This window comes from Eptesicus fuscus, chromosome 8 (genome assembly GCF_027574615.1).
Source record: "Eptesicus fuscus isolate TK198812 chromosome 8, DD_ASM_mEF_20220401, whole genome shotgun sequence".
Lineage (NCBI taxonomy): Eukaryota > Metazoa > Chordata > Mammalia > Chiroptera > Vespertilionidae > Eptesicus > Eptesicus fuscus.
Genome location: NC_072480.1, coordinates 97,455,387 through 98,032,102, shown reverse-complemented (window position 1 = coordinate 98,032,102; position 576,716 = coordinate 97,455,387). Strand labels below are relative to the sequence as shown.

General features: G+C 48.8%; 1 protein-coding gene across 9 annotated transcripts; it reads left to right on the top strand.

The window, feature by feature from the left end:
* Positions 1 to 107,949: 107,949 nt before the first annotated feature.
* TENM3 (teneurin transmembrane protein 3) lies at positions 107,950 to 547,024 on the top strand. Of its 9 annotated transcripts, XM_054720164.1 has the most exons (29): positions 107,950 to 108,178; positions 130,775 to 131,053; positions 371,444 to 371,681; positions 396,708 to 396,946; positions 419,866 to 419,988; positions 436,198 to 436,412; positions 442,250 to 442,457; positions 443,304 to 443,405; positions 443,584 to 443,778; positions 444,897 to 445,097; positions 451,243 to 451,428; positions 472,775 to 472,801; positions 475,332 to 475,478; positions 484,988 to 485,204; positions 487,162 to 487,281; positions 488,120 to 488,381; positions 494,380 to 494,647; positions 496,210 to 496,353; positions 498,837 to 499,086; positions 499,756 to 499,776; positions 507,967 to 508,199; positions 509,306 to 509,460; positions 510,470 to 511,344; positions 526,305 to 526,480; positions 528,242 to 528,477; positions 535,144 to 535,440; positions 539,746 to 541,357; positions 543,849 to 543,979; positions 546,269 to 547,024. In XM_054720164.1, the coding sequence occupies exons 1-29, from the start codon at positions 107,950 to 107,952 to the stop codon at positions 547,022 to 547,024; spliced, it is 8,142 nt and encodes a 2,713-aa protein (XP_054576139.1). The 9 variants fall into 9 exon arrangements, with proteins under 9 accessions (XP_054576139.1, XP_054576137.1, XP_054576135.1 ...); XM_054720162.1 differs by lacking the exon at positions 472,775 to 472,801 and having other exon boundaries at positions 507,970 to 508,199; XM_054720160.1 differs by lacking the exon at positions 472,775 to 472,801.
* The last annotated feature ends 29,692 nt before the right edge of the window (positions 547,025 to 576,716 follow it).

Genomic DNA, 576,716 nt, shown 5'->3' with positions numbered 1-576,716 from the left:
TATTTTGAGGTCTGTATCACAGTTCCTTTTTTTCTACAGATATATCATTGTTTGCATATACGCTTGAGAAAAAATTGAGTTTAGTTGCTAGTTTAAAGAAAAAGAAACTTATTTCCTCATTTTGGTCCTTAAATTTTTTCCCCTCTACACATTCATTCTAGCTCTCCAAATGCTTCCTAAATTAATTTTCTCTGACAGTGCCGACATTCTTCGGTATTTTTAGTATGGCTCTGAGTATATATCAGTAACTCAGATAACACTGTCAAAAGCCAGCACACAAATATTTGAGCAAATATTCGCGGCCCTTTCTGTGCACCTGAGCCCTGGAGGCTCGCCCTGACACCGGACCGCAGGAGACCGCCTGGCCCCCACTTCGGCGTTATAATTGGAGGTCCTCTAAGCACCTCCCTTCGTATGGCTCCTAATGGGACAGGCTCACAGGGTAACCGGAGCCACGAATCCATTTAGAATAACTATTCTCTGATGACAATTACAGACCTGTGGATATTTGAGAACTGAATTCTCAGGGAGGTGTCAAGCTTAAATGTCAGGATTGTTGCTAAGCTCTAACTTGTTTTTTGTTCATGTGCCATGTCTTACTTAATGAAATTTTTCATTGAAAAAAATTAAGGGCAATCTATCCCCAGTGAAATAACACTGGTATAACTCCCAATTGGCCCACACAAGTGATAGGTTGAAAACTGGGGTGGCAGGCTCCCAAACTTTCATATTATATCGAAGGAAAATTATACTTTAGTTCATGCGCCTGGCATTGGCACCGGCACAAAAGCTAATAGAAAATCCTTGACCTGTTTCTGAGCACCTGCTCTGTGCTGGGCCCCCTTCTACACTGCACAGGTGTCCTGCTCCACCATGTAAACCCTAAACCCCGCCTTATAAAGTCATGTTGATTTTTTTAAAATATATTTTATTGATTTTTTTACAGAGAGGAAGGGAGAGGGATAGAGAGTTAGAAACATCGATGAGAGAGAAACATCGATCAGCTGCCTCCTGCACACCCCCTACTTGGGATGTGCCCACAACCAAGGTACATGCCCTTGACCGAAATCGAACCTGGGACCTTTCAGTCTGCAGGCCGATGCTCTATCCATTGAGCCAAACCGGTTTTGGCAGTCATGTTGATTTTTACTCAGAGCCGTGGCAGAATGATTTTAGAAAAAAAAAAAATGTCTCATTGTATGGAAGTTTTCATTTTGTGATCAGAGTACTCTTGAACTTGGGTTATAAAGAAGATTTCAGCTTTACTGAAATTTCATTTGTTTAAGATGAGCTTGAAATTCTTGGTACTCATTTGCATAAAAACCGAGTCCATATTTTTCATGGCCGCATCCAAAGCCCTCTGTACTAGGAATCCATCCTTTTTTTCTGTCTACTCCCCACTTTCCCTTAAAGTGCTCACTTCTCCTTGTACTTCCCACTCCTCTGCCTTTTCTCAGGCTATTTCCTCTTTACAACATCCCCTCCGCCATTTCCACTCAAGTCCACGCCGTGATGACGGGACAATCTCAGAGGTTGCCCCCTTAATATGTCATGACAGGTCATCTCATTGGACATCCTCCTTCCTCAGCACAGGTGTGTCCGCTGCTAAACTTCGTGCAGTTGGTTTTATCTGGAATTCTTGAGCAGGTATTTGTTTATCCTTTCAGGATGCTTAGCACCTACGTATGAGGAACAGGGCCTGCTAGTTTACATTCACACCATGTTGACCCACACATGCTTCGCAATTTCAATAGAAATCAGGATGGCTTTCCAGTCTCCTGTCCGAATTTTGCCCTGAATACTCTGACCACTGGCCAGGGACTCTGCCACCAGAGTCAAAGCCCTTTTTGTCTTGAGGTTTCATGTCAATGTCATCATTAGAATCATTGTGTTGTCTTCCAATCGATTGTACGTGAGTTTTAGGTTAGACACTATGTCTGATCCACGTTTTCCTCCCTGACTGATTATAGTTTGAATTTTGTGATTGTTCTTAGAAGGTTCAGCCAAGGATGGTCCACCGTCCTTTTCATATGGCCTGTGCACTAAAAACGTGTTTTACATTCTTACATAGATGGAAAGAAATGATGAGAAGCATAATATTTCATGACGTGGGGGCATCGTATGAAGTTGGAATGTTAGTGTCTATATGGAATATGGTCACCTGTGTCTGTTGGCATCACGACTTGGATACCTTTGTGTCGCGATGGGAATGTCAGGGATTGTGACAGAGCCGGTCTGGCCCACGGAACCTGGTTCCTCTGTGGCTCTTAACATGAAAAGCTTTTTTGACTATGTTCTGGGCACCTGGGTAATATTTTATTAGATGGTAAGCTCTTTGAAGACAAGGGCCATCTTTGTGCCTTCGGCACCCCTTCACATGCATGGCTCTTCGGCTCTGCTTTCAATGTCAGTTTGTTGACTGGCTGGTTGATGTTTGCTGGGAGCTGGTCAGAGCAGCCTGGAGCACAGACAGCGCGGTCGCTGCCGTGTGGCTGGGCCTTCCATGCCTCCCTGGCAGAGACCGTCAGCGGAGACGCCAGGCGTTTCTGGCCTGCTCCACGTCGATGACTATTCCTGTACTTTGGCTAGTTTTCTGACATGTCTTTCTTTCATGTTTTACAGAAAACACTAATTCTCACTTTGCAGTGTGGTTTCCATTCAGTCCCAAGGGTGTTTATGCATTAGTTTCTGATTAATGGAATGTTTTCTCCTTTCCCCCGATAAGCGAGGGGGGTGCCCCCTATCTAAATTGCATCTGGTGTGTGTATAAGGGCTGAACAGCTGCGTTGGGAGCTAAGCACAGTTAAGTCCACAGATTTAGGTTTAAAAAAAAGTAAATAAATAAAAAGGCACTGGATCTTTCTTCTGTCTGCCCGCCACCGCGATCTCCTCAACTTTCTCTGTCGTTAGAAAAAGAAAGGCCAGATGAGAATTCCTGTGAAATCTTGTTCTACTCAGGCATGTGCCCTGAGCCAGGAATTATACCCCTAATCCTCCTATCATTATCGTGTTTTGTTTGCTTGCTGAACGTTAGCAATAGGGTTTCCAGTACCTCTTTCATCATGACACGAAGGTACGCATTTTATGTTCCCATGAGTGTATCCTGCGGCCTTCGGCATACATACCATCATGGGTTTGGAATTTAAGGAACTAGGCGAAGAGTGTTTCATTAATAAGCAAGGCTCTGGAAAGTGAATGGGAGAATATGTCAGGAGTCTACGAAAGTGTGCAATGTTCATTAATGTGTTTGTTAAATAATGTATTCCGTCTGACCGTGCTTCCCAGCCTCTTCTTTGCCCATTATACGCTGGAGTAAATGAAAGCCCAGAAACCTTTGTGGGAGTTGTAATACTCAAACCGACATCTAATTCCCCCAGACAATAGGTCCCAGTCCGCTCGCCTCTCCCATTCTTCCCAGCCTTTACATTTATCGATTCTTTTGTGGACCTGCTTCATTCAGGCCGTGACAAACAACACTGGTTAAAAGTGGGACTTGTACCGCGTTTGACCGAGGCACGTTCAAAAACCATCACAACCGAGCAGACCGGCCTTCGGTCCCGGGGCGGAGCTCTTAATCCGAGTGACATTTCATCTATAATGACTCCATTAGATTTGAAGTGCTGGTCTGATGAGAAAGGCTGACATGTTTCTTTTTGGGCTGACGTATTTGGGTAGATGTGGATTGCATTCACCTGTGGTGTACATGTGTTCACCATGCGTGGTCAACATTTTATTAGTTGAGCAAGAATCCTGTTTGATTTCGAACTCACCATTTTACTAAAGACGTGAAAGCTCCCTATTACAGTGAGACAAGGAGTCGTGTGTGCCACGTACCTAGATATTACAAATAGATACGTATTACAGAGAGCTTTTTAGGGCTTGCTATGCTTGAGATTGCTATGAAACCTCTATGAACACTGCATCCAACGGCCTCTACCGCTGAACGGCCCATGTTAAGCTTTCACGGAATTAACATAATATACTTTTTATTGTGCGCCATTCCTCGGGATTGTGCCTTTGCTACACATCTGATGTTGTAAAACATACTGCGTAAATAATTGATAATAAACAAACAAATCTACTTTTGCCCTGGCGTACTTCACCAGTTCCAAGACTTTGAAGTCCCGTAAATAATTTATAGTCCTTATTAGTGCAGGCAAATCAGACGGTCTCCTTGATCCGAGCTGCTCTCTGTCCTCGATGTTTCTGAGCAGAATTGCTAAGTGATCTCGCTGATGGGTAACCAGGCCAAGCGCTGCGGAAAATCAGGGGGTTCTGCTGATGTACACCCTCTACCTAAGCCATTGCTTTGTAAGAACAGTTCCGATCCTTGAAGACTTTTTCCCTATTTTCTGTATCATTTCCTACACATGTCAAAGGAACAGCCAGGAAGTTTTTACGACGGTGATACCTTTAGTCTCACAAAAACCTGTAGGACAGTGGTCAGCAAACTCATTAGTCAACAGAGCCAAATATCAACAGTACAACGATTGAAATTTCTTTTGAGAGCCAAATTTTTTAAACTTAAACTTCTTCTAACGCCACTTCTTCAAAATAGACTCGCCCAGGCCTGTGGTATTTTGTGGAAGAGCCACACTCAAGGGGCCAAAGAGTCGCATGTGGCTCGCAAGCCGTGGTTTGCCGACCACTGCTGTAGGACATTCCCCTTTTCCAACCTAAGTTCATACTTGCCTTGAGACTTTGTGTTTTCATTTCTCTCCCCATGAGATGCAACCTACCAGTTCTGGCCATCTTTTTTTTTTTTTTGTTTTTTAATGTTTTTATTTATTTTAGCAAGGGAGGGAGACAGAAACATCAATGATGAGAGAGAATCATTGATCGGCTGCCTCCTGCATGCCCCCTACTGGGGATCGAGCCCACAATCTGTGCACGTGCCCTGACCCGGAATGGGACTGTGACCTTTGCGGCCTGGCCATTCTGGTCATCTTTACAGGGGCAAGGAACTCAACACCTGGCGCCCCAAGAAGTCCTTTGTGACCTCCTATCACCTTTTTCAGCTTAAACTCCTGATGTCTGCAGCTTTGTCATTCTATCTATGATTACTTTATTCCTTAATCTATTTCCTATACACATGGGAAACCCATTTTTATTGTTTTTGCTTCCTACAAGATGTTAAGAGTTACATGGAAGAAGCGGGCATTCAGTGTTTCACATTTGTTGGCTTGCTAAGCCAAGTGAATTTTTTTTTTTACTTTCTTTATTGATTATGGTATTACATATGTGTCCTTATTTCCCCCATTACCCCCAACCCCCATACATCTGAAGTCAAGGCCTGTGGTTAACTGTTTACCATGTAGCATTTTCCATAGCGGTGGCTTAAAGACGATGGCACCCCGGCCCTCCCCAGCCACAGGGAGTCTGGGTTCTGGGGCTGCACTCCCAGTCCAACAAGAGCAGCTCTGCTCTTAACACCATAAGGGGTCATTTCACCACAGAGGGCGTTATTCAGAGGACCAAGGAGAGGTTCCAAACCATGGCTTTGTTACTTAGTGAAGAATAAATCATTATCCCACCATGGTATGGCTTTGGGAGATAACACGTTGTAGCTCAGGAAGACAAAAACAAAGTGTGAAGGGCAGTATATGGGTAAATGGTTGGAACAGTGACAGTAGCTATTAGTGACCTAGGTTTAGTTATTTAATCTAATAGATTTTGAGCAGCTACCGACTGTAAATCATCTAGAGTAGCCTTACAGTGGGGGCTCCCAACTTTTCAGAAAGGGGTGTTCATTTGTTAAGCCAGTTCTCCTGTTTGGCAAAGAGATAAATAATCAGTGGGAGCCCAGCCGGAATGGCTCAGTGATGGAGCATCGACCTATGAACCAGGAGGTCATGGCTTGATTCCCAGTCAAGGCACATGCCCAAGTTGTGGGCTCAATCCCTAATAGGGGGCATGCAGAAGGCAGCTGATTGATGATTCTCATCATTGATGTTCCTATCTCTCTGTCTCTCTCTCTTCCTTTCTCTGAAATCAATATAAAAGAATCAATGGGAAGGCCTAGAATAAACTGCTGGCCCCCCAATGCTTACCCTAACTGCAATCAATACATCTATAGAGTAGAGATTCCTTTGCATGAATAAACCCCCCACAAGGAGTCTCTGTAGAGATGACTTAGTTTATCAGTCATGTACACCTTGTTGTTTATCACTTTAGTCAACTAATCAGATGACTTTTCCTGCGGGAGAGGCATATCGATGGAGGGTAAAGTGAGGCCATTTGTGAACTCAACGCAGTGAGCTGAGTGGCTTGTCCAAGCCAGAGTCCAACATGTAGGCACTGGGTTGGCTTGAAGACCCCATTAACCCTTTCGGGTGTTGGTGTGAATTGTGAAGGGATGTTGCTGACATCTGCCCCTTTGGTGAGAGGAGAAAGGACAAATAGCTTGTCATGGCTTATGGCCATGGATGAGGGACACTTGGCATGGAGCAGGTGAGCAAAGTCAATGGCAGTGGGAATGGGTGAAGCCACACAGGCAGGCAGGTGTCAGACAGCGGTGTCAGGAGGGGGATGTCTCTGCTGCTGGTCATACCCAGACTGCACAGAGAGTGACTGATGGCCCAGTGATGGACAGCCAGAGGAAGAGAAGGAGTAGAGACAGAAATTTCACGGACAGAGGTTAAATATCATGGACCGATGTGTTATGAAGACACAAATGGAAATGGGGCAGGAGCTACATGGAAGGGAACAGCGGAGTCTGAACCCCGCAGGAAGCCAAGGTCGAATCATAACCAGAAAAAGTTCTTGACATATAAAGGAAGATGATGGGCATTGCCAACTTCTGCTTCTATCTCACTTTGCAAACTGTAGGAAAGCGTCTACATTAGTGAGATCTGAACAAAAAATCAAGTGTGGGTTAGGTAGTATGCGGATGCAATGGAGAGAGCTAGCCAGGAGAAACATTGCCACAAGCCTGGGAAGCACCCACGTGGCTGAGGGGGTGGACCAGAGCGATACATGGAGAGGTGTTGCACATTTCACTATTCAGTGTCTTAGACGCAAACATCATTGCAGGTTAGTGAGGAAAATTAAACTTGCATAGACAAAATTTTAGATAAGTTGAAAATTGGTGGGAAAGTATGATGTATATTTGTTTTATTGGAAAAAATAATAGCTCAGCATCCAAGTTTACTACAGGTGTAAAAATTCAGGAATAAATCTCAAATCACTGGAAGTGTGGTACTAGTGTGTATGTATGTACATATGTGTGTACACACACACACACACACAAACACACATCGATGGCTTTTATAGAGTATCATTACATATTTTAAAGTATCCTTTTCTTATATTTTACCAGTATGTAATTAGTCATTTAGTTTATGGAAAAAATATTACATTAAATAGACAAAGGTTCCAAAGGAATATCTATAAAAGCTATAGAAATTATACATATTGAACAGAATAACATAGGAAAATATCAACATTTCTTGTATAATCATAGAAAAGGAAGCAATTCAAATGGCCAGTGTTTTTGTTTTTTTTGTTTGTTTGTTTTTTTGCTAGAAATAATGGTTCAGAAATAGAGACCTTAAGTATTAGAAGTAGTGTTATTGAGCCCAATTCATCTTTAAAACTTAATCCACTAACTCAAAATCAAACACTGAGAATAAAGTGTTTTAAGTGAAAGAAAATATATCCAATTCTCACTTCAGGAAAATGAAAATACTGCAGACCAAGAGAATATTCTTATTGAGCTTTATTTCAATGCTCTCATTTTAACCAGCTGGAATTATTTTTAAAGCACATCCAATTCAACCTTTTAAAATGACAGATTTGCTTTTTAATGGGAAATATGTATTTCATCATAAAGATGGAGCACAGTGTCCTTGGCTAAGTTTTTCTCCACAGACGGATGCTCTTTTTTCTGTACTTTATGCTCAAGTCCATAAGGAAGAACACAGATTATAGAACACGTGCTCCCGGCCGGGCAGATTCGGATGCAGGCAGACTGGCAGAGACCATTATAAAAGCACACACTTCCTTCCAGCATCCCGACTCCCCTCGCTGTGATGTAATGGGCATCCCACACCAACAGGATCAGCAAAAGAGAAGAACCTTGGAAACCAGAGTTGCTTTTAGTTTAAGAAGAGATAGGGCCGGCTGGCATGGCTCAGTGGTTCAGTGTCAACCTGGGAACCAGGAGGGCACAGTTGGATTCCCGGTCAGGGCACATGCCGGTGTTGCAAGCTCAGTCCCCAGTGTGGGGCATGCAGGAGGCATCCGATCGAAGATTTTATCATCATTGATGTTTCTATCTCTCTCTCCTTCTCCCTTTGAAATCAATAAAAAATATATATTTTTAAAAAAGCAGAGACCACGCGCACTTAAAATAACCAAACAGTACATAGGAAAGGTCTCACGGGCTCCCTTTTGGGGAGCTGGGTCTCACTCAAGGACCACTTTAAATCTATACTCATGACAACCTTTTTTTTTTTGGAATAAAAAGCATCTCTGATTTCTAAGGAAAAACAAACAGCGGTAACAATGGGGCTCAATTAAGCTATCTCCGTGTTTATGTCAGTAAAACTGACACGTTTTCAATTCAGATTGACATTCCCGAGACCCGGGCATGACTGATGCTGGTTGACAGCTCGGTCTGGGAAAGCAGGGTCAGTATCCGGGGACTGTGTGCAAGGAGGGGCTGAGGTCAACCGGGGAAGCTTCGCCAAAGGAGGACGAAGGGCAGGGCCCGGAGCACGTGGGTCGAGGCTGGAATGGGCCAGGTGGTGGCCACAAGGTGGACCCCAGAGGACCCGGGGGTGAGGGCAGTGGCCCATCTCCGGGAGCAGCAGAAGGCGGTCTCAGTGGGTCCACTTTTCCCCGGGAGGGGTTGGCGGTCCGAGGGAGCGCAGGGCCGGGGGGGAGCATCTCCTGTGTTAGAGGTCCCACCTGTCTCCTCACTGGGCTGTTCATCGCGTTCATTTCAGAGCCCACTGCCCCTGAATAACTTCCCAGGAGTTAGGTGTGTCAGCCCGGGCATGCTGTCTTACTGATGTAAGTGCTACATCTCTGTGGAAGCTCTCCAAGATCGGTTAGGAAGTAGGATAGTAACTATGCATTTAAAGACATTTTGGTAAGAATGGCAGCCCGGAATGCTCCATCCCCGTGCTCTCCAAAGCTCTTTACAATCAGAGCAAACAAATGGTGCCACTCCTTACAGCGGGCAAATAAAGCACTTGGTTTGTGGAAAGCCCGTTCATTCATTCATCAGCGGGAGCCATTGTCTGCACTTGTCCCTGTGCTAAGCGTGGGGGGTTACTGTGAAACCGGACCCGCAGCCTGTTGCAGCCACAGGGTCCAGATGGATTGGAAAACAGGAGACGTGTTAGCTCGATTTGACGGAAACTTGAGTACTTCAGAACTAAACTTGAGAAGTAAACATGTTAAAAAGTGGTTGGAAGTTCCTGGTGAAGTTGAATGCACATTTAAGGTGTGTGCACTGTGCTTCTTTAATCGAAGTGTACAATTCTGCCTGCTCACGGTGGCCCTGCCTCTGCGTGGAGGGGGGCACAGGGGCTGAGGGGGACTGAGAGCATGCTGACGGACTGAGCCAGCCCACAGCCAGGCTGGCGGACAGGAAGTGCAGGGGGCAGATCTAGAGAGACTGGCACGTAAGGCCCAGGCAATGAGGTGAAAACTCAAGAGGCTAGAAGAGGGGGCGGGGGGGGGGGGTGGGAGGCCTGCACAACTCCTCTAAGCCTTGGGAGACAGTGGCGTTATTATTAAAATGGGTTCACATATAATGTCTTGTCCTTTCTCCCCTCCCCCCCCCCCCCCACTTCACCATTATAACTCACACCTCAACTCAAGGGGGCAGGTAGTTTTGTGTAAGCATGGCCAATGCTAAGAGTGTGGGAGAGCCAGGCCAGTAGGGCTCAGTGGTTGAGTGTCAACCTATGAACCAGGAGATCACGATTCAATTCCAGGTCAGGGCACATGCCCGGATTGTGGGCTCAATCCCCAGTGTGGGATGTGCAGGAGGCAGCCAATCAATGATTCTCTCTCGTTTTTGATGTTTTTATCTCTCTCTCCTTTTCCCTTCCTCTCTGAAATCAATAAACATTTGTTTAAAAAAAAAATGTTGGAGAGAAATTGAGTGTTGGCTTTCTCCACTATCACCAACCCAACCTTGCAAAGTGGTAGAAGGGAAGGTAGTGGAAGGAAGGACATTTCCCGGAGAACTGAGAACAAAGACTGCCTCGTGGTTTCTGGAGCCCCAAGAGCTGCCTGGAGGTCTTCAATGAATGACACAGGCAGTTGGGAGACTTGCTCTCCTGGCTGGGGCCAGGAGTTTAAGCCAACACACTGGGCTCAGGGCAGACACTGCTCTTCAGAGCCCACATCCCCCAGCTCTGCCGGGCCTTTCCCCTCCCTTCCCTTCCTCCCTAGCCTAAGAGCAAGGGCTTCAGTGCTGCACTGCAGGATTTTGCTGCAGCTCTTGCTCCAGGATAGTGTTTTTGGCCGGTGGCCTCTCCTCATGGGCATGCCTCACATCCCCTCCGCAAGGACATCTGTCCAAGTGTAGGGCGTCGGGCCTCCCTCCTGTACATGGTGGGAGTCCAGAAGACCTCCTGGGCTCATTCAGAGTTTTAGAGCATGGGAATGACAGGAAAAAAAATGCGATGTTTCAAGAAAATTAATTTCATGCAAGATGCAAAATGCTTCAGAAGCTGTTGCTATCAAGGTTAAACACTAATGAAGCATCTTCGTGCTGTTGGTAGTAGATAGGGGCAAGATCATCTGACTGGGTGAGTAGCTGGCTGTGTGGACAGTAGAAAGAAAAGAGTCAAGGTGTCTGATGGACTTTGAGCTCATTACAGTTACAAAAACATGAGGACCACAGAGACAGCTGGATACAGTAGTAGTGACAGTGGTTCAGTCTGATACAAGAATTAAAATAGTTTCAGAAGGTTTAAGATAATTATTTTAAGTGTGTATGGTACAGCAAGATGAAAACATTCACTCCAAACTGACTCATAATTGGATTTGCTTTTTTTGTGGGTTTTTTTAAAGAGTGAATAATTTGAAGTGAGTTTATCTTGAAAACACACTTAAAATAAATGTGATCACATTGGCACTTCCTTGCGGGCATGATGCACACATCTGTGTCACCATCCACCAGTTCTTTTCCAACGAGGTTGTCACAGTCTCTGTGTCACACAGTCTGTTCTGGTCGGTAACTCAACAGTCAACACATTATCGTCTCTCCATCCACACATTTGTTCTCTGGCCATTGTGTTAATAAGAGGCACAGTAAAGGACTCTTGCAGACTCCTGAATACCATTTTCTGCAATGCTGAGACAGAATTCACTTTCTTGGAAAATAATAACTAAATGCAAGTTGAAAGGATTTAAAGCAAAAATGAAAAGAAGCAATTCTCTCTGTTCAAATAAAATTACAGCTTTATTTTTTCTTGATACAAAACTAGAGGCCCAGCGCACGAAATTGTGCAAGTAGGGTCCCTAGGCCCTAGCCTCCTGCGATCAGGGCCATCTTCTGTCCTTTCTCCAGTGCCCAGGCTGAACACCACCTCCGCTGCTGGGCTGTCAGGCCGCTGGGATCACCAGCTCATCCCTGGCTGCTCAGGGGCTCAGGCCTGCGGGAAAGCAGGTGCCGGCGACTTCACCTCCATGTGTGTCACCGAGCCGGCTGCTAATGGAACACACTGCCCGCTCGGGCTGTTCATGCCAGGGCGGGTAGGTCATGGGTGCACCCCACAGCTTCCGTCAGTGCCGCAAGCCCCAGCAGCAGTGGCGGTGGCGGTGGTGCCCACATGAGCAGCCCCAAGCAGGCAGCATGTTCCATCAGTGGCCGGCCTGGCGCACGCACGTAGAAGTGAAGTCACTGGCACCTGCTTTCCTGCAGGCCTGAACCCCGAGCAGATGGGGATGAGCTGGTGATCCCAATGGCCTGACAGCCAGTCCAGTCCTCCCCCCACCCACCCCGATTCCTCCGTTCACCATCGCTGATCCATCGGAGCCTGCGGGCCAGAGGCAGGGACCAAGAGGTCAGCCGTTCAGCCCGCTAGCCAGTCCCAGCCCTGCCCTGCTCGTGGGCTGGGGTGACCAGTTATTTGGTCATCACGATCATCATGGACACTGGCTTTTTATATATATAGATATGTTTGCACTAAGTGATCTGGTAAGAACTTTCTCTAAAAACATAAATTCACAGAAGATATTCATGAAAACCGTGTGTGCTGTTCCCCATGTCCCAGCAGGCTTTGCGACTTTTCCATTTCAGCAGCTGTGGGTCAGCTGATCCTGGGTCCTATCAGATCCACACTCTCATTCATTCTCTGTAGCTTCTCTGAATCTGAAACAACCCCATCTACAATAAAATGCAGTTTGCAAATAATTCTCTAATGCTTGTCGGAGCATGCAACTGATACTTGAGCTCCGAAAGCACATACTGGCTCTGGCATAAAAAATCAGATGTAGCCCAGCCAGCATGGCTCAGTGATTGAGCATCACCTATGAAACAGGAGGTCATGGTTCGATTCTTGGTCAGGGCACATGCCTGGGTTGCGGGCTCAATCCCCTGTGTGGGGCGTGCAGGAGGCAGCTGATCAACAATTCTCTTTCATCATTGATGTTTCTAGCTCTCTCTCCATCTCCTTTTTTTAAATTAAATGTAGCCCTAACCGGTTTGGCTCAGTGGATAGAGCGTCGGCCTGTGGACTCAAGGGTCCCAGGTTTGATTCCAGTCAAGGGCATGTACCTTGGTTGCGGGCACATACCCAGTAGGAAGTGTGCAGGAGGCAGCTGATGGATGTTTCTCTCTCATCGATGTTTCTAACTCTCTATCCCTCTTCCTTCCTCTCTGTAAAAAATCAATAAAATATATTTTAAAAAAATGAAATGTAAACTCTCCTACCCCTGCCTGCTCACATCCTCTTCCCCACCTTAGACTTTTCACACTGTCCCCCCCTTTGAGAATGCTGTGGACAGTAGAAAGAATGGCTGTGTGGACAGTAGAAAGAAAAGAGTCAAGGTCCACAGAAGCTGAGTGGTTCTTTACTGTCCCTCCCAGCAGTGGCATCTGCTGACCTCAGCTGTTTGCGTCATCGCCTACAGAACTCAGAGCCCAGGATGACCGGTGTCCTTCGGGCCCACCTCTCATGTGTGCATCTGACAGACTCCTGTCTCCCTGCGGCTGGTCCCAGTTTTCCTCAGGGCCCCCAGGTGCAGTGAGTGTTTCTGTGACTGATTCACACCCCACCTTTCCCCTCCTGGGTGCTCCCCGGGGCCTCCCCAAATCACCATGCCGCATCTGCAACTGAACTCGTTGTAAAGCTTCCCTTTTGTTCAGTGTGCCCCCGGCACATCGTTATCGTGTAGACCAGGCCGTGAGCAGTTGTATTTACTTGCATGTTTATTTATCTGCAAATTTCTCTTCTCACATCTGACTGTGATGGTCCCCCTGTGTGAGTTTTATCCTGGAAGCTCAGAAGAGTCTCCTCGGATGCTCCCTGCTCACCAGGTTTGGGGGTGCCTTTGTCCACTGGTGCAGAGTTGGCGTGTATTGGGCAGAACAGCAAATAGTTAAGCCAACGGACAACTGATCCCGAGAAGTCATACTTCCCATTTGCAATGTGGCCGGCGTCTCATCAACCACTGGGCATTTATCCCTCTCCGAGGTTAGCCAGGAGACAGAAGAGCCACTCATTTAGTTAGTCAATGCACAGAAAGAAGGAATACATAAAATGGAAAAAAAAATAATCGCTAAACTAACTTGGGATCTAATAGAAATGGTTGCTTGCATTTGTCACATTTTCCAATGTCTACATCCATGTTTTAAAACATGACTTAAGCCCAACCTGTGTAGCTCAGTAGTTGAGCATCAACCTATGAACCAGGAGGTCACGGTTCGATTCCAGTCAGGGCACATACCCAGGTTGTGGGCTCGATCCCCATTGTGGGGCGTGCAGGAGGCAGCCGATCAATGGTTCTCTCTCATCATTGAGGTTTCTATCTCTCCCTCTCCTGTCCTCTCTGAAATCAATAAAAATACATTTAAAAAAATGACCTAAGAACAGAGTACAGTTTGACTATAACCTCGTGTGGTGGGTACCTGTCCTCCCTCCTCAGACCAGACTTGCTTCCTGGGCTCCTAGTGCCTGTGGCTGTACAGAGTGGGGAGGGCCAGCCCTGCTCCCTTTACGTTTTGTTTTCCTCTTTCGGTGTTGATCGCTTTCCCTGCAGAGCCTAGGGGTTGCTCTCGCTCTAATATGGTAAGTGCCAATGCCGCCCAGATTCTCCCCACTCAGAAGCATCTCAGACTCCACTCTGGCCCCGTCGTGTTGGGAAAAGCCAGGGGCTGCTTCCTTATTGTGATTCAAGAAAGTGCCTCCCACTTCCTATGGTCAAGCCTTGAATTCCTGACACGCGGCAGGGATTCCTTTATGAATGCCTTCCCCTGTTCCTCACCCCTGTTATTCTTGTGAATTCTGCCAGCAGTTCTATGATGAGTCTGTTTCCCGCCTGTGTCATAGACCGGGATGCATTCATCCAAGGAGTATTTGTGGAGAACCTTCCATGGCCTGTGCTTGCTGAATGTCAGCTACTTGTCTCCAAAAATCTGGGCATTTCCTTCCCTCCAAGTCAATTCCAGATTCCTTGGTGCCTGCCTCCCTTCCCAGGAAGTCAATTTCAGGTTATTTGCTCAAGGAATAAATAAAAAAAAAAATTAGCAGGAGTTACTGGAATATTCATTTGGGAGTTTCTCTGTAGAGAGAGGACTTATGAACAAGGAGGTCACAGTTGGATTCCCGGTCAGGGCACACGCCTGGGTTGTGGCCTCCAGCCCCAGTGTGGGGCGTGCTGGAGGCAGCCGATCAATGATTCTCTCTCATCATTGTTGCTTCTGTCTCTCTCTCTCACTCTCCCTTCCTCTCTGAAATCAATAAAAATGTAAAAAAAAAAGAAAGAAAGAAAGAAAGAAAGAAAGAAAGAAAGAAAGAAAGAAAGAAAGAAAGAACTTGGCACGTCTTCCTAAGTTCTCCAGACTCAAACAGTCTCAGGCTCTCTCTTTTTGGAATTTGTAAAACTCTACTATTTTCTAACGTCCCTTCACGTTGTCTTCTGTTGCACTCCACCTAAGCGTGAGGCTCGGAGATGTGTTTGCTAAATCATCTGGCAAATGGTCTCGTTGATGTCTGCCGCGCTGCTCGGAGCCCACTGTTGTTAAGTACTTATTACGGGAACCCAGCCGGGCAAATTAAGACAGCGGCGCGTTTGCTCGTTATTTGGGGCTATTATGCTGTGCTTCTGAGGAGGCCGCACACGGACCTTCTGACCCCAAAGGACGGGCTGTGCTTCACTCAGGGGAGGCCCCGTGGAATCTGGATGTGTCACCTGGTGACCACGGAGCGATTACCTTGCAGGGAGAATGTCCTCGTGTCGCTGTGGGCCGTTCACCTGCTGGAAAATGGGCAGCCCTGACAGCAGCAGCTCGAGGTTCACTGGGTGAGTCATCTGTTAAACTGAGCTGGGAGCTTCTTGTCTTTGCAAATCAAGTTATTTACTTCCTTTTTAATGCGAGTGCTGTTTATAGTGGCGACTCTGACCTATACGCTCTCAGCTCAAGGTGAGCCCCCGCTTCTCTCCCTGTCCCCCCACGTCCGTCCAGAGAGATCTGGGAGTGGTAAGTAGGGCTGTCACCAAAGCTAGAGCTGCTGTTCCAGGTGTTTGGATGTGCGTGTTACAAACTGAAGCTGCCACAGAAGGAACCTACACATCGTGTAGGTAACAGACCCTCTACGGGGTTGAAAAATGACATGCCCTCCATGGTGTGTAAATTACTTGTATGGCAGCTTCAATTTGTAATATGTGCATCCAAAAAAACACCAGGAACATCAGCTATAATTTATAGCTTCCTCTAAATTTCCTTTAGCCTATCCGTGAGCCATTAAGAAAGCATATTTGGCCCAGCTGGCATGGCTCAGTGGTTGAGCATCGACTTATGAACCAGGAGGTCACAGTTGGATTCCCGGTCAGGGCACATGCCTGGGTTGTGGCCTCCAACCCCAGTGTGGGGCGTGCTGGAGGCAGCCGATCAATGATTCTCTCTCATCATTGTTGCTTCTGTCTCTCTCACTCTCCCTTCCTCTCTGAAATCAATAAAAATGTTAAAAAAAAAGAAGAAAAGAAAAGGAAGGAAGGAAGGAAGGAAAGGAAGGAAGGAAGGATATTTGGAGTATCAGAAAATTTTCCCAATATGCTAAAGATTGTGAAAATAGGACCCGAAGTAGTTTAAGTGTCGTGACTGGAGGGTCCCTAATGCTGGTTTTCTACAGAACAGGAACGTATTCTTGTCGTCATTTTAAAATGTCATCTTTGGCGTTGTGTTGTCTTCTACCCAAAGCTCGGCCGTAGGCATATAGGCATCTCCTTTCTCTGGAGGAGGCGTCACAGGTATACTGAGGACCCCTCCCCGAGTGTCGCGGCTGCTCTGAGCTGCTTCTAAATGTCCACCTGGGTAAGGGGGCTGCCGCCGCCATGATTTGGAAGAGAATCCCCGTGTGGGATATTAGTGTGTTTGCCCAAAGCATTTCAGGGGGTGTCTCGAGCTTCAAAAAATATAAATGATGCAAGAGAAAGGTGGCCTTCCCTGTCTACTGGCGGCATTTTCAATAATGCAGCTGCTCAAGCACAGAATAATGTCTAACATGCCTTTTCCTAGCAACAGACTTGTACTTTATAAATGCTTCATGATGTTAAATATTTGCGAGAAGTAAGGGAACTTGCCTTTTCAAAATACAAAGCAGTGGATAATCTTGCAGGATTCATATCAACCACATCTGTATGTGCCTGGCGTAGCGCAGTCTGTGAATCTGCCCGTAGCGCATTTTCCGTGAATCTGCCTCCGGTTCCCTGGTCTCAGAAGGTACAGGTTGCTTCTTACCAAGACTCGAAGGCAGGCAGGGATCAGCACACTTTGTGTAAAGGGTCAAATAATAAAGAGTTCAGGGTTTGCGGGCAAGAGGCCACATCAGGAGTCTGTCGGTACTCACCAAGAGAGAAAACACATTTCTCCGAAGACTTGTTTGACAAAATTCCAAATACAGTAAGAGTAATAGAGTATACTCTGTGGAGTACAGGTCTGCTAATGAAAAGAAGGGATGCCTTTTGGGAAAGTTAACATTTTGCTTAGTTGGGGTTCAAAGGCAGCAGCATTCCCTAGCATCAAAACCAGTATTGCAACGTTTGGCTCTGAAAACCATTTGAGCTCAAGGCCACAGAAGAGCAGGCAGCAGGCCGGACGTGGCCATCGGACAGTAGCATGCTGACCCCGGCTAGAAGGCGGCTTTCTCAGGGTGCCGCCTTGGGACTGTCTGATGATGTGCAACTGAGTTGGTTTGTTAGACATGCAGCCCTCGGTCCTCCCTGCAGGTTCTCAAGCTCAGGTTTGTGGCCTTTCCCTGCTGCTCCTCCAACCTCGCTTTAGTGGGCAAAGTACATCCCCGTCTTTAGGAAATCCTGCTTGGACTTTTCCCCGTTAGCCTGCAGATAGGCTCAGCTCCTCCCATCTAAAAAGAAACATTATTTTGACCCCCTGGGCTCCAGCTACCCTCTCCTTGCCCCATTCAAGCTGGACACTGCATATGCGCCCCATGCTCATTGCCTTTCCCATCATGAGCTCTTCACATCCACCCACGATCGAGGTCTTGTCCTCACCATTCTATCAAAACTGTACCCCCAAATTGCCAAGACCACTCTTCCAGTTCCTCAGGTATTTGTTATTCTAAATCTCTGCCTGTCACTTGACACTGGTGGAAACTACCCCGAATAGCTTTCTTTTGTGAATACTTTTCACGGTGTCCCGGGGTAAGGTCCTTGAAAGAAGTATTACCTGGTGCTGTAGATGATTTCCTCAGATTCTCTTAGTTATTCGAAGGCGTATTGACTGGGCTCAGGTGCAGGAGATAAAGAGGCCCTTGCACAGGGCGTGAGTCTAGGGCTCTGAGTGGTAGATATGAAGGGTTTGAACATATGAACATATCAGACCCTGGGCGAACTAATGTGCATTAAGTCTGCAAAAGCATGTGGATCCCAGACCAGATCTCTGTTTCTCAGGTGATGAGACCTGGGTGATTGAAGCCATTTGATGGAGCAGGAAGGTCAGAATTAACTAGTTCATGTCTCAATCTGTGACTCCATGTTCTAGCGACTCCGGAGACACATAGAATGTGAGGAGGTTCAGGAGCTCTAGTCCCCCCAACACCCTACCTGTACTCCTCCATCTTCTGTCAAAATCCCTGTTTCCTTCAGTTCTCTCCCCTCCCCAACCCCAAGCCATGGGGGTTACCAACACATCGTACCTGCCCTCCCACCCTTCTCTCTCCTAGCTTTCCCCACCTGTGCACACCCACCTGCTCTCATGCCTTCGTTCACCACCTTTTGGATTGGCTACTACATCTCCAAGCCCAGCTCTGACCTCTTGCCCTCAATACTCTCATTTTTAATGGGGGAGAAGCTAACAAATTCACTGTACTTGGATTCCAAGCAGTTATTGCTAATTCTGTTTATCAAAATGGAAGGAAAAGAAATCCCCGTGAAATTATGTTTCTCATCCCACCTAACCCATTTTATTCCGTTGTTTTCCTGCTATTCTCGTCTCAAAGCCCAGAAACCTGATAATTGTTCTTTCCTCTCACTTCATGTCTGGTATCCCAGTCCTTTAACTGTTTTAGTTGATTATTTTAATTATTTTATATTTTTATGGTACATATTCTGATTCTGTTTAGTTTATAATTGCATGTACCGGGGTTCATCTCATTTCTATGCTATCATGGCTTTGTACACAGTTTTTTTAGCCCTGCTGTCATTTTCTTTCTCCCAAGTTTATTGTATGTAATCATTGTCATACTAATCTTCTCAAAGCTCTTTGTCCATCACGCTCTGTCACCTTCTAAGGCTTCCCAGTGCCCTGATTGGTAACAGGGCCTGTGTTTCTAATCTCATTTCCCACTGATCCCCGCACTGCATTCTTCATTCTCCCAGGCAGGTCTTCTCACTCTCCCCGCCCTCCCGACTCCACACTCACACCCTTTCTCTTCCTGCTTCTGCTTTCATTCATGTTCTTTCCTCAATCCAGACACCTTCCCTCCAAGGAGTGTGGCTCCTGGCGAAAAGGTGACCTTCCAGGAGGAGAAGGCCTGAGATTCTGCCGAGGGTGTCTCACGGGACTGTGATCACTCCGCTGTTTCACTCTATATGGCCACTGGACCGACCGTCATTACTCATGGAATTCACTTCTTCCCCTGTGGTGGCGTCCCATAAGGGAGGTGATCCAGGGCGAACCAGACAGGACAGCCCAGAGTCAACACAGGCCCGGCCACAGTCACCACCTCCCATTATCTCTCCTGGATGTATAACCCCACCCTCAGAGGAGATGTCCTCAACACAGGGCACAAGGCACAGGCGCATTGCGTCTCTTCAAGCTAGTCTCTTTTCCCTGGAATAAGGACAAAGCCCAGAACTCTTCTTAAGAGTAAAGAGAACACTCAGAAAAATCTCTGAACTTGTGAGCCAAAGACAGGGCTCTTGTTTCCAAGAAGTGTAAATATTGTGCGTGCACTGTTTTTTAAGCTTTTGTCTTTTTTTTTTTTACTGGTGGAAATCAAAGATGGCGTTTTTAGGGAGAACACTAATAAATTAGATTCATGTGAGCTTCTTTGATTAATTATACCATAATTAAATATTAACCACTATAGTATGCCATATTTATGCAGTGGCTCCCTTTTCTATTTGAAAATTCTTAATTATATATAGAACTCTGTCTAAAATATAGGCTGTATCCTGAGACTGACCTGGAAAAGAAATTTGATGTGTCCATGAAAATAAGCCCCCAATATTAACACTTAAGACTTGGTAGATTATATCTACTGCCACCTATAAAAAACCATTATCAAATAATTCAGTTTATTAATTTTTTAAAGATCCCTAATCCTCACATGAAGACAGTATACTAAAATTATTTTTTTGCAATGCTGAAAACGTTGATTTTATCTGTGTCTGATGAGGCAGAAGCAATATGTACTTCTGATTTAACCCCTTCCCCCAAATTATTTTATTTTAAATATATTTATTGGTTGTGGTGATTTTTAATTATTTGAAAATCGATCCTTTACTTATGTCTCTTTGCACAAATTTCTTAATTCTTGCCAGGCCTCACTTTATTCAGTGGGAAATTGGAGATAGAATAATTACTGGAAGCTTTGTTGCTAGGATTAATTGGGTTATTATCTATAAAGCTGAAACATAGAGGCTAGCTAATGAGATACAGCAAATAGCAGTATTTACTAAATACGTATATATTCACTAAATGAAAATGTACAATGAACCAAGCCCATGCACTTCTCCCAGCTGCTATGAATATATGTTTTTGATCCTCATTCTCAGACTGTGTTGAAGACATGGTGAGGGAGACATGAACACACAGGGATGCCCTTATCTCTTCCATAACATGTACAACAGGTTTGTCCATTTCTCAAGTGAAACCAAGACCGGTACCCAGTTGTGCCTGGCCCCCCGGATGTGCGCCTCTACGTTCAAGTCCAGACTGGACCAGCATGTGGCTTCCCCACGGCCGTCGGCATCAGATCCCGGAGCTTCGGGCAGTGCCTGGGACAAGCAGCTTGGAGGAGCGCGCAGCCAACATTGCACCAGCAGCCGCGGATGCCCCGGATGCCCCGCAGGCGCCTGCTGGCACCTCTGCGGACACACTCCAGGCTCAGACTAAGAAGAAAAGGCCGGCCATCCGAGGCTCCCTTTATCTCAACTATTAAAAAAACCTTACATCAAGGGAGCACTCTGCATGTTGTTCACCCACTCAGCGGGGCCCCTCTGCGGCTGGAATAGATTGCTTACTTAGAGCCCTCTGCACGGCCCGCCACTTGCCCCCCTACAGCTGTGGCGTCCTAATCCTTTGATCCCGGACCCGGAGTCTGTGAGAGTGGCCGAAAGGCCGGGGTGGAGATTTCAGTGTGACAAGTGGAAGAAAATCAATGTTGACTCCCCAAAGGTAGAACCAGGGTGCGCAAAAGATCGCCAGCCGCAGACAGACGTTCTTGATCCTTGTCTTGGGCCTGGAAATGCCGAAGAGGCCCGACGCAGTGCAGACAATCCGAGGCGATTCCTCTCCTTTTCGGGAAGAACAAGAGAAGTGAAACCTGAGGTTCAGGCCACGTTGTGAACACCTCGCCCGGCCCGTTCTGCCGCTCCCTGTATTTTCGCTTGATGTGAGGGATTGAAACACGCCAGCCTCCCCTCCCGCCGGAGGATTTGCGCATTGATTAGCAGTTAAAAGCATTTGCCTCCAGTTCAGCGCGAGGACTGTTTCCTACGCCAGGCAAAACAGATCTCCCCTGTAACTGGCAGGCCTGTTCTAAGTGGATATTCTGTTTAAGCTTCTAAAGAACTTCTAAGAACTTATTAAGTAATTGAATAAAGTAGAGTGCTTCGGTCTTATAGCTGCACCCTATTTCAGAATATCGTATAACCTGTGCGCCGGTTCAAATGCTCTGTGTGAGCGGTAAAACACGGGCTAAAAAGAATACGGGGGGAATGACGTGAATGGCCATGCCACCCACTAACACATTCCACCGTGATTTAGTCAGCCTTTTTCCTAATTACTCTGTGAGAGGTTTGGTTAGCACACTTTCTACCCTCGGAATAAAGCTGTTCTGACCCAAAAGGTGTAGAGAAAGGAAGATAGGCTTTCCATAATTCATCACAAACGTGGTTGTTTGGAATGTGCTTAATTATTATCTCGATTCAATTCAAGACCATGATGATTTATTGCCTTTTGCGAGCTGCTTGGGAATGTCTCATTACGAAGAGTTACTGAGCGATGCAGCCCAGGCCACGCGGAGGCCCATTTCATGTGGTCTCAGTCGCAGAAATACCGCTGCTTAAGCTCTGTCTGCATGCCCGGGACTCTGAGCAACCAACAAACCCCGCTGCGATAACAGAATGTAAAAATTAGTCCATATTTTTTGGCTATTGTCTAGAGAGAAGAAATTCAGCTTTTCTTAAATGAAAGGAAGAAATGCGGGCAGTTAAGGTAACTAGGGTTTGAATCTGCATGAAAATTTGAATGTATTAGGGAGGCTCAATACATCACCGCTTGGAAATCAGAGATATAATTCTAATCTCTTGACCCCTGATGTTTCTTAAAAATGCACTTACTTAGTGATCTTCAAAAAAGTGAAATAGCCGAAACCGGTTTGGCTCAGTGGATAGAGCGTCAGCCTGCGGACTGAAGGGTCCCAGGTTTGATTCCGGTCAAGGGCACGTACCTTGGTTGCGGGCACATTCCCAATGGGGGGTGTGCAGGAGGCAGCGGATCGATGTTTCTCTCTCACCGATGTTTCTAACTCTCTATCCCTCTCCCTTCCTCTCTGTAAAAAATCAATAAAATATATATTTTTTAAATAAAAGTGAAATAAATTGACCTGTAAGCTAGCCAGTAGCTTTTGTTGACCTGATATCTGATCTGTAGTTTAGCTATGTCCTCTGAAAATCTGGAAAGTTGAATGTGCATTGTGGCTTAAGATATGAAAACGCATTTGCCTTTCCTTCTTGATCAAAAACACATACTTAGCACTGTTTACGAATGTCCAACATTAACCTTTATTTCAGGAACTTATATTCTACTTACTTTTTATTAAAAAAATAAAACTACCTCATGAAATCTAGGTAATTCTCTAAAGTTTTATAAGGTTTAGCAGAATGATGTAAACAAAGTCCTTGAATTTTGACAGTGCTCATATTTTGAACATAAGAATGTTAATGACTGCAGGGCAGTCTTACAATTAAATTCATCTGTCGAGTTATCGGAGACTAGCGTTAGCAACGTTATCAGTACATACAAATGCACTGTCGATTTTCTAGACTTATGCACATTCTTGCAATAGAAACAAATACATTAATTTTCTACGTTATCACCCTTTAACTACATCATGGCACACAAATGAAATTCCAGCTAGAGATAAGGAAGGTGCTTGCAAGACCGGCATCATTTATCTTGATTACAGGTGTGGAGCTGGAGTGAAAGAACACACCAGAAACTTCTGAAGAAATGGCTCTGAGCTGGAGTGCAAATGAAATGCCAAGAGCCGGCCGTGTCGCTGGCGCAGGCTTGTAAGTGGTATTTTGAGGGCTTTAGTCGTGGACAGGGACAAGCAGTCCGAGGCAACGTGTCGTGCAAGTGCCTGCATCTTTATTGATGAAGAGAAGAACACACGATGCCTGCAAAGCGAGGCCGTTACCGTGGAATTGTGGCGAGCTCCCTCTTCTCTGACTCAAGGACCACTTCACTCATCCCGTTTTTAAGAAAGACGCGGTTGAGGTCAGATAGAGCATTCTGTTGAGCCCAACAGAGGTTGTGGTTTTACTTGAAAAAGGATGCTGTTTTTCAACGACCTGATTTAAAAAACCACCACCAACAACAACAACAAAAACCAGGACGAGTTGCCCCGCTTTCTAGAGCCAATCAAAATGCACGGAAAAGGCCTCTCCGTGTTTCTTTATAACAATAGCGGTCGTGGAGGAAAACATTGGAATGAAGTTACCTGTGACCGGAGGGTCACGGAAAGCTATAGATTCTCTGGGCCGAAGGCACGGAAGTGGCCACGGGCTTTTCCTTGAGCGCCGGGGGAGATTGCTGCTCGCAAACAGGCCTTTTCATTCGTACCTCAAGCATGTCAACAACGTAATCTCGGGCTGCAAAGGACACGATTTCATTTCCTTTCTCTGGTGGCTGGCAATCAGGGCTCCGCTCCCATCGATCTCTAGATACCTTTTAAGATTAGGGCTCCACTGGCTCCAGGAATCCCCAACAGAACTCCTTTGGGAAGGACTGAAGCATTAATTAGGAAGGAGCACCTGACTGTGGGTGAGGGAGGAAAGCTGGAGAAGGAGGCAGGGGGCCTCTCCATCCACCCCCCGCCCCCCCCGGCTATCTCAGGGTCCACGTAGAATTTCTTACTCCCTGCCGGAGATCCCCTCTCCTTTAATTTTTTTTTCCTAGTTGATTTCTCCAAAGGCCAGTGAGCAATCTGCATGTAATATGACAGAGCAGTAGACACTCCGCTGTGCATCTGGCCTTGACTTACCAACCAGAGGCGAGGCCCGCGCACGGGCCCAGAATGGGTGGGTTTCCGTGGGTCAGACTCTGTCCACTAAGGAGATGGAAAGATTCCTGACGCCCGGCTTCCTGGCGGGTTCCTGTTGGGTTCCAATGGCTGGGCCTAAGTCAAGGGTGCCGCTAGGTCCCCAGGGGAATCTGGGTGCCCTCAAGGTGGCGTGGCCTCCTGCATGCCAGCTCAGTTCCCACGGGGCCTTGCACTTCCGCTGCATCAGGTCAACTGATCCGTGGTGTGAGGCGCTGGCCTTTGTCACCTGCGGCCAGTCCTGAGAAGCGTAAGCCATCGCAGCATCGTTTATGCCTGATGCTTACCCTTCCCCTGTCAGCGTGGCTGCCACACCTCCATCATCCATCCTCCCCGGACAGGAAAAGCTAAGATGAAGCAGATGCAGGTCTCGTGCCCTTTGGTACAGGGATGAACACGGACAGGCATGTGGAATTTTAGGCCGTATTTCCTAGACGCCTCCTGAGAGTAGAACCACGTCTCTCTCAGTTACCGCTGACTTCCTCGCTCCCAGCATCGTGTCCAGCGTGTAGGTGGGGTGCAGTGGATGCGGGACGGCGGGGCCTTCCTGTTAATTCCATTCAGCCCTGGTGTCTGGACAATGCTGACATGCTCACAGTCCTGGAGAGGAGGCAGGCCCTTCTGGAACAATGGCGGGCTTGCATCCCATTAAAGAGCCATCTCTGTAGCCAGAGTGTTCACAGAAGGAGAGTGGGTGTGGTTCAGACATTTCTTGTGTAAAATGCCCTCTCCAACGTGTAAGTCCATTTTGGAATGTTCCCGTAGTTTCTCTCCGTCACTTTCCTGCGGAGTGACTAAGAGAGTAGTGTGGCCACAGCAGAGAGAGCGGCTCTGTGAGCACCTGTCTGAGGAGGCTCTGGGAGCACCTGTCTGAGGAGGCTCTGGGAGCACCTGTCTGAGGAGGCTCTGGGAGTACCTGTCTGAGGAGGCTCTGGGAGCACCTGTCTGAGGAGGCTCTGGGAGCACCTGTCTGAGGATGTGTAAGGCACACTCTGTAGGAGGACTGGCCTGGCTAGTTCCCATGAGAGGAATAACTGATGTGCATTGAGCGCTCACGGTGTCAGGACTTGTTCTAAGCACTTCGCATTAACTCTTCACCCTCCTCACACTCCTATGAGATGAGTAGCAGTGTTATACCCATTTTACAGAGGAGGACCCTGAGGCCCAGAGATATTACATCTTCCCAAGGCTACAGAGCCAATACATTGCAGAACTGAGACGTGGAGCCAGACGGTCTGGCCTGATTTTTGTGTTTTTTTCACCTATGCACAGTAGGACTACTACTTTTTTGTGATACTATTTGGGACTCCCCTTTTAAATTTTGCTTTCTATCTTTGAGGCAGAAAAAAAGTGAATAATAACGTTACAGGTACTATTGAAGCTTCATAAATAGAACGGTATTATACCAAAGAAAAAAAATAAAGATTTTCATTAAATATGGAAAGCATGTCAGTGGAGATAAAATTGTTTCCTTAGAGTCCAGCCACAGATAAAGCACTTAGGGAAGACGGGCATCCTGGAAAAGATAACGAACACTGAGGTAGCAGGTAACATTTATTCGGTGCCTTCTGTCTGACAGGCACGGAATAAATGTGCCCTCTGTGTAATGAGTCCTATTTTATAGGTGATGCGATTGGTTGCCCGAAGTCCCATAGGTTCTAAGCAGCAGAGCAGGGTCCCCATGCAAATATACCTGACTCCGCGGTCTGCACTTTCTGCCCCACCTGCACTGCCTCCATGGCAGGGGGAGAGAAGACAGCTGGGCGTCTCACCCTGTTCCCCTCCCAGCCACAGTCTGGAGGAGAGAATGTGCTCGCTGTTGTTGTGAACCCCAAGATCTTTTAAAGCTATTTTAACTGTAATTAAGATGAGGATGTGTTCTATAGGCATCCAGTTTTTGCGATAATTCAGCATAGCTTACTGTATGTCAGTCATTGTGCAAAGTCATACATCATCTCATTTAAACTGCTGGATGACCCCGAGGAGTAGGTATCATTATCCCTGTTTTATGAAGGAGGGAATGGAGGCCTAGCAAGAATTAAAAAAAAAAAAATAGCTGAAATTTGTACAATAAGTGACTTCAAAACCCATGAGCTTTATCTCTTCATATATTAGGTTAAACCAGTGGTCGGCAAACTCATTAGTCAACAGAGCCAAATATCAACAGTACAACAATTAAAATTTCTTTTGAGAGCCAAATTTGTTAAACTTAAACTATATAGGTAGGTACATTGTTATTAACTTAATTAGGGTACTCCTAAGCTGGCCTTTGCTAAAAACTCAAGGGGCCAAAGAGCCACATGTGGCTCGCGAGCCGCGGTTTGCCGACCACTGGGTTAAACTATATGAGCTTGCTGTTTTGGTAGGTCAAAACATGGTTGAATATTGGCAATTTCATGTTACCTAATTAATGGGTGAGAGTTGATTTAACCCTTCCCTATTGTTAATGTTAAATACATTGAGGGTGTACCTAATGTATTTGCATAAGAAGAAAAAAAAGCATGAAAATTTGACAGAACCAGTGCCTTGATTAGCCTGGAAGTGAATTGATATTACTAAGTAGGTGACCAAAGAGAGTGTTAAAAGTCCATTTGCTCACACATATGTAATATCTGGCATTGTGGCTTTTCAAACTCTAATATGTTTTGTATAGGAACCAAGTCATTGAAAATGAAGAAAACTAAATCCTTTCTATTAGTTTGATCATTGTCAACAACATTTGTTCAAAACCACACGATAGGACTTAAAATCTGAAAGCTTTCAATAATGGCGGTTAAAATTCAACCTAAGAAAACACATGTGGTCATGTTTCTTTAAAATCCAATTTCAAACTACCCAAGTGATAGTGTAAAATAGTTGTTTCAGTTTACATTGCAAATTGACATTTTTCAAGTTTTGCTGACAGTCTAATTGTAAAGTCTGCTCACTCTGCTAAAAAAAGGGAGGATGGGGGCAAGGAAGAAAGAGAGGGAGGGAGAGGAAGGAGGGGAGGGAGGGAGGAAAGGAAGGAAGGAAGGAAGGAAGGAAGGAAGGAAGGAAGGAAGGAAGGAAGGAAGGAAGGAAAGAAGGAAGGAAGGAAGGAAGGAAGGCCAATCTGGAAAATGTCTTTTACATCATTTGTCGAGATTTTTGTACTTTACACGAAGTATTTAACATGCCTCTGTATGTGCTGGGTTTGTCTGTTTGCCCAGTTCACCTTTCAATTTGGCCATGTGAAAGGAAGACGAGGACTCCGGGTACAAGCCCTTGGCCCTTAGGAGAGTCTGCCATTCTGCCGGCTTGGGAAACATCTGCTGGGGAAAGAGGAGCCGGGACTGGCCTCAGCAACCCCGTGGTGGCCCCTCGGCTCTAACCACGGCATCTTCCCTCCCCGCTCCTCTTCCTCCGGGCTCTCCTGGGCCCCGGCAGCTGCCGCCTTTCCAAGGGGCCCCGGTGTCACCGCTGATTCATAGCAAACTGCACCGAGGTTTCTCACTGGCAGCGAGCCAGAGGTCACCTCGCAGGGAGAAACATGTAACTCGCAAGCCATAGGTGAGCAAAAACAGTAGCTTTAACGATTGTAATGTGGGATATATTCATAATCACCTGAGAGCTGGCAGGTAGTACAGTGTATATCCTATGTGTGTCCCGAGATCATAATTGTTCCCCTTTTGAGTTTCCCATTAGTAACTGGCAATGAGTAGTGTCTGGTATGAAACCGTAATGTACGGCTCTATGAAGGTCCGCACATAAAACATATTTTCTTGCCCGGCCAGCGTGGCTCAGTGGTTGAGCATCGACCTGTGAACCAGGAGGTCACAGTTCAATTCCCGATCAGGGCACATGCCTGGGTTGTGAGCTTGATCCCCAGTGTGGGGCGTGCATGTTTCTATCTCTCTCTCCTTCTCCCTTCCTCTCTGAAATCAATAAAATTATATTTTAAAAAATGAACCATAAAACATACGTTCCTCTTATTATTCTTGGGAAATGATTATTACATAAGGTTTGAGCTCTAGCCAAAGGGACTCCGAAGGACCTCTCTTTGTGGATTAGAAACACGCCCGTGGGTCTGACCCACCAGGACTGCCCGAACATGGCTGCCCAGGGCTGGCCACTCTGCCCGCACACCGGTCAGCAGGGTTTTGTCTTACCTTCACTTCATCAAAAGTAATGAAGCCTCATGTGCATCAAGTCGCTGAGAGTTCCTGATGAAAGGCGTGATTGTTCTGTCTGGGCTAAGAGTCTTAGCTCAAGCCACTTACACCGCTGCTCACGAATGTTAACATTTTAAAACAGGTCTTGATTTCATTTGCACCGATTTTTATCAAAATAAGGGGGCTGGGGGAACACTGTGTCTTTGTTACGTGTGGTAAACAAGCCGCTTTCTCGTGTAGAGCCCCCTGCTGAAATGTAGGCACGTTCAGCCCAGAGAGTCAGGTGAAGAACATTAGAACATGTGAGCTTTGTGGGGATTTGACATGACATTTATTTTCTAAAGACCAGAAACTTGATTGAAGTTGAACCTTGGAACAGTGGCCTCGGCATGGCGTTGCTGTCCCCAGATGAAGAGCTAGAAGGCGGCCACAACCCCTAGTCTGGTGCTGAGCCACGAGGGAGGGAGAACATTGTAGACAGAAATACCAGAGCTCAATCATGATGAGCCGCCAGCCTAACACGAAGCTATATTAGTCACTGTCTTTCAACTGTAACCTTCCAGAAGGAACTAATAGGCGCTCAGCCACCTTCCAGTACATACTGGTTCGTTTTCAGAGGCTTCGATGATGTCATCTATAAGGTCAAAATGCAGGTGTTTGCTAATAAGTGCATGCTAAATTAATTAGAGAATTACATCAAGAAATATTGTTTAAAATCTAAAATGGGAAATCTTTTTTTTTCCCTCCTGGCATTTGATGTCCTACAGACTCAATCTCCCAGTCACATTTTTCACGGAGCGTCAGCGCTCCGCACATATTGTATGCAAATGTCATCCTCACTTTGAAAATACCTTTTGCATTTCCAGCAAGATCCTGTTTTGACAGTTCTTTATGCTTTTTGGGGGAGCTTTCTTGTGGGGAGTTTTTTAAAAAAGCATCTTGAGTTTTTGCTTTGGCATATTCGTTGTCATGTGCTCGTTTCTGCTCCATCCCAGTTAACCCTCCATCAAATCACCTGGAAGTCCTGGTTCAAGTTCAAGGCATCCATCAACCCTCATCCAAGATTGTGGGCAGGAGGTTTACACATGTTAAACCGCCGGGACGGAGCTTGCTCCCCGGGACCGCCTGCAGAGATTTCTACCGCATTTTTGCCAATTGAATTATGATGCAAGATGGCATGAATATTGATCAGATTTCTAAACTGAATTTCCCAATTTCTAGACTGCGGTATAAACTAACCCACAGGTTGTCATAACCAATTCAGTCTGTTTTTAACAATAGTCAGTGAAGCATGGAGGTCTCTCAAACTTGTGGAATTGTACAAAATTATCTGCACATCTGCTGTCACCCGACCTCCCTTAACCCCTTCCTCCCCATGATTCAGACCAGCCAAAGAATTCATACCCAGGGAAGTGGTCAGTGTTTCTATGTGCGTGTGCGTGCACACGTGTGTGTTTCGCCTGTTGTTTCTTCTTTTCCCAGTCATATATGTTTGGAATTATCAGGGGAAATGTGTTCATACACCTGGTGACCACAGGAGTGTTCTCCGCAGGATGAGTAAAGGAAACCAGAATTGCACTTGGGGAGTATTTTATCCTGGCAAAGTGGTCTGTTTCCTCTAAAGAGAAAATAAATCACAGGTCATGACGAGTGTCATTTTCAGGGGCAGGTTAGGGAGTTGACTTTGATTAAGAACTTGTCTCTGTCTTTTTCTTTCCATTTTTCTGTCTGGCCATTACCTCTTTCCTCTCTTATTAGTACACTAGAGGCCCGGTGCACAAAATTCGTGCAAGGGGCTAGGCCCTCGCAGCCCTGGTTTTGTGTGAAAGGTCGTCCAGAAGGTCATTTCCTGTTCAGTCAATGGGTCTAATTAGCATACTGCACTTTATTATTATAGATTTTACTTTGCCATGGGATGGGAGGGGGTCTTGCAGGCTATGTCTGCTCTGGAGAAATTTCCTGAACTGAAAGCATATACGTGGGTGTCCAGGGAGTCGCCATTAAGAGCCTGCTCTTGCTGCAGGGACAGTGACGAGGTCAGCCTCCCCAGGAACATCTTGTGGACCAAGCATCCGCTGGAGAGGGTCAAACATTGTGTTTCTCCTGGCCCTCACCCACTGGTTGAGCCCAGACTGCTGAGTCTGCAGAAATGGGAGGGGATTTGACCACCCAAGCAGTGTTTCCAGGCACACAGCACCTTGCCAATCAGTAGGCAAGAGGGACCAAAGGAAAGGGAAGAAAGGGGGGAATGCTTATGAGAGAGGGCCATAGGGGAAAATGAGATGGTGAGAGTACAGTGCCTTCCCCGCTTGGTTAAAAACAAGTTAATCTCTTTCCCCTTCCTGCCGGGATATAATATTGTTCCACTCCGGTCTCATCTGCCACAGTGATTCACATCTTTTCCCCTCAAAACTGACTTGGGAAACAGAAATATAGCACAAGAAAGGAAATGTATGCATAAAGTTAGTCTGAGATTCAGAACACAACAAAAAGATGTTATAGATTTTTTTAAAATCTATTTTTGTTGACTTCAGAGAGGAAGGGAGAGGGAGAGAGAGAGAAGCATCAATGATGAGAGAGAATTATTGGTCAGCTGCCTCCTGCACACCCCCCTGTTCATAGGTCGCCACTCAAGCTCTGAGCCACGCCAGCTGGGCTAGATTTTTTAATTATAGTGTACTGGTGGTGAAACTTCCCTGCTTGGCACAGGGTGGCATACAAAACAGCAGTGAAATCAGTCTAATAGTAATATTAATATTATTAATTGTAGAAGTAGCAATAAGTGTATGTTTTAATATGCACGTTTTAATACACCCTACAATTTACAGTATGTTTTAACACATGTGACATGACCTCACTTGTTCCTAAAAAAAACCAAAAACCCTTTTGAAAGTGTTAACACAAGAAATGGCCAAACCTGTGGAGAATTTTTATGAGTTTATTTGAGCCAAACTGGCGACAATTGCCGGGAAGCAATGGATTGAGCTTTTGCTCCAGAGAATGGCAGCTTTGCAGCTCATTTTACCCATTAGAATCAGAGGTGTTACAGTCATGGGTGGTAGATGAGGAGGAAGGAGAAAGCAAAGTGGGGAAATCTCTGCCACTGCCTGGGTAAAGAGTGAAATGAAGAGACAAATATTTGTTTTTGCATTGGTAAAGACTGTGCCCTGAGGGGTCTGGAAAAAGGGCTTATTCTGACATTCCAAGGGTATCTTATCTTAGATGCAAAAAAGGCAGGAGACAGGCTCAGTTAAGGTAAAGATTGGCCTTCATCAAGGAAGATATCGGCCTGGGACGTGACTGGCTTTTAGTTCCGAAGTTTTCATTTCAGACCTTCCTGTGTGGTTACTTCAGTTCTCTGAGTTGGTGAGGCCGCCATGGAGGCTTCCCCTCAGCTTGCCAGGTTTAGTTTGTGGCACCGTTTCGTCCACAGAAGCCAGCAGTATTGTTTCTGTTCTATAAATGAGAAATGGGCTCAGAGAGCTTAAGGGAGAGGAGTAAATCGTCATGGTTGCCCTTTGCACAGGCGTTTCTGTACTACCCAGCGCCTGCTTTGGGGTATGTGGGTGTGAGTATAATCATAGAGCACTGGACAAATGGAGACAGACCTGTGTATACTCAGAGGCGGCAAAGACAGAAGTTGGGTAGGGCGTCCTACCCCATGGCTGGGCCAAGAGAAAGGAAATTGGAAAAGTAGAGAAGGTACCAGTCCATGAAAGGAAGAAAAAAATAGTAAGGTGGAATTCCTGGGAGACTTTGGTGAGGAGGAAAGGAAAGCGTGGAGAACCAGCCCTGGAGACCTGGGTCCCAGGGCCAGGGACTGACTGTACATTTGATTTCCTCAATCCGGGCATCGCATTGTACAGAAAAGGTGTCTGATGGAATGGAATGAGTTTCTGTTTCAACGATGCCCAAGAAGGCTTCTTTAATATTGTTCATCAAGAATAAAACTATCAATTGAGAAAAACGAAAACATCACTAAAAGGAACAGGAATTGAGCCGACTACGAGCAAGCTTCGTTAGTTATATGTGCGCAATGGCACTGCATAAATGCAGCTGAGCCCTGAACATCAGCAAGCCCTATTTGGTGGCTAAAGGATGGGGAGGCTGAGTCTTAGGCCTTCCTGGGGGGGCGGAGCCACCCTCCCCCTTGGCTCCACACTGGGCGCTGGGGCAGTGACTGGGACAGTCAGGCCAAGGCGCATCGCTGCAGGAGTCACCGGAATCTTCCTGCAGGCCCCTGGGGTGGTTTGAAACTTGCTGTCTTAACTCATCCTTTCTGCCCCGACTCCTGCTGCCGCTGCTATTCTCCCGCCTTCCGTCAAGCCCTCTCTCTTTGGATGTGTAAGCTCAGTCGTTGCATGAGAAGGCTCACATGGTAGACACTCCTTTCCATGGAGCAGGGCGGTCATGACTTTGCCTGTGCTTTTCCCCCTTTGCCTTTGCTGAAGTCACTTTCTCTCCTGCCACCTCAGGGAGCAGCAAGGCAGCGTTTCCTGTCTGGGTTCCCCGTTGTTTCTCCCAGCTGTCCTTTCCCAGTTTACCCACGAGGATCTGTCTTCTCACGGTGCCCTGGAGGCCCACGCAGAGTCACGTGACCACAGGCTCCCTGCGACCCCAGGGTCCCTAGGCCTTCAAGGTCTCAGGTCCTTCCCCGATGGCAGTGACAACCTTGGGCGTTGGCTAGTGGCCACTCCCAGTGGGATGGCATCATGGCCCTTGTTGGCCACATAGTGAGAGCCCCACGGCCTCTCCGGAATGCTGGGGCCGTGACCTCTCCGCTGTCCACTCTCGGCCCCGATCCTTGAGTGGGAAGCTGTGTTTCCGTGAAACTAGCTACTCCGAAGTCCTGCCCTGAGCCTCATGCTTTCTCTGTGCCTGTGCGCAGACTTGCTGTTTTGTTTCTTTCAATGTTGTTGTCCTTTCAGAATGTTCCTTTGCACAGGGCCTCAGGGTAGAGAAGAAAATGGTCTCTCATCTCAACCATGCCTGTCCCAATAGAAAACGCCTCTTCAGCACGTGTAAATCTTCCTTCCCCCACCACCCCCCCATCAGCCCGAGCCCGGGGGCTTGGCCATCTTTCCAGGACAGCGTCCTCAGGGGGAGGGCTCCGTGTTCCGGGGGAATGAGCGGAGCGGCCAAAAGGCACCTGCTCACTGCGAGCAAATCGCCTCCTTCTCAGCTCTGCGCCTGCGTTTTCTCAGGAATGAAAGGGCGGACTTGATGCTCTTTAGGATCCACTGCGGCTCTGTAATCTGTAACTCAGAGGCTGCACGTTGGAGAATGGACAGCTGAGGATATTTCCCTGCACATCTCGGCCTATTGATTTGTCTCCCGGTGCCTCTGCAGGCCCCACCAGTTCCGAGACGAGAGGGAGAAAGGAGTTGGCCTCATCACTGCTCAGTGGTGTCATATGTAGATAAATTATCTGGTTATTAGGTGGCTCTTCCCTCTGTGGCCACATGGCATCAAGAAACTTCATTAAGGACGTACAGAGAAAGGATTCTTATGCTCGCAGATTTTTTATTTCTTTAGAGTGACGTATCAAGCTCTTGAGGCACAGGAATTCACCTTTCCCACCTGGTGTCAGGGTCAGATTTCCGCCTTGGTCTTGTTCTGTAAGATGAAATGCCTTTGTAGACTTTATTATTTTTATTTAATGTATTGGGGTGACATTGGTTCATACAAATATATAGTTTTTGGGTGTACAGTTCTATAATACATCATCTGTATATTGTCTTGTGCATTCACCACCCAAAGTCAAGTCTCCTTCCATCACCATTTATCCCACTTCTAACCCCACCCCTCTTTCCCTCTGGTGACCATGTTTTCTGTGGCCATGAGATGTTCTTTCATTGTGGCGTTATTTACAACAGACAAGATCTGGAAACAGCCCGGGTGCCTGTCCGCGGGTAAGCGGATAAACATGCCGTGGTACATTTCCACCAGGGAATGCTACTCGGCTATAAAAAAAGAAGGAAATCTTACCTTTTGCAACAGCATGGATGGGCCCGGAAAACATTACGCTAAATGCAATAAGCCAGTGAGAGAAAGACAAGTGCTATATGATCTCCCTCATATGTGGGATCTAATGAACAACATAAGCTACCAAACAAAATAGAAACAGACTCACAGACACAGAGAACAGACTGACAGCTGTCAGAGGGGCAGGGGTTTGGGGGAACTAGGCAAAAAAAAGTGAAGGGAGTAAGCAACATAAAGAGGAAAAAGCCCTTGTGGACTTCAGCAGGAGGCACTGATATTATTTTCCTTTGTAGCTTAGAAGCTCAAGTTCTGCTACAGGGGCACTGGCAGTGGGCGGAGCTCAGAGGTCACTGCCAAGCTCCACTCGGGTGGGCTGGTGGAGCTCCTGACGCCCCGAGAGCCTGCTAGCTTGGAGATGTGGGGTTCATGGGTCAGGTTGTGTACATAAGTGTTCGGTAATGTGGATGACGACTTAAACAGCCAAGTATATTTGCTTTTTATCCTGTTTCCTTGCACGGCAGCAAGGACGCCGGTGGGGCTTCGTTGAGACTTGTCTTTGTGCCAGCAGCATTTTTATTTCAGCTTTTAACCTACTTACTCTTCTTTTCCCCCCCTTTTCAGTAAACAAATACAGAGCCTTAGGTAGAGGCGAGGATTTGGGAGGAGTTTTAGGAAAATCATTCTTTACATTTTAGAGGTTGTTTGTAATAACTTTGCTTGTGCTGTAAAAATGTTAATAGCTTTTAGAGGAGAAAAAAAAAAAGAAAGAAAAGAAACCCTGTAGTAATTGGCCATCTATAAGCAGAGTCTTATGGTTTTAGCTGCAATCTCTGGTCCCGAGTGGTGAAGGAGGAACATAATGCCTTCTGTGTATGCATGGTTTATGAACTGATTCGCACAGGGGGCTTTGTGCGTATGAAAATGCGTCTTGCTCTGTATGCATCTTACCCATTTAATATTGGATTTGCAGGGAGGGAAAAATTTTGTTTTTAAAAGGCAGCAATCTCACCTCAGACTGTATCGATACCACTAAGTGCGCCTTGAAAGGGTTAGGGAGGACAACTCTGTAGGAAGATCAGACGCGCGCTGTAGTTCCCCGGGCGTTCCCCTCGTTCGTGCTGCCTGATTTCCATCCCTCTTGCTGATACGTGTCATAATGAAAGTAACAAAGAGTTTCCCTTAATGAATTGCTTGCACGTAGTGCATATAACACAAGAGTGTTTCCAGTTCTCAAATTTGGAAGGATGGCGTTTAAAGGCGCTGTATAGTTAGTTATCTCAACAGGTGGTAGCTGGTAATTGATAATTATATTTAAAGTATGTGCATTCATTGTGGGTAGTAGTAATATAGCATTTTTACCCACAGATCTCAAAGCATGTGTGAATAAATATGCATTATTTCCCTATTTTAAATAGCCAGAGACTGGCTGAACGTTAATTAGACATAAGCAGACAGAGAAACTTCATGTCCCCTGCCTGCTTGGAGCTACTAAAAAAATTCTTCCCAGAAACCGGGAGAAAGAACACAGTGAACCTGGTCTCTGAGCAGCTACCGCCAGGGGTCCCGTTTCAGCACCAAGCGTAGCCCCTGGAAGGCAAAAGGCCCCGCCCACATCCCGCACTGAACCCCGTGCACCTAGGCTGGCAAAGCTTTCTAGCAAACAGAGACCTCCTAGTCCTGAATCCTGGCCTGCCACCTCCAGCTACGCAGCAAGGGAGCCGAGGACGGAGCGGAGATACCATTTCTTTCGCCCTTCACAGGACTTCCTTCTGAACTCTCCGTGACCTCTGGATTAGGGAAGCATGTATTGGAATGCCCACTCCGTGGCAAGCTCTTTTCTCAGGGGTGGGATTCAGCAGTGACCAGCAGACAGGGCCCGCTGTGGTGGAGCTGGTGTCCTGGAGGGAAAGGTGGCCTCGGTCACCCCTCCTGCTCCTCACAGCCTCCCCATCGCCATCCGCACCCTCCTCCACCGGGAAGGGCATCCGCCTTCTGTAACAATGGCGCTCCCATCCATTTGCTGCCTCTCTCTATCAGAGGGACAGATATCTGTTAGCTTTTATTTTTCTAGTTCGTATTATTTTAATTTTGAACTTTGTGGGAGAAAAGCGATCGCTGTATCAAACATGGTTTCTCAAATCATACATCTCCCTTCTCCCTCCTCTTCTCCCATAATCACAGCAAGTGAAGGAGCAGGAGGAGGGTGCTGCCTGCCTCATGGTTAACTGCCTGTGGAGCATCTTTCCTGGACCAGACCTGGGAGCCTCCCAGACCCCAGGCTCTTCTTCTATGGGGCAAGGAGAGAGGTGGCTGCCAGGGACTCCCTGTGTTGTTGGTTCAGTAGGACCCCTGAGTCCCCTTCTGTCTTCGCATTATCTGTCTTTCTTCCAGCAGATTCCAGAAATGTGTTTCCGATTTCAATTCCCCACGCTCCATCCCCTTCCTTTGTTCTCCTCAGTATTGTTCCCACTTGCTGAGCGTGCGATTCCCTGGCCTGCTGCCCACGGAGAGGGGCTGCCCTGTTCTATTCTAGTCCTCACGGAACCACCAGGTGTTGGCTGCGGAAGGCGGAGTTGGAGCAGATGAGCTTTGATTATCACCTGAGATGACCTTGGCGGGAGGGGGAATAGAAGGCAGGTTGGCTTTGGGTGCACAGCCTCTCCTGGCATTCATCACTGTGTCTATTATAACTGTGGGTCCGCTGGACTGGCCACGAGCTTCCACTGGAGTCCACTGAAGCCTGGACCTCTGCGTCCAGTTGCTCTGGTTTCTGTTTCATGGGCAGCGAGTCCCAACATTAAAAAGCGGGAGCGCTCTGGCGAGCAGGACCGAGAGGCTCTGGCCAGAGGGTGGTGCCCAGAGCAGGAATGTTCTGGGCTCTCGCCCAGGAGGACCGCTCAGCTGTTGGAGGAGTGGCTCTTCTCCTAGAATAGCCACGCCGGGCACGGAGGGCTGCCTACATCGTGCTCTCCCACGGGGGCTGGGCTCAGGAGCAGCTGGTGAGATGTGTGTATGTCACTGGCATTCCCAGCCCTGGCTGCACAGGCGGGGTGGGCGGGCTCTCAGGAAACTGCTGAGCGGTCCACACCTCTCCCTGCGATCCCTAAAGCTCTGGGCGAGACGAATCTGCAGGAGAAAAACATCGCTGGAGAGCACCTTAGCGATGAACATGGCCAGGGCCCTGCCTGGTTTGCATATCGTTAGCATGTCTGTGATGTGCATCTCAGTATATTTTTATTGATTTCAGAGAGGACGGGAGAGGGAGAAACATCAATGATGAGAGAGAAGCATGGATTGGCTGCTTCCTGCACGCCCCCTACTGGGGATGGAGCCCGCAACCTGGGCATGTGCCCTGACCGGGAATCAAACTGTGACCTCCTGGTTCATAGGTTGACGCCCACCCACTGAGCCACATCGGCCGGGCTGTGATGGACATTTAAAATCATTACCTACGCTTTCCACCAGTTTCTCAGGAGCATCCCAGGTTCTCATTCCCAGGATTGGAGGACTCTCTAGAGTTGTGTTGCTATTATTGATGTTTTGACGTCTTGGGGGAGTTAATTGCTGTCAGCTTATACACACATGCATTCAGGTGATTGGCTTTGGCTCCCCCTGCCGCCCTGGTCAAAAGAGCCTAGAATTCTGCTTCCCTCCAGACGCTGCTCTGGTCTCCCAGCTGGCCGCGGGGCTGGCCTGGGCGAGGCCCCCTCCTTCACGGCAGGCTGAGAAAGCCAAGGAGGAGAGGGAGGAGGTGTGTGAGCAGCTGCCACCCCAATTTCAGGTCCGATTTACGGAACCTCAGCAAAATGCGTGTGGAACTTCAGCAGTGTGCGCATGAGTAAACCGTTATTTTCAGCCAATGAGGACACTTGTAGACATGACAGTCTCAGAAGGATGCAGAAGAGGGCTCCCCAGAGAGGAGTTCCTCCATATGCCACCCAAACAGCTCCTCCAAATCGTCCCCGTAAGGGACCAGCACCCAGAAACGGCTACCATCCACCTGAGGCCTGAGGCAGCCTTCCCTCTCCTGCCTGGTAGGTAGCAGAGGGAACATTCTCGGATGCCTCCAACAGTTTCCATCAGGAGGAACTGAGCATCCGGGACCAAACCCACGCGTCCCCACGGTGGCATCAGGGTGGCCTTGTTCTGCAGCGGCCGGTTCCTGGCCTGCCGGTCACGCTCACGCCATGTGCATTACGGGGACCCACCGCCAGGGAGGCAGGGGAAAGGTGGGAGCTAACGCGCATACGGAACCATTCGGGGAGGAAACACTGAGCACCTACTATGTACAAGCCTTGCCCTAGTCAGCAAGGATGGAGCAGGGAACCAAACAGCCTACAACATTTTCTCTCCTCGTGAAGCTTCCTTTTAGGGGAACTTGACCTCATGGGCAAAGAGAAGATAGGCAAGTGACATGAGGAAATTCGTATTTGCCTTGGCTCATCGTCTGACTAAGTCTTAGGGAGGGACCATCTGTGAGTATAGAATGGAATCCCTTTTAACTCAATGCTCTCACCAACCCATAAACGTCAGTGTTATCTGCTGTTTCCCCCATGAACAGAAATTGTAGAGGTTTTGTAGCTGTTGTTTAAAGATACCAAACACGTGATGCTGTGCACTGACTAAGACGTCATATTTCTGAAGCGAACATTTGTGCAACAGCATGGTGCAGGCATGCCTCTGGACGGACAGTCGCCTACAGATCTCCCAGCAGTTCCTCATTGCTCTCGAATCAGTGCGGTTGATAAGAAGTGACAAACTATGATATGTTTGCTTACATAGACCATCTGCCTATTCATGACATGGACATTAATTCTCATAAACACTTACTTCAGCGATGAGAAATGCGCAGTCTCCTTTCACGATGTGTTTGCCCGCAGGCAATCACTGCTCTTTCAGGGGATTGTATAATGGGCCGTGCCAACTTGCTCTTCCCACTGCAGACTTTAAGAAATGTTACATGCAACTGGCATGCCAAGGGTTCGTGCCAGACCATTTGTATGGGAGACGGTGTTCACAAGGTAGTTTTGGTGTGAAGTGAGATACCTTGTTGACCAAGTCAGACGTGGCTTCCGGAAGAGCTTCGATGGTAACCGGCAGCCGCAGGCGTCCTGGCACGAAGCGGTGTCATTTTAAATCCTGAATAAAGCGGGGGCGGTGCCCACCGACCTTGCTCTGTCTCCTGGATATGCTGTCAAGCCCCACGGGTCCTTATAGAATCCTTTCGCCAAAACCCATTCAGAATCCAGGATTTCTGGATTTTAAAACAGTGATGTGGTGGAGGCGTTATCTAATATATAACACAGTTAATGAAAGCTAGGGCCACATTTGAGAATTAAATGTGTTGACATGTCACCTGGCTGGCGTGGCTCAGTGGTTGAGTGTCAACCTGTGAACCAGGAGGTCACGGTTCAATTCCCAGTCAGGGCACATGCCCCGGTTGCGGGCTTGATCACCAGTGGGGGATGTGCAGGAGGCAGCCGATCAATGATTCTCTTTCATCATTAATGTTTCTAGCTCCCTCTCCCTCTCCCTTCCTCTCTGGAATCAATAAAAATATTTTTTTTAAAATTTGAAAACAAAAAACATGTTGAAATGTCTTCTATAAAACTCATGAATACTCAGAATTGGTGAGGTAAAGAGTATAAAGCAGTCCAGGTGGTTGTGTCCTCAGTGAGTTTCCTTCATTCTATTTTCAGAGTTTTCCAGGTTTTCGGCTACAGATAAGAGATTGTGGCCCTGCAGTCAACTTGCAAAGGAAAATTCCCAAGTCTGGCCTGTGGCATTCAGCCTAAGGAATGTCAGAAATGTCTGGACATACTAGTTATTGCTATTGGGATACACAGGTTTCTTTTGTTTTCTGTGCAATTAAGACTAAAGGTGGTGGGGTGAATAGTGTTACCTTTAAATAAGTTGGGGAAATGAATAAGTGAATGAACGAATGAATGTGGCAATGAAGAAATGGTGCCAGAGTCCCAAATTAGATATCCTTTATAATAAAAGCCCAGCAACTGAAATGGCAGAATGACCAGAGACCAGAACGACCACGGCCCTTCACCCTGGTCGGCCGCCCCCCAGTGAGCAGTTAGGGGCCATCAGGGAGGCAGGCAGAGTGGTTAGGGGTGATCAGGCAGGCAGAGGCAGATAGGAGCAATCAGGCAGGCAGAAGCAGTTAGGGGCAATCAGGCAGGCAGAGGCGGTTAGGGGCAATCAGGCAGGCAGGTGCACAGTTAGGGGCCAGGGGTCCCGGATGGCAGTTTGACATCCCCTGAAGGGTCCCAGATTTCGAGAGGGTGCAGGCCGGGCTGAGGGACCTCCACCTCCCCCCAACCCCCGTGCATGAATTTCATTTCTTACTTGCTTTATCCTCAGAATGATAGTCTGGGATCAGGTGAGCCCCAGATTCCCCAGGCATACAGGATTCTATAGCAAAGTGACTTCCCAAAAATTTTCCAACAACTGAATGTCAGTTTAAAAACTGGGATAAGTTAAGTTGATGCCTTCCTCAAGATCTCAGCAACCAGCTGGTGTGGCTCAGTGGTTGAGCATTGACCCATGAACCAGAAGGTCAGGGTTCAATTCCCTGGTCAGGGCACATGCCCAGGTTGTGGGCTTGATCCACAGTAGGGAGCATGCAGGAGGCAGCTAATCGATGATTCTCTCTCATCATTGATGTTTCTCTCTCTCCCTCTCCCTTCCTCTCTCTGAAATCAATAAAAAAAAAAAAATTTTTTTTTAATGACCTTTGCAAGTACTCTTCCCTCTGACGGGAACATTCTCACCTGCTTCCCCATGGCTGACTTCTTACCATCTTTGCGCTCTCAGCTCCAATGCAGTCCTCAGTCCTGCCCCATGCTACCAGCACTGGCCCCTCACTTGCTTTGTTTTCCTCTCTCTCGGAATTCTTGTGTGTGTTCCCTCCCCATTCATCTGAATCCCTCACTGGCATGGGCACCCTATTAGGGCAGGAACTTTCTCTTCTTTCTGAATCCCTGGGGACCGAGGCCAGTGACCAGCAGACAGCAGCCCCCAATCACCACGTACTAAGTGAATAAATAACCAAATGAATGTTTCCATCATTGTTGGTGCACAATAGACACTTCTGTGTGAGGACGGAAGCATCTTTTCACTTGTAACTTTACCCTATTTTTATTTTAGACAATGGCGATGACAGTATTTAAAAACTATTAAAAGTTGTGGGGTTTTGGTTTGTGTGTTTTTTTTTTAGTGCAAACACAAGTAATTTTTCTCCTCCTCTTTTTTTCATTCACTTACCTGCTCCAGTGACTCATACTAAAAATGTCTGAGTCTTTTTATGGCAGAAACAAACAAGAGAAAAGGGAGACAGAGATAAAGGGCTGAGATCATACGTTCTGAACAGCTCTTTCTTCTAGATAAATGTTCTTTCGGTAAAAAAAACAAATTATCTGAGAACCTTCTAAGATGTGTGGAGTTTTTCAAAATCTTGATTATAGTCCTGTGTGGCATTACAGCTGCTGCTCCGTTCAGTGTTCAGTGTGTTGAGTTCTTTCCATTATGAGTAAGTTATATTTTGTTAGTGTCTAAAACTTGGCAGAAGTTCATTACAATCCTACAACCTGACGTTTAGCATGCTGCAAAAACTTTGATATTTGTGTCATGTGAGTAAGTGGCTTCCTTAAGAGTTAAGTTTGTCTTGCAGAAAAAAAAAAAAAAAAAGATTTACTTTGTGGAGTTTCCTCCCGGAATGAGATCTAGTTGCAAATCAGATTGAAAAGATTTAAAACCAAATCGAGTCAGAGACAGGGGAGGAAGCAGATAGCATCGCTGACATTTCAAGTGAAATAAGGAGGAAGCAAAACAATAACTAATGCTTGTTGCTGATAGGAATATCATATCCCCAATAATCATGAAAAGCCTTTAATGGGGGAAAAATCATTACATATCCTGATTAGAAAGAAAACCAAAACTGATGAATAGTTTGCTATTTCAAAGTGTAAAATGGGGCAATTAATTTCAGATTGCTTGGCTCATTCTGACTTTCTAAAATTAAACTCAGAGAAATGGATTCAGAAGAAATTTCACAAAACAACATGAATTAAAATGGTTGGAAAAACAATAGTCTAATTACAGCTGTAAAGGAGAAACGAAGTTGAGGAGTACCCCTTGCTATCTGGTAACTTTGGTGAAGGAACTTCTGGGGGGTGGGGAGAGGAATAAAGGATATTGGTCCTGGCCTGAAACTCTCTATTTAACAAGACCCTGGGCAGCCACAGCTACCAAGAAATTCCAGAGAGAGTCACTTCAGATACAGTCTGTCACCGACTCTGCGCCTGGCGCTATAAATAGGCCTGCTTGTGTCAGGCCTGTCATGTCACGGACATCAGCTGAGATCAACTGAGATGCCAGAAGTCACCGTGGAAGCAGAGAAAGCTGTGTTCACATGAGAAACACAGAAGCCCGCGTGCCACATTCTTGAAATATTTCCCCCGGACTCTCATCATAACCTCTGTCTTATCTGGATTAATCCTCTTCTGAGTCCCTTGGATCCTCCTCCCCTTGGGGCCCCTCAGAGGCTGGATACATTGCAAAAATTGTGGTGTCGGGATTAAAGATGAAAGGGGCGATGCAGACCATGTGTCATCAGCATACTGAGCTGGGAGTGCAGATGTCTCTGCTCTTCCTGGAGGTATTGTAGGGTACTTGGGACAGGTGGGTGGTTCCTTCAGACCCTGGCACCCCTCCCTGCGAGGCGGGGCCTGAGAGCAGGAGAGGCAGGACAGAGCAGGGCTTCTTCCCCTGTGACATCCTGGGAGTGGCGTCCTCAAGGGTTTCTCTCTGTTCTCATAGAGCCTTGAGTGCAGGCACAATGACTACCTCATAGAGAATGGAACTTGGGAACCTACTTGTTTGCCTGTTTGTTGTATGGATGCCATGTTCCATGGCTGGGGAAGCAGACCCGTGGATGGACCCTCACGCTTGGCCTCCCGGACCTGGGGACGATCATGCATTGTCACTGCCTCTTTGACACTATCATCGAAGCCCACTTTCTGTCATCATCCACCAGGATCATCCCCTTGTGTTCTTCGAGGCTTTGGGCATCTGGTTTGAAGATTTTCCTTCCACATAGTTAGTTCCCTTAATGGGGCCCCTCCTTGGCGCTTGAATCTGTGTGTTTGCTGGACTCTCACCCCCTGGACAGTCAGAATCCTCATGACAAGAGTGGTGGCTTCTCTCTGGTCTACTGCCAAGTGCTCAACTTATAGTAGACACTCAATAAATATTTATTGCCTGAAATAAATATCCAAATGCTTGGCTGTCTTATAAGAGCTTTCCTTTTCATTTCTGACAATGCTTCCTTCTAATTCACGAAGAAATGAGAAGCCGTTACATATAGACTCCATCTGTTTCTCTTCTCTTTAACGAAAAAGGTACCTCTTCACCCACTCTTCTTTTTGCAATGTATCCAGCATTTAGCTTCCCCCACTTCCTGTGCCCTGGATGGGATTCCTTCTGCTTCCACTAAATGCTTGCTCTGTTAATTCTTCTCCAACTCCCAGATCTTCAGCAGCTCCCTGATCTTCAGGTTATAAAATGCACAAGTCTCAACCATCCTTGTAAAAACACACTTTCAACACTGCCTCCCCCGGAAACAGCTGTCTCATTCCCTTCATGGCAACAGTCTAGAAAGAATAGTTTTTATTGGTCACTGCATTTGCCACTCCTCATCCCACTGCCATCTCACCTACATCTCTCCTGAAATGACTCTCCAAGGCCACCAGTGGCCTCCTAATTCCTACATCCTGTGTTCTCTTTTCAGTCCCAATCCAGTCTGTTTTGCATTGTTGGCTACATACCCTTTCCATCAGTTTGCCTTCTTAAAAACTTTCTTGGTTCTCCTACCTGACCATTTTCTCTGAATCCCACTTTGGATCCTCTCCCCCCCCCCCCCGCCCGCTGCCCCCCGAGTTGTGCAGGTAAGAGATGACGGTGGGTTGTGTTTAGGTAGTGGTTATCTGAGATGGAGAAAAGTGGCTGATTGAGGAAATATTTAAGGGATGAAATAGGTGAGAGTTGATGATGTCTTGGAAGTGATGAGCAAGAGAAGGAAGTAACCAAGATAACCCCAAGGGTTCTGACTTGCATAACTGGATGGTGGTGTCATTGCCTGAGTTAGAAAACGGTCCACATAGGCTACATGGTGGGAGGCTACCATAGGTTCAACTTTGCACAGATGAGTTTGAGATGTCTTAGAAATGTCCAAAATATATACTAAATAAGCCTTAAGATCAGTCTGGAGCTTGGAAGAGAACAAACTAAGGATGAACTAAGGGTGTATTGCTGAGTTATCTGTGAATAGGTGGAAACTGAGGTCATGAGGATGGAGTCTTGAAAAGTGTTAATGCTGGGGAGGATGAGACAAGTCTAATTCTTGAGACTGAGCAGTAATCAAGATGTAGGGGGGCAACTTGGGTAGTGCTGGAGCATGGAAGACAAGGAAAGGTGTCATTTAAGATATTTCAAGTGGAATGTACATCAAAAATACTGTTAACTAATTCAGCAAGGCATGGTTCCTTAGGTAAAATGTAAAGTTGATATTCACATTAGCAGAATAATTTAAATATAAATGCCTGTTGACTTCAAATATTGTTTTTCTTTTTATTACTGATGTTTCAGAACTTAGATAAGGAAACCAAAGAAAGGCAGGCCACTCGTGGCTGAGGGTCTTCTCCGTGTGCAAACTCAGAGACCCTTTCAAGAATGACAACATTTGTCTTTTCTGTTATAATAAGTAGCTAATGGTATTGTAGCACCATGGTGGTGGTCAAGACAATCAAAAAATAACCTGAACTGGTCTTCTTTGGGTTGACTTTACTTTTTTAAATGGTATCATGTTGACAAAAGGACTTGTATGAACCGGCTGTACAGGTCGGAACAATTCACAGCCACTCGCTGTAAGGGTTTGATTGGAGCGCGGGCACCATGCAGGCCCCTGTGCCTTACATTCAGAGGCATTAGCTTACATGGCCTCCAGATCAGCTGGCGCTGATTTGTTTTCCATTCTGTGATTGTAAGATGGACGCTTTGGCCATTGGCCCACCTAGACTGGTGGGCAGAAGGAGACTAGGAAGGGGAAGGCAGAGACTCTGGAGTCCTCCATTCACACGCTCCTTCCCCGGTGGCCAGGAGCGCATGCGCCTGTCCTGGATTCGTGTGTTTCCATGGTAGGTCACAGATGCAGGGGTGCCTCATTGTGCAGCCCAGCAGTATATGAACTGTCTAGGAAACCCTCACTACTTCAGTGTCCTGAGAGGCTGCAAAGATCACCTCACCTCTCACCTGAATGTACTTTCTTGCAAATGAAACCATCCCTATTGAACTTGATTAACTGCACCTGATGTTATCTACGTTCCAGTTAAATGAATGAGCATCTTGCATTTCTTCACCAAATTAAATTTCCAGAATCTCCTCTATTTTAACGTCTATAATCAATCAATGCCTTTAATGCCCTCACATGATATCACACTTCGAAGTGTTTGGGATGTGACGCAAAGACTTCAGAACAGTTTTTTTTTTTTTTTAAAAAAAAGCAAACACTATCGTTTGTTTAATGAGCAAAGGGCAGTTGCTATGGGGATATTGACAGCCTGTGACATGCTGAAGTCATACCTGGGTCATTGGATGAGTTTACTTAACCTGTGGCCTTTGTTCCTAAAATTGGTTCCAAGGTCCCTTGAGAGCGTGAGCTCCCACTGCTCCCCCGGCGAACGTGGCGAACTTCTCCCAGCTCATTCAGAGAAGCGCGAGGGCAAGGGCACAGCAGTTTGTCCGGTCTCCATCTCTGGTTGTTGTTTATTTGTGGCACATATTGCTTTTCAAGTGGTCCCACGTGTGCGTCACGCCTTTCTATTGAGGCTGTAAATTCTGTTTGGATTTCCCGTTGCTTCTCCAGCACGCAGTCCTTCCCTTTAAATGCTGTCACATCTTCTAAATGAAGGCAGAGCCGTGGCCCAGTTTATTTCTCTGTTTAGCAACCGTGGTCTTTCTGAACTGTGGCGATCCAGAGAGTGTGCAGGTTCCTGAGATGAAGGTGACAGCCGTGGTTCCCGCCACAGTCTCTTAGAAACAGGGACCCCAGGATGCCGGTGTGTGCCTGACCATAGGGCTGAGCCATTCCTTCCTTCTGGGCCAGCCACACAAGGCAGAGAGGGGTCGGGAGGCTGCTGTTGCTATGTCAACGCCGAATTTGCTTTAGGACTCTGAGCTGGCTTCTTAACTTTTCCATCACTAATCAATAAAACCAAGAGAACAATAACTGTCCTCATTGATTTGATAGATTAGTGCCAGTTAATAAATCCAATAATTTGGGGAAAGCAATCCCTACTTTCTCTTCAGTACCAATATAACATTTCCCTGTAGCGACCAGTAATTTCTTTCCGGGCGTGTACTCCCTGGTTCTACAGAGAGTGGCCACTTGGCTCTCGTGTTGAACAAACAGAGGCAGTGACAGGTGTACCAGAGGGTGGCACCTATAGATTAAATGTGCTTTTCTCATTTCACCTGTGGCCTGAAATGAGGTTCCTAGGAGTTGTCTCACTGACACAGTGCACACTAACCCGGGTGTCAGAGAATTCTTTCTCTCCAGGATCACCAGCAGGCTTACCACCACCACCAGCAGCCCCGAGGCATGGGGAGAGACAAAATTAGAATTAGAATAAGAGGAGGGAAAGAAGGAGGAGGGAACAAAAGAGAGAAAAACAAAAAAGTGCTTATGATCAGACTCATTAGACTCCTGTTATAGTAAACCTGACCCCCTAGCACAGTGGTTGGCAAACTGCGGCTCTCGAGCCACATGCGGCTCTTTGGCCCCTTGAGTTTTTAGCAAAGGCCAGCTTAGGAGCACCCTAATTAAGTTAATAACAATGTACCTACCTATATAGTTTAAGTTCAAAAAATTTGGCTCTCAAAAGAAATTTTGATCGTTGTACTGTTGATATTTGGCTCTGTTGACTATGAGTTTGCTGACCACTGCCCTAGCATATCATTTTATTTTATTTTTTTTAAATATATTTTATTGATTTTTTTACAGAGAGGAAGGGAGAGGGATAGAGAGCTAGAAACATCAATGAGAGAGAATCATCGACCAGCTGCCTCCTGCACACCCCCTACCAGAGATGTGCCCGCAGCCAAGGTACATGCCCTTGACTGGAATCGAACCTGGGACCTTTCAGTCCGCAGACCGACGCTCTATCCATTGAGCCAAACCGGTTTCGGCAACATATTTTAGATGTGGCTGATCCACGTCTGCATGAGTGGACACAGTACCTGCCTCGCTTGCGAAAGATACCAGAGGTGCCAGTGTGTTTGTTTTCCAGGACACAGATGGTGTGGTTGCCGGAGTTGTTGTGGACAGGAAGCAGGTAAAGGGAGCAATATTGGCGAGAGAATCCGAATAGCGCTAGAACAGTGGGCTGAATCCAACAACCCCTGGCCTCCCTCTAAAATTCAACATCACAGCCATGTCACATTTCATGTCAGAACGTGTCGCAACCATATGTGAAAGGGACACAGCTCCAGGGGCCTCAGACAGTTGGAATAACCAGTGTGGTCCGAGAGCCAGAGAAGCTTGTGCAACCTTGACTCTGTTGATAAAAAGTAATGACACGGGTCTGTGGGGTCCAGAGCAGGGCCGTTCCCTCCCCCCCCCATCCCACTTCCTTGCTTTGCCATGCGCTGTGCTGGGCTCTGGCAGAGCAGGGATGGACTCACTTCCAGTGAAACTGCCCATAAACAAGTAAACAAGTGAACAGGATACATTTGATCATGGTGACTGTTCATTGAAAATAAAACAGAGACATCGGAGAGTGACTGGGGCTAGAGGAGCAGTTCATTGAGTTGGGTTCATACGTGATGCGGCTGTGAGGGGTTAATTTGCTCATTGAAGACTGAAGGAGGTGGAGGAACCTGCCATGTGAGAAGCCGCAGAGATGGCTCATGGGAAGAGTCAGAGGCTGAAGAAAGGGAGTTCAGGAAGAACAGGAAGTCCTCCCTGGGATATGGTGAGCAGGGAGGTGTGGTTAGAGAGGATGTTGGAAAGGGAAGTGGGAAGGCAGTGAGCTTCATTCACTGTGTGTGGATGCGGCCCCAGGGCGCTTCAGCAAGACTTGATATATGAGGGCGCACACCAAATGGTGAGAAGCTGTTTTTCTTCAGTGATCTGGGCGATAGCAAGTGGCACTGGAGATAGGCACCTTCAGAGAGAAGACTCTGGGAAGAGAGACATGAAAAATGCCTGAGCATTGAGAAGCCCTCCACAGGAAGAGCTGGGGGAGGGGGCTCCCTAGAGGAGCCCTCGGCCATGGGAAGGCCCTCGCGAGGCAGAACTCCCGCTGCTTAGAAGGAAGAGCTTGGACCATTCGCCACGTGCAAAACTGAAACAGCAGCTTCGCAAGGTTGAGGCTGTCTAGTAAGAAGTGCTGGCCACAAGACTGGACGTAAGAGTTCCCAGGCCGGCGACTAAGTTTCATGACTGTGTGTTATTACTCTAGCACAGTATCTCGTGGGGATGCTTTGCTAATGTTTGCTAAAAGGATGAACAATAGAAAAAAAACAATGCAGCAACACTCAGTCCAAGGATTGATCTACGTGACCTCTAAGAACACACCTAACTGTAGGATTTTATAATTCTGCGGTATGCATAAACTCATCATTACTTTTAATGATTTAAAAAGTTATTTTGATAAATAACTGTTAACTACGGATAGCAAATGCACAATAAAAGCCACCCAGCAAACTCTCCCAAGTTTTCTAAACCACAGGTACAGAACACCACTGCTGTTTAGCAATAACAGAAAATATGATTTAAGTTACAGAGGATTTTCTGATAATTTGGCCATTAAATGTGGGTTTGAAAGTTGATCTGAAATGTATTATTTATAATTGCCTTTAGGCTTTTAACCAAACACATATTAAGCAAATTATGACATTATTTTATTCATTATATTTCAGTTAAAATGTGCTTTTATAATACACTGTCATTCCTTTTTATAAAAATGTATAATTTCAATAGTCTTAGCCTTAATGTCAAAGAAAAAAAAACATTGAAATTATTAGACAAGTTTTAAATTCAGCATAAAAAATGTTGACATGTACTCTATTGTACGTTGATCAAAGACAGTATTACAGTAGATTCTTTAATTTAAGGTGATTCTTCTAATGCATAGCACCAATTATTCAGATTTCTGCTGAGAAGGGATGACATGTGGTATTTTTACTTAACAAAGATCTAGTAAGTTGGATAATTTAAGTAGATGGTTAAATATCCCCAGTACCTGAAATAAGCTTGCATGCATGAAGCTTTGATTTGTGGAACTGGCTGAGACTCGTCTGCAAGCATAGAATTTAAAAATGGCACAGGCATCGAATGGATTCCAAAGGAGACCGTGATTTCCCTTCATTAATTCAACACATGTGTGCCAGCCTGCTCGGTGCCAGGTAGTGTTTGAGGGGCTGGGACACAGCGATGAACACAGCACATGGAGATTCCTGCCCCATAGGCTTCCTCAAAGTAGTAAAGCAGGGGTCCTCAAACTTTTTAAACAGGGGCCAGTTCACTGTCCCTCAGACCGTTGGAGGGCCGGACTATAGTTTACAAAAAACTATGAACAAATTCCTATGCACACTGCACATATCTTATTTTGAAGTAAAAAAAACAAAATGGCAAAAACACCCGCATGTGGCCTGCGGGCCGTAGTTTGAGGACGCCTGTACTAAAGGTTGCAAATGAGATGGTGAATGGTTCCTAGCAATCATATGTTCCTACATAGCACCTCATAGTTAACCAAGGACGTTCACAAACACTCTTCCCTTTAAGCCTCACATTTATCAAAAGGTATTATAGTACAATAATAATAATGACAGTGTGGTCATATAATAACACGTGCCTGAGTGTTTACCATGTACCCGATGCTCCTCTGAAAATGTTACATATAGTCACTCCTTTAACTTCCATAGCAACCCTGTGAGGTAGATATTACTACCCCCTTTTTGCAGGTAAAGAACTTGAGATATAACTTGCCATAGCTACATGGCTAGTGATTGGTAGACTACGTGCTCTGACCCACTGCGCCTGCCCGTAGAATGGAGAGGTGAGGCTCAGGGTGGCCCAGGGCACACAGCCAGGGGGAAGCTGAAGTTGGATGATGTGTGGTTTTTTTTTTACTTATTTTTATTATTGATTTCAGAGAGAAAGGGAGTGGGAGAGAGAGACAGAAACATCCATGATGAGAAAGAATTATTGATCGGCCGCTTTTTGCACGCCCCACACTGGAAATCAAACCCAAAACCTGGGCATGTGCTCTGACCGGGAATCGAACCGTGACCTCCTGGTTAATAGGTCCATGCTCAACCACTGAGCCATGCGGTGGGCTGAAGTTGGGCTTTCTGAGTTCAAGGCCAGTGGTTGACTCAGTGCACCAGATGCCTAGCACCCAGCAATGAAGCTGTGAGAATAAGCAGCAAAATCTTAGGACTTACAACAACAAGGTTTATTTTGTCACTTGTATTCTGTGAGTGGCAAGGTGGGCTGTGGCTGTGTTCATGCTGTCTTCGTACCGGGAGAAGCCGTGCTCGGATGACAGGGACCCAGAGGGATGGCGGACCTGGCCGTGGCTCCCGGGGCTTCTGCTTGGACACAGATGGCTCTCCTTCTGCTCACATCTTGGCCAAAGCAGGTGTCACAGTCAGGGGGGTGGGAAGTGTCCACCTATCCCAGCAAGGGCACAGGGAGGCGAGGGTGAGCTGGTAGAGAGGAGTTGCCATTATTTTGAGCATTTGTGAAGCATTCCTTATACACTTGTTTAGTTACCTTTTAAAAATAATTGATTTGCAATCTACTAGCACTGTGTTATTCCTTTTTCTACTGTTAAAGTCTTTTATTTTACCTGACCCTGTTGGCCTTATTATCCCCATTTGATAGGTGAGGAAACTGACTAGAAAAATAAACAGAAAGGTTATAGAACTTGCCTACCATGTCTTAATTCTTGAGGGACAAAGTCAGATTTTGAACCCAGGTTTTCCTTTCCGAAACCCCACTTTCCACTTCAATATATTGCCTGTTGGTAAGGAAATTGCTCATGAATTTGGTTCAGGTTTGAACAGATAAAAATTTCTTGTATGTGAATGACTGCCAGTTAGTAATTGTCTATAACCTATAAGGCAGTTAGTCATTCTGGCTGAGTTCTACAAATTATTGAAGATTTAATCTTTTAAAAAAAAGGACTTTATTATTTCTATTGACCGAAAAACATACAAGTGAGTAGAAATTCTCATGTAGGATAGCAAACATGGACCTATGAGTTGGCAATATTTCTTCTACCAGCCCCCACTTGATTCCAGCACAGCTTTAATGGGGCAGCATTTTCCCATGGCTGTAATAATCTGCTATGCAAACAAGGATTAGTTTACATTTGATTGTCTCAGATATCTCAAGGTCCAAAAGATTTGCTGAAGGTGATGAGGACTTTTCCATCAAATCAGCAGTTTTTTTCATAATGTCCATAGCCACAAAGATATTTTCTTCTGAAGGGATCTGTGGCCTTCCGTATTACATGGCTGTGTTTTGGGGGTTGGGATTTCCAGGTGATCCCTCAGGGATATCAGTTTGGGAACCAAAATGCCCTTCCACTGGGAAATTCATCCTAGAAGTCGTCTTTTATTGTTGAAATGAAGGGCGTGGGGAGGAAATGAACTCACTGCTGTGCTTACCCTGCTAAGTGGACCTTCGTCTCCAGTATAATTAGAGTCACCTTGTCACAACCCTGAAGTTAAGATGGAAAATGAGATGGCTGATTGTTTAGTAATCACTAGAATTCCAATTTTCCCCAAGGCATAGGTTTTCTCTTCCTTAATGGGAGAAATTTGTTTATGTTCTTGATATATGCTGACATAGTGTATATCTTGCAAGTAAATAAACTCCCTCAAACTCAGAGTTAAAGCTTGTATGGAACATAAAATTCTTGGTCACTCACTGTGAATGAGATCCATCAAAGATAGTGACTTATTTTATTCCTTTCAGGGCATTAATTTGAATATCTACATTTGAATTAAAATATGTGATTGCTGATAATGTCACCTGCCTAGACTTATCAGTCACGCTTAATGACTTAAGTATAGACACAACTTTCTCTTATTGTGCTCCTGATAAGTCAAACAAATATGAAGTGCAAAGCTTTTAAGACCTCTAAAATCCCTCCATCAGATGTATACTGCTGTGAAAGGAGAAATTGCTTTCATGGAGATTTGGAAGGGGAAAAAAATTTAAATAACGATGTGATTTAGTGCGCAGTTGGCAAATCAGCATACTTAAAATACATGAATATTAAAAATAAAGAATTCGAGAAACTTAATGACTTTCTCCTTATCGAGCAACTGACTTTTAAATAAGATATTTTTCCACTAATAATTTTCTTCATAGACCTTCAGAGTTCCTCCCACTGTTATTTCTCAAGATCAGTGTTAGGTAGAGATTTATTCTGCTCATAGAATCCACCTGCGTATTGAAACTGACATAATTACTGTAACAAGGCTCTGAGAGACCTTCAGGCTCAGTACTTTAGTTGAGGCATTGTATACATAAATGCCACCTCGCTAATCAAAGGAAGCCGATGGCATTTGCTCCGTGTCTGCTAAGTGCAGGAGCTTTGCCGGGTATCTTACAGAATCACATCGCCTTGCGCTTTGGAACTGTAGTTGGGGCGACCGATCTGGAAACCCAGGTTCTTGCAGGTGAGATGTCTGTCTGTCTAGAGTCACATACTTTTCAGAGCAAGAACATGGGCCCAGATCCTCTGCAGGGCAAGCCTGGCTCTTCCTCATCAGTCCTGCTTCCGGACACCACACCCCCTTAGCAAAGACCAAGGGAGCTCTTTAACTAAATAAGGCCCTTGATCTTTTCTGTGCCGCATGTGTTAGTTTAGGTCTGATCTGGCCTGAGGAAAGCCCAATGCATGGCCTTCTGGTGGCTCCCTTATTCCCAGGAGGAATTGTACAGGGAGTGATGGGACCAGGCAGCATTTCTCAGGCTTCAGGCCAAGGAGAGCCCTTCCGATTGAAGGCATAATTCCGTATCTTGGGCAAACACGTTCTTTGATAATAAAAAGCTCGAGTTCTCTTTATGATATTTATTTTCTTAAGTCGGCTGGCCTCCTCTTTTCCCCACAATCTCAGGCTCTCTGAAATGTGATGATATTATCTTCTTGAATTGAAGCAAACGCTTACGATGAATCACCATTATCTAATCTGTTTTGTTTAAACAAAGTTAATACTTAAAAGAGTGATTGAAGATGACCTGCCATTTGCCTCTAAACTGCGATAGTGGAAGCCGCAAACCCAGTAAGTGGCATTAAAAAAAATTCAGCTTTGAGCAAAGAGTCCTTTTTTTCCTGAAAGAAAACATTGTGATTGAGACGACACTTGGGTAACTTTAACACTGATGCACTCGAATACATTCTGAAAATCGGAAACCATCTCGAATTTGAATGCAGGACAAAGGAACTAGTTTTCCCCCTAACCTCCAGGACTTGTACATAACTTAAATTTTACAGCTCAATTTTGGAGTCATTTGGCAGGGGGGCAGCCCTCTGGGATCCTGTTGGCTTTTCCCTTCTGCGTGTTCGCCAGACCCAGGTCTCTGTTGTTGGGAAAATCGCCTTAGACAGTTTGGACGTACCGGAGCTCTATAAGCCCATCATCATAATGTGCCCTCAAGGCACACATGTTATCAGCATGTTCAAACCTTTAGTCCAAGAGGCCATGAAGCTAAGTGAAATAAGCCAATCAGAGAAAGGCAGGTGCCACATGATCTCACTCCTATGTGGAATCTAATGAACGACATGAACTGATGAACAAAATAGATCCAGAGACAGAGAAGCATGGAACAGACTGTGGAATCTCACAGGGAAGGCAGGGTTGGGTGGGAAGAGATCAACCGAAGAACCTGTATGCAGACATGCATAACCCATGGACACAGACAATAGGGCGGTGAAGGCCTGGGGCGGGGGGCAGAGGTGGGCTAGAAGAGGTCAATGGGGGGAAAGGGGGACTTATGTAATACTTTCAACAATAAAGATTTTAAAAAAATAATAAAAAAGAAACAAAACCACTTATTTTTGGCAAAAAAAAAATAAAAAATAAAAAAACACCCCACACAACCAAACCACAAACAAACACTGGGTGAGAAGAGCGTGTTTGTATAAGGTAACTAACCCAGGACCTGCCCGCACTAAGGGCTGCCCCATCTTCCTGTTGACTCAGGCAGCATTGCATTGGGAAAGAAACTAATCAAAACTTTCTGAGAATTTTACAGTTTTTTACTTTTCAATAGAGAGTTTGAGGCCAGAATTGCCTGTGTCTCATGCGAGCATCTTTAGCAACTGCTGGCCGGTCAGCCGGTCAGCCGGTCAGCGGGCCCGGGTCCGATTCCGGGATCAGTGTGGAGCTGCTGTGCGTCCAGCAGTTAGAAAGGTTGGTGCATGCATCTACTCCTTAAAAAGTGTGCTGTCCAAGCCACGAGGAATCTCAGCACCGGGTTTTAGGAGTTGCCAACGGAACCCCCCGTCATTTCACGTTTCTGCTGTTCTCTTGTAAAGTCTTCTGTGGTCGTTGGTTCCCTTGTCTAAAGAAAGACGACAGCGTTGCAATTATAGGTCCTATTCCAGGTGTTCATTTTAAAGCTCTTTGTGAATTTCGGTGTTCTTTCCACACAGAACGAGACTTTAGATGCGGTTGGAGCATTGCCAGTTGTAATATAGCCCAATGTAAAGCTAAGTTAAATCAAATTAAATGGAAATAGTTGTAGGCCAAATTCGGTTGGATTATTATTTTTAGCTTTTTCTTTTCTTCAAACACTGCTTCTAAAATGTGTGTGTGTGTGTGTGTGTGTGTGTGTGTGTGTGTGTGTGTGTGTTATATTACCCACCATACCCCTGAGTACCATTTTCTTTTCTCCGCTTCACACAGAACTCCCTTAGAGAAGAAACGGTGTCCAAAAGTGTCTGATAGACTCAGGGTGACTCGTGGTGCACAGCTCCTGTGGGCGTGACGGTTGTTCCCTCTGGTGGAGGTGCTCACACGTCAGCCTGTAGCACAGTCGCTTCTAGGACTGGCTCAGGCTGTTGTCCCAGCTCAGACTCTGACTTCAGGCTCCGGACTGGGGCTCAGGAATTTGCATTTCTAGCAAGTTCCCAGGCCATGCTGAGCCCTGGCGTCAGAGGCCGCTCTTTGAGAACTTCTGCTTTGTGGTGGGTGACGTCTGCATTCAGATGTAAGGTGTGTGCATGTGTCATATGCCTCTATATATTTTTGCACGTTACACAGCAGTGCAGCGTAAGGCAGACCTACGAAGCTGACTGTCATTGCCCTGCAAACCGTGGAGGGCACTGTGGGTAATGACTGTTTGGAAGGGGCCAGGCCAGTAATGTCTTCTTTTTTTAAAATCTTTATTGTTGAAAGGATTACATATATCCTCTTTTCCCCCATTGACCTCTTCCATCCTGCCCCCAGCCCCCACCCCAGGCCTTCACCACCCTATTTTCCGTGTCCGTGGGTGATGCATATACGCTTCTCAGTTCACTGGTTGATCTCTTCTCCCCCTCTTCCCCTGCTTTCCCTCTGAGCCCGATTTACAGTAGCTAAGCTTTGGAAACAGCCTAAGTGCCCATCAGCAGATGAGTGGATCAGAAAACGGTGGTACATCTACACAATGGAATACTGTGCAGCTGTAAAAAAGAAAGATCTCTTACCATTTGCAACAGCCTGGATGGACCCGGAGGCCAGTGATGTCTTTAAAACAATTAGCCCATTGGGAAAAGCCAACTAACCCCAGGGAATGTGGAGAATACGGTATTGGAGGTGACAGAAGTGTGACTGTCCAGAGGACACGGTGTACTACGCCTGAACACTGCCCACGGGTGCATTTCTATGGCTGCCACTAACCTGCAGACACGTGGGTGGAGCTGTAGTTGGTGACAGAAAGAAAGGGACTCCAACCTCAGCACCCACAGGGACAGCACTGCACTTCCTATGGGAACAGTCTTGTCCGATTGCAGCCTTGGGGCCGGGTATTTCTGCCATCGTTTTACTGATGAGAAATTTAAACTCAGAGAAAATGCATGATTGCGTAAGGCCACAAAACTGTTCTCTGATAGACTTGAGAGTCACTCTGTTCATCTGGTCCCCAAACTTTGCACAGCACTGCGTCTAGAAAGCAAGAAGGCCTTGCCACTTACATTTACCTCATTCCTCCACCCGCCAATAACTTTTATTGCCAGCTCTCACTGCGTCGACTACATGAGCTACATATTACTATAGCCTGACTGTAAACTACTTGTAGAATTCAGGAGTATATAGTATCCTATGTAATAAAGAGCTAATATGCTAATTAGACCGGACAGCAGAACAAACTTCCAGAATGACCAGTGGGTGGAGGGCGGAGCTGTGGGGCTGCTAGGCAGCCGGAGCTGCGAGGGCCAAGCCCCTTGCACGAATTTCGTGCATCGGGCCTCTAGTAAATGTATAAAGGATAAATATGCACATGGTGTAGTATGTACCTATACACCTATACTATATAAAATATATAGTCTATAAATCAAGGTACAAAGTAGAGAGACTAATGTACGAACTGTGGAGTATACGCTCCCAGTTCTCTCTGTGCATTAACAAACATGTATGTACATGAGTTGTTTCTTAGTCTAAATGAAATACTACCACATGTACTTTTTTTGACATTTGAGCTTATTGCTGAATTTCACGGTACATATATTTTTTGCTAACCCTCACCAACTACTTTACATGAAATATGTTAAGTGATTTCGAATGCCTTTATTAGACCATCAATAGCGTGTACCCGAGAGGAATGTTCATGGGGGAACAGATTCCATTTTCGTGTCTTACACACAGAGCCATGGCGGCAGAAGTGCTCGCTGCGTTTTCCATGTAGGTGCCCAACGGCCACACACTTCCAACTGCTTGGTGACTGCAGGGACGTCACTTTCCCTCAAAAAATACAGCAAAAAAAAAAAAAAAAATCATAAAGAAAGACAGAATACTGGCCAAGGGCTCATTTGCAATTCAAAGAAAAAAGGGCCGTTCTGTAGGAAGTCAGACAAGGCATTCCCATTGCTTTCTGCCTTTCAGCTTGTTACTTGTGACTGTGCATGTGTTAGAGACCTCAGACCCCGGGACTGCTTGGAGAGGGAGCGCTAACAAAGACCCGCCCCCTCCTCTTCTCCGCAGCCTTTGTCACAGAAACATCAACCCCCACGTTGCTTGGAAAGGGCTCCAGAAACTCCGCCTTGAAACCCTGACTCACCTCACGTGTCTGTTGAAAAGTCTGCGTTTGCTCCGCGTGCTTACTGTTCGGTTGGCCTTGAATTTGCTTGGGAGGATAACAAATCGCCTCTTAAGTGTTTTCGTAATTAGGTAAGGCAGACACTTTGCCTGTCAGGCTGGTTATACGTGTCACATGTCAGTGGCGCCCGAGCTAGAGATGGCACAGACGTGCATGAGGGGAGGAAGCTGAGCGGGAGCAGGAGCTGCCCATGGAGGGGCTGGGAGTTCCGATTCAGGGACCCCGGCTCTCGGGTAAGGGAATCGGGCCTGACTGTGATGTTTGCTTTCCACAGATAACTTAAGGAACACTTCAGGGAGCCATTTGCAAATTTAAAGAGTTATTTGATGAATATTTTAAGAAAGTTATTTTATGAGTTCCTTATTTCTGCTGTGTTGAGTGGTAATATGAAAAGAGCAGACATGTGGTGTTAAAACACGGCTGCACACAGCCAACTTGATAACGTGGTATAATAAATGTATTGCCTACCAAATAGTGTTGAGATATTACAGGAATGAGAGAGCTGGGGGAATGGCTGGGGTACCAGCTCTTGTTTGTGTTTGACAGTTCATCCTCACTTCTGAACTGGTTCTGCTATAGAAAACCATCCCTTTCAAGTCAAGGTTATTTCTTATCCTCACGTTACTCTTTACGTAAGTGTAGCTTTCACTGACAAATGGGTGAATTATTCTTACGTATTATCTACAGCATAGAAAGGCAAATCAAATTGCTGAACTCATAATGTAATATCAATAACTCTAAAAAAAATATAGGTTCCTGGACCGCAGTGGTTACCCTGATGCCAGGAGATAGTGAATAAAATGTGTTACCTGGAGCTTAACTCCTGTGCCCTGGAAACAGCTACTTGCTTATTCAGTGAATATGTATGGAGTACGCGCTAAAGTTCTAGGCGCCCATCTGGACACTCAGTAGCGTCAGCTAGTAAGTCGTAGCTGTAAAAAATCTGAGTGTTTTTAAAACAAAACCCTCCAGAACTCCAGCACTAAAAGCAGCATCGCCCTTCGGAGAATTCCCATCTTTGGGGGCTTACGGCTGAGCCAGCATTTTGATGCTGCCTACTCTGTCACAGCCATGCCAGGGGACATGCCGGAACCCCACCTGCTGACAGAATTCCCCAACGTGTGTGAGATTGTCCTTGGGTGTTTTTCAGTTACAGCATCTATTCATCGGACTTAACTCTAAACTTTTAGGTTTTCAAATAACAAATATACCTTTAAGAAATGATGTGGCTTTTTTTTTTTTATCAAAGAGAGTAGAAAAGTAGGAGGATATACACTGAGTGGCCAGATTATTATGATCTCTGAATGCATAATAATCTGTCCACTCAGTGTATATCCTATATAATAAAAGGCTAATCTGCAAATTGTCCCCTTGACCAGGAGTTTGACCAGCAGGTAGGCCAGCCAACCGCCCATGTCCCCTCCCCCTGGCCAAGCTGGCCGGACCCCACCCATGCACGAATTCATGCACCGGGCCTCTAAAATATATATATTTTAGAGTGGTCAGATTATTATGCATTCAGAGATCGTAATAATCTGGCCACTCAGTGTAATTTTAGTTTTGAAGACTTCTCGCAAAGATTTGTTTTCAAGAAGGCCAGGCCCGGAGCCGGACTGTCCAGGTGAGGGACAGTCCCCACTTGACTGCTTGGTGATGTCCCACACCCGGGGGTGAAGGGCCGTGTGCTGGGGGCGCCTCAGACCCTCGTCCTCCTGTGCAAGTGCATATTCCATGGGCGGGGCGGCACCTCCCGCAGTAGCTCTCTGTCTGTGCGCTTCCAGATCGCGTTGGATCTTTGAGGGAAGAGGCCCGTTTGAGAACCTCCACAGGTGGCTTTGAGGACCCCCAAGTTGCTCCCACCGCTTAGTCCTTTTCTGAACAAAAGTTGCCAAGACCACAAGAGAACCACCTGCCGTTTTCTGGAGCCAGTGCCTCCGTGGAAGAGAAGGCGGGGTTGGGGGGAGGGCACTGCTCCCGGGATGGATCTGCGTGGGGCTAAGAAAGGAGGGACTGTGGTCTCCACAGCGATCGGGTGCCAACCCGGTCAGGTCGCGGCCACGTGGCATCGGTGATGATGAGATGAAACACCGAAATGAACATGAAGGGTTTAATTGGGAAATTGTATTAAATGTCATACGCTATTTACTCAACTCTGTGGAGACGGGGGATGTATTCAGATTTTCCTGTCTCTGCACTGTATTCGTGCAGAGATCATGAGACGGAGAAAGTCCGGTGACGCTAACCGTCTACAGGTTTGAGAGACGGGGGTTACTCCGTGTGTGGAAATAACTGTGTGGCGGTGTCGGTGTTGCTCGGCAGCCGGCTTTCTGTGGCGATCAGAGCACCCAGGGGCATGTCCCAGCCCGAACCTGGAATCCCCAAGTGGGTGCAGACGTCTGCCGGGGATGGAACAGAGAACAGCACACAGGGCGGAGAAGGTAAAGGAAAGGGCTTTCTTCCCACCAGGTAGGACGTGGAGCCCCGGATGGTGGACAGGGAAACTGGAGGCGGTGCGTGGCAGCTGCTCTCCGCCTGCTGTCGAGGGCCGAAAGGAAGGAGCGAGCGAAGGAAGGAGGAAATCACAGGGTCTCACAGGCCAGTCCCTCCCCCTCAGATCCCTAAAGTCAGTCAGACCTCCACTCTTGTCTCCTGTTTGCTTTCTCTCCCTCCCCATCTAAGGCTTAATTTACCTTAATTTTGTTGTTAATTCTCATCCAATGATATTTTCCCATTGACTTTTAGAGAGAGTGGAAGGGAGAGGGAGAGACAGAGAGAAAATAACATTGATGTGAGAGAGACACATAGATTGGTTGATTCCCACACACATCCCAACCAGGGCCTGGGATGGAACCTGCAACCAAGGTACATGCCCTTGACCGGAATCAAACCCTGGACCCTTAAATTCCTGGGCCAATGCGCTATCCACTGAGCCAAATGAACCAGGGCCCCATTTCAGGCTTAAAAGGAGCAAGGACTAATCCTTGCAATGTGAACTTAAAGGGACTCTCAAAGATTATCGAATCCTTTCTCAAAAGAAGAGCACACAGTTATCTTACTTCAGTTTGAATGAGTGAGTGAGTGAATGAATGAATGAATGAATGACGGGGGACCCCAGGATAGTGGGATCTATACAGTAGCCCAAGCTTTGTGCTTACAATTCCACTTTTAGAAAATGCTCCTGTGGAGCCCTGTCCATTAAATCCAGTTCTGCTTACGCTCTGGACCCTCTACAGACAGGGATTGTTTAGCCAGAGTATGTTAAATTCTTCCAATTCTCCAAGGCCATTCAGAATGGCAATCTCCATGGCGCTACTAGGAAACCGCTCGGAAAACTGTACTGTTCCTACATTGGACCGGAGTAGTGGATCCTGGGTCGATTGCTATCTCTATAAAAATAAGCTTAACACAAACACAGATAATGCGTGGTATTTTTCATTCTGCCGCTGGATTTTGGTTGGGGAACAGAATCAAGTCCTTGCCTTCCGTAATCCCTACAGGACCTGTGTTCTCTTATCTCCGGACGCGTAGAGTCGATGGGTGGGAATATAGAACTTCCCCGTGCTCAGGCAGCCAGCTCCTGTGGCCTCGGAGTGTTTACTTTATCCGATCTCATTTCTCCAACGCAGGGCTCGGTCTCAACAGCCAGTTGGTTCTCACCTTACAGCGGGACGCTCTCTTCTTCCCTGAGAGCTCACGGCCTAACCACCCCCTTCCTGAGAGATGCCGAAAAGACCTTTCCCTGGAATTCAGTCTTGAGGGCACCCATTGATTCAGAAAGACCCTGGTTCAGGGTCAGAAGACTTGCATAGGGAATGGAATCTCTCTTTTCCTACCCCTTGCAGTTCTCAGACACACGGCCTCCCTGGCCTCCCGTCATCGGGGGGCCCAGGGGTGCTTTGCAATTCTTGTCACAGAAGAAGGGGACGTGTCCTTGAGAGTTGTTTTGCCTACTTTTCCCCTGAGTGAAGCAGGACGACCCGGGAGGGAGGGAACCAGTGGGATTCCGAGGTGTTTGGATTTCTTCGCTATGTGGGCTGCCTTTGTCTTTGGGCCTCAATCCTATAAGCAGTCGCAGTATTTTTCCAGGACGTCCCACCTTCAATCAATTGTATCACAGTAATTAATTCTCACAGCATCCAGTTGACTGAAGCGTTATTATCCCTGTATTATGGAGGAGAAAACTGATTTGCCAAGCCCCACAAAGAAAGTCCGTGTCGGAGGAAGGATTAGCGCTCAGGAGGGTCTAAAAGTCTAATCTCGGCTCGGAGATGCTTTTTATTGTGAATTTCTTCCTGCAGGAACAGAGGCAGCGGGGTTCGCCAGGTGACTTGGCGGAGGGTGTGAGCTGGAGGGCAGCCCTGCCCGCGCCGGGTCTTGGTGGCCATTAGATCCGTCTGGGCTGATTAGATGGCATTTGTTCACAGAGTCCTGTCACCAACGCTGTAAAAATGGAGAGTGAATGACTCTACAGTGACCCCACATTGTGGTCAACTCGTGTCCACATTGATGCAGACAAGGTGTAGGCTAGTTATTTATGGAAGAGCCTTATTTCTGCCAAGATTGGGTGGACTAAGATAGCTAGTTCACATTCTTTCCCATGATAATGACTCATGTGTCGGTAGGTCATTATCTCAAGACTCAACGCTGTAATTCAGCCAAAAGGGCCCTGGCCCGGTGGCTCGGTTGGAGCGTAGTCCTGAATACCAAAAGGTTGCAGGTTCGATTCCCATCAGGGCACATCCCTAGGTTGCGGGTTGGATGCCCGATCAGGGTGCATATGGGAGGCAGCCAGTAGATGTTTCTCTCATAACAATGTTTCTCTCTCTCTCTCTCCTTCTCTCCCCTCTCCCTCCCTCCCGTCCTCCCTTCCTCTCCTTTAAAAATCAATAATAGACATGACCTTGGGTGGGAAAAGGGAACTAGTGAGAGGCCCAGTAGTCTCAAGGATGCCCCCAGCCCTGTAACCCAGTAGTGCATTGCCAGCGTGTGTTGCTCAAGGAAAAACTCGGCAGGGAGGACTAGCCGCAGGCGCAGAGGTGGAGATTACAGACTTGAACCAGACCTGCAGGTAAAGAACCAAATACAACAAGGCTGGGGCCAGTGTGCGCGAGGCCAGCACACAGAAGCCACCGCCGAGCCTCTGAGACAAGGCAGCCGCAAGAATGGAACAAATACGGAAACCCAGAGCCCGTCTGTGTCGGACCAGGCCCTCCTCCGGGGCCGGCGCGCCCAGGCCTGTGTGTGGGCCTCAAGGCCCCACTGCAGCTCCGGGGGTGGTGACGCAAGGAAACCGTCTTCCTCTCTTTGTTGAATATCCGTGAGCTCCTGGGACTCCGGCAGTGAACGAGACAGACAGGGCCCTGCCCTCAGAGGGCCTGGGAGCGGAGAGAGGTCCGTGTGCAGGAGCATGCATGCGGGAAGGAGCCGCTGCGGTCAGTGCTGTGGTGAGATAACCCGCCCTGGAGAGAGAAGACGGAGCGGGATGAGCCCCTTCAGAGCAGGGGTTGAATGTGCCCAAGACTTGCAGAGGCTGAGAGCCAGGGCAGGGCCTCCTGACTGGGAGCAAAGCGTATGGAGGCTGGCTCCCGTCGGTCAGCCAGGGAGGGCGGCGGGGTCAGAGGTCACAGGGCAGCCAGTTCCCAGGGCCTGGAAGCGGTTTAACCAGGGGAGCAAGGAGGTCCAACTTAAATGTGTAAAAGATGAATCACTGTGAGGTGGGAGGATTGAGGGGAGCCCTGATCAGGTGGGAAATAAAGGTGGCTCTTGCTCAACTGGCGTGGTTCAGTGGTTGAGCATCGACCTATGACCCAGGAAGTCACAGTTCAATTCCTGGTCAGGGCACATGCCTGGGTTGGGGGGCTCGATCCCCAGTGTGGGGTGTGCAGGAGGCAGCCAATCATTGACTCTCTCTCATCATTGATGTTTCTATATCTCTCTCCCTCTCCCTCTCTGAAATCATTAAAAATATAATTTAAAAAATAAATTAGGTGGCTGTAACCAGGTTGGAGATGGGAAAGAATGTGTGGGTCACTGTCCTCTGAGGAAAACAGGACAACTGAGCACACGTGATCATGACAACATAACTCACACTCCTGAGCTCAGACCACGTGAGGCCCTGCCCCTCGCCGATGCCCGCAGCCCTGAGAGAGGCTCATCCAGCTGCTGTGCAGCCCTCACCAGAGGCTGAGGGAGGGCAGGCCCTGGCCTGGGGTCTCGCCGCTGCTAAAAGCCAGAGCGGGGGGTGTGAGCCCAGACGGCATTCAGGTCACTTCTGGAAACTAAGCGTTTCCCATTTCTGATCTCTACCTGCCCATCTTTGAGAGCTAGATAATGCAGGCAAGGAAGCGGCCCGCCGAGACTGGCCAGCGCATTCTCTCTATTCTTCGCTCTTGTGAGCAAATCGATAACATGATGTGGGTACAAGTCCCTGCTTTGTTTCTTCGAGACGAAATCTCTTTCCTCTCCCGCACCTTCAGGAAGGCGGTATTGATGGTACCGGGTTTCGGTAGTCCATGCTCACTGCAAGGGCGGGAACTGTGTGCTCTGCGAGGCGGCAGGTGCAAGGCCAGAAAGACCCGGAGAGAAACCCCGACAGCCCGCGTAGCCCATTCGGATGGGGGGAGGCCGTGGGCACGAGGCAGTTCCCCGCAGCGAATACCCCGCTTTCCGCTCCCAGGGGTGGGGGGCTGTGTAAGGGGAGGAGTGGGCAGGAACACCAGTGCGGAACTTGAGCCGCACACAAATATTTTGCTTTAAAGTTAATTAAGGAGCCTTTTATTCTGAAGATGAAAGCATGAAATTGCTGTCTTTCAAGGCGGGTGGTTGTGCCTGTCTGCACTTTCTTTCACCAGGAGCAGCGACGGCTCAGGTGTCCGCACAGGTGTCCCCTCCTCCCAGGTGGCCGCCGGGCCGGGGAGCCAGCCGCCGGAGGGTGCGGGGGACCGTCTCTTCAGGGGCCAGAACCAGTGAGGAGGGCACACTGAGGGTGAGGGGACTCCAGAAATAGGCTCCGAAGGAAGCAGAGAGGCTAATAAAATGATGCTACTAGCGTGCGAAGAAGCTTCTGGAGACATCTGGGCTAAGAAAATGTGTTGAGCCCTGGCTGGTTTGGCTCAGTGGATAGAGTGTCAGCCTGCGGACTGAAAGGCCCCGGGTTCAATGCTGGTCAAGGGCACATGCCCGGGTTGTGGGCTCGATCACCAGTGGGGTCATGCAGGAGGCAGCCGGTCAACGATTCTCTCTCATCGTTGATGTTTCTCTCTCTCTCTCCCTCTCCCTTCCTCTCTGAAATCAACAAAAATATATTAAAAAAAGAAAATGTTTTGAGTTGGTGGGTATGTCATTCACATATGCTAGACTTGCTTCTGAAATGGCAGTCTTCGACGTATTTTTATTTAATGGCATAAAGAACGCATCTGATGGGGGCAGGAAAAAGAGGCGTCATGTGCACCCAAAACCTCCTCTGAGAGGAGAAAAGCGCCCGTCCTGGGGAGACAGCGGGCCTGGCTTTTGCTGAGCCCCGAGCACTGAGGAGGACGCGAGGACGGTGCAGCCAGCGGAGGGGATGTGAGCTGAGAGAGGAAGAAGCTGCGTTGGGAGAGTGATGTTGACAGGGTCCCTTCTGCTCTCTTTCCTCCCTGTCACCGGAAGCAGTAAAGCAGGCCTGCGTCACGGCCACATCCTGGGCATGCAACCTTTTTTTCTTTTTCTTTTTTTTAAATGTAAATAAGTTTGGACACATAGAAATGCTATGAAATTAAAGGCAGCATTTTTTTGACATTGTATTTGTGTTCTAAAACTTGGCAAATAATTATTACTTTTATTATTTTTTAATATATATTTTTATTGATTTCAGAGAGGAAAGGAAAGGAGAGAGAGATAGAAACATCCATGATGAGAGAGAATCATGGATTGGCTGCCTCCTGCACACTTGGTTTTTGTTGCCATCTTGTGTCATGGTGAGGGGTTCCCTCCTGCGGGCCACCTGCCTGGGACCTGGTGTGAGGACTCGCCTGGGGCATCCTCCCAGGGGCAGGGAAGACCGGGAGGGGCGGGTGCAGGAGGCGATCCAGGCCTGTGCTGGGCATCTCCTGGACAGCCTAATGGCTGTCATTCATTCTGTTCCCAGCACCTGCAGTATTGTGATTGCATCACCGTCCACCGAGGTTTGTGAAAATGTTACTAGACTTTCTCAATGTGACACATGCATTCATTGACAGGTTTTGACTGCACATCTCTAGAGTAGAAAGCACCGCTCTAGGTCCTGTGAGCACAGTGGATGTGAGGTCCTTGTTCTCATGAAACTCTCATTTTTGTGGGGCAATAAACAAACAAGAGGACACGATGACTTTAGAGGTTAGTAAGAGCTCTTTTTCCAAAGGTGTAGTGCGTTACAGCAGCAAGGAAGCTACTTGAATTGGCTGATCCAGCCAGGCAGGCTTCTCTGAGGAGGTGCATGTCTCCTGAGACCAGAATGACAGGAAGCCTCCAGCTCTACAGGGCTTGAGGGAGGGGCTTCCAGGCGGAGGCACCAGGTAGCAGAGACCCTGAGAGAGTCCTTCCTGGAACGGGGAGACCAGTGTCCCTGCGTGGACACATCCTTTCCAGTTACCACAGGGCGTGAGGCTGTTTGGCTCTCTTTGCTCAGACGTCCCTCGCTGACCTTTTGCCAAGTGAAAAGAGTAGAATTCCAGTCAAGGTAAACAGTGACCAGGTAACCATATGCGACATCCTGTCTGAGCCTTTGAAAGGCTAGGACAGTCTTCAGGGCACGGGCCCTGCTCGCTCCGTGGGAGACAGACACCCGTGATAAGGATGCTGGAAGGGACAGGGCCTAGGGACGCCACAGTCCTCTGACTGCAGGGCTGCCTGCCTCCCTGACCAGGTCGAGCGCCTCACCTGTTTAGATTCTCAGAATCCGTACACACGATTACAAACAAACTTTCAAATAAAATTGTCAAAGCCATTTCCCCATTGAAAATGCACTCATCATTGCCGTACTTGCTAATACTGCTGTCCAATTCCTTAAAACAGTGTTCAGCGTTTAGCTGTTACTCGCCTACAGAAAATAACGTTTCAATGGAAGTAGTCGGCTACATCGCTCTAGGCTATCTGATTTTCCATCTTTTATTTTATGCTTATTGTCTTTCAAAGGGACATTTGGCGTATTTCATCTCTGTGTACATACACATATACTAGTACAGTGGTCGGCAAACTCATTAGTCAACAGAGCCAAATATCAACAGCACAACGATTGAAATTTCTTTTGAGAGCCAAATTTTTAAACAAACTTCTTCTAATGCCACTTCTTCAAAATAGACTCGCCCAGGCCGTGGTATTTTGTGGAAGAGCCACACTCAAGGGGCCAAAGAGCCGCATGTGGCTCGCGAGCCGCAGTTTGCCGACCACAGTACTAGTACATAGACCTTTCGACATGCGGACTTTGGTTCGCCGGGCCACGCATCAAGGCTCCTAATAAAGCGAGCTAGACTCCGGCTGTGCACAGCACCATCTTGATACATGTAAGATGTGTGTTCATTTCATGTCATGATTATGAAGAAGAGTGTGGAGAGAGCAGGAAACGTTTGTAAACGCCCTGCTTGGCACTGGGCCTGGCTGTCTTTTTTTAAGCAAAATGTCCTGACTTGAGAAGAAACGGGACGATCGGAAAGCATAGCTGCTCTGTGAGGTCAGGTCCTATTGCTTGGGAATGTTTAAAGAGAAAGCATAAGCCAGGCCATAAGAATAGACTTAGAAATTCCGCCATGTGGCCTGAATGCCAGGAGTTTGGTGGAATTAGTTGATGTTGAATATTCAGAGCAAGATTAGATAAGCATTGTTAACCAAATGCACAGGTTTTCCCGGGGTGGAAATACCTCATTTCGGAGAAACCTTATGTTAGGCAAGTATGTTCTGAGAGGTAGAGGGGTGTTTTTTGTTGTTGTTCTAAACATTTTTTTAATTGTTTTCTTCTCCATCTGTTGCAGGGGCGTGGGTATTTCCAAGCACTCCTTAATATGACAACTGTTAAAAAGCAAAATTGTAGATCACATTTGGGGCTGTGGGTTTTGAGAAAAGGGAGCGTTGCTATTATGGTTTGCTGGTATTTGTATGGCTGCTCGCCACTCGGAATAGGACAGACCCTTTTGGCTGAGTTGTCTGGTTACATCTCCTGAGGACACACGAGTTCTCCAGGCCGGACAGGGCTGTTCTGTGAGGGGATGACAGAGTAGGACAAGGTCCCGGTTCTGCGACGTGTCCAACAGCTGAAGGTGAAACCACTCTAGCGGCCGGTAAAATCGTTCTTCTTTTATTTTATTTTACCAAGTGGTCCAGCTTTGTGAATCGGTGCTACTCAGAGGGCAGTTTTAAATTCTAGGCGGCTGAGGACAACTTTAGAAGAAGCCATCCAGTTAAACAATAGTGTGACACTAAAATACTGTGTACAGCGTAGGGAGGGAGCACATGGGTGGCCCGGGGACCCCCTGCCTCCAGCCCTGTCGCTGTGGTTCTTCCCTGGCCTCATCTGGCTCACCCCCTTTTGGCCTCTGTACTTTCCCAGACGACCAGAACTGAGGCGGGACTCCCCGCCCGGAAGAAACTCACCCAGGCTAGTGATCTGTGCAAAGTCACCTCCGATGCCTGTTTCCTCGCTGGTAAAAGGGGAGCATGGGACGCACTGTCCTTTGGGGTTGACCTGGGCACCGGCTTCGATGAGCCCCACTACCTGTTAGCTTTTGTTGTGATAATGACGGAGGTGGTGGTTGTAAGGGAAATGCCACGTCCCTGGGAGCCCGCTGCCCTGGCCCTGACTCTGCCCTGGTGGGTGACTGCTGGACCCTCCCAGCCCCAGAAGCCCAGGGGGCACCCCTCTGTGACATGGCCGGGTCTGATCAGTTTAATGCAAGGAGCTCGCCCAGTGGAGCTGGCGTGTCGTCAGTAGAGACGGAAATTGGTGGAGCACCAGCCGTGTGCAGCGTGGAGCTAGGGGAGGTTTGGGAGAGAACAAGAGATTTAGGACAAAGCCCATGTCAAGCCCGGTGCTTTGCTTTGGGCCAGAACTGAACCGCATAGTCAGTGCCACGGAGGGGAGGCTGTGAACAAGCCGAGCTGCCACGTGCAGGGGCCGGGCTTGAGACGTGCAGACGGAGCACACGAGGGTGGGCCGGGGGCCGTGCGGGGACCTGGTGAGGGACCAAGAACCAGGACCACATGACGCATCGCGCAGACCGGCCGTGGAAAGATGCTGAGCTGGGCCGAGGAGCACCGCAGCTACTAAAGTGACCGCCTTGTCTCGAATGATCCACAGTTTTCTGACTTGTTCCAGCTCTCTCATCAGAGCCATCTATGGAATTTTTTGGGGGGGCGGTTTAAAAATAGTTCTGTGGAATACAGATTATATAGATATACATGTGTGTATTTACCTATGTAATTTATTTTTAATATATTTTTATGACTTCAGAGAGGAAAGGAGAGGGAGAGAGTGATAGAAACATCAATGATGAGAGAGAATCACTGATTGGCTGCCTCCTGCAGGCCCTCTGCTGGGGATGGAGCCCACAACCCAGGCATGTGCCCTGACTGGGAATTGCCCCGTGACCTCCTGGTTCATAGGTCGATGCTCAGCCACTGAGCCACACGGCGATTATATAGATAATTTAAGGAGAATGGAGAGAAAGACTCTGATAGTGCGATTACTTGGAATTGTGAGTAGTGTTATCCCTAGGGTACAATATGGGTGCGTTCTCTTGACGCCCTGGCAGTGCATGAAACACATCCCGTGTCTTCCGTGGTTCTGATGGCGCTGCCGTCTTCCCCTGCGCGGGCAGGGCGGGGCCGGGAGCTGGCTAAGGAGCGGCCACCGGAGCAGCCTGGCTGCAGAACGCCGGCCAGCGAGGACGGCCGGTCTCACGGTGACATAGACAGACATCTCTGAGAAGACGGGGCAGGAAATACGATGTGTGTCATGTTGGTGACCACGTATGGAGTCGCTGTTTCTTTTTCATTCTCTTTGGATGCCTTACTGTCCGGTAGCCCTCAGAGCGTGGCTCCTGCCCATCGTGCCTCCTCGGCGCTGGCCACATGCTTTGCGATTTGTTACCGTGAACCCGTCTTCACCAGCGTCCCCCGCGCTCAGCCGCTCCTGGGCCCTGCAGAAGGCGCTGCCTCTGCTCTGCGGGGCCCAGGCCCTTCCTTCGCACCTTCTACTGACATCTCAGACAGGGGACACGGTCCGAACACGACAGCCTGCGCCCCCCCCAACGGGGCCCAGGCCGGTTCTTCTCCTAGACGGCACTTTCATCTCACCTTTGTCTGGGCGTCTCTGTGCCAAACCACGGGCCATTGGCAGGAGTTTTCCTGGTGACCTTGTCAGAGATGGGACAGTCTTTCAGCCCCTAGGTTCAAGGGACGGGCACATGGACCTTCCCCGGCTCCCTTGGCCCAGGGCAGGGACGCGGCCCCATCAAAGCCGCCCGGGGCCCGGGCACCTGACCGCCCGCTCCACCTTTGGGCTCCGAGTTTCCAGTGTGTGGCCCCTGCAGGCTTTCCTGTTTTGTTTCTACGATGGACTTGATGTAAAATTAGGTTTTTTAACACTATATTTTTATTGATCTCAGAGAGGAAGGGAGAGGGAGAGAGAGAAACATCAATGATGAAAGAGAGTCATTGATCGGCTGTCTCCTGCACATCCCCCACTAGGGATCGAGCCTGAATCCTGGGCCTGGGCCCTGACCGGGAATAGAACTGTGACTTCCTGACTGTGACTTCCTGGCTCATAGGCCAACACTCACCCGCTGAGCCACGCCGGTGGGCTAAAATTAGATGTATTAATATGTATATATCAAACAGTAGATGGTAAACTTCATGTAACATTTGTGTTTTACTCAGCATCCCCATGTGTTTAAACTTTGGGCGGGATGCTGCGCCTAATCGGTCCTCCGTGTCCGTTACCGTTGTAGTCTAATCACTGGGGTCTGACAGTTTGAATAGAGGAGGGGAGAAGAACACGGGTAACTTTTCTCCTAAGTAGAATGGGTTTATTTTTAACAAAAATGTGAGGATAAATCATTTCTATTTTTACGGGAAATCTATTCTTACCAAGTACGAACGTGACTCACTGCATCAATATAAACGTTTTTTTCCTCACTCCCACGATGTGCCTCGGAAGCCGTATTTCAGATCAGGCTGCGGGTCGGCATGGTTTCCAAAACACGAGCCCTGTCCACACACCTCCCGGTGGGGGGGGCTCCCGCTGTGCCCGAGCCTGGCGGGCCAGGTGGGCTTGTCACCTGACCTCTCTAGTCATCGTGTAAAGGGGATCTTCCAACGGTGTTAGCCACAGAGCGCTGGGAGGCGTGCGGAAGCCCGCGAGGGAGGGTGTTCCCCCGTGGGAGTGAAGGCCCTGCCGCCTGGCCTCGCAGCCTCCCCCATGAAGCCCTCCAGGGAGCCCAGGGGGTGGCGTTTGTGAAGCCCTGGACCAGAGACCTCTTCCGTGTCTGGACGTACATGGTTCGGGAGAAGGCAGGAGTGGGCAGCGCTGTCCGGTGGCTGCCGGCCCCTCCTCTGCCTTGGATAATGTCTCCCACCTATTCTTCCTGATCCTTTTTAATGAAGCAAAAGGTTCACCGAGTAAGAGGTTGAGTTGTTCCTATCTTCAATGTATAAAAACTGTCATTTTTGTAAAGAAAGAGGGGCCATCCCAGGCCGAGAGGCACATATGGCCATCCTATCTGTAATATTAAGTGGGACAGATTTGGTAAGGTTTCCTGCAATTTGGAAACAGCAAAGACTATAATAGCATGCATTTTGTTACCATATGTCTGTGTAATTGTCACTTTAATAACAGCTATATTCGAAGAGCTTCCCCCAGATTGGACATGAACGGAAAAATAATACCTCACTTTTTCCCCCACAGCTCCTTTGTCCGTTACAAACTCTCCCAGTGTTAGACCGACTACCGCCCAGCACGGGAACACAGCGTGCCCCTAGGTTCTCCTTTCGCCGGTAATACTTCTTACACGGACGCGGAAACCCACACGATCAGCGACAACTCTCAGGGGCCAAATTCCAAGAGCTTATACTAGTACATGGCCACCTTAAAATTTAATTCTACCTGGCACTGAGTCCGGTTTTACCCAACAACCAAATCTTTATTGTTGCCAGTTTTTTGTTTGTTTTTTTTTTAAATCAACAAGATAGCCATTCTGACAGGTGTGAGGTGGTACCTCATTGTCATTTTGATTTGCATCTCTCGGATGATTAGCGACTTTGAGCATTTTTTCATATGTCTCTTGGCCGTCTGTATGTCTGCTTTGGAGAAGTGTCTTTTTAGGTCCTTTGCCTATTTTTAATTGCTTCTCTCCCTTTTGTTAAGTTGTATGAGTTCCCTATATATTTTGGAGATTAACCCCTTATCGGATGTATCTTTGGCAAAAATGTTCTCCCATGCAGTGGGGTCCCTTGTTATTTTATTGATGGTTTCTTTTGCTGTGCAGAAGCTTTTTATTTGGATGTAGTCCCATTTGTTTATTTTCTCCTTAGTGTCCTTTGCCCTAGGAGCTGTATCGGTAAACATATTGCTACGAGAGATGTCTGAGATTTTGGTGCCTATGGTTTCTTCTAGGATTTTTATTGTTTCACATCTTACATTTAAGTAAGTCCTTTACCCATTTTGAGTTTATTCTTGTGTATGGTGTAAGTTGGTGGTCTAGTTTCATTTCTTTTTGCAGGTACCTGTCTAATTTTCCCAACACCATTTATTGAAGAGACTGTCTCTGCGCCAATGAAATGTATGGCTTTAAAGCAACGTTTATAATATGCTTTAGAATGCAAATACCAAGAAGCCAAGAGGTCTTGCAATGCCTTCCTATGGGCACGTCTATTCCCACGCTGTTTAGCGGGAGCAGGCTCTTCAAGGTCATTGCAAACTTAGTTCAAGGAGAGCAGCCAGGATTTCTATTTTTATATCGAATTCTGACTTCTCTAGTCTACCAGCGTGCTCTTTGTCTTCATGTCTGTGTTAAAAAGCAGAGATAAAATTTTCATTATCCTTCTATCCTGAGGTGGCATTATTTTTTTTCAAGAGTAGTTTCAGTGTGTTAATAACATGTAAATATGACAATCGAAAGTGCTTATCTGCCATCAGGAAGGGAAGGTAGGTGTGAGTGCCAGTGTTCTTTTCTTTGTCTGGAACCTGGAATTTTTGTCATAAAACTATAAAAGAAGCTGAATAAAAATTCATTGTCAAATGCCTCCTGGTATAGGCTTACCTCCGTAATATATTTCATAAACTATTATTTTAAACAAAGAATGAAATAGAATTGCCTTCGCACTGACAATCTACTGACAGTTTATAACAATGAAAATACTGCCGCGTATCTGAATATACGAGGAAGCTCTGAGTTTTCTATTTTGATAGGTTTGGATGTTTCTCGCATTTTCAAGAATTAAATAGCGACGGCAAATATTCTTTTCCTCTTTTTCTTTTAAAAGTTTATTTTTAATTGTGTCATAATTTCACGATTCCACTCTTGTAAAAAAATGTAAATAATATAAACAAAGAGCATCTATTTGATCTGCACTTTGCCTCCTATTAAACGGAATGAATTTAAAGTGGGGCTTCCCCCCAAATCCTAGGCACCTGGCTTTGCTGCAATTATTTGTCACCACTCCGTGCCAGGAGTGACCCGTGTCAGCCATTCTGCATGGTCTCAGTCAGATGCATTGAAACAGTGAAGGCTGTGCTCTGTGACCGTATTTTTGGATTCACTTAGATGTGCTGGGCCTTCATCAGCTCATCCTTCATTCCCAGCAGACTTCCCAGGATCGATATTTGCCTTTAAGTATCTCAGAAAAAAAAAAAGAAAAACTGGGAAGATAATTTTTGAATGCAGGTGATGGGTGTATGGGGTTCATTGTAGTATTTTTTCTGTTGCTTTTTTTTTTTTCTCAAAAATATTTTTATTGATGTCAGAGAGGAAGGGAGAGGGAGAGAGAGACAGAAGCATCAATGATGATCAAGCCCACAATCGAACCCGGGACCCTTCAGTCCACAGGCCGATGCTCTATCCACTGAGCCAAACCGGCTAGGGCTATTTTTTTTAATGTGCTGGAAAACTTTCCTAATGAAAAAGAACACTGGTGACTTGCTTTTAAGAAGCAGAAGAAATGTTAACCCAGCGTCGGCGGAACTAGGCCTTGAAGTGTGCTGCGGGCATTACCTCAACCTCACTTCAGAGCGCAGATTTTCTGCCGAAAGTAAGTGTTTATTACACGGCTTTTGCCTTTTCAGAACTTTCAAATCGTTTCTTTTTACAAAGTCTGAATTTATAAGGCATGAGAGAGTTTAATTAAAGTAAAAATAATTGAACACTTAAGGTTAGAGTTTTATTTCAGGGTTACGAAAACCTGCCTCTCCCCTCTGCCCGGTGCGGCTTTCAGATGAAAATGAATGAAGGAAATCTGAGCATCGCCCGCTCTCCCCTTTCCCTTCTGCTCCCAGATTGCAGGGCGCCTGCCTCTACTTTTGCAGGCTGTCCCGGGTGACCCCAGAGGGCCACAGCCACAGGTGTTAATCTCTTGTAAACAGCGGATTGCGATTTTGAGTTCCAAGAAATGGGTGTTGTGTGTAAAGCAGCGTATCGTGCAGGCAGCCTGGTAGTTAGTGTCTGTAGGTTTGTGGGTTGCTATTGGTGGGCAATGCACTCAACGGTGAGGCTGCGGCGTTTGCAGGGTGTATTGAGGGACAGCGCCGGGGAGAAGGCTGGGCCTGTGTCTGTGACCGGGGGGAAATCGGACACTCCTCGCACCCTGGTTCTTCTTCGGACCCTGAGCCAAGCAGGCGGACAGCTGTTAGGAGCCGTCAGCGGGAGCGTGTCCAACACGGGATGGATCACGCAGGCGGCTGGTGTCGGGTGGGAGTCAGTCGTCGGGAAGAGGGAGAGTGACCTTGTGCTCCCAACATTGTCCTTCCGCGGAGGAGAGCAGCTGAGACTGTGAATTATTCAGGGCGCTGAACGCTCGGGATTGTTAGCAGGGGTGGCGCCTCGCGCAGAGGGAGACGGGGCTGTGTGAGTCCAAATGTCTGAGTCTGTTAACCATCAAAGGAGTCTCTTCTGAAAACCGTCTTTGGGGATTCGGGCGGGGGGACCCCTTGCAGGAGCCTTTGCTGGGTGTGATACCTTCTCGGAGAGCTGGGTCCAAGAGGCACCGTGAACATTTGCATAGGATTTTGGAAACGCGGAGCGAAGGAACAAAGACGCACAGGCGGGAGGGAGGATCTGCTGTCTCAGCAGGTCATTGTCTGGGGACTGGGCTCCCGGGTGACATCACAGACCCTCTGAACTCCGGGGGGCTGCACATTTTATGCAGATGATCTGATCCTCGGAATAACTGGCTGAAGGAGACTTGAGGCCTAACAGAAAGTACTTCCTACATAGTTATTAATTGCAATTTTAAAATGAAATTTCTAAAATAATAGTCATATGATAGTTTATATTTTTGGCAACCTCATATAAAAACTGCTATCCTTTTGCCCTGGCCAATGTGACTCAGTGGCAGAGCCTCGGCCCAGGCACCAAAGGGTCATAGGTCGCAGGTTCATTCCCAGCCAAGTGGGAGGCACCCAGTGAATGTTGTCTCTCACAGACTGATCTCTCTCTCTCTCTCTCTCTCTCTCTCTCTCTCTCTCCCTCTCTCCCCCCCCATCTCCCTCCTTGGAAAAAATACCCTTGGGTGAGGATTAACAAAAGACTGGTAGCTTTTGGCGCTGGCCAGATGGCTCAGTTGACTGGAGCGTCATCTTGATATTACAGGGTGCAGGGCCTATGAACAGTCGCTGCACGTGCAGGAATCAACCAATGAATGTGTGGGCGGGTGGAATCAATGTCTCTCTCTCTCTCTCTCATTCAAAGTCAATAACACAAAAAGGTGTCAAGACCTGAAAGAAAACATTTTCATACTATTTACTGCATATTATAATGTCATTATTTTCTGCTTTCATTAATGCATTTATAAAGACTGACTTGTAATGTAAAAAAAAATTACTTATGGAACAAATGGCTAAAATATTTATGCATTGTCTCAACGCCTGAAAAGCTATCATTTGCTTTGGTCCGAACCTTGTATCGCCACCAGTAATAATCAGAAAAAGCATTTCAATAAACCAGGTTCCAGATTCTCTTCTAAATTTAGAATTAGCACTATTTTTAGTGCAAAGACTATTTTAAACTATGTGTCCTTCTCTCTCTAGAATCCCGGAATGAGGATGAATGGAAGAGGTTCATAATGACAGTGTTTTACTGGATAACAAATCAAATGTTCTGGAATTGAATTTATTGGGGTGACATTGGTTATCAAATTGCCTTACAAAATGATCTGGACTACTGTTTTTGTCCATTTCATTGGTTGGATCCAGCATGCAGTTTCGTTGTCACATGTACTGGCTTCCAATTACTAAATTTTGTTTAAAAAAAATGGTTGCCATTTGTTTATGTAGAGAAAGTTGTATAACAACAACAACAAAAAGGCTTCTATGAATCCACTTAATTAAGTATTTAGACCAGCCCTAGCTGGTTTGGCTCAGTGGATAGAGCGTCGGCCTGTGGACTGAAGGGTCCTGGGTTCGATTCTGGTCAAAGACATATGCCTGGGTTTCAGCATATGCTTGATCCCCAGTAGGGGAGAGAGTAGGGGGCGTGCACGAGGCGGGTGATCAATAATTCTCTCTCATTATTGATGTTTTTATCTCTCTCCCTCTCTGAAATATATATTTATATATTGCTCTTCGCAGGATGATTTTCTCAGCAGTCTTACTAAAGCTTGGACGTCTCTGATAAGGACCCACAGAAAATATTCCCCCCAAACATTTTCTCTGCTTGTCTTTTCCTTTTGCAGCCCATGGAAAAGCTGGTTTTACCATATGAGGGCCTTTGTTGTTTATGGCATAAACTACCATGTAAAGGACAATCTGGGACTGTTATGTGTCTTTCAATGAGAAAGAGACAAGGCTACAAGGGTTTTTTTGGTCAGGATGTAGGCTATTGGAGGTGGGCATGTTGACACCTGCAATTGAGCTTAGAGAAAACCAGAAATACGGGGCTATTTCCGAGATGAGTGGTGGTTCAGAGCACTTGTAGGGTCTGCATCTTACACACATCCGGGAGTATTTTCCACGGGAAATTCACCTTTAAAAGTGAAAAATGCACATCTTGGCAATAGAATTTCATGTCCCACAGAGTTGGACTTTGGTCCCTTGGGTCCAGCCAAGTGGTGGAGATGTTTTCCTAAAATACTTTTTGTTGTATTTTTCCGGTAGAACAAAATGTTGTGTTCTGTGATGGTCATGGAATTGTGAGGAAAAGATTGTGTCTATGTCAGCCACCAATTCAGTCATGTTTTTGTTTCAGTCCCTTTGAGATCACAGATCAGTTTGTCCCTGTGGGCCAGTGCTTAGACTTTGACCTTTTCTCTCTCCCTCTCTGTCTGGAAATAGGTGTTGAGCACTTGCTCCGTGCTAGGTTTGGAGGACATAATGCCCAGGTGACTTGCGCCCCATCCTGAAAGACTCTGCACTGGGCTTGAGGATGCAGGTGAAGAAGCTCGTGTGTGAAACTGGGGGACCCATGCTCAGGGAGTGCAGTGGAGCCCAGCTGGGCCTGGGGTGCAGCTCCAAGGTTTCCCATAGAAGGGCCATTGCAGCTGGGGGCTAAGGGAGGAGGAGGAGCTGGCTAAGGGGAGAGGTGAGTTCCAAACCCAGGGCAGACTGTGTCGGAGACCTAGAGGTGGGAGAGGGCGCCGTGTAGTCAGGCCGCTGGTCCATTTTCTTTTCTTTTTGTTTTTGTTTTTAATGTATTTGTATTGACTTCAGAAAGGAAGGGAGAGGGAGAGATAGAAACATCAATGATGAGAGAGAATCATTGATCGATTGCCTCCTGCACTCCCCGTACTGGGGATTGAGCCCAAAACCCAGGCATGTGCCCTGACCAGGAATTGAACCATGACCTCCAGATTCATAGGTCAACACTTAACCACTGAGCCACACCAGGCAGCGTCAGTCATTCTCTTAGGCTTTCACAGCGATTCAAGTCCATGGTTGAACCTGGCCTGGTAACCATTATACATACCGCCCATGACCATGGGGGGATCCCTCATGGGGGACTCAGCAGCCCACCCAGCCTTGGTAGACAAGGGCAGCACCAAGGAGAGCAGTCTGTTATCAGAGGGCACAGGCTGTGGGCCTGGGCTGGGAATCCATCTTCTGTCCAAGGACGTCTGGAGACCACAGTCTGGGACCCACCCAGAGGAAAGAGGATGGAAGGACCCATCTCTCTTCCCTTTTCTCTTTCTCCTACTTTGTCTTCCTGTCCTGATACATAAAAGTCGGCCAGACCCAATGAGTCTGAACTGACAAGAAGAACTATGGACCAAGTGTGCCTTGCCCCCTGCACTCCCTTCTGGGCCCAACACCCCGTCAACCGCTGCCCTCACGCCGCCTCTTCGGTCTTCAGAGGCCCCCACCCTGAATCCCTTCCAAAGTTTTCCTCCCTTCGGCCCACCTCAATCAAAACTCTCTTTCCCTGAGCCCTCAATTAATTAGATCTGATTATCTAATTAAAGGAATTCACACTGAGGTATGAATGAGGCTTAACCCTCCCAGGAGCATGGGCATTTTAAAAGGGGAGCTGGTTAACCCAGATGCTTCCACGGTTAGTAGAATTGGTGGGGAGGTCTGGGGGGCTTGGGGCTCTCCTGTGGCCCCGGCCGCCTGGGCCATCACAGGCCGGGTTACCCTAAGGATGTCCTCACCAGGAGGTGGAAGGACTGGAGTCAGCATGGCAGACGCCAGCAGTCTACGTCCAGCCCCTCTGCCTCGGATGGTTAGCAGAGTTAAAAAAAGAAAAACGTCATCACTTAAGAGGGTTTCTGCTCGCACTGAGTCGTGGTCATGAAGAGCTTTCTTTTCTTAGCATCAGCCTTCCACTCCTGAAGCGAGAAGATCTAAGGATTCCTAGTGGCACAATTAGGAGATTTCCAGACCCACCCGCAACGGCCACAGTGGCTGCCTGGAAACATTCAACCGTCACTCTGGGTTTTCTCATCCTAATATTTTTATACTATCCTTTTCTTATATGTTTTGATTGATTTCAAACAGAGGAAGAGAGAAGGGGAGAGCAATAGAAACACCAATGATGAGAGAGAATCATTGAACGGCTGCCTCCTGCACACCCCCACAATGGGGATCGAGCCTGCAACCCAGGCATGTGCCCTGACTGGGAATTACACCGTGATCTTCCGGTTCATGGGTTGACACTCAACGACTGAGCCACACTGGCTGGGCCACTCTAATTTTTGATCCCTAAAGAGTTTCTGGTTTTTTTTATACGAGAAAGACAGAAGCATTTGTATTCCGGCCCTGAATGGACGAGGGGCAGAGTTGACCAGAGAGAGGAGGTCTGGGTTCCAGGCAGCTTTGACATCCACAGGGTCTGGCTGGGGCCGCTCTGTGAAAAGACATAAAGGCTGTTTGTTCCCAGGGCCTGAGAGCTAGGAATCAAGCAGAGCATTCCACCACGATCCAAGTGAAGGAATTGCTCTGGGAATGCAACCCCAAAGCCGCTTGGTTACTACCCCCTGCCCCAAATTTACCGAGACTGCCAAGCATGATCATCATTTCCCATCAAACACGGGATTTCCATGTAAGGACACAACCCCTAAATGTGTAGGCTGCTCGTTTGTTGTTGTTGTGTTTTTTTAAGATATGACTCGAAATTAAAATACGGACAAGCATAATTTATATGTCCATTGTTAAAGTCCTTTCTTAACACGATGACTAGTTTTTTGTTTTATTTTTTTAATATATCTTTATGGATTTCAGAGAGGAAGCAAGAGGGAGAGAGAGATAGAAATATCAATGATGAAAGGGAATCATTGATCATCTGCCTCCTGCATGCCCCCTATTGGGGGTTGAGCCTGCAACTCTAGCATGTGCCCTTGACGGGAATCAAACCTGGGACCCTTCAGTCTGCAGGCCAACCCTCTATCCACTGAGCCAAACCAGCTAGGGCTGCAATGACTAGTTTTGCTGTAGTTTTGTAGACTTATTCATACTTCTGTGTGTGTGTTTTTAAAATGCATTTAATGGTCCCATGTTCCTAACATGTTCAGGTGGGAGGGGCAGGAGCTACAGATACTATTGACAAAGCATTGGCATTTTCTAATTGCTTTTGAGTGAAGGATTAAGAGAATTATTTTATGTGAATGCTAACTGATTTTACATGCATTCCTATAATATTTAAATGTCCTGCAATAGAAAAAGTGATGCGTATTATTGATGCTATAAGACTTAGTGTTGCGTTCACGCAGGAATGCATATGGAAACAAGAGGGGTATGTACTTTTCTAGCCCTTATCTTTCAAGATCATAGCTCTTGTAGAAAAACAGCAAAATTAATACAGTAAGGCTTCAAAAAGCAGAGCTAACGTGCCAAAGCAAGACAAATAATACAACAGGAAGCAGTAAACATTGTGATTCAAGCTTTCATCTGATTGTTTTTCATTTCATGTGCTACTTGAGATTTTATCTTTATGTTTTGCTTCCCGGAAGAAATAAGTCTGACATCTGGACAAGGAATTCGCAGGGGGGACATAGCTGTTTACCATGGATATTTGAGCTGTCAGGGCCTGGAAATTAAAGTCGGAGAACTGACCAGCTGGGGGAAGCAAAATAGGATTATACTTCTTAAGTGATTTAGGTTCATGCATACATAAAATAAAAATTTTAATCATTGTGAGGCTGTTGGTAACCTATTTTACCTGCAAATATTTGTTACCGGTAAATATATGCAAGCTCTTTTAGAGTATCTGATCAAAGCTGATTTTTCTTGATAAAGTTGCAAATTAAATGTGGGAACTTTTTTTTCCCAATGGCACTTGAAACCAGTGGATTACTTTGGTTTATCATCAAGCTATACATCACACCAGGAATTTCTGAACCCGAGATGTTGATAATCAGAGCAATCCTTGATCAGCCAAAAGGGGTACTAGATGCTAATTATCTGTAAGGAGTGGAGCCTGTTAGATGAGGAGATACTAGGGTTTGGTTTGCGTGGACTGAGAGTTCAAGTATGCATCTTCTGTTTCAGCTCAGTTGGTGTCTGGCACTGCTGTGTGCACAAGAAGTCTACTTCTCTAAGCTGCTACCTTTGATTATGCTGTCTTGCTTACTCTTTACCAAAAACACTTTAGAAATTAAAACAAACGAGATCATTTTTTAAGGAACAAATAGATGGTGCTAATTTGCTCTTAATTTTCTGTGCTCTAATTCTTTGTTTAGTTTTGATTTTGATAGAATAGCCTCCTGGGAAATGAGAACTTCCCTTTATTTGGAAGGGAGAGAAGCTAAAGGAGCCAGAAGAAATTGGGGACATAGACAAGTGAGGAGGGATGGACCACTTATCAGTCTCATTCCACACGCTATTGTGTAGTGCCTCTCCTTGACTCTCCATTTCCTTAGCTGTAAAATGCCAGGAAATATGAACCACACTCTGAGGCATAAAGGAGATCATGTATGGAGAGCACCTAGCACCATGCATGGCATGTGATGCCACTCAACACACTACACTTCTTTCTCTTCTTTCTTGGGGTAAAGAACTCAGATTCAGAAGATTTGATTGGGTCAGAGTGATGTTTATCAGAGAACAGCTATTGGATCGTTCGCACAAGTATTCGTCTAACCATGTGACGTTGCCATTTCCATCGATCAATGCCACGAGAGTATTGGCGATTTCATATGTTTTGACCCTATCTGGGTATAAAAAGTTTACCCAATTATTCAGCTAATATACATGATATGGATAAACTGTTTTTCTGAATTGTCTTGATCTTTGAAGGTGCTGCTTCTAGATGAATGGATTGTTTTATTCCTATACATCCTTTCTGCAATACCCGATGAAAACAGACGTTTAGTTCACCATCCTGTGGCTTCTGATCACTCATTGCCTCCTAGATAAAACAACTGAAAATACGCCTCGATGCTCAGCGCCCCAGCCCACCAGGCAGCTTTGTTCAGGATACATCTATGTCCATGTCCAAGACCATTTATTAACCACAGGCTGACAACAGCTCCCGCCAGCATTGACACACCTTATTTCTGTCCAAGTGCCTTTTCAATGGCCAATTCAGTTAGGTTGGGTCGCTGCATTAATTGTGGTTTATTGTGTGATGCAGGGAGACTATAGCACTTGGGTCTCAGGGCAGCGAGGTTCTGAGAGCTCTGGAAGGTTATTGGTGAACAAGAGGCCCGATGCACGAAGATTCGGGCAAGAATGGACCTTCCTTCCCCTGGCTGCTGACACTGTGTTCACTCTGGCCAGAGCTGCCTTTTCACTCCAGCCTGGAGCCGCCTTTCCGCCTTCCCGCGCTGCCCAGAGGCCCTGAGCAGCTGGGGTGGTGCAGAACACCTGCATGGTCACCATGGTGACTACGCAAGCGTCCCACCCTGCCCCCAGCCACTCTGCGCCTGCATATGCAAATTAACCTGCCATCTTTGTTGGGTTAATTTGCATATTCACTCCTGGTGGGCATCACAAAGGTACGGTCAATTTGCATCTTACTCTTTTATTAGTGTAGACATCAAGATTCCAGCAGAACCTCAGCCGCTCTGTCCCAGGTGTGGGACTCAGTGGCAGTGGAATGATGCCGCTCCTCCCTCTGCAACTATTGACCCTCCCTTCCGCTCCAGAACAGGCCTTTCTCTGGCCTCCTCTGTGCACGGCAGGGTCCGTGCGGCACCCACCCGGCCCTGGCTTCTCCCCAGGCCCCATCACTCAGCACCTCCTTGTCCATCTCAGATTAAGCATCACTCCATCTTCCCCTCCACCACACTCACCTCGTTCCTCTCCATGTTGGGAACTGATATTTTCGTAGCACCTGTCACAATCTGTCAGTATTTATTTGCTTGTGTGTTGCCCGCACTGAACTAAAAGCTCCACAGGACAGGCTGTCTCTCATTCCTCACCATCCTACCCCAGAACCTCGCACAGTGCCTGGCGCACCACGAGGCCTGGGAAAAAGCTGTTGAGTGAATAACTGCATGAACGAGCAAGGAGCTCCTCTGAGGGCCTGTGATGACGTCATCGGAGACACCCCAAGACTTCTCAGGGAGAGGGGCTGCCGGTAGACTCTCTTCAAGCCGAATATTTGAACCGCTGTTGGTCTGGGCACTGCCCTAAAGTGGGACACATTTTGCCAAATCCTGTGATTTTCCGTTAGGCATTTCTCCCCATTAAGCGAGGAACACATTCTCACACGTTAGCTTTTCCTCTGTCATAAGGAAGTGGATAGCACACAGAAACGAAACTTTCAGTAAAACTCTCACCGTAGATGGACCTCAGATTGAGAGGTGGAAAGAGTGTTCGGGGAAGTGCATCTTGGAGTTGAATAGCCAGGTGGGAAGGCCTGCATTGGAATGAGAGAGCAAGAAACGTCATGAGGAAGAGGGGAGAACGAAGCGCATCAGAGGGATGACGGACTGGCCACAGCAGGTGGCCTATGGAGACAGAGACGGGGTGTGAGACAGGAGGGGTGGAACTGGCGGGCAGGACTCACTGGGGACTGAGAGAATAGTGGGGCATTCCAAAGTAGTCTGTGGCAAAATTGTACTTGAACCAGTTATGAACAACCGCTTGTTGAAAAGTGAGAAAGACCCAAGCAAGGGCATGCGTACGCCTCTTTATAAAACTGGATTTGAAACGCAGTCTCCTTGAGGGACCCCTTTGTGACATGCTAGCATACAGCTTTACCTCTTACAACGTGACTCAATCCAGCCTGGGTTCTCTAATTAAAGATTACAGGCTTGTGATTAATTTATTTTAGAGTATGAGATAAGGAAACAATTAAACACTTTTTAGGGGAAAACAGATGATGGCACATCATGCCGCTTATCTCTGCCCATGTTCCGCAGGAAGGATGACATTTTACCGTGCCCCAAGGTCATGGAAGTTAGGAAGGAACACTCTGTCCTTGAGAAATCTCTAAATGGTAGATGTTAGAAGTAGCAGGAACCTCAGGATTATTTCACCAACCCTTTCCTCTAGAAAGGCAAGGTGTTGTTATGCCCCATATTAGAGAAGGGATGAGTTACCTGCTGTGGTCACATGACTGAAAAGTGACTGATGACTAAGATTGCAAAGGGTAGTGGGGTGGCGGGGAGTTGGAAAGGGCCAGGTGCCAGTGTGTGATTAGGGTGTGTCTTCCATTACACTACAAGCAGGGGGGCTGTTTCCCATTTTGATACGGACCCAGTAGAAGACATGCTGTATTCAAGTGGGACGTTGTTTGCTAACATAGTTCCTTTCCTTCAAGAAAAAAGGGAAGAAGGAAGGAAAGGCGGGAGAGAAGAAACCTTGACTGAAAGGAACAAAGGACTCTGGGTCCATGTGGTCGAAAAGAGTAGAGCCATTACCTTGACTTGATCTTTTCTGTATTTTTATGGGATTTGGTGACCCACATTTCAACATCTAAAGCCATTAAGATGTTGGGTGCTTGTTACCAGGTCACAGATCTGCAACACCATTACACACCTTGAGAATGTAATGTTGACAGTGAGACGGACACAGTAGTGATGGCTCCTGCCTACCTTTGGTCTTAGAAATGGGAGGTGAAGGTGGCCTCTAATGAAGTTGAGGTGAATTTTCTCTTGACTCACATGTGCTAGTGTATACATGGGTAAGTCATGTTCACTTGATAGTTTTTAATTGAGTTGCCATGTGTGTGCATACCCAGAGGGAGTCTTCTCAGCTGCAGAAACTCTAGCTAATTCCGTGTATTTGCCTCGCACGGATTCTAGAGCGTCCATTCCACACGCGTGACAGCAGGACAGCCGCGCCGCTCTGCACCCGCAAGCTCCCCGCACACGCCTGCAAACAGTGACGTTTTCAGAAAGGATAGAAGCGGGATGACAGGCTCTCATTCCATAAACGAGTCAACCTAATGATGGATCCCGACGTAACTGACTCCGGTTTGTGCTGAAATGACCTTTGATCTCTCTCGGCCTGGTATTTCCAGCCTCGCTGTGTTTTCAGGAAAAGATGTATTCCTTGCATTTATTCGTCCTCTGTTGCTTTTGAGTGAGAAAGCTACCCCTTAGAAAGAAAAATAAAGCGTACAGTTGGAAGTGCAATGCAGAGGCCCGCACCGCGTGCCTGTTCAGCCCCAGGCATGAGGAAGATGACGAAGCCCCAGCGTGTTTCCCTTCGCTGTGTCCCACGTTGTCTTTGGCTTCAGAGAACCCCTTCCCTGTGGCAGGACCCTTTCTACTGGGTGAAGTCCATTATGTGCAACGGAGGCTTACACGGCTCCATCCCCTCTCTGTGGGTCCCCCAAATGTCTTCCTTCCTTTACTTAATACTGCAGCCAAACATTGAGAGCTTTGTTTATGTGAAATCATTTGCGTATTTTAAATAATATCTATAACAATAATATACTTGCCCTGCTGGCATGGCTCAGTGATTGAGCTTTGACCTATGAACTAGGAGGTCACGGTTCGATTCCTGGTCAGGGCACATGCCCGGGTTGCCCGCTCAATCCCAAGTGTGGACGTGCAGGCGGCAGCCGATCCATGATTCTCTCTCATCATTGATGTTTCTCTCTCTCTCTCCCTCTCCCTTGCTTTCTGAAATCAATAAAAATATATTTTAAAAAAAGAAAAAACTAATAATATAGTTCTCCCTGTATTACGAGCTTTCATATCCCCCATCCGTTTTTGGCAGAGCCCCCCCATTAAGTTTTGACAGTGAGCATGATGAGATGTAGAAGCGAGGCTAAAGTTACGGTTAGAACATATTACTGTCACTTTCAGCTTCTGTCCTTTCATTATTTTTAACTCATGAATACTCAACGAAAGAAACGTACACCTAAGAGCATCTTAAAAAGCCCCCTCCCGGGAGAATGAGGAGCGGAGCCCCTCGTGGCTTTACCTGGGACAGAGCACGCCCTGGCGCTGGCGGAGGACGTGGGCTGCTCTTTAAACGGTGCCTCTTCAGAAGCGACACGACGGATGCCCTGCGAAGAGGAAGCTGAGGATGTGCCGCCATAGAGAGTGTTTGCCTTTTCAGGGACAGCCTGGCCGCACTGCAGCACGGGGAGCGGGTGTGGCGTGCAGCTCTGAGGTCGGGGTGGTGTTGGGTCTCTACAAGAAAGACACACGGCCGGTGGGGAACGTGCAGGACCGGGACGCTCCAAGGCACTGCACTGCCTCATGCACATCAATGTGCTTTCCGGCCTTCAATGTACACAGAGAGAAGGCTGCTCTAAAACCCCACTCAGCCCGGCCAGTGGCTCAGTTGGTTGAGCATCATCCCATGCGCCGAAAGGATGCAGGTTCGAATCCCAGTCAGGGCACATATCTGGGCTGTGGGTTTGATTCCTGGTTGGGGCACATATGGAAGGCAACTGATCAGTGTTTCTCCTCTCTCTCTCTCTCTCTCTCTCTCTCTCTCTCTCTCTCTCTCTCTTCCCTCTCTCTCCTTCCTCTTTCTCTAAGCATGTCCTTGGGTGAGGATTAAAAACAACAACAACACCCACTCGAATAATACATTTTCTTTGAAAGGCCCAGAAGTCGTTTTATCAACCTTACTAGCCGAGTGCCATCGACTGGATTATTTCATTTCTTTTTCTGGAAAAATGATTATTTTGTCAAAAACTTAGCAAGAAGGTAATTCGTCCAAAGAAATAAAAAAAGGAATGGTCCTTAAAATTCTCCCACAGCCCTTTTCCTTGGCCTTTTCCATGCTAATGTCCCGCCTCACCGTTTTTCCCACGTGTGTGATTTGAATACTCCTTCCTTTGTAAAAGGAGTTAGCATTTTCATTTTACGTTGATGCCTCTGAAGGTGAAGGTCCTGTGAAAATGTGTCTGTGATCTGGGCATGAAATCAGCTGTTCCTTGGGTCATTCTTTGTGGGGTCATCTCTCTGTCACATATTTAGTCACCAGATAGTCACCTAGCGTTCCCACTAGTCAGAAGGCCGCTCTGCTTGCCTGTAACCATTGGAAGAGTAAGACATAACATGTGATATTTCATCATCTGTGACAGCTAGTCTTCTTTTAATTTCACAATATTTTCCCATTAATAAAACTGAATGCCTTTTTCTTAAAAAATTAAATGGAAACATCATTCATTCTGGTTGACCCAGAGTAATGGTAAAAGAAAAGATAAAACTTGAAGCCAAGAAACTGGTTCTGAAAACAGTAAATTGTTAAAATATATTTTTATTGAGTACAGAGAGAAAGGGAGATGGAGAGAGAGAGACATCAATGATGAGAGAGAATAAGTAATTGGCTGCCTCCTGCATGCCCCACACTAGGGATGGAGCCTGCAACCCGGGCATGTGCCCTGGCCAGGAATCGAACTGTGACCCCTGGTTCATAGATTCATGCTCAACCACTGAGCCACGCTGGCCAGGCTGAAATCAGTATTTAACCCTTTGCACTCGCTTCCTTTTTTCTCGATTCCTTTATTCTAATGCTAACCGTGTCGAGTCACACTCGACATCACATTAAAGAGCATGTGAGCCCTACCCAGTTTGGCTCAGTGGATAGGGCGTCGGCCTATGTACTGAAGGGTCCCGGGTTCGATTCTGGTCAAGGGCAGGTACCTTGATTGCAGGCTCCTCCTTGGCCTGGGCCCTGGTCGGAGCTTGTGCAGGAGGCAACCAATCGATGTATTTCTCTCACATCGATATTTTTCTCTGTCTTTCTCTCTCTCTTTCACTTTCTCTAAAATTAAAAAAAAAAAATGTATGTAAAAATATCCTTGGGTGAGGATTAAAAAAAGAAAGAAAGAAAAGAAAGAGCCTGTGAGAAATGAGGATTTCACCTGGTTCGGGAATGGAAGGAGGGCCACGGCTTCTCGGGCTGTTCGCCAAGAGGCATCTTTGCCTGAGAGTGCCCGCATTGGGCATCCCTTCTCGTTCCCACGGGGAAGACAGACTTCCGTCTTCAGGAGCCAGGCGCCCAGGTGTGAGGACCTGAGCTGCCCCCGGGCCAGGCGGCACTCTGGCTAATGGAGGGTGCCGGTCCATCTCCTCCCGGGCACCCCTTCCCGCGGCCTTTCCGCAGCTCGGCTGAGTTTTGATAGATCTCGCTCTATCCGTCATTGGGTGGAAATCCCATCACTCTCATATGCTTGATGAGCTTTCCCAGGGTTTGTTTGTAATGGCTGATTCGTGATGTGAATTGTGGGCTTCTGGGGCACGGGCCCCTCTCCTAATTTCATTCATGAAACCAGCTGCTCTCCAAACTCTGCCATCAGCCACGGCTAGATTTGTTTTCCATCCAAGCACACCTTGCTGAAATGAGTGTATGTATTTTCTGTCACTGCTGAGTATGGCAGCGAAGAGCTGACGTTATCTGCTCTAGCGCTGATGTTTGAGCTCTTTCCAGCTCTGTGGCCTCACCTGTGGATTCCTGTGCTGGGCTCTGTCAGATGTGAGGATGTGACCAAAACCCACGGAACAAGAATATTACGAGTAGCATTTGTATTACTTCTGCACGTGATCATCTTTGCCTTAAAAGCTTCCTTAGTAAAACAAGCGACTTGATATTTTCTACATTTTATGTTCCCTAAAGTGACTGCGCTCCCTGGCTGACACGCGGCATAGTGTCCTGGCCCAGGGCACAGATTTCCTGTCTTGGGATCTGGGTTTGACTGAGCTCTGGCTGTGCTACTTAGCAGTCGTGTGACCTTGAGTGGGTTGTTTAATTCCTCTGAGTGTAGGTTTCCTGACATGTAAAAGAGAGTTAATAAGAGACCCAGCCTCGTAGGTTGGTTGTAGACATTAAATGAGATGCTGTATGAAAAGTGAGCATTTAGTGAGTGCTCAATCAATCTTAGCTGCGCACGTGAAACTTCTTCAGTCTCTGCTCGGCAACGTTTTAGGCATCCCAGGGCCATACAATCCGCAGGCTAGCTATCTGTTGTAATGTTTAACCCTTTGCCCTCGGATGTCGAGTGTGACTCGACACGGTTAGCAGTAGAAAAAAGGAATCGAGAAAAGCAAGCTAATGGTTTCGTTTTTAATTTGCAGGTTTCTCCTCCCGTTTTTGTATTGCACGGTCATAATGAGACTGTTCTGCACAACCATTTTCTCCAGATATAAATTTTACCATAATAAGAGTCACGTGAACGTTATAGCATGCTTTGGTTTGGTAGCTTCTTTGCTAGATCATCACATCCCTATGATTCAAGAGGAAAATTCAAAATAGAGTATGAAGGCTCTCCAGGGGATAGTGAGGGAAGAACACACATGCAGAGACCAATGAACTAATCCAGGAGTGGGAAGATGAGAGATGCCCTGGGGACGATATTATATCTTCACTTTTAAGATCATTTATTTTTCTATTAAAACCAGCTCTATTGTCTCACTTTGGGTATGGGGGAACATCCACAGTCACGTACATCAGACAACATTGTTGACTACTGAAGACCTACTGTGGGCAAGACACAAAGGTCGGCAGCATCAGAGAGGATTTCCGGTGGGTGGTTGTGAGTTGTGACGAAGAGAAGCCCGGGCAGTGGCTGAGTAGAAAATGATGCACAGGAAACCCTCAGTCACCCTCGGGGTCGTCCAAAGCAGTGTTCGGTGTGGGACAGGAATGACCTGGTTGAAGACTGGCTTGTAGAGACAGAACCAGAGTGCGGCTTTGTTACCATCCGCAGGCTTAGCCACGGTGCCTCGGCTTCTTAGTGCTGCCCGTGAGGAAGGGCTGCTGCTAAACCGAGTTCAGTTTGTCAAGGTTTCCTTCTTGTTGCACCAGGAAGACATGCGGTGATCGGGTTTTTAGCATCGTTGGCTCTGAACAGCGTGCGCTTGGCCAGCACAGAGCGTCATGTTGTCAGGCAGCTCCAGGAATCACTATATGTATACATATATAAAATGTTTATTGTTGAAAGTATTACATATGTCCCCTTTTTCTCCCATTGACCTCTCCCAGCCCGCCCCTGCCCCGACCCCAGGCCTTTACCACCCTATCGTCTGTGTCATTGGGTTAGGCATATATGCACACAAGTTCATTGGTTGATCTCTCCCACCGCAATCACTATATTTTTGCTAAGTCCTGTGAGCGCGCCATCTTGACCATGTAGAAGCGGAAATGGCCAGGGCCCCAGGCAGCTCCGACCCCAAAGCAGCGGGTGGTCACAGACACCAAGTCCTGAAGGGCCCGCACCGAGGTGTGAGTAACCAGAACTGCTCTTCCTCCGTCATTGACAGGAAGGCAGTGATTTACTGTTGAAATAATCGAGTGATGCATGGACGACTTTTCAGTGTTGTTTGGAGTCTTTTCTTCCACCAAAATGTGTAGCATTTCTGTGTGCCAAGCACAGAGAGTTTGCTGAACTAGAAAATGGGGTGTGATCAGACCCACAGAACGTTCTCTCGATGAGCCATCCACCTGAAGGCAGAGAGTTTCATGACATCCAGGACCTGTGTCCCGATGGCATTCAGGTCACAGATGTTTCAGCTGCAGGTTGTCCTCCTTCACTGCAGTTGTCCAATTAAACCTTCCGGTTTGGGTCTTAGTTCTATCTGCTAGCAGCACCCTTTGCTTCTGCAATGCTGCTCTGTTCTGCCTCGGCCTTGGATGGAAGGATAACTCCCACCATTGTATTAAATTCCAAGCCAAGTATGGGGCCTGGTAGGAATACCCAGCACCAGTTTGATGCCTGGGGCTTACTTCTCAGGAGCCCGGTTCATGCCTTTTGTAGTCAGCCTTCCAGGCAGGTGGTTGCTACCGTAGCTCCTGCAGCTTAGGAACACGGGAGAGAAAGGCGAGCCCATAACACTGTTACCCCCTCCCCGGTGCTGCGGATCTGACCAGCCTGGGCCTGAGCCACACCCTGAGGGGGTGGCGGGACCCACTAAGGCAGAACCAATAGCAACCACTTTGGGGTCCTTAGTCTGCTCAGATGTTTCATAACGGGGTCCAGCCGTGTCAGGCAGCGGGGATCTGGCTCATCTGTCCCCTTCAGCACCCGAGTTCCCTAGACCTGGATGAGGGCCCAAGGAGAAGAAGGACGGACCCCGAGGGAGCTATCCTTACACTGGAAATACTTTTTCTGTTTGCAGTGGCTCATGCTAAGGAAGCCAGGTCTTCACAGCCAACTTGCTACCAGAACATACATGTAAACGTTTATAAATTAGAATACACTGGTCAATATGTTATGATCATAAGTTAATCTACATACTTACTTTCCAGAATCACCTGGATGCATTCCTCATGGAGAGTTTATCACAAAAGATTTTAATGGGAAATTAAGCGGTATCAATTTGGGCATTTTCTGTGCATTTCTAATTAGTATTCATTGGACCGATTCCCATGCTTTTCTGAACCCACCTCAGTGAAGTCGCCACCACCTGAGGTCTTCGGCCGTTGACACATGGTAACTTGCCTCCGGTAGGCGGGTCTTTATCCGCCTAGAGTCCCGGGGTTGTCCAGTTGCACCTACCGGAGAGGATCTGCAGGTGAAGTGTGAGAGCAAGACAGCGTTGTGTGCGTTAGTTGAAATCGGCATCATGTTGCCAAACTGTAATAAGCCTTTGGGGAGCTCAGTGTTGAAACTACTCGATTGAATGCTGCAATTTCCCATAACAGTTTACAAGGCCTGCAGGCTGCTGACGTCCTAGCTGGATCTCTCAGTTAACACTCCCTAACATGACCCCAAAGCCTCATTTACATCACCGCAATTAAAACAGATTCCGCACTCCACGCTTCCTGCTGTCTGCCGCAGGGATGATCCCAGGAAAGGCCGCTGCTTCCCACACAGAACATGGAGGTCTTTACGTCCACGCTGTCTTCTGGGCATAGTGGCATCACCATATGTGTGTGTGTGTACGCCAAGGACAGGGGCGACTGTGGAGGGGGCAGAGGGTGGGGCTGGGGAGAAGAAATGCAACATTTACTCATTGCAACTAGTAGTCATTACCGCTTGGCGACTCACATGAAATTAGGCTAGTCGTCTCAAGTTCATAGGTGACAGGTGTCCATTATGCAAAATAATTATTGTAATCAGTGCTAATTGACCCCCTACAGGCCTAGGACAGCCTGCTGTGCCCAGCCTGGAAGGCGATGGGAAAGTGGGAGGTGTTTTTGTACAGTACAGTCCTTGCCCTCGCGCTCCATCCAAATTAATTTGAAAACCCTCCTGGCATATGGGTTGTAACTCTAACTAAACTGATATCCAACTATTTTATAATGAGATGAATAGCAAGTTCAATTATTTTTTAAAGCAAAGCCGCACTTGCCAAAATGAGGTCATATTTTCTCAGCAGTGACCAATGCATTTTAGTAATGCCTTGCTTTCAAGAAACACGGGCCAAATTGGCTTATGCCAAATTATTGTTGCGGTTTAATGTGTATTGAGTCACCACCATTGACTGGCTTACCTGGGAAGGTAGCAGTGGTGAAAGGTGGCTCTTTAACAAATGTCTATGTCCTCAAGGTACAAACACAGTGGCAAAAGCCCAGCCTCTGGACTTGGCAGGCAGCCAGCCGGAAACCAGGGAACCTGAATTTCTCCTGTGCCTGCAGGACACTTGCCTGCACTGCCCTTTTGTGGCCAGGAGGGGCGCTGGAGGAGCCCCACTGCAGCAGACACCTGGGGAGGACACTTTCCTCTGATGTCTGCATGTTAGCCTGCGCCTGGGCTCATCACTCCCTCAGGAAAGCCACTGACTCCAGGGTCTGTGCTAATTATGGAAAGGGGCCTCCGTTAAGCAAACACAGCCCTCTCCTGGGGGTGCTGAGCTGGGTAGCAGCACTCACCCCCCCAACAAGGCAGGTGCCCCCGACAAGGCGGGCCTGGGTCGGGCCTTGTGTTCCTGACTTGTAAAACCCTGTATGAGCCTTATAAAGGATGCACATGTTTGCCTGATGATAGAAACGTTCAGGAGATCCAGAGCAGCCCGCGATTGGGGCGCACTTTTTCTGTTTTTCCGGGGCTCTCTGGCCCAGTGGATATTTGAGTGGATTATCCATATGCGCTTCCAGGTGCGGGCCTGCACTTGAGGCGTCCACGCATTCTATTCCTGGGTGAGGCTGAACCCACTCATGCGTGTTTATGCATCCTGATGGTGTTGCCTGAAGGTTCATTTACGCGCCAACAGTGAACACCACGGAGGGAAGAGGTGGAAGAGACTCGAATCCTCTGGAGCCGGTGCACAGACCACGCGCCAGACAGGCTGCGGACACCTTGGTCCTCTGCCCACCCCCGGGGGGGCCGCGTCCAGACCTGACCCAGCCCCGCGGGCTCCGCGGCTCTCCACCGCGTCTCCTTCGTTCTCAGGGCGACTCGAACGGCAGGACTGGACACAGGTGTTTGAAATCCTGAAGCAACTCGGGAATGGACCTCCCCTCCCGGAGCATCACCCTCCCGGGGGAGGCGGGGCTGTGGATCTCTGGGTCCCCGTCTCCCTCCTCACTGCACAGGGAGATGCCTGTGGAGCGAGACCCTCACCTCCAGCGCTGACGAACCGCAATTCCCTGCTTCCAGGGTCTGAGGAAAGGGACTGCTTGGCTGGTTTTTAGACTGAGATGAAAGCTAGCTGGTGGAGCCCCGCCGGCGTGGCTCAGTGGCTGAGCATCCACCTAGGAACCAGGAGGTCACGGTTGGATCCTCAGAGCAAGTGCCTGGGTTGTGGGCTCCATCCCCAGTAGGGGTGTGCAGGAGGCAGCTGATCAGTGATTCTCTCTCATCATCTCTCTCTCTCTCTCTCTTTCTCTCTCTCTCTCTCTTTCTCTCTTCCTCTCTCTGAGATAGATAAAAATATATTTAAAGAAAGAAAAGAAAACTATCTGGTGGGCAGGAGACGAAGGATATGTTTATGCTTTGCCTGTGGGTTACAGAGGCATGTGTAAATGCCGTTATCCCTTCTCCCAATACTGGTGGGTAGTTATCAGCTCTCCTCCTAGTTGCTACTAAAATAAGCCTCACATCATTCTTGAATCTGGAGACTCTCAATCAGTTTCACTGGCCTCCGGAAAGCCCTTCCTGTCTGCCCACTGCCTTCCGCTACCGAGACATGCACATTTGGGTAACGTTACAGACGGACTCATTTTTGATATTATCAGTGTGGGAACTACTTCTGTCTCACTGTATGACATAGCATTTCTGAATAAGCTCATAAAAATTCAAGACCCGAATTCCATTCAGACGTTTTAGCAAAATACCGGTTTCACTGCGGATGTGTAACCCCCTGTTCTCACCCGAAAGGACGGAGCTTTAGTTCATTGCCCATCCCAGCTTCCTCCGATAAGCCTAATGACACTGACATTATTCTTGGACACTGGACAATGTTGTTGAATTTAATTAGAATCAGGGGTTCTTATCAAGCCCATCGTATGCCATGTGCCAAAGGCTGTGCTTTTAAAACTGTATTTCATTTCATCTTCGCAGTATCTCCATAAAAAGGAAACTGCCATATGCATTTTAGGGAATGAAGTGCAGGAAACGAAACCTCGGGGAATTTAATAACCTGTCCAAGGTCATGAGTCACATTAATTGTGAATTGTGGAGCTCAAATGTTAGACAATAGACCTGTCTGGTCGAAAGCCTGCCCTGTGTCTCCTCCCGAGTTGTATTAGCATAGATTTGTTTTAGTTTAAAAGTCAGGGTAAGAGCTTGTTGGTTCAAAATCCTCTCTCTCTCTCTCTCTCTCTCTCTCTCTCTCTCTCTCTCTCTCTCTCTCTCTCCGATTTGTTTTCCTCGATGTTCAGTGGCAGCACGGCCTTTTTTAGTGACAAACATGGAAACAGGCCCCTGGCCTTCATTTTCCCACATTAGCAACTCCACATTCGCGGGTTTTGAGGCAACACATCCCCAGTAGCTCTGTCACCTGTTCTGGAGCTGACCTGACTGGTCTGAATTAGGTCACATGTCCATTCCTGAACCAACCACTGAGCTTCTGTGTGGTTCCTCCCAGGATTGGAGTCTGCTCCCCCTGAACCTCTTGGAAACCAATGTAACAGAAGAGCATTGATTCAGAGAAATATGGGCAGTGATGTAGGTGATGTAGGGATGTAGGTGATGTAGGGATGTAGGTGATGTAGGGATGTAGGGATGTAGGTGATATAGGGATGTAGGTGATGTAGGGATGTAGGGATGTGGGTGATGTAGGGATGTAGGTGATGTAGGGATGTAGGTGATGTAGGGATGTAGGGATGTAGGTGATGTAGGGATGTAGGGATGTGGGTGATGTATGGATGTAGGTGATGTAGGGATGTGGGTGATGTAGGGATGTGGGTGATGTAGGGATGTGGGTGATGTAGGGATGTAGGTGATGTAGGGATGTGGGTGATGTAGGGATGTGGGTGATGTAGGGATGTGGGTGATGTAGGGGATGTAGGGATGTAGGGATGTGGGTGATGTAGGGATGTGGGTGATGTAGGGATGTAGGGATGTAGGGATGTAGGTAATGTAGGGATGTAGGGATGTGGGTGATGTATGGATGTAGGTGATGTAGGGATGTGGGTGATGTAGGGATGTGGGTGATGTAGGGATGTGGGTGATGTAGGGATGTAGGTGATGTAGGGATGTGGGTGATGTAGGGATGTGGGTGATGTAGGGATGTGGGTGATGTAGGGGATGTAGGGATGTAGGTGATGTAGGGATGTGGGTGATGTAGGGATGTAGGTGATGTAGGTGATGTAGGGATGTGGGTGATATAGGGATGTAGGTGATGTAGGGATGTGGGTGATGTAGGGATGTAGGTGATGTAGGGATGTGGGTGATGTAGGGATGTAGGTGATGTAGGGATGTGGGTGATGTAGGGATGTAGGTGATGTAGGGATGTGGGTGATGTAGGGGATGTAGGGATGTAGGTGATGTAGGTGATGTAGGGATGTGGATGATGTAGGTAACCTGCACCCCCTTGGTAACTATGGCACATGGGATGGGAGACAAGCACAGAGAACTGTGACAGTGTCCTCCTCTGAGACACCTGTCACTATGAGGTATTGTCTATTCCTTTCTTAATTGTCTTTTCCCTAAAGAAGCTTACAAATGTTTCCAGTTTATTATCTTTTTAACTTGGCCTTGAACTTTCCTCCTCTCTTACTCCTCAGTTGAGTTTCACTTGCCCTTCTCTTTGGCCTCCCCAGTGCTGGGGTCTTTGCATATAGAATTATGGTGTTTTCATAGCACAACCTCGATTCAGTTTGTTAATATGGATCTGTTGACATCTTGACACAGTCTGTCCAACTTTTGCTGTTATTTCTTTCTCTCTCTCAACTTAAAAAAAAATTAAATATATTTTTATTGTTGATAGTATTACAGATATCTCCCATCCTCCCCCCCCCTTTATCCTCCTCCTCCCACCCTCTACCAACCCCCCAGGTCTTCACTACCCTATTGCCTGAGTCCATGGGCTATGCCTATCTATATATATAAAAGCCTAAGCAACTGTTACTACCAGATGACCAGATGACTGGCCAGTAGCTATGACACGCACTGACCACCCATGGGCAGACTCTCAATGCAGGAGCTGCCCACTGGTGGTCAGTGTGCTCCCACAGCCAACCTCCCATGGCCTGCCAACCTCCCGCAGTCCCTCCCCGCTGCCAGCCTGCCCCGATGGGCCCCAATGGACTCCAATCGCCGGCCAAGCTGAGGGACCCCACCCATGCATGAATTCGTGCACCGGGAAACTAGTCCTATATAATAAAAGCCTAATATGCAAACGGACCAAACAGTGGAATGACCAGTGGAGGACCAGTTTCTATGATGCACACTGATCACCAGGGGGCAGACACTCAATGCAGGAGATGCCCCCAGCCTACAGGCCCCATGCCAGCCAAGGTGGGTGCCAGTGGGGGCCACCCCCCCAATCGCCCTACCACTTGCTCTGCAAAGGGAGGTGACTGGTGGTTGGGGGTGGGGCCGGTGAGTGGGCAGCACCAGGTCGACCAAGGCAGGTACCAGTAGGGACCCTTCAATTGCCCCACAGATTGACCCCTCAAGGCAGGTACCAGCGGGGACCTCTCCAGTTGCCCCACAGATTGGCCCTGATCGCTGGCCAGGTCTAGGGACCCTAACCGTGCACAAATTTCATGCACCGGACCTCTAGTAAATATATAAGTTCTTTGATTTATCTCTTCTCATCCCCCCAACCCCACACCCAGGTATGTCAGTCTGTTCCATGCCTCCATGCTTTGGGCCTTATTTCGTTGGTCGATTCATTTTGTTCATTTGATTTCACACATAAGTGAGATCATGTTAAATTTTTTTAATTGATTAAATTCCCTTTTGGTTCTGAGGTTTGGAAGTAGAGTTGAGTGGTTAAAAGTACATCTTTGGAATTAAACTGGAATGTGTGCAAATTCCGCCTGGCTGCTTCCAGATGTGTCCTTGGGGCAGTCAGTGAATTTCATGGGAAAGTGGGGTCTATAATTCTTACCCGGCAAGGTTGCCGTGAGGACTCAGTGAGGTCACGTATGTGAAGCACCTGGCATATTTTAAGCACTCAATAAATAATCAAGATTGAAATTAATAATTCATCCAGGAGCTTTTATGTCCACTCTGAAGAGAGGAGTCTGCCTGGAACTTAAGGAAGTAATACCAGCTCTTCATTTAGGAAGCGCCTCCCTGGCATACAGCATTCCCCGCTGTCGCCAGGTCATCTCTGAGTCACTCCCATGGTAGAGCAAGCCGTAGTTGTTTTTACGTCATTGAGAAGGCTTGCTTCTTTTCCCCTCTCATTATGACTAAAGGGTTGAATGTGGAGGTGATGCTACACAGATCTTACAGTTTGACACCTTTTCAAAAAACTAAATGGAGGGGCACCATGTGGGAGTGTGGGTCCAGCCTCACCATGCTGGTTGTCTGACTTGAAAACTTTGGTTAGTGTCTCATATTTCCTCATGTTGAAGGTACAGGACAGTCCCTAATGTCAATCAGAGCAACACATGAAATGACATCAGAGTTGTCTACAGTTGTTTTTTTACCTCGTGTGTGTGTATATATATATATATATATATATATATATATATATATATTTAAAAGTAGGAGTTTTTTAAAATATGATTTTATTGATTTCAGAGAGGAAGGGAGAGGGAGAGATAGAAACAACAATGATGAGAAAGAATCATTGATTGGCTGCCTCCTGCACACCCACTACTGGGGATCCAGCCCATAACCCGAGACCAAGAATCAAACTGTGACTCCTGAGCCACACCAGCTGGGCTACCTAGTGTATATTGAAGGTCATTTGGAAAACCCAGTATCAGCTGCATGACACATACTGTTTGCTTGATTTTTCTTTTCAACTAGATGGTATTTTTGGCAATATTTTCGAAGGCCTGGCTCATGCTGAAGCACAGGAGAATCAACTGGATTCAGGGTTCTGGTTTAAATCATCATAAAAATGCTTAATTAAATATGATGGATATTGGTTGATCCAGGCAGGCAGACAAATTGAGAGCTGCTATTTACACTTCACTCTACAGATCTGCACGGTGAGGAAGCTGCTTTGGGCTCAGCTGTATTGGATTCTCAAGTACCCTTCCCTTCTATTCTAAGTCTGGAGAGTATGGTCTTTTCCCTAAGTTATTCATGCCATGGTAGCCATAAACTGGGTATTAGCACGTATTGCTGTGACATGTGTTATATTACTATTGTCCATACATTTTTATCAGGACAAGCAATCACTTTTAACTTCAACTATGCAAATGAATTGCTTTTTTATTTTAAACTAGAGGCCCGGTGCACAAAATTCATGCTCAGGGTGGTGGGGTCCCTCAGCCCAACCTGCACCCTCTCCAATCTGGGACATCCCCCTCACAATCCAGGACTGCTGGCTCCTAACCACTCACCTGCCTGCCTGCCTGATTGCCCCCTAACCACTCCCCTGCCAGCCTAACTGCTCCCCTGATGGCCTGATCGCCCCCATCTGCCTTCCCCTGCAGGCCTGATGGCACCCAACTGCCCTCCCCTGCCAGTCTGGTTGCCACCAACTGCCCTCCCCTGCCAGCCTGATCTCACCCTCAACTGCCCTTTCCTGCAGGCCTGGTAACCCCCAACTGCCCTCCCCTTTAGGCCTGCTCACCCCCAACTGCCCTCTCCTGCCCACCCGATTGCCCACAGCTGTCCTCCCCTGCTGGTCATCTTGTGGTGGACATCTTGTGGTGGCCATCTTTGTGACAACATGTGGGTGGCCATCTTGTGATGACGCATGGGCGGCCATCGTGTAATGACATGAGGGATTTGCACGAGGGTGCGAGGGCCACCTAGGCTTTTATTAGTATAGATAAGAATATATCCCCACCTTCCTTTACTGGGTAAATTAGCCTGATTATCCACATTTTTTTCTTTTTTGATCTTTTCCATTTTTCTTTTCCTTCTACATATAAATAATTTTGAGAGAATTTTTAATGATTTGATCAGATTTAAGCCACTTTTCTTATAGCCTAAGGCACTGTTCTATATATTTTCCAATTAAGATTTTCCAGCATTCACTTATTCAGTAGCTATTTTAGTATGTTCTCCTATTTGTTTCATTAGCTACGTTTGCCTATTTGCTATCCAGGATAACGAATGGAGAGGAATTTTGAGTTTTGAAACAATAAGCTGTCTATTTATTATTTATTAAAGACATACATATATTGGCTCACATGAAAACATTCACAATATGTTAAGTAAAAATGGGTTACAAGATCATCTATATTAAATATATATATGACACATACATTTACACACATATGCACAGAAAAAAGTCTGAAAAATGTCGAGTGCAATAATTTTAGGCATTTTAGGGCAATTATTTGTATTTTCTAGTTTTCACAAAGAATAAATATTACTGCTTAATACATGTTTCAAGTGAAAGGAAAGTAAGAATTGGGAGTGTGCATTACACGGTGTTTAGGGACAGCCTCCTGTTCTCGCTGTCTCAGTAGCTGGCCCCTCGCCTGTCTCACCAGGCCTCCAGCCAGCCACCTGGTAGTCCTCAACTCTCCTTTTTCTCTCTCCTTCCTGCCTGTCACAGCATTGCTGCCCCACCCCCACCCCCTCCCCATGTCTATCCACTTCTCTAAATCTCCTCGTCCAAGATATCCTTCTTTTGCCTGGACATCTGCAAAAATCTGCCTATAAGTGTTCCTGCTTCTGCTCCAGACCCCCCTCTTCCCTGCCCTCCCCCCTTCAGCCAGAGAGTGATTTATTTCCCAACTGTGAGCGCAGTTGATCATGCCAGGGCCCCACTTAAAACTATCCGTTGGTCGCCCGTTACTGGTAGAACATGAATGAAATGCTAGCCTGGCCTGTGAAGCTCTACCCCGGGACCCTAAGTCCCCGCTGGCCTCGCCTCCTCACTCCCTCTGCCCCAGCACTGAGGGCATTCGTCCATCAAGGTTGGGTTTTCCTTTAACGTGTTTGTGTCTTGGTATGTAAGCATGTTTCTTGGAAGCAGCATATAAGTTTGTTATTCAGTCTGAACATCTCTGCATTTAACCATTTACATTTAAGGTGACCATGAGCCTGGTTAGTTTTAAGTCTGTCATCATGCTACTTGTATTCGATTTGCCCCATCGGTTCTTTGTTCCTCCTTTCCTGCCTTCCTTGGATGAGTTGATTGTTTTGATGCTTCCCCCTTTTTATGATCCCATTGTTTCTTTTGTTGTGGGCTTATTCGCTCTAACTTTTTGCTTTTATTTCCGTGATGGCTTTAGGGTTTGAAGTGGACACCTTTAGCATAACACAATCTACTTATGCCACTTCACGTGTAGTGTACAAACCTTTCGGTGGTGTACTGTTTCTCCCCTCCCTTCCTTTATGCTGCTGTTGCAATACATTTTAGTCACACATACATTACAAAATCCACCATAATTATGATTTTCTGTAAACGATCATCTGTCTTTTTAAAGAGATTTATATAATAAGAAAAATACCTGATAAATGTATGCAGGTAGCTGCTATCTCCAGGGCAGTTCGTTTCTTTGTGTGGATCCATGTTTCTATCTGATGTCGTTTTCCTTCTGCCTAGAGGACTTCCATTATAGCTCTTGTAATGAGAGTCAATGCAGTGTGTCTGTGAAGACAGTTATTTCACCTTCATTTTTGAGAGCTAGTTTCATTGGGTATAGATATGTAGGGTGACAATTTTTTTCAGTACTGTAAAGGTGTTTCTCTACTGCTGTCTTCCATTCTTTCCAGTGAGAAACTCTGTATGTGATGTGCCTTTTCCTTGAATCTACTTTCTAGGCCTTTCAATGACTGGCTTTGAAAATTTTAATCAGAATAAAATATCTTGGGGTAATTTATTTATTTTTTTACTTTTTTTCGGTGCTTGGGGTTTGTTGACCTTCTGGACCTGTGGGTTTGTAGTGCTTATCCAATTTAAGAGTTTTTCATTTATTTTTTTTTTTAAACACTTTTATCTTCACTGCTCTCTGATTTCTCTTTCAGGGTCTCCAGTTACATCTTGGCCTCTTAAAGTAGTACCACATCTCATTTATTTATTTATTCTCTTTCTCTGTGCTTCATTTTGTGTAGTTTCTGTGGCTATACCTTCAATTTATTAACCTTTTCTTCTGCAGTTTCTATTCTGCCTTTCACCCCACCCACTGCATTTTTTTACCTCGGACATGGTAGTTTCATCTCTAGAAATTTGATTCGGGTCTTCTTTTTTATATCTTCCAAGTCTCCATTCAGTGTTTGAACATATAGAGTGATTTTAAAATAACAGTTTTCATTTTCCTGTCTATTAATGGTAACACCCGTGTCAGTTCTGAGTCAGGTCCTACTGATTGATTTTCTCCTCATTGTTTTCCTATGTCTTGGCATGCCGCTAATATTTGATTGGATGGCTGATGTGAGTGCTGGGTATTTTTGTATTCCTGCTATATGATTGAGCTTCCCATGGGGCAGTTAAGCTACTTTGAACAGTTTGCCCCTTTCTGGTCCTGCATTGAAGATGTTTAGGTGGAACCAGAACTGTGGTTTGTCTAGTGCTTTTTATTCTGCACAGCCGAAGTCAGGCCTTTCTGCGTGCATTGCCTAATTAATACATTAGGAGATGTTTCCAGCCTGGCTGGTGGGAATGTACTAGTACAGTGCTCATGGCCTTGGGTGAGCTCCGGCTACTGCTCTCTGTAATTCAGGGGCCCTTCAGGGGGCAATTTTGCCCCAGAACACAGCTGGCAATGGCTGAAGATATGTCTTATTGATGTGACTAGGGGTGCTGCTGGAATCTAGTGGGTAGAGGCCAGGACTGCTGCTAAACATCCTACTATAGGATCACCCCCAGCAAAAGGGGATTTTTCATTTTCATCTAAAATGTCAGTGATGCTGAGGTTGGGAAGCTCCATGCTAATTCTTCCCGATCCTTCTTTCTCTGGCCTCTGGCAAGTTCCTCACACACAGGTGCTGGTCAGTGCTGGGTGAATCCCTAAGAAGGACCCTATGCAGACCCCAGAGTTCCTTCTCCATGTAGCTCCCCTTTTCCAGCACTTTGCCCTGCAGATTCTTATCACCTGGCCTACCAGATGTTCAGCTCTGTCTCTGGCTTAGGGAGTCTGCTGGCTCCCCCTGCCTTTCTCCACACCCTCCCCCTCCCCGCGCCGTGCTGTGGCCTGGAAATTCCCTCAGGGCAGTGAGCATGGGTAACTGAGGGCCCTCTTGTTTGTTTCCCATTTCTCAAGGATTGCTGTTCTTCATGACTTCATGGAAATGACTTGAAAACTGTGCTTCATGTATTTTGTTGTGGTTGCTGTTTAGACAGGAGGGTATAATCCAGTTTCTTCTACGCCATCTTGTCTGGAAGCAGAAGTTGACTTCTTATTTATTACTAGAGGCCTGGTGCACGACATTCATGCACTGGGGGGAGGAGTGAGTCCCTCAGCCTGGCCTGAGTCCTCTCATAGTCCAGGACCCCTCGGGGGATGTCCCACTGTGGGGAGTGGGCCTAAGCCGGCAGTCGGACATCCCCCTTAGGGTCCTTAGCACTGTTGTGGATGCAGGAGAGGCTCTCACCACTGTCACACTCACCAGCCGTGAGCCCGGCTTCTGGCTGAGTGGCGCTCCTCCTGTAGGAGCACACTGACCACCAGGGGGAACCACCTGCATTGAGCATCTGCCCCCTGGTGGTCAGTGCATGTCATAGCAACCGGTCATTCTGCCATTTGGTTGATTTGCATATTAGCCTTTTTTTATATAGGAGGATTGCCATCAAATGATCTCTTTATTTCCTGTAATGTTTAAAGAAAGCAACCTGCCTTGTTTTAACCTTATCAACCACTATTTACTATTTTTATTTTTCTCTTTTCCTGTGTCTTCTCAACAAAAGAGAAAAATAACCTCAGTTATTTTTAAAAGTAACCTCAGACTTGTTACTCATATTAGACCCTCCTTTCTCTATCTTTCTTCCCACAGTTTTGTTTGTGTTTTAATTTTGTGCCTCAAACGCAATAGCTAAATTCACTTGCATTCTTCTGTTTGAAAATGTAAGCTCTAATGTGACTTATGCTTGAGTTTAGCATTGCAAAAATAAACTACCACAATATGATTTTATGTTGGTGTTTAATTATTTCAATTCTTTGATCTGTAACTTGGCCTCAGGAACCAAAGTTTCCTCTAAAATGAACAGTTGTAATTGATTTCCTTTTGTGTTCAACATCGTTATTCGAGAAAGGAAACACTTTGAAATTCTTATGGTGTATAAAGCTGTATTTACTGTTTGGTTAATGTAATTGGTGATAAACCATAAATACTAACTTATTAGGGAAAACTATGGATTGTGAATAATAAGAGGCAAATTTTCTCAGTATTGTGTATAAAGAACTTAATTCAGATCTTGAATCTAAAATATGTTTGGGTGAACTAGTGTTTCTCTGAAGTCTGCTTATTCTTTTGGGAGAGCTTTTCAAACTATTCTGAAGTCAGGAGGACAGTGTATGCAGAAATTATTCCAGGAAACAATCAGAAATGTGCAATTCTTACAGAAAATAAATAACAACAGAAGCATTAGTGACATCGACCAAAAGATTACTTATTCCTTTGGGTTCCAATGTGTGCTTTTATTCCAGTTGCTGGATAGACACATAAGCTCCTGGAATTTTAGAAGAACAGGTGATTTTACGAATGTCTATTATAGGCCTGATAGATTGTAATCATTGGTATCAAGGGTTCTAAAGACATAGAAAGTCCAATTCAAGTCAGATTACTTCCTAAAGTACGATTTCAAAAATTTTTTTTCTTTGGAATTAGGAACATGTTATGAAACAATGTAGTCATACTACGTTCTCTAGCCAAGTTTCAAAGCATGTTTTAATAATATATCTGAAATAGAGGATATGATCACCCTATGTCTAGAGTCCCTAAGTCAGTGGATCAGATACATTGCAAGAGATTGAGAGAAAGCAAATAACCATATAATGGCATTTGCTTTAAGACCAGCTGCGTCTTCTAAAGGAGCATTATGGTTTTTAACGGAGTTGTTTTTCAAGGAGCTAATGACAATGAACCCAATCAGATTGGTATTGTCACATACTTGCGGCAGCCAATTCAATCAAAAGTGTTTGGTCAACTTTCTCCCTAATTGCTTCCCTTATTTTTCACAAGCCCGGCCCACCGAGGCAGGAAGGTTAAATGCTTTATGCTAAATAGTGCACAGTGACCCTCTTTTTGGTGGAGACCATGCAGTCACCATCGAAGTGCCCCAGTAACTTAGCGCTACATCTTTTGACCGTCTCGTCTCCAGCCTTGAGTGCAGGAGGTCGCAGAGGACTGCCTTGGAAGTCACATTGAGCTCAGTGACTTGCTTCTGGGGGAAATCAGTGGCTGCAAACATTGCAGTGCCATCGGACTCCTTGAAGAGATTGAACGACGTACACAAATGGACGGCCGGGTGCAAAGGGCTTTTCCGTCTGAAATCTCTCTGAGATCAAAATGGCTTTGTCGCTGGCGGTTTCTCTGAATGCTACATCTTGACTTACCATGGCACTTGAGAATTGCTTCACGAATAAAGACGACTCAGATACAGTATTTGGTGCTAGACACGTTCTGTAAAGCTCACGAACACCTAAAATCATCTTTTCGTCCCTAATTTTTAACATGCAGTTGGTATTGATTTGTAAACATTCATAACATTACCGCAAGGATACATCTTTACTAAGTGATGATATATGTTCATATCACTCTGTTAAAGAACTTATTGATTATCTCATTTGCAAGATTGTAAACGGTATCCTGAACTATATAGAAAAGAGAATGCTCTTAACATTCATAGATCCAAAGGGACAAATAAAGACAGAATGGAAGTATGCATGGTCTGCCTCAGACACTGGCAACTGTTTTCTATAAAGAGCCAGAGGGTAGCCCTCGCATTGGCCTGCGGACCAAAAGGTCCCGGGTTCGATTCCGGGTCAAGGGCCCGTACCTTGGTTGTAGGCTCCTCCGTGGCCTGGGCCCTGGTTGGGATGCGTGCAGGAGGCAACCCATCGATGTTTCTCTCACATGGATGTTTCTCTCTGTCTTTCCCTCTCTCTTCCACTCTCTCTAAAAATCAATGGGAAAGTATCTTCAGGTGAGGATTAACAACAACAACAACAACGCCAGAGAGTACGTAGTGTAGACTTCGCAGCCCCTCAGGTCTCTGTCTTCGCTTCCTCGGCTGCAGTAACAAATTACCTCCAACGTGGTGGCTTAGAGAACAGGCGTGTATTCTCTCAGCTCTGACGGCAGAAGCATGACATCCAGGAGGCGCCAGGGCCATTCTCTCTCTGGAGTTCTCGGGAAGCATCTACTCCAGCCTGTCTCCCAGCGTCTGCTGGTGCCCGCAGCCCTTGCATTCATTCCTCGGCTTATATAGTAGCTGCATCGCTCCCATCTCCGCCTTGGGCCTCACGCGGCCTACTTTCCTGTTTGCCTGTATGTCCCTGTACCCATACCTCCCTCTTCTGTCTCTCATAATGATGCCGGTCACTGGATTTAGGGCCCACCCCAATCCAGCATGACCTCAGCTTAACCTGATTATAACTTCCAAGACCATAGTTCCAGATAAAGTCACATGCACGGGTACTAGGGATTAAGACATCCACATGTCTTTTCGGGAGACACGATTCCATTTACTGCAGTCTCCGTTACAACCACTCAATTCTGCCTTTGTGGCCCGGGCACAGCCAAGGACAGCCCATAAGGAAACACACGTGCTGTGTTCCGGTAAAACTTACTTACGGAAACAGCTGATTGGATGGATTTGGCCGGCAGACTAGAATGTACCAGTCAGTGCCTGGTGATCTAACTAACGGAAGCAAAACTGCAGGAGAAAAACACACACACACACACAAACACCCTAAAACACCTTTCCCTTGCTTCAATCAGTCCATTTTAAAGTATAAAAATGCATCCATCAGTGTATCTATAGAAACACTTATTTTAAAATAGATGGCAACTTGGGGCAAAAAAAAAAAGTGGAACTTTTATAATGATCTCAAATCCCAAAGCTCTGTTTCTAAAAATGCTTGAATTATAAATTTTTTTCTGGTCAATTAAGAGCTTTTGGATGATCGTTTAGTGTTGAGGGTCGACATGGGCCTTCAGCCAATGAGATGCAGACTGCTTTGGAGACAAGGTTTGTGTGGAACTCAGACGTATTTGCTCGCTCTATTAGAAAGAAGGCGCCTGCGAGCCCCACTGAATGTCCCCTCCACGAGGGCAGGCACACTGTCCCAGCCACCGGTGGGTCCCCAGGGCACGGAAGAGACGGTACTCGTCTTTCAATAAGTACTTGACTAAAGTATCCTGTTCGCTAGCGTAAAAAGAGTGAATCCGTGTATTGTTGTCTTAATCCGAATGTATAAAAACAGTCTCCGTCACCATACCTTAAAATTATGGATGGTCTTAAACTGAAAGGAAAGCCAGACAAAGAGAAACCCAATTTCTATTAAGAGCTATTAGGAGAATTTGTAAAGAGAATAATGGGGCTAATAAATCAGAAGGAGTCTGTGGATAATATTAGTTTTTGAAAATCAGATTTATGCAATCGAAGGAAAAGGTGGGAAGTCAAGATCCATTTCAACAAGGGAGCTAAGAGGTTAGCCACTGCTCCGCTGCCCAGCTCAGCGCCACGGCAGTGCAGCGAGGACCCTGCGAGGTAGCGGCACTGGCGGCTCGGGGAGGAGAGGGTGCTGTGGGTAGAAGGGGGCGCAGGAGGAGCGGCGCGCTGGGAGCTGTGACCGTTCCAGCTCAGAGCCGAGCCGTCCTTCCAGACGGAGGGCAGAGGTTTGCACGTGAAAGGTGAGGGACGGGTAACGTTGCTCAGAAAGAATCAAGACTCATGACCGTGGAGACATAAGCTGAGACTCGAGGGAGAAGCGGCTGTAGGACTCCACGCTGGAAGCACATTAAAGACCCGTGGGAGCCCGGCCGCTGTGGCTCAGTGATTGAGCTTTGACCTATGAACCAGGAGGTCACGGTTCGATTTCCAGTCAGGGCGTATGTCCGGATTGTGGGCTCGATCCCCAGTGCAGGGGCATGCAGGAGGCAGCCGATCAATGATTCTCTTTCATTATTGATGTTTCTATCTCTCTCTCCCTCTCCTTTCCTCTCTGAAATCAATAAAAATATTGTTTTTAAAGAAAAAGGAAGGAAATGTACTTACAGATGAAGAAAATGCTACAAGGGAAAATGTTTCCATTGTGGAAAATGTAACACACATACTGAGGCCAGTTGTAAGCTGGCTTCGGCAGTCCATGGGTGCGGCATTCAGTTTGTTTGTTCTTTGTATTCATGTGAAAATTCAGATTAGTAGCTTAAACAAACACCCATAACTCACTACCAGAAAACGTGCCTCAATTCCTAGTCATACAGGATAACGTACACTGATTCCACCAATGTTCACTTCTTGTTGAAAGTGAATTTTTAAAGTATTTTTTAATTGATTTGAGAGAGGGGCGGGCAGGGCGGGGGTGGGGGTGGGACTAAAGAAACATCCAGGCAAGAGAACCATCCCTAGGCTGCTCCTGCGCGCCCCCTACTGGGCACCCAGCCCGCAACGGTGCCCTGAGCTGAGTGGAACCTGCGGCCTCCAGGTGCAGGGGAGGGTGCTCAGCCCACTGAGCACAGAGCCAGGGCGCGCCAGTGTTCAGATGAGCGGGCCGCTGACCTCCTGCCCCCCTTTTCTCCTCGCAGAGAGCCCATGAGAGCCGCCCCCTGAGCAGCGCCCGCCGCCCCCAGGACCCATGTGCGCCCGGAAGGAATGAAGCATGGATGTGAAGGAGCGGAGGCCCTACTGCTCCCTGACCAAGGGCAGGCGTGAGAAGGAGCGGCGGCACACCAACTCCTCGGCCGACGAGGAGTGCAGGGTGCCCACGCAGAAGTCCTACAGCTCCAGCGAGACCCTGAAGGCCTTCGACCACGACTCCTCCCGGCTGCTCTACGGGAACAGGGTGAAGGACCTGGTTCACCGGGAAGCGGATGAGTACAGCAGACAAGGTAGGTGCCTGCCGGCCAGCCAGGCCTGCTCGGGGCGGGGAGGGGCGGGGGGCTCGCTGGGCACCGGAGCGCGCACCTGTCCCCGCTCACCCAGACGTGGCTATATCCTTAGGTCGCAGTCCTATCCTCTGACTCAGATTTTGAAACAATTTTTTCAGATGATCACATGCTATTCCATCCATATTAGAGGTAGAAAACCACCTGCACGCACAGGGACCCCAGATACAGGTAGCCACGCCACATTTTAAAAATATATTTTTTTTATTGATTTCAGAGAGGAAGGGAGAGGGAGAGAGAGATAGGAACATCAATGATGAGAGAATCATGGATCGGCTGCCTCCTGCACGCCCTCTACTGGGGATCAAGCCTGTAACCCAGGCATGTGCCCTGATGGGAAATATAACCGTGACCTCCTGGTTCATAGGTCAACGCTCCACCCCTGAGCCATGCTGTGTATGTGTGAGGTCTGGGACTCAGGATGTGGCCAGGTCACATGTGTGAGGTCTGGGACTCGGGATGTGGCCAGGTCACATGTGTGAGGTCTGGGACTCGGGATGTGGCCAGGTCACATGTGTGAGGTCTGGGACTCGGGATGTGGCCAGGTGTTTGCGCATGAACTTGAAGCCAGGTCTCCAGGGCTGCCTCGCAGCCTCGCGAGGGAGCTCACGAACGTGGCTTATGTAGTTAGCACTGGGGCTGGGGAGCAAGACTACTGGGGGGGAAGCTGGCCTTTCCCTGGGAGAAAGGAGGAAGTCTCCCCCGGGTCTTCTCCCGGCCCATCCCGCCCCGCTGTTGGCCTCTGCGTTTGCACAAGAGCCTGTGGCACGGGCTCCGCCGCCTCTCGCAGGCCACGGGGACATTGAGGCTGTACTTGAACATCCTCGTTTCCCGGGGCACAACCCGCTCCGGTTTGCTCAGCCGCGTATATTCGTTGAACGTGTTTATGCTCTGTCCGCTGCCTGCAAATTCCGCCAGTGATTCTGCGGCTTCCGTTCACAAGCCGGAACCACCGATTTCTACGCTCTGAGACAGTAGCTGATTTTCAATTAGGCACACGGGGTTACATTGTTTCTTCTAATACAGCCGTGAGTTGTGGGCAAGATTACTGCTAATAAAAATAAAATCCTCTCATACTCGCATTGCACAGTCAATTTACATAGAGCTTGGCATCCCTTACCTAATTTAATCAGGAATCGAAGAAAAATAAACTTCCACGATAAAGGATATTTTCAGCCTTTTCCAATCACCTGACAGACACTGTGACTAACAGTTTGATATTGGGCAGGAACAAATGTAAGGAAAAGTAACAATGCAATAAATCATCCAAAAGTCTGAAAATTTCCCATGCGCTATGGGAAGAGCCATCCTAACTAGACTGAAATACCGTGCGCTCGCCCAAACGTTTACATCAAAGCAGACTCCTTTGATTTGCCAAAGAGTGGATTTTTTTCCTCCCCTCAAGCCTGCCTTCATTACAGGTGTCAATTTTACGGAAGGGGGCAAAACAGCTTAGGATTTTCCATCCCGTTTTTAAGGGAAGACCTAGTACATGCACTAGAGATACGTGATCTTGTTAAGTGGAGTTTAATTCATTGCATGATGCATTATAATTCTAAACCCCATTTTCTTTTCTTCTGTGTTACTGACACAGCCGATGCAGACCATCAGGGTACATTTTTCACCGACTTAAAAAGCAGTGGGCAGTTGTAGACAGGCGTGCACTCTGAACCAGGGTAAATTCCTGCTTTTTGTGACAAAAACAGCTGGTTAGTGCCCTCCTGGGACACACCACCTGTGGAGGACGATTAGAAGGAAAAGGGCCCAGAGGCGGCTGTGCTGGATCCAGGCGCATCTCCACCCCACGCGGGCATGCCCGTGGCCGAGCGAGGGTGCCCGTGGCCGAGCGAGGGTGCCCGTGGCCGAGCGAGGGTGCCCGACGCGTTCACCCCCCGGGCAGCGCCAACCCGGGCAGCGCCCGCTGTGGACGGCGTGGCGGTACCGCCTGTGGGAACCCTGGAGCCTCGTTCTTAGGGGACCCGGGAGCACCATGGCTCAGCGCCCCAGCCACGGACGGGAGAAGGAAAAGGGGCAGGAGAGCCAGCGAGCCAGCCTCCGGGGGGCGGTGGGGCCGCCTGGCCTGGCAGGAGCAGCTGGATGGAGTCACGATGAGAGGTTTCAGGGCAGAGGGCACAGGCGAAGCCACAGGTCCCTACACATGCGTGTTCATACGTCAGAGTGTCAAACAAGGACAGGGCCCGGCCTGCGTGGCTCGGTGGTTGAGCATCGACCTGGGAACCAGGAGGTCCTGGTTCAGTTCCCGGTCAAGGGCACATGCCCGGGTTGTGGGCTCCATCCCTAATGTGGGGCGTGCGGGAGGCAGCAGATCCGTGATTCTCTCTCATCATTGATGTTTCTATCTCTCTCCCCCTCTCCCTTCCTCTCTGAAATCAATAAACGTGTTTTATTTTAAAAAAGGAAAAGAAAGCATTAAACACACACACACACCACACACACACACACACGGACTGTGCTGCTGGGTAGAGCTCCCGGGCCCTGACCCCTCAGTGGGCATCCGGATACACAGGCCTGGGCACTGCCAGCCCCCCTCGCGGCCACCTCTGCGGAAGGCCCCGGTGGGCAGCGTCTCCCTGTCACAGACTGAGACGTTGGGGGAGGCCCGTGGCGGTGCCGTGGCCGAGCTGGGACTGGAACCCAGGCCGCCTGTCCCTAGCGCTCGGGCTTCTAACCTCGGTGCCCTCGCCAAGGCCGGAAACGGGCCGTTCGGCATCCTAAGTGCCTGTTGGTTTATCAGAGTCAATGTCAGCCCATTTTGGGTTTCTCCTTTTAGTTTTTAAATCTTTATTGTTCAGACTATTGCATACGTCCCCTTTCTTCCCCCATTGACCCCTTCTGGCCTGCCCCTGCCCTCCACCCCCCTCGGCCTTCACCACCCTCCTGCCTGTGCCCATGGGTTATGCATATCTGCATACAAGGTCTGTGGTTGATCTCTCCCCCCACCCGCCCTCCCCCGCCTTCCCTCTGAGGTTCAGCGGTCTGTTCCATGCTCCATGTTCTCACGGTGGGCTGGAGGGAGGTGAGGGCGCTGAGGCAGATGTAGGAAGGAGAGCTGATATGGCCTTGGGGTGGGTGCCTGGGGCTGAGGGAGGACGAGGCGCGGCCACCCCTTTCCTTGCCGGGCTTTGCTACGGGGCAGGTTTGTGGCGGGAACAGTGGAAGGAAAGCCGGCTCTCGGGGTATGTTTTCCTCGCGCCAGCATCACGGAAAACCCTCCTAGACTCTCATCTGCTTTGAACCTGACCAATGTCAGTGTTTCCTCCCTGACGGGGATGCTGTGGGATTAATTATTTAATTGACAGAATGTGCTTCCTGCCACCGCTCCTGACAGCAGACACATAATAAAAATGAAAGATTAAGAATGTTAATAGTCGCCAAAGACCTTGGAAACAGTTCCAAAGAGCCTCGCTGACTGAGCCTGTCCACGGAGGGTTAGTCCTAAACCCCCGTGCCCTGTGCCTGATGCAGGAAGAGGCCGCGTGGGCTGCGGGAGGGAGCGGGGGAGGCCCCGTAAATGCGAGTACTCGGATTCCGATCCAGAAATGCGAGGCTTTGTATTCTTGTTCACCAAGTTTACGCTCTATTATCAAACTTGATTTTAATCATTTTTGTGGCTTTCCCCACCGGCAGGTGACTATTGTTAAGTCCAGGTTATCTTTGATAATTTTTTTTTAAGATTTTTTAAAAATATTTTTTATTGATTTCAGAGAGGGTGGGAGAGAGAGATAGGAACATCAATGCTGAGAGACTCATTGGTTGGCTGCCTCCTGCACGCCCCCTACTGGGAATCGAGCCTGCAACCCCAGCATGTGTCTTTGATCAGAATCGAACCCAGGACCCTTTAGTCCGCAGGCCAACGCTCTATCCACTGAGCCAAACTGGCTCGGGCCCAGGTTATCTTTAGATCCTGGGAAGCCGGGCTGATTTCATTTGCACAGTAATGTGTGATTGGACTGGATCTCACAGACCCTTCTCTTTAAATGCCTTCGTGTGATTCACTGGGCCATGGAAACAGCTCTCTTTAGCCGCCGGGGAGCTCTCTGTAGGTGTGACGGGGTGAGGGCGACAGTGGCTTGTTTTGCATTCTCGCATACTATTTTCTTTGACTCCTCCTTGAAGAGAATTTATCCTGTCAGGTCTGAGACACGTTTCTTCGGAAACAGCTGCATAAGATCGTCCCACACTTTCGGAGCAATGATAAAATAAAAGATCTCTCTCTCTCTCTCTCTCTCTCTCTCTCTCTCTCTCTCTCTCTCTGCACAATTACACTGCCTGTAGGTAGTGTTTTTGACCGAACGTGAATGTTTGTCCACTCCAAGCAGGAATGTTGGCCGTGAGGGTGACCTTTGAAAGAGGGGGGTTTCTGGAATCAGGACACGTGATCCATAGAACCGTAAGCCCGAGCAGAACACCTCTGAGCCGTCTTAACCCAACATGTTCACCAGTTAGAATTCGGTGTTGGGGTTATGAATTCCGGAATTTCAACCTGAAAAGTTCAGCACGTCTTCTTTCATCTATAGCATGGCCATGGGGAGGAGGGTTACATTTAAAACACAAGTAGCATTATGTCTACATTTATACACACCTGAGATCAAGATAGAAAATAAATTAGCAAGGTCGGAAGGGCGAGGGGAAGGCAGGTGGGCAAGGGCAGGCGCGCACTGATGTTGGAGGGGGCTCACCCCAGGCTTCTCTCCTCCTTCCTCCTGTTGCCTGGGGATGCGTCTGTCTCCTGCTGCTCATCATGGGTCCCCGGCTGCCCCAGCTCTTACACACCTGCCTCTGCTTCTCAGCTCATGACGTGGCTGGTCCAAGGCCAGTGCAAGTGTAGGCCCCACCCTGATTTCTCAATGTGGCGCCTCCCTAGGGTCTCACGGGACTTCCTAGGTGTCATAAGGCACCCAGGAGAGCTGCACCTGCTTCATGGCACCCAGCACACAGGAGGGGCGGGGTGGGGAGTAGGATACAAACAAACACCAGGAAGCGCCCGAGGAAAATGAGCAATGGAGACAAGAGAGGAAATGAGAACCAAAATAAAAAGTTATATAAGAGAATGGGGGAAAAAGCAACAAAACCAACAATAACAGCTAAATGCTAGGGAGGACGCTGTAATTTACAAACTACAAGGGTATAATAGATTCATTGACTTAGTTGAAGGTGAGAGGGTGGTCAATGCTGAACTTCAAATCAATAGTTTGGAAGACGAAGGAGAAGAAATAACTCAAAACAGAAAATAAATTTCCAGGTAAAATTAAGAAGTAAACACACACACACACACAACACACACACACACACACACCTAAGCTCATCCTAGAAAAATTATTTAACTTCATGGATAAACTTGTTTTTCAAGAATCCAGAGAGAAAAGAAAATGTTACTTTTCTTGTTAGTTACAAAAGAAACACAAGCAAGATGGTTGAATTTCTCATCTTCGAACAATGGAAGCTAGAAGACAATGAGATAGCATCTGCCACTCAGGGATCTCATAGACAGAGACGGTATCCTTCATCTCCCAGAGTGAATGCAAGATATTTCAGAGCAGGTGAAGATTCAGAGACTGCATCACCCATGTCTACCATCTAAGCCAGTGGTCGGCAAACGCATGAGTCCACAGAGCCAAATATCAACAGGACGACGATTGAAATTTCTTTGGAGAGCCAAATTTTTTAAACTTAAACTTCTTCTAACGCCACTTCTTCAAAACAGACTCGCCCAGGCCATGGTATTTTGTGGAAGAGCCACACTCAAGGGGCCAAAGAGCCGCATGTGGCTCGCGAGCCGCAGTTTGCCGACCATGGATCTAAGGAAGCACTGAAGAAGTCATCCCACCGGAATGGAATCAGACACTCTGCTCTGAAAAGGAGGGGAAACAGTGATTTACAAACTGTAATTTTATAGGGGGGTGGGGCAGATGTAAGCTTCCAGTTGTTCGTATGGAAAGTAATGCAATAATTAATCATTAATAACACAAGAATAACCTGTTTCGAGTGCTCACCACTGTAAGCCTACGTTTGCCCCACCCTATACGCTGCTGAATCCCAGTGATGACAGCGCAACTAGAAATGTGTACGAAGCACTAGAAGGGAAGCACAAAAACAGGCTACAACTAAAACTACTTCCCCTTCTCGGCAAGATCCAGCGGTGGGAGGGAAGCGGGAGGGAACGTGTTCCAAAGTCAAAGCTGAAAAGGGAGGTGGGGGGCGGGTTATGGAATGGAGCCCAAGTGCAGGGAAATAATTGCTATCTCGCACTCATGTAATAATGAAAAACATGTATTTGAATATGAATGTCAGGAAAAGGCAGGTAATCATTAGTGGAATTTTTTTTTTAAAGCACAATAGACCTAGCTAATTAGCAGGGGGAAAGGGGAACGAATAGCAATCCAATCGATTTAGCAACAACAGCTCCAGGGAAAAAGGAAACCTGTAAGATCATGAATCACCATGAAACAAGATGGAAGGAGTCGAATGTAGATGTACATGAAATGAACATGCGCTGGATTTTGACCAAAACTGTTCAGTCTGTTTATAAAAGTTATGGGTGTTCATAAGAAACAGACACAATGATAAGAAATAGTTGAGAATAATGAGATGGTTTCAGGTACACAATTCTATAACACATCACCTGTATATTGTACTGTGTGTTCAACCCCCAAAGTCAATCTTCCTCCATCTCCATTCATCCCCCCTTACCTCTCCTACCTGCTCCCACCCCTTTCCCTCTGCTAATCGCCATGCTGTGGTGTGTGTCTATGACTATTGCAGTTTTTTGTTTGTTTGTTTCTTGCTTAATCTCTTCACCTTTTTTACCCAGCCCCCAACCACCCTCCCCTCCGACAGCTGTCAAGTCTGTCCTCTGTATCTATGAGTCTGTTTCCTTTTTGTTTTGTTTTGTTAGTTTATTTTGTTCATTAGATTCCACATATAAGTGAAATCATATGGTGTTTGTCCTCTCTGATTGGCTTATTTCAGCTATCATAATGCTCTCCAGGTCCATCCATGCTGTCACAAAATCTTATTAACCAATGTCACACCCAATAAATTCAATAAAAAAATTTTAATAAAAAAACAGAAATGAAAAAAGAAAAACTTAAAAGAATAATGAGATGGATAAAGATATATTAAGTAAATACAAACAAAAAGAAAGCAGGAATAGCAATTTCAATATGAGGAAATGTAGAATTTACAATTAAAAACACAAAACAGGATAAAGAGGACCAGTGAGTAAGGGATAAAAGACAGAAGGATTGAACACTCTTAAATTGCATACATTAAACAATATAATAGTAGCTAATTTAGTAAAGCAAAAACCATTTTTTTTAAAAAATTGGTATTAAAATACATTTGTTGTGGGATAGTTTGGTCTGCTTCTTTCAAAATCAGGTAAATCTCAAAAATAAGAGCAATTATACACTATCAATAAAAATTCAGCAAAGATATAAATACAGAAATTGTTAACAGTCAGAAGTGACGCTATTTCTCATATATCTCTGGAATATCTACAGAAACCAATATGCATTTAATCACAAAAAGAAACATTAAAATATCAGAAAAGTAGACACTTTATAAATCAAAATATTTGTTCATATTAATTTAGTAAAGTTAGAAATAGATAACAAAAAGATAAACAAATAAAACCTCTCCCCCTGGATTATGACACTCTTAGACCCTGCTAAGCAATGAAATAAAAACCTGATTCCAAAATGTATAAGGAGTCATTGAAAGCCATAATCAGAGGGAAAATATTTTGTCAAATAACATATTTAAAGACTGAAGACAAACAAAAAGAATTTATCATACATCTTAAGACATGAGTAAAATATCAGAAAAATAAACCAAAGGAAACGGAAAGAGGTAGCTATTCAAGATAAAACTAAAATTAAAAGCAAACATAAAAGCTTATTCTTTTAAAATACTAAGGGAATGGAAAGCCCCTCATGATTCCTGTTAAAAAATAAGGAGAAGAAAGTAAGGAGACGCAGGAGACATTGCAACAACTACAAGAGGCTATTCTTACAACAAGTTCTAAAGCTCTAGAGGAATTTTTCTTTTTTTCTTAGCAAAATGTAATTAACCCAAAATTATCTCAAAACATGGCCACATCTTGTCAAAATCAGTTACCTCAGAAGATTAAAAAGGCCATGAAAGGGGGCACGGTGGAAAAGGAAAAGGTAGATTCCCAGGTTCCTAGGAGAATGTTACTTAACCTTCAAAGCACAACCAAGTACAATGTCCAAAAAGCTATTCAACACAACACACACCAAGAAAAACGGAAAGCACCAAAGTGCGCATCATGAAGTTGGCATGCCCTTAATTAAAAAACTTGATTAAAACGGAACATAAAAGAAGCTACCTAGACCAAAATCTCTTCTCCATAGATGTGTAAAATCCTCAGTAAATACTTGCATATAAGAATCTAGCAATGTGTAAAAGGAGCAATAGGATAGACCAAATTAATGATTTGATGATAAAGCAAGTTGTTGTTGTTATTTTATGATGAAGCAAGTTTTTTTTTTTTCCCAATGTTAGGAAATGCACCAAACTAATCTCTAATAATAAAAGCATAATATGCTAATTAGACCGGACATCCTTCCAGACAACCTTCCGGACAAAGCCAGCGCTGCGAGGGAAGCCCAGGTCCCAGGTGCCTGCTGGCGGCCAGGGGGAAGGAAGGCCTGCTCTTGCATGAATTTTGTGCACCGGGCCTCTGGTTCGATTAATAAATCAAAGTAGAAAAGTGTGATCTTATCAATAGATGATGAAAAGGTATGGGGTAAAAATTAGAGACCATAAAACTTAGTAACATGAGAAGGAAAAACAAATACATTAATCATATGTACGGTGGCCCATTGAAAACATTAAACAGCTTTGTCAATGGTGAGACCCTCGGAGCGTTTAGTTATAATCGGGATCTTAGGAAAGGCTCATCTCCTCTCAGAATTAGTATTCAAAATTGTTTTAGGCATGTTAGCAATTTTAGTAAGAGAAGATAATGAAATAATATGTATTATTTGGGAAAAGTTAATTTAGTGCTTTTGTTAAATATAGGAGTCATTGTATACATACAAAAACCATGTGTCTCTAGCAATACAAGTTGAAGCAAATTGTTCCTTGAATGAATACATGGTATGTATATGGACATCACGGGTACTGTGGCACAGCAGTTAAGAAATGATCTGCGTTTGAGTCCTAGATCTGCCACTCATTAGCTGAGTGGCAAGTGACATATTCTTGGCCAAGCAACATGCGTGGACAAATGACTTCATTCCTCTGGGCTTCAGTCTTCTCCTATGTGGATTGTGCTTTAGTTTTCCATCTGCAGTTTGTTGACAATAAAATGAGTTATTATAGGTCAGCTACTTAGAATAATATCTGATGCATGCCCCATACTATTTTTAAGTAATTATTAAGCACTAATTGGTTAACTTGTAAGTCAACACAGTATCTACAGAATGGTAACAAACACTATAAAATTCTTTGGAACAAATTTTATAAGAGTGGTGAGGGACCTAATATGAAGGGAGCTATAAAATATTACTGAAAGATGTAAAAATGAAAGATAGTGTTTTTAGATAGAATAAATATAAAGATAGTGTTTTTAGATAAAAAGGATGATATAAAAATATCAATTCTCAAAAAAATAAGTGCATAGAAGTCAGGCTAATTTTTAATTGAAGAAAGTGATCTTAAAATTCATGTGGAGGAATAAATGTCTGAAAATAGCCAAAAATATATTTAAAAAATAAATAGTGAAGAACAAATGGCATATATATATATATATATATATATATGCTATGAACTCAGTGTAATCACATCTATATGATATTGGCATAAATAACAACAAACTGATCAATGAAATAAGCTAAAATTTCAGAAATGGATCTCAGTATATAGGGAAATTTGGTATAAAACAAAAAAATGTTTTTTCTATTCAGTAGGATTTGATAAATGGTACTGGCATAACTGGCCATCCATCTGGAAGACTATAAAGCTGGACCCATATATCTCAGCATATTCAAAACTAAATTAAGATGGGTTAAAGTCAGACGTGAGAAATAAAGCAGTAAGAACTCTAGAAGTTGGCTTGAGAGGCTGAATGACACAGGAAGGACTCTACCAGGAGCCGCAGGGGCTCCAGAAGCAATGGCTTCAACACCTAACACCATCTCTTTCTCATCAAACGGGAGCCCGGAGGCTGCTGTCAAGGACCCAGGTGCCCCCGGGGGTGTTCGCTCCGCCATCCTTGGCCTGTGTGTGGGCTTGTCCGGGGATGCGCAGGTGTGTGCTGGGTTCTGTATTCCTGGGTGAGATGGAGCCCGCGGAGGCGAGAAGGCCCCGGCAGCAGGCTGTGTGCTCTGGCTCCCCTGCGCCTTCCCCGACATCTCTTTCCCAGAGCCGTTCCACTTGGCTATGCCGAGCTGCCGGAGGAGAGGGAGCGTTCACTGCGTTTACTGTCCAGCTTTCACAGGAGCCGCAGGCCCGGGAGAAGTGGCGGGAGTCTACGCAGCCGGCCCTGGGGACTCTGTGCACGCCCGAGAATGGGGGGAGCCATTCCAATAGAAACAGGCAATCGGAAGAAAAGGCCTCAAAGGCTTTTGTAATTTAAAATCTTTTATATGTGCATAGAAATGCCATAAGCAAAATTAGTATACGTATTGGGAATGTGTTTACAGTCCATATATCATCTATCATATATATATATATATACACACACATACATATATATATGCATATATATATATATATACACACACATACACACACACACATATACATATATATGTATATATATATATACACACACATACATATATATATATCCATATATATATACACACACATATATATACACATACATACATATATATATGCATGTATATATCCTATATAATAAAAGGCTAATATGCAAATTGTCCCCTATACCGGGCATTCGACCAGGGGACGGGCCAGCCGGCCAACCTCCCCGCCTGGGAAGCAGGAAGTAATGGCAGAGGCCGCTGTGGTGAGAGGGTTTCCTGGCTGGGACAGCGCTTCTCAGCCACAGCCTCATGGGGTGGAGTCCCGCCCGAGTGCTGTCAGTGGGGTCCTAGGAGACAGGTCCCGTCACAGATGTGCCTGCTCCATCCTGGCTTCCTCCATGTCATTTTCATGGGAAAACACATACCCATCCGTGTCAACAGCTAACAGGATGCATTCCTAAAGCAAGGACCTGCTGCGCCATTGTGAGGTTTTGGCTTAGCAAGAATCTTTAAAAAGAGCAACACTTACTTATCAACTGCTTTACTCAAAACTTTACCCAAAATTGCTTTAAAAGTATGTGGAATAAACACAATGAAATCTATGTGTAGAAATATGGGGAGGGAGGAAGGGAGGGCGGGCAGGCAAAATACTGACAGGTTGTCTTTGGAGAGTGGGGCTATGAGGGAAAACCTGCGGATTTGAAATCACCGAAGGTCAAAGGCCAACAATAATTCCGCTGTAGCCCGCAGGCCGGGTCTGCACGCGGTGAGCGGGAAGAAGCGCCTCTTAGGCAGATGCAGGTGCTAATGTCCCGCTGTCTTGCACGTGGTTTTCAACTCGGGGTGAGCTCCACTGTGGGAGCGAAGGCGGGAGATGGCAAAGGTTCTGAATTAGTTTAGGGGAGAAATATAAACCAAGAGTTCCAGGCACTAAAGGCAGGTTCACTCACACTTCCCCCCGCGGCTTATCCCTCCGTTTCCTCCTCCCTGGACCGCGGATGCTGCTCTACGTTCTCAGCTGTGCTGGGTCCCGTGGCTGCCCTCCTCTGCTCTGCCTCTGTCTGCACAGACGGATCTGATGGAAGGTCTGCGAGGTCCTCTAAGTCCATATTGACTCAGATGAATCCAACTGAGACCAAAACTCACTTAAAACATTCCTCAGCCCAAAGCTGGTGAGTTCCAGAGCCAGAAATACCCAGGGTCAAAGCCCATCATTTCCGATTATTTCACCTCATTTCTACAAAACTTTTTGAAAGCCACAGCAAACAAGTAAATGTGTTCTTGAGTGTGTTTGCAACCATGGAGTAAGCATGGGTAGCTGAAGCAGTCATGAAAAGGACTAAACGTAAGAGAAAAAAAAAAAGATAAACTGGACTTCATCAAAATTAAAACTTCTACTCATCAGAAGCTATCCATAAGAAAATAAAAAGGCAAGATGCAATCTGAAAGTTGTACATATATACATGTGTTACAAAGGACTTGTATCCAGAATATATAAAGAGCTCCCATAAATCAATGACCAAAAGTGCAGTTTTCAAATGGGCAAAAATCTTATGACAGAAACTACATAGAAATAACAGAAATGTTTAATGAGCACATGAAAAGATGCTCAACAGCATTAGCCATCAGGGAACTGAAAAATAAAACCACAATAAGACACTACCACTCACCCATGAGAATGGCTAAAATTACAAGATCCAAAGCACCAAATTTTGGTGAGGATGTGGAATAGCTGAACTCTCATATACATTGCTGATGGGAGTGTAAAATTTTTAAAAAAAGGCACAATTTCTTTTGAAACTGGCAATTTCTTATATAAAGTCAAAAATAACATCTCCCCCAACCCCTTGACCTAGCAATTTGTGTCCCAAGTATTTACTCGTGACAAATGAAAGCTTATCTTCATAGCAGCTGTATTCATAGCCGGCCCAAACTGGAATCACCAAGTGAACGGATGCAAAAAATTGTAGCGTATTCACGCGGTAGACTACAACTTGGCCGTACAAAAAGAAGGACGCGTTGATTGATACCCCCACAGCCGGGAAGAATCTCAACAACATTCCAGGAAGCGAAAGGATCCAGAGTTCATACTGTCTGACTCCGTTTATACGAAGTTCAAGAGCAGAGATAAACGAATCTGTAGTCCAAGACGTTAGGGCCCCGGTTGCCTGTGGGGCTGGGGGTTGACTGTGGGGGATGGGAGAACTGGGGGGGGGGTTAGATGTGCCCCATTTTGTTTGGGCTCCTGGTGGATACATGTGGTAAAATGCACTGAAGTGTGCTGGTCAGATTTGTGGATTTCCCTGCAGAGAAAATGTACCTGAGCAGCAATCCCTTAAAGGACCAAGGCTAATAAGCACGTGAAGCGGGTATGATTGCTCATGGAATGTTTGGGGTTCGAGTTCTCCCTGTCCTCCGGCTTCACGAACCGTGAGGCTTCATTCGGTGCTGGGGCTCACGCCATCCCGCTGAGCCTCGGTCCTCCTGGACGCGGTCGCTGCTGCCATTGCGTGTAACGTTTTGCTGGATAAAGACATGTCTCCCATCAAGGCAGTAGCATCCACAGCCCACTCAGGATCGTGCTGAGGGAGAATGAGGGGCTGGTGGCATGCACGTGGGACTGTGCCTTTCAGATATTTCCATCAATTTCTAAATAGAAAAAAAAAAAACGCCCATTTTTAGCTCTTAGATATAGAGTATTTTCTTTATTGCTAGAATATCACTAAAATGCTAAATAATTTTAAAATCTTTCTCCATGCTCCCTGTTCCAGACAGGTCAGCAGAATTAAGTTCCTACTTGTTCAGTGTAAACCATGAAAGGAGTGCATATCATTTTAGAATGCCACCAGTGGCCTCGGACAGATGTGAAAATAATACGAATAAAGGCTTTAAGGACACTAACTCTGTGTCTTCCGGTACCATTTTATTCCGCTTTGGAAGTGAGACGGAGAAACATTATTTTCTCTTACTCTTCTTATTTCTGTGTTATTTATTTGCGTTTTTTGCATTATGAAAATAGATGACACATTCGGGCATGCTGGAAATCGCGAAAGAGGAAGATTTGAGAGCCAAGAGCAAAATGCTTTTAATTTTAAAGGCTGCGATTTAGTTTAGTCTTGGATGCCATCATGGTGAATAATGGGAACCGATCCTAGACTTCAAAAGAAATATGACCAGATGGTCTTCCCATTCAGCTCCTGATGCGGCGCTGAATTTCCAGTTCGGCCCCAAACGTTTCACTTCCCGCGTTCCTCCTCACCTCTGTCATCGCGCAAACACGAGAGGAATCTGCTCCCTTCTCCGCGTTTTCTGAAACCGTCCTTCCTGGCCTTCTTTGTGAAAATGGGGTGGTAAAAAGGAAGACCGAAACCTGCAGCGTGCATCAGATCCGCTGGGCTAATGACTGCGACGCCGAGGTTTATGACTTTTAAATATTAACTCCTTAAAGTGATTCCTGTGGAGAGCACAATGATGAATCCGCCTCCGTCACTATAAATGTCAGCGGCGGGATTAAAGGGTTTAGAGGGTCATGTTTGCCCAACCTTAAACTTCTGCACTTAAAGACACAAGTTAAATAGCCCCGGTTTATCACTGTTTCCAGTTAATGTTTCCCTCCTTCGCCCCCGCCCCAGCTCCCCTGCCCACTGATGGTTAACTAATTTGGGCTGTTAAGTGGGCCAGGGCTTCTTTGTGGCTTGGCGGCCAGCTGGTTTTGTAGATGACCCACCAGAGGAGTGAGGAGATAGAGATGGCTTAGAGCCCTCCTCCTGACACAGCGCCCTGCTCACTGCTGAACTTGGACCTGGTTCCTGGCCACATGGCCAGTTGGGGATCCACGCTGTGAATCACTGCACAGCTTCCTTCACAATTTTTTTTTTTTAGAGAGAGTGAAAGGGAGGGGCAGAGACAGACAGAGAGAAACATGGATGTGAGAGAGACACACCCACCACTTGCCTCCCTCATGCACCCCGACCAGGGCCGGGGATTGAGCCTACAACCAAGGTACATGCCCTTGACCCTCATCGAACCCGGGACACTCTATCCACTGAGCCAAACCGGCTAGGGCTTCCTTCACAATTCTTGCAGAGCTGCTGCTTCCTGCCAAACCCCACGCGTATTTATACCAGTTCCTCCTGCAGCGTCGCTGGCAGACGGCAGCATGTCTGTTGTGGGCATGTTATCATCCCTGCGTCTTGGATTCTTCCACAGCGGTAATTACTAAGTAAAAGTAAGAAGCAAGTTCATTTCCAGGATGCATTTGATCAAAACCAGTTCGAAAGTCGTGTGTCTTAACGCCAAGGGATTGCCAGGATCAGAAACACGCACTCTTGCGGCTGGGAATAGAAGTCCTCGTGATGGGTGCCTAAGAAGATGCTTTCCTTCCCAGGAGTGCCTGGGTGCTCCCATTGGAGCCGTCAGACCTGCAGTGCATGCGCCTGCCCTCCCCTGGGGCTTCCCAAGTCTCATCCTGAAGGAGAGGCCTCTGCTCGGGGCTTTCATTCCAATCCTGCTTTCTCTCCTCGCAAACATACTCGGGTTTTCCTTCTCCCGCTTCTCATCAAGTTAATTTAATTTTATTTTTTTAATTTAAACCATTTTTTATTTTTCAACAACACTGGACCTACACTATTATATTAGTTTCAGGTGTGTATACCCAGGGATTGGACATTATCTAACTTCCTAAGGGATCATCCCAATAACTCTCATGCCCATCTGACACCCTACACAGCTATGAGACTGTCACTGACTGTATTCCTTATGCTGAGCTGCCCCTCCGGTGACTCTTCCGGAACCACCGATTTGTACTTCTCAATCCCTTCACCTTTTCACCCATCCCCCGCGTGTCCTCCCATCTGGCAACCATCAAAATGTTCTCAGTATCTATGAGGCTGTTTCTGTTCTGCTTGTTCATTTATTTTATTTATTTTTTTTTTTAGATTTGGTTGTTGATAGATATGTATTTATTGCCATTTTCTTGTTCATATTTTTTTTCTCCTTCTTCTTAAAGAAGACCCTTCAACGTTTCCTGTAATACAGGTTTGGTGATGGAGAACTCCTTTAGCTCTTTCTTGTCTGGGAAACTCTTTATATGTCCTTCGATTCTAAATGATAGCTTTGCTGGGTAGAGTCGTTTTTAAAATGTAGTTTTGTGTAGGGACTTATAAGTAAAGATTTATACCCTCATTGAAATTTCTATTGCATGTTCAAAGATGGGTGTTCTGTTCAAACAGTTGACAAATTTAACTTAAGAAGGTTAAAGCGTTTGGAGTGTCCCATAAAATATGCATTAGGACTTGAAGGGGAAAAGTTACATACATTTCTATTACTGTGTGATCTCCTTATCATTTTGCAAACACAGCAGGAAAGGGAACTCCAGATAAGGTGGTGGTGACACTAATTCTACAAATATCAAATACGGGCTGTTTGCCCAATTTGTAGTTTTGTGTTACACTCCACCCTTGGAGGGAATGTCACTCCGTGTCTGAGAACAGATAACTCCATTCCAAGCTCACCATTACAAAGGAAAAGACGTGAAGACAAGTCTAGATTATTTCTGTGTATTAAATTCCTATTGATTCTTCTATCCATTTCCCATACTCAGTTTTGGGGTTGTTACTATATAATAAGTGGTTGTTATCATATAATAAGTATATTACCTTTTTCAAAAATCCATTTATGATAATGGGGAAAGGAAGAATTGAAATGATATTTCAAGAACTGATGAGAGATGAACATTGCTCCTCTCTTTCTTACACTACTTCATTTCTTTACCATAAACGAGGAAGGGTTTTAAAAGCCCAGCATCTCCAAGAGAAGGTAACGAATTAATTATTTCTAATTACTGAACAGAAGCTATTAAGCAGCAAGTCAGGAAAATATAGTTTTAAAAAGAAGACAGACTTTCATTTTTCCTTATGTTTTTAAACTAGTGAAATTATGAAAAGTAAAAATTCAGAGCTATAAAATAAAGGATTATTAATTTCCTTCACTTACAGCTCCTTCTACATGATCCATCAGAGCACTTATTTAACTTTCCTCACTTTTATTCATGCTCAAACCCAGAAGCACTTATGTAATTCATTGGCTCTCTACCTTAGTTTCCAAAAATGGGATCGTACTCCACAACTTGTCTTTTTACTTAAAATATATGGAATAGGCCTCCCTCCAGATCTGAGGATATAGGCGCAGCCTCACTCTGTCTTGTCTGCTAGCCACATGCAAGGGGTCTACAGCTTACTCAGCCACTCCCTCTACGGTACACTTTCCAATTAATTTAATTTTTGCAGCAATGCCATAGAAAACCAGTATATTTAAGATCAGGTGATTTTGTTTTGATAGGATATCACCTCAAATAAAATAGACTTTTTAATCTAGAACGTATTTTTAATTTTAATAGAAAAAAAATATTTTCAAGTACTAAAGCAGCATAGCAGGCAAAGGAAATAAATGATAGCATAAAGTAATAATGGATTCCCAGAGCAGGCCCACGGGATCGCCTGCTTTTAGGAGAACAGGGATTCTGGGTTTGTCCCCCAGATCTCAAACACCCATGCCCCATAGCCCACCTCCTCATTGCAGCGTTGCCGTGTGGCACAGGAGAGAATCGACAATAGCAATGATAAGTGTTGGTGAGGACATGCGGAAATCAAGGCCCTCACAGGCTGCTGGTGGGAATGTCAAAGTGCACGGTCACTGTGGGAAACAGTCCGGTGCTTCCTCAAAAGGCTAAACCTAGAGCAACTACCGGACCCAGCGGCATTCCCACAGGTTTATAGTGAAGGGAAAGAAAAGCACATGTCTACATCAAAATCTGTACACGCTTTATTGAAATCGCCCGGAAGTGGTACCAACTCAAATGCCCATTCACGGATGAATGGATAAACTGTGGTCTATCCATACAATGGAATATTATGCGAGCATAGAAAGGAATGAAGTACTGACACATGCTACAATATGGACAAACCTTGAAAACTCTGTGCTAAGTGAAAGAAGCCAGTCACAGAAGCCCACACGTTGTAGAATCACTTTTATGTGAGATGTCCAGAATAGGAAAATCTATCGAGACAGAAAGTAAATTACTGATTGCCTAGGATTCATGAGAAAGGGAGAACAAGAGGGTAGATGGGAGCTGACTGATTGCGGGTACCAGGTTCCTTTTGAAGGTGACAAAAGTGTGATGACAGTTGCACTCATGTCCCTCATGTAGAGTCTTGTTCTTTTGAACTCACAAGTAGATGTCTTGCCTGTTGGTGAACATCATTGCACCGCAGCTTTGACAGAGCCGTCCCTGCTCCGACTAGGTTGTAGACACTACAGGAGGAAGAGGCCAAATCGCTATCCAACCCCCTTCTTCTGTGAAAGGGCTAGCTGTGCTGTGTGCCAGGTTCACTTACAACATTGGTTCTCTCATGGTCTTTTCCACCTTGTCACATACCCTCACCCATTTTTGAAAATGTGGGCTTTTTTTTAATGATACAGCCTTCCTAGGTTGTGTTCATTCAGTTTTCCTTTTACATATGTTCAAATGTATGAGTGTCATAAAACAAAAATGTCTAATCTCATCCAAGCTAAACTTACCTTTTAATCACAACGGATTTCATCCTCGGGTGGACTTGACTCCGGCTGCAATTTATTGTTTTGGGACTGTTTCAAATTGCAATGGGAAACTGTGTTGGCCCTGCTGATCAGGGTCACCCAACATTCAACATGCAGGACATTAGTACTTATTTCCCCAGCCTCAGCCAAACCGACTTCACATGGAGACTCCAAAGGGCAAAGAAAGAAATTAAGGAAATGCCATTAGAACCATTGCAAAGACCTCAATGGGAAGAAGCCATGGCAAATAAGATAAATGCACCCTTATCTCTTGGTCTATTAAAGCCAAAGCTGACGTAAGAAATGATGGTCAGGTTTTTAGCCTGGATTCAGACACATCTCTGCTGCCTTTTTCTGCCTTTGTCTTTCCACTTAGCAGTGGCTTGAAGTCCTCCCTCAACAACCCCGCCACCCCCCAACCCTCTGGCTGCAATGACCTTCAGTCAACTGTCTTTGCTCATCTTCCCTCTGCTGGTTAGCACTGCCTGTGTGTGCTTTCTAGCTGTCTGGCCCATCTTGCTAAACACTGCTGAATTGTGGGAAATAACCTCATAGACAAATTTATCTGTATATATAAAAGTCTAAGCGACCGACCAACTGTCCGACTGGTAGCTATGATGTGCACTGATCACCAGGAGGGCAGATGCTCAACGCACAGGCATGGAAACATGGAACAGACTGATGAATCTCAGAGGGAAGGGAGGAGGGGGAAGGGCGGGAAAAGATTAACCAAAGATCTTATAAGCATACTAGAGGCCTGGTGCACAGATTCATGCACCAGTGGGGTCCCTCAGTCTGGCCTGCAAGGATCGAGCCAAAACTGGCAGTCCGACATCACCCGAGGGGTCCTGGATTGTGAGAGGGCTCAGGCCAGGCCTAGGGACCCCACCGGTGCACAAATCCATGCACCGGGCCTCTAGTCCTCCTATATAATAAAAGGATAATATGCAAATTGACTGGTCACTATGACACGCACTGACCACCAGGGGGCAGACGCTCAATGCAGGAGCTGCCCCCTGGTGGTCAGTGTGCTAAGACAGGGGAGCTCCGCTCAGCCACAAGCCAGGCTGATGCTGCAAGTGCAGTGGAGGTGGCAGGAGCCTCTCCTGCCTCCTGGGCAGTGCTAAGGATATCCGATTGCACTTAGGCCTGCTTCAGGGAGCGGCCTAAGCTGCAGTCAGACATCCCCCGAGGGCTCCTGGGCTGCCAAAGGAATGTCTGACTGCCAGCTTAGGCCCAGGGAGTGGGCCTAAGCCAGCAGGTGGACATCCCCCGAGGGGTCCCAGACTGCAAGAGGGCGCAGGCAGGGCTGAGGGACCCCCTCCCCCACCCCAAGTGCACGAGTCTGTGCACCTAGCCTCTAGTTCTAGTATAATAGGTGTTTCTATCAAAGCACAGAATCCCACAAGCAAGCATCTGTCACCCAAAAGGATTAATGACAACAGCAGAATTTGAAGTGTTGAGGCAAACCTGGCGAAAAAAGATGTCCTGAAAGTGGGGTGGGGTGGCTGTTCTGAAGTGACTTGACAATGATCCTCTGTCCACCCTCGAACTGTACATTTCTCTATGATCATTACTGTCATTTATCCAGGGGTCTATTTTTAACCTGTGTCTTTTCTAGCCTTTCTTTAATGCTGTCACATTTACATAAGCATCGCTTAAACCAAGCCATGGCAGCCCAGAAAGATGAAAAAGTAGGGTGATACAGTGACTGGAACACAGCTAGTAACTGGCTTTAAGTTAGGTTCATTGGAGGTCAAGTTCAGTGTTCCTTCCTAGTGGAAACAAAAGCAAACTTGAATTCGGCAAGGGAACCCAACAGCTTGCCTGCTAGCTCGCCTTTCAGAAGCAGCCCTGAGCAGTCTTGAGTCATTGAGACATTGATTTCCCAGGCTCGGGTGTTTAAGGAGTTTGGGATGCACCACATAACAGTTCATAGGGATCATCGGCTAGACACTCATTCGCAAAGTGAATTGTGTTTACGTACCCGGATAGCCAATAGCAAAGACTGCCGTTTTCTGCTTTCCTTCACCTCATAGATTTTTGCATCAAGATGGCAACAGTGTGAAAAGTCAATAATGTGGAAACGTTTCAAGTTACATTTCAGAGACTCGGAAGGGAGTTTTTATTGTCTTTTAACTTCTCTTATTTTTGCTCTGCAACGTGGGCACCTCCCCAAATACAGGAACGATGCCAAGGATCCTATCATTCATGTTCACCCTTTAAACAGGAGGTTGCGTGCTTATTTTGAAGCATCAGCATGTCGGATGGCAATAGTTAACTATTTTAGTCCCCTTCTTCCCCTCTCCCCACTTCACATGTGATATACAGTACAAGTAACAACAGGGAAGCTCTTCCACAGCCTTTCCATTAACTGTCCGTGACCTTGACCTTTGTTGGATGTGGATTTATAAGTACCATCCACGCTAACTCTTAACTACACCCTCAGCTTGGCCCCTGGCTCACGGTCAGCAGGCTATTTCCCTGTTTTCCTCCCCATTTTTTTCTTTTTTGCTACTTCCTTTTTGTGCATACTCTTTGGTTCAGATATTTATTCGCATCTCTCTGATAAGCACAGTTTGATTGGTAGCTAATTGTAGCAGCAGATTTTCATTATTGATGAGTGTCATTGTCAGAATCCATTTGGAAGTCTGGCCGAGATGCAGCCGATTCCAGCTTCTGATATGACCACAGAGTCAAGCGATTAACCACACGGTTCAAATGTGCGGAGGTCTGGAGGGCACTAATGTCTTTACCAGCAAATAGTTACTGTATCGTGCATCAGGTTTGGTTCATTTTCTAGAAGATTCTACATATTATTTTATCACAAACACTACGTAATACCTTAATATACAGTGGTGGGCAAAAAAGTAGGCTTATGTTTGTGAGTATGTGAAGCACAGAGTTTATCCCTGTATTATAATTTATTAATTGTTGTATCATTTGTTGGTACTACAACAGCAAACCTACTTTTGCAACCCCTGTATAATCTATGTAATTTCTCACACCAGCCAATTACCTTTAAGCAATAGCAGTAGGAAGATGAAATCTAGGAGTGCTATAAATGCTCGCTATTCTTAAATGGTTTGTATTATGTGGCAGCATTTAAATCAGTCTTTATATACTATATTCTTTCCATGTATTTTGATTTTGGGTGGCATCTACGTCTCAGGCTGTCCCATGCCAGCAACAGACACGGAAGAGCCACTGTACCTACATCCTACAAGCAAACACCTCCCTGTCTTCTCATCCAGAGTAGCACAAACACGCAAAACTTCAAAAATAAATTCAGAATTGGGAATGTCGTTAATAACAGCGGTCATTTGAAAGTGTCACCTAATTTAAACACTTCTGCTTTAACTTATTGCCATGTCAGGAGTTTTAATATGCTCCATTTATTAGGAGAGGCCTTCGGGTTCACAGCCATTTATTCTGCGGGGGACCTGATTTTATCATTAATTTTTAAGTACGTAACACCCCCGGTATGTGTTCAGATTCCACTTTATTGGCAAGAACTGGCTTACGCTAATCAATACAGATGTCCAGGTGTTGATTAAAGCAAAACATTTATAAAGTCAGATGTCGGCAAATTTTCAAGGTATTATACTCCGAAATTGAGGATACGTACACCCATGCTACATGCTTGTATTGGGGGGGAACTTCAGGTGAGAAGGAACACGGAAGACTGGCCAGGCCCTTTTTCTGCTTATTCTTGAGGGCAATCTTTTCTCTTCCAAAGCGGTCACATCTGGGTGGGAAAATCCCATTGTTTGAGACGAGCACCCGGACACAGAAAATAATTCTGACAAGCTTTCTGTTGCTTCGGAAGTCTGCCGAGCTCGGTTCCATCCCTGAGAGCAGCTCCTTCCTCTGGGCCGGGTTTTCCTGGTCCCGGGCTCACCAGCCCACCTCTCCGGGGTGCTTCTGGGTGAGAAGGTTGACGAAGGAGCTCTAGGTGGGGTGCGTGGAGAGTCAGCGGGGAGGCCCACCCCCGACCCTCCATAATCGCACCCCCTTGACCCTGTGCCATGCCGCCGCGTTCATGCAAACACGGGGTGCCTATAGCTGAGAAAGCTGGATGCTTGAGGGTGTGTGTTGTGGAGGGTTTCTTTAAAGAAAACAAAAGCGCTGCAGCCCCCGCTGAGCATATACTCACTGGTTGTTGTCTCTTTTTCCCCCTGATCAGGACAGAATTTTACCCTAAGGCAGTTAGGCGTGTGCGAACCAGCAACTCGACGAGGACTGGCCTTTTGTGCGGAAATGGGGCTGCCCCACAGAGGTTACTCTCTCAGTGCAGGGTCCGACGCGGACACCGAGAACGAGGCGGTGATGTCCCCGGAGCACGCCATGCGGCTGTGGGGCCGGGGCGTCAAGTCCGGCCGCAGCTCCTGCCTGTCCAGCCGCTCCAACTCGGCCCTCACGCTCACCGACACGGAGCACGAGAACAAGTCGGACAGCGAGAGCGGTGAGTCCACGGTTGGCTTGGTGACGTCGGCGCTCAGGGCTTCTGTGTTGGTGGGCGATGGCGGCTCGGTATTCTTTCTCTCTCCTTTCCTCCTGTCCTGCCTCCTCTTTCTTCCTTCTGCCTTTCTTTTTGTTTCTAAGGCAGTAGAACTTGAGAGGTGACCTTGACAAATGTTTTTTTGTTTTTTTTTTCCTGGAAAAAAAAAGATCAATATTCAAAATGAGATGGTTCAATTACGCAAGGGGTCTATGATGTGTCCGCTATCGTTTTGAAAAACAGTTTAATCGTGTACAGAAGAAGAGGGAAAAAAAAGAGATTAGCTTTGACTTATCTTGGACCATGTCACCTATTATCCTCTGTGGGGCCTCAAAGCAAGAGGCGATAGAGTTCCCCCCAGAGCCAGCTTGCAATCAAACACGTCTTTGTAGATTCCTCTTGAAGACATCTCAAAGAAGTTGCAGAATCTTAGGATGGATGAGTGAGCACACAGAATAGTTTATTAACCGGGCTCAAGTGTCTGAAGAACAAATTTGATCATGCTTCAAACTTCCTAGTTGATGAGAGCAATTGAAATCCTGGGGAAGCGGGGGAGCGCGGCCTTTGATGTGCTTTGGGGGCTGGGTTACTGGGCAATTAAATCCACGCACAAAATTGGATTCCAGGCCATGCCAACAGCAGCTGTGCGTGTGGGAAGGAAAAACGCCTTTAGAAAGTACTGGGACTTCTCTTCTGACTGCCGCCCAACGCCGGCGAGCAGAACGGCTAATGTCTAGGCGATAATAGATTGTAAGGAAAACTTGGTTTTCAGTCGGTGCCCATGCCTCCGACGGCAAAGCGGCGTCTCTCCGTCCGCAGTGCGTGTGGGCAGCGTCCTTGCTCCTCGGTCCAGCTGTGGCTGCTCTGGGGGCCCCCTGCCTCAGAGCGCGGAGAGAACATTAAAATGAAGGAGCCGTGTGCCCTTTGAAAAGGAGGCCCGTTGTTTTGCCAATGATGTTTCCTTTTCATTCTTTGTGAGCGCATCTGGCCGCTTCGCTTCGTGATAGGAAAGCCGGCGTGTTGTTTCCGCTTCAGCCCGGGGACAGTGGGAGGTGGTACCCAGCGCTCCCCGCCTTCAGCATCCTCATCTTCTTCCTGGTCCTGAAACGGCAGTGCAGTCTCAGCCAGCGCGAGCAGTGTCGTATGTGGCATCCTTTAGCGCAGTGGTCGGCAAACCGCGGCTCGCGAGCCACATGCGGCTCTTTGGCCCCTTGAGTGTGGCTCTTCCACAAAATACCACGGCCTGGGCGAGTCTATGTTGCAGAAGTGGCGTTAGAAGAAGTTTAAGTTTAAAAAATTTAGCTCTCAAAAGAAATTTCTATCGTTGTGCTGTTGATATTTGGCTCTGTTGACTAATGAGTTTGCCGACCACGGCATCAGACCAAAGTCAAGATCAGTTCACCACGTGCACTCACTCTGTTCATTCTGGAAGTGTCAGCTTCGGTGGGAGGTGGCCTTTATTCAGCCCCAAGGAGGACACAGGGCGGTGCTTGCCGACAGCACGCGTCTTAGGACCCGACACCTCCATGTCCCCCGCTAACCCATCCGCCTCGGGCAAACCAGCTTTCCACCCATGTGCATGGTGGACTCAGAAGCCACTCACCGTCAACACATGCGATTTGGCATAACCTGTGCTTCCTGTCCGCCTGCGTCTGCCCCTAACAGTCCCTGAGCGAGCGCAGATACAATGCTTAGATTCCCGTGTGGCGTTTGGCACTGGGTGTCCCTAAATGCAGGACAGCATTGATGCCGGTTGTGGGAGGAAGACCAGGAGTAGGAGGCTGGTGCATCGGGGCTGACTCTCAGCATGGCAGGCGCCTCGTGGGGCCAGCCTGCCCTCCCCGCCCGCAGCCTCTGCAGCGTCGCTTTCTCTCCCTCATACGTGTACCCTGTTATGGCATCTGCGTTGGTAAAATAGAAAGTAACGTTATTGTTTTTAAAAACAATATACCTGCTAACACTATCTTGCAGTGAATTCCCAAACACATGCCATGCTTTTTTCCTTTGCAGAAAATATAAAACTGCAAACTGTGCAAACTTCAGTGAACAGGGTGTTACATCCGGATGCCTGGGAAGCGAGGGGGAGACCTGGGCGTGCCCACACCCCAGCCCTCCCATAGCCGGATGACTATTACCCAGAGGAGGACCTGGCTCAGAGGGCTGGGAGGCAGGAGGGGCCGCGCCCTCGCAGGGCCCCAGGTTGCTAGGACGCGGGAGAGGCGGAGGAGGGTGCCCGGGGCCTCACGCTGAAATGCAGAGCCTTTGGCAGCTTTTGTGGAGGGTAAACAGGTCGCGAAGGGAAGGGGATAAAGTGTCGAAAGCAATGTGTGTGGAGTGGGGCAGTGAAGACGGGCGCTTGTGTGCCCTCTCTTCCCGAGGCCTGGCTGTGGTTGTTGGTAAACATTGTGATGGTCTAAGAACTCCGAACAAGGGAGGCCAGCTGACGGAAGGAAACAACAGAGGAAATGCGGGAGATGCAGCCGCTTTGCCCACTGCTGTGTCCTGGATTTCCGCTGTGTGTCCACGGCAACATTTCAGATTAATTTATTTGTCCTGAGTTCCCAGTGACTAGTCGGGAGGAACCAGATTCCGTTTAAAGTCATTAATTACGTTAAGATCTGGGGAAGCACCCTTTTCTGAGATGTTTAGTGGACCTTAGAATTTTGAGTTATGGAATTAAACAAGAGAATTTAGGATTTTTTTTTCTCATATAAAGAAAACGACTTTTTTTTTTTTCTCAAGCTAGGTTATGGTAAAAACTAAAAGTTGCAATCATACTCACGGTCTTCTCACAGCTTTGTAAAACAACTAGGGGCCTGGTGCACCAATCGTGCATGGGTAGGGTCCCTAGGCCTGGCCAGCAATCGGGACCGATCGGGGCCTTATGGCTGCTGGCCAGGGCCTTCCTTCGTTCCACACCGCCCCCTGGTGGTCAGTGCACATCATAGCGAGCAATTGAACTCCCTGTCTCCCGGTCAAACTCCCAAGGGGACACTTTGCATATTAGCCTTTTATATATAGAGATATCCTCAACATTATTTCATACAGTGTTTTAGCATCACTGCTCCTTCTCAAATATTTCCAATCTAAAATTATTATAAACAATTCCGTTCTATCCTCCACGGGTATGTCCATTGCTCCAGCTTTGAAAGATGGTTCATTTTCCAGTTCCATTTGCCTTTGGCTTCCAGTTACTGTCATTGTTCCATTTTATCCAGTCTGCGCGCGAGCTTGAGTTGTGTCCTTGGAAGTCCCGTTGCGTGACTAAAGTTGAAAGGGGAAGGCCATGTGCGGGCCATCCTACCAAAAGGAGAGGGATTTGGGGACCAGACATGGACTTGTTTTCATTCTGTTGAGCCTGGGAGTTTGCTTGACTATGCTCATCATTCGAAATAAGCGTGAACAAGGCTGATTTCCCCAGGAAAAAAAAAAAATGTTATTCAACATTTGTAAAATTATGCAAGCCGCGTGCCGGATGTTCTAGTTATAACTTCAAAGAAGAGTTTAGCAACTAACAGGGATTAAATTTCACTTACTTATTGATAAGGAGGCCACCAGTTCAAGTGAAGACGGCGCTGGAACTGCTGGGAGGCTAATGAAATTTTGATGGTCTGCGCTTCCCCCGAAAGTGGAAGAACGTTCGGACCGTGTCACACGTCTCCGTGTTAGCAGAGATTTGAAAACAAGCGATAAAATGCATTATTTCACAAAACTAACTCTTCCCCGACCATGGGGGTTTGACATTAGGAAGCATTTTGAGGAGGCAAAATTGTTCCAGTGTATTGAGTTTTATATGGAATCCCAAGCGTTAATTTTGTTCTAAATTAAGGATATGAAGTCCGTCCTTTCTTGACCCATACCCATGGCCGTGGCTGTCTTTGTTGTCCTGAGACACTGCCATGCGCCAGGGCAAACACGGAGGGCCAGTGGTGGGTGACCACCCGGTGGCAGCGGTCCTAGCAAGCGGTGGCGAGGTTACGGAATAGCCGAGGGCAGGCCCTACGCCAGGGTACACCAGCGGCCTGCTCTGGGTTGGTGCAGGCATCTGTCCTCCTCGGATGTCCCTGACTGATGTCCGACTGTTCAGCTTTGCAAGTGACCTGGCCTCCGTTCCCACTGTCTCCATAGATGCCGGGAACGAAGAACTTTTTTCAGAACATCCGCCTTTAAGCTTTAAACATGTCAGCTTGTGCATCTTTCCCCAGAAGAAGCCAAGCATCTGTGGGCGTCCTTTGCCACCTCGCAGTGTGGTGTCAGGAAGATGCCTGGGTTTGGGTCACGCCAGTTGAGGTTCAGTCTTTTCTTTAACTCCCGACTCTTAGTTTCTGAATCACCCCAAGGTCAAGTTCCCAAATTCCCATCCCTGCCTGGTTGTACCTTGAGTTCTAGAGATGCGTGCCCTCCCTCCCCCTGCAGGCCCTCCTCCTCCTCCTCCTCCTCCTCCTCCTCCGCCTCCTCCTCCTCCTCCCTGTCTCCAGCCTCCTCCCCACCCTGGAGGAGCCGTGACCGTGAGGTGAGGCAGACTCGGAGGAGGATTGGCACTCCTCTTGTGCCTCATGGTGATTCGGGACCTCGAGAGCCTCCATTGGGGACCAGAGTTGAGAATGTCACCTTGTAGTGGGCAGGCCCCCTGGGTTTGACTTGGTTTCCCACCTCCGGGCTGTGTGACCTTGGGCAAGTTCCTTGACCTTCCTGTGCTACAGTTTCCACAGGGCTGAAATAGAGACCGTGGTAAACAGTGTGCCGTCTTTGCTGCTTGTTATGAGGCTTCATTGAGTTCAGGTACACAGCATGCTCAGAACAGAGCCTGGCGTCGGATGAATTCCAGATTAAGTGTGTGGTCCTAGTATTTATAAAAGCTGGAAAATTATTATGTTTTCAAATATATGTTTATCAATTTCAGAGAGGAAGGGAGAGGGAGAGAGAGGAGGAAACCTCAATGATGAGAGAGAGTTATTGACTGGCTGCCTCCCGCACGCCCCACACTGGGGATCGAGCCTGAAACCCCGGGCGTGTGCCCTGACCAGGAATCAAACCAGGACGTCCTGGTTCATAGATCAATGCTCAACCACGGAGCCACGCCGGCCGGGCTGGGAAATTATTTTTATATCTCCATCCTACATGGTTATGAAGTTTAAATTAGATAAAGAGTGTCAGGCACCTGCACAGTTCTGGCCCACAGGAAATGCCCCCCCCCCCCACCTCTCCCTCTGTCCGCATTAGAGGGGTGTTTGTACGGTTGGGAAGATGAGGGGGAATCCCCGTCTCCTCCAGGGCGGGCACTGGTGATCTGCAGACTCGGGGATTTCTGTCACCATTGATGGATTCTTTTCTTTTTCTCCAAAACCCCACATCCTTTGAGTTTACTGTAATGAAGTGGCTGTACATTGAGTGGTGATGAGAATTAGTGTGATGCAGCAGACTTCAAAGGCATTAGCCTCTCCCTCCCCTCCTGGCCAGAGGGCGTTTCAAAAGCAGTGGTTCCCTGGCAGGCATGGTGCTTAGACAGCCCGTCCATTAAAGGGCAGTTTCACTGATGCTCAGCAGTTCCCACCATCAGAGAAACCAGTCCTGGAAGATTGCCTCTCGCCTGGGCTCCTGGCAATACACCTCCCACAGGACCGCACTCCTGCCACGCTAACCAGGCCCTGTACTGAGGTACCAAGGGCTCTTTAGCCTCACAGAGGGTCTGACATTGAAGGGCAGTATTGTTACGTGCAATAGATCCTTGCTTTGCCAACTGAAGCACTTCAAGGAACCAATTGACGTGTCTTTTCAAAAGTGTTTCAATGAGTTGACTTTGCGTGTGGATAGATAAAGTCTCAGTGTTGAGTTATTGTACTTTATTTTATTTTTGTTTCTTTTGTTTTTTGTTAATCCTCACCTGAGGATATTTTTCCATTGATCTTTAGAGAGAATGGAAGGGAGGGGGAAAGACAGAGAGAGAGAAACATAGATATGAGAGAGACGCCTGGATTGATTGCCTCCTGCACATGCCCAACCAGGGCCAGGGATCAAACCTGCAACCGAGGTACCTGCCCTTGACCGGGAATCGAACCAGGGACCTTTCGGTCCACAGGCCGATACTCTATCCACTGAGCCAAACTGGCTAGGGCAAGTTATTGTACTTTAGAAGGAAAAGGGGATGCCCCTTCAACCCACTGGGTGAACTATTGTGGTGATAACCTTTCTTCAGTCTCTCAACAGAGACCTTGAGCCATTTTGCCATTGAAATTACCACGTCAGGCCGAACGTGTTCTCAGATAGGGTGGGCAGTGTAAATTTTTCTCTTTCTGAGCAACTGTGTACAGTGAGAGAGAGGAAATGGGCGGACTGGTGGCTAGTCTATTTCCACTTCAATTCTAGCCTAGTTTGGGAGAAACCGCTAGTGGCATTGGGGTGCCCTGTGATGTCACGTACCCGTGATCCTCCCCACAGGGACACCCGTCATTTCTCTCCTGGCTCTGGTCACAGAGGGGGTAATGTTTGGGTTTCCTGAGGATAATGTGAAGAGAGTATATTATTTTGCCTAACTATCCTAATTCCATTTCTTCAAACCTCCTCCAAGAATCTTTCAGCCCACTTTGGAAATTGATTGTGAGAATTAAGGTGGAATTCCTTTGCTGCGAGAAATAAATGGTGTTTCAGTGTTATTCTAATTTTATGAGATTCCATTACACATACTAAACTATAACTTGAATATAAATTCCATTATGGGCGCTCTTCTGGCATGTAATGGTCAATTCTGGCATGTTCAACGGCTGTAAATTATATTTTATGTTTTAGGTGCTCTGGGATGTCAAAAATCGCAAAAGTAATACGTTGCGTGGTTATTAAATCAAGCTTCGCATTAAAGTGCTGCTTTGCAAAAGTATAGCCCAATAGTTTCTAATATATTTAAAAAATTGTGGTGCCTTGATAGGGATACATTTATAGTTTAAATTGCAACTTGTCACTCTTTTAGCAAAAACTTTCATATTTCATTTAAGGATGAAATATATTCATTTCTTGGACCTGTTACAAGTCGCTTGAGCACAGCAAGTTATGATTTAAATGAACTTTTTCGGCTTAATATCAGGGAACTGGAATGGAGAGGACTGTAAAGTCTCCTACCACGTTGCTATCACTGACATGTTTACATGCGTTAATATCGTCCATGCTAAGCGGATTTTCAGAACCTCTAGGCCAGGCGTCCTCACACTACGGCCCGCGGGCCACATGCGGGTGTTTCTGCCGTTTTGTTTTTTTACTTCAAAATAAGATATGTGCCGTGTGCATAGGAATTTGTTCATAGTTTTTTTTTTAACTATAGTCCGGCCCTCCAACGGTCTGAGGGACAGTGAACTGGCCCCCTGTTTAAAAAGTTTGAGGACCCCTGCTCTTGGCCTTTGGCAGATCTTCCCAAGAGCATTGCCATTTCTACAAAACTCAACGTGTGTTGTAGGTGCTTCTGTTCAAAGTATATAGAGCATAAGCCAGCTCTGTTTAAATTCTAAATGTTTTTAATTGTAGATTTGAATCCAGAGTCAAGCATCCTATGCACGTATCAAAACTGGTGATGGTCGCTACTTTGACTTTTGAGCATGTTTTTATATCCTTCAAAACCACAGTGGTAGCAGTACATTGTTTCAATGAACGAACTGAGCATCAGCGAATGCTGAATCAGGTTTACTGATGTGATTATCACTGACCCAGAAAAAAAAAAAAGAAGTGTGAGAGCTATACCTCAATAGCTACCTTCACAAGTCATAATAATTCTGCTATTAACATTGCATACATATACAATAATTACCAACTTAAAAATTAGCCTGCAATATTTGGCCAAACATTTAATTAATTCACCCACCCCTAATGCCTTAGCAGGCCCAGACCAAGTGATTTCTTGGGCCTTATACAACCCCTGGGCCGGACATTCCCCGCCCCATGAAAATCTTACACATACTTACTGAGCGGTGTGAATAATGGTCTCTTCGTACAGGGATTTTGCTGTATTTATCAGTTGACTTGAGATAGTGTTTTGTAATGAATAGACTGTACATAAACTACGTGTAAAAGCCTTTTAAGTGCCTGTTAAAATGGATACAGATGCATATAAACTTGAGAAAAAGTCAATTAAAAATGTCTTACGAATATTACCTTGACTTTAAATATAATTTCAAGTCACACGGAAACTGAAACTGAACAAAGATGAGGGGAGACTTTCTGAGTTGATTTTTTTTTATTTTAATTGTACACTTTGTTTTGTTTTATTTGTTATTGTCTAACATTTTACATGTGTCTTCTTTTTCCCCGACTGACCACCCCCCCAGCCATTCCCACCCCGGGCAAGCCCCCACTATCCCAGTGTCTGTATCCTTTGGTTATACTAATATGCATGCGTACAAATCCCTTTGGTTGCTCTCTAACCCCCCCACCCCTACACCACCACCTCCTGCCATTTGTGTCTCTGGATCTATTTTTGTTCGTCAAATTATGTTGATCATTATATCCCACATATGAGTGAGATCATGTGAAATTTATCTTTCTCTGACTGCCTTATTTCGCTTAGCATAATGTTCTCCAGTTCCATCCATGCTGTTAGAAATGGTAAAAGTTCCCTCTTTATTATAGCAGCGTAGTAGTCCATTGTGTAGATGTACCACAGTTTTTTAATCCTCTCATCTGCTGATGGGCATTTAGGCTGTTCCCAAATCTTAGCTATGGTGATTTGTGCTGCTGCGAATATAGGGGTGCACATATCCCTTCTGATTGGTGTTTCTGGTTTCTTGTGATTTTTTAGTGGATCAACTGGATCTTCATTCGATGACTAATGCATGCTGGGTATCCCAGGTGCTGGTGAAACAGTGAGTCAGACTGTTAAATATTAAAAATTCAGTACAAATTTCTGGCTTCCAGAAATCCATAGGCTGGTTGGGCAGACAGGAAAGTAGACGTGGTAACTGTATGTTAGTGTGGTACATGGGGTTACAATATGCAAAGTCAGTGTCGGCACAGAGCACACTGTTGCCAACAGAGAGGAGAGAAGGTTGCCGGGTGGAGGCGGAGGTGGCATTGGCACTCAGGCTTACAGGGTGTGTAGCAACTCAAGATGTAGACAAAGCAGCGAAGGAGAAAATGTGAAATCCCTGAGGACTGTTCCAACAGCCCTGAGCTGTGCGGAGCCCGGGACAGGGTGTGGGGATGAGGGATGAGCGTTGAGGCTGTACAAGTGGCCGAGACCACATCACAAAGGGCCTTCAGGGCCTGCTGAGGAATTTTCCTCTAGGTCAGGAGTTGGGAACCATTTTTCTGCCAAGGGCCATTTGGGTATTTATAACATCATTCTCAGGCCATACAAAATGAGCACCTTAGCCCTACCCGGTTTGGCTCAGTGGATAGAGCATCATCAGCCTGCAGACTGAAGGGTCCCAGGTTCAATTCCGGTCAAGGGCTGCTACCTCGGTTGCAGGCTCGACCCACATCCAATTAATGTGTCTCTCTCACATCAATGCCTCTCTCTCTATGTCTCTCCCTCTCCCTTCTACTCTCCCTAAAAAGCAATGGAAAAATATCCTCAGGTGAGGATTAACAAAAAAAGAAAGAGAAGAGATTCTCAGAACTACATAAAATAAATAACACAATATCTTGTAAAAAATTATCTACTTAAAAGTTAGCCTTTTATATTTGGCCAGACATTTAATTAACTCACCCCTAATACCTTGACAGGGCCAGACCAAATGATTTCTTGAGCCTTATGCAACCCCCGGGCCAGACGTTCCCCGCCCCCACCCTCGGTCATGGGGAGACCCTGAAGGATTTTGCGCAGCGTAATCTTAGGGTCATGCTTACATTTTACGAAGTGCTCAGAGGCCCGTGGAGGGTGGAGGGCCTTTCTCCCACAGAGTGAGCTCTAGGGGTGTAGCTCTGTGCTCTCCTCGGCCAGTGCCTCAACCTGGAACCGAAGTTGGTGCTGAGTGAAAATCGAATGGATTTGGAGGTCACCCTTGAAATCAAACTCATCCATTAAGTAATATCACAATGATCAAAGTGAGAACATATAAAAGTTTGAATCTGGAATCTGGGGGGGAAGGAAGATGGATTCAGGTAGATAGAATGAAGATTTGATGATTAATTCATTGCTTTGGGGTTGGGGAGGAGGAAGACATTTTAAAAGACCTGGAATATGCAAGACTGGGTAGTGATGGTATCATCCACGTTGGAGGTTAGAGTATGTTGTTCATGGTAAAGTGAGTAATTCAGGCGTGGACAGGTTGCATTTGAGGCGTTTGCATGACAGCCAAGTTCAGAATCTATTGAGCAATTATACATGTATATGTTTATATACATGTATTTACAGATATAAATAATGTTATATTTTGTTTAGAAATGTATACTAGTAGGTTTACAGTTGTTCGTATGGAAATTAATACAGTATTTTTCAAATATATTTTTATTGATTTCAGAGAGGAAGGGAGAGGGAGAGAGAGAGAGAAACATCAATGATGAGAGGCAATCACTGATGGGCTGCCTCCTGCATGTTTCCTATTGGGGATGGAGCCCACAGCCAGGGCATGTGCCCTGACAGGGAATCCAACTGTGACCACCTGGTTCATAGGTCGATGCTCCACCACTGAGCCACGCCAGCGGGGCAAAAGCAATACAATAATTAATAGATAAAAACACAAGAATAAACTATCTTGCGTACTCACAACCGTAAACCTACTCTTGCCCGCCCTGTTCTGAGGGAGGTGCATGACTATAGTGAATGCCGTGGGGCAGGATTCAACCTCTCAAAGCAAACAGAACGAGAAAAGAAGAGGAGCGAAGAGGAAATCCCGAGGCCATCACCGTTTAGCACGGGGAACAGAGGGTGCACCCTCTGAAGAAACAGAGGCGCCATCCATAGAGACAGAAAGAAAACTAACCACGTCAGTTCAGGGAAGACAGGAGAGACAGGCCTGATCAGCAGAGCCACGCCTTCCGAGAGCCTCGCAGGTTAAGTGCCAGCAATGTCCCTGTCGCTTGGGCTGCGAGGGAGGAATTGAGTTCTGGCTAGTGGACATGACAGTGGGATCAAAGTGCAAAGGGCAGAGAGGTGGACACAAGCCTAGAAGGTGGCTCCAGCAAGTGTAGGTTCCTCTTCCCAAAGCTCAACTAAGGACCCAGGGGGCTTGGCTGGAACCTCCAGGCGACTTCGGGGCGGGATATGTTTCCCCTGGAGGACGTGTCAGCATCTTTGTGAGGAAAGGCAAGGAGCAAGTGCAGTAGTGAGAAGGTGAAAGCAAAGACGATTCAGGAGGAAATTAATAGAGTCTGGCTTCTGAGGGATCACGAGCAGAGCATCCTCAGAATATAAATGTATGTAGCTATGCATTCTTCAAAGCTTTTTATCTCTTAAGGTAGCTTTTTATCTCACAACTTTGTGTACATAACTAGTTTAGTGTTTGCCCTAGAAAACGTATGCTTTAAAGAGATCCCTGTCTATTTATACAGCTTAAAATCATAGAAAATATAGTCACGTGCTATTGATGGTATTCGATGGAACTGAGGTTCTATGTCATCGTGTCATCACAATATTTGGGGAAAGTACATTATTATTCAAAATTGATATTTTATTTTAAATAGTTCTATAAAACTGAAAAACAACAACAACATAGCACATATTGTCTAATGGAAAACAGATAGTTTTCAACTCTGGGGCCTGAACTAATAGGATTGTTGTCCTGCCCCAGATACAGGGCACCTTCTCATTCCATCCCTTGATCCTTGATGTGTGTGTGGTCTATACATAAATGTACAGATATGTAGTAAGTAAGCAGGCACATATAAACAGGTAAAATTAAATTAATAGCTAGAAAATAAGAGTTTCCACCTTAGTAACTGCCACACGGTTTTGTACTAGCTCTATTAAATGTCTATTTTTGCTTAAAAACAAGATGCATGCCTACAAACATAAAGTTATATAACAGATTGGATTTTCAAGAAACACTCTTGAGACATTACTACACATTAATTTTTAAAAAATACACCAGAGGGGACCAAATCCTAAACCAACCGAGAGACACAACAGTGTTACACAAGTGCGATGCCCAGGAGAAAGGGAAACAGGAGGTGAGCAGCCGGCGTGGTCGCTGTTTGCCCAGTGACAGGTGGAAAGTTGTGTCTTGGTGAAAGAATGACCAGACTAAATGGAATAATCGGTTTGTCTTGAATTGGTTAGTATCATATCAATCAATGCAAGTCAACGTTCCCTTCCAAATGGTTTCTGTAGGTGCTAAAGTTCACGGAGAGAGACCTTCAAATTTCCACACAGCAGATGGCGGCTCCTAGGGGATTTGAAAGCGCTTGAGTGAAATGTCAGTTGCTGCAGAAAACAAGTCTGAAACACACCCTCGTAATGGACTGTGTCATTTACTGTGACAGGAAGACCGTGGCATTGGGTTGTAGGGTACCCAGTGGGCGTATAGGGGAACGCGATTGTCCACATGAGCCTACTTAGAGTCTCAGGCTTCCAATACTCACTAGAATCTTTTAAGTGTTTAATCACTATTTTCCTTGTTCTGCCTCAATAACCCAATTAAAATGATAGGTAAGGACAGAATGATAAAAATGGAACTTGAGATTAAACAAATTTAAGTATAAAATATTTGAACGTTTAAATTCATGTCCTTAATTTATCCATTCTAATTACTTAGCATTCTATGTTTATTGGACAACACGAAGAAGAAAATAGATAATATTAACTAGTCTCTGTATTGGTACTTAATACTTTTAATCTTTATCTTAAATTTGCACATCCTGTTTTGACCTAGGTTTCCCATGTTATTAGATAGTCTTCTACTGCATAATACTTTTTCATGCTGTGATTGATCATAATTTGTTTCCCATATCCACTATTCTGGACATCTAAAATTTTGCAACGTCCTCATTACAGATCGTTTCACTATTATAAATAGTGTTGTAATAACTATCCTAGTGGCTAAATCTTTGCCACTAATTCTATTATTACCTTAGGATCAATTCTTGAAAGTGGGACATCAGAGCCAAAGGGTATATGCAATCTAAAGCTTTTGATACACTGTCAGAATGACCTGCAGACAGACTTGTTTCGATTTATACTCCCACCAGTGGTATTGAAAGGTGTCTTCTTCCCACACGCCATCGACAACCAATGTTGTCATGCTTTAAGTTCTGGCAATTTGATGGCTGAGACCTATATGTTACTGTTGTAATTTATATCCATTTGATTAACAGGTTGAATATATTCTTACATGATAGGTGTGTGTACTGTTTGTGTTTCTTTTGTGGATTGCCAGTTTATGCCCTTTGTGCATCATCCTGTTGGGGTATGTGAAGAAATGGGTCTCAGGACATAAGGGCGGTGAAGGGAGAGACGTGGACTCTGCTTTTCCCCCTTGTATTCAGGTGGCCTTGGTGACACAGGTTCAGTCTCAGGAGGATCTGGTATGTGTAAACATCTCCTTAAATGCAGGCCACTGCTCTGGGGCACATGTATAAGGTGCACAGTAGTGATGAATGGTCAGGCATCGTGCAGAAGAGCGGGCAGAGCCCAAACATGTGCTCCTCAAGTCTAGCAGGACACCCCTTGCTTACACTGTACACTCCTGTTAGAGATTCTAGATGCCAAGAAAGTCTGTATTTACTCCAGCTCAGAGTGCAAATGCATGGCCACAAAGTTGCTGTATCCTTATCAAATAAATTAAAAACTTTAAGCAGGTGATAATGGCAGGGGGGAGTACGTGTCTTTCCATCAATCCATAGTTTTTGGAGAAGTGCAGTAGATATACAGTTATATATATATACATATACATATACATATACATGTACATATACAAGTACAAAAATTATACAGATATAACTATATACAGATATGCCAATATATGCATGTACAAACACACACACATATATATATACACATATCCTATCTAATAAAAGAGTAATATGCAAATTAACCATCACTCCACTACACCCACAAGCCACTCCCATCAGCCAATCAGGAGCGAGAATGCAAATTAACCCCAACCAAGATGGCTGCTGCCAGGGAGCTAAGCAGGAGGGAGGCTTGGGTTTCCCCAGTGATGGAAGAAGACAAGCTTTCCGCACACCCTGGCAGGCCCAGGTCTCCACTCGAGGGTACAAAGTTTCAATTATAGAAGATAAATAAATTCCAACAGAAATGGCGGCAGCCACTGAGCTGCAGAGAGCAGGAGGCTAGGGTTGCCCCCGGCGATGGAGGAAGCCAAGTTTCTGCAACCCCAGGCCCGCCTTGGTCTCCACTCAAGGCTACAAAGTTTCAATTATAGAAGATACATAAACCCCAACAGAAATGGCTGCCACCATGGAGCAAGCAGAAGGCTTGGCTCTGCTCCAGGCTACAAAGTTTCAATTATAGAAGATAAATAAACCCCAGATACCAGGGCCTCTGCTTGGGTTGCCAGGGGGCATGGCCGGCCTGCAAACCACCACAGGCCCCTCACCCAGGCCGCCCCACACCACAAGGGAACCCCCACCCTGATCCAAGACACCCTTTAGGGCAAACCAGCTGGCCCCCACCCATGCACCAGGCCTCTATCTTATCTAATAAAAGAGTAATATGCAGATTGACCATCACTCCAACACACAAGATGGCTGCCCCCATGGGGTCAAAGATCCTGCCCCCATGTGGACACAAGATGGCCACCACAAGATGGCCAGCAGGGGAGGAAAGTTGTGGGTGATCAGGCCAGCAGGGGAGGGCAGTTAGGAGGCACCAGGCCTGCAAGGGAGGGCAGTTGGGGACAATCAAGCCTGCAGGGAGGGGCAGTTAGGGGTGACCAGGTCAGCAGAGGAGAGAAGTTGGGGGTGACCGGGCCTGCAGGGAAGGGCAGTTAGGGGGGAACCTAGGCCTGCAGGGAAGGGCAGTTAGGGGTGACCAGGCCTGCAGGGGAAGGCAGTTAGGGGCAAACAGGCTGGCAGGGGAGCAGTTAGGCATCAATCAGGCTGGCAGGGGAGTGGTTAGACTATGATCAGACTGGCAGGCAGAAGCGGATATGGGCAATCAGGAAGGCAGGCAGGCGAGCAGTTGATCGGGCCTAAACAGGCAGTCGGACATCCCTCTCACAATCCAGGACTGCTGGCTCCCAACTGCTCGCCTGCCTGCCTTCCTGATTGCCCCAGTGGATCGGGCCTAAACAGGTAGTCAGACATCCCCCGAGGGGTCCCAGATTGGAGAGTGTGCAGGCTGGGCTGAGGGACACCCCCTCCCCCGTGCATGAATTTCGTGCACCAGGCCTCTAGTAAAACTATACAATGATAGACATAGACATATATGTATACACTAGAGGCCCGATGCATGAAATTTGTGCAAGAGTAGGCCTTCCTTCCCCCAGCTGCCGGCACTGGCTTCCCTCTGGCACCCAGGACCTGGGCTTCCCTCACAGCCCCCACTTCATCTGGAAAGTCATCGGTTGGATGTTAGCATATTACTCTTTTATTATTATAAATAGATATACTTTTTTCTTATTGAATTGCAAGTGGTTTTATATAAAAAGCATCTTAATTACACTTTGTCTCTTTTAAAAGACCCATATCTTAATCTTTTGCAAATATTTTCCTCAGTTTGATTTTGTTTAAGATATTTTTATATAAAGAGAATTTAATATAGTCAACTATATTATTTACACGTGGCTTTTTTATGCTTAGAAATACTGACTTTTACCCCCAGAGCAAATCATTATTTAAATGTTCTTACTTTTATATTTTATATTTCTTTCCTCCTTTTTACATTGAGTCTATCTGAAACTTTTAAGGTAATCTGTGGTATAGGAATTTAAATTGATTTTCTTCACACAATTCACATTTGTAAATGCCATTGAATCTAATTAGCGGGTGCTTGTAAAATCTAATAAGTATACTAGTATACTCATCTACTTAACTTTCAGCAAGGAGACATCAATAAAGAATGGTGCTGTTAAATCTTTGCAAAGAAGTGGGATGGGGTGATATTTGTGAAATATCTTCTATAAATATTAGTCTTTACATACTAGATTTAGGTTTGGTAGTTTCTGAGAGACCTAGAATGCTAACTGAAAAATAAGCATTTTCAGGAATACACAATTAGCCACTGGCCATGAAATACATAACTTTTCGTCATTTCAAAATATCTACTGGTAGAAAAACAGACTTAAACAGGCCTATGGAAGTTATATATAACTAGAGGCCCGGTGCATGGCGGGGGGGAGGGGGGGGGGAGGGTGTCCCTCAGCCCAGCCTGCACCCTATCCAATCTGGGACCCCTTGAGGGATGTCCAACTGCCCGATTAGGCCATAACTGCCCTCCCCTGCTGGCCTGGTCACCCCTAACTGCCCTCCCCTGTATGCCTTCCCCCCCCAAACAGCCCTCCCCTGTATGCTTTACCCCCCCAAACAGCCCTCCCCTGCAGGCCTGGTCCCCCCCAACTGCCCTCCCCTGGAGGCCTGTGTCCTCCCCAACTGCCCTCCCTTGCTGGCCTGGTCTCCCCCAACAGCCCTCCTCTGCTGGCGTGGTCACCCCTAACTGCCCATAACTGCCCTCCCCTGCTGGCCATCTTGTGGTGGCCATCTTGTGTCCACATGGGGGCAGCCATCTTTGACCACTTGGGGGCAGCCATCTTGTGTCTTGGAGTGACGGTCAATTTGCATATTACTCTTTTATTAGATAGGTTGTCAGCAGCAGTTAATTGAGATCCAGTTTTTTATTAAAAAATAAAGCATTAACCCTGAAAAGTCTGGGTGTATTATGCACATATTTTGTGAACATCCTGCTATGAACTATTTTAAGATGCTTTTAGGGAAGAAAATGTACCCTTGGCTGTCAGGCTTATAGACTTGGAGATACAGGGTTCTACAGAGGGGACAACTAGAAGACAGAGCAGCTCAGTGAAGTACATGCTATGTGAAGTACACGTGAAGTGCAGTACACGCAAGGTTAAGTACATGCTAGGTGCAGTACCCCCTAGGTGAAGTACACTCTAGGTGAAGTACATGCTAGGTGAAGTATAGTTTAGGTCAAGTACACAGGGAGGTCAAGTACACAGGGAGGTCAAGTGCATGCTTAGTGAAGTACATGCGAGGTGAAGTACATGTTCGGTGAAGTAAGTACACAGCTACACGGCACAGTGAGTCCATGCCGCAGCACAGACTCAGCGAGGAAAGGTTTGCAGAACTTACTGAATGTCAGCAGGACTTCGAGGCGGTAAACCTGTTGAGGTGGTGGGAAGAGTGGTGGTGCTTGCAGTTGGAGCAACAAGGGGAAGCGGGGTGGTGTGAGGAGGCGGCTGGCCTGGCAGGAGCCCCGTGGGAAGCGGGTGGCTGGGTGGGACCGCCTGGGGAGAGCTGTGAGTGTCCTGCCCAGAGGTGCCAGGTCGCCTCGATGGGGTCTGTCCCGTGCACGTCCCAGAGCAGAGATGGGACATGGTGCACGGACCGTCAAGGAGCCAGAGTCGCACGTGAGCCCACGGTGGTGTGTGAATAGGGAAGGACTGGCTGCAGAGGTGCGGGCTGGGCCCCGCCATGTGAGAGGGTAGAGCAAGGAGCCCAGAGGACTCCTGCTTGTGAGGGCAGAACCTGGGAACAAACAGGAAGGTCGTTAGAATAGACGGCTGCGCAGTTGCTGAAAGCCACAGCACGGAAGAGTTCCCATCGCACGTTGTGCGATAGCGAACAGCATGGAAAGGACGCCATGAAAACTGACAATCCTTAAGGGTTCAAAGGACCAGGTAAGGGCTTCGTTAGAGAGTGATCTGGGCGGTGAGTGATGGCAGGTCGGGTGGGGCCATGTCTCCCAGCTGTCAGCCAGCCTGCAACAAGGCTGCTGGCGCTGAGGCCCGGCACCTACCCCACCCCGCCCCCTGCACCTCCCCGGCCTGAGGTGCCCTCGGGCAAGCTCCTCTGGGACTAGACTGAGAGCCTGGGCAGCTGAAGGGGGCATCTGAGCATGTTTTATCTTCATCCCTTTCCGTTGCTTCCTGCCAAATCCCAGCACCATCGCTGCGTAAAGTCGATTTCCTGTTCTCTTGACCGCGTTTCTGGTCACCACGGTCATGAGGCCAGTTGGTTAGCGGCTGCGCTTTCCGCAGGAACTGCCTGCGAACCCGGGATCTGAGTGAGGAGGTGCGGGCAGGGCGGCTGCAGAATTAGTCATCCCGAGGCCTCCTCCCCTTCCACCGTGGGGCTCAGTCCTGATGGAGACTTTAAAGCAGACGCTGGAGTGCCAGGGGGCTTGATACAGTCGCCGGCCCTTCAATGTGGTCAGGACCAAGGACTTGAAGGCCCGCGGCCTGACTGCGGCACTTGCATCCTCCAGGGTCTAGATGGTGGCCTCCTGGTTTCACCATGTGGCAACCTGAGTGCGCTTAGCACTTTACCTCAGAACATGGGGAGAGGAGCCCAGACGGTGTGAGGGAGCCTGGGGGGCAGCGTTTCTCTAAAGTGTTGTCAGATCTTTCCCTGTCGGTTCCAAGGTGGGTCTCTAAAGGGAAACAATTGGTGGAAATGAGTCCACGTGGGGGTGAAAGCTGGTGTGTCCTGGGATGAGCATGTTGCCCATGTGCGCCCTGAGGCCCGGTTCCTTGCCCCACGTTCAGGTAGTTTGGCCTGAAGGTGCAGCTCACCCCCAGCTGGCAGGTGGGCGGGCAAGGAGACCTCTTTCCCCGAAAAAGCATCAGAAAGGTGGGAGCTTAGGTCGCCCCTTCCGTGAGGAACGTTTCTTATTCTACTTCGATTAGGAATGTCTCCCCGCAAATGTCCTCTTACCCCAGCCAATGCTGGTTCTGCTCTGAGGACGCCGTTCTTGTATGGAAGAGTTTGGGTTCCTTCCAAAACCCTATGGCTTCCCCCGGTCCGTGCAGAACGGAAGTATTCGAAAGCACTCGTTTTGTAACAATCCCAGGGACGATTGCTAAGGATTCTGAATGCGAATGTTGTTATTCTTTAGAAAACTCATGACAGAGGACCTACATGGTAGAGAAGCTGACAGAGATGGAAGCAGAGATAGATGCTTGGATTTTATTGAGCACCTATTATATTCCACATACCAAATGCTGGGGTTAGCACTAATTTCCTTATTTTACCAAGGAACAAAAAAGAAGCCCTAGAGACTCTAAATATCTTGCTGAGGTTACACAGACACTCAATGACAAAGCCAAGATTTAAAGCCATGGTCTCATTCCAAGACCCACTAGAGAACCTCGCCTATTCTTGTGTGGAAATACTGGTGTCCAGACAACAGTAGGAAGGGTGTAGGTCCCCTCAGGTCACTTACTTTTCAATGAGAAGGAACGAGCCTTGTGCATTTAAATGTCTTCCATGTCGTTGTGAGCTTCTGGGTAGTTACGTTTGTCTCATGTTTCTTATTTTAAGACTAGAGGCCCAGTGCACGGATTCGTGCACCAGTGGGGTCCCTCAGCCTGGCCTGCGCCCTCTCACAATCCGGGACCCCTGGGGGATGTAGTAGTGCGCAAAGCGGCGGGCGGGCAGGGAAGAGCCCGGGCTGGGCGTCGTGCCTCTCCCACCCATCCTGGCCCCACTGCCGCCACTCGGTAGCACTGCCACGGAGGCGGGAGAGACTTGCACCACCACAGTTGCGCTGGTCAGCTGTGAGCCCGGCGTCTGGCACCCATCATCAGCTGAGCAGCGCTCCCACTGTGAGAGCGCACTGACCACCAGGGGGCAGCTCCTGCATTGAGCATCTGCCCCCTGGTGGTCAGTGCACATCATAGCGACCAGCCAGTTGTCCGGTTGCTTAGGCTTTTATATATATAGATGTAATCCTACCATATTAAAAAAAAAGTGTTTCATAGGCATGATGGTCATGACACTTGATTAGAAGTTAGGAGATCTAGTTTCTTATTCTGGTTCTGTCATTGACTCGATGTTTTATCTTGGATAATTCACCCAGTATCTTTGGGCCTGAGTGTTTTTTTTTCAAACTGTGCCTTCTTATACATAATTTTTAATATGCATTGTTTTATCTTTGTTTAACTTTACAAAGCTAACGTTGCAACGTTTTCTGTTGAGGATTGCCCTCAAGGAAATAGGTCCAGCAAAGTGAAGATGTGACTCATAAAACTCTAATGAACCACCTGAAGTGGCAAAAAAAAAAAATTAGATTTATCATTTGTATTAATCAAACATCATTCAAGTTTCCTTTGTTCTGTGTGAGTCTCTTACAAGCATTACATCTGCCAAGAATGGGATCCTGACCCTGGACTAATACAAGGTACACTGTTGCCTACCCAGTTCATCTTCTGTTTTGACTGACATCATCTACAGGGTGTCCCCCAAAAATGTATACACACGTCTACAGCTGGCAGCTCAATTTTGAAAATGAAATGTATCTTGATAAACACTGCCTTTATAATTATTCACAGTGTGTGTGTACATTTTTTTGTGGGACCCTACATATTACTCAGTTACCTCAGATTGCTAAACTCACTTCATTTTGGTGTGAAGTATTTTATCTAAGTAAGCATTAAGGATTCTATGCTATATTATTATGTAAGTTTACAAAACTTCCTCCATCGTGGTAACTCGGGAAGGAATGTTTTTGGTGAAGACCTTGCCCTACCTCGCCAGGAGCTGAAATGTTTAACAGATGAACACAAACATAGCTGACATTGGCTAAATATTTCCATCCATCTTTTTCAAAAAGATAATCAAGCCCGTTTTAACAAGCAAAACATAATCAATGCCATTTTCTCGTCCTCTTTCATGCACTTTTTCAAAGAGGAAGATTTGGTTTGGAACAGGCTGTTTTGTTTTACCCGTCGTCACACATGATTTCCGTACTGAGTCATTCCTGCCCCTCCCCACCCCCTGCCCCGATTTCCCCGTGTATGGTGTTACATTCTGTGTCTCTCCTGAGATACCGCAGGCTCTCCAAACACCGTCTGGTTCAGGTTAACGTGTCCCGGCGGGAAGGTCCTGTGATGGTCGGCTGGTTTCCGGGGGAGATGCTCGGAGTTGCTGAAGGACCTGCCCGGTCACTGGGCATCATCGTAGGTCTAGCGGAGACCTGGGGAGACGTGTTCTGTTCTCTGGGAGGAAGCCTGGGCAGAGGCCGCTGGGCTAGATGGCGTGGTCTTCATGAGCCGACCTGCATCTGTGTTTCATGAGAAAAGTCCCCTGACTTTTTTATCCTAGCTTCTTGGTAGGAAGTGGAAAACTTTTGGCCCTCAGCTTCATGTCATAATCTTTCTCCCACCTGAGAAACAAGATTGATGCCCTTCTTTCCTTAAAACTAGCTAGGCCCGATATTCACGCCTTGATAAATGGATTCAACCACCTAAGCTTAATCATTTTCATTATTCCCTGAGCTTTTCCCCCAATTCATTATGTCTCCTGACTTTCTTGGTGACCTCAGAACACACACACACACACACACACACACACACACACACACACACACTTCCTCTTACCCTTTTAATGATAATAACACCAAATTTCTGCTCCCCGTGATTTTTAGTTCATATGCTGTGTATCAACAGTATGTTTAAAAACAAGGTGTCGCCCTAACCGGTTTGGCTCAGTGGTTAGAGCTTTGGCCCACAGACCAAAGGGTAGTGGATTTGATTCCCAATCAAGGACACCTACCTGGGCTGCAGGCTTGATCCTCAGCCCTGGTTGGAGCACGTGCAGGAGGCAGCCAGTCAATGTGTCCCTCTTACATGGTTGTGATCTCTCTCTCTCTCTCTCTCTCTCTCTCTCTCCTTCCCTCCCTTTCTCTCTAAAAATAAATAGAAAAAATATCCTAAGGTGAGGGTTTAAAAAAACAACAAGGTGTCTGTCCTCAAAATATGTTTTCAGTGATTAAATCCCCTCTTTATGGCCCTTTTATTGAACTAAGTCTTACTGTGCTGTCACTGTAACCATTAAAAAGTCCATCGCTTGTTACTTTTCCCTTCCTCCTCCTCCTTTACAAATTTCTTTGGAATTTCAACTTTGGATTTCTTTAGAATTTTCCATAAAACTCTGATTTCTCAGATTTTTATTTCCTACTGTAGATGACTAGGTCAGAATTTCCTATTGACTCTCTTCTCGCATCCTCTAAACTTGCTGATCTGTAAAGCTGTCCTGTCTGGTTACTATCTCTGTGTCCTTATCAGAGCCTCTCGCTGCCTTCTCCCGTCCTCACTGTAAATGCCTGTGCAGCTGGGGTATTCGAATGTATGTTTCTCTCAACCTGCGGTTCTTTAGAAGGCAGGATGCGCAGCACCGATCTAGGTGAAGGTCCGACTTAGTACCTTTCCAGATCTCATTTCCCACACTAACAGCCCACGTGCTTTAGGCAGATCTGGGCTTCGAAGGGAATCCAGTATGTGAGCTGGTGAAAGCCTGCAGCCCAAGCATGATGCTTCTGTTATATCTTTTTTAAAAATACACCTTAGAGGGTGTCATTTCAGCCTGTAGTTTCAGGTGTCACATAGGTGAATTATGCAGACTCTCATTAACAAAAATAACTTGCATTCCTTTGCAAATACACGTTCATTTAGAAGACTCCTCTCGGGGAATAGAATGGTTGCTGTCTTTTAGTAGCCTATTCCCTCCCCCCACCCCCAATGGGTATAAATCATTAGGAATAAATTGTGTTCTGTCATTGTAGCCAGTAATTGGTGACATTTTCTTGTCACTATGGGATTATAAATAACAGTAATATACGTACTGTCAACAGATTCATTATGCTGTGAAAAGTATAAACCAGTAGTCTGTTTTTTGTAACTATACTTTGCATATTTTCTGTATTAAGTATGACAGTGACATCTTTACAAGTTTTTAAGGAATACTCGGCAGAGCGATTTTCATCATTAAAAGCTTCAAATTGTTTTATTATGCTTGAAATGTACTTTAATTATTTCTGTTTCTTTCACAGTTCACTTGGAAAATATATCGTTCCAAGAGCAATTTGTTTGCAAACAGATATTTGACCAATAAAACAGGTCGGATTTTTTTTTTTTTTTTTTTTTAGTGGTGAAACCTCCAAGAGACATGCAAAAAACTATAAGCCTTTGGGCGCATTTTAAACATAGCTCATGTTATAAAACACATTTCTAAACGTTATCAGAGTCACTATAAATACAGGGTGCTCACATGTTGTCTTTCTGCGATAAATAGCAGTGATCTGTCCCGTCCCAACGGACAAGCAACCCATTTGGAAGGAACATTCACGGGGACCCAACCCCACCATGACTTGCTTCGTTGATTATTAAGTTAGTGAGCTGCTTTGTAATCGGAGTGCCCTGGCGCTGCTCGGCATCTGTCATACCTTGAGCACCACCCCCCAGAGAGCGAGAGAAGAGCTGCCTCTCAGTAGCTTCTGGAGAGGAAGGTTCGCTTGTCTTTGCTTCTCCAACACCCAGACCAACAAGCCCCTGGTGGGCATGGGAGGGGCCAGCAGGCAAGCCCGCTGCAGCTCTCCCTGGAGCCTGGTCTTGCTGGACAAGTTGTCCGCCTTCTCCTCTGCATCTCCGGAGGGAGACAGGGCGGGCGTTGCATCCAGCCGGCTCCCAGGGATCCCTGTGGGGAGCTCTTGGCATCATGACCCCATTGAGAGGGAGTCCTCTCGGCATCTCGCTGTAATTCTCTTCCCAGCTGCAAAACATTTTTGGAGTTTATCTCAGATGCCCTCACTTTGCAAAAACATCCTTATCCAAGTTGACTCTGTGTTGTATGTATTCACGCAACAAGCGCAGCCAAGGCGTTGTTTCTGATTCTTCACGGGCTACAGCTGCAAACCAGGACCTACCAGGGTGTAGACTGTGGTATTTTATTTTTTATTTGATCTATTTTATTTTTTTTTAATCCTCACCTGAGAATATTTTTCCATTGATTTTTAGAGAGAGTGGAAGAGAGAGGGAAAGACAGAGAAAAATATTGATGTGAGAGAAACATGGATTGGTTGCCTCCTGCACTCACCCTAATCAGGGCCTGAGTGGGGGAGGAGCCTGCAACCAAGGTACATGCCCTTGACTGGAATCGAACCCAAGACCCTTTGGTCCACAGGCTGACGCTCTATCCACTGGGCCAAACCTGCTAGGGCTAGACTGTGTATTTTAGAAATGACTCTAAGAGAGGCTAGAATCGCCTATGCATTTCAGAGCCTTTTAGTCAAATGTTTCTCTCTCTTAATATTTCTGAATTAATTTCTCATTATTTGGGGCAATACAGCGATGGCTCAGATAGCTATTTTTTTCTCTGAAGGTCAGTCCTTTCACAAAGTGGGGTTTTTGTTTTTACTTATTTTATTTTTTCTTTTTACTAAGGGCGTCACCAAATCTTCTTTATTTCCTAGACTGAATCTGAGTTGTGCTTGGTTTTGAATTCTGCTTTTTCTGAGTGGGACTCCGGGTGCTGCGTTGCTATCCTTCCTATTCCTCTTCCTACTGAGCATCCTCCTGCCCGCCAGAGCGCTCGGCCCGGGTGGTGGGCTGCACACGTTATCTCTTTCACAGTGAGACATTTTCCAAGTGTTTCAACCATAACCTTGTATAAAAAGGCTCCAACATCATGAACGCACATAACTTGCATTGACCTGCCCAAGTGCACCTCAATCTGCTATTTTTCATTCCCCGCTTACCATTCCCACATGACTCCCCAAACCGCAAGCTTGTCACTCAGCCTTACTTCCCTGCTTGTGATCCTTCCACTGCCATCTACTTCCACCTGGTTCCCATGGTTTATGTATTCCAAAGCGCTCCTTTCTCTCTGGCGTACAGGAAGCCTGTATGTTCCTTAATTCGCGTTTCTGTCCTTCTTCTGTTCCCTTCATCTAGAAATATGCATTTCTTTCCGACAATTCTCTTGATTTCTGGCCCCTAAAACGTCTGTTCGCCAGAGAAGACAGACAAAATGGAATCAATCTTCTTAGGAAACAGATTCTCTAAGCTTATTTGTTCCTGTTGTTTCAACACCAGATAATCTTATCTGCCTCTTCCTGGAGGTTTCTTGTGAAGACATTACCGTGGACTCTTCTGTATCATTCGCCATCCTGTGACTAGACCACGTGCCTTCTTGCCTCTGCCTTGATGGCGTGCTGACAACTTGCAATACCGCCCCTCCTCCCCCCCATTACTCATGTATCACAATCCTGCCGATCTTTCGAGGTTACACTTAAATACCTCTTCCTTTTAGTGGTCCTTATAACTCAAAGGGTAACTGAGCTGACTGCACGCCCTCACCCCTCCACGACCTTTAGCATTTACTACACGATTGTGAAGTTATCTGTGTCTGTCTTATTTCCCTACGTGAGATCATAAATGTCTAGACAGAGAAACTAGGCTTCTCAGCCTATTCCTTGGATTGTGTAGCACTAGAGCTACACCCGAAGCAGGTGCCCAGTTAAGCTTTTACAACAACTGAATAAGTGAATGAATGAAGTGTCCATTGCACTGGGCATAATGTCAGAAAAGGGTGGGAGGCAAAAATAGAAAATCTTAGGTCTATGCAGACAAGCTTCTTGATCTTCTCGTTGGGAAAGTAGATAATTGTGTACTTGGACTTGTAAAAATATTTTACAAAGAGTTTTATCTTATGGAATATATATATATATATATATATATATATATATATATATTGATTTCAGAGAGGAAGGGAGAGGGAGAGATAGAAACATCAATAATGAGAGATAATCATTGGTTCGCTACCTCCTGCACGCCCCCTACTGGGGATCAAGCCTGAAACCCAGGCATGTGCCCTTGACCAGAATTGAACCAGGGACCCTTCAGTCCGTAGGCTGATGCTCTACCCACTGAGCCACACCGGCTAGGGCGTGGATTTTTTCTAAAGCGCATTTGTAAAAAGGAGAAAGAATGCCTGGCCTGCTGTGACGTACTGCTTTCATTAGTGTGCGTCCCTCATAATGGCTTCTTCCAATCTGCGTTTGCTAGGTTTTCTTTCCTAAAGGATTTGTGGACTGGCATAACTTGACATTTTCAACATTAAATGTATTGCACATTGTCATTACATATTGGAATTATTTTCATAATCTTGAGTGCTTTCATCTCTATCTTCTTATACACATAATTTACGTTAGAAATTTCTTCAGCAAGCTTCACACATCACGGGGTGCACTTTAGAAATCAATATTGTAGAATACTATGAGGAGAAAATTTTTTTTCTAAAAGCACTCCCCTGTGTTGCCATTAATTTGTTTATTATCCAGGTCTTTATTAGGAATATAGTTGCTGGCGTAAGCCTATAATAAACAGAGTCTAATTGAATTTTCAATATGTTGCCACTTGGGAGTCATTTTCCTAAGACCTCTGCTCCATCTTCTGACTAATTGTCAGTAGTTACTCAGTCTCGCCACGTTCATGTCCCCAAACCACAGACACATCTACCTGGTGGCCTTAGAGTTCCAGATATCCATCTCAAGCTCTTGCAATTCTTTACCTCCGTTTTAAATATCATTTGAAACGCAATCTTGTAATGAGCCTACCTGCTCTGAAAATGCAAATTCAGGGGTAAGCTGAGGTTTGTTCTTATAGGTGATCAAACCAGCCCTGTTGGGCCCCAAAGCCTTGGGACACAGCTGCGGCATGGGGTGGGGAGCTGGCTGAGCCCCTGAGTGCCCTACAGGATGGGTGGGCAGCAGACCTCTCCTTCACTCGGTTCTGCTTGGTTTTGGGTCAAGTGACTTTTTTTATTTCTGAGAACTTCACCTGGGGTGGATCAGCTGTTATCTTGATGATATGTTATGCTGCATGCTGTCCTACTATGATACCATCAAAAGGGAATGAAGCAGCAACAGTTGAGGTGCTAGAAGCAGGGAGAGCGCTGGGGAAATAAAAACCTTCGTTTTTGTGGGTGCCGGGTGGTGAGACTTGGGTGTCCCACAAATCCAGGACACCAGTCAGCAGCCTGGACAATCGGGCGACGTCTGCAGCCCACGCTGCCCCTCCCCCTCACACTGTGTTGGTCCGGTCATGAAGTTAAGTGGTCACCCCACCGCTGACCCGTGTTCAGCTTAGTGCGTGCTCTGTGTCCAGGCCTGCGGATGACCCACACAGTAACGGGAAGGCAGCTGTGCGTCCCCTCGTCCCACGTGCGGTTGAGAACGGGAGCCGCTTCCCAAGGCTGCTGGGCGGCGTGGACGGGGCGAGCCAGGGGAAGTGCCACCTTGTGTCCGACAGGCAGTCAGCATCCATGCACGTCAGCTGCTCCACAGAGGGCCCGGGGCAGCAACTCCCCAAGGGCACGGCGAGGTCAACCAGAGCGGAGGCCCAGGGGAAGGGAGGCAGGGACGGGATGGATTACATGGGACCGGAAACTCCACGGACAGGCACCACGCCCACGCTGCCCCCTTTACACGGAGGAAGCACGCGGTACACGTGCGTGCATTTGGCTTGACTCAGAAATGGTGTTTCATAATTGCACACGTGGTCTGTTGGGTGATACCGATGCCTGTGCATAGCATAGGCACATGCTGACGACGATAACGATTAGTTTTTACAGTATCAGGACACACGCCTTGGACCACGCACAGCAGTAACGAACAGAGGGGAAGATGCGATCATCTCCCGATGCCGAGAGGCGGTGCAGCTCACCCCTTTCCCGAAACGGAACCAAGGCCACAGCTTGCTTCTCCCAGTTCAGCGGGAGGGTGATTAGCTTCCCAGTGACGCAACTGAGGTTAACCCAGGCGCTGGCCGGCAGCCCAGATTCATTTAGTGAAAGCTCCTTGGACATCTCCGCTGCCTGCCCCCTGCCTTCCCCACCTCGCCTCCAGCCTCCTCTGGTTTGGCCTCAGAGCTCGGGGTTGGGGGGGCGGGGGGTGGCTGGCCAAGGCCTGTGAGTGTGTGATGGGCAGCCCTCCCTGCTCCGTGCTCAGTGCAGGGCCAGCACTGCCCGCACGTCTGCCCGTGACCCCGGGCCGCAGGCTTTCCTCCGACGTGGCCCCTGGAGAGGGTGAGCGCTGTGACTGGGGACGAGACCGGACAGCTGGCCGCCCAGTGCTGGCCCAAGCCGGACAGCAGGTGCTTTTGACAGCCAGGAAAGAATGGGCCTGGGAGTCCCCCTGACAAAGGGACAGCGCAGACATTAGAGACAGGAAAACACCTATTAGTCAAGTCCCTGGCCCGCGGTAAATTGGTCCCTCGTGTGTATTCCTAGCTCCCGGGCCACTCCCGGGATATCTATGTCCATGCGGGAGGCGGAGGGGACAGGGGATGGAGACAGAAGACTCAGAGCAGTGGGAGGAGTGGGGTCCTGGGGGGGGGGGGGGGGGACATGATCCGTAGCCGTCAAAGGAATAGTAACTCAGAGGAAGAAGAATCCTTACTCTTGGGATTGAAGGTTGGAGTAGAGATGGAAACCTCCACGCCAGGGTCTGTGCTCACTGTTTTCCCAAGAAAGCGCTGAGTCTCACGTACGCAAAGGGAAGAAGGGGGTCTTGCTCAGAGTTTGCTCATTTTTTGCCACAGTGAAGCCGTGAGTGGATATTTCTGACATTGCACGATTAGAATTAGAATGTGGCCCGGCCCGTGTGGCTCAGTGGTTGAGCGTCGACCTCGGAACCAGGAGGTCACAGTTCACATGCCTGGGTTGCGGGCTAGATCCCCAGTAGGGGGCGTGCAGGAGGCAGCCGATCTATGATTCTCATCATTGGTGTTTCTCTCTCTCTCTCCCCTCTCCCTTCCTCTCTGACATCAATAAAAACTTTTTTTTTTTTTTTAAGAATATGCATGTTGCTTTTGGAATAATGAGAGCAGAGAAACGCCGTAGGATGGTGCTCTGGTAGATTTTAGTCAAGAGCCTATTGGAAGGAGAAATACATGGCAACCGACTCTCTGCAGCCACGTAGGAGAGCCAACGAATTTTGTTGCCAAAGATAAGATCATATTTAGGTGCAAGTAGAGATAGAGAATGGAATCTGAATTGGTTCTCTCCTGCTTAGACTTCATCACTGATAAGAAGAAAAAGGGAGCTAATCCTCAAAGGAATTGTGCAATTTATCTTGGTCTTAATCCCATTAAACGAGATGGCTGATGAAGTGAACTGACTTGGATTGTCTGGTACTTTTTTTCATGGTTTTTTTTTTTTTTTTTTTTGATATTTTCAAAACACACCCAGTCCTTTCATGGCGTAGTTCACATCCAAAATCACAGCTGAGCAGCGTCCCCCTCAGCCCTTCCTTGTTCACGTGGGGGCTGAAGGGCTTGTGCGAGAAGTATTCAGGGGGACTCTCTCACTTTGTGGCCTATTCCTTCTCCAAGCTCTTCATCAAGGTGCTCACACCTGCTGCTTTCTGCTCAGGTCTCCGCTCTCCGTGGCTCAGCCTGCCTCTCAGGTCCCAGACCCCAGGATCCAGGATAGAGGCCTGATCCTTCCGCCAACCCCAGGTGTCCCGTGATCGAAGTGTTGTCTCTGGGTTCAGCTCTGAATAAAATAAGAGCAAGTAGGAATTTCTAGGCAAGGAGCAGGTTAGGGGGTTGGGAGATGGGAAGTGACTAAGAGGAGACCTTCAGGGAAGGGGGATTCTTGCTAAGCCGACTTCGCAGGGTCCCCTGCTGAAGGCAGGCCCAGGATGTATAAATCGGAGGTGGGGATGAGGGCATTGCTCAGGTAGGGAGTGTGAGAGAGCCCCTCTGAGTGGACATCATGGGGAGGGAGGCGGGCTCAGAAGAGCCTGGCCAATCCGGGCAAGGAGAGCATCTCAGTCAGTGTGACGAGCAGCAGTTTCATGCTAAGTATTTGTCTATAAAATGCAGCTGTTTCCGGCGCTGCCCGTGGCAGGACTGTTCTTCTGCGCGTCCCTGGAACATGCCCCCATCCTCTGGCAGCGGCATCCTATCTAATAAAGAGGGAATATGCAAATTGACCATCGCACCATCACAAAGATGGCAGCGCCCATAGCCACAAGATGGCGACGCCCTGTCCCCTCAGCCCCGCCAGAGTCCCCCAGTCCTTTCAGCCCTGCCAGGGGGGTGGCAGGCGCCTGGACTGACCCTTAGCCCCCCAGCCACCCAGGGCCAGCCCGAGGCACAGCAAGCCTCAGATGTCGGCTGCCCAGCCGCCCAGGGCTGCCCAATGTTCAGGTAACCAGGGCCGGCTGAGGCTTGTGCTACTGGCAGTGGCAGCAGCAGAGGTGTGATGGGGGCGTCACCTTCCCCTGATCACCGGGTCACCTCCTGCCCCTGAGGGCTCTCAGACTGTGAGAGGGGGCAGACCAGGCTGAGGGACCTCCCCCCGCTCCAGTGTATGAATTTTCATGCACCGGGCCTCTAGTCTTTTATAAATATCTTCATTGTTGAAAGTACCACCTATGTTCCCTTTTTCCCCCATTGGCCCCTTCTAGCCCACCCCAGCCCCGCCCAGGCCTCCACCACCCTATTGCCTGTGCCCTTGGGTCATGCTTACCTGCATACAAGTCCTTCGGTTGACCTCTTCCCACCCTCCCCCGCCTTCCCTCTGAGAGTCCACAGTCTGTTCCATGCTTCTACGGGTCTGGATCCACTTTGTTCATCAGTTTATGTTCATTAGCTTCCACATAGGAGTGAGATCATGTGATCCTTGAGTTTCTCTGACTGGCTCATTTTGCTCAGCATAATGCTCTCCAGGCAGTGGCACTTTGGGGGTTCCTTCCGCCTTCCGCCTTCCTCACTGGGCGGCGGGGGGGGGTGGGGGGGCAGCCTTCAAGCTCCAGTGAGGACGAGTGTCTGTGGGGCAGGATCTGAGAAGAGCCTTGGCAAATGGCTCAGTGATGGTGCTCAGATCTTTCATACTCACCCCGCCACGTAGGTTTTATCAGATGAAGACACATGCTCCCCCCGTGACATTTGATTCAGAGCGGAATTACCAGGGAAAGGAGTCCGTGTGTTTACACTCAGAAAAACTGGCCTAGGTTTCTCTAAAAAGACGTGTGCTGTTGATTTCTTTCTTTTCCTTTTTTCTTGAAAGCAGGAACTGTTCTTCATTTAGTAGCCTTCCTTGGACCGCAGAGTAAATGCAGGTGGCGGTGAGAATCTCATGGTCACGTGTGTTTCTGGACAATGAGTGTAACCCAGGAGACGCATCCCTTGTACGCATTGACCCCCCCTCCCCCCCCCGCAACAACTGGCATTTGAGTTGCCCTTGAACAAGCTAGAAAATGGGGAGGAGAAATGGCCCTGCGCTCCTTCCCACCAGCTTCTGAAAACACCACCGACACTGAAATATTGGTGTTTTCCTTGCTGCGGTGCCAGCAGCATAATAGATGAGGAGAGAGTGGACGGTGGGTGTTCTCCAAAAATACAGCTTCCAGTCCTCCTGCAACTTGAGCCCGGCCGCAGCGTCCCTGTCTCCGGGATTTCCTGCTCGCTCCCTGCTCCCTCCGCTAAAGGCTCTCCCTTCTCAGACTCTTCAGGACTCTCTTTTCTTCTCCCCTGAATTCCCTCTGGCCTACACGCCCCCTCCCCCCGCCTTGTTTGGGTACAAGTGCTTAGGACGTATTTCCTCTCTTCGTCTCCAAGCTGAATGAGCCCCGCTCCCACCAAACGGTTTTAGGGGTTTTCTATTGAAAAAGTCAGCCTTGTAGCTTCAGTGCAGAGGAATGTAGAAGGCAGCTGGCCAGCCCAGGGGAAGGGCTGGGGGTGCGCGGGGCTCAGGGCTCTGCAGCCCACACTCCTCTCACGTTTAGGAAATCACTCAGCCTTTAGCCGGCCCTGGCTGGGAGCGGGCCTGGCTGGGAGCGGGACCCGGGGAGCGGGCCTCTGCTTTGCCATGTGCCAGTGAGAATCGGTGCAGACACGGAGGGAGAGGATGCTGAGGGCGTGCGGCTGCCCCGGCAGGAACCTGACGAGGTAATGCTGGTGGCTGGACGTGTTCTTGTGTATCTTACAGAATAACCAGTGAGGGTCACTCTGCTGGACAAACAAATCTATTGGGATACTTGGTATAATATTTGGGACAGGCTTTCGTTAAAAGTTTTTTGTTTTTTTTCTCTTAGTTTTGAAAGTTATTTTTTAAGTAAATAAAAAAAAAGGAGTTAAAAGTAAAATGTAAAAAGTTTGGAATTCTTATGACTTAATCTATTTATTCTTTTCTCTGCCTCATCGATACATTATTTCCTCAGGAAACTGATCTAAGTGGAGAGCTTCTTAAAACGATTAGGAGGCGATAGGTGTGTGTGTGTAAATTCTTCCACTGGAGGCAGGTTTTCTTTTCCTCCTGAAAGAGTGAATTGTTACCGTCTACATCACGCTTTGCCGTGGCACGCTCATAAAGCCACTACACTGATAGCCACGCCGCCTTTTGGAAAAGCGTGTCGCCTTTGATCCTAGACCCGGGAAAAGTAGCATTTACCTTTAAAAACAAAAGCTCCGCGAAGAGCCTCCGAACTGTATTTGGAATACGCGTGCTCTGTCCCGCGTGGTGGGGTCTCCGTGTGGCCTGGGTTCCAGGCCGGAAGAGGAGGAGGGCACTGCCCACAGCAGGCAGCGGCCGTGTGGAGGGCGTCAGTCGTGACATCGGGCAGAGCTCACGGGAGCGTCTTGGCCCCTTTGGCTTAGGAACCTCAGTGCACACAGCTCAGGGGGTGTGGACGCGAGGAACGTGAGCGGTCAGCGACAGCGCACCCTCCGGGGAGGCGCTCACCAAAGGGGCCTCCAGGGGCCTGCCCTCTGTGACCAGGAGAGGGATCGAATGTGAACCTGTGATGTTGGCGGGAGTGTCTGCGTTTGGAAGAGAAAGGGTGACATATACAATAGGACTCTGGGCTGTGAGGGATGATAATTGGCAGTCAAAGGGATAATAATTCGGTCTGGCTGTGGGGCCCTCCTCTGTGTGGGTCAGCACATGTGTAAACGGTTCGCCCCAGTGGAGAACGGGCTTCCTCCCCCCTCTCCCCGTCCCCCCCCCCACCCCAGTGAGGAGGAGCTTGGGAACGCCTGGGAATTACGGTGGTTTCGACCGGCTGGGTATTTTGGGGTGTGTTTTGTTTTGTTTTGCTCTGTTCTGTGTGGCTGCCCTCTCTTCCCCTCATCAAGGTTACCCATCCCATCCCCAGGTCAGAGATCCGTCCCCTCTTCCCTGGAATCCAGGCACCCCTTCCTACCTGCCCCCCTAACCTGACCTCTTCGCTCTCAGCCCACCGCCAGGGCCACGTCACGCTTCCTGAAAGTTGTTTCTATCCTGCGGTTTCCCTGGAAAACAGTGTTCCGATGCAGATGGTAATGACAATAATAATGCAACCAATAATTACTGAGCAGCCCTGTGCACTGAGCTGTATGAAATCGTTCGATAGGTTATCTCATTCAGTCCTCAAAACAATCTTTCCAGGCAGGGCGGAGGATTCCGCATCCACTAAGTGCCGATGGAGGCCCCGCAGGTCAGGGCCTTTGCGGGATCCTTCGCCCTCCTGCTCTCCCCCGGGAGGGAAGATGCCCCCCTCCCTGGGGTCCCAGCATCCGCAGAACCTGCACCCATCCCGCTCACCTAGCAACACGCTTGTGTTTGCGTGGGATTTCTGACTGGGACGCACAAAGATGAACTAGGAAGAGCATCTGAACGTGTGCTGCTACGTTCTCATGCTGTCATGCCTTTGCATCTCAAGTTTAGATCATAAATGAAACGGAGTGGGAAGCTCTCTCGCCACCTCAATTTCCCGGAGACAGTTATCTGTACCACAAGCCCGAGAGCCGTTTTGAAAGGGTTGGGAACCTGTGACCAAAAGCCGTTGACCCCGTGGCAAGAGCGGACGGATAACCCGCCCCAAGATAGATGAGGACGATGCTGTGGGCACGGGCCGTGGGAAGCCGCCCCTTCGCGCGGCCGGCCCAGGCCAGCGCTATTAAACCTGGTCCCTTTCCTAACTGAAATCTCCCACGGAAATTACATTGTAATGCCCCACAGCCATGGCTACAGTCGTCAGTGAAGAAGGAAGGATGAGCTCAATGCATGCCACACCACCAACATGTCGGGTCTCCTTTCCCATTCACATGAGACCGGATGCTCTCCCACTTCTCATCCCAACCCCGAGAGAAGTGGCTGGTGCCTGGGAGGGAGGGAGGCGCAGATGAAAGTCCCAGTTTTGTGTTTCCACTAATCTGATCCCCCCACCAGCTGGCCTTCCCACCTGCCCCGGCTCTGCTCTGAGCGTACACCTTCCATCAGCGGTCAGAGCCAGAGCCGGTCACACAGGGAGGCCGTGTGGGTTCGGTGGGTGAAGGAAAGAGGTTCAGGAACCACGCCCAGGCCACAGAAGTGGCTAAGGATATCTTGGAGCCATTCCACTTGTCTGGGAGAAAACACACGACATTATCATTTTAAGAATTAGTCATTTTCCACAGAGGCTCTGGCACAGGCAAACACATCTGAAATGTGACTATGTAACGAGAAATAGGACAAAATAGAAATGTGGCCGACGGTGCATCCTGTTACAAAGAAGTCACCGATACCAATTACTACATGATTTCTGCGCAGGCACAAAGCTGTAGTTCCAAAGCCCCATTTCACTAGATGACTCTTTTTTTTTTAATACATTTTATTGATTTTTTACAGAGAGGAAGGGAGAGGGAGAGAGAGTTAGAAACATCGATGAGAGAGAAACATCAATCAGCTGCCTCCTGCACACCCCCCATCGGGGATGTGCCCACAACCAAGGTACATGCCCTTGACCGGAATCGAACCTGGGACCCTTCAGTCCGCAGGCCGACGCTCTATCCACTGAGCCAAACCCATTTCGGCTAGATGACTCTGTACAGGTAATTTCACGAATTACCTGGGGGGGGGGGGGGGGCTCCCCGGTGGAAAGCAGGTGAACGTGGTCCGCTTCGTAATGTGGGGCGGCAATCGGCGTCGAGGCTGTTAACACTGTGTCCTGAGCTGCAAGGTAGTGGGCAAGGCTTTGGCGGTCAGATGTGGGGCCGCGGGTTCTGAAGGCCTGGGCGCTCCAGGGACACGGACACGTGCCCGCTCCTGCCTGTGCCCTCGCCGCCTGAAGCCCCCACGCCCGCAGGCCTCCGCCCTGTCCTTCCACCTCCTCCCCGTGCATCTCAGCAGGGACTTCCTGCCTCGGGGCTGTTAGGATCCTCCTCAGGTGGCCATGGCCTTGGCCTCCTTGGTCTCTTGTGACACCTGATCACTTTGTAGGATGACTCCGGCAACTCTTGTTCAGAACTGGACCAGATGCTGAGATGCCCACCCCGCGTTAGCCTGGCCATTCCCGTGTGGCCCACACAGCAGCAGAGATGTGCCTGTTCATTTAATATTTAATTCAGTGCAAGAGAATAGGTGTTAATTATATGCCCTGATCCTTCTTTCCCACCTTTCTTGTCCCTGTTCGAACGGCATGTAACCCTTTATGGATTTAAAAGTTCACAGAATTTCAAAATTTTATGGAACTTACTTTAGCACGGGAAATAAATTTCTTTTAGAGACTTTAATGTGCAACGAATAATAAAAATTAATATCTGCCTTTGTGAGCTGTCCTTCAGTTTATAGCATATTTTCATAATATTTTTTATTTTTTTAAATATGTTTTTATTGATTTCAGAGAGGGAGAGGGAGAGATAGAAACATCAATGATGAGAGAGAATCATTGAATGGCTGCCCCCCTGCGCATCCCCCACTGGGGATCGAGCCAAAACCCGGGCATGTGCCCTTTGACCGGGAATCGAACTGTGACCTCCTGGTTCCTAAGCCGACGCTCAACCACTGAGCCACACTGGCCGGGGCTATTTTCATATATGTTGTTTGACCATCACAGGAAGCTTCGGACCATGCCGGTGACTAAGGAGGAGGAGGGGTCTCTTTACAGATTAGGAAGCCGAGGCCTAGAACTCGTACAAAGTTGCACATCCAATAAATCTGAGGTTAAAGTCAAACCCGGAGGTCCTAAACATTCCCAGAGGACTCCCCAGTGGTGTGGTCTCTCATCAGACACTCACTGGGTGCCCCTCGCCGGGCCCTGCGCAGAGAGTCCGGGAAGCCGCTGGCCTCGGCCCCGGGGAGCCGCATCAGCAGCACCGCGGCCCGGCCGGCTGCCCAGCTGTGAGCCGCGATGGTGCCGCCGGGCTCCGCGCCACCCAGGCTCGTGCCCACGGAGAGGCAGCAGGCGTTTCAGTAGCCGAGCGGGTCCAGCACGTTCATGGCACCGGGTGGTTATTCAGCGTGTGGCGTCCTTTGTCCCAAGTTCCGCTCCCACCGGCTGTGCACCGCTTCCTGTCTGTCCCTGACGGGGACCAGAGGCGCAGGCGACGGTCCACGGTGAAGAAGTGATGGCCCTGCCCCGCCGTTTGGCTCAGTTGGCACTTAGTCAGAGTTTATGGGCTGCCTCCCTGGAGATGTCTTCTAGGGTTCTGCGTTTATCCTTTCTGTAATTGCTTTCTTCCTCTACAAAATGGACAAAAAGGGCTGAACTTTGAAGTACAATTGGGGGAGTCGGGTATATTTAGTTTAAAGCAATTTCAGGCATAAGCTGACCACATGGTTCAAATGTTTTATCCCTCAATTAAAAAAAAAAAATGCTCTGGAGAACAGGATCTGACTAGAGTTTTCCCTGCCTTTTAGGTGCTTGTCATTCAACTATATGTATGCTCAAGTCACTGATAGACCACGTTGGGGGGCTGTTTTATCTGTTAGGTCCTTTTATCTCAAGTTTTTTTTAGAAAGTCACATGTTCAGCCCTACCCGGTTTGGCTCAGGGGATAAAGCATCAGCCTACAGACTGAAGGGTCCTGGGTTCAATTCCTGGTCGGGGCACATGCCTGGGTTGCGGGCTCGATCCCCAGTGTAAGGGGGTGCAGGAGGCAGCCGATCAATGAGTTTCTAGCATCATTGATGTTTCTATCTCTCTCTCCCTCTCCCTTTCCCTTCCTCTCTGAAATCAATAAAAATATATTTTAAAAATCATATGTTCTGTATAAGAGCTATGGGATTTAAACCGTTAAGGGTAGTTCCTCCTCGAGGCTGCTTTACGTCATTGTAGCCACCTGCCTGGCCATGCAGAGCTGAGGCAACTAATAGGAGGCGTTAGCACGTCTGGAATCACTGGGGAGAGGGAGAACCCGAAATCAGTGGGCCAGCCGGAACTATGAATCGGTCACAGTGATTCACTCACCGTCTCTCACCTTACCACCCAACCTGAGTCATTTCTGCAGGATGAAGTAAATGGGTGGCTCACACGCCAACGTCACTTTAATGGGTTTGATTACATGCCACTTGAAATATGTGTTTGGCTTCCTGGTACATCCAGCCACCGATCTGTAGCCAGCCTTTTTGGAGAAGCAGAGCAGTGCTCAGGAGAGTGGTGGGGATTGGAGCTGCAGACTTGGGGTGCCAGACGCAGCTGGGAAGCCATGATTGACGGCTCTGGTGGGAGGTTCTGGGCGGGGGGGGAGGAAGAAGACAGAGTGTCAGCCACCAACCATTGGGGTTGGAGTGGAAACAGAAAAGGAGAGAGGTGAGGAACAGGAGAGAAAGAGGGAGAGAGTACAGTGATACACAGATTAAAAGACAAATTAGGCCTGCTGGTGGGGCTCAATGGATGAGTGTGGACCAGTTAGATTCCCAATCAGGGCACATGCTAGGATTATGACTCAATCCCCAGTAGGGGGCTTGAGGTGGGGTGGGGGCAGCTGGTCGATGATTCTCTCTCATCATTGATGTTTCTATCTCTCTCTCCCTCTATCTTCTTCTCTGAAATAAATAACAATATATTTATTTTAAAAAAAGAGAAATTAATTTTTTAAGGAAGTGGGTCTTTAGAATGTAGGGTGTGAGGAAACAATGAGAAACTAGAAGAAAATGCCCTGGCTACTTTAAAATAAAGTGTAATAGTGAATAGGGAGGGCTATTTGGGGTGCAAAATTGAAGATAGAGGAATTTATTTTTTTAAGGATCGTGAGATTTGTGAGTGTCTGTGCAGGCTGAGGTTAAAGGTCTAATGAGAAAGAAAGAGTAAAGAATAACGAATGGCAGTTTGTCGTAGTGGGATAAGATGCTATCAGAGAGCTTCCTCCTAATGAGGTCCCCTTCCATCACCATCTCTGTGTAGCACATCATTAAAAATAACTAACAGAAAACGTCCTTTTAAGTGACACATTCGTTTACTTCGGTCTTTGCATCTGAATCCTGTTCCTACTTATTTTCCTGCACTTGTTGACAAGTCATTAGGAAAAAGAGTGTTTAGTTCAGTAGTATGTGGCATCTAAGAGGGTTGTGCAACTTAAATAAAAACGTGATAGAGTAATACTACTTTAAAAACAAAAAGCAAAAATGCTGTGAATGGCCCTGTCTCTATTCCAAGCCATACATATATGCGTCTATAGCGGTACATACAAGAAAAGAAGCTGGAGAAGAATAAAGTAGAAAACTAGAGAACTTAAAAACTAGATGGCTAAAGATGTATGCGAACATCATATAATCAAAGTATAGAAATAATCATTTCATAAGTGTACTTTATTTAACATATATATGCTACCAAAAGATTTGTATCTTAGAATCTATCCTATCTAATAAAAGAGTAATATGCAAATTAACCATCACTCCACTACACCCACAAGCCATGCCCACCAGCCAATCAGGAGCGAGTATGCAAATTAACCCAACCAAGATGGCTGCAGCCACAGAGCGAGCAGGAGGCTTGGGTTTCCCCTGCAATGGAGGAAGCCAAGCTTTCCGCACACCCTGGCTGGTCCAGGCCTCCACTCAAGGCTACAAAGTATCAATTATAGAAGGTAAATAAATCCCAACAAAAATGGCTGCGGCCACGGAGCAAGCAGCAGGCTTGGCTCTTCTCAAGGCTGCAAAGTTTCAATTATAGAAGATAAATAAATCCCAGATACCAGGGCCTCCGCTTGGGTCACTGGGGGGCATGGCCTGCCTGCAAACCACTACAGGCCCCTTGCCCAGGCTTCCCCATGCCCCAAGGGAACCCCCACCCTGATCCGGGACACCCTTCAGGGCAAACCAGCCAGCCCCCACCCATGCATCAGGCCTCTATTCTATCTAGTAAAAGAGTAATATGCAAATTGACCATCACTCCAACACACAAGATGGCTGCCCCATGTGGACACAAGATGGCCACCACAAGATGCCCAGCAGGGGAGGGCATTTGGGAGGGGCCAGGCCTGCAAGGGAGGGCAGTTGGGAGCGATTAAGCCTGCAGGGGAGGGCAGTTGGGAGGGATCAGACCTGCAAGGGAGGGCAGTTGGGAGCATTCAAGCCTGCAGGGGAGGGCAGTTAGGGGTGACTAGGCCAGCAGAGGAGGGAAGTTGGGCGCCACTGGGCCTGCAGGGAAGGGCAGTTGGGGGGGACCCAGGCTTGCAGGGGAGAGCAGTTGGGAGGGACCAGGCCTGCAGGAGAGAGCAGTTTGGAGTGACCATGCCTGCAGGGGAGAGTGGTTAGGGGCAAACAGGCTGGCAGGGGAGCAGTTAGGCATCAATCAGGCTGTCAGGGGAGTGGTTAGGGGGCGATCAAGCTGGCAGGCAGAAGCGGTTAGGGGCAATCAGGAATGCAGGCAGGCGAGCAGTTGGGAGCCAGCAGTCCTGGATTGTGAGAAGGATGTCCGACTGCCCATTTAGACCCGATCCTACCGGGATCGGGCCAAAATGGGCAGTCGGACATCCCTCTAGGGGTCCCAGATTGGAGAGGGTGCAGGCTGGGCTGAGGGCCACACACCCCCATGCATGAATTCCGTGCACCGGGCCTCTAGTATGTATGTATGTGTGTGTGTGTATATATATATAAAAATATAAAGAGGTAATATGCAAATTAGGCCTGGACGCCATAACGGGTCATGACCGGACAGGAGGAGGTTGTGTGCACAGGTGAGGCCCGGAGTAGAGATGGAGACAGAGACAGCGGGGACCTGCCCGAGCGGGCGCAGTGGCTCCAGTGGCCCGGAGCAGACCCAGGCAGGGGGGCAGGGGGGGCCTGGGGTGGAAGGCAGGTGCAGGTCCTACCACCAGTGGCGCCGGTCTGGCCTGACTCCCACAGCGGCCCGCGGGGTGCCTCCTCGCATGGCGGGAGGTGAGGCGGCTCCTCATGCGAATTCAATTGTGTGCTGGGCCTCTAGTTTCATAATATGCACTAATTAAATTAGCCGGAGGAGACAATGAACAACATCATTAGTGGACTTTGCAGTTAGTATTTTCTAAGATGCAAGATTCCTTTACCTTAATCCCTGGCTTCGGCATTATTTTTAAATACCCTCTAATATCCTGTTATGGATTTTTTTAGTAGACTGAATAACAAAATGTCATCAATCCATGAGAGTTGGCAGGAAGTCAATGACTCTTTATCACAGAGGGTTGCTGGCATGTTCATAATAATAATGGTACCTCTAATACACATTAACAGTTTCCTTCCACATCTCAAAACTCTTGAATATAATAGATACCGACTGAGCGGTGGCCAGCTCAGAATGATGACACATGAGTCATTTAGAGTTCCTATTCACTGACCAGAAACCACACACCAGGCGGAGAGAATAATGACAGTTTTATGGTCGCAATCCCAGCCACGAATCGTCTGTAGTTAGCACACGGTACTTCACATCAAAATTTAGTGATAGAATACAATAAACCACCCTCAGGCTGTTTCAAAACCCGCAATGTAGTTTTATTAGGAAAGTCATGGGTGCGTCTAAGGTGAGCTGTGTTCGGTCTGTAACTTCTTGGGGAACAACCCACTGGTTTCTCTTTCTGCCTGCTTGATGTTTGCATCTAGACAACTCGTCTGAGGATGATTTTGGGTATGGAGACTTGATTAGCAGAAGGGAGGAGCCCATTGACCTACCTCCCCCACCACAACTTAACTATAAAAACAAAACAAGCCTGAACAGTGTTTCTCAGTGTTTGCACATCAACCTATGAACCAGAAGGTCACGGTTCGATTCCCACTCAGAGCACAGTAAGCGACGTGCAGAAGGCAGCCAATCAATGATTCTCTGTCATCATGGATGTTTCTATCTCTCTCTTCCTCTCCCTACCTCTCTCTGAAATCAATAAAAAATATTTTAAAAAACAAAAACTAAGAAACCTAACCTTGCACAATGGAAACATACATGCAGACGGAAGCAAAGAGTGATATGGATTAGCATTGCCCACATGTACATCCGGTTGACCCCACTTAGCTTGTGAAGCACATAAGATTGCACGCTGAAGCGACATGGTGTTAAGCAATTAACCAGTGAATTGGGGTGGAATTGATGCTCGTCATAACTGAAGTGTTATTTCTTTTGAGAGCAGTACAATTTCAAAGAGTTCCATGTAAGCTCTGAGACAGGAAGTTCTGCGTTGTGGGCTTTCGCCGTTCATATATTTCTTCTTTCATAGACGCTGGGTTATTTTACGTTGTCCTTTCTGCAGCGGCTTGACAGTATGTCTAGAGGATCAAATTGATCTTTAATTATGAGTTCCTGATTTTAGACATGATAAACGAAACAAAACCAGAATATTCTTGAAGCCTAAGGAACGGGTTGCCTCAATTCCCAGCTCTCGTTTCCAGGATTCGCTAATGTGGCATCGATCAATCCACCATTCCCAGACTGAGCAGAAGTGATGGGAATATTGGATAAAAAAAATGCCACGCGGGCCGGAAAGATGAATCGCTTGGGTTGTCTTTTTGCCGGTTTGAGGTCACGATCCATTCATCTTGTTACTTCGCGATATCCCGTTAGTGGCCTCCATGGCAGGATTGAATATTGAATGGCGGCGGGTCGTTCCGTGGGCAGGCTCTCGCCGTCTGGCCCGAGGAGGCTTTTCATGCTTAAAATGGAACCGTGCGCACACGGAATGCCAGCGGCAAGCGTGCTGAGGATCTAGTCTGCGAGATTAATCCCTCCACAATATGGCCAGACCACGCCTAGCCCATCGATTTGTCCCTGATGTGACACTTCTGGAACAAATGCATATACTAAGCATTTTAGGAATGGCATTGGGACGTCCGTACCGCCTGGCTCTTTCAGAAAATTAACCCCTTAGCCGATGTGCCCAGCAACTTCCAACACGTCATCGCAACCAATGTTTGTTACCACAGAAATAAAAAGTCAAATGTTAAAGATTCAGAATGCTTTGGGGGTGGGGGGTGGTATTAATGAATCACTTTTCAAATATCACTTTAAAATGCTGCTCTCGTGGCTACATATGCAGAATGAAAGTACTAAATTCATACACCAAAAAGTCCAATTGGACCAAGACTATTCCAACCCCTTCTAGCCGCTAGCCTGAGATGTTATACTTCCAATATTTTGTTTTTTTGCTGCTCTCCCTATGCATTGTGGGTGTGGCTTACATACTAAGCCCATTAAAAGGAGAATGAAAACCTTCAAAGTCAAAAATGCTGTTTAGCAAAGAGACGGGAGGCTGGGAGGATAAATGCATAGACTCTTAAAAACTAAACACGTTTTATTTGTAAAACATAAAAATTAACGTTTGACAAGAAGCAGGAGGTCCCTCACTTTCTCCCTGCCTCTGCAGAACTGCTATCATTTTTTTTTACATGTGTGAGGAATGTCTGACATGCGCCCAGAGATCATTTTCACTCCTTTCTGAAGTTGCTAAAATCCAGACGCCCTCTGAGGTGGCTAGGGAAGGGGAAGATTTCTTCTACAAATTCTTTTCTTCGAAACAGTCCATTCTTTCTCCTAGATTAGGCTATTTTAAATCACGATAATAATTCCATTGTGCTCCATAAACAGTTATGTCATTTTTCATTTTTCCCCTCAATCTAAGCACATTTGGGTTTTTCTCATTTTTTCATAAGTCATTCATCGCATTCCTCTCATCACCTTGCATGGATCCCTGGCTTCCTCCCAGGTTCCCCACTCCTCTGTGGAGTGTGGGGGGCTGAGTCAGTGGTCCCTGTGAGGACGAAGCCTGGTGTTCCTAGAGGCAGTAGAAGGGTATAGTAGCCACCATCCCCCTCCCCCACGTCCAGGCTTTCGCTTTCCATGGGCTCAGTCACTTGTGGTCAATCTCCACCCAAAAATAGTAAAAGGAAAATTTCAGAACAAATAATTTGTGAGTTTTAAATCCACGCTGGTTTTGCTTTTTTTTCTACTCATATGCCTTTATCAACAGCACTATTGAAGTAGACACGGATGCTTTAATTTGGTTAACAATGAATGGATATTTAGGAGTATGGATAAATGTGGAATATGATATCCATACAGTTTATCATATTCCACAATATAAAGGTATTTTGAACACTAATATATTGCTCAGTATCTATAAAAGCCCCATTTCTTTCATTCTTTTTTATTTTTTTAATTCTTTATTGTTTAAAGTATTACCTATGTCTCCTTTTCCCCCATTGACCTCTCCCAGCCATTCCCACCCCCAGCACATGCCCTCACCCCACTTCTGTCTGTGTCCATGGGTTATGCTTATATGCATGCATACAAGTCCTTTGGTTGATCTCTTACTCGCCCACCACCCCCCACCTAACCCTGCCTTCCCTCTGAGGTTGGATGGTCTGTTTGATGCTTCTATGTCTCTGGATCTGTTTTTGTTCATCAGTTTACGTTGTTCATTATATTCCACAAATGAGTGAGATCATGTGATACCTTTTTCTGACTGGTTTATTCCACTTCGCACAATGCTCTCCAGGTCCCTCCATGCTGTTGCAAATGGTAGGAGTTCCTTCCTTTTTACAGCAGCGTAGTATTCCATTGTGTAGATGTACCACAGTCTTCTAATCCACTCATCTGCTGATGGGCACTTAGGCTGTTTCCAAATCTCAGCTATGGTGAACTGTGCTGCTATGAACATAGGGGTGCATACGTCCTTTCTGTGACTGTTTCAAACATGATGACCTCTCGTGCTGGCCCGCTTTGTCCTGCCAGGAGGTGAGCCGCGCCCGAGAGCGCAGGCAGCCAGGCCGAAGCCGGTCACGAAGGTGCCTTGGCCATGCGGGGCCAGTGAGCAGCGGGCTCCCCGGTGGGTACAAGTCGCTTACCAGTGTCTATTTTTGCGTGCGGGAAGCAGCCTGGATTGCCGTTGGCATCAGCGATGGGTGCTATTTCAACTACCTGGTCAGAAGAGAATTGTGCAGGCCTGCTGGCCCCTACAGACTAGGACAGAACACGGTCTCCCCTGCCGTCTCTGGACCAGGCCACGGCCCATTTGAGCTGCACAACGCACCCCTCGCCCGTGTGTGCGTACCTTTGTAGGGGATGGAGAGTGGAGCCCACACCGCCGCGCCGTCAGGTCCTTGCTGGCCTGCAGCGTGTCGTCTCACGCGCGTGTGACTGTTGTGCAGGGCAAGTTCATAGCCAGCGAGGCCCTCCCCCGCCTGATTCCGGGAAAAGGGCCTCCAGGCAGCCTGTGTCTGCAACTCTTGTACATGTTCCTACACGTGTAGCCTCTCCTCGTGAAATTCATGAATCAACCGATGCGCCTCCTTCGCTGTTTAAAAGAACTGAAGTTTGGTTTCCAGGGCCATTACCTATGTTCCTTGTGAGTCTCCGGGGAAAGAGGAGACAGCTGTTAAGATATTGAAAATATTTTCTTGTCTTTGCTGTCTCGATTTTTTTTTCCCCCCGTTATCCATGAGAGACCTTATGTAATGTGTAACGTTTCCATTGACTGTATGCATTTCCAGCTTCGGTGTTTGTCATCTTGTTCCAATTTAATGAAAGCTGATTTGGCGCTGGTTTTCATTGGGAGCGGAGCGCGCGTACGGCGCTCAGCAATAATATATATTTCTCTCTCTCTTTGGATTCAAGCAGCCATCTGAAATGTTCTCGGCTGGAATCCTGGCAGCGCGACTCCCCCAGCATTTGGCTGAGGGTTTGGAATGTTTTAAACATTCGAAGCGACTGGGATCAATTACTGCAACCCAAAATGGATAACCTTTAAGACACAAAGCGCATGTTTTTTTTAATCATCTCATTACATGACATTTTTTTCCTGTTTGTTTATTGATAAAACACTCTCTGTTGGTGAAATAAGGCACGTTTCATTTATTTCCAAGTACTGTTGATATTGCAAAGTTAGCATATTCCATATAACATTGAAGTTATTTTTAAGATGTAACATCTTTGTGGAAGAGAAAAATAAAATTCAGAAGCTAGATAAACTTGTAACAATTTAGCAGTCTAAGGAAGTATAATACATAGGAAAATCGTGTATTTGAAATGAATCTAAAAAAAAAAAAAAAAAAACCACTCACAAGGCAAACAGTTTTTTAAGCTCAGTTTTTCTTATTAAGGGAGCTCCAAGGGTTTTTCTGACTCCCTCTTACTGGTGTCATTTCTTTACGGCAAGTTTTCTTCTTTCCCCTGTAAAACCACCTCTTGTAAGACATGTTTATTTACCAGGGGTGACATAGTAATATTCTGGAATTTTTATTTATCAGGTTAATTTAGGACTCACTGCACTTGGAGGGTGGAAGGAAAGCAACGCATCATCAGTTTCAAGATCAAACTTTTGATAAATATAAACTCAAAGCAACTGTCTGCTGAGGGTACGTAGTGATGTGACCCATGACGGGCAGATGGCTGGAGCGAGGGAGAGAAATATTACCGCCAGACATTCCTGCTTCTGCTCCAGTGGGCGCAGAATACATTAGCACGGTCCTCTCTCTGCTCCGAGTTTTTCTCCTGATGATGGATTAGTGATAAACTCATATGCAAGTTATTCCCAAAGTTCCTTCGAGACCTTAGCTTTTCATGAATGAAAAGGTCGTTTGTAATGTTCTACACTCTTTCTTTATTTTTTTTTTCCTGCGGCCCCAGATTGCTTTGTACACTTTTACATTGCTATATTTTCATTGAATGAATAGCTCACAGTCGTTCGGTTTTAATATCCTAATTATTTGTTTGGTGGTTTGGAGAAACTGGCTGTTCCGTCCTAATAGATTACATTTCCTGAAGAGGGAACTTAGAGTTGAAATCGTTCTGGGAACTGCAAGCTCAGACGTCCACCAGACCAGAAGTCCCCTTCCTCATGTTGTCCTAATGCCCTTTGATAGAAGGCCAAACTTTGTACCAGATGTGTGATATTTTATAATAATTACACGGTGCAAGCCTTCCATCATTTTCCACTGAGACCATTCAACATCTGTTTTATCAAAATGGTTTTCAGTTTTGTTTTTTTTTCAGGGCCACAGATGAGTAAGAATATTAAGTGAGACACTGAGTCACATCTTTCATAAGCAAATGGCCCTTGCCTTTATCCGTTATACGTCGCCGCAGACCTACCGGCTTCCTTCAATGGCTGAGCCTGGTAGAGTTGGGGTTATTTTTGTCTGGTATTTTGGGGTTAACATTTTAAAGACATTCCTTTGACGTCTGCATGTATTGCTCTCTTTATTCTGTTAGCCATCACAGTTCCAAACTCAGACAAAGACCTAACGAACGCACAGGCAGCGGGTGGAAAGGGGTGGCGTGGTCCATTGCGACCATCTCCACTTTGAGACCCTTTATCTATTTCCCAGCCCCCGTCGCCGTAACTCTTCCTATCTGAGCTCAGCAGAGTTTGCTGATATTGATTCACCAAGACAAATGGTCGCAGGTCAGGAGAGGCAGAGGTGCCAGCGCCGTGTGACGCTGCGGAACGCTGGTTCTCACACACCTGTGAGTGCCTCCTGCGCTGCACGGATGGTCGTCCGACCCCTGCCCTGGTCCAGGTGATGGGCCGGCGTCTGACTGACCTCAGCAGCCGCTCGCTCTGCGCCCTGTGTTGGAACAGAGTGCAGGGGCCCTTTCCTTTGCTATTCTCGACTATTTCATTCAAAACTGTAGGGAAAGTCCTTTAATTGCTTCTAACTTAATGAGCAAATACCAGCTTTGCAAAAATGCAGACGCCTTCAGTGTACAGTATTTTTTTAAATTGTTTAATCTTCATTGTTGAAAGTATTACAGATGCCCCCCTTTTCCCCCCTTGACCCCCTTTATCACCTCCAGGCTTTCACCATAATTGCCTGTGTCCATAGGTCATGCACACGTGCATACAAGTTCTCTGGTTAATCTCTCCCCACCCACCCACTCCCCCTTCCCTCTGAGATCCCACCGTCTGTCCCATGCTCCCATGTCTCTGGATCTATTTTGTTCATCAGTGTACTTTGTTCATTAGATTCCACCTATGAGTGAGATCATGTGATGCTTGTCTTCCTCTGACTGGCTTATTTCACTTAATTAGCGTAACACTATTTTTTTTTTGTACAGTCATTCCACCTACTGACTGACAATAAAAACAACACACCGTGTGTGTGCACGGATGTTAGTAAGTTTGTCTGTTTTCTAGGTCAACGTAGACATAACCCACCATAAAAATACCCGTGCGCCTCCATGGCCCAGAATAAACGAAAGAGGACACAATGAAAACTTCCCACCGCGCTTACAGGACACCGAATAAGCCTCACCTCTCTTCCGGGTGGATGAAGGGGGCGGTTTGGTTTTCACCGGCATCTTTACGTGGATAAAACTTCCTGAGAGGTTCTGATCCACAGTGATGGTGTGAACATGGAGGCCGGAGAGACGTTATTCCATCAGTTTCCGTGGGCCCCATGCGTGTTTCAGGAGACAACTCCCATTTTTGTGAGCTAAAATGATATGTGCCGATAGTGGAAAAGACAAGCCCTAAAATAAAATTTTAAAAATGTATTCAAAACATAACTTTCTCTTCAATGAAAGGATTATTTTTGTCATTTCTGACAGATTTGATTTGAGAATAAAAGGAAACACAGAACCGGGACGGAAGTGCATTTCCATCCCAAAGCCCATTTGCGTCTTAGATCTCTTTGGGTTCAATTATTTCAACATTATTTTTAGAATTGTAGATGCTCTCGCGGGCCCATGTATACTTTGTTCCCAGGATAGGACGCAAGCGCCACCCGGAGCGGAGCGTTTAGCTGGCGCGGCCGTGTCCGTGTCTCTCGGACCCGGGTTGGGAAGACGGCAGGCAGGCAGCTGCCGTGGGCTTGGAGTCCACGGTGGACGGCTCAGGAGTAAGAGTTCCCCGGGAAGACGCCCTGACTCCGCGCTCACAGCCAGGCGGGCAGCGCGAGGACCGTGTTGGAGCAGAATGCCGGTCAGGGTGACCCCGGGAAGGTCTGCAGGAAGGAAGAGGCCGGCCTCGGAGCGCGCAGACCTCGGGCTGCGCCTCCTGGAAATGCCGCAGGCACGATGCGGGGGTCTGGGCTGTGCGTCGAGGGGGGCCACGTGGTGATCACCCTGAAGGATGTGGGCAGCAGGGCCACCCCCCAGTCTGAGGACGGAGCGGGAAAGGGAGCTGGACCGCAGCCTAGTGATGCTCCCATCTGATCTGTTCTTCGGAGGAGGAGCCTGCTTCTCAGCCAGAGGGCGGGGCGCCGCCAAGATGGGCAGATCCTCACCCCCCGGGGACCACAGGGGCCTTGGCCAGGCCGGCGCTCCCTTTAGCGCACCATCCTCTTGTAAAAAATATTTTCTTAATTAGCCATAAAACCAAGACAGCGTTGTGCGTTAGAATTTACTAATTCCTTTTTTTTTCCCAATCACGGTCCATACTCTCTGATTAAAAAAAAAAAATCCTGAAATGTTGCTTCCCCTTCTGTTCCCGTGGAGAAGCGACAGCCCTGCATCAGTCAGGCGGCGGGATGTGGGGAGACCGCTCCTGGGACGCTCCTAACAGTGGCCTGGCCGTGAGGAGCCCCGGGTGTGTGTGTGTGTGGGGGGGCCTAACAGGGGGTGTCCCATCTCCATCCTGCCGGCAGAGACATGGTCTGGGGACGGGAAGGCATGTCTGCAAAGCGAAGTCACCCGCCCCTTTAAAGACACAAACTGGAGGTCACCCCAGAAGCAGCGACAGCTCGGACCCCCAGCCTCAGTCATGCTTTCCTGAAACGGCGGGAGCATCAGGACGCGGCTCCTTCCATGGGTCAAGGGCACACAAAGGACACGCAAAGCGAGGAGCCCACGGCGTGCGCCCGGGCAGTGCTTCCACCTTCTCATGTAGACACGCGTGTGTGCACAGGCGGCCAGCTGGTGAGGGTGTCAGGGCTGCTGTGTGTGGCGCTTCCACCTTCTCATGTGGACACACGTGTGTGCGGGCGGCCGGCTGGTGAGGGTGTCAGGGCTGCTGTGTGCGGAGCTTCCACCTTCTCATGTGGACACGCGTGTGTGCGGGCAGGCGGCCGGCTGGTGAGGGTGTCAGGGCTGCTGTGTGCGGAGCTTCCACCTTCTCATGTGGACACGCGTGTGTGCGGGCGGGCGGCCGGCTGGTGAGGGTGTCAGGCTGCTGTGTCGGCACATGCCTCCTCGGCCCCAGTTCTGCGTCCCAGAGGCGCCAAGCGCAGTGGGCACACACGGCACGTTTACTCCTGAGTGCGCTTTGGTGCGGTGATTCAGACCGGGGCGCCTAAATCGCATCCCGTGAGCTTGCTGTGGATGAGACTGCACAGCGCCTCTCCTAGGAGCCTGGGCACCCTCACCGGGTGCTGGGAGGGAGGCCAGGGAGGCCGAGGCCAAGGCTGAGGCGGAGGTGCTGTCATTGGCCTCGCTCTCCTTGGATCCCCTTGGTCACCGCCAGCGCTGACACTGCCCAGGAGGCAGTCCCCTCCCTAAGCGGCATGGAGAGCCCCGAGGCCGCTGGGAGTTGCTGCTCATAGGGTTATGGGGGCGTCTGTTTGCTAACTCTCCCTGGCTTGTGGATCTGTCTGTGTCTGAGAAGTCAAACCCGACACCAGACCTGGAAAAGGTTGCTCACGACTCCCACCAAAAGGCTTCCTTTTCCCCTGTGGTCTCCACCTGGGCTCCCCTAAGGGGAGTCGGTGCCCGGCCTCCCTGCGCACTGCGCCGGCTCTCCTGTGCGGCCTCCCTCACTGTGCGCCCTCCGTGGTGTGCGGCTGTGGTGGGGGGATCGTCCGCCAAAGGCCTCTCCTCCCCTCCCCTTGTCCTAATAAACGGATGAGCGTTTACCTGGAGGCTGTGCCTGGAACGGGAATACAGCGAATGCATGTTGAGCCCCTGGGACCATGAGGCACCTAAGGAGGTGCCCAGTGGTAAGAAACAGCCCCCCCTCGAGGACCTCAGCCTACACTGCTGGCTGAGGCCGCTCTGAGCATGAGCACATTGCCTCAGTTTCTTCATCCGTCAGCATTTTCAGATGATCCATACAGACTCCTCTTCCTCTTGAAATCATGGGATGCCTCTAAAGGTTGCTTGTTATTGTCGCAACATCAGATTCAACGTAACTTCCCCGAGAGCCTAGGGAGATAGAAATGCCAAAGGCAGGGCTGTAATGGGAACGAGGAAATTTGCAAAAGCACGTTTTTTATGTTCGCCTGCGTGTCCACTAACAAAAGGAGATTGAAATGTTTGATTGCTTGCATTCCCGTTGTTTCATTCTTGTCCCGTTCGTCACGAGCAGATTCGCCATCTTCAGATTTTTAGGAGAAAGGAAGGCGATGAAACAAACTTAGAGGTTTGGTGGGAAACTAAGAGACGATGACCTTCGCATCAGAATGTGTTTATTCTCGCGCGATGATTAGAACGATAAGGAGGGAGGCAATCTGAGGAGCTTTCTGTCCAGGGGAGGGCCATAAAGGAAGAGGATTGGTGCTTGAAGTCTAGTCTGGAACTCAGTTTTCTTGCTTTAGCCTCATTCCATTAATATCTCAACCCAGTACCGGTGGAGAGAGTTATAACATAAAAGCCCATCTCATGTAAAATAAACTCAGTACTGTGCGACGGAATAAATGAACCTTTGGTTATCAATTTAGAAAACTAATTTTGTATCCCCAGGCTGGTTCTTACCATTTTAGGCTGAATGTTAATACAACCAGGAGATATTCACCTAAAGATGGACAGAGACTCTCGGGTCAGCTGCCTCCTTTCACAGCAACTACATTTATCAAAATATGTCCAAATAATATATTACAGGGGAGTGTGACCCTGGGAACCTCTATGGAGAGCAAGCTGGTAGTAAGTAGTTCAGATATTTTAAATGATGTCATTCCCACGAGAAAGAAAATGTCACATTGTTTGTTACTTTTCATAACATTTTAACCTGCGTGACATTGGTGCTGGGCCCTGGACCTTAAGCATTTGTGGAGTGAATGAATGAATGAATGAATGAATGAATAGGTTTTGTTACTCACTGACCTTCACCAAGGAGAAAGACTTGGGGACTGAAGATATTAAAGCTGTAAAGAATGACTCTGAATTTTAAAAGTTCCAATAATGAAATTGACATTTGTTCACAATACACTGCGTCCTTTAAAAAAAAATAAAAATAAAAAAGACAACCCAATAGCTAGCTAGCAAATGACCTGATTTTCTATAATATCTTGGCTGCTGTATGCTATCTTTAAAAATCCATTCTTCACTCCCAGATCTCCCTTCTGTTTTATCAAAAAGTATTAACAAGTGCTACAATGGCAATGGCAATGCATTGACCGTCCCTCTCAGGATCCGTACATGTGTATCCTTAAGGGTTTAGTGCAAACTCCTGCCCCTTCTGTAAACCTGAACCACTGAGTGCGAATGTACCTGTGGATTCTTTCTTCGGCAATGAATTCGTCTTTAATCCTATCTTAGTGCGAGCCTTCTAGAAGTATAATCACAAACTCACCCTGGGAAAAAGGCAAACAGGGTGGAAACCTAACACCCCCGTGTGCAGTGGGAGTTAGGATATTGATGGGGGCGGGGGGTTGCCTTCTGAGGTCCTGTTCTTAGTAAATCATTGCAGGGGTAGAGATAAATATTAACTTAGTCGTATTTAAACTTTCCCTTCCAAATTCCATACACAGAAAAAGACACCCATTTATCAACCATTCCTCCCAGAGGCCCTTTCCTCCAAATTCCTTAGTAGACACTTCCGTCGGTGACAATAAAACATAAATAAAATCAGGCAGAAATATATACCATATTCCTGGGAATTGGGGGCAAAGGTTTGAAAGCTCGTTGGCTGGAAAGATTCAGTTCTCCTAGAGAAAAACCTCAGGACCAAGTGCAAATATTTATCTTCCACGGACCAAAGGGGGCCCGTCCTGGAAGAGGAGGAAAGGGAAGAATTGTCGACATGAGGGCGTGGCAGAGGTGGGATGGCGGGGGGTGAACGACAAGGCTGCGTTTGGTTTAATGTCCCTTCACACTTGGCTCTTGTTTTACAAAGCCAAAGAGAACTTGCGCGGCGGAAAAGTTGAGAATACAGAGTCACCTTTTATGGTACACTCTGTTCCCATTAAAATTCAGGGGGTTCCCTGTGGATGAAGCAATGTGTCCACTCCTCCAAGAAGCCGTCTCCCTTAAGAACCCATACCTCGCTCTCCGCGGTTTGGCTCAGTGGGTAGAGCTTCAGCCTACAGACTGAAGGGTCCCAGGTTCGATTCCAGAGAAGGGCACATGCCTGGGGGGCGGGCTTGATCCCCAGTAGGGGGTCGTGCAGGAGGCAGCCAATCCAAGATTCTCTCTCATCATTGATGTTTCTCTCTCCCCCTCCCCCTTCCTCTCTGAAATCAATAAAGATATATTTAAAAAAAAGAAAAAAGAATCCGTGCCCCTGGCCAGTGTTACTCACAATGAGCACCCCAGGAGGTGGCCTGCGTGCCCCTCGCAGCCCTGGTCCCGTTGGCTCAGCAGTGTGGGCGTTGTTTGAAGAAGTGAAACCTCCGCCAAGAGTTCAGTTCCAGATAACTGAGGCTGGAGGGGGGAGGGGGAGCAGGGGGGCGGGCGGCAAGCAGATAAACCACGCAGGCCAGGCGGAGGCTGCAGAGAAGTAAAACCTGCCTCCTCCACGTGGGGGCACTGGACACGCCAGAGGAGAGGAAGGAAAGGAAGGAGCAGCGGACATACATGTGGCTGCTAGCACCGTCGGCTTCCCAGGGGCCCTTATGTCCAGGGAAGGCCCAGGCCACTCGCCCCATCGGGACAGGATGTTTGTGGTCTTGCCTCCCAGCCTCGCGCTGGCTGCTGTCTGATCAGGGTACCCGCACCCTGGGCCACCTCTCGGGAGGCGGTCAGGGCCCTGGATAAAAAAGAACAATGTAATCCTTCTGTCCTAACACGATTCCCTGAGAAAACGCAGTTCCCAGCCCAGTTGGAGCTACAAGGAGCATATTTCCTTTCATCCCCGCAGCCAAAACAGAGGCCTCCTGGTCTCGTTTCAACTGAAATAGCCCCGGGAGCTTTGGCTGCCGCCTTTTCCCTGCTGGGCGCGGGTCCAGGCGCGGCCGGTGCTCCCAGCACCAATGACCACGCGTGCTCCCAGCACAGCCGTCGCCTCCACCCTCCCTGCCCACCACGTGACGGGCTCTGGTCCGATGCATAGTAGCCAGAGGGGGACTTGTTTGTTTTCTATGTTTAAATCCATCCCAGTGATAATACCGTCCTGGCAATATTATGAGCTGCAAAATAAGTTAGTAAATAAACAAATAAATCTATACTAATAAAAGGGTAATAGGCTAATTAGACCGGGAGACCTTCCGGACAAAGCCGTGGTGGCGGGGCAGAGGCAGAGGTGGTTAGGGGTGATCAGGCCAGGAGGGGAGGGCAGTTGGTGGCAAGCAGGCTGGCAAGGGGGGCAGTTGGGGGCAAGAAGGCTGGTGGGGTTGGGGGCAAGCAGGCCAGCAGGCAGAGTGGTTAAGTGCGATCAGGCAGGCAGGCAGGTGAGCAGTTAGGAGCCAGTGGTCCCGGATTGTGATAGGGATGTCCGAGGGGTCCCAGATTGGAGAGGGTGCAGGCCAGACTGAGGGAGAAACACCCCCCCCCCCGTGCACAAATTTCATGCACCGGGCCACTAGTACGTCAATAAATAAAAGGACATTGTCTTTGGTCACTGACGTGACAATAACCCTCCCTCCGTGGCAGCTGTGACGGAGGACGAGGGACACTGAGAGGCAGGCGTCGTGTTGCACGGACTCGGTCCTCCCCTTTGCTGGGTCCTGCTGACGCGGAGCTCTCGCTGGCAGGCTGCCACGTGGGGTTTGTTAAAGGCTTTTTTTTCTTTTCTTCTCACGTAAGGTAATCCTGCGACTTTCCCATTTGCCATAGTTAATGGGCTCGCTCCCTACTTGGAAACTCGGAGCGTCGGTGGCTCAGGAACGTGAGGAGGGATGAGGAGGGGCTCGCAGGCCAGGACCGGGAGGAGAAACGGCCTTAAATGAGGCCCCCAGTGAAAGGCGCTTGGACAGAAACGCAAAGTGTCCCCACGCTATGGAAATAGTCGGGCATACGCGTCCCTGTCTCTCCTTAATACGCCATATTGCACGCCAGTGGGTGGGATGGAAACATTGGCTTCCATTCCGTCTAGTTCAGTGGTTTTCAACCTTTTCCACTTCATGGCACACGTAAACTGATTCCTGAAATTCTGTGGCACACCAAAAAGTAATGTTTTGCCAATCTGAAAAAAAATAGGTATGGTTTTGATTGATTTACAAAAATAGTAATAGTCATTACCTACCTGTTTTGCTCCAAAGTCACTTTATAAAAAAAAAAAAAAAAAAAAAAAAACAGGTGCCTATCCTTGTATATAAAGATTTCTGGTACCAAGAATTGACCAATCAGACACCACCTTTTTATGCAACGTGACCAATAAAATGCCCTCTGCTGTCTGACCTATATATTTACGGTTCCACTCGGGCATTCGCCCTGGATGGCTCTTGTTGTGCCGGCTGTGGTCATTTTTTAATCTGACAATCTGAGGGGAAAGAGGCCAGTGCCCTGACTAGCACACAGTCAGGCATTGTGTGTTTCAAACATCCTTGCGGCACACCCGTTGAAAATCCCCGCTGTATTTGAACTCAAGTATAGTTTTACTATTTTCTCTTACTTTTCCTTAAAAGGCATTCTGCTCGCACATTCACGTGCAGGGACCCGCGTTTGCCATCCTGTCTTACTGTTTCACTCACGTTTCTTCCCATGTCACTGCCCCGAGCAGGCGTAAGGCAGGGAGTTAGGACCGGCATCAACCTGCCATGAGTGCCATCAGCTGTGGGGCTTTTTACAAATATATCTTTTTATTGATTTCAGAGAGGAAGAGGAGAGAGGGAGAGAGAGAGAGAGAAACATCAACGGTGAGAGAGCATCATGGATCGGCTGCCTCCTGCACGCCCCACACTGGGGATCGAGCCTGCAACCCGGGCATGTGCCCTGACCGGGGATCGAACCACGACCTCCAGGTTCTTAGGTAGATGCTCAACCACTGAGCCACGCCAGGCGGGCAGCTGCGGTCTTTGACACGTGGACTGAGCCCTGAGCCCTGCCCAGTGGTCAGCCCGCCCCTCCCAGCTTCCCCTTCCCCAGCGTTCAGGGCTCTCAGTCTCCAGGCGGCGCCCGCTGATTACACAGAAGGTGATTTCCTGATGGGGACCCACGAGATACCCGGGTGAGCCCACTTCCTTGCTTTTAAGACACTTCACGGAAGGTTTTTGACAAAACGTGTTTACTTTCCCGTGCGAAGTCAGGAGTGTGGTGGATGGTGATTTCTGGGCCCGGTGCCCTCGCTGTCCTGCTTGGGATGGAGCGAGGGGCTCGTGGAGGGTTCGTGGGAACGGGACGTCCCGTGAGGAGCTGCTGGCTGTGCCGGCTCTCAGACTTCCCTTTGCAGAGGCAGCAGCGTCAGTGCCTTCTTACTTAGTTCTTAGTCAGTGCCTTCTTACTTCGCACTTAGAAGTACGAAGCCCTGGGCTCCCACCCACACACACCCCGCATGTCAATCCTGCGGGCCCCAGAACCCGCCTTTCAGAGGAGCGTTGGGGCTGATCCTCAGGCCAGTCCTGTGGGCTCCCGGGTTTAGCTGATGGGGGAGGGGAGGGGGGAGAGCTGTTGCTCCTTTGTAGCTCAGAGCCAGGAGGTGACATTGTCGGGTCTGCATTATGCTAACCCAGTGGTCGGCAAACTCATTAGTCCACAGAGCCAAATATCAACAGTACAACGACTGAAATTTCTTTTGAGAGCCAAATTTTTTAAACTTAAACTTCTTCTAACGCCCCTTCTTCAAAATAGACGCGCCCAGGCCGAGGTATTTTGTGGAAGAGCCACACTCAAGGGGCCAAAGAGCCGCATGTGGCTCGCGAGCCGCGGTTTGCCGACCACGGTGCTAATAGGTTCACGTTGTAATTTAAAGGACGGTGAAGAGCCCGGCCTGTGGCTCCTCCTGGGTACCCAGGGGTTGCCAGTTTGATTCCTGGTCAGGGTCAGGGCACATGCCCAGGGAGGGTTGCTGCTGGGTCCCTGGTAGGGGGTGTGCAGGAGGCAGCCCACTGACGTTCCATCTCACATCGAGGTTTCTCCCCCTCCCTCGCCCTTCCTCTCTCTCTAAAAATCAATGAAAAAAAATATTTTTTAAAAAGACAATAAAGATGTTCTGTGAAGATGGCATCGCATGTTCACGTTCCAGCCTTCCCACACTCATACACTCTTTACTGCCTCCTTGCTTCTAAACACCAAAACTGGTAACAAAATATAAAAGGGGGGTGGGGTATTGAAGCCATATCTGTAACCAAAAACCAGAGAAATAGCTCTGTGGCTGAGAAAACTCACAGAAATATGCCGTCAGCGAAGCTGAGGCGAGGCCCTGCAGAAGTGTGGGGGGGAAGGCCGGGGGAGCAGTCTGCCTCCTTCAGGGGGACGAGGGCTCATGTGCTTCCTCAGAGGCCTGGACTTGAGGCAGCCTCTGTGCTTGAACCCGGGACTGAGCTGGAGATTAAAAGTAGCAAAAGGATTCAGGAAGGTACAGGCCTGTACACTGCTCCCTGGCATGCGGAGTCCCCGGTGGCTGGATCGAGAAGGCTGGTAGCCAGCAAACGCCCTGACGTGGCCACTGGGTGGGTAGTACCTCCAGCTCCATGGCCAACCTAGGGCTCCCAAGTACTGATCTGGTTCTGGACAGGGTGCAGGGGGGTGGGTGAAGGCAACCAAACACCACCAAACAGAGGGAGATGGATGAAGAAGGAGGGAGAGAGAGAGAGAGAGGAGAGAGAGAGAGAGAGATGAAATACTACTCAAAATGAGTATGCACAACAAAATTCCAAAACAGAGGAGTAAGGTTAATGCTAAGAAAACCGATGAAACGAATGTTTGGGAAATGAGTTTACTGCCTATGGAATGAAGTCATTTTAAGTAAATATGCCTGTTATCCTCCAAGTGATAAGGGAAGAAATAACATCCATAAAGGGTAAGAAATGGTGAAGCAAAACAGACAGGAATGAAATAAGAGCAGACTAAATGAAAAAGTACCATTACAAACTCTGAAAAAGTATGGTTATTAAAATTAAACACTTCAGTAGATAAGTTGTAGATTCAGCATAGTTGGCACAGAAAGGTAGTGTTAAGGAAGTCAACCAGAATAGAGCACAGAGAAATACAGAGATTGAACGCGTCTGTTACAAAACACAAGTTTCAGGGAAACCAGAAAGAGAATAAAGGACACGGAGGGGATGCCGCACTCAGAGATAATGCGAGGCGTGTCCAGACGGCAGGATGACACGGACCCGCATGCTGAATGCACATACCACGTGCAGAGCAGGGAACACAGGACACCTTTGATAAGGACAGTTAGAATGCGGAGATTAGAGAGAAGAATATTAACACAACTTGAGGGAAAAGACAGCTGACCTTCAAAGGAATAACCCTCCAGCAGAAGTCTTCTCATGAGGATTAGTAGAAAACAAAAGATGTTGCCTACATGCTTTTGAAGTGCAGAGAGGAAGGAAGTGATTTTTATTCCCAGCTAAACTGCCACAAAGGCTATGAATGCAGCCTCCTAATGACAGGGGAAATAATCTCTCATTTAATAAACGCAGCGAGGGGTGCAGACCCAAGGCAGTTCCTGTCCTAGAGGAACGTTGGACCAAGTTGGGGACTCATTCCTGTAAAGACTATCATTAATGCCTTCAATCAAGCAGGTAATAATGTCAGCGAGAATGGAATTTACTCCGTCGGCGCCAACGTGTGCGGAGGTTAGAAAACAGCATAATGAGACAATCACAGAAATCACCTATGTTCCTTCCTGAGGTCAGTTCCTGGGAAACTTCATCCTTACAAATAAAGCTGACTTCCTCCGTCATAAAGTGGGAACTGTCTCACTTACCATTTTAATTTTCCCTATAAAAGCTGAGAAGCTCCTCGTCAAAGGTTGTGCATAATTGTGGGGATTGCTCTTTTTGGAGCTCACACCAGACCAAACCAGGGTTGGTTTTGCTGCCAGCCCATGCTCCTTGCTGCCTGTAGCTCTGAAAAAAACGGATCCCCGATTGTGCATGTTGTGTATTGTGTATGTTGTTTAACTTTGCAAAGTCCCCGCAATCCATTTGGAAGGGGATACTGAGATTAATTTCCTTTCAAAAGAAGGGTTAAGCGAAATCTACCATTTTTATAACCGGTATGGAAAAAATGCCACGCTTTACGGAAAAAGGAGTTCTTAGTAATCTGGTTATTTCATGATGTGTGTGCATGAGAAAAAGAAACATGAGCTTTATTTTTTAACATAGCCGTGAAACTACATTTCCAAAAATGACCACAGCAGTCTGGGTTTGAAGCAATAGTTTGAAACAGGAATTCTTTAAAATAGGAATTCTGATGCTGCCCTTGCATGGCAATGTAGTTCATTTAGAACATGGATGACATTGGACTAACCCGAAAAAAATGTGTGAAATAAATCCTTGTATTGTTCAGAACATTTACCACACACACACACACACACACACACACACACACACACACACCACGGAGATACATGTAGAGGCCAAACTCACGTAGAGAGAAAAAAAATAGATATCAGCTTCCCATTTGATTTCTGGAATCTTCTATTAATGTGACTGAAGATTCAAACAATGTCGAGCTTTTCAGTGATTTCATTTGTGCCGCTGCCCTGGCTTCCCACCTGCGGCATCGTCTGAAGACGTGGGTGCGTGTCCTGCCTGGAACACTAATCGGTGACACCCGTTCATCAGCCTGCCGTTCCACGGTATCTGAACGCCGTGAAGTCTGTGTGTCCTGGGCACTGCTCCTCCGCCGGGTCCCTCGCAGGAGGGAGGGGAGAGGGCAGCTTTTCCTGGCCTCCTCGCTGCTGTGGCCACAGCCATTTGCAGGCCTCGCGGCCCCTCGGCGTCCTGGCCGCCTCCTCCTCATTCTGGCACCGGCGTCTTCGATTCCCAGCGGGAACGTCACATCTCAAATGTCGGAAATGTGCTATAGATTTCTTGGCAGGAGGAAGGAACCGGGTCTGACTGTCGTGCCTTTAAGAAATATATAATGTTAGGAGCAAAATTAGCATCTGAAACCATGTTGCTCTGAAATGGAGAGGAGCTAATATGCATCTGTCATGTGGCACCCGAATCCTTGGCCTGGCAGCCAGGTTTGAACATTTCTCTTTACTAGAAATCAACGTGCATGTATCCATGTATGCATTTGGCATGACAAGGCAACGCTGGAAACAAGGAAATTCCATATGAAACGTTTAAACGGATGTAAAGGAAGGTTCATGAGCATAGCGGCCCCGTTTACCTGCTTTCATACGTGACAGGGAGTGGAATCACCTACAAGTGTAAGTGCTTTAAATACACCAAGTTGCCAATATGTCCGAAAACAGAAAAACATAGAATGCATAACGATAAAATAAATTGCTGATTGAAAGTTACAAAACACAGTTCAGGGTGAACATGGACATGTTTAAGTATGGATTTTTCAGTCCTGTGTGATATGCTTGTTTCACATTACTAGTAGAGAGTACAGTTATACTAAGCTCCTTGTAGTCATTTAAATGGAATTTTCTGGTATGCATGTCATCCTGAGACACCTTATAATAAATCCAATCCCCCTACCTCCCCAACATACCGCATGGCAAATTAATTAAAAATAAAACTTTTAACTCTACTTGTGGAAGCACCAAGAAATTGTCTCGCCTTAGAAGCACCTGAGCCCCTGTGTCAGAATACCTATGGCTAGTCGTGTAATGTTTGTGAAAATCTGAATATTATAGGAAATGGATAGTCTAGTGAAATAGTCTTAATTCATACCCCAGAGGAACTCGCTTTCCTCCCGTTGGGGTCCCCATTCGAAGATCCATAATGCATTTTTATTTTCAACAGCTGCTTAATGTGTTATTCAAGTTAAAGTCTGGTCAAGCTTAGTCATTTAAAACCTTTGGAGACATCAAGGAATGTGATATTTCTGACCAGCTGCAAAAGTGGTAACCTCTTAGGAAAAAAAAAAAAAAATGAGCATAATAAAACAAAAAGTAGGCAGCTAGCGTATTAATCTTTTTTCTTCTTTGTATTTTCCTCTCATATTGCTTTCCTTTTTTTGAAACCTGTAATACAGCTTTAACCTTTAAAGTTCTCCGCATCGGGCAATTTTTCATGATCTGGCTGTCTCATGATTGTTTTTATTTCAGTTTAACATTTCTTCTGATTCAGTACATTTTTCAAGGTATTTATGAGATTTTACTCCTGAGTTCACTCGAGGTTAATAACTCATGATTTAAATCAGATCATTGACTATATGCCTGTGACCAAGTCAGTGCAGTTCCTAAGGTCACAAATAACATCCCAAAGCAACTGTAACGAAATGATTTCTGGTAGAATTTGTTGTGAAATGATAAATCTGTCCATACAGTTATGCCAAGCACGCTCGAATAAGTGTTCTTGCTACCAGTAACATGGAGATGATTTTATTGGTCAAGAAACACCTAGGCCTGAGAGAGCAGTTTATTTTAATCTTACAGTAACACGTTGTCTGTGTAACTGTCTGTATCAAACTGTGTTTCGATCAAAATTTTGTCCCTCAGTGGATTGTTAATACGAATGACAAAACACTTAATTCCAAGGGAGTGAGTCTCCATATCCAATATAGTGTGCAGAATAGAAAACATAATCGTGAATCAATCTTTGACTTCACTTTTCATTGGTCTATCATATGTAACATTTTAATGTTCGTTCGTTTCTCAGTAAATCAAATATAAAAACTTATTACCAGTGCAAAAATGTATCCAACCTTTAACTATAGTGGATAGCATACCCTTACATGGCATTTTTGGCTTCCAGTTTGCTTGCATTCATCTTTTTGTAGTTGCTAACATCGATGTGCAGGGGGAGAGAAAAAGCTTTCATAAAACACCGTCCCTTGTAGTTAAAAGTAATCAATGCCAGAAATGACTTACTACCCAATAAAGGCCTAAAAGTCACTTTAAGAGGAAAAAATTGTCCCTTTGGCATCTTCAAGGATCAAGAAGCAAAGAGAAAAGTAACGATCAGACAAGAATAGAGGTTTTTCCTCTAAGTGATAGTTCAGTTTCCACATGAGCTTAGTGAAGTGTCACCTTCCCCGCTCCGGGACCGCGCCGAGGAAACGCGGGGAGTCCATCATGTTGATCCCCGTTTCTGTCCTCACGCGGCTCTTTGGGAACGTAGACGATGGAGGCCATTCTTCCGCGCTGTCACGAGAGGCTCGCGATCTGTCCCTCTCTCCAAAAGGAAGAGGTACTCTTCCAAAGCTGGGCGTCTGCCCGCAGATGCGTGTGCCCGGGTTCGTGTTTTTAGAGTCCTGATTGTGAAGAGGAATCCACAACGGGGGCCTCAGTGACAGTAAAAATGAGTCACGATAGCGGTTCGGAAACATCTCTCTGTGCAGGTGCTAGCGTAGAAACGAAGCCGCGCTCCAAGATCTGCCTTGGGAACGGATGTGTATGAAAACATTGGTGAACAACAGCGGGCCGAAAAGGCAGGGAAACATCTCAACCCAAATGTAGAGCTGGTGGGGATCCCTGCAGACGGCGAGGCCGCGCCTCCAGGCACAGGCTCACCTTGGCTTTCAAATTACAAGTCAGGCACCCCGTCCGGGCGAGGAGCCAGCTGCAGCTCCTGGGCCTTCCGTCTCTCTGCTCTCCCGTGGAAGTCCTGGTGTCCCCCACTCATCCGGAAAGCGGGTTTTCGGAGTTTCTAGGGCTCCGGGGCACAGAAGGCATTCCCACCTGAATTACTGCTGCTCGGAGATAGGGATAGGGTTCCAGAGGGACGGACCCCGGGGACACAGGAACTGAGGCCTTGGGGACGGATGGTTGGACATTTGAGACCAGTCCTGAGTGACGGGACCTGCCGCCTGCCTCTCACAGCCCTCACACCTGTCTCCCGTCCTGGCCTTAGGGTATGCGTGGAAGTCCCGAGGAGATTGCACGAACAGAAGATGGTTTTTGAAAGTCGTCTTTGGAAAATTAGTCTTCACATCAATGTTGACGATGCTGAGTGACAAGGACCTTCTGTCTATGAAATTATTTGAGTTTTAAAAAGTTCTTTTATGTGACCCAAGTAGCCTCAAAATGTAGGGTAATAGTACTTTTGTGGGCAGCACTAGTTTATTTTTTTTCTTTTTACCCCTTGCCCCGCTCCCCTCCCCTTGGGCAACCATCAGCTTGCTCTCTTTAGCTATGGGTCTATTTCTGGTTCATTTTGTTTGTTCATTTTTTTAAAGATTCCACATGTCAGTGAAACCATGTGGTATTTATCTTCCTCTGACTTGTTTCACTTAGCACAATACCCTCTAGGCGGCGGTCGCCAACCGGTGGTCCGTGAGGTCCGAAAGGTTGGCAACCGCTGCTCTAGGTCCATCCGTGTTGTCGAAAATGGCAAGATTTCATTCTTTTTTATGGGTGAGTGATATGCCATCGTATAGATGTACCACAGTTTCTTTATCCATCCATCCATCTGTCGATGGACGGCTAGGTTGCTTCCTTATCTTGGCAATTGTAAATAATGCTGCAGTGAACATAGAGCTGCATGTAATTTCCTAGTAGTGTGTCTATTTCTTTCAAACACTCAGAGGCGTTGTTGTTGGGCAGTAGAACAGCTCTGTTTTTAATTTTTTGAAGAATCGCCCTACTGTTTTCCATCGTCACTGCTTTACATTCCCACCAAGAGTGCTCCTTTTTCTCCACGTCCTCACCAGCACTTGCTGTTGATTGATGTTTTGATGATAGCCATTCTCACCCGTGTGCACTGGTATGCACTGTGGTTGTGATGTGCATTTTCCTGATGATTAGTGATGCTTGGCATCTTTTCATGTGTCTGTTGGCCCTCTGGGTGCCCTCTTTGGGGAAATGTCTACTCAGGTCCTCTGCCCAGGATTGGGTTCGTTGTTTGTTGGTTGGTTGGTTAGTTAGTTGGTTGATTGGTTGGTTGGTGTTAAGTTGTATGAGTTCCTTATATATTTTGGGTATTAACCCCTTAGCAGGGGTATCATTGTTGAATAGTTTCTCTTTTTGTTTTGTTGATGGTTTCCTTTGCTGTGCAAAATGTTTTCAGTTTGATGTAGTCTCATTTATTTATTTTTGCTTTTGTTGCCCTTGCCCAACAAAAGCAAAAACAAATACTTTTTACCAATGTGAGCCTGTTTAGTAATAAATAGGAAAATATTTAAAATACTTGGACATTATATTTTACTTTAGGGAGGATTTGTCCGAGGAGACATATTCAAAAAGATATTGCTAAGACCAATTGGTCAAAGATATTACTGCCAATGGTTTCTTTTAGAATTTTTATGGTTTGGGGTCTTACATGTAAGTCTTTAAGCCATTTTGAGTTTATTTTGGTATAGGGCAGTGGTTGGCAAACTCATTAGTCAACAGAGCCAAATATCAACAGTACAATAATTGAAATTTCTTTTGAGAGCCAAATTTTTTAAACTTAAACTCCTTCTAACACCACTTCTTCAAAATAGACTTGCCCAGGCCGTGGTATTTTGTGGAAGAGCCACACTCAAGGGGCCAAAGAGCTGCATGTGGCTCGCGAGCCGCAGTTTGCCGACCATGGGTATCAGGTGTAAGAAAGTAGTCCCATTTCATTTTTTTGCATGTGTCTGCTCACTTTGCCCAACATCACTTATCCAAGAGACTGTCTTTACCCCATTGTACATCCTTGTCTCCTTTGTCATAGATTAATTGACCATACAAGCGAGAATTTACTCCTGGGCTCTCTGTTCTAATCCATTGATCTATATATTTGTCTTTATGTCAGTACTATACTGTTTTGGTTATTGCAGCTTTGTAGTATATTTTGAAATCAGGAAATATGAAACCTCCCACTGTGTTCTTTCTCAAGGTTTCTCTGGCTTTGCAGACTCTTTAGTGGTTCCATGTAAGTTTTAAGATTAGTTATTCTAGCTCTGAGAATGCCACTGGTATTTTGATAATTGCATTGAATCTCTATATTGCTGTAGGTGGTTAGAGCATCGTAACAGTACAATCCTTCCAATCCATGAGCTTTCTATGTAAGGTTTTTATTATTAAAAGTAATCATCAGCCTGGCCGGTATGGCACAGTGATTGAGCGTCGACCTATGAACCAGGAGGTCACAGTTCGATTACCTGTCAGGGCTCATGCCTGGGTTGTTGGCTCGATTCCCAGGAGGTAGCGTGCAGGAGGCAGCCGATCAATGAATCTCTCTTATCATTGATTTTCCTATCTCTCTCTTTCTCTCCCTTCCTCTCTGAAATCAATTTTAAAAAGTTTAAAAAAATAATCATCATAGCAAATAAATACTTCCTGAGCATATTGTACTAGTCTATGCTAAATGTATGTTACTCACAATCTTATTTAATGTTTACATAAAACCTTTGACGTAAATACTATTGTTATATTCATTTTGCAGATGAGAAAACTGAGCTTATGAAAGGATAAGAAATGTGGCTAATCGTATCCATCTAGAAAGTGGTAGAAATGGGGATTTGAGCAAGTCTGATTGTTAGAATGTTGCCCAACGTGCTATGCAGCCTGTTTTGAATGGATTTCTAGTTCTCACAAATATGAATTTGGTGCTTGGAAAGCAGGTTTTCTGCAGTTCTAAAATGAGTGAAATATTGCTTTAATGTAATCTATGTGTGGCCTGGAAATAAATTAATACTCAACTACAGTTGACTTGGTTCAGGCACTGTCAGTTAGATTACTGCATGATTGACCTTAATTATCCACTCAGAATAATTCATTCATACACATCTCTTTATCTTCCCCCTTCTCGCTCTTTCAAACACACACACACACACACACGCACGCACTGGTGTACTATACCGGTTGCCACATGTGCCCACTATTTGAGAGCCATAGCCTGTAGGACTCATCTGTAAAATGATGAGTTTTGTCCAGAAGTTTCTAGAATCTTTATAAAATTAAAAAATGGAACGTGAGGACAATTGTTTCATGGTAAGACTTGCCGAGATAAATCCTTTGAAAAAGGATAGGCTCAGAGCAATTAACAGAAAACGTTAGCTATCGCTGCTTCGGGGGCAGAATCTGTGGCTATGATTGCACCCCGTTCACATTCATATGGTGATGTATAAATGGACATGCGCTAAACTATAGGTTTGTCCAAGGTCATGGCTGTTGTAAAGATATCCTGGGTTAGAGCTGTAACAGCAAACCGTTAATAAATCATCAGTTCAAAATTCTGTTTTTGTCTGACCCACTCAGAAGACACGTTGGAGGGGTGAGCAGGTTCCTTATGCCTGTGCATCACTCCACTCCATCTTGGAAGCCACTTGCTTTGCCAGTACATTGCCCTGGTGACCAGGGATTGATTTAAATGCAGGGGGCTGGGGGGAAGTTGAGCGCCAGAGAAGTATATCCAGTTACTCCAGAGATTGGAGAGGTCTCCTCAGTGGACACCTTGCACAACAGCTTTCAGAAGGTCATTTTGAAATCATGTCATTCTCTAGTGTCACCAGGGAAGTGACAATGCTGTACACATTTCACAGTTAGACTAGTTAGAATCCAAATTCTGTGAGCCATTGTATCTCTCCATCATTCTCACCCATCTTCACCTTCATTATCATCATCCTTTATTATTTCACTAGAAGCCCGGTGCACGGGATTCATGCACTGGTGGGGGGCGTGACCTGCGGGGATCGGCCCGCTGTGGGACCACTGCTCATCCCGGTCAGTAGAGTGGCTGTGGACCTGCCCTCTGAGCGGCTGCTCATCCCGGTCAGCCGTCCCACTGTGGGAGCCCACTGACCCACCAGCGAGCAGCTCCTGTGTTGAGCGTCTACCCCCTGGTGGTCAGTGTGTGTCATAGCAACTAGTCAACTGGTCGTTCTGGTCGTTCTGCCATTGGATCGCTGGGCTTTTATTATATAGGATGGTCTCCTCACTCCCAACTGGGAAAAGTAGACAGAGAAGAGATTACCACCAAGTGAGGGACAACATAGAGATGCATGGGTGCATCGTGTCACCAACCTGAGCTAGTGGCCGAGGGAATAAACGTAAGCCCTGGTACAATATACTCTTCCTGCTCCATCAAAGATCCCCCCTCATTTCAAGCTTTCTCTGTGACTTTGAAAGGTGAAATAAATAAGAGGTGCATAGTCTAATTCCCATTTGCTGCTGTTTACTCTGACTATTGCCAGAAGCATCTGGAAGAGAGGGCTTGTGGGCAACGTTTGGCCTCTGCTCACCACTGTGCTCCTGCTGATGCAGTGTGGGCAGGCCAGAAAGCCAAGTGTGACTAAGAATCAGGGAAAAGTGGGATTTCTGCTCTCAGTCCTATGAACCAGTTCTATTTTTATGCTTATTATGATTCTTTAAAACAAAAGAAAATAAAGTGAAATGAGCCATGAAAAAGGAAGAAGCAACAATCACAGCTCTTTCTAATCAGCAAGGGAGTGTTCCGTTTTTGATTTGCAGCTTAACTGGGTCTAACCAGCTAACCCACGTCCTCCCAACCATGACCTCGGGGACCTCACGGGCCCTTCAGGACCCCCAGGTTCCTGTAGGAGCGCATCCTGTGGGTCACCAGCCCCTGAAGGTCACATGTAACCCAAGCTTCACACCTCTGCTGCTCGGCCAGGCAATTGCCCTGGGACACGAATCCCACTGTGGTTAGAGGAGCCTGTTTTAAGCTGTAACTTCTTCACTGCTCTGGTTAAATGCCCCCTCATCTCCCGTCTCAGTCTCCCTTTGTGTCTGTGTAAAACATGAGTTGCAATGCCCATGTCTTCCTTCCTCTACTGTCAAACATTTTGAAGCCGTGCATGCAAATTTTCCCCCTGCAATGAAGGTGCTGATCTACCAACTAGAGGCCCAATGCATGAAATTCTGCAAGGGGCTTGGCCCCCGCCGCCGCCGTGGCCTCCTTGGCCCTGGCAGCCCCGGCTTTGTCCGGAAGGTTGTCAGGAAGGACGTACGGTCTAATTAGCATATAACACTTTTGTTATCATAGATGGGTAGCTGTACTTCTTTCAAACTTCCTCTTAAAAGAGTGGGAGCTGTAATTTTAGAAGATAGTAAAGCCAGGCGAGCAACGGGCAAGTCCTTTGAGAATGGCATCTTTGAACCCAGGCTCATTCATTCCTTGTGACGTGGGGGGCATCCGTGCGTGCTTTTGACCCATCCTCGCGATGACATCGCTGCTTCCGTTGTTGGCTTCAGGTGTCTTCCTCACCAAGTCCCTGCTGCCTTAAAAATTAATTATGATAAGAGTGTCTTTTCAGTTCAGACTGTTCACGAATGCCTCGCGTGCGGGCTGCAAATGAGGAAGTGTAAATTAGGGCATCACTGAGCACCGAGGGTCCCAAGAAACCAATTTAGGAATTCTCCCCGGGCTTGGCGGGGACCCGGAAAGCGCCCCGCTGGGGGGAGAACTGGAAATTAGAAGCGGCTTGCCTCCTGCTTCACTGCGCATGCCAACCGACCTTCCTGGGAAAGAACGTGCCACACGTATGTGGACCACGTTTGTTATTTTATTTTGCCGTTCATGGCACAATGCTCACAGCTTTATTAAAAGATATTCACTAATGATTGGCATGCGCTATTCAAAGGGTGTCCCACGGGTAAGCTCCTTGAAGACTTAGAGCAGCTCTGGGAAGTGGGAATGATTGTCACTCCCATTTCACAGATGATGCAACTGAGTCCTGGGAAGTTCCACTGGTGGAGGGCACGGCGCTGGTACAGGACAGTCACTTTATCGTCTTTGCTCCTAACTTTGGGATGATACCGCCTCCACAATTTGACTCAGTTTCCGCACTCTCCTTTATTATGCCTACTAGTAGCCCGTTTGCACGAAGATTCGTGCAATAGACCTTCATTCACCTGGCTGCCTGCACCAGTTTTCTGCCGGCACCGGGGACCCAGGCCTTGGCTGTGGCCACCGCCTTCTGCCTTCTTTCAGGGTCCGGGCTTGGCCCTGGGCGGTGGCCTTGGGCTCGGCTGCACCCAGCGTCCCTGCTACCCGATCTCAGGAGCCAGCCGACCCCCAGGTCAGCTAGCTCCTGCGATCGGAGCAGGCACCCCGCTGGCGCCCAAGGCCGGGGAAAGCCTAGGGCGGCTTTCCCCGGCCTTGGGCTCCGCCGCACCCCAGCGTCCCTGCAACGGTTTCCTGGTGGGCGTGGTTGATGGGCGTGGCTTGGTTGGTGGCCATGGCTTGGGCGTAGCGAAGGTGCGGTCATTTTGCATATTTGTCTATTATAAGGTAAAATAATGCAAGTGGTGGATAGTTTTTGAGGTGTGACCAATAAGATTACTGTAAGTTAATTTCCCACAGTGCACTTCGGGTCACCAGGTGTCCGTTCCCCAGGCCTTTCTGAGGCGATGGGGCAGGAACCCGCTTGCCCTTGGTCGGTTGTCCTTCCTGCTGGCCAGCCCTTGAGCTTGACCTTCTTCTCGAAGCCTCTCCAGTTAGCATGTGTTCATTGGTTTTGCACCTTCTGAAATCTGTCCACATCTCTTCTCCGTGTGTGTTTGTTCTGTGTGTGTGTGTGTGTGTGTGTGTGAGAGAGAGAGAGAGAGAGAGAGAGAGAGAGAGAGAGAGTCTTTAGAAATTGTCATTGCTGTCCTTGTATTTTCAGGGTTCTGCTCAGGTTGTAGGAAGAATTTTCTCTGTAGGACTTGGGGAACAGAGTTGGGGAGAGAGGCAGGAAAAAACAAAACACTATGATTCCTTCAAATCTTGAAAACAGTTTCTTCCAGATCACCGTGTATTTGCACAAGTTCAAGTTTAGGCCGCAATAGCTCAGAACCTACGAAATGCATAGCCGTTTGCACAGCTGTGGTCAATATGGCCTCAGCGTCCTCTCGGGCTGTCTGCGTGTCCTGTGTGAAGGGTGTGCGTTCTGAACAACCCCGCTCACTCCATAAACCTCCAAAGCGGAGTCCACGGGGCCCAGTGAAATGGTGGCTGAGACCGAGGGACCGGCAGTGACTGAGAGGACAATCACACTGCAACAAGCCCTTGTTTTCTGAAACATCAGCAAAACTTCATATGTTCATGCCCCAAACTCCAAGCCGGCCAGTTTATTTTTAAACAAGAAATAAGAAACACCTGTTTATTATCAACCATAACAATATGTTTAATTTTGAGCAACTCTTCTTGGCAGTTGCTAACAAGCCATATTTTAAGACTTAAAATGGTTTTTTAAATATATTAGAAGGCATGAGGAAATATATTTAGATGTTTCTTAGCTTTCAGTTAAGTTTATTGAGTATTAAATGTGTACTAACATCAACTTCAGTCATTATTTTACAATTGTAATCAATGAAAAATGAAACTTAACAGTTCTATCATTTTATCTTGCTATATTCTATTTCTCAAGGAAAAAAAAATAAGGCAGGATTATCAGTGACCCAGTAATACAATATATATTTTTTAATATTTTTATTGATTTCAGAGAGGAAGGGGCAGGGAGAAAGAGATAGAAACATCAATGACGACAGAGAATCATTGACTGGCTGCCTCCTGCACACCCCACACTAGGGATTGAGACCCACAACCCTGCCCTTGACCAGGAATCGAGCCCTGACCTCTTGGTTCACAGGATGATGCTCACCACTGAGCTAAGCCACCAGGCAATACAAGATATTTTTTAAAAAGCAGTTCTCATTTGTAAAAGTGTATAAGTGCTAAAATAAAACACAGGAGAAAAGAGACCCTATAGGTAAATAATCTAAATAATCTAAGAGGAGTCATTCCTTTCCATTTCACAGGACTGACTTGACCCATTTTCCTGTATTTTCTTTGGGTGCAATACGATGATTGTCTACCATTAAACAGAAAAAGCTAACTAAATTTTTTTTAAAAAAACACACACATTAAATGTGGCAATTCAAGTAGGAACTCTTCGTGAAAAAGCAAAAAAAAAAAAAATGTAAGTGGAATGTTTCCTATACATTTTCATGGGAAACTTTTAATAAATCTTTAAGGGCAATATTGATTTTCATCTTTCTCAGGCTTGAGGCTTTCCGTTAAAGTCACTCTATCCAGCATTTACCCCTTAGAAAGGAAATAGTGAAGGAAATTATTTTCCTTGTTGATTTTAATATTTTTACACCTTTTTTTCCATTTTGACAGTTTTATTGATATTTTTACTGGTTTAGGCCTAATTTTTTAAAATGTATGTGACCAAAATATTTAATGTAAGAATGTTCAAGCACGTGTTTAATCTGGAGATTTTGAACAAATCTTGCCAAGTTACTACCCTTAAACGAAATAATGCATGGACAAATCACGAAACTGCCTAAAGTAGACGAAATTGACCTCTTTTTAAGTTAATCTCATTGAAAAGTATGTTTGCTGGCGGCAAGAGAGGGTATCACCATCCTCCCCCCCTCCACCCCAGCCACAGAATTTTTGTTGTTTTAAATAATTGAGGTCAAGAGGAATTAAAAGGGGGAAATAGTCATGGAGAGAACAGTGCCATTATGTGAGCTAATTAAATTTTTGCTGACATTGTCTCTTAAAATTGCACTTAACCCCACTAGGTATCACCAAATGCATATAGAAATGTTATGTAAAAACTGGCTCTTCTCTTTGACGACATGGTGGAGCATAGAAAAAGGAAGATTTCTGCGCTGTCTCATCAAAATTTAGTGCCTGCACATTTATCCTTATTTCCCGATTTTTGGAGAACATCCACTTCCTACCTTATTTGACTTTTATTAATGAAGAAAATCGCCCAAGGAAATAACCGGAGGACTCATTAACTCTTTCTTTTTCCTTCCACCCCAGCCGTGGTGCTGTTTAAATAATGGCTTCAGAAGATAAAGAACATTTTATATCACGTCGGGGGGATTGTATGCAAACTCAATTATAGTCTCCAGAGCAATCAAGGAAGATATTTGTTGTTTTTATTTCTCAAAAAAAGAAAAGGTCAAACTGCCCAAATGATTCTGCTTGCCTAGGACAGGTCCTGGAAGCATTTAAATTTATTTCACATCCCCAAATGCCGACCTTCTCTAATGCATATTAACCTTCGCCGTAAGGATCACAAATCTTCAGATAATCTCCTGTATTTTAGTAATTTATTTTCTGTCAAACATAGAAAACAAATCTTGGTCAAGCATTCCATTAAGAAGGGAGAGGGGTTGGGGGAAATGTTCCCATTGTGGTATGCGCTGCGCTCTCCGGAGTTTCTGATGAAACCCAGATGTTCCACTGTGCCCACAAGGATGGTGAGCCGGATCAGATCGGTCCCCGGGTAAGCTCCGAAGCCTCACGCTTCCCTTCTTCCGATCAAAATGCATGGCCTTCTCCTGCCGAATGAACTCCGCTGAGCTTGAATCAAAATCCCCCAAGGGCACATCGAACATGTAAGAATGTCTACAATGGTCCATTACATACTTCCCTCCGAAATGTTTTAAATATAATTTGGTTTCCTACTTGATGTCTCTTTGGGCTTTAGCAGTGCCAGTATTTACACATGGACCATCAATTCAGTTCTCATGGCTATTTCGCAATGTTCTACAGTGACAAAGCGCGCGTTTGCTTGGGAAAATAATTGGGTGCGTGGGTATTGGAGCCAATAGTCCATATTGGAGAACCACTGAGAACACAGTGTTCGACTAGGTTCGAATCTCTGACTTTGAAAAACAAATGAGGAGCGGAGACCCTACCCTAGAAAGTTATAAAATCACAGCGACAACCGGAAGACAGTTCCGACGGCTACCACAGATAATGACTGACGACTCACTCCATCATTGACACTTAGGCAAATCGCTGCAGAAATATACCGTAAAGGAAAACGTGCGTGAGTGATTTATCAACAATTTTGATTATGTTGTCCAGTGACTCTGGACTATTATGAGCATACTTTTATCAGAGGTTAAAACCACATAGGGATTACTTTAGTTATTATTATTTAATTATTATTAATTTGGTTATTTTGATTTCCGAATAGTTCGCCCTTATTCCAATATCTTAATATCTTTAGCACCCAGATCATTTTCCTTCGCTAGTATTGTATAAAACCACATTATGATCCCATTAACTGATCTGTTTTAAAACTTCACGTGATCCTGAACCTAGACCTAATACTTTGACATGTACAAGTTAAAATTACATGATTAACTATTGAATTTATAAGATAATCCCCAATCTTTCAGATAGAAGCTATAATACCTCCATGCTCCTTCTCTGTTGAAAAATATTGAATTTCCGAACATGTTTCCAAATATTTGCCTTTCAGTTTTGCATATTTGTATGTCTAATTTCCTTCCACGCTGAGGCATCTGTTCATGATTTTAGCTTATTTTCAAAATCTTTTTGGGTTAATGTTTGGATTTGATATTCAAATTCTTTACGGGCTGAGCAACTTCTGGAGACCTCATCAATAATGCTTTTCAGGTTCATAATTTTTAACTTGAAACATTATTGTGGATGTTTGGTTTTTTTTAATTGGGAAAATATTCAACATCTTACTTATACCCATTAAACACAGGGTGTGTTGTTACTTTTGTTTTGTTTTTACACTTGGATCTTCAAATATATTCATGATTATGAGCATATTTGCAATCTTTCTGAAAGTTTATTTTTTTTAATATATTTTTATTGATTTCGGAGAGGAAGGGAGAGGGAGAGACAGAAACATCCATGATAAGAGAGAATCATGGATCGGCTGCCTCCTGCACGCCCCACCCTGGGGATCGAGCTTGCAATCCAGGCATGTGCCCTGACCGGGAATCGAACCGTGACCTCCTGGTTCATAGGTCAATGCTCAACCACTGAGCCACGCCGGCTGGGCTGAAAGTTTATTTTTTAAAATAAAGCTTTAATTCCAGAATACAGAGAAAAAAAAAAAAAACTACACAGGCAAGAGGGAGCTTTTGTTTGCTTCTGGGAGGGGCAGTCACATTTCGAGAGGATCGTCTCCTGGGGGAGAGAGAGGAAGCCGGATTCCCCCGGATGCACTCCCTGGCTCTCTCTTCGGCAGCAGAATCCTTACTCATTACGGTAAAAGTCAGCCTGTGGTTTGGGACATGTGTACTTTCTGTTAATTCACTTACAAACGCTTTCCCTCCATATGTGTCCCCCGTGAACTGTACGTCCGCGGGGTAATCTATGTGCCCCTCTTTATCTGTGGCTCTAGGAAATGACAGAGACAAATGCCACTCGGCGCTAAAAATACGCGGAGAGCAACGCAGAGGTCGGCCCGCGTCAGGCGGTACACGAAACAGGCCGGGTGTGGAGCCACGGCATCTACGCAAACGCAGTCCTGCTGAATTTTCACATTCAGAGGTTTTGGCTGGAGGAATCAGACACATACACAGTATGGCCCCGGCGTGCTTGCCAAGAAAAGTGGAGTTTCAAACGTAGGGGAACCGGTCCAAGAACAGGCCTCAAACATGTTGCATTCATTACACACAGCTGTGTACATGAAAAGTGACTTTTTATCCCACCTACCAAAGCCCTGTCCAGAGCGATCACTTTTTTTTTTTTTTTTTGCCAACTTGCTGACCTTTCTGTTCCCACAAAGGAAAATGTGACTGACAGATGACTATTCAAAACATTTTGGCAATTGGAAAAAAAAAAATGCATGCTAATGTGTTTGCTCTAAATACAACATATCCTTAAAGAGACATCGCTCATAAGCTGGGTTTTTGGGGGTAAATAGTAACTAACCGAAGGCCTGGAGGAAGCCCGCGTGCGTGCTGGGTGCTGATGGGTGCTGCGCCCGGTGCCTCTGGAATGGAAGGAGGTAGAGGTACCCAGGTTACCCTAGGACAGTGGTCTGCAAACTGCAGCTCGTGAGCCACATGCGGCTCTTTGGCCCCTTGGAGTGTGGCTCTTCCACAAAATACCACGGCCTGGGCGAGTCTATTTTGAAGAAGTAGCCTTAGAAGAAGTTTAAGTTTAAAAAATTTGGCTCTCAAAAGAAATTTCAATCGTTGTACTGTTGATGTTTGGCTCTGTTGACTAATGAGTTTGCCGACCACTGGCCTAGGAGATGCGGAATTATGATAAAGAGTAACACAGAGTCCCGTTTCAAAAAGCCTGGAAGAGACCGATGTCGATCAGGACACGTCAGCTGCAGTGCAGTGAGCACTGAGCTTCCCTCCCCACCCAGTCGTAGCTACCCGGTCAGGTCCCGTGTCCTCTGCCTCTGCTTCTCCCACCGCCACTGACTGATGTTCCCCCGAATTGTCTCCGGACCCTGCTTCCCAAAGGCAGGTCTGGCCCCCCAGTCTGGTCTCCCTCAGGAACAGACAGGGCCAACCGTGTTGTGCGGAGCTGCCTGGCGCTGGGCCTGCCAGTCGCCGGCTCTCTTGGGTCCCATCACTCTGATGTGCACCTGGAACGAATGTAAGGCAGCACGTCGACTAATGGGAAATGATATGAAAGCTTTTTAAGGGGGGTCCTTGTAAAAACAAGAATGCTACAGCTACTTCCGACTGACCCTGGTAGAATCGGGGCGGAGATGACTCGGAAAATCCTGGTGACTTTGCGGGGAAGTCAGAAGAGGATCAGGTTTCAGGAAACACGTGGTTTGTGCTGCATGTGGAACTCTGTGGTTATACGCACCGAATTAAAAGAGAAGAATAGTGTATTTGTCGATTTTATTTTTCAAGTGTTTTTTGTTTCCTGTTTTCCCTGAGCTTTTCAAACAATGTCCCATAAATCAGACCAGGTTATTTTCTTTGTTTCCTTGTTTGGGCTGTGCCCTACGAGGGAACTAAAGCGTTAGAGGGCCATGGGGGGAGAGACTGGAATGAGAGGACTCAGTGGCCCTTACCAAGCGGCGGGTCAGCGGTCTCTGCTGGGCGGGGCCGCTCGGGGGGAGGCAAAGAGCAGCCAGGCAGCTGCATCGGGGTCCCAGGGCACCCCTCCTGCTGGGATCAATAAGAGGATGCGCGCAGCCCCGATGTGGGCGTGAATCGCTGGGACCCAGGCTGTTCTTTTACTGGCATCTTCGAAGTCTATGAAAATGTCATTCTGGGTCTACCCCAACAGGAGCCTTCTGCAAAGTCCAACATGGAGAGCGCCAGCTGCCAATTCCACGCAAGGGGCTGTCTGTTCTGAGCGGGGAGGGCGGCCGCGCAGGGCCATTGCTGGTGGCCGGCCGGCTCCACGGTTTACTGCGAGCTGCGTTTTTGTTCAGGCGAGTCCGTTCTCCCTGGCAGACCGACACAGAGAGCCGTTTTCCTGCCATTGTGCTGCCTCAGACAGTCTGCAAATACGATGTTTATTACACGGCTCCTCCGTGCCCCGCGATTGCAATGCAGGTGAATTCTTTTCTTCAGCGACTTGACTCCTGCGCTGGTTGTTGTTATGGTTTCCCTTTCGGAGGCAGAGCCTTTATTCCCAGACAAAGAGGCTTTGATTCTCATTGAAAAGGAAGACAGGGGACCCCAGCCTGTGGGCCCAAGTGTGAAGATGCCTTTGAAGATGGGGCCCTCGGAAGCTGCTTGGAATATGGAGATTAGACATTCCGGTCCGGCCTGGGAGCAGGGCTTGGCATGGGCCCGCCGTCCTCGGCCCAGAGAGAGGCCCAGCCAGAGCAGCTGCCAGCCAGCCGGGAGGGAGGGAGGGAGAGAATAGGACACTGATTTGAAACAGGACCGGGGGAAAGGCAGAGGAGTGAACCGAAGACTTTTCCAGAGATGCCCTTTTCAGGCATCCGTCGCTGCTGTGTCCGCCGGGGAAGAGGATGGATCTTCAGCTAGTATTCTCGCTGAGAGTCGGAGGCAGCAGATGCCCCGTCAGTACAGGTATACGAAGGACCTGACGCTGGCTTATTTCTTCCTTATTGGAAGAGTGTTCACTGTGGATTTGTATCCTACTCTTTGGAAAGTCTTCTTGATCCTTTAGACGTGAAAAAGGACGTGAAACATTAGAAACGTTTTAATGCTAGGCTGAGGAAGAGTGTATGTTTTTCCCCTGTTAGTGACAAGGGCGTTCATTAAGTTTCACACTAACCAGAGGGGGCTGGGAGGTTTCATGTTTGACGCAAGGTCACGGGGATTCTAACTTTCCTGTTGACCCTGGTTCTTCTGCTTGAACAGATGCCAACAGGCACATCGTAAGACCTCGCTCTCCTTTGCTGAAGGGAGTCTGGGGTGGGGGGCGTGTTTATAATATTTAGGATAATGAATAAATAGGGAGATGGCTGTTGTTAGGGTCCTACTCCCCAGCTCCTGCACGTAGGCAGTGAGCTCTTTAGGTCCTAGCATTGGTGAGGATGGTAGGTGATCTCTACACGTGCCTCCTGGTGGGAGAAGGCCTTAAGTTTTCCCTAGGAGACCGAGGCATTAGAAGAAAGAGATCTTGCAAGATATGTAACACTTAGCTAGGAAGATAAACACACGTGATTGCCACCAACCATGTGACACCAAACATATAATAATACTAGAGGCCCGATGCACGAAATTTATGCAAGGGGCTTGGCCCTTGCAGCCGCAGCAGCTGCCTCTGCTTCGTCCCAAAGGTCATCGGAAGGTTGTCCGGAAGGTCGTTTGGCTGTCCGGTCTGATTAGCATATTACGCTTTTATGAATATAGATAGCTCCCACACACCCTTACCCCTCTTGGCTGCTGAGAAAACAGCGATGCACCTCTCCTAGGCATGGGAATGTGGCCAGCATCTTACACAGAATGTTGATCTATGGAGTAGAATAAAGATGAAAATGGCTGTTTTTAAACGCCACTCACCTCTGCATTAATAGGTCAACATTTGGGAATGACTCAGTGGGCCCTTTAACTCATCCTTCCCAATAAACAAAGGAAAGCTTGGTCAGTACGTTGATCATTGATCGTGGATGGACAGGCAACAAAACAACCAGGACAGTGGGAAACCAAGACTGAAAGAAGAAAATCGTTAAGGAAATGAGTGAATTAAATATCCAGTGACTGAAACCTATTCTCCTCTGACACTGAAGACGCTAGAAGAGACTCCTGCGTGGCTGTTTAAAGGATTCAAGAGACCGGAGAGGCTTCCTTCTCACGGAGGGCAAGTGCACGCCCAGATGAGGTTCCCCAGGCCCTACAGCCAGCTAGAAGGGCCCTGTCCGGCCCCCAGATGTCCCGGCGCCTCGAGAGTTTGTAGAGAAGTGCAGAATCCCCGGAAGGCGGGCTGAGGTGTATCTTCACTGGTTTCTGTGTGCAAGCCATTGAGGCCACTCTGTCCCTTCCCGGTCTTCTCTCTTGCAGTGAGCGCACTAGCATTGGGCTCAGTGGTGCCGATTCACGTAATCTAAGGCAGGGCCAAAACGATGCCTGCTGATCCGAGTGACAGCCCTGGGGTTCCCTGACACTGATGAGGACACTACGTGTTTTTATTAAAATCGCTAGAAATAATCACCAAGAGGTCCAAAAAGCTTTCCATGGGATCCTTAGCTCTAATTTAGGACCTTTCTCCCTAATCGCCAATTGCTGTTCATCACTCCCTAACCCAGTGGTCGGCAAACTCATTCGTCCACAGAGCCAAAGATCAACAGGACGACGATTGAAATTTCTTTTGAGAGCCACATTTTTTAAACTTAAACTTCTCCTAACGCCACTTCTTCAACATAGACTCGCCCAGGCCGTGGTATTTTGTGGAAGAGCCACACTCCAGGGGCCAAAGAGCCGCATGTGGCTCGCGAGCCGCGGTTTGCCGACCACGGCTCTAGAAGAAAGTGACAGTCCCTGAACTTGCTGTCACTCAGAGGCTCGAAGGCCCAGGCTGGATGCACCTGCCTAGGAGCCTTCCTTACCCACAGCCTCCGCCTCTGCCTGTTATTTTCCCCCTTATCCACCCCCCATTTTTTATGGAACTCAGCTCTTCTCACACGGCACGCAACGTGTATCTGCGCGATTTCCCGTCAGCTGCTGCGGTCACCCCTAGCAAGACCCTCGCTTATGACAAACCGAGACGGACCCCAGGTAGAAATTCACCTGAAAGAACCAGTATACTTTTGCCTACGGAGATGTTATTTTTATTTTCCCCTGCAGAGCATTGTAAATAATGGAAATACAGTTTTCTACACTGGTTTTAAACTAGTCTTTCCCTGTGCGGTTTAAGGAAAGGCATTTCATGTGAAAGCACTGAAGGTGTTTCGGGCACATAATAGGCATTCACTGAGTCCAATTCAAACCTAAAAGTTTTGGACGAAAAGAACTGGTTTGGGCGCCAGCTGTCTCCATTTCCGAACAACCACCCACTTGCTTTCGAACCCCCCAATCCATGTGACATCCACCCCATCACCCCGCTGGGAATTGTTCTCCTCCAGGTCCCAAGCTGCGTCTTCCCGCCAATGTCCAGAACATTACTGCAGCCATCGGAAGTGCTGGTCTGTGACGTGTGGCCGTGTCCGCCCTCACCCACCTCACTCCCTGCCTCAGTTCTGGCAAGTGCGCCTCTGGGGCAGCCTCGTGGGGCTCCCCTGCTGGTTCTCTCCAGTTTCCCAAACCCGCCTTCATCTCCCTTGGCGCCTGGACTTCCTCTGGGTGAGCCCGGATGTCAGCATCTGCCAAGGTTCAGCCTTGGCCCCTTGCTCTCTTGGGGCACCCCCTTCCCCTCGTCTCAGCTGCTCTCCTGGTGCTCACTGTCTGCGGCCAGGAGGGCCACTGTTCTGAAACGGGTGAGCAGAGGCCCAGTGCAGAGCTGAATCCCTCTTCCCATCTCTGCCCTACTCGCCGGCACCCGGAAAGATTGACAGCCAATGAGACGCTCGCTTCCTTCCAGTTGCTTTCTCTCTGTCTTGTCCTTGAGCCCCCTTCCCTGGCTGGGCCCAGATCTCTGACTCTAGAGCTGGGAGCCCCGGGGTCGTGGTTCTCAGCTTCACCCCTCAACATGCTACTGTTCCTGTAGACATCTACCCACCGGACAACATCACTCCATCTCTGGCCATCCGTGGATAACTACTTCCTGGTGTCTAAACAAACAACGCATTTCCAGTAATAGATTTCATTTCAGAGATGTATCGCCTAGCTCTTTGACATTTAACTGCAAGCGTGTTTTTGAGAGCTAACACTCAAATACGCTTTGGGTGTCAGTGCATGGAAAGATGGTTGAAGCCGATAGTTTGGATTGACGCAATCACTCCACAGTTAAAACAATTCTATCATTTTCATTTATCACATTAACCATGGGCTCTCAAGGAGTGTATTCAAAGGACACCCTCCACCTCCCAAAATATATTCTTGTTTTCAAAACCTAAACTTAAGCCCCGTAAGTAGCCGAGCATGGACAAACACTGCCCTCCCTGGGTGGGCCGGGGAATTCGCCTTGCTGCGTGCAGGCCTTGCATTCGCCCTGCCCAGGGCCAGTTGCTCCCTCCATCCTGGCCCCTCCCTGGCCTCCCCAATCCTGGAGGTGGGGTTCCCCGCCTAGAAGAAGCTTCGATACACTGCCCTGCTGCAGGGCCTTCGGCGTGCTGGTGGACACCTGGTGGCGCGACGCGGGTCCTCAGCTCACACCATGTGCTCTGTTCCTGGCAGGCCTGCTCCAGCTAACTTTTGCTAGCCATCTGGATTTCTCTGGAAGCTCTGCCCTCCTGCCCCTGCCCTGCTCCCACCACTAGGGAGGGATGATCTCCCTTCCTCGCCCCCTTCCCTCCCTCTTGGATACCCGCCAGCAAAGGGCCGAAGCTCAAGCCTCTTGGATGCAGTGCCTTGCTTGATTGCCCCCTGCGAGGAGCCCAGACCTCCAACCCGCCCCCCCCCCCAGATCCTGCTTCCTGCTCCCCCGGCCTGCCCAGGCTGTGGAGGACCCAGCAGGCCCCTGCCCAAGGTCACCCGAATCAGGACAAAAACAAGAACCCGCTCTCCTGACACCTAACAAACAGGACTGGAGCTCTAAAGCAGAGTCTTAGGTCTTCCTCGTGTATCGGGTTTCAGAGAGCGGTTGTGGTTTGGGTGAAATAATTTAACACCTTTAAAAATAAAAAGAACTTACCTTGTAGAAACGATTTGGGATGTGGGTCACTGCAGACAGTTGTGAAATAAATAGCTATATTGTGGGTGGATTTTTTCCGTGGGTTCAATCAAAGAATTAGCCGGATCTTACGCCAGCCTTTTAGATTTTCTGTAGCCATCTGTGAAAAATTACCAATTGGCCTTTATTACAAGCCTTTTCGCTTTCCAAACCTTTCCTGCTGCTCCAGTGTAAATGATAATTTAACTTTATTGGAAAGGGACCCAGAAATATGACCTTAAGCACAGTTTTATGTTAGCTTCTAACGGAGCCCACATCACTGTTAGAGACTTCCGTGCTACTGGCAGAATAGCACCGAGGAACGAGATGAGACCTAAACTGCTGCTCGAAGGTGGGTCTGAACTCATGGCACAGTTACCAGGTACCGGTCGATGTCAGTGCTCTGTAACTTGGGTGACATAAACAGTTTCTTTGACATAGTTCTTTAAGACAGAAAAAAAACGTTTAAAAATAAATGTGTTGATTTTTAACAAAGTCCGTTTAGATGAGCTGCACTGTAGAGGGACACGTGTACATTGACCTAAACTGCCCCTGGGGCAGGCGTGCAGGCGTGTTTCTTACCTACGGTCCTTCCCGCGAAGCTCCCGGCCTGCGGGGACACTAACCTGTGTGCGCCTTGTTACCTTCACTCCTCAGCGGAAGGAAACTTTGAAACGGGAGGAATCGGGAGCCGTGCCTTTTGCTCCCCATCCCAAGTCAACAAATTGTCAATTTCGAAGACAGAATATCGTGTTTTCAAACCTTGGGTGTGGCTCATCCCCATGAACCTGACTTAGAACGTGAACTGCACGCCTAACACCCGTCTAAGCTACCGAGCCGACGCCTCGTTGTCAGGGAAATCGGTTTAGGGGCAGGCGCCGGGCCCTGGTGCTCTGTAACTGTGGGTGCCCACTGTTCACCCCTGTAAGCTCCACTGCCCTCATCTGTCAAGTGGGATGATGCGGTGATTCCCCCGTAGGGCCCCAGAGAGAGAAGAAAAGCGGCATGTGTCCAATGCTGGGCAGAGTGAGCCACGCAGCGTGTCGCTGTTGATGTCAGACCCTCCGTGAGCGAAAAGGGCTGGATTTCGATCTCCTGCTCGCGTCTCTGGCGACGCGGATTTGGTGCTTGATCATTCTGCTTTGGGTTAAACTCTGGTTCTCCTTCGGGGTTTTGGGCTAAGCTGAGAGAGGCCGGGGGAGCTCTTACTTGAAAGCGAAGTTGGTGCCAGTTTGAAGTAACAGCTCATTCGTGAACTTTAAAAAAAAATAAAAAATGCAGTTTGCTTTCATTTGGTTGGTTCAAGCCTTTCAAAACCAATTGCTGGTGGTGTGCAGTCGCTGGGCCTTTATGCCTAGAGAAGTGCGTTCCGCTAGAAGTACAAGTCAGTTGGCAGCGCAGGTCTGAATCCACGCCGACATTTATTCACGACGTAACACAGCCACATACTTCGGCCTCTAGGGTCGGATCTGCTGGTGGAACGGCGGGGAATTCTGCAGCTCTTCCACGGGAAATGCCTCATTAGAGAAGGCGGCGTGATGAAGCTAATTATCCCTGACATCATCCGCATGGCAAACTGGAGTAGAGAAAACAGAAGCTCAGTGCGCCTCGTCCGGTCTCCACAGAACCCTTTGGTGGGCGCCTATAGTAAACGGTGGCAGGCTGGCGTCTCTCCCCCCCCCCCCCCCACCATGGGCTGCTGCCACGCTGCTCCTTGATGATCCCCGAGGGATACTTGGTCCGCTTTGAAAATAATTAGTTTTGTATTCAGAAAAGATGATACTAGTATATTGTGTTCCAATATCACCCAACCTAAAAATGTACCTAACCTGATCCGCTCTAGATGGGCATCGCTTAATCAGCATTGCAAATTGGAATTTTGATAAATGCTATCAATCACTGACCGATGTACATAATAGCATTTATCTGGGGAAACGAGCATGCCGAATACCAGTCTTGAGATTCGTCTTGACTGGAACAGGGATTTAAGACGTTAATGCCTTTCATTCTTCCGTTAGAATGTTCCTCTTTCTGTCTTCTTACGTTTGCGTCTAAATCCCAAATCTTCTGTGCCATCAAAAATCCAGGGGTAAGAATCTGAAGCCTAGACAAGCCCCCTCCTCCACCTTCCCCCCTCCCCCCAGTCCTGGCAAATTCTACTCCTGCAACGTGCTAGTGCCACCTATTTAATTCTTCTGGATTCCAGGTAACCCCACCTTCCGGAAGTCTGGCCTGAAAGGGATCCAGCGTTTATTTGCAGTTACTTCCGGCCCCCTGCCCCCTGACATGCCTCACAGTGACCTGGGCAAGGATCCTGGGCAAACTAGTTCGGTTTAGGAAGATATCTGCTTCGGAACATAGACGTCCCTCTGTGCCCCACAAAGTATCGATTGTTCTGTTTTTTTTACCCAATTTTACTAAAGAGATTTTCAAAACCCCGAAATAACATATCATTTAGACTGTGTCAAAGGAATGTTTAAATAACGTCTATGATATCTTATTAATGTCCTCGTTAAAGGGAAAACACATTGATCCTTCAGGGGAGAAGCGACATTATGGTTATGCTCATTGTGTTGTGTTAGTATGTGTTTGTGAGTCATGATTTTCCAAGAGCCATTGTTGTTAAAAAAAAAAAAACAACAAAAAATCCCCCCCCCCACACACACACTAAGGTGTAGAGACTTTGCTGAAACAAGTAACATCAGACATTTCCATGTATGATGACGGGTGTGTCAGATGGGGGTGAAAATTGAGAAGGAAAAGTTCCCCAGGAAAAGGGAGGTGAACTGTATCCCGTCACAGCAGCATTAGCTGCACAAAGTGACAGAGTCAGGTGAAGGCAGCAGGCCAGAGAGGAAGGAGGCAAGGCCTGTCACCGAGTCACGGGAGTGAGGGAGGAATGTAGTCGTTGTTTGGACGTATGGGTGAGGGAGAGCACTGAGTCTCGGATGTGTTATTTTTTTGGTTGGTTTTAGGTCTGTATTTAGATGATGGTTGAAATGTGGAATGACTGCACATAATACAGAGCTGCTGATAGATATTGGCATTGCCACCCCAGTGCTCCTGGATTTCGTCTTGTTTATTTATGGATAAAAACACTTGAGGGCTTTGGAGCAACTGGAAGAAAACACTGGTGAATCTAAAAAATCCCAGGAACATTCATTCAATTCTCAGTTTAATGGAGGAAGAAGCTGAAGGCGGTGGAATGTTCTAGAAAAAAAAAAAAGGGAAATTAAGGGAAGGAGGGACTTTGGCTTGGAGGCAATGCAAAAATAATGATAAAAGTGGATCTGGAAGGGACAAAAAGACAATTTTTACATACAAATTTCAGAGCCGCGATATGAAGTTGTCTGTAATTTAAAAGTAAAGCGAGTTGGGGCCCCACTGTAGCTGCTGCGGATGAGGGCTGTCCAGCTCGGACCCCTTGACCCCGTGCCACCAACCAAGGAGCCCCCGTCCCTGGGTGCAGGCCTGGCTTTCTCGTTAGCGCGGAGGAGGGTCCCGCAGCGCCAGCGCCCCGCCTCGCAGCCCAGGCCCAGGGGCCAGCGGCCCAGCGGGTCCCCGCCGCGTGCACCAGCGACACCCCTCTCACCCAGCTCGCGCCCCGCGCGGGACTTCAGGCCCAGGGCGGCCTCCCCTCCCGCACCCGGGACACCCGCCCGCCCGCCGGAATTCCCCGCAGCGTGTCCGGCGAGCGGGTGGGGGGGCTTGGCCGGGCCGAGAGCGGGTACGGGCGCCGCGCTCCGCGTTAAGTAAACATCCAGCCGGGCGCTGCGTGGATGGCGGCGGGCCGGGGCCGGCTCATCCACGCGCTGGGAGAGCGCGGGTCGTGCCTGCGGGGAGATCCGCTCCGCAGACCCGCAGAGCCCGGGAGCCCCGCGCCGGAGGCAGAGCGAGGTGCTCCCGGCCGCGCGCGCGCGCGTCCTGCCTCCTCCCGGGTCGGAGAGCCGCCGGCACCGCTCCCCGCAGCGCTCCCCCTCCGCGGGCCTGGCTGCGGCGTGCCCGGGCGCGCGCGAGTGGCGTGAGTGTGTGTGGATGCGTGTCTGTGTGTGCATGTGTGTGCGAGTGCGTGTCTGTGTGTGTGAGTGCGTGTGAGCGTGGCCGGAGGGGGCCGGAGGCGGGCGCCGGCGGGAGCGGGCAGGGGGCCGGCGGGGCGGCGCTGGCCGGCCGGGCGCGCAGGGGTTAAGGCGCCGCCCCCCGCCCGCGGCCGCGGTAAACAGCGGCTCAGCCTATCCCGGCCGGCGGCCCCCGCAGCCCGCGCCGCGCCCGGCGCTGTAACGCGACGCGCTCCGACCCGGCAAGTTGGCGGCGGCTCGGCTCCGCACGCTCCGCGAGGCGCCCGGCGAGGTGGGTGAGGGCGCGGGCGGGCGGCGGCGGCTCCTCGCGCCGGGGCGGCCCCGCGGCGCTCCCGGGCGGCGGGAAGGGGAGGAGGCCCGCGCGGGGCACGGGGGCCGGGGCGACCGGAGCCCGTGAAACCCGGCGGCTCGTTAACCCCCGCGGGGCCGGGTTTGGGGCCGGCGCGGCGGGCGGCGGGGGCGGAACTTCGCGGCCGCGGGGCGCCCGGAGACGCACAGGTCGCCGCGGGCGCCGCCGCCTTTTGTTCCCCAGTTTCTCATCGGGGGGTTTGTGGGGAGCGGAGCCCCGCCGGCTGCGGCTCCGAGGAGGTGCGGTCTGCTCCCCGGCGCCCTGTGACTTGGGCGCCGTGCGGTGTTGGATTCTCGGGAGCAGACCTCAGCCGCCGTGCGTGTGGAGACTTTGTGTCTGAGCTCCGAGCGGCGCAGAAGCCCGCCAGCCCGTGCGCCCCGGAGCTCACATCCGTCGTCCTGGCTGCTCAACGGGGGAAGGTACGGAGTCATCTCGCTCATCAAAGAGCAGATCTCCCCCCGCGAACGGCGTTGTGCGTGGCGGGTGACCAGGGAGAGAGTTTTGCGGGGCAGAGTCTGGAAGGGAAATCCAACTTGAGCGGCGGCCGCCCCTGCAGGTCCCTCCCGCGGACCAACTTGTGCAGCGTCCGGGCGCCCGGACCCTTTCCCCGCCTGCGGGGCGTTTTACTAACGCGGAACAAAGGTCGGAGCCCGCTCTCGGGGCGACGCGGCCCCCCTCCCCGGCCGGTGTCCCCCTCCCTCCCTCCCTCCGGAATCCCTCCCGCGACGGGCTCCGTGTCCCCGTCCCAGCCCCGCTGCCCCCCGCCGGCCGCCGCTCATCAGGTTCAGCGCCGGGAGATGGTGTCGCTGAAGATTTGATCCCCTTCCCCCGAAGTGGAAATACTCCCAGTAATTGAAAGCAGATCCGCGTCTGGAGTTGGACAAGCCAAGGTTTTCATTTTTTTTTTTTAAATAAACCTTTTGTTCTCTGGTTTAAAAAATGTTGCCTGGAGCCATCCAGGGACCCCTGCGTGCTAATTGTTAAGGGTCCTCCCAAAAGGACTCAGCTACCCGGGGAGGCACAGCCAACTTACCGAGCCCTCCTGAAGGTCTTAGTGCTGCTGGACGGGCTGTGCCACCGTGTGTGTGTGTGTGTGTGTGTGTGTGTGTGTGTGTGTGTGAGAGAGAGAGAGAGAGAGAGAGAGAGAGAGAGTCAGTCCAGCAAACTCATGCATTGAAATGCAGCTCTAAGCATTTAGCCCCCCCACACCCCAAGCAGACGCCCTATTATTCAGAGGTTGAAAAACTTGAGAGGTGTTGGTGTTATCCCACTGTATGCTGTTGATCGACAACATGGGACGGTCCGTTTGAAGTCAGGAAGGGAGAGTGTCTCATGGAAAGAGATGCTGATGGTACAGGAGCCGGCGGCCTGAAACTCAGCGCAGGTGATTGCAGGTGGTCACCCTGGTTCTTCTCTCATCGCTGGAGGCTAAGTTGGAAACGCCTTTGAGAAATGGGACGATGGGAGACTGAAACCAGGGTGCCTCTAGACAAAGAGGGGGCGTCACTTGATCTCTCTATTAGCCGTGCAGCTAGAGAGGAAGGGTGAGACGGAAGAGCCTCGCCGTCCCCCTCTCCGGGACTTGCAATCCGAGATGAATTGTGTGGCCACGAGGCAAAAGTTAGAAGACGTGTCCTTTTAGCACTGATCGCGGAGATCAGGAAAAACATCACCGTGTTCCGGAGGCTCCTCATGGCTGGTTTCTCAAACCTGCTGTCCTGATGGTGAAGGACGTGTGAGCGGGCGTATGTACCGGGTAACGTGGCAGTTTGCTTTCTTAGAAAAGCGACTCGATCGCCCCACAGCTCACCTTGCTGCCGTCTCCCTGCTCCTCGTGAGAGCACATGGAAATAAGTCTGGAGTGGCCAGGTCGGTCATGATCTCAGTGATGCTCATTCGTGTTAGCATGTCCCGGGTGAAAGTCCTCTTCCATGAAACCCACATTTTAAATTTCAGCAAATCTGCCTACATTTTGGCTGTGCCCCGTCCTGTTTCTTAGATACCGGTGGCCTCCTGTGTGGCTCGGCAAAATTTAGTTCTCGGCAAAGATTTAGTGCAAGGGAAGCAACTTAACATGGATCCTTGTAGGCGTCTGGCGCCGATTTCCAGCGTAAGAGCCTCCTCGAAACATTTCAACCCGAGCCCTTCTGTGGCGTCTGTTTGCTGTTGTCATGTCCTTACGTTGCTTCGCCCGGTGAGGGAGGGCACGGGGCCTGCTGTCATCTGAGATGATGGGTTCCATTTATCACGGGACTCCGTGCTCTCATAATGCGGGGAGGTGCCAAGGAGGCTCTGTCCAAACACAGTGATCTTGATAATTAATGCCAGAAAATAGATTAAAATGCTGTATTCCAGGTATTCGTTTCCTTAAAAGGGCCACCAACACCACGTTGCTAAGCACCCGTCACTACCGCACGTTAACAGAAAATGACCCAAATTACAGAACCCGTTCTGGGCTGTATTCTTGCATTTTCTAAAGTGCATTTCAAAAGGTTTTAACAAGACTCACTCAATTAGTGGAGGAAAAAGGGTCTATTTTCAGCTCTGATCAGCAATTAAGAGATTGGGCTTTGGAACATCAGTCTCTTTATAATGTATTTTGTTTGCTAGACTTGAAACAATTCTGAGTAAAGATTTCTAACAAACCACCTTTGTAGCAATCTAAACGTAAATGCTAAATAAAGGGCCGTGTCTTTGTTTGAGATTTTTAACTAGAGGAGTCATTTTTTTAAAAAAATACAACTTTCCCTCATTTTAGCAAAGTTTAAATTAGACACTGACGTGGTACCTTACTGCTCTCCTGTGCATTTCTTACTGTGTCTTTTGCAAATATATGTGCATATACACATACATACACACATGTCTTTGTAGTTTAAACTGCAGCGGAGTGGTAATTATCCTCTTACCGTAGATGTGAGTGCTTTAGCACGGAGCACCCGGGAAAGGGTCTTCTTCCCTAAGCATGTTGGGATGTTGTGAATTTGGTACCGTGAAGGAGGTAGAGTGGTATGTGGAAGTGAGAAAGTAAATTAGGGACAATACTATTTTTAAAAAAATTGATTTGAGAGAGAGAGAGAGAGAGAGAGAGATTATTGTTCCAGTTATCTACGCATTCATTGGTTGCTTCTTGTATGTACCCTAACCTGGGATCGAACCCACAACCTTGGTGTATGGGGACAGTGCTCTAACCAACTGAGCTACCCGGACAGGGCTGTTAGTTAATTTTTTTTTTTTTTTTTTTTTTTTTTTACCATAAAGTAGTCTATGTACTCTTCTGGGTTAGACCAGAACTTTTAAATAGTTATGGCTAAAACCTAAATCACAACTATTAGATGTTTAAAGAGCTAGATTTCCCATGACCTGGTTCTTGGCTCCTGGACAGCAGTCACACATACAGGCAGGCGGGGGCAGTCACACATACAGATGTGGGGGCAGTCACACATACAGATGTGGGGGCAGTCACACAGGCAGGCGGGGGCAGTCACACAGGCAGGCGGGGGCAGTCACACAGGCAGGCGGGGGCAGTCACACATACAGATGTGGGGGCAGTCACACAGGCAGGCGGGGGCAGTCACACATACAGATGTGGGGGCAGTCACACAGGCAGGCGGGGGCAGTCACACAGGCAGGCGGGGGCAGTCACACAGGCAGGCGGGGGCAGTCACACAGGCAGGCGGGGGCAGTCACACAGGCAGGCGGGGGACTTGGCCACAGAGGAAGGAGTAGCAGGCCAGGGACTGTTGGACGAATAGGAGGGAGGAGCAAGAGGACTCCCAAAGGGTTAGGCAGGGTTATTAGCAAGATTATTGCCCTGTTACATCGATCTGGACAGTTCTCGCCATATAATGACCAACACTAAGTTATCTATCCCAAATGCTGTTTTGGCTGTAATGATACATGAAGTCATTCCATATCCTCAAACGTTGAACATTTTAAAACGAAAATTACTTTAAAAGCTATTTTACATTAGAAATTCATTATATTTATTCATCAGGTTTATCGGGTTGTTTGCTATTATCGATTTCTCCAGCAATAGGTAACGTAGAATGAATGAAGTTTGTACGACTTGTAGTCTTGTCTAAAATGAAAAATCATGTCATATTTCCGTCTAAGGCCTTTTAAACTGAAGTCTCAGTTTAGAGATTAAGTATTAGAAATGTATTGTTTGTTTTCTGAAATGGCAAGATTAGTATTTTCCATAGAGAATAACAATTTGATGCACAGAAGTATTTGATCACATTTATTTTAGATGGCATATATTTTAATACTTAAGAAACCAGTTGTTTTAAAATTGGTGTTTATATTTTTATTTTAGTTACAAACCTAGCTGTTAAGTTACAAATCCTGTGTGTTTAAATTTTGAAATGTTTGCTCTTAATTTTTACAGTAGGGTGAAAATTAATGGCTCTTCGGTAACCTAGAAACAGTTCATGCCGTAAGCGTTACTGATGGTAAATGCATTTCACGAGGGAAGATTAACAATTGAAAAGCACACACAGACATTTGAGGGCCCTTCACGTCTGGAAATAGATTTGGGAAACCACGGACGATAGCGGTTCAGAGAGAAAGAGCTTCTCTCTTAAGTAGGACTATTCCCCGCGCTTACTATTAAATACTCTTTCACATAAACGCGTTGCTTTATTCATTTACAAGGCAGATGGAATTCTAGAGCATACCAAAATGACTAATCCAGCACTGATGCAGAAAAACACATCCATGTTTCCTATGTATACATATCAACCTAAAATTTTAAAGACTCGAAATGCAGTGTGGGAGTTGCAGTGACTCCGTTTGCTGGCTGTTTCTGCACAGCCCCTGGTAAACCATTCGGAGGCGGCGGGGGGCCTGCTGTATGGAGACCCGTGCCGTGCGCCCGCAACTCTCCCTGTGCTTTTTTTTCTTCTAAATAAGACAGAGTGACCGCACACAGCACACGTAACATGGTTCCTCTTTTATAATTACCTGGCCGTGGTTAGATTTTACCTCCTGCTTGAGCGTGGTGCCTCGGTGAGGTGGACACCTGGCTGTGCTCTTCGAAGGTTATTTGTCTTTCAGTTCCTGGGGCAGTGAGGGCAGTGCTTCTCCTGAACTGTCTTTGTCCAGGGAGCCGCTGGAAGGGCTGGGTAGTCAGACAAGGCCGTCGGGGCTGGTGAGGTCAGGTCAGATGCAGGGAAAGCGGTCAAGTGCGTTCTCATCGCCCTGAGCGCTTCACCAGGAACGTGACCTTGAGGGAGGTGGGAAAAGCCATTTGGCTGTTTCATGGCCGCCACCCCGGCTTGTTTGAGCACCGACAGGCTGTCACGTGCCCCTTTATCCTAGTTCTTGATTTCTGTTCTCGACTGGCCCCCTCGGGTTGTAGATCATCAGCATGGAGGTGAACATGACAATTAGTTTCTTTTTAGCGCGAGATTTTCCTCCATGAGTTTATTTCACGCATTGACCTGTGTGGAGATAGCCCTTCGTTAAAGAGGAAGGGGCTCAGCCGGGCCGACCATGCTTCTGTTCTTGCTTTTAGGAATGGCTTCGTGGTGACGATTCGTCTCTTCGCAAAGAGGCGACTGTTCTGCTCCTTTTCAGGTGGTTCTCCTGGTCAGCTGTTCGGGGGAGAGACGTGGGCATCTCAGGGTTAGCAGCGGGAGTACTGCTCGCACGTCCTGCGTATGTTTACTTGAAGGTGGTTCAAGTTTTAGTAGCTCCGTGGCTGCTGTTTTGGTAATCACTTCCCCCAAGATGTTCAAACAAAACCGGAAGATTTGTGGTGTATACGTCTTCGCTTTGTGGCCAATGTTTTCCTTGTGGTGCCTTTTATATCAGCTCCATTAAAATAGCATTTTTTGTTTAAATATTTGAACAAGTATTGTTTAATAATAGGAAGAGTTTTACTAAACACAGTACGAGACCTAACCTCTTTGGAAACTCCAGTTAAAACAGTTAAGCACTGCGTGCAAGCTTTTCCTGCGTAAAAGGGTTTAAACGTTACCGATTGGAGTTTAGCCTTTTACTGAAACTCGTATTACAGTTAACCAGAACCAAATACCAATCTTATCATAAGAAAGGAAAAGGACTTGGCCCATTATCAAAATACCTAAAATGTTATTTTAAACGTCCTCAGCGATACCACCCTCTCATCATGCTGTGAATTATGTCACGCTGCCGTCGGAGGAACTCAAGATCACCAAAAACGGTTCCACCAGCGGAGTCACGGTTTCTTGGCTACAAAGGACGTATTCCTTTAAGAACTTTTTATTTATGGAAATAAAAATGCAGTTGGCCCTGGCCGGGTGGCTCAGTTGGTTGGAGCATCCTCCCATACGCCAGAAGGTTCCGGGTTCAATTCCTGGTCAGGGTGCTTGTGAGTGGCAGCCAGTCAATATTTCACCCCTCAATCCCCCTTTCTGTCTCTCTGAAAATCAGTAAAAACATATCCTCAGGTGAGGATTTCTTAAGAACTGTAATGGAAATACGTTTACAGTGACTTATCCTCGCCCTCACCGCCCCCTCCCTGCTCTGTCCTCCGTGAGGGCCTGAGTTCAGGTCTCCTCCTCTCGTCCCCGGACGGTTTCCTCGGCCTCTCACCTGGTGTCGCTGCCTCTGTCCGGCCTCCACGGCGTCATCTTAGTTGTCTTTCCCCATCAGAGTCCCGAGCCTGGCACTGCGCTTCCCGAAGTCTTCATGGCGTGCCTGGGCACCGTCCGAATGCCCTAGCATGTTTTACCAGAACCTTCGTGATCGAACCTCTGCCGCACGTCTCCTCTGGGATGATCCCTTTCCACCCACACGCCCCGGCTCGGTCAGTGCCTCTTGGCCCTTGCTCGGCCTCTCACACTTCTTTCAAGAGCCTACTTGCTGGGTTTCTTCTCCAAACCTTCACCAATGGCCCTGGGGCGGGGGGGGGGGGGGTCAGGGAGGGGGTGCTGGCTGCACCCTGGGTCCTCCATAGCGCCAGGTGCACCCGCCCCTGCAGCTCTCAGCGTGTGGACCATAGTCCCCGTGCACAGTTCATGCTCCCCCACTAGGGGGCGAGCCCTGTGGGGTCACAGCGGGGCCTTACTCACCTCTGTGTCCCAGCACTAACCCCCGTGCTGAGAAAAGAAGTTACTCAGTGGTGTCTGTTGAGTGCTTCTCGAATGCGTCCATGTAATTGCTGATAGACGACCATCGTCGTGAGCATCAGTTACTTTGTGTTACAACAGAGTAATGTACGCAGGAGCTGTAGAGGGCTCAGCGTCCCCCATCGAAGGCCCCTAGGACAGCCTAGCACGACTGTTACCTGCCACTTCTGAGCCCTGCACGGGGCAACATGTTTTATACATGCCACCGTATTTTATTCTCCCAGCATTCCTTCCGGAAGGGATTTCTCCCTTCTGCTGCTGGGAAGGTTCCTGAGCGAGGTTAAGGAAATTCGAGGTGGCACAGTATCGAATGGTGCAGGGGCGACCTCAGTGTAGTGCTCTGTGGCTCCAGAGCCGTTCCAAATGTCACACTCCCCGCGCGTGAGCATTTCCAGTGACACGAGCAGTGCAGGCACAGGTGTCATTTCCAAGGTGAGCGCTGCGTTTTCCGCCCTCGTGCTGTCAGCCGTCACCTCCAGTCACTGTCTGTCACCAGGCCGCTGGTTAGTGGGGGGTGGGGGTGGTGATCTCGGCGGGAATGAGCGGTTCTGGGCAAAGGCCGCTCTCCGGGCTGATCCTGGGAGCTTGGCTCCTTTCGTCTCTTAAGAAGCCTCTCTGACCTAATACCTCCATTTCTTTGCATTTCTTGTCTGGTGAGATTTTTGGGTAGCTGAGTTCCAATTAGGTGCTAGGGTTTAGGTGAAGCAAAATGTTAGTTTCCACAATGAAGGGCTTTTAAAAGAAGCCAGTAGTTCAAGGAATCATAACACTAAATTTGAGTCAGAAAAAAATAGGCTAAAGCTGCATGCATGGATACATTTGAAATTTAAACATTGTTATTTGTGAGTTGTTTTTTTCTTCTAATTTTTTAAAACTGTTCAACATTATATCTAATGCGACTCAGTGACGAAAATAGGGAAGATATATCTTTAGTATGATAGTTTGGAGCAAGACTTAGTGCTTTGAATCCGGTGTTTTGGCTACTTAGAGCTTACAGGGGGGGGATTGTTAGGACAAAACAACCATAACAAACCCCCCACATTTCTACTCTCTTGCCTCATCTTTACTGACCTTCAACAAACTCAGAAAATTTGAACACCAATTTTACTAACTTCTCCTCTGGAAGTGAATAGAATTAGAGATTTTCAGAACACCTAATCTAATCCAGAGGACACATTTATAGGAGGAGAAGCAATAGCTAACATGTACTAGGTATTTGCTGAGAACTAGTCTCAGCGCTAAAACCTTTATATAAGCATTGTTTCAGCGTGAATTCAGAACAACTCGTGGAGTTCCATATTCTTATACCCTCCGTTGTAAAGATGGGGAAACCGAGGCTTGGGAGAGCTAAGGCAGTTGCTAGTTAGAGGTAGAGCACATACCTAAGACCCACTTCTGTCTCCGCTGGGAATGGCTGGGAAGGCCACACCCCGCCCTTAAGAAGTAAGGACCCCAAGCCCCTCAGTTCCAGTTCACTTTTTGCATTAAAAACAACGATTATGCCCGGCCGTGGTGGCTCGGTGGTTGAGCGTCAGCCTATGAACCAGGAGGTCGCAGTTCGATTCCCGGTCAGGGCTCATGCCCAGGTTGTGAGCTTGGTCCTGGAGCACGCAGGAGGCAGCCAGTCAATGATTCTCGTCATCATTGATGTTTCTATCTCTTTCTCCCTCTCCCTTTTTCTCTGAAATCAATAAAAATACATTAAAAAAATAATGATTATGACATGTTAAAACACCTCACATGTAGCAGGTGGTTTTTGCAGTAAAGATTCTTGGACCCTATTTCGTAGATGAGAAAGTTGAGGTTAAAGGAGATTAAGTATTTTGTATAAGGCTATTCAACTACTAAAGCACAAAGGAATGTGGGGCCTACTCTGAAATTGATGTCCTTCTTGACTGAATCCTGCCTCCCGTTTACCTGTCAGATAGCTTTGTTTTCACTTTAACCCTCATTTTGCTTTGCGTGTAAATTCCCTTTACTGTTGTAGACTAGAAATACGCTAATGTGCAACCTTTCGTAAATATTGGAACCACTGAATGTTACAGATACTTTCCTGCGCCTCTGCTCAAAGCGAACGCCCACCAGCATTACTTGTTGAGGAAGGATACGGTACTGCTGTCCTCAGTGTTTGTTTCTCACCGTCTCCAGGTTTGTGGTGAGGCATGATCATGAAGGATCATCCGTGCCATGGATTCTATGGCGTGGCTGACGTCCACTCCCTGGTCGATGCCCAGCAATGACTAGCATCATTGATTAGAAAATTAGCAGATTATGCCTTTATCGACACGTCTCTTCCCTATTTAATGGTTTGTTTATTTAATTGATAGCTCGTGCCTTCACTGTTAAAGGCTGTCAACACATCAGAATGGTATTTATGGGAGCTGGTGAAATGATAAGTCATGTTTAGGCCTCTGTGCCCAAGGCTGACTCTTGGTGGGTGGGTTTGTGGGTGGGTTTTGTTTGTTTGTTTGTTTGTCTATAGTTCTGGTCTGCTGAGGACTTCTGCTTGGGAACTTCAGTAAATGTGCATCTAAACGATTAGCTGGTGGTGTGACCTTGGAAAACTCACTGGGCTTTCAGCAGTTGTAGCTGTAAGAGGATAGGGAGGAAACCAGGTCACAGTCAGAGAAAGACCAGTATCACGTGGTCTCGCTCATCTGTGGAATCTAAAGAACAAAATAAACTGATGGACAAAATACAACCAGACAGAGAAGCAGGGAACAGACTGAGGAATCTCAGAGGGAAGGTGGGGCTGGCTGGGTGGGAAGAGATTAACCAAAGGATGTGTATGCACATATGCATAACCCACGGACACAGACAATAGTGTGGTAAAGGCCTGAGGCAGGGGTGGGTTGGGGGTGGGGGAAGCAGGTACAGGCTCAAAGGGGTCAATGGGGCAAAAAAGGGGACATTTGTAATACTTTCAACAATAAAGATAAACATTAAAAAATAAGATAAAACAATATAGACTCTCGTAGAGGTTCTCTAGAATATCTTCAGTTGATTCAAGATTCTTGGGGGGAAAAATCAAACTGAAAATGGTAATAAAACAAGCCTGCACAATGAACTATGTAACTTTTTACATTTTGTGCTACTGGCTTAGCTTATTCTTATGTCCATGTCCTGCTGCTTCCGTGAGTGTGTTTGCCAGTGAAGGTGTCATTGGCTAGCCAAGTCCAGGCTCTGTGCTGGCTGTTTGGTTGATTCCGTTGCCTAAGGAATAAGAAGGGAGAGCGCCCCCCGCAGAGGAACTGTAGGTAGGAACACCGTTGCTCACCAGGGAAGTGGTTCATGGACTATGGACTATGCACGCTTGCTACGTTGGGTCTTTGGTTGCCCTCACCCTGAATAGATTATTACTCTTCATCACGAATAATTATTACTGTCCCCACGTTCCATCTTTACCTTCATGGAAACTCTTTCGGAGCCACTCTCTTAAAATCACGTTTATTTGCAAGACACAGATAAAAACAGTTGGTGTTGCAGAGGCATGTCTCGTCTTGATCAAATACCAATTGAGCTAGTTTCATTGTTTACCTTCCCTCACAGGCTCTCCTAACCAGCAGTGGGCTATTTCAGAAAATTAGATCTATACTCAGAGAGAGAGAGAGAGCATATTTACTGCAGTTAAAGATATTTTTTGAGGCCTTTTCAAAAGAGAAATGTCCATGTTTTATTGAGAAATGACTGTGTCAACTGTAACAGGCAAGTAACTCCTGAGAGGCTCACTCCGAAGGCAGTCATACTCACCTGGGTGAATTGTACACTGAGTGGCCAGATGATGATGATCTCTGAACGCGTAATCATCAGGCCACTCAGTGTATATCCTATATAATAAAAGGCTAATATGCAAATTGTCCCCTCGACCAGGAGTTCGACCAGCAGGCAGGCCGGCCAACCGCCCATGTCCCCTCCCCCTGGCCAGGCTGGCTGGACCCCACCCATGCACGAATTCATGCACTGGGCCTCATATATATATACATAAACACACACACACACACACACACACACACACACACACACACACAGGCCAGATTATTATGCGTTCAGAGATCATCATCATCTGGCCACTCAGGGTAGTGCATTTAAGAGTTGAGTGACATGACCTTATGGCCCCTGGTACACAGGTCAAGCTTCAGGACTGAACCCAAATGGTATCCTCAATGGGCAGAACAATGAAGTTTTGAAACACAAACTTGATAGTTGTTTTTAAAGTACCGTTGTTCATTTTTAAGGATTCTCCGCCTTTTTCAAACTGCTCGGGTCTGTGAGTCCATGATAACATGTTTGATTTCCTTAAACTCTATTTAAATTTCATGCGCATTACATTTCTTACAGAAAACTACGCTCCGTCTTTACGTTTATGCTTCCAGTGAGGAATGCGGATTCCAGGCACCAGGGTTTTCATAAATTGAAGCAAATTCTTTTACTTTCATGCTCAGATATCAGTATGAACACCTAGTTTATTAGAATGCTGGTTTGTAATGTTCATTTATTTCAGTAGTGCCTCAGTTTTCTCATGAGCTAAGTAAGCATTGGAATTGTGAACTTACAGTATCTTTCCACCTTCAGTGAGGCAGAACATGGATAGAATTAAATATTAAAGATTTTCAAAGTGTAATTGAAAGTTGATAGTATCTTTTCATTTAAGAACCATCTCCTTGCCCTCGCCGGCTTGGCTCAGTGGATAGAGCATATCAGCCTGTGGACCGAAGCCTCCCGTGTTTGATTCCTGTCCAGGGCACATGCCCGGGTTTCGGCTCAATCCCCAGTAGGGGGCGTGCAGGAGGCAGCTGATCCATGATTCTCTCTCATCATTGATGTTTCTACCTCTCCCTCTCCCTTCCTCTCTGAAATCAATAAAAATATGTTTTAAAAACAAAACCAAACATCTCCTTGTGTGTATTTCACAGACCTTCTCTCTGGCCCCCATTTGCAGGAATACCTCAATTAGCAATAACAAGGTGTCTACCTCGCAATGCCCAGGATGTCCCTCAGACTCTAATGAGGTGCCTCATTGCAGGCGACCTCGGGAGGATTGTATTAATCTCTGCCGAGCGGGAATGGAAACCCTGGGAAACAGAAACACTAGTTCTAGGCTCTGATCAAACAATAGATTGTCATCAAATCATTAGGATTTAATAAAGGCATATCTGAGACAACATACCACATTATCTCTTCATTTCTTACATTCGCCAAGAATAAAATTCTGTATTAGACTGCTGTGTTTAGGAGAATTCTTTTGTTATGAACCCCCCCCCCCCTTTTTTTCAGGATTTAGTTACTCATCCAGTGAAATGTCAGTGTCTGAGAGCCTGATTCTGATTGCCAAAATATACATCCGCCAGGAGAATCGGCCTGCTTTGACTCCAGGCTAACACGCTCAGGTTGTGTGCTGGGAGGGCGCACCTAGTACAGTCCGTGGCTGTGTGGCTGCCGGGGGAGGAGAGGAGAGAGACCGGAGGAATGGAGTGGCCTCTCTCTCTCTCTCTCTCTCTCTCTCTCATAAAATAACATTTTATTCCTCTTCCATCAAGAGATCTAAACTCACCAACCATTGGTGATATCGTCCTGTGTGTGCTACTTATCACAGCCCCGACATCACTGGAATGACACCCGTTTTATATATTTCCGTGAAAGTCTTAGTGTTGAACCCCATTTCTTTTTAAGATGATGCTGTGTAACCCAGGAATCAGTGAGTTTAAGTTTTACATAGTCATGATTCCTGTAGCAAAGTTGTTGGTTTTTTTATCTGTCTACAAAATTAAAACTCAATATAGAATATTTAACTAAAGAGTAATTTAGGAATTCACTAATTTCTTGAGGAAATTCATTTTATAAATTAAAAAAAAATCACAAAAGTACTGTGCCACCTGGAAAGCTCTTTCTTTTTCTGTTTTTTAAATTAAATTTATTGGGGTGACGTTGTTGGCAAAAATATATAGGTATCAAGTATATAATTCTATGATATGAAATGCTCTGTAGTCCTGTTTATAATCATATAATTTTGAGTTCGTTTAGACCAGTGATTTTAAACCTTTTTCAACTTATCACACACACAAACTAATTACTGAAAATCTGAGAGACACCAAAAAATACGTTAGATTTTTTTACTGCTCTGACAAAAAATTAAAAACGTGTGTGCATATATATACATACATATATATATGTGTGTATAATTTTGATTCATGCACACCAGATGGCTATTGTGTGTTGGCTGTTGTCATTTTTTTGATTTGACAAGCTAAGGGAAAAGAGGTCAGTGCCCCTGACTAAATACTCAAGTATTGCATGTTTTAAAAATTCATGCAATACAACGGTTGAACATCGCTGATTTAGACGCGTTTCTTCCCATTTGTGAATGTACTCAATCAGTAATCATAGACTGCTGAGTCTACAAGCCAGCTGTTTTTGGAAATACCTGTTATAATGTCAGTGTGGTTATATTTTATAGCGTCCTCCTCACGTCTTTAACTTTCCTCTTCAATTCAAAAAAGCAAGTGTTTCTTTCTTGGGGTCACCTTGGTGTTTCTCTCTCTCCTGCTCAGAACATCATACCCAGAAAGTATCACGCCGGTGGAAGAAGGGGTAGGATTATGGACAAGTGGCAGACATAAGTCAGGCTGGGGGAGGGAGGCACATAGCAAGGTTTTAAATAAAGTTGGTACGTGTGAAGTATGTGAGAATATCAAATAGTCGGCTCAGGAGGTTCATGAAAGAGAGTTTTGGAAGGTAGCAGCTAGAAAACTTGGTTGAAGCCGGGACATGGAGGACCTTGAATCTATAATAATAAAAGCATAATATGCTAATTAGATTGGACAGCTGAACGACCTTATGGACATCATTTTGGATGTCCTTCCAGACGAAGCCACGGTGGCGGGGGCCGAGGCAGAGGTAGTTAGGGGCAATCAGGCAGGCAGGCAAGCAGTTAGGGGAGATCAGGCAGGCAGGCGAGCAGTTAGAGGTGATCAAGCAGGCAGACAGAGTGGTTAGTGGAGATTAGGCAGGCAGGCAGGCGAGTGATTAGGGATGATCGGGCAGTCATGCAGAGTGGTTAGGGGCGATCAGGCAGGCGAGCGGTTAGGAGTCAGTGGTCCCGGATTGCGAGAGGGATGTCCGACTGCCGGTTTAGGCCCAAACCCACAAACTGGCAGTCAAACATCCCTCGAGGGGACCTGGATTGCGAGAGGGTGCTGGCTGAGCTGAGGGACTCTCCCTCTTCCCATGCACAAATTTCGTGCACCGGGCCTCTAGTCTCAGATGAAAGGGCAGAGATGTTCATTTCGGACCCACTGGGAATTCGGCAAAGAACACAGTAATGTAGAGTGTGTTTGGGGTAAGACCTCCCTGGTAGATGAATTATGAAAGGAAGATAGAAGTAGGAAACCAATAGTGGGCTTTTCGTACTCTGATTTTCACTTCATGACTTTCTCTAAATTTCTTTTTTTTCTAAATAGATTTTATTGATTTCAGGGGAGAAGGAAGATAGAGAGAGAGAGAGAGAGAGAGAGAGAGAAACATCAGTGATGACAGAATCATTGGTCAGCTGCCTCCTGCTGCAGGCCACCCACTGGGGATCAAGCCCACAACCCGGGCATGTGTCCTGGCCTGGGATTGAACCGTGACCTCCTGGTTCATAGGTCAATGCTCAACCACTGGGCCAGGCCGGCTGGGCCTAAATGTCTTAAATGTGGCCGTTTTTCCCGTGAACGCTTCCCTAAGGCAGGCGCTTTGTTCACTTCAGTATCCGCAGAGCCTAGGACAGCGCCTGGCCTCGGCGCTGCTCAGGGAACACTGGTTGACTTGAATGAATGAGGACACACGGGATCCAGAAAGATCCGGTGACGTTTCTGAGTTTGCACAGCTAATAGTGACATGCTAAGCTAGCACGCAGGCCATTTCTGTGAGCAAAGCTTCTTTTCCTCCTCGTCATCTCTTATCTTAGCTTCTTAACTCGTTTCTTCCGAGAAATAATTGCACACGACCTTGTATTCTCACGACCACCTCCTCTGAGGTTGCGTTCACACCCGTATGTAGTTGGTTAAATGCTTTACTCTGTCGCTTTTTGGGGGTGACAGCCCCGAGGTCAGAGACTGTTTTCTGTTGTTTGCTGTTTTTTTTTGTGTGTTTTTTTCAGCACCCTCCTCTCTCAGACCCCCTGTACTCAAGACACGTTTGTCTGAGCAGGGTAGTGATGTTTCTCTCTCTCTCTCCCTCTCTCTTCCTCTCTGAAATCAATACAGATATTTTTTTTTTTAAAAAGGAAGGATTCTATTAGCAACCTTCAAGTCTGTCTTTTAGTTCAAGTTCTTGAGGAATTACAAGCACACAGTTAAAGTTAATTTTGTTGGTAAAGGATCACTGATATATACTATATATTTTGTAGTAGTTGAAATAAATAATGAAATGTTTAAGGGTTTTCTCGCTCTCAAAGCAATAGTCTTGTGAATTGAAATAACTACTTTATTATTTTTCAAGTTAAAAGCAAAATTAAAACAATTCAGAGTGTTATTCCATCCGAATCTGTGAAACCACCTTGAAATATAATGCCACATAGAGGGAATTATTGTTTGAAACCATGGCAAAAATTATAGGTGGTGCACTAATATTGTCTGGATTTTACTCAGTAAGAATTTCACTCTGTTGTCAATGTATTGCTGTATTTTAGTGGAATAGCAATTGCTGGAGTGCTCTAACCCGAGTATCTCTTACTTGTGTAACTAGTTTGTTATTCTTTCTTTCCTGGAAAAAGAGTTATTCATTAAGTGTAACAGAGGCTCTTACTATGATTAATAAAATATTAAGGAATCAATGTTCTCAGATAGACCCAGAAATTGCCACACGTTTATAAACATTTATAATTGTCAGTGAATCATTAACTTTTCGAGTTACAGATGTTTCCCTCACAGTTGAAGGGAGAAAAGCTGGGAATCCTGCTCTCGTGAAATCATGAGTTTCTCCATCATATGAAACATTCATCTGTGATTCAAAGTAGCCCTGACATCACTGCAACTTTTGAGATGTAAAACTTTCTAGAGAGAATTTTACAATTCATCTCGTGTCGGAATGAATTAAAAGGACTGAGACCGGAGCCGGGCTTCCGGCGCACGTGGCGGGAACTGTGATCCTACAGTTCGCTGCTGTAGAAGGTCAGAAGCTCTGAAATCGCAGCGGGGAACCGTGTCAGGCTCCCGGCCTGGAGAAAGACGGTCTCAGAGACAGACACGCTCTCGGAGACTCTGTGAATCAGAACAGCACGTGGTATTCGTTTTTACTGTCTCCCCATACGCTCATCGCCATGAACATCGTTTTGTATGTAGGGACAATGGATTTATTTGTACTTTTTGTTTGTTGAATTAGAAGCTGTTGGAATAACTCCTCCTCCGCCCAGCGCCCAGCGTTACCCCTGTGTTCCTTCTCTGATGTTTGGCCCCGGGATTAACTGGGGTTTAGTTTCTGCAGGTCCCTAAGCATATTTCAGAGAGGATGTCTGCGGTCACGTCACTGAGGTATTTTTTGGGCGGCAAACGTTCGTTCTCACAGTCTCCCAGTGGCTCCAGAGAGGAGCCGGGGCCCTAGAACAGTGGTCGGCAAACTGCGGCTCGCGAGCCACATGCGGCTCTTTGGCCCCTTGAGTGTGGCTCTTCCACAAAATACCAGGTGCGGGCGCGCACGTACAGTGCGATGGAAACTTCGTGGCCCGTGCGCAGAAGCCGGTTTTGGGCCTGGGAGAGTCTATGTCGAAGAAGCGGTGTTAGAAGAAGTTTAAGTTTAAAAAATTCGGCTCTCCAAAGAAATTTCAATCGTTGTCCTGTTGATATTTGGCTCTGTTGACAAATGAGTTTGCCGACCACTGTCCTAGAAAGAAGTTCTTTGCAGCCACAAGTGGCGGGGCTCAGTGGTTAAGCATCGACCTGTGAGCCAGGAGGTCACGGTTCGATTCCCGGTCGAGGCACATGCCCGGGAGGCGGGCTCCATCCCCAGTGTGGGGCATGCAGGAGGCAGCCGATCAGTGATTCTCTCTCATCATTGATGTTTCTCTCTCTCTCTCCATCTCCCTTCCTCTCTGAAATCAATACAGATAATTTTTTTAAAAAAGGAAGGATTCTATTAGCAATTTTCCCCTCCCCATCTCCCTCCCAGTCCTGGAAACTCGCATGTTTTGCATCTCGCGTCTTGACTATCAAACCGATGCCAAGTGCCGCGTAGCAGGGTGGAGTTTGTCCTGTAGCCAGGGGTTCCGTGCTTGGGCGTTAGACACCCCGCGGGCTTGTGAGAGCAGGTCCCCGGGCCCTGCCCCCGAGGTTGTCCCTGTGGGTCTGGGGTGGGGTCCGAGGACTGCACTTCTAACGGGTCCCGGGCGGTGCCGCCGCCACCGCTGGTCCAGAACCTGGCGGAGGCCCACCGCCTCGCTCCAGGTTGCTGCTCAGAACCCCTCTTCCTCGTGTGGTACCTGAGAAGCCCCGATTCACCACCCCCCCCCCCCCGACGTCCCCCTCCCACTGCTTCCTGGAATCAATGGAAATTCAAGCCTGCACTGAGACCCCAGGTCACTCCTGATGAATCCTGTGCTTCACGAGACCCTGACCCCCACCCCCCATCCCCCCGCACCCGGGGTTCTTGTGAGAATTCGGTGAGAGCAGACGAAGTTACCTGGCTACCAAGCTGCCCCATCAAAACCCCGGAAGCCCGCCGTTACCAGCACGATGCCCATCGGAGCCGGTGACGAGGCGTGTGTGCGGGCAGCCCAGCTGTGACCTGTGCTCACCTGCACCCCCGACCAGGCCAGAAAGAGCTCCTCTGCGGTCGCTGAAGCATCCTCTCTCTCCTGTCCTCGTCCGATGGCCATTTTAACCGCGATCGGCAACTTGGCAGATTACGCTACAGTCACCCTGTTAAGACTTCCTCCCGCAGGTAGTGTGCCCGGCAGAGCCGCTCGGTCAGGAGGTCTGATCGGCGTCCTGGGTGTGGGGTGTGGCCTCCAGCTCCCGCCAAGTTTTAAACCTGTGAACTGCTTTCTAATGAGGAAAGTAAGCTGCGCGATAAAGAAATTTTACGATTAAGAACAACGCTTATTTGTCATTTATCCACACAGTTACCCCTGGCTTTCGATTTAACTTGCAAAATGGAAATATCCGGAGGTAGATACCAGAAAACAGCTTTTTTAAACCAGCTGTGTTTTCATCGGCACGTGAGCCGTCTCTCTGTGAGAATGAATGGGTGTCTAGGCCAGGGCCTTCCGGAGGTTTATCACCGCGCCAGACAATGAAGGCTGCCCCGAAGCCCGGCGTGCTGCATCCAGGGCGGGCTGGCTGCCGTCTGTCCGAGAGCAGCTGCGGGCCGCGTAGACGTGGGAAAGGCCCTGTCGGGGTGGCCCAGGGGACGGGAGCGGGGGGCGCTCCCTGCAGCTGCTGCTGTTCCCCTCCGGGTCGGGGGGGTACAGTGGTGCAGTTGTGAGATGCGATCATTGGAATACAGTCTAACCCTCTGAACGGGCGCCCTGCCCGTATCCAGTCTCACAGGGTGTTGTGACGGTCTGCACCTGGCTCGCAGAGGGGGGTGCCGAATGGGAAGGGGTGCAGACCCAGGAACTTGCCACCAGTCAGATACGCTGCAGTGCTGATCGATGAGGCCTCCCCTTCAGGCAGGAGAGAATGCCCACTTAGGTTTCCGGATCACCAGCCAGCCTTCTCTCAGCCGCTGGGGTGCTCTACTACCGGAGGCGGGGGTGCCCCCCGCAGCCCCGCCTTCGGAGCCCACGCTCTCCCCCGGCGTGACGCGCTCACGGCTCCCCGATGTCAGCCCACGTACCGCTCGGGGGCGGGCGGGGTATGTTGTAAGTTACACACCTTTCTCTTCCTTCCTTGTTTATGTAATACCGTTCTCAGTTATAATCGGTTTGATTTTTAAAGTATTTTTTAATTGTTGGCACTATTACAGATGTCTCCCATCCCCCCCTTTACTCCCACTCCGCTCGGTATAATTAATTTTAAGTAAGTCATTAGTTTTAAGAAATACTAGGCAGATTTCTAAAAGAAGTATGCTTGATGACTCTGAGAGGATATATCTGAAGCCGACCACAGAGTATTCATCGTCCGGGCAGCTGAACCGTGACGGGCTGGGAGAACCTGGGGCGGCTCAGCGCACTTCTCTGCTGTGCTGTGTGCATGGATGTCACTTTCCTTGACCTTGAAGCTCGGGGCTCTCCGGAAGGCAGGGGACCAGGGCGTGGCTCTCCTGCTGCAGGTTGCCCAGGAAGGAGGAGGAAGGGGTGATAATCTGACCTACGAACCTTAAATTCCTAATAATGTTCATAGTCATTAAATTGACATGAGGGGAATAAAAACATTTGCCAGTTTAACCATGTTGCAAGCTCAGAGGCAACAGATACAAGGTTTACCACCATTTATTCATTAAATACCCAGGTTCTCACACTTATTTTTTGTATGTTTTTATTGATTTTGTTTTTTTTTTAGAGGGAGAGGAAGGAGAGGGAGAGAGGAGGAGAAACATCAGCGAGAGAGAAACATTGATGGGCTGCTTGCTGCACCCTCCCCTCCCCCCCTCCCCCCCCCCCCACCCCACAACCCAGGCATGTGCCCGGACTGGGAATCAAACCTGTGACCTCTCACACTTCTTTGAAAAACAAAAGTCACTTTGTTACCCTGTCTCCCTATGGAATGAGGATCCCAGGGTATTTGACGGAGGTCGGGGTTCTGCCTTCCGTGGGCAATGCCAGGACGTGATGTCAGACGTGAGCGCTGGGGTCTACTCTGGGCTCTGCGGGCCACACCCTGACGTGGGTCGGACCACAGAGTCCCAAATAACCCCCGGAGAGACCTTCAACAGGGGCGTGGTTTGGACCGTGAGGTCCCAGCGCTGCGTTTAGCTCTGAAATGCTTCCATTCCCTTTCATCTAAACTGGGCCACCGCGTCCCCCTTTTCACGTGTGCTCTGGCTGAACAGGCCGGGTTCTTTGTCCGCCCCTACGGCACGCCCCGAGGATGCAAAGAAAACACCCCCTTTTCAGGAACTGCTCTCTCGGTTGTGTAGGTTTGTTTAGGAATAAATCACCCAACCTGGCATTAATTTTAATAGGCCCCCCTTTAGTGCTCCATTAGGCTTCGTGCCCACAGTTCTTCAGTTATTTCCCAGGAGCCTTTAAGTAAATTGAAAACAAACAAAAAGACCCTGTGTGTGTGTGTGTGTGTGTGTGTGTGTGTGTGTGTGTGTGTGTGTGTGTCAGTGTATGAGTGTGTGAGTGTGTGTGTGTGTGTGTGCACGTGTGTGTTTTAATTAGCCTATTAACATTTTATCTCCTTTGTTTTCAGTAATAATAGTCATTAATTCACCTATGTTTTGAATTATTGGCCAATAATTTTGAGGTTAAAAAATAGATGTCTAAAATAAGTGATTTAAAGCAAAGATCAGTAAATCAACGATGATGATAGGATTGTAGGGTTTTTAAAATATATAACCAGAAGGGTCATCAGCTGGTTTTTAAAAACATTCAGTTATTGGTGTACATCTCGCGTGGAATCCCTGTTTCTGATAAGCAGTTTTTATTCGTGAATGCCACTGATAAGCATGTGAGTTTCTGCCCGAACGAATTCTTCAAACCTGAGTAAGCGTACAAGCCGGAGTTCTCGCTGTTTGGTTAGTATTAAGCTCTGCTGCCGTATACCCCGGTTTCATGACTTGACAGGAATAAAATAAAAGTAAAGCATTAATTGCCACGTTTTCAATTCACCTCATTCATACTTGATGTGAGGAAGTTCAGAAGAATCACACAATTCAGGGCCACGAGGAACTCAGCACCCAGGAGCTTAAGAAATCTGACTGGACGTGTAGGTGTCGGTAGAGAGGTACCTAGTCTCTCTGTTTATTGTACCAGCATTTCGTTCAAGTCATGCCGCCTGCCTTAGAGAAAACACAGTAGCTATCTTCCTTGCCTGTTTATATGTGAAATCCTGCGTTATCACATAAGTATACAGGACTGATTTTAATAATGTTTTTTCTTCTGTTGTGTGATATCCCAGGACACTTGGAAGAGTTCTTATAAATTTGGATTTTTTAATTACAAAACGTCCAGCTGGGACTGGGCCGTTTTTAGAAATATGTAATAGAATTATGGGAGTTGGGAAGAATCTCAAGTGGCCATGAATACGGACGTATCCCCTGGGTATGGTCATCATTAAAACTTACGGACTTTTTCTGTATTCTGTAAGAACTAGTTTTGTGCCCTTAAAGTCACTTCTCCGGCTATCCTGACCTCCTAAGTGATTGCTTATTAAATAATGAGAATCATACATAAATACTGTGGTGTAAATTTGATGATCAGAAACTATGTAAAGCTATCAAAATCAAGGCAACCCCTAATTTAGGTGAATCTGTATTTAAATGTCAGCTGGGAACTCAGAAAGGATTTCCTCACAGTCCCTTGGTTTGGAGGGTTACGCACGAACTCCTGTTTAACCCGCAGTGGAACACAGGTTTGCCCTGGGGTGAGTGTGTCCTCACTCCCGAGGCTGCAGCCCGCGTGCAAGACCTCTGGCCTGGGCCCTCGGAGACCTGGGGACGGGGACCTGGGGACGGGGACCTGGGGAGGAGGCCTGGAGGTGGAGACCTGGGGACGGGGACCTGGGGAGGGAGACCTGGGGAGGGAGACCTGGGGAGGGAGACCTGGGGGTGGAGGCCTGGGGGTGGAGGCCTGGGGAGGAGGCCTGGGGAGGGAGAGATGGGGACGGAGGCATGGGGAGGGAGACCTGGGGTGGAGTTCTGGAGGTGGAGGCCTGGGGAGGGAGACCTGGGGAGGGAGACCTGGGGAGGAGACCTGGAGTGGAGGCCTGGGGACGGGGACCTGGGGAGGAGACCTGGGGGGGAGACCTGGGCATGGAGACCTGGGGGTGGAGGCCTGGGGAGGGAGAGATGGGGACGGAGGCCTGGGGAGGGAGACCTGGGGTGGAGGCCTGGAGGTGGAGGCCTGGGGACGGAGACCTGGGGAGGGAGACCTGGGGGTGGAGGCCTGGGGAGGGAGACCTGGGGAGGGAGGCCTGGGGTGGAGTTCTGGAGGTGGAGGCCTGGGGAGGGAGGCCTGGGGACGGAGACCTGGGGAGGGAGGCCTGGGGAGGGAGGCCTGGGGTGGAGTTCTGGAGGTGGGGAGGGAGGCCTGGGGTGGAGGCCTGGGGGTGGAGGCCTGGGGAGGGAGGCCTGGGGAGGGAGGCCTGGGGACGGAGACCTGGGGAGGGAGACCTGGGGAGGGAGGCCTGGGGAGGGAGACCTGGGGAGGGAGGCCTGGGGAGGGAGGCCTGGGGAGGGAGGCCTGGGGAGGGAGACCTGGGGAGGGAGACCTGGGGAGGGAGACCTGGGGACGGAGGCCTGGGGGTGGAGACCTGGGGGTGGAGGCCTGGGGAGGGAGGCCTGGGGATGGCCGGTGATTAGGGGCCGGGCTCAGAGCAGAGCTCCCATGTCCAGGGTTACTCACGGGGATGAGACGGTGACGGGGCTGGAAGTGAACTGGATTTGGAACAGGATTGTAAGTGGCTCAGACAAAGGTGGGTGTTGTTTTTCTAGGACAGGAGCCTCTAGGACAGGAGCTACCATGGTGATGGAGGAGTAATGTGCTGGCTCAGAGTGCCTGTGCATTGTTCCTCTGACCATGTCTTTTCTGTTTGTTTGTTTCTAATTTCTTTATTGATGACGGGGTTACATATGTGTCCTCATTCCCCCATTACCGCCCTTCCCCCTCCCACCCCAGTGAGCAGGGAAATGACCGAGCGCTAGACAGCCAGGGGGAGGAAAAGAAAGAGATTCTAATACAAGCCGAAGGGTCCTCCGTGTAATACAAACTTCACTGTACTGGGGAAGTGCAAGGACACTGAGATGAAATAAAAATATTTCCAAGCCCCTGCCACAGTTAGGAGAGTCAGCATGCCACTGTGCATGGTATCTATACGACAATGATGGTTCTCAGATACATAAAAGCAAGCATTCGATCATTTCTGTATGTCTATTCTTCTAAATTAGATGCTTACAAAGATAAGTACTTCTTAATTAATATAAAGGTAATTGAGATAATCAGAGTGAACCGGTCATTCCTCATGATATCACAGTGCTTCATATCTTATTTGGTCATTTTCTTAAAAATATATTCAGAAGTCCATTTTTTATTTAGAAAACCTCATTAAATCATTATTAAAACCAGCCATGATTAAGATAGTCACATTTCATTTGAATGAAATACTTTCCTCTGGACTCTCCCTTTTTATCACTACTTCCAATTAAAATTTCTGTAAAAGTTCAAAGAGTAGTTCATTTTAATACTAAAGATACCCAAGTGTGTGTGTGTGTGGGGGGGGGAGTTGATTGAGTGAACTTTTTAATTTTAGAAATTTCAAGAGATTTTTGCTTTGTGGGAGATTAGAGTAGAGGCTAGAACCAGGTTTTCCATTCTTTCTAGCACCTTGCACTTTTTCTATTATTCTGCCTAAATGTAACTGCCTTTTTCTTATCCCGACGTTTCTATATTTGTTTCTATTTTTTTTCTTGATTAGACTAGCCGTAGGTCTCTGTGTTACATATTTTTTTCAAGCCTTATGTCCTTAGATAATTATCTTTTTATCTTTTTTCTCTTTACTAATTAGTAACCTCTGTTCTAATCTAATTAATCCCTTTGCTTGTTTCCCGTGGACATAATTATGGCTCTTAATATGCTGCTGAATACAGCTTTGTCCCCATTCTACGTGGGGGTAATCTTTTTTTATTCCTTTTTTTAAAAAAATCATTCTGCATACAGTTGTGACTGCAGATTTTATTTTTCTCGGTTTAATTCATTTAAATCAGTTAATGTGACTTGGATGCTAGTTTTTTAAGGATTTGAGGGTTTTTTTGCATTTTTTTACAGTGTTCTTCAAACGTTTTGCTTACATTCTCACTGAAAGAATTTTGATAAGCTAAATCTCTCCTTATATTTTTAGTGGAAATCTAATGTTTTTTTATTGCAAGTAAAAATAGTTGCAAAGGATTAATTTACAATGTATGACAAATACTGACATTTTAAAATAAAGCTGTCACATCATAATTTTAATGTCCATTAATAATAAATAAATAATAAATGTCCTATAAATTTTATGCTCACCATCATTTATTTACAGATAAATTAAACTCTTTGATGGTAGGCTATTTTACATGATGTCATGTTCTCTTTGAAACTTGTATTATCATTCCACTTGCCATAGAGTATTTTATTTTAATGAAATTTACCTTTACGCTAGCAAGTTCTTTATTGTCCACCCTATTGGACTCTTCTGCAACACACATGTCAATATATAAACAAAAATTTAATTAAAAAAATTTCCTGTGGCCACAAGGTTCTAAGAGATAGAAACCAAATTCCTGTTTTGAAGTTTTTATATAATTATCATTAGTATATATTTTCATATAATGTAATCCCAAATCTGAAAACCAAGTATGCATGTTTTAATAAAAATGTATTGACAAAAATATATATACTATTGGAAATGTATCTCAATGGAATGGGGTGGCTTTGCAGTGTGTGTTTGACTGGGAATCCCTCTAATTGGTCATTATTCTTTGTTTTGCTGCCTGGAGTGTTATGGCAGGTGTCAGGGCAGTGTCTTCCTATTTTAGAGCGAAGGTAGGAAAGGCGAACCTCTGCTGCAGGAACCTCTTCAGGCAAATCAGTATCCAGGCCTGACGCTGCCTTGGGTTTGCAGACCCCTCAGGAAAGCTTTCTTTCTTTCCTCCAGGACTCCAGCTGCCACTTGTCTGATACATGGTACATATTTAGGAATGAGTTTATGAATATACTAGAAGCCCAGCACGCGAAATCACGCAGCCCCGCCCACCCGTGCGCACCTCGCCATGCACACAGCCCCGCTGCGCACGCAGCCTCCCGGGGACCTGTCTCTGGTCGCTGCGGCGTGACGAGCAGTGGGTTTTTATTGTATAGACGTGTTGTTCTCTTCTTTAAAAGCATCACCTTTTTTGTAGGTGTCAGCCTTTGCTCTGTATTCAGCCAGACTCATATTTATTAGTGATTGGATGATTGGGTATAATCCAATAGGGCCACTGTTTGGCATTGTGGATGGGGCTGACTCTCTGTTTGAGGAACTGTCCCTTGTGTGTTAGGGTACCTGGGGTTACTGACTCTTGTTCTTAGTCATTAACAGACTAAGTGCCACCCCAAACACCCCTCTCCACACCCCATTACCAAACATTCTCAGGCAACTAGGACTGTCCCTGATGGGAAACCATGGATTGAAATCCTCAGTATTCTTCGTAAGCCTGCTGGCTTTTTCATCTGTTTGCAAGGCCTGTTTAAATTTTAAAGTTTTCCACTATTATTTTGTTTCAGTTCATTTTTTAATGTTTCTTACCACTTTGCTTTATTTGATACACTGCATTCATGCCTACTCTACAATGAGTGGCCAGATTATTCTGATCTCTGAACGCATAATCATCTGGCCACTCAGTGTATATCCTATAGAATAAAAGGCTAATATGCAAATTGCCCCCTCGACCAGGAGTTCGACCAGCAGGCAGGCTGGCCAACTGCCCATGTCCCTTCCCCCTGGCCAGGCTGGCCGGACCCCGCCCATGCACGAATTCATGCACTGGGACTCTAATACACACACACACACACACACACACACACACACACACACACACTCTGAGGGGCCAGATTATTATGCGTTCAGAGATCATAATAATCTGGCCACTCAGTGTATATTCATTGTAGATTGCAACCTTAATACATCCTTTTTATCCAAGTTAATGTTTTTTATATCATAAGCACTACCTTGTCAGATGTTAATACTGCTTTTTTAAAGAGTTAATTTTAAGAAATTGCCTTAGCCAGTTTGACTCAGTGGGTAGAGTGTCGGCCTGTGGACTGAAGGGTGTGATTCCGGTCAAGGGCACATACCTCGATTGCAGGTTCTTCCCTGGCCCTGGTCGGGGCTTGTACAGGAGGCAGCCAGTCCATGTGCTTCTCTCACACCGATGATATTTCTCTCTGTCTTTCCCTCTCTCTTCCCCTCTCTCTCTAAAAATCAATGCAAAAAAATATCCTCGGGTGAGGATTAAAAATAAATAAGGAAACAAATAAGTAATAAAACGGACATTGTGGTGGACAGAAGAACGTCCACCACACCCTGTGTATGTCTTAATTCCCAGAACCTGTGGCTGCGTCCCCTTAAATCCTACAGGGACGGTACCAACATAAGGCAGTTACAGATGCTGAGCCCATTAGATTCCAGAGAGAACTGAAGCCTTGTGGGACGGTCCTGTCCAAAGTGTGCGCCCCCTCTTCTGCCCGTCTTGGACCCGTTAGGCCACTCCTCCTCACGTGGGATTCACGGAGGTGCTATTTGCCGTCAGTGACTTAGAACAGATTTCGGAGAAGCCACTGAGTGTAACTTCTTTGCTTTGCAAAAGTGGCGTTGACATTCCTCAGTGTGGCCTGCTGGCATCCCGGGCTCAGTGCACGGTGACCTACCCTGATGGCGTGGAGGCTCGTGTGCTCGCTCACCCCCCTCGGAGACCGCGAGCGGGCTTGCAGACGGATGCTTTTATCCAAGGCCATGTCAGTTCCTACCAAACCTCTCTCTTCCCCTGGTTTTCAGAGTTCACGCACAGAGTCATTTCTTTTCTCAGCGTCCTGTCGGTGCAGGAAGTGCATGATGCGCGGTGGCTGCTGTGCCTGATTTTGGGGTTACTTGGGCTCGGTGAGGAGAAGCGAATTGGTGAAGAAAGGAAGTTGCTGATTTCCTTAATGCTGGAGGAATGATGTCTTCAACATGCCTTTTTCAAGCATTAGAAAACGTTGGCGTTTAGAGTGAAGAGTTGTTTTAAGAGCATAACATGTCAGCAGCCCATAGCAGTGTTTGAGGATTTATACACACACACACACACACACACACACACACACACACACACACACGTGTGTATACACGTGTACGTACATATATGAATATTTAATTGTTATTGTGCCGAGTTAATGCTCTGCATGCACTCATTCATGCTCTGAAAGGACCTGACCCCACTGCAGGGTGAGAGTTGAGGTCCCACGGTGAGGTGAGCACCCTGCCCAGGCTGGAGGGGGCGGCATTGAAAACCAGATGTTCCAAATGCGGACAGAATGGTTGTGATAGAATAATAGCAGCTGTCCCAGCGTCTCCCAGCGTCTCCCAGGAGTCCTTGCTGACGCTGGTTCTCACACTTGAGTCTTCAGAAAGGTTACTAGTGTCCACTTCGTAATGTTTGAGCTGTTTCAGATACACCCTCTTAAAGCTACATTCCTCCAGAGCGCACATTTGTCAGTTCATGTGTTTAACTAGTGCAAGGTGCAGGGGAAATGCATCAGCAAAATGAATGCTATGTATTCTAATATTTTACTGTTTCTGATTATGAGATACAGAGTACTAGGTTAAAAAAAAACATTTACATGCTAGTTTGAGCTATCTTTTCATCCTTACTCTTAAATTCACTTTAAATGTCATATACACTGCATCTTAGAAAGTGGACTTAGGGCTGAAACTAAATTATTTTGCTGAAATTTGTGTAGAGAGAGTTCAAAATTGTGTCTGCTCTTTCAATTCCCCATTCTTGTTTCATTAGTCTTGCTTTGCTGTCTAGATTTGATTGACAACTGAATTTTAATGTGTATGTGCTTTTCTTAAAGACAGATTATAAATAACTTACTTGTTATAGGCTGGGTTTTTTTTGTTTGTTTGTTTTGTTTTTTTAGTTCTGGCACACCTCTTAGAAAGTTTGCAATCAGAAATCACCAGCCTTTTGCAAACAGTCTTGTTCCATTCCTGAACGTGTGCTGAGCTCGGTGGGGTGGCCCCGAGTTCAGCTCCCCGCAGGGCGGCTGCTCCTGCAGCAGAAGGCGCATGGGACACAGCGCCTCCTTGAGATGCTTTTACTTCACACGTTACTGGGAGGGCCTTGCCGTCATCAATATTCTTGGGGAAATGTGTAGCCGTGTCTTTGTCTGTGGTATGTATTGGTAGAATGGCTAAAGGCAGTGCTTTAAAAATGTTCTTTTTCATTCGGATTTCCCATTCGATGGAAACGGTTAGGCAAGCACTTCAGGCTGTTGAGCCCCGAAGTGACTCCCTCACTCTGTAGGATGTGCAGCCGGTGTAGACACAGCCGGGGACGTGCCCGCTGCCGGTGTCAGGGGCCTGGGCCAGAGGCCGTGCAAGGACGTGGCTCCTCCCCCGACCCGGCCAGCCCCCACCGTGCTTGGTGGGCGCTGTGTGAAAAAGAAGTAAAAATAACGAGCCCACATTTATCGCCTGCACTCGCAGAATTCCTGAAAATTAGAAACCTGAAAAGGAGGCCCTGCTAGTAGCTTCTGTCAGGTTTTATAGCTTTTTATTTCCTTTTTTGGCTCATTTCTGTTGCATTCTATGATTTTTTTCCCCTCTAAGACAGGTTATGTGAATAAACTACGTACATTTACAAGATTACTTTTTTAAAATATAGTAAAGCTATTTAAGAAATTTCATATGTGAAAAGATCCCAGTTTATTACTTTAGCAATATCTATTTTTAATAATCATAAATAAAGTGTGTTATGTCCTTCTAAAATTATTGTTTCTGATTATGGAAGATGAATATTGAAAAATAAAACCACACATAATGAATAAAATTATGCAGATACACTGGAAAATACTTGGAGAGGACCTATTTCATTAAAAAAAAAAAAACCACAGAACAAAATTTACTTTACTTTGAGAATTATATATGCTTTTTTTATCATACCAAATGTCAATTTTATACCTGGTGATAAGTGTTTCAAAAAAAATGATTTTGTAAAATATCATCCCTGAGCAGATCTGAATATAAATTTAGTTTACTTGGTTCTGTGGAATTTAAATACCTTTACATTTTCATTTGTTTCGAATGTAGAATTTTAGAGAACACTAAAAATAACTTTTATCAGCTTGCCCCCACGGCCTAAAAGTAACCAATCCAGTAAAATATTCTCTAATGTCGGGTCGACAAATGTGACTGAACTTTTAAATGTTTAACCAGTTGCTGTGGGGCCAGGTAAACACGGGCTGTGTTGAGTGGTTGGTGTGGTGGTGGGCTATTATCCATGCTCCTCCTGTAATTCTTTAATTGTTTATCACATAAAATTAGACTTTCATACAGAGAGCTTTTGTTTAACAGTCAGTCTCCTGAAAAGAAGTATGACATATGGTGCAAAATTTTACCGTTTTCCAAGATCTTTTTATAGCCCCCCTCACGTGTCTTCCGAATCACTCTCCTCTTCATACGGCGACTGGACTCTGTGCCACTAGAGGGCAGTAACAAAACTCATGTTAATAGAAGTCATTTGTAGCATTTTCTTGAAGCTCTTAGGCCATTGTTCTAGGATGATTCCCCCAGGAACTGGGGTGTATCTGGGTGTCTGCTTTGCTGTCGGAGAGGAAACACACACACCTGAGTGAAATCTATCGGCGTAGCTTCATAGATGGTAATTTAAAATCTTTTGAATAGTATTAAGTTAATCATGGTTCTAGAAAAAAATGTTATTTAATAGTGCAGAGTTCCTAGCAATTCATGATTTAAAGTATTCCTTTTGTTTTATTAACGTTGGGGTTTATTTTAGGAATTGAAAGCCTTTAGGATGGATGGCTTTTGCCAAAATTTTTTTTGGATAGTTTCTTATTTGGCATATGGACTAGCATTTTTTTCATTGATTTTTTTTAGAGAGAAAGGGAGAGGGAGAGAGAGAGAGAAACATCTATGTGAGAGTGAAACATCACCAGCTGCCTTATGTACGTGCCCCTACCAGGGATCAAACCTACTACCTGGGCATGTGCCCCTGACCAGGTATCCAACAGACAGCCTTTAGGTACAAGGGGCGATGGTCAGCCCACTGAGCCACACCGGCTAAGTAAAATAATTGGAAGCCCAATGCTTATCCATATTTTTCAGTAACTTAATATAGTTAAGTGTTCAGTTTCTCGTTAGACACAGAAATGTCTTTTTTTAGCTTGAACAGCTCAAAGTCTCTGTAATTTTGAGTATTACTGCTCTCTAATTCAGAAGTGAAATTACTGAGTGATAAAAATTCTAAAAATCTCCAATCTACATACTCTCCTGATTTATTTAGTCCCGTGAAATACCAAAGACCACTTTTCAGGATTAGCCAGCCTGTGCATTTTACCATTTTATCTTACCTTCTTATTTTATTGGTTGTATTTAAATTCATTAGTTTGAAAGTTATAAAGGTATTTCTCATAGTCAGTCCATCATCGCCCAAACACGGCAGCCTGCACTCAGGCCGTGAATACCTAATTACTGCATTTGGAAGTGTTAGAGCCTTGTTACAAAGGCAGAGCTTGTGATATTGCGTGTGCAATTTTGACGAAATGAGGAATGCCATTTGTTTTTATTAAGCTGGGATTTGGACGTGGGAAGAAAGCAGTGAGGGAGGCATTTCTTTAACATTGAGGTACTCTCAGATGCCGTGTTGAAAAATATTATTTTTTACAATACTCTCATTCTTTATAAATACACGTTAACCTTTTGCACTCGGATGTCGAGTGTGACTCGACACGGTTAGCATCGGTAGCAGCTCGTATGTCGAATTGTATTGAATGTATCAATAATTTGAAATATAAAAAAATCCAAATAAATAAGTTTGTATGAAAAGAAACTCCAGTTTTTTATTCTACTGCCGCACTTTGTAAAATCTGGGGTATTTAAAAAATTAAATCCCGAGTAGAATGAAGGAATCGAGAAAAAAGCAAGCGAGGGCAAAGGGTTAAGAGTCCAGGCTTGCAAGAACTAGGTTTACTTTGTCTGCTAATAAACTGCCTTTTGTCCTTTTTTTTGTTCCATGGGGAACCCTACAGAGCTGCCAAATTACAAGGGAACATTGTTGATCCCTAAAATGGGGTGTCACCCTCTTCTGAGGGACCTACCAATATATTCACGTAGGATTTCCAGCACATAAGAAAGTATTTTTTGATGCTATGGTAGGATTCTTTAAAGATAAGTCAGTGGATAGAATGATAAAGAGTCTTTTCTCCTGAAGTTTTGCCTGCACATTTTAGAAAATATAAGGGGAGAAGATAAAAGCAAGGCATAGTGATTTTTTGAAAATGAAATCTCTCTTACACTCCTTTTTGGGGGATCTGATTGATAACAACAGGAAGTACTTCACTATGTTTTCAAAGTGCGTATCAGCAGTGACTGTGCCGTGAGAAGGTCTGCTCTGGATTCCTGCAGAATTGGAAGTGGTTTTCAAGCCGTCATCTTTTTCTTCTCCGCAGGCTGCGTAGATCCACTTCATTTGGTCACGCTACGCTTTGTCAAATCGGTATTAAAAATAATGCAAAGCCCAGGAATCATGTAATTTAACAAAATCTTGGGTGGCACTCAGAGTGTTTTGGTAATGTGACAGAACAGCCTCAGTTTCTCTCTCCAGGGTCCCCAGGGACACAGCCGGGAGCTGGAGGCCCAGCAAGGATTTGCTCAGCTCCCTGGAAGTACAGGAGGCCAGTTTCCTAACGGGGGTTTTCAAAATCACAGCTTTCTTTCTGCCCACGGGTGAAGGAAGCATTGTGAAAAATACAGTTGTTGAGTTTGTTTGCAGGCCTTAAATATCTAAATCGTGTCCCACGTGCCTCAGAAATCTCATTTTTTTTTTATTTGAAAAGGCTGTGTGAAAATGACGTGAACATTGGATTCTAATTCAGTTGGAAATGTGTGTCTTTGAAAACATTAGTGAGTGATTCAGTGAGCATTTCGTTGTGTCCTTTTTCTTCTTTTACATTTTTGAAAAACCGAACACTTAAATAGTTTGTGAAATATTCTGAGGCTTCTTATTTTAACTCTGGGTTGGTTTGGTGGATTTTCAGATGCAAAACCAATTCTTGATCCGTGACTATCGTATGGTTTTAATATGTCAAATCTCAACTGACTTCGTTTTAGGTAATTATTTCAGAGAAAGGAGGATTGGGTATCCAGGGAGCGATTTTGAGATGTATACTGGGCCATTTTGTTGATTTTGAAAGATAGAGGAGTTAATTCCCTTTTCTTTCTATTAAATATTAGTGTTTTTGAAAAATATTTGTTTTTAGTATAATCACCTTTAAGAATTACCTATTTCCTGGGACCTTGGATTAAGAAATTTCATTTTGTCAAAGTGAATCATTGAGTATTTACAATACAGACTCTGAAAAATAATTAAAGGAGAGGCTAATACAGGGCGGACAAAAGTAGGTTTATAATTCTGAGTATGTGAAACAGAGGTTACTCTTGTAGTATTATTTATTAATTACTGTATTATTTTCCATACAAATAACTATAAACCTACTTTCCCCCCTGTATGTTCTAAATCAAAATGTAAATGTAATTTAAATAGACTGAAAAGTATTTTCAGAGGGAAACAATATTTTCTAAATTAAGTTTTAAAGGTAACAGTACATAAAGAGACAAAAAAAATCCAGATATAAACATAAAATTTATATTGCTTTTCTTTATATTACACTTTAACAATAAAAAAGGCACTGAAGTTTCTCTTTCCATTTACTTTGACTTTTCTGGTATTCTTATACAGTAGCTTTTTCAGGGTTGTTTCTTGTGGTATTCAAACGATTTTTTGTGTTAAAGATTCCTTTTCCTAGGTGAATCCTCCACTTTGTATGTATGTGGAATATTTTTTAAATGCTAGTTTATGTCTAATTAAAATGTAATTTACTTCTAATAGTAATTTGATGCTTTTTTTTTAACTTTATATCAAAAGTAAAGAGTCGGCATTTGTTCTTGTTCATTCCCTGCCTCCTCGGCTGCTTCCTTGCGGGAAAAGGCAGTGTGCCGAGAAGGGACTGGTTCTTGCTGGCACTCAGTTCGGCAGATGTGCACACTGCATCTCAGTGGGATAACGTTAAAGTGCAGCGTGACTGACACTTATAGCTTAGTCCTTCTCTGCTAACCTAAACGCAGAAGCCATCCGTTACCAACGGACGGCTATTAAATCTTACACTTGAACTAGTGGGAATATATTTATAGAATATATCTATAACATCAAAAATAGGATAGTTTCTACGTGAACAAAGTGAACTAGACTAAGCGCTCATCTAATAAGTTCGGGAGAATAATTGCCGTTTTACTGTAAATACACCTTTTTTGTCACCCTAGAGCTTTTGAGTTCGTAGCTCCTTTTTTACAAAATAACAAAGGAAACTCAATGATTAATATGCGTATATTCTGTTGTAAATCTGTGACCTACTCTTATGAACATAATGGTGCAGATTGATTTTACTTTTCTTCCCATGACGTGGACAGAAGGTAATGTGGAGGTTCCACCGCGAACTGTGATTTTATAAAAAACCCGCATTACACTAAGTCTGAGCCTCAGACGTGGTTGATGTTGTTGAAATACTCATGTGGTTAACTTGGGGCATTGCAGCCAGAGTCCTCGTTGCATTTTACATTAGAATAAGAGAAGATAAAGGGTCTGTTTTTCTTACTCCTTGGCGATTTTTGAATGATTTCCACTGCTGACTGAAAACACCGACGTGTAGGTGGCAGGGGGCGCGGCCTCTGGGAGCCACGCCCTGGCTGAGCTCTGCACAGCCGTGTCGGTTCCTCAGAAACACGGGCCAGGAGACCCTCGCAGGACGGGTTTATTTTCATGGTCTCCCACGGGATGCTTCGGTGTAACACGTGGCCACGGACTCCGAAGACTTCAGGCCGAAGGAAAAGGAGCCGGGAAGCAGGCGCCCGTGCAATCTGCAGTCTGAGAACGGCCTGAGACGTTTAGATCCATCTCCAAAGGCAGCATTTTTGGAGTTGTTTCCGCTTTCTTCATGTTTGCATTCAAACTAGGATGTTATCCAGATTAGGAACCCACACAGGAAAGGGGTACTTGTTTGTTCCTCGTGTGATTTTTTTCTTTGTGAATCTTGTAGTCTAGCTTCAAACCAGGGCTCATTAACGCATGTTATGTGTGCATTCCCCCAAATGCAGAATCTTGTACTTGCTCTATAGTGATGCCGGTTTTAAGTGGAAAAACAGCATTATTGTTTCTCCACGCCGCACTTTCTGATGCGTCTGCAGGACAAACAGTCGATGGTAGGAATAAATAGTAGATGCAGATTGGACAGTGTGTGTGTGTGTGTGTCATTGTGTGTCAGTGCATGTGTGTCTGTGTGAGTGCATGTGTGTGAGTGTGTGTCAGTGTGTGTCTGTGTGAGTGTATGCATGTGAGTGCATGTGTGTGTGATGTCCGTGGGTGTCAGTGTGTTTGATCCATGATTTCCCAGGGTCCTTATTTAAACAACAACACGTTATGCCATCCAAGGGCAGTTGCAACCCACCTACTCGATGCTATCTACAGCCCAACATGTAAATGGAATGGCCTAAGTCCATGGTCGGCAAACGGCGGCTCGCGAGCCACATGCGGCTCTTTGGCCCCTTGAGTGTGGCTCTTCCACAAAATACCACGGCCTGGGCGAGTCTATTTTGAAGAAGTGGCATTAGAAGAAGTTTAAGTTTAAAAAATTTGGCTCTCAAAAGAAATGTCAATCATTGTCCTATTGATATTTGGCTCTGTTGGCTAATGAGTTTGCCGACCACTGGCCTAAGTGATCAACCAACTGAGTTTATTTGATATTAGACCCTAATTCTAACATCGAAGAAACTGAGAATTTAGACCCTGATTCTCATAGAGGTGACCAGACCGATGTTTTTAGGAATTAGAGAAGGAACTACGCATAACAGAAAGATGGGTGTGTACCTGTGCCCTACTCTGTACCATCCCATCCCGTGGACAGGGAGGTGCCCCGAGCAGCGCAGCCGTGTGAGAAGCGTCCGGCTGTCCATCCGTATCCGGGTAAGAACTTCGTGATGGTGGGGCCATCCCGTATGGCTAGTCTTTTCCTCTGCACGTAGCACAGTGCCTGCCATACGGCGAAATGTAAGTGGTGATAACAGGAAGCACCGTGTGCCAGGCACTGTTCTAGGTATTCTGCAGAGTTTAAGGTATTTCACCCTTACCTCAGCCCTAGAAAACGGGCAGTATTTTCACCAGCCGTTTGACTGGACACCGAGGTACAAAGGGGTTAAGGAACTGACAAGGTCACACTGCTGGTCAGAGGTGGAGCGGGGTGGGAACCCTGAGGGTGCGGTTTGAAGGTCTGCGCTCTTAACCGTGACCCTAGTCGTCTCACCGTGATGGGAGTGAGCCGGTCCACAGCAGGTCAAAGGCTTTGCGACCGACAAAATGGTGATTACATTTTCCTTGTGTTTTCTGCGTGGTTATTTCGCATTCATAGGGAGTATGAAGACAAGTTTTAAAAGTTCCTTGCTGTAAATTGCCCTACGAATAGGATTCACTTTAACTGGTAGTTTGAGAAGGTTTGTTAAAATTTGATAGGTCCTACAGATGTATTCGGGGATGTGAAGTACAGCATAGGGAACATAGTAATATTCTAATAACTGTCTGTCTGGGTTAGATGGGTACGAGGTAAAATACCACGATGGTCACTTAGTAAGTTATATCCTGTCTAATCACGGGTGTACACCCGAAACTAATGTAATATTGTATGTCAACTGTATTTGAAAAATAAAAAGTGATTTAGAAAATATCATTTAAAAAATAAAATAGGATCAATATTAGGCAATATCCATTTTTAAAAGGAAACAATAATGACAAATTAATGTCGATCATGTGTTATTTCTGGATTTGGTAGCTGTTTTAGAATATGTTAAATTACTTTGCAAATTACTCCTTATTAGAGTTGTAAGTAATTGGGTGGTTTACCACTAATGATATTGAAAGCTACCAGAGTTTATATTATCTTTGAATTATTTATTTAAAAAAATTAAAGACAAAATTAACTTTTTATTCAGTATGATTGATAAGAATGCAATTATCATTCCATATACAGTGATAACTAAGACACATCTAACTGGCACAGATCCCCCCATGTTTTAAGCCTTATTAGAAATTTCATGTTTCATTTTAACTTAGAAAAGTAATGCCTTTATCTTAAATGCTATTTTTTTATAGTTTTTTTATATTAATAATTCAAGTAGTTTCAAGAATATATTTTCTTTTACATGTGCTATAAATAAACGTGTAACTATGTACCTTTCAGATCGAGACAAAATTTGGTAGCGTGTGCACATCAGTGTTTTGTGGTAATGGATATGAAAATGGCATGCACAGCACGGGAGTATTTTTAGGAGCAACATACATAAGCGTTTATCACATTTTTTCTTTATAACTATATCACTAAACATACTAAGACTTGTAAGAGCTATTAATGCTTCATTTGTATCCTAAACATTAATAACTGCTTAATTGTAAAAATGAGTGTAATAGAGGACCCTTTGCATAATTTCATAATGACAACTTTATGAAAATGCACATTTCAGATATCACAAATTCTATTTCTTCATTCCCGTACCCAAAAAAGTATCGTGTGTACGTCCAGATATCTAATAATATATATCTATTCACACCCAATTTCAAGCAATTGATCCTGCCAAGCAATCGATAAGTTTAATCAAGTTAACCATAAACAAATGTTTCCCTAGAATCTCAGTAAAGTTTTCAATATTTGATAGTTGGCCCTAGAAGTAAACAGTCAACATAGATGCCAAAAAGAGAGATGTAGTTGGATATGACTTACATTTTTGGTTTTGGTTTTTTTGGAGGCTTATTTAACACGGTTACTATATCGAATAACCATTGACGGACTGCTGGCGTTGGGGATTGGGTGAGCACGGGGGTGCGTCGCCGTGGAAGACAAAATCTCGGGTCTCAAGGTCATGGCGTCTCCGCATAAACGCAGTGGAGGGAACAGAACGTTTTAGGGTGTGCCACCCGATCTGAGGGGTAACGGGGTTCAGTGGGAACGGGGCAGGTGGGCTCGGAGGCGGGGAGGAAGCCACAGGGGAGGGCCGCCCGAAGCAGGAGGAGCAGGCAGGCAGGTGCCTGTGTGCTGTTGGCTCCCAAAAGCGAAGGCAGAGCCCAGCGGGCACCTGGGGAGGAGCGTGGTTGGGGTGCGGGACGTGGGGGGAGGATGGCCGGCAGGAGGCTGGGCCGCCGCAGTCAGTCCTACAGGCCCTTGGAGGCCGGCCTGAGATGTGGGAGGCCGGCCTGAGATGTGGGAGGCCGGCCTGAGATGTGGGAGGCCGGCCTGAGATGTGGGAGGCCGGCCTGACATGTGGGAGGCCGGCCTGACATGTGGGAGGCCGGCCTGAGATGTGGGAGGCCGGCCTGAGATGTGGGAGGCCGGCCTGAGATGTGGGAGGCCGGCCTGAGATGTGGGAGGCCGGCCTGAGATGTGGGAGGCCGGCCTGAGATGTGGGAGGCCGGCCTGAGATGTGGGAGGCCGGCCGGAGATGTGGGAGGCCGGCCTGAGATGTGGGAGGCCGGCCGGAGATGTGGGAGGCCGGCCTGAGATGTGGGAGGCCGGCCTGAGATGTGGGAGGCCGGCCTGAGATGTGGGAGGCCGGCCTGGGATGTGGGAGGCCGGCCTGAGATGTGGGAGGCCGGCCTGAGATGTGGGACTTTCTCTTGACGCTGATGGAAAGCCGTTGAGGATTTCAAGCCGCCATCTGAGGCTTTTTAAAACCTGTAAATAGTAAACTTGAAAAGACAAATATAAGAAAGCGGGAGCAGTGTTTTCCCGGTGCAGGTCCTTGGTGGGAATTGTTTGGATTCCTGGGAGCGGTGAACTGTGACCTGGCGGGATGGCCGAGGCCCGGACGCCGCCTGTGGGACGGGGGCACGGAGCTGGTTCGCAGCTGCGGTGGCTGCTCCCGGGGCCTGAGCCTCGAAGGCAGTGCCGCCTCCACGCACAGCTCCTCCCACAGCATGAGGCTGATCGAAGTGAACCGGCAAAAGCCTCGGTGATAAAACTTCATAGAGGGTCCAGGGTCACAGAGGCCACGGACAGAACACGGGGAGGAAAGAACTCCCATCTGCTTCCCTTCCATCCAGGGGAGCCCAGAGCTTCCGCCTGGACCCCGTGTCCCCCCCGAGCCAAGTGCATCGCGGGGGGCGGGGCGGGGGGGGGCGGGGAGAGGCAGGTCTGCCTTGTTTTCCAGGGCTCACCTTCCTGCAGATGGCCCTCCACGTGCACAGCCCTGTCCTCAACACAGTGGGAGTTCCCCTAACGGTTTCACGACCCGTCTAGTCCCTCGCGTGTTCCAGAAGGTGTGAGCTACCTAACCTAGGAAGGATCCGGTTCCGGGCAGCACAGAGCACGACAGACACTGTGTTCCCTGCTCGGACACACGCCCTGTGCCGCCTCGTGGTCCCCCTCCCGTGTCACAGCTGTGCCCTGGCGGCTGCGGGCGGAGGGAGGCCACAGGGCCATCCCCAGCGTCCGCCCGCGCCCCGCACCGATCTCAGGCTTCGGAGGTGGCGCTGCAGACCAGTGTCACCTCTGGCTGTGTGTGCCCGTCGCCGGGTCCGAGAGCCGGGGTGTGCCCGCCCTCCCTTCTCGCTGGGGCTGGTCACCGCCAGGGGGTGCATTAGCCTCTGTCTTGTTTCCCTGGAGTTTCCACGGAAGATGAGTTCATTGTGTCTCACAATCCCCTGCACAGGCAGCAGTTGGTAAAACTACGGTTTCTGAGGATAACTCACGTGATTTTCTTTTCATGGTGCAGAAGCTTGTCCGGTAGGCGTGGCAGCGTGGGCCTGCCGGCCTTGTTGTTCGGGGTGGCGGGTGCCCCTCGGCCAGCCCCTGGAGCACAGTGCCACCGGCCGACGCAGCTTCAGGGCGCCGCGTGCGGGCCGCACACGCGTGTTCCGCAACATGTCAGAAGGTTCTCCTCTGCCTTCAAGGAGTCAGTGGAGGCAGCGTGCCCAGGGAAGGCTTGAGGTCGTTTTAAAACGAGACCGCCGTGAGATTCGAGGGATTTATTCCCACACGCATCTCCGGGTCTGCTCGGCGCACATAGGAGGTGTTCCGTACCTATTAATAAAAGGCGGTGATGTCGCTTATTGTAGTTCAGAGAGAGCCTGTAAGTTGTTGGGCAGAATGTAACGGAGGCCAGGACGCGCGGTTTGCAATGGGAGGTACGTGATTTAAAGTGCTCACGCGCTTTGAGCCGGGCCTCGCAGGGCGGGGAGAGATGGTGCGGGTGATCAGGAGGGAGCGCGTTTGGCATGAGATGGCAGAGGCATGAAGATGGTGGCGATGGGTTGTTTCCAGGTGCAGGGACCCATCTGCGTCGCACGTGGGAAGGGATGGGCGAGGATGTGCTGACAAGTGCAGAGAAGCGGGTTTGTGACTCACGGGGGTCGTGGCTGGGAGAGTTGGCTTCGGGAGCCCAGACCCGGGTCTGCCGAGGAGGAGCGTGGCCCGACGTGCCGAGGGCGGCGGCCGCCCAGCGGGAAGCACCAGCTCCAGGTGCTGAAGGAGGAGAGGCACGGGGTGGTGGGGTCTTTAGTTCCATGCAGAAGGGGGTGTGTTTTAGAGCGAGTCACTGAAGAGATGGCGTGGCTAATGGGAGCCGGGAATAAAGAGCTCAGGGTTAGGAATTGGCATGTTATCTACGTAAATGTATTCTATATGCAAACAGACATTGGACAGAATGCTGGGGAGCCTGGGGGTGGGGGGGGGCGTTCATTGTATGTCGTTCCTATACTCATATTGCATATAGGAAGTCATGAGAGAAATCAAACCAAGAAGACGAGTAAAGGAAGGAAATCCGATCAAGGGGAGGTGAGAAGTGGCAGCGAGTGAATTCCAGGGCCATTCTGGAACTTAGCTCAGACCGTCCAGGGTTACAGGATGCTAAGACGGAGGCTGTGTCAGGAGAGAGGCTCTCATTTCAACTGAGGGACCTAAAAGGGTGACTGTAGCCCTGATGGTTTGGCTCAGTGGATAGAGCCTCGGCCTGCAGACCACAGGGTCCCGGGTTCGATTCCGGTCAAGAGCACGTACGTACCTCGGTTGCAGGCTCCTCCCCGGCCCGGGCCCTGGTCGGGCTCATGCAGGAGACAACCAATCGATGTGTCTCTCTCACATTGGTATTTCTCTCTGGCTTTCCCTCTCTCTTCCACTCTTTCTGAAAATCAATGGAAAAATACCCTCGGGTGAGGATTAACCACAAAAAATATTTTTTTACAAAGGAGACTATATACAGAAAGATATGTAAGATCTGTAATGATGTGTAATGAAAGCGGGAGGTATTAACCCTGTAAGAGTTCGGGAGAATGCCAGCGTCAGCCACCAGTCTGGGGGGAGTGGGGACGACGGGCCATGGGGCGAGGTAGCGGGAGGTGAGGAACTGAAGGAATCGGGTGTGACAGTGCTTTGCAGCTGCTGACAGATGTGTTCATTTCATCCTCACTTTGGAATGGCTCTAATTACATAAATGTTATTCGGCAGTTAAGAGATCATTTTCTATGCTTCGTTTTAAATGAATGCATTACTTTTTGGAAAGTGGTTTTAACACTCCTGAGAGCAGACAGGCCTTTATGGACATGAAGTGTTTGGAATTCCTGACAGTTCCTGCTTCATCATTCAGGTCGAGGGAGACCCTGAAATTGGTAAGTAAACATATTAAGGTGACCTATGGAGCCACAATTTTATTTTGGAAGAGCCAAACTTTAGGAAAGCTATTCCCTTTCGTAATGCCCTCTGCCAAACCGAGGGGGAAATGTGTCCTTGCAAAATAATGTAACTTATTCTCTAATTTCTTGTGTTTCCATGATTCCCAAAGTTCACTTCCAAAATGATTCTTACCAGGTAAATACTGCGATAACGTAAGGCGGTGAAAGAAGCAGCTTCCAAAGCACTACGGCGTCTTCCCTGCCCTCTGAACTCGCCATCTGTGGGTTCAGGAGCGCAGTGAGCGCTCAGGGCTGTGGGGCTCGCGGGTGGGAGAGCATGCGGAGTCACAGTGGGCGTGTATGAGACGTGTAGACTGAGAGGAGGGAGACCCAGCCTTTACTGAGTTAAGGGTGAGTGAGAACAGCACGCTGTTGGCGTGATGGATGGTTTGCTCCTCAGTGTAACAGACTAACGTAATTTCACAAAACGGTTGCTTACCACTTACAATTATCCGCAATTCTTTTGCAGTAAAGATAGCAGGATACTCTCCGTACGCAAGACCTTCCTTCCTTCCTTCCTTCCTTCCTTCCTTCCTTCCTTCCTTCCTTCCTTCCTTCCTTCCTTCTTTCCCTCATTCCTCCCTCCCTCCCTCCCTCTCCCTCTCCCTTCCTTCCTTCCTTCCTTCCTTCCTTCCTTCCTTCCTTCCTTCCTTCCTCCTTCTTTCCCTCATTCCTCCCTCCCTCCCTTCCCTCCTTCCTTCCTTCCTTCCCTCTCCTCCTTCCTTCCTTCCTTCCTTCCTTCCCTCCCTCCTTCCTTCCTTCCTCCCTCCCTCCCTCCCTCCCTCCCTTCCTTCCTTCCTTCCTTCCCTCCTTCCTTCTTTCCTTCCTTCCTTCCTTTCTTCCTTCCTCCCTTCCTTCCTTCCTTCCTTTATTCCTTCCTTCCTTCCTTCCTTCCTTCCTTCCTTCCTTCCTTCCTTCCTTCCTTCCTTCCCTCCCTCATTCCTCCCTCCCTCTCTCCCTTCCTCCCTTCCTTCCTTTCTTCCTTCCTTCCTTCCTTCCTTCCTTCTTTTCTTTCCTTCCTTCCTTCCTTCCTTCCTTCCTTCTTTCCTTCCTTCCTTCTTTTTTTCTTCCTTCCCTCCTTCCTTCTTTCTCTTTCTGATTTTGGAGTTTAAAATTTATTTTTATATTTTTGTTTTGATAAAAATCTTTATGAATGTAATTTGGTAAATGTGTTTAGTTGTTGAATATGTCATAGGAAAGCTGTAATGGAAGGTAGGAAACTAAAATGATTGACTTCTTCCTTTCCCAGATAGCTGTTTTTAGCACTGACACGTATGAAATACGATGCCCAGAGTGGTTAGAGCGGGTGAGAATTCATTAATTCATTAATTCCGTGCCATCTCTGAGTGCCTGCTGTGCCAGTTAGTGGTAATTTATCATTGAACAACTCGGGGTAAGTTCCTGCCGTAATGGAACTCATATTCCAGTTCTGCAATCAGATAATAAAGAAGTAATTCTATTAGGACTCCTGGTAATGGAGGCCATGAGACAGCGGAGGCACTGAGCAAAGGACGCAGCCCATGGGGTGGTCGGGGAACGGCTCTGCGTGGCTGTGACATTGCACCTGAAGGGTGAGGATGGAGCAGCCCCGCAAAGACCTGGGAGGGGGCAGGAGGGAGGAGCGAACAGACAAGCCTGGAAGCAGGAAGGGACTTGGAGGAAGATGAGAGAGGAGGCCAGAGTGGCCGCAGAGGAGTGAGCCCGGCAGAGGGGCCTGCGGGACGCGGGCGTAGGGAAGGGATGGAAAACGCGGGCTGTGCAAGGCTTTCGAAGGGTTTGGGTTTAAACAGGGAATGATCCGGTCTGGCCCGTGTTTTTAAAAGATCGCTCTGACTGAAGGGTCGAGGTGGAATAGGTGTCGCCGTAGCCGCCGTTCGGTGCAGTAGGGACGTGCAGGACACAAGTGTCACAGGATGCGCAGTGGACAGTCACAGGCCGAGAAAGAGAGGTGAAGACCGGGACAGCTCAGCGGAGACACGTGTGAACGGTGTGCCACGCGTGGACACGAGAAGACACTGGATGGAGCCCCTGGCAGGGGGCTCAGCGGCAGGCGCGGCTGGGACCAGGTCCTGGGGGAGCTGGAACCCCAGGTTGGGAGTTTGGACCGCGCCGGGAGCCGGTCGGGAAGGAAGGGGTGGCGGCGCCTCGCAGACGTGCGTGAACGTGGGAGGTGGTGAACACGGGGCGTCCGCGTTAACTTGGCTGCTGACCAGCTGCAGCCGCCGCCGGGTCGCTCGGTTTGGTCGTTACCCTGTCTGGTCCCTGTTGTTTTTAAAACGCTGTGCTTTTCGCTACAATACACACCAGAAATATTTCTGAAGGGCAGGGCGGTTAAACTCCTTCGTCACGTTAGCATAAGGTGACCAGACGTCCCGCTTTTGGCGGGACAGTCCCGATTTTTAACAATTTGTCCCGCGTCCTGCGGCGTTTTAAAAAAGTCCCGATTTTTGGAAAGAATGCACGACAAGCTAGGGAACGGCGGGAGAACGGGAAGGGAATAGACGGTTTTCGGCGGCCATGTGTCTATTTAGCCAGGATATGAGTTTTATATTATTTTTGTTAATTTTATAATGTTAAACTTCAATAATAACAAATAATTGTTGAGAACTGATTATCGAGAACTGCTTATCAAAGTTCGCATTGTTGATCAGTTGTTAGAATTCGACCACCATTGTTTGGACTTAATGAACAATGGCATTTTTGGGGATTGGCAACGACGAAAACATTTTGTAACTGTCTCTCAGACGATACACATCGTACTGCGTGCTAGTAAGCTAGTTAAACAAGTGATGTCATTACAAACCAGCTATTCAGATCATTTAGGTAAGTAATTTATTTATTTATTTCATAAATACATAAATTTTCTTGAGTTTAGCAGACAGTACTCGTATTATTTATATTTTATAGTGGCGGCAAAAAGTCTAGCGCCGGCCTTGAAAGTGACACTTAGGACTTACGTTATGGCAAATTCATGACCTTTTAAACAACGACAGCAATCTACTAAAAAATATTCACTCAAATGAGAAATATGCCAAAGAATAAAATAATACTATACATAATTTTTTATTTATTATATTTGTAAATTGTACTTACGTTGAAATTTAAAAAATATATGACAATACTATTTTTGCGTTCTATGAAAATTTTTGTTGCTCCATATAGACCAAATTTTTAATCAGGAACACCCCCCCCCCCCCCCCCCCCCCCCCCGGTCAATGGTGTCCCGCTTTACCAATGTTAAAATCTGGTCACCTTACGTTAGCATGGAGTAGAGGTGGCCAGTCTGCAGGCAGCACTACTCGCGACGAGGGTCTCTCTGTTGCCCTGGCCCCGGCTCTGTGGGCCCTCGTGTTGTGGGCTCGCTTTTCACACACATCCACAACGCCCGCTGAGCCAAGGCTCCGAATGCCTCCTCCCTGCTGCTGCTAGTCAATATACACTGTTGAACACAGTTCTTCTCTACGTGGCCTTGCCTTTTTTTCTATGTGTATGAACTAAGAGAGGGTAGATGAGATGTTAGTTATCTGTTAACACAGGAATTCATGTCAAAGCGTAACACTCCGTGGTGGTTGCTGTTGGTCTCACTATTATTGGGGGGGGGGGGGCACTCACCAGGGGCCTCTCTCCTGCTTAGAAACGGGTAAACCAGTCCCCACTTCCTTGTGTACACAGCAGACTACGAATTGATGGTGAGACACAAAAGCCAGCACCTAACGCAGTGCAGTCCTCTAGTTCTCACCATGTTTCAGGAGACGTTTCTGACCGCCAGACTGACAACGCAGGATTATAACTTGTCTACATCTGGGGGATGACATCTTTATACGTATTATATCTACACTAATAAAAGAGTAACATGCTAATTGACTGTACCTTTGTGACGCCCACCAGCCAATCAGGAGTGCATATGCAAATTAACCCAACAAAGGTGGCAGGTTAATTTGCATATGCAGGCGCTGACTGGCTGGGGCCGGGGTGGGACACTTGCATCGTTGCCATGGTGAGGACACAGGCGTTCCACACTGCCCCAGCTGCTCCGGGCCTCTGGGCAGCGTGGGAAGGCGGAAAGGCATCTCCGACCAGAGTGAAGGCGGTGCCGGCAGCCAGGAGAAGGAAGGCCCATTCTTGCACGAATCTTCGTGCACCGGGCCTCTAGTTGTTCTATAAAATACTTGGTGTTTCAGATAACTCCCTTCAAATATTTCATTAATACACAAGTGTTTATACAAAAGAAAGATACAGCTTCATTTCCATTTGAGTAAGTCGCCACGATGAGCATCCGACATTGGCAGGGCTGACGCAGGCTACCCTGTGGTTGATTTCTGCGTCTGTACGTCTGTGCGGTGCTCTGATTGTCTTTGAAATGCCGTCCTCCTCCTCTTGGCCTTGGGGCGGGATGGTGTGGCGCACAGCACCCCGTGCTCTCCCGTGCCGGCTGGGAGTCAGGAGCTCACCAGACACGAAGTCACATGTAGTCGGGGGAAAGGGGTGGCTCTGAGAGGCTCTTAACTTTTGATTTCGTGGAAAGATAAATTGGACGGGTTGTGCTGAAAGAACGGAGACTCCGGGTGACCTGAGGCATCGCAGGAGCTTACCCTACCAGCTCCAGGCCGTGCAGCCTCCCATGCAGCATGGATGCCGAGCTGCAAACTCCGTGTCCTGAGCCTCGGGCCCCCACCAGTTTCAGTTTCGTGCCTAATTGTGCTTTCCTCATCTTTCCTCCTGCTTTCCAATCTAGTGCACAGAACAGATATGGGAACAATTCTGAGAAAAAGGGAGGAAGAACTTAACACGTTTGCAGATGTATATGGCCCTTTATATCTACTACTACAAATACTCCAGTGAATCAACAAGAAATTCACTTTTATAAAAAATTATTTTTATTGATTTCAGAGAGAGGAAGGGAGAGGGAGACAGAGATAGAAGCATCAACGATGACAGAGAACCATCCATCGGCTGCCTGCTGTGCGCCCCCCTCTGGGGACTGAGCCTACAACCTGGGCATGTGCCCTGACTGGGAATCGAACTGTGACCTCCCGGTTCATAGGTCGATGCTCACCTACTGAGCCGTGCTGGCCAGGCCAAGAAATTCACATTTTACTGACCTCAGTTGGGAGGCAAGGAATACGGCTCTTGGTTTTTAAATACTGTTTTCAAAGAAAGGTTTGTAATGATGTATTTCTTTGAATGCAACGTGGTCAGTAGTTTTATTCATTAACAAAGTAAACTTTAAGGCAAAAATTACTCTGAAAAATGATTAAAGGACAATATTTTTATGTATATGTTGGGAGATATTTATCATAATTCAGTTTGGAACAGGGTGTTTGTCAGATGAATGAAGGAATCTCACCACATGTATGTAGTGGATATTATTAACACTACTAGAGGCCCGGTGCATGAAATTCATGCACAGGTGGAGTGTCCCTCAGCCCAGCCTGCACCCTCTCCAATCTGGGATCCCTCTCACAATTCAGGGCTGCTGGCTCCTAACCACTCACCTGCCTGCTTGCCTGATTGCCCCTAACTGCTCCCCTGCCAGCCTGATTGATGCCTAACTGCTCCCCTGCCGGCATGATCATCCCCAACTGCCCTCCCCTGCAGGGCTGAGGGGACTGGGGGACTCTGGCTGGATGAGGTGGGGCTGAGGGGAGTGGGCGCTGCCATCTTGTGGCTGTGGGCACCACCATCTTGTGAGGGTGTGGTAGTCAATTAGCATATTCCCTCTTTATTAGATAGGATGTGCTTAATTTCATCACCTTAAAAATTTTCCCCCAACATTATCTTTCCAAGTGAAATTCATATTATATGAAACTGTATATGAAAATATACATATTTTCCACATATTTAAAAAGTTGTTACAAGTTATAATCAGACATTAGCCATTGGATTTTGATGACCTTATATTCTTCTGTATCATTTTGATTGTTTCTTTTTTAAGTTTTACTTATTTCTTAATTGCGTTTATTGGGGCAACATTGATTAATAGAATTATACAGGTTTCAGGTATACAATTCTGCAGTACATCATCTGTATATGGCATTGTGTGTTTACCTATCCCAAGTCAAGTCTCCTTCCATCACCATCTATCCCCGATTTACCCTTTTCTGCCTGCCCCCTCCCTCCACCCCTCTTCCTCTGGCAATCACCATACTGTTGTCTGTGTCCATGAGTCTTTCTGTTATTTCTTTGCTTAATCCCTTCACCCCTCTCACGCAGCCCCCTACCCCGTTCTGTCTGACAGCTGCCAATCTGTTCTCTGTATCCATGAGTCTGTCTCCACTTTGTTAGTTTATTTGGTTCATTTTGATTATGTTTCATATCGTGGTACATGCCCCTATTCTAATCTCAAGTTCCGATTTTTTAACGAACTCATATAAGGTGGTACTCTGTTACTTTCTGGGTATTTATATTTCCATCAGAGTATTTATATTCCCATCAGTGTATTTTGTTCATGTTAAAGGGAGGGTGTATTTTCAAATTGTTCAAGGATTTCATGGAAATTTGTGGAACACATCAGTGAAAATTGTTTTTCCCCCCAACATTATCTTTCCAAGGTGGAATGCATCCAGTTGGTTGTACGAAGTCTCGGGGGAGTACTTTCTAGTAGCTCTAACTTGTGCCCCACAGACTTTAATGGGGTCACCTACAGAATCCGCTTCTGACCCGGGAAGGCGGGGGTAGGATTGCATTACCCTGTCAGCAGGTGCTGCCCTGGACATCACACACAGTAGCGGGGAGGGGTTGGGATGGGAACAGGAACTGGGAAGGGAGAAATAAATCCCTCCCTTTCGTTTGCCTCACTGGTTCCCGCTGTTCCAGGTGAAGTGCCCCTGCTGGGCGGCTGAGAGCAGGTCCATGCTGGCATCCCGTTCATTTCCAAGGAACGTCGGTGGGCTGCGTCCGCCCAGCGGGTGTGATGAGCGGGCAGACGGCGGCCTCGGGCGGAGGTCAGAGCAGGGCGGAGGTAGCCCAGATAGCGGGGTCCTCAAAGCAGGAGACGATGGGGCAGATCTCTCCTGACGAGCTTGTCCCTTAGTAATTCCCCTGCCATCCCGAACACTGCCCTTTGGTGGCATTTGAAGTCACATTCGAATGACGACAGCCCGTGTTAACATCGTGCCGCGTGGTTTTAGTGACGTAGAGCTAACGTTTCCCTGAGATGGTTTTAAAATCCAGCCGGCTGTGAAGTTATCCCATTAGGAAGCCTGGTTTTGATGACAATAATGAGATATACGGTCTGGTGTCAGAAACTGTCTTCTGGTTGACACAACAATCCATAATTTATAGATTGCCTTAGAAATTAAAAGGCAAAGTCAATTACAGCTAATTAGGATGCTGCGTTTGCGCGAGCAGCTCTTCCATCCTCTGGGATGAAGGGAGTAACATCCGTGTCAGTCAGGATCCGCGGCTCCGGCTTCCCGGCTCTGCCTTCAGAGCGTCTCGGTTGCGTTTGGGGAGCCGCCTGCGCCGCTGGAAGCCGGAGCCCCGGCTATTTTTAGCAGGAACCGTCCTGGCTTCTGGACGCGTGTGTGTTCCTATTCTGAGCCGCTCCTCCGTGCCAGGTCCTCAGCGAGGTTCCTGGAAGTTCTGCCCGATGCTTGCTGAATCGGTCAGAGCGGCGCTGTAGGTCACGCTGGAGGAAACAGTGACAACCGGCCGCAGCCTCAGACGCCGCTGGGACTCCCGTTGGGGCGGGTTTCTCGTGCCCCATAGAAACGAAAAATGCGGAAGGTTGCATGTGCATTAACTCCTTTTTCACGTGGGACCTGCACTTGGTTTAAACAGGTACAAGCCACAGCATCTGCCAGTGAGACTGGGAGACTGAGTAGGAGCGTTAGCGGTGTACAGAGTGAAAAGGAGTGGTCTGGACTTTCCCCTGATTGTACTGTCACAAGGAGCTGAGATGCTGCTCTTCCTTCGAAGGACAGGAAGTTACTAGAAAAAAGGAAAGTCCGCCCTGTGCGCCCTCCCCGGGAAATGTGATGACCTCGCCTCGCCAATTCAGCGCCCTAGATCGAGTCATCGGCGAGGGTGTGTGGCTTTGACCATCAGGCAGTTTATACGTGAAGCACGTGTGTTTCAGGTTGTGGCATTGGCCACGAGGCAAATAAATAGCGTGGCCTTCTCCCCTTACCTGGGGGGAGGGGAATTCTGGGGTCACATGGGGGCGTGTGTTTTCAGGAAGACAAGCCACCCCTGGGTGTGGGAATCCTGTGCGGAGCTGTTACCCTTTTCAGATATTTAGGATTTCATTTCGTTGGGAAGCCTTCAGAGGGTGACCGAGGGCGAGCGCCAATGACAAAAGCCCCTCGGAACAGTGCAGAGCATGCTTGATGCTTTGTGAAATGGGATGGCGACAATCCTCTCAAAACTTCGTCCCAGATAGCATTAACGCACAGTTTCCGTTCATCAAGGCGCGCAGGCACCCACAGCAGCCACCGCGCTCCGCCTGCCGCTGCGTCAGCATTCCGCCGCGCCGGGTTGCTCAGAACCGACGTTAATCCATTAAGGCTGCGAGGGTCATTCATGTTCCCCGTGAAGTCATTGAATACCACTATTGATTTCTGTTCGGCCCGTTAGCTCGTGCCTTCATTTTATGAGCATTGTATACATTAATGCTCCGTCTTGATTTCATGCACTTTAAATAATAGATATCATATTTGAACTTAGAGCTTACAATGAGGTTAAAATAATAACAATTACGGAAAAGAAATCCTGTTGATTGGTTTACTCGTCAAGATTATGTTTAGTAGCTGCTGAAACCGGTTTGGCTCAGTGGATAGAGCGTCGGCCTGCGGACTCAAGGGTCCCAGGTTCAATTCCGGTCAAGGGCATGGACCTTGGTTGCGGGCACATCCCCAGTGAGGGGTGTGCAAGAGGCAGCTGATCGATGTTTCTCTCTCATCGATGTTTCTAACTCTCTATCCCTCTCTCTTCCTCTCTGTAAAAAAATCAATAAAATATATATTTTTAAAAGATTATGTTTAGTAGAATTATAAAATAACGTTGATGCAACTAGGCCCTGGCTGGTGTGGCTCAGTGGTAGAGAGTCAGTCTGCACAACGAAGGGTCATGGGTTCGATTTCCCAGTCGGCCATACCTGGATTGCAGGTAGACCCCAGGACCTGGTTGGGGCATGTGCAAGAGGCAGCTGATTAATGTGTCTCTCTCCCATGTTACTCTCTCTCTCTCCCTCTCTCACATCTATGTTTCTCTCTCTCTCTTTCTCTCTCTCTCTCTCTCCCCCTACCCCTTTCCCCTCCCTTCCACTCTCTCTGAAAATAAATGGAAAATATATCCTCAGGCAAGGATTAGCAAACAACAAAAAAATGTGTAGCCATACATCGTCAGTGTACTGTTTGCTACATGGTGTAAATAGATAAATAAAACTGTAATGTGGGTCTTTATACCATTCCTCTTTTACTGCTGCCATTTTTATAACTAGGTCTACTACTGTCTGCTGACTTGCAGATGGTCTGTTACTCGTCCACTTTCTAATTTCCTGCTTCCTGCCACATACATGAAGACGGAGAGTAAACACGTAACCAGGTTCCTGGCTCTTCAGTATGTTAAGGAAGAAGATGGGGGAGGAAAATAAAGATACCAACGTATGACATTCTGTTTTGCAAACAGATGGGTAATATTACATGGGTTTTTTGTTATAGAATGTATTTTATGGTGAAGTGTTCATTTAATTGAAATGATGTGGAATTAACATTTCTTTACAATTCCTTCAAATAATTTTATTTGTCAAGAGAAACGGCAATATAGAGAAACCCTATTCTTAACGGTTCCTGTCTTTTTTTTTTTTTTAAGACGGGTCATTTTTCCTTGACTTAACACATTGTATTTGTGTGTTACTTACATTCCTATTTTGGCAGTGTTTTCAATATTTCTCTGCCCGACTGGTGTGCCTGAGTGATGGAGCGTCGACCTATGAGGAGGTCAGGAGGTCACAGTTCCCTTCCCGGTCAGGGCACATGCCTGGGTTGAGGGCTTGATCCCCTGGTAGGGGGCATGCAGGAGGCAGCTGATCAATGATTCTCTCTCATCATTGATGCTTCTATCTCTCTCTCCCTCTCTCTTCCTCTCTGAAATCAATAAAAATATTTTTTAAATAATAAAAAGTAAATTAAAAACTATTTCTCTTCCCCACCCTTTTGGAACTGGGGGTAGAAATCAGTGGTTGCCGCAGCAGTGAGGTGGCGTTCACCAGCTCACCTTGCTCCGGGACGCACTCGGTAGTGAAGCACTGGAACCTCCGGGGCGCAGGACCGAGTGGTACCCCGTCTCTCCAGCAGCATCTTTGGAGAAGCCGCGTGCTCAGCACTTTCTCGTGGGCCTCCTGCCGGCTCGCTGAAGGGAGCCTGAGCGGGGCTGTGATCCTAATGAATTACGACAGGCCTTGTGCCTGTCAGGCAGAGGGTCCCGCCTTCCTCCCTCCAGGACGAAAACTTAATGGAAGACGCTCCGGTGGGCGAGCGCTCTGACGATCCCGTAAGTGCTCATCCCTCTGCCGATGCGACTGTGCGGAGCGCCGCGGCTGCAAGCTGCGCGTTTCAGACCGCCTCCCTCCTAACGGGGTGATTTCCCAGAGACGGAGCGTGCTTATTTGTTTATTTCCCACCTGGTCCCGGGGGAATGCTGACCCAGCTCATCTTCCGGACTCGCCGGGAACACGGTTTCACATTCCTAGCTCTCGCCGGCTCTTTCAGACACACACGCAGCCCCACCGAAGCGTAGGACCGGCCACGTTCCTAACAGAGAGATCAGGAGACCGGGTGCCTCCGTTTCCTCTCACCGTGGAGGGCCTGGAGGGGGGCTGTTCAGGAGGAATTGGGTGAAAAAGGAAGACCATCTGGCCTGTGCTGGACGGATGTGTGTGAGCCGAGTGGAGAGAGCAGAGACCGCCGCGGTGAGTGACAGACCGCCTCTGCGATCCCCCCCTGGTCGTGTGGCTCATTACGTTCGGCAGCCCGGCTTCGAAGCCACTGTAGTTCTCCTGGGATGTGACGTGGCCTTCATTTGCTGGAATGCTTCAAGTTCACAGCGCTAGAGTCATTTCGAAAACCGGGATGTAATTACAAAGGTATCTTATGCTTACCAACAGCTTTTTTGGATCAATTTAATTATCGTTACTCGCGGATACTGTAAATTGAATATCCCTTCCCTAATTACATTAAACTCCGGGGTGAGCCGCGTCCGCGCCTCAATGAGAGAAGTTGGCCCTCTGCTATAAATAGGCGGCTGTTCTCCGATTTGGGGTGACCGGGGAGCCGGCGCCCCGATGTTGTCAGGTGAGCGCGGTACAGACAGTCTGTAATGAGCTCTGTAATGAGGAGCGCGCTATAATGGCCCTTTGCAAAAGCCCATTTATTCAGCGTTTTCTTACTGCATAATGGGATTAGAGTTGGTGTGTCTGGCCAGACACCCCCCCCCCCTTTTTTTGTTAAAGGGGCCAGTTCCACTGTTCTTGGTTTACTGGGATTCTGCTGGCAGTTTGAAGCGGTTTCATCTTACCGCCTCGGCTTAATGGAAGCCACCAAAAAAGGGGTGAATTAGTCATGCCCTTCTAAACAGAGCTAATTTTTTTTTTAGGGACGAGGAATGCTATTTTGCCTGCTTTTCCCTCCTGCCCACCCCCTGCACACAGATGGTACACAGGAATGCATTCAAGCCACAGAACGAGGGAAAAGCACGCATTTCCTCAGACGCGGAGAGACAGGGAGCATGCTCTCCGGTTGGGGAGACTCGGCCCTGGATCCGTGGCCGCGTGTGTCCCGGGTTAGTGTCTGTGGTCTGTTGAGCTCGAGCGATGTGGTGCCGAGGAGGAAAACAGGTGGTGCCGATGGGAGCCCGGACTGGTTGCGGCTGGGATGGTCATTGGGAATGTCAGTGCGTGCGGAGCCGCCAGCTCTCGTCTCCCTGTTTTCTTTCCCAGTTGTCACTTCATCCAAAATCTGTCTCGTGCGGTTAACACTCTTGAACGGGGAGGCGTGGCTGCTTATTTTCGCAGCACCGCGCCGGCCGCGTGTGCTGGAGGGCTTCCGTCAGGACAGAGCGAGGCTGGGGCTGGGGCGGCTCCCAGGACAGCCGGGGAGGGTTTGATTCCGCAGGCAAGTAGCCGTCATTAGTAGGGACTGGCCGGTTTTGAGCCCTGGAGGAAAACACATCCTGGATGTTTTCTGGATTTTCTAATGAGGCGCCTTGTAGAATACAACAGATTGAAGGAAAAGAAACGTAGACTCTGTAACGTCAAAGCATTCATGAGTGTGTTTGAGCGCTGGGTTCCCGAAAAGCAGTTGCATTTTCTAGTAACGTCGACTGGGAGTGGTGTCTCTACAGCTATTTCAAAATAGTGTCAGCCGTGCTTAGTTCCAGAAATTTACTGTGGATGGGATGCTAAATAACAACAGGAAAAAAACCTTTGGATTTAAGTATGTCTTTTAATACCTTTTTTGAAAGTAGTTTCGTAAAAAATATGGAGTCCCACCTAGCAGTTGAGCGGTTAGAGGTATGAAATGGACGCACAAGGTTTCCTAATCAATCCAAACAGGCGCAGGAGTTACGTTCCTAGTATCAGCAGACTGACTACAGGAAACCTCAGTTAAAAACACGGTTGTATGCTTTGATCCAATGAGGCACAGTTACCAGTTGTACCAGTCCGTGAGCGGTCAGGTTTTATTCTTCTGCATAAAAAGCCATCCGAGGGACACATTTAAACATAGACGTATACAGATGAGGGGGAATTGCAGAGTCCTACGCACACAGGGTAGGACAAAAAGAGGTTTACAGTTGTTCGGCAGGAAAATAATACAAGATTGCCCTGACCGGTTTGGCTCAGTGGATAGAGCGTCGGCCTGCGGACTGAAGGGTCCCGGGTTCGATTCTGGTCAAGGGCATGTACCTTGGTTTCAGGCACATCCCCAGTAGGGGGTGTGCAGGAGGCAGCTGATCAGTGTTTCTCTCTCATCGATGTTTCTAACTCTCTGTCCCTCTCCCTTCCTCTCTGTAAAAAAAAAAAAAAAATCAATAAAAAATTTTAAAAAAGAAAATAATACAGGAATAAACAGTAATACAAGAATAAACTCTGTTTCATGTACTTATAGCTGTTAACCTACTTTGGCCCCACCCTGTATAACTCTTCCTGAAAAGGAATCTTGATAGAGATCCCATATGTCAGTACAGTGTGTGCGTATGCTTTTATATCAATAGTTGAGCAATGAAAACCCAGGGTCATGAAAAATAAGGAAGGGATGGTTGGAAGCTGATTTAGGCATGGATACCTAAGATGCTTTTCCTGTGCAGAGTTAAATAGAGGGCTGTGTGTGTGTGTGTGTGTGTGTGTGTGTCTGTCTCTCTGTGTTTTAGCATCATGGCTACATGACACGTTATAGTCACCAGAGTTGAGGGTCTCAGTCCAGAGTTTGTGGGATCAAAGTACATGGAAGACACAGACCTCATGGGAGGAAGGCGCTGGCTCCTGCCATCTCTCTCTCTGACACCCAGCCCAGCACCTGGATGTTAAGAGCTTTGACTTTGATGATAATTGACACACGTTACGTTGAGCTCAGAAATGAAGGGCTGGTAGGCAAACTGCTCCTCGTCCTGTATGCTCACTCCCTGAGAAACGTTACGCTTTGAGGATGGGCAGGCTGCTCTGGGGCTCAGTTACCTGTGCCATGGTCCTCTCTGAGCACACCAGGTGTGTTTCGCTGAGATGCCCCAAATGGGGCGAAATCTTGCTAAAACTTTTCTCCGATTAGTACTGTGTTTCCAGCAGCTTCTGTGCACGCTCAAATCCTATTAAAAGTGATCTCCGGATTTTATGAGATGATTTTCTTTTAAAGTCTAGATTTGGTACAAAGCGCCAGATGGTGTAGGCAGCAGTAAGCTGGTGAACTTGGCCATCGGCACGTTTCCTGGAAGAAGAAGTATTTTCGTCTGAAGGGATAGGACGCCCTTCCCTGAACCTGCTGGTGCTCTGTGGTGGAATTCCTGCAGAAGCTTGAAAGGGAGCGTGCGGAGTGTTGGCCCGGCAGAGTCCCTCTGATCCGCCGTGGTCGTGAACTTGGGCATGAAGAAGTGCGTGGAGGCCTGAGGTGGTGCAGGCCGGGTGAGCTGGAGAGGAGCGTGGACCGGGGAAGGTGGACGCATTCGGACCTAATGTGGAGGGTCCCAGAGAAGCACATGAATTAAATGGGAAAAGACATTTCATTTTCACCCTCACCCTCCGAGGCGCCGCTCCCACTTTTCAGAGGGCAGGAGCAGGCCTCCCAGGCGGGGCGCGGTGTCCCCAGCATCACAGAACGGATGAGACCGGCTGGTCCTGTTTGAACCCCGGTCTGGGGCTGTCTCGCTCCAAAGGGTTCGGTGCAAAGCTGCCTCCCACGCTCCCTGGCCCAGGGACCGGGCCGTCGGTGTCGACACGGAGAAATACTAAGAAAGGGAACGGTTCTGCTCCTCTTTCTCCTGTCAGTCCCTCTCATCGCCACGCGCCCGCTCTTTCCCCGGGACCTTCACTGCTCGCCCAGCGTCATCGCACACGGTGACGTCTCAGCGGAAAGCGAGCTCTCCGAGCACATGCATCTGCAAGACAACTCCGCAAGCCTCCGCTGGACGTTCTAGAACTCTCCCTGCTCACAGCGCCGGGGAACTAAAACAGATAGGCAGCCGATAGATACCAGGATATGCCGTTTAATAGTGTTTACCGACTACCTGAACATGGTATATACACCCAACGACAGGCCAGATTCCCAGCTGCGAAAACCCCTGCAGCCCTTCTCCCAAGATACACTCTTTTCTTCTTTTAAACGTTTACAGACTGTAATAACGCGGGATACGCAGACCTTGGGTAACACATGCCATCATACAGTATTTATGTGTTTTTAAAAGGAATCCTAGAAAAGCTACTTCCAGCATGTACCTCTTGAAATAGCGACAGGGCCGGAATCGAAAAGAAGTGGAAAATATTTATTTTAAAGAAGACACGTATGTGGCTTCTGGTTCATATAACCGTCAAAATCTTGTTCCTGAGTGTCAGTGGTCTGGCCTGGGCCTGGAGCGGCTACAGCAGCGTGGATCCCGGGAGGGAATGTTCCAGTAGCTGAGACATGCTGCTGAGCTGGGCGACTCTCTGGAGTTTATCAGTGATGGTGGGATTATTGTGAACGCTAAGAAGGTAGCCTGTTCCAAAGACCATCTTAACAATGATATTGCCCAACGGATTAAAAGTTAAAGGAGCCCTAGCTGGTTTGGCTCAGTGGATAGAGCATTGGCCTGTGGACTGAAGGGTCCCGGGTTCGATTCTGGTCGGGGGCACATGCTTGGGTTGCGGGCTTGGTCCCCAGTGTGGGGCATGCAGGAGGCAGCTGACCAATGATTCTCTCTCATCACTGATGTTTCTATCTCTCTCTCCCTCTCCCTTCCCCTCTGAAATCAATATATATAAAAGTTAAAGGACTTTCTCACATGGTTATAACTTACTTCTATCTTATGTATATTTGGATTTGGCATGCATTTTCTCCTGTCCCACTCCATCTCTTCTCCCCCAACAGGGAATCCTTGTCTTTTTTTTTTTTTTTTTTACCAAGGAGTAAGCTAGTACAGCCTTAAATAATTCATTGTGCCAGTCCTAGCAATTTTATTTTTATTGATTTCAGAGAGGGAGAGAGAGCTAGAACATCAATGATGGAAGAGAATCATTGGTCAGCTGCCTCCTGCACGCCCCCTACTGGGGACCGAGCTCGAAACCTGGGTGTATGTGCCCTTTGACTGGAATTGGCCCCGGCGGACCCTCTATCCACTGAGCCAAACAGGCTAGGGCCCTCGCAGTTATTTTTAACTTTTACTCCTGAAACTAGATTTAGCACCTACTTCTTTGTTTACCTTTGTTCTTTTCTGGTCCCTGAGTCATGTTCATGCTGAAAACTCTGCGCCAAGTAGGTTTGTAGACTGGGAGAACTGGACGTCCAGTGGTAGAGGAGTGATGGTGGTTGACCAATGTCACCTTCCTGCTACCTCGGTACAGACACACCCGCAGGCCTACGGTGATGCAGCAGCCATACCCACTCCGATGTATCACGTGCTACTCATCAAAGGCACAGGTCAGGGGTGCCCAGCTCCACACTAGTCAAAATAGCTCTGCGTACTGAAAAGAAAGCATTACATTGTCGTCATAAACTCTTCATCCAGCGACTAAGAGTGAAGAAAAAAAAGCTTCAGAAAGATGCAAATAAATGAGTTAATTATTTACAAATATGACAGAGGGTTGATATTCCTGATATATAAAGAGCACTTACAATTCAGTAAGAATAGAAAAATGGCAGATTTATAGAAGATGACATATGGATAGCTAAGAGCCATGAAAACGTACTCAGCATTATTGCTGATCAATGAAATGGAAGTAAAGCAGCAGTGACACGCCGTATTTCATTTCTCACATTGGCAAACATTTTAAAAGCTTACTAAAATGCCACTCTCCTACACCTCTAGTGAGAATGTTTCCCGGTGAAGAGTTTAAGGAGCACAATTTAGCAATATTTGTTTAAAATCTTTTGAAGTATGTATCATTTGGTTTAGTTTGGAATTATAAGTAAATAATTAGGAATTATTTAGATTTATTTTTGCAATTTTAAGTAAATAATGGGAGAAAATGTTTATATATATTTGCTTGTTTTTGTTCATGTGTGTTTTGCACATGTGTGTGTTTGCATTTGTGTGTTTCTTTGTGTGTGTGCAAGAACATTTGTCAGCATTGTATGTAATGCCCAAAGAAAAAAAATGCACAAAACCCTGAATAACGAAAAATAAGAGATATTTTTTTTAAAAGTACACAATTTAACATCACATAATCTTCGAAGGACTGATTCAGAGCTGTGCGACCTCTAATAATTTTTGAAAGAATTTATGATCTACTAAGTAGAAAAATAGCTTATAGTAGAGTGCATAGAGTATGCTTTTATTTAGTGCATATACTGTGTTTATTTGAATGGGAAAAGTCTGAATGAGAACATCTAAGTGATAATATATATTTCAGGGCGGAGAGATGGGGAGATTTCATTTATTTATTTTGTCTCTTGATTTCTTTGTCTCTTTAAGTGTTTTAGAGTGGTGAGCATTTATATAGGTAACAAAAGAGGAAGCCACTCAGTGCTGGTGATCAATGACTTAATCCATTCTCATCACCTCCAAAAGTTATGCCAACCAAATATCTGTCTGGCTTGGGTAGTAAAAGCCCAATAATACAGATTTCTTTATTTCAAGAGTGGTACCTGGTTATGTTTAGCAAAGGGCCTACCACAGCCATAGTGATAATCAACATTAAATTAATCAGTTGATAGACATTGAAAGAAAATGAAGAGAGAAAAATTCAGTTTGAAAATAATATTGATTAAAAAATAGTTAAAGGTTATATCTAAAGTAAAGGATACTTGTTGAACATTGTATCCTATATAATAAAACCCTAATATGCAAATGGTGGAACAACCGGTCGCTGTGATGCACACTGACCACCAGGGGGCAGATGCTCAATGCAGGAGCTGCCCCCTGGAGGTCAGTGTGCTCCCACAGGGAGCAGGCCTAAGCCGGCAGGCAGACATCCCCTGAGGGGTCCTGGACTGGGAGAGGGTGCAGGCCTGGCTGAAGGACCCCTTCTCCCCCCAGTGCACGAATGTCGTGCACCTGGCCTCTAGTCCCATATAATTAGCCTTTGCCATTTATTTTATTTCGTGACATCTTAGGGACATAGACAGGGTGATATACTCAGATGTTATAAATATCTACTAGATAATATTATTGGTGGGTCTTTTGTGGGAATGAATTGGGTCATATTTTAGGGTATTTGTTCTTTTACAAATTATTTTTAATTCCAGGAATTTAAGTACATAGTTAAAAGTTCAATAGTGCAGACCCCTCAAGGAGAAAGACAGTCCCTTACCCCGCCCATTTCCATGGCCAGAAACGGCTACTCCTACTCATAACACTTGGAGCTGCTATTTGATGGTTAAATCCATGTTCCTAGGTAATATACCATCCCTTCCTCGTTTATCAGTTTTAGATGTGATCTGTTGGCTTGACATGGGGACGTTGCTCTTGGATTGTCTCCTCATCCTTCCCTCCGTTCTTCCCACATAGTCACAGGCTATTTTACGTGTGTCGTTGAGGGGGTCTGTTAGCTTCAGAGCAGAGAGCGGGTGCTCTTTGTTTTACCTTCTTGTGGTCGAGCACATACTCAAGTTCCGAAGACTCAGTACAGGGAAGCAGATTCGCTGAATCCGGTGTCTCTAGCAGGTCCTTTCCCTGCCTGCACATTTGTTTGATAGTTTGCATGGAATTCTCAACAGAATTGTGAAGGTGTTGCTCCATTCTCTCCTAGTTCACACTCCGGCTGTTGAGACATTGAGTGCCATTCTCATTCTTCTTTGTTTATCTTCAACTTACACCCCACCCTGCCTCCCATGGCAGCTTTTAGGGTGGTAACTTTGTTCTGGGAATAATGGCATTTCATGACGACTTACCTGTGTGTGTGTGTGTGTGTGTGTGTGTGTGTGTGTTTCATTCACTGGGCTTGCTCTTTCTTGGGTCCTTTAAATTTGGAGACTCACGTTCTCTGTTATGGTAGATTTTAGAGAATTTGATATTTTCCACCTTTCCTTTTCTCTTCCTAGACCTCCTATTCATTGGATATTGAGCCCCCTTTTTTGCTTCTTTGTCACATTTTCTCCCTGTCAGGTTTGTGGGTTGTTGTTTTTTTTTTGTTGTTGTTGTTGTTTTTGTTTTGTTTTGTTTTATTTGGTTGGTTTGGTTTGGTTCTACATTTTCAGAGATTTCTCAGCTTTTGCTTGGGATTCTATTGAACTTTCTTTTATTTTGACATAATGGCATTACTTTCCAGGAGCTCTTTCATATTTTCTGATTATGTATTTATCATAGCATGCTGGTTTTGTATGTGGGCGTAGGGTCTCTTTAACTCTCTGAATGTTTAGAATTTTGGTGGTTTAATTTTTCCATTCCCTGAATTATCATTCATTTTAGTCTCTTGTTCATGCTGGAATCTTTTCAGGTGCTCCTTGGTGATTTATGGGCGTTAAACCACGAGATACTAAAGCCAGTGGGGAGCTCTGTGGGCATGGTGTCAGGGACTAAATGTCTGTGTCCCCTCAAAATGCCGCTGTTGAAATGTTAACCCCCAATCTGCTGGTATCTGGAGTTGGAGCCTTTGGGAGAGGATTTGGGTTAGATTGGGTCTTGAGGGTGGGGCCTTCATGATGAAATTAGTGCCCTTCTAAAGAGAGGAGCCATGGGAACTCTCTCTGCTGTCCTCCACGTGAGAGTATAAACCAGGGAGGGGGTGGGGCTCTCAGCAAACATGAACCTCCAACACCTTGATCCTGAACTCCATCTTCCCAGACCGGGATAAATAAATGTCTGTTTAAAGCCACCCAGTCTGTGGCATTTTTGATACAGCAGCGCAAACGGACCAAGGTCCATGGGTTAGAGATTTTAACTGGTGGAGTTCCTCGTTCCATGACTGGGTGGGAGTCCCCATTTCCCCCCTTATTGGGCATATGTCTATGTGAACCTCTTTCGACTGAAGCTGGCTTATTTAAGAGTCTTCTGCACACGCCCCCTGCTGATGCTGCCGTGCAGAGAGTGAGAAGGGGCATCCTGAGCCAGCAGTCGTCAGAGCTGCAGTCCATGGTGTGCTAGTCTCCTCTCACCGCTGCCTCCCAGCGTGTCTGGTGCCCTCAAGTCCCATGTCTTCCCCCCGTTCTCTGTCTGCAGAAAGGGGACCTCTGGGATTCTGCCTCGCGTGGAGAAGGGCTGTGGGGTTCTTTGCATGGGGCGGAGGTGGGAATCGACTGGTTCTGTACGTAGACTTCCATCCTGTCCCTCAGTGTTCGGCCCCCAACATTCCCTCTGCCATGTGTCTTACCCTGGACCCCCCAGTCTTTAGCTCCTCCAGAGCGGCAAGGACTGAACCACCTTTCTCCCTGTTGCCTCCGTGGACTCAGTGTCCCACACGGCTGCTCTTTATTCCTCGTTCGTGGCGCTGGTCCTTTGCTGTCTTACGTAGCTTAGGCACACTCCTCCCCAGGCCCTGTGCCTTTCCTGCTCCCTCAGCCCAGAATGCCCTCGCCTACAATTACTCTGCCCCAACAACCCCACAACCCCGTGGATTTGTATTACTTGGGGTTGGCTAGGCTCAGCCCCACACATCTCATTGTAGGATCCAGTTAGTCTGTCTTGGGTAATGGTTGGTGGTCAAGGGCAAACACGTAATGGGGCACAGAACCAAACCTGGCAAGTGCATTTAACCTTTTGCACTCGGATGTCGAGTGTGACTCGACACGGTTAGCATCGGTAGCAGCTCTTTTTATACTCTTTGAATGTATCAATAATTTGAAATATAAAAAAAATCCAAATAAATAAGTTCGTATGAAAAGAAACTCCAGTTTCTTATTCTACTGCCGCGCTTTGTAAAATCTGGGGTATTTAAAGAATTAAATCCCGAGTAGAATAAAGGAATCGAGAAAAAAGCAAGCGAGTGCAAAGGGTTAAAGCATCTACTTAGATGTGCCTTGCCTCAGCTAAGTTCACATTCCACAGGTCAAAGCCAGTCACATGACCAAACCCAACATCCGTATACCCGGGAAATGTGTGAGGCCAGCAAGGGAAGACATCACTGTGAACAAATCATTCAACCGACGACCCCCCAGATATCACCTGACCTGCTGTCTCCCTCCTGCAAGTCTTTGTTCAAATAGCATCGTCTCCGTGGTGCCTTCTCAAGCTCCCCCCTTCCTTAAAGTCCTATTACCGCTCACTTCCTATTCCCCTCCCCCGGTGTACTTTCCTCATAGCATCCCACATAGTTTACAGTTGGCCATTTATTTTTTCTACTGACCGTCTTACCTACAAGAATATCTCTAAGCTCCGTGGGGGCAGAAATGTTCCGTTTTGTGCATTGCTGCTTCCTCGGCGCCTGGGACAGTGCCTGGCCCTCAGGAAATGCTCAACAACGCCCTGATCTGGAGGCCCCACCTTCGCTGGGAGCCGCTGCCTGGGTCTCAGGCCTTCACCCCCCGCGGGCTGATGTTTGTTGTTGGACAGTGTGTTGAAATCACTCACCCACGGGGGTATCTGCTTCCATTCTCTTTGACTTTGTGATTCTTACCGCCACTGTTCCTTTAAAGGGTCTGTAAAGGGAGAGGAGGTAAATACTTTTTATGAAATAGGCCATCCTTCAGGAGAAATCTGACTTCTTAAGTATTTATTAAATAAAGGCTCTTAAATTGCTGGCTCTCGTACAAAGTAACTACCAACCACAGATTTGGTTGGGATCTTTTTTTTCCCAAAGTAAAGGAGACAGAGTTCGGTCCTCTCTCAAGGCTGGAGTGAATAAATTGCTCAACATAATAACCGTGACGAGATGTTTGGGTTGGTGATGCTGCCCCCTGAGAATGGGTGATTCATGATTGCCCTTCAATTAAAAAATTAGCCTTATAGGCAACCCACTTGAACATGAATTCATTCTTGTGCAGCAGTGAATGAAGGGCCTACGTGTAATCAGGAATATTTTTGTACTGCCCGGCCAGTGTGGCTCAGCAGTTGAGTGTCGACCTGTGAACCAGGAGGTCACGGTTCGATTCCGGGTCAGGGCACCTGCCCGGGTTGCGGGCTCGATCCCCGGTCTGGGGCGTGCGGGAGGCAGCCGATCAGTGATTCTCTCTCGTCATCGATGTCTCTATCTCTCTATCCCTCTCCCTCCCTCTAAAAAAAGATAAGTAAAGACGTATTTAAAGAAGAACATTCTTATACTTATACATATAACATTTGGAATCTGTATTCAAAGGACTATCGGCGATGGGGCGTGGCTTCTAACCGTGTACAGGCGGAAAGCAACTCTGCTCCTTGGCGCTCTGCCCCGCAGCTCAGCGCCCGGTGCCGCAGCTCCAGGGCCCCCAGCAGGTCGTCCTCATCCCCCGGCCTATGTTTCAGGGGCTGCTTCGTGCCTGGTCTTCGGTCCTCACTGCCTGTCGCCCCCCAGCCGGGCCGCTGGGCAGCAGATGTGTGGGCACCAGGCTGTTGCATATTCTGCCCCAGTCAGCTGAGGGGCACTGTGACGGTGACCCGATGCCTGTTATTCCTGGGAGAGATGGATGACCCTTGTTTTCCGTCTTTTGATAACATCATGATGTTTATTTGTTTACAGTCAAGGGAGCCATAGACCTTTGCCAGTGTCTTCAGTATCAGCCCAACAGTTTGAAACGCCTCCTGTAGAAATACTTTCAGAGTCGGCGTGGAGGCCACATTATATGTCCCGTTACTACGTTCCCGCCTCTCTTCACTAATGAAGCGATGCTAACACACGACGAGCATCTACATTCCCCAGCGTTTTTTTTCCAACTTGGAGAAATAAACCCCGTTCCACAGAGATGGAGATCTGTCTGGTACATAAAACAGTGTGACGCAGCCCTCCAAGCTGCCTGAGAGCGTGCCAGCGCGCTCCCTGCAAAGGAAACACTTGGTAAATGCCTGCGTTACTACATTTGCTTTTTAAAAACATCTCTTCTCTCTGTCGCTGAGCCCCTCATTCTGTCTTCTGCTTTCATTTTCACACCCCAAGCCTCCCTCCCCGTTTCCCGCGATGCTGTCACCGACCGCATCCATCACCCCCTCGCTGGCCTTGTCCTCGGTGCTTCCTGAGACGCGCCCTCCAAACACGGCCGGGGGACAGGGCTCTGCTTTCTTCTTATGAAAACCGAAGCGTTAAGTTTCTCTCGGGAAAGGTAGGAATTGAATAGGACCTGAACGTCGGCGACGAGGCCTCACGGAGTAAAACCCCCGAATGTTAGAATTGGAAGGGACCCGTGGTGATTGCTAATGAGGATAAGTGAGCAGCTCCGTTCTGGAAAGGGATGGAAACTCATCGCTGAGCCCGCAGCAGACAGTCGAGGAGAAAGCCCGAGTGAGGACCAGCAGCGCCCGGCCTGGCAGGCGCAGGCGCAGGAGCGGCCCTGTCCCCGAATGCGCCGGAGACCGTGTTGATAACCCTAAGGCCCTTCCGTTGTCGGGTTTTGATTTCCGATTCCTGCTACATCTGAAATGCCCTGAGCAACGAGAGAGACTTCATATGGTCGGGAGAGTGCGTGTCTGGGGATCAGAAAACCAGAGGTTTTATCTTGTTTTCATCTGAGGCTAAGTCTCCCCATCTGCAAAATGAGCGTAATAGCATCTCCATAAGGGAGTTAAATATTAGTCAGTGAAAACGATGTCTGTTAAGATTCAGAAGTTTTAAGCCAGGCGTCCTCAAACTACGGCCCGCGGGCCACATGCGGGTGTTTTTGCCGTTTTGTTTTTTCAGTGTGCATAGGAATTTGTTCATAGTGGTTTTTTTTAAACTATAGTCCGGCCCTCCGACGGTCTGGGGGACAGTGAACTGGCCCCTGTTTAAAAGGTTTGAGGACCCCTGTTTTAAGCAATGCCCTGGTACAATGATGCGTGCTTTAAAATGTCAGGCTGTTTCCCTGTGCCTTATTTATTAGTTGGTAAATAATAAGGTTGGGGTGTGTGTGTGTGTGTGTGTACTTATTCATCTCTGTCTTACATGCTGTGCTAAAATGAAAAATAATCAAAAGCTGAAAATGCCTGGTCTCAAGTATTTCAAACTCTGGTTGGGATAGGACATAAGCACATACACTCCCAGTGTATTTCAAAGCAGGTTTTCTTAAGGGAACTAATAGCTTTGTACGTAAAAAAACTAAAGTGAAAGGATCACCTTTTAGGGAGGACGGAGGAGGTGGGTTAGGAGCCGCCCCAAATCTCCCGGGGAAGAGCTCCTCGTCGGCGTCCGTAGCTTTTGCCAGCACTGTCCGTTCTGCGGTTCCTCCCGCTGGCGATGACTGGCCGTTAGTCTCGGGATGATGGTGAATCTGGGCTGGTAGGTCGTCTGTGTTCACTCTTTAGAGGCCCCTGCGATGGGACGGCCCGGAGCGGCTCGGCAGGGAGGCTGCATGTCACAGAAAGCGGAGCTCCGAAGTAGGTCAGGGCCCCGAGAGACACACCGGATCAACACTGAAATGGAAAAGCGGTTCTCCCCCCCCCCCCTCTTCAGTGTTCAGGCTATCACTGAGAAAAAAGCACAGGGAAATTAGATTAAATAAAGACTGACGTATGCAAAACGGAAAGGCTGTACAATGTTCCTTATGCCTGCCAAGTGGGGTTCATGGAACGTCAGGGCTCAAGATCTCGGAGAATCGGCCAGCTTTGTGTCTCCCATTTTCTTTCTTGTGCCCTTGTGCCTTCTTTCTACTCCAGAAACTTGTTGCCAAATGCGTTTAAAAGATCAGTTATCGGGACTTAAGTATTTCAGAACGGAATCCGCTCCCCAGTGTGATTGTTTTTAGGGGCCATTCTTTCGGGGGCAGTTGCGTCCGCTTTCACTGCAAACCGGGGTGTGGGCAGCGGGTGTCTGCGCCCAGCCGGGCCCGGAAGCTGCGAGCGGGTGATGCTGACAGGGAGCTGCCCGCAGAGCGGGGCGCACAGCGTATGGCCGGGGTGCACTCCTTTTAGGGGTGAAGTTTTGGAAGCAGAGGTTTATCGATGTTCGGTTTGGGGAAGGAGATTCTGCGGAACATTTGATCAAGTATCTGGGCAACTTTCACCTTTGAAATAACAGTGCTTCCAAGCCCATGTCCCTAAAAGTCACCTGTATCCTTCCTGTCTTCCTTTTGCAGATGGTGGCAAATAGAAATCTGAGGGCTGTCTCTTGGAAGCATCATTTTTTGACATCGATATCTTAATACGTTAACTTCTTTACATATTGCCCACGGACTCGTCCCCATGCTTACATCGTGAATGTAGTTTGCCCCTGAGAGACCGGTTTGGTCACGTGGCCCTCTGTGCTCCTGGGCCCCTGCGGGGTGTTGCCACAGCCTCTCGGCCTGGGACTCGTGTGTTGGAATCCCGGTCCTGTCACTAAGGAACTGGGTGATCTGAGACAGTTATTTCACCTCCCTAAGCCTCCCTTTTCTCCGATTAAAACGGGGATTAACACTGCTTATCCCACGGAGGCGGGCTGGGGGTGAGAACTCGGCATCAACAATGGCTCCCAGGAAGTGTACAGTAGTCAGTCGTCACCCTCATTGTTGGTGTTGATGGACTTGGAGGGAGGAGCTTGCCTTTTCTTAGTTATGAATATGTTGTCGGGCGCTTTTATGGACCTTGGTTTCCGACGTTCCCAAGGAATGATTTCTTTGATTTGGGATTTTCAGAGTGGTATGTAGCTTTCATTAAAATAACTATTCTAAGAGTTTGCTCCATTGTGGTTGTGGTGGTATAAATGAAATTGGGCGAGGAAGCACCAATAATGTGATAATCATAGAGCAGGCTGAGCTGCCTGAACGGTGCCCTGCCGTCAACAACTATAGAAAGGCTGTTTGGTCAAAATGATCACTGTTAATATTTGAACTTCATGAAATTCATAAATCATGTGTCTTTCTTTATAGCTAATCAGTATAGTTTACTTTCGGATATCAGTTAGTTGAATAATAAATAATATAATGTGATTGTTTTCTTCTGATCTATTGCATATGAGCATATTCTGATAGACTCGATGCTAATGTACTGTACACCGGTCAGTACACAGTGAACCGCAGGATTCTGTGCAGGTGAATAAGACATGCTGAAACCAGGTTCTTTTTTCTTTGCACCAAAGCCACGGCCTACCTTAGACGTCCAGCGAAGCGTTCCAGCTTCCCGCCTGTGCTCTGGTATTGGCTCCTGAGGCAGGGACATTTTCTCTGCGTGGACGGAAACAGTTGATAAACTCAACTCCAGCAGGGAAATGAATTACACGCCGGCCATAATGAGACATCGGCCGTCTAGTAAACTTCCTTTTGCTTGTAGAAATGTGGCAGTCGGAGTAAGAGTCCATAATTACTTATCGTTAATTCCCTAATGTTGGCTTCTGATGCACGTGTGAATTGCGATGTGAGTAAATGGGCCAGAATGATCAGTGAGGTGCCATTTTCCCTCGGCCCCCGGGGGTGGCCATGACTGTGACAGTCCAGCAGGATGCTTTGTGAGTCCCTGGAGCGTGCAGGAGCCGCCCCGCGGCCCAGGACAAAGGTTCTCTCACCGCACTGCGTGGACATCACCTTGGCTGACAGGGAGCCAGACGCGTGGATCAAGGGCCAGCCCCTGAGTCCCCGGATGTGTTTCACTCCATTTCCGTGGTTCTGAGAGGGGCAGACATAGAATGTTGGGGAGCAGCTAGGATTTAGGGAGCACTCATCGTGCTCTGTGAACCAGGAGTGTGTTGTTCTGACTGAAGAAGGCACGTTCTAACCTGGCTCGGAGCTGCACGTGGGACCTGGGAGCTCACCTGGAAATGCAGCCCATCCTCCCCATCATCATGGAAAAATCAACCTTGTTGCAAAAACCAGAGCCACCAGTCTGTGCATGCCCGCAGGCCTTTGCCCATCGCCAGCCCCCATTAACTATAAGCTGCCCATTTGGCCTTCCCTTTTGCCTACTCCCCATGTAATCTTTGTCCTTCTACCCAATATAAGCAGCTGGCTTAAGGGGAGAGGCAGAGCACATTTCTGTGGGTGACCCGCTGCTCTCCCATGCTGCCGGCAGTATTGGAATAAACACTCATACATGATTCCACCCTGAATCTGCTGAATTGGCTCAAGTAGTGACAGGCAGCACAAATGCATTGATTGTCAGTCACAGTTCCACCTTTTTTTGTATGTAATTTCTACTTACAGGTTCTAGTGGGAGGTCCAAAGTCTGTTTTAAACTGTTTTGCCTTCCTTAGCAAGAATAACAGAATAAGCACTATAATCCTATATAGTAAAAGGGTAATATGCAAACAGACAGAACGGCAGAACAACCGAATAACCAATCAAAGCGTAATATGCTAATGACATGCTAAGGCTGCTCAACCGCTCGCTATGGCATGCACTGACCACCAGGGGGCAGACAGTCAACTGGTCGACCAGTCATTATGATGTGCACTGACCACCAGGGGGCAGATGCTCCGACCGGTAGGTTAGCTTGCTGCTGGGGTCCAGCCGATCGGGACTGAGTGAGGTGGGCCGGACATGCCCTGGAGCCCTCCTGCGGTCCCTCCCCGGCCTGATTGTGCACCAGTGGGGTCCCTCAGCCTGGCCTGTGCCCTCTCGCAATCCTGGACCCCTCAGGGGATGTCAGAGAGCCGGTTTCAGCCCGATCCCCCAGGCCACTCCCCTTGGGAGGGCACCAGACGCAGGGCTCATGGCTGGCGAGCACTGCTGTGGCAGTGCGAAACTCTCCGGATTGGAACTGATGGGGCGAGAGCCTGTGGCAAGCACAGTGGGGCCAGGATGAGCGGGAGCAGCAGGTGGCGTTGGACTGTGGGTTTCGGCCTGATCCCTGCAGGCCACCCAGAGGGACCCCACCCGTGCACGAATTCGTGCACCGAGCTTCTAATACTATATAATATAATAATATAATAAGCATTGATAGTTCTTTATTAACTGTCCTTTTTGTACGTGTACCAGTATGTGGGGCTCCCATAATAATATGCAAACCACACTTGTAAGTAATTATTCCTGTTTTCTAAGATACCTCGAGGAAAATACTACATTTTTATTTTCAAATGTGTAATTCATTTCAATAACTGTTGTTAGAGAACTGAATCTCTCTCTTGAACAAATACCATGTCTAAAAACAAGAAGAATAGAATTGTTTGGAAAATAGAATGCTTGGCTCAGGGAGATAAAGACACACACTTTGTACATCAGAACCAAAAGACATGAAAACATTTGACACAAGAATACAAATGTGCTAGTTAAGATCTTAGCTGTGTTTTTACCAAATCCTATAAAATATTCTTCAAATGATCACTCCTAGCCATTTTTTAAATCTCTAGTTCATTGCCACCACCTTGGTCCAATCCATCACATAGGTTTGATTTTTTTTCCCTAATAAAAAGGTCATGCTAATTTAGTTTCAATATTGCTGTATCCCTCACTACCTTGCTTAGAAATTTACACAAGTGGCCTTTTTTCTTCCTTATCAATACCAAATATTTCCCTTGGTCCAAGCCTTTCTTCACCTATTTCCACTCACTCCCAACCTTATTTCATTTACTCTGAAGACGAAACCCCTTTGCTTCTGCCCGGTCCTTTTCCGATACGATTATGCCGTGTCCCTCTCGCCTAAAAGACCGCTCCCTCCAGCCCTCAGATTTGAAACCCTCATTATCCTTTCAGGATCAGCCTCAAGGACTGATTAATTTTCTGATCATTCCAGGTCTCCTTGGTAATCCCATGCTCTGAAATCCTCTAGCCCATATAGTGTGTAGCATCAATTTAACATTTAATTACATTTAACTTCTGGATAATGGGAGTCTGAAAATCAATGACATTTTTCTGTTTGCTCTTAAAAGGGCTGAGTTATTGGTCGATCTTTAGTAATTGCAGAGAATCTTCGCTATTCGTGTCTGTGTGTTAACTTTCCCTGCAGCATTGTCTTAATGGTAGTGATTCCCTTTGGCAACAGTTCCTTCTCATTTTTAAACCTCCTTGTAGCGTCTGTCTCCTTGCAAGCCACCTCCGATCCTTGTTCGGAGAGATCACTCCCATGGGCCCTCCGTGGCTCTGCACGTTCTTGCTGGCTATGCCGAAGGTGGAGCCCTTTCCCCAGACAGTTTCTCGGGGCTGTGTTGATAGCAGGAAACATGGAGGGAGGGGGCATTACCTAAGAGCAGGCTTGCTTACTGCTTACTATAAAACAGTGGGTTCCCCAAGCTTGACGTTCCTCAGCTGTGATACAGACCTACTGTGCGTACAGCATCCATTTGGCGTGCAGAGCCAAAGGAACACACACACGTGCTGATGTTCATGCTGCTGGCTGTCCCGTAACAAAGTCCTTTACCTCGGACCTGGCAGCCGCGTGTCTCCTGTCAGCATTGATGGCTGCAACAGGCTAGCTTGTTAGGTTATAATTCAGACAAAGGAAATCTTAGAGCAAACCATGCCTTATGGAAAGATAGAAACGATTCTTTAAATTGATAGAAATAAATGTGTTTCGAGCCTTTTAAATGAACCCACTGTGCGTAGCACTGTCCTAAACATGTTGAGTATGTAATTCGATGTAAGGATATACTAACTGTGCTTTGCAGAGCTTTTATTTTATAAAATCATGGCAGCAGTAATGATAATTAAATTGGTCATTTTTTAGAATTGCATTGAGAATACTGAAGCTATTAAAATTGCTTGGACTTTTCGGCTTCAATCACAAAGGTAACTAGAGGATACATTTAACTTCAGCTTTCTTCTGGGGAGGTTTCTGAAGAGCACTTCAGTACAGAATTAAGAGTTTTAGTTATTTATCTACCTAAGTGTGTTCATCCCTTTATCCCCTTTTTTGGTCATATTTTGATTTTCATTTTCACTGCAGTTTTGAGAATGTAGCACTTCTATGTGGATAAAAAGCATATGTTTTTAAAGTGTTTAGATATATTTTTAAACTTTAGCCTTGAAAGAAATAAAGGAAATTATGAGCACAGAAATAAATCACAGATAGCCTCTGAAGGATTGAGGTGTGAAAGCATGAATATTGATGGATCACTTAGCAAGGACCAAGGCCTTGTGAAGTGCGTTACCTGCATCATATCATTAACTCCCCAAGTCATCAAAGAGTTAAGTATTACTAGAAGAAACCCAACTATTGGAAAAGTAAACTGCTTCGAGTTAGGTAACCAGCCCAAGTTTATATTGATTCCAACCCAGGTAGATTAGCCATCAACACCAAAGACAATTCAGTGCCGGGGTTCTCGTCCCAGCTTTACATAGGGTTCAGCAATCTGGAGAAAGGGGCTGATACATAGATTCAAGAAGGAGTCCAAGGACAAAAGATAATTTTGAAAGGCATTGGGGGTCAGAGGAGCTTCAGCTAAAGAAACTGAAAGACTACCCCTTGACTCAGGACCCCGTGCTATTTATTAACACAATTTGTCCTAAGGCAAGGTGGAGATATTACACTTCAAAAGGTAGGGTTTCAAAGGGTAGGGTACAGAAGCATTGTCAGTTTGGGGAATAGCCTACAGCTGTTCAGGTGTTTGGCCAACAGGAGGCAATAAAATGCCCTGAGCTGTCTGGCAGCAAGCAATCCTATTCAGGTTTGGGGGAAGTGCCGTTTAGCTGTTCCCACAGGTAATTACATATGTGACTCAGCCCTTGTTGAGTCTCCCAAGTCCCATCAACCTTTTGATGGAACTCTTGCAATTATGACATGCTAGAATTGGCTCCCGGCAATTCAGCATTAACTCTCATCTACTGTAATAAAGTGGAGGGAGATGTGGCAGAGACTGGTACGCATTCACCAGACCCTGTTCTCCTGTCTTCCTGGGCAAGACTACATATCCCAACCCTCCTCCACCCGTTTGCATCTGGACACGTGGCTAAGTCAACACATGGTATGTGAGCAGAAATAATGTTCCAGGACCAAAGTTTGTCTTTCCGGTGGTCTGTTTTTCTACCTCCTTGACTGTGGAAGAGTCACAAGATGGAAGGAGCACTGGTCTCTGATGCATCATGTGGCCACCCCATTCAACACCAGCGTCGGGCTAACAGAATAAAAAAGGAAACCTGTGACTGAGTCACACCACTAATATCCAGAGTTTATCTAGTGCAGCAGCTCACATTACTGGTACAAACGGAAACGATCAAATATCACCATTAGGAGCATTAGAAGATATGTGAGTGTCTGATGAAGTAGTGATGGCATTAGTTGTTTTTGAGACCTCGAGAAGATTAGATTATTACCTTGCATGTGTGAAAGCATAAATATCGTTATTACCTTTATAAAAAGAAAAGAACTCTGAAAATATGAGTGTAGTGGGTGTGGTGTCAAGATAGTCGTCACCTCGTCCATGAACTGACTCTGCTTAATTGAGCAAGTCACTGAATTTCTACGAGTCTATGTTTCCAAAGCTGTAAAATGGAATAACCTGGCCTCTTTCCGATGGCAGGGAACTGGTTAGACTGGTCATGTGCGGAAGTCCGGGGGTGGGTCTGCCTCTGGCCCGTGGGAACGCTGTTCAGTGTATCTGTTTCAGCACGGAGGATGTGTGATGTCCGGTGGATGGGTTTCTGGTGAGACAGAACATGACATCCTTCTAGAAAGCATGTTTAACCGAAAGCCATAGATAGATCTATTCCACATCTAACATTATGTCTGAATAATCCAAGCAAAAGAAGTGCGATAGGCTAGGGCAGTGGTCGGCAAACTCATGAGTCAACAGAGCCAAATATCAACAGGACAACGATTGAAATTTCTTTTGAGAGCCAAATTTTTTAAACTTAAACTTCTTCTAACGCCACTTCTTCAAAATAGACTCGCCCAGGCCGTGGTATTTTGTGGAAGAGCCACACTCAAGGGGCCAAAGAGCCGCATGTGGCTCGCGAGCCGCGGTTTGCCGACCACTGGGCTAGGGTCACAGAGCCTTGTTTCAGCCTTTGGAAATAGTCTAAGTATCTAATGGCGTGATGTGGTCACGTACGGTAGACTCACTTGCTACAGTTTTCCTGCTGTGGAAAGGTAAGTCACTCAAGGTGACTGTCGTTAATCATACCTCACTGCATGCTGGAAGGCAGGTAGCAGAGTAGATCTATGGAGTTCTTTCTCATCAAGAGGAAAACACTGGAACGATGTGTGGCGGTGGATGTCATCTGGGCTTATTGTGCTGCTCGTTCTGCAACATATACAAACACTGAAGCATGATGTTGTACACCTGAAGCTAATGGAATGTTATATCAGTTATTCCACAAGAAAAACGAAATAAATGAAAAAAAGGTTAACATAAACTAGAGTATGAATAACTAAAACACAAAACTGGAGCTGAGTCTTTATTAAAGATCTGGAAATGTTTCATTTCCACTTACTAAAGAATTAAAAGGGGAATCGGAAGTAGTTTGATATGTTAGTGATAGAATTATGGAAATGTTTTTTCCTTTCAATTGATTTGTAGAGCAAAATGAGAGAAGAGGCTAGAAACGAGCGGAGGGGCTATTAAAGGATCTGGAAAGGGGGAAAATGTTGGATTTCATTCTGTCTTGCTTAGCCTAGATGAGTGGTCGGCAAACTCATTAGTCAACAGAGCCATATATCAGCAGTACAACGATTGAAATTTCTTTGGAGAGCCAAATTTTTTAAACTTAAAACTTCTTCTAACGCCACTTCTTCAACATAGACTCGCCCAGGCCGTGGTATTTTGTGGAAGAGCCACACTCAAGGGGCCAAAGAGCCGCATGTGGCTCGCGAGCCGCAGTTTGCCGACCCCTGGCCTAGAGGGACCGTCCCTCCGAGGGTTGGCCAGTCACTAGACATAATAAACTACTGGCCCAGGAGCACGCTTTTCAGAGGCAAACCAGCCAGTGGAGAGCTTAGCGCGTGGCCTTCTTTGTCAGGCTCTCAGACTCTGGGCTGTCATCCAAGTGACCCAGACCCCCCCAGGCCGCATACCAGACAGCTGGGGACAGCCCCTGTTCCCCAGAGTCAGCAGGAGTTATTTAAACCAGACAGCCTCAGCCCGCTTACCAGCCTGGCCCATTTCTTTCTGTGAAAACCACAGTGGAGACCCCTGCCACTCCCACTCCCCTGGGCCGCTGGCTGGCCCTGGTGCTCCCCATGCACCCCCCAGGGTGTGGCGTGCCCCTCCTCTTGGCAACTGTGGGTAACAACCTCTGGTCAGTGATCATCGTCTCCTGCTCTGTTGTCCTTACTCGACCTCAAGCTTCCTGTCAGAGCTCTCTGTTTTCAAGCAAGCTGTGTGGGCCTGAATGATGGCAGTGAACGCAGGGAGAGAGGAAGACTGCGATGGTTAGGGGCCAGAATGACAGGTCTCCACAGGGGGTGGGTGTGAGGAATAAGGAAGTGGATGGAGATGACTGCGGACAGGTTTCTAGCTTCATGATATTAACCGTGAGAAGTGAGAAGCGAGGAGAAGAGGCTTTGAGGGGCAGAGGTAATGGACTTGGTTTGGAACTTGTGGAGTTGAGGTGCCCAGAAGACTTCCATGAAGAGAGATGTAGCAGGAAGTACCGTATTTTCCGGCGTATAAGATAACTGGGCGTATAGAAGATTTTCCTGGGTTAAAAAGTCGTCTTATACGCCGGAAAATACGGTAATAAGTACTTCTGGATCTTTTATGAGCATGACACATGGTAACCGATGCATTTTGCCTCCGACTCTATACCAGGGCATGATGTCACAGAACAGGACCCTGTCTTGGTGTGATGCGCTCTGAGGGTTTCTGTCTGTGCCATGCATTTTGTTTTTGCTTTTACTGTAAACCTGTGTTAGAAGCCGCTACGCTCAGGAACCACTCAAAGGTCGCACGCCGTTCTCTGCAAAACACTGGTGCGGAGCAGAAAGGGAACTCGGACCTGAAGGGGTTAGGAGGCCCTGCCTAGACTGATGTCAGCTGAAGCTGTGGGACGTTTTCTAAGGACCACGGTGGGAAGCAAGCACATTTCCCAGACTAGAGCTCGACGAAATGCAAACATTCAAAAGGTCCGCGCAGATGCAGGAAGGGCAGGCCGCCAAAGGAAGTGGGGAAGAAGAGTAAATCCTAATTTCAGGGCGGAAACGTGGAGGAGTGAGAAAGGGGAGCACTTCCAGGAGGGAATACGTAGGCGTGGCACGGGCCGCTGATACCAGGTGGCATGAAGAATGGCATGAAGATGGATTTGCAGCCGCAGATGGCACTGGTGGTCAGGAGGGAACAGTTCCAGTGGGTGCCCTGGAAGAGTGGGCTGTACTGGTTGGGGGAGATGAATGGGAGGTAAAGAAAGGGAGGCAAAGAAGTTGAACTTTTTCAGAGAGTGTGCTTTTTAAAAAATACGTATATTTCTTACTGATTTCAGAGAGGAAGGGAGAGAGAGAGAGAGAAACATCATTGATGAGATAGAATCATTGACTGGCTGCCTCCTGCACGCTCTCTACTAGGGATCGAGCCCGCAACCCGGGCATGTGCCTTGACTGGGAATCGAACTGTGACCTTCTGGTTCATAGGTCAGTGCTCAACCACTGAGCCACACCGGCTGGGCCAGAGAGTTTGATTTTAAAGGGAAATATAAATGTGGGTGACAGCAACTGGGAGAGGCAGAAAAACGCGTTAAGTGAATTCCTTGAAACGGGCGGGTTTGTTTGCCAGGGAGCATGTGAAGGGCCGAATAAATGTTTGTTGAATTTTTATTGAAAAGGAAATTTAAAGAGTTTCAGAGGAAATAGATGAGAGTGACCAATAGGTAGAAAAACTTAAATAAGATTATAATTATTTAATTATTTAGCTCAGAAATGGACAACCTAGAAGCTAGTAGCAAGAATCATATAATAATAGCTATGGCAGCAGATTAAGAAAGATGAAAAACAGTCTAGTTAGATGAATAGAAATTGAATATGTATGTGTATATACATGAATGTTTTTATTAATAACATATAACATATACATTTATACATACATGGAGAGAGCTAATGACTCTAAGCTTTGTTACGCACAGGAATGAGGTTTAATGGAGATGGAGGTTTTGGATGATTTAGAATCAGTTACTGAGTGGAAGTGATAAATTACTGCTGTGAGTTATTTACAGTTCTCGGAGTCTGATCTTCTCTGGGTTACAGTAAACGTCTAATCTAATATTGGTTAAAAGGTTTAACTAGAACCTACCTTATAGACGTTGTCACGTTGTAAACGAAAAATGTCTGTGGTTTCACACACATCCTGTAGAAGCCACTCTTATCAGAGCCACTCTTGCTTTAACCCACCACGGAAAGGCATGTCTTGGTCCTGCTGGAACTCAAAGGTCGTTGCCGACTGATGGAGACAAGCGACAAGCGTGTGGATGTGGAAGTCTAAGGTGACTGTCCATTCACCACAAATGTAAACGTACCGTCGGTCAGCGGTGATCCTGGGCGGGGCTGGCTAGAGACCCCCACCCCCTCTGTCGGGGAGAAGGGAATGGTGAAGTAGGGGATGTTGCCTGAAGTAGCATTGGATTGAGAGGCAGGTGCAATTCTGCGCCACCTCAAGCGAGTCATGTCATCGTTGCATTGCACTTCCCATCTTCTAGGCTTGTGATTCAATAAGTTAATGACTGAAGACCTGTAAACAAAGAGCAATAGCTGAAGAAGTAATTAGTTAATTGAATGGCAGTGGTATTGTGATGATCTTGATTAGATCTACGCAAACACCACTGTCAGATTCGCTCATCACAGGGAGGCAGGCTTGGCTCATCCTCTGCCTGAATCCCATGTCGCCGGAGACTTTCACCAGGTTCATTGTCAAGGTCACCCTGCACTGTTTCAGAGGCACTAGACTCTCCCTGTTAAGCATTAGTGGGGGGAGAGGGTCACAGGGCTCTGTGGGTGGGGCTCACGAAGTGTGTGGCATGTAATCAGGTGGAAAACGTTGTGGAGGCTTCGCATGTATCACAGGGACAAACCCGGGAAGCAACCGATTCGAGTTTTCTCCGTGTCTTCTCTGGGCTCGGGGAGTTAGGAGAATGAGTGCATTTTATAGCAGAAAACGAAGAATTTTCAAGACAGGGAATTCCTACAGGATTTCAAAACACGAGGCAGGTAAAATGCTTCTTAGGGTTTTAAAAGAAAAGAGAGAGGGGGAATAAAATAAACCCTGAATTTTTAAAGAGCTTCTTTCATCATCTTAACATGCAGCCGGAAGCAAAGATATGTCCAAAGCCAGCCAAGAAAAGTATAAAAAATAGAAGCTGGACAAACTTCTGGGAGCTGCCCAAGCCATAATTTAAAAGTAGGAGGAAAACTCCCAAAGTTGTTGGAAATCTCAGAGCTTCAGAGCAGCATTGGAGCCAGCGGAGTCCTTTCCTCTTTTCTGTAGTCTGTTACCGTTCACACACGCACACGCGCGCGCACACACACGCACAGTTCACCGTAATGGAATAGATTGAGGGTCAACATAATGCTGATCCAAGAGAAGAAATGAACGTTAGCCAGTTTTTAGACTTCGTTTACCGAAAGGGAACACTGGTCTTCAACCCCTTCAGCGTCCATGCTGCCAACAGCCCCCTGACTATTTGAACTCTTAGAATGCACCTGGGGCAGAAGGAGAAGACTGTAACTCCTGGGAGAACAATGTACCGTATTTCCCCGTGTATAGGATGCTGTTTTTTTCTAAAATCGTTAGACTGAAAATCAAGGGGAGTCTTATACACAGAAGTCAGCCCAGGAGGGAGCCGCGCGTGCGTAGCTGCCCATATCTTGTCAAACTGGCTTCCTCCAGTCACGAGCCTTATTGTTACTGACGTCAGCGGATGCCCTAATTAGAGGTGGAGGTGGAGAGTGCGCAGATGCAACAGGGACCGGAGCGTTCAGAGCCCATAAAGATGTCAAAAAATAAAAAGATAAATACTGGTAAGTGATTGTCTTACTCTGCAAAATTCAACCTGGATATAATCAGCTATGCCAAAGAGCATGGACATGGAGCTGCAGAGAGAGAACTTGGACCTCCTCCCGCAGAGGGTATGATCAGACAGTGGAGAAAACAGGAAGAACAACTCCTGAAGATGCCAAAAAAGAAGAAGGCCTTAAGAGGAGAACCAGCAAAATGGGCAAACTTGGAGCAGAGGCTTAAGACTTGGCTTATGGAGCAGCGCCAGAGTGGCTTATGTGTGCCAACCAAGCTTATTCAATGTCAGGCAAGAATGTGTGCAAGCGAAATGAACATTGTTGATTTTACAGGAAAGGCAAATGGTGCTTCAATGTCATGAGGGAGAAGGGTTGGCCATGAGAACACGGACAAAGTTAGCTCAGAAAATGCCACCAGTTTATAAGGATGATCTCACATACACTGAGTGGCCAGATTATTATGACCACCTGACGTTTGTAGGCAAATTAGCCATACACTGCATCGTATGGGATATGGAAGCCGAAGGCCTGTTCGAACACGTTTGCTGTCTGCAGTTACCAAGATAAAACGTCTCCAATTTGCACAGGAACACAAGGATTGGACAGTCGAGCATTGGAAAAAAGTCATGTGGTCTGATGAATCACGTTTCCAGTTGCATCATGCAGATGCCAGAGTGAGAATTTTGCGGAAACAACATGAAAGCATGCACCCCACATGCATGAGTACAAGGCTTCAAGCTGGTGAGGGCAGTGTTATGGTTTGGGGCATGTTTTCCTGGCATGATTTGGGCCCTTTAATTCGTGTGGAACAACGTCTGAATAGCACAACATACCTGAGTATCGTTGCTGATCAAGTTCATCCTATCATGTTGATGGTGTATCCCAATGGAGATGGCTTCTTCCAACAAGACAATGCGCCATGCCACGGTGCTCGTGTTGTGCAGGAGTGGTTTCAAGAACATGAGGGAGACTTTACGGTGGCCCCCACAGTCACCAGATCTCAATCCAGTTGAGCATTTGTGGGACAAAGTTAAAAGAGCCACCAGGCAGCTGGTTCCACAACCATCAAATCTCACAGAACTGGACAGTGCTATTCCTCAGGCATGGTGTCAGATTCCTCCCATCACCTTTCAACATCTCGTGGAGTCCATGCCAAGAAGAATCGCCGCAGTATTGAAGGCAAAAGGTGGCCCAACGAAGTACTGAGGGGTGATCATAATAATCTGGCCACTCAGTGTATATAGGCAGTGACTCAGAAGACAGCAGTGATACAATAGAAGCTGAAGAAAGTGCTATGTCTGGAACTAATACTGATGAAGAAGAGAGCAGTTGCAATAGAGGCTGAATAAAGCAATATGCTGCATAATATCATAGCACTGGTATGTAAACATTACCTGCGGTAATGACTAAATAAAAACGTGTTCTGTTTTATGTTTAAAATACTGATTTCTTAATTTTGGGTTGGAAAAGTGGGGGGCGTCTTATACATGGAAAAATACGGTATTAATCTACACGGGAATAAATACAGCTAATCCGCACGTGTCCAGACTAGTGACCTGCCTGCTGGCTTCCCCGGACACTGCTCATTCAAAGGCCCCAGATCCTCTTCTCCTTGATCTGTTCCTTTCCTGCTCTGGTTCCTTCTCATCACATCCCGAGTCCTTGGGAGCCTCCAATTCCACATGCACAGACGTAGGTCCAGAAAAGGGGGGCGGGACAGGGAATGTTAACCATGATCCTGGTGCCTCCCAGCCATCAAAACCTTTGGGAATAGTATCTGAATCCGGCCCCCTGGAGACGCTGAAATAAATGGTCGGGAAACACTGGGCAGTAACCAGAGATGAATGAGTCTGGAGACCTGTGAGTGACCCCCCAGATTCCCGCCCCTTGGTGTACACGTTCTACTCCTCCCCACGAGTGGGAGAAGGCTCTGAGAGGAGGATGGGTTACTTCACATTATAAGGCAAAGGGCCTAGCCGTTGTGGCTCAGTGGTTGAGCATCGGCCTGTGATATAGGAGGTCACATTTCGATTCCTGGTCAGAGCGCATGCTCGGGTTGCATTATAAAGGAGGGATTGTGCAGATTTCATGTTGGTCCCTCATCAGGTAGTCAGTCATCCATCTCGTGGGAGATGACCTTGGGTGGGCCTGACCTGACTGGGAAATGCTGTCCGGGAAGCCTCCGGGTCAGAGCAGCCGGGGTTGAGCTGCCTGTGGAGAGAGGGGGCCTCGAGGTCCTGTGGCTGCAGGGAACTGAGTTCTGTGCACAAGGGAGTTCAGAAGGGACCTGGAGGGCCAGGTGAGAACAGCAGGTTGGCTGACACCTCGATTCCAATCTGGTGAGGTCCCAGTGCAGCCAGACCTGGGCCAGCCTGATCCACGGTGAGAGAATAGTTTCTAATAGCTAAGATCAAGTGCCAAATGGTTACTCAGCAACAGACAGCTAATGGAGCAACGCTGAGAATAAAATCGGAGATGACAGGAGAATCCCAAACACATTCAGAGAAGCAACTTGCGTGTGTTGCGTTCCTGCTGGGTGCTGGGCGTTCTACTAGAGCCATGGCAATGCTCACGGCAAGTTCATGAGGAAACGAAGGCCCCGGGACCGTGTGAAACTGGCCGAACTTCCTGCATGGTCCGTCCCTTGCACGGTCCCCTGTGATGCTCACAGGCCTCAGCTCACGGCGGCGCCCTTGGGGTGGATCGAGGCCAAAGGAGATGCACGCTAAGTGGGAAATGCACTCTGGATTTTAAGCTTTAGTGACCCCAGAATGTAAGATAGTCATCATTCTTAGATGTTGATTCCATGCTGGAATGACATGTTTGATAAATTAAACTTATTCATAAATTTATTAATATTATTACAATCGATTTTACCTATTTATTTTTTGCTTTTTTAATGTGACTTCTAAAGCTTAAAATTATATATGTGGTTCTCATGTATTTCTATGGGACAGAGGAGAATTTGAAAATGAGAAGAAATACAAAACTCCCATCCCACTGCCCAGAAATAACCATTGTTAATATTTTTTTGTGCTTCTGTTATTTTTTCTCTCCCTCCACAGTTTATTCCAGTATATCAAGAGACATTTTTAGGGCAAGAGAAAGAAACCCCAGGGACCTTAAAATGTTTGCTTGAGATATTACATTTGTTAAGTGAAGGAGCTGAAATCCAATCCATTGTCTTTGAGACTCCAAATCCATTTGTCTCCAATATCCATGTTCTCTTTGCTCTACCGCCCGCCATACGTCTCCTGGAAAATCTTTACAGGAAAAATTCAAAGATAACTCCCTGTATTACATCGTAGGAAGTGGTCAACACAGAAAGAAAACTCAACAGGGCCTGCAGTTTTTTATGAATATTTTATTTGGAAAAAATAAAGCTATATTTCTGGAATTTTTAAGTAGTCACCAATGTTTATATTGTTGATTGTAAATTTTCTTTCTAGAATATATTCAAGAGGTATGGGTGGGCAGGCTACTGATCATCGTCGGTTTTGCTTGTTAAAGCTAACAGTTATTTCTAGGTATGTATACAATTGATCATGTCAGCGGTCACCAACCGGTGGTCCGCGGACCGCTGGTGGTCTGTGAGGTCCGAAAGGTTGGCGACGGCTGGATTGAATAACTGCTTTAGAGATAATTATTTTTTTTAAAAGGCAGTTTGGGGCCAGCTGGTATGGCACAGTGGGTGAGCGTCAACCAAGGAACCAAGAGATCGTGGTTCAATTCCGGGTCAGGGCACATGCCTGGGTTGTGATGTTTTTATCTCTCTCTTCCTCTCTCCCCCCCCCTCTCTAAAAAAATCAATAAAAACGTATTTTTTAAAAATGTAATTTGGAAGCAGAAGAAATGACAGGCATCCAGATAGGAAAGGAAGAACTGAAACTTCATTTGCAGACTCCATGCGTTTATGTTGTAGAAAATCTTAAACCTTTTTAGAAAGTTCTAGAACTAATAAGAACTTAGCAATGTCACAAGACACACAGCCAACATACAAAAAAAAAAAAAAAATCATTGGCCTCTCTATATTCTGGCAACAAACCATCTGAAAACAGTATGAAGGAAACAGTCCTTCATAGGAGTGAGTCCAGCCTGGGATTGGCAGCTTCCTCCCTGCCCCAGGCTGATACACCCCTCCCGTGTCCACACAGCACCTGAGGTGTGCATTTCGGGCGTTTTACCCTCAAATTAAAACATTGCCTGTGGCTTTGATCTCAGAATATATATGACTCAGTTTGCGTATGCATTTCTGAATTTAACTGAGTAGCTTGTTTCCCGCACTAGCTTTTTCAAAAAGCAAACACTTAAGAGTTAGGCATTAATTATTCCTGGGAAATGTGGGAGCCTGCATGACATTTGCTCCTGTTTTTACTGCACAACAGATGTTGGTATTTCACAATAAACACACACTTTTCCCCTAGATTTGAATTGCCTGCTTTATGAATCCGTGTGGGACAAGTTCGTGCAGGCTGGTGACTTTTCGAGGGTGTGTGACTTCTTATTTTTAATAACAAAGTGGCTTAAAAGAAAAATAATTATGGTATCATGAAAGTCACACATCAGCTCTTGCCTTCTCTCCTGGGCCGTAGTTCTAATTATTTTTTTCTAATGGTAATTGATAACCAGGTGAATTCCCTTGCTGTTGCAGCTTTATAGAATTTTTTTTTTTTTTTTTTTTTGCACTTAGCTTTCATGGGAATAATAAAAAAATCTCCCAAGTTCAAATATATGTCAAAATGACGTACTTCTTCTGTACATAAATGCTCAGGGTACAGAGGCCCGTGAATGGTGGCTTGCCTTTTCTATTTCAGACTTGCATCAGATAGGTAAGGACAGTACATTAGCACGTGAAGTATCTCAAACTTAGAAAACAAATTTCACAATTCAGGGTCAAACGGGTCACCGTCGGCTATGGAAGGAAGGGTTGTGTGCTCGGTAGGATTGTCACATATCTAAGTGCTGTCTCCTGCAGGGAAACATGGCCGTAGGAAACCCTCCTGTCCATTGCGCTCATGTCTGTGGGAAGAATTGGCATTGCAGAGGTTCGCTGCAGGCTAGGTCCACACCCACGCTAGAAGGTATTAAGACACAGGATGAAAGGGATTGTACGGTTATACACTAGTGGCCAGATTATTGTGATCTCTGAATGCATAATAATCTGGCCACTCAGTGTGTGTGTGTGTGTATGTGTGTGTATATTTTAGAGGCCTGGTGCATGAATTTGTGCATGGGTGGGGTCCGGCCAGCCTGGCCAGGGAAATGGGACATGGGCAGTTGGCTGGCCTGCCTGCTGGTCCAACTCCTGGTCGAGGTGACAATTTGCATATTAGCCTTTTATTATACAGGATATACACTGAGTGGCCAGATTATTATGTGTTCAGAGATCAGAATAATCTGGCCACTCAGTGTAACTGGTCATGCTTCGTGTGTGTTTTTGCAACAGCACATTTTAATCCCGCTCTATTCGCATGTAGAGTTTTAATTAAGAGATAACCGTCGCCGCAGGTTGGCTGCGGAAGGCGACCATCTCCCGCAGAGGGAGAGCGGTGCCCGTGCCAAGTCCCGCAGGTTGGGGAGCAAATGGGGGGTCGGGAACATGAAATAGGTCTGTAATTACAAGCATCACCGTCCCTTCTTTCTCATTCAATGCATCATTCCAAACTACGGACCTGCACTCACTTAGATTTTTTTTTTAAAGAATTGCTATTCCTTCGAATGCCTTTTGAAAGTCTTCTGAATGTTGCTGCCCCTGTAGATTTTTTTTTTCCAGCTCATGATTTGTTTTCTAAACTGGGTAATAAATCTTAGACACGAAGGTTCTGATCCAAGTACATTTAATCTGTTTCTCATTTCTCTCTGATTGATTAGCGTCAGGATTGTCCTTCCATGTTCACAAAAGAATTTTTCGTACCCAGTGATTTAGATCAAAGCGAAGGTAGTCTTCATTTACTTCCCAGAAAAATCGCCCAGAAAAGAGACCCCTAAGACGTTCTAACTCAGACGATCTCTCCAGAACTGGTGGCGAGGAATATTTTATACATAAGAGGGGGAAATGAAGTTTAAATAATTCTGTATTATTTATTCATGGGGCCTAATATCCCATTTTTCGGTGCCTTTTGAATAAGGCTTAATTGAGATTTCCAGGCTGACGCCAGACTGCACGCGCACAGATCAAAGGGAGAGGCTCTCGCCTCGGGGCTGGGACTTCCAGGCCCCTTTCTCCTCTGCCTTCACCCGTCAGCCGAGCAGTTCCTGCTGCTTTGTCTTCCGTGTTTTAACCAGCACACCCTCCTGGAGCAGCGAGGGCCCCTCTGTGCGCAGTCCGGTGGAGGGGCGGCCCCCACCCCTGTTCTTGCAGTAAACGTGAGGGTACGAAGAAGAGAGAAGAATCGCCGTGCCGTGCCACGCCACGGCAACTTAAATTTAACAACACAATCTACCGTTTCTCGATCGAAGTGTACTATTATGGCAAATTGTATTCCTCACGAGAGGGTATTGGGCGACTTGGGAATGTCTGTGTTAATAGCGGTGTGTCTTCTGGTGTCTTAAGGTTGGCTCTGGGTTTGGGTTGAGCCTTTCTGGATGTTTCGCAGCACACTCGATTGCAAGGGATAGGATTGGAGCCCAGCCTCCCTCCTCTCTCATTTGAACATAATCCTTACAGTGAGAGACAAGCCGGGTGATTGGAGAGGATAGAGACAAGGCATTTTGCTTTGTTACTTCCTCTTGGGATATATGTGAGCAGCGTGTTGAGTCTCCTCATATGAATCATACATACGACAAGGGAAGAAAACCAGGTTAGAGGGAAGAATGGGCTATTAAAGGAGCTGGGAAAGCGAGAAATCTAGCTGTCCCTGGTCCCTTTCCTGCCGTCCTCCCACCGCTGTCCCCCCTCGTTTTTCTGGACCTGGGATGAAGTCACCGTGCTTTTGCGTTGACGGTTCCGGTTGGTTAAGAGGCTGCCTGTTGGGACAAGAGAAAGAAGAACACGCTTACAACGAGAAAGCGGAAGTCGAGTTACACAACTTGTTGTTTTTGCCAAATACTTGACCATGTGGCCATTTCCACGGTGACATCAGAAACCTCGCGTGGGAAGCCGGAACACCCTCCTCCCGTCCATTCAGAAAAATGCCTTACCCCACCTCCACGCGGACCAAGCTCTTCCAGCACCAAACCAGCGTTTGTGAATCCAGCCCTCGAGGCGGAGCTTTTTAAAACAAGAGGAAGTCCGTCAAATTCCAGGCAAATCACCTCCCCTCCCCCGGACCCAGGTGAGCTCAGTGATCCCCACAGTCGCAGGGCTCCGCTGTCCCTGCCCCCTGGGCCTCTGACTTCAGGACAGGACAAACGTGTCCTCAGGACCCTGACGAGGACGGACCCCCGGGGTCCTCTCCGGGGCAGACCCCCACGGCGCGTGGACGATGTCACTGCCAGGAGCTGCTGGTCCCCGGCAGGCGGTTCACCGTCACCACCGGGCCCTTCGCTGCGGGTCACGGCCGGTTTCACCGTCGGGGTATGGAGGCTGGAGAGGGCATGGCTTGGACGATGTGTCCATCCAGTGTCGTACAATAACGGCGGCCCACACTTAGGACTCAGATCCTGTCTGACTTCCGAGCCAACCCCTTCCCGTTACCTCCGCTTTCTTCCCTCTGGACTTGATCCTTTCCACAAAATCAGTCTCTTACGAGACAAAACACGTACGTCTACTTGAATAAGAACGTCAGACTCCTGAAAAGTAGCCTAGAGCGGTGGTTAGGTCCACCCGTCCACTGACATCTGCCTGTAGCAGTTATCTTGAGCCTTGAATGTTCCACGTGACGCCAGCCTCCTGTGCCTCCATGCCTGTAACTCACTGTGTCCCTTTACCGTCCTGCAAAAGCTGATAGGCCTACAGTTACTTGACTCTTGGTCAACACACTGAAGGAATGAATGAATGAATGAATGAATTGTACTAATTTACCAGAAAGCCTCACTAGCTGCTCAGGTCTCTCCTCTTTTCCTTTCTGGCAGATTCACCATGGCAACACATCTTGATTGATGTGTTGGAAATTGCCGCTCTTGTGTTGGCCTGTTGAACTGCATATGACTCACCTGGTTGCGAGTCCACCTGACGGTCGTGGTGCCTGTGAATCGCCGCCACGTGTGGCTGAGGCGGTCGCTAGTCTCTCTTGTATCGCCCTGCGACTAGCCTTTATTTCTCCTTCCTGAGTTCTTTGACTTTTCCTGAGCCCCTAATAATGGGTGGAATTTGCTAGTGTGCAGAATCCGTTCTGACACATGAAATTTGGATCATTGGGTGGTTTTTATGTAGCGTAAGCATGTGTGTCTGCAGTGTCAGATTCGAAAGCAAATATCCCCATGAAAGGAGTCCAGGCGGTTCACAGGCAAAGGCGGGAACACGCCGGAGGAGAAGCGAGGAGAAGTGTCCTCCAGGTCTTTGCCGGCACCTCCTAGTTTCCCTCCGTTTTGAAACATCTCTGTGCTTTCGTTTGAAGTTTGTGGAATTGGGATGTATTTTATTAATTGACATTTAAATAAGAAACGTGCCTTGTTGCCAGGTAGAGGAGTAAATTGTGACACGGTTGTCACCATGGAGCTGTGCCTAATTACAGATGATCAAACGTGATTCAGAAGAATCATTAGACTTTAATGAGGAGAAGGCGTGTGATCATGTTACCAAAGCAAAGATGGTATTTTAATTATATGGATTAAAGGTAACTATTGCCTGTTGATATTTAAAAAAAAACCAACAACTGTGTACATTTATTTTATTTTATTGATTCCAGAGAGAGAGAGAGAGAGAGACATCAATGTAAGAGAGACACATCGATCGGCTGCCTCCCATGCCCACCCCTTCTAGGGATTAAATCCACAACCTAGGTACGTGCCCTGACCGGGAATCGAACTCATGACCTTCCTGTGCACGGGAGGATGCTCCAACCAACTTAGCCACCCGGGCAGGCCCCACTGTGCACACTTAATGTAGCATTTTAGCCCATACAAAATCTGACTGAATGGGTGATTGAGGTTATAATCCATGATGTCACACACAGAGGGAATGTGGTCGTTGTGTGAATTTGGATTGGTAATTTAACCTTCATGTTTATTTTTTTATCTATACAGAAGGAGTTAGGCCAAGGGTATGTCAAGACCCCTTCAAACCTAACACTCATCTATTCTTATGTTCAAAATGAGTAAACCAAACTTAGCCAGAAAGGACTCTTCATCAACAAAGACCTTAACCTCAAGGCTAAGGACGCATGGGGTCACATTTATTCCTACCAGAATGTTTCTTTTATTACCACAGTGATTTATCGTGGCAGATTATGTTTTAATGCTAAAACAAGCCCATTTTGTAGCAATATGAACCCCTCAGAGTGTGACTTTGGGTTACTTAGAGGATCTGCTTGATTCTAGAAGTTCGGTGCTCACGCGTACGCTGACCCCTCAGTACTGAGGACACGGCTGTGCCCTGTTTAACCATCAGTGCTCAGTGCAGTGACAGATTTTTGCGATTGCTGTGTTTGCAGCTAAACCTCACCGAGGCCCCGAGCCTGCCGATTTCCATTCCTATCATTTCGAAGTGATTTCAGGGTAGATTGCCGTTTCCGGAATGTTCACACGAAAGGGGAAGCACCTGACAGATTGGGGTCAGGGCAGGAATGGAACCTGAAAGAAGTTGGAGAGGTGGAGACGAGCACCAGGGCGGTGGGTGTTCTAGAGAGCAACCCCGACATGAACCAACAATTAAATATTACTTGGTCTTGTAAAATACCATCTTCATGTCTTATTTTCTGTTTTATGGATGAATGGCGTTGTACTTCCGTGTGTATAAAAATTGCCCAACCTGTCCATCTTCCTCTGGTTACTAATTGCACTTTCTAATCACGTAGGCATCTGTGAGGCTGTCAGAGAGACAGGCCCCTTCTCTCTGCTGTGCTCCACCAACTTATTTAAAAAAAAACAAACTTTTATTGATGTCAGTGAGGAAAGGAGAGGGAGAGAGAGATAGAAACATCAATGATGAGAGAGGATCATTGATCGGCTGCCTCCTGCATGCCCCCTGCTGGAGATGGAGCCCACATCCCAGGCATGTGCCCTTGGCCAGAATCGAGCCGTGACCTCCTGGTTGATACGCGGACGCTCAACCACTGAGCCACACCGGTTGGGCATACCAACTTGTAATGTTTACCTAGAGCTGTGGCCCCAGGACGTGTTTTAGGTCCCATTTCATTCTTCTTGCTTTCTGCTGGAGTCAGATAAATTTCCCCCGCTCCATCCCGTTTGCTCCAGGAGCCCAGGTAACACGGAAGGCACCCCAGACCCCTCCCTTGCCTTTACCAGTGAGCAGTCTCTTTCCGACCCATCTTCTCATTGACTCACCTGTTCATGTATCCGTTGGCTGGTCCTTGAATAAACGTTTGTTCGGCAGCAACGCAGGGCCCAATGTTCGGATAGAAATTCAGATGAGCCACTGACCCCACAGTCACGGCACCTAGTACAGTCGAGAGAACAGGAAGCCGACAGCTGCCCTCGGGGTGGTAAGCGCAGTGCGTGTGGGTGCCGGTGACCTACACCCGTCAGTGAGCGAGAGACCAGCATCGCTTTAATTTTAGCCTTTGCTCCACCCCACGCCTCAGCAGGTGTGTGTGTTCACTCGGCATGTGTCAGCAGGCTACCCTAATGTCAACCAGCACAGGACGGTTTCCCTCCGAGATAACTGGCAATCGCAGACTGGTCAGTGAGAAATTTCCTCCGTGTGAAAGTTCCATAACCGACGTGGCTTCTGTCTCAACTTGCTCACAGACACATCCATCGCAGGCTGAGTGACTTTTTCCCTAATTTTGTTTTGTTTTTGGCCCACGTGGAAAAAATATTACCCAAAGGCACGAAGATAGCAGGGTCATATTTTCTTTCTGTCATGGAAACTATCTCTAAATTTCATGCGCGTCAAACTTTCTCAACAGGCTCTATATATCTCTCTAATGTATTGCTCTTAGAAACGCCGTAGATTTCAGTTGAACTTTCCTTTCCCTGTTTATAATGTCAGTTTCACTTCCACTCTGTCTTGTTCCAGACAGGATCGGCGCTAGCCTAGAGGGGTATGTAAAGTAGACCCAGAATGCGCACATGAAACTCAGAAGCGGTTAAATGCTGCCGTACCCGGTGTTGCCTGGCTCCCTCCGCCTCAGCATCACTGACACGTTGTGCTGCTCAGGTGCTATTGTTGGGTGTCCTGCGCATCGAAGGATGGTCAGCAGCGTCTCTGAAATCTACCTACCCAATGCCAGCGACACCCTCCTGGTCGTGACAACTAATAGTGTCTCCAGATTGCCAGGGCCTCCCGGGGAGCGGAATTGCCCCGCCTGAGAGCTGCTGGCCTCGAGCTTAGATGGAGAGAAGCGGGTCTGTTTTGGAGGTGTAATTGGCACAACTTGCTGATGGATTCCCTGTGGAGGCTGAGGAAAAGAAAGAGTGAGAAATGAGTCCTAATTTTCAGCTTGTGTGCTCAGTGGATTTTAGTGTTGCTTTCTAGATGTAGATGGATAGGGAGGACTGGGGAGTAGTACCAGATGGGATGGGGATGGGCGGGGTTGTGTTTTAATTTTTAATTATAGTTGACATACTATGTTATATTAGTTTCAGGTGTCCAACATAGTGGTTAGACAGTTACATACCTTATGAAATGATCGCCCAGTAAGTCTAATGCCCATCTGACACCACACATAGTTATTATAGAATTATTCATGATAGTCCCTGTGCTGTACTTTGATTCCCCATGCCGATCTTTATAACTACCAATTTGTACTTCTTAATCCTTTTCACCTGCCCCCTCCAACCCCCCTCCGACCCAGTTCCATCAATTTGTTATCTGTATGGATGAAGTTGTTTCTGTTTTGTTCATCTGTTTTGTTCTTTAAAGTCCATGATATTTGTCTTTCTCTGTCTGACTTACTTCACTTAGCATGCTACGCTCCAGCTCCACCCACGTTGTCACAAATGGTAAGATTTCATTCTGTTTTATAGCCGAGTAATATTCCATTTTATGGGTGTTCCACACCTTTACCTATTTGTCTGTTGATGGGCATCTAGTTGGCTTCTATACTTCCGTCATTGTAGACATTGAGATTTGATTGATTTGGGTATACCAAGTTTAAGAGGTGTATTAAAAATACAGAAGGTCCCTGGCCTGGTGGCTCAGTTGGTTGGAGTGTCGTCCCATATACTTTGTGTCCTGCAGGTTCGATTCCTGGTCAGAACACATACCCAGGTTGCTAGTTCAATCCCTGGTCAGGGTGTGTACAGGAGGCAACCAATCAATGTCTGTCTCCCCCTCCCCAAACCCCTCCCTCTCCCTTAAAAACAAAAAGAAGAAAGAAGCCCAGCTGGTGTGGCTCAGTGGTTGAGCATCCTCCTGGGAGCCAAGAGGTCACCAGTTCGATTCCCAGTCAGAGCACATGCCTGGATTTCTCAATGCCCGGTGTGCGGTGTGAAGGAGGCAGTCTGTCAGTAATGGTTCTCTCTCATCAGTGTTTCTCTCTCTCTCCCCCTTCTTCTCTTTCTAAAAATCAATAAAAAATATTTCTAAAGAAAACATATCCTCAGGTGAGGATTTTAAAAAGTTCCAAGAAAGATGTCAAATGGAATTTCAGTTGAAGCTCACGGGAGACTTTCCTAAAGCATTGGACTAGGTGAGAAACCTGTGGAGCGAGTATGGATGGAGGGGAGCGGAACGGGGACCTCGGAGCCGCGCCCTGATCGTGGTCAGAAGGGCAGAGGACCGCCCGTGGAGGAGGCCCTGCCACCAGGGAAGCCCCGGGCGGAAAGGCTGTCCAGGGGGAGGGGTGGCCTGTGTTAAAGGCTTCTGAGACCTTCAGTATGACATGTGAGCTATTATTTTATCCTTATACGTACCTAAAATTATCTTTAGCCTTTAAAAAATGAGGTCCAAAAAAAGTAAAAGACAGTCAGGGAGACGTACATGGGCCACGATATGAAACTGAAATGCTCAAGTTGACGTCACAAAGACCCGCACACCTGGGCCCGCCACACCCTACAGCAGGGGTCCTCAAACTTTTTAAACGGGGGCCAGTTCACTGTCCCTCAGACCGTTGGAGGGCCGGACTATAGTTTAAAAAAAACTATGAACAAATTCCTATGCACACTGCTAAGTCGGCTGCTAAGCAGAACACGCAGCAGCGGCAAAATCACCCGGCAGGCCGGATAAATGTCCTCGGCGGGCCGGATGTGGCCCGCGGGCCGTAGTTTGAGGACCCCTGCCCTACAGCTTCGTACGAGGAGCTGGTAGTTGCTTATGCTCACGGTACCGCAAGGTAGAGACAGACCGTGGCGGGGCCAGGGCCCCGGGACCACCCGCCTGGATGAACTGCTAGGAGGACTCGCAGGATCCGGTCTGCAGACACACTTATAACTAAGATTTCTTACAGTGAAAGGACCCAAAGCACCGTCAGCAGAGGAAAAAGCGCTCGGGGTCACGCCCAGAGGGACCCAGGCACAAGCGCCCAGGAATCCTCTGCTGCTCGTCACACAGGACACACACTCCGTGGTCGTGAGCGTGACCGGCGTGTGGAACTGTCTACAGAGAAGCTCCTTGGAGACTCCGTGTCCAGGGTTTTCCCTGGGCTGGTCACAAAGGCGCCCTCAGCCAAGCGTGTCCCCAAAAACCCAGACTCACGGGAGGAAAGCGGGTGTCCCCTAAAGCACCCCACTCGTAAAGCGGATTAGGCACAGCGAGCCACTCCTAGCGTCCAGGAGTGGTGGGAACTCACCCCAAATCCGGGCTCCCAGGTTCCAGCAGGGCCCGTCACACAGGCAGGCCTTGCTAAGGAAACCCTCGCGGGCTGCTGTGATCGCTCTCCTGTCCAAAACCAGGGAAAAATCAGCACGAACCCTAGTCTGATTCCTCGGGAACGGACCGTTGATGAGTCAACTAACTGTCCAACAAATGCCAGGTCGTTTGAATCACTAGGGAGTCTCTATATATTGAGAAGCAGCTCGGTCTATAATAAAGTCATCGTAGGCTGTGATAACCCGACAAACCTGGCTCTTGGTCATGGCTCAGCCCCTGATCACCTCTCGGCACCGCCGTTTCTGGTAAGGAAACCCGCCGTTGTGGAGATCCGGTCTGGACGGGTGATGGGCACGTAACGGGCATTCAGAAACAGCGGCGGCGTCGGTGTTGGCGCCCATCATCGCAGGCATGGTTGTTTACGACCGTCGGTCTTCCGTGGGACGTGCCATTCTCTCCTGGATGAGTCGGCGGTGATATCCACGCCGCCGCACTCCCAGCTAAATGGCTTTCCGTTTTTCAATTAAAACTTCAGTTGAACAGTATCAGAGGCATTTTAATAAAAATTTTACTGAGCTTGATTAGTTGATGAGGAGCGAATGGCGCATTTTTGATTGCCACATTAACTCTTTCTGGCCCTGGGGGGGCCGTTGCGTAAATTACCGCTTTCCGATCGGCACCGGAAATGTTCCCGGCGCGGCCAGAAAGAGTTAATAACGCAGCCGCGACGGCTCGGGGACTGCTGCTCGCCTTCAGCTCCGTCTCATGGCAGTGTTTCTCCTCCTGTGATTGCCATTTTCTCTGAAGATGAAATAGTGGCTCCAGGTATTTGTTTCTTAGAGACCTCCTGCGCTCCAGGAAGTGCGACGAGGTCACTCACGAGCCTCCTACGGGGACGCAGGTGCTGGCGTGACTGTGTCAGAGGGGAGCTAAACCCGACGGGGATGACACATGCGTCTCACAGAATTGTCACCCACCGGGCACTGTGTTCAGAGGGCGCAGGGGATCCTGGGATCATGATGTGAGCGCGAGAGGGCACGGTGATGTGCCTAAGTGTTCGAGCGCCAGGCCTGACGCCTCGTGGTAGTGTATGTGGCATCGTGTGCCAGAGACCCTGCCTTTTCATAATGGACACGTGGCCAGCCCCCCGTGGAGGCGTTTCACCACGCATTCTAATGCGGCTTTTAATTATTCGGGAATGATGGCCCTTCCTTTCTCTCGGGTAGGGATTTGCAGTCAACTCTTCAGATCACATCTCTTACGCAAACATTATTTCAGGTAGTCTGGAAAAATCCTCCCCACTCCCTGGAAAGAGTACTTGAATTCTGAAATAGTAGCTTTTTTTTCATGTAAAAGGTTGTCTTTTCATTGATGTGTTACGGTCTGATAACCCAGGGGGACTAAGGATTTATTGACTGAGTCCTCACGATGTGTGTAACACCCTGTGAAGTGCTTGGCGTGACTCAGGAGCATGTATGACACGTGCTGGCTCAGTCATTTCTTCATATTCACTTCCTGACCCACTGTGTGCAGTGTGCTCTGAAAAGACGCACCAGAAGCGTCACAGAACTTGAAGTTGGGTTGAGGCCATCGTCGGCAAACCGCGGCTCACGAGCCACCTGCGGCTCTTTGGCCTCTTGAGTGTGGCTCTTCCACAAAATACCACGGCCTGGGCGAGTCTATTTTGAAGAAGTGGCGTTAGAAGAAGTTTAAGTTTTAAAAATTTGGCTCTCCAAAGAAATGTCAATCGTTGTCCTGTTGATATGTGGCTCTGTGGACTAATGAGTTTGCCGACCACTGGTTTGGGGGGATGATGGACGATGACATCATAACACCCCTGCAGCTGTAGCAGTGCGCCAGCTGGAACTTGCCCAGCGACCTAGAAGGTCAGCGCGGGAGACCTGGCCGGGCTTGCAGGGGTCAGGGAGTTACCTGCAGGGGATGCCCTGAGCTCACTCCACCGCGCCGATGGGGATCATCCAAGGACAACGGCATTTCCTCCTGAGAGGACAGTCCCAAGGCGCGACGTTGAGAAATAGGATGCGGGCGTCGGGCTGGCGGACCGCCCTGGCTTGGCTTTGCGAACGTCACTCGCACAGCAGAAAGCAAGGCTGCAGAGGGAGGGACCCGTCCGGTCAGGCTCACGCTCTGGTTTCCATCTGCGGGGTTCTTAAACCTGGCTGGAGAGAGGAAGTAATGCGTGTACATACATACGCCGCACTCTGTGTGGCTAACCGTGGTTCCTGGAGTCCCTTATTGTACCCATTCCCGCCCCCCAAACCCACGAGGGAGGTACTGTTACAGCCCCCATCTTACAGATGCGGAACCTGTTGTTTAGGAGGAGGAAGTCAATTCCCTAAGGATGCAGAGACAATGAAAGGTGAAGGCGGGGCTCCGTCCTGCGGGATTCTAGAGCACAAGGTCCAGAGACATGGAATAATTTGCCCAGGATGGCGTAGTGAGTGGCTGATCAAGGATTCCGTTTAATGTCCTTCCTTGCGGGAGGGTAGCTTCGAAGATGGACTCTTTTAAGGGAGGCGGAGCGAGGGGGCAGTCACAGCGCCGGGCTCGACGTGGAGCAGGACGTGGCCTGGCACGCTGGCGACAGAGCCGGCTTTCCCTGGCCCGTGCCCACGGGCACCTGCTGGGCTGGCACTGTTGCTGACACCACCAGCTTGCACGCTCCGTGGGGCGATACATGACACGATCGCCCTGGACGTAGAGCACTGTACAGAAGTCAGGTTTGTAAGCACTAAAACAGAGAGGGATTGGGGGGGATTGGGGGGCGGGGGCCAGAAATGCTGGCTTGCAGAGGGAGACCTCATCATGTTTTCTATTTGTGGCTGAATTGGTTAGGAATGGAAGTGGGCAGTCATTGATGTCACAGGGATCGTGGTTTTAAAGATGTGCAGATAACAAAAAGGACCTTTTTTTTACCTTCTATGCATATAGGTGTGTGCAGTGGTTAGAGTGTCGGCCTGTGCCCTGGAGGGTCTCGGGTTCAATTCCTGGTCAAGGGCACGTGCCTGGGTTGCAGGTCCAATCCCTGACCCCGGATCGGCGCCTGTGGGAGGCAATCAATCGATGTGTTACTGTCACATCTATGTTTCACCACCCCCTTCCCCCACCCCCTCCTTCCTACTCTCTCTAGAATCATTCGGAAAAAGATCCTCCATCTTTAAGTGGGGATTTAAATATATATGTACATATTTATATGGACATAGTAATACATATTTACTTAAATCTGTATGAAGTACATATTTAGTAAACAAATAAATGTGTATCTGTCTGTCCCTGGGATAGCCGTTCTTCACTGTCCAAGCAGGTTGCAGTTTGGTGAACGAGTCCTGCTTTGGACAAGCGTCTTTGCTCTGTTACCTGACTCAGGCCTGCTCTGGCGTGTAACTTGCTCCCTTGGCCTCACACTGCCCATCAGCCCTTGAATACATGTATGTGGCAGGATCGTGGGGCGGAGTCTAGGAAGACACCGGACGGTCGCCCAGCCTCAGGGCATCGGGATGGACTTGCAGACAGAAAAGCTTTCCCCGTTCCCATGGAAATAGGCTCGCAGTAGGACTGGGTGCTTACTCTTTGCTCACTATCCCAGTCTGTATTGGGGTAAATATTGTTATTTGCCCTGAAATTCTTACTTGTATTTTACACTTTCTTGAAAGAACTGTTCTGAGTAGACTCGACAGCAGACACACTACTGCATGAGCCAGGGTTTGGGCCAAAGAGAGAACCTCGTGTTATTTCTCTCCAGTGACTGTTAACTTGGTGGCGGCGGTGTTTCAATTTGCGTTAGCATGTATTTCTAAAACATATAGGCAAGGCATGTGTGGTTCTAGATCTTTATGATGTTTACGAAGGGTTTTTATTGTAATGGCATTTGCTCCGTAATGACTTGTTCTATGTTACAATGTTCATCATAATGTCACCCCCTCGCAGAAGGGCCTCCCTCTCGGAACGAAGGTGGGCATGAGTTGGGATATGCTAATGTATGTAGAACACGTGGGACAGTGATGGTCCACAGCCACTGCTATCGGAGCACCGCTGAGCAGTGTTCCTGAAGAGCGCGTTCACGTCCCGGTGATGGAGATGCTGTTCAGCCGGAGGGTAAGTAAGTGCCACAAACAACAAACACCGTGTGTGTCCTGACGTTGGATTTGCACAGCTCACTGTTGTTCCCGTTGTTACTGTTACTGCTGCGGCTTTTCTTTTCTCTGTCCCGCACGCGTGGCTTCCGGCTCCATCCAGTCTGTCACTTGTCACTGGGTGAGGGCAGCCAGCGTCGAGTGGCACAGGCCAGGAGGCGCGGGTTGAGGGTTATAAGCCATCCTGAGAAAATTCCCATCCCAGTGGCCTCTCCAGTCTTTCCATCCCAACGGCCCAGCATCTGAGCCAACAGCTGCCGGAGGCTGCCTGCTTCCAGCTCCGGGGACCTCGCCAGAGACCCTGGGAGGTCTCCCGGCGGCGGGTGCCGTCCCCAGTGGGTCAGAGGATCCCGATCGCGTCCTGGCTGCCAGAGCAAGCCTGCCCTTTCCCCCTTTCCTTCTGCCAACAAAGGAAAAACAACAACGTTGTATTGGTGAAAACAAGAGCAGCAGGGACTGTGCGGGCCTTCGGGCTGGGCTCCCGGCCCGTTCCCTGCTCTGATGACTTAGGGAACCCTGTTCTCTTGGAAACGCTTGGGGTTCCTTTCGGCTTCGCTCCTTAGCCCGGGGCGGCCTGCCCACTCGAGGGGCGAGTTTCTGTGGAGTCGCTGCTTGGCAGTGTCACCTCGCGCCTCCCCTGGTCACGGAGAGCTGAGGTCGGACTCGCTTCATTATGAGATTTTTGTTTGTTTGTTTCTTCGGTGGAGTAGCTCCCTCTTCCCCCGTCTGTCAGGGAACCTCATCGCCCCCCGCTTGTTTAGTGCCCATGTATTCAGGGATTGTTCCCGAAGAGCTGGTCGTTGGTGAGGGATAGACAGGCTACCTGCTGTGAAGGGGGGTCCAAGGGCATGGAAGGCAGAAATGCAGCTAAGGACATGTTTCCGTTAGAAAGGAGTAAAGCATGGATAACGTGTTCCAGAAGCTTCTATACAAATCCACCACTTCCTGACTGCGAGGACACCTGGTTTTGTTGCGGCCTTCCCAGCCTCATCCTGGTCCTGCTCTCCGCATCCCGTGCGGCTCTCACATCCATCTCAGGGGCCGTGGGGTCTCCCTCCTCGGCCTCAGGGCCGCCCTGTCTGCACCCTCACCCGGAGCCGGACTGTAAGCCCAGGACCTCAGCGCTCACCTCCTACACAGCGCGGGCTCTCGCTCTGCCGGGCGGGGGCTCTGTGCCCTGGGGGATCTGTAAGTGTGCCCGTTGGCACCAGCTACTCCGTCTGTCTCTTAAACCAAACTGTCAACGTCGGTCTCAGAAGCGGTGGCTTTACCGCGCCCTCCTCAGCCGCCCGCTTCTCCTCTTCCTCCACCTCTGCTCCTGCAAACCCGCTCCCCCACAGCGGCCCCTCCCCTTCTCCCAGCAGAGACCCTGTTAGCCTTGATTCCAGACTCCCCCGTGATCCCGTCCCCGTAGTCCCGCTGCCCCCAGGAATTCTGCATTTTCCGCTGGTGCTTAGTGATAAAGCCACGGCGAGTGACGTCGTGTGGGCTTTGCATCGGCTGCGTGTGGATCCGTGTGTGCCTGTCGGTATGTTGCATGCTGCAGTGCCCTCTTAGGTTTCCCAGGACAGACGTGTCCTCTGAAGGTCAGTGAACGCAGCCGGCCCATCTGGCCGCGCCCTGGCCGCCGTGGGGCGCGTGCTGTTTCTAACCTTCCCAGTGGCTCCCAGTTTCCACACGGGGAGCTTCTGAAGCACTTCCCATTCACTTTGTTTAACTGTCCTTCTCCAGCCGGAGTTCACATGCGGGGGTTGCCTGGCATTTGAATGTTAAAACGGAGAGGTGCGTGCATCCGATGTACACTTCTCAATGGACCTCTTTAAAATTCACGTGTCGTGCAGGTAGGCCATGCCCTTTATTTGGCAGGTCAGAGTAATCGACTGTCCTGGGCCGAAACACAGCTGTTTTGCCAAAGGTCTCCAGGAAGTGCGATGACACAGCATTATGTATGCGTTATGTATGGCGTGCTCAGAGCCCGAGGCATTGTGCTAAGTGCCGAGAATACAGAGCTAAGCCAGTCCGGACAAGGGTCCCCACCCTGAAGGGGCTCTCGTCCAACAAGGCATGCCAGTGAAATGTCTCCCCAATACCTGTGCGTCGCCATGGAGAGGGGGCCCCCCCGGCGCTGTCACCTGCGCTGAGAGGCGAAGGGTGTGTGGGCATATCCAGGGCAGAGGAGGAAGAGGAGGAGGAGGAGGAAGGCGATCAGAGAAGGGCAGCGCGTGCGCACAGGCAGCAGGAGGGAGCAAGCTCCTTCGAGGAACGGAGAGACGGGAACGGTGGCTGCAACGCGGCGCGGAGCCTAATGCCGTGGTGGGCGGTGTCCAAGGGTTTGGATCTTGAGCCCAAAACACGAAAGAGTGCTGGGCCTTGAAGAAGGATGGGGCTCCATTCGTATTTTGAATGATCCCTTTGACTACAACGTAGAAGAACACATTGGAGACTGCAAAGAGGTGGAAGTGGGGATGGAGCGAAGTGGGAGGGTCTAGAAGTTAGTTATGGGGAGATAGCAATGTAGAGTACATAGAGGAGTGCGGGGGGAGGGCAATTTCCGAGGTGACACCCCCACTACGATTCACACGATGGGGTGGGCAGGGTGCCGTTTCCTCATTCGGAGCACACCGGACAAGGGCAGAGTTTGGGGGCTGGGGGACGGCCAGGAGTGCTGTTTTAACACAGTGAGAATGAGGCATTTTGCAACATCAAGTGGAGATAGCAAAGAAGCAGCTAGACGTACAGCTGAGTAGCTCAAGGGCAATGTCAGGGCTGCAGGCATACATTTGGACGTGATCATTAGAGGGATGGTAACGGAAGCCGGGGGGATAGATGAGACGGCTTTCATGCAGTGTGCGATTAGCTCTGATCTGCGTGGATGGCAGCCAATCTCTGGACCCTCCCAGCATCACCGTCCTCACCTGAGCAGGAGGGGGGGGTCCCCTCAGGAGCTCCCCACCAGGCATTAGGATCCAACAGTACAGAGAGGTGACGTCGGTGCTGGCCCTCTTTTGACTAAGTCCCCTCGGGGGTTGATGTTCTTACTTTATGTCTCGGAAGAAATAAGAAGCGATGGGAAGTCTTTGCCCCGCAGCAGGTAGGCGTATTCTTTAGCTAAGGTGATTCCTGAGGTGCCAGCCAGTGTTACAGTCACGGAGCGGTGATTTCCATCCCATGGTTATAATAAAATTGAGAAAGAAAATGTTAAGACACCACCATCAACAACAAAAATCATTGATTTATTGGATGTGCCTGTGGTTTGCATGGAAATACCTCTTTTTGGTTTGTAAGAATTCGTTAATGAATATTTTTTCATAGGTAATATTTCAAGAAACCTGTGAGCGCCTCCATAATAGCTTTCAAATCTAGCAGCACGCCTTCAGCCCCACTGTAGCCACCACGTGGTAGGGTACCTCTCTCTCTGTTCAGAGCTCAGCTTAATGTCAGCTCTGAAGGGCAGCCTTCCGGCACTGCCCTGTCTAGGTGGACCCTCCATTTCTGCTCCATTCCTCTGTCCTGTGTGTTTCTTTTCATGGCAGTTACATTCATTTGCTATTTTTTTCCTTCTGAGAACGATGAGAGCTTTTGATAGTAGGGACCGTGTCTGTTTTGTTCCCTTCTGTACCCCAAGCACCAGGCACCAGGCCAGGGACACAGCGGGTGCCCCACAAATATTTGTTGTGTTTTCCTTCAGTTAATTAACATAAGTTTCTTTTTTTTCCTCTGAAAACCTAGCCCATCCAGGCAACTGAAATAAAGTCTGGAAATGGGCACACACACACACACACACACACACACACACACAACTAGGGAAGCCTGCCAGAGTTTTAATTTGTCCACAGCTCATTCAGGAAGTGGGTGAGTTACACGTGGACAATCCAAAGAATGACCGAGAGGTGTCTGTTTTCGAAATGCTCTACCCACGCCCCTTCTCTTACTGAGAAGAGGGCACTTCAGAAAAGGTGCATATTGACATCCCAGCACATAGGACCAAGTTCTTTTTTAAAAAAAATAAATATATTTTATTGATTTTAGAGGGAAAGAGAGAGAAACATCAATGATGAAAGAGAATCATTGATTGGCTGCTTCCTGCATGCCCCCTACTGGGATCGAGCCCACAACCCAGACATGTGCCCTGACAGGGAATCAAATCATGACCTCCTGGTTCATAGGTCAACACTCAACCCCTGAGCCATGACCGCTGGGCTATGACCAAGTTCTTACCTGAAGATTTGCAACATGTTTATACTTATAACTAGAGGCCTGGTGCACGAATTTGTGCGTGGGTGGGGTCCGGCTGGCCAACCCCGACCGGGGTGATTAGGCTGGGCTGGCCAGGGGGAGGGGCCGTGGGCAGTTGGTGGGCTGGCCCCAACCCCGATCAGGGTCGGGGGGCTGGCTTGGGGGAGGGGCCCCTGTTGGTTGGCCGGCTGGCCCCGCCCCCTGGTGGAACTCCCAGTTGAACTCCCAGTCAAACTCCCGTTGAGAGGACAATTTGCATATTAGCCTTTTATTATATAGGATATTATATAGGATGCCTAATCTGCATGATCCCATGGAATTATTCCTATATGTGAGTTTTCCAAGTATTGAATACATACATTTTTACCAAATACATATCTCCTCTTCCATTTCTTGATCTTCCTCCTGTGATTAATTCTCGAGAGCATGCAGGGATCTTGACTTGTGGCTGCTGCATCTGCCTGTTTGTTCAGTGGAACAGAGACTCCGGGGGAAGCGGAGGACGGGACCAGGGTCTGCGTTTGCTCTGCAAACACCTCCCCTCTCCAGTCCAGAACCTGCGGGGAGCCCTTGATTCTAGGTTTTCTTGGATTTGTTGGTCATAGGAAGTGGAGTACAATGTTTTATAGATTCATTTCTAAACTACACTATAGTTACTTTTCCTCACTGTGCTTTTTAACTGTTTGATAAGTTATTTATAGGATATCATGAATGTGAATTCACTTTTATTAAGTGTTAATCAATAACACTTCTTCCAAATAAAATGGTGAGCCTGCGCTCTTTCCCTTGTATAAAACCTACCCCGTATTTTAGCTCTTGGATTTCTTCCCCTGGTTCCTTCTACATCATCTTCTTCTTCTGGTCCATCAGTTGTTGAGCATACACTTTCCCTTTCTCCATGATCCAGTCTCCATGACAACCAGAGGTGGTTGCTCGTGCTGGATTCACCCAGGCCCTCGGATGCCAGTGCGGACAGAGCACAGGACCAGCCCCCCTCCGTGTGGGTTGGGACGTCCCGGTCGGAGAGCCGCTCCACTGAAAGAAGATGGCATCTCGCTCAGAGTTTGACTAAATTCTCTATTTTTCACATCATGTAGGAAACCAAAAGGTTATTTTAAACGTACATGATGTCAATACAAAATGTCCTAGGGATATTATAGCTACCAAGGGATGGAGAAGAAGTAGATGCTTTATAGTAGCCACATGAGCAGTTTTCTTTGCCCTCTCCATCAAAAAAAAAACAAAAACTCTCCCATATCTGATTGGAATAGAAGAGACCTACAGCCCCCCATTCAGAATTCCTCCAGCCCAGCCCCTCTTGTTTTAGAAAAGCATGGCAGGCCTTCAGATTCCCGGCATTCCCAGTAAACACGGGAGTTTTAGGAACTCGAAGCAAAGTCCGAATGTAGGACAGACTCACAGATCCGACAGGCTGCTGTCACTCGGAGTGAGACTCGGGACCTCCCTGCCTCCCGGCCACTGCCCCTCTGCGGGGGAGTAGGCACCGTGTGGTCCAGCGGGGGGCCCGTGGCCGTGGCATTCTCCGGTTCCTCACCGGACTGCGGTGTTCTGCTCCGGGGATGGCAGATGCAAGGCAGAGGGTCCACACTCCCACCTCGGGCGCTTCTGGCACGGGGGTGGGGAACCTTTCTCCTGCCAAGGGCCATTTGGATATTTATAACATCATTCGCTTCATACAACTCACTTAATGGAAATGTATGTTGCTATGAAAAAAGCTCCTAGATTTATGGAATTTCGAGTCCCGCCTGTGGTTGCCTTGGCAGGGCCAGACCAAAGGATTTCAAGGGTCTCTTACGCCCCCCCCCCCACCACCACCCCATAGCAGATTCCAGCGATGGGCCCTGAGGCCTCTCTGTGAGCCAGGGAACCTTCCTTAGCAGCAGCCGCCACCCGCCAGCCTTGGTTCACAGCCCAGCCCGAAGCCCTAAGTCACCCAGCTCTGCTCGGGGCGGCCCCCCCTCACTCCCCTGTCCCCCCTCGGCCCCTGCACGCTCCGCCCCAGGGCACCTTACGGTATTTCCTGAGCAGCCTGCCATTGGCTTTTCCAAAATGAGAAACAGAGAGGATGTGATTTTGTGTCTCCTACTTTGCAGCCGGCAGTACCTTACCCGGCAGTAACATACAGGAATAATTCCATGGGATCATGGGGGGGGGGGGCGGGGGAGGGCAGAGAGCATTGCCAAGTCCTTCCCAGGTGGATCCTCACAGGCCAGGGACACCCAGCACAGCCCGCTTCCTCCAGGACGCCGTGTGGCTGTGTGTGCACACGTGTGTGGCTGTGTGTGTGTGTGTGCGCACGTGTGTGGCTGTGTGTGTGCACGTGTGTGGATTTGTGTGCGCACATGGGTGGCGGTTACCATCCAGTACGTCAGCGTGGTGATCACAGACCGGAACAGTTCCCTTTCAAGGATTAAGTCTGTTCAAAGGCTGGAATTCCTGACTTGGAAACTGGCATTTCAAAAAGAAAGCGTTGCCAGGGAGAGGTGGGCGGAGCCCCGGCGGCCTGCAGGGAAGGGTCCCCCCCACCCCCCCACCCAATCCCTCCAGTCCTGGCTCATCAGGGGTCGGGGTCTGTGCCCTGAGCCTCAGCCCTGGTGGTGGGGATCCGGAGGTGTGAGGTGGAGAATGGGGGGCAAACGCTGGGCTCGTCAGGCTGGGAGCTCTCCGGGCTCAGCACTTTGCCTGACGAGCCTGCTTTTGAAGCATTTCCTTTGCTTAATTTTCTTCGCCTTTGAGGTTCCCTCACAAGTGTTTTCTTTTTAAGATGGGGGCGTTCTCCTTCAGCGGCGGCAGTCTTTGAGGCCGGATAAAGGGGCGCGGTTCTTGTAATCTGTCAAGTGTGGCTGGACACCTCGGCCTGGAGGCCAGGGAGAGGACTCAGCGGCCAATTATAACCCTGCTTCCCCCTCCTTTTCTTCTTTATTGTCTAGAGTTTTACATACGTCTCCTTTTTCCCCAATCGACCCCCCAACCCATGCCCCCTCCTTTTAATATAGTCCAGTGGTCTGCAAACTGCGACTCGCGAGCCACATGCGGCTCTTTGGCCCCTTGAGTGTGGCTCTTCCACAAAATACCACGGCCTGGGCGAGTCTATTTTGAAGAAGTGGCGTTAGAAGAAGTTTGAGTTTAAAAAATTTGGCTCTCAAAAGAAATTTCAATCGTTGTCCTGTTGATATATTTGGCTCTGTTGACTAATGAGTTTGCCGACCACTGGTCTAGTCGGACTGTAGAGGAGTTTAGGCAAAGAGAATGAGAAATTTTGGGTTTGGGTTTTTTTTTTTGAGGGTTTGCAGTGTGTTTTGTTTTGTAACATTTAGCTCCTTAGGTAATCAAAGTGGAACCCCTTCTTCAGGGTTACAGTTCCGTATTGGGGTCGTACTGGCACATGGAGATAGTTCAAGGTCTTTAAAGACTTCTACTCAAACCCAGCACCTGTTATGTGACAAAGAGCAGCTTTGAAACATTATCCACAATGACCGTAGAGTTTTTTGGGAAATTTAAGTTAAAAATCCTCCGCATAAACTGTTAATACGGGATTCAGAACAGAAAGTAGCAATTCCTGGAATAGCTCACCTGGTCGTATGTATGTATGTATGTATGTATGTATGTATGCAAATGAGCCTATAATTTAATGGCCGGACTCAAGCGTTTCAGTGGGTTTTGATTCACAAACACACGAAAAGTAGCTGTGCCCACAGCCTGTTTGTCGGGGGCCAGCGCACAGAGTCATGTCACAGAGGGCTGGCACTCCGCTTCTCTCTTGTGACGAAAACTAAAACGGGGTCCCAGTTCCTGGAGCGGCGCCTGCCTCCCATCCCCGTTCCTGCTCTAGGCACGTCTGTGTCTCCTCCCGCAGGTGGTAGGTAACGTCTTCTGCAGATGTTAGTACTGACAGCATCTGGAGGACTTGGTCTTGACTTTGCTCTGTGAAGCCTCATTCTGCTCTCAGTGTCAGTCCCTGAAGCTTGCCTGAAGTGTTTATGTCCGTGTCCCGGCTTTCCCTGGCGGAGACAGGCTGCCGAACACCCGGAGGACTTCTGTCCCCTAACCCTATAAGCCTGCCCTCCCACGATGTGAACTGTTTGAGGTCAACATGGCAGGCGTCTCTTTTTGTAACCCCAGGGCCTAAGACGAGTCCAGCCTGGCGTGGTCACTGCGTGAGGGCTTGGTGAATGAACGCGTGTCCCGAGGTGCTGGGACGGGGAAGACAGGTGTTCGTTCCAGCTCCTGCTGCGGGGGGTGAGCGGTGCTCCGGGGAGCAAGCCCGTTGGGAATTGGTTTAAGTAGATTCTGTTGGAAAAAAATCTTCCTATATAATTGTACTTCTGTCCTCCCTCAGTCAGACAAAGACGATGACGCTACCCCTTCTTTTTTTAAACGGAACGAACGCTCATGCTAACTTTTCTGCCTCTGACAACAGTCTGCTTGTGCTCATCATCTATACCAAAAAAATAGCCTAGGTGGTCGTCACGCTATCACAATATGGCTGCATGCGCAGCGGAGGCGGGGCCCGGTGGAGAGTCCCCGCCACCTCGCACGGAGGGGACAGGTCCTGGTGGCTGCTCTGTGCAGCTTCCACCGGGGTTCCTGCAGCCCCACGCCCGCTGCAGAGGTGGGACCCCCGGCTCCAGCCTACCTCTTTGGGGCAATCCATTGAGGAGCCCCGAACGGGTGGGCAGGGCCTACCTCTTTGGAGCGATTGATCGCGGGGCTCCCACACTGTGAGAGGGCACAGGCCAGGCTGGGGGGACCCCCCCCCACCCCCAGTGCACGAGTTTTGTGCACCAGGCCTCTAGTCATTTTTATAAAAATATAAGAGCAGGGGTTGCAGGTCAACCATGTAAACTGCACAGATGCACGCTCAACTAGGTGTATTTGCCTGAAGGAGTCACTTTCAAACTCTGGTGATCAGCAGCGGTGCTGATGACGTGCGTTGCATCTGTTACACGGTGTACAAAAGGAGGGAGTAATGATCTTCATAATGTAAGGGTAAAGTTAATCATGTAAATATAACTTAATCAGACTCACCCCAAATGTAATTACTGCCTTACCTGACTCGTGTGACCCCTGTTCATTATGCAGACTAGTAAAACTTGGTGATCGTGCGGAAGGATGATAAGGTCGCACCTTTTGCCGCACGTAAACGACATGTGACATTTGGGAGTGACAAGACTGCTCATCAGCTTTTCCTCAGTGTTAGCATTTCCCCCCACTGTTGCTTAGGTGGGGGTGAGGAGAGGTGGGAAGAGATCAACCAAAGAACTTGTATGCATGCATGCATAACCCATGGACACCGACAATGGTGTGGTGAAGGCCTGGGGCGGGGGGCAGGGGCGGGCTAGAAGGGGGCAATGGGGAAAACAGGGGACATATGTAATAGTTTCAACAATGAAGATGTGAAAATATAAAAATAAAATAAAAAGAACATCAACAACAACCAAACCCCGTGGAATTGTTTTACAGTAGGAGCTAACCTTTGAGTTCCAATGACGGCGGGCGCATTCGTTCATCTTTTGTTGACACTTGCTGTGGTTCTGATGCTGCAAAGAAACACAGAGCTTGGCTTCTAATTCCGGGGGCCGCCCAGCCTCTCGGAGTGATACGTAAACGGGACGCCTTGGTGTCGGCCGGTCCTGTGTCAGAATTCAGAAACTGGCAGGGCGTTCCGAGGCCCACCACGCCGGCCAGAGAGCGCTGGACGGGGGGCCTCGCGTGAAGAGAGCTCGGGAAGAACTGCAGTGTGGAACAGGGAGGAGAGAGAGCTGGAGGGCGTTGTCTTTTGAAGATGTAACGGATGGTGACCACCTGGTGACCCAGGATGGGAAAAGGGAAAAGTGGATTGAACCACAGGATGAAATATTTAGGTTAGACTTGGAGGTTTAAGACCAAGTCAGTTATTTTAATACGGGCCCTATGAATGAATGTACTCTGGACATGTTAAAAGGATATTTTGAAATTATACAAAAGACCTTCTGTTTCCCAAATTGAAACTGGACTGAGTTTAGGGATCAGCCGCGGACGAGCGTCCCTGGCTCGCCGAAGCCCTTCGGGACGGCACGGAGCTCCCACGGGGAGCCATCCAGCCGTGGCTCCGGGGCGTGCGGGACAGTCAGTCCGTTTTTAAAAACGGGCACAGCGGGGGCAGCCCTGTCAGAGATTCTTATAATCTTTATCATCATTTAGGAAATTGAAATCACTGACTGCGGATCGACCTGAGGGCCTGATTTTGATCCTTTTCACGACTACGGCTTGTTTTAACCCGTTTCTCGTTCCTGTGCTCAGCGGCAGGTTGCTAGGGGAGATCTTGGCGAAAGAGTGAAGCGGCAGGCATCCCGGCTGTGGGCTCTGAGCCCTCAGATGACTCAGATGGCAGAAGCGTGGCACGTGGGTTAGGGGCCCAGCTTTCCAAGGAAAGGGAGCGAGCTCACCTGCTTGGTGATTTAACTGAGTTCAAAGCCTCTGATTTTTGTTTCAAGTGCCAAATTCCCTCAGAGCACAGGTCCCCTTCCCCCCACCTCTCCTCTTCACCAGGAAAACCACTGTGTCTTCTCCTTGCCGATGCAGGGACACGCTCAGGACAGGTCGCCGTTTTCCCTCGCGAACACCTTCCGTGTCCTTTCACTGCGGCTGCTCTTAGGCGCGGGTGCGGGTGCCTGCCTGGCCCTGACGGGAAGTGAGCGGGAAGGGGACGATCCCGCGGGGGGAAGCTGCCCATTTCCCTCCTCACGCCGGGGGGAGAACAGAGAAACATTGACAGGTGACTAAGGCTTTCCGATGATTGGCCCACTTTTAAAAATCTCCTTTTGATCTCTGGTTTGATTGTTTTTGTTTCGTTTTCATTCCTCAGTTTCAATGCCAGAGTCATTTGTACTGTTCTTCTGATGTACGGAAACTACATTTGTTCCGTTTAATGAAGTATTCCAACTTTTGCCAATAGGCAATTACTGTCCTCGTCACATCTGACCATCGACTTACAAACATGTTCATAGCGTCGTGTGGTTGAATAATTAGTTGAACTACATCATCCCTGGAATTCACATTTTTGAGGAATTATAGTCTTCCACCTCTTCTCCTTAGTGATAGAGACCAGTTCTTTCTCCTCTCACTGTGGGCTTCTCCACTTTCAGAGAAAAGTGCTCCCTACCCACCTACCGTTAACGGCACGTCTCGCTCTAAGAATGAATTCCGCCCTTTCACAGATCAACAAGTTGGAATGGCGAGTGATTCCTTCCACGAGATGACTGTCACCAGATGGCCCAACCTGTCAGAAGTGTAACATACTAGAGACAGGGTAATATCCAAACATACCGTCCCATTAACATGTAATGAGAAAATGTGAGATCCAGAAGACTCGAGAACGGGCATAATTGATTCTATAGCGGAAGTGATATCTACTCCGATTTTAAAAGCAACACTCAAACAACAGGGCAAGATTATCTGCAAATACCAACTAGGATAGGAACCAGAAAGTTGGCCTCAAATAACGACTCGGAGAGCTGAAGCTAAATGCATGTATCTGTGCTACTCTCGCTACCCGCTCAGCTTTTATTGGAGCTACTCTGAAATGTGCAGGGGGGAAAAATTACGTGCAGTAAAATATAAAATTCAGAAGCCTCCATAATTAGAGGGGTAATTAAGAGGACCAACTTAATTCTGAATCTCACATTTAAACACTCAAAATGATTATTAATTTTAATCTTTCTTTACTCTTTCAAATAAGTTAGGTTAAAAACATTACTGATTTGCTAATTCGTGAAATGTAAGACGTGTTATTATAGATAGATGGATGGATAGATAGACAGACAGACAGACAGATAGATAGATGGATGGATGATTTATGGTTGCCTACTATCAGCACGCCAGCAGCCAGGCAGTGTGTGTGCGATTTAATTTAGTGTCACAGCCCTGAGGATTTGGTATCATTAACCCGGTTTTATAGATGAAGAAGCTGTGGCGTGGAAAGGTTAAATAACTTGCCCAAAGTCATCGGATTGTTAAGTGGCAGTTAAAATGCAGATCTCCCTAAAATCCACAGAGAAAGGGGTATTCAGAAGACCGGGAAACAAAGCCCACACCGTCATCAGGCCTCCTCGGCAGACAAGGACGTCTGACTTGTCTTTTTGCAGCTTTAATTCTATTTCCACTTCTCTCCTTTGCCTTTTACGCTTCCTTTTTTCTTGTGATTTACGCGTCTCTTTTCCTTTACCCTTTCTAAAACCGAGGCAGTGAACAGCTTAAAAGGTTAAGGAAGAAAGAGAATAGGGAGGCGGAATCTATTGTGGTCTCTGTTTTTTAAGCCTGGAGCGCACAATGCCATAATACCCCCATCTTCCAAAAACAGCAGTGGGCATGGTTACTTACCTCGCTCGCATGCGTGGCCTGGCCGAGCGTGTCTGGTGCGTGTAAAGTGAGGGCACAGTTGACACAACCAGACATTCTAATAGAACTAGTCAACGGCTAAATGAAGCAAGTGATTCCAGATTATTCCATGGTGTTCAGTACAATTCTTTTTTGATATCAGGTATAAATTCACCTGTGTGTTGTAACCACTGCCAACCTATCATAAGGTGTTTTTTCTAATGCTATTTAAGTCTTATTTAAAGTATCATGCTTATGGGGTAGACATTATGTTGCCATAATTCAGGAAAATAAAATTTAGTTGTCTGATAGTACCAGTGGATGCTTTAAAAAAATTTTTTTTAAGAGAAAATAATTATCTGTGTGGCTTAAGGCTTAAACATAGATTTGAGTCTTAAAATACATTTAAAACTGCAACATTATAAATGAAATTTTGTGCCTGCTTCATAGGAGGTGCTGAGTAAATGAGCAATGGATGAATGCTCTAATAAATAAAATATTAACGTAAACCAAAAAGCCATACAAGTAAATAACATGTCAAGAAATGTAATCTCTAACAAGCGCAGATATTAAATGCATTATACGGACTTTAAGTTGTCACCCTTCAAACTTCAGTAATGCACTTGTCTTGATTTTATGACTTGTAAAGTCTAATACTTTAAAATTTTTCGGAGAATTCAATTTAAAAGAACAATTCATTGATACGCTCCCAAATTAATTTTTTTGTTTGTTTGTTTCACAAACTCTTGGAAGTTACTGGGAAAGAATAACTTCCCCAATACTCGATGCAAACAAATAACCGAAGCACTTTATTTCTGTTTAGTCTCTTTCTCTGTCCAAATGCGCCCCTGGCTGGAGCCTCCTTGTGGCAGGCCCATGGGAGCGCAGGAGTTTACCCCCTGGTGCGCCCTTTCTGCGGAGTAGAGAAATCTGCTGGCGGCACGCACCCCCGGCCCCTGTGACCAAGGACTCCCGTTGTGGGACGGACGCAGTGGCCGTGAGAGCAGCCGTTTCTGCACAGAAGCTCCCGTGACATCCCCCTGGGCCGGCTGCGGAGGCGGGTGCGGGCACTGCTCCGTCTTGGCTGCTCAAGCACCACCTCCCCTCGGCTTCCTGCCACTCGGTGCACTTGAAGGAGGCAAGTCCTTTCAGGAACAGGAGTTTTGCTTGCAGCCAGCAGTGGCGTCCGCACACCATTCAGGCACAGTTTACTGCATTACAAACCCAACTCTGCAAATTCCTCCAGATCTAAGGCAGCCAAGTAATGAGCGAAATCGTGTGGCTGTTAGAATTCGTAAGTAAGAAATGTCCTGTTTAAAATAGTGGCTGTTTTCTGTTCTGGAGAATCAGCAGAAGATTTATTTTTAGAGAAGGACAACGTATCGCTCAAAAGTTTTTCCTGATGAAGTGTTGAGGTTAAAGGTCCTCCTTTTGCAAGTGCCCCCTCCCCCTGCCCGTTGCCCCGGAGCTGACCTTTGTTTGAGTGACTCTGGGGGTGCCTTAGATCACAAGGCAAACATGGAAATGGGGATGACCCACTCGTACTGGACGCATGGCTGACCACACCAGCCCCATGTTCTTACATTAAAAGGCAGAGAGAGGCACAGCTGGTGGACGTACCAAGGCGTTTAGCTGTCATGCGGAGCTAGGTAAAACGGCTCGCACATTGCGTTCCTTCACGTTACCAGCGTCCCTAGAAGATAGGCAAGCACAGTTGTACTAATTCAGTCAGCGATAGCGTTTATTCCTGCAGCCAAATCTTACATGCATTTATTGTGTGCTGAGCATGAGCTACTGAATATGGTTACCAGACTTTATTATTTCTACTGGATTCTTCAGTTCTATATCTGGGCTTTTTTTTAGGGGAGGGAATATTTTTAAAAATTATAAATTCTCATGTAAATTGTAAAATGAAATGATTTTTCTCATTTCCACTCAACGAACCTCTAGTGATTATCGATGTATAAATCAATCCTCTTTATACTAGTCCGGCTAAACTGCAAATTTCAAAGGGATATTAGCAAAACTGTATGTAATGATTAAGACATTTAACTGGACCCTGTTCACTGTTCATCTGTCAGCTGAAATCACTTGTTTGTGTGAACTGAGCTCTCTGAGCTTCATTAAATTTATTGTTGATAAGAAAATCATAATATATTTGAATATCTGCAATTATGTTTATTTTTCGAATTTTGTTAAGCTGGGGCTCAGCCCTTAATCAATATTTTCAAATATTTATTTATTTAGTTAGTTAGTTAGTTTTATTGTTAATCCTCACGAGAGGATATTTTTCCCATTGATTTTTGTAGAGAGAGTGAGAGGGGAAGAGAGAGAAACATTGATGTGAGAGAGACACATTGATTGGTTGCCTCCCACATGCCTCCTAACCAGGGCTGAGGATGGAACCTGCAACCCAGGTACGTGCCTTGGACCAGGAGTCTAACCCGAGACCCTCTGGTGCCCTGGCCGATGCTCTCTAATCCCTGAGCCATGCCGGCCAGGGCTCAAATGCTTATTTCTTTTAATAAAGCACTAACATCTTACGTAAGATAACAAGTGAGCCGTCATTCACAAAGAACCTAAACAGACCTTGTTAATCCACGTGTTAATAGTTTCTTATGGATGACCTCGTCCCCTGCTCGCTCCGTGGGCATGTAGTCTCCATCCAGTGGTACCCAGAGAAGCCACGGGGCACAAAAGGAGGGGAGTTGGAGTTCAAACTACAGTCTCCTTCCTCATGCTACAGATTCTAGTCACCCCCCAGACCAGACAGGTGCATCCTCAGCCCTGCACCCCCTCTGCTCCCCACCCCCTCCCACTGCTGCTGTCGCCGCCCCCACTGAGTCCCAGAATCACCTCTGAATGGAGGGTGTCCCTCAGCTAAGCTCGGGCATAAAAAGGTTCATGTGCATCCGAAACACTCTCCCCGGATGTTGCACCATCTGTACAATTTACCCCAAAACTTCCCCGGAGTTGGCTGCCCGTTGCCGAGTTGCAAACCCAGGTTGCTTCTGGCTTGATGGGAGAGAGCCCCGTGTTTGTGTGTTTTTCCAGAGGGATTAGAAAGAGAGAGCTGGTAGCCGGGCGTGGCGGCTTGGCCTCTGCCAGGCTGGGCTCCCCTCTGTGGGACTGACGTCCCTAAGCAATCAGGAAGGGCATGGGTGGCATGGAGGTGACCTTGCGTGTCTCGGTTACTTTCAGCGGACGCCCCGGGAGCGAAGGAGGGAAGGGTGGAGGGCCGGGCCTGCCCAGCACGCCGGCATTGGAGACGCTGCAGAAAGCCCGCGGAGCTCCGGGGACGTGTCCCCGCAGCGTCTGTCAGGGGCCACCGTGGGCTGGCTGTGGCTGCTGCTGGGGTGAGGGGCACGACACGGGGTGAAGGAAGGACTCGTGGCTTAGTGACCGAAATCCACGGCGTGGTGGGAGCATCAGGCAGTTTACACTCGTGTGCCTTCCTGTCCCTCGGCAGCAGCCAGGCCAGGTGCAGGTGATAAAAGTGGCAAAGCTGGGAGGTGTGGTTTCTTAAAGACACAGTCCATCCATTCGGTAAGAGGACGGGGACTGGGGATGCTTAAGGAGGCGTTTGTTCTTCAGCAAAGACGGTTGATGTTAACCTCACCCAAGCAGCACAATGAAAGAGACGGCAGTTTTAATCTTCTGTGATACAGAGTGGCACACGTGAGACTGTGTGTCCCCGTGCAAAGAACAGTTCTGTGTTTCCGTGGTATCTGTGGGCTCTCGGACCCGGGTCCTGAGCTGTCATTACATAGAAATCAGTTTTTATGCTTTTTCCGGAGAAGCTTAATGCCTCGTGGGTTTTTTTATTGGAGACCTATCATTGTAGAGCGGGTAAATGGGCAGTTCTGCCAGCGTGAGAAGGCACGACGCAGTGTGCGGGGCCGCCCGGGCCAGGGAAGCCCCTCAGTGAGGGTGGTCGGCGCCAGTCCTGGCTGTCGGCGGGGACCACGCGTCTCCAGTCCCATCAGATTCTCCTCCATGTGCGTTCCTCTCCACACTTTCTGTTCGGTTCTCTTCCTTCCACTTCTTTGTCTTTTTTCTTCATATCTTAGTTTTGTATTTTGAAAAGCAACCTTCCTTGTGTCAACCTAGGGCAGTGGTCGGCAAACTCATCAGTCAGCAGAGCCAAATATCAACAGGACAACGATTGAAATTCCTTTTGAGAGCCAGATTTTTTTAACTTAAACTATATAGGTAGGTACATGGTTATTAACTTAATTAGGGTACTCCTAGGCTGGCCTTTGCTAAAAACTCAAGGGGCCGAAGAGCCGCATGTGGCTCGCGAGCCGCGTTTTGCCGACCACTGACGTAGGGGAAGGGTTTGGTGGGTCTTACATTGACGTGTACCCTTAAAGCAGCCTGTATATACACATACATGTATTATTGATGCAAATTACAGAGTGTACAGAGTTGAGTTATTTAAAGTAAAGTTGTCAAAAGTGGTATAAGGCAAAGTTTCCAAAATTTCTGCAAGGACTCACGTTGCCCGTTGCCATAGAAATGAGTTTCTTGCTCTCTGGTCCTTGCTCAGCTCACACTGCTTTTGTTTAATTACAATAGAGGAGTAACAGTCATCGAAAGGCCCTTTGTTCTGTTTAGAATTCTAGGTCCCGTTCCCCTGAGCAGGGGCCCCCGCCTTCCTGGGGTTCCTGGCCCCCAGCAGAGCCCGGCCGGACGTGAGGAGGCCGTGCGCCCCTCAGGCTGTGCCCCTAATAAACAGGTTTTCCCGTCGATTCCTCGAACGCCCGCACTTTGCCGTGTTCTATTCTTAAAGCGTTCTCACTCCACTGGTCACTTGAAGCTTTATTTCATTCAGAATGACTTTCAAGCGCACGCCTTTATTGAAATTCAATTTGAGAAATGGAGAAGTGGGAATCCTCCTACCATCTATCAGGAGGAATCATCCCATATCATAGCACTACGCGATGTAACACCACACACACACACATACATACCACACACACACACACACACACACACGTACACACACACATACACACACACACACACACACACACACACACACACATACACACACACACACACACCACAACACACCACCACACACACACCACACACACACACACACACACACACACATACACACACACACCCACACACACATACATACACACACACATACATACCACACACACACACACACACACACACACACACACCTTAATCCTGGCAACAGTGCCGTGCACACAAGTCATTCCTTAAAATTAAAATTCCAAAAGCACGTTCTCTTAAGCACACACAACTGCATATACTCACACACACACACACACACACACACACACACACACACTTCTGTTCATTGAAAACCAAAAGTGAATAGCTAAGACACTGACAAATGCGAAGAAAATTGGAATCATAGTACGCAATCCACAGTTTTTTCTCAGATTTCTTCTTAAACATTAAGTGGAGAGGGGAGCCATGGGGAGGAGAGGCCGCCGTTTACCGTTTCCAAACTTGGGTCCTCCCCAGAGGCCGCGCCTGCTCCCACAGGGACAGGGTTCCCGGGAGCCAGCAGGTGCACAGCTCAGCTCCGGCAGCCGCTCGGAGGGAGCAGACTTCCCAGGAGGCAGAGCGCTCCCCCCTTCCGCCCCGGTCAGTGCCATCGTGGGTGGTCACGCCTGCTCTGTTCTTAGACAAAGCGGCAGGAATCACACTGACCAGCATCACATCTGTTCGTGTGCGCCCCCAAGCCCCAGGTGGCTCCCCCAAGCCCCAGGTGGCCCCCCCAATCCCCAGGTGGCTCCCCCAAGCCCCAGGTGGCCCCCCAATCCCCAGGTGGCTCCCCCAAGCCCCAGGTGGCTCCCCCAAGCCCCAGGTGGCTCCCCCAAGCCCCAGGTGGCTCCCACAATCCCCAGGATGGCTCCCCCAATCCCCAGGTGGCTCCCCCAAGCCCCAGGGTGGCTACTCCAAGCCCCAGATGGCTCCCCCAACCCCCCAGGTGGCTCCCCCCAACCCCAGGTGGCTCCCCCAATCCCCAGGTGGCTCCCCCAATCCCCAGGTGGCTCCCCCAAGCCCCAGGTGGCTCCCCCAAGCCCCAGGTGGCTCCCCCAATCCCCAGGATGGCTCCCCCAACCCCCAGGTGGCTCCCCCAATCCCCAGGTGGCTCCCCCAATCCCCAGGTGGCTCCCCCAATCCCCAGGTGGCTCCCCCAAGCCCCAGGTGGCTCCTCCAAACACCAGGGTGGCTCCCCCAATCCCCAGATGGCTCCCCCAATCCCCAGGTGGCTCCCCCAATCCCCAGGATGGCTCCCCCAAGCCCCAGGTGGCTCCCCCAATCCCCAGGTGGCTCCCCCAAGCCCCAGGTGGCTCCCCCAAGCCCCAGATGGCTCCCCCAAGCCCCAGGTGGCTCCCCCAATCCCCAGGTGGCTCCCCCAAGCCCCAGGTGGCTCCCCCAAGCCCCAGATGGCTCCCCCAATCCCCAGGATGGCTCCCCCAAGCCCCAGGTGGCTCCCCCAAGCCCCAGGGTGGCTCCCCCAAGCCCCAGGGTGGCCCCTCCAATCCCCAGGGTGGCTCCCCCAAGCCCCAGGGTGGCTCCCCCAAGCCCCAGGGTGGCTCCCCCAATCCCCAGGGTGGCTCCCCCAAGCCCCAGGTGGCTCCCCCAAGCCCCAGGTGGCTCCCCCAATCCCCCAGATGGCTCCCCCAAGCCCCAGGTGGCTCCCCCAATCCCCCAGATGGCTCCCCCAAGCCCCAGGTGGCTCCCCCAAGCCCCAGGTGGCTCCTCCAAGCCCCAGGTGGCTCCCCCAAGCCCCAGGTGGCTCCTCCAAGCCCCAGGTGGCTCCCCCAAGCCCCAGGTGGCTCCCCCAAGCCCCAGGTGGCTCCCCCAATCCCCCAGGTGGCTCCCCCAAGCCCCAGGTGGCTCCCCCAATCCCCCAGATGGCTCCCCCAAGCCCCAGGTGGCCCCCCCAAGCCCCAGGTGGCTCCCCCAAGCCCCAGGTGGCTCCTCCAAGCCCCAGGTGGCTCCCCCAATCCCCCAGATGGCTCCCCCAAGCCCCAGGTGGCTCCCCCAAGCCCCAGGTGGCTCCCCCAATCCCCCAGATGGCTCCCCCAAGCCCCAGGTGGCTCCCCCAATCCCCCAGATGGCTCCCCCAAGCCCCAGGTGGCTCCCCCAAGCCCCAGGTGGCTCCCCCAATCCCCCAGGTGGCTCCCCCAAGCCCCAGGTGGCTACTCCAAGCCCCAGATGGCTCCCCCAACCCCCCAGGTGGCTCCCCCAATCCCCAGGTGGCTCCCCCAAGCCCCAGGGTGGCCCCTCCAAGCCCCAGGGTGGCTCCCCCAAGCCCCAGGGTGGCTCCCCCAAGCCCCAGGGTGGCTCCCCCAATCCCCCAGGGTGGCTCCCCCAATCCCCCAGGGTGGCTCCCCCAATCCCCAGGGTGGCTCCCCCAAGCCCCAGGTGGCTCCCCCAATCCCCAGGTGGCCCCCCCAATCCCCAGGTGGCCCCCCAATCCCCAGGGTGGCCCCCCCAATCCCCAGGGTGGCTCCCCCAATCCCCAGGTGGCTCCCCCAATCCCCAGGGTGGCTACTCCAAGCCCCAGGTGGCTCCCCCCACCCCCCCGGTGGCTCCCCCAATCCCCAGGTGGCTCCCCCAACCCCCAGGGTGGCCCCTCCAAGCCCCAGGGTGGCTCCCCCAAGCCCCAGGGTGGCTCCCCCAAGCCCCAGGGTGGCTCCCCCAAGCCCCAGGTGGCTCCCCCAAGCCCCAGGGTGGCCCCTCCAATCCCCAGGGTGGCTCCTCCAAGCCCCAGGGTGGCTCCCCCAAGCCCCAGGTGGCTCCCCCAACCCCCAGGGTGGCCCCTCCAAGCCCCAGGGTGGCTCCTCCAAGCCCCAGGGTGGCTCCCCCAAGCCCCAGGGTGGCTCCCCCAAGCCCCAGGTGGCTCCCCCAAGCCCCAGGGTGGCCCCTCCAATCCCCAGGGTGGCTCCTCCAAGCCCCAGGGTGGCTCCCCCAAGCCCCAGGTGGCTCCCCCAACCCCCAGGGTGGCCCCTCCAAGCCCCAGGGTGGCTCCCCCAATCCCCAGGGTGGCTCCTCCAAGCCCCACGGTGGCTCCCCCAACCCCCAGGGTGGCCCCTCCAAGCCCCAGGGTGGCTCCCCCAAGCCCCAGGGTGGCCCCTCCAAGCCCCAGGGTGGCTCCCCCAAGCCCCAGGTGGCTCCCCCAACCCCCAGGGTGGCCCCTCCAAGCCCCAGGTGGCTCCCCCAATCCCCAGGGTGGCTCCCTCCAAGCCCCAGGGTGGCTCCCCCAAGCCCCAGGTGGCCCCCCAATCCCCAGGTGGCTCCCCCAAGCCCCAGGTGGCTCCCCCAATCCCCAGGGTGGCCCCCCAATCCCCAGGTGGCTCCCCCAAGCCCCAGGTGGCTCCCCCAAGCCCCAGGGTGGCTCCCCCAATCCCCAGGTGGCTCCCCCAATCCCCAGGGTGGCCCCCCAATCCCCAGGGTGGCTCCCCCAATCCCCAGGTGGCTCCCCCAAGCCCCAGGTGGCTCCCCCAAGCCCCAGGTGGCTCCCCCAATCCCCAGGGTGGCTCCCCCAATCCCCAGGTGGCTCCCCCAATCCCCAGGTGGCTCCCCCAAGCCCCAGGGTGGCTCCCCCAATCCCCAGGTGGCTCCCCCAATCCCCAGGTGGCTCCCCCAACCCCCCAGGTGGCTCCCCCAATCCCAAGGTGGCTCCCACAAGCCCCCAGGGTGGCTCCCACAAGCCCTAGGGTGGCGCCACGTAGATCAGGCAGTGCTCACGGGACCAGGAGAGAAACAGGGCGAGGGCTTCATACATGAAGAGGTCCTGCCGGGAAGAGGGTGGGAGAGAACGTGTCACAGGCAGCCACACACAAACACCATGGCGGAGGAAAGAGAAATGGGCAGACACAGCTTGTCAGGAAGGCAGGTGTGGGAGGTCGCCTCCCCATGTGGGGTAAGGTCTGAGTGTTTATCTTTCATTTTTTTATTAAATTTATTTGGGGTGACTTTATTTAATAAAATCATTTAGGTTTCAGATGTACAATTCTGTAACACATCATCTGTACATTGTGTGTTTACACCCACGTCAAGTCTCTTCGTCACCATTGGTCCCCCTTTACCCTCTGCTACCTCCCCCCCCCCCTTCCCCCTGATAATCCCCGTACTGCCGTCTGTATCTGTGAGTTTGGGTTGTGTGTGTGTGTTTGTTTGTTTGTTTGTTTTGCTTAATCCCTTCACCTTTTTCACCCAGCCTCTCAACCACCCTCCTCTCTGACAGCTGTCAGTCCGTTCTCTGTGTCTGGGAGTCTGTTTCTGTTTTGTGTGTCAGTTGATTTTGTTCATTAGATTCCACATCTGAGTGAGATCATGTGATACTTGTCTTTCTCTGACTGGCTTATTTCACTTAACAGAATGCTCTCTGGGTCCATTCGTGCTATCACAAAAGGTAAGGTTTCCCTTTTCATAGCCAAACAGTATTCCATTGTGTAGACATACCATCGCCTTTTCATCCACTCATCTCCCGATGGGCACGTGGGCAGCGTCCTCATCTCGGCTGCTGTGAATAATGCTGCCGTGAACATCGGGTGCGTGTGTTCTGTGGAATTAGTGGCGTACGGTTGGGTGCATCTGCCTGTCCGTAGGTGTGGGCAGGTGTAGGCCTGAGTGGAAGGAAGCGTGGAGTCAGTCCTCTGTGTGCCACCTCCAGCTGGGGGTGACTGCCAGGCCTTTGCTGTCACTCTGCAAGTGAGAGAGACGTGGCAGGCAAAGTGTAAGAGCCAAACAGGATTTAGCCGCTATAATTAATAATTGAACAAGTGGAATATAGGGGAGAGGCTTAAGGCAGCATTGATGGGAATGTTCTAAAACCGGATTGGCTAATGGTTGGAAAAGCCTGTATATTTATTAAATATTGAATTTCTGAGTTCAGATTTCACAGTGATATAGTATCTAAATGATACCTAAGTAAAGGTGTTTTAAACATTAGTGTATATCTTCATCTTTACAGTTTAAAAAATTCTTCCAAATAGTTAACGACATGAGAAAATGCTTATGCCACGATAATACATAGAAAATAGCAAAGCAGAACTATATAGTATGGTCGCCATTTGTGTGAGAAAGAAAAGACGGCAAAGCAGTAAGCCGAACTGCTTCTGGGTATGTGGGTTGGGGGTGGATGCCCTTTGTTTTCTTCTCCCGGTTTTCTTTATTTTCCTGTAGTTCTGTTTTCCCCAGCTCTTCTATGGACCATGTAATGTTTTTGTCATGAAAAAAACTTTCAATGAGAAAGCTTTCGTCAGTACCTATCAAAACTGTTTCTATGGATAAGCTATGTCTCAGTTTCTTACTGCTCTGGTTGCACCTTATAGAAAGATAGGGTGTCCCAAAAATGTATACACCCACTTTGAATAATTATAAAGGCAGTGTATATTAAGATACATTTCATTTTCAAAATTGAGCTATCGGCTGTTAAGTGTGTATTCATTTTGGGGGGGGGGGGCACCCTGTAGTTACATAAGAGATTAGAAGTGGGAGGGCCCAGCTGGTGTGGCTGAGTGTTGAGAGTTGACCTAGGAACCAGAAGGTCACGGTTCAATTCCCGGTCAGGGCACAAGCCCGGGTTGCAGGCACCATCCCCAGTAGGGGGCGTGCAGGAGGCAACTGATTGATAATTCTGTGTAATTATTGATGTTTCTATCTCCCTCTTCTTTCCTCTCTGAAATCAATAAAAATATATTTTTTAAAAAAGAAGTGGAAGTAACAGTTAAACATTAGAAGCAACCTAAATGCTTAACAAAAGTTAATTCATGCTATTTAATAATACTATTCAGTTGTTATAAAAGAGAACTTTCTGAAGTATATATAAGATATTCTGTGTATAGATGCATGTAAACTGTGTGTGTGTGTGTGTGTGTGTACACACTAACTTGGAAGGACACCTATGTTCTGTTGTGGAGTGGGTTACAAAGCAATTCGCCAAACTAAATATGAAGATTGCTTGCCTTCCAAGAACATATATGTATTGTGTGGGCAAAGTGAGGCTATAGAAGAAACATAACTGTCTTTATTGTTTAAAATAAAATAAGCTTTAACTTTTGACCATCCCCCCCCCCCATTCAAATAGTCAAATCAGGGTTCCTTATCCGTTTTCTAATCCCCGCCTAGGAAGTAGGGGTAAATGAACGTCATCCTCTGAGTGCCGTGATCGAGCCCTGACTCCCAGTTAGGGTATACAGTGAGGCTTGGGGGGTGGGGGGTTTTGGGGTTTAGGTGGGGTCCTGAGGGTGGATTTCTCATGATGACATTAGTGCCCTTATAAGAAGAACAGACACCAGAGCTCTCTCTGCCGAGTGAGGACACAGCAGGAAGGCAGCTGTCCGCTCAGGAAGAACCCACTTGGCCGGCACTTTGACCTTGGACTTCCCGGCCTGCAGAACTGTGAGCGGTAAATGTACATTGTTTAAGCCACCCAAGTATGGTACTTCGGGTAGCAGCCCAATACAGATTTTTGGTACCAAGAGATAGGGTACGGCCATTACAAACACCTAAACGTGTGGTCCTGGCGGAGGCTGGGAGAGGTTTGAGTGGCAGGCTAGACACAGGGACGTTCAAGTGATTGTGGTGAGTCCCACGTGACAGGGAGGCACATGGCACTGAAAACTGGCAGAAAGGCCACCCTTGCTGTAAAGTGGCCGCGAACGGGGCTGAACGTGTCCTGGGGTTTGGAGGGAGGTGGAACCCCGAATGATGCAGTTGGATATTTAGCAGAGGACACGTCTGAGCCAAGGGTGGAAGCATCATCCGCTCGGTTCCTTCTCCGTGCTCATGGGAAAAGCTTCAGGAAGAGCTGACCGAAGAAGGAATTGTTGTGCAGAAAGCAACCAAAACTTGAAGACTTGGCAGATTCTCAGCCCACCCGTGTGGTAGAGAACGAGAGAGCGTGTTCTGAAGAGAGCTGAGGGTGTGGATTTAATCAGCCATTTCAACAGCGGCCAGACAAAGAGGGGTTTATTCCCGCAGGTGGAATGGATGGGAAAGGGAAAACGGAGACAAAATCGAGGAGGGCCATCAGACTTCCGAGTCCCTGCGGTCCTGGACGGGCCGCTGGTCAGCTGCAGCCCCGCACTGTTCTTCAGGAAACGGGGAGAGGGAACGGAAAGCAGTTCAGGGGTTATCAGGGCCACGGCCTGGGTTTCAGCGGCCACAGGTCTGTCCTCCAAGCATCGGAGGCACCCCCCCCCCAGAGCCGGGTGTGTGCACAGCAGAGCTGGGGCCAAGCACTACCCCGGGGGTGCAGGGCCAGAGCATCAAAGCAAAGAGGATCCTTCTAGTCCAGGCGTCCTCAAACTACGGCCCGCGGGCCACATGCGGGTGTTTTTGCCGTTTTGTTTTTTTACTTCAAAATAAGATATGTGCAGTGTGCATAGGAATTTGTTCATAGTTTTTTTTTTAAACTATAGTCCGGCCCTCCAACGGTCTGAGGGACAGTGAACTGGCCCCCCGTTTAAAAAGTTGGAGGACCCCTGTAGAGCCTTCAGATCCGGCGCACTTGCCTGGCTAGCTTTGGGACTAGTTCGGGACCCATCACTCCACTCTTCTTTCCTGTTTCTCCTTTTTATTTATTTTTTATGTATTTTTTAAATATGTTTTTATTGGTTTCAGGGAGAGGTAGAGAGAAGGAGAGAAACATCAGTGATGAGAGAGAATCATCCATCAGCTGCCTCCTGCACGCCCCCCACTGGGGGTCAAGCAGGCAGCCCAGGCCTGTGCCCTGACTGGGAATCAACCATGACCTCCTGGCTCATAGGTGGACACTCCACCACTGAGCACACGCTGGCCTGCTCTCCTTTTTAGGACGAGAACCCTATGCGGTGCCTGCCCGCCACTGTGTTTTGAAAGCACAGAACCCGTCTGGCTTCTAGGCTGGGATTTTGCCTCAGGATGAATCCTACTTCAGGTCTCCCCCTTACCTGATGTAGGTGATATTTAGATAAAACTTGGAACTTTAGGCTTTAAAGTTGAAGCTGGGAAAGTTAAGATGTTTGAGGCTATTAATAGGGTTGGAATGAATGCATTGTGCATGTGAGGGGGATATGGATTTGGGGGACCAGATGCAGAATGCTAGGGACTGAATTATGTATTCATTTATACTCTGCTTCTGCGTTAACAACTTTTCCCTAAGATCCTATGTACTCTCGGGATACAAAGAAAGATAACGGGAAAAGGCAATGGAGGTGATGGTAGGGAAGCAGCATTAATATTTCCAAGTTATTACTTTGGTCCAACTGGTTATGTTCAGAATTTAGGATTAGAGAGGGAAGGGAGGACTTTCGCTTCTTTATATAATTCTATAATTTCTAAAAATAATCATCCCTTTTTAATAAAAAAGTAAGCAGTTCCATAAGTTTCATGTCAGTTGATCCCTGTTATAATACTCAGATGTAGCCGGGGCAGTTACTATTATCTCCATTTTAACAGATGAAGGAATGAGTTCATTCACGCAAATTATAATTATCCTTCATCTTGGACAAGTCAGGAAAAAATGGGGGGTAAACGTAATGGGCGTCTCCAGTGTGTAAGGCACGTGCTGGGAAAGAAGCTACTAAAAAGGTCTTCTAACCCCTCGTGTCTCTGTAAGCCCTTGTTGATTACAAAGCATTCCCAGGTTATTTTGTAGATTGACGTTTCCAAGGAAACAGCTCGCGTCCATCCTTCCATTCCCAGAGGTATCTCTCTGTCCCGGTCTCCGCGGCTTCATGTTTCAGCCGCCACCATCGCCTTTCTCACTGCTCTTCATCCTGCTCTAGTGCATTCCTCCCCGGTGCCACTACTGAAACATGGCTGGGAGCATGTGATCATCAGAGCTGCTCACGTCGCTCAGGCATCTTGTCTGGGGGACCCCTGGCATGTGCTTTCCCAGCCTTGTCTCCAGCGGCTGGCTAGGGATTAGCGACTTGATGAGGCTGCGGGTCCTGTGTTTGGCCAGGTGAAAGCCTTAGAAGGTTCCTTCTGATTGCTCTGCCCAGGGTTTCCCTGTAACTTCCACACAAGACGAGTCCAGTCTTTCTTTTAGATGACAGTCTTTCAGCAAAAATAACCATACAGTACCGATGTGTTTGGGGAGTGAATTGCGTGGTCCCTGTCCTGCCGCCACAGTATGGCTTGGGTCCCGGGTTTGTCACCTGTAAAGGGAAGTGTCTCTACCTTCCCTCCCTCTGGCAGGTGATCTGTGGCAACTCCTGTGGTGATGCGACACCTGCTGCTCTCTCCTTTTTAGCTTCATGGAAATGCCAGGTATTCCTGTGCCAGGGTAATGGGTAAATCTGTAGCTTCCTTCCCTCTCTTTGCTTTCCTATCTGTTGCTTTTGGACAGCACATTCCCACACTACAATATAAATGCCCTACATGAATATGTACGGTCTTATTTATCTCCCATACAGGAAATATTTCTGGTTTGGCTGGAGTTTTTACCCAGAGTGTGACAAGTCCCACTTTCATTAGTGTTCATATGTAACTAGGCCATCTCCAGAAGAAGGCAATAAGGCTTTGTTAACATGTTCATTAGTAAAATATATGTTACTATATTATCATTAGTAAAATAATGCTAATATATTAGTAAAGACACTATATTGCACAATTTATAAAGTGCAATAAGACTAAGTTGTAAGAGCCATTCCTGGTGAAATTATAGTCTTGATTACTATCTACCTTTGCTTATTTTTCCTACTGTCTAGACTTTTTTTATTTTTTCACCTCCAAGATAATAAAACCAAAAATAGCTGGGGAAGTAATAAGTCAGTTAATTATTTTCTGATAAGTGTATCGGCTGTGAAGACTGAAGCTACAAATTAAATTATATGTGACTTTTAATCATACCCACGTCCAATTATCACAAATAATCAAAAACTTGCTGTAGTTGAACTTCTTATAATTACTGTTCAGGAGCAGCTATTTTAAGTCCACTCTACGGGTATAACGTAGTGTTGCAAATTAAGTTGGTTCTTCAACAGTAGAATGTCTAAAAGGAAAATACGAAGCCAAAATATCCCGAGAAATGACTTTAAATCACCCTGCACCTTTGAAATCCGCGTCCCTCCTACCACCGGCCACGTGCCAAGGCGCTCTCCAACCTTCTGTCTTAAATCTCAGTGTCTTGTGTTAGAGGGCCCTTCCCAGCGCCCAGATTACTCGGAGGTGAAACACTCGGAAAGCACATCTCCTGCCTGCGCACATCAGTGGATTAGGCAGCCCGAGGGCCCCGCCTTACAGAGAGCTCTTCTCGGCGTGCATTAGGAGGAAGGGAGGGGAGAGGCGGGTTTGCACATCTGTTAAATAATCATTAGCATGTAGGACTGAATTGCTGTCTTCCTTCAACGTCAGCCCCGCTGGTGAAGTGACCGGAGGGCCCCTGAGTGACGGGTATTTCTGAAGCTCGCAGAGGATCCCGCCGTTCCACCACCCTGATCACAGGCACCGAGGGCTCGGTCCGCCCGGGTGTGAAGCTTTCCTCCCGGGCTCATGCCGCCTCTGCAGTGTTCTGTGGAAGGTCCGGGAGCGTGTCTTCCTCTGGCTTCATGGTGCCTCTGAGGACAGTCTCGGCTCCCCATGGTGTGTGACGGGGGTGGGTGCCCGGACGCCCGGCGCGCTTTGCCTCAGCCTTCGCGCAGGCCCGCGCTTGTCTCTTCGATTGCGGAGGATTTCTCTGTCACGCCCGGCCGGTGCGGCTCAGTGGTTAAAGCAAGACAAGAGCTCATGGTTCGATTCCCGGTCAGGGCCCAGGCCCGGGTTGCAGGCTCGATCCCCAGTGTGGGACGTGCAGGTGGCAGCCGATCCATGATTCTCTCTCATCGTTGGTGTTTCTGTCCTCTTCTCCCTCTCCCTTCCTCTCTGAGATCAATAGAAAATGTATTTTAAAAAGATTTCACTGCCGGTGTGATGTCTGCAGTCAGTGGAAAACAGTTCAGGAAAGGGAGCAGGCTTTCTGTTGGGAACGTGATCTGGTCGTGTTGCCAGCGACACATGTGCCAACAGCTGCGCCTCCTCCTCGGCGGCTTTCATCGTGTTGAGGGTTTCCTCTCTGCCGTTGGCTTCGTGGCCTCTTGTCGCCGCAGAGGAGGGTCTGACCCCGGCATACACACCACGTGGCTCGGAATGAGCAAGGCAAAGCCACGGCTCACGGCTCCGGCCCTTCGTTAGGAAACACCCTCTGAGTGCCTGAATGGGAAAACCAGATCCTGCCTGCCTCCGAAGCGACGGCTGCGCCGAGTCCTCACTCGGGGGTCGGTGTGCCGTCTCTGTCCCCCGGGTCCTAGTGGCCGTGTCGCCGGGCGGCTGTGCACAGAGCCCGGGAGCCCTTGCCTTGGCACGACGGGTGCCCTCCCTCTGAAGTCCGCCTCCCGCGGGTCAGGGTGGATGTGGGAAGGTAGATTCTCGTGGAGTATGCTCTCAGGTCTGCACGATTCACAAATCTTACGTCTAACGCTCTTTTCTCAAATAGCGGACGCCAGCCTGTCTCTGCACTCTCTCTGGAGCAGATGCCCCGTAAACTGCTCACCTGGACACTGATCTTTATGGCCCTTCGCTATAAAGCAGCCATCAGGCCAGCAGATGACATGGATTGGTACACAGAGGGGCATGTTGTAAGACTTAGAAAAGCCATGTTCTTTACTGTGATGAGGGGTTTTTTTCCCCCTAAAGAATGTCTGAAAGAAATGAAACCTGTGTTACTCTGTACCACAAAGCGTACGGGGAGAGGAAATAAAATAATCACAGCTTTTCAATAAAGAGGTAAATGCAAGAGGCGTTATTTAGCCTATGTGCCCTTGAAACTTACATTTCGGTAGTCGAACTCGGAATGGAGGTTGCTTTTAAAACTTGGTTTACTTTTTTTGTGTGCTGGAATGACTTGTCTGTGGAAGTTTTGAGTAGCTCAGCTCTCTTGTCCAAATGCGTTCAGAATCAGGATTTCTTACCACCTCCACGGCTCACAGGGTGCCCTCAGCCAGAGAAAGGGCAGCCCTGGACTTTTTCTCTCACGGGGAGATAGATTCCCATCTGGCCTTCCTTCTTTCACCTTGTCCTCCCCTCCCCCTCCTTTCTCAGCACCGAGGCCGGGGAGATTCTTCCAGTACAAGTGAGATGGCCCAGAACGCTCTGCCCGATCCCTTCCCTCAGAGCAGAAGCTCTCCCAGCGGCGTACGGGCCCCTGGGACGTGGCTCCTCGTACTTCTGACCCTCCTCCTGCCCACGGGGTGCCCCTCGGCGTGCTGCCCTCCTCCGGTGCTGGAATACCCCAGGTCTGGTCCCTCCTGGGCCTTCATACTGGCGCGGTCCTGGCCCCTCACCTGGAACGGCCTGCAACCAGCTTCCTTCCTGTGTGATTCTCTCATGCCCTCAGCTGGTCCCTGCTGGTGGGCGCTCCCCCTGACCTGCCTGTTTAAATTCCAGCCCATCCCCTCCACACTCTGGAGTCCCCCTCCCCCACTCTTTTTTATCTAAGGCACTGGCTGCCTCCGAAATTATCACGTAATTTACTCTGTAATTGTATTTATTATTTACTCTTTTCCCCTCAAAATGATAGCCTTCTCAACAAGTCAGCAGGTTACTCTGTTTTGTTCCCAGGAGTGACCCACGTGCCTAGAAAAGTGCCTGGCACACACACAGGGCGTACTGGGCTCAGAATACTGTTTTTGAGAGGATGAATTGAATCACATCCATTCGGGGAGCCGCCGAGTTGGTTTTAAGGGAAAGACATGCCTTCAGTCTGGTCTGTGTCGGTGTTGGAAGTGAGAGTAGAGCTGTGGGCGGGGAGAGGGCTGTAGGTGCAGAGACGGGGGTCCTGTGCCCCTAAGGCACCAGCAGACCCGACCAGCTCCACCCCCCTCTCCTCGGAAGTGAGCGCTGTTCCCCCCCTCACCCTCACGCTCACGCGAGCCACGTCATTCTCACCTGTTCGATCACTCCAGCACCCATAACCATCTTCCTGATTTGGCCCTTTCCGCTCACCATGTTATAAACTCAACACGGTGAGTTGGAAGGCAAGGACGGGGGTGGGGTGGGGGGGGGAGCAGCCGAGCTGTGGGAGAGAGGGAACAGTTAGGGAAGAGGTGTCTGGAAGGAGGTTGGAGAAGCTCAGACCGGGAAGAGAAGGAGAGAGAGAGCAGGCTGCCTGTTCTTTGGAGCTGTTAGGGGATGGCTTGAGAAGACGGAGCAAGTCTGAGTCGTCTTACCCCCGAGGAATCAAAGAGACGAACAGCACCAAATACCGGGAAGGATGTACAGAACTGGAGCCCTCGTGTCCCTCCCTGGTCGCTGCTGATGAGGATTAGATGGGTCAGACACCTTAGAGAACTGACTGACAGCTGTTTATAAAGCTCGGCATCTGTGATCCAGTAATCCAGGAATTTTCTAAAACAGGTAGGGAACCATATATTTAGAAGACTTGTTCAGAAATGTTTACACCTCACTCATCATAGCCTAAAATTGGGAGCGACTCAGACATGGGTTGTGGTGTGTGCATACAGCGGAATACTACTCACCTGTTCGATCCCTGTACCCATATACAGCGGAATACTACTACACAATAAAGGCGCCCCGCTGCCGTCACAGCACTGTAACTGCCTCTCCGAGGCAGCACGTCAAGCAAACGAAGGCAGACGTGGGAGAGGGCACACCGTATGATGCACACAGTATGGCCCGTTCACATGAAGACACAGCCTGGAGTCGGGGTGGGGCAGGAAGAAGAGAATCGTCTGGAAAGGACACAGGGAACTTGCTGGTGAAGGCCATGCTTGCTGTCTTGTTTTGGGTGGTAGTTAGGCAGTGTACACAATGGCCAGAATCGCCAAACTCAGCACATAAGATCGGTGTCCTTTATGCAAATTATACCTCAATAAAAGCCTTCATAAGGAAAATGTCTGAGCATATACTATGAGATTCCGGGGCCAGCAGGAAGGCAAGTGGGAGAACTCACATCTTAAGCTACCAAAGCCATTTCCGGAGCCTGATGTGTGAGCGATCAGATTGGAAGACGAGAGGAGGCCTAGACCAGCTCCCTGCGGAACGTGACAGGAAGTCAGCAGAACCAGACGGAAGCAGCAGTGAGCAGCAGGGAGGCCTGGCCCGGGCAGACAGGGCGACTGCAGCAGGGACCGGTCAGCAGGATGCTGTGATGAAGGGCGAAGGAGTTCGGTGACTGCTGGTTAGGAAGTCAGAAAGGCCATGGGGATCTGGGGTATTGGTGTCTTTCTGGAAGTCTCTCAGGAGAGGTGAGGTGTGACCTTGGCCTTGCAGAATAAGTTGAATTTTACTACATAGAGAAAGTGTAGGCAGTAACAAACTATTATTAAAATCGACTCCCCTTGCTTCTCTTTGCCTTCTTTGACTCCTAGAAAATGGTAGCATATGTATATATCTCACAGTATAGTTCTTTGAGCCATGCTGGGCTTGAGGCATGACGGTGAGTTCAACGACTGCCATTCACCCAGCGATGATGCGGGCCTGGGCTCAGACATGGCAGTAGGAAAAGAGGAGCAGGAAACGGCAGAGTTGTTTCTTAGGGTGGAATTGACTGGCCTCAGTCAGTGGTTCCATCTGGTGGGTGGAGGCTTGTAGAGGGGACAAGGCAAAGGTCGCTCTGAGATCTCTAACTGGAGTGATGCCGGCGGGGGTGGGACGTCTCACACCACATCAGAGAGAACACAGGAAAGAAGCAGCAGGTTTGGAAGTGGTTTAGGAGGAGAGGACAGCCAGGTGTTGAGTTCCAGACATCGCCCACCTGTCATGCATCCCATCCCTTTAACGTCTGCCTGCAAATGTAAGACCCAGAGAGGCGGTGAACTTTGTCCAAGGTCAGTCAGCTAGAAAGCGGTTGACCTAGGATTCTAGCCTGGTTCTAAACGACTTTAAAAACTGGGGATGGTCCATGAGCAGGTGATCGTGGGGGTTCTGTAAGTAGTGACGGGTGCATATCCTGAGACAGTTGGGAGAGGGCCATGGACCCTAGTTGGAGTTTGTTGTAAGAACGGACATATGAATCCGGAATACAATGATCAGAAATGGCAAGATTCATTGCGGGGGGTGGGGGGGTGATTCTTAACTCAGGGCAAAATTACAAAATCTGTACTGTTTTATACAAACAGCTCAAACAAATACATGTAAAGGACACTGCCTATATTAAACGATAAATAAGAAGTATTGTGCTTATTATGATCTTAGAGGTAAACATACAGGCTATGAAGATGAATCTTATCATGGGGACCTGCACGACGTAATTCATGTTCTTTTCAATACCTATAATTCATACTACATCTCCTCCTCTTTAAAAATTCGAAGGATAGAAAAACAATCCCAGTTAACTAAGAATTCTAGTTACTAGAGCTAGATTGTTCCTGGTAATACATTTTGGGAATGCGATCTATGTTGCAGACAATACACATTGCCACTGGAGAACACCTATCTAAGAAACCACTGGTATGCGCACTTTAAGAAGAATACGTTCCCCGATGTGTATTATTAACGCACCAGACTGCAGGATTTCAAACAATGTGACATAATTACAAATTGCTCTGAAACCCAAGCCGAAGACCATTCCGGCACAGGGCAATTAGGGATGATGTGACCCATTTTCAAACAAAGACTTCCGACGACTCGGGAGTGAGTGGCAGGTTTGCGTGCAGAAGCACATTTTACAAACAGCCGAAGATTAGTCTCACAGCGAGAAGGGACATTGTTGCAGAGACAGTTGCTTATCTCTCACATTGTCTTTTCAGCCACACATAAGCGGCTGTCAGTCTGAAGGAGCATCTATTACAACGCCAGCGATGGCACTCGAATCCTTCAGTGCGGAGTCCCTCCCAGCAGCCGTGGTGGTCATGTCGGGCCCAGGTCTCCCGTGAGTTAGTGGTTAGTACCTTCAGAACCACAGGGCCCTTGAGTAATTCCTGCCGTGGAGGTGACCTCAATGGCATCGTGTGGCGAAACCCACTGACTTGCAGATGGATGTACCTGTTTTCAGTGACCTAGGGTTCTCCCTACATTTTACCAAACTGATATTTCCGTTACTTCTGTTTAGAGCTAAATCAAATACCAAGTGAGCCCCGGCCGGTTTGGCTCAATGGATAGAGCGTCGGCCTGAGGACTGAAGGGTCCCAGGTTTGATTCTGGCCAAGGGCACGTACCTTGGTTATAGGCACAGTCAGGGCTCAAAATGTGTCTCTCTCATATCGTTTCTGTCTCTCCCCCCCACCCCCTTCCACTCTCTAAAAGTCAATGGAAAAGTATCCTTAGGTGAGGATTAACAAACAATGCAACAACATCAAAAATAAATAAATTAGAAGTATTCAGGTTAAAGAAACTTCTTTGGCTTTAAAAGACAGAAGAAATCGTTGGCCCTAGGTTTGTTGAAGAAGCTTAAATTCACATTCTCAAATTCATTGTTGGTAACTACCTGACCCAGGGTTTTGAGAAACGTTTAGGGCCTTGTTAGGGGCCAAGAGCACTATATATATTAATAATACATGTTAAGGTCACAGACCTAGGGTGAGAATGAGGCCATGACGGGGATAATAAGGGCTTCCTTAGTCCCGCTCTGTTCTAGGGCTTTCCTGGTTCTGAGTAGGTCAAACAGTAATTTCATAAACAATCATTTATTGGTCATCTGCTATCAGTTACAAATTGGGCTAGACATTGTTTCATTGAATTTCATTCTCCTTGAAATTCTCCAGAGGTAATAGCTGTTAATCCACATCTTCTGCCTTAGAAGAGGGAGACTCAGAGGTTTAGTGCCGCCCAGGATCCAGAACTCAGGGTTTGCATCTCAGTATTGCTGAGATTTGCGTAGTAGGACGCACCTGATAGTGAGACCTTGAGGAATATAGCCCCTAATGTGTGCACCCAAATGAACTGAACTTAGTTCTGGTCATGACCGCATACATTTACCAAATTAACTTAAAATATTAATTGGGAAGAGATTTCTGTAAAGTGTCTCGGCAAGTTTTTAAGTATATTTCTCTGAGTAAACATTTAAGTAAGCATTTTGACGTGGGAATCAAGTCTCTCAATCATATTTTTTTCCCATTGGTGAAAGTTGTTTTTAATCTTGGTTCACACTTTTTGTTCTCAGTCATATTTTAGGAGAGAATCACAAGAAAATAATGATGAAATTCCGTGAGACACCAACAGAAACTACTTATAAAAGAAACAGTGAGATAATAAAAAGCAAAGAAATATTGAAAATCCAGTATATTTGTGTCTTAGCCTAGTTTCTGCATTGAATGAATGCCACACATATTTATGACTTCAACGCAGTGTATCTATTAAAACTCCTGGGGATTTTCTCAAGGATTTGGGATGAGGAATAGCAAAACAGATATAGGATCAGAATTGAAATTTTTTGTGATTTAATATTTAAAAGAAAGTTTATGTATCATTCACTTCCAGATATTCCCATGCTGTAATGTTTATTTATTAAAAAGGAAAATATTGAAATTCATATTTCACACATCATTGGAATGATTTTACTTAAGAAGAAATTCTTTCACATTTGTCAGTATTTATTATTATGTTTCAGAGCTGAAAACATGTATTTTGTTGTTCAGAAATAAAAATAAATAGGTTAACTATAATAAAATACTACCAGCAACTAAAATGAATTCTTCTTAAAGGCCTTTAGCTCAAGGTATTTTCTGTTTCATTTCAAGCATAGAAAAATATTTTAATTCAAAAAGACATATTGCTTCAACACGCTGCTTTATCCATTTGTGACTCAAAATGCTTTCTCACCAGTTACCCAACGTCCCACACATGTTTATTCCAACACACATGACAGTTCAGTTTGGTGACCTCTCCAATGCGTTTTTCAATCTTTCAAGATGTCTGGTCATGCCAACTTGATCCCCATAACCAGCGCCTTTCTGGTCTGATCACAATTGCAGTTTTCCGCTGCTTTATTATTTGCTGTTTATTTATTCATTCATTCATTCTCCACTTTATTCCAGAAAGGATACTCCCAGGGAGAATTTAATTATGGCTTGTTTTAATTCGATGTGCGTTACTTCGTGCAGTTATTTATTGCCGTCTCGACTAAACTGTATTGAGAAAGCTTCTACTTACTTACTTAATTAATTAATTAATGAGAAAACATCTTTAAGCAAATGGATTCTTTTGAACCGCTATAGAAAAATTATTTTCAATGCTAAAGGACCTTATGGAGCCATTTATAGGTGTTATTTCTTAGATATTTTAAACTCAAATGGAACACATAGTGCCATATATTATTTGTGCCTTTCTGACAATGATTTCAAACGGTACTTATAGATAAAGCTTGAATTTTACGTGACAACGTAGGAACACACCGCGTTGGGTGAGTTTCGCTGCTCTTTCTGTCCTCTTCCCGGCCTGTGCTCTGCACGCCTCCCCCCCACGCGGTCTCTAGATGCGATTTCAGGTGGTAGCACGGTTCACTCAGCTCACAGACACAGCATGGATCTCCTTTCTTAAAAAATGATTTTACCGTTTAGGCCTAAACCTTGAGTGTCTTTATGCAGGTTTCCTCCCCAGCTTCTGCTAAACTTGAAGCTAATGTGAACTTCACCTTGGGGGGACTGAGTGAAGGGTGCACCCGTATCTCTGTTATGATTTCTTAAAGCTGCATGTGGGTCTACAGTCTTCTCCAAAATTCCAGTTAAAAACACTAACTGGTTGGCGAACTTCTCCTTAGAGGGCCAGATGGTAATAGTTGAGGCCTTTGGTTGGGGAGCGGGGCATATGTTGGCAACCACTCAGATCCATTGTTGTTGAGCAAAAGCCATCAGACAAAGGAGTGGGTGTGGGCTTGTTCACTGGGAACTATTTACAAACACAGCCAGCTGTGAACTTGAACTTCCCAGACCTCTCATTTAAAAGGAGACAGGAGCTTTGGAAAGTCTATCTCCTGTTCCCTTCCAGAAAAAAAAAAAAAAAAATTAAAAGCTAAGTATATATTTAGAATGTTTTAATTTGCAGCTTACCTCCGTCTGCAGAATGTTCCTGATTTGCATGTGTATTTATATGTGAAGTTTACACATACACTGTCATTTATTTTAAGTACCCTGCAAAGCAGTGCTTGGTGTCAGGTTTCTCTATTTGGGGAAATCAAAATAAGTTAAAGTTATTTATTTTAGAAAAATAAGAAAACTTTTTTAGAGCACTGTATTAAGGGAAGAAATAACATGGAATTTCTACCCTAAAATTCTCATTTCTAAACACAAATAGTGATCATTTAAAGAGCAAGGTTTCCAGTTAAAACATCAACATTTCTGTGCTTTCCTCTCTTTTTTATCTATACCGTCTGCCAGCTGAGCATCCCCTGGAAGAGTTGAGGCTGTGCTCAGTCATTCTCATTTTCAGTGTGATGACGCATCACTCTAAGCAGAATTGAACTTTACTTTTTATTAAATGTGTTGGGGTGGCATTGGTTAATAAAAGTAAACCGGTTTCAAGTGCGTAATTCTATAATACATCATCTGTCTATTGCATTGTGTGTTCACCACCCAAAGTCAGATCTTCCTCTGTCTCCGTGGAGTTGACCCCTTTACCCTTCACGACCCCCACCCCCTTCCGTTTGGCAGCCACCACACAGTTGTCTGAGCCTGCGAGTATGTTTGTCTCCTTTGTTCATATTCACTGGTGGGAATGCAACCTGGTAAGGTCACCATGGAGAACAGTATGAAGGTTCCTCAAAAAATTAAGAATAGCCCTAACCGGTTTGGCTCAGTGGATAGAGCGTCGGCCTGCGGACTCAAGGGTCCCAGGTTCGATTCCAGTCAAGGGCATGGACCTTGGTTGCGGGCACATCCCCAGTAGGGGGTGTGCAGAAGGCAGCTGGTTGATGTTTCTCTCTCATCAATGTTTCTAACTCTCTATCCCTCTCCCTTCCTCTCTGTAAAAAAATCAATAATATATATATATTTTTTTTTAAATTAAGAATAGAGTTAACATATGACCCAGTGGCCACCCCTCTCTTCTGGGTTTCTACCCAAAAAATCTGAAAACATTTATTTGTAAAGGATATATGCACCCCTACTCATGGCAGCATTTTTCACAGTGGCCAGAACCTGGAAATATCTGAAGTGCCCTTCAATAGATTGGGTAAAGAAGCGGTGGTACATATACACGATGGAATACTACTCAGCCATAAGAGAGAATGAAACATTGCTATGTGTGGCCTTGAGAACATCACGCTAAGCGAAATAAGTCAGGTGGAAAAAGTTGAGAATACTATGATTTCACTCATGTGGGATATATAACTGAAAGCAACAAATGAACAAGCAAGAGTTTAACTTTTATTTAAAGTGCACTGGGCTTATGTTTCAGACAATGCTCAGAAAATCTACAAATCATAAATCCGTGGTTTTACGTTTATTCAGTTCTTCTGGGTAAACGTTTGTGTTCTCTCCCCGCTGCCACCTCGTGAGCTGTTTTAAGAAGTCACATTGGTTCCCATCAATCCCAAATTTCTCTCTCCCAGAGTGTTCCTTTTTCCTTACACTTCTTCACCTGGTTTTAATATGAGTAGCGTGCGTGGAAAAGCACCTTGAATGTGGGATAAAATGAAAAGAATTTGCTTTAGAGAGCCTTTTGTGCTGAGTATTCACTCAGTGCTGTGGAGGGTTACAAATAAAGAGAGACTTTGTAATTCAAAAGGCAATACAAACCCTACAATGCACTGGTGCGAAAAGGAAGTTTTTCAGTGGCCACATGTTAATAGAAATTTAAGTCAATCCTGTATAGATTTGCATAATAATTAGAGCAGTGAGAGGCAAATAGGGTTAACCAGATGAGTTCTCATGACTTTTAAGTAATTTTAAACTATGAAAGGTATTTTTGAAAATACTTTAAAAATTCTATGCACATCCCTCTCTTTTACCCTATCCTCCATTTAATCTGTTGCTAATGGCAATCGATGTATTCTGCCTCTTGATTATCTCTTGAATCTGACCCGACAATTTTATCCCCATTGCCAGGGCTTTCGATTATGTGTTCAATGCAATACAGCAAATAGCTACTAACTCTCATTACCCACCACTCACCCAAACATAACAATACACACACACACATACACACACACACACACACACACCCATCCTCCATGCTAATGCCAGAGAAATCTTCATAAAATACATCTGTGACCACCCGGCCAGCATGGGTCAGTAGTTGAGCTTTGACCTACGAACCAGGAGGTCATGGGTTCGATTCCCGGTCAGGGCACATGTCTTGGTTGCTGGCTCGATCCCCCGTGGGGGGGATTCTTATCATTGATGTTTCTATCTCTGTCTCCCTCCCTTCCTCTCTGAAATCAATTTAAAAAAAATACATCTGCGACCTTGTCGTTCATTTGCTTAAAACCATAGAGCAACTCCCTGTTTCTAATACAATAACACACAAATTCTCTGGTCAGTGCACAAGGCAAGGCCCATCCAAGTCTTTCCCTTCCTGTCTTTCCACCTTCAGTTCCTGTCTCATTTGCCTGTCTCCTGCCCTGTCCCAACATCCACCCACACCCTCCCGCTCCAGCCGGTGTGAACGTGGCTTCCTTGGGACCCACTCACCCGCGTGTGTGGGCCTCTGTCCCAGTTCTCCTAAGGCTCCTCTTCCTGACAGACACCCCTCCAGCCAGGAGTGTGGTCTCGTCAGAGTGTGATCTCGTCAGCAGAGCCCTGAGTGAACCTTCCAGACCTGAGCACATTTCATCTCTCAGACTGCGTACCACATACTAGCTGATCTCTTTGGATGGCTGTAAACTGGAGAGGGGGAAGGCTGTGTAGTGAGATGGAAAGAAAGCTGCGGAGTCAGGCATGGTGGAAGCCTCCGTAGGGCAGGCGAGTATCTGTTTAAGTCATTACTGCATTACTAGTACCTGGCGAGGCCCTGACATAGGAGTTCAGGGCGTAGGTGTCGGAGGGAAGAATCAATGAGTGAATCCGTGGAAGAGATCCTTGTGCCTTACTTCCTGGAACTGAATGGAGTATCAGCCTCGGAGGCATTTCTAAAGATACGGAGGGCTTGTTCTGTGGTATTGCTGTAGTGAAGGAATGGCTATCTAAAGGGAATTTCTAATCATCCAGTAGGTTACATCGGAAACTCTACTAGTTAATTTCAGAAATGGCAATGGAGTCCTCAATAATCAAGTGGCTCTGCTATATTAACAACAGAAAATACAATGAACCTGGGAAAGAACATAAACTTGGGGACACATTGGTTTTCGCATTAATAGCTGTGGTTAGCACGCACATAAATACTAGCACGTCTTTGTTTCCATCTTCAACTCTTTACAGTTCACCGGATACTCAACGACCTATAAGATATTTAACCAAAATAAACTAATACGTGAACATTTCTAAACTATTATCAACATAGCTAAGACCCAATTCATTATTCTTTAAACCAGTATGTCCCTCATGCTGTGGTAGGCGCTCAGTAAATATCGGTGGGGTGAATGAATGAACTATGACCAAATGAGTCTGCTCAGCTCACAAAAGAGGGCTGTGACCTCAGAGCTAAATTGCTGCCCCAAGATCCTTGTAGCCGGGAAGAGCACCCCGGTTCATCTTCCCCCGACTTCTCTTCTCATCATTAGTCCCATCCAAGGACCCCACATGGCCTGCGGCATGGAGTGCACACTGGACCCACTTGGTGTCCCTAGAACTCCCCCCACATGCTCTCCAAAGTGGTGTCACTACTCCAGTCCACAGCTTATCACTGCCTGGCTTTCATCAATCTTGGCTTCTCCCTTCAAATTTCAGCTGAAGTGTAGCCTACACTGCAAGCCTTCTGATCTACCCCAGCTATCCCTTATTCACTCTTCTCTCATAGTCTGAGAGAGAGAGAGAGAGAGAGAGAGAGAGAGAGAGAGAGTGTGTGTGTGTGTGTGTGTGTGTGTGTGTGTGTGTGTGTGTGGCACTTGTCTGAGATATGTGTTCTAGCTACGTCAGGCGGGTTAAGTCCTGGCTCCAATAAGAGCATAAGCTCCTTTTGGCCAATAAACCTGTCTTCTCCCTGAATCTCCTCAGTGCTTGCACATAACTGGGTCAATAAAACCTGGGTTTGTGGCTTGGCAGAAGCGAACCACGGCTGGTCAAGAAGGAGAGTAAGTTTATGAAAATGAAGTAGTCAGGTGTATGCAGGGGGGATTGGCATGGAAAAAGGCAATAGGCAAAGAGGTCAGCATACAGTTTTTTTTCCGGATCTCTCCCTACTCCACAGACAAAAATTGCGTTTAATAAACTGATAAACGAGAGGTCGAGAGGAAGGGTCTAGAATAGTGCGATGCAGTAGGAATTCGGGGGGGTGGGGAGGGGGCGGGTACATGACTAAGACACAGTTCCAGGAAGCTGCAAACAGCATTGGTGATTAAATAGAGAGAGAGTACGGGCCAAAGTGTCCCCAAGCTTTTGATTAGCAAATGGTGATTTCATTGGAAAAGTGGAAAGGCTGAGAAAGAGACGGACTGGGTGGGGCAGGCAGGAGGAGGATGAACTTTGGGGCAGATTGCACACAGAAGTCAGAAAATACGTTTCCCTTTGAGGTGTCTTAGGATAAGAATAATGACATTACATTCGCTGAAGTGGGGTTTTTAAATTGTGGCCACAGGTTTGAAAACTTCTCCCCCCGCCCCCCCCCCCCCCCCCCCCCAGTATGGATGTGCTATCTAGATCCATTTTCAGGGAACCTACTTTACACCGATCTTTTAAAAGTTGCATTCGTCATTTCAAAGCAAGGTTCTGATGGTGCAGAGAGTTCATGGAAACATCCATGGACGTGTTACTCCTGTGGTAATTCTCCTTTCAGATGGGAGGGATCGGTTCCTGCCTCAGAGGCAGGACACACCGGAACTCCTGTGCCTGTGAGAAGGCAGAGGGGCAGCCCATGGCATCTTGGTTCTTGGGAGAAAATTGTGTGGAGCGGAGGTTTGTTTCTGCTGCTGGGGCGGCTGCTGCTTTAAGTAGGACATGAGGGGGCTTGAGGGCCAGTGGAGGACAAATATCAAATCTTCATCAGGCTTGATGTTGTTGTTTTTTTTTCTGTTTAAAAAAGAAAGGTTCAAGTTCGCTGTAAAGCCTCGGGAGCTTAATTTAAGTAGAGACAAAGGCACTCTCCCCGGCTGTCATTGCTCTCCGTGCGACACTATTAATAACGTGGAGCAATGCTATTCTGGAAGTTGGGTTCTTTCCTTTGTCCTGTTCTGACTCCTCTGGATTCTAAGGGAAAGGGGAGGGAGGCATTTAAGGAAGGTCCTAACTACGCCACTGCCTCCTGCGCCCCCACATTATCTCTGACCTCAGCCTCCAGCTCTATTTTTAATCTCCCCCTTTTAGCATCAACATTTGGAAAGTGAGCCAGGCCGGCATGGCTCAGTGGTTGAGCACCGACCTGTGAACCAGGAGGTCACGGTTCCATTCCCGGTCAGGGCACATGCCCGGGTTGCGGGCTCGATCCCCAGTGTGGAGCGAGCGGGAGGCGGCTGATCCATGATTCTCTTTCATCACTGATGTTTCTCTCTCTCTCTCTCTTTCTCTCTCTCTCTCTGCCCCTCTCCCTTCCTCTCTGTAATCAATGAAAATATATTTTAAAAAATGAAAAGAAATGTGACCTCGTTAAGAAAAAACAAAGACATCTGGAGAGTGTTTCTCATAGGAACTTGTTTCCAATGAGGATGAAAATCAGGTCACAATGTGACCGTTCCGTCGTGAGTGTAACTTCCCTTGCTGACAGTCCATTCGCTCGGCCCAGTTATAAATCTTCACGTTTCTGACTCGCCTGGAAATCAGAGAGTGTTTCACTGCGCTGGTCTCGGTGAGCAGCCGCAGGAATGAAGGCGGCGCTGCCTGCCAGGGGTGCGTGACGCGCTCCACAAGTTACAGTGTTTCTGGGGCCGCTTTGCATGTCGGTGCGTGCAGCCATGTGTCACGTGCACTCGGATTTCACCATCTCCATTGTTTCCAAGTTAATTAGGGTTCTTTGTCGGAATAGCCCCCACTTTGCTTGAGGAATCGTGTAAGCGCATCTGTCTGAGGAACTTGATTCTGCTGACTTTTTAAGTCAAATTATACATCTGACGTGTGCTGCCCCTGCTTGCATTGGCATGCGAAAAGGCCATTGCTAACGTAAGTTTCACTTTTATTCTTTCCTAACACTGCTTTCATAGCATGTATCAGTTAAAAAATTTAAATTGCCCAGTATGTCCACAGAAGTAGGTAAAATGTAGGAAATGAAGAAGGGAAGCAGGCACTATGTTGTTTTAACTATAATATATGAAATTGACCCTATGTTGAGGCCCTCACAAATGAATTAAACATCTTTAAAAACAAAAATAGAAGTAAGCAGGGCAATATAGAATCAGAGTAGGAATTTAAAGAGTTAACGGTTCCTTATAAACCCGAGGGCCACTAACTCTTACGCATGCAGTCTCCAATATTTGTCTTGATTGTGCTGCTGCTGAGCTAAGCCTTGGGGACTGGGCTTTGGGGGCCCTTCGATTTGGTCACCCCAGTAATCGCCGCAGAAGGCAGGAGAAGTATTTCATGCTTCCATTAGCAACCGTTGTGCGTTTGTACAATAACCTGCCAACCCCGAGATGTATGATAAGGACAGGAAGAAAAGGAGGAATATCTAGGATCGTGTGATTTGTTGTTGATTAATTTTAGAGACTTTTTGGCCTAGGACATTTTTATTTCCCAGTATGAGAAAGAGAGGAACCGGCTTCAGAAACCTTAAAAGATGACACTCCACCCCGCCCAGGCAGGAAATAACGTTACCCTCTCTGCGGCGGGAGAGTGACGTGCAAGCTGTTTTTCGTCGGTCCCCACCTCACACGCAGCACAGCGCTCCGGGGATGCAGGCCCTTCCATCACCTCCCTCTGTTCCTCACTCCGGCCTTTCCTAGTTGGCCCTCTGACCTCAGACTCAAAGCAAACACTCCTTCCATTTAAAATGGAATTTCTAAGGCACTATCTTTTTTTTTTTTTTTAATCCTCACTGGCGGATGCTTTGTCCATTGATTTCTAGAAAGAGTGAAGGGAGGTAAGAGAGTGCGGGGGCGGGGGGGGGGGAGAGAGAGAGAGAGAGAGAGAGAGAGAGAGAGAGAGAGAGAGAGAGAGAGAGAAACATCTGTGTGAGAGAGACACATCCACTGGTTGTCTCCTGTACATGCCCCAACCAGGGCTGGGGACCCTGCAACTGAGGTACGTGCCCTTGACCGGGAATCAAACCCTCGACCCTTTGGTTCGTGAGCCAGCTCTCTAACCACTGAGCAGCCGGCCAGAGCTAGGTACATACTGTCTTAAAGCTAACTTTTCCTCTTCTTCATTTCCTTCTTGAAGACATGCTTGAAACAAAAATCCCTGTATAAATTAGTATGGACAGTTTCGGAGTCATGTTCTGTGACCACTGCCAGAGTTCGCCATGTCTCCGAACTTTCTCTCCCCGACGTGAGAAGTAGGAATAAGTGCTGACAACGTCAGTTGGCTGTGAGAGGAAATAAAGTCTATGTGGAGCACAGAGCGTAATGAGTCTCATGGGCTTTAATGGGTGTGAATTTTCTTTGTGGGTTCCTGCCCCGGCTGTGCACCCCCTTTTTGCATTTAGGGTCTGTGATGTTGAATTGATCTTAGATTTTTAGTAATTCCTTTCTGTAATTATTGGGTTAACTATTTACTTATAGCCAGCAACACACACACACACACACACACACACACACACACACACACACACACAGAGGAGAAATGTGCACATTAGTTTCTTTTTTCTTTCTTTTATTAAGGAAAGAGCATTATCTTTTAAGCACGGTGTTCTTGAGTATCAGGGGTTAAAGGAATTGCTGCAGACTGGGTATGGACATGTTGGGATGCTTTAAGAAATCGATGCCATCTAATGGAGAGAATGTTTTGAAAGTGAACCACATACAGCAGAAAAAATTCAGATAAGCATTGCAGGGCGGGTGGGGGGCTCTCCTGACAGAATTAACGAGAACCGCAGTGATCTGCCACGGGCATTGGAATTTGAAAACCCTTTTCCATGCACATTATTCCCTCGTGTGGAACCAGATAAGTAGATTCTAATTTTAAATGTGCAATTATCCAAACAAGATGAACGTGCAGGGCCGTGCCGGCTGAGAACGGCGATCTTAACGTGAACATTTTAATTCTCCCTTAGAAGAGGCATGTAGCTGGCCAAAGCCACAGGTCTGAGGGAGGCCTACAGGTCACAGCGGCCCCGAGAGACGGCCAGCGCCTCACCGCTCTGGCGACACCCCAGAATAAGCCCTTGCTATTGTTCTTTTATTTTTTTGATCAGTTGGTTTATCTTAAGTAGTCTATATTTTGTAAAATGCAAAGTGATAAAGTATAACAGCATTTGAGACTCAAAATTAGCAACCGACGCTTTAAACTGTGTGTGTTTGTGTGCACACACACACTTAAAACACTAGAGAATTATGGGTTATTTCTTTAAACGGGGAAAAGGACTGGAGAAATCATCATCTATCCCGTAATTTTATAGATGAAGGGAGCTAAGCCTAGAAGAGTAGGACACACTAGTGACAGAGCCAGGACCTAAATATGTTGGTTTATGTCCAAAGCAAAACAACAGCAACAACAAAACAACATCAAATATAAGAATTGTCTTTTTTTTTCCCCACTTGTATCCTCCTAACTTATTTATAGGTAAAATTTTATTATGACTTTGGGTCTTTAACCCTTTGCACTCGCTTGCTTTTTTCTCGATTCCTTTATTCTACTCGGGATTTAATTTTTTAAATACCCCAGATTTTACAAAGCGCAGCAGTAGAATAAAAAACGAGTTTCTTTTCATACAAACTTATTTATTTGGATTTTTTAATATTTCAAATTATTGATACATTCAGAGAGTATAAAAAGAGCTGCTACTGATGCTAACCGTGTCGAGTCACACTCGACATCCTAGTGCAAAAGGTTAATCCATGAAAATGACTTTATTTGGTATGCTTGAGTTTCAGAGACTTAGGAATTAATGTCAGGACACTAGATTCCCCTTTAACATAAATTAGTAATTGTATTTTTTAAATAACACGTGCTTTTGCAGCATAAACCGGTCAGCAGTCAACAATGTGTACTATATTTTTCTTACTAGGCAGATACTGTGCGTGCACGCCCATGAAGGTTTTGTGAGCTCTGTGAATTTGGCACATATTCTGATTATATTATAATTATATAAAGTGATTTACTAAAATATTGGGGTGAAAGCAAGCATATTTAAGACTGTGCAAGTGAGAATGCAACCAATTGAAGTAGATTTTTTATTGATAAGTAAATACTGATCATACGTTCCCCCTTAGTTTTAAGAATCATCGTGATTTTCAGCAGAAAGGCATACTTATTGTAAACCCCAAGCAGCGTTTCTGAAACCTGAAAGAGATTTGTGAAAACAGCCTGCAATAAAAATCACACACGCTTCATAAAACTCTACTTGATAGATATCACTTGCACCATTAAGAACTAAACGACAAAGGATGTAATTTCAGTTCTGGCATGCAATATTAATCGAAAGCCTTTAAAACATCCTGCTGATGGGAACTGTGACAACGTGACATTGAAGAATTACCAGCTAAAGACATCTATCTTAATCAGATTTTCAAAGCAAATGCCATAAAACATAAAGTTGTTTCATTCATCTTTACATTTTCACATGTTTCGGTGGGATTTTCGAGTATGTTCCTTTAAATGCAAAGAATACAAATTCAGTATTTAAAATGTATGAGCTCAGGAAGCAGGATGGAAGCCAATTTTAACCAGCCGTTCTGCATACACAGGGAATTATTTCTGTAATAATGTACATTCCTTCTCTCTTTTATTCTGGGGAAACATCACCCTAAGTAAACACTCTAAATGATGGTAAGAGGCACTTTTGAAAATTAATTAGGTGTATATATTTGCCTGCACACATTTAGAAATTTTAAAAGAATGTTTTTAAAGACTTTCATAGGAAGAAATTATCTTATGAGCATATTCACACATAAACATCTTTGGCCGAAAAAAATATATATGGTAAAATATATAAGGCTCTACAGCAGCAATTCAGAACCACTAGTAGGGTCGCCTAAGACCATCGGAAAACACAGATATTTACATTATGATAACAGTAGCAAAATTACAGTAATGAAGTAGCAACGAAAATAATTTTATGGTTCGGGGGTCACCACAACATGAGGAACTGTATTGAAGGGTCGCGGCATTGGAAAGGTTGAGAACCACTGCCTTACACCAAAAGGCTGCTGGTTCGATTCCTGGTCAGAACACAGGCCCAGGGTGTGGGTTTGATCCCCAGCCGGGTGAATCCAGAGGCAACCGATCAATGTTTCTCTCAGACATTGATCTCTCTCTCTCTCTCTCTCTCTCTCTCTCTCTCTCTCTCTGACTCTCCCCCTTCCTCTGTCTCAAAAATCAATAAAAACATAGCTTTGGAAAAAATTAAAAAAGCATCAGTACTCGGTTTCCATTTAAAAGGTCACTCCCATTGCAAATGGCAAGAATGCAAAAGATCTGGAAGGAATATCCTGCTCACTGGCTAGGATATGACTTAAAACTGATTATAGTTTCCCTAGCCAGCATGGTTCAATAGTTGAGTGTTGACCTGTGAACCAGGAGGTCAGGGTTCGATTCCTGGTCAGGGCACATGACCAAGTTGGGGCTTAATCCCCAGTGTGGGCCAGGCAGGAGGCAGCCGATCAATGATTCTCTCTCATAATTTTCTTTTTAATTCTCACCCGAGGGTATTTTTCCATTAGTTTTTACAGAGAGTGGAAGACAGAGGAAAAGACTGAGAGAAATATCGATGTGAGAGAAACACATCGATTGGTTGCCTCCTGCACTCACGCTGACCAGGGCCTGGGCCGGGGAGGAGCCTGCAACTGAGGTACGTGCTCTTGACCTGAATCGAACCCGGGACCCTTCAGTCCGAAAGCCAATGCTCTATCCACTGAGCCAAACCTGCTAGGGCTCTCTCTCATCATTGATATTTCTTCTCTCTCTCTCTCTCCCTCTCCCTCCCTCTCTGAAATCAGTAAAGATATATTAAAATAATTTTTTAAGAAATTCATTATAGTTTAAGGTACGATATTTCCAGACAGCATGGACTCCGTAAACTGCGGGTTGCAAATACGATATCAAGTGATCTGCAGGGTAAAAAGCAATGGCAACGTTAACATTTGGGGGAAGGGCGATCAGCAGGTTGTTGTCAGAGCAATTATTTCTCCGATAGTTGCTGAAATATTTTAAAAAATAACATTTACAATAAGGTTCAGGTAAAGTAGGCAAAATCTCTTTACTGATTAATTGTAATTTTTAAAACGTATTATAATTGTCATCAGAACATTTACAAAACAGGTCAGTTTTCATTTAAGTTTGAAAGTTGCATCCTGGCTTTTTGCATACTTGTTTTCACAAGCCATTTTAATATTGAAATCTGAAGCAAATTTAAATTTGATGCAAAACGAGTATCACTAGAGATGCCTTAAGATGTTCTAGGCTACAACGACAGGTAATGCAGAGTGGTTTATTTTGAATATTTTTAACCTAAGATAGCATGGGAGGGTATTTATGGCATGAGTTACCACGGGGAACTTTTCATAATATTTACATTTTTAATCCTCACCAGAGGATGGAGATATATATATATATATATATATATATATATATATATATATATACACACACACACACATACATATATATATATATATATATATATATATATATATATATACACACACACGTACATATATATATATATATATATATTATTTTTTTTAGAATGAGAGGAAGGGAGAGAGAAAGAGAAACATCGATGTGAGAGAGGAACACGGATCAGTTGCCTCCCACATGCACCCTGCCTGGGGACTGAGCCCGCAGCCTAGGTGTGTGCGCTGACCAGGAGTCGGCCCACAACCGTTTTGGTGTGCGGTGCGATGCTCCAACCAACCGAGCCACCTGCCAGGGCTGTAGCAGTGATTTCCTTTTTGTAACTGTTTTAAATGTGTAACTAAAGATAGTATGGATTTTTACAATTATCTGAATGTTTAATATTTATGACACAAGCTAATATGTTTGAAGGAAAGATTACGTATTGTGTAAAGAGAATTTCAAAGCCGAAAGTCTTTAGCACAGAGCCCCCTGAACAGAGCCCCCTGCCTGCCCCACGGCCGTCTTTTTACGGGCAGAAGCACGGCGGCCCGGAGGTCGGCTTGTCTGTGGTTCCCCTCGGTTAGTGAAAGCGGGGGCTCCACCCTGCGAGCCCTGTCCCAGCGCTTTCTCCCGTCCGCACGTTTCTCTGTGACACGGGATAAGCTATCTGAAAAGTTTGCAAATTCTGCGTGATTCTGAGTATTTGATTTGCTTTTCTTATTCTTTGTAAGCCACTGGTCACATGGTAATGGGTTTAGTTGTCTTTATAGTCTGTCCTTATCCGTAGTCAAACATGTGCTTCATTTATATCAGGTCAGATAGTCCACTAACATCAGTACAGTTTAATTGCGCAAAAATCAGATGTTTATTAGGTAATGAGAGAGGAGAGAAGAGTGTTAATGATTAATGATTGTATATCAACAATTTTTTATTGTCAAGATTGGGATAGCTTCTTCCTCTTTTGCTTATTACTCTCAGGTGATTTTTTTTTTTAAATGGGTAGCAGAATATCCTGAAATATACACCTGAAACATTTCAAAGGTATTTTTTATCCCATTTGTATGCATGCATAATAGGTGGCTTTTATGTATGTTTCTGTAAGAAGTAATTACGCAAAGCCAAGAATTTCAGTAGAGGATAATACGTTTGTGGCATTGCTCGCGTACGCACAGCGCAAGATGAACGGCTTAACGAGCAAGGTAGCTGACGTCTGTTCCCACCACTGGGATAGGCCAGGGTGCTTGGCACGAGAGATGAACTGTGCACTTTTGAGCAGCAACCATAGAAGCCAGAATATCTTCCAAAGAGAACCTATTGCCATTCAGGAGAAGTCACCTTTTAAATAAAACAAGCAAAGCTATTACCCAATAACAGAAAAGAACCCTATATAATTAAAGTGTAGTATGCAAATTGTCCCCTCGACCGGGAGGTCCTCCGGGAGTTCGACCAGGGGTCGGGCCGGCCGGGGGAAGGGAGGGAGGCTCCGGCCGCAGTGGCCAGCAGCCGCTAGGGACCCTACCAGTGCACGAATTTCGTGCACTGGGCCTCTAGTAGCAGAGCTCATCCATATGAAATGAGAAAGAGATGAGTAAGTTCGTGGTCTGTGTGATTTTACATTACACATATTAGGAACTTGGAAGGAATGTTTCAGTAACTAAGGACTATGCTCTGCTAGCCTTCTGGACCTCTTATTGCCGTGTGTTGCGCTTTCTCAGTCTGGCTTTCTGGTCATTGGACTACTTTACATATTTAAGCATTCTGGATCTTTCTGGTGCCACGTCACTGAGTTTCCTACATCTCTTTCCCAATTTACTGGTCGCCTCTGCAGTTGTGTCTAATAATGTGCTGTTTAAACCATCCAATACATTTCTAATTTCAGTGGCTGCATTTTTCATTTTTTTACACATTTTACTTTGTTTCAAAACTACCACATATTTTTCTTAACGCCTTATGCTTACATTACTAACCATTTGTACGCCGTAAGCGTCCATAGACGCAAGCGGCGGGCCTTTTTAAATTAAATTCAAAATGTCATGGCAGTTAACTGGTTAAATTGTTTAAGCCCTTCATTATTCTAAACATGCTTGTGGTTTTATCTTGATTCGGTAAAAACCCCTGCTGTCTATTTCGTATGTGGCATTTGGCTCCGCGTGGGTTGTTTCCTCTTGAGCTTTGTAATTTTGGGTTGTGAATGCATTGAAAGCCGTGTTTTGTCTGTGGGGATCCTGTGTGACGTGGGCTCAGCACAGAGTCTCTTAAAGAAGGTTTGCGTTTGCTTCTGCCAGGTGACTGGGAAAGGGCGTTCCTGATACAGGACCACTTTTTTTAAAGTTTTTTTTTTTATATATATTGATTTCTGAGAGAGGAAGGGAGAGGAAGAGAGAGATAGAAACATCCATGATGAGAGAGAGTCATTGATTGGCTGCCTCCTGCACGCCCCCCACTGGGGATCAAGCCCACAAGCCCAGGCATGTGCCCTTGACCGGGAATGGAACCAGGACCTCCTGGTTCATAGGTGGACGCTCAACCCCTGAGCCACACCGACCGGCCCAGGACCCCTTTTTATACTACTTGCTTGGCCAGGGGGTTCCAGAATTCCTGGATAGTGTAAGTTTCAACCTCATACTTCCCAGGGAAGGCCAGGCCAGGGTTTAACATTTTCAAGAGTTGTTTTGTTCTCGGCCAGAGCTTAAGACAACACAGCAAGATTCCTTATTGCTCCAGCTGCCAGGAGAAGATTTTTTTTAACTCTATTCTTAGACTGAGAGTATAGCACATCAGGTAGGGGGTCTCAGTACCAATTGAGGCATTCTCTCCGATTTCATCATGAAATGGTTACAGAGACTGGCCGATGTCCTCCGGGAAGCGACAGTGTCTCCTCACAGGCTCTCAGCACCCTTTCCTTCCCCTCGGATTCTGGCCAGTCCTTTCTTCCCAGTTCAGCTGTGTTAACCTAAAGTGTAAGTTCTGCTGTTGGGCTGAAATTGTTGGCTGTTTTGTTCACTGCTCTATCCTCCGTGCCTGGAACAGAGCCTGGCACATGTTAGACACTCAATAGATATACTAAATGCAAGTAACCTAAAAGGTATTTATTATATTCCACCCAGCAGTTGTGGGTATTTTTTTAAATATATTTTATTGATCTTTTTACAGAGAGAGGAAGGGAGAGGGATAGAGAGTTAGAAACATCGATGAGAGAGAAACATCGATCAGCTACCTCCTGCACACCACCCACTGGGGTTGTGCCCACAACCAAGGTTCATGCCCTTGACCGGAATCGAACCTGGGACCCTTCAGTCTGCAGGTCAACCCTCTATCCACTGAGCCAAACCGGTCAGGGCAGTTCTGTGTATTTGATAGCAACGAGTTGCTAGGTAATCTAGGTGACCACATTGCTTGAAATAGAGAGTACAATGGACTCTCAAAGGAAAAAGAGAAGACAAAGATTTAAAGATGTCCTTTGATGATTTCTTCTAATCTTCAAAGCATGGCCCTAGAGAAACTACACCAAGTTCTCACTCACTCAGTGGGTATGGTAAAGGACTCCATCTGTGCTCACTTACATAATGTCCTCTGGTCAGTACCGTCTTCCTTCCACAGCTCTGGGCTTTTTTTTTCATACCATGTGTCTTTATATAAACAGCCTCGCAATCAATCGGCTGATGATGGTGATACGAAGGATAGTGTTTACTTATGCGGGATTTTATGGTTTTAAAGCACATTTTTAAAAATTTTCATTTGACTTGTATGCAACTGTCTGAAATGTCTGCGGCAGATAACGGGTGGTGAAAATTGTCACGCAGTGCCCTATTTTAACCAGAGACCTGCAGAGGTACCTCAGTGGACAATCCACTTCCAAATACTTGGCTTGTGTGAGAATCACTGGATAAAATAATGATCCAGAGGAGCAGGTTTATGGGAAAGTGATTTTCTGAGCGAGGCGAGGTCTTTCTTTCCCAGTTTCCATTATACCACTGCAGGTGGTTATCTTATTAACACAGGATTTGGGGGCGGGGGGAGGGGGGCAGGTGGGAAAGGAGAGGAGAAAGCGCTCTGACCGTTTAAATGTTTTGCTCTGCTAGGAACTCAGCTGAGTTGCAGTCTTGCTGAAATCCCATATTTCCCTGGCTCAGATTCTCCCCATGTATAAGGACAACTCCTGCTACTTAATGTTTTCCTTCCTAGGGAAGCAGTGGCAACGAATGGCCTGCAGTACATAGGATACTTTCTGGGCAAAGGAGACGTTTTTGTATTTAATTCACTATTTTCGGTGTCATGACGTTTTTGAACGTATAACACATCCTTCCGGATAAATCCTGAGAAGTAGCCGGAGGAAGGGGGTGGTGGTAAATTTCCCGCCAGAAAATCCAGGAAAGCACCTTCCTCTGTGCGGTCACTGAGTTCGCTGAGAATGGAACAAACGGTGAAGCCAAACCCCACATTGAGACTGGGATTTTCAGGATCAAAAGCTGGTTGTGATCTGTCCTGGTACACGGAGGACATCCACCGAAAGCTATAGCCGCTGGAGTCAAAACTGTTAACGGGTGCTGTTGGCCCCGATTCAGTGTCCACAGGAACCCCCAAGAAGGAAACTGTTCAGTGCAGAGCAGCTCCATAGTGACAGGCACAGCTGGGAGACAGACATGGCAGGTGCCCCGCGCAGCCAGGGAAGAGCAGTCTGCAGGGGACCTGGGTTTCCTGAGCAGCGGGGAGCTGGCTTACATGGACCAAAGGCCCCACCCTGGGCCCCGGATGGGTCCATCCTCATGCAAACGAGGACTCCAGACACTCAAACTCCGATTGGTCCACAAGGCGCTGCTCTGATTGGTCAGGATAGAGCTGCTCCTGTTGGTCAGAGCTCTGATTGGACAGAGGGAGCCTCCGCCCTATTGGTGGGAATGAACCCCGGGAACTCCTTCCTGAGGGCTGGCTCCGATGGCAGGGGCCCTGCAGGCAGGCCTCTCCCTGACCTGCAGTTTGGGGGGGAGGCCCCTGAGCAGCAGTGGCTGCTAGGCTCTGCTTTTTGGCACGTTTGAGCCCGGTTGGCCACCAGGAGCCTTACTTGGTAGGTGTCTTCCTTCTCAGGGTTCTCAGAACTAACGTGACAGTGAAGTGGACAACGCACAGAGCTTTCTGGGTTTGGTGTGGGTGACCTGTCTCAAGGGAGAGGTGAATTGTGGGAAAAAACTTGCATTTTCTCTGAGACGGGTAGGAGGACAGGTAACGGTGTGGCCAGGAAGTGACGTGAGGGTGAGTCCATTTCCTGATACAGGAGCAAAGACCTCCACCCACCCCTGCTCACCACCAGCCCATGGGCGTGGCTCCTCCTAACTGGGTCTAGTTCTGGAGCTGAGCGTATTCATTCATTCAGCTGGCAGTCATGTGCGTGCTTAAATCACCCGCTATACTTTCTGTTCCCTTTATCAAATACAAACAAGCAACCGTTAATATCCAAGACGAAGCACGGATGAATGTTCTTCTCAGTTGGGTCAAGTTAAAAATGTTTTTGTTCCTTTGTGTTTCTCTCCCCCTTTCCTCTCCCGCTCCTGCCCTCCCTCCAGCTCCCTCTCTCCAGCTCCCATTTGTCTTTTGTTTGCAGATTTGACTCAAACTGCAGACAGTTCTTTCCCAGCAGCCCAGGTCCCCGCCCCTAGCTTCTCCCTCATTCTTCCCAGGGGACCTTTGCAGCCATCGCCCAGCTGCCTTCCAGGGAGGGTGATCCAGGGAGGGAAGAGGAGGACAGAGCGAAGGGAGTGGGCGGACGAGCAGGGGTTGTGGCCATGGGACCCCTGCTCAGAGCCAGTGCCATCCCCTCCTCCTCCTCGCCCCTCCTCTCCCTCTCACCTGCCGATCCCCCAGCGTGAGCAGAGGCCCGCACACCAGAGTGCCCACACTCCTGTGTTTTGATCTGCCTGCAGGTATCATTCCCCCCAGCTTTCCTGTTTGAAAGCCCATTTTCGCTCTGCTCCCCGGAGACCACAGCCCAAGGCCGTCCGTCAGACGGGAGCTGCACTGCACACACTGGAAGCTGCCAGGGGTGGCTTTTCATTTAAAAACTCAAGCCAGCACATGCGCCCGGATACATTAAAACACCAGGTGTCCCCTTTTTATTCCTTAACACGATCCTGCGGCCATACCAGACGGGAGAGACGGACCAGCGTCAGGATTATGCGATCAGATTCCTCTTCTGTGGGAATCGGCAAGGCATTGGTTTAATGTTTATTCCCGCGACCTTTCCGATTCTTGTTTGCTTGCCTGTTAACGGGAAATCATTTGCTCCGCAGACCTATCTGATTGTGTTCTCACTTCCTGTGATCGGGTCTTCAGTGGCTTCGCTTCTCCTCACCACGTGCCCGTATCTTCCCGCCCTTGATAATTACCACTCCGCACTGACTGGGCCCAGGCCCAGTCTCTCCTCCCTCCTTTCAGTCAAAGAAATGGGGCTCCAGGAGGTGGGGAGCTTATCGGGGCAGTACCCCCCTGAAGACTAAGTATCCCAGGAACACGACAAATCCCACACCCATGGTCCTTTGTCTCCATGGCACCCTTGACCTCCCTGACTCATAACCGCAGGCTGGTTAGGAACCGTGTCAGCCGTTTCTTTCCTTCCCCTGCAGGGTCAGTCAGCACTTGCTGCATTTGTCAGGAGGCGGGGTTTATAAGTTCTTAAACTGGAATGTGTACCCCGTTAGCCAACAGCCCTGTTGTGGTCTGATGGTCCCCACACGTACGGAGTGTGTACTGTCACCCCTGCGGGTAGGGTCAGGGGCCAGCCTGCATGACTGTTGAAAAGCTGAACTGTTGGGTGGGGAAGGGCTGAGCGAAATGACCAATAGCTTGTCTGATATTTATTAATTTTTGCTCAATCTATCCGATAAAAGCAAGCAGTAGGAACTTGCAAAAGGAAGACCGAACCGAGTTAAGACGCTGGTTGGATATGATTCATAATTGCTAGTCAGCAGAGTGCCACCATTTTTATTTTAAACACAGAAAGGCAGGGAAGACTGTTTTGGAAAAAGAACCTGCTCCTTTTCTAAAATATTTAACTTGGAGCATTTCTAATCATAAGCTTCAAAATACAAGAAAAACATACTTTACTTGGTAACTGATAATATATACTTTATATATTACATATTATATAATGATATTTAAAACTCTGTGTATTTTATATAATCTTCCCATTATTTGCACTTCAAAGGTAGATTTTAAATATTGGGACATCTGTCATGGTTCCAAAGAAATATTCCTAAAAACCAGGTTCTGGGGTGGGTGGCATGGACCCTGCCTGGATGAGATGAACCCCCCCCCCCCCACCCGTCTCCCCAAGATGCTGTTGTTGCATCCATGTCACTAACCAGTCAGCACATTTCTAGGAGTCTTTGAAGTTCACGGCTTCGTGAAGGACCTGAGAAATCGAAGGAAACTGCAGTGAGAGTCCCTGCCTTTCAGGATCTAAGAATTGAGTCGGGGCCCAGCCAGTGTGGCTCAGTGAATGAGCGTCGGCCCAGGAGGTCACGGTTCGATTCCTGGTCAGGGAACATGCCAAGGTTGCGGGCTCAACCCCCAGTAGGAGGCAGCCGATCAATGATTCTCTCTCATCGATGTTTCTATCTATCCCTCTCCCTTCCTCTCTTAAAAAAAAAAAAAGAAAAAGTCAATAAAAATATTCTTTTTTCCAAAAAGAATTTAGTTGGGGAAATAAGACACGTTTGTAATTAATTGCTTTACAATTAAAGACAGTACGGGCAGGCTCCAGTTTTCTCCACCTCAGCCTCTCTTCATTGACTTCTTCACAAACCACCATTCACTCAGCAAATAATCTATTGAGTATTTATCCTTGTGTGGTCTTTAGGGGGTTCCGAAGTGAAGTGGACATGAACCTGTCCCATGGAGACTCTAGCAGGGGACATGAGACCCCTAAGATGAGTTGTAATACCGAGGGGAAAGTGGAGAGAGCCGTGAGAAAAAGGAACAGCTAAAATGAACCTCAGAGCCCTAGCCGGTTTGGCTCAGTGGATAGAGCGTCAGCCTGTGGACTGAAGGGTCCCGGCTTAGATTCCGGTCAAAGGCACATACCTTGATTGCAGGTTCCCCAGCCCTGGTCGGGGTGCATGCAGGAGGCAACCAATCGATGTGTCTCTGTCACATCGATGTTTCTCTCTGTCTCTCCCTCTCCCTCCACTCTCTCTAAATATCAGTGGGAAAAAAGCTCGGGTGAAGATGAACAAAAATTAAAATAAAATAAGTCTCAGAGAAGCGATCACTGCCCTCTGTTGAAGAGAACCGGAAGGCTGTCACCTTAGAGTTTGAAATGCTGGGATTTGGGTGGAGAAAGAAGAAGGAACATGTCTTTCTGGGGAGAAGCAACTAAGCATCAGTGGACACGAGGGGGACAGCAGGCTTGACGTGAACAAAGATAAGAGGGTTCATGGGAAAACGTTTGCAAGAATATGTTGGGGGCTCTCTCTGAACAAGTGCACCACTCACCTTTAGGGTCCGAGCCCGAGGGGGCCTTTTGGAGTACAATGACCTGCTGAGAGCTAGGTTTCGGGAGCATTAAACCTGGTGACTGTGATGTGCTGTCCCATCTGTGACTCAGCCATTGCATCCCGATTTTCTTCCCACGTCAGCGCAAAGCCCGTGTCAGCGGCCTAGCTTACGGCAAAGCCTGCATTAACGGTTAGGCGGTTCTCGTGTGGATTTGCCCGCCTGTGTTAGACTCTGGGGGCTGGTCTCCCAGTCTAGTCCCTGCTTCCTGCCTCCTCCTGTCAGTGTTGAACCTCGGTCATAAAACTTTCCCTGGAGCCGAAACCGGTTTGGCTCAGTGGATAGAGTGTCGCCCTGCAGACTGAAAGGTCCCAGGTTCGATTCCGGTCAAGGGCACATACCTTGGTTGCGGGCACATCCCCAGTAGGAAGTGTGCAGGAGGCAGCTGGTCGATGTTTCTCTCTCATCAATGTTTCTAACTCTCTATCCCTCTCCCTTCCTCTCTGTAAAAAATCAATAAAATATATTTTAAAAAAACAAAAAATACTTTCCCTGGATGTTCAGTTCCTCGTACGAGGACTTGAGAATTTTCTCTCCATTCTCAGTGCCAGTAATAGTTACACTTTTCTAAGCAAACTCTTTAATCTCGAAAACACTCCAAATTATGTAACTGGACTTGTTTTTCTCCTTGTTTTGACAACTAGATAATGTAGAGCCACATTTGTATCCTACTTTAAAAATACATAGAACTACACAGCCGGGATTTTTCCCGCTCACCTCACACCTGGCTTTATCTTATCTTTCCGTTTTCTGTTATTCTGTCTTCCTTTTTGGCTACGTTTAGTTTTATTTTATCTTGTTCTCCTGTGGGAACTTACTCTGTCTTGAAAACGTTGGTATAGATAAGCACATACGCAACCAGGTTTGTGTTCTAATGAGTCCAAAGCGGCTGGAGGTAGTAGCACTGACCGCCCGCCGAGGCCGCGGCTTGGCTTCTGTTCATGGGCTGCTGCGGAGTTTACATTTCTGGCCACTCAGCTCATCCACTCAGACGCTGCCCTTAACTCTGTTCCATCAAATTTTAGATGCGCCCGAGCTTTTATCATCTGGATTTGTGTTGCTGGTAGGTCTCCTGATTATGTAGTCCAATCATACGAGGTCCCAGCAGGCAGGACGCACTGAGCGGAAATAGCCCGGACACACAGCTGGCAAGAGCGTGGGTCTTTGCAGGATGTACATTCTACGTTCCCAGACAACATCGGTGCTGAAGGAACGAGGGAACCTAGAGGAAGCCACAGTGGCCCAAACCGTTTTTGAAACCTTAAGTGGAAGCTTTTTCTCGCTGTTTATCTTTTTATTTGCTTTAAGATTGAGAATCTTAGGTTCAACCTGTTGAAATGTTTGACGATGATAATATATCTTAAAATCATTTAATTCTCAATAACAATCTGAACATTCATAATGCCTTCCCATTGACACAGTGCGTTCACCTGTTGTTAACAGCATATCCTTGGAACATAGAGACCTGATATATGTATGCAGGATGGCTGGGAGAATAAATGAATGATTGAGTGTATTTCATTGAATCCTTAGGTTGCACTAATAGCTCGATGGGGCAGTGTGACTTCCACCTTACAGATGAGGAAACTGAGGCCCCCTGTCATGATGCTGACAGAGTTAGAAATTAATGTGGCATTGTGGCTGCTGCTACACAGCTCTTTCCTTTATGCATTGTAATACCTTACTTATAATTTATTCTGCATAGAGTATTCCCCAAAAATGCATACCCACACTTTGAATAATTACAAAGGCAGTGTTTATTAAAATACATTTCATTTTCAAAATTGACCTGTAAGCTGTTAAAGTGTATATACATTTTTGGGGCAACCTGCAGATCATCTATAATAATAAAAGCGTAATATGCTAATTAGACCAGACAGCCAAACGACCTTCCGGACGAAGCCGCGGCTGTGAGGGCCAAGCCCCTTGCACGAATTTCTCGCATCGGACCTCTAGTATACAGTACATGTAATATAGAATTATATGGAACAAATTATTATAATTCTGTATGTGAGATAGAGAATACATTATGTATTTTACAGTACCACTCTTTCATGGCACCATGCTTAAAAACACGGAGTCATCTGACCCAGCCCTCTTTCCTCTTTTTAGACACAATCTTAGAACTTTTCCCTGTTTCCATTCCATTGACCCCACCCTGTGGTGTATACACCCTTGAGGCCCCGGTAACTGTGGCTTATTCTGTCGTCCAACAAGCAGCTTGAAATGTCCCTTAGCGACACGCACATGCCCGGATGCTGGGGAGGCAGAGCTAGTTAATTACTCGGTGTACCTGAGTGATAGATCTTCTATGAATTTTAAACTGCTCGTTTCATGTTTTCTAACACCATGAAAACTGTGTGCTGGTTTAACTCTGCCATTTCCCCCAAAGGCTAGTTTCAGTTTAACTGAGGTTTAGACACGTAATTTTTCATGAGCACCAAAGCAATGGACTGGGCCAGGTCTCTCCAGTGTCTGGTATGGGATCGTCACGAATAGAGACTGGCGGGGAAGCAGCTTTTTTCGTATATTTCGGTGGTATCTCTGGCCCTCGTTTCAAGAGTAAGAAATTATTACTTGCTACATGATGTGAAATGGATTATTTGAGACCAATCGGAGCACGCAGTAATGACTGATATTATATGCTATGGGGGGGGGGCTTATTTTAATTGGTGTACCCTGTAAAGAGGTTTAGTAAGATATATTTAGACTATTATATACCATGCCTTCATTTCATGTGATCAGAATCGTAATGCTTGACTGTATTATTTGGCTTCCTCACTGCTGGAGTTCACATTGTAGATGAAAGATAGCCCCTATGTTTCCGATTCCCTTTTAATAGGTGCATGTATATTAATAGCATGGCTTAATACATCACTTTAAAATTATATTGCCCTTTGAACTACATTTAGTAAAAAATTGGCATCTGTGTGTGTGGAGCCATCATAAGTTTAGCATGAAATTAAGGAGTCCTCTGTCTGCTTGCTAAAATGTCGTATGTGTGAATTCTGGCATTTCCAGCGCTAGGTCATGAGGTTGAAAAGTATGGCTCAGAATCTGCAAACTTTAACTTATGACATCTTAGCGTTAGGGAACCCTTTTCTGTGACAGCCTAACATTGTATTTATATTTGGACGTTTTCTGGATCTCTTAGGATTCTGGTTTAGGACAAAATTTCTGTACCGCTGACACAGGGGCGCACGCCGCTCTGGTCACCAGGACTGACTCCGCACGCAGTTCTGCCGCCCACTGTGAAATCGGCAAATCCGTTGTGTGTCCTAACGAGCGTCACGGTCGTTAAGTCTCCGGGTGTTCTGACGTGGTAGTCAGATGTGATTCTGTTCAACATCCGTGAAACAGCGTCTGCTTCCCAGCGACCTTCTGCTGGGGAGCCCTCGGCGCCTCTGAGCGGGTCGCGGCGCAGACCTGCGCGTCCGGGACGCACTAAAGCAGACCCGCCGCTGTCGAGCAGCGAGCTTGGCATAATTTATTGCGGTTAAATAACTCTTTTAAAAAAGCGCCATCAAATAATTACAGAGATTATACGCGTTTCGAAAACCTTTGTGTTCTACCGAAACTACCCATTTAATTTCAGGGTTGGTTTGTTTAAATAAAGCTGGAATCAGAAGGCGCATTAGGGGAGCTGTCGGGTGTGTTTGCTGTAGGTGTGAATAAAACCAGATGAAAAAAAAAAAAAAGTCTGAAGCAAATTAGAACCAAAAGCAATTTTGCCATCTGTTGTATATTAATTAGAGCTCTGCGTATCAAGGGTAAAGCCGCTCTCAGAGAATGTCGCCGAACGCCCACTTAATAGAATAACATGCAAATGTGTGAGGCCATGGGTTCACAGGCCGTTTTTCATTCTGATTCACGCGCAGCGGAGCCCCAGGAAACGGGGCCGCGTGTGGAGGTGTGGCTGCCCACACACACGGGTAACGAGCTTCCTTTTCCGTTTGCAGAGCAACCTGCCAACGGCCAAGGCCAGTCCACGCTGCAGCCGCTGCCCCCGGCCCACAAGCAGCACGCGGCCCAGCACCACCCGTCCGTCACCTCCCTCAACAGGAACTCCCTGACCAGCAGGAGGACCCAGAGCCCGGCCCCGCCGGCTGCGCTGCCCGCCGAGCTGCAAACCACGCCCGAGTCCGTCCAGCTGCAGGACAGCTGGGTCCTTGGCAGTAATGTTCCACTGGAAAGCAGGTAACTCCTCCCGCGGCTCGGGGCGCCCGCGTAGTAGGGCCACGCGCTTAGTAGGGCCACACGGAGAGTGCCGTCGACGGCATCAGCGCAGGTTTCAGTTAAACACGCCCCGCCTTTTTCGTAGGAAAAGCAACTTACCAAACTTGCACACGCTGTTTCCTCTTTTCTAAGAACGGTTCCAGGTGATGGGGCCAATGAACTCTCCCTGACTACCGTTTTCTTTGTTTGTTTTTTTCTTCCTTGTGCACAAATCATCGCACGTGTTTAGACAAGGACAGAGATGGAAAACGGGAGTCAGGGCTCTGTGAACACGGTTCGCGTCTAGTTGGTACTAGAGACCCCTACTTTCCCCGACTGTACCGTGTCCATTCCAGTAAATTCGTGGTGGACTCCCACGTATGGAACTTGAGCACAATTTAGGTGACAGTTGGGACATTTTGTTTCCTGCAGGATGAGAGGGGTGGGACCTGCTCTCCATCTTTCTTGCCTGAAACACCCCGTTCCCCCTCGGCAGGGCCTTTGGAGTCCTTCCTGATGATGAACGGTTCGGCTCCCTTTCTGAAACTCATCCTTGGGTGTCATCAGGCCACTAGCGACCTGTCACCCGCTGAGTCACTCCCCCCGCTTCTGCGTGACGGCCCGTCTCCGGCTCTTCCCGAGCTGCGCCGGCCGCCTGCTCGGTGTTTCCGTGAACCGCGGCACCGGCGGGCCCGAGGGTGGCCGCCTGTTCATACCGAAGTGCAGGCCGGGGAGAGCGGTTGGAGCCGATCCACTTCCTTATTAAATGTCTCCGGATCCAGGAGGCTTGACCTCTGTCTTTGGCCCGAACCTCCACGGCCGTGTCTCCGTTCTTCGTGTGTGACACAAGCAGAGAGGGCGGGGTCCCGCCGCGTGGCTCTCATCGGCAGCTTGGCAGCCACGTGACCCTGACAGTCCCATGAGTATTTAGTTCTGCTCTGCCCTGAGTTCCCATTAGACTTAGAGGGAACGCATGGTCACCTATAAAAGCCAGAAACAGAGGACTCGGCACCCGGGGAGAGAGTCCCCTACAGTGCCTGCTCCTCGTACCCCCCTTTGTGGGTGTCAGCATCTAAATCAGGCTTGGATGACACAATGGTCTCACTATGCATCAATTCCTTTTTTTTTTTTTTTTTGCCATTGAATGCACCATCTGAAGGAATTTTGCCCCGAGGATGAGCTGACAGGAGGGCCTCACAGTTAGTTGTCAACAATAAAAATCTTTTTTAAAAAAAATTTCTTTATTGATTATGGTATCACATAATTGTCTTCATCCCCCCATTCCCATCCCAAACCCCTCCCCACAGATGCCCCCACCCCCCTGTTGTCCGTGACCACTGGTTAGGCTTATATGCATGCATACAAGTCATTGCTGACATGTACACATAAGGAACTGTTTGACATTGAAATTGGGACACAACAATAAAAATCTTGCTGTGTTTTCTTTTACTCTTGACCTGGGAAGTGCCAGGTACTCTGGTACCTTTATCTGTAGTGCAGCCAGGAGTAGCTGCAGTTGTATTGTTTGTTTTCTACTGAGGAATTAGAAAGAGAAAGTACAGGAGAAGTCGGCCGACGGCGGACTTCCTCACTGAGCACGGAGTCGTGTGCACACCCCCCCCCCCAACCCAGGTGCCGAGCACAGAGCTAACTCTACCCAGTGTCATCCATTAGCACCCAGCGAACCACTCATCAGTGCTGACGCACTATTGTCACTTGGAAAAAATGTATTAGGAAAGAAGGAATTTTACAGTGGAGTCATACAAGTGAATACGGGTAATTGCGTTGTAGCTGATATTCATTGCTTTGGCAAATATTTTTTAAGTATGTCCGGTTGAGTCATCAGAAGCATGTTTAATTTCAGGGGTGTTCTCTGTAGCACAGGAGACTCAAAAATTCCAGTGTCAGGAGGAGGGTCGCTGTTCCTTCAGGCCGTGTCTTGGAGTGACGAGATCTGGAATAATTTGCAGGAAGATAAGCTGTGTTCTTGTTATTCGTCATGTTATACTACTGAATTTTGGGTTGGTAAAAGTCAGGAAAGAAAGTAGCTCTTCAGAGTGCAGCCCATTGGGGCTGTGTGTGAAATCGTAGCTGATATCTCTGTATTCAGAAATCACTCTGAGGGTGATAGCAAAGCAATACCATTGGAAATTCCGTTTCAGAGCAATATAGTTATTGAACCACCAACGGACTTGCATCTTAGGTTTTATGAACTGACATAGGTAGAAAATCTACCCGATGGTATTATCTCATATATGTATAACAAATAATGAATCTAAAAACTGTCTATCATGCTAAAAATGTTAATTTGTAGTATGGCTTTTTTTTTCTCATTTTTAATGTTCACACCTTATAACTATTGATGATCAAAAGGCATTCCAGCCCTAACCGGTTTGGCTTGGCGGATAGAGCATCAGCCTGCGGACTGAAGGGTCCTGGGTTTGATTCTGGTCAAGGGCACATACCGTGGTTGCAGATTCCCAGCCCTGGTGGGGGCATGCGGGAGGCAACCAATCGATGTCCCTCTCTCACATCGGTGTTTCTCTGTCTCTCCCTCTCCCTTCCGCTCTCTCTAAAAATCAATGGAAAAAATGTCCTCAGGTGAGGTTTAAAAAAGAAAAAAAAAAGTTGTGGCATTTTAGCCCTGGCCAGTTTTCTCAGTGGTTAGAGCATCGGCCCACAGACTGAAGGGTCACTGGTTCGATTCCCGGTCAAGGGCATGTGCAGGAGGCAACCAATCGATGTTTCTCTCTCTCATCCCCCTCATCCTTCCCGTCCACTCTGTCTGAAAATCAATGGAAAAATTATCCTCGGGTGAGGATTAAAAAAAAAAAAAAGACGTGGCGTTTCAGCTGCGGGCACCGAGTGGCGCCAGCCTGAGCAGGACGGGGCACTGACACAGCCGCGCGCTGGCTTCTTCCCTAGTCTCGCTTGGTTGGGACTCCTGAGAGGAGGAACCGGCCTTCCTTACCATTGATGTTTCCTTTTTCAGTTAAGGTTCTCTATTGAGCAGGGGTCTCAGGCTATGTGAACAACTTTATCTGCACTGTGTCTGCCTTTAACAAGTTGTTAATCTACTGTAGAGTTTCATCTTTGGCAATTATTTCTATTATTTCTATATACTCATTTTACTGATTCTGCCTGTCCCGAAACTGCCCTTTAAAAGATATAAACTATAAAGTGCCAAATTCTTTATGTAGCCAAGAATCTCTGTGTCTTTCCCTCTGGCCCCTCCCCTTTTCTCCTGTCAGCGTGTATCGATAGCGGGTGGTCACACATGGGCGTGTAATAAATCCAGGAAAATCGCAGTCCTGTGTAGACGGTCGGTTTAGGTAAATTGGAGAGCAGACGTAAAATAGTTCCTACCTTGTCCTGTCTGGTTTAGCATAGCTTTCATTTTGATTTCTTTAAAAAGCAGGCTTTTCCACCAGCAGTTTCTTGCGTCCATAGAAATGTGTATTTCCTTTCTCTGATGAATCTCACATGTGTTGCTGCGGGAGACCATCGATACCTCTGTATTGCACACTTCTCCTCAGAAAGCAGACGAGGGCTGGTCGATATGCTCGGGAGCTCCAGATCCCCTGCAGTCACAGTACGACGCAGACAAGCCCCGGAGTTGATACACCCGTCTTTGGTTCCTCATCACCCATCGCCTGCAAATAACAGTCGGTGCCCAGATGCAGTGAGCACGCGCGTGGAATTTCCCTCCTCGCAGCTCCTTTTCCTTGAGCTGAGTATTCCTTATACTTTCTGTAGTTCACCTGCAGGCCATCCGATAGCTGCTTCAGGGCACAATCGCAGCTACCGCCAGACTCCAGGCGGCTGAGGGAAGGCTTAGACTTGACCCCCACGGCACGGCACTTAACGGTGTAGCTCAGTAACTCTCCTCGGAAGCCCTGACCTTCCGCAATTGTGAAGTTAATTGCCTGCGAGGTCCTCGTTTGTGGAGGTGAATTAAGTAGCCTAGTAGTTCCCTATTAGATGTTAACAAAACGGTTCGTTTGTAGCCGTTTAATAAAACATTTATTAACGTCTTGTTTTATTTTAAAGTGTACTCTGGCATTGGTAGTTCATTAGTTATGTTCCCATAGCTTTTTACCTTGCAGTTCAGTAATGCTTTGCTAATTATTAATGTATGAAATTGCATATGAAATGACCTTTTTATTATTGCATGTTTAATTTAAGTATCGAGAGGTCCTGGGCTGTTTTAACGTGAAATCAATGGCTGCATCTTCAAAAACAAATAAAATCCCTAACCAGAAGCATAACGGACTAAACTGATACTCCCTTTTCCCCTAACTTTAATCGAAATGGTTCTAGACACCAGCGAGACAATCCTAGGAGCGTCACGGCCGCGTCAGCCTCGCCAATCAGAAGCGTAGGCAGCGCCCAGCCCACTGAGGCAGCAGAGCGCCCGCCGGGGAGCGCTCTCCCCATTGAAAAGCTGGCCCCCGCCCGCGTGCTGATGGCCAGCCCCCTGCCGCCGGTGCTGAGGAGTAAGAGTCTCCGTGGCTGAAGATGCTCAGTGAATATTCCGGGGAAGGCCCCCCCTGACGTAGGTCCCCTATGGGATGCCTTACCCTATTATTGAAGTTTGGGGAGACCCAGATAGTTTTCCACTATCCCAGAATGTGGAAAAGAGAGGCAAGAATGAAGAAAGTAAGGTTACTGAACACAAACTTTAAGATTGTACAGGGACCACCTAGGCTAACAAATCTTTTTCAGAAATATGTGTTTTTATTGATTTCAGGGAGGAAGAGGGAGAGAGAGAAAAATAGAAACATCAGTGATGAGTGAGAATCATTGATCGCCTGCCTCCTACACGCCCTCTACTGGGGATTGAGCCGCAACCCGGGCAGGTGCGCTGACTAGGAATTGAATGGTGACCTCCTGGTTCGTAGGTCAATGCTCCACCACTGAGCCACACCAGCCAGGCTCAGAACTGTTAATTCATCTTTGAGAATCTCATCATCTGCATTTATTACAAAGAAACAAACAACAGCATAAAAAAAACCCTGAAAATTCCTGTAAAATTATGTACTAATAAATAGTCAAAGTCAACTGGGTCCTAGATCTTTTGAAATATTTCATCTTTAATAACTTATGGTGTTTCTTAAAAGGCCTATGAAGAGATGTGTGTGCACCTGTAAGAGGAATAGGCCGCAAGGGGGAGCGTGAGCCCTGGTGTCTAACGATTTGCTGGGAGGTGTTTACCTGGATCTGTGGCTTACACACTTCCCAGGGAGAGGAGGCTACCTGGCACTATGGTAACCGTAATTCATCGCCAAACCAGGACAGGGTGCGAGTGAAAGGAGAAGTGAACACGTACCCGGAAGGACAGGCACGGACTGAGGCTGTGCCGGGCAAAGAAGGGCATTCGGTTGTCCTGCTAAACGTTATTCCCACGGGTGAAGTCGCTTCGAGGCCCACGCTGCCTTACACCTCAGGGAGATCACCAGACAGAGCAGGGGCAGCAGGGCACGCAGCCAGCAGCAGAACACAGGTGTGACCCCAGCCCCAACTTTTCCAGTTTCCTTTGTCAACTCATAGCAAATACTCAGCCCATTGTCATCCCCTTCACAGAAAAGCTTCTGTGGACCAAAGCATGTAACCCCTAAGATGGTGCATAAACCAGCGTCTTTATTTTCTCCTCACATTATTAAGAGAACAAGGGGGAGCGTCTATTGAAATCATGGTACTGAATGAAGTTTTTTCCAAAATATTCCAGTTTCACTTCTTAAATGTAAAATGTTAGATTTAAAGGTAAACCCTATTTTCACTAAAACGTGAAACAAAGATAAGATTTGGTCCTGAGTCCACTCAAAGCATGAGCGTCTGTGTGTCTCGGGCAGCCCTACGATTTGGTTTCCCAACCAGTCACCGAAGTCGAGATCTCATTCTACAAAGTGTGCAATGGAGATGCAAGGAGGGGTCCTCAGGGAAGTGACGGCGAAAGCATGACTTTTCAGTGTGAGATGATTATTAACCAACTAGAGGCCCGGTGCATGAAATTCGTGCACAGGGGGCAGGGGGGTGTCCCTCAGCCCAGCCTGCACCCTCTCTGATCTGGGACCCCTCGGGGGATGTCCGACTGCCGGTTTAGGGATCAGGCCTAAACCGTCAGTCGGACATCCCTCTCACAGTCCAGGACTGCTGGCTTCTAACCACTCGCCTGCCAACCTGATTGACACCTAACTGCTCCCCTGCCGGCATGATCGTCCCCAACTGCCCTCCCCTGCGGGGCTGAGGGGACTGGGGACTCTGGCTAGATGAGGCGGGGCTGAGGGGACTGGGGGACTCCGGCTGGGTGAGGCGGGGCTAAGGGGACTGGGGGACTCCAGCTGGATGAGGCAGGACTGAGAGGACTGGGCGCTGCCATCTTGTGGCTGTGGGCACTGCCATCTTGTGAGGCCATGGCAGTCAATTAGCATATCCCCGCTTTATTGGCTGTGGGTGCCACCATCTTGTGAGGGCATGATGGTCAATTAGCATATTCCCTCTTTATTAGGTAGGATTGTAATGCTGCAGCCTCCGCCTGGCTGTGTAGTAGGCAGAATCAGTAATCAAAACAAGTCATTCCAGGGTCAGTGTTGCCATGAATATTCATGAGTAGATCTTAGTAGATCCACGTGGGAACATAAGCACAGATTAGCATCGTGAGAAGAGCATGGCTGTGCCGGCAGACAGACTGGTTTTAATCCTAGACCAGTGGTTCCCAACCTTCTTTTGGCCATGCCCCGCCTAAGCATCTCAAAAATCCTGATTCCCTTTCCCCTGCCCCGTGACATATAATTCTTCTTATTCAAAAAGTGAGCTCCTACTCGTGTGGAGGAAGCCTACAAAGGCCATTAACTTGGTCTAAACAAACTTCCAAAGAACATGGCATCCATGAAAGAGAAACATAAAAGAATGAAAGGACAGTTGAAGTACTGAGGAAGAAATCACTAAGAAATTAAAAATAATAATAATAATAATATGAAATTGCATGAAAAATAGCAAATAAAGTTTCAAAACATAAAATAGAGAACTGAAATGCATAAATATGTCACAAAAATTCATAAAAGTGCATAAATATTTATATACTGTATATGGGCCCCTAGCACCATAAGAAATGCAAAAAATTCACTGTTAATAACTCCTCCTTGAATTGCCCCCCTGTGGGGCATGTGCCCCACCTTGGGGACCACTTCCTGGACCCATCATTTAAACTATGTAATCTACAAATTATTGAGATCTGAGGTCCATTTCAATGCAATAATAATGCCTACTCAAAAGAGTGTTGTGAGTATTAACCCTTTCCACTCGGATGTCGAGTGTGACTCGACACGGTTAGCAGTAGAATAAAGGAATTGAAAAAAGCAAGTGACTGCAAAGGGTTAAATGAAATAATATAAGTAAAGCACCTGGCATGTGATAGATGCTCCATAAATGTTTTTTAAAATATGACCAGATAACAATAATAATAATAACAACAACAGCCATTGCATAGGATTCAATAACCTAATTGGTTAACAGTTGAACAAAATATATTTGATCATCAAGTAACTCTCTTCTTTCCAGCAGATAAGGAAAGTATTTGTCATAACTGGAACATGTATAGGAATAAATAACAAATGTACCTTTATGTGCTAGGCAGGCCAGGCATAAGCCATATTCTTATCGGAATAAAACCTCTTGTGTTTTTCATGATTCCTGTCCCTCAACAAAAAGTAGGGGCATGTTTGAAGGAAGGAACCCCACGTCTGCTAATTTTGTTCTTGAGACGAAAACACCCCTTCAGATTATCAGGAAAGGCAGCTCCTCAGAGCCTGGAGGGTGTCGTTGGCGGAGGTCGGAAATGCTTGGAGGGAGTCACGCGGTCTCCCCTCCGGTCAGAAGTTAGAGCCCCCGCGTCTCGGGCATCTCAGGCTTAGGCAGCTTTTGCGCGTGGTGAAGGCACCGCACTTAGAGCGAGGGGCTTCTTTTTTTAAAAAATATTTTTATTGATTTTTAGAGAGAGAGGAAGGGAGAGGGAGAGATAGAAACATCAATGATGAGAGAGAATCATTGACTGGCTGCCTCCTGCCCACCCGCTACTGGGGATCGAGCCCGCCACCGGGCATATGCTCTTGACCGGAATCAAACCCTGGACCCTTCAGTCCGCAGGCCAACGCTCTATCCACTGAGCCAAACCGGCTAGGGTTGGGGGGTGTTCTTTTGTTTCATTGAAGTGAACCAGCTTGCTTTTCAGAGCAATGAAGACACCAAGAAAGTATGCACTAGTCATTAGGCATTAGGCGATAGGCCTAAATGCGTTTTTAAAGAGTTAATTTTAAGAAACCGCCTTAACAGGTTTGGCTCAGTGGACAGAGCGTCGGCCTGGGGACTGAAGGGTTCGATTCCGGTCAAGGGCACGTACCTCGGTTGCAGGCTCCTCCCTGGCCCTGGTCAGGGCTCGTGCAGGAGGCAGCCAATCAATGTGTTTCTCTCACACCGATATTTGTCTTTCCCTCTCTCTTCCACTCTCCAAAAAATCAATGGAAAAATATCCTCGGGGGAGGATTAGAAAAGAAAGAAATTGCAAATACTGTGCACTCTGATCATGTTTGGTCTTGGATAACCAGCCATCTGTATGAAATATTCGTATAATGACCTTGATATCCGTGGGACAGAGGGAAGTGGATTCTTCACTCCTAACACATCTCTGGTCGCTGAGAACAGGATCAGAGTGGACAGCCATGGGTCTCAGCGTAGGACTTTGGTCGTAGCCAATGAGGACTTAATCCAGTCTTTTTCTGAGTGGGATCTGTTCATTTTGGGTGTGTATTCTTCTCCTTCTCAGTAACTGTTCTGTGAGATTTCTTTATGCTTTTACTCTTCACTCATGTTGTCTGTGAAAATGCGTTCCAGTCCTTTTCCTTAAATGCGAGTGTTGTATCTCTACTTCACGTCATTACTGCCTGGTGATTTTACCTGTTCCTAGAATTAAATTTTATCCGTTTTTAAAACTGTGGTGTGTTTTTCCTCTGAAATTTCATCCTCTGGCTTCATTACCAACTCATGCGGACCCTGCCAAAGGTGATTGCGTCTCTCTGCCTGCACTTCTTGGTTGTGCCTTGACATGCGTTTGCCTCTTTGATGTCGTCCTCCTTTAATTTCAAGCCTGTTTTCCACACCATAAGATTAAATCCTGGGCATGCAATTAACCAACTGAGCTTCACAAATTTCACTTGATAACCCTCTGATTCTGCTTTGACTCTCTTTATGACTTCTTAGCACCTCACCTCATATTCTGAACCACTTAAAACACCACCGGAAGTCATCGTGTGCCGATGACATCCTGCACGAATATAATACCGCTTCTTTCCATCAGATAAGGAAAGTACTAGAGGACTAGAAAAAGCTTCGTTTGGGGACAGACAGATCTGGGTTCAAATCTCAACACCCTACTCGCTACGAAACCTGGGGCGGAGTGCTCATACCTTTGCATCTTGTGTTTTTCCCCCCACAAAATGGGCGTGATCACACCTCACATAGATTTTCTAAGGATTTATTGAAATGTCGTGTAAAATACCTGGCCCTTTCGCTCCTTTTCTTTGTTCCTTTTTTATGCTGCACATTTTAAAGTGTGATCATTGATTTAGTGTTTCTAGGGTTAAATGACAGCTAGCGAGAGCTTGTGTGTTGACTACTTTTTGTGAGAAATAGCCGTTCCAGCTACGGAGGTGGATGTTTTTGTATTGTGAGAAGAATCACCTACTATCCGTTTAATTGGGGTGACGTCCTGGAGGAGATAAGATGGGAAGTGCATACAGGATTCGTTTCGGGAAAAGGTAACAGGAATAACGCGGGAAGGGATTACCTGCGGTAGTGGTGGGGAGGGGTATTTCCTAAAGTAGAACCTGAAGGCTCTTACCCGCTCAGTAGGTGTTTATGGCAGTCTCCCCGGGAACACCGGGAAAACTCAAGTTCATTGCTGAGGGCGGGAGAAGGTGGGACGGCTTTTCAGAAAGAGGGACTCTCTTCCAGAATAAGTTTCAAAATTGGAATTAATTTTAGAGATTACCTAATCTCTTTAATCCTTCTTAAGGCCCGTTGAGACTTAGAACTCTCTGGTCCCGAGAGTTTGGCTTTTTGAGATGCCACAGAGTTCCGAGGTTGAACCGTATCTTTTGGAATCTGGCTAATTTCTCTGATGCGCTAGCAAACGAATGGTAAGCTGTTGCGTTTTCACGTTTTTTAATAAACAAGGACAAAACCCATTAAGATACCACGTTTCGCAGACTCTTTGTAGATGGCAGTCATTATTCTTGGCAACATAATCCTGTGTTGGTGGGAAATGTCCATGGGTCAGTTTTCACACTCGCCCTCACTCATTCCTGAGCACCCCCTTTTCCGTGAAGGGCAGACTGATAGGACAGTTTTTAAAATATATACATTCTCGGTAGCTACTGCCGCAGCCGCTGGTCATCACAGAGGTCAGCCACTTTGGCGCCTTCTCCTTTTTAGTTATTGAACTCTTTTTTTTAAGGTTTATAACCCTTTGGGGCACTTTGCCCTGAGCTCACTGGGTAACATTTATGTGGTTAAACAAGATTTTCAGATTACTGCAAAACCCATCCCTCAGGCTTACGGAGAGTCTTGTGCTTAATCGCCCACAAGCTGCAAAGCCATGGGTGGGGTATCGCTCACAGCTCCTGTACCTCTTCTCTCAGGACGCCTCCCGGCCACCCGAGGCCTCGCCACAGAAGGCCGAGTGTCCTCGGCGCGTTAAATTTCAACAGCTAACATCGCTTATGTTTTAGGTAAGCGATAAATACAAATAGAAGTGTGTTAGCACTGGCCGCGGTGGCTCAGGGGATAGAGTGTCGGCCTGCAGACTGAAGGGCCCCAGGTTCGATTCCCATCAAGGGCACATGCCTGGGTTGTGGGCTGGACCCCCAGTAGGGGGCGTGCAGGAGTTCTACACCAGTGCTAAGGTACTTCCCTCATATAGAAACTACTACTCTTTCAGATACCTGGTTAAAAACATAAGTTTGGGGGCAAAACAGACCTGGCTTTGTCTCTGTGTCAGCTCTGGCATATCACCGCTCAATTTACTTATCTTAAAAAAGTAGATTTTTACACACACACACACACACACACACACACACACACACACGACGTTTTGATGTTTAAATTAGATAATACAGGGTGTCCCAAAAAAATGTATATGCACTTTGAATGATTACAGAGTCAATGTTTATTAACATACAGTTCATTTCCAAAATTTAAAAGAATCTGCAAAAGTGAATAATTCTTTTGTCAGTGTCTGTTTTCAAACTGATGAGTGTTCTGGTCCAGGCACTGCTGATAACGCGAAGCAATGGAATCGCAAACATCAAGAATCTTTTCATCTGGTATTTGTGTGCCCTCCATTCATAAGCTGTTGCCCGTTTGGCCATAAATTTTATCTTTTATTTTTTTATCCCCATAAAAAAAAAAGTCTAGTGGCACTTTAGGGTAAATTTCCTTTGTTCAAAGCTTAGTCTGGCTTCACCCATTATTTCAAATCAGTTAAACCTGAAAAGGAATGAAAATTAAGTGAGTTATCAGCTGTTAAAGTGTGTGTCCATTTTATTGGGAAATCCCATATTTTATTTGCACACAGAGAATAGGTGCTTAATAAGCCTAATTTAAACCACCTCCCACCCTTTGGACTGGTTGTTTTCTGTTTTGATTTGTTAACTACTGTTCACTATCGCTCATCTGATTGGCTAAGATGGACAGCTCCAAAGTCTCTTACAACCTTGACATTCTTTTATTCTTCCTAAATGCACATCTACACCCGAAATTCTTCTCTGCATCTAGTTCACACTTCTGTCTCGAATTTACAGAAAGAACTTTGCTGAGTACTTTTAACCATGGGTGGCCATCAATAATTAAATGAATTAATAATTAAATATATTAAGTCGTGTCCAAATAGCACGTAGGAATTTTAGGATGTTCCTTTTCATTTCCATTTTAAGTGTAATATATTTTTAGTGTGCACTACCTGCCAACCGTGGGGTAATTAATATCTTCAAACATGTAGAAAATGTCTACTATAGACTCGAGCACTCGATGCCGTGGCTACCCACCAAAATAACTGAAATGTGAAGCAAAGACTGCCAGGCTATTTCAGCCTTCTGGATAATAGGAAAAAAACAACACTTCGTATTTTCAGAATTAATATTGTTTAGTTGTTGTTCAGTTCTTAATGCTCCCAAACCAATCTGTGACGTGATTCGGTGCTTGATTCCAGACACCTCTAAGTGACAGTCAGCCATTATAACAGTGGCTTGCTTCTTGTCGTAGCCCTATATGTTTACACAGCTGTGCTTATGCTTGCACTAGACATGTCTCTCACACACTTAAGACTGAGAAGTAAACGTAAAAGATGGTGAAGAATTCACTAAAGTGTATTTCCCACACATCGCCTGAATAGTCTCTAGAATTTTGCTTCCCAGTTTCCAGACATCAATGAACACATATTGCTGTACCGACCATGAGCGTATCTGTATCCTATCTAATAAAGAGGTAATATGCAAATTGACTACCACTCCAACACACAAGATGGCCACCCGCATGTGGACACAAGATGGTCACCACAAGATGACCAGCAGGAGAGGGCAGTTGTGGGTGATCAGGCCAGCAGGGGAGGGTAGTTAGGGGTGATCAGGCCTGCAGGGGAGGACAGTTAGGGGTGACCGGACCAGCAGAGGAGGGCAGTTGGGGTTGACCAGGCCTGCAGGGGAGGGCAGTTAGGGGTGACCGGACCAGCAGAGGAGGGCAATTGGGGGCAACCAGGCCTGCAGGGGAGGGCAGTTAGGAGCAATCGGGCCAGCAGGGGATCAGTTAGGCGTCGATCAGGCTGGCAGGGGAGTGGTTAGGGGGTGATCAGGCTGGCAGGGGAGTGGTTAGGGGGTGATCAGGCAGGCAGGCAGGCGAGCAGTTGGGAGCCAGCAGTCCTGGATTGTGAGAGGGATGTCCCAGATTGGAGAGGGTGCAGGCTGGGCTGAGGGACACACCCCCCTCCCCCCCCCCATGCATGAATTTCGTGCACTGGGCCTCTAGTATTTAACATAATTACAGATTGATACAGAGGCAGTTGCTAAAATGTATAATTATTCACTCATTTATATTGCAATTGTTTGGGTAAACAATTAAAATAATTTTTGTCTCAAGTCACCTTTAGTTCAATCACTGATCGCTCATATTAATTCTGGTACCAGCAGTGAAATGTGTCTTGTTTATAAGCTTTTCATTTAAGACATCTTTCGTGCAGGGATCACCTCCTAGCATGAAAGTGGTCCAAAGATAATAGCACATCCATTGAGAAGGGTAATAGATCTGAGATCACCACATGCTCTCGGCACGAAGAGGCAGTTTATCAGTCTCACTAACTCGCTGTGTCCCAGCTAGAATCATTACACTTTCCTTCTTTTGTTTCCACATCAAAATAATACAATCTGCATCCTAATGTTGATTACTCACTTGGGGGTGTTTCACTTCCTTAGTTAGAATATTTTTCTTCAAAATGCATACCGTAATTACTTTACAAGTTATAAAAGAAGCGTCTTTTTAATTAGTAAGGGTCTCAAATCTTTTCCTTTTATCATTCAGGGATGCATAGGATATTACTTTCTGTAAAGGATTTTCAATTTATTGTAATACATGTATTCCTTGATATTAGAAGCAAAACAATCCACCCATTTTGTTTTCTATGTGTGTGTGTGTGTTGTGTGTGTGTGTGTTTTCGTTTTTTTTAATCCGCCCATTTTGAACAGGCCCCAGCCAGTTCTTAGAAAATGTGCACCCACGTGCACATAAACCATTTCTGGGCTCATCTTATTTAAAAAAATAGCAGAAATTAAATTACCAAAATGCAAAGAGAGAAACATTGAAGTGTAGGTAAATTGTATCATTTCTTAAGTGTTTTAGCATTTTTATCCTTTCTTTTTTTTAAATATATTTTTATTGATTTCAGAGAGGAAGGGAGAGGAAGAGAGAGATAGAAACATCAGTGATGAGAGGGAATCATTGATTGGCTGCCTCCTGCACGTGGGACGGAGCCCGCAGCCCAGGCATGCGCCCTATCGAACCTGGGACCCTTCAGTCCGCAGGCCGACGCTCTATCCACTGAGCCAGACTGGCCCGGGCTTTTCCGTTCTTGAGACGGGCCTTTTCAGTTGTTAGATTCCACTGGCTAATTTTTGTTCTTGGTGATAGCTTTTGTCAAGCACAACGGCCAGCGCAGTGGTTGTTGAAGGACTTAACCTTTTGCACTCGGATGTCGAGTGTGATTCGACACGGTTAGCATTAGAATAAAGGAATCGAGAAAAAAGCAAGCGAGTGCAAAGGGTTAATTAAAGACGGTCCCAAACTTCTTACTTTCCTCATTCAAGTCCAGTGCTCCCCAAGGGTCTCTCGCTCCCACCCCTGAAAGCATGATTTAAAATAGTATCTACAGGGTGAAGGGAAAAAACCTTTCTCTTTAACTGTAATAATGAGGATTCGGTGTGGGTGTATTTTTTTTTTCAATGTTGCTGTATTTCTGCTCCCTCTGAAGCTCGATAAGAGAATGATTTCCTTACGTGGCTGGGTAGATCCGAGACTACCACCTCTGCAGCCTGGCCAGGGGTGGCAGTGCCTCCCTGGGGCCCGCGCCGGGGACATCGCCTCGATGGTCTCTTCTTTGTTCTCGGCACCTTAGAGCAGGAGGAACGTTAAGGGGAAGGGAAGTTGTACAGAAAAATACTTTTCTTTTCCTTCCCTTCAAAACAGCAGATGTGTAAAGGGGTAGGGAGGTTGTGCGTGCGTGCATGCGTGCGTGTGTGTACAGTGCTTTTAAAATACTTAGAACTGAGTTTTCCAGAAGTCTCTGCTAATAGTAAAAGGAATGAGTAGAGGCAGCTCTTTCTTGCCTAGATACATTTTAATACAAGTAATAAATGGAACCCAAGTTTTTAGAGGAAAAAAGAATATATAAAAGCTACTCCAGCCAGAGAGGGTAAGGGAGAAGAGACAGTGTGGTCTGCGTGAAGACAGGTGAAACCTTGGGAAGCTGTAGGTGAGTTATCAGCTAGACCTCTGTGTGCTCACAAGCCCAAGCATCAAGTTCAAAGAGACAAGCAAGAGAGCCCCTGAAGAAGGTACTTGTGGACTAGGAGAGGATGTTGGCGAATGTTTTATAAGCACATGGAACTATCGCCACAAATACAGGGAAGAAGAACCGAAGGAGAGCTGGTGTCTCGTTTAGAGATAAAGGCCAGTAAATATAGTAGATCAACAATTTCCAGTCTTTTCCATCTCGTGGCATATAAACTAATTACTAAAATTCTGCAGCATGCCAAAAATATATTTTTACCAATCTGACAAAAAGTAGTTATAATTTTGATTCATTCACACTGGACGGTTATTTTGTTGGCTGTTGTCATATATATATATATCTTTATTGATTTCAGAGAGGAAGGGAGAGGGAGAGAGAGGTAGAAACATCAATGATGAGAGAGAATCACTGACCGGCTGCCTCCTGCACGCCCCCTCCTGGGGATGGAGCCCACAACCCAGGCATGTGCCCTTAGTTGGAATGGAACCTGGGACCCTTCAGTCTGCAGGCTGACGCTCTATCCACTGAGCCGAACCGGCTAGGGCATGTTGTCATTTTTTTTGTTTGACCATCTAAATAGTTAGGTATTGCATGTCTTAAAAATTCTTGGTTGAAAATCGAGGTGGTAGATGTTTGAAGATAGCAATGAGATTAGAAAGGGTGAGGAGACGGATTTCTCAGCAAACAGGCAGAGTTCAAAGGGAGGAACAATACAGGGGATGTTGGAAGTGAAAATTAAGAGTGAGGTGACATAAACAGGGGAGACCGTCAAAGCCGTTTGACTCTGGGGTCAGGCGGATTGAGCTCCGTGGGGCAGAAATCCCATTTACCCTAAATTGACGCCTGGAAGGGAGCTGCCAGCAGTGACTGGCTAAGCAGGGGCCCTTGGAATTGATTCGCCGATTTGTTCCACAGTCTTGATGCGCGTCTTGAAGTGAAATGGAAGCTGAGACACGCACATGCCTGGTCCTCACTGCAGTGGTCCTCCAAGTGGGGTCCCTGGGCCAGGCCCCCAGACCTTCCCTGTCAGCAAGGCTCCCAAGGAGTCAGGATGCGGGCTCCCATCTGAGAACCCCTGGTTTAACATATGGAATGGGCATGTGGCGTACATTCCCCTCATGTTGGTGACCTGACCTTCCACTACCTGAGCTCACCAGGCTCTGCCTAGACCCGCGACTCCATAGCCAGCCTGGAGGACTGGTCCCGGATCGGGGCCCGCTTTGGGTCCTGCTGTGACACCCTGCACAGGAGAGGTCGCGACTGCGGAATGAATCCCTTTGCAGCCTTAGGCAGATGCTAGGGACATTCGCAGCAGCCTCGGCCATCTCTGGGCTCAGCAGCGTGCGGAGCTGTGCCGGCCTCCCGCACAGATGGAGGCCTCGTCCTGGGGGTAGGTGTGTGCGCGCAGTGAGCGGCCACACGAGGTGTCTCGGGGTGTCTGTTGAGAATCGGTTGCTAAAAGAGAAGGAAAACGAACGAGCCCGCCTTGGCTGAGAGCAGGGGGTTCTCGGTAGGGGCTCAGGCTTTCTTCCTTTCATTCTCTGCCTCTTTAGCTGCCAGGAATTCCGTGTTTCCTTGCCTCATTATCTAAAGCACGCCGTCGAAATGAACTGCTTTTTCAGCTATTTAATTAGTTATAAACACATTGCTAAATAAACATTCCACAGATGGGCCAGTTGGCTGTGGAGTTTAAAACTCAGGCTTGGACAGTGAAAATTCGGAAGACTGTGACGTGCAGTAGAGGGGTTCAGAATGCTGGGGCAGCAGATACTATCACCTTTCCATCTTCCCGGGAGAGCACTTTTAAACATGTATACTGACAAGGATGTGGGGCTGTGTTAACTCATGCAGTACTTAGTAACCATGCTCTCAATTACAGACCAGTAATTAAATGAGTGGTAATGGGCAATATGGAAGGAAGATAACACACAATTATTACTAGTATTTTGTGTGTATTTTGACAAATTTTAAGATGTATTTTATCTTAAAGTGAATTCTGGGCACACCATCTGTTGTTTTGGAATGATGGAGTGACTGGAACTCTTTTGAACTCTGTAGTTAATTTTAGCCTTCATATACTCCAAGGTAAATTGAATCCACAAGTGTGGGACTCATTTCCTTTGGGTCTGAAAATGGCATTTTGGAAGAGTCGTTTGATGTTGAGGCAATCTTGTGAGACCTTTCATAAGCCTCTTAAATCCAGGAAGGTATATTTTGCCTGAAGGGAGAGGAACCCATCGTTAAAATATTTTAGCTCTTAACCAGGTAGGTAAGAACTTTGGATTCTGGAAACGCTGGATTTGACCAAATCTAGCCAATCTTTCTTCTCGTTGGCACCATGGTCTTTGAAATCAGAGCATCTCATCTGAAGCAAGCAGTCTGTGCTCTAGATAAAATATTCATTGATTTGCCTGGAAACACAGGTAGAATTGCTCTCTTTGTTCAGTGAAGAACGTGAGGAGGAGGAAGCACCAATATTTCCTGTGTGGTGGAGCCTCTCCCTCCTAAGGTATAACAGGTTACCTGCAACAGAAGAATTTCTCCAGGGTCTGCCTGTCACTAATAGAGGTTTCCATTGTGCCCGAGGGACCGAAACCGGACGCTGTAACTATTACACTCTTTTTATTCTAAGTATCCGCTTTCTCATCGCGAAGGTTCTTCACACCGCAGAAAACATGGAAGAAACAAGCCTCTTTTCAGTGAAGAGAACCACTTATGAAGTCAAACGAATTGAAAGTTCAGCGGTTACACACTCTCCTCTGACTTCTCTTTCCTGCTCTCACGTCCCGTGGAGGACATGCCTCGGGCCACTTTGGACCGTGCTGGGTAACACACAGTGCAGGGATGCCGTTCACTGGGGGCCGTATCATTTCCGGTTTATCAAACGAGGTTAACCTCCTGAACAAGGCATCGCTATGAGCCCACTGTTTCCTGCGTTACCATAGGATTATACATTAGAATGTGTTTAATGTTGTACTTGGTGTTAGGATCTTTTTAAACGAGCATCGATACATTGATATTATATCTAATATAATATAGGAAGGCACAGTTAAATTTACCGCCAAAAATCTGATTATTTTTCTAAGTACTTTAGGACTGTGAGTTGATGATTATAACTTTGAAAGACAAAAGTCAATCAAAAGTGAAGAATTACTCAGAAACAAAGCATATCTGCCAAGAGAGGGAGCTGGGGGAAAAAATTTTCTAAGAGGCCTGAGCTCAGCGACAGATATTATGACTGGACTCACAGAAGCAATTCCGTGTCCTGGGCACGTCCAGCATCTGACATGTGACATAGCCTTTGAGAGAAGATGGAAGTTTGCAATGGAGATGTTACTCTTGCCTCTTCTCTGCCAAATACCCAAAAAGAGGAGGCTGAGAACCCAGACCTCCTCCAGCCCGGCCAAAAAAAAAAAGACAAAGAAAGAAATGCTGGAAAGGAGAGGATGCCCGATTCTCACAGTCCGGCAGGCGGGATGCTGGGCGGAGGAGGGCGGCGGGATGGAGGGGTCATGGACAATGACCCCTGTGCCTCGGACAGACTCGCTCACAGTGGCCCAGGGGCGGGAGGGGACAGCAGGAAGGATGAGCAGCTCCGGCCTGTGTCCCACTAATTTAAATCTGTGACACGACCAATACAAAGGTGCATCAGAGAGTCCGTCAGAAGCATAGCAAGGTGGGGGCCCAAATGCAGAGGCTGGTCTGGAGGCCGATCCCCGAAGAAACAGGCCTTCCGACTCGGGAAGAAGAACACGCAGCTCTCGGTGGTGCGCGGCGTGGAGCCGTCCTGCCGTGTATGTCTGTGGCTCAGTGAATGCCCGGGGCCCCGGCCTCGTCCGCCGGCCGGTGCTGTTAATGGGATCCCCGCCAGATCCCAGGCCACCCCGCAGCTGTTAGTGTTCAGTGACCTCCTGCCCCGCTGCCTTTGGGCTTTGAAATTGATTTTCCTCATCTCGGTGTCTGATCGCCTGCCATGGAGTGAGCCTCCGGTTCCCCGCCGGAGGGTGCCGGGGGGAGATGGGGTGCGATCGCCGAGGCCCTGGAGGCAGGCGGCACACGGGCATCATTAGGGGCATCAGAGCAGAGCCTGCCCCGCCTGCCCCGCCTGCTCCGTGTCATCTGTCGCCGCCGCTGCTCTGTCACATGATACAGGGGCGAATAGTCTCACCAGATTCACGGTTTTCATTCCCAAAGATGGTCATAGAAGTAAAGGGAATTTGGGATTTATTCTGTAAACCTCATGTGGATGCCCAATCACAACCATAGGTGTCTGGTAGTCATTTCTGCAGAATTTTTCATACGTGAGAAGCATATTCCCAAGGAGGACCTGGCCGGAGTCACAGGATGGGGACAGACCACACATGGATGTGCCTTATAAAGAATTAGGGGTCGACTCACTTTCTCATGCACTCGTGTCACTTTCCCGCAGCCGGGTTTCAGGATTAACGTATCGGTTCCCTCAGAAAGTATTTGGGGAGGTCTAGGCGCCAGCTAAGCTCCGTGGTGGCCCGTGCACGGTGAAAGAGGAGTCCTGGGCTGGAGACGGGCAGTCGTCACGGGACGCACCTGCCAGCGTTGCGTGTTCTCTGTGGTGCAGTGGAAAGAGAGACATGGCTGACTTTGGAGAGAAGACCTCCTGTCCGAACCTAGGAAATCGCACCATTCTCCCAGCTCTGAAGGCAGAGGTTCTTCTCTGCAGGAACATGCGGACACGGGCCTTTCCCACCACGCTAGTGTGTGTGTGAGCGGCCTTCACGTGTGTTTTTTCACACATCTATTTTGAGGGCTGATTTTACCCAAAGAAATTGTTCTCACAGGCGGGACACCCTTTTTTGATGATGGGTTTCAAAGACACATCAATTTAAACAATCTTTGCAAATTCTTTCCATCCTTCCTCACTAGAAGGCCCCCTGGGAACGTTGGAGACAGTGAATTTAAAATACAGTGCCCTGGTGAGTTGGCTTGTCCTTCAGTGCTTCATCATGTCTCTGTATTGATTAAGGACACACAGCTGCCTCATGGCCCCTGAGGCGGGTGGGCACTAGAGCAAGGGGAAGTGTGCCCCTGGGATGGAAAGTCAGTGGCCAAAACATGTCTCTTGCAACAACACAAGTAAATTTGTGTACAAATAAGTCAGAAACTCTTTTAAGACAAAGCAGTCTTCAGTTCCACTAATATTGATGAACTAGAGGCCAGATGCACGAAATTCATGCTAGGGGCTCGGTCCTCGCAGCCACGGTGGCTTGCCTCGGCCGTCGCAGCCCCAGCTTCGTCCGGAAGGTCGTTCAGCTGTCTGGTCTAATTAGCATATGACGCTTTTATTATTACAGATAGTGGATTTTTTAATATTATTACATCTTTATTTTTGGCAATATCTCAAAGGTGCCTTTTGCTCTAAGAAAAGTAATTTCAAACTAACTCAAGCCTGGGTCTTGAAAGAGTGCTTTGCCGTGATCACCAAAGCAGATGAGCATCTGGTACTAATTCCACAAACTTCAGGGGTTGAAACAGAGATGTCTAAGCTGAAGTTGGCGTGTGTCCGGCTCATTGTGTTTGCACACAGCAAGTACATGTTTTTAGTGTCAAGGCTAAAATAATGTGGTAGAGTCCCATGGGCCTGGGTTCAAATCCCATTTCCCATGAAGAAATGACCCAGATGCCTTTGAATAAAACGATAACATAGTTCCCAGGGAAGATCTTCATTTTGGTCCCTATGACTTTTAGTTGTCTGTTTTTTGTTTTATTACTAGAGGCCCAGGGCACAAAATTCGTGCACTCAGAGTGGGGAGGTCCCTCAGCCCGACCTGCACCCTCTTGCAGTCTGGGAGCCCTCAGGGGATGTCCAACTGATGGGGAGCGGGCCTAAGCCGTCAGTCGGACATCCTTAGCGCTGCCGTGAAGGCGGGAGAGGCTCCCACCAATGCCGCTGCACTCACCAGCTGTGAGCCCGGCTCAGGGCTTCTAGCTGAGTGGCGCTCCGCCTGTGGGAGTGCATTGACCACCCCACCAGGCGGCAGCTCCTGCATTGAGCATCTGCCCCCTGGTGGTCAGTGTGCATCATCGTAACTGGTTGTTCCGCTGTTTGGTTGATTTGCATATTAGCCTTTTATTACATAGGATCTTTTATTTCTAGAAGTTCCACTTTGCTCTTTTGTCTTATTTTACATATATTTTTATCTCAGAGAGAAAGGGAGAGGGAAAGCGAGATAGAAGCATCAGTGATGAGAGAGAATCATTGATTGGCTGTCTCCTGAATGCCCCCCACTGGGGATCAAGCCAGCAATCTGGGCATGTGCCTTTGACTGGAATCAAACCCGGGGCCTTTCAGTCCACGGGCCGACGCTCTATCCACTGAGCCAAGCCAACTAGGGCAAACTTTGTTCTTTTCTGTATCTTCTCTTTATCTCCTTATTATGTTCACTAGTAGCCCGTTTGCACGAAGATTCCTGCAATAGACCTTCATTCACCTGTCTGCCTGCACCAGTTTTCTGCCGGCACCGGGGACCCAGGCCTTGGCTGTGGCCACCGCCTTCTGCCTTCTTTCAGGGTCCTGGCTTGGCCCTGGGCGGTGGCCTTGGGCTCGGCCGCACCTAGCGTCCCTGCAACGGTTTCCTGGTGGGCGTGGTTGATGGGCATGGCTTGGTTGGTGGGTGTGGCTTGGGCGTAGCGAAGGTGCGGTCAATTTGCATATTTGTCTATTATAAGGTAAGATGCTTTCCTTTAAGTTCCTCAACATATTTATAATAGCTGTGTAAAGTTCTTGTCTGCTTTCGATCATTATGGGGGTTTTTTAGTCTATATTTCCTGATTTTGATTCCCACTTCCTGCTTCTTCCCAGTAAGTGCTAAGTGTCTAAATTTTTTGTTCTTCTTTTAAAGAGCAGCTTTACTTCGAAGACAGTTAAATTGCCTGCAAATCAGCTTTCAAGACTTGAATGTAAGCTCTGTTGGTATGGACTTACGGTGGCCTTTAATCTAGGGCTGTTTAGCCTTAATATCACGGCCTGGCCCTTCTGGGGTCTGTATTAACTGTACCAGATGTTCAAAAAGGTCTCATAGCTGTGTGCGATCAGAACTCGACCATCTCTCAGTTCTTTGTTAGTGCTGGGACTTGTTTAGCCTACAGCTTCCTAGTAGTTTGTTCCGTTCTCAATAATTGTTCTTTGACCAACCACTTGAAATCTCATTGTAAGTATGCAGGGCACAGTATTCAGCTAGAGACTCAGTGAGACCCCATGCATGTTTGGGGCTCTTTATCTGGACAATGCCTTCTCTCTGATCCACGGGCCCACAAAGTCCAGCCACTGCGGCCTCCTGATCCCGGACCCGTTTCCCCAGCTCAGTGAGACCACCGTGCTCTGTTTAGAACCCCCTTCCACGTACTATGTATGATCCAGACAGTTTCTCCAGGCAGAAAATCAGGGACGTACGTATTAGGGCTCTCTCCCTTTGTTTCCCTTCTCTCAGCGATCAAAGCTCTGCATTGCCAGGTGTCCAGTGCTTGCAAACAGATGTTCCATAGACTTTGTCCAGTTCTTCTTTATTTACAATGAAGAATGGCACCCGGGACCCGGGCTTCCCTCGCAGCCCCTGCTTGGTCTGGAAGGACATCCGGTCTAATTAGCATATTACGCTTTTATTATTATAGATTGTAATTACTTATTGTTAGCTGTGGCTCCTTGTCCTAGGTGCTTAACTTCTCCAGGACTCACGTTTTGCATCGGCACAATGGTCACCACTCTATTTATTTTACAATATTTATTGGGCAACTACTGTGTCCCAGGAACTTCCTGTCGTCCCGGAATTCCTTCAGGGGAATAGGAAGCGCTAGCGCTTACATGGGAGCAGACAGACGACAGGTGTGCGCCGTGGCTAGATCGTTCTCCTCCATCGGCCCGGCACGCTAACCGACTTGCTCTTTTCACGTCCCTGTGTTTTACCCGCAGCCCTCATCTCAGACAGCCTGGGCCTCTCCCTCCTCCGGGGTTGCGAGTCGCAGGGCGGGGGTGTCTGGTGCTCGGGCCTTCTCCGGGAAGCCGCTGCGTCTCCACGGCTCCGTGCTCCTTCCTTATCGGTCCCCACGTTGCTGCCGAGGTGGCCGCATTGCTCTCCGTGTGGCCTCTCGGGGCCAGTGGCGCGCTCTGCCATGTCTTTGCCACTCTGGAAGCCATAGATGTAATTCTACTTCGCACACTTAATGCTGAGATGCGGGAGCCTCGGGAGCTCTCTGCAATGTGCCCCGGACGCTCCACACGTCACTTTTCTCGATGGGACGCCATCGCCTCTGCAGCTCTCCGATGTCCTGGCCTCCTCCAGGCTCCGTCTTCTAGGGGAGCCAGGCGGGGACCAGGCCATCTCCTGCCCTCACCCACTCCCCCTCGTCCCTCTCCCGGACCCATCCTGAGGAAGTATCCTCATCTAAGGGGAACCTTTACCTCCTGGAGTCTTTGTCTTTCAAACGCTGTGATTATGTCCCCATCCTTTCTGTTTCGCCTTTCCTGCAGAAATCCTTTCTAGAACTAGGGACTGCCTCTGGCCCTGGATCTACGGCTGGCTGCCACACTTGTTCTGTGTGCCTGGCGTCATCGGCTGCTCTCTGCTCGTTCTGTGCCCTCAGCCCTCAGGTGTGTCCTGGAAGTGGCAGCGAGAGCCTCAGGCATCTCTGGAAACTCTCCCCGTCACCCCCAGACTTGCCACAGAGCACTGGGCAGATTCGCCCCCCACGCTGGGGAACCCGTGGCTGTTGTCCCCTCTCCTGGTCGGGGGGGGGGGGGAACCCCTTTTATCTCCCACCGTGTTTCTCCCAAACATCATGGTTATACCCCAGCTGCTCCATCCCCCCCCGCCTCCCCCCGCCCCCCCGTAGTCTGGGCATTAGGAAACCCACACGCACTCAGACTGTTTCTACTTCTCAGCTTGTCTCCTGGCGGCCAGGCAGCGGAGCGGCTGTTGGCATTGAGAGGCCGGGCAGAGCCGGGGCACACGGGGAATTTCAGAAGAAAAACACGCGTTACATAGAATTTAATTATTTCCTTTATTTACCCACCCAGCCGGATGGTCCCGTTCGCGGAAGCGGCCAGGATTAGGATGTGTCAGGGACGCCAGGAATGAACCCGCCCGCGGCCTGAGCGCGGCCCACGCACTTGTGTGTGTTTACAGGAGCGCGTGCTCTCACGTGGTAGCGAGAACCCATGTGCTGTCCAGTCGAAGACGAGTTGTCTGCAGGGAAATGGGAAGAGGTCCTTAAGGCGGCTCGTCCAGGGCAGTTCCAGGATGGTTTGTGCAGGAATGGTCCGCTCAGAATAACTTCCCAGGCGGCCGCGCTCCCTGCTTGATGTAGGGACAGCAGCCGGCATTGCCGGGCCTCAGCACCCTGTCTGCACTACAAGCCCTCTTTCCTCGGAGTCTTTTCATGAGTTGGCTTTTTTTTTTTTTGGTTAAAATATTTTCTTTGTGTGGAGTGTGTGTGTGTGTGTGTGTGTGTGTGTGTGTGTGTGTGTGTTTAGAAGAATCCTATAGTTTTATTTTTTAATGTATTTTTATTGATTTCAGAGAGGAAGGGAGAGGGAGAGAGAGATAGAAACATCAATGATGAGAGAGAATCATGGATCGGCTGCCTCCTGCACGTCCCCCCACTGGGGATCGAGCCCGATATCCGGGCATGTGCCCTGATGGGGAGTCAAACTGTGACCTCCTGGTTCATAGGTCAACGCTCAGCCACTGAGCAACACCAGCCGGGCTAAAATACTTTCTTAATTTCCAGGTTTCTTAAAACTATTCAAAGTAAACGATGAAAGAGACAGAGAGGAGAGCGAACGCCTGGCCGTCTGTCTCCACGTTTTCACACACGTGTGTCTCGCTGTTGATACCGACGTGTAACGCTGTTCTCCCGTTCCACAGGCATTTCCTATTCAAAACAGGGACGGGGACCACGCCACTGTTCAGCACCGCGACCCCGGGATACACCATGGCTTCGGGCTCCGTGTACTCGCCGCCTACCCGGCCGCTGCCCAGAAACACGCTGTCGAGGAGTGCTTTCAAGTTCAAGAAGTCCTCGAAGTACTGCAGCTGGAAGTGCACGGCCCTGTGCGCCCTAGGCGTGTCCGTGCTCCTGGCCGTCCTCCTGTCCTACTTCATAGGTGAGCGCCGCGTGTTGTTGTTTTGTTGCACTGATCTGTTTACTTGGCCCAGAAGTCTATGCTGAGGTTATGTTTTCTGGGGCAGGAGTTGGTCGTGATCCATTGTAATTACAGGGACGTTTAAGTGATTTTCAAAAAATTTGGGTAGATAGAAAAAGCTGTATTCGCATGAAGAGCAGGTTATGTTCTTGGACGCAAACTCTAGTGTCTGTACGTCTGCTTTTGGCTCACCCCTCGTGGGAACATGGGTGGCCTGTGCCATTCCACGTTCACAAAGCGATCCGCGCACTTCCAGGATGGACGCGGGGCAGGCGTCTCCTCCGACGCGTGGGCAGTAGGCGCTCTGCTGCTTGTGACGGGCCATGTCCCCATCTCCCGCCAGCTCGGCTCCCAGTTATCTCAGATTTCTTGTTGCTTTAATCAATCACTGAGTGTAAGTCCCCGCCCTGGGGACCGTGGTTTCCCCCTCAGGAACACTCTCCTGAGAACCGGGCATCCGTGAAACAGGAAAGGATGCTCGACTTGGTCCTGGGTGTGGATTGGTCAGCTCTTCTAACACAGCCCCGGCCAAGGTTTCCCCTGCCTAGGACCCACCTGCTGGAAGGGCTGTGGACGTGGTCACCATTACCTTACCGCCCGTGTCCCACAGAGGAGCCCTCAAACTGCGGCAGATTGTTTAACTGTCGGGACCACCTCCGATGTCGATGGACTTCTAGGAGCAGGGAAAGGCCTACGACGTTGAAATGCTCATGGTGCCCACCGAGAGAAAGCCCGGGCTGCGTGGCGGGTCCTACAAGAACCAGGGTCCCCGGTGCATTTTCAGGTTGGCAGAGCGATGGGTGCTGCCCCGTGAAATTCTGTCGCTGAAGGAGGGTATCCCAGAGCTGCGTCTAGAACAGGCGTGTGCGTGTGCGGTGGACCGGTTTCTGTCCTCGGCTACAACACTCCTTAGTTATGAATCACGTGCTTTGGAAACGGAAATAGCCATTTTGAGCCGCAACGTTTAAGAGAAAAATAGAATTTTAGAGCGTGAAGGAACTCGAGAGAGAATGGAGTCAGGGATGGTAGCTGTGGGGCTTGTTGTGTACACCTGCTTCCGGTTCTTAGACCCCGCAGACATCACTCATCCATCAGGCCCTCTCTCCCCCTGACCCTGGACACAGCCCCATTAGCCTCGGGAACCACCGTCGGTCGGGATGGCACCTTTTTGTCAGTTTTCCATCTCAGGGAACTCCCTCCTTGTAAAAAGGGTCAAACCAGCTACCGAAAGGGGTTTCCCTGGCCGAGATCACACACCCGTGAAGCCATGCTACGCTGTTTCATAACGCTCAAGGTCAATGAGGGCGGCCCCACAACAGACATCACTCTTCAGAGATGGATTGCTCGTGTTCGGCCTGAAAATGCCCGTCTGTTAGGAGGGCCTCTCCTAGTTAGCTGGATAAATTATGTACATTTGTCAGCATTGTGCTGCTGGAGAATCTTACAGGGTCCTGAGATCACCAGTCATCAGTGGGATGGAATAAATTCAGCCTATGTTTTTAGGGGGCGGGTTGAACTCCGGTGCGTGCTGAACAGATAGATGTGCCCAGGGCCGGGGTGCCGTGTCTGTGGTACCCAGGTGTTGTCGGGCATCCTTTCTGATGTAAGTGCCTGGGGTCCCCCCAGTTGTTAAACCTCTGAGTATCGGCTCTGACACCCTTCCATTTTATTTACCCGTGTGAGTGGCAGGAAAAATAGCGCTTTAATGTGTGATTAGAGCGCTGCTGTTGGTGAGACGAACTCTTTTCAAGGGTCCTTTCATAAATATAATTGAGTATTAGAGCTCTGAGTGAAATCTCAATGTTTCTTTTTTTTTTTTTTTTCAAATGGCCCGTTTTTGCTGTTTAATAGTTAGCATCATCCTATATTCCTTCGAGTACCACACTCCGAAAATTCTCCCTCTGACTTTATCTTTCCCCACAAGGAAACATACAAATGATATAGTTCATCTACTCATGTACAGATATTAGTGGAGCGTTTTTTCTGATGGTCTGGTTATTGTGCTAGAAATCAAGGCGATGCAACCCAAGGCTTACCTCCTAAAAATTACCTTTATCATCAAAGAATTATCTCCTACATTTGATGACTTTAATTCATCTCAAATACACTTCCAGTTTTCACTGTTCCTCCTGTGCTTAAGTAGCTGGCACACGTTTCTGCAGTGGTTTCCGTTGTTGTAGTTTAAATCAGCTAAAGAATTTCTTTTCTTCGCGCGTTAGCATCGCAAATCTTTTCGGACTGAGGATGCCGCCTTTACCTCTGGAAAAAGTAGAATAGGGCACCTTTCTCCGGGAAGGCGTGCACGCCCCTGAGTGTGCGAGTAACGCAGAGGAGGAAAAGGGCCACTTGCCTGTCCAGGGGGATCCCTCCGATAAACCCCGAATCGGTGGGGAAACCAGTGTCCTCGTCAGCGTGACCTCACAACTGTTAACCAAGCGCAGGCTCCTTAAACGCTCCCCCATCCTCTCATATTGACCGTCACTATGAAGTCAAAGAAATATGTCAACTAAAAGGCTTGAGGAACTACTTCTACCCCAGAATTTTCTTTCTCGCCTTCCAGTGAGGTCGTGAGAAGCCATGAGGATGTCGCTTTCACCTGCCTCTTCTCTAAGGCGACGTCACCTCAGGAGAGGCCAGGTGTGGAACTTCTGAAGGGGAGGGGCGGTGGGAGGGGGAGGGGTTTTGTTGCTTTTCTATTCCCATACAATTTTCAGATAATAAAAGAGGAAGAAGAAAGTGAAAATCAATCCCCATCGAGCACTGTGAACTCTGCACAGGTCACCACTGTTAACGTTTTGGCGTATACCCTTACAGATATTTTCCATGCTTAGGTACATCTGGAGTCCCACGCTTTTTAATGCATTTGTACCAGGCTTTCTTGCTGATAACGGGTGTGTGTAATCTTATTTAGTGGCTGTTTTTAATGTCCCAGTTCCCAAAAATGCAGTGACTGTTTTCTTACACACGCGTGTGTTTATGTGTGCATGTGGGTTCAGTTGATCAAATTTTTTATCAGAATAAATTCTTTGAAAGAAATTTGCAGCGCCAAAGGATAGGCATGTTTTAAATGTTGCAAACCATGGCCAAATTACCCCCATTTTTCACAATTACCGATGCTGCTCATTATCAGTCAGTCTCTTAGGCTGAACATCTTATTGTAGTTTTCATTGATTACAAGTAGTACTAAATATCTTTTCATATACTTATTGGCCATCTGTAGTTCTTTTTGTGTGTGTGAATAGCCTAGTTTCCCTCCCTCCCCACTTTTCTGTTGGGTATATTCTCCTCTTTGTGACTTGCAAGTGTTTATTTAAGGACTAGAGGCCTGGTGCATGACATCCGTGCACTGCAGGGTCGGGGGGAGGTAGCCTCAGCCTGGCCTGCAGTCTGGGATCCCTCAGGAGATGTCTGACGGCCAGCTTAGGCCTGCTCCCTGCGTTGAGCATCTGCCCCCTGGTGGTCAGTGCATGTCATAGTGACTGGTCATTCTGCCGTTGGGTCGATCAGCATATTAGGGTTTTATTATATAGGAGTGAATCATTTATCATATATGTTATGTAGTTTTTCCAGTCTATTATTAACTTGGTTCATGATTTTTATGCCATATACCATATAGAATTTTTTTAATTCATCACATTTATCAATTTTTCTTGATAACTTGTGATATTCCTATTATACCTGTAAAGTTCTTATTTATTCTAAGTATTTTTTTTTTATTTTCTTCTGTTCTATGGTTTTTCAATAACTACTTTAGGTCAACATTTTTCTGGACACTCTTAACAGATGTTAGAGGCCCAGATTAGCTCTCCGTTCTAGAAACTCACAGTCAAGGGATACAGACAATAACGTAAACATACTATTGACGGCATATGCTCTCATAGCTGCAAGGCCTGTATGAGCAAAGCATAGACGAGAAAAGAAAACTCCCTCAGGCTGAAGATGTTGGGAAGAGACTTGATCTAGCAGGTGATCCCTAAGAGGTAAAGCGGAGGTCAGTTCACGGGGTTTCATGTCACCGTGGTTAGTGGGCGATGACCTTGAGAAGGGGTCATCCGCGGCAAGGAAAGGAAGGGGCATGACGATCTGTGTGGTGATGGCTGCTCACAGGGCACTGGGCATCACGTTCAGAGCTGTGTGGGAATCGCCTCATTGGATTTTCCCAGCAGCCCCTGAGTTCCTGTCCCCATGGAACAAAAAGGAGTCTGTTGCTTAGAGGGGCCCCCGGTGTGAAGTCACACAGCCTGTCAGTGAGGAAGCTGGGCCAGAAACTATATAGGACCCATTTCACTCGACCGCCCCCCACGAGGTTTCAAAAGACGTGCCATAGAGAAGAAACTAAGAAATTAGAGCCGTTATGTTCTTAAAAGATTGCTTTAGGGGCATTCCGGAGCATGGAATTTGAAGAGAGGAAGTCCAGACTTGTACTTTTCAAACTTCCATGTGCCAGGAGTCACCTGGAGACCCTGTGAAAGTGCGTCTTCTGATGGAGCAGGTCTGCGGTGGGAACCCAGGGTCCGCATTCAGACAGGCCCGGGGGCCGCTGTGGTGGCCACGGTCCACGCCTGGAGCAGCAGGCCCAGCCAGCACCTCAGACGCTGCTCTTCGTGAGCGAGACGCCCTGTCTCTGCACCGTCCAGTGCAGTGGCCACTAGACACGCGTGACTCATGAGGACTCGAAATGTGGCTAGCGCAGCTACGGAACTGGAGTTTCAGTTTCATTATTGTTCATGAACTTAAACTCCAGCAGCCACGTGTGGCTATTGGCTACCACTTGGACAAGCACAGACAACCTGTTAGACCCTCCCCTCAGTGGGCGATCACGAGGCCCTGTGGGGAGAGAGGAGTGAGCAGGAGTGAGAAGCTACCGCTGACCCATCCCAGGACAGACGTGCCAGGGGTTAGCATCTCTTGTTCTTAAACATCAACTGTCCATACTTGGACAGATGGCAAACCTCTTTGCAACAGCCACGTTATCACTGTAGGGTGCTGAGCTCCCAATTAAAACCCATCTCTATCCCTAACTGGTTTGGCTCAGTGGATAGAGCATCGGCCTCAGGACTAAAGGGTCCCAGGTTCGATTCCGGTCAAGGGCATGTACCTTGGTTGCGGGCACATCCCCGGTAGGGGGTGTGCAGGAGGCAGCTGATTGATGTTTCTCTCTCATTGATATTTCTAACTCTCTATCCTTCTCCTTTCCTCTCTGTAAAAAATCAATAAAATATATTTTAAAACAAACAAACCATCTCTAGTACTGAAGTTGGTGTGTCTTTACACAGTGAAAATCTGCTGATTTCTAAACACACACGTTATGTTTGATGATAATAGTTAGTGATACAGACCTATCAAAAAAAAAGACCTGTCCTGCCCTAGCTGGTTTGGCTCAGTGGATGGAGCATCAGCCTGCGGACTGAAGGGTCCCGGGTTCAATTCCGGTGAAGGGCATGTACATTGGTTGCAGGCTCCTCCTGGCCCAGGCCCTAGTCGGGGCTCGTGCAGGAGGCAACCGATCGATGTGTTTCTCTCAAATCAATGTTTCTCTCTGTCTCCCTCTCTCTTCCACTCTCCCTGAAAATCAATGGGAAAATACCCTCGGGGGAGGATTAAAAGAAATGACCTGTCCTTACTTTTCCCGGGCCCTCGCTTCTTCTCTCTTCTGCTCTAATGATCAGAAGATTGTAAGGAAGGGTAGTAGATAGCAGTGGTTCCCCAACGAATGGATTACAGAGACGGAGCCTACTAGTCACCGTTGCTTCTCCCTCTGCTCCTGGTTATGGGATGAGTCACAGGCTTGGTTATTGTTCTGTACTCACAGTCGGTGGGGATAACCTGTAAACATACTAAAATGCCCAGAAATCTTATCATCAAGCATGAACATTATTGAAACATTAAGGGAAATCAAAATAAACGTTTGCGCTATTAGATTAACACCGTTAGAAACGGCAACAACGTCAAGTCAGACTCCAGATAACACCACTGTGGACATTTCACCCCATGAACATTTTGGATATGGCGAGGCAGAACCTGAAAATTCAATTTCCCACGTGCGGTAGCACCCACAGTATTTGCACCTGTTCTTTATATGTAAGGAGAACTGGAGAAGACAAAAATGCCATCAAATTCTATTGCGCGCGCACATTTTCTCGATTTTTGGCTCAGTTTATCCCCAACCAATAATTCGCTTGACAATTTTCATAATAGCTTTGTTGAGATACAGTTCTCATTCCCTACAGTTCACCCATTTAAAGTGCACAAGTCAGTGATGTTTATATTCACACAGTGTTAGCAATCAACTTTAAATCATTTCCATCCCCAAAACAGAATCCCTGCCTTCTTCAACATTTCCATCCCCCAAAACAGAATCCCTGCCTTCTTCAACATTCCCATCCCCCAAAACAGAATCCCTGCCTTCTTCAACATGTCCATCCCCCAAAACAGAAACCCTGCCTTCTTCAACAACATTTCCATCCCCCAAAACAGAAACCCTGCCTTCTTCAATAACATTTCCAACCCCCCAAAACAGAATCCCTGCCTTCTTCAACATTTCCAACACCCCAGAACAGAATCCCTGCCTTCTTCAATATTCCCATCCCCCAAAACAGAAACCCTGCCTTCTTCAACATGTCCATCCCCCAAAACAGAAACCCTGCCTTCTTCAACAACATTCCCATCCCCCAAAACAGAATCCCTGCCTTCTTCAACATTCCCATCCCCAAAACAGAAACCCTGCCTTCTTCAATATTCCCATTCCCTCTAAACCTTCCCTAATTTTGTTTTGTTTTTTGTTTCCCCCCCTCCAAAAAAAAAATCTGGACTTTCAAGGGATTGGTTGTTAATTCCTTTCCCAATGACGTGAAATAACTCAGCACGGTTTCTCTGATGAACCCCTGGCGCATGCTGCTAAGGAGGACGTGCATTTTCAATATCCTGTTTCATTGAAAACATACGTGAACAGCTGCTACCAAGTGACTCCTAAAATAGCTGTCGCCATGTGTGTGCTAACAAGGCGGTGTCACAGCGCGAGCACTCCGCAGGCCCAGCAAAAGGTAACCCGTCAAGTGCAGCTTCATTGCAGTCAGGGTTCGGCAGCAGCTGTCTGTCCTACTTCTTTGTCTATTTGCATTTTATGAACAGTGTACCTCTCTGCGTACCTTGAGATTGATTATGCTACTAGCTATCTATATGCAACGCAGGGTCAGAAAGAAAAACACGCCAGCCCTTTGTGCTTCGTGAAAAATCGGCCATTTCAATATATATGGCAAAATGAAATGTGTTGTGACATTCCTTTTTCTTTTCGGACATGTTTGTGCAGTAAAAGTGCTGTTTTATTAGGTTACAGAGCACAGCTGAGCAATGAATTACACACCATTTCTCACTGCAGCTTCCTCCCTAACTCCTAGTTGCATTACATTTCGAAAATGCATTTTGTCTGAGATGCGACGGTAGCATTTTAATGCTGATGTGACTTCATCACTTTGTAGAGGAAAATATACTGCCTGTAGTTTAGAGGATTGAACATTGTAAACGAAAACTTACAAATCGGTGTTTTATGCTATCCTTGGATATATGAAATTAAAGACATATTTAAACCTGATTCAAAGGTGAATGGAGACTCAGAATAAACCCGTTTACCCCTGGGAGAGGAGGAAATGGTGATATGATAAAGCAACCACTTCAGGACTCCGATTCTGCCAATGCAAAAAGGAGAGAATGTACTGAAACCCGTTCCGGATGGTGGCACTGCTCCTGTGAAAGGGGCGCTTGGGATGAAATGGTGCATGTGTTCGTACACACACACTCCTCCGACCCACAGGCATGCTGGCGGTCCTGCCATGCCTGCACTCTGTCCTAACTTCAGTGTGAGCTCTAATAATTTGCAGACAATACCAGTTTTCTCTGCCTAGTATATCGTATAGAGACCCAGAAATGATCGAGAGGTGACTTAAAATCCAGTTCACTCAATAGCCAGCTCTGTACGAGCATATAGGCGACGTCTGAATTGGACCCTACACTGGGAAAAAGCTAGACTGGTAGATCACACACTCAGTTTTGTTCACATTGCGCATTGTTGTTGGTTTTTATTAGGACAGCAGCAGCTGTGGAGCTCTGCGCTTACCCTGGTATGTGTTTAGTACTGTACATCAGGAAGAAATCACTGCCAAATGGGTGCACATGTAGGGAGTATGCTCCTCTTCTCCTTCCCCAAAATGACTTATTTTACTGTTCCCTCGATACGAGGTCAGCGGAGTAAATACCATGAGGAGTTCTATGCACAAACAGACTGTTCTTTGCCACTCAGCTACAAGGAGCTCCTGAGTTGAAAAGGGTTCAAGGACATCAACAATAAGAAATGCTTTTAGCCCGGCCGGCGTGGCTCAGTGATTGAGTGTCAGCCTATGAACCAGGAGGGCACTGGTTTGACTGCTGGTCAGGGCACATGCCCAGGTTGCGGGCTCGATCCCCAGTAGGGGGTGTGCAGGAGGCAGGCGATCAATGATTCTCTCTCATCATTGATGTTTCTCCCTCTCTCCCTCTCCCTTCCTCTCTGAAATCAGTAAATATACTGTATACCTTTAGCATCAGCTGAACTTGAGCGTGTGTGGAACATCAGCATCTTGCGTGTGAAAGGCGGTGCTGTTTTCTGTTTGGGGCTATCATTTCTGCAGAACGTAGCCGCACTTCCCCACCGATGCCAAGAGGAAAGCACAATACAGTATTTATACCATGTCCGTGTTACGTTGCATAAATACTGAATCGGCGTTGCGTATGTTGCTTGCTTTCACCTTGGTGGTACTGAAGGCAGTGTGTTTTCAGACATAATGGACATCAAGAGGAGTGAAAGGAAGAGTAACCGGCATATATAAGGTTAAAAAAAACAAAACTATAGACTGCTAGCAATCTTAGGAATGAATTCGGCATAAAACCTTTACATTCCATTGGATCTGCATTCAAACAAAGGTCTTATCCTGGAATCTGAGATAAAATAAATTCCAAATGCATGTACTCTTTCAGTTTATGTATCGTCCTACATAATCTTAGGATGTCTACACACCTCGTCCTTCTTCCTCAACAATGAGACTCCACGGTTTTTACTCGGTGATTTCGTACTAAATTACTGATATAACACCAGAAAAAGGAGGGACCGTCCATCCATCCATCCTTCATGCATTCAGCATGTGTTCATTGAGTGACGGCATTTATTGGCGGAGGCAGGATGAGAGACACAGCAGGGAACAACATAGATTGTACCTTGAGGAAACAGACACCGGGCACTTAGTTATAACCACGATGACTGTTTAAAAGGAGGGTGGGTGAGGGCACAGAAGACAGAGCTGAGCGAGCCCGAGCACCACAGAAAGGCCTTCCTGCGAAACCAGAACAGTGACGAGGGCTGTGTGTTTTGACAAATGCTGACATGCGGACAAATTGGAAGTGTGACCACATAAGCCGAAAGGTGGCCTGAAAAATCAATCCTCAGGAGTACCAAGGCCAATATAGTGCGATTAGTAAAAAGAACGCCTCGCTGTGTCCGAGGAGAACGGGTTGCATTGCTCATCGGTTTTCTTTGTTGAGTGGGTCCAGCGACAGCCCTTTTTGCAGGGAGGGAGCAGTCACAGTAGGAAGTGGGAAGGAACTTTACTGTGGGAATGCTGGCTCTGGAACGAGATGGAAAACCACTGTGAGGGTTTGCAGTCTGTTCCTGTATGTTCCTTCCCCTGGGTTGTAGAGTATGCATGCATGTGTTAAGCATCTACCTAATAAAAGAGTAACATGCTAATTGACCGTCCTTCACGACTCCCAACAGCCAATCAGGAGTGGGTATGCAAATTAACCCAACAAAGATGGTGGGTTAATTTGCATAAGCAGGCACCGAGTGGCCGGGGGCGAGGTGGGATGCTTGCATCTCCGCCATGGCGACAACACAGGCCTTCTGCACCACCCCGGCCGCTTCGGGCCTCTGGGCAGCGTAGAAGGCGGAAAGGTGGCTCCGGCCAGAGTGAAGGCAGTGCTGGCAGCCAGGGAAAGGAAGGCCCATTCTGGTACGAATCTTCATGCATCGGGCTTCAACTTTTATTTATAAAGTATCCCCAGAAAATAGTTTCAAAACTGTTCAAAGAAGTGTTATCTCAGGATTTTTTCCAAACATGTATGAGTGCTCGATTCATCTGTGTTGACGACATTTTAAAAGCATACATGGTTTCTGTATGTCAGTAGTTGTTGGGAGAGAGAGGTCATGCCGCTTTGCAGTTGATAAGCAAAGAGGTCAGCGTGGCCAGTGCCAGCCCCGAGAGGGGCCGGAGGCAGAAAGGCAATTCCTGTGAGACCCTCCCATTGTGCGAGTGAAGCCCACATGCCAGTTATCTCAAGGAAAAAATAAATTAAATATGCAAATATAAACATGTGTATAGTATAATTATACCGTAGAATGTTTACAATTATAAAGGTGATAAACACTTTAAAAAAAAAAAAAAGTATAGAAATCACTGCTGAGGGGACTGGAGCTGCTGTAGGCATTTCCTTTGGGCCTTGTAACCTCATTCTAGACCCTTCTTCCCCTCATTAACTACATTGGTGGCTTTACCAAGCTCACTGCACGATGGAGTTAGTGAGCCTGTGTGAGTTACATCGAATTTGTACATGGAAACTGTGTTAATCAATCACTTCAAATAACCCCAAATTGTACCATCATTTTCTATTTTTAGAATAAAGATATTTTTAGGGGATTTTTCCTTCTTCAAAGAGAGCCTTTGAGATCTTAGCAGAAAAGCGATGCAAGGTGGCCGCTTACCTTCAGAAAGGGAGGCTGAGCCCACGGGTACGGAGGCCAGCTGGCAGTGGGAGCCGCCGCCTGGGGACCAGCGACCACGCCTGCCTGCGGATGTTGCTTTGAGATAAATGTCCACAGAGGTCCCATAAATGCCCATTAGTAATAGTTACGGCAAGTGTGTAACCAAGGGTCACTCCTCTCCCGAAGCCACATCTGTTGGGGGGAGCTGGAACCCTGGGCGCTCACGGCCTTTTCCCACCCCGCCTGGGGGGAGAGGTGGTCAGGGGAGACCCGTGTGACCGTTACCATTCCGACCGGGTCCCACAGGTGGTGACGTGGGTGCAGCTCACCCTGCTCCTCTTGAGAAACAGACTGGGTAAGGGCGACACAGACGAAGGGTTTGTTGATGAATGAATGACGAACAGCAAGCTACATGGATGAGTTGTGCCCAGATTTCTAAAAGGTCATTGGTTTTATTTAAAGTTGCAACTAGACAAATGCACCAGCACCCCCCTCCCCACACACACACACACACACACACACACACACACACACTTCACAGGTCATATTACCCTTCTCAAACGTAAACTTGGAGGAGACATGGACTAATAGGAAAGGGACAATTTTCTGGATTTTGCCACATTTTATACCAACCTCCCGCCAACCATCTCCATATCCCTAATGGTGGGCTCTTTGAATAATGATGGTTTAAGTGCCGTAAATTTTCAAAGAATTCTGATTTTCAGGTCTAGTCTACTTTTGTACAAAGTCAAACCAAGCCAAGAGGAACTTTTGTGCGTGAGGAGGTCATCAGCGTACATACACGCCGTTCCCTACCAGCAGGCTGTGGCCCTGTTACTCTTTCAGAGGAGAGGAGTCGTGAAAGGGAGTCAGTACCGCCAGCCTCTGGACACCCGGATCCACGGGCTTCGGCGGCAGAGCTGCTGACGCCTGTCACTCAAGAGCCTCTGTTACATACATTTCCCGGCACAACAAACCCCGTGTTTTGGGGAAGCAGGGAATTGCCCTTCAGCCCTGTGAACGATTTCATTTTGCACTCGGACTGTTTCTGTGTCCTCTTCCCGTGTTCTTGAATGTTGGCGTCTGTCACCTCGAAGACGCTCCAGCGTCCTGATCACGATTGGCCCCTGTGAGCCGCTCATCGTGATGGTGCACGCTCCATGCTTCCCATCAGAGCGGAGCATGGATGCTTCCGTCACTCAGAGAACAGAACCCGGAGATGGGGGAACAGAGGCAGCATTAGGAGAGCCGTCTGCCGGGGAAATCCTGACTCCCCCCCGGAGGCAGACCCAGCCTCATCTCCATGCGCCTCTCTCGGCCACAGCAGGCCTGATCGCCCCTAACTGCCTCCCCTGCAGGCTTGATCTCCCCCAACTGCCCTCCCTTGCAGGCCTGGTCCCTTCCAACTGCCCTCCCCTGCTGGCCTGATTGCCCACAACTGCCCTCCCTTGCAGACCTGGTCCCTCCCAACTTCCTTCCCCTGCTGGCCATCTTGAGGCGGCCATCTTGTATCCACATGGGGGCAGCCATCTTTGACCACATGGGGGCAGCCATCTGTGTGTTGGAGTGATGGTCAATTTGCATATTACTCTTTTATTAGATAGAATGAGTCGAATATTCTGGCAGAAGCAAGCCTGCCCATCTACATGACTGTTACATACTTTGACAGCCAATGTGATTCTCCTTTATGAGTGACAAAATGCCAAAAGGAGAGAAAGGAAAAATACACAGCATAGAAATAGAAAATATTAGCAACCATTTTTTTTACCTCTTATTTTCTTCCTTCCCCCCTCCCACCCCAAGAAAATAGCTCATAAAAATTATGATTTCACATGTTATCTTAAAATACTCAGGGGAGCTTGCTGCACCGTTGTTCGTTGCTTGGGATATTCGAACACCTTATAGTTGGGATAATCCCCTCCTTCTAATGACAATGAGAGTATGTGTTAATGTGAAAGCCTTAAAAAGAAATAATTGATTTTAAAATACTTTATGTGGGTGAGCAAGGTCGGATCTGTTGATATTAGATTAGCCTTAGAGCTAATAACGAATAATAATGGAGTGGAATGCCAGAACGTTGCCTAACACGTTCCGTCAGCATGTATGTGAACACAGCAGGAAATCCAAAACAAAAGCTAATTTATGGAAAACTATGTATTTCTAATGACACGTTAGGCCAGCAGGGGTCCCAGCTTCCACCACACCCGTTACCCAACCTGCTTTCATCTTGCATTGAGACGGGGCTGCATTCCCGAAGTGTGTATCACATCAAATCATCGCCCCATATGTAAAAGGTATTTTTATAATTTTTTGTAAAATCTAATCATTGCACGTGTGCATTATGTATATTTATATATTCATGAAACTAAAACATGAAACGAAGAAATTTTGTTTTCAAAACCCAAGGTACCGAAGCAACATATGCGTGCAATGATAGTTGGACTTCATGTAATTACATTTTTATTTTAAAATAAAAACAAAGGAACAGCATTTGTATTCAGATATACTGATATCCTTTCTACGCCAGGTGGGGTTTTTCCGAGGCTCCATGATTTCGCCTGGGAAATATTTGTACTTTGGCATAGAGCGACATCTCAGAGGGAGATCTGGGAGAGACCTCAGCGGTCCTCTGGCGTGGACTTGAGATGTTCACGTGAATGAGAAAGCCTGCGAGAGGCCCGGGACTTCCCAAACCACCGCCCCAGGTGGAGCCCGAATGGAGACCGGGACCCGCATCTCTTTTCATATAAACAAAAGGCTCCTCTCCCAGACGCCCGGACAATCTGCTAAAAACTGCTCTTACCTCTGAAACCTCGGATTCGGATTTCCTTTGCTTGCAACTTCTCATAACATGCTCTTAACGAATCTTTCTCAGGAAGGGTGTGTGGGGGGAATGTACCACAGTGCACCCCCAGGTGAATTACGAGAAAGGGAAACTTTACACCCAAAGTTGCGTGAGTGAACGCTCAAGGTTTCGAAGGCTAAACAACACGGAAAATTGCAGGCATTTTCTGGATATTTTTAAGTCGGTTTTTCTTACCAGCTCTGGTTCTCATAATTGTGTCTTTATGAGAATGCTTGACCTTGTAATATTCAACAGCGTTTAGCCAGTAATGGCAGTCATGCTGGGAACGACACTCTTAAGTTGCCAAAACCGGGGTGCAGTCTTCAGGGTTCTGGTGGCATGAGCTCCCTTCAGGGCCTGGGGCGGGAGGGTGCCTGCTTCTGTGCCTGCCCCACATGTTCCCGGGAATGTACCCCAGGGTCCTGGCAGATTGCTGGACCTGGTCAGCAGCGGCCCCCGCCCTGCCTCGCATCCGTATTTGGCAGGACCAGGCCCGAGAGCGCGGGCTCGCCGTGGAAAGAGCAGCCGCTGTGAGAACAGCTCCCGTGGCCTGGTCCCCGGAGACGCGATGACATTCTGGCACCTCCTCTCTCACGGGGAGCTGAACCCGGCACGGCGTCGCTCCTCGGTGCCATGCAATTTTCTTTAATGACACATTTTGGTTTCCAGTGTTCCGCACGCTGGCTTTTGAGTCTCAAGCCAACACGTTATCGGTTAGAAACAACGACGTGCCCCTTCTCCTCCGGGCGGAGGCGCGATCTGCAGCCACCAGGCCCCTGCCTCTCCATCAGCCTTGAAGTCGCGAGGAGGGCGCGCAGTAATTGCTCTCACCTGCCTGGGCTTGGCGCCTGGAAGGAGAAGTCTTCAGACAATTGCACGGATAGATCGTTCCAAGCATGCGGTCTCAAAATTATTTCAATTAATGAGGTGTTTTTCTCAACATTTTCTGGCAAAGCCTACAGAAAGGAAGACTGTACGAGGTTGTGGGATGAATGCCTTTGAATTCTGCAGGGAATATGTTCCTTTGGAACACGTTCTAATCCGTTACACTCTAAGGATGCCACCAGCAACCCAAGAAGATCTAACCTAAAGTAAGCTATTTGGCTGTTAGCAAAACAGGTGGCAGTAGTGATTGATGGGTTAGCGTGCATGTGAGCCTCTCCTACCGTGGCCACCATTGTGATTGTGTTATCACTGATATGGGTGACCGTGTAAAAGGTATGCTTGTTAGTTTTGTAGTGTAGATGGCAAACGCCAGCTATTACAACCAATTCAGAAGATTCGTGCCTGGGAATTATCCTGGGAAGGGTTTAGGGAAGGTAGGGACATGCCCTCTTGAGCTATGCTCTGTGTTAGATGGACTACTTTTAGATGGAAATTTTAATTTAAGCGTAATACGCATTTAGAAAAGTACACATCGCATAGTGGGCACAGCCAGTGGAGCCCCCGCCAGGTAGAAAACTGGGAGGTTACCCAGCACCCCAGAAGCCCCGAGAACTCGCCCGGCTGCACCTGCCTCCCCTCCCAGCAGGTAGTCAGTCACTCCGGTGACTTTGGTTCCCACCAGCTGATAGTTCCTGCTTTTGAACCGAATGCACATGGACTCGCCCAGGAGTCACGCTTGTGAATGGGTTGTTTATGAGATGTGTTCATGCTGTTGCAGCTGGCAGTGGCCGGCCCCTTTGTGTTGCTGTGTGGAACCCCTTTGTGTTGCTGTGTGGAACCCCTTTGCGTGCTGTGTGGAACCCCTTTGCATGCTGTGTGGAACCCCTTTGTGTGCTGTGTGGAACCCCTTTGCGTGCTGTGTGTGAACCCCTTGGTGTTGCTGTGTGGAACCCCTTTGTGGGCTGTGTGGAACCCCTTTGTGTGCTGTGTGGAACCCCTTTGCGTGCTATGTGGAACCCCTTTATGTTGCTGTGTGGAACCCCTTTGCGTGCTGTGTGGAACCCCTTTGCGTGCTGTGTGGAACCCCTGTGCGTGCTGTGTGGAACCCCTTTGTGTGCTGTGTGGAACCCCTCTGCGTGCTGTGTGGAACCCCTCTGCGTGCTGTGTGGAACCCCTCTGCGTGCTGTGTGGAACCCCTTTGCGTGCTGTGTGGAACCCCTTTGCGTGCTGTGTGGAACCCCTTTATGTTGCTGTGTGGAACCCCTTTGCGTGCTGTGTGGAACCCCTTTGCGTGCTGTGTGGAACCCCTTTGCGTGCTGTGTGGAACCCCTTTGCGTGCTGTGTGGAACCCCTTTGTGTTGCTGTGTGGAACCCCTCTGCGTGCTGTGTAGAACCCCTCTGCGTGCTGTGTGGAACCCCTCTGCGTGCTGTGTGGAACCCCTTTGCGTGCTGTGTGGAACCCCTCTGTGTGCTGTGTGGAACCCCTTTATGTTGCTGTGTGGAACCCCTTTGCGTGCTGTGTGGAACCCCTTTGCGTGCTGTGTGGAACCCCTTTGCGTGCTGTGTGGAACCCCTCTGCGTGCTGTGTGGAACCCCTCTGCGTGCTGTGTGGAACCCCTTTGTGGGCTGTGTGAAACCCCTTTGTGTTGCTGTGTGAAACCCCTTTGTGTTGCTGTGTGGAACTCCTCTGCGTGCTGTGTGGAACCCCTCTGCGTGCTGTGTGGAACCCCTCTGCATGCTGTGTGGAACCCCTTTGAGTGCTGTGTGGAACCCCTCTGCGTGCTGTGTGGAACCCCTCTGCGTGCTGTGTGGAACCCCTCTGCGTGCTGTGTGGAACCCCTCTGTGTGCTGTGTGGAACCCCTTTGTGGGCTGTGTGAAACCCCTTTGTGTTGCTGTGTGGAACCCCTTTGTGTTGCTGTGTGGAACCCCTCTGCGTGCTGTGTGGAACCCCTCTGCGTGCTGTGTGGAACCTCTTTGCGTGCTGTGTGGAACCCCTTTGCGTTCTGTGTGGAACCCCTCTGCGTGCTGTGTGGAACCCCTTTGCGTGCTGTGTGGAACCCCTTTGCGTGCTGTGTGGAACCCCTTTGCGTGCTGTGTGGAACCCCTCTGCGTGCTGTGTGGAGGCCATTGGTGACTTCACTATAAGATGTGAATCCGCTCAGTGCTGGCAGCATCGGGGAGTTTCCAGTCGGGGGCTTTTACAGGTAACGCTTCTGCGAACATTGTTGTTCGTTGCCTTTGGGTGCCGTGTGTGCATATTTCTGCAGGGGGTGTAGGCAGACTTTTGAAATCAGTGGGGACTTCAGCCACCATTTCTAAGATTTTTAATATAGAGCAAATACAATTCAGTTCCAAACAAGCAGCTTACCAATAATCTTGCAAAATGCAACCATTTATAGTTGGTAAATATCTTGTATGTAGAAGCCAATTTTAGCAAATGAATAACTTCTGATTATACTTGCTACAATCAATTTGTGTTAAATTTTTAAAAATTTCCTTAATGTGAAAGCTCAATTTTCATTCAATACACTTCTGAGAAGTAGGAAAGCAGCACAGTGGAGATAACGGAACCTGAAATTGGGTCAGGAATCTGGTATCATGAGTCCTCTTACACAGTAACTTAAGACATTGGGTAACTCACCCTCTCTGCCTGTGTTTCATCCTCATACAGTGGGGACAATGATCCTTGTCACATGCACATTATTGACAGACTAGAGGCCCAGTGCACGAAAATCCGCGCACTGGAGCGGGGTCCCTCAGCCGGGCCTGCCCCCTCTCACAGTTCAGGAGCCCTCAGGGGATGACCTACTGACGGCTCTGTGGGAGGCAACTGGGCTGATCAGGGGAAGGCGACGCCCCCATCACCCAGCTGCTGCTGCCACTGCCCGCCGCTTCGGCTGTGAGGCCTGAGCCCTAGGCCTTGCAGCAGCCGGGGCTCACGGCTGCCTGAGCCACAGCTGCCTGAGCCCTGGGCCTCTCGGCTGCCTGAGCCCACAGCTGCCTGAGCCCGGGGCCTTGCAGCCGCTGTGGCTTTGTCCAGATGGACGTCTGGATGGACGTCTGGAAGACATCTGCCCTAATTAGCATAATACCCTTTTATTAGTATAGGTTACAGTCTTCAAGGTGTTTTAAAATCTGACAAGCACACTGACTAGACATAGAATAGTATCTCCGGCATCCACAATTCCACTCTTCCTCGGATAACATTTAGGATATGGATACAGCCCCGCCCCATTAAAATCTCCTAAAATTATGTGGAAATAACAATATAAAACTACAAAACATAATACCATAAACTTTTTAAAGATTAAATCTACACAAATACTATTTCTATAACTTTAATAAGTCTAGTGTTCACTAATATAAGTTTTAAATTGTTGTTTTAAGACTCTGGGTTAACCACAGTATCTGCTTCATCATCATCATATTATTATTATTGTAAAAATTTATTTTAGGACAATATAGGTATATGGGGAAGTACTTGTCCGGAAGGAGAGTGCCTGGGATGCACACATGTGACCTTTGCCCCCTCACCCCACACACTGTCTCTGCCCCGGGTTCCCAGACCCCGGGGAGAAGCTGTGTCCAGCCCGTGGCCTCGGGGAAGTCCCGTCTCACTTCCTTCCCTGTGGGTTCACTCTGAAACCCTGTGGTGGCATGGAGAGGAGTGCTGTGGTGTGACCTTTGTTCTCAGAAAGTCTGGGTTCAAGGTCAAGATCCACTGCTTACTTGTTTGGAACCTTAAACTCTCAAAAAAAGCCTCAGTTTTCTGAGACTTAACATGAAAAAAAAAGGTAACATCCACTATTGGTGGGGTCTTTGTGAAGATTGAATGAGATAATGCAGGTCACACTAGCACAGCACTTGACACAGAGCAGGTGTTCGTGACTGTTTTATTTTTGAAATATCGCATCGTGGTGTACTCACAGCGGCCGGAGAATGGGTCTGTGGCTGACAGATGCCTGGTTTCGCTGCCAGCCCGGGTCTCCCCACCTCGGCTATGAGCCCAGGGGGGTGAGGGACCCGGAGCGCACAGGGCTCCCAGCCACATCGGTTCGCGTTTTCCTTATTACGGCTTGATCTGTCTTCTGTTGTTTCAGTCTCCAATCCATGGGCACAGAGTTGTACTAGGGCGGCAGGTAAAAGCATCACTTTCATCTCCCAGCGCTGTGAACTGTTCCCCTGGAGGCACACAGGGATAGCGGGCTTTGAACATACCTGGCAATGTAGAAGTTTTGCCTTAAAGACGTTGAGAAGGTCTAACTGGTGTTAGAAACTTCAGTTCTTTCAATGTAGAATTCATTTTGTCACACCGCAGCGTTTTTAATAGTTTATTGATTTTTAGAGAGGGAGGTGGAGAGAGAGAGAAACATTGATCAGCTGCCTCCTGCGCACCCCCTACCAGGGATGGAGCTCACAGTGGGGACTGGTGCCTCCCGGTGCATGGATGACACCCAGCCACCTTAGCCACGCCGGCCAGGCACAGCGTCTTTTGTACACTTCGCAAGGGCGGTGCAGTGGACACCTCATATCGAACTAGGCAGCCCTCCCTGGTTTCTGCATCGGGGTCTCAGCACCGTTGCTTGGACCTCTCGTTTTGTCACCTTGCTCTTTTTCAGACCTGAAATACTGTAGTTCTGCGATGTTCGTTTTCCACCTCTGCTAGTCCTGGCTCTGCATGAGCACCCGTGTCTCCAGGATGGATTTCCTGGACTTGTTCCTTGGTTGCATAAGCCTCCTCAGAGTTTTCTCCAAATGGAGCGTTTCCTTGACTCTTGGTCGTGACAATATCTGTAGTTGCATGTGGCCTCTCTTCAGTAGCTAGGCTCCTGCCTGCCTGGCCTTCTCATAGACTGAGATAATATTTCCAGGCGGACTTCCAGCTTCTTCTGACCCTCCTCCCACGCCCTCCGTTCAGTCCTGCGTCAGCCAGGGATCCGTGGTACCACCCTGAAGGCTGGCAGCACAGGCCTCCCTGTGGCTTCACGTCTGCCCTCCAGCTCGGGCGTGGCCGAGTTGTTCTCATCCTTCTTCACCTGCAGATGTGTTTTATTTCACTACTTTTCTCTTTGTTTGTCTGCCAAGACATTGCATGCCATGTTACTAACCGGTGCTTAGTAATTTCTGGAGCATTTTGACTTTTATGAGTTCGTTGCCTCTTCCCCTCTCTCTTTCCTCCTCTTTTCTTCTCTCTCACACTACCTTTGGAGTGAATCGCCCTGACACTGAATTTGTATAAATATCTTAAATTACATACAGTAAGTGCCAAGAGCTTCACTAAATTCCAACCAGCAATACTTTCAAAGTACATAATATTCTAAGACCAGACAACTTGTTGGCCGCTGTTTTCAATGCAGTGTTAAACAAGATGTAATATTATTGGGTATGGTTCTCATTAGATGATGTCTTAAGTAGAACTGAAATCCCATTTTATTGAGATTTTTCTATAATGAATATATATAATAAGATGTTGCCCATCTGGCAGAAAATAAAATAGCTCTCCAAACATAAACAACATTACTTTTAACCCTTGACATCTGTGTATGATCTATGGATTATCTCTCCTCTTCAAAGTCTGTTAAAACCAATAAAATGAGCTAATCTCTAAGAGGCCTTTTTATGCTCCATGAAAGCACACGGTGATGACACGTAATTTTGTGTGAGAGCCTTGACCCTGAGGGGGTAGTTATTGTTGCTCCACCAAAGTATGTCAGACCTTTACTCTGTGCCCAAGTAGCTCCCACTGTTTTATTCAGAACTCGCGGAAATAGCTGAAGCTTGACAAACGTATGACGTGATCAGTGTTTAGAAAGCTCTTGACATTTTGCCACTCAAACCCTGCTAGTCTAATGCAAAAATGACATCCGAAGTTATACCTCTTTGCCCATTGACAATTTGTAAATTCAAGCATTCCATAACCTATATCTTAATCCTTGAAAAATCAGAGTTTAAAAGAAATTGCTGACAGACTGGGATTGAAGCAGGGAGCATACGTGTAAACATTAGTGACAGATACACAGGGTAGATGTAGCTACGTTGGCATCTGTGTCTGCTGTACTTCGTACTAGGTCATGATTTTATATCAGGTATCGTCAACAGGAAAACGGGAGAGTGGTCATGGAAGGTCCCCAAGCTGTTGAATCTTTTTTAAAAAAAAATCAATCTATTATACATAATACTAGGGGACTTTCACTCACTATTTTTCATATACCCTAAGGCAATCAATAATGAATAATATAGTACTCTTGTCTTAGCCACTTATTTATTTGTTTTATATTTATTAAAATTTCCTTTGAATAACTATATATTTTTATACACAAGTGTTTTCTTAGATTTTAAAACCTCAGGAAATAAAATTCATGTATTTGACAGATATTTATCAAGACCCACTAGGTAGCCCGGCCAGCGTGGCTCAGTGGTTGGGCGTCGACCTATATACCAGGAGGTCATGGTTCGATTCCCACTCAGAGCACATGCCCAGGTTGCGGGCTCGCTCCCCAGTGTGGGGCATGCAGGAGGCAGCTGATCAATGATTCTCTCTCATCATTGATGTTTCTATCTCTATCTCCCTCTCCCTTTCTCTCTGAAATCAAAAATGTTTTTTGAAAACCTACTAGGTACCAGGCACTGTGTAAGGTAAATAAGATACAACAGTGAATGGAACAGTCATGGGAAAGATGCTCCATCCTGGCGTGCAGGCTTCCCCAGGAAGTGGGCACCTTCCGTCTGAGGGAGGTGCAGGGGTTCCACAGGGGATGGGACGCATTGCGGTCAGAGTGACTTGGGAGGTACCATGGTCGGTCAGGTGACGTCCAGTAGCTCAGTCATCTGGGGTAAAGAATGAATAAATGAAATGCCTCTACCCTGAGAACTGGCCTGCTGCCCTCCATATGCACTGCCTAGGAAGTTCACATCGATTAAATAAGGTCGGGCAGCCAGCCTCACTGTTTAAGTAAACCTAATGTATAACAATATCACATCACTTGTCCACGGTTAAATCCTCGATTGAGGACAGAGCCAAAATTTGTACACTGTGCCAATACAATTGTGTTACTATGTATATCGGATGTTGTTAAATAATATATAACAATTTTAATTAGATTTAGAAATGTATAACTATATATTTTATAGTTATCTTTTCTAAATATTTTAAATAAATAAAGTTAGTCAACATTTTTACAATTTATAAGATTACTAGAGGCTCGGTGCACAACAATTTTTTTAAAATATATTTTATTGGTTTTTTACAGAGAGGAAGGGAGAGGGATAGAGAGTTAGAAACATCGATGAGAGAGAAACATCGAACAGCTGCCTCTTGAACACCCGCTACCGGAGATGTGCCCGCAACCAATGTACATGCCCTTGACCGGAATCGAACCTGGGATCTTTCAGGCCGACGCTCTATCCACTGAGCCAAACTGGTTTTGGCCCGATGCACAACATTTGTGCACTGGGGGGTGGTCTCTCAGCCCCGCCTGTGCCCTCTCACAGTCCGGGACCCCTCAGGGGATGTCCTACTGCCGACTTAGGCCTGCTCCCTGGTCCCTGCTGCAGAGGCGGGAGAGGGTCCCAACACCGCCACTGAGCTCGCCAGCTGTGAGCCCAGCTTCTGGCTGAGCAGCGCTCCCCCTGTGGGAGTGCACTGACCACCAGGGGGCAGCTCTTCCATTGAGCGTCTGCCCCCTGTTGGTCAGTGCACATCATAGTGACCAGTGGTTCCGCCGTTTGGTCCAGTTGCATATTAGGGTTTTATTATATAGGAGGATCACGCTCATACAGAAATTCTCCAGGAAGCTACCTGACAGATATACAGGTGGCTTGATCTGGATCATTGCTGAGGTATGTTATAAAGTCCTCTTAAATTTAGAATATTAAAATGTTATATTTTGTGCATCAGTATCCATTCTGATCATTTCATATGCCAACTAATCCATCTGTGAGCCCAGTTTTTAGTTTTACCTTAATCCAACGGATAGCATCGCGTCTCTTGAGAACCTATAGGTTTTACAACAAAGTGTTATGCACGCGGGCGTGGCCCGGGGTCACGCAGTTTGGCAGGTGCTGCTGTAGAGCACCCACCACGTGGTTCAGGGGTGGAGGGGATGGAACGCCGACAAAGCAGAGAAGGTAAGCGTTCTTGCCTAGGAGTTCTGGTACAAGTAACGGGGAAGCAGCAGGGCACGTATGCACCGCATCGCCGCCTCCGTGGCATTTGTGCGCGGGCTTGCCTGTTTTCTGATCTTCGTCGTGCAGTTACCCTGGGTGTCGCATTGTAACTTCACGTGACTTGTTATAAACTTGTTCGCCATCGGTGTGGCAGCGAAATCAGCAGCCCCTTAACCAGCCTGTCTCCTTCTCCCCAGCAATGCATCTCTTCGGCCTCAACTGGCAGCTGCAGCAGACGGAAAACGACACGTTTGAAAACGGGAAAGTGAACGCGGACACCGTGCCCACGCACACCGTGGCGCTGCCGGCCGGCGACAGCGGTAAGGCAGAGAGCTGCGTGTCCCGTGTGTTCTGTGGACGTCTCTTTCCATACGCATGTCTTTACCCCGTGTTATGTGGAGGAGAGAAGAGGTTTTGAAATTGCTGATGTCGTACTTTAATGAGCAGTTGTTACTCATTTACGTGACCAGTTGAAAATGTACACTGTTATTATGGGAATAATACTGTGTGCCCTCTGGTTAGACAGCAAGCCTCCCCACCTTCCCCTCCTGCAGATGTGCAATTGGTTTATTTTTCAGTCTGAAAATAGATTGTAACTCAGCGTATCATCGCTGTCTCCTTGGGTGTATGACGCTTTCTCACTCAGCCACTGTGTGGGTTGGAATACTGTATTAGTTTTGATCTGAGAGCTTTTAAGTACAGCACACACTAAAGCATTATAATGTACTAGAGGCCCAGTGCATGATTGAATCATGCACATGTAGGGTCCCCTACATGCTTTCACTTTCGATGGTGGGGGAGCTGAGTGCCTGTCCGCTGGTGCACCAGGCCTTTCAAAAGCCTCCGGCGCAGCAGAGGCTTTTGAAAGGCCTGTTCCGGGAGCGGACACCCAGTTTCCCGCTTTTGATGGTCAGCGGTGGGACGTGGGCTCACTGCCCCAGAGGCCCCTTCTGTGCCACAGCACAGCCATGGTGCAGACACTGAGCTCATGCTGCCATAGGTGACACGAGCTCAGCGTCCCGCCGGCCCAATCGGCCACCCCAGCCACCCCGAGTCCTGCCCCCTGCGCCTCCCGCTGGCCCAATCGTGGGCGTAGCGGAGTGATGGTAATTTACATATTACCATTTTATTGGGTAGGATTGCCCTTTCTCTAACCTTCACAAGCTTGCCCTTTGACCTGACAGGCTTGCAGATCAATTGACTCTGGATGAAAAATGGAATTTAAGAGGTTGTAGCTAGTTTTTTTTCAACGTAATCACCCAGAATGCTGTGTTTCATTTTTCCAGTATAAACACGCAGGAAAATGTATTCATGTGAATGAATATTTACATTATGTGTTCCTGTTTTTATATATGTTTGTGGTATGCAGATATGTCTTGGCGTTTGACGTCCTCTCACTTTTTGCAAAAATGTTGTAATACTTTATATCTCAAAGCCACCAGAATACAACACCTATCGCCACGTGATGAATATGTCATCTGCCTCTAAGCATCTCACTGCTGTGTCTTCCACTTTTTTTCTTCTTATGTTTGTATTCTGCTTCCACATCGTTTAGGTCCCCTTCATGGGGCAGGTTTCCATGAGAGATTAAAAAGAAGCTACTATATCTTTATATAGAACATACTTGCTTATCCTACATAATAAAAGGCTAATATGCAAATTGTTCCCTCAACCAGGAGTTCAACCAGGGGGTGGGGCTGGCCGGCCAACAGACCGAGACCCCTCCCCCTGGCTGACCCCGCCCCCAGCCCCCTCCCCCCCCGCCACCCTGACCGGCCCTCCCCACCCGTGCACAAATTCATGCACCGGGCCTCTGGTATTTATATATCCGTTGTGGTTTACATGGACTGTGACTCACACTTTTTTGTATTTTTGCTCTTTGCTTTCCCATCTTCTGTTTTATTTTAGCAGTAATGCTTTGTGACACTTCTCTCTCACAGAGGCTGAGGAATTGGACAAGATTTTCATAGTAATAATAAGAACCCCGTCCCACCCCTGTATGGGACCTTTTGACACCAAGTTCTGCATGTCCTCAAAACTCTAAGCTGGTGATTGAGATGACACTGCACCTGAGGAAAACGGGCAGAGTAAAGAGGCGCGCAGCCATCTTTCCTCACTAACACTGTCGGTGGGAAATCTCAGTGAAATAAAATACAGTTACCATATTTTCCGGCGTATAAGACAACTGGGCATATAAGATTTTCCTGGGTTAAAAAGTTGTCTTATACGTCGGAAAATACGGTATATTGGACTATATTGATGGGATTAGATATAATGGGTTAGATATATTGGACTACCGTATTTTCCGGCGTATAAGACGACTTTTTAACCCAGGAAAATCTTATACGCCCAGTCGTCTTATACGCCAGAAAATACGGTACTTAAACAATTGTTGTTTTAGGCAGTAATAACACACATATGAACAGACCGGGTCACTACACGGAAATTAATAGTATTTATTTCTGGTTTATATAGATTGAAATTTAGATGTTCTCTCAGCACTTACTAATGGCACATGTAGGGGACTTTATCAGCTGAAGTATACTAAAAAGGAAAATGTGTATGTAAATGTTTTACTTAAAAAGACACACACCCTAACCATTTATTTATTGTGACTGAACTGACGCAGACAGGCATGCCTCAGAGAGCTGCGGGTCCAGGCCCTTCCCAGCCTGCTGCTGGGCCGGGATTTTGCCAGGAGCCTCTGCTCGGATCCGCAGGCCTCGGCTCCCAGAAGCCCACATTCAGACCCCGGCTCCTTCCCCGGGCTCTGGGCCCTGGTCCATGGTTCAGATCTGCAGGAAAGCATAGGGCATCCCGGGAAAGCCTGTCCGGGGCACCGCAGCCCCAGGCGTTCGGAAGACGTCCCATAACGACGGCCTGAGAAAGCTCTCTGGGGCTGAGGGGCTTCTAAACCGCTCACCACATGCAGGGAGGTGCTGCTGCATCGAAAGCACAAATGCGTGCACACAGACGTGTGAGTGTTTCCCAGGGTAACACACATCCCCCTGTGTGGAATGCACCCTGGGTGCTCTCTGTATTATGGTCTCTCCCATGTATACAAAAGCCAGCTGGAACTCACTCAGAGAACCTCACAGTTCACAAAGGGTTGTGCTCCACCGTCTCACAAACGCTGCTGCAGCGCCCTTCTGCGAGGGGCTGCAGGTGCCCACGCGCCCTGGAGGCACCGCGTGCAGTGCCGTGCACCACGGAGCGGCCGTGTGCTCATGGGCAGGTACCGTCTTCCTCGCCGCCCAGGTGAGGAGCAGGCAGCGATGCCCCAGGACGAGTGGGCACTGCAGAGCCGATCCTCCAGCCAGACTAGGGCGTCTGCGGGAATTCCTCTGCATCTGGGCTCAGTCCCTGTCCGAATCAGAGTCACTAGTGTCTCTTCTGTTTTTTCTGGAACAGCCAAAAAAAAAAACTAAACCGAAAGGAATCTTATTTTCACTTTTCCAAGTAAAGATTCTTGGCATCTATCTCTTAAATACGTATAGTCCTAGGTGCAGGGGGCATGAGGGGCTCTGTTTGCAAGAAGGGGGTACCTCAAAAACACCGCGGCGAGTCTCCAGGAGGGACCCGCAGCATCCCTCCCCACTTCAGCATCCCGAGCTTCGCACCTCGTCCCTAGAAATTCTAGCTCACACCCGTAAGCAGGCCTGACCTGAGCAGAGCTCACCCGGAGAATAACTGTGCTGAGCGTCATGAGCAGATTGCTTTCAGCTTCTAAACGCCGTCCTCTTATGATGTATCCTGGCTCTCATAACGACAGATAGAGCCTGGTGCACGGATCCGTGCACATTGAAAGTAAATTAATTGATAGGTGGCTGGCGGGGCAGAGCTGGGTCAGAGGGGCCGGACATGCCCTGGAGCCAACCTTCTGCGGTCCCTCCCCGGCCAGCCGCACCTGGGGCGGCGCTGGGGCTCAACAGGCGTCTGCAGAGTGAGCGGGGTCCCTCCAGCAGGTGGGGTCCCTCAGCCTGGCCTGTGGGGATTGGGCCGACACCGGCTCTCCGACATTCCCCGAGGGGCCCCGGATTGTGAGAGGGTGGTGGCGGTTCTCGGGTGATGCACCCCGGAATCGGGCTCCCTCCTCTCTGGGTCCGGGTGCGTCACCCAAGAACCGCAGCTGCCAAGTCACCATAGCTTGGCAGCTCCTATGTTGAGTGTCTGCCCCCTGGTGGTCAGTGAGCATCATAGGTACCCTGTTGAATGGTCAGAAGGTCACTTAGGCATATATATATATATATTTATAGATTCCCAGGCACAACCTTGGTGCTAAGGATTCAGTGAACTCCCTGCTTGCTTTTAAGCGAAGACGGAAGGCACTTCTAAAGGGTGTTTCGTAGTTAAAGAAGAATTTCTGCCTGTGCCATGGCCTTCACTGATTAGCCCTGAGACCTTCTTAGACTGCAGATTGCAGAGATGAGGTCAGGAGCACCGGTCTCAGACCTGAGGGAAGCGGGTGGGAACGGAGTTTTTGGCTCCAACACCAGTCTCCTTCCAGAAACTGCAGTTATCCCCTGGACCAAGGCATTCCGTTAGCCTAACGCGCTGGGAAGACCCACACAGGCCTCTGTTGTAGTTGTAACGCCTGCGTTTATTTAGTGTGTAACCTTGAGCAAGTTACTTCACCTCGTTGAGCCTCCATTTCCTCGCACGTGAAGAGGGAGTAATCATGCCCGTCTCTTGGCTCACCAGCTCCCACAGTCTAGCCGCCCTACTCTATGTCCCTTGCAAATTCTTCCACATTTCTTAACAGTCACTTAGAATCTTCCTACGGTCCCCATCGGCTTCCTCAGCTGATGACCTGGCTTCCTGGTCAACAGCAACAACCACAAAAGAAGCGGAAGCCTTCAGAGGGAGTCCTCTTAACAGCCCTCCGGTCTTCCGTGTGTCAGGGTGTTTTCTTTCATCCTCCCGCGCCTTACCCAAGGCTCGTCTTCGCGTGGGGACTCTGGGTCCCATCCTGTGCTTCAGCATGTCCCCACTCTACCTGAACATCCAGTCAGCGTTTGGACATTCTGAGGCCACTCGCCATCTCGAGAAGATCCATACATAGACCCTCGAGCTGCCTCCTGGGCCTCTCTCTTCCCCCTGCAGCCCCGTCTCTCTCTTCCCCTGCAGCCCCATCTCTCTCTTCTCCCTGCAGCCAGCCTTCTGGAACAGAGTGTGCAGATTCAGGATTTATTGCCCACGCACCCCTCCAGCCTACACCCTTCTCCTGGCTGTCCTCTGCCCACCACTCACGCAGCTGATGCCTTCAGAGCCATCCGTCGCTGTGTCAGGGGCATCATCGAATCCCCCTGTGTCTTTATAGCATGTGACAGTGAACCCAGCCCTCCTCATTGAAATGGTCTTCTCCTCGGCCTCTGTGACCCCACGGTCATGCACTTGCTCCTGACTTTTCGGCAGGGACGTTGTAGTGTGTTCAGTTGACTCATCTTCCTCTACCCGATCCGTCACCCTGGCCGTGTGTCTGGGTTCTGCTCTCTTCACAATAGAATCACGCTGGGTCCCTCGCCCACTCCTCCGGCTCCAGCTGCCTTCTGCGTGCTGTGCTACAGGCCGTGGGCGCCCGGATCCGTAAGTGCAGCCTAGACCCGCTCCCTCAGTCCAGACATCAACGCCACGAAACCGGACCAAGAGGCTTTGGAACACGTGCACCCGGCTGGCATCTCCGTGTCTACGCTGCACCCACCCCGGCTTTGGTTATCTGCTCCCGCAGAGCCAGCCGCACCCGAACTCAGGCTTCAGAGACCAATTTGTGACCATCTCCCATGGTTCTGCAGATGGACAAGGCAGTTCTTGGGTTTTCGCTTGGGTCTCTCAGGCAGCTGCTTCCAGATGCCCGCCGGTCTCTGAGAGCGCCCCTGGGCTGGAGTCCACGGCAGCCCGTCCACACGGCGGCAGCCCGTCCACACGGCGGCAGCCCGTCCACACGGCGGCAGCCCGTCCACACGGCTGGCAGTGGGCTCCCTGTCGGCGGCAGCTCCGTGGTGGCTGTCAGCTGGAGCATCTGAGCACGGCCTTCTGTGTGTCTGGGGCTTCTCAGAGCATAGCCGGTGGTTCCGAAGAAGCGTGTCCAAGAGGGATCGTTCCCAGAGACAGTTTTCTAGGAGAGTGGACATTCCCGGGTGTCCCTTCCAGCACATCCTGTCCGTCAGGAAATTCAGTGAGATCAGCCCAGGTTTATAGAAAGGAGAATTAGCCTGGCAGGCATGGCTCAGTGGTGGAGCATCAACCTAGGAACCAAGAGGTCTCGGTTCGATTCCCATCAGGGCACATGCCCAGGTTACAGGCTCGATCCCCAGTGCAGGGCGTGCAGGCGGCAGCTGATCAGTGATTCTCTCTCATCATTGATGTTTCTATCTCCCTCTCCCTCTCCCTTCCTCTGAAATCAATTTTAAAAAAAATTTTTTTTTTTTTTAAACCTTCCCCTCTTGACTGGGGAAATGGCAAGGACACGTTTTATGAAGGCCTGAGGGGGAGGTGACGTTGTGGCCGTCTTTGGAAAACACAGTTGGCATCTCATCTTTCTTCCCATTTGGCCTCTCTTTCGGGGCTTTCTGTGTCAACCAGTGGCATCACCGTTCACCTCGTTACCTAGGCCAGAAGCTTAGGTGTCACACTTGACTCCTACGCTTTCACCTCCCACGTTCAATCAATCACCAAGTCCTGCCAATTCTAGCTCCACAGTATCTCCCGGATCCCACGGGCTCTCACCTGGATCATAGGAGCCACTTTCTCTCTGGAAGGTATGTCTTTAGTCTCACCCACCCATTCCTCAGAGACAAATCTGAGATACCAGTGCCCTGCCGGACCCCCCTCAGTGGCCTAGAGGCTGACCTGATGCCTTTGAGTGGCTCACAGCGCGCTCCGCAAGTGGCCGCGCATGGCCCTGTGCCGTCCTGCAGAAGCGGTATAGCCGAGGGAGAGACCAGACCACCCGCTTTCATATCCTTGTTCCGATCGTTCATGCCTTTGTTACTGGGGACGAGTTCCACTGCCCCTTGGTGCCTGTTTTCTCATCAGTTAGAGTGGTGCTGCGGATTCATTGTAAATACTTAAAATGGTGTGCAGTGCCTAGTAAGTGCCTGGAAAATGCCGGTGATTATTCCTATCCCTAGTTAATGTATGCCTTCTTTGCTAGGGTATGAGGCAAAGATCATTATTTTTCCTGCTCCGTCCTACGCTTTTAGCATAGTTCCTGGCGTGTAATAGGTGCACAACAAGCATGTGTTGAGTGAGTACATGGAAACAGCATGACCAAGCGATATAAAGTATATAAAGGGTCCAATGACACGAAGTGCCCTCTATAAAGCAGACACAAAGCAGGTGTCGATGCAGTGTCGTGGGTAAGAATAGCAGATCTGCCATCGCGGGATGGCTTAGAGCAAATTACCTTCTCTAACCCGCTTCCTCCCGGGGTGGTAGTGAGATTCACACCAGATAATGCATGCAGGCTGCCAGGCAGTGATTGGAACATGACAAGTGTTTGATACGTGTCAGTAATTATCAGTTCACTCTTTTTTCTACAAGTCATGATTATGTACTTGTATTTTTGTAGCAAAATTCTTAAGAAGGTAGGTCCTTAAATCAGCATCAATAATATCCTCTGGCCGAAACCGGTTTGGCTCAGTGGATAGAGCGTCGGCCTGCAGACTGAAGGGTCCCGGGTTCGATTCCGGTCAAGGACATGTACCTTGGTTGCGGGCACATCCCCGGTGGGGGGTGTGCAGGAGGCAGCTGGTCAATGTTCCTCTCTCATCGATGTTTCTAGCTCTCTATCCCTCTCCCTTCCTCTCTGTAAAAAATCAATAAAATATATTTTTTTAAAAATAAAATTAAAAATAATATCTTCTGAAGCAATCATAGGAATCCCTGTCACTAGTTATTTTTGTTTTTATTTATTTGGATTTTATGAAAGGAAGCTCCTCTTGGATCTTGCTTTGAATGCATAGTATTCATTCATTCTGCATTCACTTACTGAGCATATATTATGTGCCAGGTACAGACCAAGGTTCAGAGAATAGAGCAGTGAAAAAGAGACAGCCACAGCTGTCCCCAGAGCAAGTGAATTTCTAGGCAACACCGACGTCGAGCAGGCAGTGGCAGTGTGTTAGCAAATGCACAGCAGGGAAAAGCAGAGCGTGCCATGCCAGGGCATTCAACATTAACTTTCTATGAAGAAAGCATTGAGACACATGCCAGCATTTAGTATATGATCATTTGGGATAGTGTAAAGACAAAAGAAAGTCCATAAATTTTGGTTAGTAATAACTTTCCAAATGGCTTTATATATATGCTCTCTTGTATGAGTACAGATTGAAACACTACATATGTATGAGTGTGCATGTGTGTATATCTGTGTGTGTGTGTGATCTATACTGTTTAAACAAAATAATTCAAATTGCTTTTAAATTTTCATTATTGTTCATCGTGTGTCAATTCTCTCAAATACTAGACAATTTCAGCAAATTAGAGTTGAGCGGGTGGAAGATTGTGAACTGAAGCGCTGGGACGAGCGTCCGCAGGAGCGCCGAGTTTGTTCAGTATTGTTTATAGAACTTGCAAGGCAGAGTAGTTCCTCCATTGGGTGCCATATTGCTTCTGCCCATCAGGCTACATTGCAAGGCAGTTGTGTCTTCTCTCACATCATCGGGATGTAATGTGCTGTGTCCGTGTTTGGCCCGTGGTGGTTTACAGACGGACTTGCTCACGCAGAGATCTCAGAGTCAACGAAGGAATCCAAGGTTAGAGCATAGGATTGCAGGGTAGGCTGCGGGCTGTAAATGCCCAGCCTGGCTTCCTGCCATCTTCATTTTCCGTGCCTCCATGGGACTTAAGATATTATCACTTACCCTCTTCAACAACTGAGTCAGACTTTTATAGCTGGATTTCTTCCCTGCCTTTCCGTTGTAATCGTTCTACGCTTGTTCACTCGCATCACAGGCAAGCAGCAAATGCATGCTATACATGGAAAGGTATTTAGTATTTTTTAACTTCCGGTGGGTTTTCTGATGTCACAGGATGATGATCAAATAGTCCCCAAACCTCCTGATTACCAGTCTGATTATAAATACTCTGTTGTGTTCTTACGACATCTAGTGTTGCTAAACTGTTATCTATAAAATATCTCAGAATACAAAGTACTTTTTTTATATAAGTTTTTATTGATTTTAAAGAGAGAGGAAGGGAGAGAGATAGAGAGATAGAAACATCAATGATGAGAGAGAATTATTGATTGGCTGCCTCCTACACGCCCCCTACTGGGGATCCAGCCTACAACCTGGGCATGTGCCCTGACCGGGAATCGAACCGTGACCTCTTGGTTCATAGATCGATGCTCAGCCACTGAGCCACGCCGGCTGAGCCCACGTACCTTTTCTGTGGCATTGTCTGAAAAGCCCCACTTCCCGGATGTGTTTTTCTGTAAGCGGGGTGTCAGGAGTCAGGAGAGGAATGGCAGTAGGTCTGTGTACGTGGTCTCCTTATGTTCTCACACTCTGACAACTGCATTTTAAGACATTGAGGCTGTTGTGACACATGCGGCCGATGAAAGGAAAAGGTGGAAAGATTGCTCTGGCTCCCAAACTCAGGCACGACAGGACGCGGCGGGGAAAACCTTCAAGACGATGCCCTGTTGTGTTTGAAGACACGGCCCAGCTCCCTCTGACTGTGGAGGCCTTAATCGGTCTGATTCCCAACCTCCGCGCTTCGAGTTTAGAATAGCCACAGGCACCCAGCTGCCCTGTCGATGTTTTGGCCTCCATCCTTCCTCCTTTCTCTCGTGGTGAACCTTACAGACAGCCTGCGTGTTGCTGTCTGTGATATTCCCAGGCCAGGCTCTGGGGTGGGCGGGTGGAGCGAGCTCGGTGCGGGAGGAGAGCGCTCTGACCCGGCCTCCTCTATTTCCTCTTGAGCCTGAGTTTCTGGAATTCAGGACTCGATGGAAGACTCCTGTGCCCGACCTTTCTCGGAGAGGCCTGACGCGCTCCCGAGGCAGGGGCTGTGCAAGCGTCTACAAGTTTATCAAACTGTGTCCCAGGCGCATCCACGGCCAGGCGTGCTGACAATCGACACAGAGCCCTTGAAACGCTAGCAGGAGTGAACGCACTTGCTCCGGGCCCTGGCATTTGCACCGCAGGCGGCAGCAGGCGTGTCCTGCTCACCTGAGCTGCCGGGCGGTGGATTTGAGCGGAGAAAGGGCAGTGTCACCCGTGTGTCTCTCCATCAGTGATTATAGTGAGAGGTCAGGTGCGCACCCACCTTGTGGAAAAGACACATTCTAAGGCGTTAATTCAAAACACGTTCGTTCTAAAACCTGGAACAGTTTGAAGCAAATGGAATTTGGTAGTCACTCAAAAAGGAGACTTGTGTTTCATAGGAAAAGCTAGAATGGATTGCCAACCTTCGAACTATTCGGTTCTTGTGTCCCTAAAACAAAATATGGACACAAATTTAAGTTTGATTTCCTGTGACCATAATACTCCTACATGTTGTACAAAACCTGTTTGCTTCTACATTGAGTTATGCTTGTAACTATTAGTTGCACACACAACGGAATTCAACCTAAGTATTACTTAAATAGGTTAAATATTTTAATAATTATTAAACATCAAAAGTGGGAAATCCCCGCTTGAATGAGATGAATGAGCGGGGGCTTTTTCAAATAGTTTATGTATTCGTGGATGAATATTGCTTATTATAAGAGCAAAGCAAGATGCAGTATCCACTCTATTCCTGTTTCCCGTTATTATAAACCTAAGAAGTCTGGGGACAAAAGAAGCAGAGGGAAACGGAAGGATGTTTTTTAGAGTTATGCCATTCCATTATGTGACATCCTTAGTACTCGTGTTTCAGAAATCACATTGTGATTTATTTCCAGAAAGTGTGTGCCACGGTCTACAAGCTGGCAGTTCCATCCCATTTCCTCTTCCATTTTAGTGAAAGCAAGGAATTGGCACCTGCCTGCTTCCAGAAAGATTTGTCACGGAGTTTCCTGAAGCCGTTTCTGGTTCTGTGAAGTATCCCAGGCTGAGCACAATGCTACTCCTCACACCTGCTACTTTCACTCAGCGGCACTCTGTTTACACTGGCACACACAGAATTTGGTAGAAAATTGAGCTATTGTTCATTTACATTCACCTTTGTTATTAGAATCCTTCTGGAAGGCTTTTTATCATGTTACATGCTTTAAATATCTCTCTTTAATTAGCTCATCTAATTTAGGGAGGTATCTGTATGTAATTTACTGGCAGAGCATGTACTCGTTAAAACCAAACTTACTTTTGGTCAGAAAGAGTCTGCCTTTATATTTTTCAGTTCAAATAAATTAATGTACATTTTTCACAAGCATCTCAGTTCTGAATTCCTACTCTAGGTAGATAGTAGATAGATGATAGATAGATAGATAGATAGATAGATAGATAGATAGATAGATAGATAGATGATAGATAGATAGATAGATAGATAGATAGATAGATAGATAGATAGATAGATAGATAGATAGATGATAGATAGATAGATAGATGATAGATAGATGATAGATAGATAGATAGATAGATAGATCAGGAATCTTTACACAGTTTGTAATTGGATTACATGATGCCTCACTGCCGTGGTATTTCCTACTTTACTGATGTTCTCTGTGCAGTCATGCAGCCCTCTGCAGGTGACAATGATTCTTGGATACCAGCCGGAGTGGGTGATGCACTGAACAAAAGTGTATTCCCTCCCTCTTGATACAGCCTATTTCAGGGCCACGACCAGCCTTCCCGCTGCATTGCTTAACTCCACACTTGGACCTGGATAGAAATACGTGTAAGGCGGGGAAAGACACTGACCCTCACCTTGCACTCATGTGTCTAGAATAAAAAATGCTTTGTCAACAGAAACACTTCAGAGCGTGTCTTTGGCACCCTGGAAGCTTCGTGCTCCCCGCCAGGGTGCGTGGTAAGATCCTGGGTGTGCGAGAGGCAAGCCTTTATGTGCAAACAAAGTCCATGTGTGGGAGTTGTTGAAGTTCTAGAAAGCAATGCCCTTAGAACAGTCTACCCTCTCCTCATGGCACATCTCCATGCAGGCTTCATTCCGCAGCGTGTGACTGCACTCGTTGGAGGCCTCCTGGACCAATGCCCTCCATGACGCTTGAGCTCTGAGATTCTACGATGTTATGACTAGTGAGGCCCTCATTGGAGGAAAAAACAATCATTATAACTACTGCGCCCTACTCAAGCACAAGTCAACCTTGGTTCTTTTTTTTCTTTTTTTAACAAATGAAAAGGGGCCCCCTGTTAAATTAGCTGTGGGAATAATTGGATAAGGAGATACACTTATTGACAACAGTGGGCAGGCATATTTCAGTGACAGAGATTTTAACCTCTTCAAAATCGGTAGCTGGAGAAACCAATAAAGCAAAACCCTGACACTCTACAAGTCGGAACTTGATTGCTATTTCCCAAGCTTGGTGTTTTAGGGGGAAATTCTGTAGTTCGCACGTTTATGCTTACCAGCTCTCAGAGCACAGGTCTCCACCAAAGCCGCTAAAAACCGCGATGGCGGCCACAGACACTACCAACCCCACGGAGTCGATGAAATCACACTGGCTTTAGAGAATAGCAGTAGAGTTGTTAATAACAGAAAAGTACAGTAATAGCCTTAGAAATGTATGAACCTGATGAATGTATCCAAATATGAACCATTTCCATATTTAATTATGATTTGTCTACTAACATCTTAGTGGGGGAAAAGAACTAACACTCCAGTATTTTAAAAATATTTCCATGTGGAAGTCAACCAAAAGACAGAACTTACTAGGACTCTCTTACAAGTTACAGCACAAGGAATATGATGATACAGTATTCATGGTTGTTTTTATGTCACAAGACTGGTCATTTCTTCACAGCAAAAATAGGTATGACTTTGTCCTAAAGTTAAGGCTAAGCAGGTGTTTCACTTTGGTTCAGTGGGTTCATATGTCTGATTTCATGGGAAACAGACAAATGTAAAACTTAGTAGTTTAAAATAACACGTTTGTTGTAATAAGAAGCAAGGATTATACTTATGACTGTATAGAACACTCTTAGTTCTGGCATCATGCAGACCTTGACCTGACTCTTGACTCTACCCAGCACTTGGGCCACATAATTTATTTCTCTGAGCCTTAGTTTGCTCAGCTCAAAATACCATCAACCTCATAGTGTTTTTTGTCATTTCAAACAGATAATAGAGGCGAAACCATCGGGCATGTTGTAGGTCCTCGGTGCAGGTTACTTTCACTTCTCTTCTCCCTCCTCCACCATTTCTGTAGAAGCTGCTTTAGGACAAGGGTGGGTGCCTGTGCAGAAGCGTGTAAAGCAAAAAGCAGGGACTGGGCTCCGAAATTTCATATTTTCTATGAACAAAGGAAGCTCTCTGGTTAGACGGGAAGCAGCCATCTCTGGTCTGCGTGGTAGGACTGTATTCTTTATCTTTTTATTTAAATATATGTTCTGATTGAGCTAGCATGAATATGTATAACTATTGTAAGAGAAATATTTAAAATTTTAGTGAGTGATGCATAATGTATAATCTTTGAGTTGATACATGAAAAATGACGATTCCTATAGCCCAATTTTTACTCCTGTTCCCTAGAGCATTTTATATTACGAATTTAGTTCAAGATAAACAGACCCTGATAGCTAAGGAGCTGTTCACTGCCAGGATTATGGACATCGAGGGGAAAAAGAGAGGAATCGATGGTGTAAATAATGTATTTTTATTAAACTTTCCTGGACAATCCCTTCCCCCTGCCTCTACCTGGTCATCGGCAGCTGCATCCTAACGGGCTCTCCACTCCCAGGCTCCCCCGCTGCGGCCTCCAATGTCCGTGGAGCAGTGACTTCGTTTCTCCGTTAGCCTGGTCACACCGTTAACGAGTCTCCTTTCCCTCTAGCTCTCCTTCGCAGCTGCTGGTACAGGATTCAGTAGTCCGGGCGGAAAACAATCCCAGCGTTTCCTAGTAATATCCTCTCCCTCGAACTTCACATGCATCTCTCCGTGAATATGTTGTGAATCACGTTGGATCCTAATGGCCATAAACTGGAGATCACCATGCTCATGGGTGATCGCAAGCCACGTTCCTTAGTAATCTTGAATTCTGTTTCTCCTGATTACACACACACACACACACACACACACACACACGCACACACGCATACTCACACATACACACATGCGCGCACACACAACACAGGAACAAGCAAGTGTCTTTGTGGCATTGAAATACAGTGTACTCATATTAATTCTACTTGAAGTATCTCTTTTTAAAACACGCCATACGTTATATGCATCTAGATATATAAAAGCCAAGCAACCAGAACAACCGGTTGCTTTGACATGCACTGCAGCCCAGATCAGCCCCCACACCCCGATCAGGGGTGGGGCCAGCCAGCTGACCTCCCGCAGCCCCTCTCCCCAGCTGGCCCAACCCCGATCGGTTCCAATCAGGGCTGGCCAGCTGGACCCCACCCGTGCACGAATTCGTGCCCCAGGCCTCTAGTAGTAGTATAATGCTAGTAAATGTGTGCATCTGCAGGAAAAAGGGTAAAATAACACTATGGACAGAGATGAAAATACAAGACACAAAAACATCCCTAGCACGAAGTATAAAGACCCAGTTCTTGAACCTGGCATTCCAGGCCCTCACAAGCTGCCCTTCTCCCTCCCAGCCTCACTTCCCATTCCTCCCGTGGCAAACCATCGCTGTCTTCCACTCATTCAGAACCTGCCGCGGGCCCAGCGCTTGGTACAGTATAATCCTCACGGTGGTCTGCGATGGCATCACTGTCCGTATTTTACAGACGAGGTTTAGTATCTTCCGTCCGGTCTCACACCTGGTTAGTGAGAGAGCAAGGACTCACACCCAGCTTCGTCTGCCTCCAAAGCCAGTTTCCTAACTGCTGCAGCCACGCGGATCTCTGGCTCAGGAGCAGCCTGACCTGTGCCACGTGACTAGTCATGATGCTCACCGCAACTCAGAAACCGTGTCCTGCACGACCTTCAGAGTTGACCTAGAGCTTAACTCACCTGTGCCATCTCTCAGCCTCTAGTCCACAGTGCTGTCACCTCCTCTGACCCTTAATCACATGCTACTTCAGATTGTCATTAAACTAAGATCGCTCAGAACTCTCTGATTTGACATTAAGGCCTCTAAATGCTGAATGAACCATTTCTCTGGAGGCCCGTATGTAACAGGTATTGTATAATATGATGTAATATCTGAAATAACCATCAGATTAATGTTTTTAAAAGATAAAATTAGTAGTAAGTCAATTTTGTGACTTTAAAAAGACTGAATTCCCTGGCTGGTGCGGCTCAGTGGTTGAGCATTGACCCAGGAACCGAAAGGTCATGGGTTTGACTCCTAGTCAGGGCACATGCCCGAGTTGCGGGCTCGGTTCCCAGTGGGGGGCATGCAGGAAGCAGCCAATCGATGATGTTCCTCTCATCGATATTTCCATCTCTCTATCCCTCTCCCTTCCTCTCTCTAAAAATCAATAAAAACATATTTTAAAAGATAAAAAGTAAAAGGACTGAATCAACAGAGGATCATTTGTCCAGTCTCGTTCTGGTCCTTAGCCTTCACAGCCCCTTTCTGAATGAGAGACAGTGTGAGTTTATCTCCATTTAAGGAAAATTACAAAACCCGCCTCTCTCACCAGTCCCCCAGGATAACTGAGAAAGAACCTCAGCACGGAGGGGAGGGGGACACCCTACGGAAAGGAGGACTCGGATCTGTCTCCGAAAACCCGGCTTGCAGAGGAGGGGGGATTCCGACAGCGGAGTCTGTGTTCCTACAGGTTGAAGGTCACTGGGAGGGATAATCGAGTGCACTGCTAGGGCTGAAAGTGAATTTGAGGTGAGGGTCAAAGAAAGAGGAAAAGTTGTAGCTGCCTACATCAGAAACTTTGTAAGAATTTAATCCTGTGCCTCCTTCCCTTCCCCATGGTCTCCCCACAGCCCCCCTGTCTATTTCCCTTCCAGCATCGGATTTCTCACTCAATCTAATAGTTTAGAGGGAACTGCTTGAATCAGTGCCATTGATTGGTTCTGTTGTTTGCTTAAGGATTGATTTGAAAATCTCCATAATCCATTCCGCCTTAATTTACACTTCAGTATGTTTAGAATGACTGATCACTACCAGACTTAATCTCTCCCAAGAAATAGCAAGACATATCATTTGCAAGATAATTATGTTTGAAGTGATCAAGAAACACTGTAGGTGTGGAAACAGTTTCCGTAATAGGCATACCTTGGGGGAAGTCAAAGGATTTTGACTTAAGTATCTTCAAGAATGTGTTGGTTGAAATCACAGCATCTAACCAAAAAGGTTTTTTTAAGTGAACATTACATGAGAGTATTTCATTACGCGAGGACGATGAGCTGTCAGAGCGTCGCGCGCAGAGAGCTTTCTGGAAGGCAGGCTGTTTGTGTTCTGTTTCCGTTTTAATTTTTTTGTCCTTCCCTGGATCTCTTCCATTCAGGAAAATTAGGCGGATTCACACAAGAAAATAACACCATAGATTCCGGAGAACTTGATATCGGCCGGAGAGCGCTTCAAGAGGTGCCCCCCGGCGTCTTCTGGAGGTCACAGCTCTTTATCGATCAGCCACAGTTTCTGAAATTCAATATCTCTCTTCAGAAGGATGCATTGATCGGCGTGTACGGCCGAAAAGGCTTGCCCCCTTCCCATACTCAGGTAAAAGTGGGCTTCGTTGTCAATAAAGTGAAACTGCCCGTGTGCATTTTTAAAGTTATTCTGTTTCTTAACTTGGGCTGTTTAACTGTTTGACCACTTTTGTATTGATCCTTTACGGTGAGAAGAATTTCGGATGGAGGGTTACACGTGTCTTGAGGTTTCTGAATTAGTAGGGAGAACACCATTTTCTTCCTGGCTTGCTTTAACCATTATTGATTGATTAAAATGTACCAAAATTTGTGAGCAACTTAATGAATGTTGAACATCAGCTCAGCACCTGGTAAAACCCCAGGGATTTTTCAAGTGTTTTACAAAGATTCTATGGTCATTTGGGGTGATCTTATTCCTTTCATGTAATAGATGCATTACATTTTTATCTCAAACATGTATTGATTCTATTGAAAATATATTACTTTTTTTTTTAACTTTATGCCAGATTTGCTCTTAGTAAAGAAATTATTGGGACATAAACATAAATACCATAATATGAATTTCATCAACTCAAGCCATAATTTCTCATCAACACATGATGAGCAACGAAATAAAGAGGCAACGAGCTTCATAGATGACCAAGGATGATCACGTGTTTGAGTGTGATACTCAAAACCCTCCAAACATTCGTATATCCTAGACTCAAAGAACCTGAAGTCAGTCTGCTTGCAGGAAGGAGATCCCTTCACAGTCACGGTCACAGCTAGGCGCTATCAGTAATTCCACAGGCTTTATCATCATCTAATACTGGGTCCGGAGAATGAAACTCCCCTGTCATTTGGGGGAGCGAGGTGGAGGTCCTTGGGGCACCGCTGAAACAAGCATTTTCAGAAGCCCCCACGGGAGGAGGGGATGTGGAAGATTGTATTGGCGTGGAGTTGCATTTCTCGGGTCCAAAGTCCCTGTCCCTTAAGCCAGGCCGGGAAAGGGTGCAGCTGGGGTTCCAGCAGAGCCAGACACAAGGCCAGGGCCAGAGCGTCCGTTGCATGTTGCACCCGGTGCGGTTCAGCATCCGGGCCGATTAAAGCCCACTAGTCCGGGGCTGGAGCCCCACAGGGCCATGCGCCACGTGGGCTCAGGGAGAGCATCCCCTGCCGCAGGAGTCCCAAGAGGGAGAAGAGAGAGAAATTTGGAAGTTGTAATATTCAGGGTTCCAGAGCTTGCATTGGCCACGCCCATCCTGGCCAATTACCTGTTTCCAGGTGTGATTGACAGACAAGCACTTTCCCACGTCACTCAGACCTTACTGGGCAGTGTCTGGCCGGTCTTCTCTTCCTCCTTGGCTGTTAAATAATAACCCGGTTATGACAACAGCATCAGTGGTGTGTAAGAGGGAAATGGCGGTTTAAAGGAGGCCCCATGATGTCTAAGAGGAATTATTTAAATTACCATGAATAGGAGCTCAGACTTGTCCCAAGATCAACTGTTATGTTAGTAAATACAGGAATTCCCAAAATGTAATAGATGGTTAATTAAAATTGACAGTTGGATGAACTTAGTTATACTTGATAATCAGTTTTTTCACCCATGGAATTTCATGCTGAGTTTAATTGGATTTATAAAATGAAGACTGGAAGATTTTCATATACTCTCTATATTATGTAACTTTGTGAGAAAGGCTTTTTCTATAACAGAAATTTAAAATAGGAAATTATAAAGAAAAGTTGGTCATATACTATTAAACATTACATGTTTTTTAAAAGGTGGCCAACAATATTTGAACATGCTTTCTCTCATGTCATTGTGGCTCAGGGAAAATGTCATGTACATACATAAATTACATAGTTGTAAAATTTTTGAATATCGTGCTTTGGTGTATTCATTTTTCTGATTTAACATTTTCCAAATCTAGATTATTAAAGTAAATGTCTTTAATCCTTAGACATAAAATACTTCCTATTGTATTTTAGTATTCAATTTAAAATTTTAAACTACATTTGACTCCCCTCATAGGCGACACTGAGGATGTAATAGCCAGAATTTCTCAAATGGAAGGGGGCCTCTGTAACTTCACGTGTAACAGATAGTTGGAATGTATAGCAATCCTCGAGGCCCGGTGCACGAAATCTGTGCAAGGGGCTCGGCCCTCACAGCCTCCGTGGCTGCCTCGGCCTTCGCAGCCCCGGCTTCATCCGGAAGGTTGTCCTGAGGGTCATTCCGCTGTTCGGCCAGACGTTCCAATTAGCATATTACGCTTTTATTATTATAGATTCCAGTGAGATAGAAAAAAAACACATTTTAATCATTGGAACCACATACATGACTAAGGTATTTTATAACTCAAGACACACACCTGTAAGTTCATCGAGAACACAACAGTGAGCATGTAACCTATGAATTCCAAAAATAATTTTCTACATGTCATGCACTTCAAAGGTTTATTCAGAGATTTAGGGTGGACTCTTTGCAAGTTACATGTACCTATAAGACGGAGAAGTAAAAGGTGCAGTTTCAGGTTTTCTCATCGTTCTTCTGGTATTTGAACACAGTATGCATGACGTCTACTTTCTCTTCTATCACATGTGTGGGTTTAAGTAGGTTACACGTTTTCTTAGGCCCCCAGTTATTAGAGGTCCTTTCTCTGGTTTATTCGAGATCAGCAGAGCCAACATCTATTTCTGACTTCGCTGTTTAATCATGAAATATGCTATAAAGCAGCCCAAATTGAACATTTCTCTGTTTCTGGGGAACATGAAATAAATCAACCTGAAATAATTAAAAGTGGTCATTCAGGAGAGTTGCTGGAGTGTTGAAAGTCTTTGTGATCCTTTATGAAACTGTCCATTTGATTGTTGCCGAGGAATCCAGGGACTTCCTTCTCCCTGAAGTCCAGTTCATGCTCCTGGCGGTAGGCGCCCAAGGAGGCAATTTAATGCCCTACACTTAATAGTGTCCTGTCTCGTTTAGGTGCATGTGCGTGAAGGCTAGTGTAGAATGGGTGTTGGAAACCTGGGATCCAAGCACACACCTCCACCCACTTTTTGACCTTGTGACCTTGAACAAATCACTTAACATCTCTGCACCTTGGGGTCTCCCTGTAAAATGAAAGGCTTAGATCAGGTGAGCTGTAAAATCGCTTCCTCCTCTCCACTCCAGAGGTTTGCAGCGAGACTATGCCGCCACCACACAGGGCTGATTGGAGAACACAGTCAAGCATCCATAGATTCTGAGTTCTCTTCGTTATAATCACTAAATTGAGTTAAGCCTATGGACAGCCTATTCAGACAATGAACCACCAAGAGACCTTTGTCAGGTATAAGCGTCGTCTTCATAATCACTCCCTAACGTGGTGGAACTGAATCTTGTCCTAAAAGTAGCCTAAGATCTTAACCTTTTGCACTCGGATGTCGAGTGTGACTCGACATGGTTAGCATTAGAATAAAGGAATCGAGAAAAAAGCAAGCGAGTGCAAAGGGTTAAGACTCAGCTGCACAAAACATCCTCGTCTCCACGTCGTGAACAGGTGCACAACGCAAACCTCGGTCCCTCAAGTTGGCCCATAAGTGATTGCTTTGCGGCCTCAGAACAAAAGTTTTTAAATATTTCTACTCCGTACAATGTATTTACTTGCTATAGAGATGGTTTTAGCACTGAGCAGGGAATTTGTCTTTGGGTAGTTGAGTAACCCCCTGAAATGCGTAAACTGTGTGCCGACAGAAGGGCCTGGAACTGAGCAGAGACTCAACACCTGTGAGCTACTCCCACCACCACCAGCATCACACCTGGCACTCGAGCCTCGTCCTGCTGTTGGTAGCGTGATGCGAATGGTGTTTTCCGTGCTAAAGGTGATCACTGGGAGTCAGGGTTTGAGAGACCGGTTCAAGCCCGGCATCTTCTCCCTTCGCTTCTCGTTGACTGTGTTGAATGTCAGTGGACATGATGTTTCTATGCCCGGGGCCCCGGCTCGTCAAACGTTCAACCCGAGGAGCAATGAAGAGCTTCCTTGAGGTAGAAGCACCTTTGAAAGGGGCGGCATTAATTTTCCTCTGATAATTTTGGAATACAATCCTGGTGAATTTCTTGCAGGTCAAATAGCCACACCTGTCATTATGTTCATCTTTGTGAAGATATAAATGCCAAAAAAATTTTTTGAATGTTAATTAAGTTGTGGCTTTTTTATATTTCTCACAGTTAAACTGCACCGTCCTACTACACAGAAAGATGCTTTTGTATTGAAGTGAAATCTTTACAAAGTCAGAAACTGAATTAGATACTCTAAATTCTGTTCAGGGGTGACGGGAGGGTCTGTGATCAGCACAGTGTCTAACTGTGACTCTCAGAATCCCAGCAACTGATTTTATTCCTGTTTGATTGCATTAAGGGATTCATGTAATAACCATTTTTTCAAAATAGAACGCTGATGAAATTCCATTTAAGGAGGAGATCTGAAAGTGGAATTTTAATAGTTCACAGACACAGTACTGCAGCATTAATGATTGGTATATATAGTACTGGAGTATACTTGCACATAAGCACGGGCCTCAGGAATAAAATGAAACTAGGTAGGAGGTTCTAGAAACCCAATCCCTCTACTTTTAAGAAAATCCCTCTGCTTTTAAGAAACTTATCTAACAAGTTTATTAAAACCATGTTGGAAAGTCCTTGCGATGCCTTCCAAATTCACTGCATTATCTCGGGTTACAAGATGTTACCCCACTGCTACCACTCACAGCCCATACTTCCCATTATCTTCAAGTTCTCCAGTTAAATCCTAGCTACCCAATGTTCATGACAGATCTTGCTAAAACAGAAAGTACGTGTGAAGATGAGTGACATAGTCATAGCATAGCTGGGCATGTTTGCCGCCCCTTCAGAAGCCCTCCATTGTGTAATTTTTTGTTTTACTTTTTATTTTGTTAATCCTCACCGGACGATATTTTTTTCATTAATTTTTAGAGACAGTGGAAGGGAGGGAGGGAGAGGAAGAGAGAGAGAAGAGAGAAAGAGAGAAACATCAACGAGAGAGACATCAATTGGTTGCCTCCCACATGCACCCCAACCAGGGCAGGGAATCGAACCTGCAACCCAAGTACATGCCCTTGACCAGGAATCAAACCCCTGACCCTTCAGTGCACAGGCCGACACTCTAACCACTGAGCAACGCCAGCCAGGGCAGTTTTTTTTTATTTTTCATTAAAGATGTAAAGGCATTTTGTTATATGTTTTTAATCGAACCATAGCCATAACCACCGTCAAAGCCCATGTGTGTGTCCGTGGTGCTTGGATGGTGCTGTCAGGTCACTGAGATGGGTGGCGTGTGGGGGAGGACAAGTCGAAGCTCTGAGAAGGTGCCCTTGAGTTCACGTTCCAGCTCTGCCACCTTGTACCAGACATGTACCTGCCCGCGCTCCTGAAGTTGCCCTCCTTCCTCTGTGCGGTGTGACATTCGTGCCTTCCCAGGAGGGCTGCTGGGGTGGGGGGGGAGGTAGGGAGGAGTGGAGGGAGGGTTTACAAATGTATTTCAACCCATGAACCAAGAGGTCCTTTGGTTTGATTTCCAGTCGGGGCACATGCCAGGGTTTTGGCTCGATCCCCAATGGGGGGCGTACAGGAGGCAGCCGATCGATGCTTCTCTCTCATGGATGTTTCTATCCCTCTATCTCTTCCTCTCTCTCTAAAATCAATAAAAACATATTTTTTTTAAAGTGAGCAGTGCAAAGGCAACGAGTGTGCACAGTAGGTAGTTTTCCCGTCTCGGTAGAGCTCTGCACGGGACACCTGCCCCCCAGAACTTTTGTCCTAATACCCTGCTCATTAGAGCACAGGAGAAGGGTTTGCAGCGGAGAGGAGCAGCCACGAGCGTAGTGTCTCTGACCACTGAACCGTTCTGCTTGTCCCGTCCTCAGTACGACTTTGTCGAGCTCCTGGATGGCAGCAGGTTGATCGCGAGAGAGCGGAACCTTCTGGAATCAGAGCGAGCCGGGCGGCGGGCGCGGTCCGTGAGTCTCCACGAGGCCGGCTTCATCCAGTACCTGGATTCTGGCATCTGGCACCTGGCTTTCTACAACGACGGGAAGAACGCGGAGCAGGTGTCCTTCAACACCATCGTCATAGGTAAGGGCCTCGGGCCCCCTTCCGGGCCACAGCCCGCCCCGCGCCGGGTGGAAACGCCGTTGGCCTTGGCGACACGGAGCGGTCCCTGGGCTGCGGAAGCCGGCGGGGAGATGTGAGAAACCGTTTTTTTTTGTTTTTGTTTTTGTTTTTTGTTTTTAATATATTTTATTGATTTTTTACAGAGAGGAAGTGAGAGGGATAGAGAGCTAGAAACATCAATGAGAGAGAAACATGGACCAGCTGCCTCCTGCACACCCCCTACTGGGGATGTGCCCGCAACCAAGGTACATGCCCTTGACCGGAATCGAACCTGGGACCCTTGAGTCCGCAGGCCGACGCTCTATCCACTGAGCCAAACCTGAGTGTGTGACAGACCATGTGGCACCAGGATTAGTGTGGTTTGGACGCATCTGAAAAGGCCTGGGCATCAGGTTAGCCCCTAAGAACTCTGCCAGGGAGTGGCATTCCCTTGCCTCGCTGGTTAGAAACTAGACAATCGGCCCGGCCGGCGTGGCTCAGTGGTTGAGCATCACCCTGTGAACCAGGAGGCCACCGGTTCGATTCCCGGTCGGGGCACATGCTCAGACTGTGGGCTTGATCCCCCGTGGGGGTCGTGCTGGAGGCAGCCGATCCATGATTCTCTCTCCTCGTGGATATTTCTCTCTCGCGCCCCCTCCCTTCCTCTCTGAAATCGACATAAGTGTATTTCTTGTAGATTCCGTAAGTAAAAACTCTGGCTCCTGCGGCCTGTTGTGGTCGCGTGCAGCTAAAATTCCCGGAGAGCCCCCGCTCACCTTGGCCAGGGCCAGGCGGCCCGGTAAGCCCTCCTCCTCTCTCTCTTCTCAGAGTCCGTGGTGGAATGCCCCCGAAATTGCCATGGAAACGGAGAGTGCGTGTCGGGCACTTGCCACTGTTTCCCGGGATTTCTGGGTCCGGATTGTTCGAGAGGTATGTGATCCCACTGTCTCTCCTGAAGCCCGTGTCCCTACGCCCTGGCAACGGGGCTGATCCAGGAAGCCCCCGAGCCGGGGAGGAGGGGGGCGGCCTGGCACCCCTGTCCCGGCGCCGCCTCTCGCTCCACGCCCCCGGCAGGGGCACCGTTGACCTGCGCCGTGTCCTTCCCCAGCAGCCTGCCCCGTGCTGTGCAGCGGCAACGGCCAGTACTCCAAGGGCCGCTGCCTGTGCTTCAGCGGCTGGAAGGGCACCGAGTGCGACGTGCCCGCCACGCAGTGCATCGACCCGCAGTGCGGCGGCCGCGGCCTCTGCATCATGGGCTCCTGCGCCTGCAACTCGGGCTACAAAGGCGAGAACTGCGAGGAAGGTGAGCACGTCCGTGCGCGCGGGCGCCCGCTGTCGCCCTCGTGAAAAGAAAACAGACCGAACGCGTGACCGCCTCTGTGGCCGACAGGTCCCTTCGCTTGCCTCCTGATGAGAGTCGGTTCGATTTCCACACTCAGGGAGGCGCTGCTTGGATCAGCGTGTGAGCTGACATAAAGGACAAATACCCAGGGCCCCTTCGCCCTTTCTCGGTCGTGTGAATGACTCTTTTTCTTGTAACTCTGAGGAAGCAAGCAAACATTTGTGTCTAGAAGCCAAAAAGCACAAAAAGCACGCCTGTTTTATGGGTGCTTTTTGTGCCGATGTTCCCATGGATGCCAGCGTGTCCATCGGGCATTTGGCATCTCTAGAAAGACACAGTAACTAGCGGACAGAACGACTACTGGACCGAGTAACGAGTGAACAAAAGGACGACGCCGTGGCTTTGCCCCACCCTGGGCGTGATGGCGATCGTCGGGATACTGCGCGGTGCAGTGCGGTCGAAGTGTGTTTTCAAAAAGCAGAAAAACACCACTTCTGGTCTTCAATCACATTGATTTTATAGATCCACACACACAAAGTAATACAATTAAGTCCCCGGAATTAAATTTTCAGGCCATTGACCCCATAAGTGTAAAGTTTTATTGAGTCCAATTGCTAAATTAAATTTCGTCATCTAAAGCACATTAAAGTGGATTAAGAGAGACAGAGAGTATGCAACTCGTGCGTTTCTCACACAGTCCGAGGGGCCGCACCGCGGCCAGCACTCAGTGGCCGTGGGTCAGGTCAGCCAGCCCCGTGTTGTTACCGGGAAGCCAGTGCGTGTGACTCCCTGATGAGGCAGGACAGAGAGCAGTGGCCCCAAGTCCCAGAGCGTGTGTGTGATTCAGGAAAGTTACCGATCCTCGCAAGAGGCTCGGTTCCCTGAGTGGCGCGGTTCTCCGTGCTTGGTTGGATGATGCTTGGCATTTTCAGCAACGAGTTCTTGAAAATGGCAGGTATATATCAGAGGATCCAAAATGCTTATAGAAATGAGGTTGGGATTTCATGCTTTATGTTGCACGTCCTGTGTATGATGCCTTCTAGATTGCTCACCAAATTGTCCTCTGCTCTTGACACCAGCTGACTGTCTCGACCCCGGCTGTTCGAATCACGGCGTGTGCATCCACGGGGAGTGCCACTGCAACCCGGGCTGGGGAGGAAGCAACTGTGAGATCCTGAAGACCATGTGTCCAGACCAGTGCTCTGGGCACGGGACGTACCTTCAGGAGAGCGGCTCCTGCACCTGTGACCCCAACTGGACCGGCCCAGACTGCTCAAACGGTGAGGTCCCTGAATGCAGCACATGGCGGGCTTACGATTGTTTAGCTAAAGATTAAGATACTGTAATTTTTTAAAATATATTTTTATCGACTTCAGAGAGAAAGGGAGAGAGAGAGAGAAAGAGAGAGATACATCAGTGATGAGAAAGAATCATTGATCGGCTGCCTCCTACACACCCCCTCTTAGGGATGGAGCCCGCAACCCAGGCATGTGCCCTGACCAGGAATCAAACCATGACCTCCTGGTTCATAGGTCAACGCTCAACCACTGAGCCATACTGGCTGGGCTGAGATATTGTAAATTTTAAAACACACTTATTAAATTTAATGTAGATTTTTATTAAAGTGGTTGTTTATAGAAATAAATATTAAACGTAATGAAATTTGTTGTCTTATAAAAAGGAAAGAAACAGGCTTAGTAATTTGTCATTAAGCTTTCTTCTCTAGCAACATTGTAAAGGATAATCCTTCACTTCTGGAAAGCACTCTCAAGGCCTGCGTACAGCGTGGGGATCTAAGCACATGATCTCATAATGTAGAAGCCGCCCTTAAAAATTATTTGACAACCTAAGGCTAAACATGGTCACAGTAAAGGATATACATCTGTAGGTATTGTGACGTATATAATGGTTCAACACTGAGTGTTTAACTATAATGCAGGCATATCTCGGAGATATTGTGGGTTCAGTTCCAGACCACTGCAGTAATGCGAATATCGCAATAAAACAGGTTATAATCTTTGGTGGCGGAAGATCTTGCCTTCAATGTGTAAAATATGCAACATCTGCCCTAGCGGGTTTGGCTCAGTGGGTAGAGCGTTGGCCTGCAGACTGAAGGGTCCCAGGTTCAATTCCGGTCAAGGGCACATGCCTGGGATGCGGGCTTGATCCCCAGTGGGGGGCGTGCAAGAGGCAGCCAATCACTGATTCTCTCTCATCATTGATGTTTCTCTCTCTCTCCCTCTTCCTTCTTCTTTGAAATCAATAAAAATATATTTTTTAAAAATGCAACATCTGTGAAGCGCAATACAATGAGTTCTGCCTGTAATGTGGTTGTAATAGAAATGGCAGGCCGTCATTTCATCCGATCAGTCCGGTTCTTGGTGAGCGCCCGCTGTGTGCCCGGCACTGTGCTGGGCCTTCAGGGATCAGTGGGTAATGAATCAGTCCTGGCCTCTAGCAGGGGACTTTCACATGTTTGACCTAAATGGCCTACAGTCTTAACTACATGTTTACTGTGACCCAGTGTACGTATGCGTGCATGTGCTCACATCACTGAAGGAAAAGCCTTCCAATGGGGTACATACACGGATACTTTTTAACAAGTCTGTTCTGCTTTTTAAACTCTGATTGCAGCCCATGACTTAATTTCATGGCCGCTCATGAGTCCTGCAGTTTGAAAGGAGGCTGTTCTGGTCTAGAAAATGACAGTGTCAATTGGGGAACTAAGAGGAACACACAGGAAACGCATAGAAACAAGTCCATTCCAGTTCAAGCTCATTGGGTTTCACGTGGAAAGATACACGAAATTCAGTCACCATCCAGAGGAACGGCGCCTGGATGCGCACTGAGAGTTCTCAGAGAGACTTTTACCGATGTGCCTTCCTTCTTTTACAGGTTATAGTGCAGGTAGGGGTGGGGAGGTGTATTTTTTGACTCAGGAAAAATATTACAAAGTGCATAAGAGCCCGGCCTCTGACATCAGGGCTGGGGTTCCGATCCAGTCCCTGCTGCTGGGCTGTGCTACCCCAGGCAGTGACTGTAGGCGTCAGTTTACGCGCCTGTAGAATGGGTTTCCTCATAAGACAGTCTTCGCAGCGATGCTGTGGGGATTCCTTGAATTATGCATATGAAGTACTTAGGTACAGTGCTGAGCTCGTAATGAATTCTAAATGTAGCTGCCAGCACCGCTACATTAGCGAAGATCCAACCGTGAGAGTGTCTACAGCGTGGGACAGCGAGGGCGGCGTGTTTGGAGGTAGAAGTTGGGCTGGGCCGTTATGGGGATGCAGTTTAGAAATGATGGTTTAGGTCACGGGGAATTGACTCGCAGTAAAGATGTGCACCCACTGATGTGATGAGAACAGTGTTTTAGGACCTTGGAGGAGAGGTTGTATATATGTCAGCGACTGAACGGGGAGGCTGCCGACCGGAGACACGGCAGAGAGCTCCTCCCAGGGCGAGGTGACAGGAGCATGGATCCGTTTGGAGTTGGCAGAAACGAGCAGGATACATCTGAGGGGCATGGTAAAGGAAAGAGACAGGACTTGCTAAGAACGCAGAGTGTCGATAGGGGTGAGAAGAGCTGAGAGTCTGAAGCAAGGAGATGGGTGTTCACGTGAATGTCTCTAATGAAGCGAGAAAGTTGGGAAGGGCGGAGGCTCGGGGTCAGCAGGATGTCACAGCAGCGATGGGGAGAAAAACAGGAGATGATGGATTCTGCTTGGATGCTCAGACTCTCTGAGCACAAGTAAATAGTACAAAGAAAGAAGAGGAAGATGGAGCAGGAGGGAAAGGAGCGGTGGAGGTGGAGGAGAAGCTGGAAGAAGAGAGAAAGTTGGGCTGGAAAGTGCGTGACTCACAGAGCAAGTAACATCCAGGGTGAAGAACACTGGGCCTGGGGGCTGCACTGGAGAGGGCTGGGAGGTCTCACTGAAGTTTTCTGAAATCACCACCAACCAGCATTATCAAACAGGTGCATGGCACTATTATATTTTACTTTATTTTTTTTAATATTTTTATTGATTTCAGAGAGGAAGGGAGAGGGAGAGAGAGAGAGAGAGAGAGACGTCAATGATGAGAATCATTGATTGGCTGCCTTCTGCACGCCCCACACTGGGATCAAGCCCACAACCTGCGGAATCTAACCATGACCTCCTGGTTCATAGGTGGACACTCAACCACGGAGCCACACTGGCCGGGCTGCATGGCATTATTTTAAATCACACTCCAACTTGTCCTGCCCCCTGTTCTTCAAAATATAGTTTATAATTACAGCAATCGAAATAGGCATTTAGTTATTTCTGTTGAGTTTTTATTTACATTTCCAGCTTTTAAACAAAACAAAACAAAATGCACCCCACCAAGATATCCACTTAAAGTTTATAGATAAAATCACTTGTACCGTAAAAGTATTGGTTTGGGTCCTTTATGCCTCAGTCAGCAAAACGGGCATGATAATCCTGGTTTTAAATAATACTTGTTTGAAATATCATCCTTCTAATTTGTTTCCCACAATCATACAAGGAGAAAAGAAATAACGTAATAGCCCTTTTTTTTAATTTCATCTAAAGTTATTTAACATCACCTGAATTATTGGATAAAGGGCTGTTTGTAATTTCTAGTAAACACCTCAAAAGGCAATTCAGTCTTCCTCATAAAATGATATTGCTCTGAGTAGCAAAAAGAGATGCGAGTGTTCATCAAAATATTAAATTGGCTGCCACAATCGCATGTCATTATTTCGCATATTTAGACTAATTGTTATGCTGATGTCATTATTGTTGCTATTGGAAAATCTAATTTTGTCGCTATACAAAAATGACTTCATCCTATTCGTCTCTGTATCTTCATTGCAAAGCAGAAACTTAACATGTATTAAACTCTCTCATTACATAGAGCTGAATGACGAGAATAGTCCTGTTCTTTGGAGGAAAGGGAACATGGAATAAACTTTTCTATTAGTGGCAAAAAAAAAAAAAAGCAGAAAACTCACTTAGAATTATTAGTAAGGGTCTCACCTATGCATATACACATCCTGGGGAAATATCTGGAATCATGCGCCTCAGATGTAGCTACGTGTTGCACAGTTCTCACTGAAAGCTTACAAAAACGCTGTTAATTTACCTTTGTGGCAAAGTTAACTAGCAGAATAATTCTGAATTTCTAACCGAATCCTAAAGCAAGGCACTTTCCCAGCTGCCCCTGCTGCCGCTGCAGAGATGACCTTCAGGCACCTAAATTCAACAAGAATTTACCCCCAAAGAAACACCTGGTTAAGCTGCTAAAAGAGAAGAAAGGAATTCTTTCCCTCGGAAAGTTTATGGGTCTGGAAGCAATAGAACTCGCCTCTATCTCCATCAGCAGTTTGCCCATTAATTAGCCCTTCAATTCCACTTCAATTAAATTAACTCTAATTAATAAGTTCATTACCAAGATCGACGCACCTTGCTCAAAGCTAGTGTGCTAAACGCTGATAAACACCTTGGCCCTAATGAAACATTGATTAGATGGAAGGAAAGCGGGACCTCGGAAAGAAACCCTCTCTTCTGGCGCTCGGTTGACGTTCTGTTCCTCTGAAGTTAATCAAACCATCTTAGATCTCTTAATCAAAAATTTAATTCCTACGAGCGAGAAAACGCAGCACGAAAAAATCACCGCCCGCTCCCTCCCAGTTCGCAGCCCCGGCTGTTGTTTGTAAGAAACGTTCCACCTCCGCGCTGATCGGGGTGTTGAAACCCTGCAGCACTTTGAGACAGAGAAGGGGGGTGTTTGAGAAATGTCATCTGGACAGTGAGTGGGGGACATGGGGCCCTAAATAAACAGTTACCATCTTTTAGTCTGAAAAGAGTGCTGTAGTCCATTTTCTATGTGTTCGGAATGATTTCAGGGTTTTAGCATTCAGCATTTCTATTGCAAGAAAGTCAAAACTAAAGAATCGTTTTTTCAATCTTAGAAAAGAGTGACAGTTAATTTTCTTTAGCTTTCGATGTAGACAGTAGAAAATAAAACGCCCTTCCGAGTTGTCTCTGTCTCTCCCTCAGTCGGATCCTAGTAAAAGAAAGCTTTTTAAGAAAAAAAAATTTAATTCTGTACCTGAATTCTTTTTAAAGACCTAACGTATGATTATAGTTGTTGTGTTTTTTTGTTTTGTTTTGTTTTTTTCATTTTGTCTGGGTTTTTTTTCAGGGGTGTTCAAATTTTTTGTTAATCCTCACCTGAGGATAGCCTTCCCATTGCTTTTCAGAGAGAGTAGAACGGGAGAAGAAAGGGAGGGAGGGAGGGAGGGAGGGAAGGAGGGAGGGAGGGAGGGAAACATCAACGTGAGAAGCACATTGATTGGTTGCCTCCTTCACACGCCTCTGGTTACGCATCACGTGTTCTGTTTCGTTAGTAGCCCATGTGCATATGCGTATATATACATATGTATAATATAGGAAATGGAGGGAGGGAGGGAGGAAGGGAGGGAGGGAGGGAGGGAGAGAGGGAGGGAGAGAAACATCAATGTGAGAGGCACGTTGATTGGTTGCCTCCTTCACACGCCTCAAACAGGAGCGGGGCATGAACCTGCAGACCAGGGACACACCCTTTATTGAAAACGAACCGAGACCCTTGAGTGTGCGGGCCAACACTAACCATTGAGCAGCACCGGCCAGGGCCAATCACAGTCTCTAAGTCCTTTGGTCTCTGTACTCCGTTCAGCAGTTCCAGCCCCTGGAAGCCGTGTCTCCGGAACAGCACACTCGGTAGTTATGTGATTAACCTGGTTTTCCGCTGTGGTTCTGCGAGGCGGCTGGTATCTGTCAACAGTACACATTACTGAACAGGAAAAAGGCCGTTCCCCTCGCTCAGCCAGCATGCCTGTGCCTCAGAAGCAAGCTAATGTGCACACTATAATAGACCCTTTTTCATTAAAGTTCCTGACTGTTTTAAAATTTTAAACTCTAGGATTAGAAATAACACCTTTTCCATTCTTGCTGGAGGGGTGAAACGCAACCGTCGTTAGCCGCCCGCTTAGGCCCTGACATAATTCACCCACTTTCTATTCACGTGAGGCGGTAACACACGTGTGCATGCGCTCTGGGCTGCCAAAAGGTACTCTCGGTTACATATGTGTGTGTTTTCCTCTGGTTACGCATCACGTGTTCTGTTTCGTTAGTAGCCCACGTGCATATGCGTATATACACGTATGTATAATATAGGAAATGGTCTGTAAAACGGCCATGTGTATTCCATGCACAGTCACAGCAGCACGTAAAATTAAATGACGGACAAAAACTGAACTTCTACCCTATCTGTGGGTGGTAGTTGGCGCCGGCACTGACTTAGTACACAAGTCCTGTGACTTCTGCTCAGTGCTGGTAAAGTTCACCTTCACGGGGCTTCTTCGATCCCCTCTCACTCCCTGCTGCTCCCCTCTCCCTACAGAAATCTGCTCCGTGGACTGCGGCTCGCACGGGGTCTGCATGGGGGGCACGTGTCGCTGCGAGGAAGGCTGGACGGGCCCCGCCTGCAACCAGAGAGCCTGCCACCCTCGCTGCGCGGAGCACGGGACCTGCAAGGACGGCAAGTGCGAGTGCAGCCAGGGCTGGAACGGGGAGCACTGCACCATCGGTAGGCTGCGCCCCTGCGCCCCCGCCCCCCGCGCACCCCCCGCAGCGCACCCCCCGCGCCCTGGGAAGAGCTAGTGTTGGCGGGGTTTCTACTCCAAAAAGCAGTAAACACGACAGACACACACGCACTTGTGGACACAGACAGCCGTGTGGTGGTCACAGAGGGAAGGGGCTGGGGGCAGTGCAAGGTTAAGGGGGTTCTATGGTGACAGGAGATTCGGCTTGGGGTGAACATACATGCAACATACAGGTGACACGATGGAAATGTGCACTTGAAACCTTCGGAATTTTATTAACCCACGTCACACCAATACACTTGGTTAACATTTTTTAATTTTTTTAACTGCAAAAACAGGAAAAGCTGGTTTCTTCTAATGAACTTTTACTCACCTTTATTAAACAGGAATTGTTTATTCGGTAACGTTCTCATGTTACAATGGCAGTTTAGTTCTTTTTAGAACAACTGATGTGAGTGCGAAGTATAAGGAATTGTCATCCATTGTTTTTTTGTGATGGCCACAAAAATGGACGCCCGTAAAGGCGATTTCATTTCTTACCTACAAATAAGCGTTCATTGGATGTTACCTTCTAGTGTTCCATACTGCACCTGCATAACAAAAACTATGTTTATTTTAAGGAAAAGTCCGCGTGCCCCTTTGGGTTCTATAGGTTGCAGAGCCCCACGTCTTTGCACTGGGTAATAAACCTAGTACCCCATTTTCAGGGTATTCAGGGTCTGTTTTGATTTTACCATTTGAGTCACTAAAATGGAAACATTTAATTTAAAAAAATACAACAAAAATAAGTACAAGGGACCCTGGAACAACATGGGGTTGAACTGTGTGGGTGGATTTTTCTGTGGATTTTTTTTTTTTTTCCAAAACATCCCTACACTGTGTTTGACCCACGGTTGGGAGTCTGTGATGCAGAGGGCCGAATGCATGCATGGACCTCCCCCGGTTCGAAGGGGGCGGGGCATCTACAGAGATTGGCGTCTGCGGAGGGTCCCGGAACCAGGCCTCCGTGGAGCCTGAGGGACAGCTTCAAGTTTTCAGGGAATCGAGAGTTATATGTGGGTTTCTGGCTGCGTGGGGGTCGGTGCCCCCAAGCCGTGCATCATTCAAGGGTCCAGGGTAACGGATGTGTACCTCAGCTCAGTGACAGTGTGCAATATTAATTATGCACGCACAGGCCTACAGCGATTCCATACCCCTGGAGGGACGGCGTTTCTCCACACCGGTTTGTGGCTGTAGGGTAGAACTTGATAAAGCTTTCGGGGAGTCTTGTTATCTTAAAAGGTTTCTTCTTCTGATGCACGTATAAGGAGTAGGACTTCGCTTTTTTGCTTACAGGAATTGGTTAGCCAGGAAGTTTTCATGGGAACATTGAAACCACATTCGTCCTGTAAACTGTCCCGGTTGTGTCTTTGTAACACGTCACGGGGTTCTCTCTAATCCTGCTGACGCCCCTGAGTTTGTTTCCAGGATCCCGCTACCACCCCGTGCGGTGCCCACGAGCCGGGCTCACAGGCTGGGGTGCCCTGCTCACAGCTAGTAGTTACCAGAGACACAGGAGCCGATGGGGGCATCGGGGAAACCCACACACAGGCGTGTCCCCCCGCCCCCGAGGGGTCCCCCGCAGCGTGCCTCTCCCCAGCAGTGACATGCGTCAGCGCGGGCCATGGCTCTGCCCGGGGCAGCCCCTTGGAGACTCGGGGTGAAAGGTGTTGATGGAGCTGCTCAGAGAGGCAGCCTCTGTCGGCCACGAGCAGACCCCCGACACGCCAGAGGCTCCGCAGGAAAGCGGGCCTGTGAGGCGTCGGGTGGACAAATGAGCCTCATGGGGAGGGAACAGCCAGCCCCCCGGGTGGCAGCCAGGGCCAGCCTGCACACCCAGAGGCTACCTCCCCCCGAGAGGCATCCTCAGGGCTCACTGTCCAGATGAGCTTACTGCCCAGCCCTGGGGACACGGGATGCCCAGCACCCATGGGTGCTCATCCCACGATTCTGCGCGGCGTTCCCCGCCCCTGCGCTCGGAGAGGCCGCGCAGGGCAGTGGCCGCCTGCTGTCCATGGGAACGACGTTGAGGCAGAGAAAGGTTGACGGCCACCGTTTGTGTCTCGTCCTGCGGACGCACAGAGGACCGCGCAATGCCCCTGTGACCACGCAGATCCGCCGCAGGTCCCAGGATGCCCGCGTGCCAGCGGAGGGCGGGGAAAGGGCTCTGCTCGTGTTTGTATGTTCTGACCCCACGCCCTCCCTGCCCGGTCAGCCGTGAATCGATTCCAGCTGGAGACAGGTTGCCTGTTTGTATGTGTCCCAGGAGAGCAGCACACGCGTGTGTATCTAGCGGAGAAGACCGGGAAGCGAACTATAAAGCGAACAGGCAGGTTTAACGTGCCGCCCAGCAGCTACCAAACCCACTGCCGCTCTCACTGGCCTTGGCAAGACCTCAGGGTTAGTTTCTCACGCTGCGCTGTTCTCGAACAGCGGTTCCGTGTCCGGCAGCGAGCGGGATTGTTGTGATCGGGTAACGCGTCTTGCCGCGGTCCTTCACAGTTCCGCTTCTACTGTTTCACTTTACGTGGCTGCTTTTGTCGGCCCTGTAAGTAGCCACGTGGAAATAAAGGGCCTGCGTTATTTCAGCACCAATCCTAGAAGCGGACCCTTTTAAAGAAGTAGAGAACCTGGAAAGCATTGTTGTTGCTCTTTCATACGATGAGAAGTATCGCTCCAGGTTTGGGCAGGCAGGGGTCTCCCTGGGGGTCCCCTAGACACGCCTGGGTATCTGTCCACGGTGACGCTGAGGGGCCATGGCAAGCTGGCCTTCGAGGGGCGCTGATTAGACAGCCCAGGGAGCTGAGTGTGCTCTCACTCCGGACGGTGCGTTCCCGCTGTCTCAGCACGCGGGCATCCGTCTGGAAGGCGCTGCCACTGTGAGAGACTCCGCATACACCAGCCAGGCTGTTTTTCTTTTTCCATAGGATGTGTCGCTCATTGAATACAACCAGGGAGCTTAACTGAAAGAGAGATGAAGGAGAAATTAAACAGTTAGGAGCACACCGAAGTTCCCAATAGAAAGCAAAGGATATTCGTCATCCGTCGTCTTCCCGTCTTCATAGCTGTTTACGCCTTTCATGAAACCGTAGGGATTTTGATGCTGAAACAGGTTATGAATTTGGAGTATTCCCTGAACACACCATCTATCTGAAAGGATTGGCTCCTGATATTTTATTTGTTAACATATATTTTTATTGGTTTCAGAGAGAAAGGAAGAGGGAGAGAGAGATAGAAACATCAATGATGAGAGAGAATCACTGGTCGGCTGCCTCCTGCACGCCCCCTGTCGGGGAGCCACAACCCGGGCAAGTGCCCTGGCCAGGAATCAGACCGTGACCTCCTGGGTCATAGGTCAATGCTCAGCCACTGAGCCAGCTGGGCAGGGTTCCTGATATTTTTATTAGGATGCTCATATTTTCTTCTCGTGAATCACACGGGGGGTGGACAAAAGTAGGGTTGCAGTTGTTTGTATAGAAAATAATGCAATAATTACTAAGTGACACAAGGAGAAACTTCTGCGTACTCACCACTGTAAGCCCACTTCTGCCCGCCCTGCCGTCCGGTCGGGGTTAGAGAGATGCTGCCGTTTAAAGCCCTGGTGGTGAGCCAGGTGGCGCCTGGGTGGTGTTTCCTCCTGCTCATGCCTCAAACACGGAGCCGTTTATCGAGCTGCATTGATTCCCATGTACTTTCAGGCAATTCAAATGGAAATGTGGCCTAGGGGAAATCCTAATTCCTCTAAGCTACAAAAGACCAGCTATTTGTTTTTATTCCAGCTCTTTAGTGCACGGGAAAACACGATCATTACTGATCACAAAGACATGCGTTGTGTGTTCAGAGGAAACTTAGACACGCAGCGCTCAGCTCACCTCCTTTCAACACACCGGAGGGGCGTTTCCTACTGAACAACAGGGGGTAAAAGAAAGACCAAAACTGTACCCGGGGGACAAGCTCCGCTCTGGTGTTCTTTTCCTCAGGGAAATGGTGAAGGGGTCATACTGTAATTGTTAAATTTCCAAAGTGGGTGACCATTTGGAGGGGGCGGGGGAGAAGACACTCTGAGAAATGTTTCACTACTTGGATTACAAAATCAGTATTTTTTTGTAACTTTTGTCATGTCCCCAAATGGGTGATCGTATTCATAGTAACATAGCATAGGGACAGTCTGAATCTGTCTTCTTTACATTTTTATGCAAGCTTTGTGGTTCCCCTTCCCAAGTGGACATAGGGTGGCGTTTACACCTGCCAGGGGCCACCTGGGGGCCACTGGGCCTCCCGTGTGGCAGTGCGACTCAGCAGCTGAGAAAGGGGTCTCTGGCGCCCCCTGCCTGGTTCCTGCAGGCTTGGGGGTGTTCACCGAACCTGGCGAAGCTTGGCTCCAGGCTCCTGGCTGCACCGGCCCTGTCTCAGGTCTCGCGGGGGCTGTGGGCGATGCGGTCCTGTGTTCACGGAAGGCCTTTGTCTCTGTCCATTGAGTGTCTTTCCCTCCCACTTCCCTGGGGCTGGGGGGCTCCGGTGGCTGGCACTTGGGGGGTGCACTGAGGAGACCAGGCGGGGGTGCATTTAGTTCCGAGGTAGCTGGATGCAAGTGTGCGGTGGGGAGTCACGGCTGTCTGCGCTGGCCACTAGGACTGTTCCTGCCGCCGCGGACCGGCCGGATGCGGGGAAGGGTCAGAGGTTACGTGAGGCCCTGCACGTGTCCTGTGGAGCCGCCCACGAAGTAGGCGGCCTGTCCGGTCGAGGAGCGAGCACATCAGAAATGTGCAGAAACAAGTTAACCTGCCGAAACCCTTCCTGTCATCGCACAGGGGGTAACATGCCTGACGGAAGCCGTTTTCTCCTGCCGGAAACGGGCTTGAGTATGGGACTCACACGCTTGTATCTCCTCGGGGGGGTGAATATTTGTGAGGGATTCATCGGAATCCCTGCATGTGGGGGACACAAGCCTATAATAGTAAAGAGTACCAGAAAGGTGAGCTTCGGGGGGGGGGGAGGGGGGAGGCCACGCCCGTCACACATCCCAGTGCGCCCCGAGGCGTGGGAACAGGAAGTACTGATGCTGGCAAAGACAGCCTGCACTCTGCTGTTCCGCCCGAGGACGGCACAGGTAGTTCACGGCAGTCATGGATTCCGAGAGCACTGCAGGCCGCTTAGTTACACTATGTCCGGCCCGGCGGCTGCCCAACGCCCGGCGAGGGTTTGAAACCGCCCCCGCGCGTGGCTAAGGTCAGTTTCAGCGCCGGTGGTATTGCTTTGGGCAGTGTGCCATGTGCTCTGTGCTTTAGACAAGGGGCGTTTCTTTAGGACTTCTAAAACTCAGTGCTGAGTGTAGGCCGTTATTTGGTGGGTGAACACACCTGGATTTAACAGGTATCTCTCCATGGAGTTGATTTCCAGATCACCGGGGAGGAGGAGAATGAGAAGAAATCTCCGGTGTCCCGTGAGAATGAATTGTGTGCGGTGACGGCTGTTAGTGGGCAGGTTTTCTCTCCGGTCCCCGCCTGTGGCATCACTTGGCCCCAGTCGTTGCTCTACGTTAAGTGCATTTCTCCTCGGCTTCCCGCAGGCCCACGGGCGTTCGAGGCAGCTGTGTTCGGAACAGCATGGAGGTTAGTTAGCCCCTATCATTGCTCTCGGGGGGAGAAGGGGAGAAGGCGGTGCTGGCTATCGGCTTTGTTCTGTGATCACGTGGGCGTGATTGTAAGATTCCTCATTTCTTTAGGCTGCGCGAACCTGCCTCCTGTCTTCCTAGCCTTGTGGTTCGTAGTTTTCTGCTAACCCCACGAACTTAGTCGTTTTCTAGCGAGTCTGAGCTTCTCAAAGGAATGTGCTATGTCGGTGCTCCGTGTCTTAGGGAGGCAGTTCACACACTATATCATCCCGAGGAGGTTTTTGTAACTGTCCTTTGGAATTGAAATATTATCTGCCATGACAGATTTCTAAAACATGGATATACCTGTGCCTGAGCTTTCCCTTCTGCATCCTTAAACCTCATTTCTCAGCTGCAGTCCGTTTAAATTTAAAAAAAAAAAAAAACTTATGGAGAGACATATTTCAATAAAAGCCAGGTACATTACATGTCAAATTTGTAATATATAGTTTTATTAAAAGTGTGCCATTGTGTACCTTTACTCTTATACTACCCAGGATCTTTTTCACTTTGAAACACCTCATTGATTTGCATCTTTTACAAACCACCTAAGGTCTAAATTTCCACCAAAATCTAGAATGTAGGCGGTGTTCAAGCTCAGTGGACTGGACACACAGCCTGCCCAGAACTGACGATGAAAATCACTCCTCTCCATCCTCCCCACGCTCAGGGGAAGGAGCCTTTGATTGAGAAGCTCGGGCGCCAGGCATTAGGGAGTGACCCGGGTGCCAATATGCTGTGAGCTGCTTTCCAGTGTTAGCCAGGGAGAGAAGGGGTGTGGCTAGCGCCAGCCGATGACTAGGTCACATTCTCCCCAAAACTGGGCCAGGTAGCTGAGACCCAGTGAAGTGTCCCTGTGCATGTGAAGTCGTGTTCATCACGTGCAGAGATCCCTGTTCCCCCAGGGCAGTGGTCGGCACACTCATTCGTCAACAGAGCCAAATACCAACAGCACAACTATTGACATTTCTTTGGAGAGCCAAATTTTTTAAACTTAAACTTCTTCTAACGCCACTTCTTCAAAACAGACTCGCCCAGGCCGTGGTATTTTGTGGAAGAGCCACACTCAAGGGGCCAAAGAGCCGCGTGTGGCTCGCGAGCCGCTGTTTGCCGACCACGGCCCTAGCGGGGTAAAGAGAAAGGCGGGACTCTGCATGTGGTTCCATGTCAGGGTGGAGGGAATGCGCCCACGATTTCAAGGACTATGATGACTCCGTCCCACAGGGCACATCAGTATCCTCTCAGCGGTGGGATAGATCTCTGTTTTTTCCTTGAAGAGGAAGTTGAAAACTGCCTCTTTTCATCTTAAAACAGTCCCTCCCCCCTTCCTGTTTTGGAAATACAAGTTTGGTTATGGTGTTAGTCCATACAAAAGCTACGGCTCCTCTGCCCGTTCACATTTAACATCCTCTCTGCTCCGATCCAGAGTGAGGAGAGCCGGTCTCTCTCTTGCCCCTCCTCGCGACAGGGTCCCTGACCCGCTCTCTCCTCTCTGAGCGCCTCTGAAGCTGGAGAGCAGCTGTCTGGAATCTGGCTGCTATTTCGGGGGTTCCACAGACGTGTGGCTTGGACAAATTAAGGAGCAGTCAGAGGAGGGCCATAAATACGAGCCCTTTGCCAGCTGTTTTTCCATTAAACCCCGTTGGTTGAATGAAATTAGGAAATAGTTATGTTGGTGGGGATCTACCATATCCCAGTGTAATACGGTGTCTTCCTTTAACAACAGAGCCTAATTTTTTTCCCCCTATCCACCAAATTAGTTTTCAGGGTAATCTACATTGCAAATGGGCCGATTTGCATGAAAACTATGCCTACTTCTTCTGATTTGTCAACACCTCTTTTTTTGTTGCTTTTTTAAAGTCTTGAACATTAAGCCTGGTGGGTCAGACCATCTGCTTGCCGAGCTCGCCGGCAGCTCCATCACTTAACACAGGAGACAGGTTGCAGCTGTTTAATTGTTATGGTGCCGAATGATCATCCTTTCCAGAATTAATATTTATAGATGTACGCATGGAAAGCATGTGGTTAAACATACGTGATCTAATTGTGCATTAATGGCATTAGGTATTCATTCATCAGTCCCCACGTGGACAAGGAAGTGTCAAGTAGTGCTTTTTACAGACACTCCAGCTCTTGGCTTTTCGGAGGAGTCCCTGTGGGTGACTGGGCCTGGGAGCGATCCATCCAAATGCATGGGCGTGTGCAAGGGGAGATCGCCCGGCCGCTGCCGTCAAAGCAAAGAGAAAACTACCTCAGGGGCCCCTAGCCCTTCCTGCCCGGTGCATTCTCCCTGAACTGTGGTCCGTGTGGGTGCCAGGGAACAGCCCGGACGGGCAGTCCTGGCTGCACGTACCGGCATAGCACCCGCTGGAAGTGCCACTAGTTACGGAGAAAGCGTCTCTGAGTGGGGCGTGGCTTTCCTCCTGGGTTTAGGAATGTCCTCTCTCTCTCTCTCTCTCCCTCCCTTCCTCTCTCTCTCTCTCTCTCACACACACACACACACATCCTCCTGCTGCAAAAGTTAGCCATTTGTATCCCATCGCTTCTGCCCAGTACATTCCAGAATGAACATTTTCCAGCAGAATGGCAATGTAGGACAGAACTACGCATGTAACGTGTGAAGTGTTGATGTCTGAGTTCGAAAGTAGTTACTGTAAAGGTGACTTGCAGTTCTAAGTTTGGGGGCAGATTACGTGACTGTTGACACAGAGGTGTACGCTTCCTGAGGCAGGATGAGTGTACCTTGCCCAGACAGGATTACTAAGGAGGGGACACAAATGATATGGGAACCAGTTATGATGTGTTTCTTTCTGTAATTAAAGTTTTGTTTTTTGTGTGTTTTTTTAATATATTTTATTGATTTTTTACAGAGAGGAAGAGATAGGGATAGAGAGCTAGAAACATCGATGAGAGAGAAACATCGATCAGCTGCCTCTTGCACACCCCCTACTGGGGATGTGCCCGCAACCAAGGTACATGCCCTTGACCAGAACCGAACCTGGGACCCTTGAGTCCGCAGGCCGACGCTCTATCCACTGAGCCAAACCGGTTTCGGCTGTAATTAAAGTTTTGTTTTTAATTTTTCCATTACCGTTTACATCCAGTATTATTTTGTGTCGTTTCTTAGTGGTCAGACAGTCACATACTCTACACAGCGTTCCGCCCATATGTTCCCACCTGGCCCCGAACCTCGTTATGACGGTGTTATTGCCTCTGTTCCCCACGCACTGTACCTTTTTAATAACTACCGATCCGCACTTCCCGTCCCTTCACCTCCTGGCAGTTCCTTATCCCCCCGCCCCCCCCCCCAAGCCGAATGGCGCTCTGATTGGGAAGAGAGCGTAAGCACCAGCAGGGGGCTCTGTGAGAGAGGGAATGAGAAAACTTCCCCCAGAAAAGGGGAGCTGTCCCACTGTGGGCGCTAGCTCCTTCACGTAAACAAGGTTCCCATGAGAGAGAGGGTACCTTGAGGAGCGAAGCAAGCGGGGTTCACCCGGCCTGCTTGGGGCAGAGTGCCCTGCTGGCCCAGGGAGCCCCTCCCTGGCAGGGCCAGGACCCTTTGCATAAGGCCAGCTTCCTTCCTTGCTTCGGAGTCTCTTAAGAGAGTCCAGCTACTTCATGAGTGTGCAGCTTTCTAAACTTCCCTTTGTTGACACGATGAATTAATGGTACCTGAATGTTTACTGTGTGCCGAGGCACACAGCAGGATTTCTCTGCTTACCTTATCTTCCTGAATGCGCCCAACAGCCTGGGCGGGTGGGCGTTATTAAAACTCCAGGGAGGGAACCCAGGCTCAGCGAGGCAGTAACGGAACCAGAGCCCAACCCGTGTGAACCATTCCCGAGCCCATACTCTGAAGCACTAGACCCTGCCGCCTCCCACAGTACTTTCCGGTTGCTCAGTGTGTGTGTGTGTGTGTGTGTGTGTGTGTGTGTGTGTGTGTGTGTAGCGGAATCGGTGACATTTAAATTTTCCCTGTGATAAAGAGAAAGTAATATCTATGTTCCTGTCACCAAAAGACTGGATTGTCATAGGCGTGGACGCATTAGTAATGATGCCGATGATGTCTTAATAATGAGATGTCACTTTTTTATTCAGGAAAGTTTGAATTATAACTAATAACAGGACACATAGTTGGCAAAAAAAATAATAATAATAATAGCAATTATAATAACAAAAAAGGGTTCTAGGAAAATCTATTTATACTGTGAAGGATTTAAGAAAAGTGTAAAGTAGTTATTGAAAACTCGACAGAGCACCTTCTGAAATTTAAACTTACTTCCAGTCTTTTCATCAGCTGAGACCCAATGCCGTGTACAGACATCAGCCCTGGAAGACACAGTAGGTGGGCAGATGCCCACAGAGCCAGTCTCAGCTCGTGAAAAGGGCTCGGGAGAGCTTCGCGCCCAATACAGCTGCCCAACATCCGGGCACTCTCACCCGCGAATAAAGAAAAAGTACTCTCTGTGACTCACCTTTGAAAAGAGCCATTTATTGGTGTTTCCCAAGTAAATTAGTCTGTCAGAGGTGAGTTCAAAGGACTGTTCAGTGTCTTTCCTTATGTTCCCTGATGTCTTCAAGAAAACCAGCAAAAGAAAGCCCTCAGTGTATTTTACATACTCACTTATATGTCTTCATCCTACACATTTTTCTTAAATACAAATTTTATGAAAACACAAAAATAGTGATGATAGATGATAGCTGAGAAATTCTACTCATTGACATTGACCTAATCAGCATAGCATTTTTATGGTTTCCTGCCATTAGACTTACTAGTACTGCTCAGCGACCAGTTCACTGGTTGTCATAACCAAGTTCATTAGATCAAAATGTCAAAGACCCAAATATTCATTTAGTCTAAAAAGTATTTGTTATAACTTTTGCTTGTTAGTGTGAAGAACTCTCTCAGATAGTTTCATTCCCGAATCAGAGTGCTGAAATAGATCTGATAATCTTTTTAGTCTAGGAAGTCCTAGACTGAATCACTAAATGTGACTTTGCTTATGTCATTCATTGAATTCAATCAAGAAGTGAAAATCTAGCCCTGGCCGGCGTGGCTCATCCTGTCACCAGTGAGATTCCTGGTCAGGGCACATGCCCGCGATGTGGGCTCTATCCCCAGTAGGGCGTGCCCATGCAGGAAACAGCATATCTCTCTCTCTCTCTCTCTCTCTCTCTCTCTCTCTCTCTCTCTCAAATCAATCCCCACCTTCCTCTCCCTCTAAAATCAATAAAAACATTTTTTAAAAGGAAGTAAAAATCTAAAGGAGACATGGGTTACTAACACGTTGACGTGTGTGGTCCAATGTAACAAATCACGCATGTGCAAAGATTGCCACGAAGCTCCTGTATCACACGGCGAACAGTAGTCGTCTCCGCCCACAGGCGTGCAGGCGCCGCATCCGCAGCACGCCGGCCGGCCCCGAGGGTTCCCGTTATTCCCATTATGTAGATGCGGTCCACAGCCAGGCGTGAAATTCTAAAGGGGAGGAAGCTAGCATTCAGTGTCCTACCCGCCGAAGGCTCAAAGCCCTGTCGCGTATAATGGCACTTTACAGCACTGCTGACTTCACAGAACGTGGTTCCTCTCAGAGCACCTTCTCCCTAGAAGGCAGATATTTCAGGGCTGACTTCACGCAAGAAAAATATTATTTCGTTGTTTTGGAACATCTTCGTATCAATCATGTTCCCAGCTGAAGTGTGGTGTTTTGCTCGGGTGGGTGCGTGTAAGAAGCGAGGTACTTGTACAGATAATTTTCACACCAAATTTCCAAACTATAAAAGGAGTAAAGTCTGCAAACTTTCAAACACAGTTTCTTTGAAGCAGGTTTTCAAAAGTGTTGTCAGTGTCAGAGGAGCAAACGCTCTTCCTATGACGTGTGCACACATGAACACACACACACACACACACATGAACACACACACACACACACACACACACACACACAGTTTTTCTTCACTGCCCCGGCCTCACTAGTTGTTAGAATTCAAATGAATGGACTCTCCTAAATGGGATAAAATATTAGCAATGTTTGGTCCTAATCTTAGAATGAGGCTTCCATAGAGAGAACACTTTGAATTGCGTAAATTGTCTTGTGATGTGCAAAATGATGTCAAGGTCATAATCCTTTATGACAGAGTAATCAGTAATAAAACGGCGCAGGGCGTGCCGATGAAGGGACATCAAATCGAAGGGGATGCCGCCGCGTGCCGGTTCAGACAGCTGCTGGTGGGAATAAACAGAATAACGTGCACGTGTTTTCAGACGGTAGCTTTCCTGCCATCCTGCAGGAACTGGCATGTGAGTAACTGAGAATGAAACCTACTTGTGGCTTTAGCGAGATACTCATGGGGATAGCTCTAAAGTCTGCGTTAGGAAGAATTAGGAAACGCACACTGCGAAATGAAAATGTGTCCTGGACTCCGAGGGTGTTCCGTCATCGCCCTAGTGGAGACTGTGTCTGTATTTCATGATGCGCGTCTCTGGCTGGATTAACCTCTTTCGAAGATGGCCTCTAAGATCTTCCTGTTGTACTGAAGCTGAGAGGGGTCCTCGGCATTCCGGATGCTGTGCTCTTTGCCGGTGTCTCGGCCATCCCCGGGAGTCAGCGCAGCGGCCCAGTGGACTAGCCCGCACTGTTGAACAGGCTGTAACCACGCACACTGTCGGGAGCAGAAACAGTGCGAATCGTTCATGACTGCACGCACCAGCCGCCACGCACACACCGGCCGCCCATTGGCCCTTCCCCTTTGTGCGCCGCCTCACGTGCGCAGAACCGCCTGGCTGCCTTTGTTTCTTCTCTGCGTTTTTAAGCATCAGTTGGAGAGCAAAGGGAAAGCTACCTTGCAATTAGTGCTTTTCCGTATCCACCTCCCACGGTCCCAGGCCCTCCCCAAGCAGGCACCTACCCTCCTCTGACCTCATTGTAAAGGAGCAGCCTTCTTGGGGACTCCTCGGCAGCTGTTGCTCACACAGCATTCGTACGCCCACTGAGCTGCTTCTCTGATTTTTCAGACTCGTTTGTTTGTGTTTTTTCCTGCTGTTTTCCCTCCGTTTTAGTATCTTGCCAATTGGTTTTCCATGCTGTGGGCTCTTAGGACAGGCTATAGCAGTTCTCAGGAAGCCTTCTCAGGTCCGCAAAAGGTAGATTTACCGTATTTTCCGGCATATAAGACCCCCGACTTTTGAGAAGATTTTCCTGGGTTAAAAAGTCGTCTTATACGCCAGAAAATACGGTACTCAATTTATGAGGCTGTGTCAACGGATTAATATTTCAAGTTAGTTTGGATTTTAATTTTTTCTCCTGGCCTCTCCCTTTACGTGTCAGTGTTGAATTGAGAATTTCCGTATTCTTTGTCTTATTTTTTCGTTCAGGTAAATTTACTGGCCAATCCAAAAAGAGACGATGCTTCTAATCGACCTTACGCACGTGCACGGTTCTGCTGAATCATCAGGTGTAGCTTACGTACTGCAAATAGGGGCTCTGGCCGCAGACTCCCTGGGTGGAATTTTGGCTTTGTCACGTGTTATGATCTTGACCTGGAGAGTTATTTAATTTCGTGTGCCTCGGTTTCCTCATTTGGGAAGTAAAGAAGATACTCCTAGTGCCTGGGACCCCAGGGAGTGGTGAACGTTAAGTCAGCTTAGCGTCGTTTCCAGCACCTAGTAAAAGGCAGGAAACGGCAGGTACAGTTAATGCTCCTGCCTGCCGTTGGGATGGAGGGATGGGGCGAGGGAAGGGGAGCTGGTGGACCACGGAGAGGGGAGGTTGCTGTAAATGGGGTACTACTCTTATGTGCTTCTTTCTTAAAAGGTAGCCCTGTATCGTTCATAGAATTCCCTCAAAAGCTGCAAACACGTGTCCGACCTACTAGGACCACCATAATAGGTACATGTGATGGTTTTAGTCTGCAGACATTGGGAATCCCTGCTGAGCCAGCAGTGAAGACACCGTGGTTAGCATGGCCGCCGCAGAGCTTTCATTTCTAGCGGAGAAGACGTACACATCGGTCCCACGTGTCTGTCCATCCTTGAAGCCGGGTGTTGTCATGGAATCTCTTCAGAGAAATGACCACAGCTCGTTCTTGACTCTCCTCTCTTTGTACGCTTACCTGGTGTTCGTATTCCTGGACTCCATCCACGAGAAGTACTCAGGGGGACTGGGGGGGGGGGGGAGTTGGGTAAATAGAGGAAATGGAGGGAGGGCTGCCCACAGTTTTGAGAGAGAAGCAAATGAGGCACCAAGATGTAGGGAGAATTTCCTAAAAGATGCGGTTCCTCCCTAATCTACAAGGAGACGATGTCTGAGCCAGGTCCCTCCTAAGGGACCTCAGAATCCCCATCCGTAACTAAGGGGACAGACAAGAGAAAGTCGTTTTGTGTCCACCCCGACCCATCTTCCCCAGAACGCCAAGGGGGAAATACGATAAATAACATTTTTTTAAAATATATTTTTTATTGATTTTTTACAGAGAGGAAGGGAGAGGGATAGAGAGTTAGAAACATCGATGAAAGAGAAACATCGATCAGCTGCCTCCTGCACACCCTCTACTGGGGATGTGCCCACAACCGAGGTACATGCCCTTGACCGGAATCGAACCTGGGACCTTTCAGTCTGCAGGTCAACGCTCTATCCACTGAGCCAAACCGGTTTGGGCCGATAAATAACGTTTTTGATGATCCGAACCTTTGTCCCACATCGAAAAGATTGCTGAGCCTTTATCTACCTGGAGAGCAGGTAGACCGAGAACCTCCAGTGCCTGGGCTTAGCATCTGTATCAGGGAGAACTGTGTATCTGAATGTATTTTGAGAGAGAGAGAGAGAGAGAGAGAGAGAGAGAGAGAGAGAGAGACGATGGAGGCCGAGATTGTAAAACACACCTGGCATTTAAAACACCCGCGTTATGCCATTTAAGGGAGAGCCCCCTGCGCTTTCCCAAGGAGGCCACGAAGATGGCCCCTAAAAGATGGGGGGTGCTACCCTGTGGCTTCAGGAAAAGAAATCCCGTAGCTGCTTAAATTCCTGGTAGGTCAGGGCTGGTTGCGCGTGTTTCTCGATCCTTCCATCCATTTCTTCTTCTGGAAAAAAAATGTCTTCTAAATCTCCGAGAAGAGGCATCACTGTTAGAGCAAGCTTGGAGCCCATCGCCCGGGCCATGCGGCCTGCCCCTCTCCCCGGGGCAGTTTGTCCGTCTGTACTGACGGTGTCCGCCGTGTGGGCACCAGGGGGCGGTGGGAAGGTAAAAGGAGAGAAGAGCACACAGCACGCGGGCGGTACTGATGCGGTGGAAGCCCGTGTGGTCTCCAGGGAGCAAGGCTGGGACAGAGCAGTTGGGTGTGTCCTGGATGTTCTGAGCCAGAGGAGACCTCGCTGGCCGCAGCTGGAGATGTGGGCTCGTTCATTCATCAGCCGGGTGTTCAGAGTCGGCAGGTGTGGAGCGAGAGCCCCTGGAGGCACTGGGGCCACGGGCCGCATTTTGTGTTTGTGAGCATGCGTGCCTTTCTTCTGGGGGAGAATCCATGACTTCCTCCACTTTCCGCAGATCTGACACCCCAGAGAGGTCAAGGATCACCATCTTACAGGAAACACGGGAATGCTGCCCCGCTGTGTTCCACGCGGGTCTTCCTCAAAGACAAATAAGTGGAGGTCCAGGGAAAGGATGTGAGGCATACAACATTCCCCTGGAGAATCGGTTCTTAAAGGCTCCAGTTCCTATGTCTAGCACTCGTTTTTATAGGAGTTTTCTTCCGTAAAACAAATGGAACACTTCTTAGTAGACCGAGTGGGTATGACTCTACTTCAGCGTCCGTAATTTCTGTGGCAATGTAATGTGCATGTCAGCATTGGCCAGGCATCTTAATTTTTAAATGCACTGTAGTATCTTTCCGATTATTGTGCCTAATGGCTTCTTACAGCATGCCCGCGTTTTTCTGATTGTTTCCTGTCGTGGCTTAAAAAGGCTGTTTGTATTGTTGCAATGATCATTTTTAATCATTATTTGAACCTCTTATGGCGACCTCTCCCTTTACCGTCTTTGTTATTTAGAACCAGGCTTTTGTGGTCTTGTGGAAGTGTGACTCTTCAAGGCCAAGTTGGTGGTGGTGGTTTGCCCTCTTTCTTAGTTTTAAACTCTCCGTCTCATCATTGTTGCCGCTGATGTAAAACGCACATGCCAAACCTTGCTCTCGTTTGCTCAGTACCTATATTTTCTTCTGGCCCATGTTTAGCGTTTTGCAAAACTTGTGCTACTTATTTTTCCTATTTAAAGTGTTCTGCACATTTTGACCTTCCGTATATTTTAAATGTATTTTCTCATTTCAGCTTCACTTTTGCTGTTCTCTAGGCTCCATGACAAACGTACCCTTACCACTGTTTTGCCATCCACAGTTCTGCATAATTGATTCTGTTCGCTCAAGTAATGGGATTAATTAGATGAGAAATAATTTATTCCTACTTTAAGACTGCTAATCCCGGCCAGAGTTCATTGCGTTCCTCATATTGGTTGTGTTAACTGGAGTGGACCTGGTGTGGAAGCAAAAGGCTTACTCTCCAACTATGACCGGTGTTACTAATTCTTAGGAACTAAGAATTCCCTCAGAAATCCTACCCCATCCAAATCGGGGTTTTCAGGGAGCTACTAAGGGGCTCTAGCAGATTACATAATGTGCAGAATGAATTATTAAGGAACTCTGTGGGTGATGTTACTCAGGGATACATTTGTATTGTCATGTTTGAAAATGGAGGTATTTCTATGACAATGGAATTTCAGAGTGGTGCCTAACACTCACTGCTCTTCCCCACCCGCGTCTCCTGCCAATTAGCCGCACACACGCTCATGTGTGCCCGCAGCTCAGGAGCCGCTAATGGACTCCTGTGGCAGCGTGCAGCAGCCTCTCACACACACGCTACAGATGTGTCAGAACCACTTACGGCTTCGCTTGCACACATGACAGAACCGGCAGACTTGAGAGGCTCAACCGCAAGTCCTAGTTTAAATCCTTCGTTGAAGAGTCCTGCTACCCGTGCATGTGTCCGCAGTGAAAAACAATCCACAGGAGCATCTTTGAAAAGCAGTTTTAGGTCATTAAAGATGTATGCATTTTGACAAAGCAAGAAGATTTGGGGCTTATTAAGAATACTAGGGGCCCGGTGCACGAAATTCATGCACTGGTGGGAGGGGGGGGAGTAGGGGGGGTGTGCCCCTCAGCCCAATCTGCACCCTCTTCAATCTGGAACCCCTCAGGGGATGTCCAACTTCCAGCAGTCGGACATCCCTCTCACAATCTGGAACCGCTGGCTCCTAACCACTCACCTGCCTGCCTGCCTGATTGTCCCTAACCCCACTGCCTGCCTGCCTGCTCGCCCCTACCTTGATCTCCTGCCAGCCTGATTGCCCCTACCTTGCCCTCCCCTATCAGCCTGATCACCCCAAACTGCCTGTGCCTTGGCCCCCCGTCTGGCCTCCCTCTGGAGGCACCACCCCCATAACCCCAATGCTGCTGCCACTGCAGGTGGTTATGGCTGCCTGAGCCTTGGCCTCTGTAGCCACTGCGGCTTTGTCTGGAAAGATGTCCAGAAGACAACCACTCTAATTAGCATATTACCCTTTTATTAGTATAGATTTGGGGACCATTACAACCACGCAGAACTTGAAGAAAACACATGGCCCTGGTCAGTTTGGCTTAATGGAGAGAGCATCGGCCTGTGGACTGAAGAGTCCAGGTTTGATTCTGATCAGGGGCACACATGCCTGGGTTTCGGGCTCAATCCCCAGTAAGGGGCCTGTGGGCGGCAGCTGATCAGTGATTCTTTTTTTTTTTTTTTTAATATATTTTATTGATTTTTCACGGAGAGGAAGGGAGAGGGATAGAGAGCTAGAAACATCGATGAGAGAGAAACATCGACCAGCTGCTTCCTGCACACCCCCCACCGGGGTATGTGCCCTCAACCAATGTACATGCCCTTAACCGGAATCGAACCTGGGACCTTCCAGTCCACAGACCGACGCTCTATCCACTGAGCCAAACCAGTTTCGGCTGATCAGTGATTCTTATCATTGATGTTTCTATCTCTCTCTCCCTCTCCCTTTCTGAAATTTTAAAAATATATATATATTTTAAAGAAAACACATGATCTTCACTTTGGGCTTTGTCATCTTACAATATCCTTTGTGCAGTGTTTTAACTTCCCTCAACTTTCCTTTACCCACCTTTAAAGTGCAATCTATTTTGGGGAAGATGATCAGGAAAGTGATTCCAGTGGGTAGAAGTTTTTTTTGGAGGGGATGGGTCATGAAGATATTTAAAAATTGAGCATGGTGATGGTTGTACCACTCTGAATTTACTTTAAAAAACCAGTTCATTGTACACTTTAGGTGACATGTACAGTATATGGGTTATATCTCAACAAAGCTGTTCTTTTATTTCTTTTTAAATAAAGACCAGTCTTATAATCAATTGCAGATGTTTTCAGAGGCCCCTCAAGATTTGCTTACCATGTCCCAAATCACGGCTGTGATTCCCAGTTGCCTCCAGTCCTGGTGGATCTGGATGGTGTGGTTTGCAAAGGAGAAGGTGGCAAGAGGCTTAGGGAATTTCGGCAACCCCATTCCCCCGGTCTCCTCATAGGGCACCAGGGCCATTCCCACTGTGCCATCTCTGCTCCCTTTAACCTGTTGGGCAAAAGAATCCTGCATGCTCTGGCCAGAAAGTGCATTCTTTCTTAGCTGGCCCCGATGCTTTTTTTAAGGTCGTTTTATGGATTCAAAAGAATAAACAGAGATGTGGAAAGCTTTTGTCAAGGCAGACACCCAGGGAGCGCCGGGCTAGGCCGGACACGCCCCCCCGGGTGGCGATCGCCATGCTGACACCCAGGGAGCGCCGGGCTCGGCCCAGACACGCCCCCCCGCGTGGCGATCGCCCCCGGGACACCCACGGAGGGCCGGGCTCGGCCCGGACACGCCCCCCGGGTGGCGATCGCCATGCGGACACCCACGGAGCGCCGGGCCCGGCCTGGAGACGCCCCCCGGGTGGCGATCGCCGTGCGGACACCCGGGGAGCGCCGGGCTCGGCCCGGACACGCCCCCCGGGTGGCGATCGCCCCCGGGACACCCGGGGAGCGCCGGGCTCGGCCCGGACACGCCCCCCGGGTGGCGATCGCCATGCGGACACCCGGGGAGCGCCGGACTCGGCCCGGACACGCCCCCCGGGTGGCGATCGCCCCCGGGACACCCACGGAGCGCCGGGCTCGGCCCGGACACGCCCCCCGGGTGGCGATCACCATGCTGACACCCGGCTGACACCCACGGAGCGCGGGGCTCGGACCGGACACGCCCCCCGGGTGGCGATCCATGCGGACACCCGGGGAGCGCCGGGCTCGGCCCGGACACGCCCCCCGGGTGGCGATCACCATGCTGACACCCTGCTGACACCCACGGAGCGCGGGGCTCGGACCGGACACGCCCCCCGGGTGGCGATCCATGCGGACACCCACGGAGCGCCGGGCTCAGCCCGGACACGCCCCCCGGGTGGCGATCGCCCCGGGACACCCACGGAGCGCCGGGCTCAGCCCGGACACGCCCCCCGGGTGGCGATGGCCATGCGGACACCCGGGGAGCGCCGGACTCGGCCCGGACACACCCCCCGGGTGGCGATCGCCATGCGGACACCCGGGGAGCGCCGGACTCGGCCCGGACACGCCCCCCGGGTGGCGATCGCCCCCGGGACACCCACGGAGCGCCGGGCTCAGCCCGGACACGCCCCCCCGGGTGGCGATCACCATGCTGACACCCTGCTGACACCCACGGAGCGCGGGGCTCGGCCCGGACACGCCCCCCGGGTGGCGATCGCCATGCGGACACCTGGGGAGCGCCGGGCTCGACCCGGACACGCCCCCCGGGTGGCGATCGCCATGCGGACACCCGGGGAGCGCCGGGCTCGGCCAGGACACGCCCCCCCGGGTGGCGATCGCCATGCGGACACCCGGGGAGCGCCGGGCTAGGCCGGACACGCCCCCCGGGTGGCGATCGCCATGTGGATCCCCGGAACTTACAGGATTGGGCGCAGCCATCTTGGTCTTCCCAACGGCCGGATGGGCCACCCGGAGTCCCGCCCCCAGCCTCTGGCAGGCCCAATCATGGGCATAGCGGAGGTGCGGTCAATTTGCATGTTTCTCTATTATAAGGTAAGATGTTGCCGAAACTGGTTTGGCTCAGTGGATAGAGCATCAGTCTGTGGACTGGAAGGTCCCAGGTTCGATTCCAGTCAAGGGCATGTACATTGGTTGCGGGCACATCCCCCAGTGGGGGGTGTGCAGGAGGCAGCTGGTCGATGTCTCTCTCTCATCGATGTTTCTAGCTCTCTATCCTTCTCCCTTCCTCTCTGTGAAAAATCAATAAAATATATTTTTAAAAAAAAAAAAAAGAATATGTTGGCCCTAGCCGGTTTGGCTCAATGGATAGAGCATCGGCCTGCAGACTGAAGGTGTCCTGGGTTTGATTCTGGCCAAGGGCACATGCCTGGGTTGCAGGCTCGATCCCCAGTAGGGGGCGTGCAGGAGGCAGCTGATCAGTGATTCTCTCTCATCATGGATGATTCTAGCTCTCTCTCCCTCTCCCTTCCTCTCTGAAATCAATAAAGAAATACATATTTTTTAAAGAAGAATGTGCTGGATCTCTACGTTGAAGGGAGAGAGATATCCGTGCCTCTTCGAGAGAAAGGTGCGGGCTAATTGTAACCTCATGCGAGAGTCGGTGGACAGCGATGGAAAAGACAGTCTCCGTCCCAGCTGTTTCTGCAAAGCCTATGTGGGAAACGGAGCCCGCTCCCCTGAGAATCCTGCGAAGAAACGGGGTCTCAGAACATTTCCCCATGGGCCGTCCAGGTGGCGCATTACTGCCCACCTGCCATGGAGTTGAGGCTACTGAGCAATCATGTTCTACACAACCTACCTTTCTGATAATAGATTACATCTGCTCCATTTGCTCAAGGATTCTCAATTTATTTTTATTTTTTGCTTGTTGATTAACCATGATAGTTTGACAGTTTGTAAATACGCAGGTAACTGGAGGGAGAAGGTGCGCAAAGCAGGACTCGTGTGGGTTTGTCTCAGGTGGGGAACGCCAGCTCAGAGCCGCAGAAACGGTCCCTCCCAGGCGGGGGTCTCCCCCCTCCCCCTGTGGAGGAACCCTTGTGCAACTACTCTGTTCAAAACGGACCTTTAAAACACAGAAGGGTTTTCTCAAACCTCCCCCTCCCCCAAAAAGAAACACAAAATTTAAGTTTGATTATTTGTAGATCTCATCGTTATAAATTTCCAAAATTCTCTAGCACCAAAGAATGGAGGCCGCTTGTATCCATTCTCGGGGTGAGGGGCATGTTCTGAGCGGCCTGGGAAGGGGGTGGCCGCTGACCTGCACATGCTGCTTGCAAATGCTGGGTGTCCCCTGCAGCCGTGACCGCGTGGGCTCACACATGAATCGGTTGCGTTTTGAGAAGCTCCGAGGTGCATCTGTCATGTGATGTGAGTCTCGTGTCAGCCGCAGCGACTCGATTTGCATGTAAATTCTGAAAATTTCCTTGTCCCATGTGACACTTCTGAAATGTCTGTCTGTTCTTTTCTCCTTTTTAATTCCTCCAGCTCACTATTTGGATAAGATAGTTAAAGGTACTGTATGCTTGCTCTTTGTTCACGTTTCTCCATATCTATCTATAGAACCATGTATCCGATTGCACTAGCCATGAAAATAGGTTGGTTTTCATGCATAGTTTTTTGTGAATAATGAGTGAGGCTTAATGATGTGAAATGCCTTGGATTTTCAGTAGTGAGACTTAAATGTCTGTGTCTCATTTTTATAATTTTGGGTTATCACAGATTTCATTCCTATGTGAAAGGCCTTCACTGGAATCCAAAACAAAAAACACTGAAGATAACAGTGCATTTGCTGTTTTCTGTTTACTTATTATCTTTTGTTTCTGTTTTAAGATTTTCATTATTGGCAATTCAGCTAATGAGCTTTAAATTCTAAATTAAAGTTCGCAACGGCCCACTCTCTTATCGCAGAAAAAGAAATTGCCAATCTAAAGATTTTGGTTAACATATGTTGAGAGGAATCCCATTTATACTTACATGGGAAAACTTCTTTGGCTTTTTCTAAATGTATCAAAATACATGCAGTATCATAATCTGCTTTGTTATTACCTTAAAAACTCTAAAATATCGTGGGTTCTATAAAATAAAGAGTGACACCGCGGAGCAGAAAACAGCAGATTCCCATGTCTTCAGTTATCATAGAAATAGGTGAAAACCACTTTTCCCGAAGAGAAAATTCCCTCTCCCTTTCTCCTCAGATTACCTATTTTCTAGTCCTTGTTCGTGCTTTTCATTAGAATATGAAAAGACTCATGGAAGTATCCAGGCTTTCATATAATAACCCCTGTTACACCCAGTCAGCGCTGCACTTCAGCCTTCCTTTCCCTTTAAAAAAAAAACAAACAAAAAAAACACAAACAAAACTAAACTAAACAAAGGCATCCATAAAGAAAGTTCACCTCTTAGGTATTGAACAGTCTAGAAATGCAGGCAATAATTGTCTGAAAGGAAAGAAGCAGCAGAATTCATCTCATCTTGACCCGATGATGTCCGGAAGAGTGATTTTCCCACATCCCGCCAGGACTGTCCGAAGAGCCTTCTGTTAACGCTAATCTTGGGAGGCAGAAGGTCTCTTTGAGATACTTTGCAGTTTCGCACTGGAGGAGGGGAAGCCACCCTGTGAACAATTCTTTTCATACGGACCTAAAATAAACATCCTTAAACACAGCGTCCCCTCACGTATTGTCCCCAGCCCAAGAGTAGCATGCTGATTTTAAGAAGCTGTACAACAAACCCAATTGTTAGAGCAAGTATTTTTTACTCGTACATATTTTATACCAAATTACAAATAATTCTGTCCAGAGAGGTCTGATGTACCTATCACCAGTTATTCTCCCCGTGTCCGAGCATTTAGATCCTTGTTTCTGTCAGTGTCCTGTCAAACCCATAGCTCCGAGCCCAGGGCCTCCCTGGGGGTCATCCTCATGAGCAGATCACGGTGGCCGCATGCCAGAGACCATCATCCGAAAGTGACAAAAATGGTTCTTTTTTTTTTTTTTTTAATGTCATGTTAGACTGAAACAATGATAGCTTTTGGATATATTAAATTATTTTAATCGTTTCCCACATTTTCCCTCCTCGCCCATAAAAGCAGACAAGATAGGATATAAAGGTAACAGCACAAAAGCCTTAGGGAGACTGTCACCAGACATCACTCTCCGCGCTCTGTCTTGAAGCACGTCACTACCGTGTTTTTGTTCAGTCTATCGATGTTTTATTGTGGTCCTTCTGGTATTTCATTTCGTCCGTCCTCAGTACTCAGATCTGCACAGCTGCCACATTGAGTTGGAAATCCTGTCGGTCCTGTCCCATCCGTATGCAGCCTGAACCCCGATGTTTGTTAGAATAGACGCTGAGCCGCTTCTCCTCCCCGGGCTGTGCTTCTCCTGTGACGAGGAATGTCCTCCGGGCATAAAGTATAGCCACCGACACCGGCCTATACTTTGTGCAGTGAACTTGACGCACTGTAATTTCACATGAATACACGGCAACTCTGGGGCCAGATAAAATGGACCTTCTCGCGCTGGCACCGCGCAGAGCCTCCTCGTGCCCGCTTCCGTGCTGTTGAATTTGAGAGGGGGTTTTTTTTAAAGCGACAAGGCGCTCCGAGCAGGCACGTCCTAAGGAGCGGCCGAGTGTCTGTTCACAACAGATTCAAAAACAAATCTAGGCCGGGGGTTCCGAAATTGTCGTGCGGAGATGCTTTGGCACGCCGTGCCGTCCTCCCATCGGCCCTGTTGCTTTGCTACAGGGGGGGACAAAGGGAAGTTGATTTTGTCTGGCCCGCAGCTACGTAGTGGGCCGTCGCATATATTCCGGCCCTGCCCAGGTAAGTGGTGTCTCCGGGTCAGGCCGATCAAAGATGCCACTTGGATGCGAATGAGATTCCGTGGACAAGGTTGCTGTTCCTATCCGTGTGCAATTACAGTCTCTGTGCTGTTGGCCAAGGCCTGTTCCCACTCAGTGTCCCTTATCTGTGCGCCCGGACTGCGGAAACCCTCCGTGCTCAACCCCCGGGCCCTCTCCTTCTTCGTCTCTTTGACAGAGGGCTGCCCCGGGCTCTGCAACAGCAACGGCAGGTGCACGCTGGACCAGAACGGCTGGCACTGCGTCTGCCAGCCAGGCTGGCGAGGAGCGGGCTGCGACGTGGCCATGGAGACCCTGTGCACGGACAGCAAGGACAACGAGGGAGGTAGGCGCCGCTGAGCCAGAGAGCACGGGTGTGCGGGGCACGGGCTGAGAAGGTACGGCGAGTGCGTAGCTACCTGCCCCGCCTCCCCCCCCCCCCCGCCCCCCCAAATCAGATCCCGGTAGATTAGATTGATTGCAAGATGTGCGAGGGCTGAGGGATTCTGTCTGCTCTTTTCCCTGAGCTGGTTACCGTCCGGGGGAAGGGCAGGGTCGCCAGGCTGCCGTGCCCCGTGCCGGTCTCCACCCCGTTTCCGAATCCCCGGTGACGGTGATCCTCGCCACGGCGTTCAGGGCCCTGTGAACGGGCCTCTGAGCAGTGTTTTCATAACAACGGCCCGGGAGACCGGGTCTTCCCAGGCTCCTCGGTTGCAAGACGTGGGTGACACGGGAAGCATCCCCTGGAGCTGCACCCGCTGTCTTTACCCTTCCCTGTCCTCCCTGTCCTCCCCTTCCCTGTCCTCCCTGTCTTTACCCTCCCCTGTCCTCCCTGTCCTCCCCTTCCCTGTCCTCCCTGTCTTTACCCTCCCCTGTCCTCCCTGTCCTCCCCTTCCCTGTCCTCCCTGTCCTCCCCTCCCCTGTCCTCCCTGTCCTCCCCTTCCCTGTCCTCCCCTTCCCTGTCCTCCCCGTCCTCCCTGTCCTCCCTGTCCTCCCTGTCCTCCCCTCCCCTGTCCTCCCTGTCCTCCCCTCCCCTGTCCTCCCTGTCCTCCCCTCCCCTGTCCTCCCTGCGGGAAGGGCCCTGCTGCTGGGCCGTGGAAGCGGGTGGCAGAGGATCCCTCTCCCCGCGGTGCACACCCCCTTCCCTGTGCTGCCGGGTTAGTGTCAGAGACAGAGACGGGGAGAGGCAGGCGAGACCTCGCAGTTGCCCCATCGTGACATGCCTGCGGGGTGAGTTTTTAGCGGGGCTGGGCCCCTGCGGTCCCTTGCTCTGTGGGTGGTGTGTGTCCCGCACGCCCTCCTTCATCCGCCTGCTCTCTGGGGACGCCCGCGTGGGTATTGGATGGTGGAGGGCACAACCCTGACTTGAAGCCTCAGAATGCACCTTTGTGAGCCTGGAGGAATGCCACTGTGTAACTCCTGCAGGAGCGGTACATCTCACCTGTAAGTAGAGAGCGTTGTGTTTGTCCTTCGGGGATGTGTCAGGAAGATGTACCTAAAACAGGCTTTTTATTAAAATACTAGTAGCCCTACGCACGAACGTGTGCGCCAGTAGGTCGCTGCCGCCCTCCTGTAGCTCTCTGCCCGCTGCCCCGCCCTCCTGTAGCTCTCCCCGCCCCCCTCCCTCCTCTCAGAGCTTGCTGCCCTGCCCCCTCCTGTAGCTCTCCGCCACCCACTTGTAGTTCGCTGCCCCACCCTCCTGCAGATCTGTGATCCAGTCGTTATGCGGTCGATAATTAGCATATTCCTCTCTTATTATATAGGATTTGGAGATGGGCGATAGTACAGAAGAAAGCACAATTAAATTGAGGTTATTCAGAAATTAGAAAGATGGAAACAGTAATGAGGGAGAGAGAGAGAGAGAAAATACAAAGGAAAGAATCCAACTGCAAAGGGTCAAAAAGTAGGAATGTGCCTAGGAGTATAAGAGAAGCACAGAAATGAATGAAAACTAAGCATCAGAATGAGTAGGACGGATGGTAGGATTGGGCTAAGTCTGGAGATTACCAAGTGAAAATAAGGAAATATTGGAAAATGTATGTTTTAAAGTTCTAGCAGGAAGATGATACTGTTGTGTTCTCCAAAAACATAGTGAAAAATAGAAATTAAATAAAATGAGAGTAACAGAACTAGGAAGAGAGAGGGAAAGCAGTTAAAAGAACGAAAGAAAGAGAGAGACAAAATTACAAGGTCTCATGAGCACTTCCCAAAAAGGATCCAGATAACGGAACACAGAGGGGCACTCGGAGTCCCGGAGCATGAGAATATATTCCTGGTAGAGGTGATTTGGGGGGCCTGGGGGGACCAGGTTACTACTGGATCCTCCTTCAGGGGAGAGAGCCAGGTGGGTCTGAGCCTTTGACTCTCCACGGAATTTGGAGCGTGGTCAGCCCCCTTCTAGGGAAGTCCATGTTGTGCGCTCACAAGCAGAGGACCCCAGTAGCTCCCTGATCGTTGACAAGGAGCATGGGGGTTCTCGCACTTTTTGAGTGAGCTGTAGAAGGGGAGGGAACTCGGGCCATGCAGGCTGGCACTAGAAGCCCCCCTCCTTTTGCACCCACCGCCGTTAGCTGCCTCCTCGAGCTTCGAGGGTAGACATGGGCCTTGCGGAGTGCCTCTTCAGAAGTGGGCCTCCTGTCACCCCGGGCTCACGGTGAGAGCCTCTGCATTGGTGGGAGGGTTGTCATCAATGGTCGTGCACGGATACGACATTCTCGTTGTCAACGAGTTGATCACTGTCAGCAACTCGGTGTGCATCTCTCTCCTCCTTCAGTGAACTTACATGCGTAGCTATGTTTTAAAACTTAAATGGGATAGGTACGTTCCAAAATGGATTCTGCCAAAGAGTATACCCAAGAGGGTTTTTCTCATGCCAATACCTGTAGGCGTCTCTCATTCTTTTTAATAGAAATACGGGTACACTAGTTAATGTTACCAGTACTACATTAGTAATAACTTAGTTGACCCTAGCTGGGTAGCTGAGTTGATTGGAGCCGTTGTTCCATACACCCAGAGGTTGCAAGTTCAATTCCTTGTCAGGGCACATACCTAGGTTCGGGCATGTACGGGAGGCAACTGATATCTCTCTCTCTCTCTCTCTTCTCTCTCTCTCTCTCTCTCTCTCTCTCAAAATCAACAAAAACATCCTAGCATGAGAATTAAAGGGAAAAAAATATAATTCAATTGTTTCTTACTTTTGCTGTTAGTATAGAGAGAAATCTGTAGTGAATCTGTGTATTTCTCTATCTGTGTATATCTGCATATAAATCTTTTTGTAAATGTACAAATATTTCTTTTGGACAGATTTTTAGAAGTGAAATTGCTGGGTCAAGGGGTTTTTTAATTTTTAATTTCAATAGCTGCTGCCAAATTGCCTTGTAAGTGGCTTTCACACTCTCTACTTCATCAGCAGGAGCGGGTTTATGTCCCCTGTTCCTGCTCCTCACATAAACAAAGCCGTCCAGCAAAATGAAAAATATGAATTTTGTCGGACAGCTCAAAACGACTCCATTTTTATTGTTTTAATTTGCATTTCCCTAATTGCTAGTTAGATTGATGATCTTTATATACATTTCTTGACCATTTGTATTTCTTCTTTTGCTATCTGCTTATTTATTTCTCTTGCCCATTTTGTTCTGTCGAGTTGCTTAACTTTTCCTTTTTCACTTTAGTTTATTCAGCTTATTAACTCTTTGTTAGGCGTGTCGCAGATATTTAATCCCAGGTTTTGGTTTATCTTTTAACTTTGTTTATGGTGTCCTTTGTCATGCAGAAGTGTTCGCTTCATATGAGGTAAATTTTCATAACATTTATCTTTTCGTTGATGAATTCTGAATTGTAAGTCTTCATAAACAAGGACTTTTCCTTTGTAAAATTATAGTCTTTCATATAATTTGTCTTAATGCTTTTTATAATTGTGTGGATTGCTTAATGTCCAATTAATCAAGAACATTTTTAAAATATGTTTTATTTGAGAGAGAGAGAGAGAGAGACATCGATTGGCTGCCTTCCTGCATGCCCCCACCTTGGGATAGAGCCCACAACCCAAACACATGCCAGGGAATCGAACTGGTGACCTTTTAGTGCATGGGATGGCGCTCAACCAACTGAGCATTTAAAAATCCATATTGTAGTAAAAACAAAACCAAGGAGTGGCATCGTACCTAAAAGTAGGGTAAAGGTGATAAAGGCAAACCAGTCGGTGTTTCTAATGTGCTTTTAAGACATTGTTCTGACTTGTTCAGATCTCACAATCCTTAGGAACTAAAGTCACTCTTTTCTTCATTCAGCAAATATATTGTACCCCGGCTTGGGGCCACATGATGCTGAAGATACAGCAGGGAACTAGATTACCCTTCACGGAGCTTCCTGAGGCCATGGAGCTGCGTGTGGAAGGATGTGGGCTGGGGAGTGAGAGCAGGTCTCCGGGCAGAGGAAATAATGATCTTGAAAGGTCTTGCACGCTGTGTTCAGGAGTTCTAACTACTCAGAAGGAGGCGGGGACCAAGGAAAGGAAGTCTTTCAGCCAAAGAAATGGAATAATGAAATCTGATTTTATTAACTACAGCGTAGAGAATGAATATTAAATTTAGGACAAGACTGGAACCTGAGAAACCTAGCTGTTGTTGAGATCTTGTCAGAAGGTGGCCCCGGTGGCCTGAAGGGTAATTTCAGTGAAATGGAAAGAAGTACACTGATTCAAAAGATGTTTGGGGTGAAGAAAAGAAGGAATTGGTCATTGATTATGTGCAATCAATGACCAAGGGAGGCGAGGATTACATTGGTGTTCTGTGTAGAGAAACTGGGTGGGCGGATGGTGGACCCGCCCGCTGATGTGGGCAGTACAGAAGAAGAGCAGATCGCCTGTGTGGTGTTTTAGGCATGTTACGTGTTGGATGCCTGTGTGCTATCCGAGTGGAAAACCCTAGGAGGCAGCTTGTGGAAATGGAGTTCAGGAGAAGGATCGGCCTGGAGGCATTAGCATGGAACATAGAGACTAAAATCACCACGAAAGCCACTACAGACAAACCAAGAAGATACAGAGAACTGAACATGATGCCACGTCAACCACTCCCTCTGGCTTGGACTGGATAGAGAGTGAGGTGGGGGCTGGGCATTACCTTTTGAGTAAAAGATGAAGATTCACTAAAAGGATACTTGTGACTTTTTATTCAGTCAGTATGTCAAGGTTTTGAGAAACCAATGAAAATAGCCAAAGCTGCTTGAAAGAAGAGCGAGAGCCTGGACAAGCAGGTTAAAGCCAGCGTAGAGGGTAACCTAGGGGAGACGAGGAGTCAGAAGTCTTAGTAATCTGGCAAAGTGTGCCTTTTTTAAAAAAAAAATAATGATTTGGGAAAAAAAAAACACAAGGAAATAGAGCAGGGTGGAAACTTTAAAGCAAGACCAGAGGTTGGCAAACTATGACCCCTAAGCTAAAACCTGGTTTTGTAAATAAAGTTTTATTGGGACATAGTCACACCTATTCATTTACATGCCTTCTTCGGCTGGGCTGCTTTAGTGCTTGCTCTAAAGGCAGCTCAAGAGCTGCAGCAGAGACCCAATGGCCCACAGAGACTAAAATGTGTATTGTCTGGCCCTTTGCAAAATAAGCTTCCCACCCACTGTCTAAAAGCCCAATGGAAGCCTAAGGAATGACAAGAACGTGTTTAAAAATGAAAACTGGAGCAACAATATTAAAGACTGAGCCCAGCCAGCGTGGCTCAGTGGTTGAGCCTCAGCCTATGAACCAGGAGGTCACGGTTCGATTCCCGGTCAGGGGCACATGCCTGGGTTGCGGGCTCCATCCCCAGTGGGGCATGTGCAGGAGGCAGCTCATCAGCGATTCTCTCTCATCATTGATGTTTCTACCTCTTTCTGCCTCTCCCTGCCTCTCTGAAGTCACTAAAAATATATTTTTAAGAAAAGGTTGAGCGAAAGCATAAGCGATATTACCTACTTTACCTCCAAGTACCACTTATATCGCAAAGCTTCAGCTGAAAAGAGAAATGCTCTTAATTGCTATTGACGTTGTTGTTCAGCACGTCTGAACATTTCTGATTTTCTGGAGATTTTTTTATGATTCATTCTACTAGATATGGCTTCTACACCAATATAAATTTAAGCCAGCCTAATATTCTTGAGATTCAAATGGAATCTCGATGATTTTAAGAAGCTATTCCACCAGGACAATTTTGCCACAATATACGTTTGGGCAAGTGGGTCATCAGCTTAGAGGTACCAGATAGCCCCAGCCATGTAAGTACAGACAAAGAAAGAAAAATGTTTTCCCCGTTTGTGGGGAGCCAGATTCATAACCATCCTTCATTTGCTTGGGCAAGTTACTGATCAACTCCCGCGAAAAAAAATAACAAACAGTGTGTCCCTGCATCTTGGCTGCTGAAAAGGAGATTCCTTCTCTGATGGATGTTCGCAGAGAGGCTTGTAAAAATGCATTCCCAGCTGATTCGTTCAGAAGGTGTCGATCTCATGCAGTTTTATGACCTGCGGACTGCATGCCAGATGTACATTTGCTTTTTATAAACTAACAAAGATGAATGGCTGAATTCGAGCACTCCTCCTCGGTCACTGAGCCATACAGCGCCTGCGGGAAGCCACGGTGCGAGTGTGGTGGGGAAAAAGAGAGTGGGGAACGTTTAAACCTTAATTTATCAGAATAATGGACATACAATATAATACAGTACTTGGAAGTACTTTATTGACTAGTTTCTACTCATGTTAAAGAATGAACGTAAGGTGGAACTGCAGGAATATTAGGAAATGTTTGCGTTAAATAGCTCTCCCATGCCAGATGCATTCTAAATCCATGGAGTTTTATTTTTAATTGTTTTTTTTTTTTAAGTCAGTAGTGATATTGGGGCAATGGTTCAACAGTTGACTACTTTAAAGTCTGAATCGCAATAACTGTGCTCCTGCTCCTTTGAAAGAGATGGAGGGGAAATGCGCTGTATTGCACTCTTAGAATTTATCTTCATGAAAAATAAGCCTGTAGCGTAGTTTCATCTTTCTTCCACTAGAAATATTGAGAAATATTTAGACATTTCTCATTTCCGTGGCCTTTTGGCTAAGAAAGTAATATTTCGATGAATTCATATTAAGTTTCAAAGTCCAGTTTCATTTGATTTTATTAAAACATGATTTTATATTTTTCCCAGAGGACTAATACGCAGTGTCAGAAGATTAGCAACACATGCAACACATTTTCAGGCGTGTAACAGACATCTACATGAAAACCTATCGCAAGGAAACAGTATGTCATAAGATCTGCCTGTGGGCAGTTCTGACCCTGTTTTCATGTGTATAGAAATTGTGGTCAGACAGAAATTAAAATACTCATGTAAAGGTAGTCCAGCACCATCACCGTAACGCAAGTACTCGCCCCGTAAGCTTTCCCTTCGAACCACAAGGACAGCAGTGAGAGAGGTGTGGTTACTGTCTCCTGATGAACTAAGTCCTTGCAGTTTTGAGTGACAGAAAGCCCAACCCAGGCAGCAGAGGGAGAAGGGAAGGCCTTTGCTGCTGGGACTGAAGAGCCCAGGAGGCCAGGTCAGGTGCAGAAACCCCAAAGATGCCCCGGGACCTGCCGCTTGTCCCCTCCAGCCTCTGGCTCTGCATCCTCTGAGAGGGCTGGGTTCCCAGGTAACAGCAGCTCCACAGCTGGCAGCTCCAAGCTGGGGGGACCGGGGCTCTCTTCGCAGATCGCCCCTGAAATTCACTCCGGTTAGACCAGGGAGGTCACGTGTCCGTTTCTGATGCAGACATGAGGGCTGTGTGCCTAGACTGAGGCGGGGAGGGATGGGCACCCAGTGAGAGTTTAGAGCTGTTGCCCAAAGACGGGAAATGGGTGTCAGGGGAAATCACAAGGGCTCCCTCCAGTCTTCCTCAGGCGGGCAGAACACACCAAGCCAGGACCCCCGATCTCCGCTTCTCACCTCCCGGGCTGCTGGTCACCCACCGCTAGATGCGCAGTACCATTCATGTAGTCTGTTGTCTTTTGTCTCAGCTTGCTGTCAAATAGCGAAGGGCAAGCTTATATTCTACTAGAGGCCCGGTGCACGGATTCATGCACCTGTGGGGTACCTCAGCCTGGCCTGCGGGGATTGGGCCAAAACTGGCTCTCCGACATCCCCTGAGGGATCCCGGATTGCGAGAGGGTGCAGGCCAGGCCAAGGGACCCCACCAATGCACGATCGGGGCCAGGGAGGGACCACAGGAGGGCTCCAGGACGTGTCCAGCCCATCTCTCCCAGTCCCGATTGGCCAGCCCCAACAGCAAGCTAACTTACCGGTCAGAGCGTCTGCCCCCTAGTGGTCAGTGCACATCATAGCAAATGGTCAAACGAATGGTTGGACACTTAGCATATTAGGCTTTTACTATATAGGATTAATAAGGGTAGCATAAAGCAAAAGAAAAGAAAGAAAATGGTTAGTGTGTTGTTTTTTTAAATAAAAGTTATTTTTTAAAAACACTTGTGTAAATAAAATATATAGGTCAACTAGATACTTTCAACTGATTTGCCATAAGAGAGTCACACCAAGACCTGCTACATGTGTCTGAAGATTTTAAAACTATTTCATCCATCCTCCCAAGAGTGATTAAAGTCTTCAAAAACCAGTGCTTTTTATTAATCTAGTACAGTGGTCGGCAAACTCATTAGTCAACAGAGCCAAATATCAACAGTACAACGATTGAAATTTCTTTTGAGAGCCGAAAACCGACTTCTGTGCATGGGCCACGAAGTTTCAGTCGCACTGTACGTGCGCACCCGCACGTGGTATTTTGTGGAAGAGCCACACTCAAGGGGCCAAAGAGCCGCATGTGACTCACAAGCCGCGGTTTGCCGACCACGGCTCTAGTATATTGAGAAATGTAATTGGCAGGCAGGTGAAAACTTGGGTATCAACTGCTCAGTGAAAAATGAACTTAGCCTGGCCTGACTCAGTGGTTGAGCGTCAACCTATGAGCCAGAGGTCGCAGTTCGGTTCCCAGTCCTGGCATATGCCCGGGTTGCGAGCTCGATCCCCAGTGTGGGGCGTGCGGCAGCCTTAGCCACTAATGGGTTGGTGGATATGTTTCAAACAAAATGCTTAAATGGACATGGAGTGTGGCTTCCTGGAGAAGGCACCAGCAAAGCCTGCCCGTGACTGTTTTACGTCCCCATCGCTATTGGTCGGTTTTCTGTGATAGTGTCTCATTGTTTCCGATATGTAGCATTTTTACATTTGCCACGTTTTAAATTAATATCTCCATTATGGGGAGGCATACCCGGGGCTCAGGCTCCTGTTTAAAGTTTGAGAGACGTCTTCGTTTTATTTGGAACATGCTTTTATCTTCCCTGGGAGAGCAGGATCCTCGCGAGGTGGTGGGCTCGCCTCATCTCGTTGGTGTTGGTTTGCATTGGCTTCATCCCACAGGCGGTATTTCCTGAGCCTTTCCCAAATTAGAACGTCGCCCGTGGAGGCCCGTCCCCTCGCCACACACACTGTGTGTTACCTCCTCGTGCGTTTTCTCTAAATTATAGAGGGTGGAGCGATTGCACAGAGAGCCAGTCCATATTGCTTCACCCTGCTCATGGGCTGTTCTAATTAGTCCTTTTTTATTTCTTGCTCAGAATCAACATGTTCTTTTCAGCCGTCTCCAATCTAAACATTTACTCTCGACGAAAGCAGCTGCTAGGGTCGTGTTTGTATTCCATCGGTTCCAAACGTAGACCTCACGGGAATGACTCTCGGATGGGGGTGGGAGGGACAAAGCGTTGGATGGGAAAAACCAACAACCAGAGCGCTCTCCACACCTCGGCGTGGGAAGGGGTCTCTCACCGCTTACTCTTCTCCGCAGATGGCCTCACCGACTGCATGGACCCCGACTGCTGCTTGCAGAGCTCCTGCCAGAACCAGCCCTACTGCCGCGGGCGGCCCGACCCACAGGACGTCATCAGCCAGAGCCCCCAGTCCCCGTCCCAGCAGGCGGCCAAGTCCTTCTACGAGCGCATCGGCTTCCTCACCGGGGCCGAGAGCACCCACGTGATCCCCGGGGAGAGTCCTTTCAACAAGAGGTTAGTTAGGCACCTCCTCCCGACTCGGCTTCCAAGGGAGCTGACACGGATTCCGAGGGAGCTGACACGGATTCCGAGGAAGCTGACACGGATTCCTAGTGAGCTGACACGGATTCCTAGGGAGCTGAAACGGATTCCTAGTGAGCTGACACGGATTCCTAGTGATTCCGAGTGAGCTTTCACGGATTCCTAGTGAGCTTTCACGGATTCCTAGTGAGCTTTCACGAATTGCTAGTGAGCTTCCACGGATTCCTAGTGAGCTTACACAGATTCCTGGTGAGATTACACGGGTTCCGAGTAAGCTTCCATGGATTCCTAGTAGCTTACACGGATTTCTAGTGAGTTTACACAGGTTCCTAGTGAGCTTCCATGGATTCCTAGTGAGCTTACACAGGTTCCTAGTGAGCTGACACGGATTCCTAGTGAGCTTACACAGGTTCCTAGTGAGCTGACACGGATTCCTAGTGAGCTTACACAGGTTCCTAGTGAGCTTCTATGGATTCCTAGTGAGCTTACACAGGTTCCTAGTGAGCTTCCATGGATTCCTAGTGAGCTTACACAGGTTCCTAGTGAGCTTCTATGGATTCCTAGTGAGCTTACACAGGTTCCTAGTGAGCTGACACGGATTCCTAGTGAGCTTACACAGGTTCCTAGTGAGCTTCTATGGATTCCTAGTGAGCTTACACAGGTTCCTAGTGAGCTTCCATGGATTCCTAGTGAGCTTACACAGGTTCCTAGTGAGCTTCTATGGATTCCTAGTGAGCTTACACAGGTTCCTAGTGAGCTGACACGGATTCCTAGTGAGCTTACACAGGTTCCTAGTGAGCTTCTATGGATTCCTAGTGAGCTTACACAGGTTCCTAGTGAGCTTCCATGGATTCCTAGTGAGCTTACACAGGTTCCTAGTGAGCTTCTATGGATTCCTAGTGAGCTTACATGGATTCCGAGTAGCTTCCACGGATTCCTAGTAGCTTACACGGATTCCTAGTAGCTTACACGGATTCCTACTGAGCTTCCTTGGGTTCCGAGTGAGCTTCCACGGATTCCTAGGGAGCTTACACGGATCTGCTGCTGGCTGTGCAGATGAGGAAGGTGCTTTTTTTTTAAGGCAGTTTTTCCTCTTTCAGCAAAGTCTTCCCCAAACCTCGCGTTGCGAGCGTCCTTGACACGATTCCCGTACTTTGTCAACTTCAGGGCCCACGCCATAACGGGACACCCACTAGGGAGTCAGTAAATCGTCCTTTAGCTCGTTGGCACAGTTGGAAATGTTTCGAAAGAGGCCACGAAAAACCCCAAAAGGCAAAAGAGAAGTGCACTCTCACTTTTAGCTGCGCTCACCCGGTAATATAAATGCTGAGGAGGGGACGGCAGGCAGACTGTGGCCGCGGCTGTGCTGTGCGGGGCGCTGATGACCGGCCTGACCCGGGACGGCGAGGCAGGTGTCCGCGGCTCGCTCGCCCGGGGGTGATTGACTCCGGACTCCTGGGTCTGCAGCGATTTCGCAGCCTTAATGCAGCGAGACCCAGCGGCTGATTAAAAGTTGTTGCACGAATGTTCCTTATTGCCCCTTAAATCTTGTATCGCTCGCTCCCTGAAGATTTACAGATTGCCTCGGAATTAATTGGAAAGTATACTTTTCTTCATGTAAGCACCAGACATATGACTTATGAAAAAAAGGGGGCAGTTTATCATTTTAAAATTCATCTCTAAATTACTGGTTTGGATAAGTCTCCAAAACCAGATTGCAGCGAATTGAAAACCCAGGGCCAGACGCTCGGCATGTAGAGAAGGTGGGTTACAGGGAATTAGAGGGGACACAGCCTTGGGAGCCTCTGGGGTCTGGCTTTGTGAATAAGGATTGTGTGTGATGTTACCTGAGGTGGAATCATCTCTAACTCGGACGTGGGTGGGGCTGAGAAGACACTTGTTCACTCTGGCTCTTCTGCGTCTCCCACAGCCTCGCGTCCGTCATCAGAGGCCAAGTGCTGACTGCGGACGGCACGCCACTCATCGGCGTCAACGTCTCGTTTTTCCATTACCCAGAGTATGGCTACACCATCACCCGGCAGGACGGCATGTGAGTTCGTCCTAGTGCACAGTCTCTGACGTACTTTAAGAAGCAGAACTAGACCATCTTGCCCCAGCTGGTTTGGCTCAGTGGATAGAGCGTCAGCCTGCGGCCTGAAGGGTCCCGGGTTCGATTCCAGTTAAGGGCACATGCCTAGATTGCAGGCTCAATCCCCAGTGGAGGGATGTGCAGGAGGCAGCTGATCAATGGTTCTCTCTCATCATTGATGTTTCTATCTCTCTCTTCCTTACTCTCTGAAATCAATAAAAATTTATATTTTTTTAAATCTAAAAAAAAAAAGAAAAAAAAAAAAGAACTAGACATTCTTCAATCACCCAGCACGTTTTATTGTCCCTCGTGATAGAGAAGTACATCAGCGTTTAGGCTCCAGAAATCTGTGACGGTACACGGAGCAGAAACTTAGAGTCATCTATTCATGTCGTTCTTTAAGAGTTGATTTCCTTTTCTAAGGCATGATGACAGTGTTGTGGTTTTGTACGAGAAAGTTCTTTGTCTTGGGGGATTCTGGGTGAGATATTTCGGAGTGACATTGCATAATATGTACAACTTAAGCTCAGGTGGTCCTGAGAAAGGAGACGATAGGTAGATGATAAAGTCAATGTGGAAAAATGTAAATAAATTGGTATATCTAAGTGAAGGGTATATGAGTGTTTGTTGGATCATTCTTTTCCTATTCCTGTAGATTTGAAACTATTTCACAGGAAAGTTGGGAGGAGAAGTCGACTTTCTTTGTCAAGCATATTAATTGGAGGAGGTTAAACTAGATGGACTGGGAGTCGTTCCATGGGACCCAGGTGATTCACTAGGTGTATCTTGTTTTCTTTAGGTTTGATTTGGTGGCAAATGGCGGGGCCTCTCTCACTCTGGTGTTTGAGCGATCCCCGTTCCTCACTCAGTACCACACCGTGTGGATCCCCTGGAACGTCTTCTACGTGATGGACACCCTGGTCATGAAGAAAGAGGAGAATGACATCCCCAGCTGTGATCTGAGTGGGTTTGTGAGGCCCAATCCTATCATCGTGTCATCGCCTTTATCCACCTTCTTCCGGTCGTCTCCCGAAGACAGTCCCATCATCCCTGAAACGCAGGTAGATATGCTAGCCGTGCTTCTCAGTAAGCCACGTCAGGTCATGGGGTGTCCGAAGGCTGTTTGAACAGGGCTGCATCATTCTAGTGCTGCCCTCTGTCATTCTATAGAGTGAACTATAGAATGTGGGGGAGGGGGGGAGTGAGTCCATATGCATGAACTAGATGTTGTTATAGTAGGATCTCTGTTATTTCTTCAAGGTCTGTTTTCCTTCAGGCTGCATCTGTATAAATGTAGCAGTTGTAGCTACATTGTAGCTACATGTAGATGGAAAAACAACCTCAACGCAATAGCAATGACGTCCTTGCTCGTGAATTCACTCATTCGTTGGGAAAAGGTTTTAGTGCCTACAGGTACTTGACCTCCTGACTGCCTTGCCCAAGGTCATTTCTTAATAACTCACCATGTGATTATTATTATTATAAGTAAAAAAAGTTTTCAAAAAGATTATTTTTGACAGAAAATGTTCATTAATTTTCTCAAGATAACACTTTTAAAACTTGATATTCTGTCTTAAGGTCTACGATACGTAATTCATAAAGTCCTATTCTCACAGGTTAAAAAAAAAGCCTTATAATTTTCTTTGAAACAGCCATATTTTCACTACTCATTTTATCTACTGAACTATCTGGGCATTGTTTTCTTTCCTATATGTTACAATTAGAAATACTTTCAGCCCAGCCGGCGTGGCTCAGTGGCTGAGTGTTGACCTACGAACCAAGAGATCACGGTTCAATTCCCTGTCAGAGCACATGCCCGGGTTGTGGGCTCGATCCCCAATAGGGGATGTGCAGGAGGCAACCAATCAATGATTCTTCTCATCATTGATGTTTCTATCTCTCTCTCCCTCTCCCTTCCTCTCTGAAATCAATAAAAATATATTTTAGATTAAACAAAAAAGAAATACTTTCAGATACTAAAGGCAGGACATTTGGCACCATAATAATGGATTTTATTCATAAAAAGCTAAGTAAAAGTACTTAACTTTCAAAAATACAGCAGCACACCGCAGCTTCGTCAGGTCCGTTCTTCGAGTATTCATGGAACGCCTGCTCTGCACCAGCACTGTCCGAGTGGAGCAGGTCAGAAACCAGTCGGAGGAGCACCTGCTCTCCAGGGCTTACCAGCTAATAGGGAGAGAGAAACATCAAATGTGCAAAGACGGGTCAGGTTGTGAATAAGACTTATTTTTAAAGAACGAAGCAGGGTAACGTGGTTGGAGAGCAATTTTACAGCGTGTGGTTTGGGAAGATCCCTTTGATGACATGGTATTCCATCAGACACGTTAAGTGAAAGAATAAACCTTAAAAAGAGAAGCATTCCAGGCAGAGCAGAGGAGCAAGTTCAGAGGCTCCGAAGGAAGAGCTTGCTTGGCGTGTTCAAGGAAGAGCAAAGAGGCAGCAGGTGTGGCTGGAGTGAAGGTCGTGGTACATCAATCCTAAGTCACTGAAGGCCACGGCGCGGGTAAGAGCTGCTCACTCTGAGTGAGAGGCCACTGGAGGCTGAAACGAGGAGCCCAGTCAGGAGGCGAGATGAGTCCACAGGAGAAAGGGTGTGGCCTGGACAGACGTGAGGGGTGAGGTGGTAAGAAGTGACCGTGTGAGAGTAGAGTCCAGGGAGGAGGATGGAAGTAAGGCTGTGTGAGGGAGTCATCGGCGTTACAGATCCACTCACAGCCTGGGATGAGGAAGTGTAGGTGGAGATGAGAGGAGGTGAGAAGAACACAATATGAGATTGCTCACAGGCAAACACGCTGCAGACGAGACACCTTGTTCATTTGCTGTGGAACAGTCCAGCAGACTTGGAGCTGAAGCTTTAAGGAATTCATTGCAACCTATTCAATTTAGTCCTTCCTCCCTGGGGTCCACTTGGCAGTTACTGACCTCCTTAGCCAGTCCTAAAATAGACTTAACCTAGAGGCACTGTCTGTCCATTGGTGGCAGATGTCTAGCAAACCAGGTCATTGAAATAGGTTTCAAATAGTCAACAGTTCCAGGAATACATGGCGGGTGGGGGGTTTTTTCTCCCCGTTCCATCATACAGACATCTAACATTTAGCAAAATGTACTGAGGGCCTATTATGTACAAGGCAGTCCGCTAGGATAAAAGAATACTAAGACACGCATCCTGCTATGCTAAACAGGATCAGGATGTGAATGAAGAATTATGGGATGTCAAAAGAGAGGTCAACTCCCAAGGAAGCCAAAGAAAGTGTCACTGAGGAAGTTGAAGAAAATGTGTGAGCAGCGGTGTGGTGGTAAAAACAGTCCTATCTAATGAAAGAGTAATATGTAAATTGACCATCACTCCAACACACAAGATAGCTGCCCCATGTGGTCAAAGATGGCTGTCCCCATGTGGACACAAGATGGCCTCCACTAGATGGCCAGCAGGGGAGGGCAGTTGGGAGGGACCAGGCCTGCAAGGGAGGGTAGTTGTGGGTGATCAGGCCAGCAGGGGAGGGCAGTTGGGAGGGACCAGGCCTGCAAGGGAGGGCAGTTGGGGGCAATCAAGCCTGCAGGGGAGGGCAGTTAGGGGTGACCAGGCTGGCAGAGGAGGGAAGTTGGGGGCGACTGGGCCTGCAGGGAAGTGCAGTTGGGGGGGACCCAGGCCTGCAAGGGAGGACAGTTAGGGGCAATCAGGCTGGCAGGGGAGTGGTTAGGGGGTGATCAGGCTGGCAGGCAGAAGCTGTTAGGGGCAATCAGGAAGGCAGGCAGGCGAGCAGTTGGGAGCCAGCAGTCCTGGATTGTGAGAGGGATCCCAGATTGAAGAGGGTGCAGGCTGGGCTGAGGGACACACCCCCTGTGCACGAATTTCGTGCACTGGGCCTCTAGTGTAGTATAAAAACTGATGAGCAATTTAAATGTAGCGCATATAAGGGGAAAGAGTGGGGGAGTTTGTGAATGGCCCTGAAAGGCCATACGATGGAGACCTTGCATTCTTTAGGCAATAAGGAACCAGGCTCCGTGGTTGAAGCATCATCGGTCCGCAGATCGAAGGGTCTCAGGTTTGATTCCCGGTCAAGGGAATGTACCTCAGTTGCAGGTTCCCCTGCCCCGGGAGGGGCACATGCAGGAGACAACCAGTGGATGTGTCTGTCTCACGTCAATGTTTCTCTCTCTCTTCCCCTCCACCCTCCCTTCCATTCTCTCTAGAAATCAATGGAAAAAATATCCTCGGGTGAAGATTTAAAAAAATAAATAAAAATAGGGAACCAGAGGACCAATGAAGTCTTTTTAGCATTTCTCTACAGCTAACTAAGCGACAGAGATCAGTGAGCAGGCTAGCGTTCCCCGTAGCCCCATGCATATCCCGCGCACAGGTGGAGAGGTCCCAACAATCATGGTGGTGAGGGAAATGGAGAAGAGGGAGTGGGTTAGACAGAGATTTGGACGGTAAAATGGGCAGGATGTAGCTTCTAACCGGACGTGCAATGGGGTCCAGAGCAGGCCTCGCAGACCACGCGGCTGCCAAAAGTGGGCTGAACGGTTTGTTTCCCCTCTGGCTGGACTGACCTTCCCACTAATGCAGAATAACGGGGTCCCGTTAAATTACATAGGAGAAAGCATGCTTTAACGAGCTAAATCACAGGTATGTGTTCCATGAAAGTAGGTCAATGACGGTCAAGCCAGTAATCCGTTATTAAAATTAGGATAACACATGCTACTTTGAAAGAGAAAAGCAATTTCTAGGTCACAGGAAATACATGAATGAGAGATTGCCTTCCATATAGAAAACCAGTCAAACGTGTGGGAAGTTATTTTCAAAATAAACTAAGAGGAAATAGAGTGTATGCTTTAGGTTTCAATCGCTTACATTTTCAGGGCCGTTCGGGAGTCACAGAACCTGTTCTTCAAACGAACCCATTGATATTCCACCCAGTGAGGGGAGAACCATGCGTTGTGTTTCGTGGATTCACCTCATACCCCACGGTCGATCTTGAACGCCGTGGTCTCCCTGAGTGGAATGAGCTCTAGAAAGTTTCTGTATGCTCCAGAACTATTTTGCTTCAGACAGTGTGTGTCTGAGCTCAGTCAGTGGGTTTGGTAAAGAACCCCGACTGGAACAACGAGGCGTGTCTGTTAAAGTGTAGCAGTGCCCACTTACTCTCCCGCAGGGCATCGGCACGGCCCTGTTGTAGATTCATGCCAGCGCCGCTCACACACCGGAAGGAAGCTCGTTGAGCTCCTTCTTTTGTGCCAGTTCAGCCATTCTATTGTTTCCATTGACACTGACAGCTCCCCGCCCCCCCAGGGCCCAGGGTTCTACTTAAGTTATTAAAATTTGGAGATGACAGATGTACATCATTCCTGTGTCCTGTGTGAGAGGAGTTGGGCGAGAGAAACACTTCTGAGCATTGAATCTCCCTTCCATGATTTCGTAACATAAAAGGCGATCCTTTCTGTCTGCGTAAGGAATCCTGGTAGGGCAACGTGAGGAAGCCTCTGGAAGCGCTACGTAGCCCTAACCAGTTTGGCTCAGTGGGTAGAGCATAGGCTCGCAGACTGAAGGGTCCTGGGTTCGATTCCAGTCAAGGACACATACCTCAGTTGCAGGCTCGATCCTGGCCCTGGTTGGGGTGTGTGCGGGAGGCAACCAATCCATGTGTCTCTCTCACATCGATGTTTCTCTCTCTGTGTCTCTCCTCCCTTCCACTCTCTCTTAAAAAAAATCAATGGAAAGATATCCTCCAGTGAGGATTCACAAAACAAAAAAAAGAAAACACTACGTAATTCTAAGTTGAGAAAGGGGCGTTTCCTGCCCAGGTTCTGGGACAGATAGAGCCTGCACTTTACAGTGTGTGTAGTAAGGCATTGAGGGGCTACCATTGTTACCCAGATTCATAGGAGTGTTGGCAAGGAGAGTCTGAACCATTTAGGAAGACTTGTATATGCTACTTAAGTATAATGTTTTGTATGCATCAGTATACATTTGTTAGCATTCATTGAACTAGTCACATCAATGGGTAAATGGTAGGGTTAAGAATTTTTTTTAATGTGTACAGTAGATAATTCCTATGTGGATAATTATATTAACTTTTTACAGTCCGGTTTCGATTCAAAAGGTATATATTGAGTGTCTTATTGTGCATTCAATAACACATTAATTGTTCACAGAGGAAGTTTTTCACAGCTTTAAACTACTAATTCATTTGCTGTCATATAAAAAATCAGCCCTAGCTGGTTTGGCTCAGTGGATAGAGCATCGGCCTGCAGACTGAAGGGTCCCAGGTTCGATTCTGGCCAAGGGCACATGCCCAGGGTTGTGGGCTCGGTCCCCAGTGGGGGGCGTGCAGGAAGCAGCGATCAATGATTCTCTCTCATCATTGATGTTTCTATCTCTCTATCCCTCTCCCTTCCTCTCTGAAATCAATAAAGAAATATTTTAAAAATAAATAAATAAATGAATAAATAAAATAAAATAAGAATCAGTGGTGAGTCCTAGCTCAGTGTTGAGCTAATTATGAGGATGTGCTGTTATTATATTACCTTTCCACATGGATATGGAATGTGCGACAATTGAACCCAAATGAATTGGCCTTTTTTTGTCATCATTCCTGCCTTTGTAGGCTGGGACCAGTCGGGTGATGAGGCTAGAGCAGAGGTTTAATCCCCAATTGTGCAGCTGGGGGAGACCAGCTCTCCGGCCTAGACCACATCCCTGTTCTGAGCCAACCATCTTACACATGTTGCTCTGACTCTCCCGGGCGATGGGGCTAGCGAGACTCCAGGTGACTGTAAACCAGCAAGTCCGTGCACGTCACCCGGTGGCGCAGTCACAGTGTCTCCTGTAGGGGGAGCCCCTGAGGCCAGAGTGACTCAGAATGAAGGACCAGAGGCCTGGAGGAGGAGCGAGCCTGGGCTGGCCGCAGGTGCATCCCTGGTTGTCCAGCAGGATCACAGCTCACCGGGGCATTTAGGAACAGTGCCTCCTCTCGGTTCTTTCCCGTGTATTTCATCTCGTGGCTGTAGGTGATCCCAGTGCTTTATCCACACCAGGTGCTCCATGAAGAGACCACAATCCCGGGCACAGACCTCAGACTGTCCTACCTGAGCTCCAGAGCTGCCGGCTACAAGTCCGTCCTCAAGGTCACCATGACCCAGGCCGTGATTCCCTTCAATCTGATGAAGGTCCACCTCATGGTAGCTGTCGTAGGAAGACTCTTTCAAAAGTGGTTTCCCGCCTCACCAAACTTGGCCTACACCTTCATATGGGACAAAACAGACGCGTATAATCAGAAGGTCTATGGTCTGTCTGAAGCTGTCGGTGAGTTCCGTGTAAATGTATTCTGCGTCAGACCGATTGTCTTGCCCTGGCTGGTTTGTTCAGTGGTCAGAGCGTTGGCCCACAGACCAAGGCATTGTGGGTTAGATTCCCAGTCAGGGGCATGTACCTCAGTTGCAGGTTCGATCCCTGGTCCTGGTCGGGGGCGTGTGGGAGGCAACCCATCGATGTGTCTGTCTCACATCGATGTTTCTCTCTTTCTCCCCTTCTTTCCTCCCCTTCACTCTCTCTCTCTAATGATCAATGGGGGGAAAATATCATCAGGTGAAGATTAACAACAACGAAAAATTGTCTTCATTCAGAATTAACCTAAAAGTAATTGTAAGCCATGGAAACCAATGGGTGAGCAGATAGGAAGGCAGTGGAACTGTCACAGGGAAATTGCCCACCAGTTGGCTCGGATGCACCAGGAAAAGGAATGTATTCCATGTGGCCAGGAAAAGGTCATCATCTTTTCTGGCTGAAATTATATCTTAGAAGAAGGTTCTAGAAGAAATTTCAGATTATCTTTTTTTTTCATGTTTTTTTCTTTATTGTCTGTGTCCTTTTTTTTTTTTATTTTCTTCTTTATAATTTTAACTCCCTGGCTTTCCTTAGTTTTTTCATGTCTTCCTGTATCTCACAACTAGTGTAACTTTGATTCATAGTGATGTTTATCAGGGTATCAGACAACATTTGTGCCTAAAAATTATTTTAGCTCTTTTGATCAGAAGATCGATTCAAGGAGAGGCTATTCTTAAAACATCAGTCAAACCAGTTGTTTTACAGAGTGACTGGATGGTGTAATCCAAGTTAGACATGTGGAGATATACTTAAAATAGCTCAAACTCTGGCTCAGAAAACATCAAAAACTAAGGATCATGTGCTTCCTTCTACTCATTTTTCATAGAGCAAACATGGTATTCTGAAGTTAATCTGTAATGTGGACTTGAATTAATTCAAAGCAGCCAGATAATTGCCACTACTCCGTTTGCTTTGTTCTGAACTTTAAAATTCATGTTGCATTGTGAACTCTGAGGTTCTTTGTGATTTGTTCAAATTAATGTACTGTTAATTCTGTTGTTCATTCCTGACAACGTGAATATAATGTCATAATATGGCTTTTTTGCTGTACTGAGTCTTACTTATTGTAAATGTTTCTCATAACTTAATACCCTTGGACACTAAATAGCTCTAATAATTCAGATAGCAAGTAAGATTTATAGTTGTTATGAACTGATTGCCATTTGGGGCTGATTTATCTGATCTAACTACTTAACTAGGTGCCCGACCTGAACTTCATTGTGTGCTATGACCCCCCAATAAAGAAGACTATGGTAAAGTAAAAATACTAGTTTTCAACAAAACCAGTGCAAAAATAATATTTGGCGGTCATTTTTTTAGAGGAAAAAATATTTTATGCGATCAAATCTTCTCATATAAAAAACTACACTCTGCCCATAAATCAGTGGAGATACAGTCTCAGAACACAGTTGTGGAAAATAAGGAAGTGTGTTGTATTTCCGCTGTCGCTGACAGAGGGACGTGGTCTGTCTCCATTGCAGTGTCGGTGGGATATGAGTACGAGTCATGCTTGGACCTGACCCTGTGGGAGAAGAGAACTGCCATTTTGCAAGGCTACGAACTGGACGCTTCCAACATGGGCGGCTGGACACTGGATAAACATCACGTGTTGGATGTTCAGAATGGTAAGGTCTTGTTCCTAGTTACCATTGCTCACCTTCAAACTGATTAGATTGCACAACAGTTTATTCTATGTGTGATGGGATTAGCGTTAGTAAGGAAAGGTAAGGATACACAATCGGCCCTTAAACAATACAGAATTAGGGGCACCAACCCCCTGCTCATCGAAAAGTCTGGGTATAAGTTTTGACTCCCCAAAACCCAGCTAGTGATAGCCTGCTGTTGACCAGAAGCCTTACCGATAACGAAGTCCATTAACATAGATGTTGCATGTTGTATTAGTACTAGAGGCCCGATGCACGAAGATTCGTGCAAGAATGGACCTTCCTTCCCCTGGCTGCCAGCACTGCCTTCGTTCTGGCCGGAGCCGCCTTTTCCCTCCCGCCCGGAGCCGCCTTTCCGCTGCGGCCGACTTTCCGCCTTCCCACGCTGCCCAGAGGCCTGGAGCCACTGGGGTGGAGCAGAACGCCTGCATATGCAAATTAACCTTCCATCCTTGTTGGGTTAATTTGCATACTCACTCCTGATTGGCTGGTGGGCATCGCAGAGGTACAGTCAATTAGCATGTTATTCTTTTATTAGTGTAGATCATATACTGTATCCTTACAATAAGTCACCTAGAGAAAAGAAAATCTTAGGAAGAAAATCATAAGGGCCTTGACCAGTGTGCTCAGTGGGTTGGGTGTCATTCCATGCACTGAAAGGTCACCAGTTCCACTGCCAGACAGGGCACAAGCCCGAGGCGTGGGCTCAATCCCCAGTAGGGAGTGTGCAGGAGGCAGCTGACAGGGGTTTTGTTCTCACATTGATGTTTCTCTCCCTCGCCCTCTCCCTTCCTCTCTTTCTAAAAACATCAATTAAATTTACTTTTCAAACGGTCTACTCTTTTTTAAAAAAAGACAAATCATAAGGGAGAGAAAATACATTTACACACTGTATGTATTTATTGCAAAAAAAATTCATGTATCACAGACCTGCACAGTTCAAATCCATGTTCAAGGGTCCGCTGTACTTTTGAAGTCTATAAAAGCCTGGAGTGGGGACCACATAATAGTCTTCTGTCCGCTTTGTGAACGTTCAGCTATTCATCACCAGAGTAGTGTTCCCGTTGGAATGGAAGGGCTGGGCCGGTGCTGCATTGGAAGCCATCTTCACCACGGACACGCCCAGAGTGTCTCCTTCTTCAGCAAGTCACTGAGCCACTGATCCGAAGTGCTCTCTGCAGGTTTACCCAAAACGGAGAGGGGGAGGTTTTCTTTTAAAGAAAAAATAAAAATCTGTGTTACTTTTCCAAGATATTTTTAATAGATCTTAATCCTTAGTTAATTGGTCTATTAAATTGTTTTTCAGTTCTTCTTAGAGTGTATTTGAGAAAAAAAATATTCTTGCACTCAAATTGGGTCACATATATTGTTATTTGACTTTTCAAATATTAGGGAAAAAAATAAAAGAATACTCTGAGGGGGGAAAAAAAAAAGCAAGAATCCAGAATCTGAGGGGGGAAAAAAAGCAAGAATCCAGAATAAAACTTGTCGTAGACCTAATGTAAAATACAAGTGAATATGCTTTGAAAAAAACATACTTTAGCTATCACAAAACAAAAGAAATAAATTACTTGCAAAAGTTGACCAGCTTAATTTATTTCTTTTTTTTTTTTGAGCAGCTTCATCTCATAAAGCATATAACTCACACTAAGCAAACTCTGTTGCCTTTACCTGCTGTCCACATGCTGGCTCCACTCAGATCCTTTATAAATACTCTCCTGGAAGACCAGGACCTTAAGGTGCCTTATTCCAGACTCCCGTCCTGCCAGCAGCTCGAGAGATTTCAGCCGATGACAGAGTCCGGCTTTGGCTTTGCAGAGGTTTTGGGGCAGTTCAGAATGAATTTAGCGTCCAATAGAACTAAATTCGTGAGTGTGATTAGCGGTCACTTTTTCAGATTAAGGTTGCTTTGATAGCCATTCTCTCGCTCTCTCTTTTTTAATGTATTCACTTTGAAATATAAAAAAAAATCCAAATAAATAAGTATTTATGAAAAGAAACTCCAGTTTTTTATTCTGCTGCCGCGCTTTGTAAAATCTGGGGTATTTAAAAAATTAAATCCCGAGTAGAATAAAGGAATCGAGAAAAAAGCAAGCGAGTGCAAAGGGTTAAAGTTTTTCCAGCCCGGCCGGCGGCGTGGCTCAGTGGTTGAGCGTCGACCTATGAACCAGGAGGTCATAGTTCAATTCCCGGTCAGGAAACAGGCCCGGGTTGTGGGCTCCATCCCCAGTGTGGGGCGTGCAGGAGGCAGCCGATCAATGATTCTCTCTCATCACTGATGTTTCTCTCTCTCCCTCTCCCTTCCTCTCTGACATCAATAAAAATGTATATTTCTTTTTAAGTGTTCCCAGCCCAACCTCGGTGGCACTGGGTGAGAGTCGGAGCCGTGGCGACCCGCTGGCTCTCCATCTGTGCGCTGTGAGGTCGTGTTTCCTTCCTCCTAGGCATCCTGTACAAGGGGAACGGGGAGAACCAGTTCATCTCCCAGCAGCCCCCGGTGGTCAGCAGCATCATGGGCAACGGGCGCAGGCGCAGCATCTCCTGCCCCAGCTGCAACGGGCAGGCGGACGGGAACAAGCTGCTGGCCCCCGTGGCCTTGGCCTGCGGAATCGACGGCAGCCTGTACGTCGGGGATTTCAACTACGTTCGCCGGATATTCCCTTCCGGGAACGTGACGAGCGTTCTAGAACTCAGGTACGTCTTTCCTTCGTTTGGGGTTTTCATGACAGCTAAGCATGCCTTTGTAAAAGGTCACTCTGGTTGTCCTAACTTATTGATGTAAACATGCCTTCCCAATGTTTACAGTTCTCCCTAGAATGGAAGTTGGATTCTTGGTTAAAGTTGGGGGAAAGCACCATATATATATATGTGTGTATATATATATATATATATATATATATATATATAGTCGCAAATATATAAATAAGTATGAAGTCACCTAATCTATAAAATGTCTCACTGGCTTTAGTGAATTTTCTATTCTCCCAGACAATGAAACTATGATTTTTAAATCTCTTCAGCTGTCTTTAGAATAACCTTGTGCTGTATATTGTTACTCTGTTATTTCACAGTGAGTGAAATTAAGGCATACAGTATTTTCCTACATTCTTAGCCATGATGCCAATAGTTAAAGTAACAAATCGTTGTCTCGGCTCTGTTCATTTCGGTGTGATTATCAAAATCATTCTATTCTGTAAGTTATTTGATGAGCCTTGACCTACACAGTTAATTTCCAGTGATATTTCTGCTTACGTTGCCCATGTTCCATACAAATAACTAAAACCTCAGTACTCAACTCATTATATTTTAGAAACCTTTTCTAACTGTGCTTTTTTTCACCTCTTTTTATCTGCTTCCACCAAGAAATAAAGATTTTAGACATAGGTAAGCTCCTTGCGTAAAGGCCGTTGTATATTTCAAATGTCCTTGCATTTCCGTGTGATGCTCTGACCTTGTTCCATCATGAGAGAGGACACTCGGTATCACAGGCCATCTGAGGAAGTAAAACCACTGAATGAACTAGCGTCATGCGACCCAGAGCCAATTACGTAATACGGTCTGAAAACTATTTTCATGTCGATCAATGAAATTTTGTTACCAAAAGTTATTATAATGAACATCTTCGTATAACAAAGAACACTTCCAGACTTCGGCTGCGGACTCACAGCAGCTGAGCCTACTGCGCGGCACACACCTGATGCGCAGCAGGGAGGTGAAGGAGAGGCGTTTGACCAGCAGCCGGGGCAGATCCCGGTTTATGGGCCCAAAGTGGATTCAGTGTAGGGCACCCTGTTCAAGAAAAAGCATCTCCAAATGTCTTACTTTGGCAAGTTCTTAAAAACCTGAGATCGTGGGAACGGCCGCCACAGGTGTTGCCGGGCTCGGAAGTCCTCCGCGTGTGGGTTCCCAGGGCTCACGCGTGTTTAGCCCCCGGTGAGTTCTCACTGTGCCGTTTCTGTTCCCCTAAGCTGAGCGGGGTACCGGGGGGGAGGTGGAAGAAGTCCTGCTTCCATTTCCTTCCCTCGAAGCCCGGGGTGCATGTGGTTGAGCAAGCACGGAGGCTCGGTTTCTCCGGTTCTGTCCGCCGTGGAGCCTTAGCTGGAAGGGCCCCGTGTAGGGACACTTGTCGGAACCCTTTCCTCCGGCAGCAGGAAAGGGGCGAAAAGTGTTTAAAGTAAAACTAGCCCAAAGCAAGACCGCCAGGCCCAGCGTGGCCATGCCAGTACCTAATGCATGGCATCGGATGGGAAGAGTGGCCGTCGGTTACCGGAGACCCTTGAGAGGGATAAGTCCACGTGACCTTCTCAGTGTCCTGTAGAGGTTGGCAACTAGGAAATAAACCCCACCGGGAAGGGTGTGGCCGTCGCATGCCGATGTGAGCAGGCGTGGGCCGGGGCTCTGCAGATCCCCGTGGGTCGGGACTGTCGCTCAGTCACGGGCCGAGATGGACACGGAGGTCCTCGAGGCCGTGCTGCGCCGTGAGAACCCAGCAGAACGTCAGCACGGCGCTGGCCTTGCCTTCCTGGGGGCGGCGGAGGACAGAGGGGACACACACAGGCGTGGCTCCACCTGAACGTGGACGTGCCGGAGGCGATGCAGGAAAAACTAGCAAATCAGCGCCCTCTTCACCTGCTGCCTGCCAGGCCCGGGCAGGCATTCCACACCCACCGCAGAGCCCCCCACCGTCCTCGGGGTGCACGAGAGGTCCCTGAGGCTCGGGGAGGGGGCGCCTGTCTTCCCCAAGATACAGACTAAGAAGTGGGGGACAGGGGTTTGAACCACTCTACAGGGCGTGTGCTCCCCACTGCACCACGGCCCGGGTCTGTGGGCCCAGATGGCTAGGTTTCTGTGCGGTCGTTGCCTGGGTCTTCAAAAGGCTAGATGGATTTCATAATCACGTGACAAATTCGTCAGCACTCTGACCTCTTTCTCTGGAGAAAGCCCCTGTGGTTAGAGCTACATACTAACAACATATTAACAACACTTTACATATTAACAACACTTTACATATTAGCAGCACTTTACACATGACCCCGTGCTGCACTGACTCGTGGTGGTTGGCGGTGATGCTCCTGGTCCCTCTCTCATGATGCTCCGAGCCCCCCCCCCCCCCTCTGCACGTCATCCCGGCCCCGTGCGTGCGCCTGCCTGTGTCCTCCGCGTGCCTGCATGGGGAGTACACTGTCCGGTTCTGTGTTGGTGTTCTTCTTTGCTCAGTCGATGTTAACTCACCACTTAACCACTTTGACAAGCAATAGTAGAAGACGAAGTCCATGCTCTCAGGCGTCTGAATCTCGTAGGGCCGTGGTCGGCAAAACTGCGGCTCTTTGGCCCCTGGAGTGTGGCTCTTCCACAAAATACCACGGCCTGGGCGAGTCTGTTTTGAAGCAGTGGTGTTAGAAGAAGTTTAAGTTTTAAAAAGTTGGCTCTCAAAAGAAATGTCAATCGTTGTTCTGTTGATATTTGGCTCTGTTGACTAATGAGTTTGCCGACCACTGTCGTAGGGGAAGCAAGATAGAGGTGTAACAGGCCATGTATTTCCGTGTCATTCTTTGACACTTCATCACATCCACGGCTCGTGCGGAGAGAGCAGTGCTGGGGAGGAAGAGGGTCCTGGGAGGGCGAGTGGGGTGAGGAGCAGTTTCCTTGCTGGGTTGGTATTCGATGTAAGTCAGTAGATGCAGTCTGGCCCTAGCCGGTTTGGCTCAGTGGATAGAGCATCGGCCCTCGGACTGAGGGGTCCGATCCCAATCAAGGGCATGTACCTGGATTGTGGGTTCGCTCCTTGGAGCCCCTGGTCCAGATGTGTGGGAGGCAACCCATCGATATGTCTCTCTCACATCGAAGTTTCTGTCTCTCCCTCTTTCTTCCACTGTCTCTTAAAGTCAGTGGAGAAATAGCCTCTGGTGAGGATTAACAACAACAACAAAAAAGAAGTCTTAAATGGAACAACCAGAAGAGAGGAGGGGGGACTCATGAAGCAAGAAGAGAGAGCAAGTGAAGTTACTGGGGTCTGGGGAAGAGACCAACAAGACACGTCTGGGGGGACTCGGACCCACCTGAATCTGAGCAGGGGACTCACGTTGGCAATGATGGAGGGAGACGGGGTGGGGGGCAGGTGGGGGGCGGACAGGCAGGTGAGGGCAGGTTGCTGAGGGCCTGAGCGCCCTAAGGCATTGCTCTTCTCTCAGAGGATGGCAGAGACGGTGGGAACCCTTTCCTGACCTTGAACGAGATGGCGGCGTACTCCAGGCAGCCTTCCAGGAAGATTGGTTCAGTCCGGTGTCAGTGGTCAGGGTGGCTTGGTGATGAGTTAGGGAACTAGGAGATGCTAGGTGCCTACACTAGTATGGCTGTCATGAAGGAAATCGACCAATGAAACAAAGAAATGAAGGGAATGGACGCTGTATGTGGGCGATAAGGAACAGGGAGATGTAGAAACTACCCAAGGTTTTTGAGCCCAAGTCATCAGATGATAAATCATTGACCAGAATAGGAATTCCACTTGCTTAATAAGTAATCAATCAAAATTGATACTTGATTAATTAGCTAATTAATTAATCAAAGCCAGGATATTGGAGCTCATTGGAGCTTCTTAATTTAGCTTTAAAAATTAAAATTCCTTTCAGATGCTTCTTCCTATTTGTCTGCCTAGACCATTTTCCTCGTACAGCTGAGGGGATACTGGCTGGGGGGGTCCCCTGGCTTGTCCTTCCCCTCTTTCCTGGCTAGCGTAAAAGTCACGAAAGACTGAGGAGTAGGTGACCGGAAAAAAAATAAATTGAAAAATGTGTCAACCTCTATAAAAACGAGTGGTGTAGTCAGTTGTTAATAATTAACTAAAATGTAAAAATGCATGCTTCTGGTTTTCTTACGATGTTTCATATACTATCAGCCATCTCATTAATTGCACTAGTGGGGGAACTAATTAATATGAATGTTAAATATAAAAACAGTCTTATTATTTTAAAATTTGGAATACTTCCGCATACCAAAGTTAGTAAGTACTGCCAGGCTATTATATCAAATAAAAGTTCCTAGCTATGCTCTAATGAATAAATAGATATAAATACTACCCCCATCAACATGTTCAATTTTTTATATGTGTGGGAGCTTCTGAGACGCTTAAAAGATAAGTTTCTCTTAGATATGCTAAAATTTCTCCATACCATGCTTGTAGTTTTCACCTGCTAACAAAATCTTTTTGCAGGTAGTAAATTTTAACTCTTACTACAATTCTTAAAATTCCTGAAATAAAGGAACTTAAATTTATTGACACGAGCCAAAGCCAGGGGGCATTTCAGTATGTAGGGACTGAAAATCAACCTAGTGGATTTTATATCGCCATTAAAAGATAAAAGGACACAGGTCTGTGACTCGGAATCAACTAAAGTTTGGATACAAATTATAAAAGCACACGTTTTATCAGCTTCGCATGTAAAGCACGAAGCAGGCCCAGAAATGCCACCCACACCCCTGCTTTCCATGATCTCAGCCGTCGTGTGGCAGCCAGGAAACAGTTTACCTTCACATGTAAGTCTGGTTCCTGCTCCCTCAAATGCTCCGCGTCCCAAGGCTCCCCACCGTTTCCGACGAAGCAGACACAAGTGCTGATAATGCCGGTGGGAAGCCTGTTCGGGGCTGGTGTCTCTCCAGTCCAAGAGGTTGAATTACGGCCTAATGAGTGACACCTCTAGTCTGCATTTCCCCGTGGGCCCGGGTCCAGTGGAACGAGGCCACAGGGATGGCTGGCGATGAGGATAACGCAGGCGGTTTGGGGCGAGGGAAGAACCAAGGTGCACAATGCTAAAAGGTCTAAACCGGACCTCGGTTTCTCGGATGTTGCTTTTCTTCGTGGGGATCTCACTGCGAATGGGAACCTTTCTGGAATGGGGGCCTCAGTCACTCCCGGGAAGGTCACCATGCCCCTCCCGCCGACGGATTCCGGCCGTCCGCCGCCTGCGCTGTTCCCAGGCAGTGTGGCGCCCGTTTCTACACGAGATCAATGACTGGTCTACACACGCCCCCCATCGGTGCCCACACGCCAGCTGTCGGGAAGCCCGGGCTTCAGTGGGCATCCTTGGACCCCAGGCCCAGCACAGATGACCAAGAGCCTCCTGCCACGGGTCTGGCAACAAAATTGTCCAAACCCAAGTGTGTGTTTGTTTTTTTCTTTTGGTGCATCAGGAACAAACGCCCCTCCTTCCGGAGGGGCCGGCTCTGAGCAGCCCTCTCTGCTGTCCCAGGCTGCCCTGCAGGGGGTCATTCAGTTCACCCCCTGCCCTTCCGTGGGACAGTCACTCCGGGTCCCGTGCCCCTCCAGGGTTGTTCTGGGTAGCGGCCTGGTGCAGAGTCAGCGCTTTCCTGGGCAGACATGGCGGAAGCCGTCGGCCTGTGCTGCTGGATGAGAAAGGCCCATCTTCAGAGCAGGAGGTGCGACAGCAGGCCACGCTGGACATTCCCTCATCCCTGTCCTACCGGGTGAAACCGGTGCCGAGACGGTCACGGCCGACGGCGTGAGTGTCCGTCCGTGATTTCTGCACCAGGAACAGTCGTGTCCCACCGCTAACGGCGGTGCCACTGCTGCTCAAGCCGCAGCCCCAGCGCCCGTTGCTTTTTCTCAGATTGAGAGACGGCATCCAAAAGCAGGCATCGTTCGTGCACCGTTCCCAGCAGGCCCACACAGACCGTCCAGAGCGGACGTCTGTAAAAGGGTCGGCATTGCCTCCGCTCTTTCTGCTGTTGCAACAGCAGGATTAAGGGAGCAGATCTGGACCTGTCCACGTGTAGGTCATTCCTTTCTTTCTTACCAAGATTTTCAGAAGGCAAATTGCATGTTAGTTAACACGGAACAGCGCTACAAAGCAACTGACACATTGCCGTGTACGAGGAGCTGGGACACAAGCAGACAGGAGGATAGCTCAGGCTTCTGAGTGTGAATTGTGTGCTAGGCCGTGTCCTGAGCATTTTACATGGATTAGTCCGTGCAGCCTATGGAATATGGATTATTATCACCGCCATTGCCAGGGAGGAATCTGAGGCACGGAGAAGTTGGGTTACTGCCCACGCTCACACAGTTGGTGAAGAAGGGAGGTTCAGACCCAGGCAACCTGGTCCAGAAGTCATGTTCATAGACGTACAGCTGACAAGAAAATGTGTGTGTGTGTGTGTGCACACGCGCATGTGCATTCATAACAACTGCACGGCCACTCCTCATTAGTACATAATCATTAGTACATAATCATTAGTACATAATCATTAGTACAGAAGCCCCTCCAATGTATGTCTTCCAAAATAGACCCGGCTTGATTGAGTCGCTGACCTGTCACCTGCTCTGTGTACCTGACAGACCAAGGCTGCCAATATCAGACTGTTTGGGGGGAGAGGGGGGAGTCTATAAAGTTGTTCCAAATGTTTACATTCATGAGTGACTTTTCACATTATTGCAAAGTAAGAAGCTGCCACAGTGAGGAGCACGCTGTGTCGTGCTGCCTTTAAAGCTCCAGGCATCAGCAGCGCCCGTTGGTCCTTTGGTGTAACCCCGAGTCCTGAAATGGCTTTCTCTCAAAGGACAGGCACCTCCTGATGAGTTCTTCCTCTCTCTTTCACCCTTTCCTCACACATGTTTTCACACGCAAGGCTTCGGGCCCTCATCTGTCCCTTGTCCCCGGAAGATGAAAACTGGGAAGGAGACCTCAATTCTCTGCACCATCACCTCAGCCCCAGGGCTGCAGTGGGTCTCCCAGACGCCAGGTGGGGTCTGCAGGGCCCCTGCCAGCGTGGGAATCACTATGGAAACCAGAGTCGTTACTGTAACAATGGAATCTTGCAGGGGCGATAGAGTACATGGGCCACCTGTGAGAATTAAATGGAAACAAGCATATAATTGTGTGTGTGTGTGTGTGTGTGTGTGTGTGTGTGTGTGTGTGTGTGAGAGAGAGAGGGAGGGAGGGAGGGAGAGAGAGAATGAGAAGCAGTAAGACCAGGTTTGTTAGCAGGAGACACATGGAACCCGGTGGACTCCTAGCTGTAGACATCTTTGTTCCGACTCCCAGTCACTGACACTCTTGAGAACTTTTTCCCTGGAGGCCGTATTTGCACACAGTACAAAATTACATTAATTCTAGGAACGTGGGGCTGTGTTTGTAGGGAGCTGCCAGAATTAGTCCATTTGTTGATGATGTTGGGCTTACCATTTCTCACTATAATAATAAAAGTATAATATGCTAATTAGACAGGACAGCCAAACGACCTTCCGGACGTCCTTCTAGATGACCTTCCGGACAAAGCCGGGGCTGCGAGGGCCGAGGCAGAGGCAGCCGCTGCAGCAGCGGGCCGAGCCCCTTGCACGGATTCCGTGTGCCGGGCCTCTAGCAGGACATAAACTAGTGTATATTTGCACTAGCTAATAGTTCTGTAACCGACTTTGCCAGATTACAATAGTGCAACCAGGACAGACATGATGCTACGGTGTTCCAGGGGCGGCTGCTCTTTGGTTGGGTTTTGTGGGGAGAAAAGAGGAGAGTCCCCGTGATGAGGTGCAGGTGAAATGGAAGGTGTGTTGACTTCACGGGAGAGTCTGAGAGCAGCACCTTCCTGGAGCTTTGTGCCTGTCACTCAAGGGCGACTTTTTAATGGCTTTGCCCCGAACCACAAAGATTTAGAGAACTTGCGTCTGTCTTTTAAGCAAGAAGCAGATCATCATCTAAAGGTAATTATTTTTAAGATGGGAAGGAAGGAACAGTCATGTCAGAAGTGCTACCAGTTCTTTTTTTTTTTTTAATATATTTTTATTGACGTCAGAGAGGAAGGGAGAGGAAGAGAGAAAGAGAAACATCCATGATGAGAGAGAATCATTGATCAGCTGCCTCCTGCACTTCCCCCACTGGGGATCAAGCCTGCAACCGGACATGTGCCCTTGACCGGGAATCGAACCATGACCTGGTTCATAGGTCAATGCTCAACCACTGAGCCACGCCGGCTGGGCTGCTACCAAGTCTCTCCTGTAGGTCATTGTGAGTACGCTGCTCATCTTCAGGTCTTTGGTACTGACTGCAGGTTACAGTGTTGTCCAGGGTGGGCTGTGTTGTTACAGTGTTGCCCAGGGTGGGCTGTTTTGTTACGGTGTTGCCCAGGGTCGGCTGTTTTGTTACGGTGTTGCCCAGGGTCGGCTGTTTTGTTACGGTGTTGCCCAGGGTGGGCTGTTTTGTTACGGTGTTGTCCAGTGGGCTGTTTTGTTACCGTGTTGCCCAGGGTGGGCTGTGTTGTTACATTGTTGTCCAGGGTGGGCTGTGTTGCTACAGTGTTGCCCGGGGTGGGCTGTGTTGCTACAGTGTTGCCCGGGGTGGGCTGTTTTGTTACAGTGTTGCCCAGGGTGGGCTGTTTTGTTACAGTGTTGCCCGGGGTGGGCTGTTTTGTTACAGTGTTGCCCGGGGTGGGCTGTTTTGTTACAGTGTTGCCCGGGGGGGCTGTTTTGTTACCGTGTTGCCCAGGGTGGGCTGTTTTGCTCTTTCTCTGCATATTAGGAGTAACTCCCCATACATGGTGGGGCTCACATATGATCCTTTCTTACAGCAGCAACCCAGCTCATAGATACTACCTGGCCACCGACCCTGTCACCGGAGACTTGTACGTTTCGGACACTAACACCCGCAGGATTTATCGCCCCAAGTCGCTGACCGGGGCGAAGGACTTGACGAAAAATGCAGACGTGGTCGCAGGGACGGGGGAGCAATGCCTGCCCTTCGATGAAGCCAGATGTGGGGACGGGGGCAAGGCTGTGGAGGCGACACTCATGAGTCCCAAAGGTACCAACATTTACCAATTTGGGGATTACCTTCTATTTTAAAAAAAAATAAAATAAAAAGGTAGACAACCCACTTAGCGCAGGTGGGGCTCACCGCGGAGTCTCACGTTTCACCCTCAGCTCTGTCTGGGACGCTGCTGCTCACCCAGCGTTTGTAAAAGCCGTTGAACTTGAACGTGAGCCAGCTAGAGTCCTAAGCTGATGTTACAGTAAAATTAGGTTCTTGGCATTTTTTTATTGTCATACCATTTTCTTCAACGTTGCGAAGAATAAAGCAGCCACTGCTACTCAGTCACATCCCGTGAAATGTCAAGGACGTGCCCAATTCTTTCATTGTCCTGGAATTTCCTTGTCGTGAATGAGTCCCAGGCCTCGGAAAACCACCACGGAGCAGCTCTATTCGCCCGCACCCCGTTAGGGGCTGTTAGACTTTGGTTTCCACGCCCTGGGAAAAAGGCTTGCTGGGAGGGATTTCTGGAGAGAACAAGAGCCTGGATTCTGTGTGATGAAGGTTTCTAGCGTGTAAGCCCGTGGGGACCGACCCCGGTTCGTGTATTGTGCCGTTCATTACGCTGTTTGGGGTTGAGGCTCTCTTTCTTTTCACTATAGCTAGCGGCTGCTTTCGTGAACAGCGGCTGCAAAACGTATCTGCTGCCCTGAATTATTCATAGTAGCCCATTTCACTGTAGCAAGGTCAACAGAATACTCACCGCGGCTCGCATCTGTTTTCATTGGACTATGCTGGTTACTGTGAGCTCAGTGTGACTGAATTTGACCTATTTCTATAATTTATAGACAACATTATACAGACATTATAGCTTTACATTTAACCCCCGCGTTGTAGTCTTACGTTTAATGCCCAAGCACTACGTATATGTCTCACACACACGTGGGAGTTCTCACAAAGGTGGGTTATTTCTCTGCTACCGCTTACATGTATTTGTATTGTGGACACACCCATGTTGGGTTTTTCCCAATGTGTTCGCAATCTACCGCCCACGTTATCACTGGGGTGAGCTGTTCAGTTTAGTGATGGGCCTAAACGTTGAATCAGACGTTGAGTCGTTTTTGGAAACCTTACTAAACCCTGGCTTCTCTTGGATCCAGGAATGGCAGTTGATAAGAATGGATTGATCTACTTCGTTGATGGAACCATGATCAGAAAAGTCGATCAGAATGGAATCATCTCGACCCTCCTGGGCTCTAATGACCTGACGTCAGCCAGACCTTTAACCTGTGACACGAGCATGCACATCAGCCAGGTAGTTCCGACTCAGCCGAACGGTTTCTCTTCTTGGGGGGCCTCACTTGCTGAGTCAGCAGGCTGTGGCAGCACCGGGTCACGCTGCCGGTATCATGGCTGGCAGTGTTGTGATAAAACGGTCCCGTTTAAGTGTATCTTCAGAGCTAATAAAAAATTATTTCCTTTTTTAATTTTTTTTTTTCAGAGGGGAAGAAAGAGGGAGAGCGAGATAGAAAGAGGGAGAGCCGATCAATGATGAGAGAGAATCATTGATCGGCTGCCTCCTGCACGCCCCACACTGGGGATGGAGCCCACAACCCGGGCATGTGCCCTGACCAGGAATCAAACAGTGACCTCCTGGTTCCTAGGTCGATGCTCAACCACTGAGCCACGCTGGCCGGGCAAAAGTTACTTTCTTCTATAGTTCTGCATTTGATGAATTCAATGAGATACGGAATAATTACAACTAAGAAATGCTAAGCATTTGTAATAAAATACCAGTAAAGTAGCAGCATGCAGAGATTCCAAAAAGTACAAAACCACTTAAACCTGGAATCTTCTTATTGCACGACCTCTTTAGGCAGTAGAGAGAGCCCTCTACGATTGGCCCCGAGGGACTTACATTCAGAGTTAGGAACTTCACTACCGGCCTTACTGGAAATACAATAGAACCTGAATGTATTTACGAGGTAGGAAGCCTGCCATTTGCTGGTTATCACTGCTAACGGAAACATCTGTGTTCAAACCTCATTGATATCTATTAGCTCTCAATTTAGAGGCTCATCGGCTGTTTGGCTGTAACTTGCAAATCTTTCAATTAGCAGCATTTTTTAAATAAAGTGCGGTTCCCTACACTTGTGCTCATGCACACTTTTCCAGTTTACTTTACGGTAGCCGTCCAAAAGACAGCTCGAAAACAGCTTCTCACGTTAAGGGTCATTTTCCCAAACCGTCCCACTTACACGTCTGGCACGGTCGCTGCAGCGCAGCCGCTGACTAACCGGACCGTTTCTGTTTCACGGACGAAGGTGCGTCTGGAGTGGCCCACCGACCTCGCCATTAACCCCATGGACAACTCCATCTACGTGCTGGACAACAACGTGGTGCTGCAGATCACCGAGAACCGCCAGGTGCGCATCGCCGCCGGCCGGCCCATGCACTGCCAGGTGCCGGGGGTGGAGTACTCCGTGGGCAAGCTCGCCGTGCAGACGACGCTGGAGTCCGCCACGGCCATCGCCGTGTCCTACAGCGGGGTCCTGTACATCACGGAAACCGACGAGAAGAAGATCAACCGCATCCGGCAGGTCACGACCGACGGCGAGATCTCCTTGGTGGCCGGCATCCCGTCGGAGTGCGACTGCAAGAACGACGCCAACTGCGACTGCTACCAGGCGGGCGACGGCTACGCCAAAGACGCCAAGCTCAGCGCCCCGTCGTCCCTCGCGGCGTCCCCGGACGGCACCCTGTACATCGCGGACCTGGGGAACATCCGCATCCGGGCGGTGTCCAAGAACAGGCCGCTCCTCAACTCCATGAACTTCTACGAAGTGGCCTCGCCGACCGACCAGGAGCTCTACATCTTCGACATCAACGGCACGCACCAGTACACCGTGAGCCTGGTCACCGGGGACTACCTGTACAACTTCAGCTACAGCAACGACAACGACATCACCGCCGTGACCGACAGCAACGGCAACACCCTGCGGATCCGACGGGACCCCAACCGGATGCCGGTCCGAGTGGTGTCTCCGGACAACCAGGTGATATGGCTGACCATCGGCACGAACGGGTGTCTGAAGAGCATGACGGCGCAAGGGCTGGAGCTGGTTTTGTTCACTTACCACGGCAACAGCGGCCTGCTGGCCACCAAGAGCGACGAAACCGGGTGGACGACCTTCTTTGAGTAAGTACATCAGGATGGTACTTGGACGGTGCAATATGGTGATCTGATAGGAAATAGTATGGTGATCTGATAGGAAATAATAATCCCTTCCAGGGATCCAGGGTTGGGGGATCCTGGAGCCTCTAGAACAGGGGTCCTCAAACTTTTTAAACAGGGGGCCAGTTCACTGTCCCTCAGACCGTTGGAGGGCCGGACTATAGTTTAAAAAAAACTATGAACAAATTCCTATGCACACTGCACATATCTTATTTTGAAGTAAAAAAACAAAACGGCCAAAACACCCGCATGTGGCCCGCGGGCCGTAGTTTGAGGACGCCTGCCCTAGAATGTGGGCTCCTCCTTTCTAAAAAAGAAGACAAAGGGACTCAGGGTCTTGGGAGGGACTTCCTGCCTGCAGCCCCAATATATTAGCCGTAGGCCTTTCCGGCACACGCTACCGCCTTGGTTAGGCCTAACCCTGTGGGTTTACATTTGCCATGTGGTAAGGCTATTGTGACTGTCAGTGAAGAGGAACTTTAAAAACATGTGCAGTGAACTTAGCTGGTTAGTGCATCAGTTCTATAAATAGTATTCTTTTCCTTTTTTTCCTTTTCTTTTCCAATCACAGTTGACATACAATACTATATTGGCTTCAGGTGTACAACATAGTGATTCGACATGTATAGCTTACAAAGCGATCACTCGAAGTCTAGTACTCATCTGACAGCCTATATCGTTATCACAACACTATTGACTATATTCCCTATGCCAGTGGTCGGCAAACCGCGGCTCGCGAGCCACGTGCGGCTCTTTGGCCCCTTGAGTGTTCTAATGCCACTTCTTCAAAATAGACTTGCCCAGGCCGAAAACCGACTTCTGCACGTGGGCCACAAAGTTTCAATCGCACTGTACGTGCGTGCCGCACGTGGTATTTTGTGGAAGAGCCACACTCAAGGGGCCAAAGAGCCGCATGTGGCTTGTGAGCCGCGGTTTGCCAACCACTGCCCTATGCCGCACTGTACTCCCATATTTATTTTATAACTGCCAATCTGTACTTCTTAATCCCTCCACCTTTTTCACTCGGCCCTGCAACCCCCCTTCCATCTGGCAACCATCAACTTGTTCTCTGTATCTATAGGTTTGTTTCTGTTTTATTTGTTTTGTCTTTTAGATTCCAGACGTAAGTGAAGTCATGTAGTGTGTGTCTGTCTCTGTCTGACTTGTATCACTTAGCATAATACCCTCTAGGTCCATCCACGTTGTCACAAATGGCAAGCTTTCATTCTTTTTATGGCTGAATGATGTATATGTATATCCATTGTGTACATGCACCACATCTTCTTTATTCATGCGTCTGCTGATGTACACTTAGGTTGCTTCCATATCGTGGCTATTGTTAATAATGCTGCAGTTAACCTAGGGTTGCTTATATCTTTTCAAATTAGTGCTTTGGATTTTTTTTATAAATACTCAGAAGTGTTATTGCAGGGTCATATAGTAGTTCTATAGTTAATGTTTTTAGGAACCTCTATACCAAGCACGTCAAACGCGTGGCCGGCAGGCGGCATGCCTGCGGTCCACCAGCCGTGAGTTTGACATGCTTCCATACTGTTTTCCAGTTGACGTTCCCACCGATAGTGCACGGGGTTTCCTTTCCTCCGCGTTTGCACCAGCACTTGCTGGTGGTTGATTTATTGATGACACCGTTCTGACAGGTGTGGCTTTAATTTCCGTCTGCCCGATGACTGGTGATGTGGAGCAGCTTTTCATATACCCGTGGTCACCGGTGTGTCCTCTTTGGAGAAGTGTGTGTTCAGGCCCTCGCCCACACACCTTAGTCTTATCAGCTAGAAGAGCTTAACTTTTGATAATCAGTCACTGTAGGGTCTGACGGCTGAAAGGAACCTGAGCACTAAACGCAAATCAGGAATCGCTGGTCGCCCTGCAAGCACGTGGAAAAGTGTGCCCGTCCCGCCCGGCACCCTCCCCAGCGTGTGGAACAGCGTGTGGAACTGTGCGGGGAACACACGTGTAAAGTCACTGTCGTTCCTTGTTCACGGCACACGCCGCGAGGGGGATCGGATGTACAGGAGTGGCGTGTTGACAAGTGCGGAATCACCCCGGCAATGAGCACCGAGTTCCTCAGTGCGGTCTTTACCATGAGATGCTGAGGCAGGACTGTTTTCGGTAGGAACACACCTCTGACATTATAGTAAAATTCAGTAGGAGGAACGATCCAATATACAAATTCGTTCCGCACCGCTGCTCCACTGGGTCTTAATGTAAAGCATAGTCCCACGGCAGCTCAAATTGCTTTTCTTTATCTTTTAAATGTGTTTTTATTTATTTCAGAGAGAGTTAGAAACATCAATGATGAGAGAGAATCATGGACTGGCAGCCTCCTGTATACCCCCTCCTGGGGGTCGAGCCTGCAACCTGGGCATGTGCCCTGACCGGGAATTGAGCCGTGACCTTGTGGTTCATGGGTCAGTGCTCAACTACTGAGCCACACCAGCTGGACTGCTTTCTTCTTTGACAAACTCCCCTTTAGTAAAATGCATGCGACCAGCATCTTGATTTTGTCGGGAACAAACCTTTCCACTGAGTTACATTAGAAATGTAGGATTGCAATAGGAAGAGAATAGATTGGAGTTATAAAACGGCACTCCTGTGCCCCGTTTTCAAAGGGGGAGCAGGCTGTATTGCCGACGGCGGGGGTTGGGGGACAGACATTACAGAGAGGGTGTTCCCGTCAGGGGAGACTGGGCAGGAGAGCGCTGGGATCGTAAGACCTTCGGGAAGTGGGGGTGCCGAGCGGTTCAGCTTGGGCGAAAGCAGGGGGGATGCAGTCCAGGACGCGGGCCTGCTCTGGGGCCGTGTTTGAAGGTGTCATTGGCTCCCAGGCCTGGACCCCGCACAGCGGTTTTCCGTGCGGCCACCACTGACAGGAACGTCTGGCCGCGGTCGCAGGGGTCCTCCCAGGGCCTGCAAGTGAGTGTTCGCCGCGTTCGCAAAGCTAGGGAGGGCGAGGCTCCACTGGTGGAGTCAGTATAAACCCATGGTCGGCAAACTGCGGCTCGCGAGCCACATGCGGCTCTTGGGTCCCTTGAGTGTGGCTCTTCCACAAAATACCACGGCCTGGGCGAGTCTATGTTGAAGAAGTGGCGTTAGAAGAAGTTTAAGTTTAAAAAATGTGGCTCTCCAAAGAAATGTCAATCGTTGTGCTGTTGATGTTTGGCTCTGTTGACTAATGAGTTTGCCGACCACTGGTATAAACAGAAAGCTCTCACCTGCTGACCATGTGTCACTCACAAAGTTCACACGCAACGCACGGCCGAGTGCACAGAAGCACAGCCAGGGCAGCTCCGGGGCCATAGGAACGTCATCTCCCAGAGAAGGGCGCTGCACGGCTCCCCGCTGCTGCCCCCAGAAATGCAAGCGTCTGGGCGTCGGAGAGGCCCCGTGTCTGGGTAGAAGGGACAGCGGGGGGCGGGGGGGAGCCGCGTTCCGGGGGTCTGGGGGTGGCGCCCCAGGTGGTGGCAGGTTTGCTACCCGGGACCTGGAACGCGTGGAGCTTCCCGTGTGATGGTGTGTGCGCTGCCGTCGCGTTCACAGCGAACAGCTGCGTGTCCGCCTTTGCACGTGTGTGCGGGTGTGCGTGGGCCTCGGGCTGCGTGGCGGGGTGCGTTGCTGCCCCTCCTTCAGGCCCAGCCATTCCGGAACGAGCTTCTGAGCCGTTTCTTTAGGACGAGTCAGCTCTGCCCCCGCGGCCCGCCTGCGGCTCCCGCTGGCACCGGCCTGAGACGATGTAAGAAAGGGTCTCAGCGGAGGAGGGGCAGGCGGGGAGGAGGGTCTGCCACACGGACCGGTGCCGACCACGCAGGTCTCTGGGGAAGCCCGACGGCAGTCATTGCAAACCAGGCCCACGTGTCCCCGCGCGTTGGTCCTGCCTCGATCTGAGTAGCCGGACGTGGGGGCCCCGCTGTGTTCTCCGTGTGCGTGCGCTGCTGTAACCGCGCTGCTAGCAGACGATGGAGCATCTTCCCCCGGACTAAACTGAGGGCCTCACCTTTCCTTAGACAGACACCGACATCCAGCCCCGAGGACGCAACGTCCAAACCACGTCCACTGTTCTTTCTGCCAGAGCTGCGGTAAAGATAGAACGGCCCGCTGGATACATTCTGACCCAAGTATGGCGCTCGGCTCACCTCCTCTATGGCCCTTTTTTTTTTTTTTTTTCTTTTTTTTTTCTGCCTTCATGGAAAAAACATTCGGGGCATTCAGAATGATTTTTGAGAGATTTTTTTTTATCAGCAAATCACTTAAAAGCATGGAAAATGCTGTGGTTGATTTCCATCTTTGCTATTTTGTTTAAGAGCTACATGTTTTGTTTTTAATATATTCTACTGATTTTTTTACAGAGAGGAAGGGAGAGGGATAGAGAGTCAGAAACATCGAGAGAGAAACATCGATCAGCTGCCTCCTGCACACCTCCTACTGGGGATGTGCCCGCAACCAAGGTACATGCCCTTGACCGGAATCGAACCCAGGACCCTTGAGTCTGCAGGTCGACGCTCTATCCACTGAGCCAAACCGGTCAGGGCTTAATTGCTATATGTTTTTAATTGCTATATGTTTTTAAGCTGGATCCATTAACAGTAACAAATAATTTTTGCTTTAAATGTTTAGCCAGAATGTGAAATCCCAGGAACATCCGTTAAAAAAATGTGCACGCAATTGATTAAAGGGCCGCTGTCCGTTTCAGACAACAGCCTGAACGCGACCGCGGGGGTGCTGTTATTACACCTGATGTGAGACAGTTCCCTTCCGCAGTCCAGTTTTAAGAAATAATTCGTTCTGTGCAGGTGTCCAAGCAGAAAGGGAAATGAGGAGATGGTATGTTCCTAAGATTATTCAAAAAAACCCAAAAAAATTAAAAGGAGCAGATGCGTCAGCTAGTCCCCGTCTGTCCCAGCACACAGTAAGTTACCAACATCTCGGGGGTCTCTGGTGGACGTGGCAGGTGGCACTGTTGCCGGGCTGCACGAACCCTCGCCCTGGGTGCCGTGTAGCAGGGGATGGCTGTGCAGAACTGCTCCTGATGGTCCAGGAGTGAGCGATGCAGTCGCCAAGAGTTTGACTCCCTCTGCAGACTGATTGCGTCACGGCCCTCTCAGTGCCGTCACACGGCTCACCCTGAGACCGGGCAACCCCCGCCGCCGTTGTGAAGGACTGTTGGGTAACAGAGCGGGAACTCACAGGCTGCAGCCGTGGAAGGGAAGTTTTCATTGTTTTCTCTGACAGCCACGGAACTGGAGGTGGGCAGTCGGGGTTTTCCGGAGGCGGTCAGCATCGCCGGCTCCTCCTGTGACCTCACAACCAGAGAAGCCCAGCAGCCCTGCTCCTGGCCGCCCTCCCTCCCCGGCCCTCGCCCCGGTGCCGGGGTCCTGGGAGGGTTTCAGAAGGTCGGGGGGCTGCAGGGCAGCACGGGGTGGGCACTGTTCTTTCCCGAACTCCCTCCCAGGGTCGGGGGAGGCCATGAAGGAGACGAGACGAATGGGGATGCCGTCCACGCTGTCCATGGCGCCCTCCTCCCTCACTGTGCACGGCGCCCTCCTCCCTCACTGTCCACGGTGCCCTCCTCCCTCACTGTCCACAGCGCCCTCCTCCCTCACTGTCCACGGAGCCCTCCTCCCTCACTGTCCACGGAGCCCTCCTCCCTCACTGTCCACGGCGCCCTCCTCCCTCCTCCCTCACTGTCCACGGAGCCCTCCTCCCTCGCTGTCCACAGCGCCCTCCTCCCTCACTGTCCACGGCGCCCTCCTCCCTCACTGTCCACGGCGCCCTCCTCCCTCACTGTCCACGGCGCCCTCCTCCCTCACTGTCCACAGCGCCCTCCTCCCTCCTCCCTCACTGTCCACGGCGCCCTCCTCCCTCGCTGTCCACAGCGCCCTCCTCCCTCACTGTCCACGGCGCCCTCCTCCCTCACTGTGCACAGAGCCCTCCTCCCTCGCTGTCCACGGCGCCCTCCTCCCTCACTGTCCACTGCGCCCTCCTCCCTCACTGTCCACAGCGCCCTCCTCCCTCCTCCCTCACTGTCCACGGCGCCCTCCTCCCTCACTGTGCACAGAGCCCTCCTCCCTCGCTGTCCACGGCGCCCTCCTCCCTCACTGTCCACAGCGCCCTCCTCCCTCACTGTCCACGGCGCCCTCCTCCCTCGCTGTCCACGGCGCCCTCCTCCCTCACTGTCCACGGCGCCCTCCTCCCTCACTGTCCACGGCGCCCTCCTCCCTCACTGTCCACGGCGCCCTCCTCCCTCACTGTGCACAGAGCCCTCCTCCCTCGCTGTCCACGGCGCCCTCCTCCCTCGCTGTCCACGGCGCCCTCCTCCCTCACTGTCCACGGCGCCCTCCTCCCTCACTGTCCACGGCGCCCTCCTCCCTCACTGTCCTCTCTTTGGTCTCTCTCCCGAGAGGCAGCACAGGCAGACTGGACAACGCGGGGACTGAAATCCTGAGTTCCTGCCCCGAAGTGTCAGTTACCCCCAACAGGGTGACCGTGGGCAAGTCCCAGCCCCTCTCCAACATGTGCCGCCCTCGCCTGTGGAAGGAGAGACTTCTTAACCATTAAAGCTCTCTTCCGACGCTAGAAAACCTGTGATTCCGGCGTTTTTCCTCCACTTTGCTTAGGCCCCTATCAAGGCTTGTTTCGAAAGAAGCATCATTTCTCAAATTACCACATTTCCTTTGCGGAAATGGTTAGGCGTATTGCCTTTCTGTCAAACCTCGTATTTTTTATATGATGCCCGAGCTTGAGGTGGCAAATCATAATAATAAATTAGGTTTCTCTTTCCTAGTGGGCTCCCTGCTTTTCTACGTAAGCCTCTCTGACTTACTGGGAGACCCCCCCCCCCCGCCCCTGTGCCCCCACACAGCCGTCTCCCCGTGGAGCTCTGTGTGTGACAGACACGGCCAGGGGACAGAGAGAAAGACAAGAGAGAAAGATGAGTTTGTCCTCGGCACATTCGAGGCCCTCAGTCCAGGAGGATGAGGGCGTGCACAGTTCTGTTTCACAGATTTTTTTGGAGCAAAAATGTCTCTTGCCATCCGCTGCCTGGTAAGTGTACATTTCAGGACCTGCCCACGACTTGTTATCTAAACAAGTAAGATTGTGTCCTGCTCATGTCAGCCATCCTCGGTCAATAAACGATATCTTAATGACTTATCGATGATCATGACGATCCTCCCCATAAGGACGGCCAGCCCAGAATCTTCCCAACCCCCAAGGGGGCTCATTCCGGAACATCCTGACGTGGATGCCTTTTCCCGAGGCCCCCGGATTTCAGAGCCGGGCTTCGTCCCTTGGCCATTTATCCCTGATGTGGGCATGTAAGGCAGGGACACCGGTCCCTTTTTCTACTCAGTTTTGAAAAACTATGTCCTATCTGTAACCATCTCTCTTCAGGCTCGATGCTCCAAGAAAGGGCGGGAACAGAGGGGAGGAGGAAGGAGCTGTCCTTGGCTGTGGTGCTGAACGCGTGTTGTCTGGGGTGTTTGAAAAAGAGAGTAGAAGCTTGAGCTGCAGGCTTCTGTCCTCTCTGGTCTGTGGAGCCCAGTGCTGGCGGGAATTTGGCCCATCGGGGGGTCCTCTGAGAGACGTGCAGCCGCCGCACAGAAATGTTAGCAGGTGTTAACCACCTTCCCCGCCTCCCCTGGGACCCTGGCCCTTTCTCATCGAGATCCTCTCAGCCCTTGAGATGAAAATCACATAAAATACAGCCTTGTTTTGCGTTTTCCCTGTCACCTTTGGTAGAACATGGGTAGCAGTCAACTGAGTACCCGATGAGCCCAGGACCCCGGAGTCGGAGGGTTACTCCGGTTCACTTGACGGAAGCAGTTTGCGTATTCTAACAGAGCCTTGTATTTGAGGGTTCCCCACTGACAGCTCAGCTGCAGAATTCAAAGGAGTTGTGATTTGTCTGCAAGATCATTGTTGGATACGTGAGATTGTTGCCAGGATATGTGAATCTCGGACTCAGAACGGGAGTGCTCCAGGGTAAATCCTCCGGGTGTTAGTATTACGAGTCACATGACGGCGTTAGGACCCCAACCCCGCCCACCGCGTTTATATGGGATTCTGTTCTGACTTTGCTATTGGTGCGCGTCCTTCCTCGGAAACAGGGATCCAGGTGTGATTGACGCTTGCGTTGTTGTTATGATAGGTTGTACAGTGGTCGGCAAACTGCGGCTCGCAAGCCACATGCGGCTCTTTGGCCCCTTGAGTTTTTAGCAAAGGCCAGCTTAGGAGTACCCTAATTAAGTTAATAACAATGTATCTACCTATATAGTTTAAGTTTAAAAAATTTGGCTCTCAAAAGAAATTTCAATTGTACTGTTGATATTTGGCTCTATTGACTAATGAGTTTGCCGACCACTGGGTTAGTGAGTGTGTCTACCTCACAATGGCGGACCAGAGGCTGTTACACGTTAGTGTTGTGGAAAAAGCATTGCCCAACAGGTGGCAAGATGGAGGGGGCTTTTCTGGATTTCGCTGGCTGTTCCGCTGAAGGAAATTTGAACCTAAGGGACTCCAATAGACAGAAGAAAAGAGTATCGCTCTGCGTGAGGGGGCCCTGGGGGGAAAGACAGGTTAGGTGGGTCTTTTGTGGGGGTCCTCGCTTTGGGTCCAGGCTGCAGGAAGACGGGTGTACCCGACTAAGCAGCTCTCAGGGCAGGCTGGTGCCGGGGTGGGGAAGACACAGAGGAACATGACCCCAACCCGAGGCCCCTAGACTGTGCCCAGCCAGCCTCTGCCGCCGTCCTGCCTTCTCCGAACCGGCGCGTTGCCTGAGAAACCGTTCGGTGATCACACACACACCGGGCAGGCTCTCATGGGCTCCTCCACAGCGAAGAGAAGAAAGGGGTGGGCGCGGGGCACTGCCAAGACTATGGCATCCGTACAGACATCTGCCTCGTTTGCAGACAGACCCGCTCAGCGCCGGGCTGCCTCAGAGGCCGACACGCGGCCCGAGGGGTGGGCCCGTCCTCCACCTCCCGTTCTCGTCCCGGGTTCCCCGGCTTCTCTCGATCCCTGCTCTGATGTACACGGGTTTTTTCTAAAAACAGAAGATGAATTTTAAAAACATTTGATCAAAGGAGATCAAAGGGTTTCACTCCCCGGGAAGCACTCAGGACCAGAGATAATCCTGCAGAAGGTTGCCATGTGAATAAATGCAGGATCCATCGTCGGTTGACACGGGTGGGCCACAGTCTGAGTCCGTCGATCTCCTCCCAGGGGAGGGGCCGTGGCGGAGGTTTCACAGAGGAGTGTCGCCTGGCGTTCCCGTGACGACGGGGAGAGGCAGGGCCAGCCTTAAATCTAGGGCAGCTGTGGGGTGGGAAGCCGTGAGAGGCGTGATGAAGACAAAGGGAAGGATGGGGAACTCTGCGTCTGTGAGGGGGGGAGAGAGAAAATGCCCCTCCTGGAGGAATACATCGTTTTCCACCGAGAAAGGCCAAAGCCCAATCTCTGGGGCATTTGTCCGTAATCCCCCTGCTTAGGAAACTGAAAAAAGAGTGTAGAGTATCCCACAAAGGCTAGAACAGCAAATCTAGGCAAAAACGCAACAAAACTAGAGACAGCAGACGAGCATCAGAGAAGGGCATCGTGGTGAGTGAGCGAGCGGAGGCCCTGAGGCCTGGGAGCAGCTCTTCCCAGCCAGCCTCTGGGAGGGGGCACCGGAGGGGGCCTCGGAGCGGGCATCGGAGCGGAGAGGATGCGCTGGGCTGTGAATTGGAAGCCCGGGGCTTGGGCCCCATGAATGGAAGGAGCGGGGGAAGCTGCTGTTCTCTTCCAGTTCCCTGGGGCTGCCGCATTGTGATGTCCGAATGGAAGCTGCACTCAGACAGAAACCGCGCCGGGCGGGGCTGCTCACCACCGCAGGCCGCAGTGAGGCAGCCGCGGAGCGCACGGAAGCGGGGAGCAATGCCCACCGGCGTAGGTTTGGGGGAGGCCTCCCTCCGTCCTGAGGGTCCCCGTATTTCAGAGGACGGTGGCCGTTTGCTGGGCGTGGTGTTTCTGTCTTTGTCGGGTGAGGAAGGGGTCACGGGCATTCGGAAAGTCCCCGAAAGTCGCCCTGGACGCCTTCGCTCACGCCCTAGTCCCGAGGCCCCCGGTGCCTCGGATGGCCTCGTCCGCTCTGCTTTGCTTTCATTTCTCCGGACCTGGGCGCTGGCCTGTGGGGAAGCTGTCTCCGTCCCCGCTGAAACGAAACAAATGATGACGGGAGGAGTTTTTATCCAGTTTTACTTATTCCTCGGAAAGAGCGCTCCCCCTGAGTCAGGCCCCTCTGTCTTTGATCTGTTTGCCGGCCTTTCTTTAGGGAACCCTGGAGGGAACCCTGAAGGGAACCCTGGAGAAGCCGTGATCGTTGTCACTTAAAACCCCGTGCTGGTTGCTGGCTTTATTTCTTGGCGTGGAAAACCGCCAGGTCTGCGAGGCACTCTCCGCCTGACCCGGCCCTCGCCCCAGGCTCTGCGCATGCTGCCATCATCAGCCTCCTTAAATCCACGCTTCCTCCTTCACGGCGCTCTTCAGCTCCCACGGTCCCCCCTCCCCCCTCCCTTCCCCCCACACCCCACCCTTACACCCTTGAAACCCGCCCAGGGCCTCCCTCTACCGCGGAATGGACCCTAAGAGGACCCTCCGTGTCAGCTGGGCTGTCTGCTCCCTGACCTCACTGCCCTTCCATGCTCCTTCTCCAGTGGCCGTGGCCAGAATGCCGTCCTGCCTTCTCTGCCTAAATCCCGTGTCTAGGTCCAGGCTCGGCGAGGTCGCCGCTGAGGTGGGCCTCCCGCGCTGCTCGGTGTGGGGACGTCTCTCCGTGCACCCCAGGCCCACGTGGCACTCGTCTTCAGTCGCTCTTCGTGTCCGCAGCGCCTCGCCCTGTGCGCCTAGTGAGCCGCTGGGAGGGACGGGCAGGCAGCACTGGGGCCTCGCGCCTGGACGCCGGCCGGGCCTGCCTTGTGCGTGCACTGGAGCCCCCCTGGTGTCTTCCCTGATGCTCAGCCACTCCTCCAGGGCCGACTCAGAACTGCCTGGCCAGACCGTGCCACGGCCACATAGACCCCAGCTCCCCTGGGTCACTACCTGCCCCGCCTGCAGCGTGACTTGTTTTTATTTCCCAGGGAGCCAGGGCTGATGGGTTAGGGTCTGCGTGCCTGGCACCCTGTTCCATGCCATGTGCCCGGCTGTCCGTGGCAGGGATGCCCGCCAGCGGGGCACAGCACAGGGGTGAGCCGCCAGGTGAGCCGTGAAGAGCCGAGGCGGAGGCTGGGGCGATGCTCTCTGCAGGAGACATCGGATGTTCCCACGTTAGATTGAATGGAGCCGGAAAACCTGCGCCAGCCCACGGGCTGAAGGGGGCAGGTGAGGGGGCGGAGCGCTGGCGGGTGGCGTGGCCTGCGGGGAGCCGAGGTCTCCCTGTGCACCAAGCACGAGGTTGGCACGAGGATAATGGGCCTGGGCCCAGGCGTGAAGGCTCCAGGAATGGCCCGGGCGTGAGATGCAGCCAGAGGCTGACCCGCTCGCCTGACCACCGCCCATGTCCACGTGGCGTCTGGAAAAGGCGGGGCGGGGAGAACGCGGTATCGATGCCACGTTCCATAGGAGCCTTCAGAAGGATGCTCATTTCTTCACAACACGGCGTCTCCACGCTGTGCTGCGAACAACGTCCCGTGGTCTAAGACTACGGCCAGGGTGAGATGTGCCCGCCGGCTGGTGTTATCCGTGACTCTGTGTAAAGAACCTGCGTGTGTTTGTGTGTGTGTGTGTGTGTGTGTGTGTGTGTGTGTGTGTGTGTCTTCAAGAGCAGTCATCTCTCCGGTAAACCGGCTCGGCTCCCACACGGGCCGGGGGAGGGGTGGGTCTCACTTCGTATTTCAGCTCTGCCTTTTAGGGGCCCAGTGATCACACTGAAGGCGCATTTTCTTTCTCTCCGCTCCTCCCTCGCGCTGCTCTCTCCTCGGGGCCGGCCCTGCTGCTGGCTGAGCGGCGTGGCCGAGTGTCAGAACACGTCAGTCCGACCGTGATCTGACCGAAGCCGCCGCCGGAGCACTGGGTCAGCGATCAGGGGCTGAGCAGACACCATACCCTCCCTCCGTCTCCCCACCCAGGCCCACTGTGACGCTGTCCTCTCTACTCTCATGACCTAGAACCTTCGTCTAATTATTAACCAAGCTACCAAAGCTAACTTTTTACACTTTAACCCTTTGCACTCGCTTGCTTTTTTTCCGATTCCTTTATTCTACTCGGGATTTAATTTTTTAAATACCCCAGATTTTACAAAGCGTGGCAGTAGAATAAAAAACTGGAGTTTCTTTTCATACAAACTTATTTATTTGGATTTTTTTATATTTCAAATTATTGATACATTCCAAGAGTAATTTTAATCTCGACATCCGAGTGCAAAAGGTTAAAAGCTCTCTGTCCTGTTATAATAGAACTAGAGGCCCAGTGCATGAATTCATGCACGGGTGGGATCCGGCTGGCCTGGCCCCAATCGGGGCAGATTGGGGCCGGTCCTGTCAGGAAGAGGAGATGGCAGGAGGTTGGCTAGCTGCCCTGCCCCAATCGGAGCCCAATCAGGGCCAGACCAGCTAGGGGGAGAGGCCGAGGGTGATTGGCCGGCAGGCCCCACCCCTGATTGAGGTGGAGGGGGCCATCAGGGGTCAGCAGCCAGGGGAGGGGCTGTGGGAGGGTGGCCAGCCAGCCCCGCCTCCAATTGGTGTCGGGGAGGCCGATCAGGGGTGAAGCTGGCTGGGGGAGGGGCTGCAGACAGTTGGCTGGCCGGCCTTGCCCCTGAGCAGGGTGGGGGCACCGATCTGGGGTGAGATCAGGTGGGAGGAGGGGCTTCAGGAAGTTGGCCGGCTGGCCCCGCCCCCTATTGGGGTAGTGGGGGCAATCAGGGGCAGGGCTAGCTGGGTGTAGGGGCTTCAGGCCAATCAGGGTGGTGGGGGCCCATCGGGGACAGGGCCGGCCGAGGGGAGGGGCCACGGGAGGTTGGCCGGCCGGCCCCACCCCTGATCTGGCTGGTTCACTGGCCCCAGTGGGTGTCATAGCCACCAGTCGTTCCCGTCGTTACAGCGTTCCGGCCGCTGGCTTTTTATATATATAGATATCATTTAGGTGCTTCTTCTACCCCTTACTCCTTATTCCCCCTACTCACACCTATGATTAAGATGCCCTCCACGCTCTCTCCCCTGCCTGTCACTGTTAAGGTCCACGTCTGGGCTGACCCAGGTAGGGCTTGGTTAGAGTCTCCCGTTCGCTTAGACCTTTTATTAGTGAGGCTGCCTTAGTGCCACCTGAAAGCCAATCTTCAGTATATGTTTGTCCCAAGGAAATCCCTACTTTTTCAGACATAATTTGCTTTTGCTTTTCTTCAAACCACATTGTCATTTTTGAAATGTTCTCTGATGCTACCACAAATGGAAAAGTCACCCAAAAAATCAATTCTTTAGTGAAGTGTTGCATCTGTGATGCATATTTATGATTATGGGACAGCTATTTAAACTGTATCTTAAGGCCCGGCCAGTGTGGTTCAGTGGTTGAGCATCGACCTATGTACAAAGAGGTCACCGTTTGATTCCTGGCCAGGGCACATGCGTGGATTGCAGGCTCCATCCCCAGTGGTGGGTGGGCAGGAGGCAGCCGATCAGTGATTCTCTCTCATCATTGATCTTTCTCTCTCTCTCCCTCTCCCTTCCTCTCTGAAATCAACAAAGGTATATTTTTAAAAAATAAATAAAATGTATCTTAACATTTAAATTATAAGTGCCTCCGATATTATATGCTTAAAAAGTAATAAAGGTATAAAAAGTAAAGTAAGTATAATAAAAATGCAAGTAATCATTAAACATCAGTGAACACTATACCTCATTTCAGTAAATATAATAAACCAGAGGCCCAGTGCATGACATTCGTGCACTGGGGGTGGGGTCCCTCAGCCCGGCCTGCACCCTCTCACAGTCTGGGACCCTCGGGGGATGTCCGACTGCCAGCTTAGGCCCGCTCCCTGCAGGGAGCCCCCGAGGGGTCCTTAGCGCTGCCACAGAGGTGGGAGAGGCTCCCGCCACCGCCGCTGCGCTCGCCAGCCATGAGCCCGGCTTCTGGCTGAGCGGCGCTCCCCCTGTGGAAGCACACTGACCACCAGGGGGAAGCTCCTGGTTTGAGTGTCTGCCCCCTGGTGGTCAATGCCTGTCATAGCGGCTGGTCATTCTGCCTTTCGGTTGATTTGCATATTAGGGTTTTATTATATAGGATGATTGTTCAAAATGCCTCCCACTCCTACCATGTCAGTGTGGACAAGATAGAGCCTCACCGTCCCACCCAACACTTGCGCTCCGGTTTACCAGGATAAAACATGTCAATCCCTGAGAAATGAGAAAGTCTTTAATAGACTTTCATCTTAGTAGTTTGTTCAAGATGTCCCAAGATACTCAAAGAGTATGTGTAGAAATACAAATACATGCATGTATGTATACACACTATTTCACAAAGCTGTATATGTATTCGGGTTGCACGGCCATATAGAGCAGAAGTTAGTCAAACTTTAAAATCTGATAGGACAGCGCATTAAGTCTGCTTTGTGGGCGATGTGGGGGAGCACTTAGGAACTTAACATCAGCAAACAGGTTCCCTTTGAAACAGCGCATTGGACGTGCAGGCAGGTCTCGGTCACACTTCCAAGACCGGTGCGCTGGGAGGGCGAGTGTGCGGTTGACTCGCGCCCGCCAGGGCGGGTTTCCGTGTTAAACGGGCTTTGGTGACTTCAAAGCATGTTGGAAGTCCTCCGTCTGCATCGCTCTCCTCCCACGAAGACAAACATTCTCCCCACTTGGTGCAGCTGGTGGAGCTGCACGTGACACTTGAGGGAGAACCCCGTTTCCTACTTAACACCGAGCCCCTGCCTTTGTCTGCAGCTACGACAGCGAAGGTCGCCTGACCAACGTCACCTTTCCGACGGGCGTGGTCACCAACCTCCACGGCGACATGGACAGGGCCATCACCGTGGACCTGGAGTCGTCCAGCAGAGATGAGGACGTCAGCATCACTTCCAATCTGTCCTCCATCGACTCCTTCTACACCATGGTTCAAGGTAAACACGAACGCGGCCTGTAAGCACAGGCCCGGCCCCCCGAGAGAGCGCGGCCACCTCATGGTCCCAGGGGAACGGGAGCAGGGCAGGTGGACGGAGAAACCGCCAGAGGTAGTGAGGAGCCGGCCTCCTGTCTGCATGCGATGGTTGTTGAGTTATATGTACATACAGGGTGTCCCAGAAAAACCTATACACATTTTGAATGGTTATAAAGTCACTGTTCATTAACATGCAGTTCGTTTTCAAAATGTACAGGCATCTACAGACATGAATCATTATTTCTGTCAATGCCTGTTTTCAAACCGATGCCCGTTCCAGTCCAGACGTTGATCACGCAAAGCGATGGAAGCACAAGCATCAAGCATCATTCCGTGCATTGCCTGTTGCCTGTTTTGTACCGTGAACTTTATCTTCTATGTATCCCCATAAAAAAGGAGTCTAGTGGCTCTTTAGGGTACATTTCCTCTGTTCAAAGCTTAGTCTGGCTTCACCCATTATTTCAGATCAGTTAAACCTGAACAGGAATGAGCACGAAGTGAGTTGTCGGCTGTTAAAGTGTGTGTTCCGTTTTGGGGACACCGAATACATTATATTATAAAGTTATGTAGCATAGAAAACAATATGTTAACCTAGAAATCTTCCATTCCGTTTTAATAAAACAGTTTATTCCCACGCTTCACGGGCTCATCACACCCTGCCTGGGTCACCGTGCTGGTGTCCTGAGCCTGTCACCCTCACTGCCGGGCGTCCCGTGTTGGAGGCACGGCGCTTTCGGAATCCGGGACACGGTCTCTGAAGGCCCTGTAGTGTGGTCACTGGAAATTCTATCCCAATTCCAAACACGCACGTACGACATGTCTGCACTTTGAGTTCTTCGCTCCGTAGGCATCTGTGTCTGATGTCTCGGTGACGGGACCTCCCACCAGAGTCCTTTACGGCGCACTCCTGAGAAAACCCGTTTCCAGTGACAACTGCAATTGTGAGGTCGTAGCCCCAAGAGGAGTTGCTAACTCTGAGTTAAACTTCTTCGACCCATTTTCTCTGGTTACTAGTTCTGTCAGGTAGTCTGCACAATCATCTGACATTTATTCTCCAAGTCGTCTATGTCAGTGGTCGGCAAACCGCGGCTCGTGAGCCGCAGCCGCGGCTTGCCGCTCTGTTGACTAATGAGTTTGCCGACCACTGGTCTATGTTAGGCGAGCATTTTAAGCTGAAGCAGTAGCTTACAATATGAAATGTTTTAGGTACCAAATGTAAGATGAGCCTCTTCTTTTTAAAGTCCATTTCAGGCAAACAATCACATTATATTTGGGGTAGAGAGGGTATAGCTATTAAATCTTTTCAACGTTCTTTGGTAAAAGGTACGGGGATGGGGGAGGAGGGTCCCCTAGACCCTGGGGGTGACACCAGCCCCCGGAAGAGCACATACTCGGCTCTTTGCAGAACGCTCACTGCCCGACCCTCGGAGGTTGGGCCCCCATTTAGCTCGTCAGGCCGATGAGCACAGGGACCCACCGACGTGGAGAAGCCTGTAATCCCCCTACGTTTCCTCTCGCCGTCGTCAGCCACACCGGGTGTGGCGGGAAATGCCAGGAATCAGAGTGGTCTTACCGTTTTCTAAGCGGACGTCCTTACATGTTTTTACTTCCTTACGAATGCAGTTCGGCCGGCATTTAAAAATCGGTGTCACTTCTCGCGGCATCTCTGGCCGAGTGTTTCATCCTCGCCCGTGGCTCACGCTCTCTGCTGCTTGTCCCGCAGACCAGCTGAGAAACAGCTACCAGATCGGCTACGACGGCTCCCTGAGGATCATCTACGCCAGCGGGCTCGACTCCCACTACCAGACGGAGCCGCACGTGCTGGCCGGCACCGCCAACCCAACCATGGCCAAGCGGAACATGACCCTCCCCGGGGAGAACGGCCAGAACCTGGTGGAGTGGAGGTTCCGGAAGGAGCAAGCCCAAGGGAAAGTCAACGTCTTCGGCCGAAAGCTCAGGGTACGTGTCGGAGGGCGGTGTCCGTGACTGTGAGCGGTTCTTCCCGAGGAGTCGGGAAATGGCGTGGAGCACAGCCTCCAGCGGCCCGGATGTCGACTGGTTCTTATTTTACTAATGTTTTCTTTAAATCTTAGCTTCTCCTTCACCCACTCAGGATGGTGCTCCCCATGCTGCACCCCTGATGTGGGGCTGGGGGTCATTAAGAATGGGCTTCAATATGGAAAGTTTTCCAGATCATAAAGACGCGCATTGAAAGGAGGGCGGGCCAGTGGGAGGTGGGCTAGTTCTTTATATTCTCAACTAGAGGCCCGGTGCACAAAATTTGTGCGGGGGGGGGGGCTGTCCCTCAGCCCAGCCTGCACCGTCTCTAATCTGGGACCCCTCAAGGGATGCCCGACTGCCCGTGTAGGCCTGATCCTTGAGGCCTGGTCACCCCTAACTGCCCTCCCCTGCACCCCTCCTTGAGGATCGGGCCTACACGGGCAGTTGGACATCCCTCTCATAATCCAGGACTGCTGGCTCCCAACTGCTCACCTGCCTGCCTGCCTGATTGCCCCTTAACCACTCCCCTGCCAGCCTGGTCAACACCTAACTGCTCCCCTGCCGGCCTGGTGCCCCCCAACTGCCCTCCCCTGCTGGCCTGGTCTCCCCCCAACTACCCTCTCCTGTGGGCCTGGTCCCCCCCAACTGTCCTCCCCTGCAGGCCTGGTCACCCCTAACTGCCCTCCCCTGCAGGCCTGATTGTCCCCAACTGCCCTCCCTTGCAGGCTTGGTCCCTCCCAACTGCCCTCCCCTGCTGGCCTGATCACCCACAACTGCCCTCCCCTGCTGGCTTGATCACCCACAACTGCCCTCCCCTGCTGGCCTGATCACCCACAACTGCCCTCCCCTGCTGGCCATCTTGTGTCCACGTGGGGGTGGCCATCTTTGACCACATGGGAGCAGCCATCTTGTGTGTTGGAGTGATGGTCCATTTGCATATTACCCTTTTATTAGATAGGATTTTTTAAAGTACAGTTTGGGCACATGGGAGAGTATCAGTGTCAGACCTAACACCCGCCTCCTCGCTACTTATGTAACGGTGAAGAAGAATGTAATGACATTCCTGATTATGCTGGTGACCTTGGTCTTTGCAGAGTGTTCTCTGCGTGACCATTTCACACCGAGCCGTGTATATCTGGGAAGCACGCTGTGGTGTGGGACGCCTGTTTAGTGCTTAATCTAAGACAACACAGACTCAGGGCTAAACCACAGGTTCCAGGGAAACCACCTTCGGACCACCACGAACTGAACCTGACCCATTCTTTCTACTAGTAAACAGGGTTTAGTTAATCAGGTAACTAGGTAACTATTCCTAAAATCACTTGCCTTGCCGTTAAGCAGAAGTACTTACAATCAAAGAGAGAGAACAGAACACAGAGCATACCATTAAAATGTCCATGTTTTCCACGCCAAAAATGGTTAAGTTATTATCACAATCCAACATTATGTACCTTGACAGACCTTTAGGGGGGAAAAAAACACAGCTACTGACCACAATCCTGTCTCTATTCCCAAGAAATAAAAATGAAGTGAGAAAAGAACCAATGGGTCAAATACAGTGTGTGTGCCACTTACAGGGTTATATTCTGATTCCGCTTCAGGAGCAAGGCCGGTGTTTGGGACTGAAGCCAGGGTCTTCGGGCACCAGTGCCACGCGCTCACACCCCACCCGCACCCAGGCTGTGGAGCCAGGATGCCCACACCCCGCCCCCCGGGTCAGGAGGCAGGCAGGGGCTGGGGAGGCGGGGGGAGGGCGGTTCGGGCAGAGGAGTGAGAAGGGAGAGCAGTGGGGCGCCAGGAGGAGGTGAGGTGATGGCGAGAAAGCAGGCTCGGACTTGCCCCAGGTCACTTGGCGAGGGGCTCGGGCTGTTGCCACAGTCGACTCCAGCTGCCGCCTTTCCTTCGGCGGAGCCTGGCCTCACTGGCTGCCTGCACCCCTCTCTGCCTGCACCCCTCTGCCTGCACCCCTCTGCCTGCGCCCCTCTCTGCCTGCGCCCTCTCTGCCTGCACCCCTCTCTGCCTGCACCCCTCTGCCTGCGCCCCTCTCTGCCTGCACCCCTCTGCCTGCAGCCCTCTCTGCCTGCGCCCCTCTCTGCCTGCACCGCTCTCTGCCTGCGCCCCTCTCTGCCTGCGCCCCTCTCTGCCTGCACCCCTCTCTGCCTGCACCCCTCTCTGCCTGCACCCCTCTCTGCCTGCAACCGTCTCTGCCTGCACCCCTCTCTGCCTGCGCCCCTCTCTGCCTGCGCCCCTCTCTGCCTGCACCCCTCTCTGCCTGCACCCCTCTGCCTGCGCCCCTCTCTGCCTGCACCCCTCTGCCTGCACCCCTCTGCCTGCACCCCTCTCTGCCTGCACCCCTCTGCCTGCGCCCCTCTCTGCCTGCACCCCTCTGCCTGCAGCCCTCTGCCTGCGCCCCTCTCTGCCTGCACCCCTCTGCCTGCACCCCTCTCTGCCTGCACCCCTCTGCCTGCGCCCCTCTCTGCCTGCACCCCTCTGCCTGCACCCCTCTGCCTGCGCCCCTCTCTGCCTGCAGCCCTCTCTGCCTGCGCCCCTCTCTGCCTGCACCCCTCTCTGCCTGCGCCCCTCTCTGCCTGCGCCCCTCTCTGCCTGCGCCCCTCTCTGCCTGCACCCCTCTCTTCTCCCGAGGCCCTGCCTCCTGGGGCCATTGCAAACCAGAAGCCAGCTCCAGGCTGTCTCCTACTCACTGTCCCTAAAGCAGGCGGATGACACACACACAGTCTCAGGCACAGGGCTGCCTTCATCAGACACGCAAGGACGCCGCTCCCACGCGTGCTCCCCATTCTGCACCCCAGAGGCAGCCCCACTTGGAATTCAGAACCCGCGGTTCTGGACCGGGCTCCACTTTTTACTAATAATTAGCCTTCTGGGGAAATCATCGCATCCGTCAGCCTCATTTCCTTACCTGTAGCGTGGCTGTCTATAGCATGATCCGAGTAACATATCATCTACATGCTCCCTTACGAAGCAGACATGACAGACAGAGCTGTACTGTGGATAAAAGAAATGTGCCCTCCCCTGCCTGTCCCCCACCATTGTCACAGACTCACGCGAGACGGTGGGCAAGTCCGCTTTCAGCGAGAGGCCTGGTTGTTCCTGACCCCAACCCCGGAGAATCCCACCCCCGTCCGCAGACGCCGGCTTTCAGACCCTCACAGCACAGGGACGGGACGGGACGGGAAGGGGCTGTTTCGGGGGCAGGTTGGGAAGGTGCCGGGAGAGGGAGGAGGAGGCCAGTCCCGGAGCACACGTGGCTGTCCTTGGTGCCGAGCTGTGTATACGTGTATCCTTGTCTGTGTATTAGCACTGCTTTTTCAGACTTAAACGGAAATTAGGACGAGCAGAGGGAAAGAGGGGGGTCCGATAGGACGTCGCTGGTTCTCTGATTCTAAACGGAGACCCTCCTCGCTCTGGGGAGGAAGGGACTGCGTCACCGCGGCGGGGTTTCCTCCCGACAGCGAGGCCCAGGCTGCAGGGCTGGCGAGAGCTTGCAGAGGACACTGTCCTCTGGGCGTGTGGCCGCGCTCGGGCGATTCCCGCCATGTGTGCCCGGCTCCGGGCACGGCGCCCGCACCACCAGGGCCGGTTCCCGCCATGTGTGCGCGGCTCCAGGCACAGCGCCCGCACCACCAGGGCCGATTCCCGCCGTGTGTGCCCAGCTCCGGGCACAGCGCCCACACCACCAGGGGCCCTTCTTCCCTCCAAGACAAGGTTGGATGTGCCAGCTCCGCCTGCTCGCTGCATTCCTCGGTGGACTCAGAGGGAAGCCCTAGGAGGGAAAGTCTGGCCTCAGGACTGGCCCTGGATCTGCCCGGGGAGGGGAGGGGTGCCGGGAGCCCCAGGCCAAGGGCGTGGGAAGCGGCGAAAGCCACCGTGTGCCTCGCATCCTCCCTGGAAGGGAGACCGTCTCCGCTCTCCCTCGGTCTTTCCCAGCAGGACGTCCTTCTCGCTCTTCCACTCTGGCCTCCGTGGAGGCCGGGGCCTGGCGCAGGGGGACCCTCCCGTGTGCACCCGGTGACGGAGAGGAGGAGGCCCAGCCAAGCGTATCCTCTGGCTCCTTCTCCCGTTGCATCTGCACCTTCCGGAGAGGGCTCTGCGCAGCGCTCACCCCTGCAAACGCCTGGCCGCCCCCGACAGGCCTGACCCCGGGCGGGAGATCGCGTGGACAGAGCAGCTAGAGCGCTGGATGCAGTCCTTTCAGACGGTAAAGAAAGGCGAGGATTCGACCAGGAAAACGCGCCGACGGCACTAGCAGCGTGAAAGCCCTTTCTGTGAAGCGATCCACCAGTGAGATCGGGACGGACACCAGGGCAGGCACAGCAGAATGGACATCAGACGGCTCCTTACTCCTCTGAGTTGGTTTTAAGAAGCCACGTGCATAATAGTTGCTGGCTGCTGTCTTATAATGTTTAGTAAATATTCCTAATTTTTTTTCAGGGTTAGACTTTGGAACTGGCCTTTGTCATCAGTTATAAAAAAAAAAAACAAAATAAGTGTCACTCCAATCAGAAAATTCATCTTCTACACTTGCCCAGAATACAGATGCTTAAAAGGGGGGAAAAATCAGTCAATTCTTTAAAAAGCAATTCTCAGAATTGGCAAGACAAAGGTGCCTTTGAAGGCACACGTAACATGACGACACATTTAACCCTCACGCCGCCGCCACGCCGCGGGGCATCCTGGTTGTCCCTTCAATCTGCGTGGCACGGCCTAGGGAGGGAGCGTTCGCATCGCGGGCGTGTGGGGAGACACAATCCAGTCTGCCCGTGGCTGTTCCGACAGGGACACGAGGGCGTCGAGAGGCTGTGGCCGAGAGCACCAGGCAAGGAGCCGGCCCCTCCCCCTCCGTAACGTCCGGACACGTGAATAGGATCCGATGGTGCGTGTGTCTTTAAGCATGAAGACGTGTTCTCACGTCTTTGTGCCTTCGTTTTGCCAGCATTCCACAGGCAACGGAGGCCCCTCCCAGCACCGAAGGCCCGTGTGGTTAATGACGGCCGTGCTGGGCCTGATCGGGGGGAAGGGGGCCTCCATGCTCCCCGAGAGGAATGCTGGACGTCACAGAGGAATTCCGGGATCCTCATCCAGACCTGCATTTGGGGTCACTCACGTAGCTGGAGGAACGATCTGGTCTTTTCTTATCGTAGGTGAACTATCCCATTGAACGTGGTATTTGTATATTAAAAGCATTTTTTTTCAAAGGCCACTGGGGCATGGAACAGTATAGTGCTTTATGACTGTCCCGTTGCCATGACATCATGAAGGTGTGATCAGGCGGGACTGTGTCCTACGATGGAGATGTCCCCTGAATTCCGGACTTTGTTCACAACCCAGAGGAGAAAGTTCGGACGTGTTTGGGAGGGGTAGGAAGAAAATGGGTTTTCTTTGGTATCTGTTGAAATTTTACATGTTGAATCACAGTGGCTGGTGGCTGGAAAAGTAAGAATGGTTCAAGCCGTGGCTTGTGTAACAGACTTTTTTTTGTGTACTCACGACTGTAAACCTACTTTTGCCCCGCCGTGTGTGTGTGTGTGTGTGTGTGTGTGTGTGTGTACACATATATGTGTGGGCGGGTGTGTGTGCATAACTGATGGCTGATGTCCATTTTGAAAGTTCGAGCTAGGACATGGTCGCGTGAAATTAAGATCTCCCCATTGAATTTTTAACAATCCAAACAGTCAACAAGACTTCCATTATGTACCAGCCGCCAGGCCACATGGCAGACCTAAGAGTGGAGGGCCCGGCCTCACCCTGAGGGGGTCCCCAGGCCGCGAACACCGTGGGCCGTTGTGAGGTAGAACTGACCCGAGGCCACATCCCCGCGGCTGCGACGCTCGCTGGTTTGGGTGTGCCGCGGAGCACCCACAGTAACAACCGAACGGGGTTGAAGATTCTGGCCGTGGCCTGGGGCCACCCAGAGACCCTCTCCCAGCAACGTGGTGTGAGACTTGTAAACGAACCTCAAACGTTGGGCCGTGCAGACGGGGGAGCAGAGGATCTAAGTCCCCGCCCGTCAACCAGATGTCATCCAAGGAAGAGGCGTTCGGGAGCGTTGTGACATTTCAGCATTCGGCCAAAAGCAATGATCGTGTGTGTAGCCTCCTGCTGTTTCAGCCCATTAATAATTTACGGTGATGTGGGTTCCAGCTTACACTCAGCTGCTCTGCAGAGGGCTACCGTCCCCCCCCACCACGGTTTTATGTAATGCAGCCCCGATCACCCCGCCGAGCAGTTCTCTCCCGGTGCCCGTGGGAGGGGCCGGGAGCCGTCTGCCTCGATGTCCTATTTCCCACGGTCGTATCGTCGGAACCAACTTTAAGGCACACACATTTCGGTGCTGTTCTTATCGGTTGCTCGAGTTTACGAAGTTTAATTGAAAGGGCTTTGAACAAATGCCAGGCTGTCTTTCTGCTTAATGAAACCTTTTAAAGGAGCAGTTAATCTACCGCCTTGCACTTGTACCCGAGAAGTTGCGAAATTAATTTACTGACAAAGGGAATCCATCACCATAAATGGTGTTTAAACCACGGTGGGGGCGCCGAAGGGTAACCGGGGGGCGGGAACTGGATCCGCGTGATTCATCTTGTCGCCCCGTGGCTGTTCTCGCAGGTCAACGGCAGGAACCTCCTTTCCGTCGACTTCGATCGAACCACGAAGACAGAGAAGATCTACGACGACCACCGCAAATTCCTGCTGCGGATCGCCTACGACACGTCGGGGCACCCGACGCTCTGGCTGCCGAGCAGCAAGCTGATGGCCGTCAACGTCACCTACGCGTCCACGGGGCAGATCGCCAGCATCCAGCGCGGCACCACCAGCGAGAAGGTGGACTACGACGGCCAGGGGCGCATCGTGTCCCGGGTCTTCGCGGACGGTAAAACGTGGAGTTACACCTACTTGGAAAAGGTAGGTCTGCCCACTCCCGGTCCCAGCCCCGTGCGGCCCGGGGGTTGCGTGTCAGCCCGTGAACCGGGGGGTCACGGTCCGATTCCCGGTCCGATTCCCGGTCGGGCACACGCCCGGGTTGTGCGGTCGATCCCCGGTGTGGGGCGTGCCCACGAGTCCCGCTCATCGTTGATGTTCCTGTCTCTCTCTCCCTCTCCCTTCCTCTCTGAAATCAACAAGACATTTTTTAAAGACAACTAGGGAGGCAGTGACTAGTCCTGTTCAGCCACCTCCCAGAGCACTACGTACGTCGAGGGGACAGCGACGCCGCCTGAGCCCCGTGTACCACCCGCGGCATCGCCGTGTGGTCTCAGCCGTGCAGCGGAGATGAGTCCGCGTGAGCGAAGCACTTCCTCCCGAGCGGGGTCCCCCTCGCTGAGACCCTATAGTCCGGCCCTCCAAGGGTCTGAGGGACAGTGAACTGGCCCCCTGTTTAAAAAGTATGAGGACCCCTGATTAGGCTGTAAACAGACGCGCCGTAACCCTGTCCCCTCCAAGCTGGTCCATGGCCCGCCTTCGCAGATGAGACGCTGGGCCTGTGAGCCGTTGGTGATAACCTCCAGCGGGGTCTGCGGTGTAAGAGCCGCCGTCGGCACGGGAACGCTGGCGGGCGGGCGTGGACATGGCCGTGGAGAGCGGAGACCCTGTGTGGGCGCTGGTGATGCGTTAGTCACCTCCGCGTGCAGGAGGCCAGCGTCCGCGCTCAGGCCTGGCCCCTCCCGAGCGCAGGAGCAAGGGCGCGGCTCCAAACAGTCCCCGCTCCGCGTGCAGAGCCCGGCGGCACGTGGTTTGGGGCAGTGACGGGCCCGAGGGGTGGGTGGGGGCAAAGGAAGAAGGAGAAGGGAAGGACCGTCTCCTGTAATTCCTTTCTCAAGAAATACGGCCCCCAAAGAGCATGTTCTCGGGACGCCTCCTCGCCTGGGCACTGAGCGCCGGCCTGGGAAACGGCTGCGTGTGAGTCCTGAGGCCTCCCACCCTCCGGGCCCACCGGGACACGGCGGCCCGAGCTGCAGACTCCGCTCCCGCAGCTCCTGCCTCCACGCTGGCTGCCAGCTCATGTCCGCATCGTTGTGGGGCCTCACACACTCATTTGTCACCAGAGGTGCTCTGTGTGCTGTGTGGCCCCTCAGTCTCAACCCCACCCCTGCCCTGCAGCCCCCCACATCCCCACCCCTGCCCTGCAGCCCCCCATCCCCACCCCTGCCCTGCACCCACCCCATCCCCACCCCTGCCCTGCAGCCCCCCAACCCCACCCCTGCCCTGCACCCACCCCATCCCCACCCCTGCCCTGCAGCCCCCCATCCCCACCCCTGCCCTGCACCCACCCCATCCCCACCCCTGCCCTGCAGCCCCCCAACCCCACCCCTGCCCTGCACCCACCCCATCCCCACCCCTGCCCTGCACCCACCCCATCCCCACCCCTGCCCTGCAGCCCCCCATCCCCACCCCTGCCCTGCAGCCCCCCCAACCCCACCCCTGCCCTGCACCCACCCCATCCCGACCCCTGCCCTGCAGCCCCCCATCCCCACCCCTGCCCTGCACCCACCCCATCCCCACCCCTGCCCTGCAGCCCCCCATCCCCACCCCTGCCCTGCACCCACCCCATCCCCACCCCTGCCCTGCAGCCCCCCATCCCCACCCCTGCCCTGCACCCACCCCATCTCCACCCCTGCCCTGCAGCCCCCCATCCCCACCCCTGCCCTGCACCCACCCCATCCCCACCCCTGCCCTGCACCCACCCCATCCCCACCCCTGCCCTGCAGCCCCCCAACCCCACCCCTGCCCTGCCGCCCCCCAACCCCACCCCTGCCCTGCAGCCCCCCAACTCCACCCCTGCCCTGCAGCCCCCCAACCCCACCCCTGCCCTGCACCCACCCCAACCCCACCCCTGCCCTGCCGCCCCCCCAACCCCACCCCTGCCCTGCAGCCCCCCATCCCCACCCCTGCCCTGCAGCCCCCCAACCCCACGCCTGCCCTGCACCCACCCCATCCCCACCCCTGCCCTGCAGCCCCCCAACCCCACCCCTGCCCTGCACCCACCCCATCCCCACCCCTGCCCTGCAGCCCCCCATCCCCACCCCTGCCCTGCAGCCCCCCAACCCCACCCCTGCCCTGCACCCACCCCATCCCCACCCCTGCCCTGCACCCACCCCGTCTAAGTCTGGCCTCCCTGAGAACCAGCTGCAGCCCCCCAACCCGGGACGCCCCAGCGAGGGCCTGCCTGCCAACCTGGCCTCTGGCAACCCCACCGTGTGCCCTCCTTAGAGGAGACTCGCCCCGAGGACAGGGTCTGCGCCCTGAGATGAGGGTTCCCCCCCACACCAGCCGCCCCTCTGCGCGCAGTCACGCTGTTGGTTGTTTGGTGAGAAACCACAGAGTAAGCCCCCGACACGCCTGCCTGCCCGGAACAAACCCTGACCCTGGAAAACATTTCACCCGCCCGCCCGCCCCGAGACACATCTCCTGGGGAAGCGGGGAAAGGACATGGCTTCTTCCTGGAACACCCTTCCCAGCCGGACACGGGACAGAGTTCCAGGGACACAGTGTCCAGACCCCAAACCTGCGAAGAGGGATCAGCGGTGACGGGAACGCGCACAGGCAGCCTGGGAGCAGGTCACTGACCACGACCCCGGCGTCACCGAGGTCACCGTCACACGTCCGCGGCGTCAGGAAGCCCGCGGGGACTCGCTCATCATTGCCCCAAACCCCCCAGCCACCCAGCCCCGCTCCGTTTCCCGCCGGGATGGGCACTCAGCCAGCCTCCATCAGAGCGAAACCGGGAGCATCCCACCACCTGCCTCGGAGGGGACGCTGAGCGACCACAGGACCACGCCCCCGTCCCCGCGCCCGCCCAGCCCCTCGGCAGCCCGCACACACCGAACCCGCTCCGACACCGCCGGCTCAGCCTGTGCACAGGGCACCCCGGACCTGCCCACGGGGTGCCACAGCGGCTGGTCCAGAGCCCGCTGCTTCTGCCGGTGGGGGGCAGTGGGGACAACACAAAATGGTGGACAGGGGTTACTCCTCCCGTGTCACGCGCACAGCAGTCCCCCCCCCCCCCCCCCGCAGCACCTCGGCTCTGCAGCCCTGCCTCCGGCCTCACGGGGGCGGAGGGGGCTCCCTGGGGGAAGAGCCGCCCTGGGGGTGACGAGCCCGTCACTGACCCACCCACGCCTGCCGGCCCAGCAGAGGCGGCCTGTGTCTTCCTGCGTCACCTGCAAAGCAGGCACCGCTCACGTCTAGGCACATATGTGTGCACTTGGTCACTAACACCGAAGCGGGGTGCGCCCAGAAGCCTTTCACGGCCCTGAGGTCCGGAGGAGATTGGGCGCGCTCAACAGGCGACTCCAAATGCAGGCGGCGTTGCGGTGACAGATGCCACGCGAGGGGCTGCAAACCAGCAAGCAGAGCCCACGTCCGGGCCCGCGTGTCCGGGAGGGAGTTTGTGGCTCTCGCTCGCCATGTGCTTAGCCGACGCCGATGCTTTACGGACACATTATCCACGTGGGGCTCGCTGTATGTCTCTTCTTCACAAAATGGTATTTTGAGGGCGTTGCTCCTCCCCCAAATCCACTGGGAATGGAAACCTGATTTGAGTGGCTCTTCAGTCAAGTGAGGGGGAAGCCACTTCCTGAGGAATTGCTCATTGTGGACAACACCGCCATTCCCAGATGCCGTTTGCACCTGGAAATGGTGTCTCGGAGGCAGCTGGGCCCAGGCCGGCCTTCCGAGTTACCCAGACCCATCCACAGCCCGCCACTGGGGGGCGTGCCTGGGAAGGAGGGTGCGTCCTGACACGTGGCCCATTATGAATCTTGAGCCACTGATTGCAGAACCCGCCCCTCCCTCCCCCCCAATTAAGCAAAGTAGGCAGGGAATCGTTAGCAGTATGCAAGGTCAAGGGTAACTCTATTCAAATGAAAATCAGCCCGGCCGGTGTGGCTCAGTGGTTGAGTGTCGACCTATGAACCAGGAGGTCAGGGTTCGATTCCCGGTCAGGACACATGCCCGGGTTGCGATCTTGACCCCCAGTGTGGGGGTCGGGGGGGGGGGCGTACAGAAGGCAGCCGATCGGTGATTCTCTCTCATCATTGATGTTTTCCTCTCTCTCCCTCTCCCTTCCTCTGGGAAATCAATAAAAACATATTTTTTTAAAAAATCATTTTCCCGGGTGGCATGTCTCCGCGTCTCCGTGGCCGCTGGCCCTTGCGTTTGCCCCCCCCCCCCGCGCACAGCGCCGGGTAACGGCGTGTCCTCTCGTTGCAGTCCATGGTGCTCCTGCTGCACAGCCAGCGCCAGTACATCTTCGAGTACGACCTGTGGGACCGGCTGTCGGCCATCACCATGCCCAGCGTGGCGCGCCACACCATGCAGACCGTCCGCTCCGTCGGCTACTACCGCAACATCTACAACCCCCCGGAGAGCAACGCCTCCGTCATCACGGACTACAACGAGGCGGGGCTGCTGCTGCAGACGGCCTTCCTGGGCACCAGCCGGCGGGTGCTGTTCAAGTACCGGAGGCTGACGCGGCTCTCCGAGGTCCTCTACGACAGCACGCGGGTCAGCTTCACCTACGACGAGGCGGCGGGCGTGCTGAAGACGGTGAACCTGCAGAGCGACGGCTTCATCTGCACCATCCGGTACCGGCAGATCGGCCCCCTCGTCGACAGGCAGATCTTCCGCTTCAGCGAGGACGGGATGGTCAACGCGCGGTTCGACTACAGCTACGACAACAGCTTCCGGGTCACCAGCATGCAGGGGGTCATCAACGAGACGCCGCTGCCCATCGACCTCTACCAGTTCGACGACATCTCCGGCAAAGTCGAGCAGTTTGGCAAGTTCGGCGTCATCTACTACGACATCAACCAGATCATCTCCACGGCCGTGATGACGTACACCAAGCACTTCGACGCCCACGGCCGCATCAAGGAGATTCAGTACGAGATCTTCCGGTCCCTCATGTACTGGATCACCATCCAGTACGACAACATGGGCCGGGTCACCAAGAGGGAGATCAAGATAGGGCCCTTCGCCAACACGACCAAGTACGCCTACGAGTATGACGTGGACGGCCAGCTCCAGACCGTGTACCTCAACGAGAAGATCATGTGGCGCTACAACTACGACCTGAACGGGAACCTCCACCTGCTGAACCCCAGTAACAGCGCGCGCCTGACCCCGCTCCGCTACGACCTGCGAGACAGGATCACCCGCCTGGGGGACGTCCAGTACCGGCTGGACGAAGACGGTTTCCTGCGACAGAGAGGCACGGAGATCTTCGAGTACAGCTCCAAGGGGCTCCTCACGCGGGTTTACAGCAAAGGCAGCGGCTGGACCGTGATCTACCGCTACGACGGCCTGGGCAGGCGCGTTTCCAGCAAGACCAGCCTGGGACAGCACCTGCAGTTTTTCTACGCCGACCTCATCTACCCCACGAGGATCACTCACGTCTACAACCACTCGAGCTCAGAAATCACCTCCCTCTACTACGATCTCCAGGGACACCTGTTTGCCATGGAGATCAGCAGCGGGGACGAGTTCTACATCGCGTCCGACAACACCGGGACGCCGCTGGCCGTCTTCAGCAGCAACGGGCTCATGCTGAAGCAGATTCAGTACACCGCCTACGGCGAAATCTACTTCGACTCCAATATTGACTTTCAGCTGGTCATTGGGTTTCACGGTGGCCTGTATGACCCACTCACAAAACTGATCCACTTCGGAGAAAGGGATTACGACATTTTGGCAGGACGGTGGACAACGCCCGACATAGAAATCTGGAGGAGAATCGGGAAGGACCCGGCTCCTTTTAACCTGTACATGTTCCGGAATAACAATCCTGCAAGCAAAATCCATGATGTGAAAGACTACATCACAGGTGAGCATAATCTTACTTCCTTGCCGGGGACTGAATTACTTGAATCCTTAGGTTCATGCACAAAATAATTGGAGTTGCTTTCTTTTTAACTTGATACTTTACTCATGCGAAATCAAATGCCTCGCCTCTTGCATGTATTCATTTCTCTGTGGAACCACAGAGAAACCAAAAAGGGAAACGGAGGCATAGTTTGTTACTTCTGTTCTGCCTGCCAATGCCCAAGGCCACAATTTTCTGAAATGACAGGGAATCCAGTCACTGAAGGGAAGTGACCTGGAGATGCAGAAACCCTGGAACTTGGGGTTCCAGGCCCACCCCCTCTCCTACCAGCTGTGTGGCTTTGTAGACAAGTCGTGTCAATTCTAATGGAAAGGATGGATGTGAAATACAGCACAGGGTGGCTCAGCATCTCATCCCGGGGAGGAGTTGAACTAACTCTCCACCACCATCACCTCAGGACAACAGAGGAATTGCTCCCATCAGTTGCTTAGCCAGGGGACCCTATGTCTGTCCTTGCTCCTGTCCCCTTATACTACCATCTTCATTGCCGTGGGGTGCAGTCCTGGGACTACTAATAGATACACTGGTCTTCGGGGCATAGATTTAAGATCTTTCCAGGGTTAGAGCACGATCTGATTTAAAGCATCAGATCCCACTTCTGCCACCATGAAACAGAGACAGGACCCAGCAAGCATGCCCTCCTTCCCTTACGTAGCTGCCTTCTCCACTCCTCCTCCACGCCAAGACTCGGAATCCTTCTGCCTCCACCTTTCATTCCTGAGCTGCACTCCGCAGTTACGGTTCCCTGCTGTGTGTTCTGTTTTCTTTTTTTTCTCTTTTTTTTTTGTCTTTCGTTTGGTTCGGTTTAGTTTGAGGGTTTTTCTGTTGTGCCTTTGCTCGTGTTAGATAGATGCTCCTTCGGGCTGTCACTTTCTTGCTCAGCATTTCAGGTGCACCGAGATGTCTGTTTTCTCAGTTCTCAGGACGGCTCTCCAAATGCTGCCCCCCGTTCATTCTACGTCTGCCTCCTGCTTCTCCCGAATTCCTGAAGCCGCTCGTAGCTGTCTGCCATGTGAACCCGCTGGAAGTCCCTTCACTCCGTGTCCTAATTCAGCCACGCCCTCACGGCCTCCTCTTTCAGGGTTCTTCAGTCTACCTCCATGTTCATGTCCCGTTATTGCGGCAATGCTTTTCAACACTTGAGACCCTCTGATTCTCACTGCTACACATTGTTTGTAGTAGGAGAGTCCTTACCTCCAGTACTCCACTAATCATGAGAAAGGATTTTCTCTAAATACAAGATAGATGAAAGATAGATAGATAGATAGGTAGATATCACTTTCTGTCCTACATGATGAACTTGAGGTTTATCTCTCCCACCACCACCACCACCCCCACTTAAAAGAGGGAGAATACCGCTGGCTTTGGAGCCATATGATACCTGGACAAAGAGCCGGCCGGCCTGGCAATGGGGTGAGAGTTGGTTTCCTAGAGAAGGAGACAGGACACAAGTGACTCCAGCATTGTGATGGGCAGTTAACCCGGGTTATTTGAGAGGTGTTGACAGGGGCTGACTGGAAGGCGGGGATGCCCACAGCTCCTGATTTCCTCCTCTCCTAGCAACGTGGACTTTGGGGAATGCCACAGCAGCATTTTCTTAAAAACATCCAAAGAGAGATGGACTAACATAAACCCTATTCGGTGAAATGCAGTTTCCCGTTTCCCAGCTTGATAGATAAAACCATCTGCACCCCACCGGCCTCCTGCAAGCCCGTGCGCGGGTCTGCAAAAGCATCACCTCCCGGAGAAGAGACGCCTTCTCCTGAGCTTCCTGGCTTTCAGAGCCACGTGCAAATGTTTTAAAGTGCCATCTTAAAGGTTTCCAGGTTTTCTCCCCCAAAAGTGTGTTCCCACCTGTGCAGAGCGCGCCTCTGAAGGCCTCGCTGAGGGTGACCAGCGTGCTGCGCCCTTGGCCGGCTTTCAGCGTCCGTCTTGGATTAAGCATCTACCGTTGTTTTCCACTCTCTCAACTCAGGGCTTTGATTCTTAGACGGTGGGTTGGGGGCCGCGGCATATGCTTGGGCCGTGCCTTCCGAACGACAGTAACACGCAGCTTCGCTGTAAGACCAGCCTCTGCTAACTACACTACACGTCCCATTTGTCTTCAACAACCCTGGCTCTCCCCCGCTGCTGCGCCGTGCCCGCCTGGCTTCATCGCCGTCACCCACACGGGAGGCAGCCGGCGCACGTGGCCGCGTATTCCGTCGGTCTCCGTGCGAGTCTGTGACTCCGCGTTTCCTATGGCCCTGGCTGGGGTTACTGTCTTCACGTCTGAAAGGGGAGGGTTGGTTCTGAATTGCAGGGTGACGATAAACACGCACGCTTTGCCTGGTTGTTACTCGTGAAGCGGGCCTTTCTCTCAGGTAAGAATTAAATGTGTGAAAGCACGGAACAAACCCTCACGCTGTCCTTTGTAACCTTCTCCTCCCAGATGTCAACAGCTGGCTGGTGACGTTTGGCTTCCACCTGCACAACGCCATCCCTGGGTTCCCCGTCCCCAAGTTCGACCTGACGGAGCCTTCCTACGAGCTGGTGAAGAGTCAGCAGTGGGACGATGTCCCGGTAAGAACCGAGAAAGCAAAACTAGGAAGAGGTGACCGGTGCCTTACGTGGGTCTTGTTTACCCACGTATTCGGTCACACTGTACTTGGGAAACCTGTACCAAAAACGGTGTTTCATTTCTTGACTCTTTGAGGGAAGAAAAAGCAACATTTCTGCTCAGTAACCTAGGCGCCCATGAAACGGGCTTCCATCTGTGTTTAGTGATGCTAATAAGAACGTAGAAAGACATTATCAAAAGGTAATAAACGGCAGGGTTTCTACCGAGCACCCCAGGAAAGCACATTGATGGCCCCTGGGACCTGCAGGCAAAGACACGATAAACAGGAGGGCAGGGGTTCCCCAGTACAAATTAGCAGCCCACAAACAGCGCCACAGAGTTCACCTTTTAAAACGTAGTGACCGTGTCTCATGGGAAACGATGAAAAAGAAAAAAAAGAAAATGCAAGGCTCCCCCCACAACGCGGAGTTTCTGGAATTTTCCTGACAGTAACAGATCCGGAGGCCTGTAACTGTTCTGAGAAATAAAAGGGAAAACAGGATGGAAAACTGCAAAGTCAAAGCTGCCCTGTCAGAAAATGCTACTTTTAATTTGGCACCATTCAGAGATCAGAAAGGAATACACAACAAAACAACAGAGTTCTAGCTTAAAGCAGGAATAAGGAAAGATCCAGAAATTGGGCTTCCACGTAACGGTAAGACGAGAGGGCAGATTATTAGAAAGACTCATCCCCCCGCCCCTTGAGCAATTTCCTGTAATTTCAATGACTACAAGAGAAAAGGCTAAAACACACACACATACACACACACACACACACACAGCACATACACCGCGTCAATACCTCTGTTTTCTGGTACATGTTTCATAACATAAAAGCAGTTCCCTTTTTCAGATGTCATCTTTACATTTCAAAAAGCAAAAAGCCATCGGCGTCCAGGGCCAGGGGGCCATTTTAACATTTCTAATTGCAAATGCTTCCCCGCTGCTGACGGTGCCATGCAGACATACTGGAGTTTCCCGGTGCATTTGAACAAGCGTGTCCTGATTGTGTGCGACTCCCCAACATGTCTGAAAACACTTATGTCTGACTGTGCAAATGGAATTGCCAACTTTTTTCCGAGGCGGCCTTTTAAATACGGCTCGGGCTCTCTGTCGAGAGACACGCACCATAAGGACAGCTTAGGGGATCTCCGGCAGAGACGTGGAGGCCGCCCCACGTGCGGGAGAACAAATGTTTCTTTCACGGCTGCAAATAAAACAGATGTTTCCATTTGGGGAACGCTGTCCAGACAGACATCTGGTAGTACAGGAAATGGCTGAGTTAAGATGCCCCCTGGTTTAAATCGTTTGCCAGGCCCTAACCGGTGTGGCTCACTGGATAGAGCGTCGGCCGGCAGACTGAAGGGTCCCAGGTTCGATTCCGGTCAAGGGCATCTACCTTAGTTGTGGATACATCCCCAGTAGGGGGTGTGCAGGAGGCAACTGAATCAATGTTTCTCTCTCATGGATGTTTCTAACTCTCTATCTCCCTCTCCATTCCTCTCTGTAAAAAAAAAAAAAAAAAAAAAATCAATAAAATATATTTTAAAATAATAATAAAATAAATCATTTGCCAGTGTAGCCTGTGCCCTGTCCCTAAGTCTCCAAAAAAATAAATGTTTCCCAAAGTAATAAATCCTCGTCCTCAGCTGTCCCACGGCGCACTCAGCTTGTACGTTTCAGTTCTGCAGTTTCACTGATGAAATGCTATTGAAATTGCGTTCCCTGGGAGGAGGTACGGAGTTTACAAGTCAGAGCATGTGACTTGGGGCGCAGTGAGCTGGCCCTGAACCCCAGCCTTGCACATCCCGTTTGCTGCTTGCTCCTCAGCCTCCGGGGGACAACGCTGCTGGGGTGACGGACCCGCTAAGCTGGGTGCCCCAAATGGGATGGACGCCGGAAATGGGCATCTAGAAATTGAAAGAGAAAAGCTGACACATGAGCATTTTGCCCACGTTAGAAACTAAAAAGCTCTGAATACGCGATGGCGTGCACTTTTCCTGCCTTTCAAAACACATTTGGATCAGCTGGAGGGGTGTGCATCTTGAGTGCATGCCTCCACGCAGGGTTTTTTTTAAGCCTTTTCATCTCGAAAGGACGGACGGAGGTTTTAATAAATGTGCCTTGGAGCTCTCTCCAGATCCCTTCCCCCTCCTGTCCGGAGTGGGCGCGCCGCCAGGCAGCCGGGCTCCCCGCCCACCCGGTGCCACAGCTGTTCTCTAAACCGAACCCCCTTCTGTTTCCCTTTGCAGCCCATTTTCGGAGTCCAGCAACAAGTGGCGAGGCAGGCCAAGGCCTTCCTGTCCCTGGGGAAGATGGCCGAGGTCCAGGTGAGCCGGCGCAAGGGCGGCGGCGCGCCGTCGTGGCTGTGGTTCGCCACCGTCAAGTCGCTGATCGGCAAGGGCGTCATGCTGGCCGTCAGCCAGGGCCGCGTGCAGACCAACGTGCTCAACATCGCCAACGAGGACTGCATCAAGGTGGCGGCCGTGCTCAACAACGCCTTCTACCTGGAGAACCTGCACTTCACCATCGAGGGCAAGGACACGCACTACTTCATCAAGACCAGCACGCCCGAGAGCGACCTGGGCACGCTGCGGCTGACCAGCGGCCGCAAGGCCCTGGAGAACGGCATCAACGTGACCGTGTCGCAGTCCACCACCGTGGTCAACGGCAGGACGCGCAGGTTCGCCGACGTGGAGATGCAGTTCGGCGCGCTGGCGCTGCACGTGCGCTACGGCATGACCCTGGACGAGGAGAAGGCGCGCATCCTGGAGCAGGCGCGGCAGCGCGCGCTCGCCCGGGCCTGGGCGCGCGAGCAGCAGCGGGTGCGCGACGGCGAGGAGGGCGCGCGCCTCTGGACGGAGGGCGAGAAGCGGCAGCTGCTGAGCGCGGGCAAGGTGCAGGGCTACGACGGCTACTACGTGCTGTCGGTGGAGCAGTACCCGGAGCTGGCCGACAGCGCCAACAACATCCAGTTCCTGCGGCAGAGCGAGATCGGCAAGAGGTAACCCCTCGTCCTCCGCGGGGACGGGCACAGGGACAGTCTGCGGGCGGGGGGCGCACGGCCCGCCGCACCCCCCATGGCTCAGATCTGCCTGTAGCACAATCCGACTGGGACTCTCTCTCTCCGGCGCAGAAGAGCCTTCCGCCAGAATGAGACCGCTATTTTAAAAAGAAACATTTCACGGGGGGAAAAAAAACAAAAAGGACAAAAACAGAACCCCTTTTCTGAATGACCTTAAAGGTGATCGGCTTTAACGAATATGTTTACATATGCATATCGCTGCACTCAGTTGGACGGGAGGTATGAATCAAAGGAACAACTAAGAAGAGGACGGACAAAAAGGCCTCACCGTTTTTGCCCTGGGCCCTCTGTTCCTTGGGGGGCGCTGTGTCTAAGAGGGTAAAAATGCGTGCAGCGTTCCCCCATACCGCCGCGTGGTCGACCTTGGCTTACAAGGAAGTAGTCTCTGCATAGGATGTGATATATGTCTGTGTTCATTGTTACAATGTGGGACGAAACTCCAGGTGACAGACAACCCGACTGCGCGCTGGGCAGCTTTGTAAAAGGACATGGGCACACGTGACTTCTGCTCCCAGGGGACTCCCTGCTGCCTCTCACAGGGCTCCGGTGGTTTGCCGCAGGGGCGAAAAACAAAAACAAAAAAAACTGGCAAATACAATCCTTGCCACTGATAAGCAAAGGAAACCCTGATTTTTTTGTAAATTATGTGAGACAAGTTGTTTATGGATTTTTATATGAATTACAATTTACTGTACATCAAATATTAGTCTCAGAGGAGTTAATTTATGTAAAGTGTTTAAAAAGTTTATACTTAAAAATAAAACGATAAAAACATGTGAACTGTGTGATTTTTTTAAAAAGAAAAAAGGATTGCACCTTTTGTTATCGGTTATAGCTGTACAGTATAAATGACTATATTGTAGAGATATAACGACTTACGCCTATAATGTCCAGAAGTGTTGATATTTTTGTATTCGGTTGAAGAGACGTGCAGCTTTCTAACGCTAGGTGGGTAGGACAGTGCAATCCTAGGTGGGTGGCGCACCAGAGACCTGCTCCTTCTTCCCTCTCTCTCAGGCCGCTGTCCTCACCAAGAGCCGCTGAGAGGCACCTAGAAAACTAAGGCTGGTGGAATGTAACGGAAGATACGAAATAAAATAAAAAACAGAACAGGCAGGAGGCGTTCCCGCTGCCGCCCCTGGGCCCTAAAAGGCCGTGGGGGGGTTGACAGAATTTAACCACAGGGTTCCTTCAAGCTCCGTTCCTTGATGGAGCTGAGAGACCACATCAGGTGCTCCAGGAAACCGTGAGACGGAAAAGATCCGATGTGGCCAAGACCATAAACTTGTGTGTCTTAAGGTCTAGGGAAGACAGCAGAAACCCAGCAGGTGGGAGGGAGCCAGATGGGGTAGGTCAGGGTCCCTCCGCTAGCCTTGGGTGTGGACCCCGGGGCCACCAAGAGGGACCCCAACGGCGAGACCAAAGCTCCCGTCAGCCCACAGGCCCCAACCACCGCGGGAGCCATTCTGAACGGCGGCCTCTGCCCGTCGGGGCAGCGGGAGGTGAGCCGGCCGCTGTGCCCTCCCGCTCGGGTGTGCGCGGGCCCCGCACAGCCGCCGGCTGCACCTCCGTGCCGGCTCGGCCGCTCTCGCCAACCTCTTTTCGTGAGCACTGAATTCAGCCACAAAAATATTTTTAGAAAAGATTTCCCAGTTCATTGAGCTATAGTACACACTGTTTCCCTCTCTGTATAATGGTGACAAAATATAGCAAGTGAACATGTCGTAACTATAAAGGTTCAAGTGATGTATTGAAAATAATTTTCTAACTGCTTTGTATGTATCACATACTCGAACTTGCACAGTAGGCGTGTTTATTCAACAGGTTTGGCTGGGAAGAGTCTCGAAATAGCTACTGAATTGACCGTCTCAGTGCTATGACTGTCTGTGTGTATTTGGTAGAGCATACTGAGGTCATTAATCTCCTAATGAATGCTGATATTTTATTAGAATGAAAGCACAGATTAGCATTGGTATTTTTTATTCTGGAGCTCCTTTGCGAGTATTACGAAGCCCCGACTTAGAAAACCATGAGATTTCAGGCCACCCCACCACGGCTGCTCCCCGTTTTCTTTTTCAGCTGTTAGCTTGGGTGTCTGCCGTTCTGCGGGGCCGCCTCTGCGGGACTGCGTAGCATGCTGTACGTGCTTTTGGTTGGAATGGGCTCTGAGTCTCACTCCTCAGCAACGCTCCTGAGGGATCGACCCTGAGAAGCTCGTGCCGCGTCTCAGAGGTGAAATCCTAATCTTCCCCTCTTCCCGACACGGACCGGTCCGTGCCCCTGGCCCCGTGACCGACAGATTTACACTCCCTCCTGGTGCTTATTTTAGATGAAGTCAAATCAACCCAATTCGTGTCTTGTTCGTAGGTATCATGACCTATTTCTTTCTAAAAAAAACTAAGACTTGTGATCTGGACGAGCTTTCCCGAGAAACCTTGGGGACTATGTAAACAAAAGACCGTTTTCTAAGAGTTGAGGGTGTGGGGGGGGGACTGTGTCATGAAAAAGAATTAGGTGACAGGAAGAAAAAAATAAAGAAACTGATATTCAAAGTATTTTAGGCAGAGCCAGTCCAAATGCTTTCATGATATTTTGAGATGTAAATTTTGTCTGATTTGTATTGTTCTTTTCATTTGCCTTCTTAACTTTCTATGTGACCTGAATTTTCCATAACTTGATGACTATAGATTGCATCTAGGCATTCCAATAAAAGCCAACCCGATGTGTGTGTGTGTATATTTTTTTTTTTCCAAAAAAAAGTAAATCCTAGGCTAGCCAACACTGCTGTTGTGTGTGAGCGGAGGGAGGACGCAGACATCTACAGTTGCCGGGGCAGTGATCCATCGGCGACCCGGTTGGTAATCGCTCTTAGCCTGTTTTTTATGTCCCTGTCCTCTGGCCAGCCCGCCATCTCAGCAGAGTGCACTTGGCAGGGGACTCTCCCGTGGCCTACTTTAGGAAAACACTGAATACACGCCCGCAGCGCCAAACATTATCACTGGGAAGGAGAATAACAAATAATAATAATAATAATAATACTGCCTGAGAGCAGGCTGGCTGTTTCCGTGGTCCTGGCACTACGTGCTTAATTGAGACACTTGATTAGAGCGATCGTCGGGGCCTGGCGGGCTCCCAGCCCGGAGACCGCTAAACCCGCGTGGAGACCAGCCGTGCGGGCGCGTGGCTCAGCAGCTCCCGGCCGGCCGCGGGCCGGGGCTGGGGCTGTCGTCAGAAAGGCAGGTCCGTCACCCTCGCCTTGTGGTGACAACCCCCACTGGATCCCATGTTGATCCAGCCAGAAGCGAGTCACCCCGCCTGGCCAACTGGCCTCTTTGTCTTCTCGTCACATTCGAGTGGAGCAGGCCCGACCCGGGGAAATCCAGAAACACGCCTGTGAGTTCCTACTCTCCGTGTCCGCGGCGCTCTCTTTAAAAGCGGCGTCTGCACCAGTGCGAAGGAACACTGGGTAACAACTGTGTTTTAGGGGCGAATGTTCTGGCTGCCCTGCGGCCGCTCCCTGCCAACGCCACCTGCATCCGGTGACGGTCCCCACGCAGTACCAGGTAGGCGCGCGGGGTTTGAAGTGCCAGGCCTGAACATAAGCCCGACACCTGACGGCTAGTGTACACACCTCGAGTGCACCCCGGTCCCCCGAGCACCTCCAGGGATGAGGAGGGGGTGCTGCCTTCGATGCACCTCCTCTTCTTTCTCCTCCTGTCCGGCCTGCTCCCACGGGAGGCTGTTTTTCTCACAGGCTGACGGCGAATCAGCGGGGGTGCTTTTGAAATGGAGGACCCCAAAAGGGGGGCCCTGGGGGGGCCCTGGCCTACATCCCACCTGTCGGTGGGCAGTGCTGACACAGCTCACCTGCTGTCACTCCGAGGAGCAAGAGGCCCCCTGGGACCAAGAACTGCCCCCCAGCCCAGCGAGCCCACGCCCGGGACGCCTAGCCCTCCCCCCTCCCACACACACCCAGTCTCCTCTCCGCTCCCTCAGGGGAGCGAGCGGGTTCCGGCACCCGGCACTGGAACGCCTCAAACTCTAGCAGCTGGAGCCAAAGGGGCTTAGAGACCTTTGGGGGAGCTGTCCACGTTCACGGACGCAGCTCAGCCAAGGCGAGCAGAGACTGCCCGTCAGCAAGCACTTCCCATGACGTCCTAGTCTAGGAACACTGCCCAGGAAGCTCCTGGGGACTCTCCTTCCCCACCCCGTCCCCGGGAGCTCTAGGTCTTTCCAGAGCTGCCGTCAGATAGAGTCCCAGCCTGCAGGTGAAGATGCCCCAGACCCATGACCGGTGTGTCCTCAGTCCCCTCTGCCCGCCGGGATTTCTAGCTCCTCAGCCACCCCCTCGCCCCGCCTCCCCGTCTTGGGTAAGAAAGTCTGCTATGCAGTGCTAATGACCTCATAACATCTGAAAAGACTTCTAAAGAAAGACCACTGGCCTGCATAATGCCTGTGTTGGGCTAGTCAGCTAGATTCACTATCAATTCCTCACCTGGCTTAGGTCGTCCAACCAAAGCCAGGACAGAATGAAATCAGTGGTGGTCATTGTTCCCCGTTTTCACCAGGGGAAGCCAGCGGACCAGGGAGGCACTGATCAGCCACTGGAGTTTTCTACCTTCTCAGTGAAGCCACATAATCAACAGCTTCTCTTGCCAGAGTTCTCATTGGCTCTTCGCTACCTCTGCACGCAATGGTCTCTGGGTGTGAGTTAATTACCAGTAACTTTCAGGTAAATTGAGTCAAGCTTTTCATTGACCAATTCCATCATGGAGGAACAGAGTCCTGTGCACCGAGAATGTGCTACACACCGATTCTAAGCCCAGAGTAACACACTATTAGGTTTAGAGTTAACGGGCTCCACAAAGCAAATTCAATAAATCCTCCTGGGACCCCGGCTGAGGGAAATGAAAATTAGAAGCATAGATTGTGACTTCCGGGGCATGACAGTGGCATGGCTTCGGCCGGGTCTCCCTGCCTCCTCCGGGGTGAGCTGTGAGCCGGCCCTGGCCACGGGCGTGCGGCCTGTGTGTAGGGAGGGAAATCGCACACGGAGATTTCACACGCACACGGAGATTTCCTGATTCGGCCCACGGTGCCCATGTCTGTGTAGCCTAACTCACCGTGTACAACCGACAGGACACACAAGTGGTCCGCTGGGTCAGAATGAATCCTTCACCATTTTCACAGGCTAACTCATCAGTGGGGGGTGAGGGGAGCGCAAATACCCACGGAGTTCGAGTGACAAGGTGTTTGTGTGACTGCAAGGCTGAAAATGGACCTGCTTGGGGGGAGTCTTCGAGGAAGCTCACCCACAGCTCCCTTCCACCCGGGGTTCTTATCACACGGAGACTGATGAGCTTATCAGGGAAGATCCTGCCCTATCCCAGACTTCCACCACAGTTAATTACCCGGAGATTCTCCCACAAGGCTCCTGTCTCTACACCCATGATTCCCTCTCTCCCTCTCTCTCCCCCACCCTCCCTCTCCCTCTCTCTCTTACCGGATTTACCCTGGGAAAACTGTCTTGGCTGCAACTGCTCAGGTGTCTAACCACAGGTCGTTCTAAGGCTTAAAAGCACAACCATAGGGCTCCCTGGGTAGACCAGATGGGCTTCCAATAATTAGCCAGGATCTCACAGGGAAGGAGAAATGGCCAGGGTGGCTGGCACGGAGGGAAGCGGCCCTGGGAGGTGCCACAGGGCCCAGCATCTCGCCGAGGCTCGCCCTCCATCGCAGGTGGCCCTCCTGCCTTCCCCTTCAGTCTCCGGGGATCTGGCTCCTGCGGGATGAAAAGCTGTCCTGACATCAGGAGGCCCCGTGGACAGGGCCGTGAGGACCCTTCCTCCCGCTGGAATCCCAGGGAGGATGCAGGGCAGGGAGGCCCGGGGCCAGCGGCCTGTGCTCCAGCATCCCTCCAGGTCACCAGGGCGCCCCAGGCACTTTCGGGAAGGGCTCCAGCGCCCCCTGGTGGGACGCATCCTTGGAGAAGCAGCAGGGGCCACTCCAGGGACCTAAGCCCAAGACACCACCTGCGGGGCACCCTCCGCGCCTCTCCCTGGCAGGGCAGTTCCAACAGCCTCTCTTTTCCCCTCTTTGTTCTGCCCGCAGTTTCCACATAAAACGATTGCTTCTGCCCCGTGTGCCACCTCGGCCGGATCCTTGCAAAAAAAACAAAAATCGCTCCCATAAGATTTCCCTTCACGTCCAGTGGAAACTGTCAATGTTCCTGCGCTTGGCAGATCACACCGAGGCCCGCCTCCCCGGAGTGTCCGCGGCGCCGGGGGGTCTGCAGCCCCGAAAACAGCCGTTTCTGAGCCATCACACGGTCTCCCTTTTGCTTTCCATGTTGGAACAGCCCTGTCGCTCCGAGGGATTTCCCCGAGGGGCAGGCGGGTGGCATGCAGGGCGGCGCTTCCCTCCTGAGGGAGCCGGTCTCCTGGGGGGAGGCAGCCTGGGAAAGGGGGCGCCCTGCTGGCTCTCGGGGCAGCTTTGGTTTGAGCAGGCCCGGCCCCTGGCCTCCCAGCCGTGGCACCATCTCCCTCCCTCCGCTGCCCAGCCCTGGGCGGCCACCAGGGGAGAGGGTCGGGAGGATCGGGGATTCGACCTCAGGGCCCGGCGCGGTCACCCAGAGAAGGCAGTGGGTGCCCCCGGGCAGGGCAGCCTGAGCGGTGGCCGTCCTTCAGCAGCGGTCCGTGGCCGGAGCCCACGGTCCCTGTGGGAGGGCTGCGGGACCCAACACGGAGCCCCCCTGTTCCTACCCGAGTTTTCACGGGACCGAGAAAGAGGACCAGAGTGGGCACGTTAAAGCCGAAGCATCACCTTGGACCAGTGGTCGGCAAACACCTTAGACCAGTGGTTGGCAAACACCTTAGACCTGTGGTCGGCAAACTGCGGCTCACAAGCCACATGCGGCTCTTTGGCCCCTTGAGTGTGGCTCTTCCACAAAATACCACGGCCTGGGCGAGTCTATTTTGAAGAAGTGGCATTAGAAGAAGTTTAAGTTTAAAAAATTTGGCTCTCCAAAGAAATTTCCGTCGTTGCGCTGTTGATATTTGGCTCTGTGGACGAATGAGTTTGCGGACCACTGGGCTAGGCCAAGACCGAGTTGGAGAACGGAGCTTCCTGTGACAGGGGGCGGACAGATGGCGCCCATTCCCCTGGCAGTCCTGCCCCCCCACCCCCAGCAGCCCTCCTGGTGGCCCCGAATCTGCAGGAGCCCAGTGCCCTGTTCATTCATTCTCCCCAATTCCCAGTGGGGGGCAGCTCCTGTCCCTCCCCCGGGGGCTGAGTGCTGGGGAGAGAGGCCGGGCACGGAATCACTCACACACACACACACACACACACACACACACACACACGTGTGCACACACACACACACACGTGCACACACAAACCCTAGGAGCTTTCAGGAAGCAGCGGGACCCAGCACAGAGCACCAGCTCCCAGACCCTCTGGCCCCGATGCGGCCACCAGGAACCCGTGGCCTCGGCCAGGCGGCCTCCGCTCCCCGGGCCTCGGCCATCGCTCCGTGTCTGAGTGTCTGCTTGGCGGCTGCCCAGGGAACCGTCCTACAGCACCGGTTCTCACCCGCAGGCAGAGCCCAGCCTCCAGGGAGGAGGCCCCTTCCCACACCTGCCCCCGCCGGCGCCCCGCCCCCCTCACCCCACCGGCCTGGAGGAGCCCGCCTGGGTGGGGGGCACGCTGGGCTCGGGGTCCTGGAGCAATTACTCCCGATCACTTGGCGCTTGTTGAGTGAGGGGCGCAGACTCGCCTCCCTCTTTCCATCAGCCGGAGGCAGGACCAGCCTGGCCACAAGGCAGAGCCCTTCCCGCGACCTCCCCTCCCCCAGCTGGTGGGGGTTCATCAGGCCGAGCCATTGAGCCATCCCGGGAGGGGCAGGGGCTGCGAGCTGGGAGAAGCGGGGCCGGTGTGAGGCCTGCTCCTTAGCCAGCTCCCCACCCAAGCCGGCCACCACCTGGGCTCTGCCCTCTCCCACCCGCACAGCCTCTGCCCCTGGCCTGCCTTCCCACCCTCCCAGGCCCGGAAAGTGTGTGAGTGAGTTAGTGAGTGTGCGTGCGTGTGTGTGTGCATGTGTGTGTGTGTGTATGTGTGTGCATGTGTGTGGCAAAGAGAGAACAAAACACTCAAGAAAAGAGCCCATGCTGATCCGAGGGTTCCCACCCAGCCTCCTTTCCCGCCGCCCCAGGCTGCAGTCATTAAACCTTGGCCCCTGTAGGGGAGGTGCCTAGGGGCAGACATGGGGTGACACGTGGTGGCTTGGGGACCTCCTTACCCTGGTGGGGACAGCTCCTTCCCCCCTGCTCCCTCCCAACAGTGGCGGTCCTGAGGGGCCTGTCCACAGGAAAAGCCTCCGTGATGGTCTCGTCACCGACAGCAGAGGCCCCGTGACCAGGGACACCCTGGGTGGCCTGGGGTCCCTGCCTGGGGTTCGGGTGTCTGTCTCCACAGGAAGCCGAGGGGCCCGCCGAGGGGCCTTGGAGCACCCCGGTCCGTGGTCCTCACGGCTCGCAGCTGTGGGCCTCCAGGCCGATTGGCTCCCACGTAGCCGCAGACGCAGGCCCAGCGGCTGGGCCTGAAGGAGCGTGGCCGGGCCCTCCACGGGGAGGCGCTGCGAAGGCCCAGGAGAGAAGGACCCAGGCCTCGAGGACGGCACGTCTAGCCGGCAGGCAGGGACCTGGGCTCCTTCCAGTCCTTTCTATACGGGGTGCCATTGCTGGGCGAGGACAGGAGTCGGGCGGGCCCCCGGCAGTGGCGCTGAGCTGGGGCTGAGCTGGAACTGGGAGCCCCCGGCAGTGGCCGGGGCCTGGGTCTCCCCACTCCGCCACTGGAAGAGGTTACTTCACGTCTCTGTGGCTGATGCCCTTTTTGTAAACTAAGGGCTATGGTTCCATGGGGGCTGTTGTGAGGTTCAATGAATTAGACCAGGGGTCCTCAAACTTTTTCAACAGGGGCCAGTTCACTGTCCCTCAGACCGTTGGAGGGCCGGACTCTAGTTTAAAAAAAACTATGAACAAATTCCTATGCACATTGCACACATCTTATTTTGAAGTAAAAAAACAAAACGGCAAAAACACCCGCATGTGGCCCGCGGGACCGTAGTGTGAGGACGCCTGACTTAGAGGCTGGGACAGCGCCCAGCTAGGCTCAGGGCGTGGTACGTGCGGCCCTGGCATGTGGTCCCCCCACAGTGCGGCCTGGGCTCCCCACGCACTGGCGCCCCGCAGCGCCGATCCCCGGTCTATGAGCGAGCACCGTGGGCACTCGCTGGGGGGGTGGGGGGAGGGAGGGAGGGGCCATGACCGGAGCTCCCGCAGGCCCCACCCCAGCCAGGCTGTGGGCTCCCCTCCTGGCCCCTCCCCGCTCCCGGGAGCCCCCGTTTGCTCCTCCTCCTCCGTCTCCTCTCTCCCTGGCCCGGCCAGGAAGGGAGCAAAAGCTGGCAGCTTCCACTGACATTGCATCGTGTGGGGCCCTTCTGTTCCCTTGTGACGTTAGTAAACAACAGCTTCTGTTTCTCTAAAACTGGGCGGTGGGGTGCGCGGTGCTGCCTGCTAGAAGCTTCTGAGGGCGACTCACCCAGGCCCCAGCCCCACTCGCAGGCCCCAGTGGGCTCCCTCCGGGCCCACCCACAGCCCTGGGCTGCCACCCAACTCTCCTCCGTTCCTTCCTGTCCATCTCCGTCCCTGTCAGGAGGGAGCCAGCAGCTCTCTGCTCCCCCAGATAAGGAGGCCCCGGGCCATCATGCGTCCCCGCACCTCCATCCCTGGGCCCCTCATCCCAGGAAGCCAGAGGGGACCGTGCAGAGCCCAGGGCCCGAGGAGCCACGGAGAACCCTCGTCCCCCGATCCTAAGGGCTTTCGGGGTGGGTCTTCGTGCCAGTTCAGTTCCTTCGTCTGCAGGGAGCAGGCCCTGCTGGGCACGGAGACCCCGCCCCGGGAGCCACCCAGGCTGGGACTCCAGGCGCTAAGGTGCCACCAACACACCACGCACAGAAGACAAGCTGAACTGTGGGGGCGAGGGCGGGCTCGGGTGTGTTCCTCCACCTGGGGTTGGGCCCCTCCCGGTTTTAGTAAAAGTGGGGCCAGCCAGCAAGCCCACAGCCCCCCCGTCCCGGGAGCTCCCCCTCAGCCCTGCGCCAGGCCTGGGGCTGTGCCTCTGCGGCCCACGCCGATGCCAACAGAACCACCATCCCCCACTCACTGTACCAGGGTCCCTCCTCACAGTGCCCTCCGCACAGTGCCCTCCGCACAGGCCCGTCCTCGCTCGCGGGAGGGGCTGGCCCTGCTGGCCCTGAGCCCTGGGGACCGGGCCTCCCACGCCCACAGGTGTGCTGGGCAGCTGCAGGCGGGGCTCACCCAGCCCCACGGTGGGTGCCCTTCCCACAGCCCGGGCTCTCAGAAGGTGCCGCCTCCGATTAACTGTGTGGCCCAGGACCCGCTGGCAGGCATTTCCGCTGGGATGGACCCTCGGCCTCTAACTGTTCCTCCTTCTTCCCCTGGATCTGGTTCTGGGGAAATGGCACCACCATGTCCTGGTCACGCAGGCTGGGGTTCTCAGCGTCCCCTCAAGCCCATAGCCAAATGGGTCACCACGCCCTACAGATTCCTTCCGAAAGGCGTGGGCGCTCACGTCCCCTCAGCCAAGGACTGGCTCCCTCCTCAGCCCCCTGGGGACCCCCACTCCAGCCACACCGACTGACCCCTCCTCCGACCCTGGCCTAAGAACCCAGTTCCTTCCACTCCACACAGCTCCCTCCGCACTGGCTGCCGCTCTCCCAACTTCACAGAGTCCCCATTCACTCCAACCCACCCCAGGGCCTACCCCTCCTTCCCAGGAGGGAGGTGAAGCCGCTTTAGAGCAGAACAAAGCAAAGAGCAGAGGCAGAGCCAGTGCGGCTCAGCAGGTGGCTCAGCGGGAATCCGCAGAGGGAGGCCAGCTCCTCCCGCTCCAGGGCCTTGCCTCCTGCCTCCTCCCGTCTGTTCCGATCCTGCCAGGCCTATCTCCAGCTGGTAGGGATGATGTTCAGACTGCAGGCAGCGGGCAGGCTCAGCGAGCCCCAAGGGGGAGCATGAGTAGGTTTAGAAGCAGCCCTGTGGGCCAGGAGCCGTCCCTGGACACACACAATCATACACGGGCATGTACACACTACAGGGGCATGTACACACACAGGGCATGTACACACATATACTGGGGCATGTACACATTCACAGGATCATGTATACACAGGGGCATGTACACACATAGGGCATGTACATGCACAATCACACATGGACACGTACACACAGGGGCATGTACACACACAGGAGTATGTACACACACATAGGGCATGTACACACACAATCACACATGGATACGTACACGCAGGGGCATGTACACACACAGGGCACGTACACACACAATCAAACATGGATACGTACACACAGGGGCATGCACACACACAGGGCACGTACCCACACAATCACACATGGATATGTACACACAAGGGCATGCACACACACAGGGGCATGCACACATAAAGGGGCATGTACACACACACAGGGGCATGTACACACACAGGGGCATGCACACACACAGGGAAATGCACACATAAAGGGGCATGTACACACACACAGGGGCATGCACACACACAGGGGCATGCACACACACAGGGGCATGCACACACACAGGGGCATGCACACACAGGGGCATGCACACACAGAGGGCACGTACACATACAATCACACATGGATATGTACACACAGGGGCATGCACAGACACAGGGGCATACACAAACAGGGCATGTACACAAAGGGGCATGCACACACAGGGGCATGCACACACACAGGGGCATGCACACATAAAGGGGCATGTACACACACACAGGGGCATGCACACACACAGGGGCATGCACACACACAGAGGCATGCACACACAGGGGCATGCACACACACAGGGGCATGCACACATAAAGGGGCATGTACACACACACACAGGGGCATGCACACACACAGGGGCATGCACACACACAGGGACATGCACACATAAAGGGGCATGTACACACACACACAGGGGCATGCACACACACAGGGGCATGCACACACACAGGGGCATGCACACACACAGGGGCATGCACACACAGAGGGCACGTACACATACAATCACACATGGATATGTACACACAGGGGCATGCACAGACACAGGGGCATACACAAACAGGGCATGTACACAAAGGGGCATGCACACACAGGGGCATGCAAACATAAAAGGGCATGTACACACACACAGGGGCATGCACACACACAGAGGCATGCACACACACAGGGGCATGCACACACACAGAGGCATGCACACACAGGGGCATGCACACACACAGAGGCATGCACACACAGGGGCATGCACACACACAGGGGCATGTACACATAAAGGGGCATGTACACACACACACAGGGGCATGCACACACACAGAGGCATGCACACACAGGGGCATGCACACACACAGGGGTGCGCACACACAGGGGCATGCACACATAAAGGGGCATGCACACACACAGGGGCATGCACACACACAGAGGCATGCACACACACAGGGGCATACACACACAGGGTCATGCACACACACAGGGGCATGCACACATACAGGGGCATACACACAGGGGCATGCACACATACAGGGGCATGTACACACACAGGGGCATGCACACACACAGGGGCATGCACACACACAGAGGCATGCACACACAGGGGCATGCACACACACAGGGGCATGCACACACACACATGGGCATGCACACACACAGAGGCATGCAAACACACAGGGGCATGTACACATAAAGGGGCATGTACACACACACAGGGGCATGCACACACACAGGGGCATGCACACACACAGGGGCATGCACACACAGGGGCATGCACACACACAGGGGTGCGCACACACAGGGGCATGCACACATAAAGGGGCATACATACAGGAGCATGCACACATAAAGGGGCATGCACACACACAGGGGCATGTACACACACAGGGGCATGCACACACACAGGGGCATGCACACACAGGGGCATGCACACACACAGGGGCATGCACACACACAGGGGCATGCACACACACAGGGGCATGCACACATACAGGGGCATACACACAGGGGCATGCACACACACAGGGGCATGCACACACACAGGGGCATGCACACACACAGAGGCATGCACACACAGGGGCATGCACACACACATGGGCATGCACACACACACATGGGCATGCACACACACAGGGGCATGTACACATAAAGGGGCATGTACACACACACAGGGGCATGCACACACACAGAGGCATGCACACACACAGGGGCATGCACACACACACATGGGCATGCACACACACAGAGGCATGCAAACACACAGGGGCATGTACACATAAAGGGGCATGTACACACACACAGGGGCATGCACACACACAGAGGCATGCACACACAGGGGCATGCACACACACAGGGGTGCGCACACACAGGGGCATGCACACATAAAGGGGCATACATACAGGAGCATGCACACATAAAGGGGCATGCACACACAGGGGCATGCGCACACACACATGGGCATGCACACACACAGAGGCATGCACACACAGGGGCATGCACTACACAGGGGCATGCACACACACAGGGGCATGCACACACACAGGGTCATGCACACAGAGGCATGCACACACAGGGGCATGCACACACACAGGGGCATGCACACATAAAAGGGCATACATACAGGAGCATGCACACATAAAGGGGCATGCACACACACATGGGCATGCACACACACACATGGGCATGCACACACACAGTGGCATGTACACATAAAGGGGCATGTACACACACAGGGGCATGCACACACACAGGGGCATGCACACACACAGAGGCATGCACACACAGGGGCATGCACACACACAGGGGCATGCACACACACACATGGGCATGCACACACACAGAGGCAGGCAAACACACAGGGGCATGCACACACACAGGGGCATGCACACACACAGAGGCATGCACACACAGGGGCATGCACACACACAGGGGCATGCACACACACACATGGGCATGCACACACACAGAGGCAGGCAAACACACAGGGGCATGCACACACACATGGGCATGCACACACACAGAGGCAGGCAAACACACAGGGGCATGCACACACACAGGGGCATGCACACATAAAAGGGCATGCACACACCCAGGGACATGCACACATAAAGGGGCATGTACACACACACACAGGGGCATGCACACACACAGGGGCATGCACACACACAGGGGCATGCACACACCCAGGGGCATGCACACACACACAGGGGCATGCACACACACAGGGGCATGCACACACACACATGGGCATGCACACACACAGAGGCATGCAAACACACAGGGGCATGTACACATAAAGGGGCATGTACACACACACATGGGGGCATGCACACACAGGGGCATGCACACACACAGGGGTGCGCACACACAGGGGCATGCACACATAAAGGGGCATACATACAGGAGCATGCACACATAAAGGGGCATGTACACACACAGGGGCATGCACACACACAGAGGCATGCACACACAGGGGCATGCACACACACAGGGGCATGCACACACACAGGGGCATGCACACACACAGGGGCATGCACACACACAGAGGCATGCACACACAGGGGCATGCACACACACATGGGCATGCACAAACACACATGGGCATGCACACACACAGGGGCATGTACATATAAAGGGGCATGTACACACACAGGGGCATGTACACACACAGGGGCATGCACACACAGGGGCATGCACACACACAGGGGCATGCACACATAAAGGGGCATACATACAGGAGCATGCACACATAAAGGGGCATGCACACACACAGGGGCATGCGCACACACACATGGGCATGCACACACACAGAGGCATGCACACACACAGGGGCATGCACACACACAGAGGCATGCACACACAGGGGCATGCACACACACAGGGGCATGCACACACACAGGGTCATGCACACACACAGGGGCATGCACACACACAGGGTCATGCACACACACAGGGTCATGCACACACACAGGGGCATGCACACACACAGGGGCATGTACACATAAAGGGGCATGTACACACACAGGGGCATGCACACACACAGGGGCATGCACACACACAGAGGCATGCACACACAGGGGCATGCACACACACAGGGGCATGCACACACACACATGGGCATGCACACACACAGAGGCAGGCAAACACACAGGGGCATGCACACACACAGGGGCATGCACACATAAAGGGGCATGCACACACCCAGGGACATGCACACATAAAGGGGCATGTACACACACACACACAGGGGCATGCACACACACACACAGGGGCATGCACACACACAGGGGCATGCACACACACAGGGGCATGTACACACACACAGGGGCATGTACACACACACACAGGGGCATGCACACACACAGGGGCATGCACACAAACAGAGGCATGCACACACAGGGGCATGCACACACACAGGGCACGTACACACACAATCACACATGGATACGTACACACGGGCATGCACACACACAGGGGCATACACAAACAGGGCATGTACACAAAGGGGCATGCACACACAGGGGCATGCACACCCACAGGGGCATGTACACATAAAGGGGCATGTACACACACACAGGGGCATGCAAACACACAGGGGCATGTACACACACAGGGGCATGTACACACACACAGGGGCATGCACACACACAGAGGCATGCACACACACGGGCATGCACACACACAGGGGCATGCACACACACACATGCGCATGCACACACACAGGGGTGCGCACACACAGGGGCATGCACACATAAAAGGGCATGCACACACCCAGGGACATGCACACATAAAGGGGCATGTACACACACACACAGGGGCATGCACACACAGGGGCATGCACACACACAGGGACATGCACACAGCCAGGGGCATGCACACATAAAGGGGCATGTACACACACACACAGGGGCATGCACACAAACAGAGGCATGCACACACAGGGGCATGCACACACACAGGGCACGTACACACACAATCACACATGGATACGTACACACAGGGGCATGCACACACACAGGGGCATACACAAACAGGGCATGTACACAAAGGGGCATGCACACACAGGGGCATGCACACCCACAGGGGCATGTACACATAAAGGGGCATGTACACACACACAGGGGCATGCACACACACAGGGGCATGCACACACACAGGGGCATGCACACATAAAGGGGCATGCACACACACAGAGGCATGCACACACAGGGGCATGCACACACACTGGGGCATGCACACATAAAGGGGCATACATACAGGGGCATGCACACATAAAGGGGCATGTACACACACAGGGGAATGCACACACACAGGGGCATGCGCACACACACTTGGGCATGCACACACACAGAGGCATGCACACACACAGGGGCATGCACACACACAGGGGCATGCACACACACAGAGGCATGCACACACACAGGGGCATGCACACATAAAGGGGCATGCACACACAGGGGCATGCACACACACAGGGGCATGCACACACAGGGGCATGCACACACACAGGGCACGTACACACACAATCACACATGGATACATACACACAGGGGCATGCACACACACAGGGGCATGTACACACACAGGGGCATGCACACACAAAGGGGCATGCACACACAGGGGCATGCACACACACAGGGGCATGCACACATAAAGGGGCATGTACACACACACACAGGGGCATGCACACACACAGGGGCATGCACACACACAGGGGCATGCACACACACAGGGGCATGCACACATAAAGGGGCATGTACACACACACAGGGGCATGCACACACACAGGGGCATGCACACAAACAGAGGCATGCACACACAGGGGCATGCACACACACAGGGCACGTACACACACAATCACACATGGATACGTACACACGGGCATGCACACACACAGGGGCATACACAAACAGGGCATGTACACAAAGGGGCATGCACACACAGGGGCATGCACACCCACAGGGGCATGTACACATAAAGGGGCATGTACACACACACAGGGGCATGCACACACACAGGGGCATGCACACACACAGGGGCATGCACACACACAGAGGCATGCACACACAGGGGCATGCACACATAAAGGGGCATACATACAGGGGCATGCACACACAGGGGCATGCACACACACAGGGGCATGCACACACAGGGGCATGCACACACACAGGGGCATGCACACATATAGGGGCATGTATACACACACAGGGGCATTTACACACACAGGGGCATGCACACACAGGGGCATGCACACACACAGGGGCTAGCACACACACAGAGGCATGCACACACAGGGGCATGCACACACACTGGGGCATGCACACATAAAGGGGCATACATACAGGGGCATGCACACATAAAGGGGCATGTACACACACAGGGGAATGCACACACACAGGGGCATGCGCACACACACTTGGGCATGCACACACACAGAGGCATGCACACACACAGGGGCATGCACACACACAGGGGCATGCACACACACAGGGGCATGCACACACACAGGGGCATGCACACATAAAGGGGCATACATACAGGGGCATGCACACACAGGGGCATGCACACACACAGGGGCATGCACACATATAGGGGCATGCACACACACAGGGGCATGCACACATATAGGGGCATGTATACACACACAGGGGCATGCACACACAGAGGCAGGCAAACACACAGGGGCATGCACACACACAGGGGCATGCACACATAAAGGGGCATGCACACACACACACACAGGGGCATGCACACACACAGGGGCATGCACACACACAGGGGCATGCACACATATAGGGGCATGTATACACACACAGGGGCATGCACACACAGAGGCATGCACACACAGGGATGCACACACACAGGGGCATACACACACAGACAGGGACATGTACACACACACAAGGACATGTACACACACACAGGGGCATGTACACACATAATCACACACAAGGGCATGTACACACACACACACACACACACACACCGTGGACAGCTCTTTTTCAGGGACCCTCTGCCTCCCTCCACCTGGCAGGGTCCTCGTGCCTCACGGGGAGCGGATACAGCAGCTGGCAGGGTGGCACCTGGCGCCACAACTGTGCATCCATGGAAAAGCCGCCACATGAGCGTGGTGGAGGAATGAAGGGCGCACTTTCACAAAGGAGCCACCGGTTCTGAGAAACACGCTCGGCACTTCCAGGGCACGGCTTCCCTCGGACCTCCTTTCCGAGGGACTGTCCTCTGGGGGAAGTGACAGCCGCTTCCCAGAGTGCGGGCGGGCACAGGCCTTCCTGGGCCATGGCAAGCCGGGGGCACACTGGCTGCACCTGAGTGTGCGGGGCCGAGGCAGGAGGGCACGGTGATCGGATCGAGCTCCCAGCCGGCCCTCCACACGGGCGCTGGGCCGGAGCCTCAGAGCTGCGGGCACTCAGCCTGGTGGTAGTCATGTGCCTCGTGCCTGCAATTACGTGCCTTTCTGCCACACCGCCTCTCTGGGTCTGTGGTGGGAACCCAGGCCGGCAGCATCGTCACCACCTCCCGACACACGAGGCCCCAGCTTCCCGCACTGGGGGTGAGGACCCCCCCAGAACTAAAACTAAAGCTACCGGCTCCCCTGCCTTTGCTCCCCTGCAGACTCTCCCAGCAGAAACTAAGAAGGAACCATCATTTAAAGGAAGGCCATCCGTGCACCTGTCAAAGCCCCGTCGCCTTCAGTGACCCTGTTTAACCAGAGAGCCTGCCCGCACCTCGCGCCCTGCGTCCTGTACAACGGAAAGGCCACCACCCCGCCTGGCCAGCGCCGCCTCTGTGTTAGCACAGACGTAGAGGAATTCCAGATGGTTCCCCACAGAAAATATGTGGTGGGAAGGATTTTGTATCTGGTCTTTTTAAAAAATCTATCATCTTTTTTATCTAGTACTAGAGGCCCGATGCATGAAGATTCGTACAAGAATGGGCCTTCCTTACCCTGGTTGCCGGCACCACCTTCACTCCGGCCGGAGCCGCCTTTCTGCCTTCCCACACTGCCCAGGGGCCCGGAGCAGCTGGGGCGGTGTGGAATGCCTGCATCGTTGCCATGGCAACAATACAAGTGTCCCATCCCACTCCCCGGCCGCTTGGCACCTGTGTATGCAAATTAATCCGCCATCTTTGTTGGGTTACTTTGCATACTCACTCCTGATTGGCTGGTGGGCGTCGCAAAGGTATGGTCAATTTGCATCTTACTCTTTTATTAGTGTAGATATCTAGAGAGAATCCAAAACTTCAAAGTGAAGTGTGTTCTTGAAGGCGCCCTCCCCAACATTCAGATCTCCCCAACTCCATCTTCTTTCTCCTGCTTCTCTGAAACCAGAGCTTCTGTGTAGCCCCTCCCTGCCCCCACCTGCCCACATGCCCCTCCCCGCCCCCACCTGTCCACGCTCCCCTCCCCACCCCCACCTGGCCCTTGCCTCTCTCAGAGCCCTGTGATTCCTAATTGCTTTCTTTCTCTCTCCCTTTCTCAAAACTTCCTTTCTCCTAAAGCTGAGCCCGAGTCAGGAGGTCTCCGAACAGCGTATGTTCCTATATTCACAATAGAATGAGAAACGAAGGAGGGGTTTGAAAGGACACATCTCCGTTTCCTCCTCTTGTCCTTTCTTGTTCTCGTTCTCACCTTTTTCTTCATGTGAGAAACATGAGTACTTTGGGGAAATAATTTTTACCGTCGTTAAAACTGGCATTGGTCCCACCTGGACACGCTCCCTCTGCACAAAACCAAAACTTAGCCCAGTGTGTCCGTGTGCGCTGCCTGCCCCTCTGAACCGCTCCCCTTACCTCCCGACCCCAAAGAGCTCCTCCCGACCTCCAGACAGGCGACCTTGGTGTCAACCGCTTCCATTTGCAAGAGTCAAGACCCCAGCACGGCCCTCGCAGGTTTGGCTCAGTGGCTAGAGCATCGGCCTGTGGACCAAAGGGTCCCGGGTTTGATCCTGGTCAAGGGCACATAACTCAGCTGCAGGCTCCTCCCCGGCCCGGGCCCTGGTCACGTGCAGGAGGCAACCAATCAATGTGTTTCTCTCACATGCATGTTTCTCTCTGTCTCTCCCTCTCTTTCCCAGGCTCCCTAAAAATCAGTGGAAAAATACCCTCAGGTGAGGATTAACAACCACCACAACAACAAGAGCCCCACAGCCTGCGTCAGGGACCAGTTCTCTCCGCAGAGGAACTGCGCACAGAGCGGGTCCTGCAGGGACGGGAGGGCTGAGGGGAAGCGGACAGGCGAGGGGCACCCAAGTACAAACCCGACGAAGAAGCAGGTGCCGTGGTGCCGGGGGCGAGGGGAGGGCGTGGAGAAGGGCCTGCCCCAGGGGCCTGGGACACAGCTCCCGGCCGCGGTGCCGCCAGCATGGTCGGCTGGGGCCTCTCCTCTAAGGAGGCGCCAGGAGGCCGGTTCTGGGAGCATCGGCAGACACCGGCAGCTGGGACGAGGGACGCTGCCGCCAGGACAGGACACGGTGCCTCTGCTGGAGCAACGTGGCAAACAGGGAACACAGGAGAACCAGGAAGTCCCTGTCTGGCTCCCAGCGGGCCCTTCTGGCTGGACTAACAGGCGTCACCTGCAGAGAAGAAATGCATTTGCAGGCCCAGCCCGAGCAGCCCAGAGCTGAGGGCAGGAGGGGGGGGTGGGGGGCGAGGGGGTAAACGCCCGGAGCATCCACAGTGTTTGCAATCGGCTACCAGAGAGCCGAGTACTTCCTTCTGCCGGACGCTTGCAAAACACCACCCTACGAAACATGCCTCACAGGAAACGTGAGCTTTAAACCAACGCTATGGATGGAGGCCCCTGCACACACTGGCTCAGACGTGAGGAGTGGGGTGGCAGGGGCGTGGAGGGCAGGGAACGGCTGGGCCCCCGAGACCGGCTTCCTCTGCGGGCTGCTGGCGATTCCCGGAGACGCCGGCACCATTAATCCTCCCGTCTCTGCCAGCTGGTTCTGCAAACGCCCTGGGTCCCCAGGGCATCACATCTATATTTATCCCTGGCACCGCCACTGCCTTCTGCTTCCACTCATCTTGTGGATGCACAGTGCACTTCGCCCAGGACCCTGCGGCAGGCACTGGGCCAGCGCTCCCCCTAGTGGCGGTCAACGAAACTCCTCCAACCCCCTTCCTGGAGACAGGCTCAGGCAGCGTCTCCTGGGCCCTGAACTCCGCCAGGCCTTGGGCTAAGCCTGCCGTTTCCCTTCCCTCCTTCCGTCCTCACAACAGCCCTTAAATGAGCTGCTTTTCTTCCCAATTTACAGATGGAGACACTGAGTCTTGGAAGAGGCTAAAGACACACGGATCTCCTGCCGTGCGGATATCGTATGCAAATGGCGCTGTGCTGCCCCAGCCAGGGACGTCCGGGCCACCACGCCTGCGTCTTTCATATCCCCCGAGTCCTTCAGCGTCGTCGGCTAACAAGTGACATGTGGGACCATCAGCCTGGCCCTGGCTCTGAGCCCCAAGTGCCCAGATCCGGGGCCCCGGGCTGTGGGCGTTTAAGACCTTCACCGCTGCCCTGAAAAATAATGCACTTTTTCTCTTACAAATCCCTTTACTCCATCAGTCCCCCCAACCTCCCTCCTCCCCAAAAGCAAAATTCTCAGAACGCTTCATTAATCTGGAAAATTCTCTGGTTGTGAAGACGCTCAGGCTCCTGGGGGGAATGTCTGGTCTTTTAGAAGAGTTTGTTCATTAAGAAAAGAACAAGCAAACAGAACAAAGGAAGGGGAGCAGGGAGAGGTTTCTGAGGGTTTTCCATTTCCCCACCTCGCGTGCCTCCTTCGCAGGAGAGTAAAGCACAGAGTGGCCTCAGACATTCTTCTCACGGAGCCGGATCTCCACTCAAGCAGGCTGCCCGGGGGACCGCCGCACTCCAGAGGCCCCTCCCCCGCCAGGCGTGCTGTGGCCCAAGGTCAAGGAGACCTCTGCTGAGGACAGCGCCGGTTGCTGTGGGCTCCAGATGAACTGACTGCGCAGGAACCTCGGCGGTTCCGGGGAGCCCCCTCTTAGAGGAAGGATTGCCTCCACCCATCCCCGCCAGGGTGGCCCTCGGTCTGGGTGCCCAGTGACAGGAGCTCTCAACCCCACGAGGGGTCCCGGTCCCGTGCCCGCCAGCGCCCATGGTGAGAAACATCCGGCTCGTACTGGCCCAAAGCATACCTGCCACTTCCAACCTCTGGCCCTCACTGGCAGCCTGGGGCCCCACGGAGAAAGTCTGAGCCCCCTTCCACAAAGGTCCAGAGTAGCCTGGCGGCCCATGACCTCCCACACAGCCACCACCCCCATCAAGTCTGCCCTTCCTCCATTCCTTACCCAGCACTCTCTCCTGGATATCTGCCCATTTAAAAGGGTCGCCCATCTCTCACCCGGGGCCTGGGAACCAGCTCAACTCTTACGTCCGAAGATACCCACACACAGGTCGCTGGCAGCCGATGGGCAGTGCCCAGAGCCCTGTGGTATCCCACTAGCGACCCCCGGACCCATCCGGCAACACTCCTTATCCATTCACCCAGGGGACTGGCCACGTAAGTGTGCCGTCTTTCTGTTTCCTTTCTCTGTCTTGTACATTAGAATTGCTCATTGCTGAAATCCAGATTCACCCGTTTGTGCATTATTCATTCAACAGACGGTGACTGAGCTCCTACTCTGTGCTGAGTCCTGTTCTCAGGGCCGGAGACACTGTATTGAAAAGGACGGATGCTGTTCCTTCTCTTGTGGAGTCAACAAACAAGTAAATGATTTAATGAGGTAACTTCAGACAGTGGTTTAAATAAAGGTAAGTGGCCTGGCCAGTGTGGCTCAGTGATCACGTTTTGATTCCTGGTCAGGGCACATGCCCAGGTTGCAGGGCTCCATCCCCAGTGGGGGGTGTGCAGGAGGCAGCTGATCAATGATTCTTTCTCATCATTGATGTTTTTATTTCTCCCTCTCCCTTCCTCTCTGAAATCAATCAAAAAGTATTTTTTAAAAAGAAAAAGAAAAGAAAGGTCAGTGACCAGGATTGTTGAAAGGGCAAGTGTGGCGATAGGAGATGAATCGGGAAACTTTATCACGAGCCTGCCGCCTCGCAGGCTCAGAGCCGCGGAAATACGAAGGGTTCTCCAACCGGATTTGTCCTTGGCAACCACACGCTGACCTTGACCACCTCCTCTCGGGACGACCACAGAGCTGGGTTGGTGTGTAAGTAGTTGACTGGAACCCACATGATGCTATCCTCTCTGGCGGTCCCACGTTCCTCTCCTCCTGACAGCTGGAGAGACCTGGCCTCGGGCCCCATCATCCCTCCAGACTGCCAGCAGCCGAATGCTCTCCGGGGCTCTCTCGGGGGGCCCTGGTGTGGTCCCACCCCACCTCCGGCCTCCCAGGCTGACAGCACATTTAGAGCAATCGGGAGCTCTCTCACCCCCCTCTCCTGTCTGGGAGCTCATTCTCCTCTTCTCACCTTGTCTTCCACCTTCTCACCTGAAGGTCCTCCCCCGGACAGACAGCGGACGCGGGCCCACGGCCACATTCCCGGAGCAGGGGTGCGCTCTGGCCATGCTCCCCGCTTGCTCAGCCTCTCCCACCCCCGACAGCGTCTTGAATGAATGCCTTTGGACCCGCACAACGCACTCATCTCCACATCTTCTCACAGGCTTCCTGCCGTCACGGGGCCTTGAGTGCCTGCCCACTTCCTGTGTCAGGAAGCTCCCATCCTGGCCAGTGGCTCAGTGGTTAGAGCGTCAGCCCAAGGACCAAAGGGTCGAGGGTTCGATTCCCAGCCAAGGGTGCGTGCCTCAGTGGCAGGCCTGATCCCCAGCCCGTCGGGGTGCGAACGGGAGGCAACCTCAGGATGTGTCCGTCTCACGTCGATGTTGCTCGTCCCAGCCCGTGCCTTCCCCGCGCTGTACCCCCTCCAGACTATCCTGGGGGACCACGTTAATAACTGTGGTTGCGGCCTTTGTTCCTGTGCATTTATTACCACTGCGGTGTGAGTGCTTATTAGAATAATAATAATTTAGTGCAGACTTCCCTGCTTGTGTGGCACAGTGAGTACCTGGGTTCTAATTATCTGTCTTATCTTAATATTTATGGAATTAATCACACTTTGTAACGGGAAATCCCACAGCGGACTTACGGAGCGCCTGCTCCAATGAAGACAGATGCGCCTGCTGCGGGGAAGACAGCGCGACTGCCTGAACCTCCCGGGGCCCGCCACGCAGGCCCCGCGTCAGGGAGCACCCCGTCTGTGGGACTCACCCCGTTCCCTCCGTGCGGATGGGGTTGGGCTGGCCTGCTCCCCAAGGCCAAGCTGCCCACTGAGGCAGCGCCGCTGGCCGGGCCGGTGCTGGCAGGCTCCTGGGGGGCCCGACCCCCTGCCCCCGGCAGGAAGCAAGGCCCGGTTGGGGCACAGCCCGGCTGGCGCTGTGACTGGAGAGAGGAAGATGCCCCTCTGGGCGCCGGCCCCAGCCGGCTTACCCCTGTGGGCGCCTCGGGCATCATGGACGTGGGCAGGGTCAGAAAGCCATCACGAACATCACCTCAGACCGGGAGGGCCAGCCACCTGGCCGAGGCGGCCGCTCAGGAAGCCTGGGCCCTAGACGCCGCCACTGACCCCGTCTCACAGCGAAGGAACCGGGTTAGAGGCGAAGCCGCCGCCACAGAAGCGTCCAGTAGGAAATGAACCCAAACCCCATGTGTGCCAAGAGGGGCCTGGCCCTGCCGGTGCCCACTCGCCTGCCAGCCAGGACGCACCCCAGGGGCCCGGCTGAGCCAGCACCCCGGCAGGAAGGTGCGGCCGCGGCCTGGACACGAGCTTCTCCCACCCCCTCCTCTCAGCAGCGCCTCCCTCTCCCTCCCAATCACCCCCGGAACCGGAGCTGCGGAGCTGATGTATCCAGGGCCCGCGCCTTCAGAGAGATGGAAAGAGGGCGAGTCCAAGTTAGGCACGTCTGCCTCCTTCCAGAGGACGTCCGTCCGCCCTCCCAGAGCGGGCCTGGGCAGAGGACGGGGAAGCTGGCGAAACTCTGTGGCTGCCCGAGCGCGGCGGCTGGAGAGCCTCAGAATAGCGGTGCTCCTGTTTTAACGTGGAAAAGAGGGGGAGCGTGGGCCACCTGGTGACGCAGGGACAGCTGGTCCCGGCCGCCCCTCCGCGGGGAGCCTGGGAACCGGAGCACCTGGCGCCGGCTGGGTCACTAACTAACTGGGACGCGTGGGGTCACCCTGACGACAATGGTGGGTTCACCCTTCAAGGCGATGGCTGAAGGTGCTGCTACAGCGGCCGCGCCGCGACCCCCTTCCGTGCTTCTCAGTTATCCTGGCGTCTTCCTCCTCCTGTCCGCCGGCCGAAATCTGGTTTTAACTAATTTTCTGTAACCAGTCCGTTGTCCCCTGTTTGTTTCCTTTTCAAAGAGTGTCCGTCACCAGAGCCCCACTCGTCAGCAGCGGCAGTCAGTGTCCACCCCACCACAGACACTGGGGGTACCTGAGGCCAGGGGTCACCCAGCCCCCCGCCAGGGCACCGGCCTGTCCGTCACACCGACCACCTGCTCCTTCCCCATCTCATCGCCCACCTTCCCTCCCTTGAACGGCTGCACCTGCCCGGGGGTCAGCCACCCACCCCATCCAGTTCCTTAGTCCTTTAATCAAGCGAAGACTGAGCGAGGAAGAGAGGAGGGCAGGAGGCGGGGAGGAGATAAGAAGCAGGTCAAACGAAAGCGACAACAGGAACCTCTTAGTGAAGTCAAGGAGGGCCCACTCTTGCCAGGGAGCGAAGGGTCAAAGCGGTTGGTGCTGTGTGTGCCTGCAGAGGGATAGACTCCATCCCGGGAAGAAGGGAAGCCTGCCGTCGGCCACCCCATGGGGGACCCGGAGTGCGTTGTGCTGCGTGAGGGAGGTGGGCAGAGAAACATGAATATGCACGTATCGCTCGTACGTGGCCCCCAAGGAAAGCCACACTGGCAAGAGCAGAGAGTAGAGGGTGCTGGCAGAGGCGGGGGGAGGGGACGCGGGAGAGGTTGTTTAGGGTGCACGCCGGGAACCCGGGGATGGGCGCAGGGGATCTAACGCGCAGCGCGTCCCTTCGCAGAGTCCCCCTCTGCGTGTCTGTGTCCAAGTGTCCCCTTTCATAAGGACGTCAGCCATGGTGGGTGAGGGCCCACCCTGTAACCTCACCGTACTTTGCATCTGCAACGACCCCAACTATAACAATAAAAGCGTAATATGCTAATTAGATAGGGCGTCCGGAAGGACGAAGCCGGGGCTGCGAGGGAAGCCCGGGTCCCGGGTCCCGGGTGCCAGAGGGAAGCTAGTGCCGGCAGCCGGGGGAAGGAATATATACCTCTGAAATATACATAAAATATACATATATTTTTTTAATGTATTGCCAGGCTCTGGGCCCCAGGTGGCCCCAGCTTCATCTGTCCCTAGGAGATGCGCTGACGGACACATTGGCATCGTCAGAGGGGTCCCTCGCCACCCACACGCCGCCTCACGCGGGCACGGAAGCTCGCTGACCCTCTGTCCCCCGTCTCCTGGCCACAGCTCCTCACGCCGGGAGAGTAAGACGCTCCGATGCAACTTGCATTTCTCTTTTACAAGTTCAACAGCTTCAGCTCCCCTGTCACCTCCGCTCCTTTCTGCCTGTGATCTGCTGCGGTTTCACTTTATTGCTGTTAAAATGCAGAGCGCAGAGCACAGCGGGAGGTCCTGTCACCGAGCCCGACCTCCGCGGTGTCCGCACAGCCCGCGGCCTGCCCCCGGCGACCCCGCGTCACGGTTCATCCCGGGCCCCCCGCTCCCTCTGTCAGTACCCCGTGGCACTGGCCGTCACGTCCTGCTTCCGAGCCCCGACAGTCCCCGAGGTTTTGTCCGCTGGACTGTCTCCCACCTGGACGTGCAGAAAATAGCTTGTAGCCGGTCCTGAAACGCATGTTGTCCGTGTTATTGCTGACAGGCCCCTTAGGACTCAGCAGCCGTCTGTCTGCCCGAACGAGGCCTCGCTGGCTTCTCTCTGTCCTCGGAACCGGGCCGATTTAGAGGCTCCTGCAGGAGCGCGTGGAAAAGACGTGGCCGCCTCCCCAGCCTGGCAGGGGACCCCCGGCTGCAGGTCTCCGGGCCTCGGGGAAGCCGGTGGCCAGCCAGGGCCCCGACCCTGCTGCGCTCCGCTCTGGGCCCGGTGTGTCCCACGCCGGAGTTCTGGGATGTTTCCAGAGCGTCCCCAGTCATGACGATAAAGCAAACAGTTCTCAGAAGTGGGCTGAGAAATAAAGAACAAGTCCAAGGCCCGGCCGGTGTGGCTCAGTGGTTTAACGTCGACCGAGGAACCGGGGGGCGGGGGGAGGGGGAGGGTCATGGTTGGATTCCCCTTCAGGGCACATGCCCAGGTTGTGGGCTTGACCCCCCAGTAGGGGGCGTGCAGGAGGCAGCCGATCAGTGATTCTCTCTCATCGATGTTTCTATCTCTCTTTCTCCCTTCCTCTCTCTAAAATCAATTTACAAAAAAAGGCACAAGTCCAAGGTCACCTGACTGTCACCCAGCCTCTCAGCCCGTTACTTCCCTCCTCCAGCTCCCCGGCTACATCGGGTCCTCGCTGATGGCTGAACCCTGCAGCTCACTCCTGGCCCGGGAGCTCCAGGCTAGCTGTGGCCTGCTCACCCCACCCTCCCCGCCTCCCAGCCCTTCCTCCCTCCTCCCAGCCACACTTCCTCCCTGGAGCTGTGGGAGTGACGGCAGCCCCGCCCAGGCCCGGCCCGCCCCCCAGTTTCCCATGTCCAGTCCTCTGACTGGCCCGTCCAGTAGAACGTGTGCCGGGCGTTCTCTGTGTCTGCGCTGCCCAGCATGGCCACCACGGGGCGCCCTGGAAGTGTGGCTGGTGAGACCGAGGAAGTGAATTTTTAATTTTCGTTCATTTCCGTTGACGTTAATGGCCACATAAATGAGCTCAATGAGAAGCTCGCTGAGGAAATGGACCTCATGCTCCCTGTCTAGTATCCTGCCTGGCAGGCAGCAGGGCTCAGGGATGGAGGGAGGGATGGATGGAGGGATGGATGGAGGGATGGATGGAGGGATGGATGGATGGAGGGATGGATGGAGGGATGGATGGATGGAGGGATGGATGGAGGGATGGATGGAGGGATGGATGGAGGGATGGATGGAGGGATGGATCCTCCTGCCACCATGGCCGCCGCCTTGCTCGCTCCCTCCTTTCCCGTCTCCCTCCTTCCCCAGCTCTCTCCTTCCCCCATCGCCCTCACCTGCAGTTGCCTGTTACACGCCTCCCACTTCCTTTCTCAAAGCTGTGAAATGCTCTGCTGGGGGCTCAATTGTGTCCCCCAAATTCATGTCGATGTCCTAACCCAGTGGTCGGCAAACTCATTAGTCAACAGAGCCAAATATCAACAGTACAACAATTGACATTTCTTTTGAGAGCCGAAAACCGACTTCTGCGCACGGGCCATGAAGTTTCAATCGCACTGTACGTGCATGCCCGCATGTGGTATTTTGTGGAAGAGCCACACTCAAGGGGCCAAAGAGCCGCATGTGGCTCGTGAGCCGCGGTTTGCCGACCACTGGCCTAACCCATCACCTCAGAATACGGCTGCATTTGGAAACAGGGTCACCACACGTATAAATAATGATGCTGAGATAAGGTCATACTGGAGGAGAGCCGCCCTAAACCAATATGACAGTGTCCTTATACAGGGGGAGATTTGGACACACACACACACACACACACACACGCACACACATACACACACACATACACATATGCACACATACACACACATACACACACATACACACACATACACATACACACACACACACACATACCCACACACACGCACGCACACACACGGAGAATAGCATGTGGAGATGAAGTGCGAGGTCGGGGTGAGGCTCCCACAAGCCCAGGAACCCCAGGACGGCCAGCAGGTCACCAGGAGCGGGGCGAAGGCGTGGACGCGTCTTCCTCCAGCCCCCAGAGAAACCCAGCCCCGGACCCGGACCCGGACCCGGTGAGGCGGTACCTTCCTGTGGGTGGAGCCACCGGAAGGGATACCTCGGGACAGAGAAAGGAAGCACGTGACCTTTAGGCGCCTTGAGGGGCCCCTGTCTGGGGCTAGTGTGTTTCCCGGGGTGCCCTGATGTCGGGTTTTCCATCCGGTTCTCCTTAGGAATACACACAAGCCTTCCTTTCCAAGCGCCGCTGTTCCCTCATTCTTTAGAGCGGTATCGCAGCATTAATCGTCATCATCATCAAAAACGTTACAAAACTCCCGTTTCCATGTGCCAGGGGCTCACACAGCCCATCCCCCGCACGGCCCTCAGCTCTGGCACCCTGCGTCCAAGGCCACGTGAGATGCCGCCTGCCATTACTGTAATTCGCTCACCCGTTCACGGAATCACGCAGCCCCTCGTCCGCATCATGCGCTGGGAGGTGCCTTGTCAGACCCCCCAGACGTAGCGAAGAG

Coding starts and splice junctions, on each gene's coding strand:
- TENM3 (XM_054720164.1), top strand. CDS start 107,950: ATGGATGTGAAGGAGCGGAGGCCCTACTGCTCCCTGACCAAGGGCAGG. Junction 436,413..442,249: donor TGCCCCCTTCCCATACTCAG/GTAAAAGTGGGC, acceptor TCCCGTCCTCAG/TACGACTTTGTCGAGCTCCT. Junction 445,098..451,242: donor CGGCCCAGACTGCTCAAACG/GTGAGGTCCCTG, acceptor CTCTCCCTACAG/AAATCTGCTCCGTGGACTGC.